The sequence below is a fragment of the Caretta caretta genome, chromosome 3 (assembly GCF_965140235.1).
Source record: "Caretta caretta isolate rCarCar2 chromosome 3, rCarCar1.hap1, whole genome shotgun sequence".
NCBI classification, from domain to species: Eukaryota; Metazoa; Chordata; order Testudines; family Cheloniidae; genus Caretta; species Caretta caretta.
In genome coordinates this window covers 65,343,749-65,793,292 of record NC_134208.1, presented here as the reverse complement: position 1 = coordinate 65,793,292, position 449,544 = coordinate 65,343,749, and the positions used below count along the sequence as shown (strand labels likewise).

The 449,544-nt window shown below is 41.6% G+C and overlaps 4 protein-coding genes and 1 pseudogene across 9 annotated transcripts; 2 read left to right on the top strand and 3 right to left on the bottom strand.

Moving 5' to 3' along the window:
* Positions 1 to 29,022: 29,022 nt before the first annotated feature.
* On the bottom strand, positions 29,023 to 44,483 carry PRSS35 (serine protease 35). Of its 5 annotated transcripts, XM_075126555.1 has the most exons (5): positions 44,018 to 44,483; positions 43,792 to 43,843; positions 43,214 to 43,278; positions 43,019 to 43,097; positions 29,023 to 37,874 (listed from the first exon to the last, which is right to left on the bottom strand). In XM_075126555.1, the coding sequence occupies exons 1-5, from the start codon at positions 44,025 to 44,027 to the stop codon at positions 36,614 to 36,616; spliced, it is 1,467 nt and encodes a 488-aa protein (XP_074982656.1). In that variant the 5' UTR covers positions 44,028 to 44,483; the 3' UTR covers positions 29,023 to 36,613. The 5 variants fall into 5 exon arrangements, with proteins under 5 accessions (XP_074982656.1, XP_048701076.2, XP_048701078.2 ...); XM_048845119.2 differs by lacking the exons at positions 43,019 to 43,097; positions 43,214 to 43,278; XM_048845121.2 differs by lacking the exons at positions 43,019 to 43,097; positions 43,214 to 43,278; positions 43,792 to 43,843.
* Positions 44,484 to 98,040: 53,557 nt separating this feature from the next.
* On the top strand, positions 98,041 to 446,497 carry ME1 (malic enzyme 1). 2 transcript variants are annotated; one of them, XM_048845114.2, is made up of 14 exons: positions 98,041 to 98,380; positions 157,908 to 158,041; positions 181,870 to 182,019; positions 247,301 to 247,376; positions 259,754 to 259,915; positions 282,051 to 282,154; positions 372,302 to 372,411; positions 380,335 to 380,432; positions 390,058 to 390,171; positions 405,506 to 405,611; positions 419,964 to 420,106; positions 422,655 to 422,828; positions 440,260 to 440,358; positions 444,827 to 446,497. In XM_048845114.2, the coding sequence occupies exons 1-14, from the start codon at positions 98,336 to 98,338 to the stop codon at positions 444,992 to 444,994; spliced, it is 1,683 nt and encodes a 560-aa protein (XP_048701071.2). In that variant the 5' UTR covers positions 98,041 to 98,335; the 3' UTR covers positions 444,995 to 446,497. The 2 variants fall into 2 exon arrangements, with proteins under 2 accessions (XP_048701071.2, XP_048701072.2); XM_048845115.2 differs by lacking the exon at positions 157,908 to 158,041 and having other exon boundaries at positions 98,042 to 98,380.
* LOC125634421 (non-selective voltage-gated ion channel VDAC1 pseudogene) lies at positions 220,302 to 220,833 on the bottom strand (annotated as a pseudogene).
* LOC125634420 (myb/SANT-like DNA-binding domain-containing protein 7) lies at positions 298,540 to 300,476 on the top strand. Its single transcript, XM_048845123.2, has 2 exons — positions 298,540 to 299,367; positions 299,935 to 300,476. Exons 1-2 carry the CDS (start codon positions 298,782 to 298,784, stop codon positions 300,021 to 300,023), a joined length of 675 nt encoding a protein of 224 aa, XP_048701080.2. The 5' UTR covers positions 298,540 to 298,781; the 3' UTR covers positions 300,024 to 300,476.
* On the bottom strand, positions 411,312 to 413,075 carry LOC142071359 (uncharacterized). The gene is made up of 2 exons (XM_075126167.1): positions 412,424 to 413,075; positions 411,312 to 411,835 (listed from the first exon to the last, which is right to left on the bottom strand). The coding sequence occupies exons 1-2, from the start codon at positions 413,004 to 413,006 to the stop codon at positions 411,312 to 411,314; spliced, it is 1,107 nt and encodes a 368-aa protein (XP_074982268.1). The 5' UTR covers positions 413,007 to 413,075.
* Positions 446,498 to 449,544: the final 3,047 nt, after the last annotated feature.

The window sequence follows — 449,544 nt, the reverse complement described above, 5'->3', positions numbered from 1 at the left end:
ACTTTGTTTATTGCTGTATGCTTTTTCTTTAAGAACTAGTTTCTCCATTCTTTAGTTACATTCTTTCTCCCTAAAATAGCACTCAAGTCTATTGTGTTGTTTTTTTAAATAAGCAACTTAACTGGATATCACTGTACTGAAGAGCTTTTTTTCTGTTAATTTGTTTGCTTGCAAGTTATGTGCCATTCAGTACTGTAACATCATAAACAGGGCACTAAAGTCTATTTCTTGACCATTGTGGAAAGAGAAAGGGTTGCACTCGATGGCTGACATTGGGAAGAACAGCAAGACTCAACTGGCATTTCTGAAATATAGTGTATAGAAAGTTACTGATTCCTAAACTATGCAGTAAAGGTTATTTCATAGAGGCATGGGAGAGTAGTAATTATATATAATACACAGCGTATATAAATTAAAATGACTGTTTTGAAAGGCATGTTAGAGGTAGGAAGAACCTCTTTATGATTTGCATTGTAAAGAAAATAGGTATAATAGGCATGTGTTAAGGTCTTTTGAATTAGACACAGATGGTAACAATTGCTCAAAGTACCCAAATATTAACTGTTTTATGTTCTGAGGTGATATTCAAACACTTTCTCAATACCACTCATAAAACTGCTTGTTTTATGCTCCAGAAAGAGTTAATCCAAGAGGGATTCCCTTGTGATATAGTCCTCCGTAATACACGACCACAGATGTAGGAAGAAAGTGTGCCACTAAGTAACAGTGACCTTAATATAATTAAGCTTGACCACTTCATAGGGAAGGGAATCTTATCAACAGCTAGTACACTCACACTATGCCTCAAGAAAGGGGACTTCCTGTCCATGAAAAACCCCAACTGTACTACATAGAAGTCATCTAGGTTTGGAAGTGAAATCCTGAGAACTGTTATACAGACTGCTTTGAACATACATGATGTGGGCACACACTCTGAATCCAATAAGCAAGAAACAAGTGTAGGTGTTTTAATAGCCATAAGGAACAAGTGGGAATCAAGGTGTGTGTTGGGAGTGGAGATGATTGGTGCTACTCTCCCAAACCTTTCCCACATGCCTTCTTTTTTTTCTTTTCATAATAGGAGCAATCTTCTTCCCTGCATTGCTTTAATCTGTGTAGGTCTAGCTAGTATTTGTACAATCTGCAGATCTGTGAATGCTAATGTTTCCCAATAGACTCCAGGGTCTCACTCCCTTTTGCAGTCTGTAGGGGAAAGCTCCCTAGCCTACAGGAAATGAAGATCTGATGGGTTGCTTTCTCCCACCCCCTGGGGAAAAGGGCAGCCAATCAGAATTGCTATATGTGGCAGGCAGTGCTCGCCCCCTCAGTAGCCAAGAGAAGGCTGCACTTGGGGGCTGTGGGGGGAGAGGGATGACGCTGTAGCTGTGACTCCACTTTCACAAGAGGGCAATGGGCAAAGAGAGAGCAGAAAGATCCCAGCAGCTAAGGGCCCATGCATCCCCTTAACTGAAAAAGTGTGTGGGCCTGCTCCTCCTCCTCAGAGCTCACCCATTGTTCAGTAGAGAGAAGGTGAAGGAGTGAGCTGAGCTACTGGATTCTTTCCTCTTCCCTTCTCCCTCCTGTGGTGGGAAAGTATCTGCCTAGCCTTCTGGCTTCCTCCTTTATCCCTGCTTCCCCCAGGCTTTAGGAGTGGGGGAAGGAGAGATGCGGCCTCCACTGGAGCTGCCCCCTGTCAGTGGGTGTGAGAGTAGGTAGGCCCTTCCCTAAAGGAAAGAGATGGGCACAGAATGAAACCTGAGAGGAGCAGGAAGTTAGAGATAGTGGAGGTCAGGGAGGGAGAGGTGGGTAGTGTGACATACAAGATAGTTAGGCTTGGAAGGATTCAGTTTTTGTTGGTAAAAGTCTGTTTCACTGCGTACACACAAACCAACGAAAAACCTATTTCTATCAATAATAGAAACTTAGGTTGGGAAAGAAAGACATGCTGCTTGACAACTTTTTAGAGTTTGATTTAAGGATATTTACTTTGTAGATTTTTTTGATATGTGATGTGGACAATTTGTCTTAATGGTTATAGTTTTACGTTTTTTAATCTCAAGTTTTACTGTCATTAATTGCCTGATCCCCCTCCCCACATAATTTCTTGCCACTGTGAAAATGTAAACCCGTAAAAATGGAAAAATACTTAACACACAGAATTTTGTGCATCTGAAAACACAGCAACACACTGGGAGCTCATGTTGAGCTGATTATTCACCAAGACCCCCAAATATTTTTCAGAATCACTGGATCTGAGGATAGAGTCCTGTAAGTATGGCCTACATTCTTTGTTCCTAGAAGTATACAGTTACATTAAAAGACACGTTGTTTCCTTGTGCCCAATTTACCAAGAGATCCAGATGGCTCTGTATCAGTGACCTATCCTCCCATTCCCCCAGTGTTTGTCATCTGCAAACGTTATCAGTGATGATTTTGTTTTCTTTCATTTTTTTATTGATAAAAATGCTAAATAGCGTAGAGCCACTCTCATAAATATAAAGGGAAGGCTAACCACCTTCAAATCCCTCCTGGTCAGAGGAAAAACCCTTTCACCTGTAAAGGGTTAAGAAGCTAAGATAATCTCGCTGACCAAAATGACCAATGAGGAGACAAGATACTTTCAAAGCTGGCGGGGGGAACAAAGGGTCCTCTCTGTCTGGGTGATGCCTTTGCCTGGACCAGAGCAGGAATGCATGTCAAAACTCCTGTAAAGAGTTAGTAAGCAATCTAGTTAGATGTGCGTTAGATTCTGTTTTGTTTAAATGGCTGATAAAATAAGTTGTGCTGAATGGAATGTATATTCCTGTTTTTGTGTCTTTTTGTAACTTAAGGTTTTGCCTAGAGGGATTCTCTGTTTTGAATCTGATTACCGTGTAAGGTATTTACCATCCTGATTTTACAGAGGTGATTCTTTTACTTTTTCTTTAATTAAAATTCTTCTTTTAAGAACCTGATCGCTTTTTTCATTGTTCTTAAGATCCAAGGGTTTGGGTCTGTGTTCACCTATGCAAATTGGTGAGGACTTTTATCAAGCCTTCCCCAGGAAAGGGGGTGTAGTGCTTGAGGGGATATTTTGGGGAGAGAAATTTCCAAGTGGGCACTTCCCCAGTTCTTTGTGTAACACTTTGGTGGTGAAAGCTTTCAACCTAAGCTGGTAAGAATAATCTTAGGGGGTCTTTCATGCAGGTCCCTACATCGGTACCCTAGAGTTCAGAGTGGGGAAGGAACCTTGACAGCCACAAACAGATCCCTGGGGGACCCCACTGGAAATACATCTGCTTGATGATGATTCCCCATTTACAATTGTATTTTGAGACCTATTAGTTAGCCAGATTTTAATCTACTTAATGTGTTAGTTTTATGTAGTTTTTAATCAAAATGTTGTGCAGTACCAAGTCAAACACCTTACAGGAAATTTAAGTATATTACATCAACACTATTACTTTATCAGCCAAACTTGTAATCTCATCAAAAAAGGATATCAAGTTAGTTTTATGGGATCTATTTTTCATAAACCATTAATTATATTACCCTCCTCTCTTTAATTCTCTATTAATCAAGTCCCATATCAGCCTCTTCATTATCTTATCCAGGAATGATGTCAAACCGGCAGGCCTATAGTAATGTGCGTTATCCCACTTACCCTTTTTAAAAATTTGAACATTAGCTTTCTTCCAGTCTTCTGGAACTTCCCCAGAGCTCGAGGCCTTATTGAAGATCAACATTAACGGTCCTGTGAGTTCCTAAGCCAACTCTTTTAAAACTGTTGGTTGCACATTATTCTGATTTGCTGATTTAAGTGTCTAACATTAGTAGCTTCTCAGAAGACAATAATGGAATGAAAAGAGTGTTATCACCATATCAAGAGACTATATCATTTCTGTTTTTCCCAAATACAGAAAGAAATATTTATAGAACACTTCTTTTTCTGCATTGTTGTTGATAGCAATGATAGAATTATCTAGTAATGGACTTTCTGCTACAAGCTGGTTGCTCATCGGTTGGAAGTAACATAAGAAGAGACTTGGGTCATGGGTCGATCACAAGATGACTGAGTCACCAATGTGATGTGGTTGTGAAAAAGGCCAATGTGATCCTAGGCTGTATCAGGTGAGTGATTCTCAGTAGAGATAGAGATGTATTAATGCCATTGTACAAGGCACTGGTAAGACATCAGTTGGAATAGTGTGTACAGTTATGGTCATTCATGTTCAAGACCAATTTGGTAAACAACATAATTAGTTTTTAGAAGCTCAACAAATCTGAGTGTGATTGTATGACATAGTTGCTTGTGATGGCACGGGTCATGTTCAGCAGCCCTGGGAGTCACTTGCAGGTTTCCTTACATTCCTAAAAACTCATACTTCAGGGGTCAGGAGGGATTTCCTCCATGCCTCAAGGTATTCTGGGGGATGAGAGAGAAGATTGTCTCCTTTCTCTGAAGCATCAGAGATGGCCATGGCTTGACATGGGACATTGTGTGGGGTAAGCCAGAGCTTTGAGGTGGCACTGAGCATTCTCTCTCTCAGATGCTTGGCTGGCTGGCTGGTTCTTGCTCACATGCTCTGGGTCTAACTGATTGCCATATGTGGAGATGAATTTTCCCCCAGGTCAGATGGGCAGTGACCTTAAGGTGGGTGGGTTGGTTTGTTTGTTTTTTTTTTGCCTTCCTCTGCAATGTGTGGTTGCGGGTCACTTGTTAGGATTATCTGGGTATATCTCAGTCATTTCCCTGCCATTACTGTGGCCTCAAGCATTGGTGCACCTTGGTCCCCCCCCCATTCTCTCCCTGTGACACAACAGCCTAGTATCTTCTGGGCTGAAATACTTTGGTCTAATTTCCATTGTTGGGTTTAGTGTGTGGGTGCTGGGTGGTGGTGTGGCCTGTGATAAACAGGAGGTCGGACTAGATGATCTCATGGTTCCTTCTGGCCTTAAACTCTGTCACGCTATGTTTGCCCAGTAAATCGAGTTCATAGTACCATAGACATATGTAGCTTGAAAGTGTGATTGTGAAGGGCATGGGGCTTGTTTTGAGGTCATAAACTTGTAATCACAAAATGTTTCTGAAATATTTCATTATGGTTTTGCTAATAGTTTTAGAGAGTGTGTGAGCCTTGTTACCTAAAGTCACAGAATGGGAAAATGTAGTTATATGCATATGCCATGAGTAAAACAGAGTTAAGCATTTAAATTCCAGTTGTGCCCACTCTCACAGTATTTGGTTTTTCCTAAAGCCCTAACTTCTGGAATCAAGAGATTGCATGAGAATATCAGCTTTTAAATTCCAGTTGTGCCCACTCTCACAGTATTTGGTTTTTCCTAAAGCCCTAACTTCTGGAATCAAGAGATTGCATGAGAATATCAGCTTTTTTGTTTGTTTGTTTGTTTTTTAAATTGTGTTTCTAGCCCTCATGGGGTGAATAAAGTTTGGAAAATGTGAGGCAAGTGTACCCTAAAGGGGTAGAAACCAGAAGGTTTAATAGAAAAAAAATCCAAAACTTATTTAAGAAAATCTGTTGATAAGGCAACTGTTGTTTTGGGGTCCTGAATTGTTAGTTTTTAATGTTTGAGCTTAGAATAATTTTGATTTGCTGTATGGAATATGCATTCCAACAAGTGTCTATTTAGAGCAGGCAAAATACTTATGGGTACTATTCTCTAAAATTGGGAGAAGAAAAACCCTCGTTGTTAAATATGAGCAAAATCAGTTCAGAAAACATCAGCTGTAATTCAGGAACAATCTAAGACCATCTTTTAACATTTTAAAGATGTTTAATTGTCTCAGTAGTAACATAGGGATTAGCTCCAAAATATTGACCAAAAATGACCATGGAATGAAATGAGTTAAAATGATGGAGAAGGTTACTATACAGATTGACTAGAAGAACAGTATATCTAAACCTGGAAAAACTTGCACTCCTGCAAGTGGAAAATTCAAGACTTTTTATATCCAGCCTTACCAGCTCTAAATGGTAACTTCACTTAACTTCAATAAATAAATCAATAAATTACATTATATGATCTCAAAAGGGGCTGGGAGAGCTGAGTAATTTTCACAAAACTAAAGCTACTATCATTAGATCAGTTTTCAATGGGCTGTGAAATGACTTTGCAGTGGCTTGTACAAAGCTTGAAGATGTAATGCTATAACCGGCTGACAAATCTTTTCATGGACTGAAGAAATTTGCTCAGCTACTTTCATGCATTTGGGTCTCCAAAAACTAAAATTGAAAAGAGCCCTGTCCCTCAGGGTTGCCATTGTAAATTTTCTTGGAAATTCAGGCCAAAATTTTCAAAACTTCTTCCTTAAAGACAGGCTTATAGATCCAGGCTAAACTTATGTAGGAGTAGAGTTCAGCAAATAATGGATTTTTGCATTTGTTCACAGTATCAAAATGTTGGAGGAAAATAATTTCAGATCGAACCAAAAATTAAAATTTCAGCAAATACAAATGTGTGAAAATTTCATTTAGGGGCAAACAAAACATTTACTTTTGACAAAATCAAAATATTTTGTTTCAACTCTGACCATTTTTGAATGTTTGAGTTTTTTAATAAACTAAACAAGTTGGAAATGAGAATTTATTTTTGAAAATGTCAAAATGAAACATTTTTGTTTTTTCAGCCTTTTTGTTTTGAAGTAATTTGGGGAAAACACAAATTCGTGAAACATCTTGGGGCAGCTGAATCTGCATTTTTCACTCTCAAAAAACGCGTCAGCCAAAAAATCTTGCCTAGCTCTATTTAGTAGCCTACCGTCAGTCACCTTTTTATAATTTTGACCTTTGTGTCCCGCTCACAAATACAGTTTTGAAATGCTGTCTTGTAATTTTATTTGTATCAAAACACGTAGTTAAAAATTTAGTACCTCTCATCTCAGGATTTCAAATGTAACGAGCCACAACGTGAGTCTTGTTCTTTTTCTTTGATATGAGTACTGACCCTAACTTCACCAGTGACACTTCAGAGACCAATTAGTAGAACAAACTGAAAATATATTCCTCCGACAATGCCTCTTGAGACATCGCAATGGTTACTCAAGTAACAAAAATGCTGTAGACCCACCCGCCAACTGTACGGGTCTTCCCCACAGACTACTGGTTTTCCAGCCCTTCTAGGGTATGTCTACATTGCAAATAAAAACCCGTGGCTGGCCTGTTCCAGCTGACTTGGGCTCCCAGTGCTTGGACTTTGGGGCTGTTTCACTGCAGTGTAGACTTCCGGGCTGGGGCTGCAGCCCCAGCTCTTGGACCCTCTGACCTCACAGGGTCCTAGATCCTGGGCTCCAGCATGATCCCCAAACATCTACACTGCAATGAAGCAGCTCCTTAGCCCCAGTCAGCTGGCACAGGTTAGCCACAGGTGTCTAATTGTAGTATATCCCTGAGGAAGGTAGCCACTTGGAATTGCCTCATGTGGCAGACAGAGCTCTATCCCTCCTCTCAGGAGACAGCAAAAGTTGGTTGAGTAGTTGTTGGGTTTTTTTGTGTGGGGAAAGTCAATATCATTTTCATAAGCAAGGAGGAGAAGGAGGGAGAACAGAGCCCAGCAGCCCCAAGTGGCTCTATTCACAAGCAGGGAAGAGGGAGCAAAGTCAGCTGCTCTCTATTCCTCCTACCTGTGTGAGGAATCTCCAGACCTGCAGGAGGAGCAGAGGTAGGCTGAGGGGCAAGTAGGGTGAGGATGGGTGTAAAATTAATTGATGTGTGGGATTAGGGATACATAACTGTACGGGTTGGGCAATGTACATAATTATCTGATGTAGGGGGTGGGCAAATGTGAGTCTGGGTGGAGAATTGATTAACTTGTACCATTGTGTTTGGGGAGGAGTTGGAAGCACCTACATCTTCAAGCAGCACGTGATTCATATTTGAGTAACCGCAGGCAAAATTCAAATCTGCTGTTTGTTGGGTCACAAGATATGAGCAGGTATGTATACAAGCAGAGCTCATGATTCAGAAGAAGCCGCCATTTACAGTATATATGTAGAATAATTTCAAATTACAGAATATGCCATTAATATATTTAAGATTAGCGATTGGAATAGCTTGTTCTTAAATCATTCCATATAGTGTTAATCCATCTGTCTTCATAGTACACCTCTACGCTGATATAACGCTATCCTCGGGAGCCAAAAAATCTTACCGCGTTATAGGTGAAACCATGTTATATTGAACTTGCTTTGATCCACCAGAGCGCGCAGCCCTGTCCCCCCCCCCCCGGAGCAGTGCTTTACCGCGTTATATCCGAATTCATGTTATATCTGGTCTCATATCGGGGTAGAGGTATATAGAGTTATTTTTCATGTTTCCAATATTTATAAATCCACTGGGATAATCTAACTCTTTCTCCAAATTATCTAATGAGTAGTTACAACAAACCTAAACCACCTACATTTATTTTTGAAAGATCAGCAAGGAATGGAAAAAGTGTACCTCTTTTAATAGGTGGAAAGACTTACCCTAATAGACTAACAAGGTGGTAATTAACATCAGTTCCTGATTAAAAAGAAAACATCATATGAAGAAAAGTAAGGGGGAAATCAGTAACATTGACAGCATCTGGATCAAATCAACACAAGTTGATGAAAATATAGCTTGCACCACGCAAATGTAAACTCTATACAAATGCTAAATGAGTAGACACAAATGTGCACAAATTTACAAAGAATTTGGTGAAGTGCCACACAATCTTATTTGAGGGATTATCTTCAATTAATCTGGAATAAATTAAAATGATTTGGTTTCTCAATTTGAGAAGTGGTTAGAGAGATAATAAAGAACAGGGAACTGTCTAGGAAGGTACAACAGGGAAGTATAAAGTGCTGTCTCACTTAATATTTGTATAAGTGACCCAGAAGAGGAAGCTGAGTTGCACTGAACTAAATTAGTAGAGAATACCAAACTGGGAAATACTTCAGAACTAAGAGAAGATTGTAAGAGACTGTGAAAGTAGGTAGAATTTATTGTCGTTTTTGACCCTGGGGAAAAATAAAAGTTAAGGATTGAGAGAACAGGTCTCTAATGGGAGGGAAATTGTAAGAAAGAAGTAATATTGATAGACTGAGGCTGTTTTATAGAAGAAAACCGCAACAATGAAAACTACTCTGAGACAGTAACCAGAGGACACTGCGTATACTGACCTCTGTCATATGACTGTCTCATATGTAACAGTGACCCAAGCCTGATGATTAGGACCAGGAAGTAAAGGCTAGTCTCTTATCAGCACCTTATAAAACACTTCAACAGAAGGAGAACAATAAGGCTTTGGATAGTCTCTGTGGATGTTCAGCATTATTGTTCAGCTGAGCAACAACCAAAAACAGAAGACAATGAGGCATATGAGACAGGAACAGCCTTTCTTTGCAAAGTCTCTTGTTTTCAATTTACAACATCTGTGATGGAAACAGTAACCTCTACTGTGATTTTGAGTCCTGACCAAGCACTTCACAGCACACACATGCTCACAGCACTACCCTGAAATGAATGCATAGTCCCAACAGGAATTTCTTAGCACATAGCAAGATTTTATTGAAAGCCTTGTGAGGTTTGGAAAGACAGTTGGAGTCTTGGTTCATTGCGACTGCTGCTGCCCTCTTGCCTGAAAATTCTAACAGAACAAAATGTACAAGGATCCTATCAGAGCCAGAGATACCATGCTTTTCTTAGTGTCAACTGCCTTCAGTAATTGCAATAGATCCTCCTGCCATCTCAGGTTTTTTAAAAGAAATATTCTTCACATCACAAAGCCTACGTATCCAGTTTGGAATGTCTGAGGTACAATGAAAGGACTAAGCATATTGAGTATATTGTTTAAAAAAAAGCTATTGTACCATTGTAAAGCTCCCAATCTGCGTAGGGATCCAGCACATCAGATGTTTCAAATCTGTCGGTCTTTTCTGAACCTCAGCAGAGTCTTCTTCCCTGTTTGTTCCCAAGGTTCCTGGCACTGTGAGGGTTCAGTATTTTCACTTTGATGCACCTGAGCCTAACATTATCTGCCTACTATCCTTCAATGAGACCTTGCCTTTGAATTCTAGGTAGGGCACATTTTTCTCTTTCTGTGTTGGAAAATGCCTGAGTTCTCCTTTTGTATCAACAAGGTGCTGGAGTCCTTAAGACACTCACGCATACCCCTCTTGTTGGGTAAAATCTGTTTCTGACCTGTTTCATGTAATATCCATCTTGAATTTGTAAAAGGACAGCTAAGCCTCTATTTTGGACACCCTCCTCCTCAGATGAATTGGCGCCCTTCCAGCCTTTTTCAAACTAAGGTGGGAAAGGTCAGGGCAGTTAGTCATGTGGCAGCTAGTATCAAGCAGAGTGCCCCAGGGGTTGGTCCTGGGGCTGGTTTTGTTCAACATCCTTATTAATGATCTGGATGATGGGATGAATTGCATCCTCAGCAAGTTCGCAGATGATGCTAAGTTGGGGGCGGGGAGAAGAGGTAGATACGTTGGAGGGTAGGGATAGGGTCCAGAGTGACCAAGACAAATTGGAGGATTGGGCCAAAAGAAATCTGATGAGGTTCAACAAGGACAAGTGCAGAGTCCTGCACTTAGGAAAGAAGAATCCCATGCACTGCTACAGGCTGGGGACCGACTGGCTAAGCAGCAGTTCTGCAGAAAAGGACCTGGGGATTATAGTGGACAAGAAGCTGGATATGAGTCAGCAGTGCGCCCTTGTTGCCAAGAAGGCCAACGGCATATTGGGCTGTATTAGTAGGAACATTGCCAGCAGATCAAGGGAAGTGATTATTCCCTCTATTTGGCACTGGTGAGGCCACACCTGGAGTATTGCGTCTAGTTTTGGTCCCCCCACTACAGAAGGGATGTGGACAAATTTGGAAAGAGTCCAGTAGAGGGCAACAAAAATTATTAGGGGGCTGGGGCACATGACTTACGAGGAGCAGCTGAGGGAACTGGGGTTATTTAGTCTACAGAAGAGAAGAGTGAGGGGAGATTTGATACCAGCCTTCAACTTCCTGCAGGGGGTTCCAAAGAGGATGGAGCTCGGCTGTTCTCAGTAGTGGCAGATGACAGAACAAGCAGCAATGGTCTCAAGTTGCAGTGGGGGAGGTCTAGGTTGGATATTAGGAAACACTATTTCACTGGGAGGGTGGTGAAGCACTGGAATGGGTTACCTAGGGAGATGGTGGAATCTCCATCCTTAGAGGTTTTTAAGGCCCAGATTGACAAAGCCCTGGCTTGGATGATTTAGTTGGTGTTGATCCTGCTTTGAGCAGGGGATTGGACTAGATGATCTCCTGGGGTTTCTTCCAACCCTAATAGTCTATGATTGTATGGCAAGAGATTGGGATTCCTTAGACCTATAGAATGGGAAGTCAGGGATAAGGTGTTGTATAGATATTTCTCAGAACAAGGACACACTCTTAGCCCTAGGTGGGTTGGACCCATACACATTGTTAATAAGGACAGTCCAATTGTGTACAAGGGACACAAGGGAAGGAAGTACAAGTGGTTCCACTTGAGTCAGCTGAAAGAGTGGAAGGGTGGTGGGAGGTAACCTGCATTGCCTTTGCATCATGTAATTGCACCCTTTGTTTGCGCCATAGGAGCGAAGATTCCTTCATCGTCTTCTGTGGGTGGTCATTACTGTAGCCAAGTCAGGGGAGTTAGTCATGTGATAGACATAATCTGCCTAGTAACTGCAGGTTATTTAAGTGTGGCATGCCTGTCACTCAAAGCTGTCCTTCTGAGTGGCAGCAAGTGTTCCACATGGTTCAGCTAGCTGCGAAGAGCCCCTGGGGGACCAGTACTCATAGGACTCTGGATTCTTGGTCTCTTAACACACTTGCACTCAATTTTACACCCCATTAGTGAGTGCATACATGCACTGGACTGTGAGCTCAAGTAGAGACTATGAGGGCAAGCACCGAAGACCTACCTGAGAGGGAGAAGACCTACCTAGAGTAGGGTTACCATATCTGAAATTCAAAAAAGAGGACATTCCATGGGGGGGCGGAATTTTCTCGTCCCCCCTGGCCCTGCCCCAACTCTGTCCCTTCCCCACCCCTATTCCAACCCCTTCCCCAAAGCCTCCGCCCCCTCCCTGCCCCATTGGACCCCTTCCCCAAATCCCCACCCTGGCCCCGCCTCCTCCCCTGAGCGTGCTGTGTTCCCCCTCCCTCCCAGCCACGCAAAACAGCTGGGAGCTAGGGGGAAAAAGCAGGCACTCTCTCGAGCAATCAACATTTACTCTTTCTTGAATGATCAACTCTTCTTTGGGGGAAAATAATAATGGCAAAATCCCGGATGCTTTCAGATATTTAAAAATTCTTCCCAGGTGGTGATTTAAGAACCAAAAAGCTGGACATGTCCAGGAAAATACGGACGTATGGTAACCGTAACCTAGAGGACCTGTCCAGAGAGAGAAAAATACCTAGTTCCTGTTTGGTGTCCAGCACCCTGGTTATCATCGTCCCTGTCAGTATCCTGAGTCTTTGTCATTGTGTCCCTGTCATGGGATATGGTATTGTAATACCCATTGTGTTTTTTCTGTTTTACACCCATAGCTTAAGGGATTTAAGGGCTCTGAGCTTCAAGCTCTGGTACTTGTTAACAACCACATGTGGTTTGTTTACACTTCATTATACTTGAAGGGGTCCTTGTCTAGTTGCTTAATAAATGTTTTGCATGTTACACTTTATTTTGCCTCTGTCTTAATTGTCACCCGATGATAGATGCGGGAGGGGGTAGGATCTGCAGACAGCTCATCTTCTGATCAGTGTAGGCCATAGTTATATCTGTTTCAGGCTAACACTCTGTAGGTGATTGGACACCAGTATATATTTAAAGTCTGCTCATTTCTCAGCTGTAACCCAGGAAGCTAACCTATGTAATTCTCAGCCAGATGTGTTTTCCTGGGATGTGTGTTTCTCTGGAAGAGAAGGTCACTGGAGCCAGTAGGTGGCAGTTTGGAACTTGCTGGGAAGCTTTGTTCCTGCAGCAGTAGCAGGATCATACTTTGATTTTACATGTCGCCACATGAGCCATCCCCAGTGATACTTATACTGTCTATATCTAATTATAGATGAGATAAGGGAAAATTGCTTACTTTGTAATTCTGATTTTTTCATTATGGATATCTTGCCTTTAGAGCAGCGGTTCTCAAACTGTGGGTCGTGACCCTGCTTTAATGGGGCTGCCAGGGCTGGCGTTAGACTTGCTGAGGTCTGGGGCCAAAGCTGAAGCTCAAGCCCCACTGCCTGGGGCCCAGGATCCAAGCCTGAGGACTTCCGCCCTTCGTGGCGGAGCTTAGAGTTATAGGCCCTCTGCCTGGGGATGAAGCCCTTGGGCTTGGCTTTGCCCTTCCCTCCACTCCGCCCAGGGTGGCAGGGCCCAGGCAGGCTCAGGCTTTGGTCCCCCCTCCTGGGATCATGTAGTAATTTTTGTTGTCAGCAGAGGGTCATGATTCAATGAAGTTTGAGAATATGACATCGAAGGCACTTGTAGTAGGGTTGCCAACTTTCTACTCACACAAAACCGAACACCGTTACCCCTCCTCCGAGGCCCTGCACCTCCTCCGAGGCCCCACCCCTGCTTACTCCATTCTCCCCACCACCACCACCACCCCATCGCTTGCTCTCCCCACCCTCACTCACACTCTCATTTTCACCGGGCTGGCTCAGGGGGTTGTGGTGTAGGAGGAGGTGAGGGCTCCAGGATGGAGCCAGAAATTAAGAGTTCAGGGTGCAGGAGGTGGCTCTGGGCTGAGGGGGTGAGAGCTCCAGCTGGGGTTACCGGCTCAGGGGTGGGGCCAGGGATGAGGGGTTTGGGGTGTTCAGAGGGTGCTCTGGGCTGGGACCAAGGGGTTTGGATGGTGGGAGGAGGATCAGGGCTGGGGCAGGGGGTTGGGGTGCATGCTCTGGGGTGGAGCTGGGGATGAGGAGTTTGGGGTGCAGAAGGGTGCTCTGGGCTGGGATAGAGGGGTTCAGAGCAGGGCTTTGGAGCTGGGCTCTGGCCCCGCTCCAGCTCCAGGCAAAAACCTGCAGCTCCACTGCTCCGGAGCTGCTCCATGCTCCAGCTCCAGGCTCTGCTCCAAAGCCCTGGTTCAGAGGACAGGTGTTCTCAGCCAGTGGGAGCTGTGGAGCTGGTGCTTGGGGCAAGGGGCAGCGCGCGGCGCCCCCTGGCTGCCCCTATGCTCAGGAGCCAGAGGTGGGACATGCCACCGCTTCCAGGAGCCATGACAGGCAGGGACCCTGCCTTAGCCCTGCCAACTGGATTTTTAACGGCCTGGTCAGCAGTGCTGATCAGAGCCGCCAGGGTCCCTTTTAAACCGGGCGTTCCGGTTGAAAACCGGATACCTGGCAACCCTAACCTGTAAGCTGTCTCAAAGGTTCTGCTCTATTGAGCATGTTCCAACCTCAGGCCTCTTTAGGGGTTTTAGGATATTTCATCTAGTAAGCACCTTCATGTACTTTTGTGAAACTCATCTAAATGTTAGGGTTGAAAAAAAAGGAAAGAAACACTGCACAGTACCACCTCAGACAAATGTAGCTGATAATTCACTTCAGTTTGTATTTCTCTAAAATTCCACTTTTATGTTACAAAATCCAAAAATATGCTCTGAAATCTCACATTCTTTTATTGCTACAACACTAAATAGTGGCTGGCATTTTATATGCAGTGTTAAATAATCTCTCATCTGTGAACAAAGTGGTTGACTTTTAAAAAAAATAGCTATTCATCTTAAATGTACTATAAATAGTACTATAAATAGTTAAATTTTTCACTAAACACTGCTATGATTCATGCTTGTAGTGCTGAACAGATTAAAGTAACAAGCTGCATATATAACTGTAATGCTCAGCTCACTAGTTTGATGCATTACACTTTAGTAACCATATTACTGAAAAATGAGTGATTTCCTTTCTTTTTTTGCATTATTCAGGATTGAAAACCTTCCGTTATATATAGAATATTTGGTTGGATCACAACTGAATAATTATCTTCTGAAGGGTTTAAACCATTGCTTCTAGTTTTTCACTAAATTATGGCTGGAAAAAAAAGGGGAGAGGGGGTTTAGAGTGAGTAATCAGACCAGTCTGTTTTGTATTTATTGCCTATCTAGTAATCAGGAGAGGTAGCCAAAATGTATTCTGTTAAATTATTGCTCGATTATTTTGAACCTGTAACATAGAGTATCTTGAATTTAAGGTTTTCAATGTTTTGAGATCATGGCAAGTATTCATATATAATTTAGCAATTTTGTGTATATCTCAGAATATTCTGCATCTTTTGCTTCATGATTGAACATCAAGATTTACTTTTACCCTACCATGTAATTTAGACTGGTTTGCAGACTTTTCATACATTTAGGTTTTTGCCAACAACTGTTGAGGGCTGAATTAGGTTTGCTTGAGGTATTTTTAAAATCTGCTTAAGAGCATATGGAATTTGCTAACACATCAATTACAAATTTATAATAAGTCTCTTTTTTCTTTTTGGATGAGGAGTATTTTCTGAAAAATAGGCGAGTTAGACATAGTGTTTCTCTTGAATGCAAACTGTGTGTTCCATGGAGAGCAGGATATTGTGTTGAATATATTGTATGTGTTTGTGTTATTTCTTGGAATAACATAGAATATCAGGGTTGGAAGGGACCTCAGGAGGTCATCTAGTCTAACCCCCTGCTCAAAGCAAGACCAATCCCCAATTTTTGCCCCGATCTCTAAATGGCCCCCTCAAGGATTGAACTCACTCACAACCCTGGGTTTAGCAGGCCAATGCTCAAACCACTGAGCTATCCCTCCCTAGCCATGAAGAGCAAACCCAGGATATTGCAATGATTTTCCAGGCTGAACCCTAGTATTGCTTAGTGCATCCAACAGTGAGATGTCCCCATCTCAAAGCTGAAATATTATATTTGATGCACATTTGCTCCATTTGGGCCAAACGCTCTAATAAACACTGGTTCAGTATTAAGCAAGGCACATATCTATTGCTTGCATCTAATTCCCAAATGCAATGGTTTAAATGATCTATGTGGAAATCTTGAAGTAAGTTACTCATTTATAGTAGCATTTTCAAGTACAATACAGTGAAACTTGCACCAAAGGTCTACAATAGAAAGCCTTCTATCTTAGGTGAACAATTTAAAGTATCTCAGGATTTCCAAAACAGCTTATATTTTATCGGCAGCTGAATACCACTTGTATTAGCCAGCCAAGCTTTGGTGGGCTCTTGGCAGTCATTTAAGACAGGTCTCACTGTAGCTTTTAAGTTTCACTGGTAAGTCAGATAATTTGACAAATGCTGGAGAAAGGATATGATCAAAAGAAGTCTCTCCCCTTCCCCCCCCCCCCCCCGCAGTCCCAAACTTTGAGACAGCCTGCAGAATGTCATGAATTATTCGTTGCAGGTTATTTTACTTTAGTAGTTGGTCCCCCACTATATATATGTAACCCTTCTGTCTGTCAGAGTTGGCAGCAACAAGGACCGGGTTCAGTATCTAGGGGTTCCATTTCAATAAAACAATGCAAAACCGGCTCAAGCCCCCACCCAGAGACCTGGGACAAATATATACCACCCCTGCTGGGCACCTCCAAGAGGCAATACTTCCCCTCTCTCAAGCACAGAGTCTGAGTGTAGCAAAAGCCTTTTAATAACAGAGAGAAACAATGTGGCATTATGTTGGGGAAACACCACCAACAGGATTCATAACACAACCCATGAGCAAAACCCAGCCCAAGCAAATTGGGCCGTGTCCTTTCCCTTTGGTTCTTGAGTCCAGCAACCCCAAATCACCCAAAGTCCCAAAAGTCCAACAACGCAAGTGTCTCTGTCCCTGGTCAGTGTAGCCCCAGAGTTTGAAAGTTTATCTGCAAAGTTTACCTCCCAACCTGGGTGGAAATGGGAGGGTTAAGGGGCACCTTACGTGGTCCGAAGCCAATTGCCCACCTCTCCATGGGGCTCCACTCGCTGTCCCACAAATCGCTCTGCTCTGCCAGCCCCCACCTGTGAGCTGCTCCAGTAGTCCCACAAACTGCTCCACTCTGCCAGCAGTCCCATGAGCTGCTCCCGCCGTCCCACAAACTGCTCCGTAATATATCTTCAAGTTCCCCCACTACTTAACACAACACTCAGGGATTTCAGCTTGTAGTAGGGGAGCCTCAGTGCTGGTGCACCATTAGCCCAAAGTGAGCTCAGCAGCCTGTAACTAGACTCCTAATCGAATCAAAATTAGCTCTGACATTCCACAGCAGAGGAAGAAGGAGATGCAATTGACATGTAGGGCCCTTACCAGGGGCCCACACCACCAGCTATTAATATCTATCCTCAGCTTCTATCAATTCACTGAGTTTTGGAACCCATTTCCCTTGCCTAGTGAGTGCTACTTAGCTGATGGCGAGTCCCTCCATCATAACAAAAGGCCAAGTACAGTTCCACTGTCCTTGATTCACATAATCAGAATAATAATTTATTCTTCCTGCCCCAATAACAGAGAAACTGGGGATCCCACAGTAGCCAAAGTGACCATTTGGGCAGCTATGGGCTCATGCTAGGTGGGGTGGGTGTGCCTATGCAAATGAGATCAGCCCCTGAAGTTCTTTTCCACAACTTGCCACAACTCACCACCAGATGTCAGGGTGGAGCTCATCCTGACTCTGCTTACATATATAAAATTGCTTTTCAGCAAGAGTGCAGCTGGAACATAGGAGATTTCTTTGCGTGGCTTAAGATAACCCTGGTGTTGCCTCTGTATATAAAGGTGTATAGAATTGTGAAGGGAGGAGCTGGGTGCCTGTCAGCACTGGTGGGATCATTGGGGAACTGTCATTTGCTGGGTAATGAATGCCTTTGTCCCTGGGAAAGGGTTGGGTTGAACATTTATTGTTCAAGTGGATTAAGGCAAGACATGGCCACAGACAGCAGATGCGGGAGGTGGCAGATACATGGCTGTGATGGAGTGTTATTAGAGCAAGTGCAAGTCCTTTGTAGCTGCACAATAATCACATGCCCTTAATTTAGAGTAGTAAGTGAAGAATATAGAATAGTTCATCATATCAGCTGCAACTGCAGGGGGAATTTAGACAGGTAGAATGCATTTATCAAGGTGTAATTTGGTCAGGGCACCGGTGTGAACAGCTCTACTCTCATGAAGAGTTCTGTGATCTTTAATAACCATAGTAGTCTGGATCTTGATTATGTCTCAGCCAACAGAATACACCTCCAGTAGTAGATGGATCATCATCACTAATATGAGGTGTTGGCTTAGTATTGCCTCAAGAGGCACAGCGCATCCTGCTGAATCACTGATAACACGTGATGTGGCAGCCTTTTGGCTAAAAAAACCTCATTTTATTGGGAGAAGAATGGCATTTGTAATGAAAAAAGGCTAATTGCTTGAGCATGTTCTTTGCAAGTACATATTTAAATAAAGTTTTAAAGTAATCACTTGAATTCTTATCACAAGAGAAGAACCCAGTCTGTAACTCTCACAATTAGTCTAGCAGTAATCTGTTTTATAGAAGACATTTTCTTTGCACTGTCTTGTCTGTGAACATTTTATTTAAAAATTCACATATGCTTGGTTTCAAAATGCTGTTGCCAGGCAAAACTACAAATATATCAAAAATTTACTTTAAAATTAAGCTTAAGGAATTGACCTCTAGTTCAGGGTATGTCACTCTTTTTTTATAATTGCCCTGGAGCTTAGCATCTGCCAAATAAGAAAACTTCATTGTGGTCTGTACAAGCAAAGTATATTGCTGCACCCAGCTATCTGAGAGCTGTGTTATTTCAATTCAAAACAGCGCTTTGTGACTGATGTGGTTAGGTGCAAATACAAAAAGGGCAGTGTTGACTTGACTTTAACTACTATCTGCACTTATAGTATTGCCTCCACCTTGCACTGGTACATTAAAATTAAAGGCTGGGGTTTTTTTGGCCTTGGACTCACCCAGTGAATAATGTGGTACACTGCCATCTGGGCAGCCTTTGCTGGGGAACCAGCTTTAATCTCATAGTCTCTGGGCAAGATGGGAGAGTCTCAGGTTCTGAGACTGCAGATGGAGCTTGTGGTCCTCTTGTAATTCTTGGTGTGTTGTGAACTGTTATCTCCCTACAAGTTTTCCATCCTTCCAGCTGTAAGAGAGGTTGCATTGTTTGTTGCTGCTATGAAGGAGAAAGGTGGACTAGGGTTGTATGGGAGACAAGGAAGAACTTGAATGAAAGAGGAGAGGTGAGAGCCTTTGCACCGATATGGGGGTACTTCAGGCTGATTTTTGTAATATTTAAAAAACATTGATAAACATTTTACATGTTCTGTGGCAGAAGGACGGATGCCCTGCCCCTTCTTTGTTCCAGAACATCATCTCGATCAAAGATTTCACTCCCTTCATGATGTTGTGACTTTGTACCTAATGGGGTATAAAGCAGTAATAAGGGTGAGCTGCCCTAGAGTACTGGTAAGAGACTGAGTTTATTTCCTGGCCTAAATCACCTGATATGGATCAAGTACAAAAAATTACACCTGTTACATGGCAGGGGTTAGTATAGAGTAGGTCCAGTGACTACTGATGTTTAAAAGGTATCTCATTATAGTGTACACAGGCTTGTGTTTTGCTGCCTGGCAAACTGTCTGTCCCATCAGCAATTCTGTGTGGCTTATTAAACAGATCATTGACTAACTTCAGAAGTTACTGCCTGATCATGTACGTGCTGATGTAAGTGGGGGATTTGTCTCACCACAGTAGGGGAATTTCTGTATGTACGCAAAAAGAAAAGGAGTACTTGTGGCACTTTAGAGACTAACCAATTTATTTGAGCATAAGCTTTCGTGTAGCTCACGAAAGCTTATGCTCAAATAAATTGGTTAGTCTCTAAGGTGCCACAAGTACTCCTTTTCTTTTTGCGAATACAGACTAACACGGCTGTTACTCTGAAACCTGTAAGTACACAGTACCCCAGATGAACCAAGTGACAAAAGGATCTGAGTCCCCGCCCTGATTCATTTCACCCCAGTACCTGCTCACCTCAGCTTTCTCTCCTAGACTCACGTGTGCAGGCCTCACACTATACATGTGTCAAGGCTGAATCCCCTCTCTGGCACTCCGAGTGCAGAAGGTGGGGGCCTGCAAGGATTCTAAAAGTTAATACTTGCCACTCCAGGCTTGTATTAAACTCCTAAGGTCACAGCTTTCTCTGACCTTGGCTTAGTAAACACTGCCACCACCCAAATGCAAAAAAACCCCTTGGACCCAGGAAGGAGCACTTGGGAATTCCTCCCTGTGGGGTACCCTCAAGCCCTTTCACACACCCCCTCCGGGGAGGAGCTGAGAAAGAAAACAAAGGAAATTAGCGGTTGCCACCAGCTAATCAAACAGCATATGCACAAACCTCTTATGACACCAAAAATCCAATCCTGTTTTTAAAGAAGGTAAATTTTATTAAAAACAAAAAGGAAGAAAATATATCTGGAACTTAGCCTTTTGCTAGATTTTAAAACAACATTTCCAAAAATCAAGCACCCAAAATAGCTTTCTTGGGGGTTCAGCTTAAAGGTTACAAGCAAACAAACGCATCTGGGGTTAGCACAGAGGAGATCCACAAGCCAAAATAAAAAATAAACTTGTTTGGATCTAACTAAACATTCCCTACCCAAATAATTTCTTCTAGGTATGCAAGATGAATTTTCATACCTGGTTCAAGCCTTACACAGCATTGCTTCTCTGTCCCTGCAGCCCAGAGAACAACAGACAAAGGGAAAGTTTTTAAAATTGGGAAAGAAAGTTCTACTTTCCCACTGGCTCTTTTGATCAGGTGTCCACTCCTTTCCTTTTAGCTGTGGGCTTGTTAATCCTTTACAGGTAAAAGCAAGCAGAGAACAGACCAAGAGGGATTTTACAGCTAACTGGCTGGCTGGGTGTCCATCAAAGGGAGCTATTCCCCCCTGCAAGGATCTGAGTCCCTGCCCTGATTCATTTCACCCCAGTACCTGCTCACGTCCGCTTTCCCTCCTAGACCCACATGTGCAGGCATCACACTACACATGGATGACTGAGTCCAGGGATTCCTGGGTGTTTCCTACAGTCTCTCCATGGAAAACTCTGGGCAGGGACAAGGGTGCCTGTACTCCAGATTACTCCTAATTCACTTGTTATCTTTTTAACCCACAATCACTGCAATTCACTTAAACATATAAATCATTTATTTACATCAAAACTTTTTACTTGGGGATTAAAGAATCCGCTACAGCATAAGCACTGTGAGGAAATGGCTTGTTCAGTGCAGCCATCTCTAAAGTGCAATAAACTTTAGAATAACAAAAATTGCTCTAAGCTGCTGCTCCTGCTCCCTGGCTCACACAAAAGATGGCCCCTGAGCTCTTGATTCTCTCGTTGGCCTTGCCTGTCCTTTCAATCTGGCCAACTTGTGGTGCTGGGGCCCTGTTTGTCTCAGGCTCCTGACTCCTCTTCGGCCTTTCTCCTGGCAATGGAAGAGGGCCAACGAACCTTCCCCCCACCCCCTGCTAAGTTTCAGTAAGGGGCCAACGGCCCGGTTACACTGAGCAGAAGTTGGTGAGAGCTGTGGCTGCTTAGCACCTTCTGGGATCAGGCCTTCATGCGGTACACAGTGTTTGTAATGGAATTTGTGAAGCTGTTGCACCATTGGAGCGGTTTCTATTTTTTTAGATGGTTCCCGCCCAGGGCCCACAGTGTATTGCTCAAAGTATAGCCCATTGCCTCACTGCGCTTGCAGTTTCTTGGTAAGCATAACTGAGACCAGCTAGTCAAGCTTAGCCAGATGTATTATCCAAAGACAAAGCAGTACAATACAGACAGAAAAGAGTTAAGGTTACTAGTCCTTCTGGGGAGCAATTCTCACAGGATTCAATTCACCTTACATGCCCCATAACTACCGGTATTTATATCCTCGCTATTTACTCACTAAAAGCATTCTGCATGTCACCCACGACTAAATTTGACCGATTAGCTTTTACCTTGTTTTTCTGGTACCAGGGTGTACCTTTCCTCATCTCTGCTTTAGATACTACATACCAAATCAGTTGTTTGCGAAGGTACCTCCCCCTGGCTTGTACCAGGACACAGAACAAATTAAACCTGTCTGAGACAAGATATATATTTTCCAGTGCCAAAGCTGATTTCACCTTTGCAGGGTATCATGGCATATATAACTTGATGTGAGTGAACAGCAGTGTGGGAAAGACAGAATATAATTTGGTTAACCTAACTTCCCATGTGCTAGGTATAATGTGGTGTGCACTAGACCTAATATATATGCATTGGCTAACAAGTGCTAGGGTTGGGAAAAGTCCAGCATTCTAAACAGCTGACTGGCTGCTCTGGTGTGGATAGTTTTAGGGGTAGGACAGGAGAAACAGTGAATCCTGAGCCCCTAATACTGAACAGCTGGCAGTGTGTACTGAGCACCCTTAGAGATTTCCTGGGCCAGCTACCTCAAAAAAGGGATCATCCCAGGAAAACCAGGACAGGTAGCAACCCGATGGGGGTGGAGGAGAAGTGCAGGAGGATTCATTTTCTCCTAAGATCCTGCAGAACGTATCAATGTACAACCCAGTTACATAGAGCCTGGCCAAAGGGCCCTGCACTGGAGTAACTTGTCACAACAAGCTTTGTGCTTTGGTCGTGGTTTAAAGAAAGAGCAATTTCTAATGGATTGTCAAGATGGACTGTAGCTAGAGGCGCTCTGCTAAACAGCTGCTGCCTTATGTTTTGTAGTAGATATCACCTGATTGATCTTCTGCCTAGTATCATGCTTACATTCACTCAGCCTATGAAATCATTCCCGGCTTATTAAAAGTACATAATCGTTTTAGAAATACAAATATTATTTTATTGGGTGTTCTTTTCCCTTTGGCTCTTTCTTTTTAGTAATTACTCTAATAGTGTTTAAAGTGTCTCTTCCAGAAGTGAAACCAAATTCCTCTGTCTAATGAAATTGTCCATGCATTATTAATTTAATTTTAGATGCTAGACCATATAAAATAGAACATGAAAGTAAAACCTATTTTCACATGAGCTATAATGTTGTGGAAGTAGTAATTATAGAACATTGATACTTGTGTACTTTATTTTCTAATTTTATTTTCTACAGCATCTTTTGTACTGTACTAACTATTCCAGTTACTTGACACAGTTTTTTTTTAATTACAATTTAAAAGTGAAATTAGCAGAAGAAAGAAACCAAGAGATACAGGCAAGTGAGAGAACATACTTTCAAACAGCAAATTAAAAATAGATGAGATGGTGGAGAGAGAGATTAAATGTATTCCAGCTGATAAAATCTTCAGCGGAAGAGGTACTTGAACCATCATTTGTGTTTCACTGTGCTATCTCACCAGAGACCATGGCTAAATGAGCTGTTAAAAGTGGGGACAGGTATAAGGAGAGACTAAGTCTGCAAGAGAAGCTACAGCACTCTTTATAGAGGGTTTTAAAAATGGAAAAGTAAGTTTTGAACTCAATCTTGGACTGAATAAGATATTAGTTGAATTGTTTGCTTCTGTGACTGATGTACATGATTGGCAATTATTATGGTGTGGTGAGAAGCCAGGCAATGACATTCTGTACATAGGCTACTGGAGAGTCATAAAAATAGTTGCAATAGTCAAAGTGATCAGAAATTAAGTTAACAGAAAAAGAATTCCAAAAAAGTGGAGTCAAGGCACTTAGGTACATAGGCAATATTGCAGAGTTGGTGATACCTTTGTCTGCAGACTTACAAAAAGAAATATGGGAGATGCTCAGATACTATGTTGATGGTGGCCATGGAGGTATATAGACAGGGGTTTAGCAGATGGTCAAATATGATACCATTATTACAAATAATGGCGGGAAAAGGGAAGTGTGAGTTGTGAAGAAAAACAGAAGTGGTTCTTCAATATTTATATTGCAGTAGCACCAGGGGTGGACATGGTGCAATCCCCAAAGAGCTTTCTGTCTAAGCAGGAGCTGTTTAAGGATCCTTCTCTTGCTTGTGTGTGTATGGTAGATTGTCTGGCTATGCTGAAAGAAGGACAGGAGACATGTGACATGGGTTTATTCAGATCGTAACTTTATTATTAGATGTCTGGGACTACCTGGCCAATAACAGTGTACAGTGCAGGTAACCCCATGTTTATTCCATAATTACCTGGGGGGCTTTTAGCAGCTCCCCCTCTTTTTTTCCCTCCCCAGCCCTCCAGCAGATCCATGGCTGGGATCTTACCATTCACTGCCCCCCTCATAGGAAGGTTAAGGTGGGCTATAAGCATAGGGGATTGGCTCCCTGCCGTACCAATAATAGGAGTCCTCAACTACCCCCCATTTGTTCCTTTAATGAACACCTCTTTTAAAGTTATTTTCCAAGCCATTTATCCAGTCACCGTATACCTTTCCTGTGGAGTACCTGCACTAGACATACGCCACAAGGAGGCGCCAGCAATTAGCTTGGCTGCCTCCTTCCCACACCCAGTCTGGTTCCCAGACATCTCCCAATGCTGTCTTATATCAGTTAAAAACATAGCACCTAAGTCCTCCCGAACCCCATCCTCCTGAATTAACTCTGCTGCCATAAAATTACTGCCCCTCCTGTGGTCCCAAGGCATTTGGCCACCTCCCTGTTCACATGACTTGTCCTTGATTTGTCCACCCTGGGGGGGCTTACAGCTCCCCGCCAGACCCTGCACTGAAGCAAGTCTGATCAAGCCTTGGTCTATGTAAAAAGGAAGGCTCTAGGCACCGTGCTTCCCCTTTTCAAACCCTACGTTCGCAGGGGATGAGTCAGTGACCACACTGCCCCTTTTGTAGCAGTTTTCATCTCTTCCCCCTCTCTCCACCCAGCCATAAAGCTCTGTTCCCTTCACTAGGCCAGACTAGCCAAACGCCCCCCTGCTTGAAGGTTCAGGGTGGTCATTCATAAATTTTTCAAGGTAACGACTAGTAGCTCAAGGACCAACGTGAAAGTTACCTCTGCTGCCTCAGGGTTACATCTCCTGCAATTTAAAGTAATAAAAGTCAATTAATGCCACCTGTCATTGATTTTTGTCTTTGTAGAAACTGCCTGCTATGAACTGACTGAAATCAAGCTAATTTTATATAGATTACTGCATAGCTGTCAAAGTAGTTTTGATTATTACTAATTGGTCTGGAAATGAACCAATTATGTAGCAGTGAAAAACCCAATCACTTGAGTCATCCAACCATCTTTATTTCAGTGAATCTGGCAACAACGCTCATTAATAACATTACCACCAATGTAAGGGGTTAAACATTGTAGCTTTATTACTATAGTTTTGCAACAAATAAAGTACAATAAATACCTATAATTTAAACAAATCACAATAAAAAGCTGTCCATAATGACCTCACCAGTAGCAACCTATTCACCTGAAAGGAGGAAAGGACAAATCGCTCCCTTGCTATCAGTGTGAATGAGGATACCCACCGTTAACCTCCACTGCTTTAATCCAAATGCTCATTATAGAAGTCTACTGTAATGGTTTCTACATATTGATGAAACTAGTCTACTTGTTCCTCACTCACCCTCTTTACACCTAAACGATCCTCCAGGTGTGGATTAGACTCCATTATATATCCTGGCAAGGGCTTTCCACAGATCTATGACAAACATTAAAAGACTCCAGAAAAACAAATTGGCTTGGCTTGTTTGTAGTCCATCCCCTTCTGGCATTTTAAGGTCATTGGAGACTTCTTTAGCTGATATTCCTTACCTATGTAAAAGTGGCTCATCAGTGCTATTTGGCAAGCCTTAAACCCCTATTTCCTAGTGCCAAAACTAAAACACTGGCAGAGAGCAGGAAGGAGGCGAGAACTACCCATTTTCACCACTTAAATTTTAATTGAGTTACTCACTGCCTGGGAAGTAAACCTCGGGCAGCATAACTAGTAGATGAATAAGGAGATCACAGCTTAGTCTAGGATCCCTCCAGAGTAATACTTCGAGCTATGGTTTAAGTAACAATATAAACTATTTCTGGACCTCATCTTCTGAATTAAATTTCTAAGCTAGTAAGATTTCATAGTGTGATAGTTAAAATTTTTAAAATACACAATAGGATAGTTCTCCTGTCTATACTTGAATATTTTGTTTACTCCTTGTCAATTTTTGACACAGTTAATTAGTTTACTATGAAAAATAAGAACTGCACACTTGACTACAGCATCAATATCGTTTATGCAAAAAGCAAATTAATTAACTCAGAAAAAAATATACTGGTATAGTGAAAACATACATCATCATAGTGAACTCAAAACATCATGGTGACTATGATACTACTGGATCCAAACATACATTTCAATATTTATAAACATAGGAGAGAACAATATACAGTCAAACTTTAATTTCATCCAAAAGCATATTGATGTTTTTTAAATTAATGTTCTGGGACAAGTTCTTCACCATAATGAAGCAATATTGCTGTGTATAAATGTTATTATACATTACTAAAATGAAATTTATAATACATTACTTGCAGACCCAAGCTGTGTGGTCTGTCTTGGCAGAATAACTGAATGCATTTTCAAGGCCTAATATCACAAATGTTTACCAATCATTAGATGAAGGCTGTGTTTGAGCTATGTTTTCATTTGTGGTTGCTTCCAATAATAGAGTAACAAATACTGTAAATCAGTGTGCCCACGTTTACTGTGAGTTTGTAGGAGAATGCTGTCCAGTGGTATCTTGAAAGGTATATTATGCAGCTCACAAACATTTTGGAAATTATTATTTTTGAAGAATATTTGGGTTGCCAGCTACTTAGTTCTTGAGGTCATCTGGCATGGGGGCTTGGAAATGCATTTTTCCTCTAATAAACAACTGGTGGAGGAAAGATTTAAATAAAACAAACCCACTAGCTACAGACAATGGCATTTGACATAACATTTAGACTCACCCATAGAGTCTAATATGTAGGGATACAAGTTACAAGAACAACTTGAGGTGTTTAGCTAGCAAAACTAAAACTGGAGTTTCTTAAAAGCTGCTAAAAAGTTATGAGGATTACACTACAAAGGCACATGCAGGTATATTATAGCACCAGTGGCTGCATAATTACAAAAAGTTATCAACATTTTTACTTTTACACATATGTCATAAATATAAAGGGAAGGGTAAACCCCTTTGAAATCCCTCCTGGCCAGGGGAAAGCTCCTCTCACCTGTAAAGGGTTAAGAAGCTAAAGGTAACCTCGCTGGCACCTGACCAAAATGACCAATGAGGAGACAAGATACTTTCAAAAGCTGGGAGGAGGGAGAGAAACAAAGGGTCTGTGTCTGTCTGTTGCTGGGTCTTGGCCGGGGAAAGACCAGGAATGGAGTCTTAGAACTTTTAGTAAGTAATCTAGCTAGGTATGTGTTAGATTATTATTTCTTTAAATGGCTGAGAAAAGAATTGTGCTGAATAGAATAACTATTTCTGTCTGTGTATCTTTTTTGTAACTTAAGGTTTTGCCAAGAGGGGTTCTCTATGTTTTTGAATCTAATTACCCTGTAAGATATCTACCATCCTGATTTTACAGGGGGGATTTCTTTATTTCTATTTACTTCTATTTTTATTAAAAGTCTTCTTGTAAGAAAACTGAATGCTTTTTCATTGTTCTCAGATCCAAGGGTTTGGGTCTGTGGTCACCTATGCAAATTGGTGAGGCTTTTTATCCAACATTTCCCAGGAAAGGGGGGGTGCAAGTGTTGGGAGGATTGTTCATTGTTCTTAAGATCCAAGGGTCTGGGTCTGTAGTCACCTAGGCAAATTGGTGAGGCTTCTTACGAAACCTTGTCCAGGAAGTGGGGTGCAAGGTTTTGGGAAGTATTTTGGGGGGAAAGACGCGTCCAAACAGCTCTTCCCCAGTAACCAGTATTAGTTTGGTGGTGGTAGCGGCCAGTCCAAGGACAACGGGGGGAATATTTTGTACCTTGGGGAAGTTTTGACCTAAGCTGGTAAAGATAAGCTTAGGAGGTTTTTCATGCAGGTCCCCACATCTGTACCCTAGAGTTCAGAGTGGGGGAGGAACCTTGACAACATATATTTTTATTTTATTGGTACAAAGCAAGGAACTATATTTTTAAAATGTCTAGTAATACTGTTATTCTACCCAAAGCATTTTTTAAAAAGTCATCATTCTATAGTAAGAGGCTGTTAAGATAAATTTATAAAATTAAATGGTAAGAAACTCAAAACTTTTGTATTATATAGCTTGCGAAAAATGTAAGGGTCTGTTGATCTTGTGAACTGATTATCCTCAACTTCTGTCAGATTCCCAAGGAGTTCAGGGTGTTCAGAACTTTACAAGATAGGGTCTTGCATCTGAATACTCTCATTTATATTGGGTGTTTCCTTTTAAGTTCACTTAGGGAATACATTCATTTAGTCACTGAGGGTTAAATTCGCCTATGGACAGAGCACCATCATAAGGCCTAAGTACCACATATGACTTTGTGGTGGCCCTTTAGATAGGCCTTGTAAAACTGGTCCCTTAATGTTGAATGTTTTTTAAACTGCCTCTTTTTCTATTGATGTTCTAAAGATTTTTTCCTTTTCCTTTTTATTTTTTAATAACCTAATTACAGGTATATGCCTCAAATGCCTGGTCCCTTGTAACATAAATGTGTGAATATATATGCAGTGGGTCAAATTCTTCTCAGTTTCACCCTTGTAAATAAGATGAGAATTTGACTCAGTATTTATAACATTTGTTCCAATATTTTTAAAAACAGTCTAAATTTCAGGCCACTGTATCGCAAATGACTTAATATAAGCTCCACCCATACCTATGACAACTTTGTTTTCATAGAAACTAATATACCACGGAGAGAGAAAATATAAGAAAGGCTAAACAGGTGGCATAAACAAGGTGTGTTAAGTGGCATACTATGTTTTTGGTATCATCTACATATTGTCCACCATTCATAAATATTAGAGTTGTCCCAAACTTGTGGCAATAAAAGCTTGATAGCACCACACATCATCAACTCTCTGGGGAGAAGAGGGGAGAAAGAACAAACTGCACGTGACAGATGTTAGTCATGTAGTTTACTGCACTACTGGAAGGTGCTCAGACATACTCCGTGATAAGGGTGATACAAGAATCCAAATAGAATAGAATCAAATACTGATATAAACTTTACACAGTCTATATAGTTACATTTTTCAAAAGATCTTTCATAATTTAATCAAGTAAAAAGACCAAGTTTTTTTGGTCTTACCATATACATCTCTGTTGAAACAAACAATTTTGATGAGTGAGATACCACTTTCTCCTCATACTACATAGTAAATCCCATACCTGATGATAAATAAATGCTCCCAAATGATTTTTTTTTGGTCACCATCTATATGAGAGATGGAAGAGGCTTATTAGATCATCTGTTGTATCTCCATAACAAAGTAACACATTGTCCAGTCAAAAAAGCTACTTGATGAGTTAGTTGTTTTAAGGAAAGGCTAAAGAATGTAAGGAAACAGGCGAAGAAAGGCAGAAATCATACCTTCTTCAGTTAAATTATATACTGTGTATTTTTGTTGTTTATCAACCTTTACCTTACCAAATGTCCTAATGAAGCAGAAGTTCCTTGTTAGGCATACTAAGAAGAGTGCTGGGCTTGGAGGAATCTTACCAGGAATCTGAGTACCGGCAAGTATGCAGCTGTGACACTGAGTACATTTCCCAGACCTGAAGAAGAGCTCTCTGTAAACTCAAAAGTTTGTGTCTCTCACCAACAGAAGTTGGTCCAATAAAAGCTATTACCTTATCTACCCATTACCAAAATCCTGGGACCGACATAGCTGTTTGTTAATAGTAATATGTATGCACTACAGTTTGTCTAGGGATACTTGCTCCCATTCTTTAGAAAATTTAAATGAATCCTCAATCAAGTTTGCATTTTGCAGAAGACAAAAAGATGAAAAGCTACACCACAAGGTTAGTGATTCTTTTTGTTTTTAATCTGAATATAATTTAGCTCTGGGAGAACACAGTTGTGGGAAATAAAAATAACTCAACAGAGGGTGCAGAGATTTCCTTCCACATCTTTAGAGCTTATTGAGCAATTTCAGGCCTTCACTTGAACAACAGCCTTTAAATTTAATTGTTTCAGACAGCCTTCAATCCTGGCATTTCCAAATAAAAATGTTTTTAATCGACATGTTCAATCAGTGATATGCTGTATTTTTAAATTAAAGTACCCAATTTCACTTCAGCAAATATGCCAAACAAAAATCAAAAGTATTTGAAAAATTTTATTGGCTATGATTGGGGCAATAAATGGCAGAGACATTTTAAAACTTACTTTCTTTTATGAGGATCAGGGCTTGCTGGGAACCTCAACATCATCATGTTGAGCTACTACCAAACCAGAGAAATGTATTGCGCTCTCCAGGATCCAACATTGACTGAAGGGTTCTTATTCCCCAAACTTTCAGATAGAGCTTGGACCTGTTGCTTACTATGGTGCCTGACCACACAATACTTAGTTACACAAGTAAGACTTACATGAGTAGTCCTGTTGACGTCAGTGAGACTGCTCATGAGTAAGGTCTGGACATTGGTGTCTAGAGTTTCTCTTAGTGTTCCCTTGCTTGTTTCCAGAATTTGGGAACACCTGCACCTGATTGGTAGGAACAGACTAAATTATTTAATAGTAAAACTAAGGTTGTTTGTGATTATGCAGAATTTTATGCAATAAGAGATCATAGTCTTTCACTTTCACCTGCTTTCTACTGGGCCTCTTGCTCTTATGCTTCTCTTCATACTCTCTCCTAACTATTTCATTTATTGTCTTTCATGCCAGCCTTTTTGTTTGGAAAAAATATCCAGTCCCTGTGCATCAGCTGTCTTCCAACTCCTCCCTCAAATCCTTCTTTAAAACCAAACTGTCTCTTTTCCTGTTATAATGTGGTGTATATGTGCCTCCATTAAATGTTCATTATCTACTTCTTGAAATCAAAAACAGAGTAAGAAAAACGCCCTGCTTATCTCCTCCCCAACAATGTGTCCATTCTTTCTTGTACATGAATTGTTTTTTCTGTATAATACATTTGTCTGACTTAGGGCTGTATTGTGTGTTGATTTATACCCCATTCATGCGATGTAAATCAGTACAAAATTTAAATCTTAGTTTATAAATTCTTTTGGTCAAGGACTCTGTGTGTGTGTTTTAAAGCACTCTGTACTTTTACGCTGCTATATACCTAATAATTTTGTTAACTTTGTTTTTCTTCTACTAAGCTAGTATAGACTTAGGCCCCTAGCCTAAAAACACACTGCGTGTGCTGTACTTCACACACTGAGTTATCCCTGGGACTCCTCATGGAGCATAATGTTAAGCAAACGCATAAATCTTTGCAGAATTGAAGTATTAGTTTGTTGATGTTTTGCTGACGAGGCTTAACTTTTTTATTTCAAAAAGTTATTGGTTCATCTTTCTAAATTGTCAGTAGTCCCTGCCAAAAAAAAAGCCTGTTGAGAATCACTCTTTTTGTAAAGCCAGGTACATATTAAGAAATGGGTCCAATATGGCAGATCAGAAAACCCCTGAAGGAAAAGTGTTTGTATTGGGTAAATACAAGTGGCGAGTATTCAAATTCTTCAGAGGGAGAAAAACCATTTGGAGAATTATGGCCAGAGCTCTGCCCCACTTTGAGTCTTGAGAACTGTGGTCAAAGTCAAATTCAGATCTGTGGCACCCACTTAGAGCAGATCTGAATTTGGGACTATATATTACCAGGTATCAATTTTGACTTAAGAATTTTTAAATTATCACAAGGACTACTAATTTCATTTGCCATCATAGCGTGGCAATTGCTATGTCCACTTTATTGACTGTTTGGGATTGTGCACATCAGTGTGTGAAAATCAATTGACTTGTGAAATATTTAAGAAATGCCAGAAGTGAGCAGCAACACTGCTTAGGTAAAGCACTTCATTCTCTTATGTGCAGTGACCATTTTGAATGTTTTATGATATTGGGATACATCATCTATCTTTTCTTTTACTTTTTGACTTGAGTGCCGTGGAATATCATGACTACATCAGGGATCGGCATCCTTTGGCACACAGCCCTCCAGGGTAAGCCCTCGGGCAGGCCAGGCCAGGCCAGTTTGTTTACCTGCCTCATCCACAGGTTTGGCCAATCGCACGGTGGTTCACTCCTCCAGGCCAATGGGGGTTGCGGGAAGTGGTGTGGGCCGACTGATGTGCTGACCATCACTTCCTGCAATCCCCATTGGCTTGGAGTGGCGAACTGTGGCCAATGGGAGCTGCGATCAGACGAACCTGCAGACGTGGCAGGTAAACAAACTGGCCCACCAGGGGGCTTACCCTGCAGGACCAGGGGGCTTACCCTGGCTAGGCTAGATGCCAAAGGTTGCTGATTCCTGGACTACATTCAACTCTACATTTAATTTAACTCTGACTTCAATGAAATTATACCTGCTTATGCCAAGCCAAAAAAGTGAACATATTAAGATAGTTTTGATGAATTTCCATATTTTCCTGTGAGCATCTACTTTTACATTTTACTCATATGCAATGGTACTGTACATAGAATCATAGAAACGTAGGACTGGAAGAGATCTCAGTAGGTCATCTAATCCAGTCCCCTGCACTTAAGGCAGGACTAAATAATAACCAGACCATTCCTGACAAGCATCTAACCTGTTCTTGAAAACCTCCAGTGATAGAAATTCAATAACCTTCCTCGGCAGTTTGTTCATGCTTAACTACCCTGACAGTTAGGAAGCTTTTCCTAATGTCCAACCTACACCTTCCTTGCTGCAATTTAAGCCATTTGCTTCTTGTCCTATCCTCAGAAGTTAATGAGAGCAATTTTTATCCTTCTCTTTGTAACAAACTTTTATGTACTTGAAAAATGTTATGTCCTGCCTCAGTTTTCTCTTCTCCAGACTAAACAAACTAATTTTTTTCAATCTTTCCTCATACATCATGTTTTCTGGATATTTAATAACTTGTTGTTCTCCTCTGGACTTTGTCCATATCTTTCCTAAAACGTTGCACACAGAACTGGCCACAATACTCCAGGTGAGGCCACATCAGTGTGAAGTAGAGTGGAAGAATTACTTCTCGTGTCTTGCTTACAACACTCCTGCTGATATATTTCCAGAATGCTATTTGCTTTTTTTGCAACAGTGTTACACTTTTGACTCATATTTAGCTTGTGATCCACTGCAACCCCCAGATCCCATTCTACAGTACTCCTTCTTAGGCAGTAATTTCCCATTTTGTATGTGTGCAACTGATTGTTCCTTCGTAAGTGGAGTACTTTGCATTTGTCCTTATTGAATTTCATCCTATTTACTTCAGACCATTTCTCTGGTTTGTCCAGATCATTTTGAATTTTAATCCTATCCTCCAAAGCACTTCCAACCCCTCCCAGCTTGGTATCATCCACAAAGTTTTTACATGTACTCTCTATGCCATAATCTAAATAATTTGAGGATATTGAACAGGACTGATCCCTGAGGGACACCAGTCAATATGCCCTTCCAGCTTGACTGTGAACCACTGATGATTACTTTCTGGGAATGGTTTTCCAACCAGTCACCCACCTTATAGTACCTCCATCTAGGCTATATTTCCCTTGTTCGTTTATGAGGTCATGTAAGACAGTTTCAAAAGCCTTACTAAAGTCAAGATATACCATATCTACCGCTTTCCCCCCATCCACAAGGCTTGTTACCCTGTCAAATAAAGCTATTAGGTTGGTTTGAGATTACTTGTTCTTGACAATCCATGTTGACTTTTACTTATCCCCTTATTATCTTCTAGGTGTTTGCAAATTGATTGCTTGATTATTTGCTCCATTACCGTTCTGGGTACTGAAGTTATATTTGTTCATGTGTTTGTTATAGACTAGGAAAGAGATCAGGTTGCCATACTTGCAGCAGATACTTAATCAAATAAAGTCAGTTGACATCTGCTACTGTCATTGTTCATCATTCGTGCTTTTTCCCCATATTCTCAAGCTAATATGAAAACAGACTATCACTTCTGTCATACTGAACAGAGGCATACTAAGCCTTACCAGCATAAGGAATAAGTCACCAATTTAAATTATGATGGATTTAGGGCCAGATCAGAAGCTAGTGTAACTGTGTTAATCAATGAAGCTATGCTGATTTACACCAGCTGAGGAACTGGCATTTAATTTTTTTAGAATAAGTTAAAATTTCTACACTTAAGTAAAGCATTATAGTTCACTACAAATAATGCTTTAGATCTGTGCTACAGGGGTATGAGGTAGCAGGTACAAATACTGTACTGAGGTGATTTTAAATTACTTTTAATGGAGGAGCAATATTTAGAGGCATTGCAGAATAAATAAGGTAACATTAATCTTTAACTATACCTTAGACATTTTCCAAACTTTACAGATTATAGTACTGTTTCTGCAAACAGACAGTCATATGAGTAAAGCAAAGCATGCATTTAACTGTTTACAGAGACAGGGCCTGAATTACAAAAAAGTTTAATTTAGAGAGAGACTTCATTTAGAGTGAAATATTGCAAGAGTTCAAAATAGGTTTTGTTTATGGTAGACAAATAAACCTCAAATGTTCATGCTTTAGAAATACAATGGCAAAGTCACCTGCAAATCAAAAGTGCCAGATTTTGTGTTTTCAGTCATTAAAAAAATCTACTTCATCAAAACATATCAAGTATAAATGTGCAGCATTACATGTAATTTTAAAGATAGAGCAAGCCAAAAATATCTAAAAAAAAATCTTGTTTATTTTCTTCTAGACTGGTAAAGAAAATGAATTTTGATTGATGCAAGCTAATCATCACAGCAAATTAAATACTGAAATATTGAATAACTTTAACAGTAATAAACAAATGCATATAGCCTGAAATATGCATTTAAATTTTACATTATTAGATTAAATTAGCATCCTGACAGTCTTGTTTGTTACACTAAGACTTTGAAACGCACAGGATTAGATTATATGCAAAGCAATCGAGAACAACTGATAACAAAAAAATTAGTGATACTTGTATACAAATGTTAAACAATCAGGCTCACTTCATAGAAATACCCTCTGTATTAACTGTATGGTCCAGTAGCAGAAATGAGCCAAATTTATCTGATTAGCAGTATTGCTACCTAATAAGATACCTATTGCATTTACAGGATAACTCACCTACCATTTCATTAGGTGGCATAACATGATTTAGCATGGGAGGATTATCTTCTCTCCCTGTAACTCATGTTGATGAGGTCTGAATATGATGGGATTAGAACTATCCAGCTTCTAGAATTGTATGAAAAAGAGCATTGCATTCCAACTCCCAGGCTGATATACTGTAGCCTATCTATGACAGCTGAACTCTTATGAAAGTAGTTACAAAAGCTGTTAAAATGTTTAGCACCCAAAAATCTTTTCTTGAAGCTTTAAACTGTTGTCACATAGCCACTTCCTGATAAAGACAACTACAGAATACTTCACCTGGTGGAAAGGTTGAATATTGTATTATTCATTAAACCTACTTGTCTCCAAATATTAAAATGCACATGTTTCATATTCTCCAGCTTTGCATACCTTCTCAAACTAGACTTAAAGGCATTAAATTAAACCCATATGGTTCTTCCTTATTCCAAACAGAACTGCTACATTCATTAAACTCTTTGCTATTTTAGAATGCAGTGAAATGAAATTCATTGTTTTTAGGACTCATTATCAGCTACAGCAATTTAGAATTTCCATGGAAGAGTTTGTAAGGCACCCAAAAAAGTTTTCCAAGCTCGCAAGTATGAACTAGATAATCACCTCCCAGAGCAGGTCTATACTACAGGGTTAAGTCGACCTAAGTTACGCAACTCCAGCTACAAGAATAACGTAGCTGGAGTCGACATAGCTTAGGTCAACTTATTGCGGTGTCTACACCACGCTGGGTTCAAGGAAAAGTTTTCCCATCGACTTCACTGGCATGAGAAGCATAAGGTAAGTCCCGTCATCAATGGGAGAGAACTCTGTGGTCAATTTAGCTAGACCCACTAAACTGACCCCCGGTGGATCAATCACCACAGCGTCGATCCACGGTAAGTGTAGACATGCCCTCAGAGTGCACATACGCTCTTTGGGGTAAGTCCAAACTAATTAAGGTTAGTTTACTCAAATGTTTCACAATTTGTATCGTTCTGCACATGCTATTATATAAGATATGTGCTACTTGCATACTAGAAGATGCTTGTTGGAGCAGAACCCTGAGAAAATCAAGGAAAATGTATTTTTAAAAAAACCCACACATTGTTTAATAGTATCAGTTTGAGCAGTTTCAATACTTCCCTTTAAAAATTTAAACAAGTGAAGTCACAATTTTTCTAATGAGAACAATTTGAATTTATCAGAATTTTAAACATAAATAGAGTTTTGGATTATAAATGCATGTCATGTGTTGATTATTATATAATTTAAAAATGTATTTGAAAATTCTAACCCTCTAAGAGTAGCAATACTCAATACATCAAAATATTTGCAGGCTTCAAGTTCAAATAATTCCTGATACGGGGTGATGCTTTTCCAATAATTATTAGGGCAAGTTTTTACTTTATTATATTATAGGTGCTAGATGATCTAGTTTCAGCTTTTATCAGCCTTGTGTACAATTCTCATCATTCCCATGTATCCAGAAACAAATCTGGGCATACTTGAGAGGAGTAATTCGTACCGCTACATTATAATCCTGCTGCATACCATTTACATCCATCCACTGATGACCTGAATAAACAGCAATGATTTTGCGTTTCCATTTCTTCTTGTTTGGCTCTTTAAGGCGGAGATAGACTCCAGATCCAATAGACCCAGACTCAGCATCACAGTACTGGTAGAAGAGATCACTGGATTCATCAGACACGCTACAAAATCGATAGACTAACTGCCCAGATCGATCATCATCAAAACCTGAGAAGTGGATCATGCTACCAGGCATCTTTCTGATTGTTGGGCTGATTCCCAGCTCCATATATTTCTTTTTGTGAGGGCGCTTGAGCTCAAGAACAGCATAATCATAATCCAGGGAAACATCCCCAGTTACGCCTTCAAACCAGCCTTTTGGGATCTGGGTACTCTTTACTCTGGTCCACTGGAAGGAAGGTTTACTATCAGAAGTTTTCCGACTCCTCTCTGTTGCCTTTTGTTTTCTGCCACGACCTTTGGATCTCTGCTTCAATTCTGTGGTATGCTCACTGTGATCTCTTGCCACAGAAACATCTCTCTTACCCCTTTGAGCACCTCTGCGTTTCTTGCCCTCACCTTTAGATCGCATCTTCAGCAATCCTACCCTCAGCTTTTTGCTGCCCTTGATGTAATCCTTGCCATTATGAATACAGTGAGCAGCTGTTAGAACGTGCGTGGGGGAAATAAGAATGCCACTGCAGCCTGTGGAAATCTTCACAGCTGTGCTAAAAGGGAAGTTGGTCATGAACCGCTTGTCAGAGATACTGAATCTGCTGTCTGTGCCATATATCTGTCTCTTTCTTCTTGGGGACGTTCTTGTGGTGGTGGTGTTGGCTGCGTCAACTGCTAGCCCTAGAACATTCACATGAGTCAGGGTCCGTGTGCCATTCTCAAAAACGGTCTCATAGGACAGAAACTCCTTCAGGTCAGACAAGCTTGGCACTGGGAGTCTCCTTTGGCATTCAATTCCACACACATTACTCAGCTCTAATTTGGCTTTTGCCTCAAATTTAGGGCTGTCAAGGGAGAAAGTCCGTTCACTCACAATCTGGGGTACGTTCTTCAAGTGCCAGGTGAAATCTTGTTCTGTTGCGGCTCCATCAGTCAGACATAATACGGGAATGGAAAGCATCAACAACAGCAATATATGTCCCATTGTGTTAATGTGTGTTGCTCTGAAAAAGGGAGAATAGAGACTCAAATTGGTATTTAAAAATTAAATTTATCGGATTATATTGTATGACTACAGCACTGTACAATATTTCCATCAAAATCAATGGGAGTAGAATATTAGCATCTGAGTTACAAAAGAAACAGGAACTCATTGAATCTTCATTCATTTCCCCACATTTTGATCTCTATAATTCTACTTATGTTATTCATTAAATAATAAATTACACCTAGATATAAATCATAACACTCGTATTTTAAGAAGCTAGCCCCATTTCCTTGATGTTCTACTTTAACAACATGGCATGGTACCGATCATAAATGCATTCGATACATTTCAAATCCATCAACGTCAGGCTTTATAGTGTAGTGCCTTGTCTAATTTTGTTCTTGTGTTTGTGGCTGAAAACAATCAAGACTGCAAAAATTCTGAAGATAATATGCAATAAATGCAGATCAATATGTGCAAAATGTTTTTTTAAAGGCTACATAAAAGTAAAATAGCTTGATTCAAATTAGTACTTTCTCCAAATCAAAATGTTCTTTATTGTATCATATCCAACAGTAGCAGCCTTAGGCCTAAGCAACCTATGCAGCCACATACCACGCATCCAACCAGAAAGACAGATGGCCATCCCTAGTTCTGTCTGTTTCTGGTAGCTGTGGACAGTGAGACACATTCACTCCTTAAATTGCCTGCTTGTGCTCTTGCTTTGAAGGATTTGCTTCTGCTCCATCCTCTGGCTTTCTAGTCTGTCTGAGGGACCCAAGAGCCACAGAGCTTCATACACAAAGGGTGAGTCACAAGATAGTAGAAGATGGCTAATCTGGGGGAAGGGTTTCAGGGATTCATAGAGTAGGGAGGACACAGTCATAGGTGGTGGACGAGCTAGATGGGCCTCCCAAGCTATTTCCCTTTTAGATCTCTCAGAAAACTTTTAATACATATTACAGTGGTGCCTGGAGGCCCTGGCTAAGATGCAAGACTCATTGTACCAGGTGCTGTATATACACAAGAGCTTACATTTTAAATAGACAAGAAACACAAATGAAGCATTATTCTTGTTTTTACAGATAGTCTTTCTGTGCCTTAGTTCCCCAAGTGACTTTCCCAAGGTCACACAGGAAGGCTATAGCATAGCCAGGAGTGGAACTAAGCTCCTCTGAATCCTAGCCCAGTACCTTAATTGCAAGTCCATTCTAACTCTGTAGATGGACTTGATGCCTAAAATATTAACCAGATATTGGCTGTTGCCATTTGGAGAATTGAGCTTATTCATGTACCCCTCTGTACAGTTGGGTAATATTGAAACCTAAAGCACTGCTTATAATTAAACCTTAAGTTAAGCAATTTAAGGACATGTATGGTTATGCTTTTTGGTTTACCGTAATTACAGTGGAAACCTGGATAAAATGTCTGTTTTATATTACATATAATATAGTTTAACAAATTATATATAGTTTAGCAAAATCTGAATCCTTTGTTTTGGTGAAAATTAAAGATAATATAAAAAGAATAGGGCTAGATATTACATCATCTTCCAATATCCTAAACTTGTGTGGTACACTAACTTTGATTCCTAACTAACTTACTTAGGGCAGGACTATACTACCGCAAGTTACAGCGACCTAAGCGCTGTCTACACCAGTGCTATGTCGGCAGGAAATGCTCTCCTACTGACATAGCTTCCGTCTCTCGTGAAGGTGGAGTAATTATGCCAATGGGGAAGAGCTCTTCCTTGGGCATAGAGCATCTTCACAAGATGCTCTATGGTGGCTCAGCTGCATTGGTGCAGACTTGCCCTTCGATTCATGCCCCCTTACCAATTTATTCTCCTTACAGATCTTCTAAATTTGGACCACTAAGTCTGAGGTAAAGGGAGTTAAAGTGGGCATGAAGGCAGGGGTGTGGCAATAAAGGCAACTAACATGAAGGTATAAGAAGATGAACTTTAAAGTAGGCCCGATTCTGTTTTAAAGCATACAAAAAACTTTAAAAGCCTGAAAGGATAAATATTACTGATATTAATGTGAAAAGAACTGTATTTTAATGTCCTAATACACCTGTTTAACAAGTAGAGATGTGCTAAGAAAGCCAGTTGTTTTGTAGAACTTGTGGAACCTGTCAATATGCAAGACACATGCTTTCTAGAATTCCCCTTCTCTTTGAGCCTAATGACTGGCTCACAATTCAGAGTCCACATACATAATCTTTTCCTGCAGCTAAGTGTCATAAATGTTTAGGAATGTTCACTAACGCTAGTTTCATGCAGAAAGACTTGGGCATACCACTTCTGAAGTCTTTCCAGTAAGATGGTTGATGTCCCAGCTGGAGCTATAACTAACTTTTCTCTATATCGAGGCTTCCTACAATAAAATGGGTGGGGTGATGTAGCTCCCTGCAATCATCTCTAACACAACCGCAAAGACTACATCACTCTTCCTGTCTGAAAGATTGAATAGAATGGTTATTCTCTGTAAGGGCAGACTTTAGAAGTCAAGAATTTTTACATTTATAATGAACCATTTTTTGTTTGCTATTAGTTGGAAATGAAGTACTTTGAGAGTTGGAAGAAGCCTATACCCAGAAACAAACCTCCTACAAACATAGGAATTGTCATATCAGAGCAAACTAGTTGTCCTAGATAATGGTTTCTTTTATTGCTACACATGTTTAAAATAAACAGAGATCTTAAACACTATGCTGCTTTAAGGTAGGGAGCAAGTGCTTCAGAGAAGGAGAAGAAACTGGGAACAAAACAAAAGGGATAGGGGCGATTCAGACCCCTGTGAAAAACTTCAGCTTCTCCTTCCAGTTATCAAACCCCCCCCAACACACTGATGAGGGTTCTTATCTTGATCTGCTGCATGTACAAGCCCCTCCAACTTTCCCCACTTCAAACTCCCAACATCCCAAACATTTCTCCATCCCCCATAGCAAACTCCCCCCAAAACTCTACGCTCTACTTCTACTCTGGTCCCTCTTCAACAACAAGCTCCAGTATAACATATCTCCCTCTTCCTACAATTAAAACACCCACAAGCAGATTTGTGGGTCTGCCCCAAATTTCCCATGAATTCATGCATAGTTGTAATTCACTTGCTAATATAGGATTGATGAGAAGAAAAATGAAGCTCAAGTTCCTGGTAGGGTTTTTCCCTCCAATGTCTATCTGTTTAGTACAAGCTGTGTCCTGGGGTTGTTGAACAGGTACTTATCGTCGGAGCGGATTGCACAAGGACTAGGGCTCTAGTATCTCAAAAACAGATTTAAGTAATGTTCAGACCTCAAAGTGAGGAGTTGTTACTTTAACCTGTTTAGAGGTACATCTTTTTCCACACAATTTTGCAAGGGGAAAAAAATTGGAATGAACCGTTCAGGAAGAAAACTCACTGTTTTGGGGCAACTATCTATCAACATCTAACCACAGATAGCATGTGCAAATCCCAAGATGAATCCTGAAAATGTTTAGGGCTAACAGCACCCGCTCCTCCAGACTCCACAGAAGAAACCATTACTCTAGTAATGAGCTAAGACATAACAGTAAATCTCAGTCCTGAATTCTGTCTGCCACTTCATCCTAACTTGTGCTGATATGCTTGATGAGTGCATTAGTTTACATATCTGACCTTCCATTCTGGTTTAAGAAAAACAGAGATCTATTCTGAGATATTGTAAATTTAGGTATGTGTATAGTGCACAAGCATAGAAGCTAATTTTACAAGATATGTATTAAAGCACAAGGCAGGGTTCTGAAATCAAACTAAACTTACTTCAGCTGCAAAATGAATTAATGGAATTAAGGATAATGTCAGCCTTTCCTTATTGCTTAAATTTGTATCTGTGTGTGTGTGTGTATGTGTGTATATATATATCAATAAGGAAAAGCTGAAATTATCCTTAATTCTATCAATTCATTTTGGATGAAGTGGCAGATATATATATATCCATCCACTAGATGGCAGAATTAGATCAATTCTCTTTAAACGTATTCTTGCTAAATATTTTATCTTTCAATACAGTGTAATATGATGCATTATAAAACTGCTTTTATTAAGGATACTTACCCGTAATTTTCTAGACTGAATTTTAAATTAAATTTTAGTTTAGGCTGTAAACTCGTATGTAGGAATTTGTCGTTTTTCAGTCTTCTGTAAAGAGCCGTGCACATTGCACTAATAGTCTCTCATACACCTCTTTCAGGTGGAAAAGATACATTTACCAGATGAACTGCCTTGAGAAAATGACAATTGATAAGATTGCCTGAAGACACTGCTCTGGCAAGTGTTTTCACAACACCCCTCATTTCTGACCCGTACCATCGCTAATTCATTCAGGGTTAGTTTTCCCAGTACACAAAGGCACGGTTGTTTTGTGATAAGAACACTTATTCCACTAGAGAATGAAATGCTCTTAAATATCTTCCCCCAACCCCAAGTGTCCCTCTCACCGCCCCCAATGTTTCTCTCCAGAGACACACAAATGCATACAATTACTGGTGAACGGTGTGTGCTAAACTAGGCAATTTTCTACTTTAACAAACGTTATTTTTACTTTGTATAGCTCAAAGCTCAAGCCCAAAGCTTGCCCCGCACTCTATGGACAGATACCATTTCTTTCCAGACAGTACTACGCCCACTATTTTCTTCCCTTACTTTTCAAGGACGAGAGAAAGAAAGCATGGTTGTCAAGCAACTTTTGTTCGTTTTGGAGGATGGTTTGAACAGCTCCTAAAATTAACGCTCTGTCATTAACAAGCATCTTTCACTTCCCAGTGAAACGAAAGCTGTAGAGACCAAAAACGGTCCTTTTAAAATTGCTGTTAGCAGTCGCTTTCACTTCCAGTTAGTTTATTTTCTCCATCCCCCATCCCTAGGAATGAGCTGTTCTAGTTGCAGCAGTCTGTTAAATTCTTTATGATTGCAGTGCAACTAGCTTGCCTCTTTATTGATACTGATCAGCTTTGCCTGTTTACAAGATTGATGTCTAGTAACTATACAATTCTCTACACTAATACCCTCGTGTACAATTACTACATGCCCTCTGTAATACACTGAGCCCGCATATCAGTGTATTAGGCACAGACAGAAGAATTAGACATAGATGGATGAATTACTCCAGCATTATCAGGAACAGAAGCAGTGTTACCTCAAACATTTTTTCGAAATCACTTTTATGGACATATCTCTCTCAATAGATAGTTCCTTAAACGCGATTCTAGAGTTGCCTAAAAGAAAGAAAATAGCTTTTAGGCTTGTGTTTTAGAGAGAGAGAGAGAGAGAGAGAGAGAGAGATCGATCCCAGGTTTCTAAAACAAAATGATCAGTTTTCAAATTTAAATACCTGCTGCCTTTACTTTTTCCATTTCTCTTGCAGATGAACTCGTTTTATAAAAAGGACTCCAGAGGCTGAAAATTAAATAAAAAACTTAGCAGAGATTTTTGTAGCTCTTCACTGCCAGAAGCAATCTGGATAAAATTAGTGTCAATTTCAAAATATGGGAGGAATGGTAACAGAGAAACTGAGCAGATGAATCGAGAGGGGGTGGGGGAAGTTGCTGCAAAAACAGCCTCTCTCAATAGGCATTGCTGGGACTGTGCAGAGGCAAAAGTATGAAAACTTCCAAAATAAGCCTTTTCTTTCTTTCTGTTTTTAAGCTAAAGCCTCCTGAAATGTACCAGGAAAAAAAGTGTAACCGTTCAATCTAGCCAAGAATATTTTCATCAAACTGGTCAGGCTATTCAGAAAAAGCTACTTCTAGTGTAAAATCCTGTAACTGGCCAAAATTTATTTCTTGACATCTTTCATCAACTGTATCTATTTGTAAACGCTGCTGTAACAGAGAGGACCACATCTGTGTTCCAGTAAACACGGTCACCTTAACAGAGGAGGGTGGGTGAGTGTGAGAACAGTGTATCTACCTTTTCCCGCTGAGGCTCCAAACAGCTAGTCCATAAACTCCAGCTCTCAGATCTTTAAAAAAAAAAAAAAAGGCCGTTCAGCATTTTTGTGGTACGAGTAAGAGGTCTCAGGTGCAGCCCGCATGCCAACGTGCCTGTTTGCTTTCAAAGCAGGCAGCCCCCTGAGAGTTTGTTCCTAGCTCAGAAGGCGCCACATAGGAACATCATTGGAAACACCGTTTCATACCTGTTAGCATTCGAGAGAAAGGTGAAAACCTGCCCAAATCCACGGCTCGTAAAACTTTCTACGTAGACATGCAATAGGTGTTCTACTAGGTCATAATCCGTATTTGCCAGCTGGTTCCCAATTTAGTGGGAGAGAGAGATCGTCACCGCCCGCCGGCCAGCACCAGAGAGAGCAGCAGCCACTGAGCACAGCCGGAGCCCTGGCGGCTACTGAAGAAGGGAATGGGGGGAGCGGCCAGGTTTTTCCCAGGCGGGGGAGGGAGGTCGGCCCGAGGGTGAGCTGCGGGGACCGCGCGCGGGTGATTCTGTGGATGGGAGGGGAAGGAAAGGGGCTGGCGGGATGAGCTGGAACAGCTGGCTGGACGGGAAGGCGGGAGAGGGCGGCAGAAGTGCAAGCTGTGGGGTAACTGCTCTGTGGGGAAGATAGAGAGCCGGCTGTGGGGGTGGCGGGGACATCGGGGGAATGCAGGGGAGAAGGGGAACGGACTGGGGGTGGCGGGGACAGCGGAGAGTGGAGGGAAGAAGGGGAAAAGACTGGGGTGGGGGGACAGCGCGGGGATGCAGGGGAGACGGGGAACGGGCTGGGGGTGGGGGGACAGCGCGGGGATGCAGGGGAGACGGGGAACGGGCTGGGGGTGGGGGGACAGCGCGGGGATGCAGGGGAGACGGGGAACAGACTGGGAGTGGAGGGACAGCGCGGGGATGCAGGGGAGAAGGGGAACGGGCGGAGGGTGCAGGGGAGAAGGGGAACGGACTGGGGGTGGGGGACAGCGGGGGATGCAGGGGAGAAGGGGAACGGGCTGGGGGTGGGGGGACAGCGGGGGGTGCAGGGGAGAAGGGGAACGGACTGGGAGTGGAGGGACAGCGCGGGGATGCAGGGGAGAAGGGGAACGGGCGGAGGGTGCAGGGGAGAAGGGGAACGGACTGGGGGTGGCGGAGACAGCGGGGGGTGCAGGGGAGAAGGGGAACGGACTGGGAGTGGAGGGACAGCGCGGGGATGCAGGGGAGAAGGGGAACGGGCGGAGGGTGCAGGGGAGAAGGGGAACGGACTGGGGGTGGGGGACAGCGGGGGATGCAGGGGAGACGGGGAACGGACTGGGGGTGGGGGACAGCGGGGGGTGCAGGGGAGACGGGGAACGGACTGGGGGTGGGGGACAGCGGGGGGTGCAGGGGAGACGGGGAACGGACTGGGGGTGGGGGACAGCGGGGGGTGCAGGGGAGACGGGGAACGGACTGGGGGTGGGGGACAGCGCGGGGATGCAGGGGAGACGGGGAATTGACTGGGTTTTTTTCTCTGGGAGCGGGCTGCGGCTGGGAGGTCGATCTCCCCCCTCCTGCACGCTGGGGGACTGCGAGAGGGCGCCGCCCCCCCACCAGAGGTCAGAGCTGCGGCCGGAGAGCACCGCCCCGCGCCGGCTCCCCAGTCTCCCGCGCTGCAACTGGCGGAGGGACTGGCCGGTCCTCGCGCTGCCCCTGCCAGGGACTTTCCCGCGGCTCCTCGCGCCTCAGGGCCAGCAGGTCTCTCAGCTGGGAGCGGGGGCGTTTCCCGCCTTGGAAACGCAGGAGGCGCCGCTTGCTGATTCACCCAACGGCCTGCCCAGCACAGGTCAGCGCCCCCCTCGCCATCACTCCCCACGAGCCCCCTTGATCACCTCCCTCCCCAGCGCGCCCTCCTCACCATCACCTTCCCCCTGAGCCCCACCTCACCAGCTCCGCCGCACCACGCCCCCCTCGCCATCACTCCCCCCGCCATGTCCTCCTCCCCATCACCTCTCCCCCTACCCACCCCAAGCCTTCCCTGCACCCTCCACACCATCATCTCTCCAGTCTCACCTGTACCCCTCCTGCACCACCTCCCCCCAACCTGAAGCACATCTCTCTCTCTCCATGGTTTAACCAGGTCCTTGAGCAATCTTTGGTGTTTCATGAACTACCGACAAGATGACTGAGTTTCCCTCCCTTCCCATGAGGAATTTGCATATAATAAGGCCACCCTCCACCTCTCAAGGCCCTTTTTCTCCAACTACAGATTTCACCTTTGGTTTCACCCAGGCGTCCTCACGGGATCTCTGGTACCTGCTGTTGCAGACTTCACTGCCCATCTCTAAAGTACATCTAAAACTGAAGGAACTGCTAGAATCTGGCAAGGAGATGTACAAGCATCACACTGATCAGGGCTGCCAAGCCATCCCCAATCTTGTCATCAGGGACAAGGTTTGGCTGCCCATGCAGAATCTAAGGTCATAGAATCATAGAATCATAGAATATCAGGGTTGGAAGGGACCCCAGAAGGTCATCTAGTCCAACCCCCTGCTCAAAGCAGGACCAATTCCCAGTTGAATCATCCCAGCCAGGGCTTTGTCAAGCCTGACCTTAAAAACCTCTAAGGAAGGAGATTCTACCACCTCCCTAGGTAATTTTTCAGGTAGTGTTTCACCACCCTCTTAGTGAAAAAGTTTTTCCTAATATCCAATCTAAACCTCCCCCACTGCAACTTGAGACCATTACTCCTCGTTCTGTCATCTGCTACCATTGAGAACAGTCGAGAGCCATCCTCTTTGGAACCCCCTTTTAGGTAGTTGAAAGCAGCTATCAAATCCCCCCTCATTCTTCTCTTCTGCAGGCTAAACAATCCCAGCTCCCTCAGCCTCTCCTCATAACTCATGTGTTCCAGTCCCCTAATCATTTTTGTTGCCCTTCGCTGGACTCTCTCCAATTTATCCACATCCTTCTTGAAGTGTGGGGCCCAAAACTGGACACAGTACTCCAGATGAGGCCTCACCAATGTCGAATAGAGGGGAACGATCACGTCCCTTGATCTGCTCGCTATGCCCCTACTTATACATCCCAAAATGCCATTGGCCTTCTTGGCAACAAGGGCACACTGCTGACTCATATCCAGCTTCTCGTCCACTGTCACCCCTAGGTCCTTTTCCGCAGAACTGCTGCCTAGCCATTCGGTCCCTAGTCTGTAGCTGTGCATTGGGTTCTTCCGTCCTAAGTGCAGGACCCTGCACTTATCCTTATTGAACCTCATCAGATTTCTTTTGGCCCAATCCTCCAATTTGTCTAGGTCTTTCTGTATCCTATCCCTCCCCTCCAGCGTATCTACCACTCCTCCCAGTTTAGTATCATCCGCAAATTTGCTGAGAGTGCAATCCACACCATCCTCCAGATCATTTATGAAGATATTGAACAAAACCGGCCCCAGGACTGACCCTTGGGGTACTCCACTTGATACCGGCTGCCAACTAGATATGGAGCCATTGATCACTACCCGTTGAGCCCTACAATCTAGCCAGCTTTCTACCCACCTTGTAGTGCATTCATCCAGCCCATACTTCCTTAACTTGCTGACAAGAAGACTGTGGGAGACCGTGTCAAAAGCTTTGCTAAAGTCAAGAAACAATACATCCACTGCTTTCCCTTCATCCACAGAACCAGTAATCTCATCATAAAAGGCGATTAGATTAGTCAGGCATGACCTTCCCTTGGTGAATCCATGCTGGCTGTTCCTGATCACTTTCCTCTCATGCAAGTGCTTCAGGATTGATTCTTTGAGGACCTGCTCCATGATTTTTCCAGGGACTGAAGTGAGGCTGACTGGCCTGTAGTTCCCAGGATCCTCCTTCTTCCCTTTTTTAAAGATTGGCACTACATTAGCCTTTTTCCAGTCATCCGGGACTTCCCCGGTTCACCACGAGTTTTCAAAGATAATGGCCAATGGCTCTGCAATCACAGCCGCCAGTTCAGCTTGCCCATTGGCTAAGTTAGACCACCAATACCTGAGCTCAGTTAGGATTCAGGAACCTATCAACCTGGTGGCATTCAAGTTGCAATTACTAAACTGATACTAAACTGGGAGGAGTGGTAGATACGCTGGAGGGGAGGGATAGGATACAGAAAGACCTAGACAAATTGGAGGATTGGGCCAAAAGAAATCTGATGAGGTTCAATAAGGATAAGTGCAGGGTCCTGCACTTAGGACGGAAGAACCCAATGCACAGCTACAGACTAGGGACCGAATGGCTAGGCAGCAGTTCTGCGGAAAAGGACCTAGGGGTGACAGTGGACGAGAAGCTGGATATGAGTCAGCAGTGTGCCCTTGTTGCCAAGAAGGCCAATGGCATTTTGGGATGTATAAGTAGGGGCATAGCGAGCAGATCGAGGGACGTGATCGTTCCCCTCTATTCGACATTGGTGAGGCCTCATCTGGAGTACTGTGTCCAGTTTTGGGCCCCACACTTCAAGAAGGATGTGGATAAATTGGAGAGAGTCCAGCGAAGGGCAACAAAAATGATTAGGGGACTGGAACACATGAGTTATGAGGAGAGGCTGAGGAAGCTGGGATTGTTTAGCCTGCAGAAGAGAAGAATGCGGGGGGATTTGATAGCTGCTTTCAACTACCTGAAAGGGGGTTCCAAAGAGGATGGCTCTCAACTGTTCTCAATGGTAGCAGATGACAGAACGAGGAGTAATGGTCTCAAGTTGCAGTGGGGGAGGTTTAGATTGGATATTAGGAAAAACTTTTTCACTAAGAGGGTGGTGAAACACTGGAATGCGTTACCTAGGGAGGTGGTAGAATCTCCTTCCTTAGAGGTTTTTAAGGTCAGGCTTGACAAAGCCCTGGCTGGGATGATTCAACTGGGAATTGGTCCTGCTTTGAGCAGGGGGTTGGACTAGATGACCTCCTGAGGTCCCTTCCAACCCTGATATTCTATGATTCTATGATTCTACCAAAATCCCTCAGTATCCACCCTGTGTTTCATGTTTCTGTCCTAAAGCCCTGCACATAGAACCTGCTGTTCCCATCCTGCTCAACTCTGCTGCCCTGGCTATCAACATCCAGGGACATGAAGAGTACTTGGTTAGACAGATTCTGCACTCACAACTCTTTAGAAAGAAGCTCCAGTACTTGGTAGATTGGGAAGTTTATGGCCCTGATGAATGATCCTGGGAACCACTGGACTCTATCCACGCCACAGATCTGCTGCAAGATTTTCACAAAACTTACCCCATGGAACCAGGTCCTGGGGCTCCTAGGAGGCTCAAAGTGGTGGTACAGTCTGGAACTAGGGCCTGCAACTGCAACTGCACCTGCTCAGTTGTCAGGCAGTCAGTGAGCACAGCTGGGCCACAGCACAACCACCTGATTGGCTAAGGCAGTCAGGTGGCTTGCTCTTAAGCCCAGCAGCTGTTAAATGCATATGCCTGGGGATTCTCTGTCCTGCTAGGCTTGCTTTGCTCCAAGCCCTGCTCATGATTACTCCTGCACTGTTTCTGCCTAAATGCTACCCTGTATCCACCCTTGTTCTAGTCATGTCCTAGCCTTTCTCCTGCCTTCAGGTAAGCCCTGGTTCCTGACCCTTAGCCCTGGTTCATGGCTCCAGCTGTGCCAACTCTGGGCTCTGGTGTTTGGACTCTGTGACATTGCACAGAGTACAGTCTGAACTGATGGACAGCTATGTCTCCTCAATTCTCTAATGTGGGTCGCTTTTTACACTGCTTTGCTGTGAGAGCAATCACTTCTGGTCTGTTCCCACATGGCCTCCAACATGTAGATCACTCCTAGCTATACTGAAGGAGGGCTATAGCCAGCCACTCATGATTTACATTACTGGGCAACACTAGCAAACTCCCAGTCACAGACTTTTCCCCAGAAAAATTCACCTTGTACTGCCCAGCACCCTCCTGGATAATACAAGCTCTGATAAAGTGTGCCATTTATTAACAGGATTTGTTCATATCATTTTCTATTATCTCAGATGGAGTTTCCAAACACGCTGGTTTAGATAAAACAACCAAACCAATATATTAACTACAGAAAGATAGATTTTAAGTGACTACAAGTGATGAGGCATATAAATCAGAATTGGTTACAAAGAAATAAAAGGTAAAATGCAACTAACACCTAACTTAACAAGCTAAGTGAATGCAAAGCAAAGGTCTCTCTCACCACATGTTCCAGCTGTCTTACTGACTGAACCTCTTTCAGTCAGGATCTTCCCTCCCTCTTCCCCCTACCCTGCCCCATTCCCTTTGTTGATGATGCCATGAATAGAGAGCAAGGGAGAGATGATTTGGGGAGATGATGCCTACTCCTCTTATATCCCATTCTCTTGTGCAAGTATCATCTCCAGCTGATGTTCAGGAGACTGAAAGTGAGCGTGACCAGGAACCTTAAACTGCTGTTTTGTCAAAATGTAGGTCTTTTGACCACATCCTCTTTCCTGCCCAAGAGTGGCCACTTAATCAGCTGATGGTCCCTTTGGTCCCATTGACACCTGGCTGAGACCTCAGCTAAACTTTTGTCTCTGAGAACTTGTTTGTGACTGCCCTCCAGAACATGTCCACGGATATGGAGCAGGGCTTTGATAAACTGTTACCTGCGACGTGCTGGTAGGAGAAAGAGAATGCTAGTACAAATATGTAGAAATATCTGTTGAAAGGGCTCACTGAAGAATTTGTCCTATTACTTCCATACACCGCAAGGAAACTCACATTGACTTATCTGAATGAGGCTCTGCTATAAGTCCCGTGACTTGTTTTGGTCCTGTCACAATTTTGTGTGGTTCTAGCTAATTAGTTCTGTTGGTAAAGTGACTGTCAACTTATACACATTTCCCAGACCTGAAGAAGTGTTCTGAGTAAGCTTGAAAGCTTCTCTCTCTCCAGTAGATGTTGGTCCAATAAAATATATTCTCTTGTCTCTTTAATATCCTGGGACCAACACACCTACAACAACACTGCATATAACAGAAACCATGTCTGAACTTCAGTGAAGTCTTTCAGTAACTGCTTATTTGATTTGGACTTATTTTACATGAATGAGTAACCCAGCTTGGGCTTGACTAAAAGCATAATAAGGATATTGAAGTATTAACTATATGTACCCTGTGTGAGGGATATAAAAATGTTGATCCATTGTGATTAGTGTACACACATCCATACTGCTTTTAAACATTTAGAACTATCATTCTTCAAAAGCTTGGACTTGTGAAAAATATATATTAGTTAATAAATAGCCATTTTTGAGCCAAAAGGCAGAGGGTATGAGAGGTATGACTCAACTATCTGGTTGTTGGAATTTTGTTTGTTTGTTTGTTTTGGTGGTGGTTTGTTTTTTAAAGGCTTTTGTAGAGAGCTCAAAAATATTGGTAACATTTTTCAATAAACTTTTATGATTCCAAACCGTGAACATAAATGCATTCATGTTTCACAAACACTTGACTGATGAAGCTTTACTAGTATGAACACTAACTGAAAGTGAATTTCAAAATCAGTATGCTCATATACAGAAACTGAATTTTAAATTTGTATGCACGCTCATCCAGTCAGACCAGAAACAATACCATGAAATGTATTTTGCTAAGCATAAGTAAATAGTACAGTTCAAATAGGGCTAGATCTAAAGTCTATTAAACTTAATAAAAGACTTCAATTGACTTCAATGGCTTTTAGATCAGGCCCATAGTAATAGCAAATATTTACAGAAATTATTCACAATCAATCTAAGGTTTTAAAAAAAATATTTCTCAAGTACTGTCAGACAACTACATTAGAAATGAGCTGCTCATGGATATTCTGAGTAGAAATTAAACTTTCTGGATTAATTATTTGTTGCTTATTTTTCATACAGCTCTGCAGAAACTGATCTTCCCACAGCATTTCTATCCCTGGTGGAAATGCTGTGAGAGCGTCTCTTTATGTACATAAATGATTTCCCAGGACAAAGTAAAAAGCATACGCCCAATATAAATATGGAGGTATTTGCCTTTATTTGGTCTTATTCCAATGCTGTTTCTATTATTATTTACATTCCAGTAGTGCCTAGAAGCCCCAGTTGACATCAGGGCCCCATTTTGCTCGGTGCAGTACATAAACATTCTGAGACAGTCCCTGTCTTCAGAAGCTTGCAGTCTAAATAGCCAAGACAGACAAAAGATGGGTCCAATAAAAATTTATATGTATTTCTTAACTTGAAGGATGTGAGTAGTCCAATTGAGCTCATACTGAAAGTCAAGTATGTGGTAGATTGGGGCTAACTGAATTGTCAAGGTCAGATGGAAGTCTGTGGCAGAAGTGCAGCTAGAACCCTGATTCCTACTTCGTTGTCTTAACCAGAAGATCTTCCTTCCCTCTGTAATATTTGGAATTCTGTGGAACCCAAATACACCTGGATGTACCTCGTGAGGCTTGGTGGGGTATAAAAGCATTTAAAGAATTAATGACAGATCTATTTAACTTTCTTTTGAACTGAACCCGTTTTATTGTTTTTGACCACAGGGGAAAGAGTGCCCCCCCTTCTTGTCCTTTTCTTTCTTTAAATTTTTTTTTCGTAGCACACATTCTATTCTGACCAGTTTTAAAGCAGGCATGGCCAACTTTCTTTATGTGCTTTGCCTTATACTGTTGTAGCACTGAAGCATCTGTGGAAGAAATTAGAGTGGAGGTTGTGATCAGCTATGGAACAGATGTAGAAATATGGACATCTATGAACAGATTGCATTGAGGACAAAGGGGTACAACCAGGATCAGCAGCAGTGCTTCATGAAAGTGAAGCAATTTGCCAGGCATGTCCCAAGGCCAGGGAGACCGATAGATCTGGTGCTGAGCTGCACACCCCCCACTTTTCCAATGAACTATATGCCATACTTGGCAGAGACCCTCCCAGCACCCTGCAGACGCCATAGATACCTCACAGGAGCCAAAGACAGAGACCCCTCCCATGAACAGGGAAGAGGAGCTGTGGGGAGGAGGCTCCAGCCATGTCACAAGCCAGGACCTGGTCAAGACTCTTCCACAATCTATCCAATCCCACAATGCAAGCATGGATGAGCCTGGTGAAAGGGAAAGGGACCTTGGGTAAGTGTCTGCATTCATTTTTTCCTCACAATACTTAAATTTAAAGATAGCCTGGCCATCGTAACAAGACCCTGGTATCAACTTCTCATTGTTTTACTCAGATGAGAAGACATAGAGAAGACATACAACAAGCAGGTAGAGGTGGCATCTTTTCATTCCATGGATGGGTTAGTGGGGGTGGGAGGGGCATGTGGAGCAGTTATGTTCATAAGGATGACCCTTGTATCCTCCTGATATATCTCAATAAAACTTTTATGGAGATACTCTGCAATCCTCTCCCTAAGGTTTCTAGGGATTGCTGCCTTATTTCTTTCTCCATGGTAGGACGCTTTTTCACATCACTCCAAAATTAGTTTGGCTGGCGCCATTGCAATAAATAGGCTTGTGGCATACAGGCCTGGGGGGGGGGGGCTGTGCTTTCTATGCCTTATTTACCCTCAGGAGTGAGATATCCGCTAAGATCACCACCACCTGTGGAAGCAGTGCCAATATTCAGTGCCACAGCCTTTATATCATACCCTGGAATAGGGACTGAAAGTTTGCTTCATGCAATCGAAAATCCTTTCCCACTCTCCCCTCCCACCAATCCCTGGTGGGTCATGCTCATCATAGCTGGGGCTAGAAAGTAGCGCTGGGCAGAGGCACTCTGAAGTTGAAGTGGCAATGAACATGTCTTATTAAAATTTTATGGGAATAAGAAAAAAGGCATTTTGAAACTTATCTTTCCCTTTCCATTGTGATTCTAAATCTAATGATACATCTGTCTTAATTGGCAGTTTCTGCCACTGTGGCGTTTGAGGGATGCCCCTTCCACACTTGCAGAATACCTGACCTTGCTAAGGAGAAGAAAGAAGAGGACAAGGGAGGACATGATCAGTGACATCCTGCAAGCCAATATTGTATCAGACCATGAATTAAGGGCCTGGAGGGCCAATATGGCAGACAGAAAGACCCAGCAGCACAAGGAGGGGAAGATGCACCAGGACATAATGGGTCGTCTCAGGCAGCAACCTCAAGTGCTGCAGAACTTGGTTGATCTACTGGTCCAAAAATCCTGGACTCCTCCCCACTCCTGGGAGAATTCCATGGTAGCAGCTCCTTCCACCCCCAACCCCAACTTTCCACAAGACATCGTGGGCCACATCCCTACCCCTACCACTCCATGCTGCGAAATAGCAAGTAAACCCACAGTTTCACATACATTGACCTCTAACAACCACAGCTGGTATATGTGTAGTCATAATGGACTATGTTTATGCACTGAAATAGAACATGTTCAGTGCCTTTCAAATTTCAAAGTTGCATTTTACTAATTTGTTAAATTTGCATTGTGGTGCTTGTTTTTGGCACACTGTTTTGGGAGAACAAAACAATCTTTATTAGCTCACAATACATTGCAGAATGCATAGCAGTACTCAAAGCACACAGTACTTGTAAATGTACAGGAAGCAGTGCATGATGCATAGCTTCAGGAAAATAGTCATATTTATAAATGTGTACAGCAAGCACTACACAATTCCCAGCATTGCCTAAAGCTCCAGGCCCAGAACGCTACTGTGGCTAACCGCTAAAGGGCTCTTTCAAAGCTTCCCTCAATCAACCAGTTCCATATTGAACAGCCGGATGCAAGGGCCATTGCAAGAGCTCAAAATCAGAAAACAGCTGCTCCATTTCCACCATGGTGGCAACTTTTCTTCCCTTGCCCCACAGATGTTATGCAAGACCCAATAAGCACCAGTGCTCATTTTTCAGGCACAGAAGTGTTGCTCCATTGTCCACAGCTGCTCCCATGAATGCCAGCAACAACCTTGAATTGTTTTTTGCTATGTCCCTCCATAAACTGTCCTCCAAGAAATCATCATGTCCCCTGTTGCAGTACTTTCTGTTAGCCAGCAAATACATGAGCATTGTGCATCCTACATTTGCAATGTTCATGAGAATAGTGCAGAGGTCTATGGGTTCCATGCTTCTTTCAGAAAGGGTAGACTCCAAGAAGTACCATGTGGGTTTGTGGGATTTTTTTTAAAAAAGTGAAAATTATGGGATACAGCTGGCATTGTAGGATGGAGAAAGTTGCATGCTGGGAACTTGACCCCTCGTTCCTAGAGATCCCTAGGTGAGTCATTTTTATTCCATAATAGATTACAAATAGTTCCCAAAAGGCATTGTACTGGGCAGCAGCTTGTGGCACACTGGGATATCTACCTGTAGTGGACCACACTTTGCATCAGCACAAGCACTTCTGGTGAGTATGTACAGTGCAGATGCAAGCAGTCAAATATGAACGTGCCTGAGTGAGATAGAAACTGCTGCAGCTGTACACTGCCATATCTTGCATCAACCAAAGTTTTTAGTATAGACGTGGCCTGAGAAAAGAATGGTCCTCAAGGCTTCTGCCAGAATGTTGACAGCCCTTGGGGAAGCAGTGAGAGTTAAACTATGGCAGCTGATGCTCCTATACACACTGGACTGAAGAGTTTGAAGTATGGTTTTACTTTGAAAAGTGACTCCTTAAAAATGGCATTGTGAAACTCTGCTTATTGATGCTCAGTGATCAGATCATATTTGCTCAGTTTACAATTTTAAAAAGTTTCTAACTGGCAGCCTTGCAATCTCATCTCTGAGAGTAAAGCTGCAAACATTTATCTCCCCCCCCCCCAAATTCAGCAGCTATTAGTAAATATTCAGAGCTTAGCAGATCTGTTGAGTAAGATGGCTGTATTGTTAGATTTCAAAGTTATCACCCCATTGAGCTGAAGTTTACACATCTTTAAAACTATTATTTTTGCTTGCAGATAGCTGAAGACAGCATTGTATTCAGCTTCCAGAAAACATAGCTAATGCAGAGTTAAAGTTGTCAAGTACTGCTTGGTACCCTTCCAGAATGTGGATGTTGGGTGTGTAGTTTTTTGTTTGTTTGTTAAACCAATCTGAAATCCAGAGTTAAGGTAATGTCTCCCACACCACACATTATCTTTGGTCCTCTGGAGCTGGCAATAGGCACTGGAACCAAATCACACTTGATGTCTGCCTTTTTCTGTGTTGTGTTATGATCCACACATTCTGTACCACCTCTTCTATTCATACATTCACTGACTTTCATTGTATTTGGTGTAACTGATTGATCCAGGGAGTAGTTGCAGCAGGTTGCTAGAGCTCATCCTGTCATCTGAGGAGAGGTACAGCTGTAGCTCAAGGAATCCCTTTTATAGGAAGCTATGATAGGCAGGAGGTCCAAGTAGGTAGTTATAATAGCCCCTCTTGACGCCAAAATCTAAGAATGTATTGTTATACCTTTTGGCCCAAGTGGTTATCCAATGTGCAGGTCCTTGGGGCTTGTTTCTAGAAGAGGAGAAACTAATGACAGGTATTTCTTTGCAATCCTCTTTATTCCCAGAGAATGTACACAAAGTCCTGTTTCCCTGAACACAGAAGGAACAGACAACAGGATGCAGTTTCTTTGCTCACAATTCCAAGCCTGCCTTTCCAGCCAGCACTCTGCCCTAAAAGCTGCCTATTGTTGCTTTCTCTCAGGGCCTTACTTATAAGTGCATCTCTTTGTCTACTGCTTTCTGGCTGCTTCTGACCCAGACACAGCTCCATCAATTAATCTCCAGCCCTGGTGTTTGCATTCAGTCTAATCTTTGGGTGGTGGCTTCTGGTGCTTCTTCTATCACTGAACAATATGCATTTAATTGTTCCCTCATTTAGCCTACCCATCAGCTTCATCATAGTTTGTGAATGCCCACAGATTAAATATATGGTTGCTGGAGGTCATTCATCCTCCAGCATAATAGTGTGAAAGAGTTTTAGAGATGTCTGTAGAGTAGCAAGGCTGTTAGTATGGCTGTCATAGTCACTGCCACATGCTGACATTCCCCTATGTGTATTTAAAAGAAGGGACTACAAAGCGTGATTCTAACACTCGCTTGTGTATGCTCAGCGTTCACCACATCTGCACTGGTATTCACATAGCACCATGTGCCTTTCTGTCCTCTGTGCTACACTATTGCTCTGAGGGGGTTCTAGCAGGCTCATGGCACATCTCACTGCACCACAAGGCTTAGTCAGGGCTAATTGAAGGTGATTATTTCATTAGCAAAGAGTAAAGGTGAATGTGGATTAAGTTGAACAAGTGGAACTTTATTAAACCCTGTGTACTGCTGTGCTCCTGTGGCTGAACTGCCTCCAGCCTAACTCCCAAGTTCTCCATTTTCCTGGTGTCCCTTCATAACAGCCCCTCTAGGAAATGGACCCTCTTCTTCTAGTTCCACTGATTTGTGATACATCTTCACTGTTTAAGAAGATTTTTTTAATATAAACATTTTAAAACAAATAATTGCCCGCCAGACCTCCTACCTCCTTTCTCTTCAGCCCAAGGTTGCTAGCACATATCCAAGTTGGACTCTCATCTTTACAATGGACTCAGCTGATTACATAGGTTAGTATCCTCAAGTGGTGACCACACCAGGAGTAACTTGTCTGTTTTCCTGTCCCCAAGTCTAGCAACCTATCTCACTGTAGAATCCCCTCTCACTTTTATTGCAGTGGACTGTCTCTGGGCGTTGTGGCTGCTGGTTTGTGTCTCCTGTTCCTTTGGATTAGTTGTGCCTCTTGCATTGCCACCTTATCTGACCTAGGTGCCACTGCACTCCTTACAACTAAGTTAGTCCACTCCTTCTGGTGTCTCTCTTATGGCTGGATCCTGACAAGGGTGCCTGTATCCAGGGCTACTAGATCCTCAGCTGACCTGTTGTATTCTAGTGCCTGCTTTCTTTGATTGTTGGTCATCTCCTCTTTCTGATGTCCTCAGTCTTCTGGCTGCAACAGCTCTCCCCGCCCTGGGAGCAGAATTTTGGTCCTTCATCCCATCAGTGCCTGCACTGATGTGTTTTGGCACGGCTGTAGTGGAGTATTCCTGCAAGTCAAAAATGGTAACCAGGACACTGAACCAGAAGGAACTGCTTTGTGTAACAGTCACTTAGCTGTTTCCACCTTACCATTACTCTGTGGGTATTCTGGAGAGGAGGGGTGACGGCCAAACTCCCACTTGTTTGCAAATTCCTTGAATTCTTCTGAAGCAAATTGGGGTCCATTGTGGTTGAATATAGCATCCTCAATACCATCTCTCTCAAAGTGGGCTTCAGTTTGCCAGTCACTGGCTTGCTTCTTTTATCAGGCATGGCATCGACCTTCCAGAAACTGAAATAGTAGTCCACTGTAATAAAGTACCGCTTTTTCTTGAAGAAAAAAAAAAGTCCTCTCCCACCTTTTCTCTGGTTGGGTGGGCAGCTCATGTGGTAATAGTCACTTTCTGCTGGCAGTTATCAGAAGACCAGCAGCAGTCACATGCTTTTATCAAGGAATGGAGTTGTGTATTCATTCCTGGCCAGTAAGCCCACTCTCAAACCCATCAGAGACAGCTGTCAATCAAAAGTGTGAGGCATGTATTTTCTGTATGACATCCTTACATAATGATGTGGAGACAACAGCTCTCTGTCCTCCGAATATTATTCCATCCTGCACACTCAGCTCATCTTTAATTTGAAAATATGGTTCTGCTCCAACTGGTACTTGGCTTTTGTCTTCTGCCCACACTGTTGGTATCGCTCTCCTGACTGAAATAAGATGTTTCTGTGACCTCTTTGATTTCCATCAGCTTTGCTGCTGAAACTGGGAGATAGTGTAGCATGCTAACAGATTCAGTGTCCTGATTCCCTTTCTCAATTCACCCTGAGCAGGGCATGTATACCCAGTATCAGTATCCATGAACACCAGTAACTGTCCTGGACAATATTTCATCTGTAACAGGTATCCCTAGAGTTGCATCAACATGTGCTTCAATCTCCTTGGAGCACCAAGAGAGAGCTTTGCCATGACTGTCTCTAGGGATGTGTGGTCTGCTTGCACTATTACTAAGTGGTCATGGGTGTACTGATATAATCACTCCTCTCCAAATACCACTCCCAGAAACTCTTTTTCTATTTGGGCATACCACATGTAATGCGCCCATGGTGATGCAAGAAAATGATTACCAACCTCAGAGCAGACTGCTAAAAACCAGGGCACAAACCCAAGCTGATTGTGAGTTCTAAACTTAGGTTTCACTAATTAAGTACAAACTCCTCAGGCACTCTAACAGCCTTACCAGAATCACAGTCTCCTTGGGTTCCCTGGTCTGTCATGCCACGCACATGCATATCTCCATGCTGGATGGCCTCTTGCACCCAGAATCTCAGCAATATTCAGGTTACTCCTGATCCCGAAGGACCAGTCACTTACCCCAGATCAATAGCACTTAAGGTCTCACACCAGAGACAATGCTTGTAGCCAATCCTGTAATAAATTATATGAAGATTTATTAACTAGGAAAAAGGAAAAAAAGTTTATTTACAAGGGTAAAGCAAGCAAGCAGACACATGAAGTACAGTCTTAGGTTTCAAAAGGTAATATATGATTCTATAATCAGCAAGCTCTATTTCTCCTTTAGCTGAGCAGCTGGGGATCTTTTACTTATGCAAAGAAACACCTTGTCCCTCATGAGTTCGAGCAGCATAGAGATCCTTAGTGCCTTTTGTTTGGGACTTTTCCCCCCTTCTGCTTTGTGCTCGGAGCTGCAAACTCTGCTCATGAGAGAAGTCATCTTGCATGACTTCTCTTCACAAGGAGGAGAGCAGAACAATAAGAGTCTTTAGTCCTTTTGCTGATGTATGGATTTTCCAGTTGTAAGATCAAACTGTAGTCCATCTAGTATAAATGGATCTCCTCTTTTAGGAGATGAGCAGCTCTTCACACTAATGTCCTTCTCCTGTATGGCTATTCATACAATCACAGACTCACTATACAACTGCTCAAATATATTACAGTATGGAACACAGATATTACAAGAAAGATAAATGCATGCAGCATCTCAAGCATTCAGTAGAGTCTAAACACTTTCTTATAAATCTGTATATTTTATCTGTATTAACCCACAAGTGAGTCAGACAGATTCCAGCTGTATATTTATCAATGGCCAGTTGAGAAATAGGGACCTTGGCATGAGCTGCCACCTGGCCTGCCAGTTTCACAGCTATTTGCTCGTGTGACAAAGCTCTGCCAGCATAAGCAACTGGCTGTTTCTGCAAACAAGCTACATCCAATCCTTTTTCCAATACACCACACTGGCATGTCAATGGCTGGCCTGCTTGGTAGTACTTCAGGACAGGAACATCCATTATAATTAGTTTGTGTGTCTAATATTTGCTGTTGGGGACCTGCCTAGTCCCACTCAACATCCTGCCTTACTTGCTGACATATCGGTTCTGATACTGCATTGAGGTATGGCCACAACTTGGACAGAAAGTGTCATTCCTATTAAGTGCTGTACCCCTTTCATATCCACTAGAACTGCCATGTCTGAGTGCTTTGATCTTGTTGGGATCTGCTTTCAGTCCCTGTGCTGTGAGTAGTGCTGCAATGTATCAAAATGTGTGAGTCACATTTTTTCTGGGTTGATTTTTATGTTCTTGTCCTTGCACCACCATAGAAAAGCTTGCAGTTTTCTGCCATGGTCTTATTCAGCCTATGTAGCATTGCTCCCTCCACCTACAATCAGAATATAATATGTATTTTCACCCCAGGCAGCCCTTCCAGTGCTTAGTAGTCCCCTCTGGAACAGCTCTCATGCTGGGCTTATGCCCATTGGCATGTGCAGCTATTTGTAGTAATCAAATGATGTTGTACAGTTTTTAGGATGCTGGACTCTATCTAGGCTTTTGTGCTAAAATCCATGCCTCATATCAGTCTGTAAAGATTCTGGCTTTGGAAAGTTCTGGCAAGATGTCATCAGTTGGGGCCAGTGGATAGTGGCATCTTTTCAATGCCTACACATCTGCATAGACCCAAAGCTATTGAATCAGTTTTGCTTGATGGCTTCTTTACCACTATCTGACTGCTTACCCAGGCTGTACCGGCCTCTACAAATGCTATGATATTCTGCTTGGCAGTCTTTTTGAGTTTGCATAATGGAATACACAGTGCCATTGGAATTTTCCTTCATGGTAAGCTCACAGGTTCCACTTTGTGGCCTACTTCCAGTCACAGCTTTTCTTCAAGGTGGCGGTTGCCTTTGCAAACATTCCTGTATGCTTTTGAAATTGTCTCCATTGTCCATAGAACTCCCCCTTTTGATTCTTGCACAGCAGCTGTACAATTCTGACGCTGCATCCTGATCAGATCCATGGCTTGTTTGGCTGTATTCTTCAAGAGGGATCTCTGGTGCTTATCATCCACCACCACAAACTTCAGTTTAGTTTCCATCTGTTACTTTTCAGGTTAATTACTAAGAAGTTACATTTTCTTATGGATTGGCTTAATGCTCTGATTCTACATTATTGGAATGTGCCTGCTCTTTGTAATGGATGTGTTTGAGTCCCATTTACTCTGAGGAATCACACTGCTCCACTATCTAGCTGAAGCCATACAGAGCATTTTCCTATTAAAATAGGTGCATGCAAAGAAGTTTTCCCTTGTTGCTTTTGTGTCCCGCCAGCTTTCATACTGAAAGAGTTATGAGGTCATCACCACTGTCTGATGTGCCATCCCCTCTTGTACAAGTCTGACAATCTTTTTGGGACCTTCCTCTGCTCTTGCACACACTTCTAAAATGAAAAGGAGTACTTGTGGCACCTTAGAGACTAACAAATTTATTTGAGCATAAGCTTTCGTGAGCTACAGCTGTCATAAATATAAAGGGAAGGGTAAACCCCTTTAAAATCCCTCCTGGCCAGAGGAAAACTCCTCTCACCTGTAAAGGGTTAAGAAGCTAAAGGCAACCTCGCTGGCACCTGACCAAAATGACCAATGAGGAGACAAGATACTTTCAAAAGCTGGGAGGAGGGAGAGAAACAAAGGGTCTCTGTCTGTCTATAGGTTTCAGAGGAACAGCCGTGTTAGTCTGTATTCGCAAAAAGAAAAGGAGCCGTGTTAGTCTGTATTCGCAAAAAGAAAAGGAGTACTTGTGGCACCTTAGAGACTAACCAATTTATTTGAGCATGAGCTTTCGTGAGCTACAGCTCACTTCATCAGATGTTTACCGTGGAAACTGCAGCAGACTTTATATACACACAGAGAATATGAAACAACACCTCCTCCCACCCCACTGTCCTGCTGGTAATAGCTTATCTAAAATGATCAACAGGTGGGCCATTTCCAGCACAAATCCAGGTTTTCTCACCCTCCACCCCCCCACACAAATTCACTCTCCTGCTGGTGCTAGCCCATCCAAAGTGACAACTCTTTACGTAATCAAGTCGGGCTATTTCCTGCATAGATCAAGGTTTTCTCACATCCCCCCCACCCCCATACACACACAAACTCACTCTCCTGCTGGTAATAGCTCATCTAAACTGACCACTCTCCAAGTTTAAATCCAAGTTAAACCAGAACATCTGGGGGGGGGGGGTAAGAAAAAACAAGAGGAAACAGGCTACCTTGCATAATGACTTAGCCACTCCCAGTCTCTATTTAAGCCTAAATTAATAGTATCCAATTTGCAAATGAATTCCAATTCAGCAGTTTCTCGCTGGAGTCTGGATTTGAAGTTTTTTTGTTTTAAGATAGCGACCTTCATGTCTGTGATTGCGTGACCAGAGAGATTGAAGTGTTCTCCGACTGGTTTATGAATGTTATAATTCTTGACATCTGATTTGTGTCCATTTATTCTTTTACGTAGAGACTGTCCAGTTTGACCAATGTACTTGGCAGAGGGGCATTGCTGGCACATGATGGCATATATCACATTGGTGGATGTGCAGGTGAACGAGCCTCTGATAGTGTGGCTGATGTTATTAGGCCCTGTGATGGTGTCCCCTGAATAGATATGTGGGCACAATTGGCAACGGGCTTTGTTGCAAGGATAAGTTCCTGGGTTAGTGGTTCTGTTGTGTGGTATGTGGTTGTTGGTGAGTATTTGCTTCAGGTTGCGGGGCTGTCTGTAGGCAAGGACTGGCCTGTCTCCCAAGACTTGTGAGAGTGTTGGGTCATCCTTTAGGATAGGTTGTAGATCCTTAATAATGCGTTGGAGGGGTTTTAGTTGGGGGCTGAAGGTGACCGCTAGTGGCGTTCTGTTATTTTCTTTGTTAGGCCTGTCCTGTGGTAGGTAACTTCTGGGAACTCTTCTGGCTCTATCAATCTGTTTCTTTACTTCTGCAGGTGGGTATTGTAGTTGTAAGAAAGCTTGACAGAGATCTTGTAGGTGTTTGTCTCTGTCTGAGGGGTTGGAGCAAATGCGGTTGTATCGCAGAGCTTGGCTGTAGACGATGGATCGTGTGGTGTGGTCAGGGTGAAAGCTGGAGGCATGCAGGTAGGAATAGCGGTCAGTAGGTTTCCGGTATAGGGTGGTGTTTATGTGGCCATTGTTTATTAGCACTGTAGTGTCCAGGAAGTGGATCTCTTGTGTGGACTGGACCAGGCTGAGGTTGGTGGTGGGATGGAAATTGTTGAAATCATGGTGGAATTCCTCAAGGGCTTCTTTTCCATGGGTCCAGATGATGAAGATGTCATCAATATAGCGCAAGTAGAGTAGGGGCTTTAGGGGACGAGAGCTGAGGAAGCGTTGTTCTAAATCAGCCATAAAAATGTTGGCATACTGTGGGGCCATGCGGGTACCCATAGCAGTGCCGCTGATCTGAAGGTATACATTGTCCCCAAATGTGAAATAGTTATGGGTAAGGACAAAGTCACAAAGTTCAGCCACCAGGTTAGCCGTGACATTATCGGGGATAGTGTTCTTGACGGCTTGTAGTCCATCTTTGTGTGGAATGTTGGTGTAGAGGGCTTCTACATCCATAGTAGCCAGGATGGTGTTATCAGGAAGATCACCGATGGATGCTGCTTTTGTCGGGGATAGAACAGGAATGGAGTCTTAGAACTTTTAGTAAGTAATCTAGCTAGGTATGTGTTAGATTATGATTTCTTTAAATGGCTGAGAAAAGAGTTGTGCTGAATAGAATAACTATTTCTGTCTGTGTATCTTTTTTGTAACTTAAGGTTTTGCCTAGAGGGATTCTCTATGTTTTGAATCTAATTACCCTGTAAGGTATTTACCATCCTGATTTTACAGAGGGGATTTCTTTACTTCTATTTACTCCTATTTCTATTAAAAGTCTTTTTGTAAGAAAACTGAATGCTTTTTCATTGTTCTCAGATCCAAGGGTTTTGGTCTGTGGTCACCTATGCAAATTGGCGAGGCTTTTTATCCAACATTTCCCAGGAAAGGGGGGATGCAAGTGTTGGGAGGATTGTTCATTGTTCTTAAAATCCAAGGGTCTGGGTCTGTAGTCACCTAGGCAAATTGGTGAGGCTTTTTACCAAACCTTGTCCAGGAAGTGGGGTGCAAGGTTTTGGGAAGTATTTGGGGGGAAAGACGTTTCCAAACAGCTCTTCCCCAGTAACCAGTATTAGTTTGGTGGTGGTAGCGGCCAATCCAAGGACAAAGGGTGGACTATTTTGTACCTTGGGGAAGTTTTGACCTAAGCTGGTAAAGATAAGCTTAGGAGGTTTTTTCATGCAGGTCCCCACATCTGTACCCTAGTGTTCAGAGTGAGGGAGGAACCTTGACAACAGCTCACTTCATCGGATGCATTCAGTGGAAAATACAGTGGAGAGATTTATATACATAGAGAACATGAAACAATGGGTGTTACCATACACACTGTAACCAGAGTGATCACTTGAGGTGAGCTATTACCAGCAGGAGAACAGGGTGGGGGGGCCAGAAACCTTTTGTAGTGATAATCAAGGTGGGCCATTTCCAGCAGTTGACAGGAATGTCTGAGGAACAGTGGGGAGTGGGATAAACATGGGGAAATAGTTTTACTTTGTGTAATGACCCATCCACTCCCAGTCTCTATTCAAGCCTCAGTTAATTGTATCCAGTTTGCAAATTAATTCCAATTCAGCAGTCTCTCGTTGGAGTCTGTTTTTGAATTTTTTTTGTTGAAGTATTGCCAATTTTAGGTCTAATCGAGTGACCAGAGAGATTGAAATATTCTCCAACTGGTTTTTGAATGTTATAATTCTTGACATCTGATTTGTGTCCATTTATTCTTTTATGTAGAGACTGTCCAGTTTGACCAATGTACTTGGCAGAGGGGCATTGCTGGCACATGATGGCATATATCACATTGGTAGATATGCAGGTGAACGAGCCTCTGATAGTGTGGCTGATGTGATTAGGCCCTATGATGGTGTCCCCTGAATAGATATGTGGACACAGTTGGCAACGGGCATTGTTGCAAGGATAGGTTCCTGGGTTAGTGGTTCTGTTGTGTGGTGTGTGGTTGCTTGTGAGTATTTGCTTCAGGTTGCGGGGCTGTCTGTTAGCAAGGACTGGCCTGTCTCCCAAGATCTGTGAGAGTGATGGGTTGTCCTTAAGGATAGGTTGTAGATCCTTGATGATGCGTTGGAGAGATTTTAGTTGGGGGCTGAAGGTGATGGCTAGTGGCGTTCTGTTATTTTCTTTGTTGGGCCTGTCCTGTAGTACGTGATTTCTGGGTACTCTTCTGGCTCTGTCAATCTGTCACTTCTAAAATGGTTCAACTTGCCACATTCCAGCAAGAGGTCAAGTGCTCTGAACTTCTCCTTTACCTGCTTATGCTGTCTCCCACAGTAAATGTGTCTCACTATGGGTATGGAACCATGGCCACTCGCTCTCCTTTGCTGTTGTCTCACTTCATGTAGTTGGCTTGATTCCTCCTAGGGCTTACATCCTCTCTCTCAGGTGTGCTGCAGAAGCCTCATGTCTAAGTATATGTCTAATGTGAGACAGCCTTCCCAGAATAGCTGCTCCCAAAGGTGGTGGTCCCAAATGCCACAGACTATCCTGTTCTGAATCAAGGAGTCAGGTTCCCAAACTGTAGCAGCAAGTGTGCATAAAGCAGTAACATAGGGGTCTATCCCCTCCCCCTCACGTTGGTCTCTGGAGTGACAAGTTTTTCACTATAGCTTTTCTTTTGAGGAGCAATAGTTTCCCAGGGTTCCCAGGACTTGAGGCAGTGGTAAACTTCAGAGTGATGCAGACCTTGTTGCCTTGTTCCCCAATAAGGTGAAATAGCAGTTTTAGTTTCTTGCTGTTGTCATCCTCCAGCCATGTCTGTGTACATCTTGAACTCTTCCTGCCACTGGTTCATCCTGGGCTAGGTATGTGTCTGCAAAATCTAGGGGGGTTTCAGACCAAGTTCCATGTCTCATGCTGCCACCTGCTGCACTGCAGAGAACTCACAGCTCAGGTGCTGCCACCATGTTCCTTTAGCGAAGAGTGAAGCTGAATGCAGGTTTAGTTGACCAAGTGGAACTTAAATAAACTCTGTGTACTGCTCTGTCCATGTGACTGAGTTGCTTCCAGCCCAACTCTACGCCTTCCTTTTCCCCTGGTTTCCCCATCAATAACTGCATCTCCAGCCTGGGAACATGGCCCTCTGAATCTTGTTCCATTGATCATGACACAGTGATATCTTAGAGGGAATCCCTAAGAGAGCAAATGTAGTGAGGCAGAATGTTATCTGCCCTGGCAAAAAGGACAAATTCTAAGAATACTCTTTTTTTAAAATCTTATCCAGATGTTTGGAACAACTGTAAGAGTCTGGAGGAAAGACAGAAAAACAACAACTGAGTTTAATAAGACATGAACTATATGTGTGGGAGAATTCGCTTTTTACTAACTCCACCCCCAACACTCTCCAGCAACATGTCAAGTAACATTACAAGCAATGACATATAAAGTGCAAGCATTCTCTCATTGTTTCTTGTACTCCCCTGATAATATGTCTGCATCCATCTGTCTCTTGTCTTATACTTAGGTCAGGTCTACACTAAGAGTGCTTTATCTGTAGATATACTGGTATATTGGCAAAGCACTTCTAGTATGGATTCAACTCATACCTGAAAACTAGTTTTGCTGGCATAGCTTATTCCAACACTCCAAGCAAATTCAACTATGGTGACAAAAGTGCATTTTTTTCTGTATACCTGCATCTGCACCATTTATGTTGGCTGTGAATCATCTCATCATGTACCCAACCGACAGCTATTCTGGCAAAAGTTTGTAGCCTAGACCTGGCCTTAGATTATATGCTCTTTGGGGCAGGATTTTTTTTTTAAACGGTTTGGACAGTGCCTAACACGATGGGGTCTTGGTCTAGGATACAATAATACAAATTAATCAGCTTTACAGGGCAGGACCTTAATGACTTTGAAAGCTGCCTCTTCTAAATTAACCCTTTCATGGATGTTACGTACACCACACCAAACAGAGTACAGGTATCTTGAACATCACAGTGCATGATTGCTTTTGGTTTTGAATTAAGCATCAAGTCAAAGTCTGTCTCGGCTTGCATCCTTTGCAGTCCTATTTGACTTTATACCAATGTGAAATTTGGCCCCATGAGTTTATTTGATCAACTTGCTGGTGTAACTGTTAAAGTAATAAGGGACAAATCCAAACTCCAGTGAAGTTAGTGGAAGCCTTTCCTTTCACTTCAGGAGGTTTTAGATTGGGCCTCGAGAGATAATTGTGCAGAGTTATTATGCAGGTAAAACCATTGCATCTTTTATCTCCTGAAAAACTCATCTAGCCCATGCTTTCCATTAGTCTAAGGGACCTGTACAAAAGATCATGCCCTACTTTTAACCATATTAAAATATTTAACTAAGAAATCAAATGCATACATTCCTACTTTAGTATGACTTTTATGCAAGTTGAAGTAGATGGCAAATAAACACAAACCAATGGAAATTTAATACTCATAAAAATTATCACCCATGCACATACATCTCCTCAACGAACACTTTTGAACTAATTTACACATGATTCATTTACCAAATCCTTGAAACATATGTTAAGTCTGTTATATTGTAAGCTCCAGGAGTCAGGATTTCTCTTTTGTATTTTGTACAGGGATGAGCATGTTGTCAGCTGCAAGTCCCCGATACTACAAAGATTTAACTTTACTCCTGTGAGTAGTGGGACTTATTCAAGGTAACAAATTTAAACATGTGCATAAGTGTTTTGCGGGATTGGGGACTTAATAAGTTTCAGTTGCTATAATAGCTCTTGCTGGAAAAAATATTGAACTAAGGCTGTTAGTCTGTTTGAAGCCAATAGCTCCTCTGCTTTTTACAGCCAAGGCTAACTACACACTGCTGCAGCAAAGAATTTGTCTGGATTGCTGCTTCAGACTTCTTATTTAACTGTTTGCAAACTGGCTATAAAAAATTACCGTCACCTGAAAGTTGGCATCAATATTTCATGTATGATCATTTTTAACAGTTTAAAGAATATTTGGTTTTAATTGTTTTGGGTGTTGTTTTAAATATCGAGAAAACAAACAAACAAAAAACCCCACTTTATTCCAAATGTCTTTCTACATTGTTAGCTGATCAAACCTAGCTTTGATTACATTATTTTAAATTTCAAGATTTTTATGTTATTCTTTAAAGTTCACACACCCAGGTATCCACTTCATAGTTCCTTCCCTTTGTCGGTTAGGCACTAAAGGCTAGTGGGTAGCCATTGATTGTGGTCAGATAGATTGGAGGAAGTGTTATGGAGTGCCAAAATGTGCATGGAAATTCTCCACCCCTTGACTAATTTTGGGAAATAAATACTGAAGACTAAGCCTAGTTTATGGGTCAGCTCCAGAACAAAATATTTGTGGCTTTCCAAGTTACACAAGCCTTTAGCCAGGCATAAGGTTCATCACCTGCTAAAAGCAAAACAAGACAAAAGGTAGTCCTTTACAGCATTACAAAGCTATTCTAGCAGGTGGGGGCCAAATTCATTTAAAATGAGCTCCCTGTTTCCTGTACTTAAAAAAATTACTGATTTCTAGAATGATTCCATTTCTTCCTTACCCCATCAGGACCACAAAGTTTGTGGAAGTTTCTTCCTAGAATAGGACTCTCCTGTGAATGCATTGGAGCAACTGTGAATGTAGTTGGAGCATCGTACACTGAAATTAACATACCAAGGCCAAGATCCACAAAGATTTTTAGGTGCCTAAATCCCAGTTTCAGGCACCACTGCAATCCACAAAACCAAGCTTGGTTGTGGCCTACCCCTGAAGGCATCTTAATTCACTCAACACCTAAATTTTGACTGTAAAAGTTCCCTAGGCAGAAACTTAGGTGCCTATCTCTTACCTAAGCCTCAGTTTAATCCATGTACTGAGGAAAATTAGGGAGAGGAATGTCTGTTTCAACCAAGGGGCCTGATCCAATAGATGTACTCGGAGGCTGCCTGTGGGATCAGGTGGTCATGGTAACACCAGTCTACCTGAAGACTTTTAGCCCAGTGGTTAGTACACTCACCTGGGATGTGGAAGACAGGTTCAGTTTTCCCCATGCCTGAGGGGCAACAAGGATTTGAACACTGAGCGCTTACCTCTTGGGATTTGGCTCTACCTACTGAACTATTAGATATTCTGATCCAGGGCTCCTTCATTCTCTCCTGTTCAAGTTGTTCCACTATGCGTACATAAATAAAGACTCACTGGGCCATAGACAGAATGGAAGTGACTCTGTAGCCTGGCAGTTAGGACATCCACATGGGACACAGAGCAGCCAGTCCCCTTGTTCCCATGACTCTCTATTTATCCAGAATGGAACAGCTTCTACAGGAGAGAGATTGAGGGACCCCCACCCCATCAGAATATCCCATAACTCAGTGGTTTGTGCACTGAACAGTGTGGGAGACCCCTGTTCAAATCCTCCCTCCCCTTCAGGCAAAAGGGAGTAACTGAAACTGGGTCTCCCATTTCTCAGGCAACTGCTCCAACCACTGGGTTAACGTTTATCAGGCGGACATCACCACCTCCTCCGGCCATTTTGTGCAGCACATAATGACTTAGATACCTAAACCACCTGACTCTAGGAGAGGGTTTCCTGGTTGTAGATTGCTAGCAGAGATAGACTCTTCCCTTCAGCCTGGATTTAGGCACTTATCTCCATAAGAGAAACAAAGCTTGGGACACACCCCTCTCATCAGCATCTCCCATTGGCTTTTCTTAAGTGGCTCCTTGCCTAGCATGCCAGCTGTTGTGGAACTCATTCTTAAGCACCTGTTTCTCCCTGTGCATTGTATAGGAAACCTAGATGCCCAACTCAGGCTTTTTAGAACATATTTTTGCTCAGGTGATCTGCTAAGTGCCTAAAGTCTCAACACCTAAGACTATTAGTGGATCTAGGCCTTAATGATTACACATTCAAAGAAATCTACACCGTACATATATTCTGTGTAGATGTGAGAAAATTAAATAAACCTATGCAATTAATTTATTTAAATAATTGCCTACTCACATAAGCATACTATACATTTACTTAAATGTCTGATTGTGAAATTAAGAACCAACCAAATTTAATGAGCCAAAATTTTCAGGCAAGAATCAAACAGATCTCTAAAAATTATGGGAAAAATCCACTTTAGATATGTAATTACCTTGATGATTTATATAAATTATTTGTCTGCAGGCCATTTCAACCTCTGCAAAGACAAATCCATATAAGATACTCTTAGTTGTAGCCTGTAGAGTTTCCATAGGATTATTACATTGGGTTTGAGAGTGACCACATTTGAGTGGGGGTGGGGTTTATACTACTACCTGTCAAAACCCACATTAATCCAATATTATGGTTAAAACCTGAAACACGTAAAAATAAATAAATTCAAAGGGAATGAGTTAAGATTTGCTTGAGGAACACAATGTTGAATTATGTCTAGGGCTGTCAAACTATTAAAAATGAATCTAGATTAATCTCAAGATTAAAAAAAATCACAATTAGTCGCAGTTTTAATTGTGTTGTTAAACAATAGAATACTTTGTTTTCTACATTTTCAAATATATTCAGTTACAACACTGAATACAAAGTGTACAGTGCTTACTTTATATTATTTTTGATTACAGCGCAAATACTTGTAAAAAAATAAGAAATAGTATTTTTCATTTCACCTCATACAAGTACTGTAGTGCAATCTCTTAATCATGAAAGTGCAATTTACAAATGTAGAATTTTTTCATATAACTGGCCACCATTCCAGAGAACATGCTTCCATGCTGATGACGGGTTCTGCTGGATAACTATCCAAAGCAGTGCGAACTGACATGTTCATTTTCATCAACCTTCTGTTAGTGGCATCTAACTCAGATGATTTTCTATTTTGGTGCTTCGGGTTCTGTAGTTTCTGCATTGGAGCGTTGCTCTTTTAAGACTTCTGACAGCATGTTCCATAACTCGTTCCTCTTAAATTTTGGAAGGCACTTCAGACTACAAAACCTTGGGTTGAGTGCTGTAGCTATCTTTAGAAATCTCACATTGGTACCCTCTTTGTGTTTTGTCAAATCTACAGCGAAAGTGTTCTTAATCAAACAACATGTGCTCGGTCCAAGACTGCAATAACATTAAATATATGGCAGAATGCAGGTAAAACCACAGAGCAGAAGATGCAATTCTCCCCCAAGGAGTTCAGTCACAAATTTAATTAACACATTTTTTTAAACGAGTGTCATCAGCATGGAAGCATGTCCATTGGAATGTGGCTAAAGCATGAAGGTCCTACAAATATTTAGCATATCTAGCATGTAAATACCTTGCAACGCCAGCTACAGAAGTGCCATACGAATGCCTATTCTCACTTTCAGGTCACATTGTAAATAAGAAGTGGGCAGCATTATCTCCCACAAATGTAAACAAACTTGTTTGTCTTAGCAATTGGCTGACCAAGAAGTAGGACTGAGTGGACTTGTAGGCTCTAAAGTTTTATGTTGTTTTGTTTTTGAGTGGTTATGTAAAAAAAATTCTACATTTGTAATTTGCACTTTCATGATTAATTGCATTACAGCACTTGTATGAAGTGAAATGAAAAATACTATTTCTTATCTTTTTTACAAATATTTGCACTGTAATCAAAAATAATATAAAGTAAGCACTGTACACTTTGTATTCTGTGTTGTAACAGTACTGGTATGAGGTGAATTGAATTTTTTTTTACAGTGCAAATCTTTGTAATCAAATATAAAGTGAGTACTGTACACTTTCTATTCTGTGTTGTAATTGAAATCAATATATTTGAAAATGGAGAAAAACATCCAAAATGTTAATGTAAATTGGTATTCTATTATTTAATAGTGCACTTAAAACTCCAATTAACCATGATGATTATTTTTTAAATCAAGTTAATTTGTTTGAGTTAATTGCTTGAGTTAACTATGATTGACAGTCCTAATTATGTCCTTTGGCCTGCGTACACAGGATTTTCCCCTTGCCCGGGATATAAACAAGTCCATACAGCCAGTTAAGTGCTAAAAAGCACCTCCTTATGCAGGATTTCATTTATTAAGGGAAAAGTCAACTCAGAAAATAAACAAAACTCTCACCCCAACATCCCAGCAGGGTGACTAGGTCATTCTTAATCCATGTTCCCCACTTGGGTCCACTGTTTGCCTCTACCCAGGCTCTTCCTCCAGGGTTCTCTTAGTTCCAGTTTCTCTCCCTGATGTTAGGCTTCTTACCCCTACTGAAGAAACGTTCTTCTCTAGCATCCAGGGAGGTCTGTCTACTGAGATTCTTCTCCAGGGACAGTGGGTGATCCTTGCCAAGCCAATGTCTTGGAGGATGTGTGGCTAGGAGGCTCCCATCTCTAGGAGCTCCTCTTACAAGCTCTCCACCCTGGTAGGTTTCCCAGAGAGCTTGCCTTCAAGGCTCCCTATTCAGCCTGCTGGCTCAGGCGTCTCTTGAGAGCTCCCTTTCACAGGAGCCTCCTGTCCCCCTTTTAGAGTCTCTCTAACTGAGCTTCGGTAACCTTTACGAGGTTCTTTATTAGGTACTAATCAGCCACTTGGGGCAGTCCATTACCTTCCAGGTGAGGCCTTCCTAGGGTAGTCCCATGCAGATGGGCCCTACCTCTTCATAAAGAGCTGCTGTCCTATGGCATAGCTATTTATTCTCAGTTTATTGACTCTGGTCAACTTATTCTGTTTTGAGATATCTTCAGAAAGTCTCTTCTCAAATGATGCTGTTCCTATTTCACTTTTATGAACTAATAACTTAATCTCCCAACATACAACTGTGTTCTTCAAATCCCTATCAGAACCATCTCTAGGAAAACAACAAAAAAAAAATTGATTCCTTTTTTTTTTTTACAGCACATACATATAATGGAGCATGAAATATATTATGGGTGAAAATATTTAATCTTCCATACCCTATGGAGAATTCAAAAGGTATGGTAAATGGTTCTGATGTGGCAATTACATTCTAGCAGTCAAAACTTCCATTTATGTGCTATAACATTGCTCACATTGTCTTTTTTATTATGTATAACATGAACAAATTGACATACATTATTTACACATAAATCTTTCCCCCCACCACCATATAAGACACTGAGTATGGTCTCAATTCAGCAAAGTATTTAAGGATGTGTTTAATTTAAGCATATGAGTAATGCCATTGACTGAAATAAAACACATACCTAAGTGTTTTACTGGATTGGTGCCTATGTGAATAAATTAAGAATAACTAAACTCCTTTAAGAAAAGGAGTCCTTGTGGCACCTTAGAGACTAACAAATTTAACTAAGGTGCCACAAGGACTCCTTTTCTTTTTGTGAATACAGACTAACACAGCTGCTACTCTAAACTCCTTTAGTTTTCTTGAGGTTATACAACATGTTCAGAATTAAGACAGTCACTAAAGAGCAAAAATGTCTGTTAGATTGGAGGGGGAAAAAACAACCAAAAAATTGATAGTAATCACTAGTTTAGTCCTGGTATTTGCCCTTTTGCTATAGCTGTGTTTTTATGGACATGGAGTTGAGCTTTTATGTGGCTCCATAATGAAGGTTGCATTCCTTTGCTTATAGCCAGAGGAGTCAGTTCTGCACTCCATGGGCCTCAGGAAATGTCTATACTACAAGTGCTACAGTGGCACAGCTGCAACACTGCAACAACACTGCAGTAGCATAGATATTACAGTGATAGAAAGGGGTCTTTCCATTGTTGTAGTAAATCTATCCCCAGAGAGGCAGTAGCTGGGTTGACAGAAGAATTCTTCTGTCAGTGTAACTGTGTCTACAGTGGGGGTTAGGTTGTCCTAGCTACATTGCATAGGGCATGAAATTTTTCACAGCCCTGTGTGATGTAGCTAGGCCAACCTAAGTTTTAGCTGTGGACTTGGCCTTATTCTCACTTGTACTAAAGCTGCTTTACACCATTCTGGTAGTGCAAATGTAATTTATGCCCACTGTAAGGCTCCTTTTACTCTACTAGAGAAGGGTAAAGGAGCCTTAGTGTAAATGTGAATCAGGCCTTTTGATTTCAAAGGGAATTTTGTCTCCATAGGAGCACAGGATCAGGTCTTAACTGACTTGTTCAAAGAGTAGGACAGCGGTCTGAGATAATATCTATAGACCACCCCAAAAGCAATCGTTTTCCCTATGAGGATTATTTATTTTTCTGATTTCGCTTGTCATTGTTTTACTGATCTCTTTCTGAATCAAGAGGGACGGATAGAGATTAAATAAATTCCAGTACCTAAGAGATGGTTGTTTACACAAATTCCTTTCTCTCCCACATGAATAATGAAGAGAGAGTGGATATCACAACCTTATGTGCTGATTACTGTTATGTTGTACACTCCATTTCAAAACCATGTATCCAAATTCAGTTGATGACTGAACACTGCACTTTGGCAGCTATAGTATCTGCTTCTTTAGCAAAGAGTAAAAATGGCAGTTTAGTGAAATTTTCTCTCCTTTTTGTTTCACATAATTCTGAGATTACACTGTGTTAGTCCCCTTTGGAAGTTAAAAAACCCAAAAGCTGCCTAATAGTATTGTAACTCCTGCAGATGTTATGTTGTGTAACTGTGAACGGTCTGTATACATTTCACAAAAATCAGCTACTAGACAGAGAAAAATAAACAGCAATCTTTAACTTATAGACAGACACATGTACTGTCATCATCTGATACTTGTGAATGCAGAAAAGTCCACATAAATGTCACACATTTGACCTGGGATTCTGGGAGGGCTGAATTAAGAAGATTGTAAACTGAAGGATTGATATTCTGCTACTAGATGGAGATTAAGATTACAAGCACCATTGTGACAACCAGAGAAACAGCTGAATGTGAGTACTGGGCAGCAGCACTCTTCCTTTGTTGTTTTGCCAGAACAGCTGAATCTTAACTGTTATACAAATAAAGAATCTTAAGAAAATGAGCAAATCAAAAGTCTCCATGATAAAATATATCTATTTTTGTGGTATATTTGAAGACAATATAAGTACTCACAGAAGACAGAAGACAATAACAGAAGACAGAATAACAGAAGACAATATAAGTACTCACAAGTTGGTTTATAAACACCTTGTTTTAAGTAAAAGTAGAATAGGCAACATTAGTTTATCTAAATTATCTTGGTGGGTAAATATTTACAGTTTTAAAACTGTTATAAATCCATATATTAAAATTAAATCAATATATTAGCCTTATCTGCTTTAATAATCATTTGAGTTTTGAAACATATCTATTGTTGTATTGTGACATCAATACCACTATCATATAGTATATTTTTGACATAATTTATTACAGTATTTTTATAATATTAATGTATTTCTACAGCTATTGCATTTTAAGAAATAAATACAGTAAAATTTAATCTTGCTAACTAAATCATTGTCATTATGTTAACACTTGTAAGGGTGCTGACAGATGTGCCATTAATAGTATAAAACTATGTTAATTCCATGGGAAAATTGTGTCAATAAATTAGGTTCCTCCCTTGAAGGATTGCCAGGGGAAAACTGTATAGTAAAATGAGATACTGGGTCCAGTCCTGCTCCCACTGAAATCAATAAAAGCAAGATTGAATTTATTGTCTTTGTAATTAAATTTTGACTAGTTTACCCTGAATACTGTCTTCTGCATCAATTACTGTCACCTTGGAGAATAAATAACATAATTCTGCTTGCACTGATTTTTCTGAAGCTGAGTTGCAAGCATGTATGACAATCTGGCTCAAGGAAAAGACACTGGGGGACTAATTAATAAGTCTCCATATCATGAGAGTGGGATCAGTTAGCTAAGAAAGAAATGCAAAAAGGTCATGACTAGAAGCCGGGTGTCTCCGCCTGAGCGCTAAATGGGCTATCCACCTGTAAAAATAGTCATAGCCCAGATTGAACATTATTTATTAGTTGGTCCCCTCTCTTCTAAAAGAAAATTTTTGTTCCCCTCTTTCCCCCTTCCTCCCCCCCCCCTGCCCCCCGGCAAACAAACATGAAAGAGTGAGTGAGAAAGAGTGAGTAACCGATCAACTGATCGTAAAGAAGCCAGTGGCCTAGTGGTAGGAGTACTTATCTGTGATGTGGGAGACCAGGGTTAAAGTCCTTTCTCTGCCTGATCTGGAGGAAGAATATGAACCCAGATCTCCCACGTGAGTGCCCTTACCACAGGGTACTGGATATTTTTTTGCAGGGTGGAAGGTGTCTCTCAATCTTTCCTGTTGAATCTGTTCCACTTTGTATAAATAAAAATTAAATATTAATTGGATCAGGGACTTGAAACTAACTCTCCCACATCCCAAATGAATATCCTGACCAGTGGTGCTCTCTCTCAGGCCCAATGAAGAGTTATTTATGAAAACTGGAAGTGCTCCAATAGTTGGTTGAGAAAGAGACAAACTATATCCTATTGGGAGAGCTGTGTTCAAGTCCCTGTTCTGTGTGACTCAGATCAAAGAGTGGTTTCAGAGTAGCAGCCATGTTAGTCTGTATCCGCAAAAAGAACAGGAGTACTTATGGCACCTTAGAGACTAACATTTATTTGAGCATAAGATTTTGTGGGCTACAGCCCACTTCATCAGATGCATAGAATGGAACATATAGTAAGAAGATATATATACACATACATACAGAGAACATGAAAAGGTGGAGTAAGAGGCTAATTAATTAAGATGAGCTATTATCATCAGGAGAAAAAACTTTTGTAGTGATAATCAAGATGGCCCATTTAGACAGTTGACAAGAAGGTGAGAGGACACTTAACATGGGTAAATAGATCCAATATGTGTAATGACCCAGCCACTCCCCGTCTCTATTCAAACCCAAGTTAATAGTATCTAGTTTGCATATTAATTCAAGCTCACCAGTTTCTCATTGGAGACTGTTTTTGAAGCTTTTCTGTTGCAAAATTGTCACCTTTAAATCTGTTACTGAGTGGCCAGAGAGGTTGAAGTGTTCTCCTACTGGTTTTTGAATGTTATGATTCCTGATGTCAGATTTGTGTCCATTTATTCTTTTGCGTAGAGACTGTCCAGTTTGGTCAATGTACATGGCAGAGGGGCATTGCTGGCACATGATGGTATATATCATATTGGTAGATGTGCATGTGAACGAGTCCCTGATGGTGTAGCTAATGTGATTAGATCCTATGATGGTGTCACTTGAATAAATATGTGGACAGAGTTGGCATCGGGCTTTGTTGCAAGGGTAGGTTCCTGGGTTAGTGTTTTTGTTGTGTGGTGTATGATTACTGGAGAGTATTTGCTTCAGGTTGGGGGGCTGTCTGTAAGTGAGGACTGGTCTGTCTCCCAAGGTCTGTGAGAGTGAGGGATCATTTTTCAGGATAGGTTGTAGATCTTTGATGATGCGCTGGAGAGGTTTTAGTTGGGGGCTGAGGCATTCTGTTATTTTCTTTGTTGGGACTGTCCTGTAGTAAAGAGTGAAAACTTGCTTCTCCTACATACCACAGGAGTTCCATAACTACATGGCTTGTAGAGCTTGTCTCTCTTGCTGGCCCAATAAACAGTTAAATTATTTATATACAGTGGAACATCTCCAAGTAGGGAAATTGAGAAAGCCCTCTAAATCCAATAGCCTGCAGTTAGGATTCTTACCTGAGATGTGGGAGAGATGGGTTCAAGTCCCTGCCCCAAATCAGAGAAAGGACTTGAACCCAGTTCTCCCACAGCTTTGGTTACATAGGGGTGGACCTCTTTTTGTGAATCAAAGAAACCCTTCCTGACAAATCTCTATTTTCCCACAAAAAAAATTTATTATGGAGTCACAATAAAGACACTTTGGAGGCCCCAGTGCTTTCAAGGAGAATGATGCAATGGACCATATGTTTGTATAGAGCCCCATTGAAATCAATGGGGCTTCATACTGGTGCAGAGGTCTACTTGCATGGCTCTCCTTGCAGTATCAGAGCTTTGGTCTGTGTATTTGTCAAGTGAAGAACATACCTAGCGTCTTTCATGATAGCAAAACCTGTATGTTCCTCCCATCCATTTAAAAAATACTTATTTTTTAAAAAGTATATCATGGATACTATGGGCCCAATCTTGCTCCCATTGAAATCAAGAATAAAACTTACATTTTTTTCCAGGGGACTCAGGAAGAAATACAATATTGCTAGCTTAGTGGTGGTGGTTTTCATTTTCTCCTCTCTGTACTGTCTTTGGCAATCAAGTAATACCCTTTCCTCATAATATCTAGAAATTTGTCTAAATTGCTTAAGTCTGCCAAAAAAAGCAGAGGAACTGGAACATTTTTTTTAAGTGAAAACTTGTGAAATGTTTAATGGGCTTGGCACAAACGAACACCTCAAAATATTTAAACTCAAGTATCGAGGGTAACTAGTTTCTACAAAGCTAAAGTATCTAGACATAGCTCTGCAGAATTAGACTAAACTGTTATCAAGTGCTGGAGTAGTTTGCACTTTTCAGTTGCAATGCTGCACCTTATTACTTTGAACCCCGTGGACAAAGCTATATCATTAGCCAATTAAACCATTCTGTAGATGTTTCCTGGGGAACTATAATATTATAAATATTGACAATATAAACAAATGAAGACCTATAGTGTTCTAAATGAGCTCTGTCTGAATTAATATAGTTTTGTTGACCTTAAATTACAAAATATTCAAAGCCTGGCATTTGCAACTGTTAGTTTTAAACCCTTGGTTACTATCTTAAATCAAACCTCTTCTATTTATTATTAATAAGAATCATATTTGGTATGGTCCTGCCCAAGGGCCAACCAAGACTGGGATCCTATTGTGCTAGGCACTGTACAAACATAGAGTTTACAGTCTAAATAGGCAAGACAGACCAAGGGTAGGGTAAGGGATAGAACGCACCGGCAGTGTGATGGCAGCAAACATCATGTTAGTACCACAGGTGTTTTTGGGAGGGGGTTACTTAGGAGGGGATAGGTTTAGTGAAAAGAAAAGGGAAGATGAAGACAGGTCAGGGGAAAAGAAGGTAATGGGTAGATGTTGAGATGAAGAGATAGTGAGAGGGTTGGAGCAAACAGGCAGTCAGCACAGGGCAGACAAAGTCAAGTAAAAGTTGCAGAAAGTTCTCTGAATGTTCAAGGTCTCTGTTTTGGCTGTTTTTGTTCCTATCAGCTGGGAGGAGCCTTTCTGGCAGACTCCTCTCTGCCGTTTTCCCCCAGATCATGAGGGGGAGGAAGAGACACCACCTGAGATATTAGTGCCTCCGGAGGGGGAGGGATCTTCCCATCACAGTTCTGGGTCCAGGAGAGTGCTGGGGGAAGGGATGGTCCTGGCTGACTTCCATTATACCTGTGTGAAATATAGCTTTGTAGCAGTGACTCTAGGATTAATGCTTGAGACCAGGATTTCCATAGGTGCTCAAGTGAGTTAGATGCTTAACACCTAACGTCTTTATTGCATTCCAAGCATATATTTTAGAGTGTTTTAAACTTTCTAAAAAAAATTGTCTTTAGGAATGAAAATTACTTTTTCTGTTGCCATTCCAGAGCTGAATTTTGTTGTTGTTGTAAAGTTTAAATAATCTGATGAGTTAAGTTTGATTTATTAGAACATGGAGGAAAAGAGTTTTCATGCTTCAAAAACTTTTCATATCTGAGCAATCCAAGAGCAAATTATATATATATATATATATATATGTTAAAAATGTCTCTGATGTCAATGGGATTTAAGCACATGCATAAAGTTAAGCATGTTTAAGATCTTTGCTGAATGAAAGCCTCTTAGACTGTAACCTTTTAAAAGCAGGGACTGTCTCTTACTATGTGTTTGTACAGTACATAGTAGAATGGGGCCTCAGTCTCGGTTAAAGATTCGCTGTTACACAAATTAATAATAATAAATACTTTGTCAGAAAGCCTCCCACCCTACAACTTGAGTGACAAGCAACCACTCCATCACTTCTAACTACACAATCCTTCCCTCCACCTTGAAAAATACACATGCTCAACCTCTTCCTAGTTTAAACACTAAAACCCTGCGAACACAAAGGTGCCCAACCTGAGCCACCTTCTCAATTGCCAAACCTGTCATCCAACTGCAAGTACTTAACACAGTCTTTCTCCTATCAGTGGCCGCCAAGTCCTCCTGATCTTTCTCAGATGACAAGAGTCTGATCTGACCCTCTCTCCCTGCTGTCATATTCTCCCAGAGAAGAACACTCAAGCTGCCCTGCCCCTCACAGCTGCAGCAATCTTCCCAAAATAGTGCCTTGAATCTTTGTATCACATATTCAAATACAGCATAACCTCGTTCATCTGAAGATTTCAAGGAGTACCTGAGACCATCATAGGGAGCTGGATAAATGGAGAATCTGTACATGATTGTGCTTTGTTTAACCACAAGTTTTGGTTAATCAAGGTTTGACTATACACACTGCTGTGGTTATTTGAATGGGCAAATTAAATCCACACTGGTGTATATACTTAAATATTTCAAACCTAGGGACCTGTATTACCCCTTCTCTCTGGTACTCTTGGAACTCCTTTTAACCTCTGTAAACCTAATGACTCTATATCAGGGGTGGCCAAACTTACTGACCCTCCGAGCTGCATATGATAATATTCAGAAGTTCAAGAGCTGGGCGCACTGGCTGGATATTGGTTTTTCTGCCCTGTTGCAAGGTAGTGGGACTTGGGGCTTCTGCCCTGAAGGCAGGGAGTGTCTGGGCTTCAGCCCTACTCTTGCTGAAGTCCTGAGCCCCAGCAGGCATGCCCCAAGTCCCAGCAGGTACCTCCCCGGAGGCTGAAGCCCCACCACTCTGCCGCAGGGCAGAAGCCCCAAGCCCCCTTCCCCTGTCCCAGTCTGGTAGGTGGAGACTGGGGGGAGGGGCGTACAGGACTCCATGAGCTGCACTTTAACTGTAAAAGAGCTGCATGTGGCTCAGGAGTCGCTGTTTGGCCACCCCTGCTCTATACCGTGCCACATAATTAATGATTCATTCCTTTTTTGAAAGATACAAACTAATCATAGTAGTTAACAATAATATTTGACATGACAGTGCTTCTCATTGTTATAAATCACAGAAAACCATGCTAATTCAACAATACATTTTGTTGACATACCACAGCCAAGCCGCCACGTTAATTCTGTCATGCAAAGGCAACATTTTGAAATCAGAGATACATGAATATTTGTCTCTCCCCTATGTGACTTGGGATTCATGATCCAGTCGACAGGTCACACACAAACAACAATGAGCTCTCCCCATTTCTCAGCAAAGAGATCTCATAAGTAATATTGGGACTTCTATAACACCACCTTCCAATCATGGATTATATAGTAGTACTTCACAAACATTAAGTAAATCGAGACTTTACTGTTTTTGCAATACGTTACATTATATATGTATACACATGATATATTGTAACACAGTTACTGCTACGTTATAAAGTATTTTCATAACTAGTTTGAATTACATTTGTCAAATGACCAAAGCACATTATGGTGCATTCTTTTTATTAATTATTATTTTATTTTATTATAATTTGCTTAACTAATTGCAAATTCAGTAATTCACAGATGGGTCTCCCTGTCAATGAGAATTACCAAGATTCTATTGGCCTTTAATCAGTAAATTATAACTGTACTTGTAGAAAGTGCCATGAGATTTCAAATGACCACAAGCAGTCAGGACATCTGTTCCAATGTTAAAATGTTTACATGTCACCCTGGAGATTGCATTTGCAGCAGGCAGTGCCCCATTATTCCATACTTGGGAATTGGCTCATTATTGGATCAGGACCTGATCCTGAAATTGGAATCCCACAGGGGACCCTTATGTGGTTGTAAAGGCCTATTTAAATCAACAGTTCTCAATGTGGATACAGGGATCTATTTGCACAGAGCTGATTGCAGGCTGGGGAGCCTCAGACAGGAAAATGACACCTATTAGGTTCCCATCATCACTTTCTGCAGTTCCTGGGGATTTAACCCATCCACTATTGATCTGGCTCAACTTAAGTTAGACCAATGCAGCAAATATGAAATTGGTACAGTATGCTCCGTGGCTGAAATACATTTATTTTGGGATTCAAACAAATTAGTATTTCAGAAAATGTAACATATATTCACCATAACCTACTGTACTGAAAATGTGGCTTGCTCACAAGAAGACAGAAATTAAAAGCATTGAAATTAGTAAATCAGCACTTATTATCCATTCTTCAGAGAAGAGCTAGTAAATAACTGCATTTGTAATGGTCAATGTGGTTGCAAATGACCTTTTTTGAAACCAACATATAACATTGTACTACACACTAAGTAACATGGGTGTTTTGTGAGCTGTTCTGCTCTAGTTCAACTTTCTTATCTCTCTACATGCTCTCCCACCCCCCAATCACTGTAGTACTTGAGCATCTTACAAACATTAATTTATCCTCAGCACTTCTGAGTGATAGGACAATATCATTACCTAACTATTAGAATGATGTACTGTACAGAACTAGGATTGGAATAAGAGTTGGGGTCTCTAGGGAGAAGACTGGAGTTGAGAACAGAACTAAGGATTCCTCTTTCTCTCTGAAAAGTTGGCTGAGGTCAGACAGATTTTAAACTTTTGCTTCAAGATGTGGCTGACGTGGGTATACTATATATATTAGGTAAGGGAAACTCTCTTATATTGTAGTTGTCCCTTAAAATGACAGGCCATTGTTTGTTTAAACTCCAGCTAGACATACAAAATCCTTTCCCTCTCTGTAAAACTTGTTCCATTGAGCAAACAAGTGAGTGCTTGGTAAAGTCCTTTTTATCTTAATTTAAACAAAACAACATAAAAGCATATGATTTATAAAAACACAGTAATATAGGGCCGAATTCTGATCAGGTAATGAAAGTGTGGGTGGTATTGTATTAATTTCAATTGAATATATGGGCCCAAAAATCTAAAGGTGTTAACACAAGGGTGGGCAAACTACGGCCCATGGGATTGCCACCCCTGTGCTACTGTGGGCCCCACACTGCTCCTGGAAGCGGCTGGTGCCACATCCCTGCGGCCCCTGGGGGAGGGGAGCAGAGGGCTCCGCATGCTGCCCTCGCCTGCGAGTACCTCCCTTGAAGCTCCCATTGGCTGCGGTTCCCTGTTCCCAGCCAATGGGAGCTCCAGGGGAGGTACCCGCAGGCGAGGGCAGCACGCGGAGCCCTCTGCCCCCCCCCCGGGGGTCACAGGGACATGGTGCCGGCCTTTTCCGGGAGTGGTGTGGGGCCAGGGCAGGCAGGCAACCTGCCTAAGCCCTGCTGCGCGCCGCTGCCACCCTGGAGCCACTCCAGGTAAGCGGCACCGGGCTGGAGCCCACACCCCAAACCCCTCCTGCACCCCACACCCCAACCCCCTGTCCTGACTCGCTGCTGGACCCCTCCTGCACTCCAACCCCCTGCCCTGAGCCCCCTCCAGCACCCGTCCCTGCACCCCTGCCCTGAGCCACTCCCACCTCCCCCTATTTGGAAGGCTTTTGGAAGATGATAACTGTCCTTTAGAGGGGAAAAGAAGAAAAAATTAGCTGAGTGGGACTGGAGGTGTTGTTTATGTACAGTCCAGTTTCCTAAAAGACAAAACAAGACAAACATACAAGAGTGGGGAGAAAATAACAGCAAAGATAGAAAACACAGCTTCTGTCTCTGGTGTTGACTCTCATTTGCAACCTCTCTCCTAGAGAAACACAACCATGGGACTCAGGCTTATCAGCCATTCTCAAGACCCAACACACTTGTATTAGCATCAGGCTGTTTAAGGCATTGCTTTTAGTCATCTCTGTAGTCATAGGCTTTCAGCAATGTTGCAAATATACAGTCTTGGATAACTAAGACAGACTTTTATTAGACAGAAGGGAAAAGGAGGATAGGAAAAAGAAATAAGGTGGGAAACGAAAAGGATACATGTGTGTGTGTATGTGACAAAGTCTCCCATCTCAGGTGGCAGCTGGGATTTAGCCAGAGCCGACTGAGGTGGAGGTGGCGATATTATCAGAGTCCCTCTCTTTGGCCTGGTCTGGTCAGGACATCTCTGAGGATCAGGACAATGAATGCTCACCAGTGTTACGGTAGATCCTGCAGTCACTGGAGATGGTGGGAATGGTATACATGATGGTGAAGCTCACTGCAGCAATTGTTGGCAGACAACTTCTGCTGATTTCCCTCCAAAAGTCTTTTCTTTTAAAGAACCCTAGGCAGGAGTGATGGACAGAATAGCCTATCTTCTCATTATTTTGTCCACCAAACAGGCCTAATTTCCAACACATCAATTTTGGTCTATTCATTTCTGTTCCCATACTTTTCTTGTTTACCGGGCATGATCTCAACACAGTCCTTGAGTTCTATCAGCAGGCCTTTTTGTTTGGACTAATTCAGTTTTTGTCTCATTTTTGCACCTTTTCCCGTCAACATTTATTTTATGTTATTGTGATATTTTATGAACTTTCACTCATTTGTTACAGTTGAGCTAACAATGAGGGTAATTTTCTAACCCAGTTAGTACAACAGTGGCTCCCATCCATTTCAGCGGGAGTCACATGTGAGCATCTGAAAGCATAACTTGGCCATAAAACTTTTATAGGAAACCTTTGTGTAAAAGCCTATGCTAATAAGCTTTGGAATATATTGTAGCCGAAGATTGCAAGTTTGATATTGCTTGACTTTTTGTTCTTTTCATAGTTCACTGTTTAAGTCGTACATGCTGTAACTCTGAATAGTACTGTATTCCATATAAACTATGCCTACACAAGTACTTTCAAGGAAAGCTTTGCTTTTTGTGGTCACACTAGTACCCATGTAAGTGAATCAGATTTTTAAATTGTTTCTGTGTGTATTGCAAGCAGCTATTTTCTTAATTCATATATATTTTCAGACTATATGCTTTCAGTGCAGTAGGCCAAAATCACTGGTGGTGTAAGCAAATGAAATTCAGGAGCTATTATCACTTACAATATAAGTGAATTTGGCTAGTATTGATTGCTATACTAAGGATGAAACTGAAATGTTTTAAGTGGGCTATATAATATTGAATTATATTAATTATTATAACTTATATTATAGTCATAGAGACAGAAAATAGGGATATTGTAGAGCGGACTCACCTTAGAACTGGCTGCCCAGATCCTTCAGCCTCATGATGGGAGAGAAACAAAGTGGGATGAAGGATAGCTACCTTATTTGGGACCCATCTTCTGATAGAAGCAGAACAGACTGATCATTCCTGACACAGGGCTTGATCCTGCAAAATGCTGAGTACAGGCCCCAAATCCAACAAAACATGTAAGAACATATTTGGCCATGATCCAGCAAAGTGCTTAGAAGTTAGAGTGTTCAGCACCTTGCAAGATTGAGGCCACATTGAGATCTCTCCAGGAGATAGGATTACTGTGGTTAGACATAAGGCAGATTGTGTTGATAACTATTTCTATTGACTCAATTCCCTATGACTGAAATATCCAAAGGACTCAAAGTTAATTGAAGCCTTTTAATTTATTTCATTGTGATTTGGATCAAGACCATTCAGTTATTTGCTATGAAGTTATCATGATATAGCTAAGCAAGATATCTAGTCAGTGATGTGGAAGAGCTCGTGGTCATGATACTTATCAGTCTTAATATTATAGACAGGTGTAGAAGAGAAGACCTGGAATCTAAATTTAGCAGAAAGGATATTGATCAAAATAGAACTCGTAGAGCTGACTGTCATGGAGTCACAGGTCCGATGCTCTGGAACTGCTCTGTATGAAGCCACCCAGGACTCTGGAGTAGCGTAACTCCCCTTAGGGCATGCTATCCAGGGCAAGGAGCTTCCTCAGCTATGGTCTTCCTGTGTCTGATCTCAGTCCATTTAGCACCCCTGTTCTCACCGTGCACTTCCCACAGCGGGTCCACCTAGATGGGACCCCTGGGGAAGCCAGCGGGGCCTTGCACCCTAACTTTGCAATCAGCAATGACTCTCAGCCAGTGTTGCAAAACAGAAGGTTTATTAGTCTAGAGGACCACAGCGTAGAACAGAGCTTGCTAGCACAGAAATCAGGATCATTCAGTAAAGTCCATCTTGGGGTGACCCCGTGCCTCGTGCCCCCAGGGTGCCCCCTGTGACCTCTCAACAGGAGACTGACCCCTTCCAGCGGCCAGACCTCTGACTCCCCCCTTGACCCTCCTCTGGTCTTTGTCTTATTTCCCAGGCAAAGTATCACCTGATCGCATCTCCCTCCTGGCTCTCAGGTTACAAAGGGCATCGTCCACTACTTATGTGCAGGCTGCTGAAGCAGCCTCACCTGCCCCAGAGGGTCTCAGCAAAAGTCACACACCCTTATTCCCACCACATATACATTGGTGTAATACACAGAGAAAATGAAATACACACAGTATTAATGCAAAACAGTAAGACTCACATAAGCTCACGTACAACATAACAAGGGGAAAAACCCCACTTCAGCACACTGACATAGAAAAACAACAAGGATTTGGTGGATTACTTAAAAAGAGAAAGCTACTTAAGAGAAAGCTGGCAGGTGATGTGGAGCATTGAGGTCTGGTTAAGACATGTGCTAAGGATGTCAATAATACAAAGTTAATATAAAAAGATTAATATGAAGAAGAAAAATAGTGGAAAAGGAAAAAGATATGAGATTTACAGTTGCTGACTGGAATCCATCAGACAAGGCACAAGATCTGTTAGTTCATCTGTAGTGTTATGCATGTGTAACACATGCTTTATGTTATGGGTTATACAGGGTTCTTCAAAAATACATTATAGAAGGTCTCATGAAAAATAAAACTGGTCAAGATAATCTCTTTAGGAACCTCAGTTGTGGCTGAGATGGTACTTACATTCTACATGATTTACAACTTTCTTCAAAATTATCTTCTGGGATTAAATCTCTCACAATTGTTATCAGACCAGGAAATCCTTTCTATTAAATAAAAGCCATAAGTCAGCACAAAAAATGCTTTCCAGATATTTTAAAAAGCATTGTAGATGCTTTTCAACCTTGGATAACTCAAACCATTTGACATTTTAAAAACATAAAATTTGGCTCACACTTTATGTATTCCTCAGTGAGGAATGTGCATTTTGCTGAATGTGAAAAATACTGGTTGAGACACAAAGAAGTTTTGAATGAAGAAAAGCACTATAAAATCACTATTAGTTATTTTTCCACACCAACTTGCATGTGCTTTGCATGTGGCTAAGCAGATACGTACCCAGCTAATCTGCCATCTTTTCCCATTAGTCCCCTTTACTGTATTTGCCAGAATTAGGAAGAAGCTCAGCAAGTGTGGTCTTTCTGCAAATTTTGGCTATTAAATTTTAAATGGGACTATTCACACATGTAACTTTACTCACATTCATAAATGTTTGCAGGATTGGGGCCTTAGAGTAAAAAAACCTCCATTTTTCAGGGACTGTCTTTTTACAGTGCCTAGTACAATGAGGCCTTGATTCTTATTTGGAGTCTTTGCATGGTACGACAAACAAAGAAAAAAGGATTTGTTGATTATTTAATTGTAGGTTAGGCACTGACTTCCTACCATGGCCTTGGTAAAATCACTTAGGCAACAGTCCTGTAAAGGCCTGGAGATCTTCATTCCCAAGTTAATGGGAACTGAGACTGTGCAGCACTTTGCAGGGCTGGGCCTATACTTCTTTGCTTCAGTTTCCCTATTTGTAAAATGAGGGTAATAGAACATAGTGACATGCCTCAGAATGGGTGTTGTAAAGATTAATTAGTTGAAGTTTGTGAAATGCTTTGAAGATGAAAAGTGTTGTGCAAAAGCTAAGAATTATTACATAAGCACTCATTAAATCTCTGCCTTATCATTTATGGTATTTTATTACAGTGGTGCTATTTGTGCCACTCTGATAAAGCTTGTGTCAGCATATCTATTGTAAACACCTATCTTTAGAAGTTTATAATCTAACCATAAAAATGTGCTTAAGGTTAATATTTGGCATACAAGTAAGTCACCAGGACCAGATGGTATTTACTCAAGCATTCTGAAGGAACTCAGATATGAAACTGCAGAACTACTAACTGTGCTATGTAACTTATTGCTTAAATCATCCTCTGTACCTGATAACTGGAAGCTAGCTAATGTAATGCCAATTTTAAAAAAAGATTACAGAGGTGATCCTGGCAATTACAGGCCGGTAAGCCTAACTTCAGTACCAGGCAAATTGTTTGAAACTATAGTAAAGAGCAGAATTAATGGACACATACATGAACACAATATTTTGGGGGAAGAGTCAACATGGCTTTTGTAAAGGGAAATCATTCCTTACCAATCTATTAGAAGTCTTTGAGGGCGTCAACAAACGTGGACAAGGGTGATTCAGTGGATATAGCGTACTTGGACTTTCAAAAGCCTTTGATAAAGGTCCCCCACCAGAGGCTCTTAAGCAAAGTAAGCTTTGGGATAAGAGGAAAAGTCCTCTCAGATCAGTATATAGTTAAAAGACAGGAAACAAAGGCCAGGAATAAATGGTCAGTTTTCACAGTGGCGAAAGGTAAATAGCGGGGTCTTCCAAAGATCTGTTTTGGGACCTGTGCTGCTCACCATATTCAGAACTGATCTGGAAAAAAAGAGTCAGCAGGTGGCAAAGCTTCCAGATGATACAAAATTATTCAAGATAGTTAAGCCCAAAGCTGACTGAAGAGTTACAAAGGGATCTCAGAAAACTGGGTGAGCTGGCAACAAAATGGCAGATGAAATTCAAAGTTGATAAGGACAAAGTAATGCACACTGGAAAACATAATCCCACCTACACATACAAAATAATAGACTAAATTAGCTGTTACCACTTAAGAAAGAGATCTTGGCATCATCATGGATAGTTCTCTAAAAACATCTGCTCAGTATGCAGCAGCACTTTAAAAAGCTAACAGAATGTTAGCAATCATTAGTACAGGGATAGATAATAAGACAGTAAATATCATAATGCCACTATATAAATCCATGGTACACCCACATCTTCAACACTGCATTCAATTCTGGTTGCCCCACCTGAAAAAAAGACATTAGAATTGGAAAAGGTACAGTGAAGGGCAACAAAAATAATTACGGGTATGGACCAATTTCCATACAAGGAGAGATTAAAAAGATTGGGACTGTTCATCTTAGAAAAGAGACGACTAAGGGGTGATATGATAGAGGTCCATAAAATCATGAATGGTATGAAGAAAGCAAATAAGGAAGTGTTATTTACTTCTTCACATAACACAAGAACCAGGGGTCACCCAATGAAATTAGTAGGTAGCAGGTTTAAAACAAACAAAAGGAAGTACTTCTTCACACAACACACAGTTAACCTGTGGAACTTGTAGCCAGGGGATGTTGTGAACGCCAAAAGTATAAGTGGGTCCAAAAAAAGAATTAGATGAGTTCATGGAGGATAGGTCCATCAATGGTTATTACCCAAGATGGTCAGGGATGCAACTCCATGCTCTGAATGTCCCTAATCCTCTGACTGGCAGAAGCTGGGACTTGATGACAGGGGATGAATCACTCGATAATTGCCCTTTTCAGTTCATTCCCTCTGAAGCATCTGGCAGCATCCGCTGTCAGAAACCAGGATACTGGGCTAGATGGACCATTAATCTGACCTCAGTATGGCCATTCTTATGTTCAGCCTGAGAGCAAACACTTTTTAACATTTGACTGTTTCAAGGAAACTGAAAAATAAACATTTTGTAGTCTGAACATTGTTGACTTCCTACTATATATCTTTTAAAATAATATGGAATTTTCATTACCATTACTTAGGTACCTAGAAAAAAATTATTTTCTGGTCCATCCCCTGAATGCATTTTGCACCCAAAATACTCTTTGGCTCATTTGGAGTTCTGGATGCTGTATTTGTAAGCATAAAACACAAACAAACAACAACAAAAGATGCCAAAAAATACAGACAAATGATCTCAGTCTTCTGGTGCATTCTAAATATTATCCAGAAATGTTCCAGAAAACAGCAGCACATATATATTATAGCTTTATTACAAGAAAAACACCTGTAATCAAATAGAAGAATAACAATGATGGAAAAAGAATATGACTACTCAGAGACACCCATTGCTTATGGGCATAGTGGGTGGAACTTGATCTCTCTTCTATCTAATTCCTTGCCAATCCACTCTAAACTTCATTAGCTAATCTTCATTCTGCATCAAACATTGGAACAGAAGGGATTTAGGAACTTTTGTATGGAAAATAATTAAATTCATTTTAACATCCATTAATGTCAGAAAGAAAACTGGACCTGAGATTCTATATTTGCCTGTTCTGTCTATAAACTGGAAGTGGAGTGTGGCTCTGTGTTCATACAAGACAAGACCATTCTATCATATTTTATAAACACAATTAGGATTACTTAACTTTCCTTTAAGTGGTTACTACTGGGGTCTTCCTAGCAGTAAGAGAAAGATAAAGCAAGGAAAAGTAGAGTTAAGGTTGGTGCTAAGCTTACAATACCTTAACTTAGTATTTCCTGACTTTCAGATTTTTTTTTAAATTGTGGTGACAATGTTCCAGAACTGTTCAATTCGTAGACATGTTTACAACCCTCCCTTAGCAATGCTTTTTTATTAGGGACTCTTTCTGTACTTCTCACATGCATGAATCCATAAAACTGGCAGCTTCAGATGTAAAACACCAATGATTAACTACCAAGAGAGACACTTGGAGCTTAATGGTAGTGCTAGTTATCCGGCTAATCATTTATATATTACCAAATATCCATTAAGACTCTCCATTTCATATTGAGAGCATGGTGATAAGAGTGGGCACAGTGCAAATGTTATTGATAGATTAGATAGGAATCTATTTATGATGATGTTCAGTCTCTTTAAGAGCTTCAAAATCTTGTTGCTATCACTTTTAAGATCAATGGAAATCAAAACTGCATCCAAGGACTGCTAACCAACAGATTTCTTAGCATGATGCAACAGGCAGTGCTTGTTGGGTAATTTCATGCAGCAAATCTCTGGTATTGGGATAAATAAATTGCAAGTAGTGGACCTCATATACTTTCACTGAGAGCTAGAAAAAGCTTCAAACGAGTTAGTTGCTGGCTGTGGCCAGCATTCTCAAGATATGAATATCCAAAAGGTGTAAGGTGATTTTATTTATTTTTATGTGCATTAAATAGCCTCCCAAAATTGTTTTATATAGTTTTGTAGGAAATCTAGTTAACAAGAAAAATGGGGAGCTAGGGAAAACTTCACAGACACCAGTGGAGTGTCATCCACTAACACCTAGTCTGAATTTGGCCCCAGAGGTGTTAAATCTAATTACAGTTAAAAGGTATTAAGCCTCAAATTATTAGGGATTAAAGATAGTGCCACAGTTTTGGAATCTGTTGATGGACCCACAGAATTAATAAAATTATCACTGGAAACTAAATTTGATGCAATCATTCCAGGTAGAAATACTCTTCTGGGTCTTTTACTAGATCCTACTCTTAGGCTTTGTCCACACTGCCAATTGAACCACAAAACTTTTGTCATTCACAGGTGCTTAAAGAAGCCTTCTCCCCCCACCCCCAAAAGACAAAAGTTTTGCCACGGCAAGTGGCAGTGTAAACGGCTCGTTGTTGGCAGGAGCGCTCTGCTGTCGACAACGTGAATGCCGCTCTTAGGGGGTGGAAGTATTTTGTCGGCAAAAGTGCTGACAAACAGCTTTTACAATGCCTGACTTTTAGTGACATGGACATGTCAACATGGCCATGTCGCTAAAAGCTGTGTAGTGTGGACAAAGCCTTACTGGTGAGACATTATCAGCTCCCAGTATTATACTTTATCATTATAGTGATTTTTAAACGGCAGTCCAAATTACTCCCTAGTGTAACTAAACTGAAAATAATGATGTTACAAAAGATAAATTTGATCCAAGGCATTGAACAAAATGAGGCCCTATACCTCCATACAGATGTTCCTACCTCTTGGGGGTATCCTGAGAGCCTTATGGATTGCAATAGATTTAGGGACTTTTTCCTTTAGAATTGTGTCTTATTGTCATTGTTTATGTTTTTGTACTTTGTGTGTCATTTTAAGGTAATGATAACCTGTTTAAAAAAATCATTTTTTTTAGAAAAATAAGTCTTGAACACTTTAGATTAATCAAAATAATTTTAAAAATTCACTATTTATTATGACAGGTTTCAGAGTAACAGCCGTGTTAGTCTGTATTCGCAAAAAGAAAAGGAGTACTTGTGGCACCTTAGAGACTAACCAATTTATTTGCGCATGAGCTTTCGTGAGCTACAGCTCACTTAAGTGAGCTGTAGCTCACGAAAGCTCATGCGCAAATAAATTGGTTAGTCTCTAAGGTGCCACAAGTACTCCTTTACTATTTATTATGTTTAATTTTTGCTCATCTCTCAGCTTGGAAAATTAAAAATAGACCAGTTATTTATACTTCTGTTTCAAATCAATTCACTTTAACATTATCAAGCATTAGCCCAATGCTGCAGTGTTTGGCATACAAACATTAGGGTGAAATATTTATTTGTAAGAATATCTTTAAAAAAATGTTTCCATTGTACCTTAAAAAATCATTAAATCATTTCTACTAATTTTACATTTTTAAAATTAATTTATAACAAAACAAATTTCAGCCAGATTTGATCTGACAATGTCTTTTTAACATTTTAGACAGAGTTTTTTGTGTTTCTGTAAGAAGCTTATTGTAGAAACTGTAACATGGAAAAGGTATTACTAATAGAGAAAGTTCTGAATTAATTAATTAAATTCTGGAATGCAGGAAAGAACCATACTTTATTACACAAGAGTATAAGAAATCTTTGGTATAAATATCAGAAATTTTCCACATGAAAACTATTTGAGAATAGGTTTACATTAGCTGCCACAGCTAATCAGAAAAGGAAAACTATCTATTGTATCTCCTGTCAGCAATATTTGAAATTGTAAGGAGCCCACTATGCATTAAATTGAGTGTGTTTTTGGAAATATGCCAGTAGTTCACAAAAGTGGAGCCATATTCATATTCAAAAATAATTTGGACCAGGTAGGAAATACCTTATTTACATTATTGTAACTATCATGTTTTATTCTCTTCAACCAATGTATTTTTCTTTTCAAATATTGGTCTCATATAGATACAATTGTTGAGGTTTACTATTTTGTGCTATTTATAGGAATTGCTAAAAACAGTTCAAAAGAGAATCAAATTAGAATTAATTCAACAAACCATTATGTTGACAGAGCTTGTCTCTTCAGAGGAACTAAACAACTATTTCATTCTATTTTAAATTTATTATTTAAACTATTTCAAATTTATTTTAAATTAGCAGTATTATAGAATCATAGACGTGTAGGACTGGAAAGGACCTCAATAGATCTAGTCCAGTCCCCTGCACAAAAAGCAGGATTAAGCAATAACTAGACCGTTCCTGACACGTGTTTGTCTAACCTGTCCTTAAAAACCTCCAATGACAAAAATTCCAAAACCTCCCTATGCAGTTTGTTCCAGTGTTTAACTACCCTGACAGTTATAAAGCTTTAAGCTTTAAGCCCACTGTTTCTTGTCTTATCCTCAGAGTTTAACAAGAACATTTTTTCACCCTCCTCCTTGTAACAATGTACTTGAAAACAATCCTGTCCCCTCCTCAGTCTTCTCTTCTCCAGACGAAACAAACTCAATTTTTTCAATCATTCCTCATAGGTCATGTTTGTTGCTTTTCCCTGGACTTTCTCTAATTTGTCCACATCTTTCCTGAAACATGACACCCAAAACTAGACACAGTACGCCAGCTGCCTAATCAGTGCAGAGTAGAGAAGAAGAATTACTTCTTGTGTCTTGCTTACAACACTGCTTCTAATACATCCCAGAATGATATTTGCTTTTATTGCAACACTGTTACAGTGTTGACTCATGTTTAGCTTGTGATCCACTGTAACCTCCAGATCCCTTTCCGTGGTACTACTTCCTAGGCAATCATTTCTCTTTTTGTATGTGTGTGACTAATTGTTCCTTTCTAAATGGAATACTTTGCATTTGTCCTTATTGATTTCATCCTATTTACTTCAGACCATTTCTCCAGTTTGTCCAGATAATTTTGAATTTTAATCCTATCCTCCAAAACACTTGCAGCTTGGTATCATCCACAAACTTTATAAGTTTCAGAGTGGTAGCTGTGTTAGTCTGTGTCAGCAAAAACAACAAGGAGTTCTTGTGGCACCTTAGAGACTAACAAATTTATTTGGGCATAAACTTTTGTGGGCTAAAACCCACTTCATTAGATGCATGGAGTGGAAAATACAGTAGGGAGATATAAATACACAGCATATGAAAAGATGGGAGTTGCCTTATCAAGTGTGTGGGGGGGTATCAGTGCTAACGAGCCAGTTCAATTAAGGTGGAAGTAGGCTATTCTTAACAGTTGACAAGAAGGGGTGGAAATCACTTTTTTAGTGCTAATTAGGCCAATGTAATCAAGGTGGCCCATATCAAACAGTTGACAAGAAGGTGTAAGTATCAGCAGGGGGAAATTAGTTTTTGTAGTGAGCCACTCCCAGTCTTTATTCAGGCGTAATTTGATGGTGTCCAGTTTACAAATTAATTCCAATTCTGCAGTTTCTCATTGGAGTCTGTTTTTGAAGTTTTTTTGTTGAAGACTTGCTACTTTTAAGTCTGTTATTGAATGTCCATGGAGACTGAGGTGTTCTCCTACTGGTTTTTGAATGTTATAATTCTTGATGTCAGATTTGTGTCATTTATTCTTTTGTGTAGAGATTGTCCGGTTTGTCCAATGTACAGGGCAGAGGGGCATTCCTGGCACATGATGGCATATATCACATTGGTAGATGTGCAGGTGAATGAGCCTCTGATGGTGTGGCTGATGTGGTCAGGCTGCTGAAGGAAAAGGATGCAGGCTATCTCCAGGGAGCTGCTATAGGCCCTGACTGCAGAGCCAAGGCATGCAGAGCCCCAGATGGATTCCAGGCTGCTGGATGAACCCATAGAGGAGGCTGCGCTGTCAGGAGCTACACTGCTTGAGGACCCCAGAGTCCCAGGGGAACTGTGGACCATTGCTGGCGAAGACAGGGTAGGAAGCAGCCCAGAGGACTTAGACTTTGCTCCACTGGGTGAAACGGGGAACCAGTCAGTGTGTTTTGGGAGGATCCCTGCTGACTCGGTAGCAAGTAATCCTGCAACTCCCAGGACCCTGGGCTGGAGCTCAGAAGAGCAGGGAGGGCCCGAGTCCCCCTATGCTGGGTGCCACCCACCCCTGAGTGGTGCCCCACTTCCCCAATGGGCCAATTGGCCACACCATCCCACAGAGGGGTGTGACTTTACTGACTCCAGCCATTGGGCCATGCTGCCCTGAGTGGAAGGGCCACTCTATTAACTCCAGCCACTAGGCTGTACTACCATGTTTTATAGTAAGGGTCGTCAGCATAGGACCTAACCAGGTGCGTACAGCCTCTTCCCTTTCTTTTGACCACAAGTGACCCGACACTCTGTGAGGGGGTGTACCTACCTTGCAACACTTGATTGATTGCTCCATTATCTTTCCGGGTACTGAAGTTAAGCTGACTGGTTTGTAATTCCCCGCATTGTCCTTATTCCCCTTTTTAGAGATTGGCACTATATTTGCCCTCTTTCAGTCCTCTAGAATCTCTCTTGTCGTCCATGAGTTTTTGAAGATAATGGATAATGGCTCAGATAACGCGTCAGTCAGTTCCTTGAGTACTCCAAGAAGCTCCCTGAGTATTCTAGGAGTATTTTTAGTTAGTTTAGTGCATTGAGATAAGTATAATCATTTGTAGAAACAAGGCTGAGAAGTAAGAAATCCTTGGCAATACTCAAAGTTGCCTCACCACAACTTTTTCATAACCTTCATCAAGAATAGAAGATTAGATACTGATTGAGAACTGGAGAGACTATTATTGTTAAAAGATTGCTTTTTGAACAGAGGTTGAACACACACGTCCTTTAAAGAAATCAACATCATGTCCTCTCAAAGAAGTACTAACAATCTCCAACAACAAAAGATACTGTACTTCCATACTGGAAGATAGGTATTTGGCCACCTAACTCATGTGCAGGACCCAGTTTGGTAGGTGTGCTCAGAGGCTGCCTACTGGATTGGACCTCTCAGGTAAGTTCATACAGGACAGTTGGGGAGAGAGTTGTATTTCTGTTCTGAAGCAGGGTCTTGGTATATGGGTGATCTATTCCATCATGTGATCTACTTCTTGGGTGGTGTCTTTCTTTTGTGAAGGTGATTCTGAGCATGTCAAGAACACTCCACCACAGAAGCAGATTGCAACAACACTGCATACAACTAAATAGAGCATTTCCAACCGAATCACACCTTAATCTCTTCCTCTGTGAATATTTTACCTGCAGAGAACAGTTTATCCCTGCTGTGTTCAGAATGTTGGACTTTACATGGATCTGACTTTGTCTTGACGAAGAAAAGTGGTCAAGTTTAGGCCAAGCTTAGGTAGCACATATTTGCGAAGTTTGACCTAAACTCAACCACCGTTCTAGTGAAGACAAAAGCTAGGCATGCTGGAAGGGCTACCTATACTGAAATGCTCCTGGGGTTGTCATGATTATACTATTATTATGTAATACCTCAGGAGATTGTCCCTGAGGTACATATGTGGTCATCCAGCATGCTTTCAGTTTTAGTAGCTCAGCTGGCTTCTTCACTCTTTAATGTGTTAAAAAAAAAAAAAAGTAGCCACCAGGGCTGTCCCTGAAAGCAGAGCCATTCCCAAGATTCAGGCACATATTTACCTTAAAATACTTGAGATTTTCTTGTTCATTCATGTTAATTAAAAGAAAAGTGTGGGCACGAAGGACAAGAATCAGTTACAATTTTCTGGAGAGGTGCGATAGGAGTAACATATATATTTGTGCTGAAGGGACTGGTAGCTAATTTTTTTTCAAGCCTGGTAAAATATGCAGAAAAGAAAATAGGTTCCCAAATGTGATTCCAAATGAACAGGTGTTTCACAATGAGGTGAGCAAGATGAGTCACCATAGGTTTTTGGCAAGGTGAGGCTCCAGAATTCTGCGTGGGTAGTCTTAGGATTGCATAATGGTGCTGGTTTCAGTGACTTTTGGCATAAACTCAGTGAAATTTTATAGAAACCATGTGCAACACTTTAATGAAATCGTGTCAATACAAGTTTTTCTATCTTTGACAAAAAGTATAGAAATTAAATTGTAATTCCATTAAACTCTTCTGTTTTAAAAATGAGCTCAGACTTTAGATGAAAAATAAAAGATTAAATCATTTGATTTACCTAAAAATGACACTTTCATAATGTGACATAATGACATTAATCTGATATGAAGCATATCACTGAAGAAAACAAAATTAGACTTGTAACTGGAAGTCTCCCAAGTAATATTTCAGGAGAAGCCCACAGAACATCAAGAAATGAGGGATGGCACACTAAAGCTCTTGTAGGAGGATGCAAGAGTATACTTCCCTGCCCATATTGTGCCTATTCCCTTGTCCCTCAAGTCTTCACTTCTTCCTGAACCCCTACCACACCTCCAAATCCCTTCCCCTACAGCATATACACCTCTCATCCCCCCTCTCCACCCATCACATGGCCAAGCCCTCCTCCCAAGCATACATTCCCCCACCCCTAATCCCTCAATCATATGGCCAGTCCCAGCCTCCCAAGCATACACCCCTCATTCCCCCCACTCCACATCCCCTCCATCCCATGGCCAGCCCCTCTCCCTCAGGACACACGCCTCATCCCCCCCACCATCACATGACCAGTCCCTCTCCCAAACACCCCTCCATCCAAGTTCCCTCAGACACCCCCCCCCCCATCACTCCCAGACTCCCTCAGAACCTCCATCACCAGCCAACTCTTCCCCCGATCCACGGCCTGCACCCACACCCCGTCTCTCAACCCCCCCCGCCCCCGCCGCCGCTTCCCTCCAGTCGGCGCCGTCGCGCGGGGACCCGCCCCCCGCCGCTCCTGTCTCCGAGCGGCTCCTCGGCTGACTCAGCGGCGCTTGTGCCCCGGTGACCCCGGCTTGGAGGCGGCGTGTCACGGGCGCTTCCTCCTCCCCGCCCCCGCGGTATCCTCCCGGCGGACCCTCGCCTCGGCAGCGGCGACAGCAGCGCCCGGCGCAGCCCGCGGAGCTCACCATGAAGCGGGGCTACGAGGTGACCCGCAACCCGCATCTCAACAAGGTACCGGGGCAGGTGGGCGGGCGCGCCTGGGCCTGGCGGGCCGCCGCTGAGGAAAGGCCGCGGAGGGGGGTGGGGTTGGTTAGTCCCCGCCGCCCCCGGCTCTGGGCGCGTAACGGGGGGGGCATTCCCGGGGGCCCAGCCGCCAGCCCGGGTCCTCGCTGCCGTGGGGGCGGGCACCGGCCTCCTTGGAGGCCGGCAGGGTGGGGGCAGCGGCGCTTGTCCTGTAGACTCAGCACTTGGCAGCAAACTCTGATACTTCCAAGTTCCTGCGGATCAGCTGACGCTTCCTCTGCCGTAGATAACGCCACTGCAGCCCAGGAGACTCTTAATATAGGCTCAGCTCCCTGCGGTGCCCCCTGTCCCTTTACGAACCTGGGCAAGCCACTTCGCCTCCCAGTGCCTCGGCTTGCTCCTTGGGCAAATGAGGCTATTGCTACATAATAGTATTGCCATCAAGCAGAGCAGACATATTTTTTGGCAGACAGGGTAGGAAGCAACCATATGGTAGAAAGTTGATGTTGGTAGAAAGTTCAAATACTGATACGTTTCCATACAAATTCTCTATTCCAACATATTTATTTTACTAGCACTCTGGCTCTGCTCCCAGGGTTGGTTCAGGAGATGTCCATGAGGAAATATAAGTGCCCCTGCCACCTATCACAATTGCATACTGGTCCTCTTGCTTACCCCCATCAAATGCTGAAGTAGGTTTTGACCTTTGGTAGATGACAAGGAAAAAGATATTTAACTTTCATTTGAGCACATTGTTTCTCATTTTTTGCTTTTCATTTTGTGAATGTATTTGTTCTAATAAGCACGTACAATAGCACAATTCAAATAAAAAGTACTTTATTGGCATTACAAGCGGTACAGTTGTTGCTAAAGTGTAAAGGGGACAAAACTCAGAGTAGTTGTCAGAGGTAGATGTGATAAATTAAGTCTCTTGTATCAAGTCTAGATTAGGTCTTCAGAATACTGCATGGGATTGTATCCTTTTGGCGAGTTGTGATATTATTTATTTTAGTTTTGCAATGACTTTTAATGAGGGTTTGTGTTAAAACGCATAAAGTTATATAGTCATATGGCAAAGTGGGGATAGATTGATATAAACTAATGTTTCTCTAGTTTCATTGCATGAATTGACTTATCAGTAAAAATCCTTGTTAGTTAGATGAATAGTCCTTTTTTTAGTGTTGGTCGATCTTGGATACAAAGATTCCACATATTTTCTGTTTTGAATCTACATCTACAGAGGCTTGAGTGAGGTATCTTGGGATCATCTGAAATGAAAGGTGATTAAACAAACAAAACAATCCAAAGAGTGATGATAAAGGACTTCAGATGTTCCCCAAATGAAATAGAGTAACAGCGTTCATGTAAAAAATCTGAATAACCAAGACAAACAAACCCCCTCAATTTAAGAATGCCATAATTAGTGTGAACGCTAAAATGCCTCTGGTAAAGGCCACTTTTAGGCAAAATAATCCCATCCCTTTTCTGCTCCCCAACTTCACCCAACCCTGAATGAAGAGCACCTCTTTGGCTTTTCAGTGCTAGGCAGGAAGATTTCTATTGGGTTTTCTGGCTGAGACTCTTTACTGTGAATAGAAAAGGAGTACTTGTGGCACCTTAGAGACTAACCAATTTATTTGAGAATGAGCTTTCGTGAGCTGTAGCTCTTGAAAGCTCATGCTCAAATAAATTGGTTAGTCTCTAAGGTGCCACAAGTACTCCTTTTCTTTTTGCGAATACAGACTAACACGGCTGTTACTCTGAAACCTTTACTGTGAATGAAGATTTGTGTTATACAAGTGCAATAACATTTTCAGATTAGTAGTAAAATTTTACTAGACACCTGCTGCACCAACCCAGTTAATACAAACTTTACTTGAGCTGCTTCTGTCCAATTGCAATCTGCTGCCTCTATGTTAGTGAGATAGTGTCTCATAGAATCCTATTCCTGGGTCTGGACAAGAACCCCTCAACCTGCTTCCTGACTACTGGGACAGGCAAGACTGAGAAAAAGACTCTCCTATGGGAGGGGATTCTACAACCTATGTGGCTATATAGATGATTATTAGTGGAGGGGAGAAGAGCAAATGGAGAATTTGTAGGACACTGTCAAAAATGTTGCCAGTTGTGGTGATGGTTTATTATGTAATTGTGTCTGCAAAAGACACAATGGACTGAGACTACCAACTCCTATCGGGAGGACTATTTAACAGACAGCCAATAGTACAAAGTTGAACTTTAAATAATAATAATAAAAAAATAATGGTTCTAAAATACAAAGGAACATATGCAGGAACTTTTCCTGCAAACCAAGGGGCCCTCCGTGAGGTCTGAAATTAACTAGTAGTCTTTACATTAAGTTTGATACTTTTTGCGAAACAGAAGTATACAATATAGCTAGCTATATCCATTTATATAAATATTATGTAGTTTACCCTCTATTCATTCAGATTCTTAATTTTTATATTTTGTTAGAAAGTTATGAATGACTCTTATTTACTAGATCAATTTTTTACTTCCGATTTGTATCAAGCTGCATTTGGATGGAAATTGGACTTAAAAACGCACAAAAAGCATTTTAAAATTGTTCTTTATTAGTTAGTTTTTTTCCACATTTAAGTTAAATAAAACTAAGTTTTTCAAAACACACTTTGCATTTAAAACTGATTTATTAAACAAAGGAAATATTATTTGTAATTAGTGATTTGAATGGATTGTTTCTGGTCACCATGGCCCAGATCCACAAAAGAGACTTAAGTGCCTAAACTCCAGTTTTAGGTGCCTATGTCTGAGATTTAGGCACTGCTCTGATCCACATATGCTCCGTTTGGCTGCCAGCTAACCCTGTAGGCTTTTAAACTCCCTCAGCGCCTAAATATCCTCAGTAAATATTCCCGAGGTGCTTGTATTTCCACCTTTGGGCATGTGCAGTGCATTGCAGTCTTGCTCTAGGCATTTGGACGCCTATCTGATGCCCAAGCCCCAGCACAGTCCACAAACTGGGGGTAGATACGTGGAACAGCGCCTGTCTTGCCTGGGGGGTCCAATCTGCTAAGTGTGCTGAGAGCATGCCTAATGTCACACAAAACAGGTCACGGGAAGGGGAAGGGAAAAAGGAGGATTCTCTTATTGCTAGTAACCCAGTGTTAGGGTACTCACCCAGGATGTGAGAGAGCCAGTTCAATTCTCTCCTTTCCCTGATGAGGACAAAGGATTTGAACAGGAACTTCCTACCTAGTGAGTTCCCTATGTGCTGGGCTATGGGGTATTCTGATGTGGGCTTCTCTCAACCAGTAAGCCTGGCAGATGGATATCTTCTCAATAATGTGAAGACCTTGGATGTGCACCTCTTTTTTTTCCACTTATGATATAAATGGTCAAGAAAATAAAAAGAAAAATGAGAAAAAATTATTCAAAATCTCCATACTGACCACTAAACCTCAAATATTTCTGATTTTGGGAGCTAGTGATTAAGCACAGTTTTAGGATTCCAATTTACAAGAAAATACGCATAACAATTCTGTTCATAAGATCTAAACAGATCGAATTTAACTGCTGGGAGATTAAAAGATGAATCTCCAAATTTGTGGACATCCTGTGAGTTAATAATAAAGTAAGAGATTTCTTGGGTCTCTAGCATTTACAAATGTATTTGAAAAATGTTTTGTTAATGGTCTAAAACACAAGACAAGTCTTTGGTCAGTACAAAGATTTTTCCACTCACAGATTGAAAATAGGGCTGTAGATATAATTCCCTAAGAATTCACCTCTTACATTTTTATTCAAGACTTCTTCATTTCAGTTGAACCCAAGTATTGTACTTTCTTTTTTTCCTTCTACACCTCAGGCAGTGGAGAGAGCATTTTCTTGCACAATCTAGTTATTATATTATTAATTGCATAGTACAGGGTAGTGTGTCGTCATAATCCAGACCTGGAGAAAATACACTGCATTTTTTTTCAATGTGGAAAAAAAAATCTTAAAAAACTTCAAAGTATGCCCTTGGTTGAAGTCTACATTTTAACAATCCTAAAGCCAATAACTCAGCAAATGCGACCAAGAAGCTTCCCCAAGAGATCCTTGTTCACGTCTTGGGCAGAAAAGAATAGGGTTTCTTATGATGAAAAATGTACAGTTAGAGCAGTCATAGTACATAGCCATAAATCCATCTGTTTATGAAACATTATGCAGTGGATATATTTTGTCAGCTCTTGTCTTTCGTTATTTTGATTTAAAAATCAATAGGTGCTTTTGTGTCCCAGCAGTGGCCTATGTGTTGGTGTATGTTCCCATATGTGATAGACTACATTTTGTTTTAACTGTACATAGGTTTTCGTATAAGAGTAGGACATGTATGAATCCAGAAAAAATAATCTTCACTAAAACAAAGTAAATTATCTGTATAAGAATATAATAATCTCTATACTCTATATTATTGGGCTTCGGAATATGTACTCTGTAGAGTGCTTCCCAGCGTATTGAGTGAGGTATGCCAAGAGAAAACAGAATCTCCTATTACATAGAAGTCTACACAACAACGTTCTTTAGATTGGTGGATGCTTTCTTCATGCAAAAACAAATGTACAGTCTGTTACCTCATTGTTTTCTTAGCAGCTTTCTTTAGCACTGCCCTACTACTCTTAAAGGTGAACGTGATGTTTAAAAATGATCTTTTCTCTGTGTGTGGAACCCTAGTATTGAACACTGACTTGTTTTAAGCCCTGAAGCCTTCAGCATTTAAATCCTGAAGTTCTCCAAACTGTAATGTAATGTGATACACTTCAGACTCCATTGCATCTTTCGTCCAGGGCACCAAGCTGGTACAACCGCAGCTAATTCACCAGTTGCACTCAGGAGAGGTGTGGAAATCAATGTGGTCCAGCGAAGACCAAATGGAAATCATAAAGTTGACTGGAAAGTCTGGAAGGCCACTAAGTTGTGGAAGGAAGTGTGTGTTTGTGTGGGAGGGAATACATGGAATGAGTAGTTCCCAATAACAAAAAACCTTGACCTAACTCCTTTCAGTTTCAAAACACTCTAGTGAAAAGTGCTCTGTTTCTCTGATAGTAAATTCTTCTGCATCTTTTGTTTTACTTGAGTAACAAAAACATTGTCAACTCTTGGCAATGTTAAGATTGGTATCCCAATTTCTTTTTTTTTTTAAAATCTTGCAATGCATGATTCTTTCCATATGTTGCATTGAAAATTGGTTTAAAATATATCATGAATGCTATACAAAAGGGGTTTTAAATAAGAAACAAAAACATACCTAGAATTCAGATTTTAATAAGTTACTTTTGAAAGACTGATAGGTGTCTTGCGTGTGCAGTCTTTGGTGTATGTAAAATATATAAGATAAGTGATTTTTTTGGAGTTGCTGTGTCTTTCTAAAAAATTTTATTTTCATTTTAAGTTGTATTGCACCATAATCATGAACAGGTACAGTATTATAGGTTCATTTATATATGTTCTCCAGTTAGTAGTATTCTTGTACACTTTAATGTATAGATCCTCTTGGTATTAAATACTTAAATAGAATTATAACTTTGCCCAGTGCCTCCTGATAGGTTAGCAAAAAGATATAATTCCTGCTTCAGGGAATTTCTGTGGCCTAAGTGTTGCTTTGGAATCTACCAGCTTGTATCCCTGAACAGTGTAGAATCCTATTGACTTCAGTGGGACTGTGAATAGACACGTTAACAGATTCTGATATAGTATTGGGGTCTAACTTAGACAAAAGTGGGGATGGTGAAATGAATCATGAGGATGAAGATATAGAAACAGGTTGAGTCATACTGTCAGTGAATGATACAAGTTCTGATTTTCTTAACTATAGACTGAGGTAGGGCAAGAGAAGAGCAGATATCATAGGAGTGGAGGTCAGCAGGGAAAAGCAAAGCAAAGAAAGGGTTTGAAGGGGAAGAGTGAGGATGCCTGGATCACAGAAATAGGAACAGACTTCCTGTCACTAAGAAAAACAGTGCTTTTGAAAAAAGTACAATTATTTTTAATCTAATTTTTACTCTTATAGTTCTATTTTTTATTTATAATCTACAGTAATACACTATAAATTTAGAGAAAACAAAATAAAGGAGAGAAACTATGGCAATTGTGAGGCAAACAATGTATCAGTGGCCAGAAGAAATAAAGACTAGTAATTAAAAATTAATAGATATTGCGAATTCTCCCCAGAAACTGTGAACTTTAAAGCAATGCTGTTCTGCCATGAAATAAATTCTGTTAATAAAAAGCTTTCAGTTAATTATGTGCTTTTCCCCTTTAAATAGTAGGAATAAAAATAATTATTTGAGAAATACGTTTTTTGTTAAATCAGAGAGGAAACTGATGTTGGCAATTAGAGGTATGCAATCAATGATAGGATATGTTCATTACCACTACTTGAAAGGCATTGGTAAACTTGTACAGAAATTGCCGCATACATTGACAGTATTAAAATGTCATGGAGAAACATGGACTTGCTTTTACTTTTCTGTAATATCTGATTTATAAACACTTTGAGATGGTATCCTGGCATTTTGACTAGTTGTCTTTTGCCTCACCTTATTTTAAAGATGGCTATTACTAATGCTGACAACTCTGACAATAAATAAAGAAAAGGTTTGCTAAGGAAATTAGTTCTTCTTAGATTCTGCAGAAGGCACATATTAAGTCATTTAAACAAATTCTATTTCACTTCTTTTTTCACTCTGTATTGAGCCTGATTGTGTCACTCTTATTTGCGCTGAGTAGCCCTGTTGGACTAGATTGTAGGTTTGGCACAAACCTTGTATGGGCTGGTGCTTGGTTACATTACACCAGGGGCAGTACATGGAAGAAATTTTGCAGTTGAGATGCACGGTTTCCTCCCTTCCTGTTCTTTCTCTCTGGAAGAAGAAGGTGGGGTCAGGGAAGGAGTTGGAGTAGATGTGGTGGTAGTAGTAATTTGCCACAGCAAATTATAGCACCTTCTTTGCTGGTTTAGCAGTGCTCGATGTGCAGTGTTGGCTCCGACCAACCCTTTCTCTCCTTACTCACTTCCTGACCATCTGCTTTAAAGGAGCTGAGGAGTTGGTGCATAGCACCAGTCCACTCCCATGCATCCCACTGCAAGGTTTGGGTAGTCCATGTAGTGGCCTTTGATGTGGTAGTGGGGGGTTCTTACTTCCCCTTATGCTCCTGTATAGGCCTATACGCCAAAAGATACTTGAGTACATTGAAATCAGTTAAACTGTTTGTGGAGTATGCAGGTAAGTAAGAGTGGTAAATTCAGTCCCAGAGATATTAATCATTATTCAGATTCAGTATTTTCTGAACATGTGTCAAAGACTATTACATTTATGAATTTGTACAGAGACCACATTTGTATTAGTTATTTTAAATTTATTTTAACGTCACCTTTAGAGGCAATTCTTGGTTTAATCCTAAGTGAAGCACAGGATCTGGTCTAAGAGGTGAATATAGCTGAACTGCTTGGTGATAGCAAACATGATGTAATTAAATTTAACAACTTGTAGGTGGAAAATACCAAATAAACCCACCACAGTAGCATTTAACTTCAAAAAGGAGAAATACGCAAAAATGAGGAAGATGGTTAAATGGAATTTAAAAGGGACAGTCACAAAGGGGAAATGCCTGTAAACTGCCTGGAGACTATTTAAAAACACCGTAAGAAAGGCTCACACTATATGTATACTTAAAAAAAACCCAACAACAAACCCATAAGGTGACCAGAAAAATGCTACCATGGTTAAACAACAGAGTAAAAGAAGCAGTTAGAGACAAATAGATATACTTTAAAAATTGGAATTGAGATTCTAGGAAGAAAAATAGAAAGGCACATAAAATCTGGCAAGTAAAGTGTAAAAATATAATAAGGCAGGCCAAGAAAGAATTTGAAGAGCAACTATCTAAGGATACAAGAACTAATAGCAAAATTTTTTAAGTACATCAGAAGCAAGAAGGCGGTCAAATGGCCAGTGGATCCACTGGATCATTGAAGTGCTAAAAGAAAAGGAGTACTTGTGGCACCTTAGAGACTAACCAATTTATTTGAGCATGAGCTTTCGTGAGGTACAGCTCACTTCATCGGATGCATACCGTGGAAACTGCAGAAGACATTATATACACACAGAGACCATGAAACAATACCTCCTCCCACCCCACTGTCCTAAGCTAAGCTATTACCAGCAGGACAGTGGGGTGGGAGGAGGTATTGTTTCATGGTCTCTGTGTGTATATAAAGTCTGCTGCAGTTTCCACGGTATGCATCCGATGAAGTGAGCTGTAGCTCACGAAAGCTCATGCTCAAATAAATTGGTTAGTCTCTAAGGTGCCACAAGTACTCCTTTTCTTTTTGCGAATACAGACTAACAACGGCTGTTACTCTGAAACCTGAAGTGCTAAAGGAGCACTCAAGGAAGACAAGACCATTGCAGAAAAGCTAAATGAGTTCTTTGCATTGGTCTTCATTGCAGAGGATGTGAGGAATCCCCACATCCGAGTTATTCTTTTTAGGTGAGAAATCTGAGGAACTGTCCCAGATTGAGGTGTTAATAGTGGAGGTTTTGTAGCAAATTGATAATTTAAATAGTAATAAGTCATCAGGATCAGATGGTGTTTTCCCAAGAGTTCTGAAGGAACTCAGATATGAAACTGTAGAACTACTAACTCTGGTATGTAACCTATCACTTAAATCCGCCTCTGCATGAGATGACTGGAAGATAGCTAACTTAAAACCTATTTTTAAAAAGACTTCAAAGGTGAACCTGGCAATTACAAACCAATAAGCGTAACTTCACTACCATGTAAATTGGTTGAAACTATAGTAAAGAACAAAATTAACAGACTTGGAGATAAAAACGATATGTTGGGGACCAGTCAAAATGGCTTTTGTAAAGTGAAATCATGCCTTACCAATCTATTAGAATTCTTTGAGGGGGTCAACAAGCATGTGGACAAAGGTAATCCAGTGTGCGTTGATAAGGCATTGTCTTCACTGGGTATGAACCGATGGTCTTCTAACTCAGAAGTATGCAGCAAATGCAACACATGTATATACTTAAATACCTAATATATACTTGGCACTCCTAAATACTTGTCAGCCTTATACACCTAGTCTACTTATATCTATTCAGCACACCTTGATTGTCTATGAAATAGCCTTTGAGTTCATCAGAGCAATAACACATTTAAACGATAAAATGAACTAATTGGCTACAGAGGGTTTCTGAAAATGCACCTGCAGAAATGCCTTCTCAGGGCATTGAACCATGCACTCCATACAATGCAAAATTAGGTGACAGTCTCAGATCACATCTGAATGACCGTTTGTGGGCAGGTATGTACAAACACACTGAAAGCCAATCCAGTTTTCACTCTATATATACTTATATACTTGCTGTGGAAGCAAGCATCCTCGGAAGATAAATTACAAAAAACTCATATTACGCATCCTTTTAGTTCATTTTGACATCTCTGTCAGGGTGTGACTTAAACAAAGAAATCCCTCACAAATATGGCCATATGGGATCAGATCAGTGGTCCTTTGAATCCAATATCCTGTCTGATAAGTGTCAGTACCAGCTGCATTGGAAAGAAGGTTTAAAAAAACCATGTAGCGAGCAATTATGGTACTTGGAGGAGACTTCCTCTAATACCTCCTGTTAGAGGTTGGCTTATGACTGAGGCACGAGAGTTTATATCCCTTCCAAACCAGGGAGTAACCAGAGGATAAAGTTTCTCTGTGGCAATAGAAATAATGTCCTGGACCAAGAAAAACTGCTGCCAAAAATAGTTAGGACAAAGAAAAGAGAAATTAGGAGAGTTGAGGTCCTTCTAGTCCTTCACTGTCTTTTTGGCTTTTTTGACATTTTTGGCTTTCTAGGCAGCCAGAGATCCTACTTCATTCCTACAGAAAATATCAGACCTCTTGAAGTAGGGACTGTTTTTCATTCAGATCAGGAACACCTACAGTTTAACAGCTAGGCATTGGAAGAGACATGTAGTTCACCGTGGATTCTTCATTAACTTGTGGTATAATGTGGTATCCACATGGAACTCAACCACAATTTTTCCATTTATTGATCTGGTTGAATTTATATTTCTGGTGTGAGAGGAAACAGAAAGCTCTTGGGGCAGGGACTGCCTCTTTGTGTAGTGCTTAGCCAAATGACTTCTAGATGCTATTGTGATACAACTATTATAATACTCAAAAAGTTCTGTTGATCTTAGCTATGCTAGAGTTTCTTCAGGGGGTTTGGCTGGAGTCCTGTAACCAAACATCATGGAAGTGTGGCTACCAGCCATAGCAGCATTTTGTAGACAAGCACTTTGGACCCTCCATTTGAGTATCAGGTGCCAAGTGTAATCACAGTGACAAACTAGACAAGTCTGTTGCTGGCCTTTCTAGTTGCCATTACTTCTGAAGGCAAGTTCTGGAATTAGTTCCCGTATCCATACAAGAACCACACTGCTTTGCCAAGAGGAAAAGGGTTGTCATATGGTCCCAGCAACTGTGGAAAGAGGAATTTACCTTAAACAAAAAGGTTTCTGGAACCATACGACAAACCTCTCACTCTCACCATAATTTTACATATAATCTATTATTCCTCTTTTTTTCTTTAAATTAATGTAAATGAATTTCTTGAAGAATCTGGAATCCATGTATATCTAGATCTTCAGTTCAGTCGGCTGCAGGTTAATAGTGCCTGAAAATCAAATCACATTTATTTAGATGCTTAAATATGGGTTTAGGGACTAGGGTTTGAAAATTTTCATCATTGTGGAAATTTAATAGGCACAGTTAATCAAATAAAGGAAGCACTGTAATTGGAAACAATACTCATGAAGATCACCATATGGGCTTGTCTTAAATATGTAGCTAACTTTTAAAATTCCACGGAATTGTAATACTGTATGTGCTCCAAGTACAATATGTACTTTGTTTCATTGAGACTTGAAAAAAGTTCGGTGTATCTCTAAAACTGGTCTCTTTCACCAACAGAAGTTGGTCCAATAAAAGATATTACTGCACCCCCTTGTCTCTCTACATTGTTTGGTAATCCAAAATTCTGTCTAAAACATTTTGCTGTAGTGTCTCATTTAATCCGTCTTCTAATTTTACCCACTGTGGGATTGTTTTCACAGTAAAATTAGCAAGATATGTTACAACAATCTGTATGCTATATCTTATATCTGCAAATGCAGGAAGCTGCATCCTAGCAGCTTTTTCCTTTAATGTGAATAATTAATAAAGATGACATTCCTGGAAATGGCAACAGGCTTAAGCAGCATCATTTTCAAGCCTAGTAAACAGCAGTATCTTGTGTCGCTGACATATTTATTTCAGATGACTCTTTTTTCCCTAGTAGCTGTAAATTGTATTTTCTCATAATGAGTTAAGTATATGATGGTATTCTACATAATTGTTTTTGCCAAGTATTAATATGTATATTGTCCAGGGTGGATAAAAATCAATGATTTTTTAAAAAAAAATTAAAAAATTGGATTTTTTTTATTTAAATCAGTTTTTCTGCTTTAAATTGGATTTTTTGTTAGATAGATATTTTCCTCAAAAAGAATTTTATCTAAAGATTGAGCTAGAATGTATCTTAATTAAAACTAAGATATCTCATCATGGAATACGGATTATAAATTCTAATTCTATAGTATGAAACAATATATTCATGTAATGTTGCAGAAAAGTTTTGTAAATGAGTTCCAATACTTCATGGATTAGGGACCCAATTTTATGGGGTTCCAGGGGCTTCTATATAGATTATATTTAGGTTAATCTTTCTATCTACCCAATGGGGCTCAGTCTAGAAGATACCATCAGAGATGCTTAGTTTTGCAGTTCTCAAACTGTGGATTTGTCTCCAGAGATAACATGCTTGTTGTCATAAATATAAAGGGAAGGGTAACCACCTTTCTGTTTACAGTGCTATAAAATCCCTCCTGGCCAGAGGCAAAATTCTTTCACCTGTAAAGGGTTCAGAAGCTAAGGTAACCTCACTGGCACCTGACCCAAAATGATCAATGAGGGGACAAGATACTTTCAAATCGGGGGGTAGGGGGGAAGAGAAGGTTTTTGTCTGTCTGTGTGATACCTTTGCCGGGAACAGATTGAGGATGCAAGCTCTCCAACTCCTGTAAAGTTAGTAAGTAATCTAGCTAGAAAATGCGTTAGGTTTTCTTTGTGTTTTTGGCTTGTAAATTCGCTGTGCTGGAGGGAATGTGTTTTCCTGTTTTTGTGTCTTTTTGTAACATAAGGTTTTGCCTAGAGGGATTCTCTATGTTTTAAATCTGATTACCCTGTAAAGTATTTACCATCCTGATTTTACAGAGGTGATTCTTTTACCTTTTCTTTAAATAAAATTCTTCTTTTAAGAACCTGATTGATTTTTTCATTGTTCTTAAGATCTAAGGGTTTGGGTCTGTGTTCACCTGTACCAATTGGTGAGGATATTATTATCAAGCCTTCCCCAGGAAATGGGGTGTAGGGCTTGGGGGGATATTCGGGGGGAAGACATCTCCAAGTGGTCTCTTTCCCTGTTCTTTGTTTAAATCGCTTGGTGGTGGCAGCGTATCAGGTTTTAACCTAAGCTGGTTCCGAAGGAAAGAAATCAATCTGTGCCTTGGGGAATTTTTAACCTAAGCTGGTAAGAATAAGCTTAGGGGGTCTTTCATGCAGATCCCCACATCTGTACCCTAGAGTTCAGAGTGGGGAAGGAATCTTGACGCTTGTTAACAGCAAAAATGTTTTTAAATAAATAAATTATATATTGAGGTGAGAAATAACAGACTTCAGCCCTATTGTCGCTCTGCAAATTTGTGTACACAGAGTCAAACCCTCACTTCCCTAAAAGTGCAAAGTTTCAAAAAGTTCAATGAATAGAAGATTGTTGGGGGTGGAATAGATCTGGACAAGGAGAAGAAGTCTGGAGATAAATGTGAGAAGGGAGGGACAGGCAGTAGAGACAAAGGTGAAACAGTTTGAGCAGCATATTCCAGAAGTCTTGAGGTCTTTCTGAGTGTAGCCTTCATTGATTTGAGATCTACCATACCATTCTTTCACTAGAAGGGAAAAACTATAATGGCAGCAGGCCATAAAAGAGACCCAGTTTGAATATTTTAATGAAGTTCCTCTACCTGTGGGTAAGACAGGCATGCATGCAAAATGCAAAACAGTGCAACAAAGAAATGCAAGGCCTGGTTATCTGAATAAAACAACATCATGAGAAGTGTTCCTTCTCAGGAGGAAGCTGTGTTGAAGATGATGAAAGGAACGTGTCTGAACATGCAGGATGTTCAGGTTGGTAAACTTTTTTATTTCATACTTCTTTCTTAAGGACTGCCTGTCTTCCTTCTGGACTCTTCTTGAATTCTCATGTTTGAGCAAAAAATATAGTTGTTACTCTATGGTACTATCATTTTAGATGCAGTTTTGATACAAAATAAATAGCTGAAATAGGAAGATCTTCCTTTTACAATTTCATCTTTAAAGTAGTACTGAGTGTCAGTGAATGCAATGAGTAATACTAAATGAGGAGTATGGTAATAATAATTAAATAACTGCATTGACTTATTTTGTTTAGGAGAATCCATCCTCAACATACAGGATTCTGAAGACTATCCACCTTGAAGATCACCATCATTTTCTATAGTTTCGGAGTTATCTGCCAAGGATAGTGTTTCAGTCACATCATGTATGTCACATAGCCACAGTATATCATCTGTAGCAAAAAGAAAAAAAATCTCCATCATTCAGAAACAACCATAGATAAGTTTGTGAGAAGAACCAGCAGATTGCAAAAAGAGGTAATTGATGAAAAATTGCCCGGTTTGTTTATGGAACAAACTCTCCTTTCCATATGATTGAGAACCCACACTTCATTAAAAATGGTTCAGTTATTAAGCCAGGATACAGTCCACCCAACAAAGCAGATGTCGCAGGCAAATTGCTGGATAAAGTATATGAAAGAGAAATTGAGCAGTGTGCAAAAGGTCTAGAGGGTAAAATTGTTAACCTGAGTCTTAATGGGTGGAGCAATGTCCACAATGATCCTGTTGTATGTGCTTGTGTGACAACAGAAGAAGGGAATGTCTTCCTTACAAAACCAATTGATATATCAGGAAATGCACAGATAGCAGAATACTTACAAGAAGTAGCAGTAAAAGCTATAACAAACTGAAAAGAAATTCCAATGTCTAGTAGGCAGCTTGGTCACAGACAATGCGGCAAATGTATCTATGATGAGAAGAAATTATTTAGAAGAGAGTCCCAAGCTAATAGCGTACGGTTACAGTGCTCATTTGACACACCTCCTAGCCAAAGACTTCAGTGTTCCAGAAATAAAGGCTAATGTTGTTGAAATTGCAAAATATTTCTGTAACAACCACTTTGCAGCAGCTGCTCTGAAAAAAGTGGGAGGAACCAAGCGAACTCTCCCACTAGATGTGCGATGGAACTCAGGAGTGGATTGTTTTGAGCACTATATCAAGAACTCACCTAATCTGATGACAATTTGTGAATAAAATCGTGAAAAAATAGATGGCACTGTCACAGCCTAAGTTCTCAACATTGGGCTTAAGAGACATGTTGAACACATGCTGAATACCCTGAAGCCTATTTCTGTAGCCTTGAACAAAATACAGGGAAATAGCTGTTTTATTGCTGACGCTGTTGAAATTTGGAAGGAACCGAGTGAGATCTTAAAAAGAGAAATATGCAATGACAGAATTAAATTACAAGCATTAAAAAAATGAATGGGACGAGCACTATCTCCAGCTCATTTTCTTGCTAATATTCTCAATACTCAGTACCAGGTCAAATCTTAACTGCTGAAGAAGAGGAGTTGGCTATGACATGGACATCCAGCAATCATCCCTCCATAATGCCAACTATAATGAACTTCAGAGCTAAGGGTAAACCATTAAAAAAAATATGTTTGCTGCTGATGTTTTAAAGAAAGTTACCCCAGTGACTTTAAGCACTTGGATTCAGAGACCGTTGAAGTGATAATCTCACTTTTAACAGCAGTAGCTTCTCTGATGTGTGCGGGAAGGTTAGTCTCCAGGCTGCATGTAAATACCTGCTGCAATGCTAGAAGTCCAAGGGAAGGAGACGTTAATACTACAGACTATCATATCAAAATCAAGGCTCCGAATAACTGCTATTTCCACTGCTTGTGCACTACCAATATCTACTAAAAGCAAGATTTATTATACTTTCCCATTAAGAGAGCACTATTGTAATTCTCTTCTTATTAAAAGGTAATCTATTTTAACTGTATTTTTCCCTTTTGTGGTCATAACTGTACAGATTTATTTGTGCATGACCTCAGCAGTATTTGAAGATATGCTCTCAAAATTTTAGATAGAAAAATTAAAATTAATTTATGTAAATGTTATCTTTTTTCAAATTTATTTGTCTTTCCAGCTAAGTGGATTTTTTCCAGAGAAAGGATCATATCCTGAATGTAGCCTTAAGTCTGTTTCATGCCATAGAAAACAGAGGGATTTAAAAAATAACAAATTCATTGAAAATGATACATGCAGAGTTGGACCTTGATTATGGGACTCACTCCTGCAAGAGATAAGAATGACCACAGAACATTATGAAGCTCAGTTAATAAAAAGGCAGAGTCAGACTTTTGGACGTATTCTGTAGAATGTCAGTGTTCATGAAATATATTTTACAGGTCAGTGTCTAGAGATTGTGATCAATAACCTATTTCTGGAGGAAAAGCCAAGGTCCGCTCATATTTTTTTCATGGAGTTGTAGACTGCTTTTTCAATGGGAGAAATTCTGAGTCAGATATAATTCTTTGACTGCACAATTCAGAACAACTTAATCGTTTTATACTTGCTCACGTTAACATGTCAGTGAAAATATAAAAAAATATATATTAGAGATGAATGTGACATTTTTCACCCACTCTAGTTTTGTCTTGTCAAATACTTCTTGTTCAGTGTGTATATTTAGTGGGTTCTAAAACCTTCAAAGGAATAAATCTTCAAAACCACCATGTCTGTTGGTCTGTAAAATTCTCTAAAGTACACAATCCGATAGTATCTTCATAATTTATATTGTGGAGTCTGTTTACTGCCAGCCAGTATATTTTATTATTAGTTATCTTCTCTGCAAATAAATGTCTGTGAATAAATAGTAATGCTGACTTAACTTTATTTTTATTTTCACTGGTAGAATGCTTCTTAAATGGCTTTTAAATTATAATAATATATTGTGGTGTTTAGAACCCCGCAAGAGATTAAAGCTTAGCCTATTTCTGAAAACTTTCTGCTTCAACTGGAATTGCAGTTGCTCATCAGGCACAATGTGGTAGCTTAAAGGAGGTTCTGGTCTTTCCATATCTTGCTCTGCATTGAGCAGTTGTCTTGCATTTTGTCCCTTTCAGAGCCATGACAATACGGGGTAGTATTTCACTCATAACTAATAAAATCAAGACTTTAAATTTGGGGGGAAATGTCCTGCTCCCTTCCACCTCAACACACACATGAAAAAGAATAAAAGAAAAACTATGAGACACTTTCTAAAGAAATAATTCTTGCATTATAGTGAAAAATTAATGTCACTGACCTTAAAAATATTAAATAACTTGTTAAATAATTATTTATTTATGTATACCCTGAGCCAAATTATGGTTAATGTGGTGGTGGAAGAGCATAAAAGTAGACACACAGGCCATTCTCATACACAGCATCTTCCACCTGTTATGTAATTTTTAAGAATAGAAATAGATTTGGGGTATATTGTTTGGTCTGGCTCATCGTGTGTGTTGTGGTGGGAAGAAAGAGGAGGAACCATACCCAGTTACCTATAGCCACCTCTCACTGATCTTGCAAAATGCTGAATTTTCTGGTCCTGTTACAGCAAAGTAGTCCCACTGACTTCAGTGCCATATCCAGGGAGGGAGAATTGGTGCAACTATCTTCTGTTTTATTTTCAGTTTTTCTTTGTATTTGTGTGCATATTGTCTGCCAAAAATTGGCCTTATGGGTCATTTTTTCTTTGCTACTATTTTCTTTTTAATTTCAGTTTCCTTTTTTCTTTTTGGTCTTTTTTTTCTTCATAGTTTTCTTCCTTTTTCCTTTCATTTAATCTCTTTCTGGGCAAATAATTCTCTTCTGGGTCAGTGCTGCATCCCTTTACTTTTACTCTATCCACGTTTGGAGGCAAAAAAGCCAGTGTACCAGAGGTGTGTCTTTTTGGTTAGGTACTTAAAATTTGGTGCTTATGCTCAAGTAATTCTTTTCTATAATGATGTTACTAATAGAAATTTATAGACTTAGGGCTTGTCTTCACTCTGGGGTAAGTTGACCTAAGTTATGCTACTCCAGAAATGTGAATACTATAGCTAGAGTCGACGTAGCTTAGGTCAACTTACACCAGTGTCTTCACTGTGCTGCGTCAATGGGAGACGTTCTCCAGTTGACTTACCTAACTCTTAGAATCACAGAAGATTAGGGTTGGAAGAGACCTCCGGAGTACAACCCCCTGCTCAAAGCAGGACCAACCTCAGCTAAATCATCCCAACTCTTATCAGAGAGGTGGAGTACTGGGGTTGACCAGAGAGCACTCTGCTGTCGATTTAGAGGGTCTTTACTAGACCTGTTAAATCGACACCTGCTGCATCGATTGCAGCTGCGTCAATCTCCCCGGTAGTGAAGGCAAGCCCTTATGTTCCCCATCTCATTTAAAATAAATTTTTATTAATCTAACATTTGCTGTATAATACACTCCTCCAGGTTTACTCCTTTTTGTGTAATTTGGCTAATTTAAATTAAACGATTAAATTCAAATAATAAATATCCTCACTGCATAGCATAATTAGTGATCGGAAAAGATTTCTCAATAAAGCCTTTTCTGTGCTGTATATATCTGTACTGAACAGCAGCCTTACGCCTACTATAAATGAGTTATGAAACTGTGTAGGTTCTTTCATGGGCTGCATAAGTAGGGTGACCAGATGTCCTGATATTAGGGGCTTTGTCTTATACACAAAACTATTACTCCCATCGCCCAACCCCCCCCCCCCCCCCCCGGAAAAAGTGTCCCAATTTTTCACACTTGATATCTGGTTACCCTATGCATAATAAACCCATTATTAACCTGCCACCTAAAATGCTATCCTAGGATGACCAGATAGCATGTGTGAAATATCAGGATGGAGGTTGGTGTTAGTAAGTGCCTATATAAGACAAAGTCCTGAATATTGAGACTGTCCTATAAAATCGGGATATCTGGTCATCTTATGCTATCGCCTATTCCCCATGCGTTGTTCTTCCTGACTTTGGTTCCACTAGGCTGCATGAAAATTCACAAATTCTTGTTTCCTCTTTCTTTGCTTTAAATTTGGGCTTCAGCTCCTCCTCCTCCTGGCTACCTGGTTTGTGTGTGTGTATGCACTAGCAGAGGTGTAAGAACCTCACAAACAGGGATCATTAAAGCCTGAGGGAGGACACAGTGGGACTGGAGAGGTGGAACTTGCTATTTAGAGGGAAGGGAGCTGGGTGAAGCACCTCATGTTGTTTTATATAAGGTTCACAACATTTAGAACAGACCCTTCTGAACAGCTTCTTTACCGGTGATTCATAAAGTATTTTGGGGAATATTTGTTAGTAATCATTTTTATCCATGTTAATGTTACGGCAGCTGGTGTAATTGCCCTGCATGTTATGGTTCACTGATGTACAAGCACCCAGGATGAAACTCTTCAGAAAATAGTTAAAGTGACCATTCAGTGATCACACCCAGACAGCCGTTGAGGTATTGTGTAGGTTAAAACATTCTCTGGATGGTAATACTGATATTACTTTGTGTTGCAAAGTAGCTTCACAAAAGGAAGTTTAATGGCCAGGCCACCTTTCAAAGCCATGTGATCCTAGGTGAGCAGCTGTGGATAAGGGGTTTCCCAGATAAACCCTGAACTTGAGGCAGGAACATGGAACAATGTATTTAAGCTGTGAGATTCCTGGAGTCCAAGAGAGACAGAGATCCAAGATGCTGTCACTTGTTGAAAAAGTAGTGGTGCTTTAGCTGAAGTTTCAGCAAGAAGGAGTTGTCTGTGTACAGTTTGTGATCACCTCTATACAAAAAATCAGGATTTGTGTCCATTTTGTAAATAAACAAATTACTTTTAGAAACATACCCTGATTTTCCCTTTAACTGGAAACTGATCTGCAAGGCTCTGAAATCTACTACCTCTCATCAAAAAGGCAAGAATATTTGCTTTTGACTTAAAATGGTATCAAATTACTGACTGTACCTGATCATACTAAGGTATACTTAATTCCCATTTAAATCAGTTCGTTAGGTGTGTAAGATCAGATTGACATTTATGAAACAATGTAGAAATACTTTTTGCTTAGAATTGCTTGTAGAATCTACCGTAAATATATTACTCTGACAAAAAATTATCTTTATCGTAACCATACGGCTTATTCATTGAAACCTGAAGTGGTGATAGCTGTTTTGGGAAGAGGTGGAGTTTGGTTATGCTTACGAGAGCCTGCCTTCATGTACAATGCTACAGCTGCACAGCAGTGCCACTGTAGCACTTTACTGAAGATGCTGCTATATTGATGATAGAGCTTTTCCCATTGTCATAGTTAATCCAGCTTCCTGAGAGGTGGTAGCATTGACGTGGCGCTGTCTACACAAGGGGTTGGGTCGGTATAACTATGTTGCGCAGAGGTGTGGATTTTTCACATTCCTAAGGAATGTAGTTATGCCGATATAGGTCTGTAGTGTAGACCTGCCCTAAGCAAAATTCTGTTCAGTGTTTAGCTTAAGATCATTGAAGGATTTGGTTCATGCTCTGCTCTTTGCCTTGAAGTATAAAAGAGGGATCCAAATATCACTAGCTCAGATTTTAAATGAAATGTTATGTTTGTATGTATGCTCTGCAATCTCCAAGAATGAGAATTCAGCTACAGAACACATTTGGCAATATGTTCTTGGAAAAGAACTCTGATTCTTTGATTTATAGTGTTTAAAGTACCTTGCCAAATAGCATATATGAATAAAAGCACTGGAAATAAAAACCAGTCTGTCTCCAGTTATCTGTGCTATACTGTAACAAAAAATGTCAGTGGTATTAATACTACATTCATACTTCTGTGATCTAATTTAAAATCAATATTAAATATACTGATCTATACCCATCCCTCACTCAGTGCAGTTATACCAGTAATGAAACTGAAGCATTAAATCTAGCTTCATTTTCTTTTAAAATGATTTTTTCCTGCTTCACAGTGATTTCAACTGAGAGTTTCACACTGGGCACTTACAGACCATAGAAGAATAAGCTTAACATTTAAAATTTTACCCAAGTTCAAGTAAATATGGAAAAGGTGCCAATATGTCAATGTTAATATTGTATACATGTCTCTGGTAATGGCCTTTGTAAGTAATAAAACGTTGTCCCCTTGAGTGAAGAGGCAAAGGAACTGTTAAATGCTGTGCAAAGGAGGACACTTTGGATATTGGAGGAGAATCCATCAAGATACAGAGGAAAAAGTCAAGCAAAAAATTAAGGGATTGCATTCTGAATCTGTGATATAATGGTGGTTTGTCTGTTCCTAGTGGCAATAAAAATTAATCGGAAAATTATCCCACCTTTGGACAAAATAGAGTTGACAATCTATCATCTAGCCCTGTTGGAATATGCAAATACAAAAAAGTTAATGGGAATGTAAACTAAAACAGTTCATATTGCCACTCCCAACTTAAAAGTTAAGTTTGGCCAAGAGTAGAATCAGATCCAGTTTTATAGCTATTTAACTCCACTGATTTTATTGGGGATGCTACTGATTTAGCCAGTCTCCATTCACATGGGTTCATTGTTTTTTAAGAAGATAGAGGCAAAGTGGGTAAGGTAACATCTTTTATTGGACCAACTTCTGTTGGTGAAAGAGTCCAGCTGCCCAGACCTGAAGAAGAGCTTTGTGTAGCTCGAAAGCTTGTCTGTTTTTTTGGACCAGTGTCTGTTGATGAAAGATATTACCTCACCAACCTTGTCTCTTTCATATCCTGGGACCAATACAGCTTCAACAACACTTTTATGAAGAGAGATCTTTTTGCAATATCAGGAATGTCAAGTCAGGATTTCCCTGGAGTTCTCCTTTCTCAGCCCTTACTCAATAGGACTGGATGGTGAATCTTTACAAAATAACTTTTCAGACTGTTTGTATGACATTTGAGTTTTAAAAGGTTAAATAAAAGCTTGATTATCAGTAAGAAGCTGGAGGAAACTATTTTTGTATTAAAAAAAATCTTTGTAGCAATAAATTAAAACAAATATTCAGAACAATGTTCATCTGTTTTTTGTTACTGTAAGGTCAGATTGCGAACTGTTCTGCTTAAAACATGACTGATTTCATTTTTGTTTTTTCGAGACTGACAAATGTGTATATTAAGTTGATAATGTAACTTGAATTTGAAGGTTAGCTCAACAAAGCAAAAACAACGTGTACATGAAATAAAAATAAGATTTTATAGACTTCTAAGAGACAGTTTGGTCCATATTAGTTTTATTGTGTAGCTCTAAATTAGGTCAATATTTTACAATTTTTGCGTAACAGAAAAGTTTGGAACTAGCTGCAAGGAACTAAAGATCTTTTAGAATTTTGGACTTGTATTAAAAGTACTGAATTACATAGCTGAATCGATTTTAAAGGTCAGCAGGAAACATTATTATAATCTAGTCTGATCTCTTGCATAACACAGGCCATTGAGCCTCACCCAGTAATTTTTTCATCAGAACCATAACTTCTATTTGAGTTGGATCATAGCTTTTTAGAAAGACATCAAATCTAGATTTAAGGGTTTCAGGTAATGGAGAACTCACCATATCCCTAGGTAAGTTGTTCAAAGGTTAATTCCCCTGAGTGTTAAAAATCGTACATTATTTCTTGCCTGAATTTGTGTAGCTTCAGGTTCCAAACATTAGATCTCGTTATACCTTTTCTCCTAAATTAAGGAGACATTTACTATCAGAAATCTCTCCCCAATGACCTCTTAACCTTCTCTTGGATAAATGAAATAGATTGAGCTTTTTAAATCTCTCACTATAAGGCATTTAGAGAGACAAGGTTGGTCCAATAAAGATACTAACTCACCCACCTTGTCTCTCTAATATTCTGGGACTGACACGGCTACCAAAATCAGTACATATAAGGCATTTGCCATTTATAGTTTTGATAAGTGTGGTACAATCTGTCAATACATAATGACTAATATCAAAATAAAATATTTCATGATTTCAGAATTAAATGTTAATTAAAGCTTGCAAAATAGTGATGTAAATATTTTATTATGGATCTGTAGTTTGTTTTAAGCTCTTGGTAAAATTCTTGGTAACTGAGATCATACAAGTTGGTAATGGAGGAGGACCTGCATATTTCAAATTTTTTTCACCGATAAGGAAAAACAAGATGCATAGATATTTTCAACTAATACATAGAAACACAGAATATCAGGGTAGGAAGGGACCTCAGGAGATCATCTAGTTCAACCCCCTGCTCAAAGCAGGACCAATCCCCAACTAAATCATCCCAGCCAGGACTTTGTCAAGCCTGACCATAAAACCCTCTAAGGAAGGAGATTCCACCACCGCCCTAGGTAACCCATTTCAGTGCTTCACCACTCTCCTAGTGAAAAAGTTTTTCCTAATATCCAACCTAAACCTCCCCCACTGCAACTTGAGACCATTACTCCTCATTCTGTCATCTGGTACCACTGAGAACAGTCTAGATCCATCCTCTTTGGAACCCCTTTCAGGTAGTTGAAAGCAGCTGTCAAATCCCCCCTCATTCTTCACTTCCACAGACTAAACAATCCCAGTTCCCACAGCCTCACCTCATAAGTCGTGTTTTCCAGCCCCCTAATCATTTTTGTTGCTCTCCGCTGGACTCTTTCCAACTTTTCCACATCCTTGTAGTGTGGGACCCAAAACTGGACACAGTACTAGTCCAGATAAGGCCTCACCAATGCTGAATAGAGGGGAATGATCACGTCCCTCAATCTGCTGGCAATGCTCCTACTTATACAGCCCAAAATGCCGTTAACCTTCTTGGCAACAAGGGCACACTCTTGATTCATATTCAGCTTCTTGTCCATGGTAACCCTTAGGTCCTTTTCTGCAGAACTGCTGCCTAGCCACTCAGTCCCTAGTTTATAGCAGTGCATGGGATTCTTCCGTCCTAAGTGCAGGACTCTGGACTTGTCCTTGTTGAACCTCATCAGATTTCTTTTGGCCCAATCCTCCAAGTTCTCTAGGTCCCTCTGTATCCTATCTCTACCCTCCAGCATACCTACCATTCCTCCCAGTTTAGTGTCATCTGCATACTTGCCGAGGGTGCAATCCACGCCATCCTCCAGATCGTTAATGAAGATATTGAACAAAACCGGCTCCAGGACCGATCCTTGGGGCACTCTGCTTGATACCAGCTGCCAAGTAGACATGGAGCCATTGATCACTACCTGTGGAGCCTGACGATCTAGCCAACTTTCTATCCACCTTATAGTCCATTCATCCAGCCCATACTTCTTTAACTTGCTGGCAAAAATACTGTGGGAGACCGTATGAAAGGCTTTGCTAAAGTAAAGGAATAACACGTCCACTGCTTTTCCCTCATCCACAGAGCCAGTTATCTCGTCGTAGAAGGCAATTAGGTTAGTCAGGCGTGACTTGCCCTTGGTGAATCCATGCTGACTGTTCCTGATCACTTTCCTCTCCTCTAAGTGCTTCAAAATTGATTCCTTGAAGACCTACTCCATGATTTTTGCAGGAACTGACATGAGGCTGACTGGCCTGTAGTTTCCCAGCTCCTCCTCCTTCCCTTTTTTAAAGATGGGCACTACATTAGCCTTTTTCCAGTCATCTGGGACCTCCCCTGATAGCCATGAGTTTTCAAAGATAATGGCCAACAGCTCTGCAATCACATCCGCCAGCTCCTTTAGCACCCTCAGATGCAGTGCATCCAGCCCCATGGACTTGTGCTCGTCCAGCTTTTCTAAATAGTCCTGAACCACTTCTTTCTCCCCAGAGGGCTGGTCACCTCCTCCCCATACTGTGTTGCCCAGTAGTCTGGGAGCTGTGCTGGTTCGTGAAGACAGAGGCAAAAAAAGCATTGCGTGCATAAGCTTTTTCCACATCCTCTGTCATTAGGTTGCCTCCCACATTCAGTAAGGGGCCCACACTTTCCTTGACCACCTTCTTGTTGCTAACATACCTGTAGAAACCCTTCTTGTTACTCTTAACATCTCTTGCTAGCTGCAACTCCAAGTGTGATTTGGCCTTCCTGATTTCACTCCTGCATGCCTGAGCTATATTTTTATACTCCTCCCTGGTCATTTGTCCAATCTTCCACTTCTTGTAAGCTTCTTTTTTGTGTTTAAGATCAGCAAGGATTTCACTGTTAAGTCAAGCTGGTCGCCTGCCATATTTACTATTCTTTCTACACATCAGGATGTTTTTTTCCTGGAACCTCAATAAGGATTCTTTAAAATACAGCCAGCTCTCCAGGACTCCTTTCCCACTCCTGTTTATTCTTCCAGGGGATCCTAGCCATCAGTTCCCTGAGGGAGTCAAACTGTGCTTTTCTGAAGTTCAGGGTCCGTATTCTGCTGCTTTCCTTTCTTCCTTGTATCAGGGTCCTGAACTTGACCATCTCATGGTCACTGCCTCCCAGGTTCCCATCCACTTTTGCTTCCCCTACTAATTCTTCCCTGTTTGTGAGCAGCAGGTCAAGAAGAACTCTGCCCCTAGTTGGTTCCTAGTTTCTATTGGGGAATGGGGTCAGGGACTTGCTCCATGCGGCTTCCAGAAGCAGCGGCAGGTCCCCGTCCCGGCTCCTATGTGTAGGGGCTGCCTGCGGCTCTGCACGCTACCCGCACCCTAAGAGCCTTCCCCACAGCTCCCATTGGCCAGCCAACAGGGCCAATGGGAGCTGCAGGGGTGTTGCCTATGGATGGGGCAGCACGCAGAGCTGCCTGGGCCATGCCGCCGCGTAGGAGCCAGATGGGAGTCATGCTGCTGCTTCCAGGAGCTTCTTGAGGTAAGCGCTGTCCAGAACCTGCATCCTGACCACCTCCTGTGCCCCAACCACTTGCCCCAGCTCCGATCCCCCTCCTGCCCACCCTCCGAACCCCACAGTCGCACCCTCCTGCACCCCAGAGCCCACACCCCCCTGCCGGAGCCCTCACCCCCTCCCACACTCCAACCCCCAATTTCATGAGCATTCATGGCCCACCATGCAATTTCCATACCCAGATGTGGTCCGTGGGCCAAAAAGTTTGCCCACCCCAGCTCTATTGCATGAGCTAAAAGCCACATGCTGCTTAGCCAAGACTGTAGCAGACTCATCAATCTTTAGTTGGCCTAGGTGCCACTAGTGGGGGACAAAGTGCCACATCACGCAGGCAGCGGTTATGGTATGATACATCTGACTTCTATCCTCTGAGAGCATGAGAGAAACAGGGTCTTATCCAAACCCAAGATTTTCTAAGTGCACTATTGCCATGCCTTTGCCTGGTCTGCTTTTAAATTAAAGCATTTTGAAACTTAAAATCAACATAGATTTTGTAAACTTGTGGAAGGCAAAGATGAGAGAGAACTGGCAGTTTCCCAACTCAGCCAGCCAGTTGCTTCTACCATGGTAGCATAACAAACATCAACTTTTTATGCCCAAAGAGCTGTATAAAACAGTTTTCAATTTCGAGGGGGGCTTCGTGAGTTTGAACATGAATCAAGTGGTTTTTTTTTTTTTTTTGCATTGGAGATTTGCCAAAACTTCAATTTTTCACCTGACACAAAATATCCCTGGGGTTTGCCCAAATCTTAGTTTGAGTTTTCATGAAAGATTGTGAACCTCTTGTAGTACGAAGTGCAAGCCAAAATTCAAATTACCTTGGAAGAGAATAGTAAGCTGATTTTCATTTTGAATACATTCTTTTTTTTATATATAGTAAGTAGGAGCCAAGAACGTTGCCTACCTCATACTAAGATTATAAAAAAATATTCAGACATTATCTTGTTGCAGATACCCTGAATTATTTGTGTTAGAAAGTAAGATGGGAACATTGTATAAAGCAAGAATTAAACCAGCATAGGAAAAAGGGTGCTGTGAGATGGTCTACCTATAGCCTACTTATCTAATTTAGTGCCTCTAGGATTTCTAACACACGTTCTTGTTACATCTAGGTACCCTAATCTTAAAAAGCCCTACAAAGGCTTGGTTGGGAATATTGCAGTAAAATTTAATCTACGCAGATGCTGAGGACATACCCTGAGATTTAATTGGAAAACAATTTTGGATTATAATTAGGGTGACCAGATGTCCCATTTTTAAAGGGACAGTCCTGTATGTAAGCCCTCCTGCAGGTGACCCAGCTTTTTCTTAAAAACAGGCAAATTGTCCCGTATTTTCTGTCTCCCCCACATCAGTACTGGTGGATACTGCTGCTCTCTGGATCCCTGCTCACCAGCAGCCTGCCCGCCCGCCCACCAGCAGTGTGGGGGGGGAATCCAGTGGCCGACGATGGGGGTGGATGTGGAAAGCTGGTGGCGGGGCAAAGCTGCAGTGTGCGGGAGAGGCCACTCCCCCTTCTGGTCCCTCAGCACAGACCCTGCTACGCGCTAGCTCTCAGCCAGCAGGGCCTCGTCCCCCACCCCATTTCTGGTCAGCACTGGCTGTGCGCTGGCAGCTGCAGTGACTGGTGAGTGTGGGCAGGCGCCAGGCAGCATCTGGCTACGTGTTGCCTCTGCTGCCTACCCATCAACCCTTTACGTGCTCTCTCTCTCGCTGTCCTCTCCCTGCTTTGCTCCTTCACCCTCCCAACCCCGCTGCTCCTCTATATCCCCCTAGGCAGGGCATGTCCTGCTCCCAGTGCTGTGTGGCGAACCAGACCCTGGTTGGAGTGTTCAGCTCACCAGCAGCCTGGCTGGCAGGCTCCTTCCTTCCTTCACTGCCTCTGCCCAAGGAAAGCCCAAGACCCTCCAGCCCAGGGCGCTAGCCAGGAGGAGCCAAGCCCTGTATGTGCCAAAGCCCTGCGCAGCGCTGGCATGGGGAAGCCTCTCTGCTCCTCAGCTAAGCTCTGGAATGGAGTGGGGGAAGTGATTTCCAGCCTATAGGTGCCCCGACCCTGCAGGCTCCATAGCAGCCCCCCGGGCAAGGGCTTAGCACCCTCTTCACCTGCCCCCCCCCTCGGGTCCTGCCCCCAGGGAGAATGGGGCTGCTCCATTTCCTAGGCATCTTTTCCGGCTGAGCCATCTCTCTGGCTGGGATCGTTGAAGTCCCTGCAGTCAGGTTCCCTGGGCCCTGGTGCACAATTCATCCTAAAAGACTTAACCCCTTCCTGTCCGCACTGTAGCCGGGGGACAGAAGGCAGCTGGGTTATGTCGGTGGCCAGCAGCAGCCTGGAGATGCTAGCTGCCTTTCGACACTGCGGGCAGGAAGGGACAAGCTTCTTTCAGTCACAGGGAAGCAGGGAGAGGGGGAAGAGATGAGCTCTGCAAAGACACGGGCCAGGTCATCCCTTCCCCCCTGCTCCCCTGCAGCTGGAAGCAACTCCCGCCCCTTCCCTCCCTCACAGTGACGAAAGGCTGCTGCTGGCCATATTCTGGTGTGAACCCTGGCAGAAATCTGGGGAGGGGAGGCATGTGACCCTGCATCCCTCTCCCCACGTGTTGCCTTGGGAAGATGTGGCGCCAGGTACCAGGAGGGATGGGTCTGTCCTGGGGGCCCAGCCAGGCATGGAGTGTCGAAAGTGGTGGTCAGGGAGGGTCAGGTTGGTTGGTCTCTTCTCCTTGCCCCATATGTGAGAGAGGTGTACAGGAGTGTGTGTGTCACCTCTCCCCATGTGAACCCTAAAGCCTTAAAGATAAGAAGATAAAAGAATCCAACTACGCAATATTTCTTTTTAACAGGGGCTCAGTCAACTTGATGTTAATTTGAACACTTGTATTGCATAGTTCTGATTGATTGCCATTGAACTCACTTGAATACAAGTACTTTTACCAGCTGTCCCGTATTCAGCATAGGGAAATATGGTCACCCTAATTATAATGGGTCATATACATCTGTGGAAGAAGCTGCCTATAACAGTTACATATAACAGTGACAGACTGTGATTCAACCAAGAACTGAAATACGTGCTTAATTTTAGGCACCTCAGTAGACCCATTTAAGTTTAATGGAACTACTCTGGTACTTAAGTCAACCATGTACTTCAGTCCTTTCTTAAATCTGGGCCTTAATGAACTTAAATTTAGGAAGGATACATTTTCTAGTAATCAACAATATTTCTGATATATAATAGATTCTGAAAAGGTGATGGGCTGAGTGGATCTGTGGTTCTCTTATCTATGTTTTTCAGTTTCCTGCTGACATTTTGGTCTGAAGGAATTGGAAAGACAAGCAAAAATATATACTTTATTTGTAGGTTTGGCTGAAGCTAATTCTAGAAATAGAATGCCCTATCTGCAGATAGCAATGCCAAAAAGAGTGTTTCATATTTTTCTTTTGAAGTTTCCAATGTGATGTGAACTGTTTATGTATTCATATTTGCATTTTGTTACAGCAAAAAAGGCTAACAAAGTACAGTGTACTTATTAAAAGCAAAAAGACGTGGAAAAGATTTAAAAGAACATTTAGAAAAAATATGATACTGTAATATTTTTATTAACTTACCTTCATTCTTTTTTTATGCCATCTACTGAAATGTTACGTATCAAAATATAAATTAAATTCTTGGCAATCTATTTTTCAGAGGGTACTGAGAAATCTATTTCTGTTTAGAGGTTGAACATGATAATTACAGTATACAGTGCAGACTCATCCTACTCCTTTTAGTGGAATGTTTATTGTTATGGTGTCTTTTTAGTATGATCCACCATTATTCCATGTGCTTGGATTTTAATAATGCTCACTAAATTTAATTCATGAGAACATTCTTTCATGAAATCAGATACCTTTTGCACTAGCTTATGGTTCTTGTATTTTTTTCACATTAGTGCATATATTCTAGGGGTATATAGCTAACTCACATTACAGGAAGGCATAAGAAATTTTGAACTTAAGGCATGTCTACGTGTGAGAGACAGCTCTCCCATCTGCATAATAAAACCACCTCTGTGAACTCCAGAAGAACTTCTTCTACCGACATAGCGCTGTGCACACAAGTGCTTATGTTGGCGTAACATGTCACTCAAGGGGGTGGTTTATTCACACCCCTGAGTGACATAAGTTATGCCAACATAGGCTGTAGTGTAGACATAGGCTGGATATGCAAAGAACACAGTTTGCAGACATTGAATAGTGGTAGTTTATTGTGTTGCAAATTCAAGCCGTGGCAATGGACAGTTGGAGCTGAAACAATACTTAAAAATTAAAGTTTATATTATTATTATGGTGGGGGTTTTCCATTTTCATAAGGTACATAGTTAAAGAGGCCTATTCTATATTTACTTCCACAGTACAAACTTTGACCAAATCCTACAAACACTTTCCTACCATGAGAGTTCTTGCAGTAGTAAATTTAAGCATGTGACTATGTGTTTGCAGGATTGAGGCCTAAGTGGATATCTAGAAACATATATTTGGATTCTCTGTATCTATGGAAAAATAATTTTAAATACATTAAAACTGTATTAAAATTAAAGTGTTTTTAGTAAAAAGTGAAATATTTTGTTAGCTGAAATATGGATTAAATTAAAACAATTGCTTGTACAGATTCATTTGCAATATTAAGATACAAGTTTTCTGGTGTCATTTTTAATTTGTTGGATTTCTTGTGTAGATTGTGAGATTTTGAGTTGTACAAGTTGTACAAGATATAAAGCTGACAAGACAGGTTATGTGGACTATCAAAGTACAAACATTTGTGATTAGTTAGCCTCATAACCATATTCTCAAAAGAACTTTAATCAGCAAACCTTAACCTGAGTCAGTACTGCTTGCTGAAAACGAAACTGCTATTGTCATGAAATCCAAGCAGATTTTACTTTCTGCCTAAAGGCTAAGGCATGATACAAATTTTATGGGACAGTGCTTTACTGCATGAACTTTTGAATGTTTCTGGAGGTTTTTTTGTTTTTTTGCTTTTTGTTGTTTTTTTTTTAGAATGGGACTTGGAGAAGTCTCCAAAAGAAAAAAAAATGAAAAGGTAAATTACAACCAGCATGATTTAAAAATTCATCTAGATAATGAGATCAGTAAAAGTGATATAAAGAATAATAAGTAGTTTATATTATTCTATCTAGTCCGGAGGTGGGCAAACTTTTTGGCCTGAGGGCCACATTGGGGTTCTGAAACTGTATGGAGGACTGGGTAGGGAAGGGCTGTGCCTCCCCAAACAACCCCCTCCCCATCTGCCCCCTCCCACTTTCCCGCCCCTTTACTGCCCCCCTCAGAACCCCCAACCCATCCAACCCCCCTGCTTCTTGTCCCCTGACTGCCCCCTCCAGGGACCCCTTCCCCAACTGCCCCCCTGGGACCCCACCCCCTGTCCAACCCCCACTGCTCCCTATCCCCTGACTGCCCTGACCCCTATCCTCACCCCCACTCCCTGACAGGCTCCCCGGGACTCCCACGCCTATCCAACCCCCCTGTTCCCTGTCCCCTGACTGCCCCCTGGTACCCCCTGCCCCTTATCCAACCTCCCCGCTCCCTTACCATGCCGCTCAGAGCAGCAGGACTGGCAGCCACACCACACGGCCGGAGTCAGCCACCCTGCCGCACTGCCCAGCATGAGTTCGCAGCCCCATCGCCCAGAGTGCTGGCGGCACTGTGAGCTGAGGCTGCGGGGGAGAGGGGACAGTGGGCTAGCCTCCCCGGCCGGGAGCTTAAGGGCCAGGCAGGCGGTCCTGAGGGCCGGATGTGGCACGCGGGCTGTAGTTTGCTCACCTCTGATCTAGCTAAAAAAATTAATTTACCTAGGCTGAGTTCTTCTATATATAGTAACATTTTCTGTATGCAGTTTACAGGGTGCAGCTCTTCATTCTGGGGACAGGTAATTGCTCTTAAACAGTAACAATTCATAACTTGCGCAGAAAATAAAGCTCTATTCACTCTGTTCAATCAGTACAGAGAATTACTTCTACCAGAAATATGGTTATCTTCAAGTTCTATACAAACACACTGAATAATGTCTTTGAATGTCTTAGAAACTATCAATGTCTTAGAAATTACCAGCATTTTGTAAGCCTATTCTGTTTTTTTCTAGCCTGACTGAAAAATTGACTACTTTGGAAAAGAAATCTTCCATGGTTTTCCCCACAAGTGTCTGTCATTTTAAAAACTATTCTGTTCTTCTTTGACTGATGGTCCCTTTTGTATTCCACTGAGGGTTATGCATAGGGCCCTACCAAATTCATGGCCGTGAAAAACGCCTCACAGACCGTGAAATCTGGTCTCCCCCCATGAAATCTGGTCTTTTATGTGCTTTTATCCTATACAATGTAGATTTCACAGGGGAGACCAGCATTGCTCAAATTGGGGGTCCTGAGCCAAAAGGGAATTGCAGAGGGGTTGCAAGGTTATTTTAGGGGGGTCATGGTATTGCCACCCTTACTTCTACGCTACCTTCAGAGGAGGCTGGCTGGAGAATGGCAGCTGTTGGCTGGGTGACCACCTCTGAAGGCAGTGCCTCGCCAACAGCAGAGCAGAAGTAAGTGTGGCAATACCATACTATGCCACCCTTACTTCTGTGCTGCTGCCTTCAGAGCTGCGTGGCAGGAGAGTGGCAGCTGCTGACTGAGGGCCTAGTTCTGCAGGCAGCAGTGCAGAAGTAAAGGTGGCAATACCATACCATGCCATCCTTACTTCTGCGCTGGTGCTGGCGGTGGCTCTGTCTTCAGAGCTGGGCTCCCGGCCAGCAGCCGCCGCTCTCTAGCTGCGCAGCTCTGAAGGCAGTGCCGCTGCAACCCCTCCCACAATTACTTTGAATCCCCCCCCCATCTCCACAACCCTTTTTTGAGTCAGGACCCCTAAAATTATAACGTAGTGAAATTTCAGATTTAAATAGCTGAAATCATGGCATTTACTATTTTTTAAATCCTATGACTGTGAAATTGACCAAAATGGACTGTGAATTTGGTAGGGCCCTAGTTATGCGCATGCAACATGTGCCCGGAGCTGGAGCTTTTGAAAGTAGTGCTGTTTGGCGGTTCACGCATGTGCCCTGCACTATCTCATGGTTTCACCCGAGGCAATAAAGGGCGTGATGGACCACTGGCATCTCCAGTTTCTCCTCGTGATTGCAAGGTCCAAGTCGGAGCTTCTACTGTCCTCTCGTCCTTGTGATGCACTTTCCAAAACATTCAGAAGAAAAAACTGTTTGTTACTGTTCTTAGTTAAGATTTATTGTTTTTGTCATACATTTTCTAGTTTAAATTGTTCCTTTAAAAAAAAAAAAGATTAGGACTTGGGCTGCTGCTTTAGTGGTTTTTCCCACCAAACATTTTCCCTCTTTCCCCCCCACATCTAGTACTCTGACCTGGGTCCTGGATTATGCCAAAGATGCCAGGGTTCAAAATCTGTGCTTCCTGTCCCTGTTTGTTTTCCATCAGCGATGAGCACCAGCTCTGTTTCTACTGCTTGGGGGAATCCCAAGTTATGGCCAGGTGCAGTATCTGCCTCTCCTTCCTTGCCTGTAGTCAAGAAAACCAGGCTCTCTTCCTCAAGCACCCAAGCTTCAGATTCTGGCCAGGGAACCCCCCCGCCCTGTATATCAGCCCGAGCAGGTGAATAGCACTCCCACTACTGTGGAGCCTTCATTGGGTTCTGCCAGTACCAGTGCAAAGGACCCCATACCGGGGCCTAGCCACAGGCTAAAGAAGCATGCTCAAAAGCATGGCAGTAAGTCTTCCTCCAAGTCTAAGACTTGGCACCATCCACGAGTTCTGGACTTGGAGGAATCACGTGTTCCAAGACCCACAAGAGCAACAAAAGGCTGCGACAATCGCCGGATCCATTGGTACTGATTGCAGATCCTGTTAGTCCACCTACTTCAGCTCCGCTGGTGTCTTTTGAACCGTCTTGTCACCAGACAGATGCCATTACTGATACTGGTCCCTGCAGCGGAATGGATACCATTGACCCCTAGGAGACTCAGATGCGCTCTGGGTCCCCCCAAGCTGTTTGCATTAGAATGGCTTGAGCCCTGATCCAGTCACCTGCTCACAGGGCTCCTTCCCTGCTGTGTTCCTGCCATCTCCTGTTCTGTCAGCTCCGTCTGCACTGCCATTTGTGGAGGTCTTTGACTTCTGATTTGAACTATACGGATGTCCAACACGGTCCACTGCTGCCTTTCCAGAAGCATGACTACCGCAAAGCTCCAACAGCACCGTGGCAGTTCTGCACATTGTCTTACTTGCAGAGCTGATATCTGGCACCATGGTCACAGGCTACACAACAGCAGGGTCCACTGAGTTGGCCATACTTGAACTCATGCCCCCAGTATTCACCCTCCAAACAGTTTGGGAGGACTCCTCTGTGTTGCCACCAAAATCCTTGTCAGATAGACACTCCAAAATAGTATTGGACGATGCACCGATCAGCCCAGCTCCAGTGGTACCAGTGGATCCTCATCATCTCCAGGTGCAGCTGTCTCATCAACCCTCTCGTCTCCACCGGACAGCTATCACCATTTCCAGGAACTGCTGCAGAGACTAGCCAATGCTCTCGAGTTCCCATAAGAAGTAGTACAGGACAGTTAACACCAGCTACTTGACATCTTGCACACATCAGTACTGGTGAGTGTGGCCCTACCAATCAACAACGCCATCCTACAACTGGCACACACTTTATGGCACACCCAAGCCACATGAACATGCACTCCAAAAGGGGCTGAAATGAGGCCCTATGTGCCCCCCTCCACAAGGGGTCATAGTTTCTGTTCTCTCACCTTCCATCCAACTCACTGGTCATCCAAGCAACACCACCTCCACTTCACCCCCTCCGACACAGAGGATAAGAGACTAGGCAGAAAGGTCTTCTCCTTGGCGGGACTCCAGTTCCATATCTCCAGCTACTTAGTGGCCAAGTATGACTTTATCAGCTATGACTTTACTGGTGGCCAAGTATGACTTTATCAGCTATGAATGGATGGCTCAGTTTGCCAACAAACTACTCTGCAATATCACAACCAATTCCAGGCAGTTTTCCAGGAAGGCAAGTTACTCACCAGATCTGTGCTACAGGCCACAGTGGACTCAGCAGACATCGCATCGTGTGTGATGGCAACAGGGATCATCATGTGGAGGGAATCCCGGTTAATACTCCTCAGGCTTCCCCAGGGAGATTCAGAACACTAGAGAAGACTTCCCATTCGATGAATCATGCCTCTTCAACAGAAGATGGATGATTCCCTTTACTCACTGAAGGACTCTAGAGCCACATTAAGATCTTTGGGCATCTACACACCAGCACCTAAGAGAAATTTTTACTGCCCGTCCCAATCACAGTGCTACAGGGCCACAACTGTACCACCAACGTACTTATGAACCTCCTCAAAAATGCCATAAGGCCCACAGAACACATCACACCCAGTCGTCATGTAAATGTTATTTCTGGGTGTCATTAGAGAACAGTCAACCACGCCATACACCAGTGCCACTACTGGCCTACCTCCTTTGCAGGCCACCTCAAACTTTCCCTCCCTAGAAAAATGCATGTGGTTTACGGTTCTTGATATGCAAGATGCCTACTTCCATACTGATATATATCCAATTCACAGAAGGTTCCTGAGGTTCAAAGAGGGACCTCTACATTTTCAATACAGGGGTCTCCCATTCAGACTTATCACTGCCATGCGAGTATTCACAAAAGTTTTTTCTCTGGTGGCAGTTCATCTCTGATGTCAGAGACCCCTTGTTTTCCTCTATCTAGATGACTGGCTGATAGCAGCATGGTCCAAAGAAGAGGCCCGGGAATCAATATCTCAGCTGCTTCTACTCCTTTCCTCCCTGGGAGTCAATGTCAAAAATTAACTTTATGCCCTACACAGTCACTGGAGTTCATAGGAGCTCAAATAGATGCTACATCTGCTCAGGCTTATCTGTCTAAAATCTGTCTTGTGGCAATGTGAGAACCAATCACTTTAGTGAATTTCTTCGATTTCAGCCAAGACCTGCTTTTCCCTATTAGGGGACATGGTAGCCTACACATATGTCACGTCCTTTGCTCAACTGAACCCGCATTGTCTACAACTAAGGCTACAAAGAGTCTACTCCCACTCGTACCAACCTATGCACACCCTGATCAGCATCCCATCAAAAGTCATCTCTTTACTATAGTGGTGAATAGACCCGTTCCAACTCTGCTCTAGGATGACATTCCTCCCATCCTCATCCATCGTGATGTTCATAATGGATGCATCTCTCACAGGCTGGGGCGCCCACATGAGAGAGCACATGACACAAAGCACTTGGACCCCACGGGAGACCAGGATGCACATAAACATATTGGAACTCTGGGCAGTCTGCAGAGCTTGCCATGCATTCCTGCCTACCATTCATGGCCAGCATGTCTTCATGTTAGACAACACCACCACAATCTCCTACATAAACAAACAAGGGGGCACGAGATCCTAAGCCCTCTGTGCAGAAGCAATATGCCTGTGGAATGGTGCATTTCATATCATATCCTTTTGACAGCAGCTTACTTACCAGGCACCTAGAACGTGATTGCTGATACTCTTAGCAGAAATTTTGCAGCGGATGATGAATGTGGATTGCACAACATGGTAATCACAGACATCTTTAGTCGATGGGGGACCCCAGGAATGGATCTTTTCGCATCCCACACCAACACCAAATGCACCCAGTATTGCTCAAGGGGAGGAATTAGGGCTCACTTGCAGGATGATGCCTGATAGATTGTTTGAACCAGATGAACTGCACTTCCCACTCCCTTATCTCTCCTACCACCAAGGGTTTATAAAATCAAGTGAGAGAAAGCAACAAGCATTCTGATTGCTCCCTTCTGGCATTGCCTATTCTGGCTCCCACTTCTCTGAATGGCGAAGCACCCTCCACTCATGCTTTGGATGTTTCCAGAGCTGCTGACTCAACACAATGGCAGACTCAGACACCACATTCCATACACACTTCAACTGATGGCTTGGTTTTTGGATGGACAGCTCCACTAGTGCAAGAGTGCTCCCTAGCAGTGTGAGGTATCCTTTCACAGGCTCATATTGAGCCACATGGACGCGATTCACTTCCTGGGCAGCACAGCAGGGCCTTGTCCCTGAAGCTGTGGGCATTCTGCTGATCTTGGAATATTTCTGCTAGCTAAAGAATTCTGGATTTGCCCTCAGTTCCTTTAAAGTGCATGCAGCTGCCATTAGCACCTTCCACCCTCCAGTGGATGGGAATTTGTTTTTTTACCCCCCTTCACTGTACGGCCTTCTATTGAAATACCTACCAATTCAACCTGTTGCTCCTCAATGGGTCTTCAACCTAGTCCTCACCTCATTAACAACCACCCCCTTTGAACTATGGCCTCCTGCTCTCTGTCACTACTCTCCATGAAAGTCTCTTTTCTCTTCTCCATTACACCAGCTAGGAGGATTGGCGAACTGGGAGCCATGATGGCTAACCTCCCTTTCACCAGTTTTCATAAGGACAAGGTCTCTTCACCCTAAGTTCCTACCCAAAGTGGTTTCCCAATTCCACCTCTATCAGCCCATACACTTGTCTACCTTGAATGGACAAAGTCATTCCAGAAATTTCCCAGACTATTCGTAGCCCTAGCGGAAAAATTAAAGATCAAGCCATTTCCATCCAGAGAATCTCTAAGTCTCAGAATGCATTATGTGCTGCCACCAATTATCGGGATGATCCCCACCAGACAGGATTCGAGCCCCTTCCACGAGAGCGCAAGCATCAACCACAACCGCACTCCAAAATATGTCCCCTGCAGACATATGCAAGGCAGCAACGCGGAGCTTGGTACACACCTTTTCTGCATACTATGTATGCTCTCGTGCATGATTCTGCGATTGATGCTTCATTTGTTCTACAGTCCCGTCACCTTCCTCACACCCTCCTGCTACACAGGTACTGCTTGTTAATCAACCTCAGTGGAATCCAATAGAGACCAACACTCGAAGAAAATGAGGCGGTTACTTACCTGTAACTGGAAATTTTTTTGAGATGTGTGGTCCCTATCTGTATTCCAAACCCACCCTCCTCCCCCTCTGATGCAGACCTGATAGGTCTGTGGTAGAGAAGGAACTGGAGATGTTGGCAACCTGCTGGTGCACCTTTTATTGCGTCATGTGAAACAACAAGCCAGTGCAGGGCACGTGCACAGACCACTGAATGGGACTGCTTTCAAAAGCTCTGGCTCTGGTTGCGTGGCGCATGTGTATAACTCTCTGGAATACAGATAGGGGCCACACATCTTGGAGAACCTTAGTGGCCCTCAAAGGAAATGCTGCCATTAACAGATTTATTAGGAAACTGTTATTTCTGTCTATTAAAAACAAACCTAGTTGATATTAGCTAATGGAAAATACTACTGAGGGACACTTTTTTTTGTATTTTGATGAAAACTTGTGTCAATAGTGTCAGAAGCATGGCACAAGTTTGCGCAAGTACTATAGTAAATGACTTTACATATCAGTTTTGTTGTTAGGCCTGGACAGACTTTTGGAGCTATGTAAAAGATTCCACTTGAATCACACACACTTGAATTCTTCCTTAGAGTTTGATTTGTAATTATGAATAAACATTTTTGTCTATAAATTGTTCACTGAAGCTTTTGTATTAAAGTTTGTTCTATCTGAATATTTGTGAATATCATGAGTGAATTTAGAACTACAGTTGTGTTTACTGAGAAAAATCATGTGATATTTTCCAGCATAGCACTACTTCTAGTTTCAGTGAAAGGGTGGGTGAATCTCTGTAAATATGCACAAATCAATGTATACCAGACCTTGCCTGTTGATATGCACTATATACAACAAGAATCAACCACCAGGAAACCTGGTTTGTTCACATCTGAATGTTGTTAAATTTCAGGGACTGTTTACCGATATAAACCAGTTTTGAGAGAAAAAATTAACAGTTTCTGAATTGCATTTGGAAAGCTTCACACAGTTTTTCATAGTCTGTAGCTTACTTAGAATAACCACCCATCCGGAATGGGCGGGACAGTCTTGAAATGCAGAGTTCAAATCCTGGTCCCACGCTGAATGACTTTGGGACAGCATTTGTTCCAGTTTCCCTGCAGCACCGCTCCACACCTCCGGAGGCTCAAGGGTGGTGCCAGCCTCGGGGCCGGGGGGGGGGGGGGGGGAGAGCACGGGGCTAATTAAGGTCTTAGCCCCCTTATCCACAAGGCCCTGCCTGTTACTCCTCCTCTCCCCACCAAAGCCCTGGCGAGGCTAAAAGCCAGAGCTGGCCACTAGTAAGAGCTGCTCAGGGAGCCTGGTCTGCTGTGGGGAGCCCCAGACCTTCTACCTGCCCTGGGTAGCGCACTCCTTGGGAGGGACACAGGCCAGGGGTTGCTCTTGGGCATCATGGCCCCCCACCCAGGGCAGGTGGAAGGGTCTAAGACTCCCCACAGTGGCTGGGGTTCCCTGGGCGGCTCTTACCATGGCCCAGCTCTGACTTCTGGCCTGACTAGGGGGTGGGGACTCGGGGGAAGAGGATGTGCAGGGGCAGGGAACAGGACTCAAATCTACCATATAAGATTGGATCACTTGTGTTGGAATTCACTTGTCACGGGAGGTGCTGTCTTATCCAAAACAGGATGGAGAACTTAATTTGTACTCACCAGCGATAATAAGAAAGCGATGTCCCATGTCAAGCAGGTCAGTGAAAAAGGCAGGTTTTGATGTTATAGACTTTGAACTCTTTGGTGTGGGAGCTGTATCTTAAAATGTATTTGTACAGCACCTAGCACAGTGGTGCTCCAGTCAGTGTTGGGGGCCTGAATTTTAAAAATATTGTTCAGGAAGATAATCTTTGTCACGCCAAGTTAAAACATTATCCCCAAAGTTTGTAGACACTTGACAGTTGTGGCTAGGGCCTCACCTCTAACTGTGGACACTGTTGTTATGTCATGGATTTCAGCAGTGATTTTGGGGCTTTATGTCATGAACTTAATATTACTTTAACAATTCTTATAGTTTGACTTTGTTTTTGAATGTTTTCTTTTCATTTCATGGATGAGTAATGAGAAATTAAATTTATATTAGATCTCTGAACTGTATTCCAAATCTTGGGAGCTTTTATGATGTGGCCACCTTAACATGTGGATTATTAACCAAGTAGAAAATAATTGCTTCTTTGAAACTGTTCCACCTACAGTATCTTATGTCAAGTTTGATTTGAAGTTGATGATGTAATTCATGGGTTATTGACGTGATTGATGAGACCACTGTGGTCTGTAATGTCAATAAGCTGTCAGGTATGTGCAATATTTCTTTATAGTTAAAACCCTTATGAAATTTTTGGTGAAAACTAATCTCTCAGCTCTGCTATTCTAATTGGACAGTGCACTGTTAGGCAGAAAAATGTTTCAGCTAGATATTTTCAATCTATTTTAGAGGCCATAAGTAAGAGAGAGAAGTCCTCACTCATTTCCTGAAAATTGTCACATTCTCCTATATACTATATGCACTTTTTAAAAGATAGTAAATGATGTGTTGCATAATCAGTATAATGTTAGCATAAAGAAAAGGAGGACTTGTGGCACCTTAGAGACTAACCAATTTATTTGAGCATAAGCTTTCGTGAGCTTGTGAGCTGTAGCTTACGAAAGCTCATGCTCAAATAAACTGGTTAGTCTCTAAGGTGCCACAAGTACTCCTTTTCTTTTTGCGAATTCAGACTAACACGGCTGTTACTCTGAAACCTGTCATAATGTTAGCATAGTAGTTCATCAACTGACAATCCTGCCGCGGTGAGAATTATTCCACCTTTTACACTAAGGATTGCATTGCATTTCCTGATATCTGCTTCAAAAAAGAGCTAGATAAATTAATGGAGGATAGGTCCATCAATGGCTATTAGCCAGGATGGGCAGCGATGATGTCCCTACCTTCTGTTTGCCAGAAGCTGGGAATGGGCAACAGGGAATGGATCACTTGATGATTACCTGTTCTGTTTATTCCCTCTGGGGCACCTGGCATTGGCCACTGTCGGAACAGAAGACATGATACTGGGCTAGATAGACCTTTGGTCTGACCCAGTGTGGCCGTTCTTATGCTTAACTTTTTGACTTTTAAATTCATGAAATGTTAGGGTCATGTTAAATGCTTGCTCCTTTTTAGTCACAATGAAGTAAATTAAGTGTCCAACTCAGGCCAGTGCTGAATTTGACACAGTTTAGCATACCACTGCATTCTTGTAACAAAATAACATGTTTTTATGCATGTTATGTAATTAATGAAATATAAAATTAAAAAAATAAAGAAACGGAGTGAAGTGAAATCTAGTATGCCTGTGTTCATTTTCTTCCTCTGCTTCCTTCTTATTTCATAAGCTTGTGTTAGTGAAATAATGTTTCATGACTGGGTATATATTTTCAATATATATTTAGAATATAGTGTTTCTCACCCATTCATTGTAAGTTCATCTTTTTTTTTTCTTTGAATTTCTGCCACTGGCAGAAAGAGAGAGATCCAAATTAATCACTGGTATCACTTTGAAATTAATAGTGACATGGGAGGTGAATAAGGTCAGTTGGGAGGAGATTCTTGACATTGCATCAGAGTTGCAAATTACCTTAATTTTCTTTCATTAGGAATTCTGTGCCTCTGGTACCCAATTCATATGTTTTTTTTAGCTGAAATTTTAAACTTCCCTCTGATTTTTAAATCCACAGAAATGTCCAATTTTTAAAATCTATTCTTTATTTTCATGAGCCCAGCTATCTTGGAGAGTAGTCAAAGAAAAGCTATTTACTAAACATTAGTGCATTTTTTCAATGGATTTTTTTTTCTTGAGTTGGGTCTCTAGTACATATCTAAATTAGACTAAACAGATGTGATCAATATAAGCAATAGTTATTTTGGTAAAAGCAAATACAACTATTAAGCATGGATATTATAAGAATGTAGATAAATGGGTTCACCATATAGTCGACATCTGTAAATTTTCATATATTTCATATAGTCACAATTTTGCCACATTCCAGAAATTTGCTCCAAGATTTTGTTTCATTCCTGTAACAGTAATAAAATAATAGTTTAAGCAAGAGAACAAGAAATAGGGTTAAGATAAAAGTCTGACTGTATCCTTCAGAATGCTAAGATCATTCAATTCCCATTTAACTTTACCTTTTAGGAGGTGATTGGCATCTCATGGTCCCTCATTCTCTTTTTCTTGTCTAATCTATTGTTTGATGTCTGCTGCAGAGATGTAGCAAACTCCTGGAACAAATCTTGTATAGCAAAATTTGAGACTGTCAGTATTTCATTATGTGAAGATGTACAGATGGGGATGTTAATTAATATGGTAAATCCATTTATGTGCACTGTTACAAAATTTAACTGCTGTACTCTGATGCCTAGGTCTTTTTTCTCTCCAGATTCCAGTAGTATAGATGATAGTTATTTAACATACTCTGATTCCTCCTTGACTGTAAAACATACCGTTGTATGTACAAAAAACAGTTTTATTTTACCCCCCGCCCTCCAGAAATAAATTGAAAAATGATGAGGGTCTTCTATACGTCCACAAAATTTGATATTATAAAATCATTATTGAAGTTGAAGTATGAGAGTGTTTTTAATTGCTGCATGAATATATTTCTAGTTAAACTATTATGAAACAAATATTTTTTTCTTGTGGTAAACATGCCTCATTCTTTAAATGCTTTTCTACCACAAATGGAACACGGAAATGTGATTATTACAGTAGATATTCTAAATATGCAGTTTTTTGTAGTACTTTTTCTTATTTACATATGTAAATATGAGAACAAAGAGACAAAACACATTTGTGCTGAATATTAGAATAAATGGTTTAAATCCTTTATGATTTCTGCATATTAATAATCATTTTAGGAACTTTGCATAACACTCTTTGAGTACAGCTGAAGAGTAGTCACTTGTACCTACAGGAGAAATTTTTCCTTTTATTAGGGTGAGTTTCTGAGCTCTACAAAGTACAATATAACTAGAGAATCAGATGGCTGATACTTCTAAGGGCATGTCTACACTTAAACTGCTACAGTGGCGCAGCTGCAGCGCTTCAGTGTAGACACTACCTACACTGATGGAAGAGGTTGTCTCTTTAGCGTAGGTGGTAGGTAGGTCGATTGAAGAATTCTTCTGACAACTTAGCCCTGTCCACACTGGTGGGTATGTCAGCATAGTACATCTCTCAGGGATTTGGATTTTGTACACACCAAGTGACGTAGCTATGCCAAAGTAAATTCCCAGTGTAGGCCAGCCCTATATTTCACTTTCTAAATGAAAAAGGAAGTGTTGGGTTGGCCCCAAGAATTTGACTAAGCAGTTTGACTAAACTTTGAGAGTTGGACAGTTTTGATTATTTTTGTAAAGTTTTTATTACTGAGTGTTCCTCTTAGTTTGCAGTGGTGTTGTAGCCATGTTGGTCCCAGGACGTTAGACATACGAGATGGGTGATATTGGACCAACTTCTGTTGAGCTTTTGAGTTACACAGAGCATTTCTGCAGGTCTGGGAAAGGTCAGTATAGCTATGTCTCTCAAGGATGTGGATTTTTCACATCTTTGTGAGATATAGCTATACTGATGTAAGTCCCTGTGTAGACAGCGCTAGGTCAAGGATTCTTCTGTCAATCTAACTATGATGGCTTAGGGAGGTGGATTACCTATGCTGGTGGGAGAATCTTTGCATTGTTTTAAGTGTAGACAAGCCATCACAGTTAAATACAAGGTGGAACAGATAATTTAGCAAAAGTAGTCATCACATTTTCTAAGAGGCCATTTAAGGTAAAGTGGCCTTTTGAAATCCAGACAGTCATAGCACAAAAAGGGGCTGTTAGTGGGGTACAGGTTGTTGTAATAGCTATAAATCCAGTATCTTTATTAAGACCATGATTGTTAGCGTCTAGCAAAGTTATGAATTTAAGTTCCCAGGCTCATCTTCTGAAGGTATCATGCAGCTTTCCTTTGAGGACGAGGACTGAGAGGTCAGATATGGAGTGATCATTTTATGAGAAGAGTTTGCCCACAGGCAATAGGGTGTTTTTGTCTTTTATCATTTTTCTGTGTTAATTCATTTCAATGCATAGTGATTGTCTGGTTTCACCCACATAGTTGTTATTGGGGCATTTAGTGCACTGGATGAGGTACACCATATGTTGTGATAGGACCCATGGATGTTGAAAGGTGTGTTGAAGGAGTATTGATCATTATAGCAGTGGCGATATCTGCAAGCTTTGCATCTGTTGTTACAGCAGGGTCTAGTGCTGCTTTGAGTTGGTGTGTCCTGGTCTGTGGCGAGTTTTCTTCTGATGATGAGTTTGGAGAGGGCGGGGGGTTGTTTGAAGGCCAGAAGGAGGGTTTAGGAAAGATTTCTTTCAGGATGTGGTCCCCATCGAGTATGTCCCCACTGTTGTAAAAAATCACAGTATTGGGCTAATTCAGCTATTTGTGTGGGTGGTTAATTATCCGGTCCCATCCCAGAGCAGCGTGGGGAGGTGGTGGGCTGGTCCTGTCCCAGGGGAGGAGGGGGTCAGGCAGCAGGCCAGCAGGGGTGTTTCACCACATGGTACAACTGGCCAGCTGGCCCAACTTGGTCTGGTGATTGGAACAGGGCCAGGTTCACTTTATGCTCAGATTTGGCGTATTGCTGGCTTTTAGAAATTAAACTGAGACTAAACTGAATACATATATTCATAAAGCCAGCTGTGTTATTTTCCTGCTTCCTACCAGGAAAAGGTCATCTACTCGGGGGGGGGGGGGGCATTAAAGGGACAACAGCTCCCTTGTCACCAGGCTGTGATATAAGCCCCATCTCTGTCAAGCTGGACAATGAGGACATTGGCCGTATATACTTAAGATACAACGATCTTCTTTCTAAAAACTGAATCTATAAAATGTGAGCCATAGAGCTAATTTCACCTGAATGACTGTTTGGCTTTTGCCCACATAGAACCTGCTGGAATCCCCTGATGGTGAAAAGTTGTGTAGGAGAGGCTGCATCCATAAAAAGAGGCTGCAAGCTTTCCTCCACTCGAGGGGCCGTTACATGCCAATAAAGTCCAAAATGCTGGAGAGGAAGGGGCATCCAGGGAAATGTTGATTCTGTGTATCCCTATAGCAACCTGTGCTGCTGGCATTTTTATTTTATCTCAGAATTTAATTTTCTTCTATACTAGAGAAAAATCTTAGTCTTCTCTAGTTCTAAAAGAACCACCTTGAAATGGAACTTCAAAACTGTGAAAATGAGACTGATAACTGTGTCTATAACTATGGGAGCAGTTGCTGTATAAGACATGTAATTCAGACCTTTAGTTTAAACACACTCTCATTGACTTCAGTGGTGCAGAATTTTACCTCCTTTGTGTACATCATGGATGACGTTTTTAATGATTTTTCTTTTAAAAGTCAAGAGTTAACTTATTTCAAATTTATCATCATCATTAAACCTATTGTTGCAGACAGACATTTTTGGTGACTCTTTAGTGGAAGTTCTTCCAATTCACTGTGCACATTCAATTCAGTATCTTAAGAGCTATTTCTGAGCTCTGATTTCATCAGAAGGAAATTATGCAATCTTCCAATCACTTTCACTTTGCTATAAAGATAATGGCAGCTCATTATTCTACCTTTGCAGTCTAAACCAACAACCAGTAATACGTGAACAGAATATATCAACTTAATTCACCTTTGACAGGAGATTTTTGGTAGCAGGGCCTCTTCGGCCCCTATTTGCACTTCGGACATCCTCATGACCTGTACTGAGACTATACAGAGCTGTGTGAGTGAACTGCCCTCAACCGCTTGACAGCCTGAGACACAGAATCTAGCATGTATGCTCCAGCTTTGCTCTATCTTAGTCCTGAGTTCTTACTCCTAGTTCAAATTTAAGTTTAGTTTATTTAGTTCTCTTATTTATTTTATAATAATACCTCTTTTGTTAACTTCCAGTTTTCCATTTAATATCCCCTCCTACTCCCTTTTTGAGTGGGTTTTCTCAGGGTTATCATCAGTCTGGAGTGCCAGAATACCTGGCATTCAAGGGCTGCCTTACCTACCAGGAATCTGTCCGGTCAGCGACGGATATTCCCAGTGTCACGGCGACACCCACATTGCAGCAATGTGCAAGGTCCTGCTAATTTTTTAAAAAACAATCTTGAAAAAAACAGGCGATTAAACTTAGGCTTTTCATGGTGGAGTGCACTCTCCAACCAGCCATGGTCCAGGCTCAGATACATCCCTCTAGACATTGGCCTCTGTGTGAGCACAGTGCCCCATCAACCATCGTACTCCACTTGCCTAGGTTTTCATGGGATAAGAAAATGGAGGGTACCAGTAAAGTTCCTAAGAAAAGAAGTTTCTGGGTCACCTCAGAGAGAGTTTACTTCAAAAAAGCCTCAATCACCATCAAGAATGACCACTTTTGAGACCCTGTGTCACAGGAAGGGTACTCCTGAGGTTCCAGGCTTCTCTGGTATTAGAGCTTGTTGGAGACCTTGAGCTCCTCAAAGACCCACAGCACCAAGCAGACCTCGGTACTGAAGTCATCTGCTGTACCATGATCATTTCAGCGGAGACTCTAAACACTCTGCCTCTAGAAAGTTTGTAGCATAGACAGACTTTTCAATACCACCTCTGGTACCTAAACAGGTGATCCAGATTGCAACATCAGAACTTCTGCGGTAAATATATTTTGGTAACTGGTACTACTATCTAGACAACTACTCCTGAAATAATCAACTTCCTTGGTATCAGCACAGATTTACCTGGTAATGTAGGAGTTTAGATTGTCCAAAGACTTGGTATCTGATGAGTCAGAGTCTTCTGTATTGATAGGTACTGAATGGCTGTTAGTACCAAGATCTGCAGGGTCTCTGAGACTTTACCTTTGTCTGGTAGGCTCATTCTCCAGAACCATCAGCACAAGGTGAATAACCATCCTCACCTCCAATGTCTGCTCCTCCTCTGGACTGTGTTGAGGATTCCTATTCAGATTCTCAGATCTTTGTGCAGGGATCCCCTACATATTACTATGGCTCATCTCCCCTCACACCTTAACTGAGAAGGAAACCCCAAGGGAAAGAATGTCATGCCTCTCACTGGTACAAGCAGCATTGGATGCCTCCCTCTCTACCTTATGATCCACCCAATGACCATATTGGAACCCATGGGCAGCCTATTGTCAGCAATTTTCAAGAGCTCATAGCTGTTCCCATAGGGATCATAATGGAAGGTAGTCTACTTTTCCATTTCTCCCTCATCAGCCCCTACCACACGAGGAGTCTTTTGAAGAGCAAGAGCCTGGAGCAAACAAAAAGGTGACTCCACAAACTAATATATCCTCATCTTTTCCAGATGAGGCTATGATACCTCCTCTGCCTCCGTATACCAAGGATTTTAAACCGTTTCAGCAGCTGATAAAATGGATTGCTGACTCACTTCAGATTCCAGTGGAAGAGGTTCAAGAGTCACAATATCATTCTTAGCTATCGTCCACACAACAGTCTCTGCATAGGAAAGATAGAAGTATGGCAAGAGACCACCATGGCTTACCCAGGAGATCTTCAATGATCTGAGACTCAAAAAAGAGTCCAACAAAAAGTGAAAACTAGGTCAAATTACCAAGGATGACTATAAACAAATATGTAGAGAGAAAAATAGAAAGGCCAAGGCACAAAATGAGATTAAACTAGCTAGAGTCAGAAAGGGTAAGAATATAATATTCTACAAATACATTAGAAGAGGAAGACGAAGGAGAGGGTAGGTCTGTTAGTCAGTGGGGAAAAACAATAACAGAAAATGTGGAAATGACAGAAGTGCTAAATGACTTTTTGTTTCAGTTTTCACCAAAAAGGTTAGTAGCGATTGGACGTCTAACATTGTGAATGCCCTTGCAAATGAGATAGGATCAGAGGCTAAAATAGGGAAAGAAAAAGTTAAAAATTACTTAGACAAATTAGATGTCTTCAATTCACCAAGCCCTGATGAAATACATCGTAGAATATTCAAGGAGCTGACTGAGGAGATCTCTGAACCATTAGCAATTATCTTTGAAAAGTCATGGAAGATGAGAGAGATTCCAGTGGATTGGAAAAGAGCGAATATAGTACCAATCCATAAAAAGTGAAATAAGGACAACCTGGGGAATTACAGACCAGTCATCTTAACTTCAGTACCTGGAAAGATAATGGAGCAAATAATTAAGCAATCAGTTTGCAAACACCCAGAAGATAAGGTGATAAGTAACAATCAGCATGGATTTGTCAAGAATAAATAATGTGAAACCAACCTAATATCTTTCTTTGACAAAGGGTAACAAGCCTTGTGGATGCAGGGGGAAGCAGTAGATGTGGTATAATTTGCCTTTAGTAAGGCTTTTGAATTTGATACTGTCTTGCATGACCTTCTCATAAAAAAAACTAGGGAAATGCAACTTAGATGGAACTACTATAAGGTGGGTGCATAACTGGTTGGAAAACCATTCCCAGAGAGTAATTACCAGTGGTTCAGAATTAAGCTGGAAGGGCATATTGAGTGGGGTCCCACAGGGATTAGTTCTGGGTCCAATTCTGTTCAATATCTTCATCAATGATTTAGATAATGGCATAGAGAGTACACTTACAAAGTTTGTAGACGATACCAAGCTGGGAGGGGTTGCAAGTGCTTTGGAGGATAGGATTAAAATAGAAAATGATCTGGACAAACTGGATAAATGGTCTGAAGTAAATGAAATTCAATAAGGACAAATGCAAAGTATTCCACTTAGGAAGAAACAATCTGTTGTACACATACAAAATGGGAAATGACTGCCGAGGAAGAAGTATTGCAGAAAGGGATCTGGGGGTCATAGTGGATCACAAGCCACATTTGAGAGAACACTGTAACACTGTTGCAAAAAAGCAAATGTCATTCTGGGATGGATTAGCAATAGTGTTGTAAGCAAGACATGAAAAGTAATTCTTCTGCTCTACTCCACGCTGATTAGCCCTCAACTGGAGTGTTGTGTCCATTTTGGTGCACCACATTTCAGGAAAAATGTGGACAAATTGGAGAAAGTTCAGAGGAGAGCAACAAAAATGATTTAAAGGTCTAGAAAACATGACCTCTGAGCGAAGATTGGAAAAAAATGGGTTTGTTTAGTCTGGAGAAGAGAAGACTGAGAGGGGACATAACAGTTTTCAGGTATATAAAAGGTTGTTACAAGGAGGAGGGTGAAAAAATATTCTCGTTAACCTCTAAGGATAGGGCAAGAGCACTGCCCTTAATTGCAGCAAGGGCAATTTAGGCTGGATTTTAGGAAAAATTTCCTAATTGTCAGGATGGTTAAGCACTGAAATAAATTGCTTAGTGAGTTTGTGGGGTCTACATCATTGCAGATTTTTAAGAGAAGGTTAGACAAATACCTGTCAGGGGTGGTCTAGATAATACTTAGTCCTGCCATGAGTGCAGAGGACTGGACTAGATGACCTCTTGAGGTCCCTTCCAGTCCCACGATTCTCTGATGGATTAGCGTTATCAGAAATTGAGATTTTACTTGATTCTGCCAAACTTGTGTAGCAAGTTAATGCACCACATACATGTAAATGAACCAACAAAAAGTATGGTTCTCCAAGCAAAAATTTGAGTTTTTATTTTTTACACCATGAGCTGTAATCTAATCCCATTGTGCCTCTCTGGAACAGGAGAAAAAATGAGAAAGCACATAGACCTTCCTAGCTGAGGATTCCGTTACTGTCATTTACAACCGTGCTTCTCAAGCTATCTGATATGGGGGACCGGTAATTTTTTTTTCCATTGTGTGCGCATACCGGCAGCCGATGGCTCACGGACTGGCAGCGGTCCGTGGACCACCACTTTGAGTAGCACTGATTTACAAGAAGGCTCCTTTACACCAGTTTGGCAAGATTAAGGAGCCTTAATTGATTAAGAATGGGAACAATTAACTAACAATGGGAACATTAGCAGCCTGCCTGCTTAGTTGTTACATTTCTTCTCTGCCTCAGGGACAGAGCCTGCTTCACACAGCCCTATGCCTCCAAGTCCAGGCTGCAGCAACAGGGAATGAGAGGGACAGAGTGAGTCTCTCACTCATTTGCAGGCGCACAGCCTCACACCCTTAATATCTCTTCACGAATGCATGCACGCCCAGCCTCCTTCCTCCCCCCTGTAGTAATCTGCTCTCTGATGCCGGCTGTTCCTGGCAGATGCACCCAGGCTGCTGGGGAAGTGGCGTGTGTTCCCCACAGATTTCTTGGCTCCCCTATTTTTCTGTGGGGGCGCCAAAAAATCTGCGGGGAATTCCCCCAGGAGTAATTATTGATAAGAGAAGAAGATGTAAGGTACTGTAGTTGCACCCTCTTGTTTATTGTCACACAAATGTTAGATTATGTTGTCTGAAATTCCCCTTACGCTGTAGTACTTGCAATACAGGATTGATATATAAAACTGTACGTGAGAAATGACATGTAATGATGCATGTATGTGTCAGGAATGATCTTGAGAGTCCTGCTTATTCTGTGGGAGGGGCAGGCAACTGTCATGAGAGATCAAGGAGATAGTGTAGTATGAGAGCCAGTCTGGATCGGGACCTGTCATAAATATAAAGGGAAGGGTAAACCCCTTTGAAATCCCTCCTGGCCAGGGGAAAGCTCCTCTCACCTGTAAAGGGTTAAGAAGCTAAAGGTAACCTCGCTGGCACCTGACCAAAATGACCAATGAGGAGACAAGATACTTTCAAAAGCTGGGAGGAGGGAGAGAAACAAAGGGTCTGTGTCTGTCTGTAGTCGTCTTGGCCGGGGATAGACCAGGAATGGAGTCTTAGAACTTTTAGTAAGTAATCTAGCTAGGTATGTGTTAGATTATGATTTCTTTAAATGGCTGAGAAAAGCATTGTGCTGAATAGAATAACTATTTCTGTCTGTGTATCTTTTTTGTAACTTAAGGTTTTGCCTAGAGGGGTTCTCTATGTTTTTGAATCTAATTACCCTGTAAGATATCTACCATCCTGATTTTACAGGGGGGATTTCTTTATTTCTATTTACTTCTATTTTTTATTAAAAGTCTTCTTGTAAAAAACTGAATGCTTTTTCATTGTTCTCAGATCCAAGGGTTTGGGTCTGTGGTCACCTGTGCAAATTGGTGAGGCTTTTTATCCAACATTTCCCAGGAAAGGGGGGGTGCAAGTGTTGGGAGGATTGTTCATTGTTCTTAAGATCCAAGGGTCTGGGTCTGTAGTCACCTAGGCAAATTGGTGAGGCTTTTTACCAAACCTTGTCCAGGAAGTGGGGTGCAGGGTTTTGGGAAGTATTTTGGAGGGAAACTGTGAGTGTGGGCGGGAAGAAGGTCACCGCGTGGAGGGACACCGGAGCACAAGTGTCAGCTATCCATGCTTCCTTAGTGGACCCCAATTTAATCAACCCAGAGATCCAAGTGACGATTCAACCCTTCAAGTCCAACTCTTTCAATTTGCCTACAGCCAAGTTGCCTGTCCAGTACAAGGGCTGGTCAGGAATGTGGACTTTTGCAGTCTATGATGAGTATCCCATCCCCATGCTGTTGGGGGAAGACTTGGCCAATCATGTGAAGCAGGCCAAGAGGGTGGGAATGGTCACCTGCAGCCAGGCTAAACAAGCCGTGAGGCCTAGCTCTGTTCCGGAAACTTCTATCAGGACCCAGTCAGAGGTGATGGACCCGGACCCCAGGCCAATGTCTGCAACAGCAGTAGTGGATCCAGTCCCAGAGACCCAGACGGAACCAGTCCCAGAACCGGAACCAGCCAAACAACCAACACCAGACCCCGTGCCAGCACTGAATCCAATACTTGCAACCTCAACACCAGAGGGCCCCACTGAACCTGAACTGGCAGCAGCCGATAACCCTACACAAGAGGCTCAGCCGGAGCCTGAATCCCAACATAGTGCACCAGCGGAGAGCGGTTCACAGTCAACAGAAACAGCTCCATCCCCTATATCGCTTCCAGAGGGACCAAGCCTAGGTCCACAATCCAATGAGGAACTGATGTCCCCAGCATCAAGGGAACAGTTCCAGACCGAACAGGAAGCAGATGAAAGCCTCCAGAGAGCTTGGACGGCGGCACGGAGCAACCCACCGCCTCTCAGCTCTTCTAATCGATCCAGGTTTGTTGTAGAAAGAGGACTTTTATACAAGGAAACTCTTTCTGGTGGACACCAGGAAGACTGGCATCCTCAGAGACAGTTGGTAGTTCCAACTAAATACCGGGCCAAGCTCTTGAGCTTAGCCCACGATCACCCTAGTGGCCATGCTGGGGTGAACAGGACCAAAGACCGTTTGGGGGGGGTCATTCCACTGGGAGGGAATGGGCAAGGATGTTTCTACCTATGTCCAGTCTTGTGAGGTGTGCCAAAGAGTGGGAAAACCCCAAGACCAGGTCAAAGCCCCTCTCCAGCCACTCCCCATCATTGAAGTTCCATTTCAGCGAGTAGCTGTGGATATTCTGGGTCCTTTTCCGAAAAAGACACCCAGAGGAAAGCAGTACATACTGACTTTCATGGATTTTGCCACCCGATGGCCGGAAGCAGTAGCTCTAAGCAACACCCGGGCTAAAAGTGTGTGCCAGGCACTAGCAGACATTTTTGCCAGGGTAGGTTGGCCCTCCGACATCCTCACAGATGCAGGGACTAATTTCCTGGCAGGAACTATGAAAAACCTTTGGGAAGCTCATGGGGTAAATCACTTGGTTGCCACTCCTTACCACCATCAAACAAATGGCATGGTGGAGAAGTTTAATGGAACTTTGGGGGCCATGATACGTAAATTTGTAAATGAGCACTCCAATGATTGGGACCTAGTGTTGCAGCAGTTGCTCTTTGCCTACAGAGCTGTACCACATCCCAGTTTAGGGTTTTCCCCATTTGAACTTGTATATGGCCGTGAGGTTAAGGGGCCATTGCAGTTGCTGAAGCAGCAATGGGAGGGATTTACACCTTCTCCAGGAACTAACATTCTGGACTTTGTAGCCAACCTACAAAACACCCTCCGAACCTCTTTAGCCCTTGCTAGAGAAAACTTACAGGATGCTCAAAAAGATCAAAAAGCCTGGTATGATAAACATGCCAGAGAGCGTTCCTTCAAAGTAGGAGACCAGGTCATGGTCTTAAGGGCGCTCAAGGCCCATAAAATGGAAGCATCGTGGGAAGGGCCATTCATGGTCCAGGAGCGCCTGGGAGCTGTTAATTATCTCATAGCATTCCCCACCTCCAACCGAAAGCCTAAGGTGTACCATATTAATTCTCTAAAGCCCTTTTATTCCAGAGAATTAAAGGTTTGTCAGTTTACAGCCCAGGGAGGAGACGACGCTGAGTGGCCTGAAGGTGTCTACTACGAAGGGAAAAGTGCTGGTGGTGTGGAAGAGGTGAACCTCTCCATGACCCTTGGGCGTATGCAGCGACAGCAGATCCAGGAGCTGTGCACTAGCTACGCGCCAACGTTCTCAGCCACCCCAGGACTGACTGAACGGGCATACCACTCCATTGACACAGGTAATGCTCACCCAATTAGGGTCCAACCTTACCGGGTGTCTCCTCAAAACTGCTATAGAACGGGAGATCCAGGATATGTTACAGATGGGTGTAATCCGCCCCTCTGAAAGTGCATGGGCATCTCCAGTGGTTCTAGTTCCCAAACCAGATGGGGAAATACGTTTTTGCGTGGACTACCGTAAGCTAAATGCTGTAACTCGCCCAGACAACTATCCAATGCCACGCACAGATGAACTATTAGAGAAACTGGGACGGGCCCAGTTCATCTCTACCTTGGACTTAACCAAGGGGTACTGGCAGGTACCGCTAGATGAATCTGCCAAGGAAAGGTCAGCCTTCATCACACATCTCGGGCTGTATGAATTTAATGTACTCCCTTTCGGGCTGCGAAATGCACCCGCCACTTTCCAAAGACTTGTAGATGGTCTCCTAGCGGGATTAGGAGAATATGCAGTCGCCTACCTTGATGACGTGGCCATATTTTCGGATTCCTGGGCAGACCACCTGGAACATCTACAAAAAGTCCTTGAGCGCATAAGGGAGGCAGGACTAACTGTTAAGGCTAAGAAGTGTCAAATAGGCCTAAACAGAGTGACTTACCTTGGACACCAGGTGGGTCAAGGAACTATCAGCCCCCTACAGGCCAAAGTGGATGCTATCCAAAAGTGGCCTGTCCCAAAGTCAAAGAAACAGGTTCAATCCTTCTTAGGCTTGGCCGGTTATTACAGACGATTTGTACCGCACTACAGCCAAATCGCTGCCCCACTGACAGACCTAACCAAAAAGAAACAGCCAAATGCTGTTCAGTGGACCGAAAAGTGTCAGAAGGCCTTTAACAAGCTTAAAGCGACACTCATGTCTGACCCTGTACTAAGGGCCCCAGACTTTGACAAACCGTTCCTAGTAACCACAGATGCGTCCGAGCGTGGTGTGGGAGCAGTTTTAATGCAGAAAGGCCCTGATCAAGAATTCCACCCTGTAGTGTTTCTCAGCAAAAAACTGTCTGAGAGGGAAAGCAACTGGTCAGTCACTGAAAAAGAATGTTACGCCATTGTCTATGCTCTGGAAAAGCTACGCCCATATGTTTGGGGACGGCGTTTCAACCTGCAAACCGACCATGCTGCACTGAAGTGGCTTCACACCGTCAAGGAAACTAACAAAAAACTTCTTCGGTGGAGTTTAGCTCTCCAAGATTTTGATTTCGACATCCAACACATCTCAGGAGCTTCTAACAAAGTGGCTGATGCACTCTCCCGTGAAAGTTTCCCAGAGTCAACTGGTTAAAATAGTCCTTGAGATGTGGAAAATATTGTTAGTCTTTATGTACTTGGTAATATATTTAGAGATGCATATGTCTTATTAACTCTGTTTTTCCTAGAGCTCCAGGAAGAAATCCCAGCCAGTGTTTCACCCTAGCTGAGATTTGGGGGGCGTGTCATAAATATAAAGGGAAGGGTAAACCCCTTTGAAATCCCTCCTGGCCAGGGGAAAGCTCCTCTCACCTGTAAAGGGTTAAGAAGCTAAAGGTAACCTCGCTGGCACCTGACCAAAATGACCAATGAGGAGACAAGATACTTTCAAAAGCTGGGAGGAGGGAGAGAAACAAAGGGTCTGTGTCTGTCTGTAGTCGTCTTGGCCGGGGATAGACCAGGAATGGAGTCTTAGAACTTTTAGTAAGTAATCTAGCTAGGTATGTGTTAGATTATGATTTCTTTAAATGGCTGAGAAAAGCATTGTGCTGAATAGAATAACTATTTCTGTCTGTGTATCTTTTTTGTAACTTAAGGTTTTGCCTAGAGGGGTTCTCTATGTTTTTGAATCTAATTACCCTGTAAGATATCTACCATCCTGATTTTACAGGGGGGATTTCTTTATTTCTATTTACTTCTATTTTTTATTAAAAGTCTTCTTGTAAAAAACTGAATGCTTTTTCATTGTTCTCAGATCCAAGGGTTTGGGTCTGTGGTCACCTGTGCAAATTGGTGAGGCTTTTTATCCAACATTTCCCAGGAAAGGGGGGGTGCAAGTGTTGGGAGGATTGTTCATTGTTCTTAAGATCCAAAGGTCTGGGTCTGTAGTCACCTAGGCAAATTGGTGAGGCTTTTTACCAAACCTTGTCCAGGAAGTGGGGTGCAGGGTTTTGGGAAGTATTTTGGGGGGAAAGACGCGTCCAAACAGCTCTTCCCCAGTAACCAGTATTAGTTTGGTGGTGGTAGCGGCCAGTCCAAGGACAACGGGGGGAATATTTTGTACCTTGGGGAAGTTTTGACCTAAGCTGGTAAAGATAAGCTTAGGAGGTTTTTTCATGCAGGTCCCCACATCTGTACCCTAGAGTACCATGGTTCTGTACCATGGTTCCTCCCCCACTCTGAACTCTAGGGTACAGATGTGGGGACCTGCATGAAAAAACCTCCTAAGCTTATCTTTACCAGTGATTTTTCTGATCCGTTAAGCCTTTTTATGTAATGTTTAAATGGATCTCTATCTCTTCATTTCTTATGCGTCTATATGGTTACTTAACAATCTAAGAGAGAAACGGAATGAAAAGGTCCATGATGTGAAATTCCCATATTCATGAAAACCTGTGCCAAAGAAAAAGAGGGTGTGTAGATTAAGCATGTGTAAAACCAGCCATACTGTACTCAGCTGTCCACATACTGTGGGTGGGTTTTATGTCTCTCTGTACTTGTGTCCAAAAGAAATTAACACTTACCACAAGAACTGTAACAATATATGGAAAGTGTGCTACCTCTGAGATAAAGCATTTTTTAAGAAGGCACTTTGCAACATGTGGTGTGAACTTTTCTATTTTTTAATGTTTTAAATGAAAGTATGCTTTCCAGTAAGAAGGCAAATCTTCCCTGTATTAATAGCAATTACAGTAATACTTTTGAATCTGCACATCTTTTCTTTTTCTTTTTTTAAACTGTGGCTAGTTTAATTTGGGCAAGAGGAGAAGGGATGAATGCAAGGAATAAGTGATCTTCAAATGCATTGTGCCAACACAGATATTCCATCAACAGAACCATTTTTAATTCTGTGAAGTTCCACAGATTCCCACCTTTGGACTTTTCTGTTGAAAATGTATCATTTTTGAACCAATAAAAACAAATGGAAACTAAGGGCCAGAGAAGCTTTGGAACCTCAACTCCCATTGATTTCAGTAAGTCTGCTACAACGTTTACAGATTTCTGTGGGTGTTGAGGGCACTCAGCACCTCTAGCTTCAAGCCATAAGAGGCGCTGTGTACTTCTGTGCATGCAGAGAAACCCTGGATGAAATCCTGGCTCCATTGATGTCAATGGCAAAATTCCCATTGACTTTATAGGGGCCTAGATTTCTGCTATTATTATATAAAGGAGGTACACAGATTGCGTCCCCACTTATTGAACAGATCTAGATCTCACAAGCGGTTAGCATTGCTATATTTTTTCTTGTTGTTCTTAAGTATAGTTTGAGTTAAATATAACAAGGTGTATAATAGTATTATTTTTCATGTAGTTAATATAAAAAGAATCATCAATGATCACTTTATCTTTTATACAGATGACTTTAATGGACTTAAATTTGTTTGGCATAAACAGAAATGCACAGGAGTAAAAGATGCCATATTCATGTAGCCAAGATAGAAATACATTATATTTTGTTATTTGGGGGAACAACATCAGCACACGTATCTGTTAGGCAGCCTGTGATGGGGTATACAAATTCCACAAGGGAGAAGAAGGGGTTAAGAAGCAGCTCTGGGCACAGATGGCCCTGATCTGCTGCACCTGCAAAGTCTGCACAAGCTGGAGTTGGAGCTTAAAAAGGGAAGTAGAACAGCTCAGAGGGAGGCAGTAAACCTGTGCTCTGAGTGCTTGGGAAGGAGTACCTCAGGAGCTCCTGCTGTCTGAGGCTTGGAGATACTGACCTGACCTGCAAAGTTGGGACTGGTGACTTCTGAAGGTCAGAGACAGTCATTTTGTGTTCAGTTGTTTATTTTTCCCTGCGGAAACAGGAGACACAGGTAGGAAGTGATCCAGGGAGGCAGCTATGTAGTACCTCAAGGTGCAGGTCTTAGCTTTCTACCATTGGATCCTGGATCAGAGTCTTGTGAAGAGGGTGGGTCCTTCAAACCCCTAAGGAGCGGCAATGACAGAATTCCATCCTTTGGCACGTAAGCTAATTGGGTAAGATCCTGAAGGTGCAAGGGTCCAGACTCTAAGATCTCAATGCAAGGGGGAAAGCCCTGAAGCCATTGCTGACTTGTGAAGATTTTTCACATCATTGGACTCTTCATGTATACCCCAAAAGGGGTGGCCTTGAATATGTGACCCTGCTGAAGGGCTGAGTTGCTAAAAAGGACAGACCTTCACACGGTGGATCATAGTGAGAAAGCGGACATCCCAGGAGGAAGACAACCTGCCACACCCTGGCCTGACCTCTAGGTAACACTGCCAGTGCCTTTCACACATCCATAAAACAGTACGTAAGAACAGCAATACTGAGTCAGAACAATAGTCCATCTAGACCAATATCCTGTCTCTGATATTGGCCAATGCCAGATGCTTCAGGGGGAATGAACAGTACAGGGCAATTTTGAGTGATCCATCCCCTGTCGTCCTGTATGATCTTCTGGCAGTTGGAGGTTTTGGGACACATGAAGCATGGGGTTGCCTCCCTGACCATCTTGGCTCTACCCTCCATGAACTTATCTAATTCTTTTTTAAACCCATTTGTACTTTTGGCCTTCACAACATCCCATGACAACGAGTTTCACAGGCTGTCTGCACTGTGTGAAGAAGTGTTTCCTTTTGTTTGTTTTAAATGCTGTCTCTTAATTTCATTGGGAGCCCCCTAGTTCCCGTGTTTATATGAAGATGTAAATAACATTTCCCTATTCTCTTTCTCTACACGATTCATGATTTTATAGACATCTATTATATCCCCATTTGGTCATCTCTTTTCTAAGATGGATAGTGCCAATCATTTTAATCTTTCCTCGTATGTAAGCTGTTCCGTATCCCAGTCATGTTTATTGCCCTTCTCTGCACTTTGTCCAATTCTAATATATCTTTTTTGAGAGGAGATGATCAGAACTGCATGCAGTATTCAAGGTCTGGGCATAGCAGGATTTTACGTAATGGCATGATATTTTCTGTCTTATTATCTATCCCTTTCATAATGTTTGTTAACGTTCAATTAGCTTTTTTGGCTGCTACTGCACCTTGAATGGATATTGTTAGGGAACTGTCGATGATGACTCCAATATCTTTCTTGAGTAGTAACAGCAAATTTAGACCCCAGCATTTTGTATGTATTGATGGGATTGTTTTTCCCAAAGTGCATTACTTTGCACGTATCAACATTGAATTTCATCTGCCATTTTGTCACCCTTTCACCCAGTGAATACTGTATGTTAAATTTGTCTAGTGGAAACAAAGTGTTTTTAGAAATTACTCCTGGTGGTCACATCATTATGTCGCCTGGAATCATCTGCTGTTGCACAAAAAGGCAATTCAAACCTTTTTCTGTTCTGACCATCAATTTGCCTGTGCAGACATAAATAAAATAATTATTGTAATCCAGAAGAGTGGATGCCTTGTGTGTCTGTCCTACAGGAGAAACAGCAGATCTGTTGCCCCATATGAATCCAGTCACAATTGAGGGAAAAAGAAAACATGGGTTTTGCAAAAATGTAACTTGTTAGAAAGACTTACACAGGTGGTCATGAAATACATTAGCAGTATTTTACATAGTTTTCAGGTTCTTGAGACAAATCATACAAACAAAAAGTAGGGAAAGAAGGCATACTGTAATGTATTATCACTTCTAGAATATAATTTCCATTGTGTACTGTTTGGGCAGAAATTCTTGGCAGACTAGAAAAGCACCTGTCTGCTCTTACTAAGTAAGATACTTAATGATATTCCGTGTTACTTAACAATTTGTTGCTATTGCAAAATTTTAACTTACTTACAATCAAAATAATAGAAATGCTTAAATGCAAACTGTACTGAAAGCCTGCTGCTTAATAGTCCGCATGCTCATCCAGTCTACACAGAATATATTAAATAATTTCATTTAATTTAAACTACTTTTCTGGATGCCCTTAAGAAATCCAGTGACCCTTTAAAATACTTTTTCATTTATTTTTAGTATAACTAAGTATTCAGTAGGATAAAAATAATGGATTTGATCCAAAGTCCATTGACGTCACTATGGGTATTTTTCCATTGACTTCAGTGGGCTTTGGGTCAGGTCCTATGTATATAAATTGATAGAGAAGCAGGTGTGTTGTATTGCAGCCACTGCATTGTTTATGTGAATTTTCAGCAGTTATTTTCATTAGAGATCTTGAAAGATTTCTAAATATTAGAAAACATAATTGTTTACACTAATAGACAAAATGAAAATATTCTCAAATCTTCATGTTAAATAAGAGTGTGTGGAGGAATTTTGGGTTGTTCACTGCTCTACCTTTTGAGGTAACTGACAGCTGCTCAGTTATTTCTTAGAGGAGTTACTAGGAAAAATATTTCAGTATTGGAAGACCATGACTTACTGATGCTGAGGTGGAGATGTTGTAATATTGTCATGTCATGATCTCTTGAACTTTTAAAAGTTTGGCACAAAGTTTGCATTGAGTTGAGTTAAAGCCTGGATAATAGAGTGATGGTGCTTTCAAAATACCTATTATAAATAGATAGCATTGTGGTTTTTGTTGGTTTTTGGGGGAGGTTTCCCTTCAGTTAATGGGATATTTTGATAGTGAAAAATACATGCTCTTTTTCCATTGTAGAATTATCCTGACGGTAATGTCATACACTTCTTACACAGGGCATGGCTTTTACTTTGGAAGAGAGACAACAGTTGAATATTCATGGCCTATTGCCTCCTTGCTTTCTCAGTCAAGATGTTCAAGTTTTAAGGATTCTTGTGAATTTTGAAAGACAAACATCTGACCTAGACAGGTAAAGTACTGCTAAAGAACCTTATCATTTTTCCCAAGTTGTTGTTCCGTTCTTTCACTTCTCTGTCACCTGTTTCAGGGGAAATGTTGCAGATGTTGATGAATAACCATGTTCTAATAAAAAGAACATTTCCTGCACAAATCCAGGTTCTCTCACCCCTTCATCCCCCTCCAAAAACCACACACACAAACTCACTATCCTGCTGGTAATAGCTCATCCAAAGTGACCACTTTCCCTACAATGTGCATGATAATCAAGGTGGGCCATTTCCAGCACAAATCCAGGTTTTCTCACCCCCCCACCCCTATACACACACAAACTCACTCTCCTGCTGGTAATAGCTCATCCAAAGTGACCACTTTCCCTACAATGTGCATGGTAATCAAGGTGGGCCATGTCCAGCACAAATCCAGGCTTTCTCACCCCCCCCTTTTTTTCCGGGGACACACACCCACACACACAAACTCACTCTCCTGCTGGCAATAGCTCATCCAAACTGACCACTCTCCAAGTTTAAATCCAAGTTTAACCAGAACGTCTGGGGGGGGGGGTAAAATTTGTGTCCATTTATTCTTTTACGTAGAGACTGTCCAGTTTGACCAATGTAAATGGCAGAGGGGCATTGCTGGCACATGATGGCATATATCACATTGGTGGATGTGCAGGTGAACGAGCCTCTGATAGTGTGGCTGATGTTATTAGGCCCTGTGATGGTGTCTCCTGAATAGATATGTGGGCACAGTTGGCAACAGGCTTTGTTGCAAGGATAAGTTAACAGAACCACTAACCCAGGAACTTAGGAAAAAAGGGGGGGGGTGAGAGAGCCTGGATTTGTGCTGGACATGGCCCACCTTGATTACCATGCACATTGTAGGGAGAGTGGTCACTTTGGATGAGCTATTACCAGCAGGATAGTGAGTTTGTGTGTGTGGTTTTTGGAGGGGGATGAGGGGGTGAGAGAACCTGGATTTGTGCAGGAAATGGCCCACCTTGATTATCATGCACATTGTGAAGAGAGTTGTCACTTTGGATGGGCTATTACCAGCAGGAGAGTGAGTTTGTGTGGGGGGGGGGGCGGAGGGTGAGAAAACCTGGATTTGTGCTGGAAATGGCGCAACTTGATGATCACTTTAGATAAGCTATTACCAGCAGGACGGTGGGGTGGGAGGAGGTATTGTTTCATGATCTCTGTGTGTATATAATGTCTGCTGCAGTTTCCACGGTATGCATCCGATGAAGTGAGCTGTAGCTCACGAAAGCTCATGCTCAAATAAATTGGTTAGTCTCTAAGGTGCCACAAGTACTCCTTTTCTTTTTGCGAATACAGACTAACACGGCTGTTACTCTGAAACATGTTCTAATATTATATTTATTCTGTTTTGTAACTGAAGACCTTAAAAAGCTTCTGATGCTTAAAGATGGATGAAAAACATTACATTAACAAGCAGCATACATTGCTACTAGAGCAGTTTTTATAAAAACAACTGGTTACTAATATTCACTGCCTTTTTTCTCAACTGAAATAGTAATATTTAATTTTTTTACATCAAAATTATTTTCGCAATAACAAGCCAGGGAAGAAGTAGCAGGAACAAATGAACCTATCTGAATTAAAGTTCAGTTTTGAGGACAATGTTCCTAATGATAAAATATAACTAATGAGAAATATAGAAAATATTTAATAAAATTGAATTGTTTTTAAAATGATTGTGTTATCAGTGACTCTTTAATTTTCACCATATTACCCATTTATATTTTATATACATAAAATCTGAGCTCACTATCAGTAGTAGTTTGGTAAATTATTTTGAGATCTTTAGATAGGGGGTGTTATGGATGTGCAAAGTATTAATATTTTAATCATTTAAATCTTGTTTGATCACATTTTAACTTAGTCACAATCTGTTTTTATGTTAAAATAAAATTTATTTTCTAAAGCCCAGTCCTGCAATATATTGTGCATGGAGGGAACCCTCTGCACGCACACAATAACCTGCCCACGAGAAAGATGTTGCAAGGTTGGGGTCTAGTTTGTACTACTGTACTTTCAGGTTTCTAATTAAAATGTAAAAAAGAAGACATTGGCTCATCACAGTGTTTCGAAAGTCACCATATACTATATGTGGCATTTTTAGAGGAAGAAACCCCCCTACCCCCCAAGATGGACATTTGTTGCACTGTCCCAAGCACCTGATGCATATCTATTCTCCTGACTAAATGGTCTAAGGAAGGACTGTTATCCAGAACGATGGTTAAGATTAAGATTCTGTCACAGGTATTTTTACTAGAAGTCAGGTACAGGTCATGGGCAATAAAGAATAATTAATGGAAGCCCACAACCTGTTCCTGATTTTTAATAAAAATACTCTGTGGGAGGGTCACTAACAATCAGAGCATTGCCGGAGCCTGACTTCTGGTAGCTGCCTCAGTGCTACTGCTGCTCTAGTCCCAGTGGCTCTGACCCAACCCTGGATGCTGCTCTGCAGGCCCACCTGCCGACCGCCAGCCAACTGCTCCAGTGGGCCCGGCGGCTGGCTGCTGCTCCAGCCCTGCACCAGCCCCAGTGGGGCTGACCTAACCGTGACTGCTACTTCAGCTCTGGGGCTGCTGCTCTGGCGGCCCTTGGGCTGACAGCTGCTCCAGCCCTGCCCCAGAAGAAGTCATGGAGTCTTGGAAAGTCACGGAATCCATGACCTATGTGACAGAATCATATCTTTAACTATGTTAAATGGAATCCAAAATGGATTTTCACCTTAAAAAAACCTAAACAGTATGAAATATCATAAAGTCATGAGACAAATTAAAAAGAAAATGTTCCCTTTAGGGACAAATCCATCCCTTGTTGGCTCCTACGGGTATGTCTACACTGCAAATTAAACAACGGTGGCTGGCCCATTTCAGCTGATTTAGGCTTGTGGGTCTTGGGCCTGCTGCCCTGCAGATTGAGCCCCACAAGCCTGAGTCAGCTGACATGGATTAGCTGCAGAATTTAATTGCAGTCTGCAGACATACCCTATGAGGCTAAATAGGCGTGGTTCTCCTGCAGAAGGATTGGGCAGGACCAACCTTAGGAGATGGGTGATAAGGGCAGTTTCCCTGATCACAAATCTCTGAAGATGCGAACTCAACTCGCTTCTGCTCCCAGGTGATCTTTTGCTCAGCTGTTCAGGAGGGATGCTGAAAATGTTTTCTACTCTGGGCAACAAAACACCTTTGGCCAGCCCTGGGACAGGGGCTGGATGTGGGGGAGATTCTGAAGAGAGAAGAACTGAAATATGCATAATCTATCCCTACAACAACTAGTTCCTTCAATTTTAATAAAAAAAATTAGGAGCTAACAGAGCCTCATTTAATTTTACTTCTCTCCTCTCCCTCTTAACCACAAATACATACTATTAATTCTTTGGAAGAAAGTGATCCTTTTTCCTGCCGGGATCATAATTTTGAAGCATGGAACATTTTTATTGGTGTTGATTTCGAAGCATTGAAGGCACTGCTGAATTTAAAGAATGATAGAATTTTTGCACATGATACAGTAATTAAAGTATCTTTTAGTCACTCCTGAAGATGTAGACCAGAAGCTCTGTCTGATATGGGATGTTACACATTTGAGGTTCCAGAGTATGCAAGAGAGAAAACAGCTTTGAAAACTTAAGGATTGCAGGACAGAGTTCTATGGCAATGATTAATCGGCAAGACTGTTAAACAGCTGAAGCACATTAGTCTCCCAGAAAGCTAATTTGGAGTACATAAGTGGAAGTGCAAGGTAATAGCAGGAACTGGGAGTGGATCCATGTCTGAAGAGAAGCTTCTCATAGAGATAACAGTGATAATTTCAGTATTGGTTGATTTTTGCTTCAAGTCTATGCTTATCTGGAAACTGTTCTGTTTGATTCTGTTTAACAGCTTTACTTTCTCTGTTTTCCAGAGAGCACAAAAGAGAGAAGCAAATACTTGTTTTACTTGGTTGGAATAGGGGGAAATAGTCTTGGGAAACCCAGAGAGCTTGGAGGGTAGACTACTGCCTCAAGTTTATGACTTTCATTGTTGATTGTGGTGGTGTTTTAGCAATGTTGGTCCTAGGAAACCTGAAGAAGAGTCTGTGTTGCTTGAAAGCTTGTCTCTTTCAACAACAGAAGTTGGTCCAATAAAAGATATTACCTCATCCACCTTCTCTCTCAAGTTGAAGATGTGAGCCTGGAATAGCAAAGTGCAGGGTGGGTTGGAGTTTTCATCTCTCTGTTATGAGGGAAAATTGGGAAACAATCCAGGGACACTATAATTTGAAAAAAAAGGTCCCATTTTATAAATTTGAATGTATAACTTCATTGCAGTGCAGGGATTTGGGATTTTTCTTAACTTGCAAAATTCCACTTCTTATCCTTATTCCTTACCAATAACTTTTCTGCCCCCATCTTTCCACTCAGTGGGTTTGTGTCCTTTCGTATTACTGGTGAATATGGCTCTGTGTTATTTCCTACGTGGATAATCAAGTGGGAAAAATAATCTACTATTTTACTTGTGTTCTTGCCTTTTCTTTTTCTTGTGATTAATTTCTTAGCTATTGCATCACCAATATTTCCCTATCTCTGTTCCATATTATACGGCTGTCTTTATTTCAGGTCTTTGGAGCTGTGCTCCGGCTCTGCTCCAGCTCCAGGCAAAAACCTGCAGCTCCACTGCTCCGGAGCTGCTCCGCGCTCCAGCTCTGGGCTCCGCTCCAAAGCCCTGCTTTATTTCATTTTAAGTGTTTTAAAGACATGAAGAAGATAAACACGTCCTCTGTATTCTTTTATAGATTTTCATACTTTCCCTTGTATTATTTTTATTCCTACACAATAAACTACTTTTCAGTTACCTAACCATAACTAACATGTACATGCCTAGTATAGGAGTCAAGTTGCATGGAAACAGCTACTCCAGAATGAACTGATTTTTTTTTTATAGTAATGCAAACCTGCAAAGGAAACAGTTTCTTTTTATCTTTAACATAGGAAAATTACTTTAAATATATGCTAAGATAACATAAAGATGTCTATTGCGGCCATTTTGCCAGACATTTCTGCATTTACTAATTATGAATATGAAGATTGCAACTATAGTTTCAACAGAGCTGACTTTAGTCAGTTCAGAATATACTTTATCTCCATGCCAATTAGGATTGGCTACAGTGAAGCCCAAACTTTTATCTTTTCTCGATGTGGTTCATGACATTTGATCTCTGCTTTAGTTGGGCAGTTTCAGAGCAATAGATAAAAACAAAATTGTGACAGCAACTTTATTTTTAGACTTTGAAATATTAGATTTTTTCCAAATTTGTTTACTTGTCCAAAAATTCTGTCAACACTTTAAAAGCTAATGAAGGGTAAATAGTGCATGGCATTGGTAATATTCTATGTAGGTGTGGTTTCATGTTCATTTTAGAAAATGTTAAACCTGCTGTAGTAGCTATTATGAAAAATTCTCATTATTCATTTTTTGCATATTTGAAATCAAACCTGAAACTGGTACAGGCAATAAAGTTCATTGGGGAAGTCTTAGACTCCATGAAGGTGCAGGTCTTTTACTCCTGGGGGGAATTCTGCACCAAAAAATTAAAAATTCTGTGCACAATATTTTAAAATTCTGCATATTTTATTTGTCAAAATAATATTATATAATCACACCAGTTTCAATTATTTTGGTAATTTATTTCAAAATACCTGTCAGCAGCTGTCTGTAAAAATAGAGACATAAATTTTTTCCCCTTGGAATAGAGAATTAAAGAAACCCCCGTTTCTCTTCCCCCTGCCCCCCAGAGCCGAGCAGCGGGAGTGTCAGAGTTCTCTCCCCACTCTGAACTCTAGGGTACAGATGTGGGGACCTGCATGAAAGACCCCCTAAGCTTATTTCTACCAGCTTAGGTTAAAACGTCCCCAAGGCACAAATTCTTTGCCCTTGGAGGGTACTCTGCTACCACCAAGTGATTTAACAAAGAATCAGGGAAAGGACCCCTTGGAGTTCCTATTCCCCCAAAATCTCCCCCCAAGCCCTTACACCCCCTTTCCTGGGGAGGCTTGAGAATGATATCCTAATCAATTGGTTACAAAGTGATCACAGACCCAAACCCCTGTGTCCTAGGACAATAGAGAAATCAGTCAGGTTCTTTAAAAGAAGGATTTTATTTAAAAAAAAAAAGATAAAAATCACCTCTGTAAAATCAGGATGGAAAATAACTCTACAGGTAATAAAAGATTCAAAAACACAGCAGAACTTCCTCTAGGCTTAGTTTCAAAGTTACAAAATAGAGGAATAAACCTCCCTCCAGCAAAGGAAACATTCACAAGCAGAACAAAAGATAATCTAACACGCCTTGCCTGGCTTTTACTTACAATTTTTGTAATATGAGAGACTTTTAGGATGGTTTATAGGAGAAGGAGTTTTCTGACCTGATGCTTCTCTGCTTCCCAAGAGAACAGACACAACAAAGCCTTCCCCTCCTCCCCCAAGATTTGAAAGTATCTTCTTTTCCCATTGGTCCTTTTGGTCAGGTGCCAACCAGGATATTTGAGCTTCTTAAACCCTTGCAGCTAAGGAGGAATTCTATGCTACCCTTAGCTGTATGGTTATGATGGGGGGGCCAGACACCCGCTCCCACTACGCCCCAGAGCCCAGCTATGGGGTGTCCCTGAGCCACACTCCCACCCCTTACCCCCCAGGGCCCAGCTATGGGGCATCCCCCAGCCAGACACCTGCATCCCCCAGAGCCCAGCTGCGGAGTTCCCCACAGCCCAGAAACTTGTACCCCTACCCCCATTGCCCAGCTGCAGAGCCCCACACCCAGACACTCACATGCACCCCTTATCCCCCAGAGCATAGCCACGGGGCCTCCCCCAGACCAGACACCTGCACCTCCTAACCCCCAGGGATCCAGAGGGAGAAACAGTCTGATGCTGGGTCCTGGGCTTGTGTGGGGTTTCCATCACACTGCCTCCTTCCTTCAGGACATGTGAGGAACTGCAGCTGCCAGGAACTCCAGCTCCTCATATCCATCCCACCTCCCCCGCAGTGTCTTGTGTTTGCGAGCTGGGCTCTGCCCTGTTCAGCGGTGGCCCCTAGTGGCGACCAGCAGCTCTGCAGCCCATTTTTGTGGGAGAAAAAGGAAATTTTGCATGCACAACATTAATTTTTGTGCAAAGTCTACATGTGCAGTGGCGTAGAACTCTCCCAGGAGTAGCCTTTCTATTACAAGCCACGTTCAAAACTTTATGGGACCTAGTACTGTGACTGAAAGCTACCAAGCTGGCAGTACGAAACTACCTCATTCTCCTGGGTCGCCTGGTAGCATGTAACTCTGTAGTTCAGCATTTCAGGCTGCAGCTCAGAAAGCTGCAGTCATGGCTAGCATCAGTGTATGTCCAAATAGTGATGATTCGGAGCAAAGTGGTTTGAGTGCCAACTTTTAATTTTGCCGTCTCTGAATTGGTGGATGGACCCTCTGAAAGTTTACATGGGGGTTCCCTTTGCACCCCTCCTGCCACACTACCAACCCTCATTCTAGTCACAGATACATCATCTCTGGGTTGGGCAACTTATCTGGGTCCCTGCAGATTCAGGATGTCTGGTCATCTTAAGATATAAAGTCTCATGTAAATGTTAGGGAGTTAACAGAGTCTAGCTTGCTCAGCCTTCCTCCCTTACATAGTAGAAAGAATTTCTTAATTGTGATGGACAATTTGATGACCATGTTTTATATAAACAGGCAGGGAGAGGAACTGTGGACTCAGTTGTGCCAGGAGGCAGTTCACCTCTGGGATTTTTGTATGACCAACTCAGTTAATCTCAGAGCTGCTTACCTTTCAGGAAAACAGAACCCATTAGCAGATCAGCTGATCAGGTCTTTCTGTAATCACCACAGGTGGTCACTACGTCCATATCTTCCAGCTCTGGGACACTCCCCAAGTGAATCTGTTTGCAACAAGAACCAACAGAAAATGGCATCAGTTCTGTTCCTGGGCAGGGCTCAGCCCAGGCTAACTGACTGATGATTTTCTCCTATCTTGGAAGCAGGGATTTGGAGCAATCAAATTTTTGAATTGCTCCGCTCCAGCTCCACTCCGGCACCAATAGTGACTGCTCCAGCTCCACTGCGACTCCACTCCGCGCTCCACTCAAATTAATTTTTAACTAAATAAAAAAGTGCATACTGTAATTTTGAAAAAACATTATTTTTATTCAGACTTTTAAAACAATTTAAATGTCATCAACAATGATACAAACTAGAATCATTCATAATTCATTCTGTAAAAAATTATTGCAGCAATCAAGTCATCTTTCATAGCCTGCCACAAATCATATAAAATTAACTTTAAAGCTGAAAACAGTCGCTTTACACTAGCTTGAGTTGTTGACATGCTCGAAGCAATTCTACAGGCATCCTGAATGCAGTGTGGGTAGCTGTGAATGGCCTCAAAAACAGACTTAACTTTTAGCCTACCAATAGACTCCATCGCCTCACGATCTTTCCGGAAGTTTCTCTCGAATAATGCTTCATTACAATTATGAATCGCAGAAACTCGCCGGCATCTTTCTTGTTTATCCAATTCCTTTTCAAAGGCATCATCTTCTGAAGAATTTGTGCTTGAATTATCTTCATTTCCCTGTGATGGTTGAAGACATCTCAGGGATGGACGCATGAACAAGTTCAGCGTGGAGATGGAAGTTTGAGAACAGCCTGCTATTTCTGAAGGATGTGAACTTTCCAAAACCGCAAATTTGATTGCTGATCACTCCTTTTGTTGTGTTTCATTTTCTTCAACCTCTTTCGCCGAGTTCAAATGTAGCAATAGATTTTGTTTTTTGAGTTGTCGAGCAATATCAAGGAGCCCTTCCTTTGCCTTTGGTATTTCCCTTGAGGTAAGAAGAATTCGATACCGTGGGTCAACCTAAACTCCAGCAACGAAATGAATATTGTCAAAAAGCTTCTCCGTGTTTCTGCATGGAGGATAGAATTCCTTCTGCCATTTGTCCACCATTTTCTTGCAAGAATTTTGACAGTTTTCTCAATTTCTTCATTAAAACTCTCGGGGTTACGTCGACAGCTTGCGGTTACGTCGCAGGTTCTTCACTTCGTCCCATTCAGCTTTTGTTAACTTGAGTTCTCTTGTTCCAGCAGCCGCCACTTGTTCACAGTACCATTGAAAAACGAGAAGCCGATCAATCATCACAAATGTTGAACCCCAGCGAGTCACAGTATCCAATGATTGAGTTGCCTTATGTAGATCAAGCAGAACACTTTGAATACTTGGGGTTCGTAGTTTGACAACGACTTGTCGAATTTTTGCCAGAAATTTCTTCTCATGTTCTTTGTTCAGTCCATCCCAGATTGCCAACTGAAGAGTGAGAATACCACATCTCATCAGTTGGACTTTTGAGTCGTCCTCATGAAGCCATGTTGGAAGTATGAGGCTAGGGTCATTAACCCATTGCGCAGCAGCATCCATGTTGAGTTCGATTTCATCCATTCCTTTAGTTCCTTCATCAGGCAAAATAGCTTCAGTTCTGTCCACATCCCTGTTCTCAGAGGTAGAAATGGTTTCATTGTCCTCGCTGAAATTTTTGATGGCACACGTCATGTTTGCTGCATTGTCAACGCAAATGCTCAGCACTTGCATTTCACTGATCCCAAATTTTTCTAAAATAGCTTTTACTTGACTTTTCAGGTACGAAGAATTGTGACGCCCTTCAGTGTCGATTATGTCCAAGTTGGTACCACAGCTTTATCTTTTCCTTCTTCGTAGTGCTGAGCATTGATTGCAAGGAAATTTCTGTTTCCACGGGTTGGTGCCTCCATTTTCAGGGAGCACAATTTTTGCTCGAAAGCTTTCTTGACCTCTTTGCGACCAGACTCAGCTGTGCTGACAACTAAACGACGAACCACATCGTGGCCCATCAAAACGCCAAGCTGCTGACCCATTTCGCCTGCAGTTTTTTGGAATACTTTGTTCTTTAGCCTGAAGGTAGTGAGCGGTGTTGAACTCAAGCAAACCATTTCTATCAGTCCTTCATGGTAAGTATTGGCATCCATGGTTACTGTAACCTTTGAGGACTTCAAATATGAGTCAAGTTTTGTTTGCTCAATTTTGGGTTTCTTTTCAGACGAAGCTCCACAAAAAATCTTTTCTCCAGGAGTTTTCAAAGAGCCAGATTAACGTCGTTTAGCCATGTCAGCTTTCTGTTTTGCCTCACCTTCCTGGTCCCTTTTTGTAACCAGAGCAGCATAGTTTTCAGGATGGTTACGTTTTACCTGCCGCCAAAGGTTGAAACTTTTCACAGTACTTGCTTCACTTGTCTTGAAGCTACATGGTTTGAGCTCGCCATTCACTTCCTTTTCCACCTTGCACGTTGCCAATTTCTTCTTTGCTTTCCCAAAAGCCCAAGTGTGGGCTTTTCAAATTCAAAAGTAAAGACATCGTTGAGATCCTTTTCCGTAAATTGGCTATCAATCATGGGGGACAGATTTGATTTTTTTTTTGTTGAAGTCAAGGTGAAATCTTCTTGTGCTGCTACCGCATCCAAATGTTTCTTGTTATGATCTTTGAAAAGCAATGAACAAAAGCATTACATTTTTTAATAATGTACCTGCTTGTGATATCTTAATCACTTAAGGTACTTCGAATTTATTGTGGATTTTCTGGACAAAAATGATCGCCTTTTCTTTTTACACAAAATTATTATTAAAGTATATTTTAACATTTTAACATGTTTCTTGCAGTTTTAATGAAGTAAGAAGCATTTTTAATATACATAATTAATATACATTTTTATTTATAAATTGCAAGTTAGTTTTTCTTATGAAATTTTGCAGTAAAAATATTTGAAATATTTTCCAAGTGTTTAATTCATATCTCAAAAGCACTTTAATATAGATATATCAATGAAATTTGGTATGTGCCATAACATTAGTACGTGCTATCGCCGTTCTGCAACATTAATTGTTGGGAAGTAATGAGGCTACATGTTACAAGGTTGAAAATAGACTTTAACGGGAAAGCATGGATTCAAATTGCATGCACGGTCCTTTTAGTAAAGAGAGCAAATTTTCGGAAATATGTTTTTGCTTCATGAGCCTGAATAGATTATACAAGATAGAGCAAATAACAGGTTTTATCTTGTATAATGTTTCCAGCCTGATGAAGGAAAAAACATATTTCTGAAAATTTGCTCTCTTTACTAAAAGCCTTTTAGTGTGCTTGCAATTTGAATCCACTTTCCCATTAAACTTTATTTCCAACGTTCTATCATACAACATAATTAAAATAAAAATATTTAAACTACAGGCATCGTGAACTGGGGAGACTGGGCCAATTTTATTTAATATTTTTAAATCTTCGACTACTTAACAGGGTACGACCCTGGAATATGATTTAATACTAAAACATGCATTAAAATGGTACTCTTAATTTATTTTGTATAATTAACCGTTTCCGAGAAAACTGTTTAAAAAATTTAATCTGCTTAGATGTTTAGAATGATACAAACAATTTTACTTATTACTTATTTTTCAATTTTGGAACCATACATTTTAAATGTAATAATAAATAATAACCAAAAATTATTAACTTATTATGGAACATAATGTTACCGCTCGTAGCCAGGGGCAGTCAACGACAAGCCTTTCTTGAAATATGAAATAAAAATGACCAACCACCAGTTCGGGATGCCTATGGTTTAAATAATTTTGGATAATGTAATATGGTAGCACATACTAACGCTAAGACACAGACATAATTTCATTACTTTATATTAAAGCATTTTTGAGATATTAATCAGAAATTAACTTTTCATCACCTCCTTGAAGGGACTGTAGCTCCCTTAGGAAGAATTTTAGGACATGTATTCACAGAACCATTTTTTCTTAAAATGACCTGAGGATTCACCCCCAAAGTTGTGCTGGACATTTTACAATCACTCTGGATATATAACAAAAATCACTCCTAATTTATGCAAAAGTGTTCACTGTATATTTATGTGCCTGCTGCACGGGAGTTTTTCAGTAAATTTAAAATTACAAACAACGTTACCAAAAGACCGTTGAACAAATGACATATAATAAGTCTGCCAGAGTGATACGGGAGCGTGTACAAATGAACAAATGTACCGGTAACGGGAGCCCGTGTGAGAAATGAGCTTAGGTGATTAATATCTCTTGCAATATCTTAATATATCAATAAACAAAAACATTTTTTTTTTTGCAATATACCTGTTTGTTATATCTTAAATGTTGCGTCTTGCGTCACTCTTTTCCATAATCGCAGCACTCAGCGCATCTTGTTGATCAACCCTTACAAAAGAAGTATCAACACATACTAATCTAACTGTCTAACTAATTTACTGCTCCTAACCTTGGCACAAGGGTGGGAGCAGTCTGCAATGTTGCTAGATGTCTGATAATTATCTGATTCTTTAATAAAACATATCTCCAAAAAACTTTGTAATTTTGTATCTGTACATTAAATCTTGATTTCGGCCAAAGTGAGAATAACTGTGACATATTACATAAAGTGGTAAGGTAGATGTTCATATCAATTGTTATACAATCTGAAACTTTTTGGCATCTTTAGGACTTTCTTGCTAAATATCATTACTTTTGGATTGAAAATGAAAAAAAAAAACTGGAGCAGTGGAGCAGTCAAGATTTTCTGTACTCCGGCTCCGCTCCAGCTCCGGGCAAAAACTTACTGCTCCGGGCTCCAGCTCCGGGCTCCGCTCCAAAGCCCTGCTTGGAAGAATTCCTGTATGCCTTCCCTCCAATTCCTTTACTTCCCAGGGTCATGTTCAAAATCAAATAAGACCATGCTCACTTCATCCTTGGAGCACTGGTCTGGCCTTGTGAGCTCTGGTACTTGGCCCTACTAACCTTGTCAATCAAGCCTCCGCTGTCTCTTTTGTTGGATCCAGACATAATTTCACTGGACCCCAGACAGCTGCTCCATCCCAATCTTTGAGCTCTCCATCTGACAGCATGGATACTTCATGGCTGACAATCTTTGCAAGGTCCTGCTTGAAGGACATTCAGAAAGTGCTTCTGAATAGCAGAAAATCCTCAACTAGGGACACTTACCTGACTGAGTGAAGCACTTATCCATTTGGAGAAGATGTATCTCCAGAGCATGGACTCCTGGATGTTGTACTGGACTATCTTCTAGATCTAAAACAGACTTTGGCTATTAGCTGTACAAGAGTACATCTGGCAACTATTTTGGCCTTCCACGTCTTTATAGATAGTAGATCCTTTTTCATCAACCCCATCCTCACCCGATTCCTAAGGGTCTTGGTAAGATTGTACCTCCACATACAAGATCCCATTCCTCCTTGGGATCTGAAATTAGTCCTAGCAAAGTCAATGGGACCACGGCTTGAGCTCTGGCAGCTTGCTCTATCCTTCACCTCTCTATGACGGTAACATATCTAGTGGCAATTACTTCAGCCAGAAGGGTGGGTGAGTTGAGAATCCTAGTGCCAGAGGTTCCCTATATAAGGATAAAGTTTATCTCCACTGTCACGCAAAATTTCTCACAAAAGCAGTCTCTACTTTTCATTTGCCGACATTACTCCCAAATCCTCATGTGCACAGGGATGAGAAAAAACTTGATTCGTTATATGTAAGAAGGGCTTTAACTTTCTATGAGGAGCATGTCAAGTCCTTTAGATCCTCCTTGCTTTTGTTCGTTGTGGTTGAAGACAGAGCTATGGGCCTACAAGTTTTCACTGAGAGAATCTCATACTGGATCTCTTTGTGCATTTGTTTTGTTACCAGTTTGCAAATATAACCCCACCAGCTAAAGTATTGGCACATTCTACTAGAGCACAGGCAACTTTGGCAGCTTGGCACAAATGTTGATAGTATACATTTGTAAAGCAGCGACTTGGTCATTGTTCCACACTTTCACTTCTGATTATGCCTTTCCCATCAGTCCAGAGAAGATGCCAGGTTCAGACAGGTTGTCTTACAATCACTGTTCAGGTAGTCTCTGGGCCTGCCTCCATGCGTGTTTGTTTATGAGTCATAGAATGGACATGTGGAATCACTTGAAGAAGAAAAAAAACTGTTACCTGCCTATTTGTGGATGCTGTTCTTCGGGATGTGTTGCATATATCTGTTCCACAACCCACGCATCTTCCCCTCTCTTTCGGGAGAAGGAACTGAGTGGGTTTGGGGTTGCCCCACCCTCTTATACCACCATGCATGGTAGATGGCAACAGTAGGCATTTGAGCCAATCTGATGGGTACCCCTTAACCATCATTCAAGGGGGTGGGGTGGTGATTTGGGGATGAGGACCAGGGGAAGGGGGAGGCTGCCAGCAGTCTCCTGGGTATATGTAAATGATTATGGAGTTACCTGCACTGTACAGTTTTATCTGCTGGCTACTCCAAGACATTTAGGAATAAAGTTGAGGCCTAATTAAACCACATCCAGTGTCTTCTGCCCTCTTTCTGGCATAGCTGGACAATGTTAAAATAAAATTTACCAATTAATCTCTAAAACTGACCTATGTGATCACTTCAGTTAGTGCAAGGGGAGGGGGAAGAAATTGAAGAGAAAACCATCTTGTTCAAAGTAAATGTCAGGTCTGGCACACCACAAATGCCCCACTAAAGAAATAATTGGGTCCACTCTATAGGCATGGACACACCAATGGCCCATGTACCTGGAAGGAGGTGCCCACATGAAGCCACCATAACATTTTACCAGAGTTACCCCTTTGAATCTGAAATCAGTCTTACGTGTAGGACAAAATATTGTTTCTCAATACTCATGTAGTTGGATGATAGAATTAAGAATGATTCCCATTGTTAACTGACTAAGCATGCTCGTGGAAAGTGGCGTAAATAACAAATAATTGAACTCTAAAGACTAACTTTCATCAAGCACATAGAAAAATATAAACTGTTACAGCTTTATTTTCATTTGTAAATAGGACTGTTGGATCATATTAAAGAAGTTCTGTATTAAAATCACAAATGAGTTTGATTCCCCATAGTTTAAATTCCAGGGTATTACTAATTAAGAAGTCTCTTGGTTTTGGATACTGTTTCTCTCCCTCTCTGTGTGAAACTTGCAAGCTGCTAATTGTGTTAATACATTCTAAGACAGAGTCTGTTCTCAAAGCAATTATTTGTAACAACAACTACTCACACAGAGAGAGACTCAAAGCAATACTCTGTAATAACAGAAACAGCACCCAGAGACTCCCCACTCTTTTGTTGTATTAATCTCGCTTTGTTAACTATTGTGATTAAAATAGAGATAGAGGATGTATGTGGATGGATGCTTGGTGTGGATAATAACTGAATGATCAGGGAGGTGCCAGCCTAAGAATCCAGTGTCCATCGGCTGAAGAAGGCGTCAAGTGGAAATAACCAGAGGACCCCTGGAGGGCAGACTGGAATCCACCCAATAGCCTCAAGGATGGGAGAACCAAAGAACAAGATAACATCTGGCAGCACGGAGCTGTCAGGAATGTGCCATCTGCTGAATGATTCAGCAACAGCATGATGAAGCAATTCCCATAGACTGGCATAGGAATAAATTCCTATAAAAATGGACTCTAGAAAGTGAGAACTTTGGGGTCTGATTCTGCAAACCAACTTCCAAGAGCATCAGATGAGCATCTGACAAGGCCCTGCTCCCTCCTCATGTCCAGGCCACCTGGCCAATGGCTTGGCATGAGCAACTGTAAGGCTGGTAACTATGATAACAACCTTGCAGAACCTGTGTGTGTGTGTGTGTGTGTGTGTATGAATGAATGTGTGAATAAATATGAAAATGAATGGTATGTTATAGCTATTATAATAATATAATAATATTGGCACCCTGACAGCAGGATTGTCTGGCTATGTAGACTCCCTCCTCAGGCCCTACACTACCAGCACTCCCAGCTATCTTTGAGACACCACTGACTTCCTGAGGAAACTACAATCCATCGGTGATCTTCCTGAAAACACCATCCTGGCCACTATAGATGTAGAAGCCCTCTACACCAACATTCCACACAAAAATGTACTACAAGCCGTCAGGAACAGTATGCCCGATAATGTCACAGCAAACCTGGTGGCTGAACTTTGTGACTTTGTCCTCACCCATAACTGTTTCACATTTGGGGACAATGTATACCTTCAAATCAGCGGCAGTGCTATGGGTACCCGGATGACCGCACAGTATGCCAAGCTTTTTATGGTTGACTTAGAACAGTGCTTCCTCAGCTCTCGTCCCCTAATGCCCCTACTCTACTTGCGCTATATTGATGACCTCTTCATCATCTGGACCCATGGAAAAGAAGCCCTTGAGGAATTCCACCATGATTTCAACAATTTCCATCCCACCATCAACCTCAGCCTGGATCAGTCCACACAAGAGATCCACTTCCTGGACACTACGGTGCTAATAAGCAATGGTCACATAAACACCGCCCTATACCGGAAACCTACTGACTGCTATTCCTACCTACATGCCTCCAGCTTTCATCCAGACCACACCAGAAGATCCATTGTCTACAGCCAAGCTCTACGATACAACCACATTTGCTCCAACTCCTCAGATAGAGGCAAACACCTACAAGATCTCTATCAAGCATTCTTACAACTACAATACCCACCTGCTGAAGTGAAGAAACGGATTGACAGAGCCAGAAGAGTACCCAGAAGTCACGTACTACAGGACAGGCCTAACAAAGAAAATAACAGAACGCCACTAGCCATCACCTTCAGCCCCCAACTAAAACCTCTCCAATGTATCATCAAGGATCTACAACCTATCCTGAAGGACGACCCATACTCTTACGGATCTTGGGAGACAGGCCAGTCCTTGCTTACAGACAGCCCCCCAACCTGAAGCAAATACTCACCAGCAACCACACAACAGAACCACTAACCCAGGAACCTATCCTTGCAGCAAAGTCCGTTGCCAACTGTGTCCACATATCTATTCAGGGGACACCGTCATAGGGCCTAATCACATCAGCCACACTATCAGACGCTCATTCACCTACACATCTACCAATGTGAAATATGCCATCCTGTGCCAGCAATGCACCTCTGCCATGTACATTGGTCAAACTGGACAGTGTCTATGTAAAAGAATAAATGGACACAAATCAGACGTCAAGAATTATAACATTCAAAAACCAGTCGGAGAACACTTAATCTCTTTAGTCACTCGATTACAGACCTAAAAGTTGCAATTCTTCAACAAAAAAACTTCAAAAACAGACTCCAACGAGAGACTGCTGAATTGGAATTAATTTGCAAACTGGATACAATTAACTTAGGCTTCAATAAAGACTTGGAGTGGATGGGTCATTACACAAAGTAAAACTATTTTCCCATGATTTCAAAAAGTTAAAGCTTCATAACTGTTAAAGCACAAATTGTCAACATCATGTGTCAAAATATGTAGAGTAAATATCCTTAAATCACACTCTACTTTCTCAAGCAGCATTTTGCTTACTTTGCCTATCTTTACATTTTGATTGTTATTGATGGAAAGACTTTTAAGTTGGTTTGTGGCTGTGAAATTGACAGTTACGGACAAAAACCTAGTCCTTCCAACCCTACTCATATATCATCACCAGCCATACTTAAAATGAAAAATTTGAATCAGATATTGTCATGTGTCCCTAACCTGTTTGCCAGAAGCTGGAAATGGGTGACAGGGGATGAATCGCCCGATTACCTGTTCTGTTAATTTCCTCTGAAGCACCTGGCATTGGTCACTGTCAGAATAAGGATGCTGGGCTAGATGGGCTTTTGGTCTGATGCAGTATGGCTGTTCTTATGTAATTTTGTTGCTCAACAAGACAGAATAAAATATTGTAGCTTTTTTCCAGCTGTATTGATTCTTCTGGGAGGTGAGGCAAGTTTGTTGTGTGGAGCTTAGAGCCCACTCAGGGATTGTGGAGTCTGTAGTCTGAAATTAACTTAAAAACTTTTTTGAATTTAAATTGTTTAGTGTTGGCAAAATGCCAGTTCTGGGCTGCTTCTGTGTTCTTATTGTAGTCTCCATGGCTTCTTATATCACACCCATCACTGGTATCTGAATACCTTTTAGGTAGGCCGTTCTCCCCATCCTTTCTTTCCTACATAACAGTCAGAAGAGAAAACGTCCATCCCTACACTGGTGGCCCTGCCTATCACATATATCCATGTCTCTCTAATAATAATAATAATATAATATAATTAATGACTTCTTGTTACAGTATTCATCCGTTTCCTCTGGAAATGTCTCTAAAGTGAAATGGAATGTTTGTGTCATTAAGATTAGCTATAGCTGAATAGCGACATGCTCTCTCACTATACAGCATATGTGTTGCTTAATGATAATTTTGCTTACATAGCCATCATCACAGAGGGCTTTACAGAATACACACAGGCATTGCATTTCAGATGAAGTGCAACCATCTCTAGGTGAAACATAACTGTTCAGTAGTATACAATAACTCTACACAACGGGTTAGGATCGGACATAAAGAATTCCTTTTCCATCTGAAACTGTAGGGAATTTTGTGTTTGCAGTGAATAAGCACTGAAGTTAGAATTTGGCCATGACACCATGGTTAATGCCCATACCTATACAATGTCATCATATCTTTAATGAGCTCACATAGTCAGGAGGTCTTGATTTTATGTTTAAGAAAGATGGTGGCTTCCATAGCAAATGAATGACAGGCTGAGTTGTTTGCTCACAGTTACCACATAGTAAAATCTTAAGTAAAGCAAAATGCTCTGGGATCTGAGATACCATAGTGTGGTGATTTTGGGTTATAGTTTTCTTTTTTTCCAATGGTGATCCTGGCATCAACTTCCTGGAGTCCTTTGCTTGTGTCTTAGTGACTGGAAGCTTCTTGGGTCAATGCACTGGGTTTTGGCTGTGGGGAACATGACTCTATGCTTTGTTGTCATCTCTGCACTGTTCACTCATACTCTAAACACTCATATGGTACTGACTAAACTCTGAAGGGATGAGAAAAATGGTCCAGCGGTTAGAGCACTAGCCTGTGACTCTGGAGATCCAGGTGCAATTGCTCTGCCAGAGGCTTCCTTTGTGACTTTGGGCCAAGTCACTTAGACTCTCAGTGCCTCATCTATAAAAAGGGGTAATAAGTACTTTCCAGCTCATAAGGGTGCTGTGAAGATGAAAATGTAAAAGATTTTGAGATACTGAGATACTCTTAAGTGTGGGGTCATGTAAATACCTTAAATAGAAGTGTAATGTCTATTGAATTATCAGTCGTCTGCTAACTCATCAACACCAAATCTGGCAGCACCTAACACAGACATTCCTTGGAGGACTCCCATCTTGTTACCGGCCTGGCCTGACCTGCTTATGATATAAGATGTAATGAATTCACAGCGCAAGGTGGTATGACTGCACAATTATGTGAATATTGTTTTTTGTGGTTTAAGCCGTTTGCTGCTGACTTTGAATGTTGAAGTGCTATGCTTTGAAAGGCCAAAATTTCATATGCTGAGTAAGTGATACAGCACAGAGTATGTTTGTATGTTTTATCTGGTACATTGAAATCAGGCAAGAAGTTAATGATGAAATATAATTCTTCTGTAATTTAATTTTGAAACCTATTCCTATGTCTTCGGATAGTAATTTGATCTTTTATTCTTTTTCTTATCACATTTCTAGTTGCCCTTCATCTATTCACAAGTGAAATGAGTGCCAGGTGTTCATGTGTGTGTTCCTCTGTATCCCTGATTCCCTCGTGTTTCTTTTCTGGGTTTTCTTTTTCTGAAGACTCATGTTACCTTGGTTACATGTTTTAGTTATAGGAGTACATTAACAGTTTTGAGAAAAAGTGCAATCAGGTCATTTTGCATGAAGAGGTTTTGTTGAATGTCTTACCTGGAATAATATTTTGTAATTGATATTTATTAATATACTTCTGTGAAAATGTAACCCATACAGTCAGTCTCAAAACTGTATAAAATAAATTGGTTCTTGTACTCTGCTCATTACGGTTGTAGCTAAATTCCCTTCATAACAACAAAGTAGTATTTGAGTTCTTAGGTGTCTTATGGCCAGGGGAAAAAAGTGACAACCTTAGATTCTGAAAATGAAGTGAGTATTGTGACTCAATTAGAGCAGAACACAATGATTTTCTCTGAAAAGGCAGTTCACAATCCCTGCAGCCTCACTTTTTCCAATTCTTGGTTCTCATTTCCTACCTCCTTTTCTTGTGATCTTTATTCAGGATTCCTTAACCTGGCCCCTAATAAGTATAGTTAAATACATACAGGCTAATTTAAATTCCAATTTCGATACATACCGGGCATTACCATGTGTCTTGAAAAATACACTTTGCATGTGTATGCATGTGTTTTTAAAGGCTTTATACCACCCATTGCATGCTATTAGACTGCTTTGTTTTCTTGGGCCCTTATTAGGAAATGGAGTGTATTTTGCTCTGTCTGACATTTTGATATTCTCTCTCTAATTCTGCAACACCTGCAGCAACAAGTCATGCACTGTAACATTTTTCAAGAGATTTAGTGATGCATTCCACAGGCAAGGTCTTGGCTCCAATGTTAATGTTTACCATAGATTTCAGTGGGACCAAGATTTCACTCTACAAATCTGATAACGTAATTTAGCTACAAGACCTACAGCACTGTACAAGCTATTTCTTCTTGAGTTTTCTGTCTGGGCCATGTAGTAAATACTTGGGTCCTCTTTTAGTTGATAGCAAAAAAACCTCCCCACAAACCCTTATGTGACAAGGGTGGTGGTGGTGGTGTGTTTTGTACAATCAAATGCACTCAGTTCAGGTTAGCATTTTAGAGTATCTGCTTTTCACCATGTTGTGTAAATTATAATTTTAGTCAAACATTCAGTCAATCTAATGCTATATTTCAAATCCTGTTGTATTAGATACAGGCATCATCCTGATCAAAATTGCATTTCTCAAAATATCAACATGTTATAAGATCTAAAGCTCATTTGAGCTGTTGCTAAGCACATACTATCTGTAATGTTTGACTATAGGTATTGTGCTATTATTACCTTTGTAAGCACTTTAGGACACCTTGCTTATAAAAACTGCTACTTAAAACAGCATTTTTTTCCAATTGAATGTCAGAAATTGTAATTTAAATTGAGGTATAAACCAAAATGGAACAATTATATATTTATAAAATGTTGCAAGTAGTACACAGTTGCTTTGTTTAAAGTGCCCCAATTCAAAAGTCTTCCAGCAGTTTTAAATTCCTTCTCCAAAAGATCACTTTACAGAATTTGGAAAACAGGATTGCTCTGAATAATAAGATTGGAGAATGGAAAGATCATTTGGGGTTTTAAATAACAGCAACTGATTTCAAAGAAAGTGGTAATAAAAAGAAATATGGGGAAGTGTTCAGAATCAGAGACTGGTTCAGTCATCTAGCTTCCATGCATGCCTGAGCACTCTGGCATTAACCAACCCAGGTTATTCATAACAAATTCTCCACCTGTCACTTTTCAAGATCCTGTGGAAATGAAATACATATCTCCAAAAATTCACCTCAGTAAACCTGATATATAAGTCAGAGTTGAGGATTATGAATGGATCAGTATTTTGGAGTAGATGGTAGGACAATCATATAAATTAAAAATATGCTGATTTACTTTGTAAAGAAAACTCGTTCGGAATTCAAAAGAGTATAATGATATATGCTAAATACAAACAGAGCAGTGGATGTTAAAAGATGGTAGGTATAGACACTTAATAATACACATATGATAAGTATTTTTGAAAATACTTGTAGGAGAAAGGAATAAATGTATACAATTAACTTTCTTAATATTTGATATAGAATTGTTTTTTCGTATTTTAAAGGGTGATTTATGGCACTTCATTATGATGCTATTCATATTGCTCTCATGTTTTTTATTTAATTATTTCAATTTCAAAATAAAAAAATGCCCATCTGAGGCCCAGAGTGCCCTTGACATTACAAAATTTAAAAAAATTCAAAAAAGAAGCAGCATTGCTTTTCTTCCCCAGTCATGTCATCACTTGAATTTATTACGTTGGAACTCCCAGCCCACTCTTTCCATTGGACAGGTTAAGGGTGAATACTTTAAAATAGCAACAACAACAACAAAAGTTAGAATATACAAAATTAAGATTTGTTTACCAATGTTAATGCAGCAATGTTATACATGTGGACTATTTTCTATTCTTGTTAAATAGGAATCTTAATATATTTTGGTTTATTCTGGTAAATATATGAAATAAAATATACAGGATGTACAAAATGTTGATGTCGGAAAGCTTAAGTTTTTGAGTTTCCTGACTCTTAGTTTTAACTAATCAACTTTAATAATTCGTTAAAATGGCTTCCCCCCTCCAATTGATCAATTATGGGACAGGAAGAAATTCTCAGTGCTTAAAGTTGGCATTTAAGTAGTCCCAAGTGGATTTTGACATTCACTTTATTGAAGTGAATTGGGAAGGATGGGGGATTGTGTTTCATTAAGGTGAATGGGATAGGTAGGAGCAAGGTCAAATCTTTGCTGCTGTTTTGTTGAAGACAAGTTTTATGCAAAGCATTACTAAGATATTAAAAAACAAAAAAACACCACTGTAAACAAAATATCCATAAATATATATTTACATGAGCCAAAACAACTTTGAAGGGAAATATTTAAATGTACACACACACACTTTCTCCCCCCGTTTCTCTTTTAGTTAAATGTGTGCTGTAGCTAATATCTAAAAATATTTGCACAATGTGCATTTTAAAGTTCTTGACTACAAATAATGTCTTATTCATTGTGAAATAGGTAAATATATCTTCTTACATTTGGGTTTTTAATTTAAACTAAGTTTGTTTTTAGTATTTTCTAAGAAAAAGTTAATTAAAAGTTCACTCTACATAAACTAAGTGAATATAGTGAGGTCAATGTTAAATCCACAAAAATTCAATGTTAAGGTTGAAAACTCTGGGTCATATCCTAAGCTGATGTAAACTTGTGTAGCTTACAGCTATGGAGTTACTAGTTTATACCAGCTGAGGATCTGATCCTCAATCTTTAAATCACCCTTTTATGCTTCACTTCAGATAAGGTTCTCTGTTGGGATCCTGGAACAGTGATAATTTAATTTATTGTGTGTGTTTCTTACAATTGGTGAGCAAAGAAAGATGAGTTCAATATGGAATCTCATTCTTTCCTTTTGCTATCCTAATTTAAACTGATTCTTCAAAGCTCTGAAATTCAGAGCTACCATTGATTTCATAAGGAGATAAAGTACTTTTGTGGGATTCAGTAGGAGCCAAGGAGGACTGCAGGATCAGGTGTTTTGTATGTGTGACAGTATTGAAATCTATTAGTAGAGAGGTATGGAAAAACTAACATTCTCATTGGATTGGGAGAAATTTCTTAGTGGTCCAGAGTAGAAAAATGAAACTTTAATTACCCCCTCCAGCAAATTTATGATATCCCACTCAAAATGCAACATTTGGCATGTATGGATTAAGGTTTAAATTGGACCCATTTTGCTATTTTAATGCAAATGTAGCACTTTATGTCTGACAGGAATTAGCTCCCTTCCTGAGCATGTCAACTGTCACCTTTGCAACATTTTCAGCTTCTGTCTACTGTCTGGCTCAAGTTTGTTATCCTTTAGAACTGAAGCATTAGTGCTACTAAGATATGGTTAAATTTAAGTACCCTGGACCAGAGAGAAACTTTGTCTGGAACAAACAGAGCTTTAATTAATTCTCTACATATCTATTTTATTTTTTAACTATTTTAAGTGTTCACTTGGACACCTGTCTAATTATATTTAATTCTCCACAGATACATTCTGTTAATGGGTCTTCAGGATCGAAATGAAAAGCTTTTCTATAAAGTGCTGACGTCTAACATTGAAAAGTTCATGCCCATTGTTTATACTCCCACTGTGGGTCTGGCTTGCCAACAATATGGTTTAGCATTTCGGAGGCCAAGGTATGTAAGTTTATACTTCAAATAAATGTAATTGTATCTTTTTTTCCCTTCTTGGCAGCTTTCTGTAGGATTTTTTTTTTAAACATAGTTGAGTGTAACCCAAAACTGGAATAACGGAGATAATTCAAACTATATTAACTACATTTTTAGTCTAAATTAAACTGTAATTTGTATTGCATTGCAAAGATAAACTGTTGTTTCAGTATGTTAAAACATAGATGAATTTTATAATCTTACTAAGCCTAAGTGGGCTTTCCTACAGGCACAATTGCATTTGTTACATGTCAGCAAAAGGATGAATTGACCCTAATCCAAATTTAGTTTGGATAGCAGTTTGAGGAGCATTGGCCTTAGAATATGCGCGTGCATCCACCACCCCCATATATACATAGAGAGAGAGAGAGGAAAAAAATTCAGGAATGTGTTCTAAATGTTTATAGCATTTTCTCATTTTCTTTCTGGAATGAATTTTTATTTTGAACAATAATGTGTGAAGATGCAGCATATATAAAACTTTTTAGATAGGAAAGACACTATCTGTCATATCAGGCAGCCCCTTAAATACACTTCAATTTTTCTGCCAACTGTGGTTTTTTTTTTGTTTTTTTTTGTTTTTTTAGTTTCCTTTTTAGGTTATCAAAGTACTATCGCTCGATACATCAGTATTTATGAGGCCTGCCTGTCTCTTTCTGACATTATAAACTAGCATTTGAGAAGGGCTTCAGCCACATAATTAAAATGTTACTATTCAAAAAGATTAACTTTTTAACATTTCAACCTAAAGGGCCAAATTATCTGCTGGTGTAAATCAATGTAATTCTACTGAAGTCAGTGGAGCTATGCTAATTTATAAGAGCTGAAGATCTGGTCCCAGAACTTAAATTCTTTATAGGATAATTTCAGGCTCCTTTATTTTACCTACACTGACACTTGGCAGAAGGTGGAGGGAAGGGGAGAAAGGGAGAAGTAGGATGTTACTTTTGTGCTCCTCTCTTCCCACCAAATCCATGGCGTTAGTTCTCCACAGGTCTGCTGAGGTTTAGCAGTTCCACAAGTGGTCCACACACATCCATCCTTCCTTGCTGTGATCACAAGCATAGGTCCTGGGGGTGCTGCTGCACACCTTGGCTTGAAGTGGTTTCCACCATATATAGAGTTTACAGTTTGGTTCAAAGGGTTTCAGTACCCCCACTATACAAATTGTTCCAGCATCCCTGATCACAAGTGCTCCTGGCAGGAGTAATTTGAGTTGCTGTTCTGGGGCTTTGCCTAAAGTGAACAGAATGTAAAACTGTGTTTTAGAAAGTTTGATTTTGTTTTGAGCTGTATGTGAGTTCCCTATTAACAGATCCAGCCTTTCTGATCAAAGCCTTGAAGACAACAGTGTAAGCCAAATGCGAGGGGTTAAAGAAGAAATCAGCTAGGCTCCATTTTTTTTTTTTTTGCAGCAGGAGTCTTTGTGGTGAGGAGAGGGCTTTATTTTTAGGTGTGTGTTGCAGTAATTGAGCCTGGAGGTCATGAATGAAAAGATAACTGTGGGCAGCCTGCCCCCGGTCTCTGACCAGCATAAACTTGCCCACCCAGCTCCACCCCAGACTTTGAAGAGCCTGAAACCCTATTCCTCAATCTGACATCACTCCACTCTTCAAGATACCAATTTAGGATTCGTGGGGGGAGGTGGAGAGAAAATATCTTACATTGTGAACTTTTGAAGAGCTGCCTGGGTAAAACTTTGGCAGCACATCACTGGCAGATATGGCCTGAGTTTTTCCCATACTCCTAACATAAAAATACTGTTGAATTTTAAGATTAATCCAACACTAGTAAATGCATGGCCATATATAGAGTTATTCTTTGGTATCATTTGTTTCAGGTATATATGATCAGAAATGCTGAAATGCCATTGTCATGCTGCTAAATGAAAACTTTTCCAAGTGTCCACTATGCAACTATCTCTGGCATGTCTGGTAATGTTAATTCAATAGGATCATAAAGCGTTATGGATCTTTGCACTGTATCTCATATACTGTTTAATTCCTGTTTTCCCTATGTTTAATTTTAAAAAGGCACAACACATTAGCCAGTCGTAAAGGCCTTTTATCAAAGGAAGGACATAGTGACAGCAATTAATATATCATGTAGTATTTATTGTGTTGGGTGGTTAAGCATTAAAGAGGCAGCTGTTGGTGGTATCGAGCTGAACACCATTTTGCTTTGAGACTTTGAATAGGCTAATGACATTGCCTTTTTGGCACGGTTGGGTGAAGTGCTGCAGCTGATGGCTCATCTGGCTGGGTAAGATGCAGCACACATTGCTTTGGTTATCAATCAGGACAAAGCTAAGTGCTGAACAATGTTTGAAAGATGTGGATGCTTATATAACAACAGCCACCACCATGTTTGGAGGTCTTCAGTGGCCTCTGTGGAGATGTCGTGATATCAAGCTTTCTGTGAAGCTGCATATCTGCAGGTCCACAGTTATACCAGCTTTAACATATGTCAGTGAAACATTGGGGCTAGGGAAGGCTGAGGAGCTGTGGACTGACTTTTTCAGTCCTCATTGTCAGCTGCTCCATATTAAGTGCCAAGACAAGATCAGCAATGAGGACACTTGTAGCAAAACATAGCACCACCACCATCAGTCTGTTTTGGTTTAGGCAGCAGATATATGTTATTAAGATGGAAGATGAATTAATTATGAAGTGTGTTTCCCAAGAAATTTCACTGCTCCCTCAGGGAGCATGAGGTCACCAAATGCCTTGTTGGTGCAATAAGATTGCCAGTGATGGACCTAGACTGAACATCCAGCCAGACTGTCTTAAGGACCTAGCTAGAGATCGATCTATGTAGCACTTGATCTGCAAGAAACCTTCCCATTGGGATTTGCCTTGATGATGATGACGATGATTTATTGTGTTGGAGTAATTAACTGAATTTTATAGACCCAGCAAATGACAGCAATATAAACAACTGCAGGTATAAAACAAGGATAATTTTCCATCATTTTACTTTCTTGTGTTTCTTCTGTATTTTGTTCAACAGAGTTTTCGAAAACACAAAGGTTATTAAACTGGTATGTGGATAGTGAACGTATTTAATTTTGATTTGTTGTTTAGTACTACTAAAAATTGTCAGATCACACTGTGGGGATAATGATTACTTTCTCCTGAATCAATTGGCATTTCTTCTTCTGAACTACAAAAGTTACAAAGTAGGGACTGGCTATTATTAAACTAATAGTTAATTTCCAAGTGAAAAGGATACCTTGTTTGACAGGTACCTATGAATGCTTTTCTGGTTTAACACTAATCTCTACTCAAATCTAGCAGGACTTCAATCTGTAGGGAGATAGTTGTTTTCTTTTGTGAGATGACCCTGTTGTTTCATGAAACAAGATTAGTTTCATGGGGGGGAGGCGGAGGGAGTTCACGTGATTTTTATGGAGAACTGGGGCAGGTTGTAACCAGAGAAGTTTTTTTTTTAATCATTACTTTATTGACAATAAAGAAATTAAATGTCAGCGGCTGAAGGAACTCTGTATGGCAGGCCACACACAGAGACAGAGAGAGTGCCTTGTAAATTGAGTATACAGTTTACACTGCTGAACTTCTGAGTTACAAGCGAATTGTGAGCCACTGGCTTATTACAGTATCACATAATAGATGCCCTGTCCACGGTATTATCAATGGATGTATTCATATCAAGATGTCCTTCAAAGTGAGGTGTGACAAGCTGAGACTTTTAAAAGTGCATATATCTATGACTGCACTATAAATCTACATTGTATATGCAGAATACTGCTGTGTACACACACATAAACATGCTGGGTCAACTGAAAAAAAAAACATTTACAGGTGCCACACTGTCATAACTGAAATACCACAACTATTGACTATTCTAAATGTAGCTGGACATGATGGTATTGCAGATACTTTAGTATGGTAAACAATATGGTTAAGCAAGCTGGAAAGTTATTTGTCTCTGCCATCTCCGACCAGCATGTTTATCTTTCAATGTTCCAGAAGAATAGGTATGTCTTATGACCACGGAAATGTTCATCTGCCAGGATGGGGTATCAAAGAAAAGAACAGGTTTCCTTTGTTCTCCCAAAAGCTCTCCCACTTTAGAGCCAAAGAATCTAACCACTGTCCACTTGTTTTCCAAAATCAGTTTTGGCTGGCTTCAACATTCACCTCAGTCCCCAAAACATATGGCAATGAACAATATCCACTTTGAGAGACTAGTGACTATAGATGAAGTACTGCACTTCGTGATCCTTCCTCTTTTATTAAGTTCTGAAGAGCTGCATGTGGCTCCGGAGTCACTGGTGGCCACCCCTGCATTAGATGTTTTCTGTTTTATTTTCTATCCCTTTCCTAATGCTTCCTAATATTCTGTTAGCCTTTTTGACCACTGCTGTGCATGGAGTGGAAGTTTTCAGAGAATTATCCATGGTAGCTCTAAGACCTTTCTTGAGTAGGAACCCCTAATTTAGGACCAATCATTATATGTGTGTAGTTGAGATTTTTTTCCCCCAGTGTGCATTACTTTGTACTTATCCATATTGAATTTCATGTGCTATTTTGTTTCCTAATCACCCAGTTTTGTTAACTCTTTGCAGTCAGCTTTGGACTTAACTATCCTGAATAATTCTGTATCATCTGTGAACTTTGTCACTTGATTGTTCACTCCCTTTTCCAGATCATTCATGAATATGTTGAACAGCACAGGTCCCAGTACATATTGTTGTGGGGCTCTGCTGTTTACCTCTCTCCATTGTGAAAACTGACCATTTATTCCTACCGTTTGTTTCCTATCTTTTAACCAGCGACTGATCCATTACTGAAAATATCTAAGTAAGTCTAGGTTCTATAGTGCATTTTACATGTAACCATTTGTTTCCAGATCTTCTACTTCTTGTATGTTGGCAACAAGAAGAAAGCCAAGGAAAGTGTGGGCCCCTTAATGAATGAGGGAGGCAACCTAGTGACGGAGGATGTGGAAAAAGCTAATGTACTCAATGCTTTTTTTGCCTCTGTCTTCACGAACAAGGTCAGCTCCCAGACTGCTGTGCTGGGCATCACAACATGGGGGATAGATGGCCAGCCCTCTGTGGAGAAAGAGGTGGTTAGGGACTATTTAGAAAAACTGGACGTGCACAAGTCCATGGGGCCGGATGAGTTGCATCCGAGAGTGCTAAAGAAACTGGCGGCTGTGATTGCAGAGCCATTGGCCATTATCTTTGAAAACTCGTGGCGAATGGGGGAAGTCCCGGATGACTGGAAAAAGGCTAATGTAGTGCCAATCTTTAAAAAAGGGAAGAAGGACGATCCTGGGAACTACAGGCCAGTCAGCCTCACTTCAGTCCCCGGAAAAATCATGGAGCAGGTCCTCAAAGAATCAATCCTGAAGCACTTACATGAGAGGAAAGTGATCAGGAACAGTCAGCATGGATTCACCAAGGGAAGGTCATGCCTGACTAATCTAATCACCTTCTATGATGAGATTACTGGTTCTGTGGATGAAGGGAAAGCAGTGGATGTATTGTATCTTGACTTTAGCAAAGCTTTTGACACGGTCTCCCACAGTATTCTTGTCAGCAAGTTAAGGAAGTATGGGCTGGATGAATGCACCATAAGGTGGGTCGAAAGTTGGCTAGATTGTCGGGCTCAACGGGTAGTGATCAATGGCTCCATGTCTAGTTGGCAGCCGGTGTCAAGTGGAGTGCCCCAGGGGTCGGTCCTGGGGCCGGTTTTGTTCAATATCTTCATAAATGATCTGGAGGATGGTGTGGATTGCACTCTCAGCAAATTTGCAGATGATACTAAACTGGGAGGAGTGGTAGATATGCTGGAGGGCAGGGATAGGATACAGGGGGACCTAGACAAATTGGAGGATTGGGCCAAAAGAAATCTGATGAGGTTCAATAAGGATAAGTGCAGGGTCCTGCACTTAGGATGGAAGAACCCAATGCACCTCTACAGACTAGGGGCCAAATGGCTAGGCAGCAGTTCTGCGGAAAAGGACCTAGGGGTGACAGTGGACGAGAAGCTGGATATGAGTCAGCAGTGTGCCCTTGTTGCCAAGAAGGCCAATGGCATTTTGGGATGTATAAGTAGGGGCATAGCGAGCAGATCGAGGGACGTGATTGTCCCCCTCTATTCGACATTGGTGAGGCCTCATCTGGAGTACTGTGTCCAGTTTTGGGCCCCACACTACAAGAAGGATGTGGATAAATTGGAGAGAGTCCAGCGAAGGGCAACAAAAATGATTAGGGGTCTGGAACACATGAGTTATGAGGAGAGGCTGAGGGAACTGGGATTGTTTAGTCTGCAGAAGAGAAGAATGAGGCTGCTTTCAACTACCTGAGAGGTAGTTCCAGAGAGGATGGTTCTAGACTATTCTCAGTGGTGGAAGAGGACAGGACAAGGAGTAATGGTCTCAAGTTGCAGTGGGGGAGGTTCAGGTTGGATATTAGGAAAAACTTTTTCACTAGGAGGGTGGTGAAACACTGGAATGCGTTGCCTAGGGAGGTGGTGGAATCCCGTTCCTTAGAAGTTTTTAAGGTCAGGCTTGACAAAGCCCTGGCTGGGATGATTTAATTGGGTATGGGTCCTGCTTTTGAGCAGGGGGTTGGACTAGATGACCTCCAGAGGTCCCTTCCAACCCTGATATTCTATGATTCTATGATTCTATGATACTTGCCATCACTTGAGTCTCTCTGCTTTGTTGAACTTTTACTTGTTTTCAGTATAAACATGGAGCGGTTATCTGAGGTTAAACTACTAAGCTGGGGTATACTGCTTCTTTGGAAGCAGCAAATCTGTGCATACTGGGAGTTTCCAGTGGAACAGGGGCTAGACCACTCCAAGGAGATGCTCTGAGGTCTCAGGGATGGGAGCGTAGACCTAGAGGGTAGTGCTTGTGTTGCCCGTGGCTGGTGGAGTCGGGGAGCTGACCCACAGCTGGCACAGACAAGGCTTCCTCACATTAAGGGCAGGTGGTAGTGAGGTGTCTCAAAGCACTGGGTACGGGGAAGCATCACAGTCACGTAGCCGGAAGGATCTATACCCTGTTTGCTAGTTAACCAAAGCTCACGCTCCAGGAACAGATATACCAGATCATATAATACTAGGAGATTCAAAAGTAAGAAGGTTGGAAACAAGTATAGAAAAAGGTTATGCTTTGTTAGTTTCCATTCGTTTATTTTGGATAAGGGGAGAAGAACAAAGAATGGACAAAATGAGTAACCTGGAGACATATGCTAAACATACCAAACTGCAGCTGGAAAAACTGTGTGCTGACCATGGCTTGGAAACAACAGTAAAAAATGCAGAGGGGTTAAGAGCTTTACTCATGGAATATGATGAGCATCAGGGATAACTGACTGATCCATCAAAGGTACCTGAAGTCAAGGGAACAGGTGTGGTGGGCTTAGGAAACCAGCCTGGCACATGTTCCAGAGAGAGACCCATGCAGTTAGAACTGGCCAGAGTAGAGATCCAAAAGCTGGAAATAGAGATGAGAGCCCGAGAAAAGGAGCTGGAAGCAAAGAAACACCAGGAAACGGAGATGTTAGCAGACATGCAAAAGCTTGGAAACAGAGGAATGAAAGAAGGTAGCAGAAGCCCAAGAAAGGGAAATTGCAAGAGAATGGTGATCTGAGGTGAAACTGATAAGCTGGGGGGTACTGCTTTGGAAGCAGTGAATCCTTGAATACTGGGAGTGGAACAGGTGCTGGACACTACAGGGAGACGCTTAGAGGTGGTGGGGCTCATAGAATCATAGAATATCAGGGTTGGAAGGGACCTCAGGAGGTCATCTAGTCCAACCCCCTGCTCAAAGCAGGACCAATCCCCAATTAAATCATCCCAGCCAGGGCTTTGTCAAGCCTAGCCAGGGCTTTGTCAAGCCTAGCCAGGGCTGGAGTACACCTGTCGCTAACTGGTGGAGAGAGAGCAGGGTCTGTGTAGACACAGAGGGGAGTTGCTTGTATTGCCCGTGGCTCATGAAATCAGAGAGCGGACCCACGGCAGGCACAGACAAGGCTTCCTCTCACTAAGGGCAGATGGCACTGAGGTGCCTCACAACCCTGGATACCCCCCGGGAAGTATCACAGACCTTGTTCTCAGTTGAGCCCTTTAAGCATTACTGTAATACATATAATAGTAAACTCTAATGAATTTGGCGTGCAGGAGAAAATCTGGATTAAATAGAAAATTTATTTAGAACCTGTATTTTTGCAAAGTATAATAAAGTATAATTAAATATATGGTGTAAATTTACTGAGGAAGGCTAACAGAATATAAAAGACCACTCACACTTTATTCTGAAGAGGAATATAATTAAACAGTCACGATTATGATAAATAATCAGATTGGATTATGTAAACCAAGAAAGGATAAGCATGACGGTCTGGTTGTGCTGTACATCATATTTCACATTCATTGGTATAGAAATGTCTGCGAGGTTCTTTTTTATTATGGCAAATTCAGCTTTAATAACATATGAAAAAATACAAACATTTTGAGCTTGAGTCTGTGCAGCAATGCAGACAAGTAGTTTCCCTGCTCAAGTGAGGGCTTTATATACACACATTGCCTTTAGTGGGACTCTGGTGAGTTAGGGCCTGCTTGTCCTGAAGAGTTTTCAGAATCAGGGTCATATTTAATAGGGAGTTTAAGTGCACTGTCAAACCCTGAGATAGGTAGTTAGATAGCCTTAGAGGATAGAATTAATTAAGAAAGAGATTTGACCTATCTATACTTTTGATGTTTTTCAGTAATTAGGTTTTTAAGTGGCATCTAATTGACAACAAATAATAACTCATAAAGCAGTCTTTGTGAAATATTGAATGGAGACTATCGCCTGACCATGAAAAATATTTAATCTCAAGGAGACCATCTGGAAAGTATCTGGACCATTGGTTTGAAAGCTGACATTTGTTTGTAAAATGTTGAGTTAAGGGTTCTAACCTTATTATTCATAGAATCATAGAATATTAGGGTTGGAAGAGACTTCAGGAGGTCATCTAGTCCAATCCAATCCTGTGCTCAAAGCAGGATCAACACCAACTAAATCATCCCAGCCAAGGCTTTGTCAAGCCAGGCCTTAAAAACCTTAAATTATGATGGTTACTCTGAAGATTTAACATGCAAACAAAGAGTATGCGTTCTCATTCAGCTTTATGTCCCAGTAGTGGTTAGCAGTTGATGCTGCTGGTTTCTGAAACATACCATTTTGCTATGAGGATAATCCAGAATCTGTTATGAGTACTGGTGGCATCAACTAATAACCACTACTGGGACATAAAGCTGAATGAATGTGAACAAATGTCAGCTTTCAAACCCATGGTCCTCAGTTACTTTCCAGATGCTATGTCCAGGTACTTAAAATAAGATATGAATACAGTTAAGAAGTTAGGAATGTAATGGAGTTATGATTTTAGTTGCAATGATCAGCATATCCTCTTTCAGAAGCATTATCTCAGAATTTGAATTGTGAAAATATTTTTGGTGAATTTTTTTTTACTGTCTTAAAAGAAAGTCCTAACATCAAAAATAGCTTATTTGAACAAAAACATGCATATTACACTTACTGCTACTTAACAACCAGCAGAAGTTATCGTTTGCTGTAAATGAATTTAAAAAAACCCTAATAAAATAACAGTTCCTTCTGCTGCTTTATTCATCCATCAAGTATAAAAGTGGTAAGGTTCAATGGAAATTCCCATTAAGAATCCAAAAATAACTTTACTGCACAGTGTGTGGAACACCCAGGTGTTTTGGGTTTATGTGTAAACTCAACATGTGGAGAATGGAGAAAAACTGTCAAATATTGTTATAGTTAAGACTTTAGAAACTGTTTAAATGTTGGATAACTATGTGTTTCTATCTCTAAAAGGAAAAGCAATTTCAAACAGAATCACAAAATTAAATCCAGGTAGGTATTAAACAGCGTCACATTCCTGTTCATCAAATTGCTTCTGAAATTCCTCGCTGTTGGAATCATGTGCCGTCACATTGACTGGGAAACATTAAAAAAGAAAAAGCGCAGTTAGTTGCAGTCACATGTCTTGAAGCATGTCCCGAATCTCATTAAAAAGGAAGAAAGAAAAGGAGGACTTGTGGCACCTTAGAGACTAACCAATTTATTTGAGCATAAGCTTTAGCTTACGAAAGCTTATGCTCAAATAAATTGGTTAGTCTCTAAGGTGCCATAAGTCCTCCTTTTCTTTTTGCGAATGCAGACTAACACGGCTGTTACTCTGAAACCCATTAAAAAGGAAGGTATGTCAGCGTTACCTTTCAGTTCCTGTTTCTTCTGCATGTTGTTTTATATAGAACCAAATCTTCCATAATTACAAGATCTTACTTGTCATCAGAAGATTTTACCTAAAAAGTTATCTTTTTCATGTGAACTAATGTGCCTTGTCCTTGTCCTCATGTTTTGGTCCTTGCAGGGAAAATATTCCTTCCCAACTTGAATGTCAAGCATTCTCTCAACTTCTGTATTAACAAAGACCCACAGGTCTGAGGGAGAGTCCATTTCAAAATTGATAGTTTCATGTATTGTGAACTATTTAAATGTATTGTGTCTATTTCAGATCTTAATGTTTATTTTCCTAGTGCTATGGCAGCATACCAAATGTGTTTTGTTAAAGTTTCTGGGCTTGATTTTTGAAAATATCCATTTTGGGGGCATATGTACTTATTTTGTTTATTTCAGCATCAAGATCCCTTAGTATGGAAAAAGGTGCCTAGAAGTTTGGAAATTGGTCCCTTAGTTCTAATATTTGGAAGGCAGCAATCTACATTTAGCTTCTGAGGATAGGTCAGATTTTTATGTTGTAAGATAGTGCTGAAAGTCTGCTTTCATTAACATATTCATTGTTCACTAGAAAGGGGAGACTGTTGAATTCAAGATGGTTTTACAGTTCCCAAGAAAACTATATCAGGCCAGAGAGCAGTGATTGTCTTGCATTAATAGAATTAATAGAATCTTGAAGTTGGAGGCAGACGTTGCAGTTCATCTGCCTGCCGATACAAGATCGTTCCCTGCAGTGTGTGTGTATGCGTGTGTTTGTGCATGCGTTCGCGCAGGGGTGCAGATACATTTCTTGGGTGGGTGTAACCAGCTGTAATAGGGCTTTCACCACATTACTTTGGAGACTATTCAACACCCTAATAAGATTTGCATGATTTTTTTTCAGCATAAATTTTCCATTTGTTAATTTATTGGATGTCTTCCTGATACACATCCCTTCAGAGACTGATGTCTTGTCTACATGAACTCTTAGTTCACAGCAAACTGGGGTGTGAATTGACCCCATACTAGCCTTCTGCAAACTAACTTGTCTGCAAGAACCCTGCTGAGATGCATTAACTCTTAAACTAAGTGTTTATGTAGACAAGCTCTGGGGATAGTTTGTCTGATTATCAAAGGACCAGATATTTTTTAAGTTGGCTCAGTTGGATCATCAAGGCCAAGAAAGTCTTTTTTGGTCCCTTGTGGCCCTCCATGAACTCTTGTTTTAACACACAAATAAGCATTATTTTTCTCATTAAAGACCAGACTCTTGAAGTTCTGGGTCCATTTGACTCTTAACCAAGATAGCATACCTCCTTCCCACCTTGAATAGCCTCTTCCTCTCTTCAGAAAGGATGGAATCATGTAGTATTTTCAGTTATGAGTGACTGTCTATTTTCAGGAATAACAGAGTCTTTTCTCTTATAGCAAAAATATGACCGTTTATTATTTGTATCTGCTTTTGGGCATGTGCACTGCTGTCTCAGTGAGGCATCTGGGCATTTATTTCATGCCTAAGCCCAGTGCAAACCTCAAACCGGGTGAAGGTAGGTGTTCCCTTGCTTAGCTTTCTTGTGGGGCCAAATCCTGTAGGTATACTCCCAGCACACCTGGCTCCACACAAAATAGCTGGGGGAGAACATTTAGCCCAGTGTTAAGGGAACTTACCCATGATGTGGGTCAATTCCCCCCTCAGTGTGATGAGAAGAGATTTGAACAGGTGTCCCTTGCTTCTTAGGTGAGTGACTTAATCATTGGACTATGGAATGTTCTGATGTAGGTTTCTCTGAATCTCCCTTGTTGAAGCCATTCCACTTTGTATAAAATAATTATTAATTGGGCCAGAGAAAGAGTGAGAATGACTCTATACTGGATCAAACTCAAGGTTTGTCCAGTCCAGTTGTCCTGTCTCTGACAGTGATTAGTACCAAATCCTTTAGCGGAAGGTGTAAGAAATCTGCCGTAGGAAGATGTGGGATAATCTGCTCCATATAGGTTTTATCTCTGATCTCTAATAGTTAGAAACTGACATAAGCCCATCAGCACAAGGTTTAACATCCATTCTAAAATTTGTTGATATTTGTTTGTTAATAGTGACGACTCTGGATATTCTTCATATTCATTTAATTATTCAGTCCCTCTCTGAATTTTGTTAAATTCCTGGTTTCAGCAACTTCCTGCGGTAACAAGCTCCTCAGTTTGTTTACATATGTGAAAAAATATTTCCTTTTATTGGTTTTGAATTTTACACCTTTAAATGTTATTGAAACTCCCCTTGTTCTTGTTTTATAGGAAAGGTAGAATGGAAGTTCCCAATCTACCTCCTTTATGCCATTCATTATTTTTTTAATATAAGAGATTTTCCAGGCCTTTGATCATTTTCATTGCTCTTTTTTGACCTCCCCCTTTTAGTTCTGAAATATCCTTTTTGAGATGAGGGGATCAGAGCTATGTATAGTATTCCAAAGGAAGCCATACTATTGATTTATGTTAAATCATTATAATCTTATCCCATTCCTTCTGCATCCTAACATCTGGTTAGCTATTTTGACCAACATATCTAAAGTATTTTCTTATTTCTTTGGGAGTATGCTTGCCTTAGAGCTTTTCTCTGCTGCACATTTGCTCTATTCGGCAACACCCAGATCTCTTGATTACATAGTCAATAACCTTTCCTCCCAGCTGGTAAAATTCCTTTGTCAATTTTTTAGCACTCTGTAGTAAGGTTTTGTTTCTGCATTTCTTAAAGGTATAATGATCTCTCTTTCTTACCCATAAAATGTCAATTCTTCTCTTTTTTAATATCAAATCAATCCCATAAGAAATATACCCCAAAGAGGTTTTATTTGAATCAGGTAACCATTGTGCTGCTGCAGTCACTTAAGTATTCTGCCATCTTCATGTACTACTACATTTGGAGAATGTATAAGCAAACTACATGGGGTAAGAAATAAAGTACTATCATGGCTTCAAAACAAACAGTACCTCAAAGCTTTATAGTAGGACTTGTATTCTTTAATGATAGGGGGAGCTGGTAGTGAACGATTTAGGTCTTAATACTCTCCATTATAAACGATTCTAGTAAACTTTTTTTAGAAGCAGGCTATTGAAATTTGTTAGAGACAAAGCTCTGGGGTTAAGTTGTGTCTTTCATTTGTCCCAGGAAATTGCATTCAGGCTTGGCTGAGTTATAATCTTCTTAAAACTACCTTTTCCCTTCTCTCACTTTCATTACTCAGGAAAATTTTGGCAGCATGCAAAAATAATTGAACATGAACAAGAGTCCAGCCTTCACCCTTCCAAAGCAGCAACAGTGTCACATACTGTACAGGGAACACACGGGAGCTGCTGGAGCATCTGTAATAGTAGAGGGAGAAAGCTGGGCTGGGTTCTCCCACCTGGACCACAATCCCCCTGACATATGGCCCTACTGTCCCATCATCTCTCCTTCCAGCCTTTGCCTGCTGACAGCTAATATCCTGTAGCTCCAGTGGTAGAAGTGTGTGCTGCTGTGCTGAAAATACACAGTTTGAATCCTGACGATGGTACATGATTGGGGGCTTAGGGGTTGTTATAGTAAGGGGTTGTACTTAATTTTGTTTTTACCTCTTTCTTTTAAAACAAAGTAATAAGAAATTACATTAAAAGAATCCTATAATAAAGATATTCTTCACATTGCAAAAACAAGAACTCAAAAATTAGGAAATGCTGGATTTAAGATTGTCTGTGTAACCTTAATTCTGTACTTTATGTATATGCGTCATGATAAAGTCTTTAATTACATGATCATACTAATTTTTCTCACAGAACCTCTGCTTCGTTCCGTGTTGTGGATGGACACACAAGTTTGCATGAGCAACCTTTAATCTGGCATTTCGTAATTTCTGAAGGCTTGACTTTGGCAACCTAAATAACCTTCAATTAACCTACTCTATTTGTGTGCAATATATTAATAATTGATCTGAGAAAGGTAAATAGAGAGGTGGCAAAATTTGCAGATGATATAAAGTTATTTCGTTTAATTGCAAATAAAAATACTGAGGAACTAAAGAGGGACTTAAGAAAGCTTAAGTGAATTGGAAGTATTATGGTAAATGAAAGTCATTGTTGACAAATACAAAGCACGACACGTAGTCTGAACTACTGAGCCTATTAATGGCTTCTAAAATCACTATAGCCACTGGAGGAAAAAACTTGTGAACAGCTTAGTGAAAAACTCTGCTTAATGTGAAGCAATGGTCAAAAAAGCATACCTGATATCAGGATCTACAAATAAGGCTGCGAGTCTGTTGTGGAGGTCACAGAAGTCACAGATTCCATGACTTTCCATGACCTCTGTGACTTCTGCAGCAGCTGGTGCTGGCTCAAGGGCTGCCTGAGCCGGGCAGCCCTTGGGCCAGCAGCAGCAGTTTGGGTATGTGGGAGGGGGTTAGGGGCAAGGGGTTGGGGGGTGTGGGCGGCTCTTACCTCAGGGTGAGGGGCTCCCACTGGCATGACCTGCAACTCCTAGGTGGTGGAGGGGGAGGGAGGCTCCACGCTGCCCATGCCCGCAGACCCCGCCCCTCAGCTCCCATTGGCTGTGGTTCCCAGCCAGTGGGAGCTGTGGCAGCTGGCGCTTGTGCCCCTCCACCGCCTAGGAGCCACAGAGATGCGGAGCCAGGTAGGGAGCCCCTGCCAGCCCTGCCAACCCCCCTGCCCCCCGCAGCATCAGCAGGGGTCCTGGGCCACCTCCGCCAGTACCTGCGGCACCCCAAGACTGCTCCCTCCTCCCACAGCCCCCCTGCCCAAGTTTCAGTCACAGGTATTTTTAGTAAAAGTCTTGGACAGGTCACGGGCTGTGATTTTTTTTGTTTACTGCCTGTTACCTGTCCTTGACTTTTACTAAAAATACCCATGACTAAAACGTAGACTTATGTATAAATAACAGTATCAGAAGTAAGACTGAAAATATTATTATATAACTTTGTCACACTCTCACCTGAAACAGTGTTCAGTTCTAGTCACCCTATCTCAAAAAGGTTTAAAGCAGAAATGGAAGGACTTCAGAGGTGGATTCCAGAAATATTGGAAGACATGGAACTTCTGAATGAAAAGAATATGAAAAGATTGGGACTATTTAGTTTAGAGTAGTGGTTCTCAAACTTATTTGATCATGCTCCCTTTCTTTGTGTGTGTAGTAGTTTAGCGGCCCCCCCCCCCTTTGAACACTTGGCTAGCAGCCACCAGTCTCTGACTGCTCAGCTCTGAAGGCAGAATGGAGAGCAGCGGCTGCTCATCGGGCACCCAGCTCTGAAGGCAACTGTTACTTCTCTGCTGGTGGTGGTGGTGGCGCTGCCTTCCGAGCTGGGCACCCAGCCAGGAGCCGCTACTGTCCAGCCGCTGAGCTCTGAATGTGGGCAGTAAGTTTTTTTTCCTAAAGCTTTTCCGGCCCCTCCTGCACAAATATATTCTGCACCCCCCAGGAAGGGCACACCCCAACTTTGAGAGCATCTGGTATAGAGGTATGGCATGACAGACACACAAAAATAATGAATGGTATAGAGAAGGTGAATGGGGCACTCCTGTGTACCTTTTCTAATAATGCAAGAAGGAGGGAACCTCCAATGAAATGGAATGGCATCAGATTTAAACTAGATAAAAATAAATACTTAAATTGCATAATTGTCCTGTTGGTACTCATTGCCTCAAAATTTTATAGAGACCAGGAGTTTAGTAGGATTAATAAAGAGTGTCATTTTTATGGAATGCGAATATTGAAAGTTATATTTAGAAGAGACTGAACAAGAAATTGGAGGTACAAGCCAACAGTGAATTGATGGATATTAGGATAGAAGTTTGCCTGTGAGCAGTTTATTCTGTGACTGTCCAATATGGGATTTCTTGCATCTTTCTCTAAAGGATGTGGTACTGAGAGATGCACTAGTCTGATATGATTCTATGATTCTATGATGCAGAAAGGGAGGTCTTTTATTGTCATGACGTTTCTGAGGGAAGTTCCTGTTCATTTTCACACTCTGAAAGCTCTAGTTTTGATGACTCTTTGTTCTCTGATATGTGTAGAATAAATGGAAGGCTCTGTCTTGTGGGACTCCTACTTTATTTTTATTTTTTTTAATCAAGGGGACAAAGGCTCATTCTCTCTCTTGTCTTATCACTTGAAATAATAATTCTGTTCCAATCCTAAGAATACAGAGGAAAAGAAACCATTGTATTGACTTTGAGAGGCCCCTGAATGTTTACCTCAAGCATACCTTAGAGTTAAGGAAAAAAGAAAAGGAGTACTAGTGGCACCTTAGAGACTAACCAATTTATTTGAGCATAAGCTTTCGTGAGCTACAGCTCACTTCATCGGATGCATTCAGTGGAAAATACAGTGAGGAGATTTATATACACACAGAACATGAAAAAACTGCTGGAAATGGCCCACCTTGATTATCACTACAAAAGGTTTTCTCCCCCGACCCCCCTCCCCCGCTCTCCTGCTGGTAATAGCTCATCTTAAGTTATCACTCTCCTTACTGTGTGTATGATAACACCCATTTTTTCATGTTCTGTGTGTATATAAGTCTCCTCACTGTATTTTCCACTGAATGAATCCGATGAAGTGAGCTGTACCTCACGAAAGCTTATGCTCAAATAAATTGGTTAGTCTCTAAGGTGCCACTAGTACTCCTTTTCTTTTTGCGAATACAGACTAACAAGGCTGCTACTCTGAAACCTTAGAGTTAAGGAAATCTCACTACTTATTTGTTCCATTTAGGGCTCTATCCAAGCAAATAGTTTCCGTTTGAGTGATATAAAGCATTAGTATAGCCTACAGAGCCAGAAGAAGACCATCTCCATTTAAAATTGAACCTTACCCCACTAAGCAGTATTTCATTCCAAAAGACAGATGTGTTTCCTCATACCTTTGTTTGGCTTTACAGATTGAATATATCCATATCTACACAGAATCTGGTAAAAAGGTGGGTTTTTTTCTGCTAGCCCTAGGCAATAGTATCTGCCTTTGGGGACTTTTTATCCCAAGCTATATACACATTGAGTCACACATATGCAGCCCAGGTGTATTTGCTTCTGAAAATCCAGACATTTGTTTACTTTGGACCATTCCGCTCATAAGAGGAATCATGATTCTTATCTGAGTCAAAAAAGTATTTCTAACACACAGGTTTCAGTATTTGTTGGGGTAGGAATTTAAAGTTGTCTTTTTATTATATAGTGGTAAGCTTGGAAGGAAAATCTAAGATCTAGCTTATCACTGGTGTATGACTGAGTTCTCAGTGTGATGTGGCTGTGATTACAGCAAATGCAATCCTAGTATGTATCAGGTGAGTAGAAATAGGGAAGTATTAATGCCATTGTACAAGGCACTGGTAAGTAGAACTGGTTGGAAATTTTCAGATGAAACTTCGTTTAATCAGAAATTGCCAATTTGCTCAAGTGAAATGTATTGCCAAATCGATTGCAGATTTAACTTAACTTTTGCCAAAACAGAGGCAGATTTCCATTGGTAACCTGCTGGTGTTCTAGGCCTGACAGTCCGGTAGCAGAGAGTCTGCCAAGCTCTGGAGCCCTGCATGGAGCTTTCCAGACCCAGAATGGCAGCTGAAACTGGGTCTCTTGGGGCTGTTAGTCTCCTTGCTCTGCTGCAAGGTGCCTACCAATTCATAGAGCACCCACTGGTTCTGGGGTTCTCAGGGCATCTGAGCTCCCTGCTCAAGGGGGCTTTTCAGGGCTTCTAAGGTTCTTACCTACTTCCAAGTAGGCAGCCCGGGGAGCCAGCTGTCCTGTGAGTGTGGAAGCCCTGAGGTCCTCAGCCTGGGACACACTACATGGCAGGGCTGCCCCATAAGTGTTTCCAGTACTTCCAGACTCCCAGTTCCATGAAAGAGCCCTGGAGCAAGCCCCAAGAGTCTCAGCTCAGAGGGGAGCCTAGCAACCTGAGAGCCCTGGCGGGAGCTGTGGCTCCTGTTGCTGGCAGGCTTCCTGCTGGTAGAGCAACTATGTGAAATTGATAGTCTCCTGGCATGAATTGCAGCTGTGAAACCAACAAGAATGTCAATTTCACATATTTCAGGAACACTATATTTCAGATTTTGAGAAACAACATTTTCGAGGATCTCTGGTGCACTAAGAAATTTCTGTAAATTTGCTTTTGTTCCGAATTGGAACAACAGCAAATTCAGGAATACTTCATCTTCTGGCAAACCAAAACCCTGAGTTTTGGCCAGCTATACTGGTAAAACCTCTTCTGGAATACTGGGTGCTATTCTGATTCATTCGTATTCAAGGAAGGTAGGTTCAAACTGGAACAGGTGCCAAAAAGGGCTTCTAGGATGATGGAGGAATGGGCTCCTTATCTTACAAGCAGAGACTGAAAGAGCTTGGCTTGTTTTGCTGAGCTAAACGAAGGCTGAGAAGGGATATAATTGCTCTTTATAAATACATTGGAGGGATAAACACCAGGGAGGTAGAAGAGCTATTTAACTTAAAAGGCAATGTTGGTGTTGTGCTGTCTGGAGTGGCTCACTACTTTGAGTGCCAGCCTCAAGGCAGACTGTCAAAAAGCAGGGCGGAAATCCCAAACTGGCTATATGTTCTATAATTAGTTTTTAGCAACCCAGTAACAAGTGTGAACTCCTAAAGCTCTATAACAGTCTTACCATGGAGTCACAGACAGTCCCCTTGAGCATTCCAGTCTGTCTATCCAAGCAAGCTGGACTATGTGGTAGGTGGTTACCTTACACCAAAAATCACAATAATATTCAGGTTTCATAGTAACAGCCGTGTTAGTCTGTATTCGCAAAAAGAAAAGGAGTACTTGTGGCACCTTAGAGACTAACCAATTTATTTGAGCATGAGCTTTCGTGAGCTACAGCTCACTTTATCAGATGCATACCGTGGAAACTGCAGCAGACTTTATATACACACAGAGAATATGAAACAATACCTCCTCCCACCCCACTGTCCTGCTGGTAATAGCTTATCTAAAGTGATCATCAAGTTGGGCCATTTCCAGCACAAACTCCCAGTCTCAAAGAACAAGTCACTTACCCAGGTCAAATGTATTCACATCTCTAACCCAAGACAACACCTGTAGCCAATCCTATAATAAACTAACTAAAAATTGATTAACTAAGAAAAGAAATAAGTTATTTACAAGGTTAAAATAGGAAATATAGACACAAATGAGTTACAGTCTTAGATTTCAAAAGGTAATATAAGCTTCTGTAATAAGCAGTTATATATGTCCTTTAGGGCTGACCCATGCAAAACAGCACTGGGATCTCTTGCTTACGTTTACAAAGCCTTGCCCCTCAGTGTCAAAACAGCATAAAGACCCTGGTTTCTCTTTGTCAAGAATTTTTATCTTCCCTCAACCCAGAATCTAAGCTGATGGGATGAGTTCATGAATAGGTTTCCCCTTTCTGGAGGTAGTTAGGAATGCAATCAACAAGGTCTCTGTCCTTTTATGCTACACAGTGCCTTGTTTACCTTCAACAGGCCATCTTGTGTGCAGGACGAGCACTTTACAGTAATGCATTTCTTGTTTGGTGACTTACACAATTAGAGGTTTACAATCCAAACACTCAATATAACTTTATACCATGGGATACAGATATTATAAGTAGGATTAATATGTGCAGCATCCTACAAGCATTTTATAAAGTCTTAACATTAAACACATTATTATAACACTAATATCTGTTTTAACTATACTAACCCACCAGTAAGCCAGACTAGTTTCCAGCTATGCATTTGTCAGTGTTCAGTGAGGCCCTGGGTCTTGGCATTAGCTGGTACCTGGTATGCCAGGTGGGTTGGCACAAGAGCAAGAGGGTATAAGCAGCCCATGAATAAATTTAGGCTGGAAATTAGAAGAGGGTTCTAACCATCGGAGGAGCATGGTTCTGGAACAGTGTCCCAATAGGAACAGTGAGGGCAAAGAGCCTAACTAGTTTTAAAATGGAGCTTGATAACTGTATGAACAGGATTATATGATGGGGTTGCCTGGAATAGCAGGGGACTGGTCTTGAAGACCCAGGAGGTCCTTTCTAGTACTATATTTCTATGTCTAATTTTACAATATTGGAGTGCATTTATATAGGTTATTACACATTTTAATAGCCAGTTTGCCTCTTGAAGTAGAAATGTAAATGTATATTAAATTGCATGAATAGTGCCTGGCACAAAATGGGGTCCTGGTCCATGAATGAGATTTTTAGGTGCAACTGCAATATAAATTATAAATAAATAATGATGCTGTAAAATCAAATCTCCTATAACACCTGGGGTAAATTTTTCAAAAAACATATAAGACCCTTTGTCTCAGAAGTGACTTAAGAACTTAAGTCTGTTGACTTTCAATAGGACTTAAATTCCTAAGCCCTGGTCTACACTAGGAGTTTAGGTCGAATTTAGCAGCGTTAAATCAATGTAAACCTGCACCCGTCCACACGATGAAGCCCTTTTTTTCGACTTAAAGGGCTCTTAAAATCAATTTCCTTACTCCACCCCGACAAGTGGATTAGCGCTTAAATTGGCCTTGCCGGGTCGAATTTGGGGCACTGTGGACATAATTAGACGGTATTGGCCTCCGGGAGCTATCCCAGAGTGCTCTATTGTGACCGCTCTGGACAGCACTCTCAACTCAGATGCACGGGCCAGGTAGACAGGAAAAGGCTCACAAACTTTTGCATTTCAATTTCCTGTTTGCATGGTCACCTGCAGCTTGCCACGCTGGCCAGAGCTCATCAGCAGAAGTGACCATGCAGAGCTCATCAGCAGAGGTGACCATGATGGAGTCCCAGAACTGCAAAAGAGTTCCAGCATGGACCAAACGGGAGGTACTGGATCTGATCGCTGTATGGGGAGAGGAATCCGTGCTATCAGAACTCCGTTCCAGTTTTTGAAATGCCAAAACCTTTGTCAAAATCTCCCAGGGCATGAAGGACAGAGGCCATAACAGGGACCCAAAGCAATGCCGCGTGAAACTTAAGGAGCTGAGGCAAGCCTACCAGAAAACCAGAGAGGCAAATGGCCGCTCCGGGTTAGAGCCCCAAACATGCCGCTTCTATGATGAGCTGCATGCCATTTTAGGGGGTTCAGCCAACACTACCCCAGCTGTGTTGTTTAACTCCTTCAATGGAGATGGAGGCAACACAGAATCAGGTTTTGGGGATGAGGAAGATGATGATGATGAAGTTATAGATAGCTCACAGCAAGCAAGCAGAGAAACCGGTTTTCCCGGCAGCCAGGAGCTGTTTCTCACCTTGGACCTGGAGCCAGTACCCCCGAACCCACCCAAGGCTGCCTCCCGGACCTGCCAGGCGGAGAAGGGACCTCTGGTGAGTGTACCTTTTAAAATACTATACATGGTTTAAAAGCAAGCATGTTTAATGATTAATTTGCCATGGCATTTGCAGCTCTCCTGGATGTACTCCCAAAGGCTTTGCAAAAGGTTTCTGGGGAGGGCATCCTTATTCCGTCCACCATGGTAGGACACTTTACCACACAGGCCAGTAGCACGTACTCGGGAATCATTGTAGAACAAAGCATTGCAGTGTATGTTTGCTGGCAATCAAACAACATCCGTTCTTTATCTCTCTGTGTTATCCTCAGGAGAGCGATATCATTCATGGTCACCTGGTTGAAACAGGGTGCTTTTCTTAAGGGGATATTCAGAGGTGCCCATTCCTGCTGGGCTGTTTGCCTATGGCTGAAAAGAAATGTTCCCCGCTGTTAGCCACAGGGAGTGGGGAGGGGCTAGCCATGTGGTGGGGGGAGGCAAAATGCGACCTTGGAACGAAAGCACATGTGCTGTGTATGTAATGTTAACAGCAAGGTTTACCATGAAAGGGTGTAGCCATTGTTCTAGAAAATGTCTTTTTAAATACCATTGTCTCTTTTTTTTTCTCCACCAGCTGCATGTGTTTCAAGGATCACAGGATCTTCTCCTTCCCAGAGGCTAGTGAAGATTAGAAGGCGAAAAAAACGTACTTGTGATGAAATGTTCTCTGAGCTCATGCTGTCCTCCCACACTAACAGAGCACAGACGAATGCGTGGAGGCAGACAATGTCAGAGTGCTGGAAAGCACGAAATGACCGGGAGGAGAGGTGGCGGGCTGAAGAGAGTAAGTGGCAGGCTGAAGAGAGGGCTGGAGCTGAAAGGTGGCGGCGGCGTGATGAGAGGAGGCAGGATTCAATGCTGAGGCTGCTGGAGGATCAAACCAATATGCTCCAGCGTATGGTTGAGCTGCAGGAAAGGCAGCAGGAGCACAGACCGCCGCTACAGCCCCTGTGTAACCAACCGCCCTCCTCCCCAAGTTCCATAGCCTCCTCACCCAGAAGCCCAAGAACGCGATGGGGGGGCCTCCGGCCACTCCACCCCAGAGGATTGCCCAAGCAACAGAAGGCTGGCATTCAATAAGTTTTAAAGTTTTAAACTTTTAAAGTGCTGTGTGGCCTTGTCCTTCCCTCCTCCACCACCCCTCCTGGTGCTTCTCTCCTCCACCACCCCTCCTTGGCCACCTTGGTAGTTAACTCCCTATTTTTGTGATGAATGACTAAAGAATGCATGAATGTGAAGCAACAATGACTTTATTGCCTTTACAAGCGGTGATCAAAGGGAGAAGATGAGGGTGGTTAGCTTACAGAGAAGTAGAGTGAAACAAGGGGCGGAGGGTTTCATCAAGGAGAAACAAACAGAACTTTCACACTGTAGGCTGTCCAGTCATGAAACTGGTTTTCAAAGCTTCTCTGATGCGCACCGTGCCCTCCTGTGCTCTTCTAACTGCCCTGGTGTCTGGCCGTGCGAAACCAGCAGCCAGGCGATTTGCCTCAACCTCCCACCCTGCCATAAACGTCTCCCCCTTACTCTCACAGATATTGTGGAGCGCACAGCAAGCAGTAATAACAGTGGGAATATTGGTTTCGCTAAGGTCTAACCGAGTCAGTAAACTGCACCAGCGCACTTTTAAACATCCAAATGCACATTCTATCACCATTCTGCACTTGCTCAACCTGTAGTTGAACAGCTCCTGAATACTGTCCAGGCTGCCTGTGTATGGCTTCATGAGTCATGGCATTAAGGAGTAGGCTGGGTCCCCAAGGATAACTATAGGCATTTCAACATCCCCAACGGTATTTTCTGGTCTGGGAATAAAGTCCCTTCTTGCAGCTTTTGAAACGGACCAGAGTTCCTGAAGATGCGAGCGTCATGTACCTTTCCCGGCCATCCCACGTTGATGTTGATGAAACGTTCCTTGTGATCCACCAGTGCTTGCAGCACTATTGAAAAGTACCCCTTGCGGTTTATGTACTAGCCAGCTTGGTGCTCCGGTGCCAAGATAGGGATATGGGTTCCGTCTATGGCCCCACCACAGTTAGGGAATCCCATTGCAGCAAAGCCATCCACTATGACCTGCACATTTCCCAGGGTCACTACCCTTGATATCAGCAGATCTTTGATTGCATTGGCTACTTGCATCACAGCAGCCCCCACGGTAGATTTGCCCACTCCAAATTGACTCTCGACTGACTGGTAGCTGTCTGGCGTTGCAAGCTTCCACAGGGCTATTGCCACTCGCTTCTCAACTGTGAGGGCTGCTCTCATCTTGGTATTCTTGCGCCTCAGGGCAGGGGAAAGCAAGTCACAAAGTTCCATGAAAGTGTTCTTATGCATGCGAAAGTTTCGCAACCACTGGGAATCGTCCCAGACCTGCAACACTATGCGGTCCCACCAGTCTGTGCTTGTTTCCCGAGCCCAGAATCGGCATTCCACCGCATGAACCTGCCCCATTAGCACCATGATGCCCACATTGCCAGGGCCCGTGCTTTGAGAGAAGTCTGTGTCCATGTACTCATCACTCACGTCACCGCGCTGACGTTACCTACTCGCCTGGTTTCGCTTTGCCAGGTTCTGGTGCTGCATATACTGTTGGATAATGCGCGTGGTGTTTAATGTGCTCCTAATTGCCAAAATGATCTGAGCGGGCTCCATGCTTGCCGTGGTATGGCGTCTGCACAGAAAAAAGGCGCGGAACGATTGTCTGCCGTTGCCCTGACGGAGGGAGGGACAACTGACGACATGGCTTACAGGGCTGGCTTACAGGGAATTAAAATCAACAAAGGGGGTGGCTTTACAAGAAACTGAATGGCCCCCTCGAGGATAGAACTCAAAACTGGGTTTAGCAGGTCGTTGATTTCACAGAGGGAGGGAGAGAGGGAGGGAGGGAGGAGAAAATGAATACAAAAGAAATCTGGTCTATTTCTTGTTTTGAGCCACTTCATCTATCTTTATACATCTTGCTGGCAGCAGACTGTGCAGTACGACCGCTAGCCATGATCATCTCCTGGGTGCTCTGCAGAAGACGATGCAGTATGACGACGAGCCATCATCTTCTGCTAGCTGGAGGTTAAAAAACAGTGCACTACCGGTAGGACTCAATCGCCACGAGACGAAACAAGGGAAATGACCTGGCTGAGTCACTCCCATGTTTGCCCAGGCGCCCGGTTAAAAGAGCACCCAGGACTATGTCGATGATAGCTACCAGTCATACTGCACTGTGTGCTGCCAAAAGGCAATAAACTGCTGCTGTGTAGCAATGCAATACCGCATCTGCCAGCACCCAGGAGACATATGGTGACAGTTAGCTGAGCGGCTCCATGCTTGCCGTGGTATGGCGTCTGCACAGGTAACTCAAGAAAAAAGGCGCAAAACGATTGTCTGCCCTTGCTTTCACGGAGGGAGGGAGGGAGGGTGGGAAGAGGGGCCTGACGATATGTACCCAGAACCACCCGCGACAATGTTTTAGCCCCATCAGGCACTGGGATTTCTACCCAGAATTCAAATGGGTGGCGGAGACTGCGGGAACTGTGCAGTGCTCCGGAAGTCGACGGTTGCCTCGGTACTGTGGACACACTCCGCCGACTACATGCACTTAGAGCATTTGTGTGGGGACACACACAATCAACTGTATAAAAACGCTTTCTACAAAACCGACTTCTATAAATTCGACCTAATTTCATAGTGTAGACATACCCTTGGTGCTTAAATCTCTTTTGCAAATGGGGCTTAAGTTCCTAAGTCACTTAGATATTTTTGAAAAAAATATTTCTTTATTTTCAAGATGCTAAGCACCTCGTAGAGGCAGTCCTCTCAGGGGCAATAGAAATTGCGAGTATTCAGTACCATCTTAAGTTAGCAAAAACTACTAAAATGGTTTTCCTCATTTAACGTTGACTGCTTATCTTGTTTTGTTCCATCTAGATATAAATTTGTGTTCTATACAATAAACATTGTGACAATATTTTTTGTGTGTGATATAGCTGATATAATTAACAGCTGCATTTGTGCTAAAATGTTGATTCTCATTTTATGAAATGAAAATTTTGTATAAATCCATGAGGTAATTTATTTGAAAAGGAAGAAAAGTGTAAGAATGTTGTTTTTCCCAATGGATTATATTAATTGTTGACAGTGGGCCAGATAAATTCCACATATATTGCGTTTGCAAATGTTACCTTAGGATTCCATCCAATACTTTTTTCTGGAATTTCCATGGAAGGCTTTTGACAATTCTCCATTAAGTCAGCAAATCACTGATTTATTCTAATTCGTTTCAGCCCCTATTATAAAAACATACCATGTACTGTAGCTAACATAAAAATTAACAATGATATAAATTTAAAATATGTCCCTGTTCTAGTTTTTTTCTCTCTTTTATCCTCAGAAGGGAAAGCTGATATGTTGGGACTTCAGTATCATAATGAATTTTAGTATATGCATATTTCTACTACATACCTATCTATTTCTCTGCATGACAAGACCCTTGAAGTAAGGCTCCTTTCGCATGCTAAAAGTTGTAGTAGGACATTCTCCTAAGACTTGTGTCTAGATAATACATACATATGTACATGCATACTGTAGTTTAATTGGAAATTATACTGAGGATCAAGTCAGTCAGGTCTCATGTACTACTTTTGGTAGGATTACCTGTTGGTTTCTGAAAAACATTGGAATAAAAAAATATTACCGTAGAACTGGACCCCTCAAAATCAAAACTCCCAATGAAAACAATGGGCTTTTGGGTATGCAAGGAATGCAGGATTTAACCCTAATGTGGTACCTTTTTATATTAAAGGGGTTTATTAAAAGGATACTGTCACATTAATAATCATATTTTTCTTATTGTATTTAACTAAAAAGGGCTGCAACAGGTGCCACTAGTGTCCCTTCAAAGTTCCATTGACTTTCTTGGGATTCTGTGCTGGCATAAGGGTCTGTGTTAAGGCCCCTCCTGGAAAGTAGGAGTCTAGAATAGCAAGGAGTCTGATTATGCAAAGACTTATGCATGTGTTGAACTTGAAGCTTGTGAGTACATTAAATGAAATCAGTGGAACTACTCAGGTGCTTGAAGTTAAGAACATGTGTAAATCTTTTGCAGGATTGGAACCTGATTTTTAAATTTTACTTTTCATTATTTCTGGTATTAGAACCTTTTGTGTGTTTGCACTTTTTGTACTTGTAAAGTAAAAACACACAAGTAAGCTTTACTTAGTTTACAGTGAGTTTCTTACTCTAACTTTCAGGTTATCATTCCTTAATGCAGTGCTAAGTAGGGTTATAAACATTGCAAGAGAATCTTTATAAATTTAAAAAACCTGTTCCTTTTGGAGGATAAAAATAGTTTATGGAAACATTTTTATTGGTTTTAGCTGTTTTTTACAGTATCTAAATTTTGGGTCTCTATGTCATTCTAAAGTTTTATTTTTTAAAATAAAACTTTGACAAAGAAAATATTCAGATATGGTTTCTAAGTGCAATATATGTACAAGCAAAGTTGCAAATTGTTCTGATTTTCATTATGTTTCTCCATACCACTGAATAGACGTAGTACATGGAAATAATTGAATACAGTGTTTGGTGTTTATCTACCATAGCCAAGTTTGTTATTAATGTAGTTATGTGATAACTTGGTCCTTGCTTGGACCAACAGCTACCACATTTGTTTTAATCTTGGAACTCAAATGTTAATTTTAGCAGTAACACACTATTCTTAGTCTGGGAAATGTAAAGGAATGTTTTTTCATATGAAATTGGCAGTGGTAACTTCATGTAAATTAAACCCTCATTAAACTGGCTAAATAAGCAATACAAGAACAATATAAAAAATCAGTTTTCCCACCATGCTTTAAGCACTTCTGAGCACTTCCTGTGAGGTGCAGAACACTTTCAGCTCCTCCTGACTTTTATGGAAATTAAGGGCATTCAGCCCCTTGAAGAAATGAGCCATAAGTTTTTCTTTCCATCCTTCCTTCTGTTTTTAGTGTCAAACTGTTTTGGTGTTTTGTTTTTGTTTTTACCAGGCATTAGCACTTTACACCAAACTATCAAAAAGGTTCTAGGTCCGTTCTTCATGTACAGCATCAACACCTGCTTTATAAATAGGCAAATGAAAATGGCAGATCAGATGCTAATTTTGAGATCTGAACTCAAATTAGACATCTTACAGACAAATTTATCTATGGATCATTGCAAAACTACTGAAGCTGTTTTAATTTCAAAGAGCTATTTATATATAATACCATTAGAATCTGTATGTTCTCTTTTTTCTCCTTTTATTTCATTGTCAACTTGTTCCTTTTATTTAGTAAAAAGGGCTATTTCGTATTTACATCTGCAAAGAGATGGAAGAACAGGAAACAAGGAATTCTTAGTAGTGATATATGCTCCGAGTGACTTTAGAGAATCCAAACAAAATATTTTGCGAACACTTGGAGTGACAGTGAGCAATTTTTATGAATGATATTTATGGATTTTTTATGCAGCTATGAGAAAGGCAAATGGAATCCTAGGATGTACAAGGCAAGGTATTTCCTTTAGAGACAGTGAAGTATTTATGTCGTTGTACAAGGCACTGGTAAGACATCATTTGGAATACTGTGTAGAATTCGGGCCACCAATGTTAAAAGAAGATTAATGCCAACTGGAACAGGTACAGAAAAGGGCTAGTAGGATGATCAGAAAAATGGAGGGTCTATTTTATGAGGTGACAAAAACAGCTTGGCTTGCTTAGAATAGCAAAAAGAAGGCCAAGAGGGGATATGACTATTCTTTGAGTGATTGTCTACATAGAGTCCACTGGTAGTAGGTATGCACACCATGTGCATGAGGTAGGATTCTTTTGAACAGCAGTGTCTGTGCCGGCACCCCCTATATCTTTGCAACTACGGTAGGTGAGGGAATAAGGCGTGGGGTAGCTACAACCACCACTCATGGGGTGTGAGACATGCCTTAGTGAGACATAGCCTTTCTTCACTTGTGTATTCTTCATTTCTTTTTTTCATATGTTTTGTTTATCCTTGTTTTCATTGGTGAAAAGAAAGGGGGGGGGGAGGATCAAGAAGAAGACACCTTCTATCCAGGCAGGTTTTCCTTCCTAATGGCAGACACCAAATCTCCTGTCTTCAAGATTTGTCTGTCATGTTATTCCATCATGTCCATTAACAAAAGACAGTCCGAATATCTCCTCTGTCTGGGAGAGGGGCATATTCCAAATTGTTACTCTGTATGCTGTTCCTTTTCCAAAAGGACCCTTAGAACACAGAGGCAAGATTGAAATTGTTCTTGATGGAGAAATCTATGAAATCTCAGCCCATAATCTCTGAGTAGCATGGGAAAGACTAATCACACCCAGCCTTGGCACTGGCCACCTATGGTACCATCTCCACCTCCATCATGGTTTCCACTTATCGTTCTAATTTAGCAACTGGATCAGTTCCATCTGAGAGAAGGTTGTAGAGGAGCATCACTCCAGTCATGACTCCATGAGTAGATTCTCCTCTCCAGCCCCAATTGAGAGACTGAAATCTTCTCAGGCAAGGGAGGAGAAGTCCTCTTCTAGGGCACATAGCCTGGTAACTCTCCCTGCTGCCTCAGAGCCTAAGGGTAACTTGAGATCTATTGAGTTAAGTGATTCTGAACGGGCTATTCACCTTGGCCTCAGACCAGCTTGCACCATGCAGGCACCATACTCCTGACAGGATTGGTCCTCATCTATAGAAAACCTATTCCTACTCCTCTTTCTCTCCTGAACACACTGGGAAATCTCCCTCCTCCCAGACCCCAATCTATCCTGGGTGTCCCAGTGGGATACTGATGCGGAGCCAAAAGAGGATTTTCCCAGTGAATGTATAAAGAAAGGTGCAAACCTGAAGAAGGGCTCACTTCCACTGTTTTTCACCTTGGCCTCAGACCAGCTTGCACCATGCAGGCACCATACTCCTGACAGGATTGGTCCTCATCTATAGAAAACCTATTCCTACTCCTCTTTCTCTCCTGAACACACTGGGAAATCTCCCTCCTCCCAGACCCCAATCTATCCTGGGTGTCCCAGTGGGATACTGATGCGGAGCCAAAAGAGGATTTTCCCAGTGAATGTATAAAGAAAGGTGCAAACCTGAAGAAGGACTCACTTCCACTGTTTTTCATCTGAGATCATCTTCTCTGAGAAAACTACTAAAGCATACTCCAGCTCCACCACTCCCCCAGTCTCTTCTGGTGTGGGAGGAGAAGTACTTCATTGAGGATGATCTCTAGCCCGGGAACCACCAGTGCCTCAAGGAGCCTTTTCATCTTTCCCTGATCAAACAGTAAATCCACCTTCTACAGCCTCCCAGCATGAATTCAGATTTTTCAGGATCTCCTCAAAAGGATTGCTGAGATTCTAAATATTTCTCCTGAGGTTACTCAAGAGAAACAATATAAACTGCTGGACATTCTCCATGCTGCAACACAGGACAGAATAGTAATGTCCATAAATGAGGGCCTTCTGGAGCCTGTTATGGTTCTGGCATACTCCAGCCTCCATTCCACCCATCTCTAGGAGGGCAAGTAGAAAATAAGCTCCTGCGAAGGGATTTTAGTATTTTTTTCAATACCCAACTGATGGTTCCCTGGTGGTCCAAGCAGTCCAGAAGAAGACTAAACAATATGGAGCTGCTAATAATATGCTGTGGGAGAAAGATAAAAAAAGACTAGTCCTCTTCAACCACAAGAGGGAAACTGAGTTATAAGCAAAAGAACCAACAAAAATGCAGTAATGGTAATTACAAGACTTGCAGTATTTTACCACTGTATTATGTAAATCAATCAGAAAAAGTATAAATGTCAAAATGGTTTAACATGCTCCAATTTAACACTTACTGGATGTGCACAATGAATGTGTCAATCTAGTAGTCTCTGGGGACAATGTTCTGTCTTAGCATAAGTGGACACAGCTCCTATTGATGTATTGTTGAAGGGGTGAATTTGGCCCTGGGTGTATTGGGGTCTGGTGCAGATATAATTTTAACAGGGATGTTCTGGTATTATCTTGCACCCTCTTTAATATATTTTCCTGCTAAAACACTCTACTCTGGTCTGCATATTTAGGCCTCAGTTTTCCAAACATTTAAACACATGAGTAATTTTATTCATATGAATAGTCCCACTGAACTCCAGTACTAAGGTGTGAAGTTACTCACGTGAAAAACTGTTGGCAGAATTGAAGTCTTGGCAAGTAAATTAACTTCTTTTGATCTTGTATTAGCAATAGTAGAAAATCTTAGGGGTGAAAATGTTACAGAATTAAAAAGATTCTCTTTGGTTGTTCCTCCTCCTCATTTTCATCTCCATTACCCACATTCTGTCTACCTAACAAGTATTTAATGCTGACATTTCAACGTTCTTATTGTTCTCTTTTCTTAACATTGGCATAATTGTCCTGATCCATATACTTTGTTTTAATAATTTTTAAAGACAGCTGATTACACTTTTGTCTTATATGAGTTTAGGTCAAGTTCTGCCTTCTATAAGATATGCCAATAGGAAGTTTAGCTGAAATAAGTTTAGTTTAGCTTCTACTGAGCCAAGGAAAAATTCTGTTTCAGCTCGCTTGGCAAAGCAAAACTGTTTCCTGTCTGTTCAGGAGGGCCATGATTCAAGGCTTGGCTATGATAAAGTAATGCAGAGGATGCACAAACAGTAATATATGGAGGACTACTATTTTTACATTAACTTTGAAATAGAAAAGATAACAAGCAGGTTATAACAAATAACACATATATGACAAATATATAACAAATATCAGGAAGTGGAACTAAGAATGGCTATTTAAACATCATGAAATATTTCACTAGACAAACAGATGGCATTAAAGAATTTTAATGCTTTGACCTGCGTTCTCCTTTAGGGGATATGTAAAACAGTTGCTACACTGCTGATGTGGACTGGTTAGCCTGGTTTCCTCAAGCAGATAATTCTGATTTGAAATATCTACCTATCCACAATTACAAAAGAGATATTTGGTAGATCAGTGGTCATTTTCCTTATTTAACTCCAAAGACTCTTTTTTTCTAAAACATTAACATTTGAAGAAAGAAAGTTTAGAGGGAGCATTCCTTATAGAAACTATATCCTCATATTTTCCATACACATAGTGAGACATACAGAGAGGGTCCCAACCCCAAAGTCCCATTGCATAGTACTACTATTTACAATTTCAGTTTTAAAACTGGATTGCACAACCTGTGTATTGTACTTTTTCCCATCCTCTAAGAGCAGCTGGTGGTGAGGGCATTAAATAAAACAACAAATTAGCGTCTACAATGTTAAATGGAACAGAATAAAAGAGAAAGCTAGGTAACCAAAAATGAGCAAATTCCAGTGCTGGTGACTTTCACATATCTAGAGTCCCTGGAATAGGGGAAGCCACAGAAATCTCATTGAATTGCATTGTACAAATCCTAAAACTAAAAACTCCTCCACTGCTGTAGGCAAAATGAAAAAAACCTGTTTTGGGGATTTTTTCCTTTGCAGAATTCATATTACACTGTATTTACTGAAAGCACACAGACAACAGTGCCCCTCTGTTAACAAAATTAAAGACTTCTATAGAACCTGAACATCTAAATAAAACATTTCTTTAGCAGTGGGGTAGCATCTAAAATCCTCTGAATGGACCAGATTTCCTGCTCTGGTCATGTGATTTGTTTTGTATTTAAAATAGAACCAGTACGAATAACTGATCCACTTGTATGATGGAAGATGAAATCAGAAGAAATGTAATCTACTCGTGGTATTCATAGACGTATTTTTTCCCAATAAATTGACTTGTATTCTGCACTCATAATTTTCTACCATGTGGGTGAAATTCTGACCCTTTTGAAATCATTGGCAAAAGTCTCGTTTACTTCAAAGGAGCCCGGATTTCACATTCAGTTAAGCTTCATGCCTTTAATTGCATTATGGTATGCCTGTGTACTTATAATAATTAATGGTAACCTCCTTAAATCATGGTTTTCTTTATCTTACTATGCTATTGAATTAGGCTTTTGAATTGGCTACTTCAGTACTAAAAATTGACATGAAAACCTTTTCCCCTTTTTATAAGCAAACATTGGAATTTTCCAGACAGTTGACCTATACTCTCCAGATGCTTCACAATTTAATTTTAATAATTTGTGTTAATATTATGTATAATGAGAAGAAAAGATAGGATCTCCTTATTTTATTGTGAGACTAGATAATAACAAAAATATGTTGTTTTGTCTAATTTCAGTGAATTTGTGATGGATTAGAAAAAGAATCTATGTAAAATAAATAATTCATGTTGTGTTGTATGTAGTTATATATATGTGCCCCAAAATAGGTCATGGTTGACATGGAGGGCAAGAGAATGTTTATATTGCAGGAAAGGAAATGTAACCAGCAAGTAAATTTCACAGGAAAAATCCTGGCTCCAGTGAAGTCAAAGGGACTTTTGCTGTTGATTTCAATAGAGGCAGAATTTAACCGCTGTTGTTTATTATAGCCCCTCTTTTTTTATTTTCCTGAAATCCACAGCAAAATGCTATAGATTTTTCTAATAAAGGGGGAGAGGACATTTTTTTCAATTGTCAATTTCTATATATTGATATAGTTTATGTAGGTTTTTTGGACCAAATTCAACCCTGGTGCAAGTAATTCAACTCCCTTTGAACTCTTTCAACTTTCAATGTGTTGAATTTGGTCTTTCATCTTTAAATTACTCTAAATCATTATACCTGTATTACATTACAGCTATGATCCTCTCTTAATACCACTTAAGCATAAATTCTTTTGGTCCTAGAATATTGGCTATATGCATAAATTTAGCCAAAATAGTGGGTGGATGGAACTTTGGAAACATCTGATTCAAGCAGCAGTTCTTCTCTGTGATTTGGAAGGTCTGTGCTATTGGCTTGTAGTCAAAGCATGTCCTCATTTTACTCTCATAAGATGAATATCTTGTGCTTTAGTGCTTTTCCATCATGTGTGACTTATAAAATAATGCTCATCATTTAGGTAGCACAAGAATCTCAATGCAGGTTACAAAAGTGGATATCTCCATTTCACAGATAGAGAATTTGAGACACTAAATGGTTTAGTGTCTTGCCTGACATCAGTATCATCTGGTAAATTACTGTAGTAGTAGAGTTGGGACTAGGATCCTGGCCTCTTCACTCCCAGTCCTCCCTTTTAACCGCTAGAAAACATGGATTTATGTAAATCACCCCTAATAGAACAACAACAAAAAAGTCAGAATTTTCACAGAACAGCAGTGTCCCCAACAGCCAGGGAGCTGGGTAGCCCATCTTCCCTATAGGAGGGCTCCTCAGGGTGCCGGTCAGGCTTGTAACTGATGAAAGAGCCAGGGACTCCTAGGAGAGCAGTCTGGTGGGCTGTCCCAGAGCCAAGGACCTTGTGATCACTGGCTGCGGAGGACCTGTGAGCTCAGGAGCCAGGGCTTCCAGGCTTCTTGTCTCCCTACCAGGCAGGCTGCCAAGGAGCTGGGTGAGTGAGGTTTCTCACCAGAACCTGCCTGGTTTCCAGCAGAGTTTTGTTGAAAGTAGATTTCGACAAGTTGGCATTTTCTGATGGAAAAACTGTTCATTGGAAAATTTCCAACCAGGTATATCTGAAAGCTTATTCAATCATGCCTTTATTTTGAGTCACTGCAAACTAGTGTATTGGGAACTGTGACAATTGATGCCTTAGGGTTTTCAAAAAAGGATTGTCCACCTCTGCCAATACAAACCACGGTGCTGAGCAGTTAGAAGGCAAGCCAGTGACTGCTGCTCCTTTTCCCTTCCTTATCCACATTTCCCAGCTCCTCCTGCTGTCTAACAAGAGTGGCCCAGGAACATACAGGGGAAGTGAGCAGTCAGCAGTTGCATTGCAGTGACATCAGCCCCAGTTCACTTCTTCAATGAGAGAATGATAATAGAATGGACCATCTTTCTCCCTTTCCATTTCTCTTCCAATCTAGGAAACAGGGACACCATTGACTTTCTTTGGGGATAGAAATGGGTGGAGCTTAGTATAGGTGAGGGAAGAGAAATAAAAATACCAGTGATCCTAGAGGTAGAAAGTCAAAGTGAGACATCATTATCTTTTTTGAGTAGGAAGAGAAGCAGAGACATCAGTAATTTCTGTGGAAGAGATAAATGGTAGAGAGAAACAGGAAGATTTCAAGAGGAACAAGAGAGAGTTTGAAAGAGTCCTTGCAGAAGAAGATGCATGCTTCCTTGGGTGTGGAAGAGAAGAGTCATTTTCCATGTTACGTAGAGAACCCTGATAATACTTGAGTGGGGACTAGTCCTTTCAGTCCCACGTGAAAACACTGAAGGAAGGGAAAAGTAGCCCATATGGTCCCCGCACAAGATAATAGATAAAGAGAGTGTTAGCACATAGGATCCCCCGTAGGTTCAGTGAAGAACTCATACTTCTGGGTGTTATCTAAACCTCAAATATTTTGAGGATCTGAATAAAAATATCTAATATTTAAAAATACTTGAAACTCATCTGACTTTACAAAGAGATCTCTGGAGCTCTATCAAGACCCCAGCTTATTTAGCGATCTGTCCCTGGATTTTTTTGTCAAATGTTGACAACCACAACAATGGATAAGAGCAGAAGGATGTGTACAGGAATAATTTTAGCAATGTGTTGCTTTTAAGAAGTGGCCAAACTTAATCCATTGGAAGTGGAGGGAAGAGAAAGCATAGTGGCTACATGTTGTCATGAAGGAAATCATATGCAAAAGTAATGTATCCCTTTTATTATTTTATACTGTAGTTTGTATGATCTTTGGGGCAGAGGCTGGGCCTTTCTTAAATATCTGTAAAGCACCATGAACAGATCTGGTGTTGTATAAATATTTAGTAACAGGTAAATATCAATATTTCAGACAGTTTTTAAATTCTGAAAAGCAGCTCTGATTCTTAGGATTTGAAAGCTCCTCCCTTTAGACTCTATTTCTGAGTTCACTCCCTTTCAGAATAATTGGATTAATTTATATCTTTTAAGTCATTGATGTGTATAACAAGCAAACAAGGATTCTGTAGCCTTATGTAAAATAGGAATATCTGATAATTTAAATGTTTTGATCTGTCCAATCTGACTGTATAGACAGCTGTGTACCTGCATCTCCATTTATGTACAATTTATAAATAATCATGTAAAGTCAGCCAAATATGTAGGTTTTGATAAGACACTTGCATAGTCCAGTTCACACACCTTCATACTTGTCCATCTTACATGCTAATTCATAAAAATGATCTAATTTATATATCTTTTAAGTCATTGATGTGTATAACAAGCAATTTGTCCGGCAATTTTTTCTGAGCCACAGAAAATTCCTTCGATTTGTCATAACAGAGCATCTGTTTGGCCTCTCTTCTGTTCCTTGTATTTTTATCAAATGCTTGGTCATGGTGACAGTGTACCTCAGGAAGAAAGGAATCTACATCTTCCTGTGCCTGGATGACTAGTTACTGAAGGGCAGGTCCAGAGTGGAAGTCCTTTCCCATGTCAACACTACACTTCACTTGTTCAACTGTCTGGGTCTCATCCTAAACACCAGAAAGTAAACTTTGATTCCCACTCAGAATATCGAGTTCATTGGTAGGCCCTAATAGACGCTACAAGTTGGAGAACATTTTTGCCGACTGACCATTTTCAAGTGATTTGCCACCTTTGAGTCTGTCTACAATCTCAGCCTTCCAAGACCATTTGGATGTGCCTGAGGCCTCTTGAGCCACATGTCCACTTGCACGCAGCTGGTACAGTTTGCAAGGTTTTGTCTTCGCCCCATTCAAATATGGCTCAGGACAGTTTACTCTGTGACTCTTCACTCCGTGGATCAATTTTTCTGTCTCCTTCCACTGATCCTGGAATCCTTTCAGTGGTGGATGCTTCCAGAGAATGTTTGTCAGGGTGTTTCCTTCACGTGGCCCTTTTTACCAACCATGTGTATTGTCACTGACACCTCCCTGATTGGGTAGGGGGCACATCTGGAGTCACTGAAGTTCAAAGTCTGCACTCGGAGCAGGTGTCCTCACTGCATAACAATGTGCTGGAGCTTTGGGCCATCTGCAATCCATGTCAGACTTTTCTGGATCATATCGGGGCTCAGTGAATCACATACTTATAAACAATACCACCACAGTATGTTATGTGAACAGGCAAGGGGGAGCATGCTTCAGGATTCTCTGCCAAGAGGTAAACAGGTTGTAGCAGTTCTGCATTGAAGAGAGTATCACTCCAATAGTTGACCATTTCCCCGGGGTCCAGAATCATCTCATGGACCATGTCAGCAGGAATTCTTCCCTGAGTTGCAAGTGGTCTCTGAAGACCAGTGTCCCCTGGGTCATCTTCACAGCTTGGGGCATTCCAATGTTTTACCTGTTTGCTACGAGGAACAACAGGGAATGTCATCAGTTCTGCTCTCAAGGGGGCTTTTGGCCAGATTCACTGTCTGACGTTTTCCATCTCAGCTAGCAGCTGGCTCTGCAGTATACGTTTCTGCCAATCCCAATCATCCCACAGGTCATCCTCAAGCTGAAGGAGGATCAGGCCAAGCGCATTCTCATTGCCCTGACATGACAAGTGCTGGTTCTCCAATCTTCTTGTGCTGTCAGTTCAGCCTCCAGTACCCCTTCCTTTCTATCCCAACCTACTCACACAGAATCACGAATGCACTTTACATCCCATGCTCAGCTTCCTGCATCTCACAGCATGGCTACTTCGTGGCTAAATGAGGGGAAGTATGGTGTTTGGAGGCTCTTCAGCAGGTCCTACTCAACAGTTGAAAGCCTTCTGCCAGAATGGCCTAGTCATTAAAATGAGCCTTTAGCTCATTCAGAGTACATCTGGCAGCAATATCAGCGTTTCATCCCCCTATTCAGGTAAGATCAGTCCTTTCTAGTGCTATGGTAGCAAGAGTCTTAAGAAGACTTCTACATCTCCATTCTCTGGTCTGAGAGTTGGTTCCTTTGTGGGACCATAACTAGTGGTTTTAATGGGACCTCCATTTGAGCCCCAGGCATTTTGTTCCATTCCGCTTTTGTTCAGAAGACTGCTTTCCTCATAGTTAACGTGACTTTGTGACAATACCAATTTTTTTTGTCTAAAGTGGTTTTTCAGTTTTGTTTGAATCTGGTGATAGATTTACCTATGTTCTTTCCTAAACTGCGGTCATCTCCAGAGGAGCAGCATCTCCATACATTAGATGTCAGGTGATGTCTAGCCTTCTGTCTGGAGAGGACTATGCTTCATGAATTAAGAGTTCACTGTGGTGGATTGCAATTCTCAGTCACAGTTTCTATATCACACTTTTCTGTCCTTATATAGCCATTACTCTGAAACCGGTAATCAGTACCATTGTTGTATCCCTTGTAAAGTTGTAATTAGCAGCTGTGATGGGCAACAAGCCTGGAATTAGGATTGTGTTTAATGTTTTCTTCTCAAAGAACAACACTTTAAAGCTTAGCTGTCTTTAACCAGGTTTAACATGACTGAAACATAACAATACTTGCATCCCAGACGTAAAACATTAAAAGGTTCACTAAATTCTGAAGGTAGCTATACTGTAAAGTATTTTCAATTTAGTGATTGTATAATCTCTTTTTATGCTTCAAATTCCAATCCTAGACCAAGTTAGTGTCCACCCGCATTGATATTCTTGCTATCCAACAAAGCTGACAATGTTAGTTTGATACCTGGCTTCAAAGTCTGAGTGTATCCTAAACCAATCAGACTGGAGTTGTTCACTTTAGCAGAGAAAGATGCATTGGGGTCAATCTGATATTTGGCTGCTATTCTAAAGTGCGTGTTGCTATTTCCAGCTGTCCAAGCAAGGTTGACAGAAGTTTCCAATTTATCATTCATCTTCTGATAAATGGAGCCTCCAAATTCTGTGCCATCATTCACATGAGTGTGAAGCTGGAATTCATCAGTCTTATAACCAGCAGCGAAGTTGCTCTGGGTTACTCTGGATTTAGTCATCTCAGAAGTCATTTGGTAACCTGCCAACACAAAGGCTCCACGTATTGAAGGTCCAGCAATATCAAAATCCATGTCACAGCCAAGGTTGATGTGTTCCCGTTTATATCCGGTCTTAATTTTAACATTTTTTTTCCTGATCTTCAAGAGTAATCTCTATGCCTAGTGTGTGGTCGGTCCACTTCTCTGTGAACATATATATATATATATATTTGTATATGCACATCTTCTCTTATTCATAATTCATTCTGTAGGACTTCTTCAATCTTCTCAGACATCCAACAGAAGCAGACAAGATTGCTTAATTTGATTATGTACCATGTGAAATATTTTGTTTAAAATAAGCAGAATATAAAGACCAAGTACTGTCACAAGACATAAACAAATATTCCATTAAAGGTTGCTACTTACAGAAATATTGTAAATATTTTACATTTGAAACCAGTAGTATTATCTCTTGAATATACATTTTAAAGATCTAAATAAATAGATAAAATAAAACAAGTGATGACATTTTTAATTATGTGTGGAGATCTGTGGCTGTGTGAAAGTGAAAATAGATGTGTTTTCAGTTTCTTTTATATTATGTAAAATGGTGTCGTTGCCACCAGAATTAATAATAATTTTATATCATTTGGTTTATTTTATTTTTGGAAAGTGTTACGTGACTAGTTAGTTTGAAATTGGCTAGTTTTAAATAGTGTATTGCTGAGGAAGAATGGCACACAATAAAAGAAAAGCCTCTAGTATAATACTATACTATTTTTGTCAGAAGTATTGTAGATCAAGAGTTCCTTTCAATGAAGCACAGCAAAGAATGGAATAGACCTATTTGCTTTTCAATTTAGGCCAGGTCTACACTGTAAACTTACATCGGAATAAATATGTCACTCAGTGGTGTGCTGAACAACGCAGTTATACCAACCTAACTCGTGGTGTAAAGCAGTGGTTCTCAACCTTTCCAGACTACTGTACCCCTTTCAGGAGTCAGATTTTTCTTGCATACTCCCAAGTTTCACTTCACTTAAAAACTACTTGCTTACAAAATCAGACATAAAAATACAAAAGTGTCACAACACACTGTTACTGAAAAATTGCTTACTTTCTCATTTTGTCTGAAATTTTAGTTTGTACTGACTTTGCTAGTGCTTTTTCTGTAGCGTGTTATAAAACTAGGGAAATATCTAAATAAGATGATGTACCCCCTGAAAGACCTCTGTGTTACCCCTAAGGGTACACGTACCCCTGGTTGAGAACCACTAGTGTAGAGAGAGAAAATCATCCAAAGCACAGGACTTGGAGGTAATGCGGGACTTCAACTATGCAGATATCTGTTGGGAAAATAACACAGCAGGGCACAGATTATCCAACAAGTTATTGGAATGTATTGGAGACAACTTTTTATTTCAGAAGGTGGAGAAAGCTGCTTGGGGAGAGGCTGTTCTAGATTTGATTTTGACAGATAGGGAGGAACTGGTTGAGAATTTGAAAGTGGAAGGCAGCTTGGGGTGAAAGTGATCATGAAATGATAGAGTTCATGATTCTAAGGAATGGTAGGAGGGAGAACAGCAAAATAAAGAAAATGGATTTCAAGAAGACAGACTTTAGCAAACTCAGGGAGTTGGTAGTTAAGATCCAATGGGAAGCAAGTCTAAGGGGAAAAACAATTGAAGACAGTTGGCAGTTTTTCAAAGAGAGATTATTAAGGGCACAAGTGCAAACTATTCAACTGCATAGGAAAGATAGGAAGTATGGCAAGAGGCTACCCTGGCTTAACCAGGAAATCTTCAATAATCTAACAATCAAAAAAGAGTCCTACAAAGAGTGGAAACTAGGGCAAATTACAAAGGATGAATATAAACAAATAATATAAGTATGCAGCGACAAAACTAGAAAGGCCAAGGCACAAAACGAAATTAAACTAGCTAGAGACATAAAGGGTAACAAGAAAGCATTCTACAAATACATTAGAATCAAGAGGAAGATCAAGTACAGGGTAGGCCCATTACTCAATGGGGGTGGGGGGAGAATAACAACAGAAAATGTAGAAATGGCAGGGGTGCTTAATGACATCTTTGTTTTGGTTTTCACCAAGAAGGGTGGTGGTGATTGGACATCTAACAAAGTGAATACCAGTGAAAATGAGGTTGGATCAGAAGAGGCTAAAATAGGGAAAGAACAAGTTAAAAATTACTTAGACAAATTAGATGTCTTCAAGTCACCAGGGCCTGATGAAATGCATTCTAGAATACTCAAGGACCTGACTGAGGAGATATCTGATTGAGGAGATATATGAGCCGTTAGCGATTATCTTTGAAAAGTCAGGAAGATGGGAGAGATTCCAGAAGACGGGAAAAGGGGAAATATAGTGCCAATCTATAAAAAGGGAAATAAGAACAACCCAGGGAATAACAGACCAGTCAGCTTAACTTCTGTACCCGTACCTGGAAAGATAATGGAGCAAATAATTAAGCAATCAGTTTCCAAACATCTAGAAGATAATAAGCTGATAAGTAACAAAAAGAAAAGGAGTACTTGTGGCACCTTAGAGACTAACAAATTTATTTGAGCGTAAGCTTTTGTGAGCTACAGCTCACTTCATCGGATGCATTCAGTGGAAAATACAGTGGGGAGATTTATATACATAGAGAACATGAAACAATGGGTGTTACCATACACACTGTAATGAGAGTGATCACTTAAGGTGAGCTGTTACCAGCAGGAGAGCTGGGGTGGGTGGGAGAAGAAAACCTTTTGTAGTGATAATCAAGGTGGGCCATTTCCAGCAGTATTTTTCATGTTCTGTGTGTATATAAATCTCCTCACTGTATTTTCCACTGAATGCATCCGATGAATGTTATAATTCAAAAGCCAGTTGGAGAACACTTCAATCTCTCTGGTCACTCGATTACAGACCTAAAAGTTGCAATTCTTCAACAAAAAAACTTCAAAAACAGACTCCAACAAGACTGCTGAATTGGAATTAATTTGCAAACTGGATACAATTAACTTAGGCTTGAATAGAGACTGGGAGTGGATGGGTCATTACACCATTACACAAAGTAGAACTATTTCCCCATGTTTATCCCCTCCACCCCCACTGTTCCTCAGACGTTCTTGTCAACTGATGGAAATGGCCCACCTTGATTATCACTACAAAAGGTTCCCCCCCCACCCCGCTCTCCTGCTGGTAATAGCTCACCTTAAGTGATCACTCTCGTTACAGTGTGTATGGTAACACCCATTGTTTCATGTTCTCTATGTATATAAATCTCCCCACTGTATTTTCCACTGAATGCATCCAATGAAGTGAGCTGTAGCTCACGAAAGCTTATGCTCAAATAAATTTGTTAGTCTCTAAGGTGCCACAAGTACTCCTTTTCTTTTTGCGAATACAGACTAACACGGCTGCTACTCTGAAACCTGATAAGTAACCGTCACCATGGATTTGTCAAGAACAAATCGTGTCAAATCAATCAGATAGTTTTCTTTGACAGGGTAATAAGCCTTCTGGATATGGGGGGAAATGGTAGACATGGTATATCTTGACTTTAGTAAGGCTTTTTATACTGTCTTGCATTATCAGCGGTTCACAGTCATGCTGGAAGGACGTAATGAGTGGGGTCCCGCAGAGATCAGTTCTGCATCCGGTTCTGTTCAATATCTTCATCAATGAATTAGATAATGGCATAGAGAGTACACTTATAACGTTTGTGGACAATACCAAGCTGGGAGGGTTTGCAAGTGCTTTGGAGGATAGGATTAAAATTCAGAATGATCTGGATAAACTGGAGAAATGGTCTGAAGTAAATAGAATGAAATGCAATAAGGACAAATACAAAGTACTCCATTTAGGAAGGAACAATCAGTTGCACATACACAAAATGGGAAATGACTGCCTAGGAAGGAGTACTGTGGAAAGGGATATGGGGGTCATAGTGGACCACAAGCTAAATATGAATCAACAGTGTAACACTGTTGCAAAAAAACCCAAAACAACATTCTGGAATGTATTCGCAGGAGTGTTGGAAGCAAGACACGAGAAGTAATTCTTCACCTTTACTCTGTGCTGATTAGACCTCAACTGGAGTAATGTTCAGTTCTGGGCACCACATTTCAGGAAGGATGTGGACAAATAGGAGAGAGTCCAGAGAAGAGCGACAAAAATGATTAAAGTTTAGAAAACATGACCTATGAGGGAAGATTGAAAAAATTGGGTTTGTTTAATGTGGAAAAGAAGACCAAGGGGGGACATAATAACAATTTTCAAGTACGTAAAAGGTTGTTACAAGGAGGAGGAGGAAAAATTGTTTTTCTTAACTTCTGAGGATAGGAGAAGAAGCAATGGGCTTAAATTGCAGCAAGGGAGGTTTAGGTTGGACATTAGGAAAAGCTTCCTAACTGTCAGGGTGGTTAAGCACTGGAATAAATTGCCTAGGGAGGTTGTGGAATCTCCATCATTGGAGATTTTTAAGAGCAGGTTAGACAAACACCTGTCAGGAATGGTCTAGATAATACTTTGTCCTGCCATGAGTGCAGGAGACTGGACTAGATCACCTCTCAGGAGCCCTTCCAGTCCTATGATTCTAATTCTATGTCAATAGGAGGGCTTCTTTTGTTGACATAGCTATCATCTCTTGCAGAGGTGGATTAACTACACCATTGGGAGAAACACTGCACGTTAATATTTTTTGTATTATTTCTTTTACTTAAAGGGAATTTAAACTTAAAAGGAGAGTGCCATTTTCCAGTAGCACTTACCTTGTTTTACCTTCCTTTCTGACTTCCTTGATTTTTATATTATAATTTGATACTGAGACTATTGTTGTCACTGAGGTATAAATTAAGTTTGTTCCCTGCATGGTTACATGTAAAACAAATCAAATATGGCCAGCCTCACACAGGGAAGATCATGTCAAACCTATTTACACCTTTTTGTGTGTTTTTGGAGGTGATTCCTTTTTTATTAAAGTGGAAATTGAAGAGAAAATTCAATCACAGTAAGTCTATTAAATATGTTTTCATCTACCTTTTTTAGAATGTAGGCTTTGCAGGACAGGGACTGTGCCTGTTTTTTGGGAACTACCATAAACAAATAATGGCAATATTTTACTGTTAGAGCTAAACAGAATGTAGCAATAGATATTAGCGTCCATATACTGGACATTTTGCTATTTTAATGAGACAGAAAATCATAAAACATAAAAAATATCCAGTGATCTGAATTTTCATACATTTAACATTTTACATGGTTTGTATTAGTTTTTCCATGTCATTAGCATAGCAAGATTCCTACTAGATGGGTGTAAATATTTTTTTATTCGTAGTTCCTCTTACCTTAGACAGAGTAGAAAAATAAAACAAATGTGTGTTTTGGTGATAACCCACTGTTTTGCTTCAAAAGCTAATTTGCCGCTCTCTTGGTAATGAATATGCTCCTCCCTGCTGAACTGTTTTGTCATTCACAATCTTTAAGTAGCTCTATTTGTGCCTATTTGTGTGTAAGTAATTAAGTTATTTATTGAGCAGCTGTCAAAATAATTTAGTGGCCATTGGGGCAGAACTCCTCAAAGACCCCTTAAAGCAGAATGTTTCCCAAGGTCTGCCTTTTCAAACAGGATTCCATCTAATTAAGATATCTGTTACTTATGGTTTGGTAGAATAATTTGGGACTATAATTAGATCAAGCAATAAACAGAAATGTACTTATCATCATCTTCCTTTCCATGTCTTCCCTGTATTATAGCAATTTTAGTCATCTGAAATATTCAGGACTACAACTTGTGGTTTGTTTCTGTAAACAAAGGAGATAGTTATTTTCTGACAGTCAGTGTTATCTATGTTCTTATTATGGGTAGGTTTCTGAAATATATTGAATGGCAAAAACTTAACATAAAACAGATATCAAAACACCTTTTTTCCATTAATGTAAAAAATATATGTCTTAAATAACAGTTTGTACTGAATTACACAGTTTAATCGCTGAAGCCCTTAATATATTACAGTGAACTGCAGATTGTGCAACAGTGAATAAAAGACCAAAATAAACAGGAGCAGTTGTGCTTTGTGTACTGAATATACGTTTCCTTGGTATTAAAGTCTTCCACACCAAGGGCTTTGTAATATTTTACTCAGATTATTCTCAAAATAGCCATGTTTGTTCAGTGTCTTCTATTTTATTTTTTGAGTGTAACATATTAAATGGAATGAGTTCTAATATTACCTATTTTCTTTCGTCCAATTGTGTATATTTTGATCACTCTCAGTATTGTTGATTTTTTTTGTGCAGTCATGTGACCATAATTCACCTAGCTAACATGCTGAAATAGTGTGAAAAGAACAGAATTTATACTTTTCAAACAAAAGTGGTGTTTTTTTCCAAAATGCTTAAAATAGTAGTAGTTTAGCCAGACCTAACTAGCACATCAAAAAATGCTCACCTCTCTAGCCAAGATACATACTTTGATGGGGGCTGGGAGCAATAGAGATGGGTGGGGAGATGAGATCTGAACTAGGAGCTGCTGGAGTACTGCTCTCTCCCACTTCCCCTCTCATTTGTGGGAAGGGGAGCTGCTTCCTTCTTTTACCCTTCCATCCCTCCCTTTTTCTTGTGCTGCAGGGATGGGGGAGAAGGGGTATTGTATGCAGCATCTGGGCACTAGAGCCTGTCCTGCCCACTGCTGCTGACACTGGAGGTGATAGTGGGGCTGGATGATTGGCTCCTGCCTGGACGGGGAGGGAGGTTGCTATAGTTAACTGCATATAGACCTGTTTCAGCCCTACACTTCACACCCTTAAACTACTATGCTTGAACTTCTTTGATATTGGGGGCTCAGCTGATCACCAATTTTGGGGTCTGGAAAGGATTGTTACCATATGGCAAAACTGGCAAACTGCTGTATGGGTTTTCCCTTACATCCAGCATCCTGAAGGTCTAGTTTTGAGGGTTTGAATGACAACTGTAGCAACTTTGGCATGACTCAGTGCACTTAGTGGGTTAGAAAGTGTTTAATTGAAGTCCCTGTAACCTAGTGGGGACTGCCTGGGCATTGGTCCAGGGCACAGCAATACATGATAAGAGGGTATGCCTCTATGCCCAACTTTGGTTCCCCTCATCTTATCTCTCTTACTTCCAGCTGTAGGAGGTCAATGGATGAGGACTCTGGCTTCAGGTCAGAGTCCTTTGGCAATCCTGAGAAAGTAGAGGGGGCCTTCACATTCACTTTAAGGTATATAGTCCACTGAAGTCATTGATGCCAGTTGAAATCTGTCTGGAACAAATCTTGAGGGAGAAACCAGTGTGGTTGGAGGGTTTAAAAGGGTCCAATTTGACGCTTCTGCTTGGATACTGATCCTGAGCATGGTGAGAGATATTCCTGTATATCATTCAGTATATGGCTTCCATCATCTCCTCTCTCCAGGTTGGACAGGTTTCTGGCTTCTCTCTGTACCCTTTCAGGTGACACCTTCACCTCTCTGATTGGAATCCCCTGATTCTCCCACTCTTAGACCAGGTCTCCAGGCTACAAAACCCTTTTGTATCAACCATGATTGCTCAGCAGATTTGACTGGGTTTGTCTACCTATAAAAGTGCCTTTCAGGAGTTGTGACCAGTGGTGAATAAAGTGACCCAAAACAGCCTTTTCAAAACAAAGTATTGTTTAATCTCAACACTACAAATAAAGCATAAGGGGAAAGGATTTTCAGCACAATGAAAAGTCTACATGTATATCTGTCTTACCTGTAGGCTTAGGTAGGCCCAGTTTATCCCAGACCCCTCTGGGGACTGGGGCTTCAGTCTGCTCCTCAGCAGTCTCTGTCTCCTCTCTGCCTTGTCCTTCAGAGACTGTCTTTTTATCCACCCAAATATTTTTGTTCCAGTTTTTTCCTGTTGAGCCAAACTATTAACATAAGAACATTAAGAATGGCCATACTGGCTCAGACCAAAGGTCCATCTAGCCCAGTATCCTGTCTTCTGACAGTGGCCAATGTCAGGTGCCACAGAGGGAGTGAACAGAACAGGTAATCATCAAGTGATCCATTCCCTGTCCCTCATTCCCAGCTTGTGGCAAACAGAGGCTAGGAGACACCCTGAACATTTCACAGTCACTATCACAGGTTGGTAATATATCCCTACTGCTATATTCTTATTAGTAGAGCATGGAATTACTATCCATAGGGATCCTATGGTACAGTTTGATTCATTTAAGATTTTTACTTCTTTTGATTCTATGCTTTCTTTCACATATAGTGCCACTCTCCCACCAGTATGACCTGTTCTGTCCTTCCGGTATATTTTGTACCCCGGTATTACTGTGTCCCAGTGATTATCCTCATTCCACCAAGTTTCTGTGATGACTATTATATCAATAACCCTATTTAATACAAGGCACTTTAGTTCACCCATCTTATTATTTAGACGTCTAGCATTGGTCACTTTTTAGCTATCTGCCATTACATGATGTAATTGACTGTTTCTCACAGGGTGGTGTGACAAAGTTCCTCCTCTGCCTTGCTGGGTCCTGCACTTATTGGCAGATTTTCTCGCCTCAGAGGTTCACTGCAGCACTCGGTTTGGCCACTTTTGTGGCTCAAATCTGCTGTTCACTCAGTTAGCCTCATCACTGGCTAGCATGGGGAAAGGAAGAAAAACAATCCTCGCGGTCTCTGCTGTTCCACCAGTGGATCGGGGAACAGGCCAGAGACCTTCCCCTCTGGGGGGAACCCACAGTCCAGTTCAACTCCTCCGGTATCAAGTAGGGAGTTGGAGGGATGGGGGGAACCTGGGCCCGCCCTCTACTCCGGGTTCCAGCCCCGGGCCCTGTGGATTGTAGCTGTCTACAGTGGCTCCTGTAACAGCTGCGTGACAGCTACAACTCCCTGGGCTACTTCCCCATGGCCTCCTCCCAACACCTTCTTTGTTCTCACCACAAGACCTTCCTCCTGATGTCTGGTAATGCTTGTACTTTTCAGTCTTCCAGTAGTATGCTTTCTCACTCTCAGCTTCTTGCGCCTCTTGCTCCCAGCTCGTTGCACGCACCACAAACTGAAGTGAGCTCCTTTTTAAACCCAGGTGCCCTACTTAGCCTGCCTTAATTGATTCTAGCAGCTTCTTGATTGGCTGCAGGTGTTCTAATCAGCCTGTCTGCCTTAATTGTTTCCAGAAAGTTCCTGATTATTCTGGAACCTTCCCTGTTACCTTACCCAGGGGAAAGGGACCTACTTAACCTGGGGCTAATATATCTGCCTTCTATCACTCTTCTGGGCTTTGCCCGCCCACTTCCCGGATCCCAATAGGATCACTCTCCTGTAGCCATCTGGCCCGACCCTGTCACAGTGGATTTGATTTAAATCACTAGTCAGGAAGACTCGATTTAATCATGGCTTTCTACAGAAAAGTGCATTCTTGTTGGTTGTTATAACCTTAATACATATTCTTCACAACTCGGAGATAGATGTAGGTTTCATTTTTAGAAGGTACACACTGTACATTTTTAAGTGATATAGTTTAAAAAATTTTCAGATTAGTTTTACAGCTATATCAGAGAATGAATGACTGTTCGGTTATTTCATTTACCAAAGATAACTGAAGCAGATATTTATGAAGTCATTGGGAGATGAACTATCTCCAGTTTAACAGGTTAATCATTAATATTTGGAGGATTTTCTTGCCATGCTGTATTAGGAGAACATCACCAGACAGACATTTTAATTGTTTTATTTAACTGAAACAACAATGTTACGTATTTTTTTCTTCAACAGCAAACACATAATATTTTAACAAAACAAGCATATGAATTTTTGAATTCAGTTAAACATTCAAGTTTTTTAAAATCAGGTTTGTTTTTGTTGAAATTGTTTTTAACTAAAATAGTTAAATGAAATATTTAAAAAATACAACAAAAATTAAATAGACTGTCAGCCAGGTCAACATGAAAAACTTAAAATATTGGCTTCTGCAGCTAACTCAGTCATCTTCACCTTCATTTTCCTGTTTGTTCATAATTTGGAAAAGAAAAACAAGCTTTCCTGCTTTTTCAGGACCCAAGTGATTTCTCAATTTGGAATGAATTAGTCTAAAGGAAGAAAACATTCTTTCTACACTGGAAGAAGAAGCTACTGCTGTTAAAAGTGAGATTATCACTTCAACAGTCTCTGAATCCAAGTGCTTAAGTAACTTCCACCAGTGAACTGGTGTGACTTTCTTAAAAACATCATCAGCAAACATATATTTCTTGAATGATTCACCCTTAGCTCTGAAGTCTATTATAGTTGGCATCATGGAGGGATGTTTGCTGGATGTCCATGTCATAGCCAACTCCTCTTCGTCAGCAGTTAAGGTTTGACCCTGGTACCAAGTATTGATAATATTTGCAAGAAAATGAGCTGAGATAGTGCTTGTCCCATTCATTTTTTTAATGCTTGTAATTTAACTCGGTCATTGCATATTTCTCTTTTTAAGATCTTACTTGGTTCCTTCCAAATTTCAACAGCATCAGCAATAAAACAGCTATTTCCCTGCATTTTGTTCAAGGCTACAGAAATAGGCTTCAGGGTACTCAGCATGTGTTCAACATGTCTCTTAAGCCCAATATTGAGAGCTTTGGCTGTGAGAGTGCCATCTATTTTGTCACGATTTTGTTCACAAACATCAGATTAGGCCAGTTCTTGATATAGTGCTCAAAACAGTCCACTCCTGAGTTCCATCGCATGTCTGGTGGGAGAGTTCGCTTGGTTCCTCCCACTTTTTTCAGAGCAGCTGCTGCAAAGTGGTTGTTACAGAGGTATTTTGCAATTTCAGCAACATTAGCCTTTATTTCTGGAACACTGAAGTCTTTGGCTAGGAGGTGCATCAAACGAGCACTGCAACCATATGATGTTAGCTTGGGACTCTCTTCTAAATAATTTCTTCTCGGATACATTTGCAGCATTGTCTGTGACCAAGCTGCGTATTAGACATTTGATTTTTCCCCCCACAGTTTGTTATAGCTGCTGCTTCTTGTAAGTATTCAAGTAAATGTGTGTGTGTGCATTTCCTGATGTATCAATTGTTTCTGTAAGGAAGACTTTTCCTTCTTCTGTTGTCACACAAGCACATACACCAGGATCATTGTGGACATTGCTCCACCCATCAAGACTCAGATTAACTACTTCACCCTCTAGACCTTTTGCACACTGCTTAATTTCTCTTTCATACACTTTTTCCAGCAATTTGCCTGCGACATCTGCTCTGTTGGGTGGACTGTATTCTGGTCTTAATGACTGAACCATGGTAATGAAGTGTGGGTTCTCAGTCATACGGAAGGGAGAGTTTGTTGCATAAACAAACCGGGCAATTTTTTCATCAATTACCTCTTTTTGTAATCTGCTGGTTCTTCTCACAAATTTATCTATGGTTGTTTCTGAATGATGGAGATTTTTTTTTCTTTTTGCTACAGATGATATACTGTGGCTATGTGACATGCATGATGTGACTGAAACACTATCCTTGGCAGATAACTGAAACTATAGAAAATGATGGTGATCTTGAAGGTGGATAGTCTTCAGAATCCTGTATGTTGAGGATGGATTCTCCTAAACAAAATAAGTCAAATGCAGTTATTTAATTATTATTACCATAGTGCTCATTTAGTATTACTCATTGCACTCACTGACACTCAGTACTACTTTAAAGGTGAAATTGTAAAAGGAAGATCTTCCTATTTCAGCTATTTATTTTGTATCACATCTGCATCTAAAATGATAGTACCATAGAGTAAAAACTATATTTTTTGCTCAAACATGAGAATTCAAGAATAGTCCAGAAGGAAGACAGGCAGTCCTTAAGAAAGAAGTATGAAATAAAAAAAGTTTACCAACTTGAAGTTCCTTCATGTTCAGACATGTCCCTTTCATCATCTTCAATGCAGCTTCCTCCTGAGAAGGAACACTTCTCATGATGTTGTTTCATTCGGACAACCAGGCCTTGCATTTCTTTGTTGCACTGTTTGCATTTTGCATGCATGCCTGTCTTACCCACAGGTAGAGGAACTTCATTAAAATATTCCCAGACTGGGTCTCTTTTACGGCCTGCTGCCATTATAGGTTTTCCCTTCTAGTGAGGGAATGGTATGATAGATCTCAAATCAATGAAGGTTACGTGCAGAAAGACCTCAAGACTTCTGTAATATGCTGGTCAAACAGTTTCACTTTTGTTTCTACTGCCTGTCCCTCCCTTCTCACATTGATCTCCAGACTTCTTCTCCTTGTCCAGAACTATTCCACCCCCAACAATCTTCTATTCATTGAACTTTTTGAAACTTTGCACTTTTAGAGAGAGGTAAGGAATTGACTCCGTGTACACAAATTTTCAGAGGAACAATAGGGTTGAGGTCTGTTATTTCTCAACTCTATATATTATTTATTTATTTTAAAACATTTTTTCTGTTAACAAGCATTTTATCTCTGGAGACACAAATCTACAGTTTAAGAACTGGAAAACTAAGCGTCTCTGGTGTCTTCTAGACTGAGCACTGAGTCCCATTGGGTAGATAGATTATTTAGGTTAATCTTTCTATACAGAAGCCCCTGGAACACCATAAGATTGGGTCCCTAATCCATGAACTATTGGAACTCATTTACAAAACTTTTCTTAAACATTACATGAATATAGTCTCATGCTATAGAATTAGAATTCATAATCCCTATTCGATGATGAGATGTCTTTGAGCTATAATGTATCTTAATTAAAACTATCTTTAGATAGGTTTTTTCCTCAAAAGGCATTTTATAAAAAAAATCTGATTTAAAGCAAAAAAATCCGATTTTTAAAAAAAAATCATTGATTTTTATCTACCCTGGTTTCATCAGATCCTACCTGTATTTTTATCTTCCATCCTCTCCTCCTTACTAGGACTTAGAGAATCTCCATTAATAGATCATCTGCTAAGGGATATCTCTGTCTGAACCACGTGCTCCTCTGCACCTGTCGGCTTTCCCCCAGCCCTAAGTTTCAAAACTGCTCGACGACCTTTTTAATTTTAAGTGCCAGCAGTCTGGTTCCATTTTGGTTTAGGTGGAGCTCATCCTTCCTGTATATCTCTCTTTCCCAAAAGTTGCCCTAGTTTCTAATAAATCTAAACCTCTCCTCCCTATACCATCATCTCATCCACACATTGAGACCCTGCAGTTCTGCCTATCTAACTAGCCCTGCGTGTGGAACTGGAAGCATTTCAGAGAATGCTACCATGGAGGTCCTGGACTTCAATCTTTTAACTAGCAGCCTAAATTTGGCCTTCAGGACCTCTCTCCTGTCCTTTCCTAAGTCGTTGGTACCTACATGTACCATGACCACAGGCTCCTCCCCAGAACTACACATAAGTCTATCTAGATGTCTCGAGATCGGCAACCTTCTCACCAGGCAGGCAAGTCACCACTCCTGGTCATTGCAAATCCAGCTATCTATGTTTCTAATGATTGAATCGCCCATTACTAATACCTATCTCTTCCTAATTACTGGAGTTCCCTCCCCCGGAGAGGTATTGTCAGTGTGAGAGGATACCACAACATCATCTGGAAGGAGGGTCCCAACTATGGGATCGTTTCCCTCTGCTCCAGTTGGATGTTTTCCTTCCCTGAGACTTTCATCCTTCTCAAAGGCTGTCAATCCGGTGGTGGGACCGTTCTTCTGTGTTTCGGAAAGTCTCATCTATATACCTCTCTGTCTGCCTTAGATCCTCCAGTTCAGCCACTCTCATCTCCAAAGCCCGTACGCAGTGTCTGAGGGGCAGGAGCTCCTTGCACCAAATGGACACATATGTCACCTGCCCATAGGGCAGGTAATCATACATGCTGCATTGGGTACAATAAACTGGATAATTCCCACTCTGTTGCTGGACTTCTGCCTGCATTCTCTTTTTACTCCTGAAGCTCGTTCCTTTGTTGTTGTTGGATGTGTTTGGCTTTAAGTTTAAAGAATGTAAAGTTTATCTAGCCCTGTAAACTCTCTCTCAAAACTCCCTTTAGCTGCTCCTGTTCCCTAGCTGTTGAACTCAGTATGGTGTGAGGTAAAACTTCAAAGCAATTGACGTGTATTGTCCATTAAATATCAGTCAGTGGAGCTATCTGAAGCTATTGTCCACTTTCCTGTGAACATGCAATCCACTCCTACTTGAATTAACCACTTGTAATCATATTGCAAACACAATAATAATCAAACAGTATAATGTTCATAAATTAGACAACATATCAGATCAAAAGAATTTTATATTTATAAATTGTTGCAGGCAGCTTTGATATCCTTCTCTTGCTTGCCTGTTGTTGTCCTTTATTATTATCATTATTACTTATCATCCATTAGTATGTAACTCCACAAAACAGTGAGGCATGTTCCCAGATCTCAAGAGTCTACAATCTATTATCTATAATTTTTTTATTCTCATGACTGGTGTTTTCTGCCTTTGTCCTTCATTTTGTTTCTTACCAGCACTCTGGTTTTGGTGATATTTGTTTGACTATAGATTGGAAGCGATAGAGGCCAGCTTGGTACTTTAAAGTCCACGTTTCTCTAGCTGGGGTCTTCCACATTGCTGGATGCAGGGTAGAGGGCTGGGATAAGGCCTACGAACCATTTAATTCTTCAAAATAGGGCCTTAGTGGGATATAGCTGGCTCATAGGCCTTGTGCCAATTTTCTGCATGGGGATGAATTTCAGTAGACAGGATTGAAAAAAGTGAGACGTTTAAAATTTGGGGTTATTATGAAGAACAGAAAATAATGCTGAACTGAAACAAAACACACTTTTCGTTTAATGGGCATGGTCATTCATAACAGTTTTTAGTACAGTATTTACACTTACAGAGGTTTGATCCACTTCCTCTGTGTACTTTTAAACACTAATATATAATGGATTGCATTACAGGAATTAAGGGACTAGCTTGTCTCTTCCTTGTAGGTGAAACATACAGGAAACTGGCTGGTGATGACTGAGAAACATTGGTGAATTGAACTGAAGCTGTTCTATGAACTAGTGTTTTTTAAGGTTGTTGTTTTAGGCAGCATGGGGAAGTTACCTCTGTTACTCTATATCCTCTTTATGAGTGTATTTGTTAAAATATTTCGGGTTATGAGAAAAGTTTGAACTTTGTTCTATTGGAAAATGTTTGAAATTTTTAAAGAAGTCTTAGTGAGTACCTCCCATTATGATAAGAGAATGAAAAAGGATGATTTCTATTGCTGTGATTCATATATCCTTTTATAAACTACATTTTAATGGAAAATAGACTAATGAGCTGTCACTGGAATAATCTCCACTCTAAAATATCATAAACAATATATTTAAACCTTTTTACTTTATCGTGACTAAACTAAGGGCCAGATTCTCTCATGTAGCATAGCCTTTTTGTACCACACTCCCAGCACAATTGGCCCTTGTACTGACATAACTGGCTCAAGGAGGATCACCTCCCGCGATGCTTAGCTGGTGAAAGGGCTCTAATGTCAGTCCCCTTCCTTTCTCCTGGTATGACTGAAGGATAGGGGGCATGTCTAGGGTGCTCCTGTGCCATGCTGGTCCTTGGCTGTAGTTTCAGTCTCTCTTGGCTATTTGCAGTTGGCATAAATTAGAATACTTCTCTGGCTGCTTTAACTTGGTGTAGTGGACCAGTCCTTGACAGAGGCTGTACCAGGATCAAGTAGGTGCAAAGGTAAGTTTTAAGCCAACGTTGCGCATACACACGCTAAACTACTCTGTGCAGATCAGCAACACCCCCAGGGTCTGGTCTAAAAAGAAGTTTTTTATCTGAAAAGTAATTCCCACAACAAGCTTAGAGCCAGCAATTATTAATTACTGCCAAGATGAGTCACCTTTGGAAGCCCCAGTGGTCCCAGTCTATACTGTCCCTCAAGGAAACATAAATATACATAACTCCCTTTAAGGAGTCTGTTTAGTTTGGTGGGAGTCTCCGTTCAGTTTGTGAAGAGTGCATTAAATTCCAAATTTTAGAATGTGTGTTTACAATAAAGACTTCTAAACTAGGCTGGGCTCAACATGGGTACAGGAGAATTCTAGGAGCTTGATTCTGCCCTTCCTTTGTTGTTGTAGTTGTTGCTGCTGTTATTTTTAAGTGTCTAATTAGAAAGCAGCTGTACATATGCATGCTAAAAGACCAGCAGAATTTATACTGTGTATTTTCCTCCACCCTTTTTTAAAAGCAGATGTGTCCATGATGAGGGTTTCCCTTCCATATCCTGGCAAAATATGGTCAATATTTAACTACTGCTTCTACCCATGAGTTAGTACTTCTTAATTTGAGTGTCCACCTTGTTGTGGCCTGTCCACTCCAGAGTCTCATTCCTAGTCACTTTTCTGCCAGAGATGACACGCTATAGACAAGTATAGAAAGTGTCTTATGCTGCTTATCAATTTGACACAAAATCTTTATCTGACATTCTAAATTAGCCAGTAAATATGCTGGCATGATTAATAAAACATTTAAACCAGATTCTTTCCCAGCCCTTTTGTGCTGCTCTGGCAGCTCAAAGGGCCAAGAAAACAAAGCCATTTCCTATCCTGCATTGTGGGCAGTTCCCAGCAGTAGAGCCAACATTGGGGTGGGGGTGGGGTCATTGCAAGAGCACTACTGCTCTGTGGCAATTCCTGTCCTGGCTGATGGATGACCCTTTGAGTCTAGAGCTTGATGAACATTTTCTGACAAATGTTTCATGAAAAAGTGCCGGTTTGTTAAACCTGAAATGTCTCAGAAAGCAAGTTGGGATTCAGCAAACTTTTGTTGAATCACAGGCAAGATTCCACTGGAGCCCTGCCTGGTTCCCTGCCAGGTTGCCTGGTGGACTGCTGGAGACCTCAGGCCTTCCAGCTACAAGCATGTCAGTTTGAGTCTGCAGCTCTCAGTTCCAGCGAGCATATTTTGTTTCCAACACACCATGTGTCAGAGGATTTCAAGTTCATAATAATTTTGAAAAAATTGGTTTTGATCAGATTTGAAATGAAATTAAATTTTGAAATCTTGAAATTTCTCACAAACCAAAAATCCTGAATTTTGGTCAGCTCTTCTTGGGAGCTGTAGGCAGTGGATTTACTTAATTGCAGCCCCCAGCCTCCTTAAAAATGTTCTGGAACTGTACTAGCATAAACTGGATTTAGGATCATGGAACTGCAACCTGTTTGTGCCCCCTCAAGCTGCACCCACTGATTTTTGGGTACAGCAGAGTATCAAGCCCGATATGAGAATTCTGCCATCTCTATTATCACTTCTTCATTTACCAAGGAGATGAGCAGGGTGTAAATGCTCTTTGTACACTTCAGCCTCATTTCACTTGCCCTTCATGTTCCCCCTTCCCCCCCTTTTGTATTCTCTGTTGCCCTTACTCACTCTCTTCTGTGTTTTCTCTCCCTTTCTTTGTCTTTTAGTTTAGTTAATCCCTTCCCACAGAACCCCACCTGAGAAATGAAAAAAACAAAACAAAACCATAACAAAAACTGTGGTACTAAAATGACATTTGCAAACCATTAGTCTATTCACTTTGGTTGTATGTTATAGCCTTACTGCTTGATGCTTTGTCTTGTCTATAGTGTAAGCTCTTCAGGGGAGAAACTGCTTAGTATTCTGTGTTTGTAGAGTGTCTAGGTCTTGGTCGGGGTCCCTTGTCCCTGGAATACAAAAAATTGCCTGTTTATTATTTTTATCATATTTATTTCTGTTAAAGATATAGAAATAGCATGTCAATATGATATTTAGCCAGGAGGTATTCCATTGTTGTACTTGGAGTTTCAGCATTTTGTGGCATATCATATAACTGGTTAAAAGATAGGAAACAAAGGATAGGTGTAAATGGTCAGTTTTCAGAATGGAGAGAGGTAAATAGTGGTGTCTCCCAGGGGTCTGTTCTGGGACCAGTCCTATTCAACGAATTCATAAATGATCTGGGAAAAGGGGTAAACAGTAAGGTGGCAAAATTTGCAGATGATACAAAATTACTAAAGATAGTTAAGATCCAGGCAGACTGCGAAGAGCTACAAAGGGATCTCTCAAAACTGGGTGACTGGGCAACAAAATGGCAGATTGCATTTAGCAACATTAAATTTCAAGTAATGCACGTTGGAAAGTATAATCCCAACTATACATATAAAATGATGGGGTCTAAATTAGCTGTTACCACTTGAGAAAGAGATCTTGGAGTCATTTTAGATAGTTCTCTGAAAACATCCACTCAGTGTGCAGTGGCAGTCAAAAAAGCGAACAGAATGCTGGGAATAATTAAGAAATGGATAGATAAAAGTTCAGAAAATATCATGTTGCCTCTCTAGAAATCCATGGTACACCCACATCTTGAATAGTGTGTGCAGATGTGGTTGTCCCATCTCAAAAAAGATATATTGGAATTGGAAAAGGTTCAGAAAGGGGCAACAAAAATGATTTAGGGGTATAGAACGGCTTCCATATGAGGAGAGATTGATAAAACTGGGGCTTTTCAGCTTGGAAAAGAGACAGCTAAGGGGAGATATGATTGAAGTCTATAAAATCATGACTGGTGTAGAGAAAGTAGATAAGGAAGTGTTTACTACTTCTCATAACACAAGAAGTAGGGGTCACCAAATGAAATTAATAGGCAGCAGGTTTAAAACAAATAAAAGGAAGTATTTCTTCACACAACGCCCAGTCAATCTGTGGAACTCCATGCCAGAGGATGTTGTGAAGGCCAAGACCATAACAGGGTTCAAAAAAGAACTAGATAAATTCATGGAGGGTTAGGGTTAGAGTTTTCCACTCTGCTGTGGGCATGAATCAGGGTTGTGTACTTGAAGGAGGCTGTCTGCTGTAGTACTCCATCTCGTTTCTTGCAGTTGTTGGGAGGTGTGCAGTGAATGAGGCAGAGGAAGGCAGTAAGGGAGAGTATGATCTGATGATTAAGGTATTTGAATGCCGCCTTGGAGAATTGGATCTTTTCCTGCCTTCTGCTATAAAATTCTTATGACATGCGAGGCAAGTCGTTTAAAATAAATTTTTCAGAGGTGGTCACTAATTGTATGGTCCTCATTTTGTGGGTACCCAACTTGAGATTTTAGGGCCTGATTTGCAGAAGTACAAATCTTATAACTACAACTGAAGTTAATGGGAGCTGTGCTTGAATATATAAAGTGGTATAAAATGCTAAGTACTCTGAAATATCAGCTGCTAGGTCTCTCAAATTGGGCACCCAAAGTTAGCAGTAACTTTTGATCTTAATCCCTCTTTGTATGTTTGCCATCTGTAAAATGGGGATAATAATACCCACTCATCTCACAGGAGTGTTGTGAAAATAAATTCTTTACAGTATATTATAGTGACGATACAGCATATTATAGATATTATAGTGATGAATGCCATAGAAAAGCCCAGGAGGAAATTAAAATTCTGTCTTCTGAGCAGGGTTTGAGCAGTGTGCATCAGATAAGGCATGGGAGAAAATAATGAGGAAAAAATAAAATATCAAACAGTTGCTTATTAAATTCGCATTGTCCAATCTGTGGACTAAATGAGGTGGGGTCCTGTGGAAAAAATAGTATTTGATCTTATGATTAAAGACTGTATCATAATCCATAAGCACAAGGGGGGTGAATTAAGGTTTCACAGGTTGCCTTAATTCTGGTGTGTCCTAACTTTTCAGTGCTTGACTTTGAAACCTTAATAATGTTCTTTTAACATAGTTTTTTGTGTGCACTCAGTTACTGAGCGTCAAATCCTGAACCCCTGTTACCTTTTGTTAAGGCAGTACAATAGAATAACATATGTGCTGACTCTTCACTATGCTGCTTGATTCTGAAGACAATCATACCCAATGAGCAAAGAGTTATGTAGATTTGAATTTGCTTCACAGGTGAGTAATGCAGAACTAATCAGGGAGAAGAGTTTATTGTACAAATGAGCTTCCAACCCGCAATCAATGCTCCATTGATTCTGACCCACCCTACAGGGCTCACTGAGCTATTGCGAGGAAGGAGAAAGTGGAACGGGAATGTGTGCACTGTTGGTCCACAGGGCAGTAAGGTCAACAAAGAACTGGCTAACCATATGGTGCTGCTGTTCCTCTTTGTTTCTAGCTGTGACATTTAATTAAGAAGGCTAAAATACATAGTTTCCTAATATTATTTTTCCCTTTAAACAATTGCTGTAGTAGGTTCAGGTAACTGTATTATGATATGGGTTGTTAATGTGGGGATGCAAGTGCTGACTGAACACCTTGGCTGATGAGTCAACATCTACGTTCAAAGGATAGAAAAAAAGTGGTTAAATAGCCCAAAGGTGTCTGATTTTAAACAGTATTTTCAGAGATACTGGGCTCTGTCCGAAAAGTGGGCCATTTCCAGCACAAATCCAGGTTTTCTTACCCCCCCACCCCCCCTCCAAAAACCACACACACAAACTCACTCTCCTGCTGGTAATAGCTTATCCAAAGTGACCACTTTCCTCACAATGTGTATGAAAATCAAGGTGGGCCATTTCCAGCACAAATACAGGTTTTCTCACCCCCCCCCCTTTTTTTCAAAAAAACACACACACAAAAACTCACTCTCCGGCTGGTAATAGCTCATCCAAAGTTACCACTCTCCTTACAATGTGCATGATAATCAAGGTGGGCCATTTCCAGCATAAATGGGTTTCATGCTGGCAGCATTTGAAGCAAACTCTCAGACCTTAATATTGCTGGATTCCTTTTATCTGGTGTTACAGCTACATAGTGGAAAAATTTCTAATATTCCTTTCTCAGATGGTAGCATGAGGATAACTGGCTGCAGGATGAAAACTTCTCATTTTTTTTCAAACTAGCCCACATTTCTGGGAACTTCGAGCAGGGTTACAACGTATATGCTTTTCTGACTGAATGTGTCTCATTGAGGATGGCAAGGTCTCTGCTGAACTGCATAGTTAAGAGACTGTTGTCCCTTAACAGACACAAAGGGAACTGTTAAAACAGTTTCAACCCTAGCAGTATGCTCTGAATATCCCCTTATATAGCGTTACATTAATGTAAAACTGGTTTGCGATCAGCATTAGACTTTAAAACTAACTGCTTGTGGAAGAAGGTGTTAGAGAAGAGTGATTTGGGGAAGAGGATTCTGGAAAGTCTGAGAAAAAAGGGAGATGAGAAAATCACTGAGAAGAAAAGGAGAGAGAAGACTGAATATAGAGCTACAGAGACAAGAAATGAAAAAGACAAGAGAAAATTCTCTCTCTAATACCATGGGTATCTGGACAGTCAGAGAAATGCTGCCTTCAGAAACAAGTGGAAAGAAGCAAGAAGGAAAAAAGGGGAGAAAAAATGTTGGGGTATGACTCTTATGTTTACATTTTGATCCCTATTTGTCATTGTTGTTTGGATGCTGTCCCACTGGAACAGATTTCTAAAATGAATACGGCATACTTCTGCAAAGTTCCTTACAAATGTTTTAACAATGTCATCGGTTAAGCACCCATACTGCTTTTATTTCCCCCGTCAAGGAATCCATTCCAATGAGACCTTGCTCCACAGATTTTGAAAGGTCACTTTACCACTCTGGGCTGGATTCAAGCTCTTTAGAAAATCCATACAGCTTTTTGCTTCATTTAACACAGAGATGTTAGGTCAGTTTAAGTCTAAAAGAAGGATGGCTGTACAGCTCTTTTCTTTGGTGTTCTTATACTCAAAAGTAATTTTAAACTCCACGATGCTTACAATGCTTAAGCAATACTAATTGGCCTTAGGTGATTTATAAAATGGACACAGTAATTTACAAGTTTTACAAAATAACAATGTCTGTGCTGTGCATCACAAAACACAAACAAGCCAAAACCTTATGGGTTAACACATGCAATACTAACTCACAAGCTGCAGATTTCTTCTCTATCCTGTATTTTATTGTCATGTCTTACATTATGTGTCCTTGGTTGATTTTTGAATTTATTTGTTTTTTGTATTTATAAATGCACACAGTTTTGCCTGTTTTTCCTATAATAAGAAAACAAAATGTATTGTATCTTTCCTTTGGTTAGGAATTTTTGGACTTAAGCAATAGTGTCAGGTCAATCAGATATATACAGTATGTTCAACATACTATGATAATGTGTGATATAAGAATATATAAATTTCTGTTTATAGAAAGATCCTTTTAGCTAACAGTGGAGATCTGTGGTAGAAGTAGTGTTTGCAGAAATTTTGAAGAAAAAGATAAATTAATTGTAACTAGAGTAGCATGTATTGTGTATGTCGTATATTGACAGATCTTCTAAAACTTTTTAAAAATTAAAGTAAAGCAGGACTATGAGAGACCTACATTGTGTATTTTTACTGGCAGGATTTTTCTGTTGACTCATCCTGTTAGTAAGTATTAAGTTGCATGGAACCATTGGTAGATATTACTGAGGCAGTGGGGCTTGTAAACTTGACTCTGAATAAGGGAGTGTCTCTTAGAGCAGAGAAGGTCTAAGCTGGACAGTCATCTAGGAGGAACTCTATGAGCTGCAAAGGCAGGGGATGGAATTTGTTATACTGTTAGGTTTCAGAGTAACAGCCGTGTTAGTCTGTATTCGCAAAAAGAAAAGGAGTACTTGTGGCACCTTAGAGACTAACCAATTTATTTGAGCATAAGCTTTCGTGAGCTACAGTGCTGTAGCTCACGAAAGCTTATGCTCAAATAAATTGGTTAGTCTCTAAGGTGCCACAAGTACTCCTTTTCTTTTTGTTATACTGTTGTAACCCTTCTGCCCGTCAGAGTTGGCAGCAACAAGGGCCGGGTTCAATATCTAGGGGATTCATTCCAATAACACAATGCAAACCGGCTCGAGTGCCCACCCAGTGACCTGGGACAAATATATACCACCCCCGCTGGGCGCCTCCAAGAGGCAATACTTCCCCTCTCGCAAGCACATAGTCTGAGTGTAGCAAAAGCCTTTTAATATCAGAGAGAAACAATATGGCATTATGTTGGGGAAACACCACCAACAGGATTCGTAATACAACCCATGAGCAAAACCCCAGCCCAAGCAAATTGGGGCATGCTCTTTCCCTTTGGTTCTTGAGTCCAGCAACCCCAAATCACCCAAAGTCCCAAAAGTCCAATGACCCAAAAGTCTCTTTCCCTGGTCAGGGGAGCCCCAGAGTTTGAAAGTTTATCTGCAGAGCTTTACCTCCCAACCTGGGTGGAGATGGGGGGGGGGGAAGAGAGGTAAGGGGCACCTTACATGATCTGAAGCTGACCACCCCACAGCTCCATAGGCCTTCGCTCCGCTCCGCCAGCCGCCCCACGAACTGCTTCGCTCAGCTTGGCTCCGCTGCCCACCAGCAGCTCCCACCGTCCCACAAACTGCTCCACCAGCCGGTCCACGAACTGCTCCGCTCCACATCCCACAAGCAGCTCCCGCCGTCCCACGAACTGCTCCACCAGCCTGTCCACAAGGCACTCCAGCTGTCCCACAAACTGCTCCACAATATATCTTCAGGCTCCCCCACTACTTAACACAACACTCAGTGATTTCAGCTCTTAGTCAGTTCAGCTCTTTGGTGAATTCAGCTTGTAGTAGGGGAGCCTCAGTGCTGGTACACCATTAGCCCAAAGTGACCTCAGCAGCCTGTAACTAGACTCCTAATGGAATCAAAATTAGCTCTGATATTCCACAGTGGAGAGAGGAGGAAGTGCAATTAGCATGTAAGGCCCTCACCAAGGGGCCCATGCCACCAAGTATTAATACTTGTCCCCAGCCTCTCTCAAGTCACAGAGTTTTGGAACCCATGACCCTTGCCTAGCGAGTGCTACTTAGTTGATGGTGAATCCCTCCATCATAACAAAAGGCCAAGTACAGTTCCCAGCACAGTTCCCATAATCAGGGTAATAACAATTTATTCTTCCTGCCCCAATAACAGAGACACTGGGGATCCCACAGCAGCCAAAGTGACCACTTGGGCAGCTATGGCCTCATTCTAGGTGGGGTGGGTGTGCCTATGCAAATGAGATCGGCCCCTGAAGTTCTTTTCCACAACTTGCCACACCTCACCACCAGATGTCAGGGTGGAGCTCATCCTGACACTGCTTACACTGTTATGAGTTTCTTTGTAAACAAATCCAAACAGTAGGAAGGGACTGATTTTTCATCTGATAATGCATTGACTATATTTTGGAACAGAGTGGAAAAAGTCACTTATTAGTCACCCAAAGCACAGTGAAACCTGCATGTATAGAGCACCTGAAATACTTATTCCCCATTTCTTAGTCAATATAATGCATCCTAGGTGCTTACCATATGTAGGATCGGCTCTAGGCACCAGCAAAGCAAGCACGTGCTTGGGGCGGCACATTTCCAGGGGCGGCGTTCCAGCCATCCTTTTTTTCCCCCCGGCTCCGCTCAGTCAATCAATGAGACCCTGCATTGGGCAGGGTGGCGGGCTCAGCGCGGGGGTCCCGCCCTGGTCCGCCCCCTCCCCCTACGGCTGGCCCACCCCCCAGCCGTTCTGTTGGTTACTGTCCCCTCTGCAGAGGTGGGTCTGGGTCTGAGATTGGGCTGGGGGCCCACGGGTGGGATGTACAGCCCCGAGCACCTCACTCCAAACACTACTATAGCATTACACATTCTTTTAACAGTACCAGTATCAATGGCTTCTGGTGAGTGCAGTTTCTCAAAACTGAAATTACTAAAATTTATTTGAGGTCCACCATGTCTCAAAATTGTTTGTTACGACTCGCATTAATTTCAATTGAAAGTACCATTGCAAAAAATTTAGATTTAGATTTTCACTGAATTATTAAAAGACTACGCAAGTATAAAAACCATATAAATTCTTTTAATTTATGAGAAACTGGGCACACCAGAAGACACTAACGTTTTTCATTACAGTGTATAGTTGAACCCAAATTGTTTGTAATTGTGATTTTGTTAAAATTAAATGAATACACTAGTAGGAAATTGTTTTATTTCAGTAACTACAAATTCTCTGTTTTCATTTTTTAAAAATTTTAAACAGTCAAAACAAAACATTTCAAAATGCAAACGTGTAAAAGCCAAAAAAAAAGGGAGGGGGCCGCCAAGAATTTTTTTGCTTGGGGTGGCAAAAAACCTAGAGCCGGCCCTGATCATTTTGATGGATCAGTGGAACACGTTTCATAGTATATTTTGGGCTATAATTGTGTGGGAGGAACTTGATCTAAAAGGTTTAAATGTTTACCTGATAGTATATAATAGGTAATTGTCCCAAATATCTTAAAGGGACAAGGTGGGTAATATCTTTTATTGGACCAATTTCTGTTGGTGAGAGAGACAAGCTTTTGAATTTACACAGAGCTCTTCCTCAGACCACATCCATGATGGTGGATCCCTTTGCACCCATGAGAACTCCAGTGAAATCTGTGAGGTTCCATTGACTCCTTATGGCCATGGGTCCACTTGCCTGGAGGTGGCAGTGGGACTGTGAGACCATGTGCAGTAAATGTTTATATAGTTTTTCTTGTCTCTGTAATAAAGACAAATTTTATAATAATTTTACCTTACTCCTGTGTAATTTGTATTGAAATCTGTGTAATCCTGTATAACTTGTGTTGAAATCTTCTTTTTTGTCATTTTCTCCATGGTTTTTAAAAGTGAAGTCAATGAGACTTCTGCTGTTGTCTTCATTAAAGCTAGGATTTCACCCGCTCTCTCACATGGGTTATGAGATAATACTGCATTTCTTATGTGCATATAACTCCCATTGCAGCTGAGGTAATTTTGAAAAAGGGCTGTAGGATGATTAAAAAAAATCAGTGAATAGTGAATTAAAATACCACTTGTAGCTCATTAGTATAAGTTCCATTGTATATTAGCAGTGCTAAATAACAATTTTCAAGCATTCTGCTAAAGTAAAATTATGAGTACATTCAAAACTACAGGATATTTCCTCTTTTGGGGGGCCCAAGGCAAGTTCTGTATATGCAAAGCTTGTAGTATCAGACCCTTGTTGCACACAAGTCAAAGGGGATGTCTAACCCTAAAGGCTGGTGGACTGTTTTTTTAAATAATGTATGCAATTGCTCCTGCATTCTTATAATTTGTACTTAACCTAGAGCATTTCATGGACACTTTATACTTTAGTTCATAGGAATCGGCCTATTCTTTTTCAGTCTGCCAAATATATTTTTTAGATCTGCATGAAAAGTAGCTATATCATATGCTACATGAATTTGTAGTTTCAGACAAACAGCCTATGAAATGCATAAACAATTTAAAATATGTTTTAAATTCAGTCTTATTCTTAATATTGGTTTATCTGTTTTAACCATGGGGCCAAATACTGTATTTTTAAGTAAATCAATCAGAGTTTATACCTGAGTGGCCAAATCTGGCAATCTTTTACCTTTTTGAGTGCTGAATCAGTTTTAAAAGTAATATTGTATTCCATAATAAATTAAACACCTTTTTTTGATTTAGCTCATAGAAGTGTTTCTCACAGGCTTACATCTCTAAACAGGTGGTTATTGAGAGTTCCATTTTGTCCTGTGATTGTTTTTATGAAATACAGATATTTTAACACATAGCTGCTTGATACAGAGTAAATTAAATAGACATTTAAGTAAATGCTAAAAATTTTAAATAAATGTTCATATAATGTAGAAATGCAAAATATTTATTTATTTGCTTGCAGAGGTCTTTTTATCACCATCCATGACCAGGGGCACATTGCTACAATGCTTAAATCATGGCCTGAAGATGCCATAAGGGTAAGTTCAATTTTATTTGTATGGCAAAGTTGCTTTTGATCTGTATCTTTGTAACTGTGGCTAAAATGTTTTGACTAGCTACTGCTTTTAATTCAAATTAAATTAGGTTGTATAGTGGTATTAATTAGTTGCTATAGGTTTCTTAAATCACTGTTGTATCAAAGCCACTTTCCAGTTGCAGCTTCAGAATCTTGTGGCTTTTAAACTGTGCTATGTGTTAGGATTTCCTTTGCTGTTTAGAATTTGAACTTCTTGATAACTTGCCCATTATATTCAGTCTCATGTAATTTAAAGGTTTCATTTGTTTTTGAATATGATATGGATTGATTTAATTATTTACATCTGAATGATCTCTACATGTGGATCAGTTAACTCCCAAATATGACATCTTCTCTTTATTTCTCTATAAAGAAAGTTCTGCTGAGCGTTTTACAGTCAAAGCGATTTCAGTAATAATTGATTCCAAAGAGTTCTCCCACAAGCTGTTTCTGTTCTCCACCCTACAGCTGTTTGTCATGGAATAAGGTGTGAAAATTATTCATTCCTTTAAAATATCAAAGAAATCATTTCTATTCTGATCCTAAAATCTGAACATACTTTAGTATAAACGAGTGACAAATGCATCACTAAGCCATGGTAGATGACTTTTGGAAAATACCATTTGATCCAAATTGTCATTATAAACTGGGATTCTCTCCTTTTCTATTGTTCTTGCTCTCTCCATCTTATCACAGCTGTGAATTAGGGATAATGGTGCTTGCCCATCTTTGTAAAGCACTTTGAGATCTGCAGATCAAAGTACCTCTGTAAGCAATAGATGGTGGGAGGTGATGGTGTTCATTTTATTATATTGTTTTGTATCCTGAGATTGCATTCAGGCTTAGTCTCATTTTTAAAATAATAATTATTGTTGATTAAACAGGAATGCCCAGGTTTTTGTGCAGAGAATTTCTTTTTCACTTAATATTTTATTTTGGAGTATATCTCCTTTTTATCCCATTTTTTTGTTTTTGTTTGAGCCCTTAAAAAATGTGCTGCTGAGGTCAGTGAGTGTTCATATCCTGTGAACAAATACTTATAGGTGCTTTTATACCATGTAAAGCCTCCTAGAACAACTTTAACAGCTGTTTTTTCAAAAACACACTGAAATAGCTTAATGAGGAAACATTTGAATGGTCCAAATATCCATGTAAACAATGTGTTTGTGTGATACACAGTGATCATTAACCTATGTCCTTTATTTAAATTTACAAGACCAGATTTGGTTACAATGTAATAAACAAAAATTGAACTTAACAGATGTTCAAGTTATCCTTTTGAGTGTAATATGTTCATTTCTACTGGCTTAGTCTACCTTTCCTTGTGAATGAGAGTTTTACAAGAAACAATCTAAATGTACTGACTTGGAATACACTAGAACTACTTTGCAACATATTTTTCCATATGTGATCTTTAAGGTTTGTTTTAAATAGTTTTATAACAGCAACATTTGGTGGAGATTTTACCACAACATGCAGCTTTAATCTTGCACTGATTTGTGAAATACGGACAAATGTTTTGGTTTCTTTTTCCATTTCCAGCATCTGTGTGTTGACACCATTTTTAACTATTTGCTTGTTCTATATATCTGTCATCTGCACGTGTATTATATGTAGAAACACACATACAGTATGTGAATGTGGAGAGGTTAAATGGATTTAGCAAGGACAGGTACATTATAATGTTGCTTGCAATTAAAATGTTACAATAGAAACCATTAAAAGTCAACATTTGCTAAACATTTCCTGAGTTACCACAGACATCTTTTTTAAATTAGTGCACAAGAACACTGTTGCTTATAAAGTAAGGTTATGAAGTAAGGTTGATGTATACATAACCTACCTATCACAAAAACACAAAAGTGAGAAAATGAAAAATAAAGGCATTTAATAGTACATATAATCTGTTTCTGCACCCAGAGAGAGAGAATTAACCACTAAATCAGACAACACACCACAACTTTAACTGCCTCAGCAGGGATACCAGCCTCTCAACACCCCCTGCTCCCCTAATTGCCCTAACAGCACTGCAAACAGATCAGACTCCCCCATCCACCCTTAGTCTTTTCTGAACTCTAACCCTCTCTGGAGTTGGTTGTTACTGACATATTACTCTAAGCCTCTAGGGGATTCACAGAAATGGCTACAGAGGCTTAGGACTCAGTTTCCCAGATTGTCAAGAGTCCAGGGCAGAAATAGAACAGTCTGGAAGGTTCTACAAGAACCAACCATAAGCCAGAACTCAGAGACAAAGGGTTTGAGTTTTACTTTTGGGTTTGGCTGCTGTTGGAGTAGAGTGGAGAGAGAAACATGACTGCCTGGGAGGTCCCCATTAAACTTCCCATTCCTACCCAAAGGAAAACTTTGAACTCTGGTGCTGTGTGGGTCACTGAAAAGTGTCAGCCCAACAGAGATCAGCAACCCAAGAGGCTGAGGAGTGATTTCAGTTTATACTTCATCTCTGACCCTTTTCTCTGTCACCTCATCCCCGACCCCAGCTCTGACACTGGGCTCTGATTCCTGGCTACCGACTTCTGCTCTAATCACTGGGCCTGACTCATGCTGTAACTGCTAGGCATAACAGCCCACATCCCAGTCATTGACAGTTTGAACTGCTCCCCCCAAAAGACAACACCAGTTAGAGAATTAGAGCTGATGTGGTGAGCATGGATCCTACAAAGACCAATATCTCTCTGATGGAGATAGTGGAAGTCTTACAGATCTTGCAGGTCCAGGTTGCCATCCTGCAGGCACAGTCCTGCAAGTTCAAGCCACACCACTTTCAGTTGGTGACCCCTGCTATCCTTGAGCCTAAGCTCCCCCTACCTGAGTCGTGACAAATTTTGTGGGTTCCTAAATCTGTGTCATCATCTCCTATTTCTGCTATGCCTGCAGTCGTACTCCTCCGGCCAAGCGTGAGTAGGAATGGTTATCAGCCTGCTTACTGGGGAGACTGTGGTTTAGGTGTCTCCTGTCCTGGAGAAATCAAGCCCACTTCTGGGACTATTTGAGGACTTAGTTTAGGCAATGGCAGTAAACTTCAATGACCCAAGTCGTAAGCATATGGCCGAAGCCATGCTTTAAGTGATGAGGCAGGGACGCTGTCCAGTTGCTAAATATGCAGCAGAGTTCTGATGTTTGATAGTAGATACCGAGAGGAACAAGGCTGCCCAGTTTTATAATTTCTGACTTGGGTTAAACAATGACATTAAAGATGAACTGGCATGGATGGGATCCCTCTCTGGCCTGGATGCCTTAGTCAATCTATGCATCAAGATCGACCACCTCCTGGCTAAATGATCCAAGTAAACAGAAGTTCCTACTGGCTTCCATCAGCTCTGCTGATTCTGGCCCCTGGATCACCAGTTCCTTATCCATCATCTGAACCCCTGCAAGTCGACCAGGTCCAGCCCCATCTTTCTGACGTGGAGAAGAATCGATGCTGAGCATCGGACCTATGCTTATATTGCAGGGAACCAGTGCACATTATATCAAGCTGCCCTGTCAAGGTTTGATCTGCATGCCATGCCCCAGCCCTGGTAGGGGAATCTGGGCTGGGTTGGTGTCCTTCACTTTTCCCCAGCAGTCCACACAGCAATTGTCCATCAGTACCTGGTGATGGCCAATCAGAATCCAACACATCCCTCCCTCTCTGGTTCCAGCTCCGGCACCCTGCGATGCCTGACACCAACCTAGAAGTGCTTGTGGACTCAGGTGCCTCAGACAATTTCATGGATCTGGAGTTTGTCCAAGCACACAATATCTCTCCCAGTCCTAGGAGTATCCTGAGCTAGTGCAGTCTAAGTATAAGCACTCCTCTGCTTTGGTACTGCAGAAGACAGCACTGTTGACTTCGGTGCCTTTGCAGGTTCAGTTGAGTCCAGAGCCAGAAGGACCACCTTCCACATCTGCAACACTGCAACACACTGTACTGACCTATCTTGTTACCGACCACATCAGAGATGTTTGCAGCTACCAGGAACCTCCTGACCCTGATGGTGCCAGTATTATCGGCAATACAAGAGTCAACGCTATTGGTGCTGGTGGGCGTAGCAGGGTTCCTACAGCACTCTGTACCATGCCAGCCTCATGTACCCTTCGATACCATCAATGGGAAAACCCATGATGCTTGCCTCTCTGCAGGCCTCTCCACCTTGGCACTGGTTGCTGGCACCATCTGGAACTATGCTCAGTGGAAGGAGAGTCGTCTTCTTCTAAATCAAAGGGTCCTACATTTCCTAACCACAGAGTTGCTCTTGCTACCCCTCCTCCAGTTATTTCCATCCTTCCATGGATCCTGTCACAGGAGTACTTTCGAGTCGTTAGCCAGGAGGTCACTGGGGGCCTATACTTGTCCAATGGCTTTTTTGGAATGGTTGGGGTTCCCCCCCTCCATGTAAAGATCATATTCCAGGCATTCCTATTTGGTGGCCTTGGAAAGGTGTGTGGCACCTACCTATTGGGAAGCACCCGTTCCTGATTCCAGTCCCAAACTCGATAACAGATATCAAAAGCCAGCTCAACTGGACCCTGTGGATCAAAAAATGGAAGAAGGCTGGCCTCTTCTTCCTTCCCCTCTGACAAGGCAGTCTCGGGAGGGGGCAACTTGCCTTCCCCAGATGGCTATAAGGCACACCAAGAATTGTTAGAGGGATGCCTTAAGTTTGGGCATACAGGTGGAGAAAGTAAAAGAATCCTTACATTGCTTGGTTGATATTTTAGCCATTGCAGGTCCTTCCAGAGTGGCCCTGCCTCTCAATGAGGCCATTATGGACCCAGTTAAGGTGTTATGGGAGACCCCTGCATCTCTTCCCTTCAGTTCAAAAAGGTCCAAATGCAAGTATTATGTTCCCGCCCAAATATGAGTTCCTTTACTCCCATTTCCCCCTTCCCTGGGGTCCCTGGTAGCATTTGTTGCCAATGAGAGGGAAAGGCAGGGACATCAGGGCATAACCCCAAAATCAAAAGACTCAAACAAGTTAGACTAGGCTAGGAAGGTTTGTTTTACTCGGGGCTTGCAGCTTTAGGTTGCAAACCAGCATGCAGTTTTGGGCAGGTATGACTTCAATGTGTGGGACTCCATGCTAAAATTTAAAGACATGCTTCCAGGAAATGCTAGGCAGGAGTTCTCCTTCTCGTGGAGCCTTCAAGGCTGTAGGCCTACTGATCAATGCAGACAAGTCTACCCTTTACCCGGTACAGAGGATAGAGTTTATAGGAGTTGTGTTGCACTCTACCCAGGCCAGAGCGTTGCTCCCAGAGGCAAGATTCCAATCTATTTAGTTTCTCATGACAGACCTCAAGTTTCAATCACAACAGCCTGAAACTGTAGGAGGCTTGTACGACACATGGCCTTGTGCACATATGTAGTACGACCTGTGAAGCTACACCTCAAGCCCCTCCAGACATGGCTCGAGTCCGTGTACTTGCCAAGCTGTTTTCATCTGGACACTGTGCTCATGGTACCTTCATAGATTCTAATTTTGCTGAATCAGTAGTTGGATCCTTTCAATGTTTGTGTGGGTGTTCCCTTTCTCCGCCGTGAACAGTCAATGACACTGGTCTCAGATGTGTCAGCTCTAGGGTGGGATGCTCACTTGAGGCCCCTCCAAACTCAGGGTCTTTGTCCTCAAGGGAGCTCACTCTTCATACCAATATCAGAGAGCTCAGGACAATTTGTCTTGCCTGTCAGTCTTTCCTACCTCATATCAGGAGGAGAATCGTATTTGTTCTTACAGACAACACCGCTGCAGTGTTTTACCTCAACAAGCAGGGAGGAGCTTGCTCATCCCTCCTTTTTCAGGAAGCAGTTCACCTGTGGGAATTTTGCATAGCCCATTCAATCAACCTTGAGGTCTCTTACCTTTCAGGGGTGTAGAACAAGCTAGAAAACCGCCTGAACAGGTTATTTTTGAGTCACCATGAGTGGTCTCTTTGCTCAGATGTAACCAGATGCATTTTCCAGCACTGGGGGCCTCCCCAAATAGACCTATTTACAATCAAGTCCAACAGAAAATGTCAGCAGTTCTCCCTGCAAGGCCACAGTCCAAGCTCCATAATAGGCATCTTCCTGCTACCTTGGACATAAAAGCTTTACTACAGTTTCTCCTCAATTCAACTCCTATACAGAGTGCTACTAAAGATCAAGTGGGATCATGCCCAGATTATATTAATATCCCCAGTATTGCCCAGCCAACACTAGTTCTCCATGCTACTGGACTTCTCAGTGGGAAATCAAATCTCACTTGGATTTGATTTCTCAAGACCACAGTCAGCTGCTCCACCTGAACCTGCAATCCCTTAATTTAACATCCTGGAAGCTCCAAGGCTAAATCTCAGTGAGCAGGCTTGCTCAGAGTAAGTTTTCCAGATCTTACTAAGTAGCAGAAAGCACTCACAAGGGCCAGGGAACTGTCAAAATGGAAGCGGTTTCGTATCTGGGCTTGTCAGACCGGGGTCTCATTGATACACTCATCCATCCAACATGTAGTCAACTGTCTGCTGCACCTGAAACAGCAAGGCCTTAGCCATTTTCTCTATCAAGATTCACCTGGCAGCAATATCAGCTTTCTATCCTCACTGGTCTATGAACTAAAACAACAATCAACATTCCATTCAAGCCACTGGCAATGTGGGTACGATCCAGACCTAACATTCGTGTCTAAAGACCAAAGTGGTAACACTCTCATCATAGCATTTCCAAACAGCCAATGCAGGTCTATAATGATCTATGTAGGCATAGAAATTTCTGTGTTCTTTCCGAAGCAGGTACCACAATGGAATTTTGCTAAAGCTGATTGGGATGCCTAAAAACAGACTGTAGATACAACTGTTACAAGAATTCCAGCAAGACCAGAATGCTATCAACAGTTCGCAGGGCTCCTGAAAGTAGCAGGAAAGAAGAACATTCCCCGAGGATTCTGGAAAAAGCAAACTCCCTGCTGGATGAGAGAGATGCAGGAGTTGCTCTGGAAATACAATCAGACCAGGAGCTCTCATACTTCAAAAGCCCTGCTATACTTTATGGCTTTATTGAGCGCAAAACCTTGATTTTACACGTTCAAGTCATCAAGCATGGACACTACTACGACATCTTGGGACTGCTAATTCCACAGAGTACTGGCCACCAAATATCTGGCCAAATTCAATTGCCTCCAAACTGGTGGAGAACACAAAAGGACCACATGATAAGCACACAAGAAGAGAAGTGTATCAACAACTTTACCGAAAACTTGCCTCAATCGCCTGAGAAGAACCTTCCACTGTCAGCATAGGGGAAGTAAAAATGAAAAAAGGGAAGGCTGCAAGCCCTGATGGTATTCCATCAGAATTCCTCCACCATCTTGGCCCCAAAGGACTCCAGTGGGTAGCAACATTGTACTCCACTACCTTAAGGACAGTACAGATCCCTGAAATATGGCATGAGGCAATGGTAATTGCCATTCCGAAGCCTGGAAAGCCCCCTGATGAAGCAGGAAGCTACAGGCCAAATTCTCTATTATGTACAACCTATAAACTTCTTGAACGTATCATCCTCAAAAGAATACACCCTTGTACTGTTGGCAGGCTTCCAGCCAAAACGTAGTTGTTGTGACCAGTTCTGGCACTCACACCTCACATTCAGGCTGGCTATCAAAAAAACCTAAAGACTGGCACAGTATTTGTTGACCTGTCATCTGCGTATGATACTGTATGGATTAAGGGCCTGATGCTGAAAGTTGCTAAAATTATACCATGTTACGAAACACTTTGCCTGCTGTGGACCATGTGAGTAACAGACACCTGCGGGTGTACCTGGATAATAAGACCAGCTCACCCCGTATCATAAACAGCGGGCTAGCACAAGGCTCTGTATTTGCGCCAACCCCCTTTAATATTTACATAAGTGACATGCCTCCAACTAAATTACGAACATTTGGATATGCAGATGATCTTGCCATGACAATCCAAGCATCAAACCTCCATGACATTGAGAAAGCATTAACTGAGGACCTCCAAAATATGGAACAATACTTCTGGAAATGGAGGCTCAAACCAAACCTTGGAAAAACAATAGTAAGCACATTCCATCTTGATAATAAGAGTGCCAAAAACACTCTGAAAGTAGATTTCTGTGGTAAAAATGTGCAACACGATTACACTCCGACATATTTTGGAGTGAAACTCGACCGCACCCTCTCCTTCTATGATCATCTTGAGAAGGTAGCTGCAAAAATAAAAATGAGAGCCAACATAATCCAGAAACTAGTAGGTCCAACCTGGTGTGCATCAGCATCAGTGTTGCGAACATCTGCAATAGCACTTATATATTCAGTAGCTGAATATTGTGCACCGGTATGGAGCAGATGCAGCCACACATGACTTGTAATATGACTTGCAGCCACACATGACTTGACACAGTTAAATACAGTGATGCGGTGCATCACGGGAACCCTTCAGTCGATTCCAAAACCACGGCTACCTGTCCTGTCTAATGTCGCTCCCCTGCCGATACGCCGAACTGCTGCAACATTCTGCGAAGCTCAGCGAATCCAGGAAAACAGATGTCTTCCTATTCACCAAGAATTTGACAATGCCCCCCCTTCCCACAACATCTTAAATCCCTTAAGCCTTTCTGGGAATATTTGTTTAGCTTCATGCAATCAAGCTATGATCAGAAGGAGGCTTGGAAAGCAGATTGGGCTAAACAAGACTTAAAAAATAAGCACCTTGTGCCAGATCCCATGCAGAAGGTTTTTGGGTTTGACCTTCCACGGTCAGCTTGGTCAACTCTGAACTGAATTCAAACCAACCATAGTAGATCTGGATATCTAATGCACAAATGGAAAATCAAGGAATCCCTGGTGTGGGAGTGTGGTTCCCCACAATAGATCGTCGAACATATCACTACCTACTGCCCAACTTATAAGTATAAAGGAGGCATTACTGCAATAAATTCTGCTGTTCGTGATGTAGCCATTTGGCTCGATCATCTTCTGGTGAAATTATAGTTCCTGCTCTACACCAGCCATATGAAAGAAGAAGACGACGACCCTTGCTGGGATAACTTCTGTTTTTTCTAACAACATGAGAATGACGTTGCACCCTCAATTAAGAGAACCTTTTCCCCCATGGGACTTGAACTTGGTCCTGTCTAAACTTATGGGCCATTTGAGCCTTTGGAAATGTGCTCTGTACTACACCTTTCATGGAATGTGGTTTTCCTAATTGCTATCACTTCTGCCAGAAGAGTCTCTGAACTGCATGCCCTCTCATCTGAACCACTATATACAGTCTTCTTTAAAGAGAAGGTATACTTATGCTCTCATCCAAGTGTTGTCTCTAAAGTAGTTTCAATTTTTCTTATCAGTCAACCAATTTACTTATCTGTATTTTACCCAAAACCACACACAAATAGGGATGAGCAAAGGCTACACATAGAATCATAGAATATCAGGGTTGGAAGGGACCTCAGGAGGTCATCTAGTCCAACCCCCTACTCAAAGCAGGACCGATCCCCAACTAAATCATCCCAGCCAGGGCTTTGTCAAGCCTGACCTTAAAAACTTCTAAGGAAGGAGATTCCACCACCTCCCTAGGTAACACATTCCAGTGTTTCACCACCCTCTTAGTGAAGAAGTTTTTCCTAATATCCAACCTAAATCTCCCCCACTGCAATTTGAGACCATTACTCTTTGTTCTGTCATCTGCTACCACTGAGAACAGTCTAGAGCCATCCTCTTTGGAACCCCCTTTCAGGTAGTTGAAAGCAGCTATCAAATCCCTCCTCATTCTCCTCTTCCGTAGACTAAACATCCCCAATTCCCTCAGCCTCTCCTCATAACTCATGTGTTCCAGTCCCCTAATAATTTTTGTTGCCCTCTGCTGGACTCTTTCCAATTTTACCACATCCTTCTTGTAGTGTGGGGCCCAAAACTGGACACAGTACTCTAGATGAGGCCTCACCGGTGTCAAATAGAGGTGGGACGATCACGTCCCTCGATCTGCTGGCAATGCCCCTACTTATACATCCCAAAATGCCGTTGGCCTTCTTGGCAACAAGGGCGCACTGTTGACTCATATCCAGTTTCTCGTCCACTGTAACCCCTAGGTCCTTTTCTGCAGAACTGCTGCCAAGCCATTCGGTCCCTAGTCTGTAGCAGTGTATTGGATTTTTACGTCCTAAGTGCAGGACTCTGGACTTGTCCTTGTTGAATCTCATCAGATTTCTTTTGGCCCAATCCTCCAATTTGTCTAGGTCCCTCTGTATCCTATCCCTACCCTCCAGCGTATCGACCTCTCCTCCCAGTTTAGTGTCATCTGCAAACTTGCTGAGAGTGCAATCCACACCATCCTCCAGATCATTTATGAAGATATTGAACAAAACCGGCCCCAGGACCGACCCTTGGGGCACTCCACTTGATACCGGCTGCCAACTAGACATGGAGCCATTGATCCATATTGGATATTAGATGAGCATTGGTGTTCTACATAGACAGGACCAAATTGTTTCAGTGGTCCACTCTTCGTGGTTATAGCAGACAGAATTAAAGGTCTTCCAATCTCCTCACAGATAATCTGATATTAGATAACTTCCTGTATCAGCTCTGGTTATGATCTGGCAGGTATTTTTCCACTAGACAAGTTGACAGCTCACTCCACAAGAGTGCAAGCATCCTCAGTAGCATTCCTAGTGCAGATCCCTATCCAGAACATTTGTAAAGTAGCAACCTGGTCATTGGTGCACACTTTCTGCTCTCATTATGCCATCACCCAGTACTCTAGAGATGATGCTATATTTGGTCATGCTGTACAACAGTCTGTGTGTACATGAACTGCGATCCCTCCACCTATATTAGTGCTTGGGAGTCACCAAGAGTGGAATGCACATGTACAATCACTCAAAGAAAAAAACCTGTTACTAACTTTTCATAACTGTTGTTCTTCGAGATGCGTTGCACATGTCCATTCCATGGCCCTTCCCCCACCCTCTCTACATGGGAGTTTCCAGAAAGAAGGAACTGAGGGAGCTTGGGGTCAGCTGGGCTCTTTATACTGGCACCAGTGGCACATGGCAGCAGAGGGTGCTCAAGCCGTCCTGCTGGTTACCACTGAGGGAAAAATTTCCAGTGACTGTGCATGGGGCACGCACACGTCAAGGGTGGAATGGACATGTGTAACACATCTTGAAGAACAACAGTTACAACAGGTTAGTAACCATTTTTCAGTCAAAGTTGCATTGCCTTTTACCCACCTCTTAATTCTAAATTATTCTCTTTTACTCTGTCGTACGTGACTCTTCACTCATATGGTTCTGTCCAGTGTTACAGAAACCTTTGTTTTGAGTCCAGACAGGTGTTCTTTGTTTTAAATGTGTCTGAATTTTGTTTTATTATGGTGCTATTTCTACATACTTTGAGATCTACTGATGAAAAGCACTAAATAAGAGCTGGGTGGTCTTGTTATAGTTGGTGAAACAACATATTTGCATGTATACAGTGGGACCCCCTTATAGTAAAAAATTGTCTTTTATAATCTCAAAAAAGCTGCACTGCAATTGCAGGAAGCTGTAGATGCTGTGTTTATGTGGGTCGGGAGGAGTATGGTTGTTGAAGGGCGCGAGCCTCTGCGGGTATGTCTATATAGCATCTGGGAGTGAGCTGCCTAGCCTTGGTCCACAGATGCTGGGCTCGTGCTAGCACACTGTTGTTAGCTGTGTAGATGGTGCTTTGTTATTGCGACTTGGGCTGGAGCTTGGGCTCTGAAGCCTAGGATAGGGTGTCGGCTAAAAATAGCATGCTCGCGCGAGCTCAGCTACCACAGGTCTGTGGTCCTGGGCTGGGAGGCTTGCTCCCGGATGCTGTGTAAACATATCCTGGAAGACTATAGTTTCACTCCTGTCAGGGAGCTGCAGTAGCAATATCACCTCCTTTTCACTCCCACTGGGAACAGTTGCGGCAACAGCTAGAAGCAAAGGATCCTTCCTTACCCTTTCTCCACAACATAGGGGCAAATCTTCTTCTTCCTTGTTTATTCAGAGCAATGTAAGAGGGGAAATGATTGTTCCTTTGGAATGCAGCACTGAGCACCTGTCTGATAAGTGACAATTGCTGCATTCTTAGAGGATTAGCACTGGGAAAACCTTTTACAGTGAAGTTGCAATATAATTGAAGTGAATATGCAATAAAATGTAATGATGGAATTCGGGACTTTCACTCTACTATAATTTAATGTGTCTCTGTAACAATAGTTTTAAAATGGAAACAAAAACATGTGTTGAGGAGTATAGATATGTTGCTTGCAAGTACTCAGCATTTCAGAAAAGAAATTATTTCATAGTCCTTTTTTTCCTCCATCAAGGCTATTGTGGTGACTGATGGAGAACGTATTCTTGGCCTTGGAGACCTTGGCTGTTATGGAATGGGCATCCCAGTTGGCAAATTGGCCCTTTACACAGCATGTGGAGGAATGAAACCACAGGAATGTCTGCCTGTAATCCTGGATGTGGGAACTGATAATGAGGTAAATACTTTTCCTAGGTTCCATGAACATTTCACATATTTTAGGAGCAACAGGCTGAACTGTATAATTGTATTTATCTGTTCTATTAAAGGGTAAAGTTAGAATTTTGGGTGAGTATATTATTCCATTTTTGTCTTATTTTTCCCTCATGTGAGTACTTAATCTCCTTCTTACTTGTTGTATATAATTATTCTTTAATACAGTTTTATTAAATTTACCAATATATTTAATAGAGTCTGTATACTGATATCTTTCTACTGACAATTTAGTACATTGAAAAGGCCCAGATTACTTCCACGGGCAAAAAGTCTGGCACAGGACCATTGACTGTGGAGATTTCACAATGCACCTGAAACCTTCCCTTCACCAGAGGTCCTACAGGTGGCCAGCACAGCCCCAAAAGTGGATTGCACTGGCTTAGGTGGGCATTTGGTGCATGCCCAGTGCAGCCTTCCCTGCATGGCAATTATATAGCCCACAGTGAGACTAGGCCCGAGAAAGGGACACTTAGAATCATAGAATCATAGAATATCAGAGTTGGAAGGGACCTCAGGAGGTCATCTAGTCCAACCCCCTGCTCAAAGCAGGACCAATCCCCAATTTTTTCCCCAGATTCCTAAATGGCCCCCTCAAGGATTGAACTCACAACCCTGGGTTTAGCAGGTCTCAGGAAGTGAATTCCCTTGGGGTGCAGCATCCCTCACACAGAAACTTTTTGTGCCAACTGGGGTTGAACTCTGTCCACTATGACTATTTTGTAAGGATGCCCAAAATTTACTGCTACTTCTTTATGAGCAAAGGTCCTATTTAATAACTTACTTCCAAATAATTCATTAATGCCTCTAGTCCCCGTTTCTTTTCTTCCAAACACATGAAGAGAAACTTGATGGTTTGTGAGATATTCACTGTTGTTTTCATAGGGTGAAATCCTGGTTTCACTGAAGTCTGTGGAAAAACACCCATTAACTTCTATGGTGTCTGGATTTGACCTTTAGTTTCTTTATCCTGTATTTATTTCATTTTAGTATAAGAGTTGGTGTGAAAACTGGACTTTCAACCAAAGTGAAAATTTTTGTGAAACATTTTAATTTTGGTCAAAAAGTTATGGTTCGTTGAGTGGTTTCACACATGTTCCACTAGGTATGTGCATGCCCAACACACTGGGGTCAGAGAGTTTTCTGCAGTGATTTCAAAACATTGTCTATACAGCTATTTTTAGAGCACTAGTGCAAACTCTGCTACCCAAGTCTGAGGACCCGGGCTGTGAGGCTCGTTCCCACTCATTCCAAAATGCTGTGTAGACACACCTACCTGTGTCATCTTGGCAATGTATCTTTTTAGCTGCACCTCTGAACATTGAAATTAGTCTACTTTTGAAATATATTTATGTCTAGTCCATAGGATAGCAGTGAAAAATAGTGTTTTTTCTTTCAAGAATAGAAAATAATAAAGAATTGATTGTGTACATTGTTCTGATGTCTTTGATATCTGGTATCTGACAGATAGTAAGTATGTAAGTATAGTAGAGGATAGACAGTTCAATATTTTTTTGTATATACAGGCATACAATTCTAAAAAATATATTCTTTATGAGATCAGTGATTTTAGAACACTCCAAGTGCACTCAGTGGGTCTCTTTCCCAACGTGTCTAACCTGTTCTTAGAAACCTCCAACTACCCTTATAGTTAGAAAGCTTTTCCTAATGTCTAACCTAAATCTCCCTTGCTACAGATTAAGCTCATTACTTCTTATCCTACCTTCGGTGGACAGGGAGAACAATTGATCACAGTCCTCTTTATAACAGCTCTTAACATATTTAAGACTATTTTCAGGCCCCCCTCAGTCTTCTTTTCTCAAGACTAAACACACCCAGTTTTTTTAACCTTTCCTCATGGGTCAGGTTTTCTAATCCTTTTAACATTTTTGTTGCTCTCTTCTGGACTTTCTCCAATTTGTCCACATCTTTCCTGAAGTGTGACCTCCAGAATGTTAATGTGAATATGAACATAAGAGTTTGCAAAATTTCAAGGGGAACTAGTGAGAGGATGTTACCTAAAGCAGACAGTGTTTCCCTTCATGTAGGGGACCTTTTAAGTAACTCGCTTGGGTTGATATAACAATTTGGCAGCATTTCATTTTCAGTAAACTGATGGAGACCTTTAAATTCTTTCTTGAGGTTTGTTAATCTCTTGCTTAATGCAAAGTTACAGTATGTCTGGTAATACTCTCAGAAACTGTCTCAACTATAATGTAATAAAAGGTTATTTCTACTTCATTTCTAACTCATGGGTTTCAGGAATTTAGAAGCTTACTGGTAAATCTAAATAAAACAACATGAGCATATATCCGTTCAATCTCAAGCCTATCATAACAGCTAATCTTTGACCAAGTTATGGTTTGCCTTTTTTTTTTTTGGTTAAAAAAATTACTTGACATCAAAGTCTATTCTATGAATTCATAGCTTTCAACTTCTCACCTATAGTGACTTAGTCAGGGCTACACATGGAAAGTAATGAAGCAGAAGAGGAAGAGTAAATGAAATTGCAGACCTTTTGAGATGACAGACAAGCAGTAATATCAAAAGACCTTCCTGCATAGTTTAATTTCAGCCAAATCAAAATCAAAGATTTATGGTTGTGATTTCAATGCATGGAACCAATTCAACAGCTTGAATGGGCTTTTGTACTTTGTTAAAGGCAAGATATCAATAATATTATTAGGTAGACATAATAAATAGTTTCAGGGTTTTTTACACATCCTGTCTGAGGCAAAGTTATTTTAGAATATCAGTGTAAAAATTGTGATAACCTTCGGGCCTTGGTTAAAATAGGTATTTTACTGTTTTTCATGGAGCTTCTATGTGGCGCCTACTGTTTTAGTTGTTTAAGTGACAGAATATTTCTTAAATGGCCCCACAGATGATTTTTATAAAACCTATGTTGTATAGGAATATTTACAAGTAAGAACACCAGTAAACACACACACACAAAATATACAGGTAGCCCTACATATTTTAGGTGTGGTGTTATATTCAGTGATGGACACAGGCACTTGTGCAGTATTGCAGTATACTGAGAGATCCACAAATAGTTGGTTTTTGGATACAGGTGGGTATTTTGTGAAGAATTGCAATATGGAGGTAAATACATCGGTGTTATATATTAAGTATTCAAAGGAGAGAGTGGCATTTTTTAGATAAAATACAGTGTAGTTTGAGCTTGAAGTTGTTACTGTTTTGTCTTTGTTTCTTACACATTACACATTGTTCATTGGTTGAACACCAATACCCTTCAAACCTTGTGTTTAATCATCTAATTAGACTACTGTTACACATTTCATTTTTCTTGTATTTTGTTCACCTGCATTATGATTGTAGAGTTTTCTCTTGTGAGTCATGGAATGGGAGTGCATTTCCTGGCTCATATTAATAATCTGAGATCCTAAATAATTTTTTTGTTGTTTTATAAATGTTAGGGGAGTGCTGCATAGGGCATAATAGGCTCGTTTTCTTGTTGTCTAAAGCTGAAGATTTTGTCCAAAACCTGAAAATTTTTGATTGAGAAACGCTGTCTAGTATCTAATGGGAGTTGTAGACTGCTGTGATGCACCACATCTCCCTTCTTGCTGAGGTGCACCATGGGAGATGTAGTTTGGCCAGGGATTCCAGTCCAGATAGGAGAATGGGGCATGAGGCAGCCTGGTATACTTTCCAAATCAAAATTTTTCAGTTTGGGGATTTTTTGTTGTTTATAGCGATGTGTTTTGGGTTTTTTGTTTTGTTTTGATAAAAAGTCAATTTTTCCGTGGAAAGCTGGAAAAAAATTGTCTAATTGAAAACTCAATTTTCAATCTAAAAATAGTTTCAATAGAAAATGTTCATCCAACTTTAATAATCTACTGTATCTGCCCACATCCTCTTCAGCAAAGGTTGAAACTGCTTGAATATATTTAATTTTTGATTATGGAAGTGTAGAAGAATTAGTTTCTATTGGAATTTTCCCAGTGTTTGAGAGTAGTAAGTTATGGAAAATATCTGTTCAGAAGTCTTCTTGTGTGGCACCCTGAAATTCTATTTTCTGTTTTTTGTGTATGTGTTGTCACTTATCTATCTTACCATTATTCAGAACTGCATAAGAATGGCAATTTTTCGTATAGATCTGCTCTTCAGAATCATTAGTTTGTTTTCAAACTGGATTACTGTTCTGGTGTGGAGGCAGCTATTATTGATTTTCTCATTCCATAATATTTGTATTACAATAATTCCAGAGTCCTCAGTCTGGATGATGGCCCTTATTATGTTTGGGGCCCCATTATATGCTTAACACAATGTCATGGTCCTATTCCTTGAATAACTTACATTTTAAAGAGATAGATGACATACCAAGAGTTTGGGAAAGGAATATAATCATATGTGATTCTTATATACCTATGCATTTTTCTTATTTTTCTAAATAGTTAAAGTAAATGCCAGTTATTCCCATCTGGCCATCAGTGTACCCATCATTATGTATTAATACTTTGCATTCATATATGTGGAATCTTATGTCCACTAAAATAGATATGGATTTAATGTATCCTGGATGTTAAAACAGGCCACAGGGAAGATTTGTTGTCAGCAACAAAAATGTTAATAGAAACCTCTACTGGATACAAAGCTCTTTACTGTAGCACAGGTTTTGGAATACTACATTGTATTTGGAAACCACACTTCCTGTTTAATCTTGTGTGATGGTTTGCTTGTCAGCCTGTACCTGCCTTTTGGCTATTTTATTTCTCCACAAAGTTCTTTATCTTCTATTCAAATTTCTATCTGTGGGCTAAATCTAAGTTTTCTAAGTTGTCTTTTCTTCTTTGAGTTTGTACAGTATATATGTACATTCATACTATATATGAGTTCATATAGAGTAACAGATATTAAATGCAAAAAAAGTTAACATTTAGACTAGTAAGCTCGCTTGTTTAGGAGTAGCTCTTTTTGGAATATGGTTCAATCTTTGAAAATGGCTTCTTTCTCCTCAAGCAGAGGTTGGGAATCATGCTGAAGTAGAACCCACAGCTCTGAGAAGGAGTGAGTAATGTGGAGTTAGCGTGGTATCAGACAACATTGATCTGTTTTGGTTTTAATGAGAAATCTTAGCAAGATCCAAAGGGACTTTGTGCCATTAAATTTTTCTTACAAGACTCACAAAACTGAATTTGTTTGCCAAAATAATATATAATTATTCTTAATGTCTTTAAAAGTGAATATCTAGTAAATTTTAGAAATCACTTCCTTAATTAAGAATGTAAGATCAAAAAGGTGTCAATATTTTAATTGAACAAAATATAAATATAAATTTTGAGTATGTAACTTTAATATGGCATTATCTTATGCTTACTATGGGCTACATTGTCATTTTTCATCTAGCCTGGAGCCCGGGTGGCATGTCATCAGGGTCATAAACTGGGGGTGTCATCTTCAGCTCAGGCCCCTCTCTAGGTCCTCACTTCCGGGCTATATCTTAAGTCTTACAGATTCTTTCTACATAACATTAAGATATTACCTTTCCTATCCATTCATGCAGCTAAAACTCCCTTCCAAGCTCTCATCATCTCACGTCCTGATTACTGCAACATCCTTTTCTCTGGCCTTGAAAAATTCAGTCTTGTCTTGTTCATTTCCATTCAAAATACTCCTATAAAGATCGTTTTCCTAGCTGGTTGCTTTGACCATGACCTTCTCTTTGCATCCCTCCAGTGGCTTCCCATTCTTCATCAGATCAAACATAAATATCACAGGATGGCTAGCCCTTTGGGACATGGTTCCACTCCCACCTGTGACATGCTTAACTCACCTCCCCAGGTAGAGAGATGAATGTCACATGACAGATGAGTCATGTGGCTAAATGAATCCTGTAGGGGTAGATAAGAGAGGCTGTGAAGGTGAAGGAAGAGGAGACCTTGAGTCCTGTCCAAAGAGAAGGGGGACTCTGGGTAGGAAGGCCTGGGAGTTGCTGTCCTCAAATGAGTGCAGAGAACTAGTAACAACTAGCAAGGCTGGAATGTAAGGAAAGACTTGGCTGAAGAGCGAGCCTCAGTAGGAAGTTTTGTTTCCCTTGTGAACTCTGTTAATAAATCAGACCAAAAGAAGAGGAGGTTGTTATTATATGCATAAAAGACTTTGAGAGTTACTGAGAAACCCAAGAAGGGAGACTGAGGCAATGGCTAGCCTGAAGCCAGACCAGGTAGGTGGTGAGGCTACATTAAGCTACTTATCTTCAGTGTCAAAAACTTGTTCATTTTCACTAGGCTGCGATAGGGAGTTGGGGTGCGGGAGGGGGTGAGGGCTCTGGTTGGGGGTGCAGGCTCCAGGATGGGGCCAGAAATGAGGGGTTATGGGTGAGGAGGGGGCTCTGGGCTTGGGCAGGGGGTTGGGGCGTGGGAAGAGATGAGGGGTGCGGGATCTGGGCGGTGCTTATGTCGGGCGTCTCCCCAGAAGTGGTGACATGTCTCTTGGCTCCTAGGTGCAGGGGCGGCGAGGCACACACCCTCACAGCTCCCATTGTCCGTGGTTCACGGCCAATGGGAGCTGTGGAGCCAGTGCTCAGGGTGGGGGTGGTGCGCGGAGCCCCCCTGGTTGCACCTCCACCTAGGAGCCGAGGGACATTGCACGGCTCCCTGGAAGCAGCGACGAGCCAGGTAGGAAGCCCGTCTTAACCCCACTGCGCTGCCAACCGGACTTTTAACGGCCCGTTGACAGTTATGTTTTAGTAAAGGGCTCTCGTGACTGGTCCCTTTCCCCATTAGTCTGATAAATCTCAGAATCTGTTGAATTTTAGAATATGGTTCAAAGCTCAGCTGCTTTCCCAGCTCTTTCCTTGAGGGTAGCACTGGGAACAAGTGGTACAGGTCAATATACTTATTTGACTCTAAGGTGAAGTTTATTGGGGGGGAAAAGTTAAAACTGATATTTGATGTTTGTTAGAAATTTTATGTGTGTCTGGAGATGTTTGTAATGACTTATTGTTATACGTTTTTAGCTATATCTTCAGTTAGAGTAAATCATTGTAGTTCCATTGACTCATTAGAGCTATTTCAATTTAGATCAGTTGAAAATTTGGCTTCTTGTTTAGCACAGTAAGAACTACCAGAATGGGCAGGGTTCAGAAGATTGCACATGTGAATTAATCTGTGTGGATGGGGAAAGGATACAGAAGGATTAGATGCAGTAGTGTTAACCAAAGAGAGGGATAGAGAATGAAAGTAAAAAGTGTAGGGAAAAAAGTGAGTGAGTGGAAAGGAGGAGGACAGGGAGAGTTTGTCTAGTCAGAGCTATAACCTTTAGTTTGTCTTTAGATTAGGAAATTAGTGAGCTTCATGAGCGAAGGCAAACAAGAGGCTTAAAGGTCAAACCGATTAAAAGATAAGCTGCATTATAAAAGGAAAGAACAAGCATAGCTGGACAAGTCAAGTCTGGCTTTGAAAAGAGTCCCTCTGAGATCTGGTTGAGTTGTATAAAACCCTTGCTGGGGGTGACTATACAAATGTAGACAGGAAAAAATAAGATGCCTATATTATGTAAGATAGTCTGATATTAGACATAGAAAGAAAATTATTTTTGATTTACATAATTATTTCCCTCCATCAGTCACACCCCATGTTTTAAAATGTCAAACTATTTACTGTAGATTTGTTTTGAAACACTATTTTAACCGTGCACAAATAAAAATATATTACATTATTCAGTGTTTTGTCTCTTTCTGTGCAAGTCATTTTTACTTCAAGCATAATTTTATTTTAATAAATGTTATATATTCATAGATTTTATGGCTAGAAGGGATTGTTATGATCATTTAGTCTGAGCTCCTGCATAACACAGGCCTAGAATTTTGCCCATGTTGACATAGGTTACAGTTGTGCTTTCAAAGTCACAGATGGAAAAATAGTTAGTATACTACAGCTCCTGTTCCCCTGCCCCTCCCTCATATGCTAATAATATATCTCAGCAGCTACTTTGGGTTGGTAATTTTACTATTAGTATGTTGGCTAACCAGCCACCCCTTTTGAGTCTCATCTTAAAACATATTCTCTCCTTTTCGTATGTCTAGAACGATTTTATTGTCAAAGAAGGCACAGATTACATGACTTTCCATTTTTGGGAGTACAGTGTTACTCTTTTCCACTTGGAGGTCTCCTACAGAAAGCTGGAAAGTCCTTCCACATTTGTTCCCTCTCTGGCAGGGAGAAGTGAAGAGAGACCAACCTTCCCACAGCAGGACCTGCCTGTTTAGAATGGGTTTGTCAAGTTTCCTTCCCCACTCTGAACTCTAGGGTACAGATGTGGGGACCTGCATGAAAAACCCCCTAAGCTTATTTTTACCAGCTTAGGTTAAAACTTCCCCAAGGTACAAACTGTTTTACCTTTTGTCCCTGGACCTTATGCTGCCACCACCAAAGTGTCTAACAAAAATAACAGGGGAAGTGCCCACTTGGAAATGTCTCCCCGCCCCAAAATATCCCCCCAAGCACTACACCCCCTTTCCTGGGGAAGGCTTGATAAAAATCCTCACCAATTTGCATAGGTGAACACAGACCCAAACTCTTGGATCTTAAGAACAATGAAAAAGCAATCAGGTTCTTAAAAGAAGAATTTTAATTAAAGAAAAAGTAAAAGAATCACCTCTGTAAAATCAGGATGGTAAATACCTTACAGGGTAATCAGATTCAAAACATAGAGAATCCCTCTAGGCACAACCTTAAGTTACAAAAAGACACAAAAAAAAGGAATATACATTCCATTCAGCACAACTTATTTTATCAGCCATTTAAACAAAACAGAATCTAACGCACATCTAACTAGATTGCTTACTAACTTTTTACAAAAAGAAAAGGAGTACTTGTAGCACCTTAGAGACTAACCAATTTATTTGAGCATGAGCTTTCGTGAGCTACAGCTCACTTCATCAGATGTATACCGTGGAAACTGCAGCAGACTTTATATACACACAGAGATCATGAAACAATACCTCCTCCCACCCCACTGTCCTGCTGATAATAGCTTATCTAAAGTGATCATCAGGTGGGCCATTTCCACACCACACGATCCATCGTCTACAGCCAAGCTCTGCGATACAACCGCATTTGCTCCAACCCCTCAGACAGAGACAAACACCTACAAGATCTCTGTCAAGCTTTCTTACAACTACAATACCCACCTGCAGAAGTAAAGAAACAGATTGATAGAGCCAGAAGAGTTCCCAGAAGTTACCTACTACAGGACAGGCCTAACAAAGAAAATAACAGAACGCCACTAGCCGTCACCTTCAGCCCCCAACTAAAACCCCTCCAACGCATTATTAAGGATCTACAACCTATCCTAAAGGATGACCCAACACTCTCACAAGTCTTGGGAGACAGGCCAGTCCTTGCCTACAGACAGCCCCGCAACCTGAAGCAAATACTCACCAACAACCACATACCACACAACAGAACCACTAACCCAGGAACTTATCCTTGCAACAAAGCCCGTTGCCAATTGTGCCCACATATCTATTCAGGGGACACCATCACAGGGCCTAATAACATCAGCCACACTATCAGAGGCTCGTTCACCTGCACATCCACCAATGTGATATATGCCATCATGTGCCAGCAATGCCCCTCTGCCATGTACATTGGTCAAACTGGACAGTCTCTACGTAAAAGAATAAATGGACACAAATCAGATGTCAAGAATTATAACATTCATAAACCAGTCGGAGAACACTTCAATCTCTCTGGTCACGCAATCACAGACATGAAGGTCGCTATCTTAAAACAAAAAAACTTCAAATCCAGACTCCAGCGAGAAACTGCTGAATTGGAATTCATTTGCAAATTGGATACTATTAATTTAGGCTTAAATAGAGACTGGGAGTGGCTAAGTCATTATGCAAGGTAGCCTGTTTCCTCTTGTTTTTTCCTACCCCCCCCCCCCAGATGTTCTGGTTTAACTTGGATTTAAACTTGGAGAGTGGTCAGTTTAGATGAGCTATTACCAGCAGGAGAGTGAGTTTGTGTGTGTATGGGGGTGGGGGGGATGTGAGAAAACCTGGATTTATGCAGGAAATAGCCCGACTTGATTATGTAAAGAGTTGTCACTTTGGATGGGCTAGCACCAGCAGGAGAGTGAATTTGTGTGGGGGGGTGGAGGGTGAGAAAACCTGGATTTGTGCTGGAAATGGCCCACCTGATGATCACTTTAGATAAGCTATTATCAGCAGGACAGTGGGGTGGGAGGAGGTATTGTTTCATGATCTCTGTGTGTATATAAAGTCTGCTGCAGTTTCCACGGTATACATCTGATGAAGTGAGCTGTAGCTCACGAAAGCTCATGCTCAAATAAATTGGTTAGTCTCTAAGGTGCTACAAGTACTCCTTTTCTTTTTGCGAATACAGACTAACACGGCTGTTACTCTGAAACCTAACTTTTTACAGGAGTTTTGACCTGCATTCCTGCTCTGGTCCTGGGAAAAGCATCACCCAGACAGAGAGGACCCTTTGTTTCCACCCCCTCCAGCTTTGAAAGTATCTTGTCTCTTCATTGGTCATTTTGGTCAGGTGCCAGCAAGGTTATCTTAGCTTCTTAACCCTTTACAGGTGAACAGGTTTTTCCTCTGGCCAGGAGGGATTTAAAGGTGTTTACCCTTCCCTTTATATTTATGACAGGATGAAGAGTAATGGTCCTCCAAAACCAGTGTTTCCTGCGGGTGCTGGGATCCATATGCAGTGTGGAGATGTGGTGGTAAAGGCTTACCCTTCACTCCAGTCCATGGTCCCCTCCTAAGCTAGGAAATGTATGACACAGATAGCTGACATGCTTCAAAGAAAAAGCTTCAGAAAAGACAAATTTAATAAAACTTAGCATAATTTTTGGTGATTTAACTTTAAGATTTTTCCCCCCAAAATGTTTTATGATAAAACAGCTTCTTAAATTCTCTTGCCCTGTGGTTATGTAGGGACTGATTTTCAGAAGTTCTGAGCACCCCAGTTGAAACAGAAAGCAATTATATTGGCAGGTTCTCAGCACTTTTTGAAAATCAGGAAACTTATTTAGGTCCTAAATATGGATTAGGAAACCTACTTGTAGGTACCCTTAGAAGAAAAATACACTGGGTATACCGATATACACCACAAATTTTCTGAAATGTATAGCATCTGCTGCTTTGTTTAAGAAGATTAGGCCCCAAAATAAGTTTGTTAAAAAGAGGGGAGTTTTCAAACCCTAATGTGAATTGAGTTTATTTTATACATTTTGACTTATCTAAATGAAAACATTTTACAGTTGACAGTTCATAAAGGGCAGAAAATTGATAAACAACAGATTAATGGCTGTGAAGCAGAAAGTAAAATGAATGTAGGTAGAAAATTAACCTTACCAGTAGAACTTCACTGCCCAGTAAAGTATATAATGAATCAAACAGCATAACTGGAAAAATATAAATTACATTTGCAAACATTATTTCATTTTATAAGACTCTTACATTACTAGTAGCAAGGGATAGTTATGAGCCAAGAAGCAGATGTGGATTCAAATTTATATTTCCTCCAAGCACTTCTCTTGTGTATGTACTTGGTGTTTAAGCTTTTCCAACAGAAGGAGAATCCATATTTTACTATGACACAATTCCATAGAAATGACATTTTCCCAAGAATGTGCAATGCAGAGTCTTGCTGCTAACATTAAAAAAGAAATTAACTGCATTTAAAATGCAGTTGAAATTTTTTTGATGGAACAGTTTTCCATCACAGTGTGCAGTTTCATTAAAACTAAAATGCTCTGCAGGAGCAGGTCTATTTCATCAAAATTTTGGGAAAAAAAATCAAAATAAATCATTTATATTTTCTTGTTTTGTTTTGATAAGGCAAAAATGTTTCATTTAGACTACCATTTTGATTCATTTAGACTTTTATATTATATATAATCTATATCTAATATTTTATTACTTTATTATGTTTCAACATTATTGAAATGTTGGTGGGTAGGAATAGTCAGGGTGATAGGAATGGTGTCCCTTGCCTCTGTTTGCCAGAAGCTGGGAATGAGTGACAGAGGATGGATCACTTGATGATTACCTGTTCTGTTCATTCCCTCTGTGCACCTGGCACTGGCCACTGTCGGAAGACAGGATACTGGGCTAGATGGACCTTCGGTCTGACCCAGTAGGGCCATTTTTATGTTATGAAATGTTTTAATATCAAAACATGTACATAATTCTGCATCAACATTTTTCAGAATTTTCATTCTACAGTGTATTTTGGAATTTCAGCATTTTGTTGCAATTCAGAAGAAAAACAAACTTCAAAATATTGGAATTTCCTGTTTTCTAACTGGCTCTAATTTCTACCCTATCTCTACTAATGGTGAGAATTTTTATTTTGACAGAGTCTCTCTAAATCTGTAAAATACTGTGGTAGTTTGTTTGGGATGCACTGTACAAAATAAATTTGTATTGTATTATCACAAAAAAATTAAAGATTTGAAATACTGGAAAGCATGACTCCTCTTATTTCAGGATGATCAGGTGCCCTGTGAATTCCCAACACCGGTTATTCTTGAAAACAATTTATTTCAGAAATAAAGAATCAAGGAACTGAGATTATAGAAAGAGGATTTTTTTCCAGTTAAAGTGCTATATTTCTTTGAGCTGCAGCATACCCATAATTTTTCGAACTCCTTCTCTAAGATCTGGTCTACACTTAAAAATTAGATTGCTCTAGCTACATTGTTCAGATCTGTGACACATTTCATGTCCTGAGTGCCATAGTTAGGTTGACCTAACGTCTGGTGTAGATGTGGCTAGGTTGGTGGAAGAATTCTTCTTTTGACCTAGCTAATGCCTCTCAGAGAGATGAACTAATTACACTGACAGAAAATTGCTTCCATCAATGTAGGTAGCATCTACACTGCGACACTACAGTGGCGTAGCTGCAGTGTCTTTGCTATGCCGCTAAAGCGGTTGTACAGTAGATATGGCCTAAGGATGCAATTCTGCAATACTGAATAACTCCTGAGGGGTTCTGACTAGAGCTGGTCAAAAAAAATTTTGGGGGGAATAATAAATTCACCAAAAAATGGAGACCAAAACTATTCACAAATTCAGGTCCAGTTTGGTGAATAGTTTTGGTTGCTTAAAAAATTAGGGGGGGAAATTAGAAAAAGTTAAAATGGTTTGATTTGACATTATCAAAATGAGCCATTTTGACATTTCATTTCAAAATGAACCATTTTGTTTTGAATATGTTGATTCAACCTGAACAATTTTGTTTTGTTTTTATTTTGGTGAGAAAAGCTGAAAAATGTCAGTTTCGGTTTTGGGTTTGGCCACTGAATGAAAAAAATCAGTTATTCACTCAGCACTAATTCTGAGCACTGTACTCTGAGTTCAGTATAAGTGGAGATGCTCAGTATGTTGTAGGAATGGGTCCTATGCCTCTGATTTTTCTGGGGAGGCTGTTTGCTGAAAATGAAAGTATCTGTTCCAAAGATATATTTCAGTACCAATTCTGAGTACAGGATTGGACACTCACCAGGCTACTAGACCAGTACTGGACACTGGACTCACCAGTACTGGACGCTCACCAGGCTACTATGTTTGCGTCCCCATATCTTGTACCTATGTTCTCTTCACTGCCTGTGACTGAGCAGAGTCCAGGCACTGCCTCTGGCTTTAGGTCTCTAGGCACATTCTTGAGGTGCAGATCTTTCGTCTCACATTCCCTTCTGAGTGGTGAGACCCCATGGTCCAACTCCTTAGGCCCTGTGACTAGTGCCAGCTTCCCCAGACTCCTGAACACCCTTTCCCAGAATGCCAACCTTATAGTTACTCTGGTGTACAGTTTACTTTTTCAGGGACATGTGATAGTTGAAGGACTTAACACAAAGGCTTTACAAAGCTTTCAAAACCAGTCACTCTTTACTTTAGGTATTGCAAGAAATATACAAATCCAGACAAAAACAATAAGAGGTCCATATGGCATTCCCTGCCTCACTTTCCTCACCATTCTGGAGTGTTCTTCAGAACTGGGACTGTATCTTTCTGGGCTCCAGCTCCCCATTCTGGGACTCCACTTCCCCAGGTCAGGCTTTTCTTCCCAGTCATGGGGTCAGTCCTCTCTTCTCTAGCCAGCTTCCTTGGACTTTGGCTGTTCTCGCCATCAGAAATGTATCCTCTCCTTCCAAAAGCTTGTGTCTTTGTTCCTCCTGTGAGTCCTTCCTCTGATTTCTCCCCATTCCACCCCCCTGAGTCTCAGGCTCAGGTTTTTAAGATGCAGTGCTAACACCTGATCTCTTTGTTGCTTTTGGAAAAATTCTACTCCTTCAAACGCCAGCCCTTTGTGCCAAAGTTGGAGAAAACTGGTTCTTCTAACTTCAGCCAGCCTATTGTTCTAAGATCCTCCCATTTGAATGGATGACCATCAAGATTTAACAACCGTCTGTTGTTCCTGATCTGGGAGATACATGGCACAGAAATGGTGGATTACACATACACTGAGGCATTCAGTGACACAGCAATTTAATAAAATCAACCAGAATTCATAAATTGTTCATAGATAGAGATGGTATTTCAGCATGTTCATTCCCTGATGATGAAATGCACCAATTGTGTAATCTACTGTGTCATTAGCTTGGCTCGGCTCCTGAAGCTCAATTAGAGCCAGGTGTACGGCTCAGGCCTTTCTTGAACTTTGATGACTTGCTGATCTCTTAGCTCTAAGTGAGTACAAGTAATATAAATGGGTTTCCCCCCAGCCCTTTTTTTAAAAAAAAAAAAAACCTCAAGAGATCATTACAGTTTTAATATGTTCCGGTGGTGCTTCAAAGAACTCTTTTTTATTTTACATGGCTAATTCTAAGTAGATCTATGTGATCTTTCAAGTGAATGAACCTCAATTAAGCCCTTTTGGGGGAAAGAAGTTTACAAGGATAAAGTTTGAACTTGCTGCATTTCTAAGTATGAATGTGTTTTATATCTTTTGCGTAGGTTTTTTCATTAAAGCACTAGTGTGTAAAATAGACATGTTCAAGTTTTCAATAAATTTAATTTAATATACACAACAAATCTGTTAACCAGAGAAAGATGAGTTATATTTTGAAGGAGATTAAATCTCCAAAAGAACATTAAAAAGGTTTACATTCTACAAGAAGTTTGTTATTCAAGTTTCATTTGTTCACTTGAGGAAAAGGATCCAGTAATCATGGCTTGACATATTTGTTTGTAGTATAGAATTTTCTTTTCAGTAATCGGCTTTGGAAACCATGAAATAGTCAGTAGTAAATATGTTAATCTCTCAAAATGTGTGAACAGTTAAAAAAAACAAAAACAAACCCTCTGATCTAGTTTGCACTGTAGTGACCTGAATAACAGGATAATGTGCTTAAGCAGCTTATTTATTCTTCAGTGCCTTTTTGAAAAAGAGAAATTGCACAATAGTTTGCCATTCACGGCTTAGAAATGACCACTGTTCTTTTCAGTTGTTGAATGCTTAATTATTTTCTCTCCTATCTGTATTTCACCATACATTACTCCAAACAGGAGTTTAAAGAAACTTTTTGGTTGTTCCTTGTTGAACTATAACACTTTTGTGAAGAAGTATGCACTGAGCTGTAAACAAATTTCAAGCTCTCAGAAAAGTTTTACAGGCTTTCTGCCAAGATGTCTTGCTGAATTAACTGCCTGTGCTTATAAGACTTTACCCAAACTGAAAACCCAAAAGAGCCCTGTGGACATGAAGTTAATTAGATTTTTAAGGGTGCCTCATTAACATTCTGCAAAGGAGAGAGAGTATGTGTGTGTGTTGTGATCATACAAGCATGATTAGGCTGACATTATTTGTTGATTCTCTTATATTAGTTATTGGTCTGTGGATACCAGCAAGTGTACCAGATACAGTGGTGGTGAGGGAGCAAAGGGAGCTCGAAAACAGTGTCTGAAGGCTGCACTAAAGCTTTACTACACAAAAGCTTAACTACACAGTTAAGGATTTGTCGGCATTTATGCTGTATATCTTGATTTTCATGGATTTATAGTTCAGCAAAAGTTGGCTTCAGTGTGAAAACCTGGCAAATTGTCTCAATCTGGCTATGAAATATTTTGAAACACTTCATTTAACTTGGCTTGACAATTTAAAAATTAGAGACATGAAAAAAAAACTTTTTTTGCAGAGCTCTGGATAGAACAAACATGACTGCTTTTGGAAAAAAGTATTTTCCTTCAGTAGGTATCGTAAAAATTGCCAGTCATAATACATGCTGGTGGTGGGAGATGATGAGGCATATGAGATACTGAAATTTGAAAGGGGATAAACTACACATGATGAATAACTATATAGGGCAACGTTGTGGCCTGGCAGACATGGTGGTGCAGGGCTGTAAGGAGGCACATGGCTATTAACCTGGGAGAGGAAACATGATCTGGAGAGTCACTATGATCCCCCTATCATGCAGGTTGATTGGAGGGTTGAGAACGGGTGGAACCAAAGCTTCCCCACCTACTGCATGTCAGTGTAGCTGCATCTGCATGCCAGGGAACTAGTGCTGTGCTGGCTATAGGCCTGGCACAGTTTTTCCCTCCGTGGAGCAGCAGAGGGACTGATAGGAAGACACTCTTCCAGACTGCTACAGGCGCAGTGCAAAAACATACTGTCCCTTGCGTTAAGCTCATTGCAAAGCCATGGTGGAGTCCATAGCATGAAATCTATATATTGTGTCTTGTGCAAATCATGATTATGCAAATATCAGTCTTTAGTAAGTATTTCTGCTCTTTATTAAAAAAAAAAATTAAGACCCAAATTGTCAACAGCACACGTCAAAATATATAGAGGAAATACCCTTAAAACCAAACTCTAAGAAGTTCTCAAGCAGCATTTATTTTACTTTACCTAGCTGTAAATTTCAGTTATTGATGGGAATTTTTTGTCAGTTTGTGTGTGTATGGTGAAATCAATGTTTGCTAACATTTACCAATAAAAAATTAATCCTTCCAAACCTAATCATGCAGTTCCTTGCTTTTGGATCTGTGGTGTTGTGTTTCCTAGAGATTTCTCTTAAATGAGAAGTCACATCAATTCTATTAAATTAAGCCATCACTTAATATGTTGGCAGTGCGATCTGATTTTTCTGGTAATCTGTCATCTAGCCATTTATCAAAATTGTTTTGAGATTGTAGATCTCAATTCATACTTAAAAGCTTTTATTCAGAATATGTTGCTGTTATTATTATTATTCAGTCAAGCTGAAGCTCTGTTGGGCTGTACAAACATCAATATGACAAAATTGTTTTCCTGGGAAGAGGGGGGTCTTTTACAGTCTTGAGAGACAAAACAGATACAAGTCAGGGAATGGGGATATAATACAAGCAAATGAGTGTGGTGAAGAATTAATGCAACCTTCTTAGTTACATGACTTATTGTTTGGGTTTTATTCCTTTGTGTTTTGTTTTTTAATTAGGCTAGAGGTAAGGCGAAGTATGGGAACATTAGTAAGATTGAGGGAGAAGGGAAAGAGGAACAGTCACAGCTCATCACCTGCCTAGCTGTGATCAGCCGGGGTGTGTTCTTTAGGTAACACAGAGTGAATCTTCAGGACTTATTTGAAGGAGGATAAAGTAGTAGCTGTATTGGTTATGCATAAGGGGTGGAGTTGGAGAAAGCTTTTCGGGAGAAGATGACTCACGGGTAACGGTAAGAGTTCCATGAAAAGTGATTCCATGTAAAGAGCTGCACACTAGAAGCCATTTAAAATAACAGCAACAAGTTTTATCGGTCCTACAGAACCAAGGAACTATGCTGAATATTCTTGAGCACCATCTGTGGGCATTTTATAGAGAGAACAATCTTGTAACAGGTGGTAAGGGCCGGGAAAGTTGGCAGAATTAAGGTTGAGGCTGGTATCATAAGTTACTAAATTTGCTAGCTAGGTTGGGGCTAAATAAGCTGTGACTGGCCTTAAAAGATAAAAACAATAAACTTGTGTTTGATGCAGAGGCAAAGAGGGAGCTAGTGAATGGATTGAAATAAGGGGATTGATGTGGTTAGAGTGATGAACTAGGAAAATGATCTTGGCCACAGCATTTTAAATGGACTTGAAAGGAGGAAGGTTGCAGTAGTTAAGGCCAGAAAGAAGAAGTCTTGCCCCAGTCAAGCCACAAAATGTTGAAGACTTGGATGAGAGTTGTAGCTGTGTAAACAGAGGAAAGTCCTTATCTTAGAATTGTTGTGTAAGAAGAAGCAACAAGATTTAGACATTGTGAAAGTGCGGGTCTTGTCAAGGTTCCTTCCCCACTCTGAACTCTAGGGTACAGATGTGGGGACCTGCATGAAAACCTCCTAAGCTTACTTTTACCAGCTTAGGTTAAAACTTCCCCAAGGTACAAATTAATTTTACCCTTTGCCCTTGGAATTTCCACTGCCACCACCAAACTTTAACTGGGTTTACTGGGAAATGTAGTTTGGACACGTCTTTCCCCCCAAAATCCTCCCAACCCTTGCACCCCACTTCCTGGGGAAGGTTTGGTAAAAATCCTCAACAATTTGCATAGGTGACCACAGACCCAAACCCTTGGATCTTAGAACAATGAAAAAGCATTCAGTTTGCTTACAAGAAGACTTTTAATAGAAGTAAAGGAATCACCTCTGTAAAATCAGGATGGTAGATACCTTTCAGGGTAATTAGATTCAAAACATAGAGAATCCCTCTAGGTAAAACCTTAAGTTGCAAAAAAGACACACAGACAGGAATAGTCATTCTATTCAGCACAGTTCTTTTCTCAGCCATTTAAAGAAATCATAATCTAACACATACATAGCTAGATTACTTACTAAAAGTTCTAAGACTACATTCCTGTTCTGTCTCCTGCAAAAGCAGCATCCAGACCCACCCAGACCCTTTGTTTTTCTCCCTCTTCCCAGATTTTGAAAGTATCTTGTCTCCTCATTGGTCATTTTGGTCAGGTGCCAGCAAGGTTACCTTTAGCTTCTTAACCCTTTACAGGTGAGAGAAGTTTTCCTCTGGCCAGGATGGATTTTAAAGGGGTTTACCCTTCCCTTTATATTTATGACAGGTCTAGAGAAGGCGGAGTCAAAAATGGCACCCAAATTAGAGGCTTGGATCACTGGGAAGGGCGGTAGTGTAGTCCAGAGTGATAGAGAAAAGTGGGAGAAGGGAGGACTTTGACAGAAAAGATCAAGAACTCAGTTTTGGCCATATTGAATTTGAGATGTTGACTTGACATCCACAAACACAGGTATCAGAAAGACAGACTGAAATGCTGGATTGGATTGAGGAAGACAGCTCGTCAGTGCAGAGACGGATTTGAGCGATCAGCATAAAGATAGGAGTCACAGCTATTTCTGAAATTAAGAGTACCTAGAGAGAGTGTGTAGAAAAAGAAGAGGGGGACCAAAGATGGAGCCTAGGGCAATACCTACTGAAAAGTGGAGAGGGGGCCAGCAACAACCCTCCAAACAACATACTGAAGCAGCAATAAGACAGATAGGAGGAGAGTCATAAAACAGAGGTATGAATGCCAGCGGAGAACAGAGATTCAAGATGTAGGGTGTGGTTGACTGTCAAAAGCTGCTGGGAAGTCAAGGAGAATGAGGATGGAATGCAGGTGGTAAGATTAGGCTATTGACTAATCTGTTCCCTTCTGCACTGAGCAAAGTAGCTTAAATTCTGTGTAATTTGTATAATTTCCTTATCCTCTTGATCCTTGAGGCTGCCATTCAACTACTGAACTTTCAACAAACAATAAAAGAACTTCCTTTGAATGTAATGATAATTTTTTAACTGGTACCCAACTGACCTTTACACAACTTCAGTGCAATATAGCATCAGCTAGTCCCAAATAATTCAGTTTCCATCAACATTTCAGAAAGGCATTTGAAATTAGTCTCTCCAAGACCCACAAAAACAGATGCTGTCATCAGGTAATCCCACAGTGCTCAGGATGAAAGCATTCTCAACAGAAGGCCCCAAGTTGTAATACTCATTACCACAACAGATCAGGATGAGCCCAAGCCCAATTGTGTTCAGATTGTTGTGTTAAAATATCCTATAGTACCAGAGTGGAAGAACATCGTGGCACTTCTCATAGATAGATTGGAGGCAAAAGAAGGTGTGATAAAGTCAGTCGTGACAGATATAAGAGAGTGGTGGAAGGCAAATATATCAGCCTTAGATTGGTGAAGGACCTGTTCCCTATGAGCTGAAAAAAGGTTTACCAAAGGTTAACTAGAGACACCTGAGGCCAGTTAAGGGCTACCAGTGACCTTTAAAAACCTCTCTTCTGATGAGAAAGAGGAGGACACAGATGAGAGACAAGCTGCAGCAGGGGTAGTGGCAGCAGCAGGAAGGAAAGGCTGTCTCCCCACCCTATAGGGAAAGAAACTAAGGTAACAGCTGCTTGGGGGGGAAGGACTGGTGACTAGGAGCCAATATAGTAGGGTAATACCCTGAAGAAGGGGCAGGGAAAAGTATTTCTGTTTGCATTATGAGGTTGGGGGTGAGTGTTTTTGCTTAAGAGAACTTCTAGCATCCATCCTGAGGCCTGCCATGTAAAAAAGGAAAAATAAAACCAGAGTGAAGAAAAAAATATTCTGGAGTCAGATTGGTTTATGCCAGACCGCCCCCCACCATATAAGGAAGAGAAGCTGAGGCTGATGAAGTGAAGGAGGTAACCTGTCAAAAAGGAAAGAACAGAGTAAGGTGACCAGGCGAGAACAAACATAGGGCTATTGATAGTGATGGGGAATGAGAAAGGAAGTCAGATACACCATGGTAGGGTGCAAGTGTCTGAAATGATAAAAACATGAGAATAAGAGGAAAAGAATTTGCCAAGTTAGCTACGTTGCAGGTACTGTGTTCCTCAGACACCTCATCCTCATTAGTTAGCTGTGAATAGATATATGACCAAATATTTTACTGCAGCAAAATGTATTAATTTTGGTCAAAAATTGGCTGAATAATTTATCCAAAGCCAAATCTTGATACACATCTAAAAAGTATGTACATTTCCTATAACCAAGTTTATTAAAGAAATAAATGCTTCTTGTCACTGAATAGTTCTCTTGCATATTAAACAGTTTTTCATATAGCAAGAGAAATGATTTAACATTGTTGTTTTTCTAAAGCTGAATAAGAACTCATGGTTTTTATTCTAGAAAGTTTTGATCGTGACATTTTGCTACTTTTTCCCTAACATAAGAATTCCTGAGCAGTGAACTTGTGAACATAAAAAGTTACTGTGTTAGTTCATCTAAAACCAAAGCAGAAGAGGCATCAAAAAGAAGCAATTATTGGCAGATGGCACAGCTGCAGACTGGCTAACAGTTTGAACTCAGTTTATACCAGGAATCCAAATGATGGGACTGAGCATCTTGAAACCATATTTATATGGACTGGTGCCATAGCAAGACAAATCATACCTCTTACAGAAACTAAAGAGCCAAGAGTCTGTGACAGATCTGTAATAATACGGAAATATAAGTCTGTATTACTGGTAGTTTGGTCTTTTTTTTAATGACAACATAGCTACCAGAACATAAAATGTGATATGCTGCCTCTGAAATACACTGTTCATTGAACAAGAATAATCCAAAACCACAGAGTTTTAGCTTAGTTTAGAGGTGGGCAAGGCTGCACTTGGTTATTCTCTGTGGAATGGATACCATGCATGCTGGTACTCCAACATTATAATCTAAAACACTGTATGAAACCTTAATATATGAAAAGCAAATTTTATGAGGAAAACCAGTATTTGCCTTTTTATGTACCTCCTTTCTATTCTTTAAAATAAGAGAAGTATTAAAAAAGGAATATGATTTATAATAGGGTTCTGACTTATTTCCATCAGTACTAGAAGTTGTGAAACCTGACTTAAATCTTTACTTCTTCTCTTGGGAATGACACAGATTCATTCTATTGCCCACATGATACAACTGAATATTTCTTCAATCTTTGTTGCATTCCTTCAGTCTTTATATGCTAATGGATATATATCCCATTTATTCCAGTTAATTCAAACACTGTGGTGTTCTCTCTCTGTCCTTGTTTTTATTAGACTGTAAATAAAAAGTAACTTTTGTTTTATTAATAGTTCGTACTTCCTTTAACAGGAGTTGCTAAAAGATCCCTTATATATTGGACTGAGGCACAAAAGAGTTCGGGGTCAAGCCTATGACGACCTTCTTGATGAATTCATGCAAGCTGTGACTTTCAGGTATGCAGTATGTTTGTGTTCCCCCACACCAGTGCCTCCCGCCCTTCAGCAACCCTGCTGATCAGCACCTCCCCCTCGGAGGTGGAGGAGAAAGGGCACAGCAGGCTCAGGGGAGGGGGTAGGAAGGGGTGGAGTGGGGGCAGGGCCTGTGGCAGAGCCAGGGCTTGAGCAGTGAGCACCCCCCGGCACGTTGGAAAGTTGGTGCCTGTAGTGCCAGGCCTGGAGTTGGTGCCTATACAAGGAGCCGCATATTAACTTCTGAAGAGCCGCATGTGGCTCCAGAAATAACCTTTCTAGGTTTGGATTGAGGCATTAGATGGCAGCCTAACAATTCCCCCACCTCTTCTTTTCAATCTCTGAAACTATAAAGAGATCTGATCCCATCTAGCAGCCTGTAAGATGGGTCCACTACTGCTGTATTCCGAGTCTTGTCTATTTCTTGTGCCTAGAATGCACCATGTGCATTTGAAATCCCAGAACTATTCAGATTTTGCAAGGTGTAGAAGAATCTGTCAAGTACTCAAGTGCAAAGAAAGGGTTGTCTCCAGGAGCTTCTGCAGTGAGGCCCAGCAGAAAGATTGTCAGACCTGCTGCCATGTGGTGTCATAATTTCAAAGAGATAAATTAAGGTGTGAGAAATACTGGGGTACAAATTTACTGATTCAGTCCAGTCTTGAACAAGTTTGAGACAAATCATTTTCCATCTTGAACCCAGGAAACATGTTTTGGGGTTTCCTTACATTATTTTCTCTCTCCAGCCAGAAGAGAGAGGATATATTCATTTCTGTTATTGAAGAGTACCCGTCATTGACACTCAGAAAGTGCACTAAATTAATTCAAACAAACAAAAAAAGCCACTAGAGATCAGACAATATAGCGAAAAAATGGAACTTTAGCTAATCACCTATAGACTTTTTGTAGGCTCCAACAAGGTAAGGTGTTAGCTGTGATTTCACTGCATGGTACAAACAGGGGCATTGCACCAAAGCAGGTGTTGGCTAGTGTCTCTTCAGGGGCCCTACAAAGAGGAAAAAAAGGTAAGTTTTTAGTTATGTTTGTGCTAAATGCCCCTTGGTTGGTCAGTGGAGTCATTCAGCACATAAGGTTTTTGTAGTTTACAATTAGCATGTGAAATATTATGTAAAACTGATTACGATTACCAAGTAAATCCTCATATATTACATTTAGTAATTTAAGCATGGTGGAGCCTATCAAGCAAATCTAGGTGTTTTTGACTGTTATATAATGTAAATAGTAAAGGACATGTGGCAAAACGTCCCTTACTCTATACAAGTTTCACAGGAATATTTTTAAAAATATAAATTTTGACCTTGAAGTACTATATGTGGGCAGCAATGGATGTAAGTCTATAATGGACCCAGGTCCATCAAAACGTTTCCCCCACTTCCCTTTAAACTAACCAGTGTTGGAGAAAAACACAGTTCTCACTCTCAAGGTTGGGTGCAGCAAGTCAGATAAAGTGTATCTCAAGCAATTGCACAGAGGGAGAGAGTGCACTAGGACACAGGGTTTCCCCCACCTAGGCAGGTCTCTCCAAGATAAACAATTAGAGCAAGTATTTATTACAGACAATAATAAGCAACAACCGCAGTTTTATACATATTCCTTCATGATCTCTTATTTTTCTTACCATTTCTCTTCTAGTCAGCATTCTAGTCTTATTTAATACAAGGTCACAACAGCCTCTTTCACAATTGTTTTCCACTCGCTTCGCACTATCCCCGCTTCTACAAATCTCGCGTTATTAAAGCTAGAGTTAGCCTGACTCCTGCTCATTTCAGAGGCCTGCATCCAAATTCCCTTTATCTACTTCCACACCAGAAAGCCAGCAAAATGAGCAGTGTATACCAACTTGGGGCTTGTGCAGCTGCTGCCTTTCTTCCTTTCCCTCAGGTCCTGTAATTGTGACCTAATGGCTTCAGAAGAGGTATCTTGGGCCTATGGTGCATTTTCTTCCTATGTAGTACATCTGTTATGCACTGACTCGATGCTTTATTTGAGGCCCTTCCAAAGCAGGGTGAACTTCCAAGGATCCTGTCTTAATCAATAACTGCATTCAGGCCTATCCTAACTTAGCTCTCCTTTTTTTTCCCTTTTCTTTTTTCGTACAGAAAGTCATTGCTTTTTATAACTAAGATTTGGAATATAATTTTGTAATTCTCAATTTTCAAATAATGATATCAGAAATTTATCCAAAATAATTTCTGTTCATTAAACATTTGGAGGTCTAGTGTTCCTTTGGGTTTACGTACATAAAATCTGTTAACGGTACTGTTAATGATCAAAATATCGGTCTTCACTGAGTGAGTCTTGAGCCATCAAGTCCAGTGCCGTTGTCTTTACTGGACCCTGGATGTAAAGATAATCCCGACCATCTCAGTACCATCGGCTCCAACAGCAGTGCAAGTACTGACAATAGGCAGCTTGGCAGAATCAGGTTTTTATATATATATATATATATATATATATATATAGACAGACAGATAATATAGATGTTTATTGTTAAGGATTTTTTATTTTTATCTATTTAAATTTTCACAGTTGCGAGCAATTATGTGGGGGGGGGAAGGTCAGACATTAATTATTGAAAGACAGTAGGCACTGAGATTCAAAAAGTTAAAGCTATAAAAATGGTACCCCTACTCCAGCTCTACTAATGCTGGGATCGCAACATGTTTTATAAATGTTAAGGTGGGACTCTAATAAGTTCCCAAGCAGCATTTTTATTACTTTGCTTATCTGTAAATTTTTATTTGTATTGGTGGAAATATTCTCATTGGTTTGTGCATCTATAGTTGCAACCTTTATAAATAAAAATCTTATCCTTCCAAGCCTAATAGAGGACTTACCTGTCTCAGTGCCTTGATTAATGAAACCTTCATGGCTGCAAGGGCTCTTATGTGTCTCCCTTTACCAGACTCTCCACTTCTACTAATGGTCTATTATTTACCACTATGGGGTCTTTGGCACTTTTGCTCCCGTTAGTACAGTAAGTGAACTTGGCACTGTCAACGCAGGCATTTCTGGCATGGTTGGCACCAACAGTGTTTTCAACATACCTGATGTAGTCAGCACCACAAGCAACTCTGCTGAGGTCAACTTTGCCAGCAAGATCAGCACCATTGGAGTCTTCAACGTCATCGATGCTGTTAGACCTCTTCATCTCATACTGCTGTATATAGATCCCAGGGTGTTTCCCGCATCAAGAGTTCCACAAACCCAACAAGAATGACCCCTCCATTTCCTGAAGAATACTACATTTCCTCTTCAGACTGAATCTGAGAGGCGCATGTCACCATCCCAGTCTTTCAGGTCACCTTGTACACGTCATAAAAGGGACACAGGTTTTAAGGACTGTGGATGGTTTTCCTACAAGGAAGCCCCAAAATGGTGCCCTTCACCTGGGCACTCAAATTGTGCAGTACTCTGCATGGCCATACTGGTAGCTGCCCATACCAAGGGATTTGAAATTCCCATAAAAATTTAATACCAGAAGGAGGTTCCCTTTTCCAGTCCAAGAAACCTCTCACCAGGCTACCCTGACTGTTTCTCCTCTCATGGGTTTGAATCATAATGAGCACCCCTGGATGTCCCTTCACATATTTCCTCCTCATCTCCAGATGAAACCGAATGCTCCATCTCCAGAGTACTTTAAGGTCTTCCTGGACCTAATGAGAAACATGGCCACTTCTTTAGGAGAATAGGTGGAGCTTGTTCAAGAAAATCTGCACAGTAGCCTCAATATTTTACAAATCCCTGTTCCAAGAGGGGTTGCCCTTTCCATTAATGAATCCTTGCTGGAGCAGTTGAAAACTGTTTGGCAGACTCCAGACTCTATACCATCTTCAGCAAGAGATTGGATAGATGCTAACAATTACCTCCAAAGGACTTTGATTATTTTTTCACACATCCACTCCCTGACTCATTGGTGGCCCTGGCTGCCAATGAGTGCTCCCTCCAGTTTCATCCCAAAGCTACTCCTAAAGACAGGGAGCTCAAGAGACTAGATATGCATGACAGAAAAACTTAATCCACAGCACAGCTACTCTGCAAATGAGGGTGGCTATTATCCAGCTCTCCTGTCCAAATATAATTTTGTTAACTTGCTAATGCTGTAAAATTTTTAGACAAACTACTAGAGGAGTATAGGGAACAGTTTATGGTTCTTGACTCGCAGCAAAAACATCCCTCCAGGCAGTTATTGATGCAGCTGATATGGCTTCACAATTGATGGCCACTGCCGTTGGTGTGACATGTTTTTTTGGCTCCAGGCATCTGGAATTCCAAAGGAGCTGCAAAATATAATCAAGAACTTGCCTTTTGAGGGATTTAAGCCGTTCTCTGAAAAGACTGATGCCTCCGTTCATATCCTGAAAGTCTCCAAGCAACTCTGAGATCTTGATGAGTTTACATCCCAAGCTCAAAAGAGGAAACAGTTTAGACCTCAGCACGTCTACAAATCACATTTCCAGCTGAGATTCCAGGACTCTCCTAAATGGTGATCTCTACCTTCTTGACGTTGCCAAATGGCTTTGTCTCAATCATGCCCTTCTCATCAGACATTGACAGCCTCCTGAGAAGTCATCATTACTGCCTCCTCAAGGGCAGCATATCAATCTCAACACCTCCCACCTTTTGGACAACTATCACTCTTTCCAGTGTTTGGAATGAAACAACATTGAACACATGGTTGCTCACGACTACGAAGGAGAGAGATATTATCCTGTTCATCTCTTCCCTTTCCCCAACCTCTGTTCCTTTTCAGGGACCCATCTCACAAGATCATGTTGCTTCAAGAAATTTGGTCTCTTCTGGAATTGGAAGTGACAGACGTTCCTTGTCATCACAGAGGGAAAGGAGTCGATTCCTGTTACTTAGAATCATAGAATATAAGGGTTGGAAGGGACCCCAGAAGGTCATCTAGTCCAACCCCCTGCTCGAAGCAGGACCAATTCCCAGTTAAATCATCCCAGCCAGGGCTTTGTCAAGCCTGACCTTAAAAACCTCTAAGGAAGGAGATTCTACCACCTCCCTAGGTAACGCATTCCAGTGTTTCACCACCCTCTTAGTGAAAAAGTTTTTCCTAATATCCAATCTAAACCTCCCCCACTGCAGCTTGAGACCATTACTCCTCGTTCTGTCATCTGCTACCATTGAGAACAGTCTAGAGCCATCCTCTTTGGAACCCCCTTTCAGGTAGTTGAAAGCAGCTATCAAATCCCCCCTCATTCTTCTCTTCTGCAGGCTAAACAATCCCAGTTCCCTCAGCCTCTCCTCATAACTCATGTGTTCCAGACCCCTAATCATTTTTGTTGCCCTTCGCTGGACTCTCTCCAATTTATCCACATCCTTCTTGAAGTGTGGGGCCCAAAACTGGACACAGTACTCCAGATGAGGCCTCACCAATGTCGAATAGAGGGGAACGATCACGTCCCTCGATCTGCTCGCTATGCCCCTACTTATGCATCCCAAAATGCCATTGGCCTTCTTGGCAACAAGGGCACACTGCTGACTCATATCCAGCTTCTCGTCCACTGTCACCCCTAGGTCCTTTTCCGCAGAACTGCTGCCTAGCCATTCGGTCCCTAGTCTGTAGCTGTGCATTGGGTTCTTCCGTCCTAAGTGCAGGACCCTGCACTTATCCTTATTGAACCTCATCAGATTTCTTTTGGCCCAATCCTCCAATTTGTCTAGGTCCTTCTGTATCCTATCCCTCCCCTCCAGCGTATCTACCACTCCTCCCAGTTTAGTATCATCCGCAAATTTGCTGAGAGTGCAATCCACACCATCCTCCAGATCATTTATGAAGATATTGAACAAAACCGGCCCCAGGACCGACCCTTGGGGCACTCCACTTGATACCGGCTGCCAACTAGACATGGAGCCATTGATAACTACCCGTTGAGCCCGACAATCTAGCCAGCTTTCTACCCACCTTGTAGTGCATTCATCCAGCCCATACTTCCTTAACTTGCTGACAAGAATACTGTGGGAGACTGTGTCAAAAGCTTTGCTAAAGTCAAGAAACAATACATCCACTGCTTTCCCTTCATCCACAGAACCAGTAATCTCATCATAGAAGGCGATTAGATTAGTCAGGCATGACCTTCCCTTGGTGAATCCGTGCTGGCTGTTCCTGATCACTTTCCTCTCATGCAAGTGCTTCAGGATTGATTCTTTGAGGACCTGCTCCATGATTTTTCCAGGGACTGAAGTGAGGCTGACTGGCCTGTAGTTCCCAGGATCCTCCTTCTTCCCTTTTTTAAAGATTGGCACTACATTAGCCTTTTTCCAGTCATCCGGGACTTCCCCGGTTCGCCATGAGTTTTCAAAGATAATGGCCAATGGCTCTGCAATCACAGCCGCCAGTTCCTTCCGCACTCTCGGATGCAACTCGTCCGGCCCCATGGACTTGTGCACGTCCAGCTTTTCTAAATAGTCCCTAACCATAACCCTAACTTCCTAATTCCTCAAAGGTCTAGGGGTCTACGTCTCATTTAGGCCTCAGGAAGATGAACTGCTTTATCAAGAAAATCAAGTTCATGATGGTTACCTTCACTTACACTATCACTTTCCTGGAAAGTGGAGATTGGTATGCCACCCCTGATTTGCAGGGTGCATACTTCCACGTGGCAATACATCCTGGCCAGAGGAAGTACCTCTGCTTTATAGCAGGAGACATCCACTACCTGTACACAGTGCTCCTGTTTGGCCTGTTTTCAGCCGCAAGGATCTTTACAAAAATGTATGGTGTGGTAGCAGCACACCCGTGCCTCTGAGGCGTCCAAATTTTCCCTTACCTGGGCAACTGACTCATGCACAGCGCCTCAAAATGTCCAAATCCACAGCAGCATCCTCATTATCAGACTGCTATTCTCTCATCTGGGCCCAAAACTGAATTTAGACAAATCCGTTACAGCTGACACTGCATATAATGTTCATAGGAGCAGGTCTTGATGCCATAATTGCAATGGCCTATCTGCAGTCAATGGGTCTCAGTACATAGTTGCTCTCTCTGAAGGCCTAAAGTCTAACACAACAGCAGTGCATTCCTGTCTACAACTACTGGGCCACATGTCTTCTTGCATGTATGTAACTCCAGATTTCACCTTGGTTGTCTGCGCGCCTGGCTCCATTCAGTCTGTCGTCTGACCAAGCATCCTCTGAACATTCTGGTTTGCGTACCTGAACTGGTTCAGTCCCTGAACTGGTGCTTGGACCTTCACAGCATGTACAAGGGGGTCCCTTTTCTGTCTTCAGAGCTAACTGGAACTCTGGTTACCGATGCGTCTGCCAAAGGCCAGGGGGCCGGCTTCAGTCAACTTTGAGCACAACTCTGTAGTCAACCCAGGAGATCTGTGTATTTAAATGGGCTGGAGATTTGTGCGAGTCATTGGGCCTGTGAGACATTTATGTCTAACATCAAGCACAAGGTGGTGCAAAGTGCTTATAGACGACAACATTGCCATGTTTTATCTCAATAGGCAGGAGACTGCTAACCTGTGCATCAGAAACAAAGTTTTCCGGAAAGCATTCCATCTTCCAGGAGTGAGGAACACCATGGTAGATTTCCTCAGCAGGAATTTTGTAGACACCATGAGTGGTCCATCAGAAACAACATTCTCCTCCAGATCTTCCACCAGTAGGAATACCCAGAAATAAACTTTTTGTTCTTCGAGTAATGTCTCTATGGCTGATCCACATTAGGTATGCTTGTATCCCGGTGCCTACAATTGGAGATTTTCGGTAGCAGTGCCCATTGCCCCGCACATGCACCCTCCTGCTCCCCTCTCCCCACAGCCTCATGCATGTCACCGAACGGCCCTCAGTTCCTTCTCAACCTCCCTTGGCCTGAGAGGGAGTCCCTAGCAAAGCCCTTCCTAGAGAATTTCCTTTAGTGCTTTTCATGGTGATAGTGTTTCCGTTAAAATTAGATAGTCATTGCTTCCGTTCTCCTTTTCTCTCCCCCACCTCTGTTTTTTTCCCGCTTTATTAAAAAAAATTCCTTAGTTCTTCCTTGTTACACCTTAGGTTAGAGTAGTGATTCCCTACCTTCTTCCCTTCAGGGAACTTATCCCTGCATGAGTTTATGCTCAAATCCCCTGGGTTCAAATTGTGTTTCTCCTGCTGGGAGGCAATCCCTGTGAGCAATGGGCATCCCGGTGCATTCTTTGCTTGAGAGAGGCGCACATACCACAGAAGAGCACACATTGCCTCAAACTGAAGGCAAGAATCCGAAAAGCCCATGAATTGAAGCTAAACTACTAATGATGAAAAGCTCACTGCGGCCAGCCTCAGACCCTGGTCCTGGCATTCCTCCTGGACAGTGATCACCATTAGCACCGACATCTGCCGCCTTGTACTCTCCACTGCCTATGAAGAGAAAGTCAGCAGACTCCTCACGCAAAGACACCAAGAAACAGGCTCCAAGTTCACCCACCAAGGAGCCATCTAAGAGAAAGAGACCAATAACAAGGTTGGTAACCTCTGCACCGACTAGTACAAGATTCAGTACTTATGACTCTCAGGGGACCTCTGGGACCGGCACTGATGGTAAGTCCAAGGACCCCAAGAGGGCTGGATTGGATAAGATGGCACCATCAAGCAATAGTGGCAAAGAGAAGCCCAGAACCCCAAAGGCGGTACCGATCGCATCAATTAAACACACAGTCCTGAGCACCTCAGCACCGATGAGACCACCTAACAGACAATCTGGAGAACTCAGGGTAATTCCAGCACCATCAGCAGTGATGCACATGCCTCCCATGGTACTAATGCAAATGCCTCCAACAGTACCAATGATGCTGATGGCAGTACCACAGATTCCGAAAAGATTTGCATTCCCCACTGGGGACTCAAACACACTCCCCGAGATCCTTTCGATCGCTGTAGTTTTTGTGAACAATCTACCAATCACAGAGATTTGTAAAGCAGCAACCTGGGCATCAGCCCATACATTTACAAAGCACTATGCAGTTGTGCAAGTCCTATTATCCTTAACAAATCCAGCTCCGAAACCCAGCCATCCAACACGGGGCACTGCTCTACAGTCACCTAATGTGGCGCACCCACGGGGATAGTATTCAAAGAAGAAGTGAAGGTTACTCTGTACAGAAGTTGAGATGCGTGTCCCTATGGGTGCTTTGCTACCTGCCCACCTCCCCTCTGCTTTGGAGTTCAGACATAGACTCTGCAGTAGAGAAGGAACTGAGGGCAGTTGGACAGTACAGCACTATATAGCCACTATGCACAGCGTGAGACTGGAGGAGGAGTAAATACAGCCCAGCTGGCCACTGCTACTGAAAATCTCCAATCCTAAGTGTAGGGACACAAGCACATGTAATATGGAGCACCAGTAGGGAGACCTCTCAAAGAACCTCAGTTACTGCAAAGGGTGAGTAACCTTCTCTTTGCTACCAACCTATACAACAAATGCAAGAGGTTTAGCTCCATGGTGGGCTGCAGTCCTGGTTCATTAAGAGATGCATTTCTCCTCCTGTGGACCAATCCTCTGCTAAATGAGTTTCCTCCATTTCCTCTCATCCCAAGGGTACCTAGGAAGATGAAAACAGACAAAGCCAATTTAATCTTAGTGGAACCAGCGTTGCTAATGCAGCACTAGTTCACGGACCTCTACCAGCTTTCAATCAGACCACCTATAACTTTACCCCTAGTTGGGGATCTCCTGTCTCAGAATTAGGACAGGTTTCTGCATCCTAATCTTGCTGCCTCACTGTGTGGATGAATTCTGGTTAAATGCTTGCAAAAAATTGTTCTGAACCTCAGGAAGGATTCCACTAGAGCCACATATGCAGCTAAGTGGGAGAGATTTTTCCATCTGGGCATGATCGTGCTATTTATCACCCTGTAGATCAGACATTAGCCATATACTGGATTACTTACTGCATTTTAATTCATCTGGCCTTTTAGTTAGCTCTGTGACAGTTCACCTGGCTTCTATACCTGCAGTTCATCCACCAACAGAGGGATTTTCTGTTTTCTCTCATCTTGTGGCATCCAGATTTCTGAAAGGCCTAATTAACGTCTACCGTCCAGTATCTGACTAAGTGCCATGTGACTTTAAGCTAGTTCTGTCATATTAATACCCCTCCCCTTTGACTGTAGCAACAAGGTCACATGTTTCTTCTCACAACCATGTTTCTTGATTATTAGCAATATACATGTATACATAATATTTGTCCAGAGAAATCCAAATGATTTACAATCTTGGTAAGTGTGTACACACACCCCTACCTCTAACTAGCAACTTCTTCAGCCTTCACTGAAATACAGCCACTTCCATGACAGAAGAGCAGCTTGTTGAACAATGTACAGCAACACCCCAAAACAGTTGTGCGCTATGGGTGAGGTAAAATAACAATGGAGCGGAATGCTCAAGAAATCCAATTACAGTTTTATTATAATATAGCTGGTCTATGTAATTCCTGTTTTCTTTCTGAGTTATCCTGTCTAAGTTTAAAAAGTCAGTGTTAATATGAGAATAAATAAAGACAGTCTCTTAGTTTGGGTAAGTATAAGAGGAAATGCTATTTTCTGTTTGTTACATTGCTACTGTTAAGTTATGCCACAGAGGGGAATGGATAAGGCAAATCAAATTGATTTTTCTTTGGGAAGCACTGTTCTTCTAGATATATTTGTATTGATTTAAAGATTATTCTTTAACACATATAGTAGGTGATTGGCAGGGGAATTGGGGCAGAGGGAGAAAAGAAATTTGGGTGCCTAGACATCATCTTGATTTCAGTTCGCTGATAGCCAACAGATGCGATGGGGGTAATATAATCTAAATATGGGGACTTCTTTAGTCATTTAACTACTTAACTAAAATTTGTATCTGGACCTGGTGTGGAAATGTGATGAGAACTCTAGGGCCTTTTATGTTTGTTGCTTGGTTATGGCAACTTAGACACCATTTTGTATTGTATGTCAGCGGTTCTCAAACTTTAGCAACATGAGGACCCCCATTTTGATTTAAAATTTTTCGTAGACCCCCTGCAAGCCCTTCAGCTCAGCCTCAGGCCCAGCCCCTACTCCACCCCTTCCTCAAGACCCCACCCCTCACTTCTTCCTGCCCCTGCTCCACCCCTGCCCCTCCTCTTCCCTGCCTCTTTCCTCCCTCTCCCCCGAGCGCTGTTCCCCGCTGTGCAGGAGGCGCTGGGAGGGAGGGGGAGGAGTTGATCAGTGGGGCCCACAGACCCCCTGGAGTATCTTTGTGGACCCCAGTTTGAGAAACGCTGTTGTATGTTATACTTCATATTGCAAGCTTTACTAAAATTATTTTTAAAAATATATTTGAAAACTCTGTATAAATGATTCTTATAAGAAACTAAATATTATGGCTGTAGCATACTGTTTTTCAAAAATTAACAAATTTACTCCACTTTTTATTGTAGTTTAACATTGGTACATAACACTTGCAAAACTTTAGTTCTTTAGTGCACTCACCAAAATAAATTGAAGTTCACATTGCTGATGGTGCTGTGGATCCTCAGATCTATCCAAGCCACACCTCCTTTCCAGTGGTCCAGCCAGGGACCTGTGTGACCCCCCCAGCATAACTTAGTGTGCAGCTGTAATTTGTTCCAGCCATGCCCTCTCCTGCCCTCTATTCTGGGGCTGGAGGCCAGAGAGGGTGGCATAGAGCCAATAAAATTGGCTTTACCCCTCCTAGCAATTTCCATTTCCAAGTGGAATCCCCATCTGATTGTTTAAGCCAGCTTTTTGTCCCCTTTACACTACCAAAGCAGTGCAGAAAGGGTGGAGCTGGTCTGAGGATTGGGCACAGTAAGACTAGTTACATATGCAACAAGGCAACAGATTTACAAATTTAATTTGATTTACAAATTTGGTATGGAATGCTTCTGCAAACTTTGTGTTCAGTGACAGATCCGATTTTGAGTGAATATATTGCTATGGTAGGGGTCATCAGGTGGTGGTATTACATGTTTTTCCAAGTTATTTTTCTTAGTGTGCAAGCCAGTTTTTAGTCTTGGAAGCAATGCTTGTGCTGCAGTTACATTTTTGTTACACAAGGGCTTGATAGAGGGAGCAAGAAACGGTAGAGTTTGCTCTCTGCCTTGGTCTCTGATTAGTTGGTTCTTGAGCTGCTCCCTGGGAACCAAACATTGGTGTTGGGCTGAGATTCCTGAAAGAAAGGTTTGCCTACACTTCTGTTTCAGGACTGGTATGTGTGTAAATAAAGCAAGTTACACTTACAATATATCCATTTTACTGAGTTCTCCTCCACTGGGAAACTAATCTGCAAGGCTCCAGCATCTGCTACAGCTTGGCAAAGGGGCATGTGAGTGTTAAAAGAAAGGGTGAAATAAAACTGTAGAAAGAGTCTAAATCTACTGAATTTTAAGGACCTAAACGCTTTATTATTTCTGCATGTGAGAAATCTTTGGTTATCAAAGGGAATTTATACAAAATGTTTGATCATAGCCATGATTTGTCAATCTGCTTTTTCAGTTATCCAATTCTGATTTTCTTTTCTCTCACATTGACATCTGAAAGACTGATCTGCTTCTCCTGGATCTAATGGCAAATATGAAAAAAAAAAAAAAACTATTAGAGTAGAAAAATATGGAAGTGCCATAAATTGAAAGCTTTTCCCAGGGCTTTGATGGTGACAATATGTCATGAAAATCACATGACCTGATGAACATATGAGAATTGCAAGGCAATTATATTTATTTATTTGACTGAAACTACTGAAGTTCCTATTGGTACCAGCCAACTCTATTTAGCACCAGGCAGTTTATCATTTACTACTTGTACATATGAAAAGTGGTATATTTTAAATATTCCTTTAGCATACTTAATTATGTTATAGGGTATGCTGCTTTTTCATAAATAAAGGAAGGCTTTGTTCTTTTCTTGCATGAAAAATTTGCTGGAAATGTTGGCATGTCTACTGAAAGGAAAAGCAGCAAATTATAATGAGTCAGTAAAACAGAGCTGAGAAAGAAGCAGAACATGCTCTTCCAACTATGCCTGTTGTGCATCATCCATCAAAGTTCTTTCTGTTTAGCATGAGTGCAAGTCCACGTTCTAGAGTTAATCTTTGTTTGTTCTCTTTTTCTGTACTTCTGTTGCAGCATATCAGTTTATATCATGCTGTGTATACTTTGGATATATACACATACTTATACTCCACATGCTATTTATATGACTCCTTTACAACTGTGGCTAGTTCTACAGACTAATTGCAGACAACCACATGATCAATAGAGTAATGTCAAATAAGGTTCCTTCAAATCTGTCTACTGAAAGGGCATATCTCTACATGCTCCCACCTTCTTTTGTTTGTATTTTTTTAAATTTAAAAAAATATAAAACTTGTAAAGGAACGAAATGTCTTTTTAGCTACATTTTTTCAAAGAAACAAATCTTTCTTTTCCAGATTGATACAGCATCACATTCAATTATGTCACTGCCTGTGTATTCAAAAAGACAGTGTCTTTTGGAAACCAAGTCAGATTAAGATATAGTCTCCTAAAGTATAGTACTCCAAACCAAAAAATAAACCTCCTCTATTTTCTATAAATGCTATTTATTTAAAAGTTCATAGATTAAAAATCTTACATGTCTACTCCCTACAAAAACATTCTGGTAGGATCTCGTACAGTATCCTTATGAGCTGAAACTAATGCAACACAGATATCTTCCAGATGTGTGTAGGCAGAAGAATATATCTGGATTTTTGTTGGCACATATGCAGTGAACAGCTTTAGTTTCTTTTCTCATTGCCAGCAGCTGCCCTCTCTGTGGGCATGTGCTATAATTTCCCTGGACATCACCATCTGTTTCTTCCTCTGGTGCCAGTATGGTGAAAGTGAATCATTTTGGAAAAAATATTTTGAGTGGAAGGAATGCCTTATATCATGAGAAAAATGGACACATTTCTTCACCATTGAAGAACATGACTCAAACTGGAAAACTGACTCAGAGCTGTTTTTCATATTCAGCCTCAAGGGGTTATTGATCATAAAACATTAAATAGAAAGAAGAATTTTTTCCCAGTGGCAGTTGTTTCTCTTAAATAGTGATGTTTATAGAGGAAATTTAAAGAGGAAGGATAGTTAAGTGGTTGGGGACTGGCTTCATTTCTTGATCCACCAGAGACATCCTACAAATCCTTGGAGAAGTCACTTTTAATCCCTTTGTGTATCAGTTCCCCATCAGTAAAAGGTACCTCCCTACCTCACAGAAGATTGTGAGGCTTTCAGATATTCTGGTAATGGGGCCATATGAATATGTAAGATACATATATATGCAGACCAGGAATTTAATATATACATGGAATCGGGGTGGAGACTGATAAAGATTAGGATAGAAGAAAGGCCTCTTTATAATTAGTAGGACTCAACTGATTATATGATGCAAGGTGAATTTAAAATGGCTGGAGCTTTGCACTGGAGAATTCCCCCTATGAATAGGGAATCTCCACCATTGTAAAGCTTGCAAAGGTAACGCTACCACCTCCAGGCTGGAATACCCTACTGGTGTAAGGGAGGGAGGGGGCATGGCAGGTGCACCACCTTACTCCCCTGTGCAGGCTACGTACATTGCAGGCTCCTGCACAATGAGGAGAGAAACCTCTGCACACAGTTGGGTAGGGAATGAGCTGGGAATGACCTTTGCTCTGCACCTCCCACCTATCAATGGCTGGAAAGCCTGCCCAAAGTGGGAAATATGCTACTAGACCAGTAGTAGATTATTACTTCTCTCTCTAGCAGCAAGAGAATTATGGCTGTTATAATCTAGACCTAAGTATTATCCCTTAGAACAATAGGAGCACAAAATTAACTCATTGTAGGAATAATTGTTTTCTCATTGTGTGTGACAGTAATAACTTTCAACTTCATTCCTTCAAGGCTGCAGATATTGGTTATAGATTCCAAGGCCAGAAATTGTGATCATCTAGTCTGACCACTTTCACAACACAGGCCATAGAACTTGCCCAAAATAATTTGTAGAGTAGAAAAACATCCAATTTTGATTTAAAATTTGTCAGTGATGGAGAAATCTACCATGACCCTTGGTTAATTGTTTCAATGGTTAAAGGTGTCCCTTATTTCCATTCTGAATTTGTCTAGCTTTATAGAGTCACTGTTGTGAGACCTTGAAAATAACATCAGTTGTGTAACAGTTGTAATCAGTTTGATTAACGTAGTTCTCCATTTCTTAAAAAAAAAAAGGATGAACTTTGTTGGTTTTACTTTTAAGAACTGTAAACCAAGCTGGTAACAAATGTAATACAACATGCTTTGCATTAGATTCACCACAATGTAGTGATTAATTTCCATTAGCTTGATTATTTTGAATTATTCACAGATGTTAAGTGAGTTTGGTTTCACTTTGTGCTTACACAAAAATTTCCTTTTATGTTAGGTTATCTAACCGTAGAAACAGCTGTCTAGTTTATATATCAGAAAAATATACAGTTTTAAAAGGGATATTCATTTAATATTAGATTAGAATATATAGTGTGACTTGTAAGTAATTTCATAATTAAATTGGAAAAACCCTTGATTTTGGCAAGGAAATGTACTTGTAACAGATCAAATGAAAAGGTGACTGTGGCTGCACATCATTAAGGAGTGATTGGACCACTCAGTAATTCTGATAATATACACAACTAATTGTCAATACAGGTGTATTTTGGTACATTTTCCGTTATTTGCATTGTGTCCGCATAAGCTCGAAATGTGAACAGGGCAACTAATGGACCTGAAAATGTTAGAGCACTATGTAGAGTTAACAGAGATGGTACAGCCATGACTGCTTCTGAAAAAGTTGTTAACTGGCAGAGAATTTGCAGTTGACAAACTGGAGGTGGAGCCACTGGAAAGATTACCATGGCTATAATGCATCCTAAATCTGAGGGAGTGTGAGTTAAAAGACAGAGAAGCTATTGTGGAGAAAAACAAAGAGGTTAGGGAATGCCAGATGGGGGGCCATACATGGCAAACACCCAGAATATAGAGGGAGCCATCAGCACATCCTATTGTGTTTTTTGTTGTGAAAAAAATGAAGAAATTTTGACCCTATTGTTCATCTGGGGAAATATGTGGCCTGGCTGAGGTCATGGAATACATGGGATGCTATAGGTAGCAAGCATATTGAGTCTCCTGTCAGTGAGGTGAATGGATCTTCTGGCAACTTGAAACTTAAGTCCTGAGTGGTTTGCACAGAGGAAAAACAAACAAAAGTGAGCACACCCTGAGCCCTGGTCTACACTAGGACATTAGGTCGAATTTAGCAGCGTTAAATCAATTTAAACCTGCACCCGTCCACACAATGAAGCCCTTTATTTCGACTTAAAGGGCTCTTAATCGATTTCCTTACTCCACCCCTGACAAGTGGATTAGCGCTTAAATCGACGTTGCCGGCTCGAATTTGGGGTACTGTGGACACAATTCGATGGTATTGGCCTCCGGGAGCTATCCCAGAGTGCTCCATTCTGACCGCTCTGGACAGCGCTCTCAACTCAGATGCACTGGCCAGGTAGACAGGAAAAGAACCGTGAACTTTTGAATCTCATTTCCTGTTTGGCCAGCGTGGCAAGCTGCAGGTGACCATGCAGAGCTCATCAGCACAGGTGACCATGATGGAGTCCCAGAATCGCAAAAGAGCTCCAGCATGGACCGAACGGGAGGTACGGGATCTGATCGCTGTTTGGGGAGAGGAATCTGTGCTATCAGAACTCCGTTCCAGTTTTCGAAATGCCAAAACCTTTCTGAAAATCTCCCAGGGCATGAAGGACAGAGGCCATAACAGGGACCCGAAGCAGTGCCGCGTGAAACTGAAGGAGCTGAGGCAAACCTACCAGAAAACCAGAGAGGCGAACAGCCGCTCTGGGTCAGAGCCCCAAACATGCTGCTTCTATGATGAGCTGCATGCCATTTTAGGGGGTTCAGCCACCACTACCCCAGCCGTGTTGTTTGACTCCTTCAATGGAGATGGAGGCAATACGGAAGTAGGTTTTGAGGACGAAGATGATGATTATGATGAGGAGGAGGTTGTAGATAGCTCACAGCAAGCAAGTGGAGAAACCGGTTTTCCCGACAGCCAGGAACTGTTTCTCACCCTAGACCTGGAGCCAGTACCCCCCGAACCCACCCAAGGCTGCCTTCTGGACCCAGCAGGCGGAGAAGGGACCTCTGGTGAGTGTACCTTTTAAAATGCTATACATGGTTTAAAAGCAAGCATGTGAAAGGATTACTTTGCCCTGGCATTTGCGGTTCTCCTAGATGTAGTCCTAAAGCCTTTGCAAAAGGTTTCTGGGGAGGGCAGCCTTATTTCGTCCTTCATGGTAGGACACTTTACCACTCCAGGCCAGTAACACGTACTCGGGAATCACTGTAACACTGCAATGCTTTGTTCATGTTTGCTGGCATTCAACCAAAATCCGTTCTTTATCTCTCTGTGTTATCCTCAGGAGAGTGAGATATAATTCATGGTCACCTGGTTGAAATAGAGTGCTTTTCTTCAGGGGACACTCAGAGGAGCCCATTCCTGCTGGGCTGTTTGCCTGTGGCTAAACAGAAATGTTCCCCGCTGTTAGCCACAGGGAGGGGAGAAGGTTGAAGGGGTAGTCACGCGGTGGGAGGAGGCAAAATGCGACCTTGTAACGAAAGCACATGTGCTATGTATGTAATGTTAACAGCAAGGTTTACCCTGAAAGACTGTAGCGACTGTTTTATAAAATGTCTTTTTTTTTTCTCCACCAGCTGCATGTGTTTCAATGATCACAGGATCTTCTCCTTCCCAGAGGCTAGTGAAGCTTAGAAAGAAAAAAAAAAAAACGCACTCGCGATGAAATGTTCTCCGAGCTCATGCTGTCCTCCCACACTGACAGAGCACAGACGAATGCGTGGAGGCAAATAATGTCAGAGTGCAGGAAAGCACAAAATGACCGGGAGGAGAGGTGGCGGGCTGAAGAGAGTAAGTGGCGGGCTGAAGAGAGGGCTGAAGCTCAAAGGTGGCGGCAGCGTGATGAGAGGAGGCAGGATTCAATGCTGAGGCTGCTGCAGGACCAAACCAGTATGCGCCAGTGTATGGTTGAGCTGCAGCAAAGGCAGCTGGAGCACAGACTGCCACTGCTGCCCCTCTGTAACCAACCGCCCTCCTCCCCAAGTTCCATAGTCTCCACACCCAGACGCCCAAGAACGCGGTGGGGGGGCCTCCGGCCAACCAGCCACTCCACCACAGAGGATTGCCCCAAAAAAAGAAGGCTGTCATTCAATAAATTTTAAAGTTGTAAACTTTTAAAGTGCTGTGCTTAAAGTGCTGTGTGGCATTTTCCTTCCCTCCTCCACCACCCCTCCTGGGATACCTTGGTAGTCATCCCCCTATTTGTGTGATGAATGAATAACGAATGCATGACTGAAGCAGCAATGACTTTATTGCCTCTGCAAGCAATGATTAAAGGGAGGAGGGGAGGGTGGTTAGCTTACAGGGAAGTAGTGAACCAAGGGGCGGGGGGTTTCATCAAGGAGAAACAAACAGAACTTTCACACCGTAGCCTGGCCAGTCATGAAACTGGTTTTCAAAGCTTCTCTGATGCGTACCGCGCCCTCCTGTGCTCTTCTAACCGCCCTGGTGTCTGGCTGCGCGTAACCAGCAGCCAGGCGATTTGCCTCAACCTCCCACCCCACCATAAACGTCTCCCCCTTACTCTCACAGATATTGTGGAGCACACAGCAAGCAGTAATAACAGTGGGAATATTGGTTTCGCTGAGGTCTAAGCGAGTCAGTAAACTGCGCCAGCGCGCCTTTAAACGTCCAAATGCACATTCTACCACCATTCTGCACTTGCTCAGCCTGTAGTTGAACAGCTCCTGACTACTGTCCAGGCTGCCTGAGTACGGCTTCATGAGCCATGGCATTAAGGGGTAGGCTGGGTCCCCAAGGATACATATAGGCATTTCAACATCCCCAACAGTTATTTTCTGGTCTGGGAATAAAGTCCCTTCCTGCAGCTTTTGAAACAGACCAGAGTTCCTGAAGATGCGAGCATCATGCACCTTTCCTGGCCATCCCACGTTGATGTTGGTGAAACGTCCCTTGTGATCCACCAGAGCTTGCAGCACTATCGAAAAGTGCCCCTTGCGGTTTATGTACTCAGCGGCTTGGTGCTCCGGTGCCAAGATAGGGATATGGGTTCCGTCTATAGCCCCACCACAGTTAGGGAATCCCATTGCAGCAAAGCCATCCACTATGACCTGCACATTTCCCAGGGTCACTACCCTTGATATCAGCAGATCTTTGATTGCGTGGGCTACTTGCATCACAGCAGCCCCCACAGTAGATTTGCCCACTCCAAATTGATTCCCAACTGACCGGTAGCTGTCTGGCGTTGCAAGCTTCCACAGGGCTATCGCCACTTGCTTCTCAACTGTGAGGGCTGCTCTCATCTTGGTATTCATGCGCTTCAGGGCAGGGGAAAGCAAGTCACAAAGTTCCATGAAAGTGCCCCTACGCATGCGAAAGTTTCGCAGCCACTGGGAATCGTCCCAGACCCGCAACACTATGCGGTCCCACCAGTCTGTGCTTGTTTCCCGAGCCCAGAATCGGCGTTCCACAGCATGAACCTGCCCCATTAGCACCATGATGCATGCATTGTCAGGGCCCATGCTTTCAGAGAAATCTGTGTCCATGTCCTGATCACTCACGGGACCGCGCTGACGTCGCCTCCTCGCCCGGTATCGCGTTGCCATGTTCTGGTGCTGCATATACTGCTGGATAATGCGTGTGGTGGTTAATGTGCTCCTAATTGCCAAAGTGAGCTGAGCGGCTTCCATGCTTGCCTTGGTATGGCATCCGCACAGAAAAAAGGCGCGAAACGATTGTCTGCCGTTGCTCTGACGGAGGGAGGGGCGACTGACGACACGGCTTACAGGGTTGGCTTCAGGGAGCTAAAATCAACAAAGGGTGTGCCTGTACATCAAGGAGTATTTCAGGCAGGACTGCACGGAGGGTTCCAATAAGAAATGGTGCACCTAAGTTATCGTTGTTATTGGAACAAGGAGGTTAGCCTGGCCTCTGATTGATACATGGCTAGATTTACCTCGCTGCACCTTCTCTGTGAGTGATTGCAGTGTGATCTAGACAGGGGAGGAGGCAAATGAGTACAAAACAAATCTGGTCTATTTCTTGTTCTGACCCACTCCATCTATCTTTTACATCTTTGGCTGGCAGCAGACGGTGCAGAAGGACTGCATGCCATCCACATCTCATGGCTGCTCGGCAGAAGATGGTACAGTACGACTGCTAGCAGTCCGTATCGCCTGCCCGCTCACCATAAGACGGTTCAATAGGACTGACTGCAGGACTAAAGAGAATGACCTGCTCAAGTCACTCCAAATTTAGTCCCTGTGCCCATGTCTGCCCAGGCGCTCCTGATCGACCTCACAGAGGCGACCAGGAGCACCTCAGACATGACGATGACGGCTACCAGTCGTACTGTACCGTCTGCTGCCACAAGGCAAGGGGTTGCTGCTACTGTGTAGCAATGCCGTACTGCGTCTGCCAGCACCCAGGAGACATAGGGTGACGGTTACCCTGAGCGGGCTCCATGCTTGCCATGGTATGGCGTCTGCACAGGTAACTCAGGAAAAAAGGCGCGAAATGATTGTCTGCCCTTGCTTTCACGGGGGGAGGGAGGGAACGGGGGGCTGACGAGATGTACCCAGAACCACCCGTGACAATGTTTTAGCCGCATCAGGCATTGGGATCTCAACCCAGAATTCCAATGGGCAGCGGAGACTGCGGGAACTGTGGGATAGCTACCCACAGTGCAACGCTCCGGAAGTCGACGCTTGCCTCGGTACTGTGGAAGCGCTCCGCCGAGTTAATGCACTTAGAGCATTTTCTGTGGGGACACACACACTCGAATATATAAAACCGATTTCTAAAAAACCGACTTCTATAAATTCGACCTAATTTCGTAGTGTAGACATACCCTGAGTTGAAGTGAAAGGGTGTGGTGGGTGCAGTTTGTTAACTCTACCAGAGATATAAGGAAGGTAGGAATGAATCTTTGTAGAGAGGGAATCAAGGGGGTAGTACGGAAGAGGTCCCGTCCCTAGGGACAGACAAATTCAAGGAGAGTTTGTTGCATTATTGCCTTGAAGTTGCTTCTTTTGAGGTTGGTAATATGGTTAAGTTTGGGCTTTAACACAGTCTATTTGCTGTTATGGATGGGGTTGGGACTCCTAAGCACCTGAGCTATGTTGCAGAGGCGGGGAAGTGCTGAAGCAGCAGTGCTTAGAGGCATCACATAAGACAGACTGCTTCCTAAACACTGTGCTGAGCATGGTGAGTAGTGAGACTTGCTGCATTTTAGAGAACTGTAACTAGTTCTTTGCCCAGTGTAAAAGGATGGGGCCATGGCCTCACTTACACACACTCCTCTAGCTAGCACTGGTATCAGACCCCACACTTTCCTGCATTTCCCAGAAAAGACTATTTGAAGTGTAGTCCTGATGTAGCTGCAGGTGGGGTAGAAAAAGGCTCCCTGGTGCTTTTCTATTTTAGTAAATTCACACAGAAACTGTTATAATTTGCCTTTGACTTTTGTTGTTTCTGCTGTTAACAAACATTTATATACAAAGAAACCACCAAAATCAGGGACCCATTGTGCTGGGTGCTGTACAAACCCATAGTATAAAAAGCCCAGTGGGCTTACAATCTGTAAGTCTGATACTGTGCTTTACAGTGCATAGAAGGTGTGTTGATGTTAGATGATACTATCAAATGCTTTTGTCGTCTTGGCGAAATTTATTTTGGGTAAATTTAATATAAAACAATTTGACTAGTGATATATATGTATTATTCTATCCCCTCCCTTCTCCTTCTACATCCTATCTCTGGATTGTCTTTTCTGCAAACACATCTTTAAATAGAATCTTTGTGGATGACTCACAAGTTTACATTTTACTTGGAAATGGTCTCCCTCTATCAAAACCAAAATCTCAGATTGTCTTTCTGATGTCTCCTTCTGATGTCTGGTTATCAACTGAACTCTTGATCTTGCTATACAAACCCACCCCACCTCCTCCCTTTCCTTATCTTGGTGGACACCACCACTCCCCTCTCTGTCACTCAGACCCATACTCTCAATTTTCACCTGTAACTCAGTCCTCTCTTTTAATGAACAAATCCCAACTGTGTCTAAAACTTGCTGCTTCTTCCTGCACAACATTTCCAAGATCAGCTCACACTGCCCATCTCTGCCCACACTGCATCCTTTTCTTTTCTCAAAAATTTATTCAAAATACTGCTATTAAGATCATTTTCCTCATTTGTTGCTCTGTCTCTCTCCACACACATACACCCTTAAAGCCCCTACACTGGGCTCCCCCTCTTCTACTGCATCAAACACAAATTTTTGGTTCTTATCTTAAAAGCACAATTTAGCCTTGCCCTACCTATCCTTCCTAAAATGACAAGGTTGGATCCCACTTTCACTCTGCCAATCATCTGATTCTCTGCCTCTTTGAGCACTTTTCCATATGAACCCTTACAAATCGGAAAAGCTTCCGGTCAAAATCCTTCAAGCTTCTCTTCAAAACTCACCTCTTCTGTAATGTGCGCAGGAAACTATAACCTCGTATCGGTCAGGCACGTGCTGAGTTGTGATTATAGCTCCTGACTAATTGAGAACTGAATATCCTATTATTCCATCCTCATGCCAACCCCCTAGTTTTCTCAGACATTATATCTTGTCTTTAAGACTGTAAGCTCTTTGCAGCAGTGAATGTCATCTTCTGATGCTTATAGAACATGGTAGCTTAGATATTACTGAAATAAGCATTGAATAATAATAATAAATAAATCTTTGAACAAAACAGAGAGAGACCACTATCTTAGCCATTATAGAGGGAGCTGGTAGCAACTCTTATATTTAAGCTTGCCTGGTACTTTTCATTAAAAAGTATGTGTGTGGATTTTTCTTGGAGATGCTTTCACACCACCAGTGTTTGCAGCAGGCTTTTGATGTTTTGTAGGGGCAATGTCCTAAAGCTAGAGTAGTGCCTTGTCTTTGTTCCATGAAACCCCATTTTTGCAGAGATATAAACAGTTCAAATTGTCATTTCCCTCCTCTCAAATTTCTCAGAAAAATTGTCAGCTTGCCAGAGTAATAGCTAAACATAAGTATTCTAAAGGTAAATTCACGCCACTCCCAAAACCATAGAGCAGATGACAGCACTGAATTAGGAATGCTTTTGCGGGAGGGAGGAACATAGAGCCAGACTGGGCTGCCCCCTTCTCACCTGGCACATTGCCCCAGTACACAATTCCCTGCCCCGTCTGGGAGTCACCATATAGGAAAAGAGCTCACCCAATTCCAGAATGGGGAGGAGACCTGGGCCACTCTTTTTTCATCTGTCTATAGATTCCACGCCTAGGACTCAGCACTTGGACCAACCCTCTGGGAAAACAGTCTTTTCCTAATGCCAGCTAATGCAGTTAGTCGTGTAATTCAAGTGGCAGCAGTTTGTACTGAACTGCTGAAAGTTCAGGGTTCCAATCCCAGTGATGAAGCAGAATGGGGAGTTGTTACAATTGCACATAACAGAATTGCGGGGGGGTTACCTTTCTTTCATAAGAAAAACTAAAATTACATTAAAAACAATATTAAAAGAATGGTTTTAGGTTGCAAAATCAAGCACTTGAAAGTTAGGAAATGCCAAATTAATGAATGCACACACAAACTTAATTCACCCTCACCCCCTTGTGCATATATACTATGATACAGTCCTTAATAACATGGTCACATACTATTTTTCCACTGGACCGCAGCCTCATTCAGTGCACTGGATGGACACAAGTGGCAGAATTAAAGTTACGTGGTCACTATCTATGTTGGATTTCCTAACTCTTGAGTACTTGACTTTGCAACTGAAATAACACACTTTTAATATATCTTGTAATTATTAATTATATTATGATAGCACATAGAGACCAGATCAGGTGTTGGTCCCATTGTGGTGGGCACTGTATGAGTGTGAAAAATGTCCTTGTGATGAAGAGATAACTTTACACATTTATGTAATCAAAAAGAACCAAATAAGTACTGTAAAGAATAGGTTAACTTTTAAAGTTATTTAATTGTAGTTAGGAAGAGGGCATCATCAAGAAAGGAGTGTTGAAAGAAAATAGTAGTATTATATTGCTGCAGGGCCAAATTTATGATGTCTGATTATTCTGTAAGGAGTAAAAACACATGCCTTACTGACTTTTCAGACACGGTAAATGACATAATAAAAACTGAATCTGTCAGTAGAGCTAAATCCTAACAGGATAGGCTGAGACTCTAATCAACTGAAGTTTATTTGTATAGAAGGAGCTATAATATTATTACAGGAAAAATTCTTAATTAAGTTCAGTGGAGAAGTCTTGAAGAATCAATCTCCCATTTACCTCAAAGAAAATTAAAAACAATGAAACACACAAGTGCAAACTTATGGGGGAAGGGGAGGAGAGAAAGGAGAGATTGGTTTAAAGTACAGTGGCATTCTGGCACCACAATAATAAATCAAAACCAAATACAGTTCAGATTAAATATTCTGAGTCTCATAAAATCAAAAACAATGTCATGATGTAGTCTTAAGGTGGACCTTTCTAAGTCCTATAAAATCAGCATGTTTAGTTGGATTTCTTTGAAATTTGGCACATTTGAGGAGAGTGTAGAGTAGGGTTAGTTTCCCAAATTTGGAGTCCTTTAAACCACAGATTCCAGAGATATGAGCCCTGAAAAAATAGCCATTTTAAAAAAAAAGTTTCTCGATGGATTTTTTTGGGTCCAGAGCAAGATATAACTATTGGTGTGATGTGGATCAGAATGATATTAATCTGTTGAATTTTAGCCAAGATAGTACATGGCACCCATTAAATCTTTGGGGAACCCAAACTGAAACCTGAATTTAAGGAAATGTACATTTTTTACACTGTGCAATCACCGATGCAGAAAAACAGCTAGAGTATTTCCATGCCTGCCATTTTTATGTTTTAAACTGGACTTTTTAAGTGGTCTAGAATCTGAGTGATTATTCAGATTTCTTTGAAATTTGGTGTGATTCATGGTGGTATGTGGTAGAGTTAGTGATCCAAATTTGGGATATTTTGGCCCAAGGAGTTCCTGAGTTACACCTCTCTCTCCTTGGAAAAAAAACCCAGTTTCCTCCTTCTGCTTTACTACTAAAATGAGAGGTACTATTGATGATTGGATGAATTACGGATATCTTGATGGCTGTGAACTCACCCTTCAATTAGTATATGAAGGGATAAATTAATCCCAAATCTCCCACCCCAATACAAAAGGAATTTTGAGTTGAGTGGCTGGAGGCTGCTACAATTTCTGAGTCATGAGTGGCAAATTCATTTTTGAGGGAATGTAATCCAAGTTCTTTCGGAGAAAAACTAGAAGTGTGTTTCCTGGGAGGGGAGGGGTTATGGGGGAGCAGAGGAGTGGCAGAATAGTGGGAGAGGCAGTGACGGGAGGAGGATATATGGGGATGGATGGTAAGGGAGGCAAGAGAGATTGGGAGCTCCACTGAACTTCCAACCTTCCTGCACCCCACAGCTCTGCCAGTACTCCCCAATCACCCGGCATCTCCCACAACTCTGCCAGCGCACCCAACGTTGCTATTAATAAGTGTTTTGAAGAAGATTAATTGGGAAATTAGACAGTGCCAAGGGCCAGTGAGTTTGTGTATATTGAAGCATTGCTTGAACTGGATAGAAGGCAAGTGGCAATGGGCAACCATTTTTCCCCCTCCCTTTAATAGTGTTATGTGGAATCCTGTAGGTGAGAGTGAATGGATTGTAATGGGAGGTGAAGAGTTTGTATATTTCAGCAACTGTGAGGCTGTCAGAGTAAAGGTATATGTATTAATGGGCGTACTTGGGCATTCTGAAAGAGGGCAGAGTTGTGGTTGCGTGTGCATTGCCTGGTTTTCAGAAGTTTGAGTTGCTCAACTCAAAATTCTGCACGGGAATGATATACAAGCAAGCAACTGTAACTCTGAGTTAACATTGGTTTTTGCCATTGAATATTTAATAAGAGTCTGTGCCTGTCTGTCTACAATAGCATGCAACCATCTCTCAGACTTGCTTTTCATTCATTCTTAGTCTAATAGGATTGCACAGTATCCAATGGCAGTGATTAAGTTAATTATAAAACATATTTCATATTTTAATATTTCAATTCCATATCTCCTCATAGTTCTGATCCCTAATCTACTGAAATCTGAATAAAGGAAGCTAAATCATCACCATCATATGTGGGTGAAACTCAATTGTGTTGAATTTGGAATACAGTCTACATTTTAAAGGTCCAGTAAATGATGAGCCAGATCCTCTGTTGGGGTTACCTGTGGAAACTCTGTTGTAGAGAAATAAGCTATGCTGATTTACCCCAGTATCTTTAGTGTGTGCATAATATTTGTCTATTTATATTAAAAATAGAATTATAGTAATTGTCCAGGTTGCCAGCAGGCGCAAGTATTTTATTTAGTTATTTTCTTTGAAATTGATAATAAGCTCTGAGGATAACATTCTCTGGCTGAAACAGAACAGCTTTTAATGTTTCCACAGAAAATAAAGAAATATTTCCATCTAAATTTCACACACACACCCCCACGCCGGCAAAATCTCTGGTTAATTTTCAATAAGACAAATAAGGGTAGTGGTTTATAGCTCTTCTCTCCTCTGGTTCCCCCTTCTTTCCCTCCTTTGCCCTATACAATGATATTTGTGGCTAAAATCATCCCAGCTGCTGTACAATAACCACTTCCAATTGAGACTCAGTAGGTGGTATTTATCATGTGGCATCAATATTCATCATTTCCTGATGTAGTTTTTGATTTAAACAGTTTGGGTCAAAGTTTGCATGCCTTACTTACAGAACTGGTACCATGAACTCAGTGTGACTTTACTCCATGAGCAGGGTTTAGTCCAGGGGTGGGCAAACTACAGCTTGTGGGTCAGATCCGGCCCTCCAGCCATTTTAATCCGGCCCTCAAGCTCCCACTGTTCTGGTGCTCCAGCTGGGGAGCAGGCTGGGGGGCATCCCACATGGCTCCTAAAAGCAGCAGCATAGCCCTATTCCGGCTCCTACGTGTAGGGGCAGCCAGGGGGCTCTGCTCTGCACACTGCCCCCGCCCCAAGTGCCGCCCCCACAGCTCCCATTGGCCGGGAACTGCAGCCAATGGGAGTTGCAGGGGTGGTGCCTGTGGACAGGGCAGCATGCAGAGCCACCTGGCTGTACCTCAGCATAGGAGCTGGAGCAGGGACATGCTGCTGCTTCCGGGAGCTGCTTGAGATAAGCGCCACCTGGAGCCTGCACCCCTGAGCCTCTCCCCATGCCCCAACCCCTTGCCCCAGTCCCGATCCCCTCCCGCCCTCCGAACCCCTTGATCCCAGCCTGAAGCACTCTCCTGAACCCCAAACCCCTCATCCGCATCCCAGAGTCCGCACTCCCAGCCAGAGCCTTCACCCCTTCCTGCACCCCAACCCCCTGCCCCAGCTCTTATCTCCCTCCTGCCCTCCAAACCCCTCTGTCCCAGCCCAGAGCACCCTTCTACACCCCAAACTCCTCCTCCCCAGCCCCCCCCCCCTGCACTCCACTCCCCAGCTCAGAGTCTCTTCCTGCACTCTGAACTCATTTCTTGCCCCACCCCGGAACCCACACCCCCAACCAGAGCTCTCACCCCCTCCCGCACCCCAACTCCAATTTTGTGCACATTCATGGCCCACCATACAATTTCTATTCCCAGATGTGGCCCTCTGGCCAAAAAGTTTGCTCACCTCTGGTCTAGTCCAATTTGAATCACTTGCCTGATTAAAAGTGTTAGTGTCTGATTCTCATCTAGCTTATACTTCTGTGCATTGTGAGTAACTGAGAAAATGAGGAGCTGAGAATCAGGCCAAATGACTCAGATAAGTCTGTTTCTGAGGAAACAAGCTATGCCAACTGGCATCAGTTAGTACTTAGGGGGATGATTCATTAATGGAAAGAGCATTCATCTGATAAACCATCAAAAGTCAGAAAAATTACAAAACACTTAAGAAATAATGTTGTGTATAGTAATATAGAGGGCATAGTGGAGTCACTGTTGGTGCTGTCCCCAGGGTTATATGGGGCCACAGCCTGTTTGTCAAGCAGAGCAGGCCTGACTCATGGATGCATGAAGTAACCAGGTGATATGGTAATCTTGTTCCCCCTTTACTCCTGTTTGCAAAGACAATATCCCAGGAGTTCTCACTGGTGTGGTAAGGTTTCACAATGCCTCAGTGTCCATAGTTCTTGTAGGGAGTGATGTAATCACTTAAAGTTTCATAAAAATAATTTGTTCATTTTATATCTATAGACAAACAATGATCATTAATAACTGCATATAATCTGTAGCTAATCAGGCATGAAACATCATTGACATATCTACGTATGTCATTTGGAAATTATTAACTCCCGTCAACAGTTGCCAACTTTGAGTATAAAAAGATCCTGTTTTATTGAAATTTTAACAAATTTGTTGAACTGATTTGTCTGGACCAAGCCGAACATATGTTAATTTTTAGACCTGACAGCTCTTATCAGGTTACATGGAATAATATGGTAGAGGGGGAAAAAAGGGGAAGGTATATCCAGGAATTAGAGTAGTGGCTGGCAAATAAAATACTTCAGGTGAACACATCTTTTTCAATTTTATATCTCAGTCCCATTTGGAAGTAGGCAAGGAAAAGGAGATCTCATTTGATTTACAAGATTATTGAAATTAAAAGCCCATTTTGTAAATATTTAAATGTTCAGTTTTATCAAGCATATAGTAGATGCACTAAAATTATTTGTCATGTCCTTTTTTGCTTTATTTTGTTTGTTGAATACTCCTTGTAGAATAGAAATGTGCATATTTTTATTCTTTATTTTAAAAATTGTGTGAAATTAAACTGAAAATATTTCAGTAATTACACAATTGTGTACCTTGATTTATGTTATTTAAAGTGTGTGTGAGAGAGTGAGAGAAAACTGATGTGATTGGAATAACAGACTTGGTGGGATAACTCACATGACTGGAATACTGTCATGGATGGACATAAACTGTTCAGGAAGGACAGGCAGGGCAGAAAAGGTGGGGGAGTTGCATTGTATATAAGAGAGCAGTATGACTGCTCAGAGCTCCAATATGAAACTGCAGAAAAACCTGAGAGTCTCTGGATTAAGTTTAGAAGTGTGAGCAACAAGGGTGATGTCGTGGTGGGAGTCTGCTTTTGACCAGCGGACCGGGGGATGGAGGTGGATGAGGCTTTCTTATGGCAACCAATGGAAGTTATTAGATCGCAGGCACTGGTGCTCATCGGAGAATTCAATCACCCTGATATCTGCTGGGAGAGCAATACAGCAGTGCACAGACAATCCAAGAAGTTTTTGGAAAGTGTAGGGGACAATTTCCTGGTGCAAGTGCTGGAGGAACCAACTAGGGGCAGAGCTCTTCTTGACCTGCTGCTCACAAACTGGGAAGAATTAGTAGGGGAAGTAAAAGTGGATGGGAACCTGGGAGGCAGTGACCATGAGATGGTAGCGTTCAGGATCCTGACACAAGGAAGAAAGGAGAGCAGCAGAATATGGACCTTGGACATCAGAAAAGCAGACTTTGACTCCCTCAGGCAGAATCCCCTGGGAGAATAACATGAGGGGAAGAGGAGTCCAGGAGAGTTGGCTGTATTTTAAAGAATCCTTATTGAGGTTACAGGAACAAACCATCCCGATGTATAGAAAAAATAGTAAATATGGCAGGTGACCAGCTTGGCTTAACAGTAAAATCCTTGCTGATCTTAAACACAAAAAAAAGCTGACAAGAAGTGGAAGATTGAACAAATGACCAGAGAGGAGTATAAAAATATTGCTTAGGCATGCAAGAGTGAAATCAGGAAGACCAAATCAAACTTGGAGTTGCAGCTAGCAAGAGATGTTAAGAGTAACAAGAAGGGTTTCTTCAGGTATGTTAGCAACAAGAAAGTTAAGGAAAGTATGGGCCCTTTACTGAATGAGGGAGGCAACCTAGAGACAGAGAATGTGGAAAAAGCTAATGTACTCAGTGCTTTTTTGCCTCTGTCTTCACGAACAAGGTCAGCTCCCAGACTACTGCACTGGACAGCACAGCATGGGTAGGAGGTGACCAGCCCTCTGTGGAGAAAGAAGTGTTCAGGACTATTTAGGAAAGCTGGACAAGCATAAGTCCATGGGGCTGGATGCGCTGCATCCGAGGGTGCTAAAGGAGTTGGCGGATGTGATTGTAGAGCCATTGGCATTATCTTTGAAAACTCATGGCGATCGGGGAGGTCCCGGATGACTGGAAAAAGGCTAATGTAGTGCCCATTTTTAAAAAAGGGAAGGAGGATTGGGGAGCTACAGGCTAGTCAGCCTCACCTCTGTCCCTGGAAAAATCATGGAGGTCCTCAAGGAATCAATTCTGAAGCACTTGGAGGAGAGGGAAGTGATCAGGAACAGTCAGCAGGGATTCACCAAGGGCAAGTCATGCCTGACTAATCTAATTGCCTTCTAGGACTAGATAACTGGCTCTGTAGATGAGGGGAAAGTAGTGGACGTGTTATGCCTTGACTTTAGCAAAGCTTTTGATATGGTCTCCCACAGTATTCTTGCCAGCAAGTTAAAGAAGTATGGGCTGGATGAATGTACAATAAGGTAGATAGAAAGCTGGCTAGATCATCGGGCTCAATGGGTATTGATTAATGGCTCCATGTCTAGTTGGCGACCGGTATCAAGCGGAGTGCCCCAAGGGTCTGTCCTGGGGCCGGTTTTGTTCAATATCTTCTTTAATGATCTGGAGGATGGCGTGGACTGCACCCTCAGCAAGTTTGCAGATGACACTAAACTGGGAGGAGAGGTAGATACGCTGGAGGGTAGGGATAGGATACAGAGGGACCTAGACAAATTGGAGGATTGGGCGAAAATAAACCTGATGAGGTTCAACAAGGACAAGTGCAGAGTCCTGCACTTAGGACAGAAGAATCCCATGCAGTGCTACAGACTAGGGATCGAATGGCTAGGCAGCAGTCCTGCAGAAAAGGACCTAGGGGTTACAGTGGATGAGAAGCTGTATATGAGTCAACAGTGTGCCCTTGTTGCCAAGAAGACTAACGGCATTTTGGGCTGTATAAGTAGGGGCATTGCTAGCAGATCGAGAAACGTGATCATTCCCCTCTATTCGACATTGGTGAGGCCTCATCTGGAGTACTGTGTCCAGTTTTGGGCCCCACACTACAAGAAAGATGTGGAAAAATTGGAAAGCGTCCAGCAGAGGGCAACAAAAATGATTAGGGGACTGGAATACATGACTTATGAGGAGAGGCTGAGGGAACTGGGATTGTTTAGTCTGTGGAAGAAAAGACTGAGGGGGGATTTGATAACTGCTTTCAACTACCTGAAAGGGGGTTCCAAAGAGGATGGATCTAGACTGTTCTCAATGGTACCAGATGACAGAACAAGGAGTAACGGTCTCAAGTTGCAGTGGGGATGGTTTAGGTTGGATATTAGGAAAAACTTTTTCACTAGGAGGGTGGTGAAGCACCGGAACGGGTTACCTAGGGAGGTGGTGGAATCTCCTTTCTTTGAGGTTTTTAAGGTCAGGCTTGACAAAGCCCTGGCTGGGATGATTTAGTTGGGGATTGGTCCTGCTTTGAGCAGGGGGTTGGACTAGATGACCTCCTAAGATCCCTTCCAACCCTGATATTCTATGGTTCTGTGAATTTTCTTAATTTTTCCTGTGAGACAAAAAACATCCTTTGGTCCCACACTTATTTGGGTTCTAAAGGTCTGCTCCTGTAAATGCTTATGCACATGCGTAAAGTTACAAGCATTCAGTGTTTGTAGGCTTAAATGTGATTTAAGTTCTCAGGAAAGCCATGAGAGGCCCTCTGCTCTAGGGTGAATTTGACTGTTTATGTACTGCAGTAAATATATTGATCTAATTTTTATAGATATACTGTAAAAAATATTAACCAGGAATGCAATCTGATTCATGCCAATTACTTTTATCTGAAATTATGAGGAAGTTAATATAGTCCTAAACAAGTTAAAACTGACTGCTGTTAAAGCCTGTCTCAATACATACTGAATCTATTCAATACATAAACAGCCAGTATAGTCAGCGAGGGTGGGAAAGATGTGTTGTCATATGTATATTGTGCTTGAAGCATTTTTCCCCTATTAGATCTCAGATGTTCAATTTATACAGTTTAGACAATCTAAAGAAATCCTGTTTTATGTGCTTTTGAAAAAGGAGATAAAAAGTATCTGGTGAAAAGTGAGTTGATCTCTCATTTAACCTTGGCCTGTTTCATGGCAGATTCGGTTAAGTAAAAACCATGCTGTTCATGAGTTAGTAATATTTATGCTCAACAACAACTGTAACACATCACGTAATTATTTCTGACTCACAGAGCTAGACGTTCTTATTCATCTCTACATCTGTCACGAAAAGACCTAAAGCATTTTTTATCGCCTTTATGCATCCCTTGACAATCAAAATCCAGAGAATTTATTTTATTAAAATGACATGCAGCATACGTGGCAATTTGCAAAATGACTAGCAGAGCTTGAGAGAGAATTCACAGAACCCTTTACTTTACCCAACATTTATAATATCCCCAAGAAGTGCACCTTGGGATGAGTAAACCAAAATAAATACACGTGCCTTGCTTCATAATACACATTATACCTAGTCATGAATAACAATGTAGAAATGTTAACAAAGTCACTTTTAAGCAGTAATTGGAAATCCCCTGTTAAGTGACACCTCACTTCATTTTTCAATCTGTGAAACCTGTTGGATTTTTTTTTAACATAAAATACAGAGATGGGAACGACAACTGCTAGAGAATGCAACGTTAGACCTGCCTGTTTTAATAAAACAAGATTATGAACATGTTATGGAAGAGAGAGTATAGAACTGGCCATTGCTGGGTTTAAGACAGTAAGTGCCAACAGCTTGTGGTTATTAGAGCACTAACAATATTGAATAACTATGCTGAATACGACAGAGGAAAAAATGATCCTGATCACAGGGTTCTTACCATGTAAAACCCTGATCCTGCAAAGATTTCTACTGAGTCCCTCTGACCTAACCTGGAGTACAGAAAGTGCCTTCCCCCGGTTTGCCAGGTCATCTCCTCCCTTCTCAGGAGTGACAGCACACTTTTTTCCCCAGTAGCCATTTTTCTAACACCGGTATGTTCTCCACTTAATTTTGGTGGGGAGTTAGTTGTAGGTTAGGAAATCACAGGTGAGAAACAAACATTTAATTTTTGTGAAACTAGTGAGAAGGTTTACAAAATTAAAACTTAAGTAGCAGCAAAATTGTGTGGGTATGAGTGGGTGTCAGGAGAGGAATAAATGAAACCTTCACTTTAAAATCAGGAAATTCTAATTACTTTTGCTTCCCACTTAAATTTTAGCATTAATTTAGCAGCAAATATTCATATAAACTGTTGGAGTTAGATATTAATACTTTATATAATTTGAAGATGGATGTTTACTTCCAGAAAATATTTAGTTCTAGCTCTAATTGTAGTTGGCCATTAAAATCCCATTCAAACCGAAAATTAAGCAAAAGCATAATCAGTGTCTGATATCTCACACTACCAGGACTAGAGTCTGTTTGTTATGCAGTACTGGAAAGATGAGAGACTGCTTCTTCAAGTATTGTATAGAAACAGTTTTATCCTTGGTGTTTATGGGTGACTTGCCGCAGGGCAAAGTTATAGACCAACACAAGCTGTTTGCCAGAAAGACAAGGTTGCTTAGCCCATTCCAAGCCAGTTAACCACTTGTAAATGTTGACTATTCTACTGATGTTAATTGAGTTAATCTAGATTCATACTGGTATAATAGGTCAGAATCCTGCCCTACGTCTGCCAAAATCTGCTGCATAGAACTAGTAATAAAATCTGTTGCCTTAGTATCGGCCATATGTTTAAATGACCTGACTTAGCTCACTAATGCTACTCCTGAGGGAGTTCTGTGCCAAAAAATTAAATTCTGCATACAATATTTTATAATTCTGCAAATTTATTTTTCAATAAATGTGGAGGTTCTAGCATGGCAGTGGGGAGTTCAGGCCACTGACTGCACAGAGGTGGGAGATCACCCTGCAGAACCCTCCCCACCAGGACTCGGCGGTGAGGCTGCACCTGACCCTGACACAGTGAAAGGGGTGGGACTGCCCAAACAAACAGCCTGGGTCCTTGCCCCTCCATGCCAGGCACACCAGATGTGAGCAGGCAGGCTCAGCTTGGCAGGATCCAAGTGTGGAGGGGCTTGGTATGGAGTGAGGATTCTGTTTGGGGAAATTTGGGTGTGAGTGGCTCAGCATGGTGTCCAGGTGCTGGGGGAGTGGGAGTCCGGGTGCAGCTAGTTGGAGCCCAGTGGGCTGGGGGTCTTGGTGCAGGGGGCTTGTCAGGGTGGTCCAGTTTGGGCAGGTGGGACCCATTCAAGTGCAGGGGACTCCACTGGGGGTGGTTTTGGTGCAGGGGTGGGTGTCCGGCCACAGGGGGTGTGGCTCGGTGGGGGGGGTCCAGGTCCAGTGGGGCTCCAGGTGTGAGGGGCTCAGTGGGGAGGTTCTGGGTGCAGGGAAGGGTGAGGCAGTTAGGGGGCCTGGGTATCGGGGGGGTCCAGCTGAATGGGGGTTGGGTGGCTGGAGGAGCAGCTCCCCATATAGGGACCCCCCCACGGCTGGAGCGAGGGGGGCAGGAAGCAGGGGGGAGAGTGCAGAGCTTCTGGCAGCCAGGGGAGGTTTCTGGGGGTGGATCTGACGCAGTCTCTGCCACTCTTTGCAGGGGAAGAGGAGTCTTGCCCTCCCACAGCTCAGCCAGGGTTAGCAGCTGAGCCTAGTGGGTAGGACCACCTGCTGGGGAGTCCCCAGCCTTCCTTACCTCCCCCCAGCAGTTATTTACCTCTCTGCTGGATGCTCAATGCACCCAAAACGATGCACCCATGCTGCTGGGGAAGGGTGCGTGACCACTCCAGCAGTTTCCCTTTGCTTCCCAGTCAGAATGTCATTTTTCTGCAGGGAAGCAAATAAATCTGGGGGACAGGATTTCTGCATGCATGCAGTAGTGCGGAATTCCCCTAAGAGTATAGTGCTTTTTAGTATCAAACAGTAATTTGCAGCTTTCAGTATAGTATTGGTCATCATAATTTTACTCTTTTTACTAAAATTTCAGATAACTGTCCTGTCATATTTACACACATCCATCTTCAATTTTTGTTATAGAACTGGGGGAAAATGGATTGAGATAGCACCTTTCATGCTACTTTAAATCTTGAAATAAATACTTGGTATAGCACAGTGCCTTTAGACAAATAGAGAAACCATTATTTTCACAACAGTAACATATGCACAGCCGTAATTATTAAGCCTTGTTTTTTTATATATGTGTGTATATATACATACACACACACACAGAGAGAAAATATGAATGTAGGGTAGAACTAGAACCAGATGTCCCGATTTTATAGGGATAGTGCCAATATTTGGGGCTTTCTTATATATAGGCTCCTATTACCCCCACACCCTCTGTCCCGATTTTTCAAACTTGCTATCTGGTCAGCCTAGGTAAAACCAAGGGCTTTCCTACTTTTTTTTTCCTCCCAGAACACTGCCTTGGAAATTTCACTTTCTTCCTACTCTCAACCTAGAGTAATTAATAATACTTAAAACTTAAAATAGATTATATGCCTCTATTGAAGTGTGAGTACTCATCACAAATGAAAATCAGACCAGTGTTATTTAGGTGCCTAACTGGATGTCCAAATTTAAAATACAATTTTATAGCTTTATCCTAGCATCTAGTGAATACTAGTTCATATTGCATAGTTTGCACAGTTGGCTGGGAGTCTGCTCAGTAGGGGGTCAGGATTGGATCAGCAGTATGTTCCAGGTCGTAATTGTAGTCTATTGGTAGAGCAATGCACAGCACCTACAAAAATCCAGTAGTCTTAGCCATTCACATTGATAAGTGCCACATTTGAACAAAATATTTTAATTATATATATATATGCACACACGCGCACACACACACACACACACACACTATAAGTGCTCTGTATTTCAGTAACAACTAATTTCATTAGTTGAACTCATTTTGCTCTGTGCTATAGTAAATATTGGATTAATATACTTTATTGTGGGTTGGGTGAAAGGTCATTGAAGCTGGTGGGTGGATCCAGTGCTGTAAGAAACAGTTAAGCTCCTGTATAGCAGCCCCCACCTAAAACAAAGACATATGTGAGTCCACCCAAGAATTTGAGCTATGTGCACAGAGATCTTTGCTGGCTATTGTCTTGTGCAAAAGGAGTATGTGCACGAGAGACAAACAGAAGAGCACACACAGATTTAGGCCCAGTTCCTCAAAGGTGTTTAGACACCTAACTCTGAGGATCTGGACCTAGAAAGGACAAAAGACACCCACAGCCTAGACAAGATGGAAAAAGGACCTCTGAGGCTATAATCAAAGAAACTGTGTCCTGGTTTTTAATTCTTCCTGTGTTCAGGAAAATAGGATTTTGTGCATTGTGCAAAACGTTGTGCAACAACGTTTTGTTGAAGGTACCTGACTCCATCATTTTCTCCTCCTAACTAGAACAACATGCAAGATGCAGAATTTTTGGCGAGCTGTTCAGGCCAAAAGGGGTAACTATTATTGGTTTTATCCATCAAGCTATCTTAGGTACTTGTGTGCCACTCAAAGTCATTACTATAGAATCTGAGCATCTTACAATCTTTAATGTATTTAACCTCACAGTACCCCTTTGTGGTTCTCCCCATTCTACAGATGGGAATGGAGCCAAAGGTATTTGATTTCAATTGGTGTTAGGCCCCTACATACCTTTGACGATCTGGGTCCAAATGACAATAGGCCAGAATTTTAAGGATGTTTAAGCACTTCAAGATTCAGATAGGCATGCAGTAGGATTTTCAGAACAGTCTAAGTGCCTAATTCTTAATGGGAGTTGGATGCCTAAGCATTTTTGAAAATTCCATTAGGTGCCTCTCTGCATCTTTAATTTCCTAAATACCTTTAACAAGTTTGGGTTAAGTTTAGAGGCGAGAGCAACAAGGGTGATGTCATGATGGGCTTCTGCTATAGACCACCAGACCAGGAGGATGAGGCTTTCTTCAGACAATTAACAGAAGTTTCCAGATCACAGGCCTTGGCTCTCATGGGGGACTTCAATCACCCCTGCATCTTCTGGGGGAGTAATACAGCAGTGCACAGACAATCCAGGAAGTTTTTGGAGAGTGTTGGGGACAACTTCCTGGTGCAAGCGCTGGAGGAACCAACTAGGGGCCTTGCTCCTCTTGACCTGCTGCTCACAAACAGGGAAGAATTGATAGGGGAAGTTGAAGTGGGTGGCAATCTGGGCAGCAGTGACCATGAGATGGTTGAGTTCAGGATCCTAACAAAAGGAAGAAAGGAGAGCAGCAGAATACGGACCTTGGACTTCAGAAAAGCAGACTGACTCCCTCAGGGAACTGATGGGCAGGATTCCCTGGGAGGCTAATGTGAGGGGGAAAGTAGTCCAGGAGAGCTGGCTGTATTTTAAAGAAGCCTTATTGAGGGTGCAGGAACAAACCATGCTGATGTGCAGAAAGAATAACAAATATGACAGGCAACCAGCTTGGCTTAATGGTGAAATCTTCGTTGAGCTTAAACACAAAAAGGAAGCTTACAAGAAGTGGAAACTTGGACAGATGACTAGGGAGGAGTATAAAAATATTGCTTGAGCATGCAGGGGTGTAATCAGGGAGGCAAAGCACAACTGGAGTTGCAGTTAGCAAGGGATGTAATAAGGGTTTCTACTGGTATGTTAGCAACAAGAAGGTGGTCAGGGAAAGTGTGGGACTCTTACTGAATAGGGGAGGCAATTTAGTGACAGGCGATGTGGAGAAAGCTGAAGTATTCAATGCTTTTTGCCTTGGCCTAAAAGACAAGGTCAGCTCCTGGACTTCTGCACTGGGCAGCACAGTATGGAGAGGAGGTGAGCAGCCCTCAGTGGAGAAAGAACAGGTTAAGGACTATTTAGAAAAGCTGGACATGCACAAGTCCATGGGGCTGGATGCAAAACATAAGAAGGTGCTGAGGGAGTTGGCTGATGAGATTGCAGAGCCATTGGCCATTATCTTTGAAAACTCGTGGCGATCAGGGGAGGTCCCGATGTTTGGAAAAAGGCAAATAGAGTGCCCATCTTTAAAAAAGGGAAGAAGGAGAATGCGTGGAACTACATGAGGGGTCAGCCTCACCTCAGTCCCTGGAAAAATCATGGAGCAGGTCCTCAAGGAATCCATTTTGAAGCACTTGTAGGAGAGAAAGGTGATCAGGAACAGTCAACATGGATTCACCAAGGGCAAGCATGCCTGACCAACCTGATTGCCTTCTATGATGAGCTAACTGGCTGTGTGCATATGGGGAAGAGATGGACGTGATATACCTTAACTCTAGCAAAGCTTTTGATATGGTCTCCCACAGTATTCTTGCCAGCAAGTTAAAGTAGTATGGATTGGGTGAATGGATTATAACGTGGATAGAAAGCTGGCTAGATCGTAGGGCTCACCAGGTAATGATCAACGGCTCCATGTCTAGTTGGCAGCCAGTATCAAGTAGCGTGCCCCAGGGGTCGGACCTGGGGCCAGTTTTGTTCAACATCTTCATTAATGATCTGGATGATGGGATGGATTGCACCCTCAGTAAGTTTGTGGAGGATACTAAGCTTGGTGGGGGGAGGTAGATACCCTGGAGGGTAGGGATCAGGTCTAGAGTGACTTAGACAAATTGGAGGATTGGGCCAAAAGAAATCTGAGGTTCAAAAAGAAATCCTGCCCTTAGGACGGAAGAATCCCATGCACTGCTACAGGCTGAGGACTGACTGGCTAAGCAGCAATTCTGCATAAAAGGACCTGGGGATTACAGTGGACAAGAAGCTGGATATGAGTCAACAAGAAGGCTAACAGCATATTAGACTGCATTAGCAGGAGCATTGCCAGCAGATCGAGAGAAATGATTATTCCCCTGTATTCGGCACTCCTGGGGACACATCTGGAGTATTGCGTCCAGTTTTGGGCCCCCCCACTACAGAAGGGATGTGGACAAATTGGAGAGAGGCCAGCAGAGTGCAACTAAAATGGTTAGGGGGCTGGGGCACGTGATTTATGAGGAGAGGCTGAGGGAACTAGGCTTATTTAGTCTTCAGAAGAGAAGAGTGAGGGGGATTTGATAGTAGCCTTCAACTACCTGAAAGGGGTTTCCAAATAGGATGGAACTAGACTTTTCTCAGTGATGGCAGATGACAGAAGGAGCAATGGTCTCAAGTTGCAGTGCGGGAGGTCTAGGTTGGATATTAGGAAAAACTATTTCACTATTTCTAGTGGTGAAGCACTGGAATGGGTTACCTAAGGAGGTGGTGGAATCTCCCTCCTTAGAAGTTTTTAAGGCCTGGCTTGACAAATCCCTGGCTGGGATGATTTAGTTGGTGTTGGTCCTGCTTTGAGCAGGAGGTTGAACTAGATGACCTCTTGAGGTCTCTTCCAACCCTAGTCTTCTATGATTCTGTGAAAAATCTGGCCCTAAGTGATCTTCCTAGTGTTACAAAAAGTTACTTTGTAGAGGAGAAATTGAAGCTGGGTTTTCTTAAGGCTAGCATCCTATCCACTCTGAGGTATAATTGCCCAGGTCTTGGTATAGATATAGATTAGGTGTGTTTCCTGTTCCCCTGCCCTCCCATTCCACTTAAATGACACAGATTTTCTTTTGAATATGGAGAAACATCTTTTCATCTGATTTTCCTATCTTGTTATGTATCAGATACAGCAGGGCACACTGAAGAATTTGTTTGAGGAAAGCTAAAGAGTGCTTGTCTGAATTGCAAGACAGTAGAATGCACTCATTTTGCTGCTTTATTGCCTTTTCACAGCAGATGTGAGGGGTGGTATTTCACATCTGTAATATATTTTGACACTTCATGGAAAATCCAGACATGCATCTCTCTTCTGCATTAGCAATCACTGCTGTTTATGCACAACTGCAAAGAATATTACCCTGCAAATGGCTGAAAAACGAAGTATGACACAGATCAGGACACACTATAATATGCAAGTACATTTAACTGACACTTCATTTGATGCCCACAATGCCAGTGCTAATACAGTCTGTGAAAACCTCATATTATGTATTTAGCTAATGTGTTTGTTAAATCAAGCCCTTTGAATTTTTAATACCAGTTTATTTGAATGGATGGATTAGTTGAATTCCAAAGTCACTGATTGACTATCACTAACAAGGTGACTCAATCAAAGTGGCAAACAGCTAAATGATCGTTCACCTTTGGCATAACTGAAGATAAGAATTGAAGGCAAAATGATCTATGTAGTATGTATTAAAAAACAGAACTAGGTTTCAGTGATGCAGATACATTTTTCTCTCAATCCCTTACCTCTTTAATTTTGTAAGGGTTACAGTAATTAGAGAAAAGGAGTACTTGTGGCACCTTAGAGACTAACCAATTTATTTGAGCATAAGCTTTCGTGAGCTACAGCTCACTTCATCGGATGCATACTGTGGAAAGTGTAGAAGATCTTTTTATATACACACAAAGCATGAAAAAATACCTCTTCCCACCCCACTCTCCTGCTGGTAATGATCACTTTAGATACGCTATTACCAGCAGGAGAGTGGGGTGGGAAGAGGTATTTTTTCATGCATTGTGTGTATATAAAAAGATCTTCTACACTTTCCACAGTATGCTCCGATGAAGTGAGCTGTAGCTCACGAAAGCTTATGCTCAAATAAATTGGTTAGTCTCTAAGGTGCCACAAGTACTCCTTTTCTTTTTGCGAATACAGACTAACACGGCTGTTACTCTGAAACTAGTAATTAGAGAGGAATTTCTACTGCTATTCTTATATTGCCTCCTACAGAGGAAAATTCCTTTATGGCTTTGTCTCCCACGTAGTACTGGTTTGCCATTTGTCCACTTAGAAGTGGGATCCAGCTCAGTACAAAACCAGACAGTTATCTGTTTCAGATTTTATGCTTTGGAAATAATAATAATAATAAAAGTACTGTCACTTAATCACTTAACTTTATTTCAAAGATGGTGGGATATAACTTCAAAAGTTAAGCACTTGTCTCTTTTGCCAGATTTTTCACCAGTCTGAATGGCTACTGGAAAGAGACTGCTGCCTGGCTGTCCTGAAAATAAACTACATAGAGTTCAATAAGAACATAAGTTAATTGTAATTATACCAGCAGACACGTGGCAGTACTTGAAGAAATAGTCATATACAAAACCAAGTTATTCTAAGAAAAGCACATTACAAAATTAAACTGCTTCTTTTTCATTATAATTATTGTATGAGGAATTATTACTGATAGAAGTAAATAATGCTTTACTAATTTGCACTGCTATACAGAGAAATACAGCTATGGTTATTTGGAATCCTTATCCTTCCATGATTTAAATACTTTCAGAATCTGTTTACAAACTAGAGAGCTGATCTAAAAAACCATGTATGTAATTTTATTCACATGAATTAATATATTCATATGCATATGTTTTTGTAGGATCAGGTATCATATCAGTCAGTGCTGTAGAATATTGTATAAACAGTTTAGAGTTTAATATTTTTATACAAGACAGAGCATCTGAAGGTCTAGATAGATTTCTGTAGATATACTAAGTTTAGAGGTTTCAGAGTAGCAGCCATGTTAGTCTGTATCCGCAAAAAAACCAGGAGTACTTGTGGCACCTTAGACTAACAAATTTATTAGAGCATAAACTTTTGTGGGCTACAGCCCATTTCATCGGATGCATTGAATGGAACATATAGTAAGAAGATTATATATTAGATACAGATATACACACATACAGAGAAGGTGGAATTTGCCATACAAACTGTAAGAGGCTAATTAAGATGAGCTATTATCAGCAGGAGAAAAAACACTTTTGTAGTGATATTCAAGATGGCCCATTTAGACAGTTGACAAGAAGATGTGAGGATACTTAACATGTGGAAATAGATTCAACATGTGTAATGACCCAGCCACTCCCCGTCTCTATTCAAACCCAAGGTAATGGTATCTAGTTTGCATATTAATTCAAGCTCAGCAGTTTTTCCTTGGAGTTAATTAGCCTCTTACAATTTGTATGGCAAATTCCACCTTCTCTGTATGTGTGTATATCTATATCTAATATATAATAATCTTACTACAAGTTCCATTCAATGCATCCGATGAAGTGGGTTGTAGCCCACGAAAGCTTATGCTCTAATAAATTTGTTAGTCTAAGGTGCCACAAGTACTCCTGTTTTTTTTAGGTTTAGAGAAATGTTGATTTAGCTCTTGTTTTATTAAAAATTCATAAGTGGTATCTATAATTAAACACAGGCACTAGATCAATTTAAGCCTTATGCAATTTTGTCTCCTCAAAGAAAATATTTTAGTAGATCAGTCTAGATTTATGTGCCCACCATGTCTGGTTGCCTCATCTAGATTTGGATTTACATACTTAGGGATGGAAATTTTTGATATCTTAGAAATACTCTCTGAAATATTACAACAGGTTTTTCACATATCACATTTCTTTACTTGACTTTTTACACATTTTAATATCTTAAACCCGTTTATTTGTTCACTTAGGGCTGGATCCTGCACAAATGAAATCAGTGGGAGTTTTCAATTGAATTCAATGGAAGCAGGATTCCATTGAGTCCCTGTCCTGCAATGAGCTCTGCATGGGTACACCCCTGCACCTATGCGAAGCCCTATCAATTTCACTGGATGGGCACCAGGATCCACCCATTGCAGGATCAGGACTTAGATAGAAACACTGAAGCGTCAGCTTCATTACAGATACAGGATTAGGATTTTCGGCAGAAAATATGATTTAAGGTTTAAGCATATAGGGCTTGTTTTACTACTGTCCTACTCCATCTTTTCTCCAGAGTAACTCCATTGACTTCAGTCGAGTTATACTGGATAAAAGCTGGAGTCAGTGATCCTTCATACCCATAATATCAAATTTAGATATTATAACTTGTTAATATGTAAAAATAAAATGCATCATCAGCAAATTAATGAAGCTAGTTTTGTAAAGACTTAATATTTTATGGTTCTAAGCCAGACTACTTAGTTGTGTGTGTGTGTGGGGGGGGGGGTTCCTTTGCTTTTTTCCCCCCCCCCTACTTTGCAGGAAGACCACAGAAGCTGTAAATTATACATGGAAAATATTTTTAAACAACCGTATTTTCAGGCTAAGAGTGCTGAGTGCAGCTGGTTTGGCATATTTTCCAAATCAGATTTCAAAATAGAAACCAGCTGCTTATGTGTTGCTTTTAGCTGAAAAACCAACATATGTCAAATATCCTAAACTGGGCACTTCTAATATAATATACATTGGGGATAGTAGACATGAACCTGATGTCAGGTCCAGCTGTAAATTTTACTGATTTACTTTTTGTACCTAATCTGAAATATTGAAGTTCTTCACCATAAAGAGATTCATTTGAGTGATTTAGTATATAATCCCAGGGTAAAGCTAAAGAAAGAATACCCTAGCATAGAGTCCACCTCACATTTCCACCGGTTTCCTACCTGAGCTAATAAAGTTATTTCCAGGCCTGGCACTTCATTGTATTAGGAGATTACATCATCCCAGCAATAATTCCTGTTCATAGGTTTGGGATCACAAGGCTCTCTCTCACTTGACCCATATAGGCAGACACATTTTTGATCTGATAGGCATAGAGATTAATATTGGGGGTACAAGAAATGCTCTTTTGTTATTGGTTCATTTGTCTCCTACAGACGGGTCACAGACTTAACTCTTTCACAAAGATGATATTGCACTACAGAAGACCAATCTGTACTATGGCTTCTAGAATTTGTCAGGAGCAGGGTTTGCAAGTTGTGTCAAATTGCCCTGTCTTCAGACTGGGGTGTGGATAATCTAATAAAAAATTAGTGTGGGGGTTATTATAGAAAACTCAAGCATTCAAATGTCCAAAAAAAAATGTTTAAGTGTTTTATTGAATTCAGGCCTAGTTTGATAGGACTGAGCATCTGCTTTCCGGGGTTAGCAAGTATGAGATCCTCTCAGGGTTGAACAAAAGTACTTAAAATATTTTCCAATACATTAGTCACAAAAGATTAATTAAATCAGAATGTAAAATCCAAATGCAACACAAAAAAGACCCAGCTCTACACTGGTTCTGTTTGTTTATTTCTTGGATACTATTTTACCATACCTGTTTTATTTTCATAAGTATGTGTTCACTGTAATGCACTGATATTAATCTTGCAGAACAAAAAAACCCAAGAGTATGAGAAATTGTTTTCCCTAAAATCATGCTGGGATTTCCACGTTCAACAGTGAACCTTACTTTGGCTTCAGTGTAGTTTTTTTTCCACAAGCATTTACCCCAATCTAGTATAAAAGAGAAATATAAATAAGCCCATAATGTGTCCTGAACCAAATTTACTCTCAACAATATTTCTATTACAGTGATTTTTGTAAATTACCTCATGGCATAACCCTTCCCTTCAGATAAAGGGCTACACTTTATGATCACTTTATTATTACAATATATTCTTATTTGGAGGGTTTCGGTGACATACAAAACCTTTGGGAAAATCGAATTTTGTAGCGTATAATGTGCACTGATGTTGGGCAATGCAACCAACCCTCAGTTAGCTTTACTGAATTTTTCAGTTAATCCAAAAATGCTTGAATGGGGTTATTTTGTATTTGACAGGCAGGAGTCAGTTTGTACATTCATGTAGCTAGGCAGGTACTCATGAGGCACTGGAAGTGTGACTGGAACTCTTAACTTTAAAGTTTTATAAATATGTTGTAGAGAATCAAACCAATTTAGAAAGAATTTAGTATATGTTTATTGTTGGAGTAAACTGGTTTCCATAGTACTGGTGTTTTATAAATTTGTTAGCGTCAAGAATGACCTATACAGATGAGCGAGAAAGTGTTAGGAGTCAGAATTTTTCCATTCCAAGTTCGCTTGATGCTAGGAGAACTAATTGTTGGTACAGTAAGGAGAACTTAAATAGTGAAAAGATTACTGAAAAGGAACTGAAATGTTTGTTCATCTGAAGCTTGTTGGCAGAAAATTTAAAGGAACAGAGGCTGCATCAAGTAAGCACCATATTTCATAGAACACATGACTTGAAGTAGATTCTTGACCATGAATATAGTCTTTGTGCCAAAGAAAACTGTAAGACGAGTTTCAGCTTGACTACGAGTGTTGTGATATCGTACTGTGGAAAAAAAACTGCCACAAAGTTTTTGAATGTTATGTTGAACATTATCTTGAATTTTAAAGTCAAGTTTTGTCATTTAACCTTCTAGTCAGGGAAATCTTTTGTGATAGCAAAGATAAAAACTGAATTGCTTTTCAGTTGTTAAATAGTATTACAATACTATGCATGGGGAATATATTAAATGTGCTGGCTGTAGTGTCCTTAGTGCTGAAAACATTGTGTTTACATTTAGATGCTCAATCACATTTTTATAAAGATGCTAGAATTTAATTTAACTTGGCTGTTGTAAATTGAGGATGGTAAGTAATATATGGTAAAAATTTGGAAAGACATTTTAAAACATGAATAGAATAAAACCTATATAGAAGAAAATATAAATCAACACCAGCTAAAGGCTGCTTAAATCTTTTAGGTTTAGAACTTTTTTTTGTTTCTTCCATCAGGATTCAGAAGTTTAAATATCAATGAATCCTTCCATTTCATTTCTGCTACTGGTTTACAGGAATAACTTTGAAACTATTGGATCATTTTAACACCTAGAGAAATTGCCAAGTAACGCACCTGGTCTTCCAGCAAGACAACAATGTTTATTAAAGAGGGGATCAAACCCTATTTGCTATGTCTAGTTTAGCCCTAACAATATTATTCATAGTTTAGGATGCAGACCTGAACAATTTTAGTAGTGACTGTATGCGCAAAATCTCAGTAAATATCATCTTTGGATAAGGAAGGTGCTTGGAACAGAAAGAATTCAGTAAAAATAGGAATGCTTATATAAAGAAATAACTAAATAAGGAATATTCAGTGATACAAAAGTGGACCTGACCTAGCCCAGTAATTCATTTATTAGTTGCTGTTTCCACTCTGGATTATGGCTCACTTTACATTTGACAAAGACTTAAATCATCTTGAGCATATTAACTGTTGTGTTATTTACTTATGCTATGTAAATAGGTTGATATATGGATTTAGATTATACTTGCAATGGGCATCTGAATGTTTGAATATTTAGACATCTTAATATAAATATCCCAGATGAATATAAGGCTCTGCCGTCCCATTCTTAGCATATACTAGCCATTTTATTAACACTCTCTACTTCAGAATATCAGCTTCCATTTAGTTCAGAAATGTAACCTTAGCAGTATGCTATTCTAGGTTTAAATATCAAATTCAAAATTTAGGAGGAATTGTTTGACTATACTTTAAGTCTATGTCTGGCTAGTAAGTCTTTATGTTCTGCATATACTGATTTTACATGTGCTGTGGGACAGATTCGCTAGTGGGTTCTACTGGCTTACACTGCTGTAAATACTGGCTGAGATCCCTGCTGGCAGAAACCTTTGCTTGGTGAATGAGTTGTGGCAGCGCCAAGCACATTTCTACACTGCAATTAAAAGCTTGCAGCCTGCCTGTGACTGCTGTCTCGGGCTCCCAGTTCTCTGGCTAAGGGGGGTGTTTAATTGCAGTGTAGACTTTTGGATGTGGGCTGGAACCGGGGTTCTAGGATCATGCAAGGTGGGAGGGTCCCAGAGCTCGGGCTGCAGCCTGAACCTGAAAGTTTACACTACAATTAAATAGTCCCTTAGCCTGAGCTCTACAAGCTTAGCTGGCACAGGCCAGCCATGGATTTTTAATTGCAGTGTAGATGTACCCCAAGTGGCTTCATCTTCATTTACAGTAGTAGGAGGATTGAGGATCACTGCAGCCCTAAAAATTTTGAATAGGCAGGATCTTCTGATTTAAGCAGTTTTGGTTGAGCAGCTGATAGTAGAAATCAGATGACAGAATTTCCAGTAATCCGTCAGTCTTTCACTCGTATGGTGTAAGCCTGATCCTTAGCTAAATACTTTAAATGTCACTGAAAAATGTTATATGTGGTGTCTGTCTGAAGTTTTTCCTTTCTTAGGGGGTGGAAGCTCTTAAGAACAATAATCTCGTCTGGTATGTTGTGGTATTGACATTTTCAGCTTACAACCACCATCTCCCACCACCTGACCATTAGATCAGGAACTGAAACATCATGTTTCAACAGTCTGTGTATGGTAGTTTAAGGCAGCACAGAATTTTGCCTTACACCCTGAACAGCACCTTTAAAACAGATGGAAATGTGTGGGGTATAAATAATGCAGAATTTGGACTAGTATTTTAAGACACTGTAGCCCTTTAACTGTTCTCACCTAGCCATGCTCTCAAATAGCTTCCCTTTGCCCTCCTCCTCTGCTATCTTCTGCATTGTCTCTTTTCTCCTCCTTCCATCATCATCTCCACATCCATCCCACCCTCCCTATGACCCAGCTTTACCTTATTCTGTTGCCTTCTCCTTCTCTCTCCACAACCCCCACTCAATGCTACAAATCCAAATGCCATCTCCATTTCCTTCTCTGCTGCCTCCTCCTCCAGGGACATCTACCCTACTCCTGGCCCTGCCTTGATCCCCACGCTTTCCTCTTACCACACCCATCTCCACAATTCGTAGACTTTAAGACCAGAAGGGACCATCATAATCATCTAATCTGACCTCCTGCACAATGCAGGCCACAGAACATCACACACCCACTTCTGTAATACACCCATAACTTCTGGCTGAGTTACTGAAGTCCTCAAATCAAGATTTAAAGACTTCAAGTTACAGAGAATCCACCATTTACACTAGTTTAAATCTGCAAGTGCACACTGCAGAAGAAGGCAAAAAACCACCAGAGTCTTTGCCAGTCTGACCCGGGGAGAAAATTCCTTCCCAGCCCCAAATATGGCGATCAGTTAGACCCTGAGCATGTGGGCAAGACCCATCAGCCTGACACTTGGGAAAGAATTATCAGTCATAACGCAGAGCCCTCCCCATCTAGTGTCCCATCACCGACTGTTGGAGATGTTTGTTGCTAGCAGTTGCAGATTGCCTGCAATGGCATGTAGGCAGTCTCATCATACCATCTGCTCCGTAAACTTATCAAGCTCAGTCTTGAAGCCAGTTAAGTTTTGTGCCCTCACTGCTCCCCTTGGGGTACTACTTCTGTTCCTTTGGTTCCTACCCCTCTCATCTCAGACCTTTTCCCAGGGCCACACAGAGGTTTTTGGAGGCCTGGAGTGAAACCAAGATTTAGGGTCCCCCACCCTTCCAAAAAGTTACAACTGTGGGGAGGCCCTTGGGTAAGGTGTGGTTGGAGAGTACGCTCACCCTGCAGTCTTCACAGTGGCAGCTACTGTCCCCACAGGGTTGGGCCTGGCTCCCCGCTTGGGGCATTGCAACCCAGCACATAGGGTCACAACGTCACTTAGTCTCTAAGGTGCCACAAGTACTCCTTTTCTTTTTGCGAATACAGACTAACACGGCTGTTACTCTGCATTAAACAATGCTTGGGGCATTGCAACCCAGCACACAGGGTCATAACGTCACTTGGTTTGGGGTTCCTCTCAAATGGGTGGGGGCCTGGGACAAACTGCCCCGTTTTCCTTCCAGTCTTCTAAGTGGCCTTGCCTGTTCCCTTGTTCTCTCATCCCCTTCTCCTGCTGCCCTGGAATGCTCATTCTATGTGTTTAAAACATAAAAGCAAAACACTGTAATCCATGACCTCTTTATCTCTCACTCTCTCTGCCTTGTCCTCACTGAAATCTGGGTCACTCATGCTGATGCTGCTTCTCCCATACAGTGGTCTCTTCTTCTCCCACTCCTCTGCTTCCTGCTTTCCAAAGATTGTGGTGGGCTGGGCTTCTCCTTTCGTGATCCTCCTACTTCCAGCTCTTCCTTTGACCAGCACTTCCTCCAAATCTTTTCACTTCTTCCACCCCTTGTTGCCATTATCTGTTAACACCCTGCCCCCTAGACATACACACCTTTCACCTTCATTTCTGACTTTGTCTTTTGACTCTCCCTGCTCACATCACAATCCTTCACCCTCATCTTTGGTGATTTTAATTTACATACGGGTGTCCATCTAATTCCCTAGCTTCCCACCTCCTTGCCCTCACATCTCCATTTGACTTGCAGTTATAAATCAACTCTCCTACTCATCAATATGGTCATCCACTTGATCTTGTCTATGCCATGCCCTTCTACCTTTGCTCTCTCCATCAGTGGTCCCCCTCTGACCACTTCTTTTTCAACATTGCTGATTTGTCCCTTTCTGTTTGTCCTGCTACTAGTTCCTTTCATTACTTCAATCCATCAACATCCAAGAATTCTCATTTGCTCTCAGCCTTCTCTTTGTCATCTCTGCCTTCTCCTTCCTTGATTCAATCATTGATCATCTCCACTCCACTCTTTACACCAGTATTGACTACTTTTCACTGCTCTCCCTTTGGGAAGTCCACCCTGCCAACCCTCAGCCTGGCTCACCCTCAGTATCAGTTTTCTGTTCTTTCTTTCTTGTGCTGAGGAGCATCTCTGACAAAAGTCCTATGAGCCACACTGACTTTCTCCAACATAAAGTTACTCTTTCCTCCTTTAATTCTGACACCATCTTAGCCCAACAGCTTTACTATTCCTGCCATGTCAAATCACATGCTCATTACTCCTGCCATCTCTTCATCACCTTTGATTCCCTTTATGCTCCTCACTCCTGTACCTTCCTCCCATTCCATGTACAATCTTGCTGATTTCTTCAAAGAATAAAATCAGTAAGATCTAGTGTGACCTCCCCCTGCACTTTACTCCCTCCCTTGGCTCCTAATACACTTTTTCCCTCACCTGTCTCACGTGTCACTGGCACAGAGACACCCTGCCTGCTCTCCTCTTCCAGCCCCATCCCATCTCCTTTCATCTTCTAATCTTCATCAGTGCTCTCACCCCCCTCTTATATTTCTCAGCCCCTTTCTTTCTCTCTTATATCAAATTCCTTATTCCATCCTATAAACATGTTTTGGTCTGCCCTATTTAAAAAACCCCAACAAATAAAATCTTATCCTTGATCCTTTCTCCCCTCAAACTATAACTTCATCTCTCTTTTCCACTTCCAAACTCATTGAACATGATGTCTGTAACTGCTGTTTGGAGAGCCTTTCTTCTAATTGTGTTCTTCACCCTCTTTAATATTTTACCTTTTTACACACTTCACATTCCACTGAGACTGCTCTCACTAAAATCTCTAGTGACCTCTTCCTGGCCACATCTTAGGGCTTCTGCTCTTATTTTATTTTCCTTTACCTCTCAGCGGTTTTTGACACCGTCTACTTGAAATGTTGTCCTCCATTGGCTTTCATGGTTCTGCTCTCTCATAGTTCTTTCCTTAACCTTTCTGATTGCTTTTTCTAGGTCTCATTTGGTAGAATATGGTCATCCGCTCTCCCCCATTCTGTCAATGTCCCATAAGGCTCTGTCCTTGGCACCCTCCATGTTTTCTATCTAAGGCCCTTATGAGGCCCCCATCACCATAGTATTGGAGTGTCTCACAATCTTTAATGTATTTTATCCTCAGAACACCCATGTGAGGTAGGGATGTGCTGTTGTCCCCATAACCTGCATGCCGCCTTTGAGTCGGCACTTTCACATGACCCAAATACTCAGGCTATTTCTAAATCTTGTTGCTTTATCTTACACAGCATCTCCAAAATCTGTTTTTTCCTGTTTGTCTACACAGGCAAAACGTTCATCCAAGACCTCTGCATTTCATGCCTTCACTACTGCAGTAGGGTTGCCAATTTCTAATCACACAAAACCAAACAACCTAGCCCTTCCCCTTCCCTCAGGCCCTGCCCCCCATTCACTACATTTCCCCTCCCTCGGTGGCTCGCTCTCCCCCACCCTCACTCACTTTCACTGGGCTGGGGCGGGGTGAGGGGTTTGGGGTGCAGGAGGGGATTCCAGGCTGCGGGGGTAGGGCCGAGGGATTTGGAGTGTGGGAGGGGACTGCGGGTTGAGGCAGGGAGATGGGGTGTGGGAGGAGTGGGGGCTCTGGGCTGGGGGTGCTGGCTAGGATGGGGATGAGGGTTTGGGGTACAGGAGGGGTCTCCATGCTGGGAGATGGGGCCAAGAGATTTGGAGAGTGGTAGGGGGCTGCGAGTTGAGGCAGGGGTTTGGGGTGTAGGAGGGGGTGAGCACTCTGGGGTGGGACTGGGGATGAGGCATTTGTTGTGGGGGGGCTCAGTGCTGGGGCAGCGGGTTGGGGTGAAGTATAGGCTCTAGGCTTGGGGTGGGGCTGGGGATGAGGGCTTTTGGGTGCAGGAGGGGGCTCCAGGTTTGGGAAGGGCTTAGGGCTAGGGCAGGGGGTTGGGGCGCAGGCTTACCTTGGGCAGCTCCCAGTCAGTGGCGCAGTGGGGCTAAGGCAGGCTGCCTGCCTGTCCTGACACTGGGTTGCGCATGCCCTGGAGGTGGCCAGCAGGGCCAATGCTAGTAGTCAGGGTGAGGGAGGAGGCTCTGTGCACTTCTCTTGCCTGCAGGCACCGGCCCCCCAGGTCCCAGCCAATGGGAATGCAGAGCCGGTGCTGGGGGCAGGGGCACACGGAAGCCCCCCCCAGCCTAGGAGCCAGACCTGCTGGCTGCTTCTGGGGCGCAGTGCGGTGCCAGGACAGGTAAGGACTAGCCTGCCTCAGCACTGCCGACCGGACCTTTAGTTGGTCAGTCGGTGGTGCTGACTGGAGCCACCAAGTGTTTTTGACCAAGTGTTCTGGTTGAAAACCAGACACCTGGTCACCCTATACTGCAACCTCCTCTTTTTCTGCTTTTAATTACTGCAGTGTTACTCTCCTCAAGTACATTTAAAATGCTGCTGCTAAAATTGTGTTCTTGAGTCACTCTGACCATGCTACTTTTTTTTTAGTCCATATATTAGCTCCCCTTCACCTCTGTATCAAGTACATGCTTCTTGTGTTTACCTGTAAGGCCCTTCATAATTTAGCCTCACTTTACCTAGATGACCTAGTAATCTGCTATGATGCTGATACCTGCCTTCATAGTGTCACGGTTCCCAGCCTTTGCCACCATCGGTCAACTTTTCTTTTAAGCACTTCCTCCATGTTTTCTACAACATTGTCCCTTATGCAGAGGAAATGCTTCCAGATAAAATCATTCAGATTCCTCCTTAAGACTCTCTTCTGCGAGGATGCCTACAAAACTCAGCCTGCTAATCATGGCTAAAAGAGGTGGCCAGCTGGCACTTCCTCCTCTTTCCTTTTTCTACTCCCTTCCTTGCTACAGCAACACCTATTTAAAAACACACAATACAATAAATATAACTAACAAAGCTGTGCCAGTGCTCCACAAGATTAATTTGATTGTATGTTAAAAAGAAAAGGAGTAGTTGTGGCACCTTAGAGACTAATCCAATGAAGTGAGCTGTAGCTCACGAAAGCTTATGCTCAAATAAATTTGTTAGTCTCTAAGGTGCCACAAGTACTCCTTTTCTTTTTGCGAATACGGACTAACACGGCTGCTACTCTGAAACTTGATTGTATGTTGTAATCCCATCCACTTCCCTTCCTCTGTTCATGTCTTTCAATTCTAAGCCGTTAAGGGCAGGGAGATGTTCTCCTCTCCCTATTGGTACAGCATCCAACACAACAGTGCCTCAACCCCAAGTGGCATCATTGGCAGCTACCAAATATAAATATTTAACAATAATAATAATAGGATCATTGAGTCTTCTCAAGTTTTATTTCTCAGGTTTTTGTCTTAAAAGATATGCAAAAAATTAAAAAAGGACCTCAGCAAGATGTTATCTTGTAATCTTTGTAATCTTATGTTAGAGTACAGTGATTAATACATCATATGCTAGAAAGAGGAGACAGGGCTTCTTTCTGCAAACATCTGTTTATGATTTAAACATTGCAAAATGTCCAAAAAAGATTGTGTGGTGAGTACTGACTCAGAACTGCAGCCACGTATCCTGGTGTCCCATGGATTACTCCTATGCTGCTATTAATTTTGTTGGTACAATCCCAAGTCTCTCATGCTCAGTTTACAAGTGATTGTATTCACATAAACTACAATTAAAAAGTCCAATGATAATCTTGGGAGAGCTTGTATATTTGATTTACAATAACACTTTGCTATGGCTGTGCTAATGTATCATTCAGACAACAGGATTTTTTAATCAGGGTATCCTGTAAATAGCTGTTAATATATTCATCAATCAGGATTGTTCTATATGGTGTATTTTCCTATTTCTCACTGCCCCTTTCCTGTGCCAGGTCTCCACAGCTCTGCATAACTATTATCTGGTCTTAACTCCTGTCATACAGCCCTTCTTTCTCTGATGGATGGGGCCCTCCCACACAGGTTTGCTGTGGTCAAGTCATGAAATTTAGAATCTAGACAATTAGAGGGATCTAGACTAAACTCAATTTTATGAAGGCCTTATTTTTTCCTGCCATTGTATGTATCTTTTTCCTTCCCCATCCAGGTTCTGGCACAAAAAAATTACATTATTCCAATTTTGCCGCTATCAGTCAAAACAAATATTTTTCTGTTCATACAATAAAATATTGTGATGAGCTGACCAAAGTGCTCAAAATGAGTGTTAACTTTTTAGACTTCTTACAGTGCTGTAGTTTGAAAAGTTGAGCAACCTTGTAGGTTCTCAGGAAATCATAAAATTCCAGCAGACAAATGTATTTTGAAATAAAGCTTCAAAGCTATAAAAGAGGCAATAGAGACTTTCCTGGATCCAAGATGGAAGCTGGGAGATATTGTGATGGCATTTTGCAGATTTCATGAGACCACTATATTTTTAAAAGTGAGAGCAGTTAGTATCACTGTCCTCCATTCGGGAGTTATGAATTGAGTTGTCTTTGGAGCTTTAATTAATCAAATTTAATTCCTATACTATCATCAGGTAAGACTTTTGAACAGTATCATCTAAACTTTCTACCAAGAAATTCAGGCAAAATTTTAAACTTTAGGCAGCTAAATCCATATTTAAACTAAATCTAGGATTTGGTGATAGGTCTCCTGTGCTACCAATAAGCCTTTTTACTCTTGGTATGGTATTTTTGTACGTTGTATGTGCTATGTCTGAAGTTACCAGGGAGATGCCTGAGTCAAGACAGTGAGACTTGATAGTTATTATTGTTACATAGCCTATATAAGTTTTATTCATTATGCGTTCACTATACAAATATTCACACAGCACTGTCTGAACTCCCAAAGTCCTTTACCAGGATCCTTATAAAGGATTCTCTATGGGCTGTCTCTTTTTGTTTGTTCTAATGTCCAGTCCCAGCACATTAAATAATATTTATGAATTATAAAAATCAGAGCTTAGCTTATAGCATGGACAAATTAAAGTGAGAGGAGCTGAAAAATTCATTTAGGATGCATCTCTACTTTAAATTTTTGGAGGTGATTTTGGGTCTGGACAAGTGGTTTAGCTCAGTTTATTCAGGATTTGAAGCACTAGCTGTCTGCAGTGAATGCCAGAAAAGGTGGGTATTTTTTTAATAAAAAACAATAATTCCAGAAGTATAAGGTTGGCTGTATTCCTAGTTTTTGAGTTAAAAATAATAAAACTGAAGAAATTGAGTAGAATCTCATCGCAGTAAAACTGTTCTACCAGATCACTGTTAGATGCTTTTCTTATTTAGGAGTACTTTCCAGACCTCATTCATTCAATCCCTAGGGACGAGACTTTGCAGGCAGACAGCTGCAGTTATTGTACAGCTTACCTGACCTCCTTTAGGCAGGGCATCTTATATGTGTATCCTGATCAAAGCCTTTCTTAGTGTAACACCTTTTGAATATTTGGATGAGAAACAGAAACACTGTAACCAAAAATAAATGATGGTAGCTAAAAACGTGGTCCATTTGCTCTTACTCTCTAAATAATGTAGGAAAAAATAAATTCTGAAAGAGGACTTTTTTTTGTGCTAGTACACTCAAAATGTAAGAAAAGTTCATGGTGCTAATCTGAGTCTACGATCTGGTCTTTAAGCTCATCTAAAGTTAAGTAAATTGTTGCACACTATAGTATTAAGAGTCAGGAAGCAAGTTGGCTGTATTTAGTAAGTACCTCACTGAACTGTACAGAAGGAAACTTCTGAATTTCCATCAGAATTCTTCAACAGGATATTAAATGACAAGTTTCAGAGGAACAGCCGTGTTAGTCTGTATTCGCAAAAAGAAAAAGAGTACTTGTGGCACCTTAGAGACTAACCAATTTATTTGAGCATGAGCTTTCGTGAGCTACAGCTCACTTCATCAGATGTTTACCGTGGAAACTGCAGCAGACTTTATATACACACAGAGAATATGAAACAATACCTCCTCCCACCCCACTGTCCAGGACATCTGATGAAGTGAGCTGTAGCTCACGAAAGCTCATGCTCAAATAAATTGGTTAGTCTCTAAGGTGCCACAAGTACTCCTTTTCTTTAAAGGACAAGATACTTCACCAGTGAAAGTGCTATATATTGAGGAAAAAAAAAATTCATTGGCTGATCATACCCAGAAGGCAGGACACTATTTCCAGTATTTCCTGCTTCTGTGACCGTCCATTGTTAATCTATTCAGTAAAATGATGCAGACACACTCAAATATGTATTTTACTGCAAAGTAGAATGAGTTAATTTTATTATTTATTAATATGGTGCTAACAGTGTGCTAGTCTCTTACATTCTGTATGCCATCTCTATTTATATTGTAACTTCTTGAGGTAGTGTTTTCCTTTGTGTTTTGTGCAGTGCTGAGCACATTTTTGATAATCAAAAGAAATATATGAGGTTCTGCAATAATTGTGCCTCCACAGATTTCTGGATCAACTGCCACTAGTAATACATTGCAAAGTGCTGCTCATGGTGGATAGAAAACAACCAGAAAGGAAGAACATTCATGGGTTGAACATCTTCTTTAGTTGCATATTCTGAAAGTGGAAATTGGACAGAGGGGAGAAAAAAGCTGGTGATACTAGCAAGTAAAAATGCTATTGATGATTTTTTCCCCCCATTTAAAAAGACCTTTGTGGTAGAGACCAACAGCCAAAATTTCAGAGGAGCCTCAACCCAGACTTATTTTGCTGTCGGTATGTAACCAATCACTAAAATCAACCTCTGTACCAGATGACTGGAGGATAGGTAACGTAACACTGATTTTTAAAAAAGGCTCCAGAGGTGATCCTGCAAGTTACAGGCCAGTAAGCCTAACTTCAGAACCAGGCAAACTGGTCAAAACTATAGTAAAGAACAGACTTATCAGATACACAGACGAACACAGTATGTTGGGGAAGAGTCACCATGGCTTTTGTAAAGGGAAATCATGCCTCACCAATCTATTAGAATTCTTTGAGGGTATCATTAAACGTGGACAAGGGTGATCCAGTGGCTGTAGTATACTTGGACTTTCAGAGAGCCTTCGACAAGATCCCCTCACCAAAGGCTCTTAAGAAAAATAGCCAGTCATGGGATAAGAGGGAAGGTCCTCTCATGCAATAGTAACTGATTAAAGGACAGGAAACAAATGGTAGGAATAAATGGTCAGTTTTCAAAGTGAAAAGAAATAAGTAGAGGGATTCCCTAAGGATCAGTGCTGTTCAACATATCATAAATTATCTGGAAAAAGGGGTGAACAGTAAGGAGACAAACTTTACAGACAAGACAAAATTACTCAAAATATTTAAGTCCAAAGCTGACTGTGAAGAGTTATAAAGTGGGTGAGTGGGCAACAAAATTGCAAATGAAATTCAGAGTTGATAAATGCAAAGCAATGGACACTGGAAAACAATCTCAACTATACATATAAAAAAGCTCTAAATTAGCTGTTACAACTCAAGAAAGAGAGCTAGGAGTCATTGTGGATGGTTCTCTGAAAACATCTGCTCAATGTGCAGCAGCAGTCAAAAAAAAACAAACTAATGTTTGGAACCACTAGGAATGGAATAGATAATAAGACAGAACATATCATAATGTCACTATAGAAATCCTTAGTATGCCCACACCTTGAATATTGCATGCAATTCTGGTCACCCCATCTCAAAAGATAATAGAATTGGGAAAAGTACAGAGATTAATAAGAGTGGGACTGTATAGTTCAGAAAAGACACTACTAAGGGGCAATATGATGGAGGATCTATAAAATCATGAATGGTGTGGAGAAAGTGAATAATGAAGTGTTATTTACTCCTTCACATAACACACAAACCAGGTGTCACCCAATGAAATTAAGAGGTAGCAGGTTTAAAACAAGCATAAGGAGGTACTTCATACAATGCACAATCAATCTGTGGAACTCATTGCCGGGGGATGTTATGAAGGCCAAAAATATAAGTGAGGCTAAAAAAGAATTAGATAAGTTCCTGGAGGATAGGTCCATCAGTGGCTAGTAGCCAAGATGGTCAGAGATGCAACCCCATGCTCTGGGTCTCTCTAAACCTCTGACTGCTAGAAGCTGAGAGTGGATGACAGGGGGTGGTTCACTTGATAAAATTTCCCTTTTCTGTTTATTCCCTCTGAAGCATCTAGCACTGGCCACTGTTGGATCATTGGTCTGACCCAATATGGTCATTCTTGTATTGTATGTTCTTATATACTCATTCATTGAGGGGTGTTCTAGTTTCAGATCCTGCTAGGGCAGATTTTTAAATGTGGACTGTTTTTATTTGTGTTTTAGGGAGGTGTGCGTGCATGTAGTTCTCTTCGCACATGCCCCGAGTTTGAGGGAGGGAAGGGGTTGTGGGATCAGCCATCTTTCCCCCACATACACACACCTTGCAGCAGTAGAGAATTAGAGAGTGGTTCACTCGTGTCTGAAAAGGGTGTTGGATGTGCACATGTGTATGTGCACAGCAGGGCTAGGAGTGTGCAAGCTGGCTCTTTTACTGGTATCTGCGAGGCTCTCACAGCTTTGTTGTATGGGCAGGGGGTTCTGTGCAAGCAGCACTGAAAGTTCCCAGTATTTAACCACTACACAGCCTTTCCAAATGGTGGTATGTTTCAGCTGTGTTAGAGCAGGAAAAAACTTGAGGGCTGTCAACTGCAGGATAATATACTGACTACTTGTTATGGGACAAATGTAATTATGATCCACTGGCTACTTTTTTAAAGCTAAGTAGCTAAGGTCGTGAGACCTATTATCTTCGAAGAAGGCATGATACTCAGGGTAATACAAAGGAAATATTGTAGACAAACTGTGGTTAAACCAGATGCCACGTAGCAATTATTCAAATAAGAAAGTTTACTAGGAAAGTAGGCTGAACTCTTGCTCATTTAGCCAAAAATTTAAGCAACCTCATGGCAAGTTTTTACTAGGGAAAGAGGAGCTCCTGGGCTTGATTCCCCACACTGTCTGAGCTCTGCTAGGATGGAGTAAAGAGGAGAGACTGCAGGCATCTCTTTGCAGTTCCCTCATTTCAGGGTTGCCCAGCCCTAACACGAATAGGAGCTGCCTCAGAGCAGCCGTGACTTATGGTTCTGAAATAAATCCCCTCAAATGGAAAGTCAGGAGTAGGTCCATTCTACTCTGCTATGCCTTCCCTTCTCTCTGGCCCTGAGAAGCGCACAACATACCCCCTTCTTTCCCCCTATGCCAGGAGTGAGGGTCATGGCTGGCATAAGAGGTAGCAGAGCTGCCTCTACCAGCTTTCTGGTAGCAGCGAGTTTCTCTATGCAGAGGGAATTTTCACTGGCTTTTTTCAGCCAGTTTAAAATTGTGGCTATGTGTACACTATAAGATAGGTTTGTGATTCCCATGCTTGCATACACATATTTGCACTAACTTGATGAGCTAAGCCGTGCCTCTATTGCCATTATCCTTGCTACTGGAGCTACACTGCTCTTTATTTTCATGCTAGCTCAATAAGAGCTAGCGCGAGTGTGTGTGTAAGCAAGCAGGAGAATCACACGCCTAGCTCATAGTGTAGATATAGCCTAGGTTGTGCTGCTGTCATTGTGCAAAGTGGCTTTTAGCTCACCAGAGAATCCAGCCCAGGATATCTTGTTGATAGGTGACCTTAAGGAACAGCTAGTTACCTTAATGAACATTCTTAAATTGCTTTAAGATTAACAGTCTTAAATTGGGTTATTAACATATATATTACCCAACATGATGCAAAAATGACTCAAAGACATAATACATGCTGATTGATCAATTCTAGTTTTGCATATGGGCTTTATAATATTGACTGACACAATATAGAATCATAGAAATGTAAGGCAGGAAGGGACCTCTATATGTCATTTAGTCCAGCCCTCTGTGCTGAGGCAGGATTAATTATACCCAGAACATCCCTGACAGGTGTTGGTCTAACCTGTTCTTAAAAGTCTCCAGTGATAGGGATTCCACAGCTTCCCACAGTAACCTGGTCCAGCACTTAACTAGATCAGTGAGATGCTTTGGCAATGGGGAAGCAGTGGGGAAAGACTCCGTAACAGAGAGCTGTCTGTCTGCAGAGGCAAGTCTTTTACTCCAGCATGGAAAGGCTTTTGCATCAGGGAGCTGCTAGCCAGCAGTAAGAATCTGCCTGAGCCTTTCCCTGCTGCAAGGAAAGACTGCAAAAGGGAGCAGGCCAAAACTGGCCACAGTACTCCAGCTGAGGCTTCTCCAGTGCCAAGTAAAGCCGGACAATTGCTTTCCATGTTTCACGTTCAACACTTCTGTTTTACATCCTAGAATGACATTTGCCTTTTTTGCAACAGCATTGCACTGTTGAATCTCATTCAATTTGTGGTCCACTATTACCTCCAGATCCTTTTCTGCAGTCCTGCTGCCTACCCAGTTTCCCCCATTTTGTACTTGTTCATTGGATATTTCCTTCCTAAATGTAGTACTTTTCACATGTCTACTGAATTCTTTATCTTACCGATTTCAGACCAATTCTCTAGTTTATCATGAAGTTCAAAAGCCTGAATATTGACTAGTGAAGGAGAGTTTTTAATGTGCTTACCTCTAGAAGACTCATACATGTTGTGACAGACTCAGACCAGAAGGATATAAGAGAGCAGTGGAAGGCAGGTATATCAGCCTCAGAATGAGCAGGTCCCTGTCCTCTAGATAGCCAAACAAAGGCTGCTCCAGGCCACTCAAGGCACCTGAGGCCAATTTAACCAGTTAAGGTCGTTAGGCTAATGCCAGCACCTGACCTCAATTAACTGGCAAAGGGTCAGTTAAGGCCCTTAGGCTAATGGACACAGCTGGAACCAATTAAGGTCCTACTCATACTTTAAAAGCTCTCCTTTCTAGCTCTTCTTAAGAGAAGCCCAGGTGAAGGGAGTTGGAGGAGAAGAAGCACTGCTGAATCCTGAGGTAAGGGGGGGGAAGCTTGGAAAAAGGGGACCATGGGGAAGTGGCCCAGGGAATCGAAGCAGCATCATTGGTGAAGGGAAAAACAGCCAACAGCTGCTACCATTAGGGTCCCTGGGCTGGAACCTGGAGTAGAGGGCGAGCCCGGTTTCTTCCCTTCCCCCCCCCCATGCTCTACAGAGGTCCCTTGAGAGGGGAAGCAGACTTTGGTCCAGGCAGGAGGCCAAACCGAGCCTACTCAGCTCTAAGGAGCAACAGAGACTGTGGGTATCCCACCTTCCATACTGGCCTGTGATGAAAGTAGCTCGATAAGCTGTGACCTTTGCTGCTATACTGGGAAAGGGAGGTCACACTGAGGGTCTTAGCGAGCTGCTGAGGCCACTGAATCTGCCTGGAAGTGCGGGACCCACCAATACGGGCTCGGAGCTTTGTCACAATGTGTATAAGCCAAGATCAAGTGATGTGGAAAATTTGACAAACAATTAATGAAAACTATTTAAACAGTACTTCCTTATCATGCTTGCTAAAAACAAATGTAATCCACCAAAGATGGGACGATAACCGTTCTGATTTACTAATCCAGATAGTGGGTTTTTAAAAAAAAAAAAAAAGCAGCTTTCGAAATCTGAGTAAAACTAATGCAGATATTTTTGGACCCAATCCAAAATAGGGAATGCAGGAGACTGGGTGCACATTTTTTTCCAAATATGTAGTCTCTGGGTTTGATTTTTCAGACGTGCTGAGCACTATCAACTTCAGTTGAATTCAGTGGAAGCTCCAGGAAGTCAGCACTTCTGAAAATGAGACCCATTAAATTCTATTAAACTAATCCAAAAACGCCTATCCTTATTCTTCAAAAATTGAAGGAATAAATTCAGAGGATGCATAAGAAAAAGTAATCTTAAATGGCCTTTTTATCTCTATTTGGCACATATCAATTTCAATATGTCTTCCTGTTTCAGTGCTGCTTGCTTGAATCTTAGTCTGCAAATGGCCTGAAATTATAACTCTGGGAGACGTGCTGCTCCATTTGTTACTGGGATGTTGACTCAGATAACTATTTCACTGCTGCTCATTGAATAATAATAAATAATAATAATAAAAGAAAGAAACATACAGTGAAGACATGCATTATTTGCTGTGAGAAGCATAGTAATTAGGTGAGCCAGAGCTTTAATTGAGGGCAGAGTTTGGGAATATGCCACCACTTTCTTCCCCCACCCCCTGAGTTTACCCCTAAGTAGCAAGAACTGTAGTTCTGTAGGCTGTGAGCATTAGATTACCAGTGTAACATTCAAGGCACTGAGGAAGATGTCAAGGGAAAATAATGGGGAGCCTTCTTAAACTTTAACAACCTGCTTAAAAATGTTCAGAATGGAGACAGAAGGCTTATTGTACTACAGTTTTGGTCTGTTCAGGTTTTAATTTTTCTTTCTAATCCTTAATAAAAAAAATTATATTCTCCGCAAAGCAATTTTTATCAATGCCACAGATTGGAGCAAAAATTTTGAGCCCAGTTCAAACTCATTGTTTGAGAAGAATAAACCCAAGATACCAATGTATAACTGAAATCATTAAAAAGATGTACACGATAGCTCAGCTGAAAGTTTTGCTCCTTGTCAATGTAAAATGCATTGTTCATTCTTTTATTCTCTGCCTAGGGATTACAGAAGGCTCCTGTTTCTGTAATGAAAGCTAGAGAAGCTATTTTATTTCTTTATTGTGACGTCTGGTAAAAACATTACTGTTATAAATGTACCATTTTATTGAACTTGAGTATCTCATTTTATAGCAAAGTTTATAAGAATTCCTTCAACTTTTTCAAGCATAAACTTAATTAAGGAAAATATACAGCTTTTATTTTAATTTAAAACTTAATTTTAAAATGTGTAATTTCATTTTCATTTTAAAATTATCAACAATAATTGCAGCTTTATACAATATTATATAAGGCTGTGCATTTTTAAAGGAATGGTTGATTTGCTGTCATTATAGAAGCTTTTAGTATTCTATAAAATTCACAAACAATCATGCTGTAAAGTTAGTGCTAAAATACATTTGTAGGAACTTTAATTTACTTTCTTCTCAGGTGATGTAGCATGAGTTTCCTTAAAATTCTGGCTAAATTTTTCAGAAAGGCCTATCCTATTAAAAGCCAATGGGATTTAGGCTCCTAAGTCACTGAGGTACTTATAAAATGTTTATACTCAAATTAGTTTTAAAAATGTAACACAAAATCCCCACCTCACTGTCTTGAAAGGAATTAGGTTAGTTGAAAACAGTTAGTATAGAACATTTTTTTTTCCGAGAAGAAATACGTGAGTTCAGTGCAACTGAACTCCAATTTTCTTGAGTATCCTTATTGGTCTGGAGAATTTATTTTCTGGACTACTAATTTTCTTGGTCTGTAACAACTGGGAGAGAGACTTCCATCATCTGAAGACACAGAATACCCCCAAATAATTACGCAGTGTTCTTACATTTTATTATAATGCTTGTGATCATCACAATACATCTGTATGCAATGTACATTAATGCAACAGCAAGAGAAAATATATTTTTTAGAACAGATATAAACCCTCAAGTTTCAGGCCACCTACTAACAGACTGAGGCTAGCAAACCTGTAGGTTGCTGCTCTAGAATTTTTATTTAGTTATCATAGCTAACTCCAAAAAGATTTCAATACATTTTAGCAAATCTTTGGGTGGACAGAGATTTCAAAACATTTGTTCATAATTACATAATCTCCTATCTGAACTAGTGTAATTTCTGATAATCCTGCAACCCATCTGGTTTCCTTTCAGTCTGTCCAAACAGTGCCACCAAACTCATCTTTGTTGCCTGGACTCTGACTACGGTATCCCTCTTTATGAGTCTCTGTTCACTGGCTCTGCATTCCACATCACCATTTCAAAATAATTTTTCCTTCCTCTGCATAGCTTTGTTCCTGCAGACCCAGAGGCACAAAGTGGGGCAAGCCAGGGCACCAGGCCCACCCAAATATTTCTGTGTGTTCCTGCAGCCCAGGGAGGGAGGAAGGAAGCAAGCAACAGGGCGACTGGCTGCCCCAGTTGAGCTTCTCCTCCCTCCACACTCCAGCTGCAGCCTGCTGCTTCTCCTTCCCTGCTGTTGGAGTCCTATGTGTTGCCTCTGCCTCCAGCCCCTGACTCACCTCAGGGGTCTGCAAATCAGGCAGCAGCGCTGGGACTCCAGCAGCAGGGAAGGAGAAGTAGCAGTTTAACTACATGAGCAGTCAGTCACCCTGATGCTTCTTCCCTCCCCGGGCTGCAGGGAAACAGGAGGTAGCAGCTCTCCTTGCAACAGCACACTCCAACAGCTGGGCATTGCCACCAGAGGTGTCCTGAGAAATGGGGGCAGGGTTCATACAAACCTTTAATTTGTGTGTGTTTAACATGCTCTTCCAAAAGTATTCAAATTTAAATTCCTGTGCAAGCCCCAGTGCGGACCTCTAATCAGTGGCCACGAGTTTCTCTTCCCTCCACACCCTGGAAGAGTTTCTATGCCCTGCCTCACACCATCTTACATCTGGAATATCTTCCCTGATCCTTTGATGCACAGCCCCATTCTCTTCCTTCGAATCCCTGCTCAGATCTCCTTCTTTCCATTAAACCTCAAACAACAATCTTCTAAACAATAATTATATATATCAAACAAGAAATTCCTAAGAACTTATGTGAGATTAGTTTTGTATCAGCTAACCATCCCTGTAACCTTATTCTATGTATTCCTCTCTCTCTCTCGCCTTTGTTGACCTTTGATCAGTTCTCCTACTGCTCTGTCTTGTCATGATCATTTTAGAGTGTAAGCACTACAGAGCAAGGACGGTCTTTATTTGCTGTGTACTGTATGCAACTGTTAAATAATAATCATTCTTCCCTGAGCAGGCTTGACACCAACCTCCCAAATTAACCCAGCCTCTTTCTCTCTTATTTGAGTCAAAGTGGAAAGAGTTGCCAGACCCATGTTTCCTTTCTCTCCTTCTCTTTGTCATCTTTTGCTTGGCAACAGAATGAACCTCTAAGGTTCAGAACTCACAAGGACATCTGGCTTCTTCCTTGAGTGCTTGCTCGTGTCTATTCCATTGTAGGCGTATGTGCTCGCCACATGCACTGGTGCCAGAAGTTTTTCCCTTAGCGGTATCTGTAGGGAACTGACTCTGGAGTGGCGCCCATATGGTGCGGTATAAGGGGCGCTGACGGCTCCCCCCACCCTCAGTTCCTTCTTACCTTACAGTGATGGTGCTGGAACATCATCTTGCTTCAGCAAGCTTCCTCTTTCTCAATCCATTGATACGAACTTTTCCCTGTTAAAAGTTGTGAATAGTTTCCCTTAGTGTAGTTAGTTAGGTTAGTCCTGGACAGGACTCAGCCTAGGAACGGGGCATGTCCTGATCCCCAGGTCTCAAACCCTGCAATTGCTGTGTTTAAAAAAAAAAAAAAAAAAAAAAGAGGGGGGGCAATCCTCATAGCAAAGGTGAAAGTGAGCAGGTACGGTATGGTACAGTGTACTGGTAAGAAAAGCTGACTGTACCAGCATGGCCGCTGATGGGGTGGGGGAGAAGGGGCAACTGCCCCGGGGCCCGGCAATTTAAAAGGGCCCAGGGCTCCCGGCAGCGGCCAGAGGCCCTGGACCTATAAATTGCCGCCAGAGCCCCAGGGCAGCACCACCGCCGCCACCCTAGGGCTCCAGGGGCAATTTAAAGGTAGCTGCTGCTACCACACCAGTGGCCAGAGCCCTGGGCCCTTTAAATCGCTGCCGGAGCCCTGGGCGGCACACACCGGGCAGCACTGAAGGGTTGGCTGGAGGAGTCTGGCCCCGGCCCTTTCTTCCCGAGGCCCCGCCCCTTCTGGGGGCACAGCGCTGGCCCCCCACCTTGCCCAGCACCCCGGCCGCCCTGCGTACTGGTAAGTCCTTTAAGTTACTTTCACCCCTGCCTCATAGTAGCTATCTGAGGTGCCTGGGCGAGACCGATATCAGTGACAAGTGTTGTATTGCTAAAGGGTTCAAACCGCGGACAAAAAAGAGCGAGACACACGTCTCCGGGCACTCCTAAGGGAATTGGCCCTGGCACCAGCACCGGAGCCATCCAGGACGGACTCTGCTCCCAGTACTGCCGCATCAGTACAGTGCGCTCTGCTGGTGCTGTCTTTGGATCGATGCCGATGTCTTCTCCGGCACCAGTCGGAAGGCAAAGAAACACTGAGAGAGGACAATCTCTGACATCCCGTAAAGGGAAGGAGAGGGCCGGAGGGGAACAAGGACCCAAGAAGGCAGCTCCTCACCTCCAAGTGGGAGTCGGGCCCCAGCTCAGGTCGAGTGAGTTAGCCCATCTCAGGACTCGCCTGCCACCCCGGGCATCAACGCAGGCCTCCAGCACCTAGACAAGCTGGTGATACCCGAGGCCCTGCAGGCAGCGCAGGACATATTAGTGTTATAGGTGCTGCCCACACCAGCCACAGTGGTGTCCCATTCTAAGGGAAAACCCGCTCTGGGACCTTTCCAGCAGCCCCCATCTGTGAGGTACTGCTCCCCTCCTCAACCAAGCTGCCAGGCCTTGGTAATGGGGAGGCAGGCCTATCGGAGCCCCCACTGGATTCAGGGCACTGCTTACCAGGCTCAAGACACAGATTGCCGGTGATTTGGCGCAGACCTATGGAGGTGCACCCATCCCTGTAGCCCCAGTATTGGGACCAACCTAGCCGCTATCCTAATGTATGGCACCGCTCCAGGGGCACAAGCCAATGGTCCCAGGAGCCTTGCTACTGGTCGCAGGAGCACTAGTACAAGTCGCCATTGGGTCAACGTTCCCCACCCCTACTGTCGACTCTCTCCTGCTCCATGGACTGGCACCGCTCAAGAAGTGCGAGATGTAGATCGCTGGGCCACCGTCACCGATCCACTGAACACCATTGGTCTCCAGGAGCTTGGCACAGAGACTCATCACCCCCGGACAGATCCCCGTTGCAGCGCCAGGATTGGCACCATTGTGACCGGGATGAGCAGTCGGCACCATCCCAGTCTTCCAGACGTGGTCCCTCCTGTTCGGACTCTGGTACCAAGCAGGAATCCATACCAGCAGGCCAGGGCCCTGCAATGGGTGTACCTACTCTACCAGTGGCATCGCCCATTGCATTGTGGCCCCAAGGCCAATGGGCTTCCCCCTGGAATCCTTGGGGGTTCCCACAGCTCTCGCAAGGGCTCAGGTCGACCTCGGGGGCCCCGGATAATTCACCAGCCACGGTTTCCCGCCTGCCCCCAGATGCCGAGGGCTCTGGGGAGAAAACCCCTCAGGTCCACCTGGCTCCCATGGAGGGACCAGCCGAGCAGCCTTTGGAGGCAGAAGTTCCTCCGTTGCCCTCCTCATCCTTGACACATGAGACGATTACAGGGCTCCCTCATCCAGTCCCACAGGATGCTGCTAAGTCCTATCAGGAGCTGCTAAAGAAGGTTGCCTCAAAATTGGGGCTTCATGCCGAGGAGCTGGGGGAACCAGCAGACTCCCTATTCGATGTCCTCAGCTTGGCAGCCTCAGCCAGGGTGGCATTGCCCTTACACGAGGGAGTGGCAAAGATCACCAAGTCCTTGTGGCAGACGCCCTCATCACTGCCCCCATCTCCAAAAGAGTGGAGCGAAAGTACTATGTGCCTGCTAAGGGATATGAATACCTTTATACGCACCTTGCCCCAAGCTCCTTGGTGGTCTTGGCTATTAAGGAACGGGAAAGGCAGGGCCAACCAGAAGCGACCCCCAAGAATAAAGACTAGAAGAGGCTCGATTTATTTGGAAGGAAAATGTATTACTCGAGCCTCCATCTGGCAGTGGCCAATCACCAGGCCCTGCTTGGCTGCTACAATTTCAACATGTGGCAGTCCATGGCCAAGTTCAAGGATTCGCTGCCTGAAGACCCCAAGAAGTTCCATGAGGTATCTCGAAGAGGGCAAAGCTGTAGCCAGAGCAGCCCTCCAGGCAGCATCAAACGTGGTGGACACTACAGCCAGAACAATGGCCTTGGCCATCTCAATGAGGAGGGCATCCTGGCTGCACTTGGCAGGGCTGTCAACGGAGGTCCAACAGTTGATACAGGGCCTCTATACCCTGGGCCCAGCCAGAAAGTGGTTTAAACAGTAACAGCTCCAGGGCTCTGGGAGCCAACCCAGGTCAGAGCCTGCCCATAAAAAGGGCAGAGGCTACAGATGCTGGCAAGGTCACCAGTCAGTGCCCTCTGCCCAGTCAAACTCCACCTGCAACCAACAGGGTGGTAAGTAGGCATTTTGAGGGTGCACCGGAGGATGATCTACCAGCCTGTTTCCTGTATCCTGCTTCATCGTGTTTGTCCAACTGCCTGTCTCCTTTCCTACCTGCATACACCTCTATAACTTTAGACCACTGGGTCCTCAACACCGTGGTGCAGGGTTATACTCTCCAGTTTCTTTCTGTCCCCGCCTCCCACCCCTGTTTCCTGTCCCTTTTCAGGGACCCTTCTCATGAGCAGCTGCTCACCCAGGAGGTTCAGAGCCTTCTGCAAGTGGGGGCTGTGGAGGAAGTCCCTCAGGAGTACAGGGGATTCTACTCCTAGTACTTTCTGATCCCCAAAGCCAAGGGGGGTCTGAGACCCATTCTGGACCCGTGAGACCTCAACAAATATCTCAAGAAGTTGAAGTTCTGCATGGTCTGCCTGGCCTCCATCATTCCTGCCCTGGATCTGGGGGACTGGTACGCCACCCTCAATTTGAAAGATGCGTACTTTCACATATTGATATTCCAAGAACACAGATGGTTCCTGCATTTCACGGTGGGTCCTGCGGTGCTCCTGTTCGGCCTGGCTACAGCGCCAAAGGTGTTTACCAAATGCATGGCTACAAGGTATCCAGGTTTACCCGTACCTTGATGACTGGCTTTTTAGGGGCCGCTCCAGGTCTCCAGTCCAGCAGGACATCTCAGTGCTGCAGATCACGTGCCATGCCCTGGGCCTGTTGATAACAAGGAAAAATCAACGTTAGTCCTGGTGCAAAGGATAGAATTCATTGGAGTGGTTCCCAACTCCACCCATGCCAAGCTTTTCTGCCACCGGACAGGTTCGAAACAATGGCGAGTCTCATTGCCAGCGTCTCTGCATATCCCCTAACCACAACCCAGGTCTGCCTCAGTCTGTTGGGCCACATGGCAGCATGCACTTATGTCATCTGCCATATGAGGCTCAAGCTGTGACCCCTCCAGCAGTGGCTGTCAGTCTATTCCCCATCCAGAGATCATCTGGACAAGGTCGTCATGATTCCACCAAAGGTACTTACCTCCCTGCCATGGTGGACCGATCCAAGGATGGTCCTGGAAGGAGTTCTGCTTGAGAGTCCCTGACCGTCGTTATCTATCGGATGCCTCCAACCTTGGCTGGGGAGCACATCTTGGCATGTTGCGGATGCAAGGAGCGTGGTCCCCGGAGGAGCTGACATTGCACATAAACATCAGGGAACTCAGGGCAGTCCGTCTAGCTTGCGGAGTCTTCTTGTTGCTGCACCTTTCTGGCTTAAATGTACAGATTCTCATGGGCAACATGGCCTCGATGTTTTACATCAACAGGCCGGGGGGAGGGTTTGGAGGAGGGGATCATCAGCTCTCTGTCAGGAAGTGCTCCATTTGTGGGACTTTTGCATCCAGTACGACATCCACCTCGAGGTGTCACACCTCTGGAATGCATTGGCGGATCGCCTCAGCAGGTCCTTCTCTCCCCACGAGTGGTCCCTCCACCTGGAGGTTGTCCAGGTACTCCCCAAAGGTGGGGAGCTCCCCAAGTGGACCTGTTCACCACCAGACAGACCAGGAAGTCCCAGTAATTCTGCCCTCTCCAGGGCTTAGGCAGGAACCCCATCTCTGATGCCTTCTGTCTGTCATGGGAAGGGGATCTGATGTACGCATTCCTGCCAATTCCACTGGTCAGCAGGGTCCTAACAAAAGTCAAAAGAGACAAGATGAGAGTAGCCATGATTGACCCTGCATGGCCTCACCAGCACTGGTTCGGCATGCTCATGGACCTATCTGACTTCCTGATGGCCACTGCCCAACCGTCCGGATCTCCTCATGCAAGACCACGGTTGGCTCCTGCACCTGAACCTTCCCTCCTTACACCTCACTGCTTGGTTGCCAAGTGGCTGAACCCGGAGGCAAGGGCCTGCTTCAGCCAGGTATAGCAGGTTTTCTTGGAAAGCAGGAAGCCCTCCACCAGGGCGACTTACCTGGCAAGGTGGAGATGGTTCTCCTGCTGGGAAGAGGTGTGTGTGGTATCTCCCTGACACGGTCGTCTGTGCAGTCCATCCTTGATTGGACCTCAAATGGATCTCCACCTTAGGCACCAAGGCTTCGCACATTCCTCCATCAAGGTGCACTTGGCAGCCATATTGGCTTTCCACCCACAGGTCCAGGGCAAATCAGTGTTCTCACATGACATGTCTGTCTGGTTCCTGAAAGGACTAGAGTGGCTCTTCCCACCGGTCCAGGATCCAGGACCTCAACCTAGTCCTCTCAAGGCTCACAGGACCTCCCTTTGAGCCACTGTCGTCTTACTCCTTGTCACATCTGTCATGCAAGGTAGCTTTTCTTGTAGCCATTACCTCGGCAAGGCAAGGCTCTGAGATTAAAGCCCTCACTTTGGAGCCCCTGTGCATGGTTTTCTACAAGGACAAGGTCCAGCTGCAACCCCACCCGGCATTCCGGCCTAAGGTGGTGTCTCACTTCCATGTTAACCAGGATATCTTTCTCCCGGTTCTCTGTCCAAAGCCGCACTCTACTGCGGAGGAGAGGAGGCTGCACACCTTGGATATCCAATGCTCCCTGGCCTTCTACCTGGAGCACAACAAGGCCTTCCACAAGTCAACCCAACTCTTTATTGCAACAGCTGACAGGATGAAAGCCTACCAGTATCCTCGCAGAGAATCTCTAACTGGATTACATTGTGCATCCGGACCTGTTATGAGTGGGCGCAGACCGAGCTAACACCTATACTAAAGGCCCACTCAATCAGAACACAAGTGTCCTTGGCAGCCTTCCTAGCGCACGTCCCCATCCAGGACATCTGCAGGGCCGCTACATGGTCATCAGTACACACGTTCACAGAGGTGAAAGTAAGCTGGTCCAGTATGGCGTACTGGCAAGAGCTGATGCGCCGTAACAGCCTGGCTTCCCCAGGAGGCGATTTAAAGGGCTTGGGGCTTCTGGCAGCGGCTGGAGCCCCGGGCCCTTTAAATTGCCACAGCAGCCCCGCTGCCGGAGCTCCCAGGTAGCGGAGGCAGCCGGGAGCCCTGAGGCCCCGTCAGCAATTTAAAGGGACCAGGACTCCGCTGCAGTTGAGGCAGCTGGGAGCCCCTGGTCCCTTAAATCACTGCAGGAGCCCTGCTGCCACTACTCCAGGTCTCCGGCAGCAGGGCTCCGGTGGTGATTTAAAGGGCCGGGGCTCCCAGCTGCTGCTACCACAGCGGAGCCCCGGGCCCTTTAAATCTCCGCCAGAGCCCAGAGCTCCAGGGTAGCTCCCCCAAGGCTCCGTCGGCGATTTAAAGGGCCTGTGGCTCCCATGCGGTAGTGAGCTCTGGGCTCTTTAAATCACCACTGGAGACCCCGGCCACCGCCACTACCCCAGGGGCTCTGACAGCGGGGCTGGGACGGCGATTTAAAGGGCCTCGAGCTCCAGCCACTGCTACTGCCCTAGGCCCTTTAAATCGCTGTCCGAACCCTGCTGCCGGATTCCCAGGTAGCAGCGGTGGCTGGGAGCCCCAAAGGCTCCTTCAACAATTTAAAGGGCCCGATGCTCTGATGTGGGTAACAGTGGCCAGGAGCCCCTGGCCCTTTAAATCCCCACCGGAGCCCTCAGCCGCCGCTGCTACCCCGGGGCTCCGGCAGCGGGGCTCAGGTGGCAAATTAAAGGGCCTGGGGCTCCGCTGTGGTAGCGGTGGCCAGAGCCCTGGGCCCTTTTAAATGACCCCCGAGCCCTGGGACTTCCAGCTGCCTGCGTAGCTAGTAGCTCTGGCGGTGATTTAAAGGGCCTGGGGCTCCCAGCCTCCTCTACTGCAGCCGGAGCCCTGGGCCCTTTAAATCTCAACTTTTTTTTTAAAGGGCCTGGGGCTCTAAAAGCCCTGCCTCTTCTGGTTGAGGTCCCCTCACCCTCTGCTCAGGACTCTGGCATGCCGGTAAGTCCTTTAAGTTACTTTCACCCCTGCACATTCATGACACATTACCCAGCAGGCCAGAGATGGATTCGTCAGAGCTGTGTTGAAATAGACACATCCATGAACTCCTATCTGCTTCCAGTGGCACTGCTTGGGAGCCACCTACAATGGAATGGACATGAGCAACACGTCTCAAAGAACGAAACTGGTAACTGTCTTTTCCTGAGCTTCCTAAAAGGGCCTGGTATCCAATTGTTTCTCAGTTCCAATCTTTGACTTTGCATTGAGGAATCATGAGGCAAACAATGCAAGACTCTCAGACTTGATCCTTCAACATTCAACCAAGAGGAATGCTTGAACCTAAATCTTGGCAGCCTCTGGGAGTGAAGACTATTCAAACCATGCACCTATTTGGTAGATGTTCCTCAGCCAGGCCTTCAGGCACCACACATGTTGATCAAAGGCTGTCATTCTAGCTTCACAAAGAAGTGCAACACTAGAAGACAGACTGCCTGTCATGCCAACAAATCACTTTTACATTAGGAACCAGTTGGCAATAATATATGTTAATGTTTAAATCAGCCTTGATGGACAATAGGCCTAATCCACAAAATAGTATGGAAACTAGCTTTAAAACTCCTATTACTGGTTATCCTGACATCTGACTATAAAAGTTAGACGCAAAGCATAGGGTAAAAATAGCTGACAAGATCATGAGAAGGACAATCCAGGTTCCTATGTTACTGCTTCAGTGATCTTAAGATTTGAAGGGATGTGAGGGCTGTTTTTCTTCACATATCCTCCATCTGTACATTCAGATGTACAATGGAGCACATGTTTGTGTACTGAGATGCTCACATCCCAGAAATGGGTATGTCTATAGGCAATACTTGGGGAACATAATTGCTGGCATTTCTTTCAGGAAGACATACAGCACAGTACATCATCAGTCACAGGGTGAGAAGCTTTTATTTATGGATAGGCAAAGGTTATGGATATACTTTTCTGTATATATATTGCCTGAGTACTCTTAAGTTACAAAAATATGTGCTTGAAGTATTCTTTTTCCTGTGTTGTTGCTGAAGAGCAATTAAACTTTGCTCTTGAGATGTTTTCTCATTTTTAAGTGCTGAATAAAGTAAAAACTGCTGAGTATTTACAATTTAAAATTACAAAAAGAAAAGGAGTACTTGTGGCACCTTAGAGACTAACCAATTTATTTGAGCATAAGCTTTCGTGAGCTACAGATCACTTCATCAGATGCATACTGTGGAAACTGCAGAAGACATTATATACACAGAGACCATGAAACAATACCTCCTCCCACCCCACTCTCCTGCTGGTAATAGCTTATCTAAAGTGATCACTCTCCTTACAATGTGTATGATAATCAAGGTGGGCCATTTCCAGCACAAATCCAGGTTTTCTCACCCCACCCCACCCCCTACCCCCGGATTTGTGCTGGAAATGGCCCACCTTGATTGTCATACACATTGTAAGGAGAGTGGTCACTTTGGATAAGCTATTACCAGCAGGAGAGTGAGTTTGTGTGTGTGGTTTTTGGGGAAAAAAAAAGGGGGGGGGGGTGAGAACCTGGATTTTTGCTGGAAATGGCCCACCTTGATTATCATATTCTTTCCTAAAAATTGTGTATTTGTTTTTGATAAATTATTTATTATTCTTTTGTTTGTTGCCTTTTCAGCTCAGAACCAGGACATATCTAAGTCCTTGAGGTTTAGCGGCTGTTCTGACTGCAAGAAGTCTATGCCAGTCAGTGACCCTCACTTGCATTGTTTTAAAAGTTTGGGAGAAGGACACGTTAGGCACAGGTGCCCTATCTGTAGGGGTTAAAGTTAAACTTGGACTGAAATCTAGGTGGGGTAAGGCTTCAACACATCTTTATGGAAGCTGTTCTGTGACCCCCATCTTGGAATTCAGTGGCTCAGTATATGGTGGTTCAGAATCTAGTCTGTCCAGTAATGTGCTGCCAGACTTGGTGGTATCCCTTCATTAAAGGGAACCAGAGAGATGACACCGTTCTCCTTTCTAGTACCACGCAAATAACAAGAGAAGCCCTCTTCATCCACAAGGGCTAGGTCTCCAATGGAGTCTCATGGAAGAAAGGTGGATACCAAGGTTAGAGCACCAGCTCCCAGTGCTGCATACTTCTACTAGCAATGTAGAGCCATTGACATCAGCACAGCCTTTGGGATCACCAAGACACTCCATTACAAGACCTTCTGAAGTACTAACTTCGTCTTTGGTGCGCACCTTGGTGCATCCCATCCTCCTGGTACTGATGATGCCTGAGGCGTACGTGGTGGCCAGGGACCTCCTTTGCCTCTCGATTTTGGTTTCACCTTTGCTGCAAAATAGTCAGGCACTCAGTGTTGTTGGGGTTCCGCAGTTTTCAGTGCCAACTGTAGCCAGAATTACTGTTTGGTGGGACAGACAGATGGTACAATCATCAGGAAGCCCACCAGTGCTTCCCCTGTTTCTATCTACCTATAGCCCTTCCACATTCTGGTCTCGTGTGACACCATCCAGTACTGCACTCCCTTGGTCTTGGGACTATGCTTACTTTTCATTTTGAAATTTAATCTAATTATATTTTTTTAAAAATAAATTAAAGAATAAAAATTGTCAAAATGAAATGCTCAAAAATTATTGACACACAAAGTTTCAACTGACCTGAATTGAAAATGTTTTCAGTTTGGTAGTTCACAAACATTTTTGAGGTTTTGATTTTTCATGCCAATTTGGGATGGGAAACTTTTTTTTAAAATCATGGATATTTTCCCTGATGGAAAAACAGTTTCCCGCCTAGCTCTAGTGTTTAAAAAACAAACAATCACATTAAAAATATGGCATAAACCGGATATGCACCAGGCATAAGGCTAACCACATAATTTTCTGCTGCTCTTTTTTGTGTATTATGTCCAATTTGTGAGCTTGGGTGAAGTCCTGGCCCCATTGAAGTCAGTGGGAGTTTTGCCATTGACTTCAGAGGGGCCAGAATGTTACCCATGTCTCCTTTTGTCTGAAGAATCCCTTGCACAGCTCACTGTAAAAATTGTAGTAATAGGCAGTTCTGTTTTTGTCCAAAATACAAAAGATCATTTGAGTGATGTTGCCAGGTTGTTTTATGTATTGCTATTTTTTCCTAAAAAGAAAAGGAGTACTTGTGGCACCTTAGAGACTAACGAATTTATTTGAGCATGAGCTTTCGTGAGCTACAGCTCACTTCATCAGATGTTTACCGTGGAAACTGCAGCAGACTTTATATACACACAGAGAATATGAAACAATACCTCCTCCCACCCCACTGTCCTGCTGGTAATAGCTTATCTAAAGTGATCAACAGGTGGGCCATTTCCAGCACAAATCCAGGTTTTCTCACCCTCCACCCCCCACACAAATTCACTCTCCTGCTGGTGCTAGCCCATCCAAAGTGACAACTCTTTGCATAATCAAGTCGGGCTATTTCCTGCATAGATCAAGGTTTTCTCACATCCCCCCCACCCCCATACACACACAAACTCACTCTCCTGCTGGTAATAGCTCATCTAAACTGACCACTCTCCAAGTTTAAATCCAAGTTAAACCAGAACATCTGGGGGGGGGGTAGGAAAAAACAAGAAGAAACAGGCTACCTTGCATAATGACTTAGCCACTCCCAGTCTCTATTTAAGCCTAAATTAATAGTATCCAATTTGCAAATGAATTCCAATTCAGCAGTTTCTCGCTGGAGTCTGGATTTGAAGTTTTTTTTGTTTTAAGATAGCGACCTTCATGTCTGTGATTGCGTGACCAGAGAGATTGAAGTGTTCTCCGACTGGTTTATGAATGTTATAATTCTTGACATCTGATTTGTGTCCATTTATTCTTTTACGTAGAGACTGTCCAGTTTGACCAATGTACATGGCAGAGGGGCATTGCTGGCACATGATGGCATATATCACATTGGTGGATGTGCAGGTGAACGAGCCTCTGATAGTGTGGCTGATGTTATTAGGCCCTGTGATGGTGTCCCCTGAATAGATATGTGGGCACAATTGGCAACGGGCTTTGTTGCAAGGATAAGTTCCTGGGTTAGTGGTTCTGTTGTGTGGTATGTGGTTGTTGGTGAGTATTTGCTTCAGGTTGCGGGGCTGTCTGTAGGCAAGGACTGGCCTGTCTCCCAAGACTTGTGAGAGTGTTGGGTCATCCTTTAGGATAGGTTGTAGATCCTTAATAATGCGTTGGAGGGGTTTTAGTTGGGGGCTGAAGGTGACCGCTAGTGGCGTTCTGTTATTTTCTTTGTTAGGCCTGTCCTGTAGTAGGTAACTTCTGGGAACTCTTCTGGCTCTATCAATCTGTTTCTTTACTTCTGCAGGTGGGTATTGTAGTTGTAAGAAAGCTTGACAGAGATCTTGTAGGTGTTTGTCTCTGTCTGAGGGGTTGGAGCAAATGCGGTTGTATCGCAGAGCTTGGCTGTAGACGATGGATCGTGTGGTGTGGTCAGGGTGAAAGCTGGAGGCATGCAGGTAGGAATAGCGGTCAGTAGGTTTCCGGTATAGGGTGGTGTTTATGTGGCCATTGTTTATTAGCACTGTAGTGTCCAGGAAGTGGATCTCTTGTGTGGACTGGACCAGGCTGAGGTTGGTGGTGGGATGGAAATTGTTGAAATCATGGTGGAATTCCTCAAGGGCTTCTTTTCCATGGGTCCAGATGATGAAGATGTCATCAATATAGCGCAAGTAGAGTAGGGGCTTTAGGGGACGAGAGCTGAGGAAGCGTAACTGTTGTTTATATGGTGCCTAAAAATGTGCTAGGCACTTTACAGACAAGACAAGTCTTTGCTCCAAAGGGCTTAAAATCTAAATGGGTCCCAGACAAAGGATGTGACACAATTGTTTTAAACTCTTGTCCAATTGCCCCTATTATATTTCCACCTAGATCTCAACCCAAGTCTAATTCCTATCCAATACAATTAAAAAATGTTTTGATGTGTTTATAATTCTTTCATTGGTCCAGATTCTTGGCTGTGACTGAGGAGGTTGCAGAAGTAACTTTGAAAAATAACTTTGTCTCCTGTGTGCTCCCTCAGTTCCGTGATGGCCATGTGCTATGCTGTTCCTCGGGCATACATTAGCATTCCTCTGATATATGCTGGCTGCCAATGACCCCAGTGTGATATTAGCCAGGGGGCAAAGGGAAGCCCTGGCCATGTGCCCTTTGCTGGCAGGTGGTGGGAGTACAAACCTGTAGGGTGGCTGAGATGCCACTCTGCTGGGATGGTCATCCCATGGCCAGCTATACCAGCTCTAAGGGTGGCTTGCACCAGAGGTAGTGATCTTTGAAAAGTGTTGATAGGGCACTAGTCTCTAGCACCAAAGAAAGATTCAACAGCAGGCTCAGCAGGGGCTTTTGGTAGACTGAAAGGGCACTGGTGTTTGCTCACCAGATTGGATCTCAGTGTGAAAAATATGCCAGTGGTTATAGATGCCTGTTATGTCCTGCATAATTTTTGTGAAGCAAAGAAGAACTTGCAGGAGGGAGTGCATGGCAGAGGTGGAGGGATAGTCTCCTGAGATTGACCAGCCAGATACAGACGAGCTCAATAATGAACTGAACATCTTAGGGACTCTTTGAAAGAGCACTTTACCATGAGCCACAGTAATGTGCTGTGATGTACTCTGCTCAACCTGGTGCTGCCGTCTGGGGGGCCTGTTAGGAATTGTGTGGTGCTTGCTGCACATCTCTTATTGATTCTGATTGTCGGGGGCTTTGCTGTGCATTTATGATCAGTACACTGTTTGCCACTGATCCTCTGGGTGTGAGTGTACAAGAAGACTATTACTTTCACTACTAGCAGCATTATACATCTTGTGTTGCAAACGAATAAAGATGAATCACTTTCAAAATAAGAGGTTTATTCAGCTATGAAAACAGTACCCAACAAACCATCTGAAGAACATAATAGCAACTACATTATAACTTCAAAAAAATTGAGAACCTTAGCAGATAAACAAGGGAAAGGAACATCGATGTCCATTGTAGCTACACATACATCAACCATGCCTCTCACAGGTCAGTGTATATGAAGCTGTGGTTGTCCATGCTTTCCCCCAGTGTGGAGTGGTAGAGGCAGGCGTACAGGCCCTGAGGCCATGGGGAATGCTGGGGGAGAGGACGGGGAGTGTAGAGAGGCACTATACTACAGTTCTCCACCAACTACAGTGGCAGTCAAGCCCAGTATTATTGAACCTGAAAGTCCACAAGAATCAGCAGCATCTGCATTTTCTGACAGAGAAGCTCCATTATGTCCTGGTGCATCTCCCTCTCCTTTTCCTGATGGGACTCCTGGGCCTTTTTCCTCTCTGCTCTTTCCTTCTCCATACAGTCTCAGTACTCACCCTCCAGGCCCTCTGTTCAAGGTCTGATGTAGCTCTGGTTTGCAGGATTTTGCAGAACATGTCTTCCTGCATCCTCTTTTTCTCCTTATCTGGATCAGTCTTTTCACTGGTGTGGAGGGTAGACCTCAAGACCAAAATGGCTGTCGCTACAGATAAAACACAGAGAGGTGCTGTTGTCAGTATAGTATGTATAGCAAGAAAAGCTTAAGTTTCAGAAACCCACTTTCCCTTGCTCCCCTATAGTGTTAAAACCAAGCTTATTGGCCCTTCTGCTTCAGAAAGCTTGTGCACGGCACCACTCAGAGGACCAGCCATGGTGAGTATGACCCTCCCAGAGTGAGGGAAACAAGGAGGCAATTGCTTGGTTGCATGAAACTATGAGTATAGGGCACTAGCACTGAATAGTGGCACCATTTTCCACTTGTTGGTGATTTTAGCTGATACCTCACTCTTGAGGATAACACAGGCAGAGAGCACAACTGCTGTTGGCATGCCAAAGTCGCTCAGGCCCATATACCACCAGCCTGTTTAAGGTAATAGAACCTGCTGAAGTTATCGCCAAATGGCATGGGAAAGTGTCCTACAGCAGAAGAAGAAATAAGGCTGCCATCCCTAGAAACCTTTGGGAAAGGGTGGCAGTGTATCTCCATGGGATTTTCATTGTGATCTCTCAGGGGGATTCAAGAGACATCCTTGTGTACATAAAAAAAAACCAACCTACTCCACACGCCCCTTCCCCCTGCCTAACTCTATGGGGGAACGATGAGTTGTTCCTCTACTACTTCTAGTATGAGTAAATTCATGAAAATTAGCCGTGTCCTGATGAGTTGGGGGCGTCATAACAGTAATGGGAAATTTATTTACTTACTTCCTGGCAGTTTTCTCCTGCTTCAGGTTTGCCCATGCTTGACTGCAGGGACTGGCTGCACTGCAGTGGAGCCAAAAACAGGTTGTGGCTCGCAGCACAGCAGGACCCGTTGATTGACAGTCTCCCATACTCTTCTTCCTTGTCCACCTCCTCCTCTTTGCTGTTCAAGGCAGGGGCCTATGACTGGGGCTTCTGAGACATACCCACAGTGGCATGCACGGTTGTGGTCAGATCTCCACCAAGGAGAGCATGCAGTTCTTTGCAGGTCTTCGGTTACGATTGATTGTTGACCTTCTGTGTGTCTGCCACAGTTCCTTGACTTTCAAGCAACACTGCTGCTGGTCCTGGTCATACCTGTTCTCCTGCATTCCCTGAACAATCTGCTCATAGGTGTCAATGTTTCTATAACTGATCCAGAGCTGTGCCTGCATAGCCTCTTCCCCCCCAGAGGCCCAGAAGATTATATCTCCTGTCTACTCCAAGCAGGAGCGTGTCTGGAGTACGTAGCCAGCATGGTCAGCTGGGCAGTTGCACACAACAATGGAGAGGGACTGTGTGCGCTCACTCAGCTGTACAATCAGGAAAAGGCATTTCAAACATTTGTGAGGTTTTAAAAGCGGGGGCTTCTAGTCTATGTGACTCTTGGGCAGTGGAGTTAATAATTGTGACTAAAGCAGTTAGTGTCGGTCATTGTGGGATAGCAGCTGGAGTACTGTAAGGGTCAACATGGGTAAAGCAATGTCTACAGTCGCGTTGTGTAGACCTACGTGCCTCAACCATGGTTCAGCTCCACTTGGGGAGGTGGTTTTACTATGTCATCAAAATGGGGCATTTACGTCAGTGGGAGAAAACTTTAAGTGTAGGCCCATGTACAACTAAGTTGATGCAAGGCAGCTTACGTAGACCTAAATTTGTAGTGTAGACCAGACTTAATAGTGCTTTTGTATGCATTTGCTTAATGTACTTTGAAAGTTTGCTAAGCTAAATTGAGGGCACTCTTAGTGTGCAGTTAGTGTGCCCACACAAGGAGTTAGTGGGGAGAAGCTAGTGAGCTTTAAATTCACACCTTAGCTTACTGTGTGGACAAGCCCTTTTGCTCCTGGAGGAAGTGGTTTAGATGTTTCAGTAGATGGCACTTTCATGAGTCAAGACTGAACAACAATGTAATGGTAGGAGTTACAATGGTGTTGGAGATGGTGGATCTGATTCTCCACTGCTTTACCCATTGCAAAGGTATAAATGACTATCCAAAGTGTAAAGCGGGTGCAAAATGCTATCACTGATGCTAATGAGTGGTGAAATCTGATATGATAGTGTTTTACAAGCTGTAAATAATTATGCAAGGTGTAAGGCAGGAGACTCAGTCACGTTTGTCTTTTGAATGAGACATAAAATTTAAATCCATATACATGCTAACGACGTCACGACACTTGTCACAAGAATAAGGGTTCACAGAGTTAGCCCAGATGTCCAAACGAAATTTCACTTTGCTTAATTGCATACTGTTTACCTAAAATTTTCCTGAAAATGCATTTGGATAAGGTATGTATTTATTCCCTGTCCTAAACTTGTCTTATTAAACAGCTGCTGTGTTTCATCCCAGGAGGTGGGTGGATTGATTCCTTTATGCACCATATATAATTTATAAAGCACTTTGGAATCATCCTGAATGAAGGGCTAAATAATACGTTGGATACTATTATTATTCTAATAACAAACAAAGTCTGTTCTGCGAGTATGGGGGGATTTTACAAAAAACTAGAAGCTATCATGTGACCACTGGAATTTTCTTCCTTATGAAAAGGATAGTCTTAAATACAGCATTCTCCTACCCCCCCCTTCTTCCTGCAACCTCAAGATTTTGTCTGATTTAACAATTCTCCTTTGAAGTAAATCCTTCTTGAAGGAAATGTGTTAAGTATTTCTACAGCAATGCAGTAGTTTTAAATTCTTCAGGCTGAAGTTTCATACTCAATTGAAGTGACCATTAACATTTAGCAAAGATCACTGTGGAACTGCTGTGGAAATACTTACCAGTGCAACAATCTACTCTTAGGGCCTAATCCTGCAAAGTGCTGGGCACCTTCAATTTAATTTGACTTTGACTCAGTGGGTATGTCTACAATGCAGCTGGGAGCATGCTTCCTAGCTAGGATAGACAGACATGTGCTAGCTCTTCTCAATAGGGTTGCCAGGTATCTGGTTTTCGACCGGAACACCTAGTCAAAAAGGAACCCTGTCAGCGGTGCTGACCAGGCCATTAAAAGTCCAGTTGGCGGCACAGCGGAGCTAAGACAGGCTCCCTGCTCAGGTCTGCATGGCTCCTGGGAAGCATCCAGTATGTCCCTCTGGCTTGGGGGTGGCCACAGGGGCTCCACGTGCTACCCCCTGCCCGGGAACCGAGGCCAATGGGAGTTGTGGGGGTGGTGCCTGCATGTGGGGGCAGAATGCGGAGGCCCCTGCCCCCTCTCTCTAGGAAACTGAGGTAAGCTCCGCCTGCACCCCTCATCCCCTCCCATGCCCAACCCCTTGGCCCCAGCCTGGAGCCCCCTCCTACACCACAAATCTGTCATCCATGGCCCCACCCCAAAGCCTGCACCCCCAGATAGAGCCTACACCCAAACCCCCTGCACCAGCCCGGAGCCCCGGCCCTCACTCCCCCAGCCCAGAACCCCCTCCTGTACCCCAAACTCCTCATCCCCAGCCAGAGCCCTCACCGGCTGTCTCCCTCACCCCACCCTGGTGAAAATAAGCAGGTGAGCAAGGGTGGGGGAGAGCGAGCAACAGAGAGAAAGAGTGGGGCCTCAGAGGAAAGGTGGGGCAGGAGCAGAGCCTTTAAGGACGGGCAGGGCAAGGGTGTTCGGGTTTTCTGTGATTAGGAAGTTGGCAACCCTACTAGATCACAATAGCAGTGTAGCCGGGAGTAGCGCAGGCAGCAGCTCAGACGAGGAAGCATGTGTTAGGTACAGTATTAAACATACTCAGTGTAAGTTGAAAGCGCTCAGCACCACCTAGGATCAGGGCCTACGTGAGGCCCATTGTAGAACTGATGAAATCACAGAATTCCAAGGTAACAGAGACAGATGACCTTGCAAAACAAATTGTCCTTGTCTTTTTCTAGGGAGAGAAAAGACTCTAGTAAAATACATATAATAGGTAGCCAAACTACGTCTAGTAATTTTTTACTAAGTAGTCTTGGTTGTTTATCCCTCCATTTTGTGCTTGTCTAATGTGATTATTTTGTCCAATATAGCTCTTTCATCATAACTATAGTATGGATGGTCTAAATTAGTTCAAAAAGATATTAAGTTAATGCAAATACTTCTGGCACTGAAATTCTGAAAAACAAACCTGCGTTACTTAAAACTTCATTTTTAACAAATCCCATTATTGAGACAGACCATTTGGTTCTTATTCAAGTGTCTAGTTTAAGTTAAACTGGAACTGTGAATGGAATGTTGTATCAAATAAGTACTATACTTCACATTTATATCAGTGGATTTCATCACATACTACAAAAGTGATTAGTTTTTATCATTCCTATTTTACACATGGGAAAACTGAATACAGAGGTTGCTGTGAATTTTTTGTCAGACAGCATTACAGAAATAGAGGCTAAGACAGTGGTGGAAGTAGAGCTGAGGTTTACTACTTCCATTTATCTGGTCTAACCATTAGACAACACTCTTTTTATTTCAAAATGTAATTTGTGTTGCAAATAAATAGGATGTTTTGACATTTTGATGCAGTAAAAAAAATCCACCACAAAGTTCTGTTATTTAAGTTGAAGTGTTTCCTAAGAGCATCAAATATTAAATATACTCCATAATTTGTGTAATACCTGAAGAATTTCCTTCACAAAACTTCTGTTTGATGCTTCCAACAAATCATTATGTGCTGGGTTTTAACAGTCAGGGTGAAAGCTATCAGCCGTGGGAGTTCAGATGTTTCCGTCTGTTCATTATACCATAAGTAGCTGCTCAAAAGAGCAGATGTGCTGCCCCAGGCTTCAGACTAATTGCACTATCCAAATGCGTCATTTATATTTAAAGAGAAGAGTTTAAAACCAACACAAGTATAACCAAATTAATTAGGATTTCTTGTTCTGAACTGCTAAACCCATCTGACATTTTTAGGATCTGGGAAAATGTATTATGATATTCCTTTCTGAAAAGGATTTTTAGTTGCTATAAATCACTTGGCCCTTAATTCAACAAGGAATGTAGGCACTTTAAGTTCATGAACAGTGCTATTGCTTTCAGTGGGAATTCTCACATACTTAAGTACCTCGTTCAATTGAGGCCTTATAATAGAAGAATTAAGAAACGTTCTGTTAGGCCCAAAAATGTAAATAAAATTGAAACATTAATACAAAGTATTTCATCTAAAATTATCACTAAAAAGCCCCTTATTCCCTCCGCCTTCCCCCCAGCTAATGGACTGTAGTGTTTCCATTACCCATCCTTGTTTGGGAGTAGAGGAGTTATATCTTTGCGGTGAACATTTGCACTGTGCTTATTCTTGTCATGTAGTAAACTTATTTAAACGAAAACTCTAACTATTATGGACCAAATTTCAAAATGCTGTCTTGATATTGCTATAGTAAGTGCAGAGAGTGATTTGTGAAAGTAAATGGAAACCTCTAGGTACCTGCTTCCCACATGCAGTTTCCATTTGTAGGCATAAATATGAATGTTAGCCCACAAAAATATTTCATGCACAAATTTAGAAATTCAGTTCAAGCTTTTTGGGAGATGTGATCCCATTAATAGTAATTATTAAGAATCATGTTTATAATGTAGCACCTTTCATTCTGACATTTCATTTTAACCCACACACTACTGAAGTGCAGCCAAATATTTATATTTTCTTTAAACAACTCTTACAGAACTCTTACAAAAAAATTTGACTTTTTTGAATCAGTGTTATATCATGTATTCATGGAGTGAAAACCTCAAAGCTGAGCTTTTCTAGCATTTTTCAAGCATTCAAAGTAAAATTATTGACTAGCAAAGAAAAGGAAGAACTTCTATTATTCTATTGATGATTTTTAATTGTTCAAAGAGTGTGCTTTTCAAGAAACAACACAACATACATATAACAAGCGCAGATCCTAATTGCTTAAGCTTGATAGAAAGATTTACTATATACTGTGTTTTATAAATATCTTTTCATAACAGGACTCCTGTCCATGTTTAAGATAGAAATCATTTAATTAAGTACCCGTGGTGTTCTACTTTAACTGCTAATAAGAATATAAGCTTATAAGAATATGGGATCACTTACTTGGGATCTCTCAGTATATTAAGGGGCCAATGTACAATACAAACCTTTAGAAGCTGAGAAAGTGTCATGAAGAATAAAGCCATTTGCCATGTCCAGAGGGAAGACAGGATTTCTTTTGATTCACTGTTTTTATTTCTGATATATGCTATGCAGACACTTGACCAATCAATCTGTTCAGTATTCAAAAAGTGTCACAGTGCCAAGTCTCTAAACAAGACCTGAAAATTTTGAAAAGAAAAAGAATCTCAATTAGATCATCTGTCTCAAATCTAGGTTCATCTTTTTTAAATGAGTATAAAATGAAAAGTAACTTGAGATTGCTCTTTGATAGACCATAGAACAGTCACAATGGGAGCGCTGAATTGTAACACTGAAAAAATAGTTGAGAAACTAAAACAGCTAAGATTACATTTTCAGTCTCCCAGAGTTTTATTTTTGACTTCAGAAGGGGCAGGATCAGGTAGCTAGTGAGCCAATACAGCACCATAAAAAGAGAACCTCTGAGCAATTCATTAGTTTATTTCTTTTATTCCAGACTCTCATGGAATTTCAAACACTGAAGAAATCGCTAAAGGCTTGCCAAAATTTACAATATATTTGATTTTTTTAGAATTTTTCATTCAAACCTAAACCCTGACGCTGAGCATCTTCACCTTTTGGGAAAGTTTGCATGTATATCGAAGTTTCATGGCTATCACACAACTTTATAAGGACCTGAGCCAAAAGCCTAGGTCTCAGTAACACTGACATTTGGGGAAGTTTTGGATCTGGATCCGAGTCATGCAGCTTTGGCCCATCTCTAATTTTTAATAAAATACGTAGTTATCATTTGATTGTAGGATATTCAATGGCCTAAATCACCATATTGTTCAAGCACCTCATAAACATTAATGGATTTAATCTCTGTTTTACAAGTGAGGATCAGTAGCTTGCAAAGGTTACACAAGGCGTTAGTGGCAGAGCAAAGTTTAGGACCCAGCAAATCCCAGTGCTTTAACTACAGAACTATTGCATAGCTATTTTAAAACAAGCATATGAGTAGAGAAAAATATTGACATGAATGTTTGTTAGCATATAACAAAATATTTTGATGTCAGTGGTAATGGTAAATTATTCTAACTGAAGTCTTAGTCTGATCTTCTTGGTATAAAGTATATTACATCTAAAGTCTCCATTGATTATATCGCTTGTTAGAATAAATGGAATCTGTACCAATCAGATTCCTGGGTGACCATAATTCATTGACAACACTAAAAAAAAAATTGAAAAAATGAACATGCAATCAATCAGAAACCATTCTACAATGAAAACTTTATTTTTGAGGTACTATAGATATACTCAAAAAGAAAAGGAGTACTTGTGGCACCGTAGAGACTAACAAATTTATTTGAGCATAAGCTTTCATGAGCTACAGCTGCTGTAGCTCATGAAAGCTTATGCTCAAATAAATTTGTTAGTCTCTACGGTGCCACAAGTACTCCTTTTCTTTTTGCGAATACGGACTAACACAGCTGCTACTCTGAAACCTATAGATATACTGAATGCTTTGCCAGGGTTCTTTCATTGAAGAGGACTCTCTATATATAATTTTTTATACTGTGCTCATCATGGAGTATCTGAGTACCTTCCAGTAGTGCATTAATCAATGTGACTACACATCTATCACACGTTTGGGTTCTCATTCTGTTCCTAGACAAAGAACCATGTACAGTGTGGAATATCTTGTTCTGATAGGTTTTGGTTTTAAAAAATATATAAATATACCTGTTGCTGTGTGTTTATGTAAGAAAAGGCAAGGTTAAATAAATACATCTTGCATTTGGAGCAGAAGATGGTGAGGTTTGTGGTGGTCCTTCGTTTCTGGGAAATTCATCATACAGTTTGACCACCCCCTAAAAAAATTCTGTCTTCTGTACAGACAAGCTTTACTCTTATTGAGTTTTTCATTTTGCCAAAAGAACGCAGTTGTCAACCCTGGTCTTCATCCCAAAGCTTTAGATAGTCTTTAGATATCCTGGGCCCAGGCCAGGCAGCGCATTGAAGATAAGGACTGAGGCTTTGAATTTGAGTCTATGGGAAGCCATTGTAGAGAGCGGAGGACAGGTTTAATATGTTTGCAGTAGCCTTTGTTGCTGAGGATGGTAGTTCTGAACTGGCTGGAGTTTCCTAAGTTCTGAAGCCTTCATGCCAAGGTATATTGCATTGCTGTAATCCAGCTGAGAGATGATGAAGGCATGAATAACTGAAGCCAGGTCTTCATCTGCCAGGATGGAATGGCATTTCCTAGTCAAGCAGAGATGGTAAAAAGTGTTGTTTGCAGATGATGATGTGTGAGAGCTCAGCATCAGCAAGAAATCCGAGTCCTACTGGACTACTGACTGAATTGACTAGTCATGATTGTGTATCTTCAACTAATGGACACTGCACCATGGCTGCAAGTTCTTCAAAGTACTTTCCTCTGTTCACCAGCATTACCTCTGTCCTTCTGGTTCAGCATCAACCAGCTGTTCTTCATCCAACAGCTGATCTCATCCAACCACTAGGCCCTCTTGGTGATAGTTTGGTTGTGGTTGTTTGGAGTCAGTCATGATTTACTATACCGAATTACTGACCAACAGATTTCCTTTTTAACCATTGGCCTCTAATTAATGTTTCAAATAGTGCCAGCATTTCCCATAAAATCTGAAGATATATGTTCAGCAGGGATTATTGTCAATGGAGTCCTTTCTGTTCTGGCTAATTGTAATATGGCTGTAAATGTGTATTTTCCATAGAGATAAATATGTGTATTTTCCATAGAGATAAATATGGTCACAACAATTCTTTGCTTTTGTTTTTATCTTATGGTTTTGCTCAATGTAGTTTGCCTAGTACACCTGAGTTTTAAAGGAAAATTGCACAAACATACACTTTAGACTTGAGTTAAATATTGTAATGAACAGGCTACTGTGTATGTGTACACTTACCTTTTCTGGATGGAATCAGAACTGCTCTTCTATCAGAACTGTATATCTTGGGTCTATACTGCTCACAACTAAAGAAGATTCTTATTTAGCTCAGGCAGTTGGGTTATGTGCTTTTGAACAGGGGATCTGAGATTTTGCCTTGCTGTTGTTCATTGTAGATAGTGGCATAGTACTCAGTGCCCAGAGGCAAAACAACAGCAGGGGTTCATTACCTGGCGTGCTTCACTCAATAATCACAATGGGGTGGAGAAGCAGAAAAGTTTATTTGCAAGTGCAAACAAGGTACAGGGAGAATAGAATCTCAAATCCTGCACATCAGAGCAGGTCATTACACACACTTATATTCCTTAATGCTACCGCACTACACATTATCCAATCAAAACTTTACACAAATACTCTGCCTTCCTTATGTGGGTTACAACAATGTTTAAGTTTTTTCATGCAGTTGATAGATTTCCACTCCATATGGCTAAATGCAGTGCCTTGCATAATGACAGGTTTCAGAGTAACAGCCATGTTAGTCTGTATTCGCAAAAAGAAAAGGAGTACTTATGGCACCTTAGAGACTAACCAATTTATTTGAGCATAAGCTTTCGTGATCTACAGCTCACTTCATCACTTCACTCTTCTGCTCAAATAAATTGAAGTGATAAAGTGAGCTGTAGATCACGAAAGCTTATGCTCAAATAAATTGGTTAGTCTCTAAGGTGCCACAAGTACTCCTTTACTTTTTGCGAATACAGACTAACACGGCTGTTACTCTGAAACAATGTTTATTTCCTGCAACCTCTAACAAGCATTCCTAGCAACTTAAACAACCAGCACATCCTGTCTGGCCTTGTAGCTGTCTCTCCATTAACTTGGATCAGCAAACCTTACACTATGAGGCATTTTCTGCGGCTGCAACATTGTTTTAAGAGCAAAAGAGCTTACTCAAACCAGCCAGGCCTGAATTCTATTAAGGGGGGGTTGAGAAGAAGCCCTTAGGCCTTCAGCAGGGAGACCTCCTCAACCCTTATGGCCTTCCATCCCCTCAACTTAACTAGTGGCCATGCCCTGGGGTCTCCAACAATACCATTCAATAATCATATCTTTGATTAGGGCTTTATAGTGTGTATGATTGCAAATTAGATTAAACTGATTTTAAAGACAGATTTTTTTAACATATCTTTCCCCTCTTGTTATTACAGGTAGAGTTAAGGTTGTTTAAGTGTCTTAGCTGTGCATTTCCATACCGTTGAAAATGGGGATGGGGGGGAAGTTAGTGTTAGCCTTAAGTCTGAAATTCCTATGCTTGTAGCTCTTGGTGTTTTCCTATACCTACGGTGTTTTTGTTTACACTTAAGTTACTAATTGTATTCTCAGCCTTAATTCCATCTTAATTTGTGTGTGGGGCGGGTTGTTTTGTTTTGATTGTTTTGTCTCAATTTCCTTGGTTTTAAAAAGTATTAAAAATATCACACATGATCGCTAAACAAGAAATGCAAAGAGAATGCTACCATGCAGTATTTCTGATGATTTGAAGATACATTGTATCAATGTTAAAATTGCTTTAAAAAAAAACTTTGAAGGACAAATTCATCAGTGTACCAGACAAGCACAAAACAGCTAACATAAACTGGTGAATCTGGCCCTTAATATGCAATTGATTTATTGGATTAGAGGGAAATGTATAGAGATTGATGCTATGCGAAAAGACGGATTAGCATTTTTAAAAGGCTCCCACTGTGCTCCCTGGCAGTGCTGCTTTGGTGCATAATGGAGTCAAGGCATCAATCTATTAAGAGTCTTGCAAACACTACTGCTCAAGCTGGCATGCAAGCACAGAACCTTTAGAGAACAGTGAGAGTTGAGCCAAGTAATCTACCATCTTGATACCTATCCAGTCTCCCTTATATTGATTCACTACTATAGAATTGGCATCGTAATTGGCTGAGTTACCTCTGATGTTACACTGGCCCTATTTTAGAATTACCTGAGCTGTTGAACTGCCCTATATAATCATATCAAGTGGATACAGCAATCATTAATAATTTAGTTTAATTACGTCCTAATTTCTCCAAATGTAACCTATGCAGAAGATTTTAATTAATTTTAACTAATTATACATATATGGTATGCTTGAAGAGTCTGTGTCATTCCATTCTTAAGATCAATCACGAGAAAGAAAAGACTGAAACTGATGTTAACTTCTTGAAATGATGCATTTTTAATTAATTTTAACATGAACTAATTAACTATTTACTTGTTAATTTACTGTAAATTCATTGTATACTCAAACAGTAGATAGTGCAACTTTGGATAAGATATGCTGCTTTTTTATTCATACCAAAGAGGTTACATCCCTGCTTTAAGTACAAAATTAAACTCAACTTTAACTACTGAGTCATGGCCAATGCCTCTGTAGTTATTTTTTGTTTCTAATCGTTTTGTTCCCTGTGTCTGAATTCCCTCAATATCTGCTCATTTCTCTTTGACACAGGATGACCAAAACTGAGCACAGTATTCTGGGGGCATCCTGTTGATTTGCATAATGGTATTAAAATAAATTCAGTGTTTTCCATCCCATTCCCTCTGAGTCCTATTTTTTCCTTTACTTGACTACTGGTACACATTCCATAAAGGTTCCTGTTGAGATGTCTGCAACCTAGGCCTTTTTTCCTGAACAGTTAGTTAATTTAGAACCCGGCAAGGTGTGTGAATAGTCCAAAATCTTCCTTCCAAGTAACGTGTATGAGTACAATAACACAAAATATAGGACAGAAGCTCATGACTTTCTGTATAGTTTTTATTATACTCTGATCCAAAATCTGACTCCAAGGGCTTCCAATTTTATATGTGCAACATTGCATTGTTTCCTATTTTAAATTTGCATTTCCTTTGTATTTCTAGGTATGGCATGAATTGCCTTATTCAGTTTGAGGATTTTGCTAATGCCAATGCATTCCGCCTCCTGAATAAGTATCGTAACAAGTACTGCACTTTCAATGACGACATTCAAGGTAAAATATTCTCATCCTACTCTATTTGGGTGCTTAGAAGATAGGAAGTGCTTGAAGTGCAATGGGCTGCAAACCCAGGAAATTAAATTTCTAAAAAGTTCATTGGGTCGCTGTGGAGTGCAGTTTTACCATTGGCTGGGGCAAAATCCCCTCTGATTGGCTTCTTTTCCCATGAGCCTGGCTCCTGGAGAACTGCAGTTGATCATGGCTGCTGCAAGAAGCAGTCAGAACTCTGTGCTCTCCCCTCAGCCGCTGACACCATTCTGACTGGAAGGTAGGGAGGCGGAAAGAACCTAGCAGCTCAAGGTGGCTCTGCTCCGTCGTCCCTGCTCTCCTTCTATGAGCAGTGGGACAACTCTCCCCTCTCTCTGCAACACACAGCCTGGGAAGGGGGAGGTGGACCCCAAACTGCAGCTACTCCCCTAGGCCTGGGAGAGATGAAGAACCCCAAGAGCTGCTGGGGGCAGAGCTGATGTGGGGAACAGATTGGGGCAGAATTGAGGGGGGACTGGTGGGTACAAGATCAGTTTGGGGATTGAGGGACAGAATTAATTGCTGAACAGATGTAAGGGCACGTGTAGTGGTGATGGTGATAGACCCCCACAGGCACCTTTTTCAGACCAAGCACTGTGGGGGATAGGTACACCAGGCGTCCAGTGACCTATTTTTATTCCTCTCCTTTTCCCTATTAATTTACATCCTACACTCCATCTAATTCTAGACATTCATTTAATTAACTTTTTAAGAGTTAAGGCTGTGTGATATAACTTTAACTTCAATTCTTCTTCATGCTAGTGTCTAGAGATCCCTTACTGTGGGCATTTCAGCCTGCTTGCAGCTTAGGGGCAAATACAGATCTCAGTCACATGCAGCACGGGAATGCCCCACCTCCTGAAGGTTCCCTCCATTTTTTTTTCTCCCTCTGCAACAGCTGACAACTCAGCCAGGCCTTCCTTCTGCACCACTATCTGCTCATCTCCCAACCAGCCCTTTTTGGAGTGAGACCTGCTGGTTGGTACCACCAGGCTCTCTCAGTTTGGGATCAAAAGGGCTAACTATAGTTTTGATAAAATGAGGTCGCTGGACAGTGACCAGAAGAGAGACCCTATGTAGCTGTGAAAGAATTTCAGGAACAGCTTTGTCACATTCCCAGTGTCAGTAACTCATAGAAAGTCCACAACCAGAATGGGATCATCCATCATCTACTTCAGAATGGACCACTGCAACCCACTCCCCATCCTATTTCTAGACTTACAGAATTGAGGGATAAACAGAGCTGTCTGAAACATCTAAATAAATTCCTAATGGAGGTTTGTCTGCAAAGCATTCCCATTTTACCATCCTCAGAGAATTCTTATGTTTTGCAGATGGATGGCAGCTTTTTTCTTTCCCCAGCTCTGATTATTTGATTTTACATATGCTCCTAGGGTCCCTCTCCAGGATCATGGTAACAATAACATTCGCTTCAAGAAAGAAGGAAATTCATTTATCTCTTCCAGGCCAATTTTTTTGATCAGAGATTTGTACAGAGAGTATTCATTCTTCTGTCAGGCACAAGAGCTCATCTCAGAAGAATGCTAACAGAAGATCAAGATGGTCATAATGAAAAACAACTGGGGTCACAGAAACAAAAATCCAATTCTTATTGGAGCCTACTAGGAATTCTGATCTTATACACAGACATGCTGCTATGATCTAGTACCTATGATACCTATCCAGGAATTCCAAGTATCTCTTCCGCTTCTTACCCAATCTCCTCTATTGGCCAAGATCTAGCTCCAATTGTATATTCTCCACTCCCAAAACTGGTGAATGCAGAGAATCAGGGTTTTTTTAAGGTATCTACCCCATTCATTTTAGGAAATGGGTACCAGAGAGAACACAGTATCTACCACAATGATTCATTGAGGTCTCAGAGTATTGCTGCTCCTTCCATGGATAATAGACCAGTTCTGGTCATGACAGTCAAGGTCTGATAGTTTCTTTATAACTGTCAAGAACACAATCTGCTGTACACCAGAGAAAAATTCTACTGTCCTCGGTGGAGCAAAGTTTCTTATCTCTATTTGCGCTGCCCACCAATAGCGAGATAAACACCAAGACTTATGAGAAGGAGGTCTGATTATCAGAGTGGTTGCTGCATGTAGAAATATTTTACTTACCATTGTCAGTTTGGTGGGCTGGCGATTGACCTCCTTAAATCTGTACACAGTAAATAAAGTGCCCCTCGGCCTCTGTAGGTGTCAGGATCTGGGATGTGAAGTGGTGAATGACCTCTTGTAAAGCTGGCAAAGTCCTTACTATATGTTTTCCCACCTTTTCCATTGCTAAAACCCCTCTCCTAATAGGCAGGCTTCTCTACATCTGTACTTGGGGTTGATAAATAGATATTTTTAATTGGACTAAGCCTATAAAAGGTCATGTAGCCATCCCATCCACTCAGCATGAACTAGGCATATGCAGCTGAAGGATGGAGGAACAAAGGGCGTCTTTCTTTAAAATTCTTCTTTCCTTTGGATTGGAGTCAGGGGCTACCTTCCCCACTCCAGAATGAAGTTGGGGGAGTGGACCAGTTCTTGAAGATGTTGGTAGGGAAGGAGGAGATAAAAGCCACCAAGTTGCCCCTAGAATATTTATAAATGTGTTTAGCCAGAGTCTCTAGTGGGGGGTCTTATTGAGAGGGCCTCTGAAGGAGCCAGGGGTGGATTTCTCATGTGAGGCTCCCTTCTAAGCCACCCTTAGGCACTGGACTTCCCTCACTTCCCTCCTTCGTCCCTTCCACTAAGGGACTGAACTCTTTTCCCCATCCCCAAGATCATGGTCTTCCTTTTTTCCTCACTGGGGGCTGAGAGAGGAGAGGGGGCTCTTTTCTGTCTCTTTTGCCTTCTCTACCCTGTAGTGGGAAAGAATGGGGAGTTAGATGTGCCTAACACTCATTGTAATAAACTGTGCTTGCTGTACTTTTACCTCATCCAAAACTCCCAAATCCAGATTAGCCCAGATTTATTGACTTTGAGGGCATACTGCAGAGCTCATTTGTTTCACCTGGCCTTTGAGAAGAAGTAGAGAGAATGAGGTACAGACTACATACAAGGATGCTAGTATTTATGTGTTTCTGCTTGGCAGAAGTGTGAGCTGCTTGTAATGCATTATGTTTTTGTAATTGTAAATAGTTGGGAGATCACTCAGAGCCATGGGCACCTTTTAATTTCTTCTAAGTCAAAATGAAATAAAATCCATAAATATAAACCTATCATCCTCCACTTTGTTTGTTTCTCTTATTGTATTTGGTTGTAACCTAGATTGTAAACGCTTTGGGGCAGGGACTGTCTTTTTAGTAAGCTTTTCTACAGTGCCTAAAACAATGAGGTCTCAATCTGTGATTGCGAACCTTAGGCTATGCCCTAAAACACATAAGAAGAAGAATAAGAAGTAATAATATGCCAACATGCTTCTGGCTCAGGGCTGTGCCAATAGCAGTAACAGGAACTGCAACAGAAACTTGGGAAGAATACAAACAACTCAGTAAGGTAGGGTTTGCTTCCAAATTTCATACCCATGATGTTCGAGTGGGTTAGAATTTAGTTGTAATAGGGGATTTGTCATCTCTGCTAGAAAAAATTGTTTCAGCATGTTAACTTTCACAACTGCTTACTACCCCCCTGAAAAATGCCATGTTCTGTTGTCAAAACTTTCAGAGTTTATTTTTCCATAGTCTTTGTGATGGTATAGAATAGCGGTAGAGTTTTTCTCATATTCTGGAATATTCACAAGATCATCTTATGTTTTGGCACTTGCCTGGTGCAGATTGTGTTTTGATTGTCTTTCCAGAAACTGCAGCTGATCTGCATGGTGAAATGTAAGGTCAAACCATTCGTCACAGTAGTTCCGGTTAAACAAATCTGCTGCTCACACTGACATTTTTTCCCCCTTTTCATGAAGAACAAATAAGGCAAACTGCTGAAGAGGAGTGATGACAGTTACTGCCAACAACAAAGAATGATAGTGAGCTGGCTACTCTAATAGAACTAGATCTTTATCATTTTACAGAAAATGGCTGAAGAAAACAAAAGTGGAGTTCTTTTACAATAGTTTGTTTAAAACTGTTGCCCTTTTATAAAATTAATGAATTAATAATAAATGTTAATCCTCAGATCTTAGTACATTACTACGGTGACACCTACTTGTGCCACTTTAATTAGAAATCGATAATCATACTGTACAATACATGCAAAAATGCCCAGAGCAAAAACCTAAAATATTACTATAATAGTATAGTTTTGAAAACTCTTAACTTTTTCATTTAAAATAGAGGATTATAGGGAAAACCAGAATTCACTAGAGGTTACCAGCTGTAATTGGTACACCAGCAATGCATAATTATAGTTTGAAACACAATAGATTTGCCTGCCTAGTGACTTAGCGGCAGAGTGTCAGACACTCTGATAAGTAGAATCCCAGCATTCTGGTATGTTCACATCATACACACAGAGTAACTAGAAAAAAAATATACTCTGAATACTCTTGTTATGTTGCTAGAAGGTTGCAATGTAACACTACTTTATTTCTTAGAATTCAGAACAAGACCCCCAAAACAGGCTGCTCCCTAAAGCAGCAAGGCACAACTCGCCTTACCTTGCTTACAACTGTTCTTTTTCCAGACTGACACTTCTCTTGTGTTCCCAACCTCAAAACTCGAGTTTTCGCTGATCACATGTGAAAAGTCGCCCAAAAATTGCCAAATGACAGCATACTTCAAAAAGCACAAATTTTTGACATTTCTAAAGAAATCACTGAGATTGGCAACACTGTGCAGCAGCTTCTGTTCACTCACATGTGGGCCTTCTTGGTTTATACAGTTCCCCTGCATCCCCCTTGGCTGCTTCCCCACCCCATTTGATACATCCTATGGTCAACAAGAAGCCCCACTTTGCCATGGCCTGCTCTGTTCCAAATAGCACATATGCCACGTGGCTTTTGCTAGCCAGGGGAGGTGGATTTGGTCCAGTTGCCTGTGGCTCAGTGGCTGCTCTCTATCAGATAAGTGCAAAGAGACATGGACTGGGGAGCAGTGGGGATCTAAGACCTTGTCTACTCTTGCCTATGCTTAAGATGGCATGTAGGGTACGTGTAGCTACATACCGCATTGAAAAGCAGGCTGTGTCCACACCAACTGCAGTGTGTAGCTGCACGCAGCAGGGAAAGTCTCCGACAGGAACCTTTTTCCTATTGACAGAATCTTTCACTGTGGTGAGGAAAGGCTCTGGCAGCAGGGAGGCAGCAAGACACTACACTGCTACAAATAGCAGTGTAGATGTGGGAGGCAATGCTTGGACATGCAGTGAGCCATGTAGGGTATATACCCAAGGGTTCACTCATGTAGGACACCCTCATCTGTACTCAATCACTAGAATCTGACATTGCCCCTATAAACTCTATCAGCCAGACCATTCCTTCCTCAGAGGTTTTGTATAATTAATCATAGAACCTCTTTAGAACAAACCTCTATTCCCAGCCAAAACCTCAGTGAGAGTTTGCCTTAGCTAGCTGGCTCACATGATAGCTTGTACTTTACATGTCTCCACATGCAAGACTGCGTCTCCACTCTTTTCAGGGGTGGTTAAGATCCGTTTGTCAGTCAGACACAGCATAGACTTACTGGTAAAAGTTCCTCCAGGAGCACTGATATCTCTGTCTTGGTAGACAGACCCCATTTAATCTGTCAAGGTATTTTATTTCACCAACCATCCCCCCTCAAAGATGCTTGTAATAGATGCATCCACACAGCTAGGGTTCTCATTTAGGCAGTCTCCAATTCAGAGCCTATGATCTCACTAACACATACATTTATTAGGGCTTAGATGTTTGTCTAGCCTGCAAGGGTTTCTTACCCCTCCTTCAGCGTATAATTGCCAGGCTCTAATAGACAATACAATGGTGATACAGTATATAAACAAAGAAGGTGGGGCAAGGTCTTCCGCTCTGTCAGGAAGAGAATTTTTTTTGTGGGAATCAACCTGGTACCTCTTCGTTTACCAGGGACTCTCAAAAAGTTGGCGGATCGTCTCAGTGGGAAGGGCTCGGTCACTCCTGAGAGGGAATTGAAAGACTCGATTCTGGATCAAATATTAATGAGCTGGGGGGTTCCCTCAATAGACTTATTTGCTACCACTGTAAACAAGAAGTGCCCCCACTTTTCTCCCAAAAAGGACTGAGTCCAGGTTCACTGACGGATGCTTTTCTGATTTGGTGGGGAAAGGTTCTGCTGTGTCTCTCCTCCCCTCCCCACACTGTAATTAATTCCCCGGAAAATACATCAGGATAAGTCTGATATAATAATGCTTGGACAAATCTGCTTTCGTTTTCTGACCTGTCAATAGATCTACTCTTTCCACTTCCAATTCTGCCATACATTTTTCAAAATCCTGGTCTGGTGCTCAATATCTGACAGCATGGAAGCTACCTGGTTGAATTCTGTTGATAGCAGTTGTTCCAAGGCAGTTCAAAAGGTTTTAATTCAGAGCAGAAAGGCTAACGTATAAAAACAATTCCATTTAGTTTTACTTGTGGACTTTTGAAAGACATTCAACTCTGAGAGTCTTCTGATTCTTTTATCTTGGACTACCAGTTGTTGCGAAAGCACTCAGGATTTTCAATTACATCTATCAGTCACAATCTACACATGTTGGGAGTCATTCTGTTTTTTTTCCCTTCCTACTGTATCAAGATTTTTTAAAGGGCTGACTCATATATTTCCACCAGTAAAGGAAATGTTTCCTACATGGGAGATGAATGTGGCGTTTCTAGCATTAATGGACTCTACCTTTGAACCTATGTCATTGTGTTTTTGTTGTTCCATCTTTCCATGAAAACTGCATTTTTCAGCTATCACTTCAGCTTGCAGGATGAGTGAAATATAGGCCTTGACAGCAGGCCCCTCGATTTGTAGGGCACCTACTTGGGGTTCTGTTCATACCTTTACTAATTACTACTCCATTGCGGCAGCTTCTAGATCAGATGCCCAATTTAGCAGGGCTGTCCTACAGATGTTCTTTAAATAGGAGTCCTATCACACCCCTCTTTGATAGATAACTGCTAGTCAGCCCTCTACAGTGGGATCCATGTAGACAACTGTTGTAAGAAGAAAGAGGTGTTACCTACCTTACAGTAACTGGAGTGCTTCAAGATGCCTTTGTCCACAGGGATCCTGTGACTCCCCCTCCTTCCCCACTGACACAGTCCTATACTGGGATATTCTGTGTTGCTGAAGGAACTGAGTGGTGGTTGGAGCTGCTCTGCCCTTTCTTTCCTCAGAAGGGGTGCAAGAGCATGCATTATGTGCATGTGCAGCCCCAGGGGATGCTGCAACTAAGACTCTGGGCTCACTTGCATGGGGCACACACAGCTACAGTGGGATCCATGTACATAAAGACACCTTGAAGACCTCCAGTTACTGTAAGAGATAAATAACCTCTCATTTCATGTTACACACTAATTGAAGCAAAGGTCTCTATACAACTCTTGCCTTAGTTAGTGTGCATCCTGCCAATGGGAGTTGGCATTTCCCATTACTGACCATGTCTGATCTTGCTCAGTTCCTGAGATCTGGTCAAATGAATTCTGAGCACTAGGTGGTGTGGTTGGCAAGATAGAGTACATGCTAACATAGCTGAGATTAGAATCAAGATCATAATCTTTATTTTACTTTATTCTAAAGTTATTAGTCTCGTTTATCTCTGATTTAATAAAAACAAAGTATAAAGCAAAACAAACAAACGACTCCCCATCTAAATTGTAATTGCTAACTCTCAAGTATTTGCATCTTTTAGCTATATGAGTACTTCGAAATCATTGATAATTTTTACTTAAGACTTTGCAATTACTATTTCAAGAGTAGTCAAAATAATTCATTTTGTATTTTAGGAACAGCGTCTGTGGCTGTTGCAGGTCTTCTAGCAGCTCTGCGTATCACTGAGAACAAGCTGTCCGATCACAATATCCTGTTCCAGGGAGCTGGAGAGGTATCTTTATTATACAGCAAGGAAGCTTCTCATGTGAAAACCTTGCTTTTATTTCAGAACAAGTTACATGTATCTGATCCATAATAAGATACTTATTAGGTTAAATAACAATCACCTGCAAAAAAATTTTCTTACTTCAAATATACATTTTGTCATTTAGTTCATCTGATCAAGATGGGTATTTTCATAGGATGCTTTGGGAAAATTATAGTCCGCTATTAAAACGTCAAGTTCTTCTTTGAATGATAGCCCCTATGTGTATTTCACATGTGGGTACCCATGAGCACCATGCACCTGAGTCTGGAATTTTTTTACAATCAGTATCCATCGGCCCAGACATGCTCAGTAGCTCTCGTTGTGCGCTGAACTGAGGGCATAAAGGTTGTTGCATACCAATGCCTCTTCAGTTCATTCTTACTGCCACATGGTCCGAGTCAGAATCTTTGGTGTCCTGAGATTCATTTCTACTGTGCCATTGCGGTAAATATATTGTATTTTTGTATATAATTGTTTTAGTAGTTAGTTATTTCCCCCCTTTTCTCCTCCCCCTGAGAAAATCCCCCCCCAAGAATGCTGGGATGATGCCCAGGGTTCTGGGGTTCAAAAACTTTTCTTGCCCTTGATCCTTTTCTGTGCCCAATGAACGTCAACACTGCTTCTGTTGCCTGGGGGAGGCTCGCATTTCAGCCAAGTGCAGCATCTGCCACTCCTTTCCCCCCAGAAGTTGTGAGGGTCAGGAACTGAAGCTAAGGAAACATCTGAAGGAGAAGGCAATGAGACCCCAATTAGGTCCAGGCTGGGTACTGACCCTGTACATCAATCTAAGCAAGTGGGCAGTGCATCTTCGAGCACAAGCTCAGAAATAGAGGCTGAGAGTTCTAAGAAACGCTTCCAATGGAAGTAAGGGGCACTGTGTTAGGCTGTCTACCTCACATGAGGCCTGAACGGTTCTATTAGGCCAATTAACTCATACCTGGAGGAAAGGCAAGGAGTGCTAAAGCGTAATTGCTGATGAAATCCAGCTGGGGAAGGAGCTGGGTGGGGTTTATAAAGAGGAATTTTGCAATAGATGGGGACTGCAATGAGGTGACCCTGCAGTCACGCTCCCTGATACAAGGTGCAGAACAGAAGACCGAGAAAGAGCAGGGTAGGGAGCAGTCCAGGGAAGGAACAGTACTGTCTGAGAGGGATAGACCTGAACTGTTGGTCTGAGGGTCTCTGGATCATAATCCGGAATAGAGGGAGAGCACATATTCCCCTACCAGTTGCTGCAGAAGTGGTGCAGGCAGCTCAGTGGATATGGAGAGGGCCTGAGTCTTTGAGGAAGGGGATTCTGATAATACTCAGGAAGGGGAGGATGATGGTGACTTGGCCAGAGGGCTAAGCCACAAAAGAGAGGCTCTGCAGCTCCTGACCAGAACAATGGGTTGAGTGACCCCCTCATGGGGTGCGGATAGTGGTGAGCCAATTCCCCGGATGAACCATGAAGAGGTGCCACCGAGCAGTAAATAGCCAAGCCAGACTCCGTTACCAGCACTCTCATAGACATAGGGACAAACCATGGTGGTCTAAGATTGCCCTGAAGAGAAAGGAAGCCTCTTTGATCCCATCAAAGTCAGGAGAATCTGCGTGCATGGGCGCTAAAGACTTAAGCCCGAGTAAATCTTCTTGGCAGGAGAAAGTGGAATGCAAGGATATGGATCTGCTGGTCTAGCATAGATTTCAATGGTAAAGGCTCAAGATAAACAGCTTCTGGTGTTGCCATCCAAATCTAGAGCTGTTGGTGCACCTATAGCAACACATCTCCAGATGGATCCAACTTCCCCGTGACCAGGGATACTCTGGTTCCAACTGCTCCACCAGGGTGAACTGAGACCTTTATCTCGCCAGAGGACATATTTCCTGTCCCTTACCCACATTGACTCCTCTTATCAGGACTATCTCTATTCGGGGACATTGTTACACCAGAGGAAGAGACTATTCCAAGGATTCAGAGTCATTTTCCTGTCTCATCCACCAGTGTCCATACACAGCTATCAGTACCATCAGTTATACTCGTAGTCCAGGATCTGGCCTCTTCTTCCAGTGAGTCGGAAGCTCCACAGGAGGGCCTGCAACTCCGGATAAAGGTGGCCCTGGACAGAAGCTCTAGAAGATCAGGATTCTGGCCTGCAGCCAGACATGATTAGACAAGAGACAAGTGGTACTTTATGCCATGGCATCCTCCCCCGCCAGTTGATCCATCCTACTGGAGGCTGTGGAAGCCCTACTCTGGACACCCGGGATTGGTACATAAGCCTTATTTATTGTTGACCATCTATCCCCAACCATACCTGTCGAGCATTTTGAGGAAGGTGGTGAGCTGGTTCTGACAGTTCCGGGAGCGATTTCATCATTTTCGCCAGATGAGGCGGTTACTCCATCTTCTCTGTCTCTGCCAGATCACCAGTATCGGGAGCTCATGCATAAAATGGCATCAGTGCTGGAGATTGAGCATGAGGAAGTCCAGGTGCCTCAGCACAGATTTCTGGACATTTTTCAGCCTTCCGGTCCAGGTTGAGTGGCCCTCCCCATCAATGAGGCCATCACGGACCCAGCAAAAGACAGTTCAGCACACTCCTGCTTCTTGTGCTCCTATCCCTAAGAGGGCCAAGAAGTGTTACTTTGTTCCAGCTAGAGAGGGAGAGTTTTTATTTTTACCCCCATGGCCTAACTCCTTGGTGCTGCAGGTGGCAACAGAGAGATCCAAGCAGCAACACCTCAAGGCTACTCCTTCTGATAAGGGACACAAGCAGCTCGACTTCCTGGGGAGAAAAGTCTTTTTTCACCTCCCTCCAACTCAAGATCTCAAATTATCAGGCCCTCTTTGCCAAATAGGATTTTACCAGTTATGCTAAGTTTCTAAATTTTAAGGACAAGCTCCATGAGAAGGATAAAGCCCACTTCCAGGCCTTAACTGACAAAGGCAAATTGGTGGCCAAGACTTCCCCCCCAGGCAGTGCTGGACATGACGGATACTGTGTCTGGGGGGATGTTATGGCCATTGTTATGAGAAGAGACGTGATTAATTCTCAAGTTTCCCTAGAGAGGTGCAGAGTGCCATCCAAGATCTGCCCTTTGATGCAATCAATCTTTCCACTCCCTCAAGGACTTGAGGACAGCTCTTTGCTCACTTGGCATTTATACCTGTCCCCAACAGAAGACATCACACACGGGGTAGAGGGTGAGGCTGCCTTGTCAGCCCTTTTATCAACGTCTTCAGGAGCCATCAAGTAAAAGACAGAAGATTTATAAGCCCAGGAACCCAGCCTCTGCAACATCCACCACCACATCTTACTCTAACCTTCAGTCAAAGGTTCTTTTGGCAGGACTGTCAAGACCTGCGTCCCTTTATTGAATCCTCTTCATTCTCTGCCTCAGCTTTTTTGGAAGCTGCCTTATCTAATTTGCTGACAACTGGAGGGCCTTAACTACCGATAAATGGGTACTAGAAGTTATTCATGGTGGCTATCTGATCAAGTTTCAAACAAATCCTACCCAGAAACACCCTTCCCACTTCCCTTTCAGGGATGGCTCTCACAAGGAGATTCTCCAACGGGAATTGGCTCACTTCTTCCCTAGGGAGCCATAGAAAGGGTTCCACCTCAACATCGAAGGAAAGGGATTCTACTCCTCTTACTTCCTGATCCCCAAGAAAAATATGAGGTGGAGGCTGATGCTACGAATGCTGAACGTTTTCATCTGAAAACTAAAATTCTACATGTTCTTTTTGGCATTAGTAATTCCTCTTCAGAGGAGGATCTGAAAGACACATACTTTCAAATAGACATTAATCCATCCCACATCTTCTTCAATCAAGACTGTTACTAATGCAGAGTCCTCCCCTTTGGACTGGCCACAGCACCAGGGTCTTTACCCTGTTTTTTCAGTAGTGGCAGCTTTGGTGAGAAGAGAAGGATTTACTGTGTTCCCATACCTTGACAATTGGATTCTAATGGGCAGCTCCTACGAAGAAATCCAGCAGGCAGTCCAATTTCTAGTCAGTCTGCTGCCTTGCCTAAGTGTCTACCTCAACCACAAAAAATTCATTTACCTCCATGAGGTCCATAAACTTCTTAGGTTGATGTTGGACTCAACCAAGCAAGAGCTTATCTAATCTCTTGAGGTTTCAGGCCATGAGTGCTCTCTCACACCAAGTCACCATCAGACTCTGCACTTCAATCAGAACTTTCCTTTCCCTCCTTGATGGGCCTCATGCACACAGATGATGCCATTCACCAGGTTTTATCTTCATTGTCTACAAGACTGGCTCCCTCCATGAACTCACCAGAGTGGGGCAACATCAACAACAAGGTGACAATTCCGTCCAGGGTTTTGGACTCTCTCATAAGGTGGACAAAGGTGGAGAAAGTTTGGTGGGGATCCCTTTCCTTACACTGACTCCCAAGGCAACCATCATTACTGATGCCTCCCTCTTAGGTATGAGAGCTCATAAGGGTGATCATATGGTACAGGACATCTGGACCCCCTCATGTCATAAATATAAAGGGAAGGGTAACAACCTTCCTGTATACAGTATTATAAAATCCCTCCTGGCCAGAGGCACAATATCCTTTTTTACTGTAAAGGGTTAAGGAGCTCAGGTAACCTGGCTGGTACCTGACCAAAAGGACCAATGAGGGGACAATATACTTTCAAATCTAGGGTGGGGGGAGAAAAGCTTTTGTCTGTCTGTCCTGTGTGCTTGCCGGAGAGAGATCAAGAAAGCAAGCAATCCAACTCCATTAGAATTAGTAAGTACTAGCAAGGAAATGCGTTTGTTTACTTTTGTTTTGGCTTGTGATTTTCTCTGTGCTGAGAGGAAGGTGTATTCCTGGTTTTCTTTTTGTAACTTTAAAGTTTTTGCCCAGAGGGAAATCCTCTGTGTTTTTAAATCTGATTGCCCTGTGAGGTTAGCTTCCCTTCTAACTTTACAGAGATGCTTCTTTTACCTTTTTTCTTTCTAATAAAGTTCTGTTTCTTTTAAGAGCCTGACTGATTTCTCTATTGTCCTAAGACCCAGGGGTTTGGGTCTGTGATCACTTTGTAACCAATTGGTTAGGATATTATTCTCAAGCCTCCCCAGGAAAGGGAGTGTAAGGACTTGGGGGGATATTTTGGGGGAATAGGAACTCCAAGTGGTCCTTTCCCTGATTCTTTGTTAAATCACTTAATGGTGGCAGCGTACCCTCCAAGGGCAAAGAGTTTGCCTTGGGGAAGTTTTACCCTAAGCTAGTAGAAATAAGCTTAGGGGGTCTTTCATGTGGGTCCCCACATCTGTACCCTAGAGTTCAGAATGCACATAAATATACTAGAACTCAGGACAGTCCATCGAGCCAGCAATGCCTTCTTCCTTCTCATCCACTCCAAGCACATCCAAATAATATCATCCAACATGGTTAGCAGTAATCAGATGACTAACATAATGAACAGCTTTGTAAATGGTGTAGGATCTGAGGATAAAATAGGGAACAAACAAGTTAAGAATTATTTTGACAAGTTAGATGTCTTCAAGTTGACAGAGCCTGAAGAAATACATCCTAGAATACTCAAGGAACTGGCTGAAGAGATTTCTGACACACTAGTGGTTATCTTTGAGTACTTGTGGAGGATGGGAGAGATCTAAGAGGAATGGAAAAGGGCAAACATACTACCTATTTATAAAAAGGGAAATAAGGACAATCCAGGGAATTATAGACCAGTCAATACCTGGAAATACAATGGCGCAAATAAGCAAGCAAGCAAACACCTAAACAATAATAAGGTGATAAGTAACAGTCAGCATGTATTTGTCAAGAACAAATTGTGTCAAACCAACCTAATATCCTCATTTGACAAGGTAATAAGCCTTGTGGATCGGGGGGAAGCAGTAGATGTGATATCTCTCTACTTTAACAACAAGGAGTCCGGTGGCACCTTAAAGACTAACAGATTTATTTGGGCATGTTAGTCTTTAAGGTGCCACCGGACTCCTTGTTGTGTTTGTGGATACAGACTAACACGGCTTCTCCCTGATACTCTCTACTTTAGTAAGGCTTTTGATACTGTCTTACCTGACCTTCTCATAAACAAACTAGGGAAATATAGCCTAGAAGAATCTACATAAGGGGGGTGCACAATGGGTTGGAAAACTATATTCAGAGAGTAGTTATCAATGGTTCACAGTGAAGCGGGATGACATATCAAGTGGGGTCTTGCAGTGATCTGTCCTGGGTCCAGTTCTATTCAATATCTTTATAAATGATTTAGATAATGACATATAGAAAACCCTTCTAAAGTTTGAGGATGATACTGAGCTGAGAGGGGCTGCAAGTGATGTGGAGGATAGGATTAGAATTCAGAATGATATTGACAAAATGGTCTGAAATAAACAGGATGAAACTTAATAAGGACAAATGCAAAGTACACCACTTAGGAAGGAACAATCAGTTGCACATATACAAAATGGGAAATTACTGGCTGGGAAGGAGTACTGTGGAAAAGGATCTGGGGATTATAGTGGATCACAAACTAAATATGAGTCAACAGGGTCCTAGTGTTGCAAAAAAAGGAAACATTCTGCAATGTATTTGTAGGAGTGTTAGGAGTGAGTAGCTCCTATGAAGAAATCCAGCCCGCAACCCAATTTCTGGTCAGTCTGTGCCTTGCCTATGTGTCTACCTCAACCACATTCTTTCACTCTACTCAGCACTGATAAGACCTTAACTGGAGTACTGTGTCCAGTTCTGGGCACCACGCTTCGCTAAAGATGGGGACAAATTGGAGAAAATCCAGAGGAACTGTAACTAAAATGATTAAAGATCTAGAAAACATGACCTACAAGGAAAGATTGAAAAAATTGGGTTTGTTTGGTTTGTAGAGGAGAAGACTGAGGGGACACATGATAACAGTCTTTAAGTATGTAAAAAGTTGTTATAAAGAGGAAGGTGATAATGTGGAATAGTTCTCCTTATACATGGAGGACAGGATAAGAAGTAATGGGCTTAAATTGAAGCAAGGGAGATTTAGGTTAGACATCAGGAAAAACTTCCTAACTGTCAGGGTAGTTAAGCACTGGAACAAATTATCCAGGGATGTTGTGGAATTTCTGTCATTGAAAGTTTTTGAGAACAGGTTAGACAAACACCTGTGAGGAATGGTCTAGATAATACTTAGTCCTGTCTCAGTGCAGGGGACTGAAGTGGATGACCTACTGAGATCCCTTCCAGTCCTACATTTCTGTGATTATTCTGCCACTCAGCATCTACCAGATCAGATCAAGCCCACAGAGAGCATCAATATCTGCATCAGTGATCTGAATGTATTGAAGACTTTAGAGATGCTTTCAACCTTGGTGCACACAGATCATTCCGCAGCTTTTGCTCCATATTGAGCAAATGGAAGAATCTCTGGTTAAATATTTTTCTGTTTAACACTGTTGTGCTTGGTGCTGTATAAAGTCAATGGAAGACACAATCTCTGTCCCTATGAGTTTATTCAGAATAAAACTCTAGATTTCTAAAGCAAAACCCAAAACAATAAACTGCTGTTGGGCAGGAAAGGGGGGCGCCATTTGATCCTCAATGAAATTGCATAGTGAAGAACAAGAAGCAAACTGATTAGTGTTTGTACTGGGTTGATATTCAAAATTATTCAGTATTCTGTTGTTTTTTTTGTGATATCATTCAAAAGAAATAAAACTAGAATCCAGTAATAATACATGCATCTAGACAAAGAACTGAAAAATGGAACTTTTTTCTGGGAGAACAACCAACTGTCTACAATTACAGAATACTCGAGTAGTAGATAAGAGAAGATATGCCTTCTTGATAGGCTCTTTTAAGGATGATTTGAGATTGAGATTGTATATTACTTAATAAAATATAGTGTGTGTTGTGTAGGGTTCTTGAAATTTAAAACAAAAATAAAGGTTTTTTATAGGAAAATAAAAGTCGTATTACATTCTCAAAGATTATTATCTGGATTAAGTATTAAAACTCATCTTAAAAGATCAGTGTTAGTATTTATTTCCAGTAGTGCCAACAATGTGCAAAGAGGTGTGGTCATATCAGTCAAAATTTAACCAGTGTGCTTTGGATTTTATAAAATACTATTTAAAATGTTATTCTTTAAAAGGAATCTTGAGTATCATTTGGTGGGTTTGTTTGTTTGTTTATATTAGCTTTGGGTTTATTTTATTTATTTATTTATTTGTATTTATTTTTGCTGTTTAAACTGTGTTGTGAAAACCAGATAATCATGTAAGATTAGTGAATTCTCCTTCAATAAATAATGTGTTTATGGCTAAATGCTACCTAAGCAGAACTGAAACATCTAATCCAGTGGTTCTCAAACTTTTGTATTGGTGACCCCTTTCACACAGCAACCCTCTGTGAGTACGACCCCCCCTAATAAATTAAGAACTTTTTTTATATTTAGCACTATTATAAATGCTGGAAGTGAAGTGGGGTTTGGTGTGGAGGCTGACAGCTCACGACCCACCCATGTAATAACCTCATGACCCCTTAAGGGTCACGACCCCCAAGTTTGAGAACCCCTGATCTAGTCTGAGCTGAATACCTAATGAAGTCTGAATATCTCAAACCCTACTTGAGTTACAGTCTGTGCTCTGAATTATTAAAACTATAAGTGGCTAAAAGAAATAGACTTACTTATTGCTAAAATTTTCAGAACAGATTATTTTTAGAAAAACATTGCAAACTTGACAGTTTTCACTTTGACTCAGAAAAACCCCCTATATTTTGTTTCAGAGTAGCAGCCGTGTTCGTCTGTATCCACAAAAAGAAAAAGAGTACTTGTGGCACCTTAGAGACTAACAAATTTATTTGAGCATAAGCTTGAATGCATCCAGTGAAGTGACCTGTAGCTCACGAAAGCTTATGCTCAAATAAATTTGTTAGTCTCTAAGGTGCCACAAGTACTCCTTTCCTATATTTTGTAAAATTCGTAGATTTTTGTGAAAAAGCAAAAAAAACCAAAAACAACAACATGTTTTGCTCATCTTGCTCCTTTTAATAGGCAGATGAATGTAAGAAAATAAACTTCTAGCGTACAAATTGTACCACATAAGTAATCATCTGCTTCTCCCTGGCTTTCTCCATTGTCTAGATAATACATGTGTAGGGTTGCAGTGCTCAGAGACCATATTCACTTCAGTACCACCCCTGCACTCCACTCTATATAAATATATTGGGCTGGTTTTAAATGCAATAAAATTATTTTTATTCAAACCAAACTTTATTGGTGGTAGTAGAGTAGTCACATAGGGTTCTGATCTCTATCATATTTTATTGTCTAATGTAAAATAGCAAATTCCATTAATTATGTGAGGAGAAGAGGAAGCATAAACATAGTAAAACTGAGCCATGAATCTGACTGTCTTTGTTTTTTATATGATATCTATCACCACCATATCTAGCATTGTAAAAGATCCGTTTTCTGGTGTTTTTAATTTATGAAGATCTAATTGTACAGCTTTAATTGTTACTGAAATTAATAGTTTTAAAAAATAGTATCATATGTTGTTGCATTCTCTTTCTTTTCCAGTTTCATATATGAATTTTCTTTTCCCCTCTCTCCTTTTAAGGCTGCCCTTGGAATAGCAAATCTGATTATTATGGCTATGCAAAAAGAAGGGACACCAGAACGTGAGGCCATCAAAAAGATATGGATGGTAGACTCAAAAGGATTAATAGTTAAGGTAATACAACATTTTTCATGGCTATAAGTGCAATGTTAAAATTATTCTCATCATTCTGCATCAGCCTGATGCAGAAACAGCTTTATGGATATGATGAAGCTATTTACTATCTTTTCTAATACCTACATGCTTAACATTTCTAGATATAGATCTGTCGCATTCTGATCCGTTCGGAGGTGCAATCCAGACCAGTAAGGGATGTGTTACTGTCTGCCCTGTAAACCCTGGCTGTTTCACAGCGCTTTTCTGCTGTAGCTCCCAACCTGGCCCGCTCACACGCAGCCTACCAGCATGCAGGTCACACCCTAAGTGTTTGTGTGTTAGACAGCCCAGGTTCAGCAGCTCAGACACTAGCAGCCTTTCTACAGCTCTGCAGCTTTATGCTGGCTTCCACCAGCCTCGGTTACTACTAGGAGCATGATCCCCAACACACTCCCAGTCCTGAATTTTCCCAAAACTGTGCCTTCTGCAATCTGCAGCCCACTCCTGGACAGTTCAGAGAAATAATATGGTTAATTTGTTCCACTAAAGACACAAATACAGATCACAGCTTATTAACTTAATTGGGGTGAATATACCCTTCCCTTTAAACACTGTGTTGAGTTGGTTAATAGTAAAATAAAACAAACATGTTAGCATCACTTAACCTATGCCCTATTGTTAAGTAAAAGAAATAAAGGGTTACAAGGAAATAAAAATGAAAACATGCATCTAAAAGTCTAAAACATAATTTAGCTAGTTACAGGCCTTGTTCTAGATGTGTTACCAGTCTTTCTCTTTCCCAGCCACGGCTGACTTTCTCTCAGTCAGGACCTTCGACAAAGGTAGAAGGTGCTGGTTTCCCTTTTCTTCTTAGGTGAAAGCTCTTTGCCTAAGCTGGTTTCTCACCTATGTTTAGTTCCATAGACTTCAACACACACCCCCGCACCTCTCCCTTGCTTGAAGGACCCATCTTTCTCAGCTTGCAGGACTCTGGCCTCTTGTGTCTGCCTGGTGATGAATGCCAAGGATGGCTTCTGTCTTTTCTTACATCTTCCAAAGGTCAATTAACTTGTTTCAGGAGGCAGGATGACCTCATGCTCATTTTCCATTCTTGTGGGCATTCCATCCCCCTGTACGATTTCTATGTAAATGAGGCTTCCATTGTTTCTGATCCCACCATGCTTGCTTTACATTGGAGACCGTTAGATAGCAGTGACAGTCCCTCCTGTCTGGGTAGACTGTACAATCGAATATCCAGCAGTATCTATAATTCCTGATGTAGTGTTAATACATACATCTCACACTTATATTAATTACCAGGGTCATTAGTTTTCAAAAAAGACCTCATTCTGTACACTTTTATAATGCAGTACTATTGTATACAATCAGTTGATTCAGTTGCTTAACACTTGAGGTTCAGCTCCCTGTCTTGATAGACCAGTAAACATTTGATATGGATTCTTCTGAGGGTTACCCCTCAAAGTAAAGTTTATTCAAGCTGTGAGGAAGGTGACATGGAGTCTGGTGGTAAAGGAAACTTCACGCTCTTTCTTCTCCCACTTGTTAAATAATAGGTTTATTTACCTAATAAAAATAAATAAATAAATATAAATAAATAAAAATAGATTTTCATTGTCTTTGCCTGACGATCAGGCTGGTCAGAGAATCTAATGTTCATTCCTTTGTCTAAGCAGGCCTGTTTACCAACTCCCCCTGACATGCCTGGCTTGAATAGATTTTAGTAATCATTCCAGCATATATCCATTATTCTTAATACCCACCACTTACTTACATCACTGAAGGCTATTAATGATCAGTGAGTTATCAAATGATACCTCCCAAGGAATATTTTGTACTAAGATTATTACAATAGTATGTAGGTTATGAATACAGGGGCGCTTTGTGTCACAAAGTCCCATCCTGTTCACATTGAGGTCAACAGCAAAATTCCTATGTCACTTCAGTGGGAACAAGATCAGGTGCATAGTCCCTGTGTTATTCCTACGGGAGACAATCATTTCTAGTGCTTTTTGTATTAAGTAGATTTTATAACAAGCCAAAAAAATAGAAGAGAAATGTTCAACTTGTGTTTTTTTATATTTCCCATGTAAATATGATTGTGTTACGTTTTTAAATAATGTTAGTAATATTTGTGTGTGTGTGTATATTTGTGTGTGTGTGTGTGTATATATATATATATATATATGTGTGTGTGTATGCTTGATGTTAGCATAATATTCAGGGAGAAATTTTTTAAAAGGGAACAAAAAGGATGACGTGAAGAATAATATTTTCCTGAGGTTGTTGCAACTATACAAGATTTTTGCATGAACTTAGCTACATTGCCTCAGATAGTTTTTTATGCATAGTGATAAAACTCATGTAGCAGATGCTGTGGTCTGTAATGCTATCAACAATGGTCAGAAATTTGAAGTTGCTGAGAGACTTCATGAGTCATTCTTACCTCATTTCTTCCACATGCCAAATTAAAGAAACCTATGTGCTTTAAATGGTGGTTATGTATTTAATAGCTTGTGAACTACTTAAAATAAAGGAAACATGTGAGAGCTCAATTAACCTCACTTTTTCACCTCTTTCATGTTGTTGGCATGCCAAACTTTCATGCTGATTTTTCTTGGAGGAAAAAAAGTTCAATTCACTAATATAACTACTTTTTTCCCGTTTGAATTCTTATACTTCTTTTATAATTGGTTACCCCCACATCAACTGCATCCGTCCTGTCATTAGCTTGTAAAATCTTCAGAGAGACAACAGTGCTGAGTTTCATTAAACTGCACTATGGCAGCACTGTTCACAGCATTGTAGTAAAAATAGTAGAATCATAAGAATTAGAGATGGAAAAGATGTCACCGAGGCCAACGCTCTACCAATAAGCCGAGAGGAGGGGTGAATGAGTACAGGAAAATTCTAATACCTGACCTTACCTGTCTACCTACCTCTGATGCAGATTTTTGTTCCATTCCCAGAAAAAATGTCGTGAAGCACTAGAGTAATACTTCCTACTTCCTTTGCGTTTCATCCGAGAATTTCAAAGTGTACAAATATTAGTAGATGAAGCCTTATCTGTTTTAAGTGGATTACAAAAAATAGAGATTGCCTAATAAGGGTAGTATCTTGTATAGTTTTCTTTTATTATCTTCATTTTAGAGATTGGGAAACTGATGTATAGAAAGGTTATGTTCTTCAAGTGATGATCCTATCCCTATGTCAATTCCACTCATGGCTATGCATATGCACCATGCATCTTAGTCTAGAGAGTTTTAGTAAGCAGTGTACATGGGTCCGCATATGCACAATTGTTCTCCTCAAGCTCTAAACCAGAATATAAAGGGCAGTGCAGACCAATGCCTCTCCAGTTCTTTTATACTACCAAGTGGCCTGAGTTGTTGTACTCTGTGTCTGCTTCAGTCTTTCTCTACTTTGATACCTGTAAATATGAATTATAATTTTTAGTAGTTTAGTGTTTTTAGTGTTTTCATAGTTAGCTTAGTTCTCCCTATCTCAGTGGTCATAGAGGTGGAGGAAGTCACATACCTGGATCTTTGAACCCTTTGTCGTTTGCACTGGGGTTCATAAGGGTACTCCTGATAAAATACCTGAGGGTGGGTGGGCCTGAGGGTTTGCTTATGATATTTCTTCTTCAGAGCTGGGGTGTAAATGCAGGAAGTGAGGGGTTGTCCTAGAGTCTTTAAGAGAGTGTAGATGTTAATTGGTCTTTTCATTAAAGAAGTTAGACTCATCAAAGGGAAGGTCCTCAATGTTATTCTGGACCTCCCTGGGGAACCCTGAACATTGGATCCACAATTCATACCTCATGACTGCAGCCCCGTCAATGTGCATTCACTGGCACATGGAGTGATGTCTTAGCGACCAGCCTGCCTTCATCAATGAGAGCTTAGAACTGGGCCCTGTCTTTCTGAGGAAATTTCTCTTTAAAGTCTAGAAATTTTGAATAATTCAGGAAATTGTATTTTGCTAAAGGCATCTGGTAGTTAGCAACTTTGAATTGGAGACTAGCTTAAAAACTCCTTTAAATTTCATCCTGGCAGCAGAATTAGCTTTGACCCTCAATCATGATTACAGGGCAAACTGCACTTTGGACCCCTTTAGTCCTTCTTAAATGCACCTCTTAGGTTTCTAGGTCTCTTGGCATCGACCCCCCTGTTCTCTTACCATATTAATGTGATAGAGCCAACTGTGTTTGGCACCTTTGTGAGTCTTTCATTCTGGGGACCAGTGAGATGATTGAAGTGACTCAAAAACAGCATCTTCAAAACAAAGTATTATGTGGTAATTCTCCCCAGATGTTCAAAGCTCATAGAGCAAAGGACAAAACAAAGGCCTGTGCACCTCGGGTCTTACTGTATCTTAATCTTTTCTTGTCAGCTTTTTTAAGTTCCCCTAAAATCAGCTAACTCCCATGTCGGAGAGAATCAGACTGTCCTGTTAATATCATGTTCTGTCTCTGTGCATCTCTGCACCAGCCTGTCAGCTCTTACTGACGCTTCCTGGGCAGTCTCTGGCCACCTGTTCAGCACCCTCCCTTTTCTATGACCGGGGTCCTATAATGTTTGATCTCCTCCTTTTGATCCTAGACTTAACTTTTCTTGTGTAGACACAGCCTTTGTTGGCATAACTATACAGGTATAGCTATTCTGGCAAACCCTCCAGCTATGTTTACACCAGTGGTGGGCAACCTGGGTGGCGGGCAATACGTGGCCCATCAGGGTAATCCGCTGGTGGGCCGCAAGACAGTGTTTACATTGACTGTCCGCAGGCATGGCCTCCTGCAGCTCCCAGTTGCCGCAGTTTGCCGTTCCCAACCAATGGGAGCTGCGGGAAGTGGCACAGGCTGGCATCTACACTAGAGCATATACACTGACAGTGCATCTACACTAGAGCTTATACCTGCATAGCTGTGTGGTTTAAAAAAACCCCACAACCCTACCAACATAGCAGTGCTGGAATAACTTTTAAGTATAGGGCTTTAGCCTTAGGAAGAGGAAACAGTTCTCACCCTGCCTGGAGCCAGTAGGGAGTATTCCCAAATAAAAAGCTTTTCCATTGTTTCCTCCAGGACTCTTCTCTGTGTCACTGTTTGGCTGCTTGGTTTCTTTAATAACCCCTTTCGATCTAGATTCATAGATTCTAAGGCCAGAAGGGACCACTAGTCTGACCTTCTGTATAGCACAGGCCATAGAACTTTCCCAAAACAATTCTTGTATCATAACTTTTAGAAAAACACCCCATCTTAACTTAAAAATTGTCAGTAATGGAGAATTCGCCATGATCCTTGGTAAATTGTTCAATGATTAGTTACCCTCGCTGTTAAAAAAGTATGCCTTATTTCCAGTCTGCAACTTCGCTTGAACTTCCAGCCATTGGATCATGTTATATCTTTCTCTGATAGACTGAAGAGCCCATTATTAAATATTTGTTCCCCATGTAGGTACTTATAGACTATAATCAAGTCACTCCTTAATCTTCTCTTTCTTACAGTGAATAGATTGAGCTCTTTTAGTCTGTTGTGATAAGCCATGTTTTCTAATCCTTTAATTGTTCTCCTGGCTCTTCTCTGAACCCTCTCCAATTTATCAACATCCTTCTTCAGTTGTAGACACCAGACCTGGAAACGGTATTCCAGCAGCAGTTGCACTAGAGACAAATACAGAAGTAAAATAATCTCTCTACTCCTACTCAAGATTCCCTTGTTTACACATCCCAAGATCATATTAGCTCTTTTGGCCACAGCGTCACACTGGAAGCTCATGTTCAGCTGATTATATACCACCACCACCCCCAAATCTTTTTCAGAGTCACTGCTTCCCAGGATAAAATCCCCCAACATGTAAGTATGGCCAAAGTCTTTGCTTCCAGATGTATACATTTACATTTAGCTATATTAAAATGCATACTGTTTGCTTACGCCCAAGCAATGTAGATCGCTCTAAATCAGTGACCTGTTCTCTTCATTATTTACCATGCCCCTAATTTTTGTCATCTGCAAACTTTATCAGTGATGATTTTATGTTTTCTTCCAGATTATTGATAAAGATGTTAAATAGCGTAGGGCGAAGAACCAATCTGCCTTACAGAAATATATTATGTCAACACTATTGCCTTTATCATCCAAACGTAATCCAAATGTAATCTTATTAAAAAAAAAATCTCAAGATATGTAACCTCTTAGCAAGTAACCCATCAAAAACAAACACACAGCATTCACCATATTCATAAAAAATACTGATATTTCCTAGTTTGTCTCACTTTCCTTCTTAATAATCATTACACATATCTGTTTATCACGTATTTATTTTTGTGGTGCTTTATGTATATCGTGTATAAGCATCTTATATAAATTAAGGCTCACGCCACTAGATTCTCTGGTCTAGATAAGCTGGGCTTGGCACAGGACCAGAGAGGACATGGAGGCAAGTGGTTTTATATTAGCTTTGTGGCTTCTTGATTCTGGGACCAGATGAGTGCCAGTTCTGTCCCTAGTGTAAGCTAGAGCATTCTGAGGGCTACTCTAATTTATTCCTAGCTGCATGTGGCCACAAGGAGCCATTCTAGCAATGATTATTAAGAAGAATCTGCAGCTTGGAAATGCTCTGACCATGGTCCCTTTTCCCTGGTTTCATAAAGCTACTATGCTATTCAGGGATACTACAAAGTGGGAACTCCCATGTGGCCAGATCCACCATAACAGGCCCAAATATCAGGCCCCAATTTGGGAGCATTTGTATGAGTTATCTCCTATTTTTAACATCACTCTGAATATGTCAGTTTTACAGTCTGGAGTCCTGTTTTTACAGCTGTTGTCTATGGGGTCTCTAAGGGTTCTCTTCATAAGACAATTTTGTTCTGTTTATCTGAGCTTCTGCTTGGTTCTGTAATCTGGCGACATGGGGTAAGTTTCCATTTCTGTGCCGATGATGTACATTTATTTTAAGCTTGATACCAAAAACTCTTACAATATATTTTCCTTGTCATGCTGTTTGTCAGTATTTGTATGGCTAAAATTTGGTTTTCTACTAAGATTCGGAATACAGAACTGTTTTTGACGGACTCTCAACATTAGCTACTGAATTCTCCTATTTCATTTTTCTTACAGTATTTTGTTTTTCAATCCAAGATAGTAAAGTGTCTTGGTGTTGTACTATATCTATGACTTACTATTAATAACCACATGTAATAATGGTAACATCTATTTGTAATTTAAATACTATCAGCATTTGCTCAGATTGGTCTTCTGGCATTGTCAAGACCCTCATATGTGCATGTCTTCTTCAGAGAACCTTGCTGTTTTTCATCTGACTGCCTCATCTGCCGATTGACACAGTCTACATTGTAATTCACATGTTTGTCTTATACATAATAAAGCATTTAGCTCATATTACCTTGTCACTAAGACACTGCATTGGCTTCTAATCAAGCAGCATATTGATTTTCAGATTGCATTGTTTGCTTTCTTATGATCTGGAGTCAAACTGTCCAACTGGACAGTTACTCAAAAGACGAGTTAAGTAAAGTTAAAACTGTGACAAAAAAATAATAAAATCAACAAAATTCTAAATTGAGGCGGGGCATCTTCCATCAGACCTCACTGTTTTTAGATATTAGTGTGTTGATTCTCAAAATATCAGAATTCTGGTTGACAGGGTATGTTATATGCTCCATTCTTTAACCACAGCGAGTCTAACTTATGGATACTGTGGTAGCCTTAACTAAGAATTTCTTTGTTTTTATTGTCTCAGCCTTCACATAACTTAATATTTTTGTAATTAAGCCATTAATGTACTTATTCTTTAATTGCTAAGGAAAATGTCTGCCCAGATTTATTCCTTTTGTGAAGTATTAGTGGCTCTGAAAAATCACCCTTTTCTGACAGAGCAGTACTATCAAGCTCAAAGAAACTAATATCTGGCCCAGAAGAGCAAAGTTTATTTAGGAAAGCTGGCAATGGCTCTACTCCACCTGAACTCTCCAGCTAGAAGCTGCTTTTTTCCTCCTATTGGATGGTTCTGTCTTTGGCCAGCTGATTTTTTACTTCCTCCCCACTTAACAGCAGTAGAGGTGCCAAGTTGGGAGCCCACTCTGGTCTATTGGCTTTGGTGTGCAGACATGTCTTTTTTAGATCTTTTATAAATCTTTCAGACAAGACTGTCATTTACTATATGTCTGTACAGTGCCCAGCACAATGGACCCTAATCCAGTTGAGGCTGGTAGGTTCTACCACTATATAAATGTTAAATAACAACATAGTAGCACATCCTCCGATATGAGTGCCTGAAAAGTGTCCTCCCTAAGTTTCAACTGTGAAAGTCCTCTCTATATTGTTAATGGGATGCAGCACTGAGTCACAGGTTCAAAACTTGGACTATTCCATGTATATCTTAATTTAATGAATGTTTAAAGGCAGAATATTAGCAACTAGACTAAAGTCTATAAAGGTCATTGTTCAGTGTTCTCCAGGGAAACAGCATCTTCATTACTGAGGAACTATCCCAGATTGAGGGGTCAATAGAGGAGGGTTTGGAACAAATTGATAAATTAAATAGTGATAAGTCATCAGGACCAGATGATATTCACCCAGAAGTTCCGAAGGAACTCAAATGTAAAATTTCAGAGCTACTAAGTGTGGTATAAAGAAAAGGAGTACTTGTGGCACCTTAGAGACTAACCAATTTATTTGAGCATGAGCTTTCGTGAGCTACAGCTCACTTCATCGGATGCATACCGTGGAAACTGCAGTAGACATTATATACACACACAGACCATGAAACAATACCCCCTCCCACCCCACTGTCCTGCTGGTAATAGCTTATCTAAAGTGATCATCAAGTTGGGCCATTTCCAGCACAAATCCCGGTTTTCTCACCCTCCGCCCCCCCCCCCACACACAAACTCACTCTCCTGCTGGTAATAGCCCATCCAAAGTGACCACTCTCTTCACAATGTGTATGATAATCAAGGTGGGTCATTTCCTGCACAAATCCAGGTTCTCTCACTCCCTCACCCCCCTCCAAAAACCACACACACAAACTAAATCTCCTGCTAGTAATAGCTTATCCAAAGTGACCACTCTCCCTACAATGTGCATGATAATCAATGCCCCTCTGCCATTTACATTGGTCAAACTGGACAGTCTCTACGTAAAAGAATAAATGGACACAAATCAGATGTCAAGAATTATAACATTCATAAACCAGTCGGAGAACACTTCAATCTCTCTGGTCACGCAATCACTGACATGAAGGTCACTATCTTACAACAAAAAAACTTCAAATCCAGACTCCAACGAGAAACTGCTGAATTGGAATTCATTTGCAAATTGGATACTATTAATTTAGGCTTAAATAGAGACTGGGAGTGGCTAAGTCATTATGCAAGGTAGCCTATTTCCCCTTGCTTTTTCCTACCCCCCCCCCCCCAAGACGTTCTGGTTAAACTTGGATTTAAACTTGGAGAGTGGTCAGTTTTGGATGAGCTATTGCCAGCAGGAGAGTGAGTTTATGTGTGTGTGTGTGTGTGTGTTCCCGGGGGTGGAAGGGGGGGTTAGAAAGCCTGGATCTGTGCTGGAAATGACCCACCTTGATTACCATGCACATTGTAGGGAGAGTGGTCACTTTGGATGAGCTATTACCAGCAGGAGAGTGAGTTGGTGTGTGTATGGGGGTGGGGGGTGAGAAAACCTGGATTTATGCTGGAAATGGCCCACCTTGATTATCATGCACATTGTAGGAGAGTGGTCACTTTTGATAAACTATTACCAGCAGGACAGTGAGTTTGTGTGTGTGGTTTTTGGAGGGGAGTGAGGGAGTGAGAGAACCTGGATTTGTGCTGGAAATGACCCACCTTGATTATCATACACATTGTGAAGAGAGTGGTCACTTTGGATGGGCTATTACCAGCAGGAGAGTGAGTTTGTGTGTGTGTGGGGGGGGGGGGGGGCGGAGGGTGAGAAAACCCTGATTTGTGCTGGAAATGGCCCAACTTGATGATCACTTTAGATAAGCTATTACCAGCAGGACAGTGGGGTGGGAGGGGGTATTGTTTCATGGTCTCTGTGTGTATATAATGTCTACTGCAGTTTCCACGGTATGCATCCGATGAAGTGAGCTGTAGCTCACGAAAGCTCATGCTCAAATAAATTGGTTAGTCTCTAAGGTGCCACAAGTACTCCTTTTCTTTTTGCAAAGACAGACTAACACGGCTGTTACTCTGATAAGTGTGGTATGTAACCTATTGCTTAAATCAGCTTCTGTACCAGATGACAGGAGGATAGCTAATGTGACACCAATTTTTTAAAAAGATTCCAGAGGTGATTCTGGCAATTACAGGTTGGTAAGCCTAACTTCAGTACCAGGCAAATTGGTTGAAAAAAATAGTAAAGAGCAGAATTATCGGACACATCGATGAATACAATTTGTTGGGGAATAGTCAACACAGCTTTTGTAAAGGGAAATCATGCCTCATCAATCTATTAGAATACTTTGAGGGGGTCAATAAACATGTGGACAAGAATGATCCAGTGGACACAGTGTACTTGGACTTTCAGAAAGCCTTTGACAAGAGGAAGAAAAGAGAGCAGCAGAATACAGATCCTGGACTTCAGAAAAGCAAACTTTGACTCTCTCATGGATGGAGGGGAGGATGGGCAGGATCCCCTGGGAGGCTAATATGAGGGGGAAAGGAGTCCAGGAGAGATGCTTGTATTTTAAAGAAGCCTTATTGAGGACACAGGAACAAACCATCCCGATGTGCAGAAAGAATAGCAAATATGGCAGGCAACCAGCTTGGCTTAACAGAGAAATCTTTGGTGAGCTTAAACACAAAAAGGAAGCTTACAAGAAGTGGAAACTTGGACAGATGACTAGGGAGGAGTATAAAAATATTGCTTGAGCATGCAGGGGTGTAATCAGGAAGGCCAAAGCACAGTTGGAGTTGCAGCTAGAAAGGGATGTGAAGGGTAACAAAAAGGGTTTCTACAGGTATATTAGCAACAAGAAGAAGGTCAGGGAAAGTGTGGGACTCTTACTGAATAGGGGAGGCAATTTAGTGACAGGCGATGTGGAGAAAGCTGAAGTACTCAATGTTTTTTTGCCTTGGTCTTCACAAACAAGGTCAGCTCCTAGACTTCTACACTGGGCAATACAGTATGGGGAGGAGGTGAGCAGCCCTCAGTGGAGAGAAAACAGGTTAAGGACTATTTAGAAAAGCTGGACATGCACAAGTCCATGGGGCAGAATGCAAAGCATACAAAGGTGCTGAGGGAGTTGGCTGATGAGATTGCAGAGCCATTGGCCATTATCTTTGAAAACTTGTGGCGATCAGGGGAGGTCCCGATGATTGGAAAAAGGCAAATATAGTGCCCATCTTTAAAAAAGGGAAGAAGGAGAATGCGTGGAACTACATGAGGGGTCAGCCTCACCTCAGTCTCTGAAAAAATCATGGAGCAGGTCCTCAAGGAATCCATTTTGAAGCACTTTGAGAAGAGAAAGGTGATCAGGAACAGTCAATGTGGATTCACAAAGGGCAAGTCATGCCTGACAAACCTGATTGCCCTCTATGATGAGATAACTGACTCTGTGCATATGGGGAAAGCGTTGAATGTGATATATCTTGACTTTAGCAAAGCTTTTGATATGGTCTCCCACAGTATTCTTGCCAGCAAGTTAAAGAAGTATTGATTGAATGAATGGACTGTAAGGTGGATAGAAAGCTGGCTAGATCACCAGGCTCAACAGGTAGTGATCAATGGCTCGATGTCTAGTTGGCAGCCAGTATCAAGCAGAGTGCCCCAGGAGTCAGTCCTGGGGCTGGTTTTGTTCAACATCCTCATTAATGGTCTGGATGATTGGATGGATTGCACCCTCAGCAAGTTCGCGGATCACAGTAAACTGGGGAGAAGATAGATATGCTGGAGAGTAGGGTGACCTAGACAAATTGGAGGATTGGGCCAAAAGAAATCTGATGAGGTTCAACAAGGACAAGTGCGGAGTCCTGCACTTAGGATGGAAGAATCCCATGCACTGCTAGAGGCTGAGGACCGATTGGCTAAGCAGCAGTTCTGCAGAAAAGGACCTGGGAATTACAGTGAACGAGAAGCTGGATCTGAGTCAACAATGTGCAATTCTTGTTGCCAAGAATGCCAACGGCATATTGGCCTGCATTAGTAGGAGCATTGCCAGCAGAATGAGGGAAGTGATTATTTCCCTCTATTCGGCACTGGTGAGGCCACATCTGGAGTATTGTGTCCAGTTTTGGGCCCCCAACTACAGAAAGGATGTGGACAAATTGGAGAGAGTCCAACGGAGGGCAATGAAAATTATTAGGGGCTGGGGCACATGATTTATGGGGAGAGGCTCAGGGAACTGGGCTTATTTAGTCTGCAGAAGAGAAGAGTGACGAGGTGTTACCAGAAGATTTGAACCTAACTATCTTTTTAATTTGCTTATTCTGGTATTAAAGGTTGTGGCCCGTCCTACGGATTTTCCAAAGAAAAGCCACTAACCATGGCCAGCTAACTTCCCCCCCTAAAGGACACTGATAAAGCCCTCTGATCAAGAATAGGCAGCAAGTAATAAATTCTTCAAAAACAAAAATAAAATTTATTTAGAAGTGAAGGATTACAATAAGAGGAGAGAGAGCGGTAAAAATAAAATAAACAGTAAAGGTTACAGATACAATGTAAAGGAAGCAGCACGATAAATAAAAACACAACACAAATAAATATTCCACTTAACTCTATAACATAATCTAACAATATAATCACTTACTCTATAACAATATAGCAATCAATCATATAACATAAATGTGTAACAATACACTGATTAACTCTAATATTAATTACTTAACTCTAACATCCATTAACACTGGCCTTATGGTTACTGAATGGGTAGGGGAATCTCACGCAAACCACCGGCATCCAGGCAACCGTTGGTTGTTGCTGCTGGGCTGCTGCAGAGACCTGCTGGCCGGGTGCCAGAAACGGTCATTGCCAAAGCAACCCTGGAACCCTGGGTGGGCTGCTGCTGTTGCTGTAACAGCCATTGGTTTTCAAGTGGCTCTTCCTTTACTAGGTTTCAATGTAGCATCTCAGGTGGCTTCTCTTGCACAGGTGGCTTCTGGTAGGTGTCCGGCAGCGTTCCACTCTCGTGCTGGTCCCTGTCCCTACAAAGTTTTAGCCTGCTGGCTGTTGCCTTTATATGCAATTCTGGCTCATTAGCTATTAATTTATTCAGCCAGTCATCTTTCAGGGATTTGAGTATGTTAATTAACCCAGCCAATCATAATTCAGGGATTTGCATATGTTAATTAATGCTGCCAGTACCAACATGTGACACTCAAACTCAGCCAATCAGTTTACAGAGATTAGTGCATGCTAATTACTAATTAGTCCTCAAAAAAACATTTATAGACTGCAGTGACATCTGCTGGAGAATTTAAAAACAGCAATCTTCAAAGTCTCAATTGACTGTGCACTAGCTTCATCATGGACATGCCAAAAGTGGCTAATTTTACTGCACCCGTGAGAGGCAGTGGATTTTATATTTTACCCAAAAAGGAAATCAGGTGCATGTTACTCAATATTTCTGTGGTAGTAGTTCTAAGAACATACTTAAACCCCATATAAGCACATGAGGACATAACCCTCTCCACTTAAAACACTGTATTTCAGTCATTTAAGAAACCTGTAGAAGTGGATAAATCTGTGAAAATTCCCTATAATCAAGGGTGAGAGAAGAGAAACTGGTATCCTGTAAACCAAAGCAGCTCAGTCAGTTCTAACCACATGACAGACCTGCACAACTTCTGTGGTCTCCCCGGAACCATTTCCTCCTGCTGCAGATGAAAAATGGCCTTCTGTTATGTATGCCAAGTCTTGTGGTTACTGTCCAAAGAGGAGAAGGAGGAGCAGAGTAAGTGCTGTGATGTAATTTGTGCCAAACCACAGCCTTTTTGTGTAGGACATTAAAACAATTTTTTCTTAAAAATAAAAAAACCCCAAAAATATAGTTTTTGAAAAGTAGAACGAATCCACTGTTAGATCCAGTTTTAAAATACATGAGCCAAATTTGTCCTTGGTGAAACTCCTTAAGCTTCAAAGGAGTTACACCAAGGATGATTTTATCTCAATAATTGTTGCTAACTTGGAAAGATGAAGGAAATTTTCCTCTGTTGAGACTGGCAATGCATGGTTGGAAAAGACATCAGTAATACAGTATCCAGTCGAGCATGTAGTCAAGGTTCTCTCAAGCATGTCCATTTTAAACTGCTCAGGTGAAATTTTTAGAAATAAGTGCTTAAGGATAGTGCTTTCTCCATATTTAGACACTTCAACAAGTGGTCTAATTCTTAGAAGTCCTGAGACCCCAGCAGCTCCCATTGATTTCACACTCTAGTTATAGGCCAGGTAAGCTGTGTCAGTGTAAATCACAGCCTGTAGCGCTTTTGCCTGTCTGCATTAGGGCTTTCACTTGGTGCAGCTACACTGGTGGCTGGCCAGAGATAGCTGAAATCCCTAATGTACACAGGGCCTCAGATGAAAACTTAATTGATTTGCAACTAACATAAGTCATTTATGTTACTGAAAAAATGTTTTCATTGGTGCCTGGTTAGAGATGTTTATCCCAAGTTATTAAAAATACTAAAATTTTGCAGCCAGAGAGTCCATAATTTAGATGGCTCCTGATCTTTTACACAAGAAAAGACTTGAAGCTGCTGAGAGAGAGTGTTTTTGTTTGAATAATACTTATGGAAAATGCACAGTCCACAGTAGCATTAACTACTCCTGTACCAATAAAATACATTCTGAGCCAATAGAATGTCACTAAAGACAACTAAACTCTGTTAACATTAGGTCAGGTTTTTGATTATTAAACCAATTTTCAAAGTATCAAAATTCAGATGCTTAAAACTGTACAAGGTTGCAATATTACATGAATGATTTGTTTCTTTTAAAAGTGTGTACAATTGTTCAGCTTTCTGCAAAATTATAAAGCTCACATAGTGCATGGTTTTTGAAAATTTGTGAGTAATTAATGCTACTGTGGACTAAAATGGTCAGTTTTTAAAATGTTCACATTCCAGGTATTTACATTTGGACAAATGGATATGTTGTCCTTTATAAGAGCATGATGCAATGTACAATTTAAGAAATTTTCTAACATTTTGTTATTTGCTAATACAAGTGCCATACACTGAACATAACAGCGATAATTAATTACCAGAATATCTCTTTTTGAGGTGTGTATCAGTTTGCATAGGGAATATCATGGTCCCTGCACAATTTTAATAAATGCATTTTTTGCTTTTGTTCACTTAGGAGCGTTCCTCATTAACAACTGAAAAAGAAAGGTTTGCCCATAAACATGATGAAATGAAAAATCTAGAAGATATTGTTAGAGCTATAAAACCAACTGTACTTATAGGTAATTATTTATTCAAATGATATATTTTTAAGGAGTGAGACTTTGTTTTATTGTTTGTATAAACTATGAATATCATATAAAGGGAAGATTATGGAGCTCCTCTGAACAGGTAATTCTTAAGTATTTGGAAAGTACCTAGCACATAGTGGATGCTACTGCAAATAAACATTAAATAATAAGAAGAATGTGGCAAACATATAACAGTGCTTTCATTCTAAAGCCTACACATTAGTGGTGGAATTATCCATGTTTTCTTGAACTTCTGTTGAGGAAGCACATCATCTTCCTAATATTACTTCTGAAGTTATGTTCTGTAGTATAAATAACCTCAGACGTTAGAATGAGGAAAGTGGAGCATACATGCATGTATGACTGTACAGTCACCTGCATTCTCCATCTGATTACATAGATTTCTGGTCTCACATTTGGGTTCCGATCCTGCAGTTTTTGTTTAGGCAAGACTGTCATTGACTTTAAAAGAACTGCAGGTTCTTGATCTCATTGAAGTAACCAGCTGAAAGGATGTTTCAATTCTCTATACAGCAGAGTTAAAACAGTTTTCTACTACCTGTTTCATGAATGAAAAGGCAAATGTTCTTGAATTTTTGCAGTTTAAGTAACCTTTTAAAAATCTATCTATTCACTAAAACTGATCATCACATGTTAGAAAGTGTGAACATATCTTACTCTGTGCCAACTACCATAACATTAAAAAAATATTTTGAATTTAGAATACCAATTGAATTACTCCCCCAACCTATATCTTGAAAGCCTTCAACAAAGGGGACTGAATTTTTTAAAGCATTTTCACTGTTTCACTTAGCAGTGATTAATAAAATAAGTGGGACTTGACTTGGTTTTCTGAAATATTTCCTTTTTTTCACCGATATAGTTAAATGCTGCATAACCATTTCAAAATACTATTCCAATTAGAGCTGTGCAAATAACTGATTTTTTTGTTTGTTTGTTTGTTTGCTGGCAATTATGAAAATTTAAAAAAAAATTGTTTGGGGTTGAACCAAAACAGAAAGTTTTCAAAAAATTTGGCAAATTAAAAAAAATGGATCAAGTGAAACATTTAGTTTCAACAGAATCAAAAAGTCTCATTTCAATATTGCCTACTTTAAATGTTTCAATTGTTTTTAATAAAATCAAAGGAGATTTTGAAATGAAGTCATTCCAAACCAAAGAATCAAATTTTTCATTTTGAAAATGTTGAAATGTTTTGATTTTTTTTAAAGGGGTATTATTTTACCATAACAATTTGGTGAAACTGACATGATTTCACAACATGTTTCAGTGTTGCTAGATCTCCATTTTTCACCAAAAAAGTTCTATCTGAAAAATTTTACCCAGATCTAGTCCCAATCTGGAAAATAAGAGCTCACCCTTATTTTTCTTCAGTCCAGCCAAGCAATTGACATGCAAAAGAGATACACTATATCAACATCCAAGACTGAAACCCAAAATCACATAGTAGACAAAAAGTGTTTAGAGAAAATGAGGCTAAAAAACCAGTTAAATTGAAGATTAGAGTAAAAGATCCATGATATGCATCCAGCTAAAAGTATCTGTATGTATTAAATACTAACACGACATGCAGTACGTATCAGTATATCATTACAATATAAATCCCATTTACCATCTATTCTCTTCTTGACACACCCCCAATCTCTCTGGTTGTCGAAGCAGTGACTGAAAGAGCCAGACAATAGCACCCTTGTTCTACACCATCTGACAAGAAGGGAAAGCATTTAGACCTTTTGGGGCATAAAGTCTTTTCCTCATCTAGTCTCCAATTCAGGATTTCATACTATCAGGGATTACTAGCTAAACATGACTTCTGAATTACAGAAAATATGAGGAATTTACTGATAGCCTCCCACAACGGGACTGGACTCATTTTCAGGTGCTCATTGAGGAAGGGAAGCTGGTAGCCAGAACAGCACTCTAAGGGTATGTCTACACTACGAAATTAGGTCGAATTTATAGAAGTCGGTTTTTTAGAAATCGGTTTTATATATTCGAGTGTGTGTGTCCCCACAGAAAATGCTCTAAGTGCATTAAGTGCATTAACTCGGCGGAATGCTTCCACAGTACCGAGGCTAGAGTCGACTTCCGAAGCGTTGCACTGTGGGTAGCTATCCCACAGTTCCCGCAGTCTCCGCTGCCCATTGGAATTCTGGGTTGAGATCCCAATGCCTGATGGGGCTAAAACATTGTCGCGGGTGGTTCTGGGTACATATCGTCAGCCCCCCGCTCCCTCCCTCCCCCCGTGAAAGCAAGGGCAGACAATCATTTTGCGCCTTTTTTCCTGAGTTACCTGTGCAGACGCCATACCACGGCAAGCATGGAGCCCGCTCAGGTAACCGTCACCCTATGTCTCCTGGGTGCTGGCAGACACGGTACGGCATTGCTACACAGTAGCAGCAACCCCTTGCCTTGTGGCAGCAGACGGTACAGTACGACTGGTAGCCGTCATCGTCATGTCTGAGGTGCTCCTGGTCGCCTCTGTGAGGTCGATCAGGAGCGCCTGGGCAGACATGGGCACAGGGACTAAATTTGGAGTGACTTGAGCAGGTCATTCTCTTTAGTCCTGCAGTCAGTCCTATTGAACCGTCTTATGGTGAGCGGGCAGGCGATACGGACTGCTAGCAGTCGTACTGTACCATCTTCTGCCGAGCAGCCATGAGATGTGGATGGCATGCAGTCCTTCTGCACCGTCTGCTGCCAGCCAAAGATGTAAAAGATAGATGGAGTGGATCAAAACAAGAAATAGACCAGATTTGTTTTGTACTCATTTGCTTCCCCCCCTCCCCTGTCTAGGGGACTCATTCTTCTAGATCACACTGCAGTCACTCACAGAGAAGGTGCAGCGAGGTAAATCTAGCCATGTATCAATCAGAGGGCAGGCTAACCTTCTTGTTCCAATAAGGACAATAACTTAGGTGTACCATTTCTTATTGGAACCCTCCGTGAAGTCCTGCCTGAAATACTCCTTGATGTAAAGCCACCCCCTTTGTTGATTTTAGCTCCCTGAAGCCAACCCTGTAATCGCCCCTCCCAGCGTCAGAGCAATGGCAAACAATTGGGCATCTGAGAGTGCTGTCCAGAGCAGTCACAATGGAGCACTCTGATGGGGCTAAAACATTGTCGCGGGTGCTTCTGGGTATGTGTCGTCAGGCCCCCGTTCCCTCCCTCCCTCCGTGAAAGCAAGGGCAGACAATCATTTCGCGCCTTTTTTCCTGGGTTACCTGTGCAGACGCCATACCACGGCAAGCATGGAGCCAGCTCAGGTAACTGTCACCCTATGTCTCCTGGGTGCTGGCAGACGCGGTACGGCTTTGCTGCACAGTAGCAGCAACCCATTGCCTTCTGGCAGCAGACGGTGCAATACGATTGGTAGTCGTCCTCGTCGTGTCCGAGGTGCTCCTGGCCACGTCGGCTGGGAGCGCCTGGGCAGACATGGGCGCAGGGACTACATTTGGAGTGACTTGACCAGGTCATTCTCTTTACTCCTGCAGTCAGTCCTATTGAACCGTCTTATGGTGAGCAGGCAGGCGATACGGACTGCTAGCAGTCGTACTGTACCATCTTCTGCCAGGCAGGCAAGAGATGAGGATTGCTAGCAGTCGTATTGTATCATCTTATGCCAGGCAGGCAAGAGATGAAGATGGCTAGCAGTCGTACTGTACCATCTTCTGCCGAGCAGCCATGAGATGTGGATGGTATGCAGTCCTTCTGCACCGTCTGCTGCCAGCCAAAGATGTAAAAGATAGATGGAGTGGGTCAGAACAAGAAATAGACCAGATTTGTTTTGTACTCATTTGCCTCCTCCCCTGTCTAGATCACACTGCAGTCACTCACAGAGAAGGTGCAGCGAGGTAAATCTAGCCATGTATCAATCAGAGGCCAGGCTAACCTCCTTGTTCCAATAACAACGATAACTTAGGTGCACCATTTCTTATTGGAACCCTCCGTGCAGTCCTGCCTGAAATACTCCTTGATGTACAGGCACACCCTTTGTTGATTTTAGCTCCCTGAAGCCAACCCTGTAAGCCGTGTCGTCAGTCGCCCCTCCCTCCGTCAGAGCAACGGCAGACAATCGTTCCGCGCCTTTTTTCTGTGCGGACGCCATACCAAGGCAAGCATGGAGGCCGCTCAGCTCACTTTGGCAATTAGGAGCACATTAACCACCACACGCATTATCCAGCAGCATATGCAGCACCAGAACATGGCAACGCGATACCGGGCGAGGAGGCGACGCCAGCGCGGTCCCGTGAGTGATCAGGACATGGACACAGATTTCTCTGAAAGCATGGGCCCTGACAATGCATGCATCATGGTGCTAATGGGGCAGGTTCATGCTGTGGAATGCCGATTCTGGGCTCAGGAAACAAGCACAGACTGGTGGGACCGCATAGTGTTGCAGGTCTGGGACGATTCCCAGTGGCTGCGAAACTTTCGCATGCGTAGGGGCACTTTCATGGAACTTTGTGACTTGCTTTCCCCTGCCCTGAAGCGCATGAATACCAAGATGAGAGCAGCCCTCACAGTTGAGAAGCAAGTGGCGATAGCCCTGTGGAAGCTTGCAACGCCAGACAGCTACCGGTCAGTTGGAAATCAATTTGGAGTGGGCAAATCTACTGTGGGGGCTGCTGTGATGCAAGTAGCCCACGCAATCAAAGATCTGCTGATATCAAGGGTAGTGACCCTGGGAAATGTGCAGGTCATAGTGGATGGCTTTGCTGCAATGGGATTCCCTAACTGTGGTGGGGCTATAGACGGAACCCATATCCCTATCTTGGCACCGGAGCACCAAGCCGCCGAGTACATAAACCGCAAGGAGTACTTTTCGATAGTGCTGCAAGCTCTGGTGGATCACAAGGGACGTTTCACCAACATCAACGTGGGATGGCCGGGAAAGGTGCATGATGCTCGCATCTTCAGGAACTCTGGTCTGTTTCAAAAGCTGCAGGAAGGGACTTTATTCCCAGACCAGAAAATAACTGTTGGGGATGTTGAAATGCCTATATGTATCCTTGGGGACCCAGCCTACCCCTTAATGCCATGGCTCATGAAGCCGTACACAGGCAGCCTGGACAGTAGTCAGGAGCTGTTCAACTACAGGCTGAGCAAGTGCAGAATGGTGGTAGAATGTGCATTTGGATGTTTAAAGGCGCGCTGGCGCAGTTTACTGACTCGCTTAGACCTCAGCGAAACCAATATTCCCACTGTTATTACTGCTTGCTGTGTGCTCCACAATATCTGTGAGAGTAAGGGGGAGACGTTTGTGGCGGGGTGGGAGGTTGAGGCAAATCGCCTGGCTGCTGGTTACGCGCAGCCAGACACCAGGGCGGTTAGAAGAGCACAGGAGGGCGCGGTACGCATCAGAGAAGCTTTGAAAACCAGTTTCATGACTGGCCAGGCTACGGTGTGAAAGTTCTGTTTGTTTCTCCTTGATGAAACCCCCCGCCCCTTGGTTCACTACTTCCCTGTAAGCTAACCACCCTCCCCTCCTCCCTTTAATCATTGCTTGCAGAGGCAATAAAGTCATTGCTGCTTCACAGTCATGCATTCGTTATTCATTCATCACACAAATAGGGGGATGACTACCAAGGTAGCCCAGGAGGGGTGGTGGAGGAGGGAAGGAAAATGCCACACAGCACTTTAAGCACAGCACTTTAAAAGTTTACAACTTTAAAATTTATTGAATGACAGCCTTCTTTTTTTTGGGCAATCCTCTGTGGTGGAGTGGCTGGTTGGCCGGAGGCCCCCCCACCGCATTCTTGGGCGTCTGGGTGTGGAGACTATGGAACTTGGGGAGGAGGGCGGTTGGTTACAGAGGGGCAGCAGTGGCAGTCTGTGCTCCAGCTGCCTTTGCTGCAGCTCAACCATACACTGGAGCATACTGGTTTGGTCCTGCAGCAGCCTCAGCATTGAATCCTGCCTCCTCTCATCACGCTGCCGCCACCTTTGAGCTTCAGCCCTGTCTTCAGCCCGCCACTTACTCTCTTCAGCCCTCCACCTCTCCTCCCGGTCATTTTGTGCTTTCCTGCACTCTGACATTATTTGCCTCCACGCATTCGTCTGTGCTCTGTCAGTGTGGGAGGACAGCATGAGCTCGGAGAACATTTCATCGCGAGTGCGTTTTTTTTTTTTCTTTCTAAGCTTCACTAGCCTCAGGGAAGGAGAAGATCCTGTGATCATTGAAACACATGCAGCTGGTGGAGAAAAAAAAAGGGACAGCAGTATTTAAAAAGACACATTTTATAAAACAGTCGCTACAGTCTTTCAGGGTAAACCTTGCTGTTAACATTACATACATAGCACATGTGCTTTCGTTACAAGGTCGCATTTTGCCTCCTCCCACCGTGTGACTACCCTTTCAACCTTCTCCCCTCCCTGTGGCTAACAGCGGGGAACATTTCTGTTTAGCCACAGGCAAACAGCCCAGCAGGAGTGGGCTCCTCTGAGTGTCCCCTGAAGAAAAGCACTCTATTTCAACCAGGTGACCATGAATTATATCTCACTCTCCTGAGGATAACACAGAGAGATAAAGAACGGATTTTGGTTGAATGCCAGCAAACATACACTGCAATGCTTTGTTCTACAGTGATTCCCGAGTACGTGTTACTGGCCTGGAGTGGTAAAGTGTCCTACCATGAAGGACGAAATAAGGCTGCCCTTCCCAGAAACCTTTTGCAAAGGCTTTAGGACTACATCTAGGAGAACCGCAAATGCCAGGGCAAAGTAATCCTTTCACATGCTTGCTTTTAAACCATGTATAGCATTTTAAAAGGTACACTCACCAGAGGTCCCTTCTCCGCCTGCTGGGTCCAGAAGGCAGCCTTGGGTGGGTTCGGGGGGTACTGGCTCCAGGTCTAGGGTGAGAAATAGTTCCTGGCTGTCGGGAAAACCGGTTTCTCCACTTGCTTGCTGTGAGCTATCTACAACCTCCTCCTCATCATCATCTTCTTCGTCCCCAAAACCTACTTCCGTATTGCCTCCATCTCCATTGAAGGAGTCAAACAACACGGCTGGGGTAGTGGTGGCTGAACCCCCTAAAATGGCATGCAGCTCATCATAGAAGCAGCATGTTTGGGGCTCTGACCCAGAGCGGCTGTTCGCCTCTCTGGTTTTCTGGTAGGCTTGCCTCAGCTCCTTCAGTTTCACGCGGCACTGCTTCGGGTCCCTGTTATGGCCTCTGTCCTTCATGCCCTGGGAGATTTTCAGAAAGGTTTTGGCATTTCGAAAACTGGAACGGAGTTCTGATAGCACGGATTCCTCTCCCCAAACAGCGATCAGATCCCGTACCTCCCGTTCGGTCCATGCTGGAGCTCTTTTGCGATTCTGGGACTCCATCATGGTCACCTGTGCTGATGAGCTCTGCATGGTCACCTGCAGCTTGCCACGCTGGCCAAACAGGAAATGAGATTCAAAAGTTCGCGGTTCTTTTCCTGTCTACCTGGCCAGTGCATCTGAGTTGAGAGCGCTGTCCAGAGCGGTCAGAATGGAGCACTCTGGGATAGCTCCCGGAGGTCAATACCATCGAATTGTGTCCACAGTACCCCAAATTCGAGCCGGCAACGTCGATTTAAGCGCTAATCCACTTGTCAGGGGTGGAGTAAGGAAATCGATTTTAAGAGCCCTTTAAGTCGAAATAAAGGGCTTCATTGTGTGGACGGGTGCAGGTTTAAATCGATTTAACGCTGCTAAATTCGACCTAAAGTCCTAGTGTAGACCAGGGCTAATTGGCAGTGGATGCAGCAGATACCTCCTCAAGGGCCATGGCTGTGGCTATAGTTATGCATAGGGAATCTTGGCTCCACTCCTCCAGTTTCCCTAGGGAGGCACAAAACACTACTGAAGACTGCCCCTTCGATGATTCCTTTAATCAAAGAACAGATGATACACTTTCTACCCTCAAGGACTCCAGAGCCACCCTTCACTCACTGTATATCTACACTCATGCCCTGCAGCGTGAATTCAACTGCCCCCCAAACTTGGAGTGCAATAACAATGGCCAAATGGGTGCTGAACATCATCCATCATGGCTATAGAATTTAATTAATCACACTACTTCCGCCAAAAAACCCTTCCTTATCCCATATCAGGAACCACTCTCATGACAGTATTTTCACCCAAGAGGTGAATGCCTTAATTGTAACAGGGCATGGTAGAATGTGTTCCCCAGAATACCAAGGACCATGGTTCTATTTGACTTACTTCCTGATAACAAGAAGAAAGGTGGGTGGAGACCAATTCCCACTCTCTCTCATCTCAATCACTTCATCCACAAACTCAAGTTTCATATGATCACATTGGCAGCTGTTATCCCATCTCTAGAAAAAGGCATGTGGTTTACAGCTCTTGATATGCAGGACACTAATTTTTACACTGATATCCATCCGGCGCACAGACACTTCCTAAGATTCACAATTGGCACCCACCATTTCCAGTATAGGGTTCCCCTTTCAGAACAGCCACCACTCCCACAGTCTTCACCAAAGTTTTCTGTCGTAGCAGTCTATATCAGACATTAGGGGCTCTCATGTTTCTTTAGACCAACAACTGGATTCTAGTTGCATGGTCCAGGCACAAAGCCCAAGCATCAACCTCCATGTTACTCAGCCTTCTTTTGTCCCTTGGAGTCAGCATCAATGTCGAGAAATCGATCTTAGACTCCACACAATACCTGGACTTTATAGGGGTCACCATCAATTTGGTCACAGCATGGACCTACCTGCTGATGGACAGATTCTAAGAAATGAGAGAGATCATCATGCGCATCATCAATAATCCTTATGTTCCAACCAGGACTTGTCTCTCCCTTCTTGGCCACGTAGCTTCATGTACATACGTGATCACCTTCGCTCAACTCTACTTTCGCTGCCTCCAGACTTGGGCCCGTCATTTTACTCACCAAAACATCACACTATGGACAGTCCCCACCAAAGTGCTGTCCTCCTTTCAATGGTGCACAGATCCAACCCATGTATGCATAGGAGTTCCCTTCCTCCCCTCCTCACCAGACAAGATGATCATTACCAATGTATCCCTCTTAGGCTGGGGAATACACATGGACAGTCACATGACACAGGGAACACGGTCTCCCTGAGAATCCAGGATGCACATCAATATCCTGGAACTGTAAGAAAGGCATACCAATCCTTTCTCCCATTCATCTGTTCCCATCATGTTAGACAACACTACTACTGTTTTCTACATCAACGAACAGGGAGGAATGAAATTGACTGCTTTATGTGCAGAAGCGGTCAATCTCTGGAATCGGTGCATCAATCACCAGATCTTCTTGTCCGCAGCCTATCTTCCAGGGACGCAGACTTGCTCAGCTGACATTTTGAAGTCAACCACAAATGGAACTTCATGATGCAGTAGTACGTGACATGTTTTTACACAATGGAGGATTCCGACCAGAGAACTATTCGCCTCGCGTATAAACAGTAAACGCACCACATACTGCTCCAGGGGAGGTCTCAGCCACCATTCTCAGGGTGACGCTCTCCAACTTTCCTGGTCAGACCAAATCAACATCATTTTCCCTCTTCTACTGCTCCTACCTTGGGTACTCCACAAAATCTGACGAGACTGAGTGACAGTCATTCTGATCGCCCCCGGTTGGTCTAGACAATTCTGGCTTCCTAGTCTCCTATGCATGTCAGCCCATCCACCAATTCCCATTCCCAACTTTCCCAATCTGCTGTCACAATGCAATGGATCTATCTGATTCACGAGAAGGAACTGGAAATGTGGTCTGTCTGCCCTTCCTTTTACCTCCGATGGAAGCACGCGGCGAGCCAAGGCATATGCATAGACCAACAAATGCTACTTTCAAATTCTCCAATTCCAGGCACATGGTGCGCCTACGTAAGCCCTCAGAGGAGTACAGATAGGGACCACACATCTCGAAGAATCTCCAGTAAATTCACCAAGTTGGATTGTGGCTTGTAGCTGGATTCTGCCTTGCACTGAAGATGATGATACATGAGTCTCACTGCTGCAGATGGAGCTGCAGGAGCCAAAGTGCCTCAGGGCCAGTTAGACTGGCAGAACTGCCAGGATCTCAATGTGTGGATGAGACAATGGTGGTAGGAGGAGGGATTTAGGTTTATTAGAAACTGGGGAACCTTTTTGGAAAGAAGGTGCCTGCACAGGAAGGATGGGCCCCATCTAAACAATAATGGAACCAGATTGCGGACATGTAAAATTAAAAAGGTCATAGAGGAGTTTTTAAACTAATGGCTGGGGGAAAGCTGACAGGTGTGGAGGAACACATGGTTCAAACAAAGACATCCTTTACAGAAGAATTTATTAAAGAGGATACTCTATAGCCTAGTAAAGGGGAGAGGATAGAAGTTGATAAAGTACAGGTAGGAACTGAAGAGAAACGGACAAAAAAGAGTCCCATTCTGTTACATCACATGAAGGTAGACAGCTAAATATTGACAAATTTTATAAGTGCTTGTATATCCTAAAAGTCTATATACTAAGATGGATGAACTTGATTGCCTGGTATTAAATGATATTGATCTAATAGCTACCAAGAAACTTGGTGGAATGATGATAATAAATGGGACATGGCAATACTGGGGTACAAAATACATACAAATGGCAGAGTAGGTCATGCTGCTAGGGTAGTGGCACTATGTTTGAAAGACAGCACGGAGTCAAATACCGTAAAAGTCTTAAATGAATCAAATTGTATTACAGAATCTCTGTGAATAGAAATTCCATGCATGTATAATAAGAGTATAGCAGTAGAAATATAGTACCATCCACCTGACCAGGATGGTGACGGTGATTGTATAATGCTCAGGGAGATTAGAGCAGCTATGAAAACAGAAAACCAATCATAATGGGAGATTTCGACTATCCCCATGTAGACTGGGTACATATCCCCTCTGGACCGATAAAGAGAGAAACGTTCTAGACACCATTAATAACTGCTTCTTGGAGAAGCTAGTCCTCTAACCCACAATGGGAGAGGCAATTCTTGATTTAGTCCTAAGTACAGAATCTAGTCCAAGAGTTAAATATAGCTGAACCATTCAATAATAGCAGCCATAATGTAATTAAATTTAACATCCTTCTAAAGGGGAAAATACCAAAGAAGCCCACCACAGTAGCATTTAATTTCAAAAAGAGGAACTACATAAAAATGAAGAAGCTATTTAAACGGAAATTAAAAGGATTAGTCAAAGGAGTGAATGAGTGATATGCCTGCAATCTGCATGGAAAATATTTAAAAACACCATAATAGAAGCTCATACTACATGTATACCCCAAATAAAAGAAAAACCAGCAAGAGGGCCAAAAAAATGTCACCATGGCTAAACAACAGAGTAAAAGAGGGAGTTAGAGACAAGAAATCATCTTTTAAAAGTTTTTAAGTCAAAACTACCTTAGGAAAATAGAAAGAAACATAAATTCTGGCAACTCAAGTGTAATAGTACAATTAGGCAGGCAAAAAAGAATTTCAAGAGCAACCAGCAAAAGACACAAAACGAAAAAAAAAAAAAAAAGATTAAAAAAAAATTGTTTGAAACAGGAAACCTGCCAGTCAGTGAGGCCACAGGACACTCAAATTGCTAAAGGAACACTCAAGGAATACAAGGCCATCACAGAGAAGCTAAATGAATTCTCTGAATAGGTTCACTGCAGAGGCTGTGAGGGACATACTCACAAGTGAGCCACTCTTTTTAGGTGATAAATCTGAGGAACTGTCCCAGACTGAGATGTCAATAGAAAAGGTTTTGGAATAAATTGATAAATTAAACAGTAATAAGTCACAAGGCCCAAATGGCATTCACCCAAAAGTATTTAAGGGACTCAAATATGAAATTGCAGGACTACTCACTATTGTATGTAATCTATTGATGAAATCCGCTTCTGTACAAGATAACAGGAGGATAGCTAATGTAACACTGATTTTTTTTTAAAAGACTCCAGAGGCAATCGTGGCTATTACAGGCTGGTATGCTTAACTTCAGTACCAGGCAAATTGGTTGAAACTACAGTAAAGAACAGAATTATCAGACACATAGATGAACAGAATATGTTGGGAAAGAGTCAGCCTGGCTTTTCTAAAGGGAAATCCCTGCTTTACCAATCTATGAGGATTATTTGAGGGTGTCGGCAAACATGGACAAAGGTGATCCAGTGGGTATAGTGTACTTGGACTTTCAGGAAGCCTTTGACAAATGAAGTCCCTCACCAAAGGCTCTTAAGCAAACAAAGCAATCATCAGATTAAGAGGGAAGGTCCTCTCATGGATCAGTAACTGATTAAAAGACAGGAAACAAAGGGTAGGAAAAAAACAATCACTTTTCACAGTGGAGAGCGGTAAATAACGGGGTTCCTCCAAGGATCTGTACTCTTACCTGCACTGTTCAACATATTCATAAATCTGGAAAAAGAAAGGGGCAAAGTTACAAAATTACTCAAGATAGTTAAGTCCAAAGAAGATTGCAGAGAGTTACAAAGGGATTTCACAAAACTGGGTGAGTGGGCAACAAAATGGCAGATGAAATTTCATTTTGTGTGTACAGGGGCAACTGTTGTCTAAATTAGCTATTACCACTCAAGAAAGAGATCTTGGAGTCATTGTGGATAATTCTCTGATAATTTCTGCTCAATGTGCAGCAGCAGTGAAAAAAGCTAACAACGTTAGGAATCATTAAGAAAGGGATAGATAAAAAGACAGAAAATATCATGTCACTATATAAATTCACGGTATGCTTACACCTTGCATATTGCATGCAGTTCTGGTCACCCTATCTCAAAAAAAGATATATTAGAATTGGAAAAGGTTCAGAGAAAATTTTAAGGGTATGGAACAGCTTCCATATGAGGAGAGATTAAAAAGATGGGGACTTTTCATCTTAGAAAAGAGATGACTAAGGGGGGATATGATAGAGGTCTATAAAATCATGAATGCTGTAGAGAAAGAGAATAGGGGAGTGTTATTTACCCATTCACATAATACAAGAATCAGGGGTCACCCAACAAAATTGATAGGTAGCATGTTTAAAACAAACACAAGGAAGTACTTCTGCAGACGACACAAAGTCTACCTGTGAAACTCGTTACCGGGGGATGTTGTGAAAGCCAAAAGTATAACTGGGTTAAAAAAAAAATTAGGTAAGGTCATGGAGGAGAGTCGATTAATGGCTATTAGCCCAGATGGCCAGGGATGCAACCCCATGCTCTGTGTGTCCAGAGCGGGAGTGGACAACAGGGGATGGATCATTTGATAATTGCCCTGTTCTGTTCATTCCCTCTGAAGTGTCTGGCACCAGCCACCATCAGAAGACAAAATACTGGGTTAGGTGGACCATTGGTCAGACCCAGTATGGCCTGTTCCTATGTTGTTGAGCTCCCTGGCATGCAAAGGAAATTTAGCCTTTGCATTTTCCCCAAAGGTTGTCTGAAGTAGTCTTACTACTGTGGAGGGCCAGGGCATGGCCTTTCCCAAACCCCAGCTGTCCAACTGGCCGGTTTGTGCCACACTGCCCTTGCACTAAATTGTGTAGAAAGAGTGTGTGATTGTGCTTGACTTCTGCTCAAGGTTGCAATGAGGGGGAAGGGTGAGAAGCACCCTATCAAAAAGATACATGGCACTTCATTGGTTTACCTCATCAAAGCATTAGACAAACATTAGCTAACTAGTATTCTTCGAGTGCTTCTGTACATGAGTTCTGCTTCTGGTGTGCAGGCACCCCATGACCTGGAAATCGGAACATGTTAGCCAGCAGCATCTGTTGGTCCTACTTGCACCACTGATGCCTTTGAGCTCTCCCCCTTGAATATATAAAGGAGGAAGTGCAACCAACCTACTCTTAGTTCCTTTGAATCATTCCTGAGTGTGAGACAGACCCAGCTGGCAACATCCATCTTTTTTTTCTAGTTGCATATTTCATTAGGTTTTTAAAAATTCTTTTAGTTATTTATATTTAATAATTAGATTTAGCTTTATTTAGTTTATTTTCTGCCCTGTATAGGAGGGGTCTAGCATTATTTTGTGACTAAAGGCCATGGGCTTTCTATTTTGTGAGTAACTCCAGCTACTGAACTGATAAGTAACAGGTAAGTAACTTCCCTATTGTTAGCAACTGCAGGCACAGGGTCCTGAGGTTATGCACATGTAAAAGTTACTCCTTTATTTTTATCACGGAAGTAGGGAAAAAATCAACTAAATGTTAATAGAGAAGCTGTAGTAAAAGAAAATGTTATTGTACTGTTACTCCTTTTCAAAATGACATTCATGAATATCTTGAACCAACGGCCTTCCCTACATTTTCTGTCATGTATTTCTCTTCTTTTATTTAGGAGTTGCAGCCATTGGTGGTGCATTTACAAATCAGATTCTCAAGGATATGGCTTCCTTTAACAAGCAGCCTATCATTTTTGCCCTAAGTAACCCAACCAGCAAAGCAGAGTGCTCTGCAGAGCAGTGCTACCAGATGACTGAGGTAATGGATCATTTGGTAATTGCCCAGTTCTGTTAGATGTTGTGTTAGATAAAGAAAAACAAACAACTATCAATAATTGCTTTGTTATTTATGTTTTAAAAATTATTTGTTTTAGGTGAATTTAGAAGCTAAAGATTAGAAATACCAACTTGTTAATTCTGTATGTGGAGATCAGTTAAATATGTAACACTACAAATCTGATAATTCCATTGAAGCAAAACAAAACACCAAACAAACAAAATGATCTCTGAATAGCTTGATTTTAATTTTAATTTCAGAAATACTAGGTGGAAAAATATTTCACCAATTTTTATTATTAATAAATTTCATGGGGCTATGAAACAGCCATATTTTTATTATAAATTAAATGGCAAAGAAATGAGAGGAGCCTTATTGAAGTATTTTAGTGCTTTTAGCTAACTGTTCCTGTGTACTGCAGTTAGCGACAGAGAACATCCACTCTGTATTCCATCTGCAAGAATCCCCCCACCAAGTTAGGATGGAGCAGCATTTCGAAGGTTGGCAATGCATTATAGCCAGCCTGTAGATGCTTGTCTACTACTCTGTCCTTCATTATTATACTTAACGTATGAGTAATTGTCAATTATGAGACTGTTAGTAATATGATGTTTGATTTAGTTCCACCTTCTATGTGTCATTTAAATACACAGCGACCTGTTTTTCCTTAAAGATGTATTTTGTATTTATAAATATTCAGTAAGATAGACATGTCTTATTGCAGGAAGCAAAATATTAGAAATCATTCTGTATTGAGAATGGAGCCCCAGGATCATTGACCTCTGTTACTCAGATTTCCGGTAACTAAAGACACAGGTGAAAAGTACAGAAAACTGGTTGTGTGAATAAAACTAAGAACAAAGAAGTACAGTTTGTTTTTTGTTCATTTTTTTAAAAGTCCTGTGGTTCTGGAGCGATTGTCAATAACCACAGCAGTTTCATAGAACTGCAATGTTAAAAATAGCCTCTGTGAGCAACTGATGCATCTGCCTTCTGTATTGGATCATGGGTTCTGTACTGGATTTCTCCTCTAGTATAGGGAAGCTTTTTAAATACTGTAAAACTGTCATACAAACAAAAATGTAGCATGCCCCATTCCTTTACTGAAAAGTACATATGACAGTGCAATGCAAGAGTCAAACAGGAATGCATACAGTATGAACAGCTGGTTATAACTGGTAACCAGAGCTAAAGATATATTGGAATATCTCTCACTAAAACATATAATAAACAGTCCATGATAATACTGCATGACACCAAGTTAAACAAAATATCCCTTTGAAGAACTGACTTGGAACATTGGTGTTTTTTTTAAAATACACATTTTCAGTTTCCCTAAAATAAACTTTAACATTTTGTGCTACAAGGAATCTCTCAAAACTATTGAACAGTAAAATTAATCATTTTAGCAATTTTAAATGGAGCGGGACAAAGGCCCTCTTGTAAGGCTGAGCATAAGCATCCTACCCCTACTTGACCGTACTATTTAAAGCCTAAAGTACTCTCATCTCAGCAAGGCTTAGAACCATAGGTAGTTCAATTAGAGCCTCTGGAATTTCACTTCTCATTATTCTCAATTTAGATTTTTATTTCTTACTATAGATCAGCAGCTATATGGGGAAAGCACTAATAAGATAGGGCTCACAATTGCCTCCAAGACAATTCCTCAGAAATCCACAAAAGGCACTGGAGATTGGGTGTGTCACCGGTGCTCTCAGCCTTTGCTAAGAGTGAATTTCATTCCTTTGCAAAGGGTCAGCACAGGATTATACACCACTTAAATCCTCCTTAAGCCGTATTTTGAGGATTTAATTGGTTCATATGGTTTATGCTGGCCCTCTGCACAGGGCGAACTCTAGTTTAACAGAAAAGTGGGACACCTAAAGTCACCTCAAATCTAAAGCTTACATTTGGCAGCATGACACAAATTGAATTTTACAAATATAGACGTTTCCTCCTACACTTCCCGATATTTATACATCTGTATTTCCCACAATGATGAAGGAATTGATCATTAACACTGGCTTACACTTTCCCTTATCTTTTCTCAAATCACATTCATGGCTTCTGAATAAATGTATATAATCTGTTGCTTCCTAATAAAACAGTATCTACTCCATAGCATAAATCAGCCACACAGGATACTCTAAAAAGAAAAGGAGTACTTGTGGCACCTTAGAGACTAACAAATTTATTTGAGCATAAGCTTTCGTGAGCTCGAAAGCTTATGCTCAAATAAATTTGTTAGTCTCTAAGGTGCCACAAGTACTCCTTTTCTTTTTGTGGATGCAGACTAACACGGCCGCTACTCTGAAATAGGATACTCTGTAGATACCATGATCAGCATTCTGTCATCATCTGTCAGGTCAAATAAATCTAATATCCAGTGAAGAGTGCCAAGAAGATTAGTTAAGATATAAGTGAAATTTTGTAATACCTTTAAATATTTAAATGGTTTTGTAAAACCTTCATGAGAGTAAGTTTCCTCTCAAACAAACTAGTAACACTTTCAAAATATATTTTGTTTTAGGGGCGTGGCATTTTTGCAAGTGGAAGCCCCTTTGACCCTGTGACTCTTCCAAGTGGACACACTTTCTATCCTGGACAGGGTAACAATGCATATGTGTTTCCTGGCGTTGCCCTTGGTGTTGTTTCATGTGGATTGAGGTATATAAGTGAAGAAATTTTTCTCACTACTGCTGAGGTGGGTACACTATTCATAATTTTAAAATCCTTTAAAATCAGTGATTATATAATAAACACTCAAATATGCCATCTTTCAAATCAGAAAACAATATTTCCTTTTAACATTTTAGCTCTTTATTTGTAAGTTAATATACGTTTTCTACTCCTATAAGTACATTTATATATTTTAAGCAGTTATTTTGATAAAGAAGTTTGTATTAGTTGGTTCAGATGTCCATTATGAAATTCACTTCATCATTTAATATTTCCCACTCTAAAATCTGGATACAAGATGGCTCTATCTAGACCTTTAATCACATTTGAGGAGTTGATCCAAGAGCAAGCTGGAACAAAAGGTTTAATTAAGATGCATACAGTTTTGATTGAAAAAGATGTTAAGTAAATAACCCCGAAGAAAAGATGTGAGAGGGACCTGGACAAAGAATTTGATCTGAATGAGTGAGTCTCATGTGGGAAAGGAGACATATATTTTCAATTTGTGTCTGTCATAAAGCAAATTATTATAAATTACTGTTTAGATGGCATTTGACTCCAGCTAAAAACCATCATATTTTTGCTGCTAGGGAGGCGCTCTGTTGGAATGGTTGTGAGGAAAGGGGAACATACTTGCACATGTGATTGTGTGCAGGAATTAGACAGTTTTGGGAAGAAATTATTAGCAATTCATCTTATGGTCAAATTGCACCTTCCTAGAGATCCACTGACCTGCTTACTTAATGGTCCAGTAAAGGATCTACATTTTAAACAAAATGACAAATTAATTTTGTATTGTTAGTAGCAAGGCTTTGTATTTCACATTATTGGAAAAATGTGACTTCTCCTTCTATGGAATTGAGGTATCAACTGTTCTTGCAATAGAAAAGCTTTCAAGCCAAGTACGGACTGTGATGTTTTGGAGTCCACCCAGACCAGTAAGGGGTTCTGGCATCCCGGCCCTGTAGGTTTAGGGGACTTTAGGTGCCTTTTTGCTGTACAGCTATGGTTCAATTCTCTGACACCAGTAGCCTGCCCACAAACATAAGGTCTCACCAGCCAAGTTACTCTTTTCAGGGAGACACCAAAAGCACCCCCAGTCATGGGTCTCCCAAAATACGTCCTCCCCATGTTCTTAATTACCAGACACTCTGACCATTCCCCTCCAGTTTATCACCCATGAAGGCATGAAACCAACCTGCTAGTTACCAGCTCACTTTGGCATATATACTCCACGCAGTTTGCACACCAGAGATCTGCTCGGGATAAAAATAAACAAAAAGTTTATATATAAACTTATTTAAAAGCTTTTTTGTAAAAAATAACCCACAAGTTCAAAAATGAAATAGTAAGGGAAAAACAAACATACACGTTATACAGAAAATAAATGTAAAGACACCACCTCCGGTTTTACACTTTTATATTAGCTCAAATCCCTTTTCTAATATGAGTTACCTGTTGCCTTAAAGCAGTTCTCTAGCATGCCCCCCTAGCTGTCAGAGGAATCGAGTATTCACAGATGGCCTCCTGTCCCAAGGCTGTCCCCCAAATTCTGATTGGCCTTCAGTTCAAACCCTTTCCATTTTAAAAGGGTTTGCACTTTTTTTCAGTCACTCTCGATATTCAAAGTGGGGGAAACTCCCTCCTTTCTTGGTTTCCAAAGATGGGAATTTTCTTTTCAGTTTCAACTGTTCCCATTTGCTTGGATGATTCCATATTGGGTTTTTTCTGGGCTGGACAATGGCTAGGTGCTCAAAGCCAGACTTGACTGGTTGGCGAGGTAGCTTCTCCCTGATAATTCTTTTACCACACTGTTGTGAGGTGATGCTGAAGTTGCACCAGTTACAATTACATTTTTATATATAAATAATACACACATCTTCATAACCATAATGTGTATACATATCTCATAATGATTATTAAGTTCAGTTCATTATAAGCTTTCATAAAAGATCTTGATATCCTCTTACAGGAAAACATAGTATTTGATCAGTTGGCTTAATTGCTTTTATTTTTGGTTTTAAACCTTCTGTTCTTCCCCTGGGGTGTCTGGACCCTGATTGTCACGTGTACACAAGAGACGCGCCAAAAAGAGATACATGTTTACAAATTTGGTCACCCCTTTTAGCATACTTATGGGAGGAGAGCTCCCCAGCCAGCAAGCCAGATTCTTTGAATATTAACCTGATCCTGAATAAGTAATATATGATGTAGTATGTTAATATTTCATTGTAAATTTGCCTTAATAAAAAGTTTTTAAAAAGGAACAAAAAGTTCTCTTAATACTATATCTACATATGCTTTTTGTGCATGTATGCAGTATACTCTGTTTTGTGTGTTACTCCTGGGGGAATTCTGTGCCACTGCACATGCACAGAATTTATGTCCCCCGCAGATTTATTTGCTTCCCCGTGGAAAAATGACTTTCTGATGGGGAAGCCAAGGGAAGCCACAAGAACGGTCATGCAACCCTTCCCAGCAATATGTTTTGGGGGCCCAGGGCAGCCAACAGAGATGTAAATCACTGTAGGGCAGGAGGTGGAACTGGGGAAGACCCAGCTGGTGGCTCCTATCCTGCACTGGGCTCAGCTGCTAGTCCCGACTGAGCTGGGGAGGACGGGACTTCCTCGTCCCCTGCACGGTATCCAGGGCCAGGGTATCTGAGACCCATCCCCAGATCTCTCCCTAGCTACAGGAAGCTCTGCAAAGTCCCCTCCCGCTTCCTGCACCCATCGCTTTACAGCTGCAGGGAGAGGGATCCCTGTACAGCTGCTCCGCCCAACCCCCATGCATTCAGACCCCCTTATACCTAGATCCCATTGCCAAGCTTCACCCCCCCACACTCAGAACCCGCCCTGCTACCCCAACAAGCCATCCGCACCTAGATCCCCACCCCACCGAGCCCCAAACAGCTGCACCTGGATCCCCACCCCACTGAGACCCTACACCTAGACCCCCCTGCTGAGCTTTATCTCCCCCATGCCCAGACCCCCACACACACACTGAGCCCCAACCCTCTACAGAGTCCCATTACTGTTGCACCCAGAATGCCCCAACAAGCCCCAATGCATCCAGATCCACACCACACCTGGAACCCCCCCTGAGACGCCTGCATCCAGATTACCCCACACAGAACACACTCAACCTACACCTGGATCTCCCCACACTAAACCCCTCCACACTTGGATCCTGCCTTGCTGAGCCTGCCTGCCCACACCTGGTGAACCTGGCACAGATGGGCAAGGACCTGAGGTGTTTCTGGGGCAGGACCAGTCCTTGCGCTGTATCTGGGTTGGGTGTAGCCTCACCATTGAGTCTGTGTCCCGAGGGGATCTCCCATCTCTGTGCAGCCAGTGGCCTAGGCTCCCCAGTGCCATGCTGGAGCCACCACATTTATTTGACCAATAAAATTTGTAGAATTTTAAAACGTGTGCAGAATTTTATTTTTTTTGGACTAGAATTTTTATTTTTTTTGGCGCAGAATGCCTTCAGGTGTGTGTGCGTCTATATACGTATGTCTGTGTGTGTATTATGCTATACAGAGAGACAACCACAGGGAAATACTGATATAACTCTGGACTAAAGGAAACTTTACCAAATATCTTATCCATATTTGGATGTGTTTATTATTGCCTTCATTATTATTTGTAATTCTTTATCTTGTGGAGTCTTTAGGCCAACAGTTTTCAGCATTTTTTGTAGTGGAGTTCTCTTGTGAGAAATTGGTGGAAGGGTTCCCTCATCATGTTTTTCCTTGTGCCACGCTCTGCTACAGTTGTCACCATCTTTTTTTCTTTCCATTTTCTCTCCTGACCTTTTCTGCCTCATTTCATTTCTCTTATGATTATCTTTTATTCTCTGTTGTATTTTACTTTCTAATTTTTGTTCTTTTTTGCTTTCTTGGTGGGAACTTTCCTTCCCTGCTCTCCACTCAACAGAAGACTATATGGTGGTTGGGAGGTTTGGGAAGGTCCACCATTGATGGTTCTAAGAGGTCAGTCATACATAACTTAGTCATGGGAGGAAAGGATAAAAATTTGTGCCTATGAGCTGCTGTTGGAGCCTCCTTCCCCGCACATATGAGCTTCCCCTGTGGCCATCTGCATTAGGTGCCATTGTGGAAACAGGGACAAAGAGCCTCTCGGTGCATTACCCATAGTCATATTAGCAAATTTAGAGTAGGAGGGAGCAGGTTGAGCATTATGGAACTTTCTCCACCCTTACTGTTGTCCTCTGTTCCACGCAAATCCCACCCTATTGACTTTTCTGTAGCTTAGGTGGCTCCTCTCTCAGCATTCTGGCTTCTTATGTTCCCTTCCTTAAGCACCCAAGTCTCCCAAAGCAATTTATGGGGAGCTAACTCAGAGCTGAGGATTCTACTAAGTAGCAGGGCATGGAGGAGGTTAGGCATTGCAACAACGAAAGTACATTTGTGTATTTAGCCCTCATTGCTATGACCCCCACTCCAGTCCCTGAATCTCTCCACTGGTTTCTTTTCTCTTTTCATATTAATTTCAGCCTCCTCATCCTTCATAATCCTATCCACAACTTTGCTGTCATCTATACTGTCTCTGACTTATTACATTCCTATGTAACCTCTGCGACTATGTTTGGAATAGTCTGTCCAGTCTTCCATGTACAAAGCAACACTTCCTCTTCACCTTCAAATCCCTTCTTTCTTAGTCTTCCTATATTGCTGTCCAACTACTAATATCTCTATTTTTTCTTGCACATGAATACTTGTCTCATATATTGTATTTTTGTTAATTAGATTATGAACTCCTCAGGGTATGGACCCAATATTTCTACATGTTTGTAAAGTCTGATACACATTTATGGTACACGATACATAAATAGTCAAACCTTTTGCACCAGAAATCAATTTTCCCAAATAACTAATTATCTATGGAGGCACCAAATAAGAGACACACAGACAAAATATGAAAAGATTAAAAAACTACAACTCAAAACTCCATAAACGTGTTACCTACTTCTGTGATGCTAACACTCAAGGAATGAACCATGCACTACAAGTGCATACTGAAGCATTCAGTGAAAAAGACTCCGTCTGTTCACAGCTCCATGAGGAATGAAATATTTATAGATATAAGGCTAAAACACAGCTGATGAAGAACCAATGGAAGAGACCAAATATTCTAGAAGAAATGGCAAATAACAGAGAAAATAATTATTTTTTCCCAATTCATAGATTCTAAGGCTAGAAGGGACGATTATGATCATCTAGTCTGACCTCCACTATAACACAAGCCACAGAACTTCTGCAGAACAATTCCTACAGTATATATTTTAGAACAACATCCAATCTTGATTTAAAAATTGTCAGTGATGGGAGAATCCACCACAATCCTTGGTAAATTGTTTCAATGTTTAATGTGTGCACTTATGACTTATTTTTTGCTTTCCATAGAAATCAAAAATGTAACCTCTGCAGTTTTCTGTGAAACTTAGTTTAGGGTTTTGATGGGTTGGATCACAGAAACCCCCTTGGGGCTGCCAACTGATGTGCCAAGACTACTACTGCCCTTGCTTTCACTGCCAGCTTGGGGCTCCAGCACCCTGTCTTGCTGAGCCAGACATGCCAGTCGGCTCCAGCACAGACCCAAGGTCTGAACCATGTGCCCCAGAGCTGCAGACTTAACTGAAAGCAATTTCAGAAATGTTCATGTCTTTAACACTCAGATGCCCAACTCCCAGTGAGGTCCAAATCCCAATTAAATCCATTTTACCTTGTATAAAGCTTTTACAGGGTAAACTTACTCAAATTGTTCACCCTCTATAACACTGATAGAGAGATATGCACAGCTGTTTGCCTCCCCAGGTATTAATACATATTCTGGGTTAATTAATAAGTAAAAAGTGATGTTATTAAATACAGAAAGTAGGATTTAAGTGGTTCCAAGTAGTTACAGACAGAACAAAGTGAATTACCAAGCAAAATAAAATAGAACATGCAATCTGTGTCTAAGAAAACTGAATACAGATAAAAATCTCATCTTTAGAGGAATTCCAGTAAGCTTTCTTTTACAGATTAGTCTTCTTCTAGTCTGGGTCCAGCAATTACTCTCACCCCCTGTAGTTACTGCCCTTTGTTCCAGTTTCTTTCAGATAGCCTCTCCACCCCGTAGGCTCTCTTTAGCCAGCTGAAGACGAAATGGAGGGGTCTCCCTCGGGTTTAAATAGACTTTAAATGGTGGGTGGACACCACCCACTCCCCCTGTGTAGAATCCCAGCTCCAAGATGGAGTTTTGGAGTCACATGGGCCAGTCACATGTCCATGCATGACTAAGAATATAGGTAGCAGCCATGGGTCACGTGCTACCTTGAACGTCCTCAAGTAGACTTCTTATGTGGATTGGAGCATTCCAAGATCCATTGTTTCTTAAATGCTTCTTGATTGGACACTTAATTTGCACATTCCTTTCTCAAGAAGCTGACCAAATACTTTACAAAGGCTACTTAAAAATCAAGCCAGTACACAGCCAATATTCATAACTTTGAATACAAAAATGATACATGCATGCAAATAGGAGTAATAGATTCAGTAGATCATAATCTGTAGAGAGATATGCTACATGGCATACATGCTACATAGCATAAAACATATTCCAGTTATGTCATATATACATTCATAAGCATATTTCCATAAAGCCTTATGAGGAGCACCGTCACAAGGGTTTCAGCCCTCCTAAGATTTCCTTCTCCATCATCTCCTCCTGCTTAATTTCAGTGATTGTTCAGAATTTGTGACTTCACAATATGACAGACCATGTATGTTACACATACAGGCTTTGCTTCATGATCCGTCAGAAGATAATATGATTTGTGATTGAGAAACTCTTCTTCAAACCAAATATGTTTAATTATTGGCAACAGCTAAAATCAGACATTTAAAAAGAAAAGATTAATTTAAATTATTTTCTTTTTCAATCTGCAGCTATTTTTCTCAGATTGTGGACTCCTAAATTAAAATCATATTGAACTGAACTGATCTGCTGTAATCTGGTTTTTCAGATTAGATTTCACATTACACCCTGATCATTGAAAGTTATTAAAGATCACGTGGAACTTTAAAAAAAAAATCAGATGTTATCCCTTATGTACTGGGTAAACTCCAATGTATTATTATTGCTACGAGTATTTACAGGGTTTTACTGTGCTTTCTAAGTACACCTTACACCAAGCAGAATCTAACAGCTTCACAAGAATGTTGAGCACAGTTCAAATATCCCCAGCAGCTGACTGAGTTTCTTTGAGGACACCTAAGACTGTGAGTAACATCCAGAAGATTTAAAAACAAGTGAAATCCAGCAAATATTATGGAAAACCTAGACAAAAAGAAGCTACATTTCATCCTGATTGTGAGGCTCAGACACATTCCCAACAGCTCCAGAGATTAGAATACCTAGCTCCCAACTCCTCCAAGCTTTTCTTCTTCCTCCTGCTGAAGTTGTCTTGATGGAGCAAAGGCAGGAAAGTGGGCTCAGACAACTGGGCCCTAGGCTGTTCAGGCTTAAAATCAGCACCTTGAATTTCATCTGCAAGATAACTGGCAGCAAATGTAATATGTTGCTCCTTTGGTCTACAATATTTACGGGTGGGCAGCTGCGTGCTGTACCAGCTGGAGTTTCCAATACTGGTTTTGTTAAGCAAGGTATACTCTGGCATCTTTAAAAAGTGCCCTCAGCTTGCCCTCTCTCTGAGGGACATTCACAATTTCCATCAGTAAAATTAGTAAAAGGCCAGACTGTTTCCATTGGCTTTAACCATCCAAGAAGGGCAACGATCCATTTCATAGGACTTTGGATAATTACATCCTGCCTGCTCAAAGCCTCCCCTGTAATTTCAATTGGATATGGTATTCTTCACTTACTGTCCTAAACTGCTGCCTGATGTTAAACAGTTGCCTCATTTCTTTCTAGAAGTAGCTTCATTTTGGTTTGAGTTAAGTCATTCCCATATGTAGTTTGTAAAGTGCTTTGGAATACTGCTGGATGAAAGGTTCTATATACATGAATTGAAATGTGTCTTAAGTGGCAGTCCAAAAGACCAGCAAAAACTGGTTGCTGGCAGAAGCAGTTTTAACTAGCAGTCAAACAACATTCTGGAATCTGGGCGGATACAGTACTGTTAAATCTCTTAAAACAGTCTGCCTCCTGAAAGTTGTTTTTAGTGCAGATTTTGCTGTATACTTTATTATGCAGTATGAAAGTCCCTCGTGAAATTTTACGTGAGCAAATATCTAGCTTGGAGTAGCACTGATGGGCTACTAAGGGAACCTCACCAAAAAAAGCTCAAAAGTCATTGAGGGTAAGAGATCTTCCATTAAAGGTTTCCATTGAAGTCCTGGGGAAAGGGGATAAAAAGGGTATAAATCTTCCATAAAGGACTAAAATCATAGTATACCTTGCTTTTCATGTAGGTTTTGAAATAATTATGATATTAAAAGCTGAAAAACAATTGTGAATGGAAGTGCCAAGCAAGCCCCAGATTTTAAGACTCCCAAAACATAACTGTTAAATGAAAAAATCTTCTTAGCATGTAATGCAGCCTTATCTGTAAAAGAGAGCTATTGAAAATATGAAGCCAGACTGCATGCCTGCAACTATTGACCTCGAGCTTTGCCACCTCTTCTATTAATTCTGATAGAAGGAACAGTTCACTTATTGTAAGTACCTCAGATTCTGTTTTCAGTTGTTCTGTCCTTCATGTCAAGTAAACTAGAATGCAACTGATTTTAGATGATAAAGCTAAGGCACTGTGAGCTATAATGCTTCCTAATTGCAGGCAATTTCTCTGTAATGACAAGGAACATGAACTGTTCCTCTAAACTTTACCAAGCACAGCAAAAATGTCAGAATTATGAACTAATGAAATACTCTTGGCGCTATAAAGCCTACAGTTAATTCACTTCAGAGATAATCCTGTTAAACCTTTTCATTATAGAAAATATGTTCCCAAATAGCCAAGATGTCTGCACCTGGTTGATACCATGTGCTCAGTCTTGGATGACATCCATTTAAATGCTGGACCATTTCACTTTCTATTAAAAACATAAACTAATTGAAAATGCTTTTACTTAATCATAGTCCACTTGAAGAATGTGAAATTTCCTTTGAAAATATTAGTTTGTGGTTATACGCTGTTTCAAATGCCTTGTTATAGAAGTACAGCACAGAAACTTTTAGATTCCATGTGAGATAAGGTTGTCACTGGTCTCATCCAGAATAGTATACAGTTTTTATTCTCTAACTTGCTCCCTGTAGTCTCCTGCCACAAAACATTTCGCTTCTGAATTTTCTCTGTGATGCTTTAAACTAACAGCAGCTAACTTCTTCAAGCCTTGTATTCCCAGCAAAATCCTAACCAGTTAGATCTAAGAACAAATCAAATTACAAACAGATCTCAAGTATTCTTCTGACAAATATAAATATACATCCTGTTTTATCAAAGAGCTTGTTTACCCTTGGGGAAAAAAAGAAAACCACTAGTTGTTAAGGGGGAAAACCAAAATAAAATAAAATACACAGGATTATATTTTCTATTCCTAATTATTGTGGCTCCCTCTAGTGGATGTTTAGTGGCCAATACGCTTTTCAAGTTCAATTTAAAATACTGATAGTTTGATAGTAATAGTTTGCATGCATGTGGATGTACTGGGTATATAACCTTGTCTTGGCCAGCATTCCCTCTTTCAACAGACTTTAAAATAAGTGTGTGTGTAAATGACAGTTAAGCACATGATTCCTCTATTTACTTAGAGTTACTATAATGTTACCCCTTTTTAGCTTGAGTGGTTAGCCAATATTTAGGGTCTTGGAGGTTGTTTCCACTAAGGCTAAGTCTACCTACGCTATACAACTCCAGCTACGTGAATAACAAAACTGGAGTCAATGTACCTTAGGTCGAGTTACCATGGGGTCTACACCGCGGGGGGTCAACGGGAGAAACACTCCTATTGACTTGCCTTACTCTTCTTGTCGGGGCAGAGTACAGGGGTCGACTGGAGAGTGATCTGCTGTCGATTTGGCGGGTTTTCACTAGACCCACTAAATCAACCGCTGCTGGATTGATCTCAGAGCGTTGATCCCATCTGTAGTGTAGACATAGCCTAAGAGAAGAAACTGAAGTTAGGTATTTCTTTGATGCAATCTTGTTCATTTACAAAGAATGTACACAAAGTCCTGTTTCCCTGGACACAGTAGGAATTGAACAAATGGGAGAAAGCTTCTTTGCTCACTCTTCCTCCAAGTCTCTTTCCAGCCAGCACTCAGCTTAAAGAGCACTCACTCTGAGCTTGCTTTCTGCTTCTCTTGTTGTCTCCTTGGAAAGCTGCCTTCTGTATCTTCTTCTGACTCACTGACACACACAGCTCCACCAAACAATACTCCACCACTCCACCCACAGTGTTTGCACTCAGACCCTATGGTTCAGCTCCTACTCTCAGCCAAGCGTCTGTACTATGGATAGTGTCTTCTGTTGTGTCAGCTATCTCTAAACAAAGGGACATTTAACTACTCCCTCATTAACCTGAATGGAAGGTAGCTATCATGCTCACACCCTCACGCATTCTTTTCAACTGTCTAAATGGGCCATCTTGATCATCACTACAAAAGTTTTTTTCTCCTGCTGATAATAGCTCATCTTAACTAATTAGCCTCTCACAGTTTGTATGGTAACTTCCAATTTACCTGTGTGTGTGTATATGTATATCTTACTATATGTTCCATTCTGTGCATCTGATGAAGTGGGCTGTAGCCCATGAAAGCTTATGCTCTAATAAATGTATTAGTCTCTAAGGTGCCACAAGTACTCTTGTTCTTTTTGTGGTACAGACTAACACGGCTGCTACTCTGAAACCTATCATGCTCAATCGCTGCAGTGAAATTTGTAACTGTCCCTAGATCAAAGAGACACTACCTGTGGGCTACCCAATCTACAGCATAACAACAACATTTGCAAGCCTAATGTTATCTAAAATCAAATTCAATTCAATGCTATGACTCAAGACAGACAATTAAGCTCTAGAAAGGCAAGGTGAATGAGGTAATATCTTTTACTGGACCAACTTCTGTTGGGGAAAGAGATAAGCTTTTGAGCTACTCAGAGCTCTTCTTCAGGTCTGGGAAAGGTACGCGGAGCATCACAGCTAAATACAAGGTGGAACCGATTGTTTAGCATAACTTGTTAACATAGTCCAACAGACCATTCAAGGTGAAGTAGCCTGTTGACACCCCTGCAGTCATAGGTCAAAAGAGGGGGATTAATGGGTTACAGATTGTTGTAATAAGCCCTAAATCCAGTGTCTTTATTCAAACCATGATTTTTAGTGCCTGGTTAGTGTTGCCAATTTTGGTTGGATGTATTCTTGGAGGTTTCATCACATGACAATCTTTAATTAAAGATTAATCTTTAATTTCTGAAGACTCCAAGGACAATCCTGGAGGGTTGGGAACCCTATAACCTAGCAAATTTATGAATTTAAGCAACCAGTCTTATCTTTTGAAGGTGTTGTGCCAGTTTCCTTTGAGGACAAAGATTGAGAAGTCAGTGTAGGAATGATTGTTCTGTGAAAAGTGTTCACCCATGAGTGATATGGTATTCATCTCTTCTATCATTTTTCTGTGTGAGTTCATTCGAGAGCATAGTGATTGTCTTATTTCACCCACGTAGTTGTTACTGGGGAATTTAGTGCACTGAGGTAGGTACACCACATGTAATAGGCATGTGTAGGACCCATGGATTTTGAAAGGTGTTGTGGGGGCTATTGATCATTGTAGCAGTGAAGATATGTCTGCATATTTTAAATCTATTGTTATGCCAGGTTCAGGTGCTACTTGAGTTGCTGGGTCTTGGTCTGTGGAGAGCTCACCTCTGTTGATGAGGTTGTGGGGTTGTTTGAAGGCCAGAAGAAGGTGTTCAAGAAAGATTTCTTTCAAGGTGTGGTTTCCATACAGTATAGGTTACAGTTGTTTAATGATACCCATATAGGGATTCCAGTGTGTGGTGGTAGGTGACAACTAGGTGTTCAGGCGGAGGGGTTTTTTTCCCCTGTATTGAAGCAGGTTCTCTTGGGTGGCCTGTTCCATGATGAGTTATACTTGTCTGGTGGAGTGCCCTTGTTTGGTGAAGGCCGTTTTAAGTACATTAAGGTCTGTATCCCAGATTCTCTCCTCGGAGCATATTCTGTGGTTTCTGAGGACCTGGTGTATAGATAACAGATTTATTGGGTGTAGTTACTGGATCTGTGGAGGTAGTGTGATGATCCATGAGATTCTTGTATATAATTGTCTGCAGGGTTTCATTGTTGAAGCTGATTGTAGTGTCCAGGAAGTTGATGCTAGTCTGGCTCCAATCCACATAAGAAGTCTACATGAGGACGTTCAAGGTAGCATGTGGACAGTGGCTGCTGCCTGTAAAAACTGAGTCATGCATGGACATGTGACTGGCCCATGTGACTCCAAAACTCCATCTTGGAACTGGACTTTGCATAGGAGAGAGGAGGGGGTTTCCACCCTCAAGAGAGTCTATTTAAACCCCGGGGAGACCCCTCCATTTGGTCTTCAGCTGGCTAAAAAGATAGCCTCTCCACCCCCAAGGATACCTGAAAGAAACTGGAACAAAGGACAGTAACTACAGGGGGTGTGAGTAATTGCTGGACCTAGACTAGAAGGAGTCTAGTCTGTAAAAGGAAACTTACTGGAATTCCTCTGAAGGTGAGGTTTTTATTTGTATTCAGTTTTCTTACTGTATTAGACATAGAGTTGCGTGTTCTATTTTATTTTGCTTGGTAATTCACTTTGTTCTGTCTGCTATTACTTGGAACCACTTAAATCCTACTTTCTGTATTTAATATCACTTTTTACTTGTTAATTAACCCAGAGTATATATTAATACTGGGGGGAGGAGGGGGAAACAGCTGTGCATATCTCTCTGTCAGTGTTATAGAAGGCAAACAATTTATGAGTTTATCCTGAATAAGTTTTATACAGGGTAAAATGGATTTATTTGGGGTTTGAACCCCATTGGGAGTTGGGCATTTGAGTGTTAAAGACAGGAACACTTCTTAAGCTGCTTTCAGTTTGAGCCTACAGCTGTTAGGGGACATGGTTCAGACCTGGGTCTGGGTTTGCAGCAGGCTAGCGGGTCTGGCTCAAACCAGGCAGGGCACTGAAGTCCCAAGCTGGGAGGGCAGGGAAAGCAGGGGCAGAAGTAGTCTTGGCAAATCAATTGGCAGCCCCAAGGGGGTTTCTGTGATCCAACCCATCACACCTGCATCAAAGCATGTGCTAATGCCATATCCAGTGCTGAGAAGAGCAAGGAGGGGGGGCTTGTCAAAGGAATATCTCACTCACACTCAAAGGATTCTGTCTCTGGGTCCAGTGCCAAGGAGAGCAGTGAAGGGGGCTCATCTAAGAGTTCTCAGTATCAGGAAATTGGGATTTCTTGCTCTGGGTCCAGGGCCATCACTGGTCTTGCTGTCAATGCTGGCAAAGGTGAGTCTGTCTCCCTTAACCTAGGTGTCACTACTGGAATCTTGGTGCTATCCTTCATTGGTGTTGAGGATTCTGAGACCTGCTTTCTTGGTCCAGAATTCTCTCTGGGGGATGGATGTGTTGCCCATTCTCAGCTGTGTTTGCATTGAATGCAGGCAAGCGTTTTTGCTCCAAAAGACAGTGATGGGTCTCTCTTCCCTGGAGCTGGTGCCGTAGTCGGCACTGAGGCCTTCAGTGCTCAGGTAATGTGCACCCTCTTCATCTTCCTTTCCCTGCTGGTACTGGGGGTGTGGTTCACAGTCAGTGGGACACTCCCCAAAGACAAACTCCTCTGTTCATATACAGGGGATGTCTCCATTCCTGGATCTGTGGCTAAACTCATGGATTGCTGCTCTGGTGTAGTTTGAGCCTTGTCTCTTGGGATTTCCTGAATGCTGAAAAGGAGCCGCAGATAGCATGCTTGTCTGGGAGATGTGCTTCTATGAGACAGAACAGGCATTGCTGTGTTAATCTATGATAGGTATTAGTCCATTGCAGGAAGGACGGAGTTGAACCTGGTAGGTTCTGAAACTGCCATAGCTAGCAGTCAGTGCAAAGTGCCTTGCCCTGCTGTACATACAGGGTCTCCCCATGTCTGTCCTGACTGCTGCTTTTTTGAGGGGTAGAGTGTGGGAAGCATGCAACAAAAATCAAACATTCATATAAGGAAGAAATGAAGAAAAATAGTTTTCACTGGAGAAGAATTCTGACAGTCAGAAGCAGGTTAGAGACAGTCTTGGTTCTGTCTTGCTGGCATGGGTGGTAAGAGGGAACTGAGGGAGAGTCAGGGCTGCTTCACCCTTTGTCCTCACAGTGAAGCATGAGGAGGCTCAGGGTGTATGCCCTGCCCTGCTGCACATTGCTATGCAAAGATTCCAAATTCACATGCTTGGGGCACATGCACACCTACAGTGGAATCCACATTGACACATACCCAAAAAAGAAAGTAACCTAGAGCTTTATTTAACACTAGGATATCTAGAAGGCATGCGGTACTGAATCCCACTGGAGGACAGGCCACCCATGATTGGGCTGGTACCAACACAACCTGCCAACTTGGCTTTACTGGCCCTATCAAAGCCTGCTGTCTAATAGACTGTGGCGTGGAACACCTTCACATGTCTGGATTAAAAGAAGGTGGTCTCGGTCGCCACCAGCATTGCTGGTTAGAGCATCCTCACCAGAACAGGAGGGATCCTTTGGGGACATGGCAGAAGCAGCAAGGGAGACACTCCAGCTTCCCTCTGCTCTAAAGGAACCCTCTACAGTCGAAGGAATCATCTTGGCTCCAACACTATCCAATGATGCCTTTAGGGCTTTCCAGGAGTTGTAACAGGATAGCTGGGACATTGGGCATCAAAATGATGGTGATCCAAGAAAACACATACAAGCTATTCAAAATCCCAACCAGTGTCTCCAAGAATCAGCCTTCTGATCGATGAAGGCATCTTTGACCTGGCAAAGGGTCTGTGACATACCCCTTCCTTGCTTTGCCCACCATCAAAGCAGATAGAAAAACAATACCAGGTTCTACCCAAAGGCTTTGAGCACTTCTATCCCCACCTTACATTGTCATTATCTCCACCATCAAGGAGAAAACCAGATCGGAAGGGTCTCCTAAAAGGGGGACTCTTAAAGACAAGGATCCCAAAAAGCTGAACCTTTTCTGCCAAAAGGTATCTCCTTGGTATATCTCCAGTTTCTCATCGCAAACTGTCAGATGGCATTTTAGAAATACAACTTCCTGATGTGGAAGATGGAGACCCCTTTCCTAACTTGGCTGCCACAGGATTGCAGGGCAGATAATCAATGAGGGCCATCAAGGTGCTATAAGTGGCAAATTTGACACAGCCACCAGATGGGTGGCCACAGCAGTCACTATGATCTGGGCCTCCTGGCTCCAGGAATCCAGGATACCAAGGGGTCCAAGCCACAACTCAGGACCTACCCTTTGAGGCCATGGACCTATTTAGTACAAGAGCAGATGGTGTTATATCTCCTCAAAGATTCAAGAGCAACACTCAGATCCCTATGAATATACACCTTGGCACTGTATCGCAAGCCCTTCTGGCACCAGCCACCCCAGAGGCAGAGAATGCCATTGTTCTCTAACAGTCACCATCCCGAATATCTCCCTAGAAAGTGATACATCAGGAAGTTCTGACAGGTTTCAGTTGTGCCCTCTTGCTTGTGCCTCCTGGTGAACTACACCATCCCAGGTGATAAAGTTCCTAGTCATCAGGAAAGACTCCACCATAGCAAGGACTCACCTACTCCAAAACAGATTCCTCACACTCCAGTCATTACTCATTGCAATGATTTTACACCCGATAATAACAGTACAGAACTGCCTTACAATGTTAGGCCATATGTTCACATGTACATAAGTGATGCCACTTGCCAAAATTTGCCTGAGACCACTATGGTTCTGGCTCAGATCAGCATATTCCCTGCAAAGAATCACATAGCTCCATCCCATGTACTCACAACACTGATCTGGCGACTACGTCCCAACAATGTTCAGAAAGGGATGCAGTTTGTGACCCCGTTGGCATCCAGAGATCTTGTCATGGACACATCCATGATGTGAATTGAGATTGAGAATCCCACGTGGAGCAACTGCAGATTCAAAGGGTTTGGTTTTCAGAAGAAACTAAACTACACATAAACATCTAAGATCTCAGGGCCATTAGACTGGCGTAACCCTCAACAGTGCAGATACTGACAGAAAATATATTCTCAGAATATCAATTAGTATGGATCCCTCTTTAGGTGCACATGTCACCCAGGCCTGCAAGTTTGGTCCAATGAGGCCACGGTACCTTTTGCTCCCATGTGGCTGGTACTTCATGCTCCCATGCGAACACAAAGGTTGGAGCAGTCCCAACCCTCCCTCAGTTTCCTCACAACTTGAAGCCGATGTTAACTGAGGACTCCAAAAGCAGAGATGGAGGGCAGGTTTGTGGGATCCACACTGACTGCAACATCTCAAAGAGCCACAGTTACTGTAAGATAAATAATACTCTTTCTTCTTTGAATATGTCAGTGTGGATTCCACTGTAGGTGAGGGCAAGCAGTAACTTTTTCAGAACAGTGCATATGAAGAGTATCAGCTGCATCAGTCCAACAGAGATTGGAGTACAGCTCTCCAAAATTTTGCATCTGATCTGGCAGCCAAGTCCAGTGGGTAATGCTTGAAGACACATGAGTAGCTTGCTCCATGAAGCAACTTTGCAGATCTCAGATATTGGTATGTTGTGGAAGCCTGCTGAGGATGCCACTTGATCACTGGTGGAGTGAGCTCTAATAGTGAGAGAGGTGCATATATTGTGTTATCCATTTTAAGAGTCTCTGGGATGAAAGGGCTTGACCTTTGGACCAGTCAGCTATAACCACAAATAGATGTGGGACCATTCTGAAAGATTTGGTCCTGTCAGAACAACACTGAAGAGCCCTGGACATATCCCAGCTCTGGAGCTTCTTCTCCTCGTGTGGCATGTGGTTTTGGAAAGAACACAGGTAGGTTGATGGATTGATTCAAATGAAATTCTGAAACCACCTTGGTAAATTTGGCTTGAGGTCTCAGTACCACATAGTCTCTGTGAAACACGGTGTATACAGAGGAAAAACAATAAATAAAGTAGTAAGAAAACAAAAGCACAGGAATAACTAAAAATCAATACACATTTAAAGAAAATATGAAAATACATGCATATATTTAATGGCAATTTTATTTTCTACAAAATATTACATTTAAGAACTGTGACCAGCAGTGCTGTGTAGAGAACTTTGTATCTGGCAAAATCAGAAAGTGTACTTACTACGAAAGTTACTTTTGAACTGATTTACTGTAAAGTAGTCTTGTGGGTTTAAAATCAAATCTACCTTCTGCTTTATTTCTAGGTGATAGCTCAACAGGTTTCAAAGAAACATTTAGAGGAGGGTCGTCTCTATCCTCCATTAGTTACTATTCGAGATGTGTCACTGAAAATTGCTGTGAAGGTAAGTGATTTTAGTTCCATCTGCAGCCTCTCTCTACTACCCACACACTTTGTATATGTTACAATTAGATTAGGTGAAGTAAAATATTTTCAGAATTCACTACTCATTTTAAATCAATCTTGATACGAAGCAAGCAGAGTGTATTTTAAAATTTCAAATTCATACAGTTCAGGCATAGGAGTGAAGGAACTGAAAATATTTTATACTCAGTGTTCAATTACAGGTGACTACAGTAGAATGATGTTTCTACTGCTTTCTCTGTTCTCTGGTTAGTTGCATGTTCTGTTCACAGCACCTGATCCATGAAGATTGGAGCCATGAAATCCTATACTGTCAATAGTTTTCTATCCTTTAGTTGCCTTTCAGAAGAATAAATGCCTTCTCACATGCCAGCCTCCTCCTTCTTTTGGCCTACTGCTGCTTGATTTTGTTCCAATCCTCCTTATCTTGACCCATCAGAATAAATAGTGGTTTTTTTGTGAAGTCAAATATGTTTTTCATGCATGGATTTTGCCAAATTGACTCCACTATGTCGGTAGCTTATAAAGTGCCCAAAGTAATTTGATAACCCATAGATTTGGAAGCACTGAAAAATAACAGACTTAGCCCCAGTTCTACTTTCCCTGTGGCTTTTTGTCTCCCACGAGTTCTCAGTTTTATTTCTGAGTGGGTTATCATGCTATAGATAATCCCATTTACTGAACAACCTTTTGGAAGAGCAATGTTGTCAATAGCTCCCTGTCTGTGGAATGGTTCCCTTTGATTCATTTGGAAACAGGATCCCAGGTACATATAAAAAGCCTTGTTGTAGTTGAGTTCTTTTCAGGCTGATAATAGCTGTTTTCCATAGATGTCAAAACATCTCAAAGCAGACTTCTCAGGCTAAAATCAGACTGCCTTTGTGCTTAGCAAATCCTTTCAAAAAGTGATGGAAACTCTCCTCCTCTATTCACTGTGACAGAATTAATCTTTTTAACTTAGGTGCAAAATTTAATGGAAAAAAATTGAAAATGTGTAATTTGATAAATTCATTTCTGGTCTGATCTCTCTCCTAGTTGGAGCTATGCTCTAGGAATTATTTTGGGGAAGTTCTATGGCTTGTGTTATACAGGAAACCAGACTAGGTGATCACTGTGGTCCCTTCTGGCCTTCAAATCTATGAACGCTTGGGCTGTGCCTATTTTCCAGCAAATAGTGGAAGCAGTTCAGGGTTGTAGGCAGGGCTTGGCCACATCTTTCTGCCTTTTAAGCTAGATGAACATTTCCAAAGATATATTGAAATACTGAATTTCTATTAGGAGAGACATTTAAACTTTAACAGTAATGACTTATTCAGTGGTGATAATTGTATGCATGGACCCAAAGAGGATCTCTTGTGGAAATGCCCAAAGAACTTCAGAGGGGGCAGGTTGGGGTCAAGGTCAATCCCTGAAAGCAAATCACAAGGTAACAGCTGTCCCATTTGGGATCATAGCCTCTCCCCAAGCCTAAGACATCTGTGATATAGAGAGGCAGCAATAAGGAGGAGAAAGATGGTTCGCCCTTCCCTAGAAATAGGAGGTTTAATCTGTTTGGGGAGTAAAGAATGCTGCATGTTGGGGGTGGGAGGAAGAGAGAGAGCACATGTGCACAGACACAGATTTTCTCAGCCAGCTGATGCCCTTTCTGTTCAAGAGGCCACTGTGGAAAATGAGTGGGTTCAGATTTCTTCTGAATTCAGTTTTTCTGTAGCCATGTATGCTTTGGTTATGCCATGTTTTGTTTTCATTTAAGATTTCCCAGGAATGTAATGAGGCTTATAACAAAAATTGAAGAATCGGTGAAAATTGGTGGGGGGAAAAGCTTCAGTTTTCTGGGTTAATATTGGGGGATGGGAGGACAGAAAAGCAGCAACAAATAGAGAAAGGTAAGATTATTCTGACCCAGCTCCCTCCTCTGGAAGGAGAGATGGCAGCTTGGTAATCTGGGTAGCCTGGGTTACTAAGACAGAGTGGGCTGGAAGTGGAGAACATAAGGGTGCCATCTTCTAAGGCTCCCTCCTCTAGCTCTTCTGCTTCCAGGCCTGCTCCAGAAGGAGAGATGGTGGCTCTGGTACCTAGGCCATCCAGGTTACTGAGCCACCATCTCTCCTCCTGGGAGCAGAGAATTGGGTCTGGAAATTTCAGCAAATTTTGCTGGGTTTTTTTAGGACTCAAGTACTGATATACCCATGGATGTGTAGGTGTATCTTCCACTATGTTGTCTGTCTTTAAGTGGCTCACATTTACACTTTGACTAATTGATTAATAATAAACATTTCTACTCAATGTAGTATATTAGATTTTCTTAACATAATCAGTATTTTCATGTATGCGAGTGGTCCAAAATTCAGGTGAAAATTGGTAAAAAAATACAAATAACTTTTGTCCAACCTGGGAATCTTTTGGTAAAAACAGCAGACACCAAAAACAAAAGGCCTTAGTAATACAGCACTTGATTCAACTATCTATGGAGAAGTTAGAAGCTTTTAATCAGCACTTAATCAGGTGCTTTTCCCAATCATCACTAAAACAAAGCCCACACACTGGTGTAGGATCAAAACTCACCATTTCTTGGAGATTTAGCTTTACTAAGAAAGATATTGTCAATTATGGCAAACCTTAACAGCTCTGGTCACATCTAGTGGCTGTTGAGCTTTTAAGCAAAATGAAGCAAGAAATATTTCATCTGAAAAGGAAGAGTTAACCTTGGCAAAAGATGATCAAAGTACAAAGAAAGAATTACCTTCTTCGTGTAGAAAAGGCTTGTATCTTCTTAAAAGCAGAGATTTCACTTCTTTCTTCCTTGTGTGAAGGGGGGGACTATTTTGCCCACTGCCGCCATAAAAGCTAGGATGTTACTGGATAAAAGGGAGCAATCCATTTGCACCACCAGAGATAAACTTACAAGAGATACTGGGGGAATTCTGCACCAAAAAATCCAAAATTCTGCATATTTTGTCAAAATAATGCAATATAATCACACAAGTTTCACTTATTTTGGTAATTTATTTAAACTACCATACAGGAAAAAAAGAATCACAATAACTGTTCAGAATTTCCTAAACACATGAAAGTTACAAATAGTTGGTAACCAATACCTTGCATTCCAGTTATAATCCAGGATTTTCATTTAAAATTACCTCACTTTTATTTTGGTGTTTAAAGTGACATTCTACTTTACAGAACACCAAATTGCTCAGACTTTCACACATGAAAGTCATACAGTTTTGCCAGTCATTGTCCTGCAATTTTTTAAATGGTTAAGTACAATCGATCCCGAGCTGTAATCTAACCCCGTTGTGCCTCTCTGGCACAGGAAAAAAAGTGAGAAAAAAGAAAGAAAACAAACAAATTTAGTCTCTAAGGTGCCACAAGTATTCCTTTTCTTTTTGCGGATACAGACTAACATGGCTACTACTCTGAAACCAGACCTTCCTAGCTGAGGATTCAGTTACTGTCATTTACAATAAGGCTCCTTTACACCACTCTAAAACAACGAGGAGTCCGGTGGCACCTTAAAGACTAACATATTTATTTGGGTATAAGCTTTTGTGGGTAAAAAAGCCACTTCTTCAGATGCATGGAAGATGCCTCTGAAGAATTCCATGCATCTTAAGAAGTGGGTTTTTTTACCCTCGAAAGCTTATACCCAGATAAATCTGTTAGTCTTTAAGGTGCCACCGGACTCCTCCTTGTTTTTGTGGATACAGACTAACATGGCTACCCCTCTGATACTTTACACCACTCTGGCAAAGTAAAGGAGCCTTAATTGACTAAGAATGGAAACAATTAACTAACAATGGGAACAGAAGCAGCCTGCCTGCTTAGTTACATTTCTGCTCTGCCTCAGGGACAGAGCTTACTTCACACAGCCCTATTCCTTCAAGCCCGGAATGCAGCAAGAGGGACAGAGTGAATCTCTCTCACTCCTTCACACACAGGCATGCGCCCAGCCCTACCCACTTAACATGTCTCCATGGATGCACGCATGCCCAGCCTCCCACCTCCCTCCCACCGTGATCTGCTCTCTGCTGCCAGCTGCTCCCAGCAGATGCACCCAGGCTGCTGGGAAAGGGGGGGGGTGTTCCCCACAGATTTCTTTGCTCCCCCATTTTTCTGCAGGGGAGCCAAGAAATCTGCAGAAGGTATCAATTCTGCGCCCCTGCGGAGGCACAGAATTCCCCCAGGAGTAAAGAGAGTGAGAAGGCCACAGATGCACCAACATAGCTTTTCAGAAAATTTTGCACAACCTTTGTTAATCCCTTCCTCATAATATATTGGGCCTGATCCACAACTGATGTAAATTCATCTAAATCTGTTTTACACCAGCAGAAGATCTAGTATCTTATGTTAAATGTTGAGCTATCATCATTTCTACTTCTACTTTTGGAACAGCACTGCAATAAACTTAACAGGTTGTAATTGTCAACTTGGTTGTGTTCTTCCAGATTGCAGAACAAGCCTACAGCAATAAGACAGCATCTTTCTATCCTGAGCCTGAAGACAAGGAAGCATTCATCCGCTCACATGTTTATAGCACTGATTATGACAACTTTGTGGTGGACTCTTACGTCTGGCCCAAGGAAGCCATGAAAATACAGACTGGAAATCTTTAATAGAAAATGAACAAGGTAGCAGTAGTTGAAAGAATTCAGATACTTATTACTTTTTTGTCTGTTAAATCTAAAAATTGTTAGTTTTTTTTTAAATCTTTAATAGAAAATGAACAAGGTAGCAATAGTTGGGTTCAAATATTTAGTAGTTTTCTGTTAAATCTAAAAATTGTTTTTTTTATATGCTGAAAACTTTTACAGTAAGACTAATTTTTTCTTTAAAACTTTGTACTTTTATTTCAAATTAATTGATTAAGCTGCTAAAATAACTACACAAGAATAAAAATCAATTTGGGCAATGGACTTTTGGCAATTGTTTCCCTTTTTTCCTTTGATTTTCAGCTGGAATATTACAGAACATATTTATTATGGAGAATCACATCTCTATACATTTCTGACGTATTACAATACATTGTAATAGAGGACTAAATCCTGCTCTCACTGATGCCACTAACTTCAGTGAAATCAGGATTATGTCCAAACTGACAAACAGTATGGCAGAGACTAAATAACCTAAGAATGCACAATCTGTTTAATTAAGGAAAGGCACCGTACAATTTGCATGTAAAATAGTTATATTATTATCTTTAAATAAAAATAATGAAAGCATTTTTGTTTTAAAACATGGTAAATATAGAATATTTTTCCCTAGGAAAAACTGTATGCACATTTGCAATCAAGCAGGTGCAATGGCAGCTGTCAAGAGAGAGTTTTCTAATGAGAGAAGCTAATGAATATCCCTTCAAAGCCTACATATATCTCCCTCTAGTGATTGAGTGGTTTTTTTACTAATATATATTAGCTATGTTAATCTTCAGTATTCATTTCACTAAAATGGAAGTGTCCATAGCACATGTTAAATATATAACCATGTCTTCCAAAACATTACATAGTTATGTGATTTATTTACCTGTTCATTTCTGTTAAATTATGTATTTGGTTTAGTTTTACATTTTTTATATCTTTTAAACTTGTAAGACTTCATCCCCCCCATGTGAAATAACAGCTACTCTGATATTTGGTACACTTCAGTAGTGTGGTTCTCTGACTTGAGGCTCATGAAAATCCTGTGTACTGTATATTCTGGGCATAAAGAGCCTATTAAAGGGTTGTGAATAGGACTCTTTATACCTAAATATTTTGTAGACAGCCATACTGACATTAGCAATCTGCTGAGCAGGCCAGCTGTGCATCTCTGTATTAAACCCTTATGTGTGCACGCTCTTTATATACAACTTATAAATCTTTGAATATTTCAGTCTGTTAAAACACAGACTACCAAAGCAAAAGTTCAGTCTTTATAACCAGTTTCCAGACTATCCAAATAGTTTATCTAAGGAAAAGAAAGCTCTCCAACCCTTTAGAGAGCAAGCACATTTTATTGTTTGACATTCATTGAATACATATTACCCTTTAGCACCTGGCTGTGATGTTCAGTAAATTGTTCGTTTTGATTTCTTTGGCATTGTTCCTAATAAATGCTCAAATAAATTGGTTAGTCTCTAAGGTGCCTTTTCTTTTTATTGTTCCTACAGTAATCCTTAAAATCTCAATGCTGAATTTCAGTAATTTTCCCCGACATATCATTTCATATGAAACTGCTGTGTTCATATCTCATTCTGTACTCTTTATTTATAAGCTCTCAAACAATTATGAAAATTCTTACCTGGCAATGGCATTTATCCTTGTGTAGACGGGGTTATCGTTGTACACTTGCACTTAATCATGTTGAGACATCAGTCATCACCTGCATTGTTCTGGATTCATTATTGGTCTAGAAATGGCATTTATCAATCAACGATTTCCCCTATGTTTAATCCCCCTGGATTAATATGTCCGTCTAGACCATACACGTTATCTTTTCTTAAAGAAAATAAAACTACTTGAAAATATTTTTTTAAAACTATCTTGAATACTAAAGTGGCTCTATCCCTCTCCCATTTAGATTTTTTGACCATCCCCATCAATTTTCCTACTTTCACTTCCCCTATTATGAACCTTTTTGTTGATTTCCAGTGGTTGAAACTTATTTTAAAGCCTTTCTATACTGTTCCTTTAAAAAAGTACACCACTCACAATATCCTAGGATTAGTAATTACCAACGGTCTTATCAGTGATTTAGGTTTTGTATATAATGTGCATCAGCATGTACTTTGACATTTCACTAGATGGCCCGAAGTAAACTGTTGTCGAATTATCCCCCCAACAGAAATGTAAAAGACTTCTAGGGTAGTTTGGATAAAATAGAGAGTCTCTCTGCACAGAACCAGAAAAAGGAATTATATTGGTTCAGATGCTCAGGTATGGCCAAGGTGCACTTGACGTAACTATGGAAGGATTGCAAAACTCGCTGTAAATCACTTGTGTCCCCAGATCCTGAGCTGTTTAGTGCCAGGCTGGACCCCTTGATGCTGAGGGCAGTTTAGCAGCCCAAGGAGCCAGTCCAGCAGAAAGGGTCTGGATACAGATACCTCAGCCGTTCTTTCATGGCTAAACCCTGACTGTGCTGACAGGCAAGAAGTGGGATGAATCATGACAGCATTGCGACCTGCCTGAAGCTCTCCCGGCATTGAAGAGAAACGCTGAAGGCTGTATTTGCTGGCTTTATGTTTAGGCTGTTTTGTGCCACTAGAACAGCCCCAATATATCAGATTACAACAGTTTTTTTCCATTCATTATATACTATGAGATCCTGTCAGTATTTTTTTTTTTTATTTTATCATGTCTTTCATGGTATTGACTGCAACCACACAAAAAATAGTAACATTTCTAATTAAGCAAAGACACTTCTTAATCACCCTTACTGAAAGACTGAAATATTGCTATACATTATTTCAATTTAGTTGCTATTTTGAAAAAATAGCAAAATATTCATTTCAAACATGGTCATGTGTATTTTACTTCAGATAGGTCAGACTCAGTTAAAGTAGACATTGGTTAATAATTGTCTGGTGTGCTACATGCTCCCAAAAGACAGTGTTTCACGTATATGCAATTCACCTAGAACTGATACCATCACTGAGTGGTCTGATTCAATTCGACTAAGTTAATTTTTACAGCTCAATGGCACATCTGATTCCTATGCTGTTGCTTGGAAAAACGAAGCAGCAAAGACAGTGCCTCAGTGGTTCCTGACACACAGACACTTGTATTGTTCAGAAGCATTCTTCTAGTTCAATACACAGTAGGTCAATGGCATGACATTTACTGTGATACTCCACCATCAATGGGAATGCACAAAGAAATCAAATTTCTGAGATTTATCTTATTTAAATGTATTGCATTACACACATACTGCTTCAGGTGAAAGACTGCCATCTAGTGGCACCTTAGAGACTAACTAATTTATTAGAGCATAAGCTTTCGTGGGCTACAGCCCACTTCATCGGATACATAGAAGTGAACGTGTATATATATATATATGTTCACACATACAGATAAGTTGGAAGTTACCATACAAACTGTGAGAGGGTAATTCGTTAAGATGCGCTATTATCAGCAGGAGAAAAAAAACTTTTGTAGTGATAATCAAGATGGCCCATTTAGACAGTTGACAAGAAGGTATGAGGATACTTAAGAAAATAGATTCAATATGTGTAATGACCTCACAGTCTGTATGGTAACTTCCAACTTATCTGTGTATATATATATTGTGACAAAGCTCTGTCCTTCCCTCCGGGGGTCCCGCGTTTCCTGGCAGATTTTGCTAGCCTCAGGGGCTCACTCTGACCCTCCACGTAACCCTTCTCTCTCTAGAGACAAGGGTAACAAGTCTCTCTAGAGACAAGTCTACTGAGCCATCTTCATCATAAGCCAGCAAGGGAGGTGAAGAGAAGTTATCCTTCTTTGCACAGTCTCTGTTGTCTCCCAGTCTCAGTGATTAATCAGGGACCAAAGATGGGGCAGGGGGCAGCCCAGGCCCACCCTCTACTTCGGGCTCCAGCCCAGGGACCCTAATAGTATCAGCTATGATAGCTGACCTTTTAGAAACATGACATGTACAATTCCCTGGCCTACTTCCCCCCACAGCAGCCCTCACTTCCTCAAGCTCCACTTCACCCTTACCTCAGGGCCTCCTTCCTTGTGCCTGATATGGTGTGTACTACTCAGCCTCTCCAACAACACAACTTCCTCCCCCAGCTCCTGACATGCACATCCACCTGACTGACTGGGAGGCTTTTAACTAGTTTCAGCCAGCCCCTGATTGGCTTCAGGTGTCCCAAACAACCTAGCATTCTCCCTGCCTTCTGGAAAGTTCTTAATTGACCTGGAGCAGATGCCATTTCACTTACCCTGGTACCAGGGATTTGTTTAGCCTGGAGCTAATATATCTAGCTCCCACTACTTTTCTATAGCCATCTGGCCTTGCCCCATCACAATATATTATATATATATATATATATATAATATTACTGTATGTTCCATTCTATGCATCCGATGAAGTGGGTTGTAGCCCACGAAAGCTCATGCTCTAATAAATTTGTTAGTCTCTAAGGTGCCACAAGTCCTCCTTTTCGCGGATACAGACTAACAGGGCTGCTACTCTGAAACCT

Excerpts from the sequence above, each read along its gene's own strand:
- ME1 (XM_048845114.2), top strand. The coding sequence starts at position 98,336 with ATGAAGCGGGGCTACGAGGTGACCCGCAACCCGCATCTCAACAAG. Across the intron at positions 98,381-157,907 it reads GCAACCCGCATCTCAACAAG|GGCATGGCTTTTACTTTGGA; the intron begins GTACCGGGGCAG and ends CTTCTTACACAG. Across the intron at positions 158,042-181,869 it reads CAAACATCTGACCTAGACAG|ATACATTCTGTTAATGGGTC; the intron begins GTAAAGTACTGC and ends AATTCTCCACAG.
- PRSS35 (XM_075126555.1), bottom strand. Across the intron at positions 43,279-43,791 it reads TGGAGCCTCAGCGGGAAAAG|CCTCTGGAGTCCTTTTTATA; the intron begins GTAGATACACTG and ends TTTAATTTTCAG. Across the intron at positions 37,875-43,018 it reads ATTTCGAAAAAATGTTTGAG|AGCAACACACATTAACACAA; the intron begins GTAACACTGCTT and ends TCCCTTTTTCAG.
- LOC125634420 (XM_048845123.2), top strand. The coding sequence starts at position 298,782 with ATGCAGAGCTCATCAGCACAGGTGACCATGATGGAGTCCCAGAATCGC. Across the intron at positions 299,368-299,934 it reads AGGCGGAGAAGGGACCTCTG|CTGCATGTGTTTCAATGATC; the intron begins GTGAGTGTACCT and ends TTTCTCCACCAG.
- LOC142071359 (XM_075126167.1), bottom strand. The coding sequence starts at position 413,006 with ATGCAGAGCTCATCAGCACAGGTGACCATGATGGAGTCCCAGAATCGC. Across the intron at positions 411,836-412,423 it reads AGGCGGAGAAGGGACCTCTG|CTGCATGTGTTTCAATGATC; the intron begins GTGAGTGTACCT and ends TTTCTCCACCAG.